This window comes from Lutra lutra, chromosome 11, assembly GCF_902655055.1.
Source record: "Lutra lutra chromosome 11, mLutLut1.2, whole genome shotgun sequence".
Taxonomy (NCBI): domain Eukaryota; kingdom Metazoa; phylum Chordata; class Mammalia; order Carnivora; family Mustelidae; genus Lutra; species Lutra lutra.
This window is the reverse complement of record NC_062288.1, coordinates 85,114,574-85,679,876: the sequence shown is the minus strand read 5'-3', so window position 1 is coordinate 85,679,876 and position 565,303 is coordinate 85,114,574. Positions and strand designations below refer to the sequence as shown.

General features: G+C 47.0%; 18 protein-coding genes, 1 long non-coding RNA gene and 1 other non-coding gene across 58 annotated transcripts in view; 7 read left to right on the top strand and 13 right to left on the bottom strand.

Annotated features, from left to right (window-relative positions):
- SMO (smoothened, frizzled class receptor) overlaps positions 1–12,559 on the bottom strand; it is a 22,615-nt gene extending 10,056 nt beyond the window's left edge. The window contains exon 1 of the mRNA XM_047695624.1: positions 11,673–12,559. Coding sequence (XP_047551580.1) covers positions 11,673–12,006 — 334 coding nt within the window. The 5' untranslated portion in view covers positions 12,007–12,559. The remainder of the gene's footprint in view (positions 1–11,672) is intronic.
- Positions 12,560–23,625: 11,066 nt separating this feature from the next.
- On the bottom strand, positions 23,626–47,593 carry TSPAN33 (tetraspanin 33). Of its 5 annotated transcripts, none has more exons than XM_047695478.1 (8): positions 47,245–47,593; positions 32,712–32,796; positions 31,928–32,055; positions 31,518–31,592; positions 30,353–30,448; positions 28,485–28,613; positions 27,921–28,082; positions 23,626–24,749 (listed from the first exon to the last, which is right to left on the bottom strand). In XM_047695478.1, the coding sequence occupies exons 1-8, from the start codon at positions 47,344–47,346 to the stop codon at positions 24,729–24,731; spliced, it is 798 nt and encodes a 265-aa protein (XP_047551434.1). In that variant the 5' UTR covers positions 47,347–47,593; the 3' UTR covers positions 23,626–24,728. The 5 variants fall into 5 exon arrangements, with proteins under 5 accessions (XP_047551434.1, XP_047551431.1, XP_047551430.1 ...); XM_047695475.1 differs by lacking the exon at positions 23,626–24,749 and adding an exon at positions 26,597–27,709 and having other exon boundaries at positions 31,928–32,052; positions 47,245–47,591; XM_047695474.1 differs by lacking the exon at positions 23,626–24,749 and adding an exon at positions 26,597–27,709 and having other exon boundaries at positions 47,245–47,590.
- Positions 47,594–111,615: 64,022 nt separating this feature from the next.
- On the top strand, positions 111,616–204,399 carry TNPO3 (transportin 3). 2 transcript variants are annotated; one of them, XM_047694476.1, is made up of 24 exons: positions 111,937–112,075; positions 125,014–125,172; positions 141,766–141,966; positions 142,934–143,007; positions 144,708–144,864; positions 155,657–155,800; positions 159,245–159,420; positions 159,892–160,030; positions 162,004–162,150; positions 164,344–164,451; positions 166,329–166,420; positions 168,609–168,748; positions 172,327–172,518; positions 176,092–176,183; positions 177,068–177,144; positions 178,629–178,689; positions 180,472–180,612; positions 184,466–184,582; positions 186,090–186,184; positions 187,549–187,705; positions 189,328–189,495; positions 194,306–194,418; positions 201,567–201,658; positions 203,219–204,399. In XM_047694476.1, the coding sequence occupies exons 3-23, from the start codon at positions 141,844–141,846 to the stop codon at positions 201,625–201,627; spliced, it is 2,574 nt and encodes an 857-aa protein (XP_047550432.1). In that variant the 5' UTR covers positions 111,937–112,075; positions 125,014–125,172; positions 141,766–141,843; the 3' UTR covers positions 201,628–201,658; positions 203,219–204,399. The 2 variants fall into 2 exon arrangements, with proteins under 2 accessions (XP_047550431.1, XP_047550432.1); XM_047694475.1 differs by lacking the exon at positions 125,014–125,172 and having other exon boundaries at positions 111,616–112,075.
- Positions 204,400–204,580: 181 nt separating this feature from the next.
- Positions 204,581–219,015, bottom strand: IRF5 (interferon regulatory factor 5). 4 transcript variants are annotated; one of them, XM_047694478.1, is made up of 10 exons: positions 218,884–219,015; positions 218,339–218,490; positions 211,130–211,335; positions 208,798–208,987; positions 208,283–208,395; positions 207,807–207,840; positions 207,351–207,623; positions 206,718–207,110; positions 206,514–206,632; positions 204,581–206,213 (listed from the first exon to the last, which is right to left on the bottom strand). In XM_047694478.1, the coding sequence occupies exons 2-10, from the start codon at positions 218,370–218,372 to the stop codon at positions 205,965–205,967; spliced, it is 1,611 nt and encodes a 536-aa protein (XP_047550434.1). In that variant the 5' UTR covers positions 218,373–218,490; positions 218,884–219,015; the 3' UTR covers positions 204,581–205,964. The 4 variants fall into 4 exon arrangements, with proteins under 4 accessions (XP_047550434.1, XP_047550435.1, XP_047550433.1 ...); XM_047694479.1 differs by lacking the exons at positions 218,339–218,490; positions 218,884–219,015 and adding an exon at positions 215,600–215,736; XM_047694477.1 differs by lacking the exons at positions 218,339–218,490; positions 218,884–219,015 and adding an exon at positions 215,227–215,269.
- A 12,930-nt stretch (positions 219,016–231,945) lies between these two features.
- Positions 231,946–235,050, bottom strand: LOC125080881 (uncharacterized). The gene is made up of 3 exons (XR_007121525.1): positions 234,786–235,050; positions 232,406–232,484; positions 231,946–232,109 (listed from the first exon to the last, which is right to left on the bottom strand). It is a non-coding gene; the product is annotated as an uncharacterized LOC125080881 (long non-coding RNA).
- Positions 234,584–259,152, top strand: KCP (kielin cysteine rich BMP regulator). Of its 6 annotated transcripts, none has more exons than XM_047695056.1 (42): positions 234,585–234,817; positions 236,553–236,719; positions 237,271–237,460; positions 237,550–237,626; positions 238,335–238,419; positions 239,902–239,969; positions 240,127–240,223; positions 240,363–240,445; positions 240,692–240,785; positions 241,662–241,744; positions 244,299–244,392; positions 244,536–244,615; positions 244,692–244,785; positions 245,125–245,210; positions 245,284–245,365; positions 245,588–245,740; positions 245,842–245,948; positions 246,025–246,118; positions 246,837–247,010; positions 247,157–247,239; positions 247,336–247,429; positions 247,523–247,711; positions 247,991–248,161; positions 249,803–249,979; positions 250,645–250,730; positions 251,000–251,090; positions 251,219–251,301; positions 251,390–251,483; positions 252,306–252,479; positions 252,721–252,803; positions 253,450–253,570; positions 254,451–254,530; positions 254,746–254,845; positions 255,371–255,459; positions 255,801–255,903; positions 255,994–256,136; positions 256,441–256,613; positions 256,696–256,807; positions 256,906–257,007; positions 257,656–257,820; positions 258,273–258,579; positions 258,709–259,152. In XM_047695056.1, exons 1-42 carry the CDS (start codon positions 234,739–234,741, stop codon positions 258,957–258,959), a joined length of 5,058 nt encoding a protein of 1,685 aa, XP_047551012.1. In that variant the 5' UTR covers positions 234,585–234,738; the 3' UTR covers positions 258,960–259,152. The 6 variants fall into 6 exon arrangements, with proteins under 6 accessions (XP_047551009.1, XP_047551012.1, XP_047551013.1 ...); XM_047695052.1 differs by lacking the exon at positions 234,585–234,817 and adding an exon at positions 236,312–236,420 and having other exon boundaries at positions 245,284–245,740; positions 258,709–258,997; positions 259,042–259,152; XM_047695054.1 differs by lacking the exon at positions 234,585–234,817 and adding an exon at positions 236,313–236,420.
- Positions 259,153–260,827: 1,675 nt separating this feature from the next.
- Positions 260,828–266,400, top strand: LOC125080878 (histone-lysine N-methyltransferase SETD1B-like). Its single transcript, XM_047695058.1, is given in 9 exon segments — positions 260,828–261,107; positions 261,185–261,346; positions 262,072–262,139; positions 262,481–262,584; positions 264,161–264,228; positions 264,537–265,685; positions 265,780–266,067; positions 266,069–266,169; positions 266,268–266,400. Coding segments are annotated over 9 exon segments (2,073 nt in total). The 5' UTR covers positions 260,828–261,077; the 3' UTR covers positions 266,371–266,400.
- A 20-nt stretch (positions 266,401–266,420) lies between these two features.
- On the bottom strand, positions 266,421–269,183 carry ATP6V1FNB (ATP6V1F neighbor). Its single transcript, XM_047695059.1, has 2 exons — positions 268,335–269,183; positions 266,421–266,696 (listed from the first exon to the last, which is right to left on the bottom strand). The coding sequence occupies exons 1-2, from the start codon at positions 269,050–269,052 to the stop codon at positions 266,587–266,589; spliced, it is 828 nt and encodes a 275-aa protein (XP_047551015.1). The 5' UTR covers positions 269,053–269,183; the 3' UTR covers positions 266,421–266,586.
- Positions 269,184–269,417: 234 nt separating this feature from the next.
- ATP6V1F (ATPase H+ transporting V1 subunit F) lies at positions 269,418–271,822 on the bottom strand. Its single transcript, XM_047695060.1, has 2 exons — positions 271,569–271,822; positions 269,418–269,784 (listed from the first exon to the last, which is right to left on the bottom strand). The coding sequence occupies exons 1-2, from the start codon at positions 271,724–271,726 to the stop codon at positions 269,583–269,585; spliced, it is 360 nt and encodes a 119-aa protein (XP_047551016.1). The 5' UTR covers positions 271,727–271,822; the 3' UTR covers positions 269,418–269,582.
- A 3,206-nt stretch (positions 271,823–275,028) lies between these two features.
- FLNC (filamin C) lies at positions 275,029–302,493 on the bottom strand. 2 transcript variants are annotated; one of them, XM_047694703.1, is made up of 48 exons: positions 301,808–302,493; positions 297,128–297,376; positions 295,481–295,578; positions 295,181–295,331; positions 294,967–295,085; positions 294,684–294,761; positions 294,322–294,484; positions 293,967–294,167; positions 292,670–292,807; positions 292,162–292,288; positions 291,883–292,019; positions 291,489–291,682; positions 291,283–291,396; positions 290,336–290,479; positions 290,008–290,131; positions 289,654–289,814; positions 289,354–289,444; positions 289,090–289,259; positions 288,756–288,873; positions 288,404–288,666; positions 287,429–288,026; positions 286,817–286,990; positions 286,533–286,695; positions 286,071–286,231; positions 285,259–285,426; positions 285,051–285,174; positions 284,396–284,552; positions 284,131–284,320; positions 283,917–283,940; positions 283,557–283,804; positions 283,040–283,114; positions 282,661–282,760; positions 282,256–282,396; positions 281,897–282,025; positions 281,632–281,805; positions 280,861–281,022; positions 280,565–280,768; positions 279,976–280,128; positions 279,769–279,891; positions 279,419–279,661; positions 278,944–279,213; positions 278,712–278,849; positions 278,314–278,429; positions 277,658–277,790; positions 277,387–277,563; positions 276,990–277,208; positions 276,031–276,240; positions 275,029–275,907 (listed from the first exon to the last, which is right to left on the bottom strand). In XM_047694703.1, exons 1-48 carry the CDS (start codon positions 302,160–302,162, stop codon positions 275,720–275,722), a joined length of 8,157 nt encoding a protein of 2,718 aa, XP_047550659.1. In that variant the 5' UTR covers positions 302,163–302,493; the 3' UTR covers positions 275,029–275,719. The 2 variants fall into 2 exon arrangements, with proteins under 2 accessions (XP_047550659.1, XP_047550658.1); XM_047694702.1 differs by lacking the exon at positions 283,040–283,114 and having other exon boundaries at positions 301,808–302,492.
- Positions 302,494–307,402: 4,909 nt separating this feature from the next.
- On the bottom strand, positions 307,403–334,570 carry CCDC136 (coiled-coil domain containing 136). 8 transcript variants are annotated; one of them, XM_047695101.1, is made up of 19 exons: positions 334,456–334,570; positions 333,574–333,681; positions 331,290–331,538; positions 331,138–331,212; positions 326,917–327,240; positions 323,831–323,942; positions 323,079–323,247; positions 322,668–322,808; positions 322,174–322,332; positions 321,700–321,870; positions 321,100–321,285; positions 319,247–319,441; positions 318,534–318,755; positions 316,408–316,902; positions 315,849–316,076; positions 315,489–315,557; positions 314,566–314,847; positions 313,577–313,882; positions 307,403–307,741 (listed from the first exon to the last, which is right to left on the bottom strand). In XM_047695101.1, exons 1-19 carry the CDS (start codon positions 334,505–334,507, stop codon positions 307,631–307,633), a joined length of 3,654 nt encoding a protein of 1,217 aa, XP_047551057.1. In that variant the 5' UTR covers positions 334,508–334,570; the 3' UTR covers positions 307,403–307,630. The 8 variants fall into 8 exon arrangements, 7 of the variants coding, with proteins under 7 accessions (XP_047551057.1, XP_047551058.1, XP_047551061.1 ...); XM_047695102.1 differs by lacking the exon at positions 315,489–315,557; XM_047695103.1 differs by lacking the exon at positions 307,403–307,741 and having other exon boundaries at positions 313,587–313,737.
- OPN1SW (opsin 1, short wave sensitive) lies at positions 334,506–350,746 on the top strand. Its single transcript, XM_047694380.1, has 6 exons — positions 334,506–334,881; positions 346,946–347,152; positions 347,453–347,621; positions 348,356–348,521; positions 348,918–349,157; positions 350,277–350,746. Exons 1-6 carry the CDS (start codon positions 334,506–334,508, stop codon positions 350,394–350,396), a joined length of 1,278 nt encoding a protein of 425 aa, XP_047550336.1. The 3' UTR covers positions 350,397–350,746.
- On the bottom strand, positions 340,632–340,703 carry TRNAP-AGG (transfer RNA proline (anticodon AGG)). Its single transcript has one exon. It is a non-coding gene; the product is annotated as a tRNA-Pro (tRNA).
- Positions 350,747–352,495: 1,749 nt separating the features above from the next.
- On the bottom strand, positions 352,496–384,643 carry CALU (calumenin). Of its 3 annotated transcripts, none has more exons than XM_047694835.1 (7): positions 384,521–384,643; positions 373,110–373,341; positions 367,795–367,988; positions 363,374–363,540; positions 362,047–362,107; positions 356,344–356,543; positions 352,496–354,889 (listed from the first exon to the last, which is right to left on the bottom strand). In XM_047694835.1, the coding sequence occupies exons 2-7, from the start codon at positions 373,328–373,330 to the stop codon at positions 354,785–354,787; spliced, it is 948 nt and encodes a 315-aa protein (XP_047550791.1). In that variant the 5' UTR covers positions 373,331–373,341; positions 384,521–384,643; the 3' UTR covers positions 352,496–354,784. The 3 variants fall into 3 exon arrangements, with proteins under 3 accessions (XP_047550791.1, XP_047550789.1, XP_047550790.1); XM_047694833.1 differs by having other exon boundaries at positions 373,110–373,344; positions 384,525–384,615; XM_047694834.1 differs by lacking the exon at positions 367,795–367,988 and adding an exon at positions 367,528–367,721 and having other exon boundaries at positions 373,110–373,344; positions 384,525–384,615.
- A 6,124-nt stretch (positions 384,644–390,767) lies between these two features.
- On the bottom strand, positions 390,768–408,820 carry GARIN1B (golgi associated RAB2 interactor 1B). 15 transcript variants are annotated; one of them, XM_047696008.1, is made up of 9 exons: positions 408,681–408,820; positions 403,980–404,147; positions 403,064–403,456; positions 401,056–401,240; positions 399,691–399,943; positions 398,104–398,225; positions 395,646–395,701; positions 392,753–392,922; positions 390,768–391,952 (listed from the first exon to the last, which is right to left on the bottom strand). In XM_047696008.1, the coding sequence occupies exons 3-8, from the start codon at positions 403,310–403,312 to the stop codon at positions 392,753–392,755; spliced, it is 1,035 nt and encodes a 344-aa protein (XP_047551964.1). In that variant the 5' UTR covers positions 403,313–403,456; positions 403,980–404,147; positions 408,681–408,820; the 3' UTR covers positions 390,768–391,952. The 15 variants fall into 15 exon arrangements, with proteins under 15 accessions (XP_047551964.1, XP_047551962.1, XP_047551968.1 ...); XM_047696006.1 differs by having other exon boundaries at positions 395,646–395,696; XM_047696012.1 differs by having other exon boundaries at positions 395,646–395,692.
- A 9,877-nt stretch (positions 408,821–418,697) lies between these two features.
- GARIN1A (golgi associated RAB2 interactor 1A) lies at positions 418,698–428,702 on the bottom strand. The gene is made up of 5 exons (XM_047695002.1): positions 428,403–428,702; positions 424,983–425,167; positions 424,556–424,805; positions 422,058–422,176; positions 418,698–419,056 (listed from the first exon to the last, which is right to left on the bottom strand). The coding sequence occupies exons 1-5, from the start codon at positions 428,553–428,555 to the stop codon at positions 418,861–418,863; spliced, it is 903 nt and encodes a 300-aa protein (XP_047550958.1). The 5' UTR covers positions 428,556–428,702; the 3' UTR covers positions 418,698–418,860.
- A 12,456-nt stretch (positions 428,703–441,158) lies between these two features.
- Positions 441,159–443,156, bottom strand: HILPDA (hypoxia inducible lipid droplet associated). The gene is given in 3 exon segments (XM_047696030.1): positions 441,159–441,851; positions 441,854–442,068; positions 442,947–443,156. Coding segments are annotated over 2 exon segments (189 nt in total). The 5' UTR covers positions 442,005–442,068; positions 442,947–443,156; the 3' UTR covers positions 441,159–441,813.
- A 37,826-nt stretch (positions 443,157–480,982) lies between these two features.
- IMPDH1 (inosine monophosphate dehydrogenase 1) lies at positions 480,983–497,116 on the top strand. 2 transcript variants are annotated; one of them, XM_047695601.1, is made up of 15 exons: positions 480,983–481,245; positions 485,148–485,246; positions 487,375–487,423; positions 489,643–489,744; positions 489,871–489,945; positions 490,201–490,407; positions 490,541–490,628; positions 491,471–491,670; positions 492,289–492,379; positions 492,646–492,741; positions 494,073–494,216; positions 494,335–494,479; positions 494,775–494,918; positions 495,056–495,139; positions 496,344–497,116. In XM_047695601.1, exons 1-15 carry the CDS (start codon positions 481,070–481,072, stop codon positions 496,363–496,365), a joined length of 1,722 nt encoding a protein of 573 aa, XP_047551557.1. In that variant the 5' UTR covers positions 480,983–481,069; the 3' UTR covers positions 496,366–497,116. The 2 variants fall into 2 exon arrangements, with proteins under 2 accessions (XP_047551557.1, XP_047551556.1); XM_047695600.1 differs by having other exon boundaries at positions 485,145–485,246.
- A 15,270-nt stretch (positions 497,117–512,386) lies between these two features.
- On the top strand, positions 512,387–523,277 carry PRRT4 (proline rich transmembrane protein 4). Its single transcript, XM_047695005.1, has 5 exons — positions 512,387–512,591; positions 513,890–514,614; positions 514,700–514,804; positions 515,143–515,262; positions 520,924–523,277. Exons 2-5 carry the CDS (start codon positions 513,963–513,965, stop codon positions 522,747–522,749), a joined length of 2,703 nt encoding a protein of 900 aa, XP_047550961.1. The 5' UTR covers positions 512,387–512,591; positions 513,890–513,962; the 3' UTR covers positions 522,750–523,277.
- A 4,925-nt stretch (positions 523,278–528,202) lies between these two features.
- Positions 528,203–562,910, top strand: RBM28 (RNA binding motif protein 28). Its single transcript, XM_047695244.1, has 19 exons — positions 528,203–528,439; positions 533,387–533,545; positions 533,852–533,946; positions 534,339–534,414; positions 535,079–535,171; positions 535,924–535,995; positions 537,219–537,399; positions 537,568–537,710; positions 538,921–538,993; positions 541,308–541,417; positions 544,788–544,861; positions 545,819–545,954; positions 546,952–547,016; positions 549,283–549,441; positions 552,580–552,729; positions 553,044–553,118; positions 555,616–555,878; positions 556,495–556,594; positions 559,535–562,910. The coding sequence occupies exons 1-19, from the start codon at positions 528,322–528,324 to the stop codon at positions 559,667–559,669; spliced, it is 2,277 nt and encodes a 758-aa protein (XP_047551200.1). The 5' UTR covers positions 528,203–528,321; the 3' UTR covers positions 559,670–562,910.
- Positions 562,911–565,303: the final 2,393 nt, after the last annotated feature.

Sequence of the window (565,303 nt, the reverse complement as noted above, 5' to 3'; positions counted from 1 at the left end):
CTGGTTATGTAACTATGTGTTTGTCTAAATCCATAGAACTGTACAACAAAGAAAAAGTGAATGTTACTGCATGTTTACTGAACAATATATTTAAAATGGGGGGGGCTGACTGGAGTAAAATGTATTCTTTTTTTTTAAGATTTATTTATTCATTTAACACAGAGAGAGACAGTGAGAGAGGGAACACAAGCAGGGGGAATGAGATACGGAGAGGGAGTAGCAGGCTTCTACCGAGCCAGGAGCCCGATGCGGGGCTCGATCCCAGGACCCCGGGATCATGACCTGAGCCGAAGGCAGACGCTTAGCAACTGAGCCACCCAGGCGCCCCAAAATGTATTCTTGAGGACCAGCAAGCAGTGGATTAATAAAAGCATTGTGTTATTTTTCAGCATTTTGTAATATCTGCAGTATTCAACTTCTAAAAATGTGGAATTTTGTTGTTTTTCTTTTTTTTCTTATTTTAAATATTGTTTTGTACCTTAAAAATAAACTCCCCAAGGAAAAGATAATTAAAGAAATATTAAAAGAACTATCTAGGGAAAAAATAATTTGGATCCTTACCCTATTTCTTACATAAAAATAAATTCCAGGTGAATCAAAATGACTACATGAGTTTTAAATATTAAAGTACCAGAGGAAAAGATAGGAAATGGTTTTTATTTTTATTTTATTTTTTTTTAAGATTTTATTTATTTATTTGACAGAGAGAGAGATCACAAGTAGGCAGAGAGGCAGGCAGAGAGAGAGAAGGGGAAGCAGGCTCCCCGCTGAGCAGAGAGCCAGATGCGGGGCTCGATCCCAGGATCCTGAGATCATGACCCGAGCCGAAGGCAGAGGCTTAACCCACTGAGCCACCCATGCGCCCCGGGAAATGGTTTTTAAAATCTTGAAGTAGAGAAGGCTTTTTGACGTATGACACAAAACTCAGAAGCCATAAAATAGAAGATTTTAAAAGACTTCAGAAGAACAGATAAATTCAGTAAAGTAAAAAATAAAATCATAAGAAAATCAACACACTGAGAAAATGTATTTTGGATCCATATCACAGGTAAGGAGCTAACTTCCTTATGTGCATGAAGCTCTTCCACATCAGAAAGAAATTCATAATCCTATAGAAAAATGGGCAAAGACAAAGATCAAATACAAATGGCCTTTAAACACATAAAGAGACATTCAACCTCAATTTTTTAAAGATTTTAGTTATTTGAGAGAAAAAACATGAGAGAGAAAGAGCACAAGCAGTGGAGTGAGAGAAACAGGCTGCCCATTGAGCAGGGAGCCCAATGCGAGACTCGATCCCAGGACCCTGAGATCATGACCTGAGCCAAAGGCAGATGCCCAACCAACTTAGCCACCCAAGTGCCCCCATCTCACTCTTAATAAACTAAGTATGAAATAAAGCTACAATGAGATATAATTTTTTAACTTACAGAGTGATAAAGATGAAAACATTTGAAAACGTTGTATTGACAAGAATGTGGGTGGAACTGGCACTCACGTATACTTTTAGTAAGAACAGAAATTAATAAATACTTGTCGAGACTATTTGGCATAATCTATCAAAAAAAATTTTTTAAAAGATTTTATTTATTTATTTGACAGAGAGAAATCACAAGTAGGCAGAGAGGCAGGCAGAGAGAGAGGAGGAAGCAGGCTCCCCGCTGAGCAGAAAGCTCGATGTGGGGCTCGAACCCAGGACCTGGGATCATGACCTGAGCCGAAGGCAGCAGCTTAACCCACTGAGCCACCCAGGCGCCCCAATCTATCAAAATTTTATACTTGCGATCCCACTTGATATGTTTACAAAGATAATACGTAAGATTATTCATTGCAGCATTGTTTGTAATAGCAGAAGAGTAGAAATGGCATGAATGCATAGCCATCAATAGGAGACCAACTATATAAAATATCATGAATCAATATAATAGGACACCGTGCAAGGCTGAACTCTTTGCACTGAAATCTAACTATCTCCAATGCATCTAGTTAAATGGATATGGATGAGTGAGAACAACCTGAAGAGCAGGCTACTACTGGTTGTAGGAGGAAAAAGACTCAGGACACAAATACATTTATACATATGTTGGATATCTCTAAAAGGACACACAAAACCCAATACTGGTGATTGCCTCTAGGAAGGGGAAACCGGTAGCTGGAAGCAGAAGTGGAGGGATTTAACTTGTGTTACTTTTGATATTTGTACGTGTGCTTACTACCAATTTTTAGAAGTAATTAGTCTTAAAAAAAATGCAAATGACTGAGATGGGAGAATCTCCCTAGAGAAGGGAACAAAATTGTAGACATGAAGGGGACATCAACTTTATCTGTATTATTTTATTTCTTTGATTTTATTAAAATATGAAACAAAAAGAAAAAAATAAAGACAAGTGTTCTATTAGTCTTGGCATTTTTCTATATTCATAGACTTCTTAAATATTTGCCACAATTTCAACTTTTTTTTTTTTAAGATTTTATTTATTTATTTATTTGAGAGAGAGCAAGTGAATGAGAGAGAGAGCACAAGCCAGCACACAAGCCAGGGGAAGAGGCTGAGGGAGAAACAGACTCTCCACTGAGCAGGGAACCCGACGCAGGGCTTGATCCCAGGACCCTGGGACCATGACCCTAGCTGAAGGCACAGGCTTAACCCAACTGAGTCGCCCAGGTGCCCCACGATTTCAACTTTTTTTTTTTTTAAGATTTTATTTATTTACTTGACAGAGAGAGATCTCAAGTAGGCAGAAAGGCAGGCAGAGAGAGGAGAAAGCAGGCTCCCTGCCAAGCAGAGAGCCCAATGCAGGACTCGATCCCAGGACCCTGAGATCATGACCTGAGCCGAAGGCAGAGGCTTAACCCACTGAGCCACCCAGGCACCCCGATTTCAACTTTTTAAATATATTTTTTAAACTTTTTAAAGATTTTATTTATTTGAGAAAGAGAGAGCATGCATGGGGGGAGGGCAGAGAAAGAGGGAGAAGCAGACTCCCCACTAAGCAGGGAGCCCAATGCTAGGCTTGATCCCAGGACCCTGAAATCATGACCTGAGCCAAAGGCAGATGCCTAACCCACTGAGCCACCCAGGGGCACTGCCACAGTTGAAACTTTAAAAATAACTTTTCGTGAGGTTCTGATGATCAGTCAAGTTGAAAACCATTGTTCTGAGATTGGCTTAACATTAGGAAAATCAATCAATGCAATTACCACATTAACAGATTAAAGAAGAAAAAAAATCATATGATCATATCAGTAGATATAGTAGTTGATAGAGTCCAACATGCAACCATGATAAAAAGAAGAATAGGCAAATTAGGAATAAAAGAACACTTCCTTAATCTGATAAAATGTAACTACAGGCACCTACAGTAAACACGTGATAGTGAAGGACGGAAAAGCTTTAGAATACAGAAACACAGTCAGAGATAAGGGATGTTGCTACTTTTACCACTTGTATTTAACTATGTACTGGGTTTCTTAAGTAGTACATTAAGACAAAAAAGATTAAAAGATATACACCTTGAAAAGGGAGACACAAAACTCATTCACAAATGAGATGGCTATGTGTGTAGAATAAATTTAGCTAGTTTACTGGATTCAAAATCAATTGTGTTTCTAAATGTCAGCAACAAACAGAAAATGAAACGTGAAGGGGACTATAATAGTATTTTTTAAATGAAGTATTTAGGACTATATCTAACAAATTACATTGGAACGCTGCATAAAAATTTTAAAAGTTGCAAAAATCAAAGATCTAAATAGAAATATATAACGAAATGATTGGAAAGCTCAATATTGTAAAGATGTCTTTTTTTTTTTCCAAATTAGTCTGTATATTCAATACAATCCCCACCAAAACCACCAACAACTATTTTTACATTAAAACACAAAGGGTCAAAAAATAAATAAATAAATAAAAAATAAAAAAAAATAAACCACAAAGGGTCAAGAATAGGCCAAACTCTATTAGATACTGCTGTACCATAAACACTGTAAGTGTTATAAGAACAGTGGTAGGTGCTGGGGTGACGCAGTCAGTTAAGCGTCCAACTCTTCGTTTTGGCTTAGGTCATGATTTCGTGGTGGTGAGATTAAGCCCCGCAAGGGGCTCTGCACTCACCACAGAGTCCTTGAGACTCCCGGCTTTCCGTCTTCCTCTATCCTCCCACTTGTGCTCTTTCTCTCTCTCTCAAATAAATAAATCTTAAAAAAAAAAAAAAAAAGAACGGTGGAGGTCCTTGGTTTGGAACTCAGAAAGAATTCTTACAGAGAATTAAGGGGCCCATGAACTTGGATGGGAAAAAAATTAGATATAACAGAAATTTAGCCTTGCCTTCAATTATGGACAGAAGCCACATACTATAGTGATGTTATCAGTACTTGTGTTTTTGTCACAAAGGCTCATTTTTGTTACAGATACCTCAAAATATTGTTACTGTTCATCTCCACTTTGACATTATGATGAATATATTAAACTCACAGTACATCTTACTTAGTGTATTAATAAAGAAGCACACAGGGGCTCCTGGGTGGCTCAGTGGGTTAAGCCTCTGGGATCAAGCCTCCCCATCAGGCTTTCTTCTCAGCAGGGAGCCTGCTTCCCCCTCTCTCTCTGCCTGCCTCTCTGCCTACTTGTGATCTTTCTCTGTCAAATAAATAAATAAAAAATCTTAAAAAAAAAAAAAAAGAAGCACATGTATGTTAGATCATAAAATTGTTTTAATATAGCTGATATTTATATTTCAATGTAATTCATTTCCTTTGTAATCTTTTTTTAAAAAGATTTTATTTATTTATTTGACAGAGAGATAGAGAGCACAAGTAAGCAGAGTGGCAGGCAGAGGGAGAGAGAAACAGGCTCTCTGCTGAGCAGGGAGCCCGATGAGGGGCTCCATCCCAGGACCCTGGGATCGTGACCTGAGCCAAAGGCAGCTGCTTAAACCAACTGAGCCACCCAGGTGCCCAGTTAATTTCCTTTGTAATCTTATATGCTCCTTTTTAATCCTATGTGTTTTACCTTATAAATGTAAAAATATTACACTGAGAAGGGGCCCATAAGTTGTACCAGACTGCCAAAGAGGTTTATAGCCCAAAGAAGGTAAAAGATGTTGCTATAAAGATATAATTAAAAAAAAAAAAGATATGACAATTAAGATGATACATATTGGCAACGGATAGACAAAATAGAGCCATGGAACAGAATAAAGATCCCAGAAACAAACAGATATTTGGACACCTAATTTATGGCAGAGCAGTGGAGAAAGGATAGTCTTTTAATAAATTATGTTGAGACAACATGTATGAAACTAGTGAATTACGTGTCTAAATTGAAAGGAGAATCTAAAAAGTTTTGAGAAGAAAACATAAGATAATAAATTTATGACTTTGTGTTATGAAAGGACTTTTTTAAAGGTTCATTTAATTATTTGAGAGAGTGTGTGTGTGCATGAGCAGGGGTACGGAGGGGAAGAGGGAGAGAGAGAAGGGAAGCGGACTCTCTGCTAAGCAGGGAGCCCCATGTGGGGCAACTTCAGGATCCTGAGACCATGACCTGAGCCAAAACCATGAGTAGGATGCTTAACCGACTGAGCCACCTAGACACCCCATGAAAAGACTTTTTAAAATAAGACAATAAGCAGTAATCATAAAAAGTTTCATAAATGACTACCTAAAAGCTCAGAACTTCTGTTTAACAGAAGACACAAAGAGAATGAAAAGGCAAGCCTTTTCAATTTTCAATGCATACAACCAATAAAGGACTCATACCCAGCATAAATAAAGAACCCTTACAAATCTTATGAAAATGACAGCCCTATAGAAAAATGGGCCAAAGATGTGAACAGACATTTCATAACAGAAAAAATCCAAACGGCTAGTAAACATTTGAAATGGTGCTTCACCTTACTGGTTATCAGGGAAATGCAAACTAAAACCAAAAAACATACCACAATATACTCACCAGATTGTCAAGAATGTAAAAGGCTGACTAGACAACACCAAGGGTCAGGAATCATGTGGAGCAATGGTGACTCTTCCGTGGGATTAGTGGGGAACCTAAGTTGGTACAACCACTTTGGAAAACTTTTTCGTATTCCCCACTAAAGGTGAAGGTTATGCATGCTCTATTGTCTGGTAATCCCATTCCTCTAAGTAGGTACCTAGGGAAATTTGACCCAGGTGCACCAGGATATACATAGAAGAATACTTTTGGCAATGGTATTCACAATGGCCAAAAATTTAAGAGGCAACAAGATGGGTTAATAGATTATGATATATTCTACAGTGGAATACTGTTTTGCAATAAAAAAAAATTAAGTTGCAATAACACAGATGAAACTTACAAAAGAATGTATAACAAAACTAGCCAGACATAAAAGACAAAAAACACGTATCATGATTTGCTTAAAACTCTAAAACGTTCAAAACTGAAATATACTATTTAGGGATTCCAAAATTAGATGATAAAACTATAGAGGAAAAAGGAATTGATAATCACAAACATTAGGGTAGTGGTTGCTTCTAGAAAAGAAAAGAAGATGTGATTGAAAAAGAAAGGGGAGCTTCTAGCAGCCCATGATGGTCTAGTTCTTGACTCAGGTGTCCTTTTATAATTATTTGTTATTTAGTACCTCTGCGTTTTATACACTTTCTGTATACATACAGCATCTCACAATTAAAAAGTTAAAAATCTTGCAGCGCCTGGCTGGCTCAGTGAGAGGAACATGCAACTCTTGATCTCGAGATTGTGGGTTCCAGCCCCATGTTGGGTGTAGAGATTACTTAAAAATAAAATCTTTAAAAATAAATCAACTATGGGGCACCTGGGTGGCTCAGTGGGTTAAAGCCTCTGCCTTTGGCTCGGGTCATGATCCCAGGGTCCTGGGATCAAGCCCGGCATCGGGTTCTCTGCTCAGCAGGGAGCCTGCTTCCTCCTCCCTCTCTGCCTGCCTCTCTGCCTACTTGCGATCTCTGTCAAATAAATAAATAAAATCTTTAAAAAAAAATCCTTTTAAAAAAATAAATCAACTAAAAAGTGAAAAATCTAAAGCAAAAATCAAAACTTGGGCCAGTAGATGCTTTTCTATATTTTCATACCTTCTATATATAGATCTATAGATCTATAAATATATGTATATATATCTTAACTGATTCTCCTTGTCAGCCAGGTTTGGGAATAGCTCTAGGGAAATTCTTACTGCTCTGCCCCTGCAAACAACCCACCATCACCAACATCTCTCCTCTCATCACCTCAACCAGATGTCTGAGAGGAAAAGAGAAATTCCTCCCAGCTTCTCTTCTCTCTTGTGGCTCTCTTCTCCTGGCTTCCCCGATTGGGCAGCAAGGCCACACATTACTGTGCACACACAGCACAGCAGTGGTCGAAGAGGCTACATGCTGGCTGTCAGGGACCTATTTCCCTCACCAGCCGCAGGTCTCTGCTTCCTTGCCTCATTTAACAAACCAGATTTGGCCCAAGGTGGACCGTGGCCTGTATATTATGTTTGTCTGGTCAGCTGGGAATGCCTGTGAAGAGACATTTCAAGCTATAATGGGGAAAGATGCTGAGTGCCTGAAGAAGCCCAAGTCCAGAGAGTCAAAAGATACAGGAAGGACCTGAGTTCTCTCAGATCTAGAAGGTAGTCCAGCCTGAGCTATAAACTTCCTCGCTCAATGGCGTACTTCCAAAGGCTCTAGGCTGAGGAAGCACACAGCGGCTGCTCTCTTCGGCAACACCTATTCCAAATCTGCCACTAATCTCCACAGAGATGTCTACAGAGCACCTCTAATTCACATGGCCCAAATGATACCATGCTTCTTTTCTAAACCTACTTCTCCTCCAGGGTTCCCAGCTTAGTGAAAGGGAATGATACCACCTTCCTCGCAAGCCTGAAACCTAGGTCCTCTTGCTCACTCATCCCTTCGTCCAACTCCTCGGCAAGGCCCCTGGTTCTAGCTCTGAAAGGCTGGGATCTGTCTACTTCCTTCAGCCGTGCCCATCATCTATGGTTGATGGACCCCCACCTCCATCATGACCACCACCAACTCTCACCTGAACTATTTCAACCATCTCCCAGACAAGCTCCAGGCCCTCCCTCCTCCCATGGCTTCTTCACACGATACTCAAAGAGAGTATCTAAAAGAGAGAAATTCAAAGAGAGTTTCTAAAATGCAAATTTGATTACATCTCTCCCTCACTCAAGAGCTTTCAGTGGCTCCTTATTATCTCCTAGATAACATCCAAACTTCTCAATATGGGGTATGAATCCCTTTGCTTTCTAACTCTCAAGGTCTCATCTCTTATAATTCTATCCCTCACATGCTTCAATCCAGCTCTGCTAAAATTCTTGCCCTCTTTTATTTGTTTTTTTTTTTTAAAGATTTTATTTATTTATTTGACAGAGAGAGAGATCACAAGTAGACAGAGAGGCAGGCAGAGAGGGAGAGGGAGAAGTCATCCAGCAATGACTCTGAGAACTCTAGTGGCCAAGCTGACAATGACAGGCAGCCTACATATGTTCCCTCCTCCAGGATCATCATCTCACTGAGCAGAGAGCCCGAAGCAGGGCTTGATCCTAGGACCCTGAGATCATGACCTAGCCCAAGGCTGAGGCTTAACCCACTGAGCCACCCAGGCACCCTCTTGGACTCTTTTAAAAGTACCAATCCCTCTCACCTCCTCACCTTTGCACACTGTCTCCTCTTCCTATTCCTTCCCAATCCAACCTTGCCTTGGCTCAGGTAATTCCTACCTATTTCTCAGGTCATAGGCTTAAGGTCAGTTCCTCTGGGGGTCTTCCCTTGTTCCCCAAAATTCTTTGTGTTCCTTCAGCACCCTACCTACCTTGTCACAATACCTCCCACAGGAACTGCTAAAGCTGTTTGTCTGTTTTCTCCTTGATGGTGGGGATCATGTCTGTACTCCTTGTCTTTATACACCCCAGAACCTGATCCACGCTGACATGCAGCAAGCACCCAATGCCTCATTTAATGAATGAGTGGATGGCTGTGTACTCAGAACTCTGAGGGTTTAAAAAAAAAAAAAGTGGGGGCTCCAGGGTGGCTCAGTGGGTTAAAGCCTCTGCCTTCAGCTCAGGTCATGATCCTAGAGTCCTGGAATCGAGCCCCACATCGGGCTCTCTGCTCAGCAGGGAGCCTGATTCCTCCTCTCTCTGCCTGCCTCTCTGCCTACTTGTGATCTCTGTCAAATAAATAAATAAAAATCTTTAAAAAATAAAAAGTGAAGGACAAGGATCTACCTTCAAAAGTTTATAGATGAAGACAACTTAGATCATATTCATCCTTCACCCACAAAAACACCTCCAAGAGCCAGGCAACACTAACCATGCAGACAAGGTCAAATGAAGACCTCTCACTCAGGACAGGACCAATCTCTCACCAGAGGCTCCCGGCCAAAGGCCTGTCTGTGATTCTTACACTTGGCTCTGATTTCTTCTACCCACCACTGACCCAGCTTGCACCACCATCTGCTTCTGACCCCACTGCCGGGAACACCTAACAGAAAGACCCAAAGCAGACCCTGCCCCACCAGAGGCCCAGCTAGTAAGGATCGAAACCGCACAGCCAGCAGATGGTTCTAACTCCTGAATGTTCCTGCGAAACCTACTTCTACCTGTTCAGCAGCTGCTCTCAGGAGTATGGACTGGAAAGAGGTCCAGACCTATCTCCTTGATTTGATGGTAACTACAGAAGGGTGGCATCACACATGCATTTAACTTAGGGGAATTCAAGCATGAGAGCTTGCAAAATAAATAAGGACAGAGAGGTGGGGGGATGGGGCGTGAATATCCTCTCAGTTGTGACCAACTCAGAACTGGGTGAGTTCCTTGTGCTGAGAGACCTGATTTTCCATTCGACTGGCTCCTAAACTCAGGCCCTCTTTCAGGTAATGCTCAAAGAAGCCTGCTTCTACTTTTTTTTTTTTTTTTTTAAGATTTTACTTATTTATTTGACAGAGAGAGAGACATCACAAGTAGGCAGAGCAGCAGGCAGAGAGAGGAGGAAGCAGGCTCCCTGCTGAGCAGAGAGCCTGATGTGGGGCTCGATTCCAGGACTCTGGGATCATGACCTGAGCTGAAGGCAGAGGCTTAACCCACTGAGCCACCTAGGTGCCCCTGCTTCTACCTTTCTTTTGCGTTCCTTTTTTATTCCTTCAGTCTTCTGCCCTTTTGCATGTATGTAACTTGAAAGACTAAAATTATATTTTCTAGGTATGCCCCTTCTCATAAACTATATATTCTTATACATTACACATTTCTACAGACATATTACCATAAAAGAAGTGCAGAGGCAAACTTAGGTAGAACTTCTGGTAATTTACGAGTTTTTCAAAGCTACCGTTGATTATTCATGGCTTCTGCCTACATGCCAACTTTAGAACCTGATACCCAGTAAGGATGTAGCTCCACGGTGAGTACCATCTTCCAAGTTCCTCATCTGGCATCTGCCAGAGAATGATACCAGGCCAGGAATGACATGACTTTGTCCAACATCCAGCAATGACTCTGAGAACTCTAGTGGCCAAGCTGACAATGACAGGCAGCCTACATATGTTCCCTCCTTCAGGATCATCATCAGCCCCCAGGGCAGAACTGAGATGTAGGGCACCCAAAGCCTGCCCAAAGAAGGAGGTTGCCAAACTGGCTCCTGACTTTTGATTTTCTCTTTCAAGGACAGTTTTGGAATCACACTGACTAGAAGCAAGGGGTGACAAGACCAGTTCTCTTCCCCAGGCCCTTCAGGCCCCCAACCCAGAAGAGTGACAAGTGGGGAGAGAATCCACTCGGCACTGCTAAGGAAGGATTTGTTTGGGTTCACTCTGCAGTTCTGCGGGTTGGCCATAATCCTACCCTGAGGTGAGCGCTCTGGGACTTCGGACCACTTTGAAAGTTTCCACAGGCTCTCAACATCCCAGACTTAAGTGTCCTTCCGCAGCCCTGACCCACCTGAGGATCCAAACTTCCAAAGAATACACAAATATTATCCTTAGAATAGTCTCATTCCTTCACAACCTCAGAAAATTATCAGAGTCCCCATTTTTCAGATGAGGAAACAGTGAAATCTCCTGTAAAAACAGGACAAGATCACAGTTCTCTGGACTTCCTGTCTCCCAAAATAAGATTTCTAGAAATTTCTGGTTAACTTTTAATTACTCAACACCAGGGGGTCTCGATTCCGTCACAAATTTCACTCGGTTCTTTCCCCCCACCCTGTCCCTCAGTGCCTAAATCTTCTATCTTTCCTTTTTTCCTCTCCAACTCGATTTCCCGGTCGGTTTCTTTTCCAAGATCTAAACACCGCCTTGAATCCCCAAGGACCCCGCTTCCAGGGCGGCACTTAGGTGAGGAGCAGCTCCATTTCTTTAAAAACGTCCTTTCCCGTGGCTCTGAGCCCCCTCCTCATGCACGCCCCCCCCCCAACCTTGGCGCACCCACTCTGCTCCGGCCTTTTGTGACCGGCAGCCTCCACTGCCTCGCCCTCCCTCCTCCTCACCGAGGGTCCCATCCTGCTTACAGCCGACAGCCAAAGTTTCAGACTGTGTTCCTCCAACTCTCCCGGGTGCAGCTCCCGCCCTCGCCAAGGCTCAGGCCCGAGCCTATTCTTTGCAAGAGTCCCGCATCCCACCACGGCCGCCCCGGCTCCGGCTCCCGCGCGCTTACCGGACCAGAGCACGAGCTTGCCGTGCGCTTCTTCCTGGGAGTCCGAGTCCCCGGCCAGCAGCGTGGAGGTGGCCCCGTAGGGCAGCGCCGAGCCCAGGCACACGTTGTAGCGCAGCGGCTCGCAGGGGGCTGCGCGGCCGCAGTGGCTCAGCAGCGGCGGAGGGCCGGTGACGGCCGCGCTCCTTCTCGCGCTCCCGCCCGCGCTCCGCGGCCCAGGCCCAGTCGCGTTCCCGCTCAAGGCCGCCCCCCGGCCCGGGCCCCCCAGCAGCGGCAGCAGCAGCAGCAGCCCCGGGAGCAGGATCTCCAGCCCCCGTGCGAGGCGGGCAGCGGCCATGGCCAAACCCGCCAACTCAGCAGAAGCCCCGGCGCCCCCGCCCGCTCCCCGGAGCCCCCCAGCCACACACGCGATCCCTGGGGCCGCGGATGTGGCTCAGGCGACCTGTGCGCCCCGCAGGTCCGGTGCCGGGCCCCCTCCGACGCTTCGCGCGCCGCGGGCCCTCGGCGCCCAACTTCGCAAACTTTGGACCCCGGGGCCCATGTTGGGCGGCTGAGGCTCCGGCCGGGATGCACAACTCTCTTATTCTTTCTCCCGGCAATCCAAACTGTCTTCAGCCCCGGGAGCCCCCTGGGCCCCCAATCTCCAGCCCCATTCCCTCTTCCACCATTAAAACTACCTCCCGGCCCTGCGATGGAGGCCAGGAGCGGGCCGGAGGTTGGGGGGACTCGCTCCCTGGCTTCCCCTCTGCGCCAGCCCAGCCGCCACCTTCGCCCGAGCGCGCCGCAGACCCCTGACTTCTCCCACCGACTCCCGGCTCCTTTGTTGCTCTAGCTCGCTCGGCTCTCTGGAATGCACGGGCCTCGCTGAGCCAAGCCCGGCCCCACCTCCGCCACGGCTTGGGGAGGGACTGGCAGAGGGAGGGAAGAGGAGGGGAGGGGATGCGAGAGAGGAGGAGCGCGAGCTTCACTGTCTAGGGCGCCCAGAGGGGCCCGGGCCAGGGGGCTCTGGTGACCCCGTTCGGCGCCCTGGGGCAAGAGATGGGAGGAAACCGTGGCCGGGAGCTGCAACCAGACTGAGCGGGCACCTTGGTCGGCCTGAGGATCGTTCAACTTGGTCCTCTGCTGGGAATAGACTTTTCTGGTTTACGATGGGGGAGACCGGGATGCCTGAAGTCAGCAGAAGTCTTTACCAAATCCTTGCCCTGTCCCCCAACTCGCCGTTTTTTTCTGTTTTGGGTTAGATCTTTCGACTTGTCCCGGGGCCCCATGGAAGAGAGCCAGGGTTTGGTGGACTCGCTTGTCTCAATCCTTCCAACTCAGGACGGGTGTGAGAGATGAACTCTAGAGTCCCTCGGGGCAGCTGCCCGGCTGCTGTTACCTGTGAAAGCAGGTGTCTGGAAACCAAACGTACCAACATCAGCCTTTACTGATACAGATGTGTGATGTGTGAACCGTGGTTTCCAACGACTGACCCTGGCATGTCTTTGGTTACATTCAAAGGAAGCCATTCCATTTTTTAGGGCCCTTGCTGCTCGTATGCTCGCGGAGGAAGTTTCTGCTGCTCTCCTTCCCTATTTTACTCATTTGGCCTTTCCTCACTCCTTTTCTTGTGGGGCTTTGAGTCACCACACTTGATTTCACTCTGCAAAGCTTACACCTAGGGCCAGGGGTCCCTCCAGGAGAGTGGACTTACATGGAGCAATTTTTCCATGTTACAAAAGGCTGGGATGGTTTCTCCTTTCTCACCCCTACCCTTACCCCTTCAACACAGCTGAAGTAGATGAGTTTTGTTAGGTTTTGGCCATTTAAGAACAAATTAGCTATTACATTTGAGCTACCGTCCTTAATTAGTAGGTAAGCCCCAGAGACAGAGACACAGAGAGAGTTTCAATTGAATTCAATTTAGTAAGTCTTTCTGAAATCCTGGGATGTCCCTAGCACCATAATAAGCATGATATCCTTGTAGAACTTGAGAACTTGCATTTGACCATGGAGGTAGCTTTGCCCTCAGGAGAGAGCAATATTTCATGATAAAGGAGCTAAGTCTTCTCCACCGGGGCAGTGACCTTCTCTGTAGTCACAAAGCATCTAGTGCAGTCAGACATGCATATTAGTCACTCAGTAAAGAAGCTGCCAAAATGAGGTGCACAGTGAGTGTGCAACGGGAATTTCTAGCAGGGAGAGATTGGTGTGTGTAGAAGTGGAGGAGGTGGGATTTGAACCCAGCCCTGAAGTGTGAGAAGGAGGAGTTAGAAAAGTAGAGAGGAGTAGAGCTGCCATTACAAGTGCAGGAAACTATGACTTTACCCCAGAGCATGACTGGCCTGGTGATCAGGACACAGTAGAGGATAAGGAGGAAGAATGATTGGTAAGAAACCTCAAATGGCATAAAGAGGAAATAAGGTTTAATTCTATTGGCAACAAGGGAACAGTGCAGACTTTTTTTTTTTTTAAGATTTTATTTATTTATTAGAGAGAGAGAGAGAGAGTGAGAGAGAGCATAAGAGGGGAGAAGGTCAGAGGGAGAAGCAGACTCCCCGAGGCACTGTAAGCCCGATGCAGGACTCGATCCTGGGACTCCAGGATCATGACCTGAGCCGAAGGCAGTGGCTTAACCCACTGAGCCACCCAGGCACCCCCAGTGCAGACTTTTAATCGAAGGGTTGATATGCTTAAGAGTATTAATGACACAATATGAGGGTGGTCTGAAGGGCAAGAAGCTGGAGGCAAGGGACCATTTTGAGGGAAGTCGCTAGTGATTTATGGAAGAAGCGGAAAGAGACTGTGTCATTAGAGCATTATACTCCTGCTGGAAAAGCAATTTAAAGCATTATGACCTACTTTATTAAATTTTTTCTGTGATATAAATGAAATGCTGTTATAACATGTCCGAAGTCTGAGCCACAGAGAAAGTTACCTGGTTACCATGCTGACATTTTGCTTTGTGAACTTTCTTCACTTCTCTTCTTTTTGGTTGTTACTGAGGCAGCTGGGAAGCCCTGGGGGATTTTCTCAGTATTCTGCATATTAGGAGGAACCTACATATGTGCTCGGGCAACTCCTTACTTATCCACCTAAAAATGTTAGTAATTCATTAGGTATGAAGACTATCATTCCTTGTCTGGGATTTCTTGGCGGGTATGAGGAAGAGTGCGATAGAGCACCTTTACACTGGAGGTAGAAGAGGGTAAATTGAGACAATCCTAAGGTGTTATCTCCTGGCCAGAATGTTCTTTCCTTCAAGAGGAGGGAGAAGATATTCTAATTTCTCAACTCTGTATGTGGGTATATATGTGTAATAGAAGCAGACATGGAAGTATACTTCTGTTCACCAGGCTTCAGCATTCCTTTCTGGGTATCTTGCTGGCCTAGGCAAGGGGCAGCAGGAGAGCAGACTGAGGAAATTCTCATAGCACTGTCCACAGCCACAGGGCCAGGTTCCCATCAGTGGCAGCTGCAACAAGAGTTATGGTCCCACATTTAAACTTCCTGTGCTGTTCTGCAGAATTAGCAGGAGGTAGAGACTCAGAAATCCTGTGAGACAGCAGGTGTGGGAAAGGAGGAAAAGTATTCAGTGGGGACTTTGGAAGAATACCTCATGGTTCCTGAATGGCATTCAGAGTCTTGGACAAAGTTCATCCATCCCCTCCTGCAGGCATATGAAGACTGCCATGGCCGTTAGAGACTCTTCAGTGTTACGTGACACACTCCTGGTCTCTAACCTGGTGGCGGGCTGCAGAGGGCACCTCACCCAGTTCCTCAAGAGCATTAACGCCATCTACATACACAGTCCTTTGGTCAGGGCCATGAGAAACTCTCCTATGTTGACAATGCATTACAGTATTTGATTGGCTACAAGTGGCTTCTTGATTTCTGAGTCATTCTCACCAACCATTTTGGCATTTTGAGGTCACACATTCAATGTTGACTCTTTGGTATTTGTCTCTGGGCCCTCCACTCAAAAAGAATGGACTTGAATGTATCTGAGGAATGTCATGGGTGTCCTTGAGAATTTGGTTGCCTCCTTATGGTTCAGTTGTCATACTGGCCAGAATTTCGAGCCTAATTGTTGCAGTGCTCTATTTTCTCCTTTTTCTAGTGTGTCTTAATTTGCAACTAAGAGCATCAAGTCAGAGAGAAAGGACAATATGGGAAAGGGGCCAGGTAATCTACCTCCTCTGAGAGGTAGCACAATAGATTTGGAGTTAGAGACCCAAGTTGGGCCTTACTAGCTAAGGACCTTTGAACAACTTATTCTAAGTCCCTATTTCTTCCTTTCCAAAAAATGAGACATTGTCAATTGTGTTCCTATACATGAGCAGTGAACAACCTGAAAAGGAAATTATAATGGCAATTCCATTTATAGAGCACCTAAAAGAATTACATACATAGAAATAAATCTACCAAGGAGGTAAAAGACTTGTGTACTAAAAACTACACAATATTGCTTGAAGAAATTAAAGAAGATCTAAATTAAATGGAAAGACATTCTGTGTTCATGGATAGGAAGATGTCAATATCACACAAAGTGGTCTACAGATTCAACATACTCCTTATCAAAATTCCAATAGCCTTTTTCACAGAAATGGAAATACTGATCTTCAAGTACATAAAGAATTGCAAGGGGCTCTGAATAGCCAAAACAATCTTGAAAAGAACTAATAAATTTGGGAGACTTACATTTCCCAACTTTGAAACTTACTATTCAGTTTCAGTAATTAAAACAGTATGGTACCGACATGAGGACAGCCAATAGAATAGAATAGGGAGCCTAAAAACCAACCCTCACATATATGGCCAACTGATTTTCTACAAGGGTGCCAAAACTATTCAGTCAGGAAAGGACAGTTTTTTCAACAAATAGTGATGGGAAAACTGGATATATTTAGGTCTATATATCAAAGTCTATATTTAAGAGCTAAAACTATAAAACTTTCAGAAAAAGACATCAGAGAAAATCTGCATGACATTGGATCTGGCACCAATTTCATGGGTTGACACTAAAAGCAGAGGCACTAAAAGAAAAATTGGACTTCATCAAAATGAAGAACTTTTGTGCATTAAGGGATACTATCAGAAAAGCAAAAACAAACAAACAGCAACCTATAGAATGGGGGAAAATATTTGCAAATCATATATCTAATAAGGGATTAATATCCAGGATAAATAAAGCATTCCTAAATCTCAACAATAACAACAACAACACAACTTTAAAAAGGGGCAAAGACTCAAATAGGCATTTCTCCAAAGAAGATCTACAGATGGCCCAAAAGCACATGAAAAGATGTTCAACATCATTGGTCATTAGAGAAATGCAAAACCACAACGAGATATTACTTCACTGCTACTATACTAGGATGGCTATTAAAACATACACACGAAGGTAACAAGTGTTGGCAAGAACAGGGAGAAATGGGAACCCTTGTGCATTGGTAGTGGGAATGGAAAATGGTGCAACTCATATGGAAAATTTTCATGGTTTTCTCAAAGGCTAAACATAGAATGGCCAAACGACCCAGCAATTCCACTTCTAGGTATATATCCAAAAGAACTGACAGCAGAAAGTCAAACAGATACTTATACAGGAATATTTACAGCAGCGTTATTCACAATAGCCAAAAGGTGGAAACAACCCAATTGTCCATTAACATGAATGGATAAACAAAATGTGGTATATGCATGCAATGGAATATTATTCTGCTACAAAAATGAATAAAATTATGATATACGGTATAACATGGATGAACCTTGAAAACTATATGCTGAGTCAAATAAGCCAGACACAAAAGGACAAAGAGTGAATGACTCCACTTATATGAGCCACTTAGGATAGGCAAATTCATAGAGACAGAAAGTAGAATATGGTTTACTAGGGACTAAAGAGGGAGGAAAGGGGGGTTATTGTTTAATAGGTACAGAATTTTTGTTAGGGATGATGAAAACATTTTGGGTCTAGATCATGGTGATGGTAATACAACATTGTAAATGTATTTAATGCCACTGAAGTATAAACTTACAGTGGTTAAAATGATAACTATTATGTTTATATATATTATAGCAATTAAAAAAGAAAAGAGAAAAAGGCATATTACTATTTAGCTATAAGGAAACTAATGAGGTTTAATGAGAAGTAGCATGACAAATCTTGGTCCTTATGTGCTCAATAACTATTGGTTTCATTTCCCTTCTTTCATCTCCAACATCCTTCTAATGGGGCCATTTCAGTAGTTTCTGGAAGTCCAACTAGTAGCCAACATTGCAGAAATGTGGATGGTCTGGGACTGCGCTGGATAGCAGGTTTTAGGTCTTTTCTGGGCAGTGACAATTTTTGTTTTTATGCTAAAGATTGAAGTTTTCCAGGGACACCTGGCTGGCTCAGTTGGTTAAGTGTCTGCCTTCAGCTCAGGTCATCATCCCAGTGTCGTGGGATCAAGTCCTGCATGGGGAGGGGTGTGTGTGTGGGGGGGTCCTTGCTCAGCAGGGAGTCTGCATCTCCCTCCGCCTGCTGCTCCCCCTGCTTGTTCTCTCTCTCTCTCTCTCTGACAAATAAATAAATAAAATTTTTTAAAATGAGGTTTTCTTCTTCTCAGTAAATGGCACCACAGCTTGCCTGGCCAGCTGCCCTGGCCAAGAACCTTAGAATCATCCTCAACTCTTCCCTTTCTCTAACATCTTGTACCTAGTCCTCTCAGCTACATCTTCAAAATATGTCTAGACTCCAACGATTCCTCATCACTTCCATAGCTGCCAGCCTGGTCTGCGCTACCAGCCTCTGTCACCTGGGCCACTCCAAGAGCTTCCTAATACAGCTTCCTGTTTCCCCTTACCTTCCTACAGCCTATTTTCCAGTGCCAGGAGAGTCCTTCTAAAATATAAATTGGGCCATATCACCTCCGTGTTCAAAACTCTCTGATGGCATCTCGTCACATTTAGAATATAGTCTCGTCATGACTTCATCAAGGCCCTGTTGACCCCTGACAACCTGGAGCTCATTTGCTACTACTCTTTCCCTGGCTAACTTTGCCTCAAACATGCTGTTCTTTTTGCTGTTCTTTACATACACCAAGCAAGCTCCTGTCTCAGGACCTTTGCACTCATGCTCACTCCATGTTCTTGCTTCATTCAGGTCTCCATCCAAATATTCCCCCTGAAGAAGGCATGCCTTATAAATCACTCCAAAGAAAATAAAATACTTAAGTATAAATCTGACAAAAATAAATATAGGATCTGTAATAATAAAAATTATAAAATGCTGATGAAAGAAATAAAAGATAACCTAAATCCTTGGAGAGACACACCATTCACGAATGGGAAATTTCAATATAGGAAAGACGTCATTTTCCCCTAAACTGATGCCCTAAGCCTCTAGGTTTAGCATAATTTTAATCAAAATCTCAGCAAGTTTCTGTATTAGATATAGACAAGTTTATTCTAAAATTTGTGTGGAAAATGAAAGGCTCTAGATGAGCCAAAACAATTTTTGGAAAAGAAGAATGAAGTAGGAGAAACCATTTCTCAATATTCAGGCTTACTTTAGAGCTACAGTAATCACAACAAGGTAATATTGGTGGAAAGATAGACACATTCACCAATGGAACAGACAGAGATCTCAAAAACAAGCGCACAAATATGCCCAATTAGTGGAGTATTATTCTGCTATAAAAATGAATAAAATTATGATATACGGTATAACATGGATGAACCTTGAAAACTATATGCTGAGTCAAATAAGCCAGACACAAAAGGACAAAGAGTGAATGACTCCACTTATATGAGCCACTTAGGAGAGGCAAATTCATAGAGACAGAGAAGAAAAAAAAAAAAAAAAAAAAAAATCAATGGAAGAGGTATAACCTTTTCAATAAATGGTACTGGAGCAATTAGACACCCATAAGAGAGTATGAAACTCAATGTACACTTCACACCTTATACAAAAATTAACTCAAAAGGAATCATAGACTTAAATATAAATGTAAAACTATAAAACTTCTAGGGAAGAACATAGAGAAAATTTTCAGGACCTGTGATTAGCCAAAGAGTTCTTAGACTTAACAACAGAAGAATGACCAATAAGAGAAAAAAACTGATAAATTGGACTTCATCCGAATTTAAAACTTTATTCCAGATGACACTGTTAAGAGAATGAGAAGACAAATTATAGACTGGGAGAAAATATTTGCAAATCACATATCTGACAAAGGTCTAATGTCTGGAATATATTTTATTTATTTGTTTATTATTAAAGATTTTATTTATTTATTTGAGAGAGAGAGTACACACAAGCAGGGGGAGTGGCTAGCAGAGGGAGAGGGAGAAGCAGGCTCCCCGCTGAGCAGACAGCCCAACATGGGGTTCCATCCTAGGACCCTGGGATCATGATTTGAGCCAAAGGCTCAAAAAACCAGCAATTCAATTAGAAAATGAGCAAGACATGCACAGACACTTCACCAAAGAAAATATATTGGTGGCAAATAAATACATGAAAAGATATTCAACAACATTAGTCATTAGAGAAATGCAAATTAAACCACAATGAGATATCACAACATACTTATCAAAATGGCTAAAATGAGAAACTGTGATTAACACCAAATGTTGGCAAGGCTGTGGAGAAACTGGATCACTCATACGTTGCTAGGGAATATAAAATGATACAGCTCCTCTGGAGAACAGTTTGTCAGTCTCTGGAAAAACCATACATACACTTACCATACAACCCAGCAATCACACTCCTGGGCATTTAGCCAAGAGAAACAAAGCCTTATTTTCACGCAGGAACTTGTACACAAATGTTCGTAGCAGTTTTATTCATAATAGCTCAAAACTGGAAACTAATCAAGCATCTTTGGTTAAACAAACTGTGGTACATCTATTCTATGGGAAAACTACCCAGAAATACAAAGAGGAAAAACTATTGATACATGTCACTTGGATGGATCTCAAGCTAATGACAGTGAAAAAACTAATCTCAAAAGGATACTTACTGCATGTTTCCATTTATGTCACATGAAATAACATAATGATAGAGATAGAGAACAGACTAGTGACGCCAGGGCTTAGTGCTGGTGGGGAGGGATGAGTGAGGGATGAGTGTGGCTACAAAGAGGTAACACTGATGGGCCTTGTGATGATGGCACAGTCGAGTGTTTCTTTGTAATAGCTTTATCAAGTATAATTTGTATATGTAGGTCACTACCGTGATCGTAGTGATGACTATGCAAGACTATACCTACATTAAAATTACCTAGAATTATGCACACATACTCAACTGAGCGCATGTGTTACTGGTGAAATTTGAATGAGCCCTATGGACTGCATTGATGTCACTTTCTTGGTTTTGATACTTTACAGTAATTGCATAAAATGCTAACATTGGGGCAGATGAGGGAAAAGTGCATGGGACTTCTCTGTATGTTTCTTTGCAACCTCCTGTGAGTCTATAATTGTTTCCAAAAATAATGTTTTTTTTTTAATTTGAGGCATTTTAAAACTGCTTCATCCAAAACAGCACCTCTTCTATCACTCTCTATCCTCATATCCTGCTTTATTTTTCTTCATAGCCTGTATCTCTCCCTAACATTTAGTATATGTAATGTATAAGTTATCACATATTTGTATAAATCTATACCATCCAGTAGAGCTAGGAAGGCAGGAACTTGTGTTCTCCACTGTATGCCCAGTCCTACAGAGGCGCCTGGTCCATTTGTCTTTGTTGACTACATGAGTGTACCTGCCTTCCTGTAGATGCACATTTCCTTTACTGTGTCTATAAGTAAATTGGCCTTTACAGCCTTCTGCCAGAAACAACACCTTTATCAAGGTATCCACCCCAGACTCTCTGTTCAGAGAAATTTCAATTGTCTTTTTTTCAGTAATAACATTTTAATACAAGCAATTCTCTAGTGGGGAATAAGCAATTTGATTCCATTCTGTTTATTCCTTCCTGGCTCCAATCAGTTCTTTTGGGAATATGTCCTCGTTTAGTGTCTTTCCGGGATAGTTAAACCTTCAGCTATGAGAAGGCAGCTAAATAAAGGTCCTTGAATCTGACAGAGTTCACCCTCTGGTTCCTCAAAAAGAGCTTTAGGAGCCCAAAGCTTCAGAATGAGTGGTTCAAATAAAATGAAACAATTTTACAAGAGAAACAGTACAAAGAAAGACCGTTAAACTCTCAGCCATCTTTCTTATTACAAATGGTCATGACTCATTTTGCTGCGGATCTGTGGAAGGCGGAATAATGGGTCCTAAAAATGTTCACATTCGAATCCCTGAACCTGTGAATATTACACTTTGCATGGCACTTTTGCAGATGGATGTGATTAAAGTTAAGGACCCTGACATAGGGGAGATTAGCTTGTGTTATGCAGGTGGGTCCAATCCAATCACTCGAGCCCTTAAAAGGAAGAAAACTTTTCCTGGCTGTAGAGAACGGGACAAATGGTGTTGCAGACTTTAAAGACGGAAGAAGGGCCTTCAAGAAGCCGGAGAAGTCAAGGAAAGAGATTCTCCCCTGGAACCTCCAGAAAGGAATGCAGGCCGCCCAGCACTTTGATTTTAGCCCAGTGAGACCCATTCCACGTTTCTGATTTACAGAACTATATGATAATAAATTTGTGTTGTTTTAAGCACTAAGTTTTTGATAAGGTGTTACAGCAGCAAGGAAAACTAATAGGGTATCTTTTTCTGATTATAGCTTTTCTATTAGCTTTGCTTATAAGCAACAGAAAGCAAGTTGAGTTTCCTTAAGCAAACAAACCAAGCTTTTCAGGAAGCCTTCAGTGTCTCTGGGAACCCAAGATTGGACAGCAGTGGAGCTGCACAAAGGTTGTAAGACCATAGGGAAAGCTGCTACCCGCAGCATCCTTCCTCTGCCCTTTTTTTTTCTCTGCCTTCCCACCCCGCATCTGTTTCATTTTTCTCTTTTCGTAAATAGACTTTCTCTGCTACTTAGGGCATAAAGTGTAAGAAGGCTGAGCCCCAGTTTCCACTTGCTTCTCTTTCTTCACCAGAACAGTCAGCTCAGGCTGTAATTAGAATCTTGTTCTCAATTCCAAATCCCAGGGAAGGAACCCTGTTACGGGTTGAATAGTGTTTCTCGTTCCTCCCTTCTAACCCCCTCAGTACCTCAGATTGTGACTTCCCTTGGAAATAGGGTCATTGCAGTTGTAATTAGTTAAGATGAGGTCATACTGGAATAGGATGAGTCCTTATTCCAACAGGATTGGTGTCTTTATAAGAAGAGGAAACTGGGGGGCGCCTGGGTGGCTCAGTGGGTTAAGCCTCTGCCTTCAGCTCAGGTCATGATCCCAGGCTCCTGGGATCAAGGCCCGCATCAGGCTTTCTGCTCGGCGGGGAGCCTGCTTCCCCCCCCCCCCCCGCCCCCCCACCTCTCTGCCTACTGGTGATCTCGCTCTCTCTCTGTCAAATAAATAAATAAAATCTTAAAAAAAAAAAAGAGGAGGAAATTGGGACACAGACACAGAGGGAAGACTGACACATGAAGATGGAGGCAGAGGCTTGAGTTAAGCTGCCACAATCCAAGGAATGCCAGCCAAGGCTACAGCTCTGGAGGCTTAACTAGAAGCTGGAGGAGGCAAGAGAAGATCCTCCCCTAGAGGTGCCAGGAGGAGCATGGCCCTACCAGCCCTTGATTTTAAACTTCTGGCCTCCAGAACTGTGAAATGATAAGTTTCTGTTGTTTTAAGCCACCCAGTTTGTGGCTCTTTGTTACAGTAGCCCTGGCAAAGTAATGCAGTGCCTACAACTGATCCAGTTAGCTCTGTCAGGGAGACCATGTCTTACAGTACAAATATGGTTCCTTAAGACTCACCCCTATGGCTTGAGGGGGAGATAGGGAGCCAATTTCCAAAGAAGGAAGAACCACTGTGAACTCGGCCGGTGCACTGAAAAGCTCTCCACTCTCGCTCCCGACAGCTGGGATCAATATGATATTCCATTTTTTTGTTTGTTTGTTTTGCTTTAATTATTTTACTCTCTGGAATGCAACTAGTATGTGTGACAGATGACTCTCAGTTACTTCTTTCTCATACCATAATCTACTTGTCCTGACATTATTAGTGATCACCCCTTCCTCTCATCACTGTGTTTATTAGTCAGTGAGTACTGATGGTTGAAAATGCTTCTGGAGTATCTATGCTCTTCCAATCATCTGACTGATTTACCAGGTTCCTGGTGTGGTGGTGAGAAGACTCTAGAGGCTTAACTTCCAATATAAATTCTAGAGTCTGGTTACTCCCCACTTTATCCCCTTCTCTAAGTGTTTTATCTATGGCAGTTTGGAATATCTAATTACTCTTAACTTGTTTTTGTGAGGAGAGAGTACGGTTTACAAAATGTTCCTGACCTCTTTAGAGTAATGGCCTAGGGGAACTCTTCTGGTTCCAGGGGAATCGAAAGAAAGAAAGAAAGAAGTTTTCTGTGTCCCCTTTTTGAAACTGATCCCTGACCCTGTTAACATATCTGCTCTTTGGGATGGAACACGTCAGAAAATAGCATATTAAAGGACCCACATATTAAACTTGTAATAAACATGTGCCTAGCACACAGTAAGCGCTCAATAAATGTTAGGCGATTTTTAGAACCAAGGCCAGACAACGCCCACCTCAAGCTCTTGCCAATAACCAACAATAGCTCATTCCTAGATTTCCCCACCTTAAGAGATACATGAGAGTGGGAAGTGAGTGTCCTAGGCTGAATAATGACCACCCCAAAATGTCCATGCCTTCATTCCTGGAACCTATGTGTTTATTACCTTACAGAGGAAAAGGAACCTTATAGATGTGCTTCAATTAAGACTCTTAAAATTGAAGATTATTCTGGACAACCTGGGTAGGCTCAATATAATCAGAGGGACACAAGAGAGTCAGAGTCAGAGAAAAAGAAGGTGTGACCACAGAAGCAGAGGCTGATATATTCTAAAGATGAAAACGGGGGCCAGACAAACAAACAGCCTCTAAAAGTTGATAAATGGATCCGCTAGGGCCCTCAGAAGGAACTCAGCTCTGATGATGCCTTGATTTTAGCCCAGTGAGACCCATTTCAGATTTCTGACTTCCAGAACTGTAAGATAACAAATTTGTATTGTTTTAAATGTGAGGTAATTTGTTACAGCAGCAATAGGAAACACATTCAGAGGCAATCATTATTTCATGGAACATTCTGCAAACTTTGCACTCTTGGACTCAAAGTCCCTATTTACATAGTTGGGTTTGAGGCCCACAGACCTAGCAGTACTGTTCTTGCCACCTCACGCCAGCCAGATTTCCTTTCTCTTCACGTCCGTCCATCTGGTCTGATCTCCACCACCCCAAGAATTTTCTTCTATTCACCCACCTCTGGGGCCTAGATCTTTGAGACTAGGCTTATTAGAAACTGAAATCCAGGCAGCAAATTAAAATGAAACGTGAAATACCAATGAGAAACTATTTTTAAAATTGGGGCATTTTCTCTCCCAGCATCAGGCCAAATAGAAATAAGGCTTGAGAAACTGAGAACCAGAGACACTGAAAAAGGTATCTAGCTGGGAACGATGAACTGCAGTATCAGCTTCTGAACTTTTGCTAAAGGCCCTTTAAGGCCTGGGACTTGGGCAGAAATTCCTGACCCTTTTGTTCATGGCCAGGAGGCTACATACGATGAGACCTAAGTAAGAGTATAGTTTGGAGGTAAGCAGTCTGGATTTGAACCCTGGTTCCGCAGACCACCATTCCCGTTCCCCTATTCCAAGAGGCCCCAGATGAGCCTCTTGCCAGTCGAGCTCCTCCAAGCGGTGTGAACCGGGGAAATGCGTCACCCCAACTCCTAACCCAAACGACAGTCCGCGTCACCAAAAGAAAAAGTAAAAAATGCTTTATAAAATGTATCTTGGACACAAAGAAAGCGCGTTTTCCTCTTCTCTCAGAATACAAGGCCCTTACTTTTAATTTTTTTATTTGTGATGATTTTATTATTTTTTTTTTCTTTCAGTTGTGTTACTAGCTGGAGCTAAACATTGGCAAGGGCCCCAGGCGGCTGCTGGAAAGGCGCCCTCCCAGGAGCAGAAGGCTCGTTTAGAAGAAACTGGGGGCGGGGAGAGAACTCGCGACTCGGTCTCCCCACCGCGGTAGGGACTTTTTCGAGTCTTTCTCCGACCAGGCCAAAGCTCCTAGGCTGAGACCCCACACAACAGAGCGCAGCCAGGAGACTTCGGGGAACACAAACAGCAGAGGTGCATTCGGGAGCCTGCAACCACCCCCTGGCAACCCAGCTCCCAGCTCCACCCCGGCGGGGGGCGGAGGCGCCGGCTCCGGCCGCCGCGGGGGCGGGGACCACCCACAGCGCCACGCAGCCCCGCCCCGGCCCCGCCTCCGACGCGCCAGCCGGGCCTCCGGGCTAGCCGCCCGCGCACGCTTCTCAGGGTGTGAGCAAGCCCCGCGCCCCGCTGGGAATTTTTTACTCCTTGAAGTACGGCGGGCAGCGGTACCAGCTCCTTCAGATAAAGATGGAGGAGGGAGCTGGAGTGGGTGAAGAGACGGCCTTCTTCCTCCTCGTTCCCCTCCCCGTCCCAGCAGAGACTGCTAGACTCTGATTTCCAGCTGTGTTCTTACCTACCCCCGTCCTCAAAGTTTTGGGTGGCCAATTTTAATTCAGTGTAGTTTGGGGAAAAATTAACATCAGGATTTAGGATAACACTACGCCATTCCCAGGTCGGAACTGGGAACCTTTCGACCTAATTCAGACCAGAGAGGGTGGAGTTGTGGGAGGGGAGTAGTGCCTCTGGTTGAGGGAGATGGGGCGAGGGATGGGGCCCGGGAGGTGTTGTGATGTTTAGGGGAGCCTCCAGTCCCCACCTGGAAGGAGGGCCCACCCGCTGCGCCCTTCTACGCCTCCCCTTCTAGTTGCCAGAATGGAAAATTCATGGAGTCCAATTTAGCGCAGGTCAACAAACTTTTATTGCCACTTCTGGCTCCCCTGCCCCAACAAGATCCCTGCTTCTAACACTGTAGAAATACTGAGCTTTGGTGCAGGGTAATGGGGGCGCGGGGAGGGATGTTAATCGTGCCTCCTCAGCGTACTGCCAAGGTTAAAGAAACCCCACTTGCTGGAAAGGGAGGACCAGAGGGGAGGAATTCAAGGACACAAATGGCTCAGTCCCACCTCTGCTGGCTGCAGAGTATAAGGACCGTGGTTCCAAACATTTTAAAAAGGGGTGGAGTGGGGCAGACGGATGAATTTGGCTGCTCTTGTACCCCTTACCCTTGCTGCCACGTTTCCATGGAAATGAGGGAGGGGCAGGATGTAGTTCACTTTGACTACCTGGGAGGATGGCAGGGCAGCATTTAGTAAACATACCACCTTCCACTCCTACCCAACACATATAACTGTCCCCAGTCAACCCCCAGCTCACTGCCTGTTCCACTCCCTTCCCTTCTGGAGCTGGTATCATACCAAATGGACTCCAGGTAGTGCTGTTAGTGTCCACTCTCCAGCCAGGTCTTGCTGGCAACAGATGGAATCAGATTATGTCCAGGAGGCTCAGTAGCAGCCCTGGTAGGACCACTGGTTGTAGCACCTCAGTGAAAAGCAACACCTAGTACCCCCAAGACTCTGTGCAACCGATGTTTCCCAAACATCTCTGCCCAGACAAAATAAAAAACAAAAACAAAAACCATAAACCCAAATGTGTATGGTTAAAAATAATGCAAAATAACTCTAACAATGCCGAGGGCTAGGATGGAGGAGAGGAGGACGGACAGCCTTCCTAGACTTGAGCCACCTGTGCACCCTGCCTTCTGCTGGGCTGGAGCTGGCTTCTCCCCACTGGGCTGTTGCTGGGGAACTGGAATCCAAAACTCCCATTTGGTGCCGAGAGCATTACCCACTGCTATTGGTTGATGATGCTCGCCTGTCGCCATAGTGAGGACATGCAGGATGGATTCTCAGTACCACGGGTCAGCTCGGTGCTGCTGGTTGTACAACTGTAGCTTGATCTGATCTTTGATCTGATTCACAAGGATCTGGGACAGCAGGATTCCTACCAGCTGGGAGAGGCGAGACGGATTGGGCCCTCAGCAATGAGTGGTGTCTTTGTTTTCCCTGAATCAATCTTCCCAGTATGGTTAGCACCATCCCAATCCCCTGCTTCTTAGCAACGTCAGTGCCTGACACCCTAGCTGGTCTCCAGGTGCCCTCCCCAAAACAAAGGAGTCTTTGCGGGGCTGTAGGACCCACGAGTCTTACGGGGTAAGTTACCTGGGGGATGGCCAGGCCCAGGGCTACACCACCAAGAAGGAAGAGGTTGCTGTGTATCCAGTTGACCAGTTTGTCAATACAGCCATTGGTATAGATGACGTTACTAGCCTCCGAGTAGTCAAGGGCCTGCATACCTTGGCCACACATGGTGTTGATCACTGCCTGGGGAAAGAGTTGAAAAGCCAAATGGAACTCCTACTCCCAAACTTTTTATTTCAGGCCCTCGCCGATGGTCTTCCCACCCTTCCTAAATTCCTAAATTGGTGGGGAATATATGCGAAGGATCCTAACTTGGGAGTTGCTAAATGCATGCTTCCTTTCCTCTGGGAGATCTGAATTCAGTTCTCCTTGCTTTAGAGACCTGCACCTTCTGAGTCGCCGTGTGGACCACAGGAGGGAAAAGGAAACAGAGCCATTAGATTGGGGTGAAAAGAAACATCTAGCAGCTGTCCTACAAGATTGATTGGTTAAGCTAGGGAATGGGGATTCCCCACAACGGTTACCCTAGTCGGCAAGTAACTGAAATTGCTGCCTAGGAGGAAATGACGTGGGATGTAGACTCACCTGGTTCAGGGTAGGCAAGCAACAGGAGTAAGGCACAGAGCAGCGCTCACGGCTGGGGTTGTCTTCTGAACAGTTGAAGTACATGTTCTGGGACCAGTCCTTATAGGAAATCCCTCCACAGCAGCTGAACTGCAACAAAACCCACCACAGAGGTTAAGAATCACCCAGTCCTCAGAGCAGCTGAAAGTCCATGGCCAGCTTCCATTTATAAATTCAGGTTGTTTTTAAACTTTGAGCCCACATTTCTCAGTGGCCTTTCCCTTTATATGCCTTGTTATGACGACCATAGTTGTATATATAGTTTGTTTTTCACATTCAACTAGGAGCTCCTTGAGAGCAGTTTCTGCACAGGATAGAGGCTGCAAAAAGGAGTGTTTCAAAAACACTGGCTGAAATAATTAAAGGATTACTGTTAAAAATATTTCTTTGAATACAGAGAAAACAGAAGAGAGTCTTCAATATCATGGGCCCATAATTATACCTTGAAAGCACGTAGGATCCAAGTGGGAAGTTGCACCAAGGGAAGGGGAACTCAGTACTGATCTCAAAAGCACTTTTATTTAAAATTCAACTTTTGAGGGGCGCCTGGGTGGCTCAGAGGGTTAAGCCTCTGCCTTTGGCTCAGGTCATGATCTCAGGATCCTGGGATCAAGTCCCACATCGGCCTCTCTGCTCAGCAGGGAGCTTGCTTCCCACTCTCTCTCTCTCTGCCTTCCTCTGTGCCTACTTGTGATCTCTGTCTGCCAAATAAATAAAATCTTAAAAAAAAAAATAAAATTCAACTTTTGAAATAAAATCTTAAAAAAAAAGGGGGGGGCACTTGGGTGGCTCAGTGGGTTAAAGCCTCTGCCTTCGGCTCGGGTCGTGATCCCAGGGTCCTGGGATCGAGCCCCGAATCGGGCTCTCTGCTCTGCAGGGAGCCTGCTTCCTCCTCTTTCTCTCTGCCTGCCTCTCTGTCTACTTGTGATCTCTGTCTGTCAAATAAATAAATAAAATCTTTAAAAAAATAAATAAATAAAATTCAACTTTTGATTCATAGCAGCATGATTCACAATAGCTACATGGTGCAAGTGACCCAAGTGTGCATCAAAAGATGGATGAATTAACAAAATGTGGAAGATACATACAACAGAAGGTTATTCAGCCTTAAAAGAAGGAAACTAACATGTCATACAACATGGATGAAATCTGGAAACATGCTAAGTGAGATAAGCCAGTCACAACAGGACAAAGACTGTACGACTCCACTCATATGAGGTGCCTCGAGTGGTCAAATTGAGACAGAAAAGAGATGGTGGTTGTCAGGAGTTGGGGCAGGGGGAAATGGGGAGTTAGTGGTTAATGGGTAGAGCTTCATTTGGGGAAGATGAAAAAGTTCTGGAGAGGGATATGGTGACGGATGTAAACAATGTGAAGGTCCTTGGTGCCACAGATTTATATACTTAAAAAGGTTAAAATGGTAAATTTTATGTTATGTACATTTTGGCACAATTTTTAAAAGTTAACTTTTGAATAGGTAATATTTAAAATATGCCCATTTCCTTATCTCCCCTATAAGTAACCACTTAGAATAGTTTCTATATATCCTTGTAGATTCCTTTCATAAATATGAATACATATTCTTTCCTCTCTCCTTTTTTACACACATGGTAGATTACTATACACACTACTGCTCTGTTCTCTTAAAAGTACTTTTAAAGCACTCTGCTATGTATGGTTTTTTGCCAAACCTCCTTCCAGAATCCATTACCTGGCAGGTAATGAGGAAGCACTTAGGCCTGGAAGGTGAGGTGCGTATTAGGATGGTATTAACTTTTGCCTACAGCCTCTGAGACCACAGATGACCTCCCCCCATTCATCACCCATACCTTCTTCTGGCCAAAATCAATGAGGTTCTGTAGATCCAAGTCATCTCGGTAGTGCACAATGGCGTTATTGATGATCTCACTCACTTTCCCTCGTGCCTGCCAGAGACATGAGTAGGGAATCAGAACATGGGACTAATCCCTAACCCTTTTCTCCAGTCAGGAATAACAGTAGATAGCGATCATCCTTCTTCATTTAAGTCAGCCTTGAAATCAGAACCAGGTCCTAGGTTGATGGCCAGTTCCAAAGCCCATCCATCCCTGGGCCCTCAGGTACCAGGAGGCAAGAGAACAAACACAGGACCTGCTGCTCCCTCTTCTCAGAGCCACATTTCGAGATAATCCAAGATTTATTTACCTCTGAACACTATTACCACAAAGTACTTGTTGATGCAAAGCAGAGAATCTAATACAGACATATTTTAGTAGTGAAGTGCTTCTAAAGCTGAGACACTGACCTCTAGTGGACAGAAGAGAATAGCATCTATTTCAACTCCAAACAAATCATTTTAGGATTTTACTAAGCCAGAAGGACTAGGACATTCTGAATGAACTCAGTGGCTCCCCATTTCATAGTTTCCACCATGCTTTCTTCCTTCTTCCTCTGCTACTTTTCTCAAAGTTTGTTGTCTATAGTCCAGTACTATCCCTGGCAATTATTTGCCCTTTGAGAAACGAAGTCTTGTTCTTAACTAAAAGGACTGTCCCTAAATAGCAGATCACTTCCAGCTTTGGTGAGCACTGCTCAAAATCTCATTTACTTTCCCTCTTCTTTCCTTCTGTTTATCCCAATAAGCAATGTTTAGAGGAAATAAAAGATTCTTCATATTGTCTATGGTCTACTTGATAATTGTGTTTTACCCAATAATTTGCCATTAAAGTTTGCAGATTATTTTAACTTTGTGTTCATAGAATTTGTTGCCTATGCCTATTTGTTGCCTGTTGGCTTCTCAGACTGTCAGAGGAAAACACCTTATGATCTGGAAATCCTGCTTAAATATGGTGACCTTAAAGGCCATTCGTTCACCCCTAAGGAGAATCTTTCAAAGGCTGATGCCTCTCAGGGGACAGAGCACTGTGGTTAATTAATCAGACTAAGCACAGGCAGGAACCTTCTCTTCCTCCCTCTGGTTCACACCTGAGGAGACCCCTTGACCCCCAACATTACCTTGTCTGAGAAGACGAAGCCCAGGACTCCTGCAGCCAGCTGTAGCAGGAACACGATGGTGAGGCAGAGGGAGAACTGTGGGGAGCAGGCAGGAAAAGGAGACAGCTGATTACCATGCTGAGCTCCAGCCCCTCCCCCAGGGCCATGGGGTATACTGGATACTGGGGGGCTATGGGGCACTTCTCCCAGATGCCCCATGCATGATAAAGGCCTCTGCCTTCACCATGCTGTCTTAAGGGTGGCCATCCTGTGCTGGGTCATCTGGGCTGAGCTCTATAGTGGGGAGCAGACAGTACAGGCCTTTGGAGAGGGGGACAGAGAAAACTGAAAGGCTGTAGGAATGGCATCAGGAGCCTGGGAGGCATAGGGAGGAGGCCAGGGTCTTTATGGTGGGGACCCTGATCACTCACCGTCTGTAGGAGGCAGATGTTTTCACGAAGGGATCCAATGCAGCCGCAGAAGGTGAGCAGGAACATGAGAACGCCCACCACAATCAGCAGGATGGCAGGGTCCACTGCCAGGTAAGCCAAGGCTGCTTCTGGAGGAGGGGTTGTCTCTCAGTCTGAGCCTGAGGCTGGCTGAGAGTAATACCCAGGGACGAGGTAGGGGTGTCCCCCAAAACTGTTCTCCTCTGCTGGGGGAATCTCTAGTAGGGTTAGATGACGGTTATAGGGAAGCAGTACTCCCCTCCCATGGGGAGAATAAAAAGGGCCTAGAAGGGTTTGTGACATTTCATTTGAGGAACTAACAAAGTGAGAGCCTTTATTCCCAAGATTAAGAGAGGAGGAACCACTTCCGCTCCAGAAAAGAGTTAGAATGGCATTAGGCTCCCAGTTTTGCAGATTCCGTTTCCCGGAGACTTCGTGCAGTAGAACAGGAATGGAGGTTGAGTTACTTCAGGACAGAGGGAGGGAGGGGCTGAGGCCTCTGATTACTCCCTGCTCCCAGAGGCCTACCTCCTTTCCTTGACCCTTTCCAAGCCTAACATGCAGGCACATCCTGGAAGATTGGTGGGAGCTCAGGGAAATCCTGGTGAACCAGCATGGCTGGCCTGATGCCTTGGAGTAGGGGGTTAAGATTGGGCTAGAAGGCAGCTTACATGGGAAAGCATATTAAAGGGCCAGAGCTGAAGGAGGCAGAGGAGGAAGGGGCTTGGCAAGAATCATGGGGAGCTGGAAAGGGCCTATAGCTCACCTGCATGCTTCATCAGCCGAGCATAAACTCCCACAGCCACCATCACCATGGAAATCACCTGTGGACACAGGGAAGGAGGCAGACCCTGAGATTTTGGAAACCAGAGAGCCCCTCGTAAATTACCTTGAGGAAGATGACTTTCCTAGGAGCCAGAGATGAACATCTCTGTCCCCCCAAGAGATACAGTTGATAGCATCTGTCTGCTTTGTCTCCAAGAAAAGCTTTTACCAAGATAATCTCATTTGATCCCACAACACAGTTATCTTGTGGGGCAGCTCTTTTCCCCATTTTACAGATGAGGAAATTAAGGCAATTCAAGGTTATTAACAGTGGGTAAGAATGTGGGCTTTGGAGCCAGTGAAACCTGGGCCTCTGATAAACAAATCTCTAAGCTTCAGTTTTAGTGTGAAGATGGGATTTTTAAAATAACTACATCTCATAAAACTACTGTGAAATTAGATAACGCATGGAAAGCATTTAACACAATGCCTGACAATAAATATTATCTATCATTACTAATAGTTAACTTGTCCAGGGTCACAAGTTTTGAATTTGAATTCAACTACATCAAAGGGAAGGGTTTCTGAAAAATTTTTATTTATTTATTTGAAAGAGAGAGTGCATGCGTGCATGCAAGAAAGAGCATGAGGGGGGGAGGGGGGGAGGAAGAGGGAAAAGTAGGTTTTGGGTTCATGACCTGAGCCAAAAGCAGATGCCTAACTGAATGAGCCACCTGGGCACCCCCAATGGGCAGGTGTTAAAGCTGAAACAGGCCTGAGTAGATGTAAACTCCCAGGTCTCTAACTCTCTTGGGGGTCAAAATGGTCTCAAATGCAAGAAAGCAAGTGCATCTCAATGTGAACGGATGCATGCACAAATGCATGTGTGTAAAATACCAAATTGCCTTGGCAAAGGAGGCTTTGTCTTTGTAAACCTGGATCCCAGCGTGGAGCAAAAGAGTTTAGACGCTTCAAACTTCCTAGCTCCTCCCTGAGAGAACAAACCCCTCAGAGACTACCAGCAATTCCCAAAGGGGCCTTTCCTGCCCCTACTCCCACCCACCCGCCAGGCCTCCAGGAGTGCAGGGCAGCCCAGGGTGCACATCTCTTGGCCACTCTTTCTTTGTGCCCAGTCCCCAGGCTGGTGCTAAGCAGCAGCTGGCTGTCACCATGGCAATCGCTGGGACCAAGCTCTGGCTGGAGGGAGTTCTCAGCAGCAGGGACTTGACCAACTCACTGGGGAAGGAGATGGCTGGCTAGACTCCACTGTCCTACAAGACAGAGACCAGCTGGAAAGAGCCATCTTGGGGCTTCGGTGGGAGAAGGGAATAGGTCCCCTAGAGAGGTAATAGGGTCAGAGTAGCCCCTCAGCAGAAAGATATTTTTCCTTTGTGGCCTCTGCCTTCAGGTGCATTTAGCAGTAAATGGAAACCCTTATCTAAAACCATATCTTTCCGGACTCTTCTCTGGCTAGATACACAGCTTTGCCCCCCTCAATCATTTGACACTGCCTCAGACTCAGGACTAGATGTGTTATCTGCTGGCCCTTATGCTCTTTGTGCAGGAGAGAGGGAGCTGCTGGCAGAGCTGGGAGTGGGGCTGGGGGTGCCGGCTGGCTTGCTATCTCCCAGCAAGTGGAGCAAGGAGCAAGGCGGAGTGGGTGGGAGGTGAGGAAACCACACTGCAGAGGTCCCAGCCACCCCAAGGCCTGCAGGCACAGCCCTTTGCCAGAGTGACTGAGCATCTCGGCCTGCCCTTTAAAACTCCTCACAGCCAATTAATGGTTCTGAATATTCTTTTACTGAATCACTGAAAGATATGTATCTGCTCTTTATTTCTCTTTTTTTCCCCCCAGGCTCCTCACTGTTTTTGCAACATGTTAAGTTTCCACCAGGATGTGTAACTTTCCACAGAGATGGTCTCTGATTAAATCCTAACACAGCTAAAACAAGAAAGAGAAAGTAAAGAGATGCCACAGAACACAATAACTTAGTTCCATGTGGAGCCTGTAATTATAGCAGTCGCTCTGTCTTTAACTGTGGTAGGTAGACTAGTGTCCCCCCCAAAAGATGTCCTGTCCTAATTCCTGGAACCTGTGAATATGTCTCCTTCCATGGCCACAGGGGCTTTGCAAATGTGATGAAGGGTCTTGAGACGGGGAGATTATCCTGGAGGGCCTTAGAAGAGGGAGGCAAGAAGGTTTGAGTCAGAGAAGGAGATCGGCATGACAGTGGAAGCAGAGGTTGGAGTGGTGTGGTGCCAGGAGCCAAGGAAGATGGACAGCCTCTGAAAGCAGAGAAAGGCAGGAAATAGGTTCTCTGGAGCCTCCAGAAGGGATCAGCCCTGCTGATACTTTAATCTTACCCAGTGAGACCCATCTTGGAATTCTGACCCTCAGAACGTAAGAAAATTAATTTGTGTCCTAGTAAGCTACGAAGCTTGTTGTAAGTTGTTACAGTTCCAAGAGGAAACTAATACACTGTCCAAATTCTGTTCCTCAGCAGATATGCACAAGGTACTCTGAGGACCGCAGAGATGAGTAAGATACGGTCCCTGCCCTTAAGGACACCTGTATGTTATATGGGAGAGGAACAAGAACATCCAGAGCCTATCCTTTCCAAACTTGGTGTCATTAGAATGGAAGGGAGGACAGGGAGAGAAGAACTTAAAACTGCTGATGCCTCGGCTGTACCCCAAACCACCTATTTCAGAATCCCTGACATTGGAACCCAGGCAAAGATACTTCTGAATGCGTTCCAGAAGATTCCAACGTGCGGCCAAGTTTGAGCACCACAAGCCTAAAGCACATTGAGCCAGGGATCTAGAGCGGCAGGTGCAGGTTACATTAAAATCTAGATGAAGATTTTAATATCATCATTAATATTTAATACGATCGCTAATGACACTGCTTACCTGGAGCTCACTAGCTAACGCTAAAATGTGACATTTTTATCACTGATCTGCCTCTTCATCCTGAAGTCACAGCTTGCCCTTTCACACCCCATTCCTGCCCACATCCCCCACCCTGAATTCCTCAAAGCCACTGCCGTCCCAAAATTAACGCCACTGCCGTTAATAGCACGGCGCTTTAGAGCTGAATAGAACCTTAGAAATGAGCTCAGCCACTCACCTCTTTTTATAGATGAGGCCCAAAGAGCACAGTGATGCCTGACCAAGTGCACATGGGTGCAGAGGAAACATCTGGACTAAACCCAGTTTCCAGTCTGAGTCTGGAGCTCTTTCCACCGTGTCAGGCTTTGCCACAAAATCCTTATAACACCCCGCAATATTGCCAATGACCTCCTTTCATGATGAGGATGGAGATAAAGACACTTCTTAGAATGGCTTTTCATATTCTGGCGAGAATGAAGTCTCACTGGAAATTTTTAAAAGCCAGACACAGTTTTTAAAATAGCTGAGTCTAGCAAAAGGCATGTTCCCGAAGATTGTCAATCAAATTATATAAAATAACTTGCATGCACCAATGCCTTTATCCTTATAGAAGGTGAGTAATCACCTTATAATGAAAATAGCCATCTCCTGGGCTCCTGGAAAATGGTTCAATCTACGACTGGAGCAGGAGATATACAAGATAGGCCTGGAGTATGTGTCTCATGGTGCCAGAAAGTAAGGAAACGTTCAAACACACACACACCCCACACTGACGTGGATATGCCAAAGGGACATCGAAATGAGGAAGTATGAAATTATTATCCCAAACATAAAATAAATACCCATGAGTCCATACAGATAAAAAGGACTTAAATTTTTTTTTTAAAAAGGACTTAAATAAATAAGCGAGGGAGAAAAGACAAATTTCCTATGCAGAAGAATTCCAAATAATTTGTGTGTAGATGCTGTACTCTGGTATAGATGCTGCACTCTCGAGGGGGTGGAGCCCAACTCCCCACTCCCCTGTGTGAGCTGCCCCCGTGGTGACTCCTTTCCAAAGAGCACAGGATGGAAGAGGGGGGAAAAGACTAACTTTGCGGGTGGAGACACCTGGCAAACACTGCCTCAGCTGGGTAAGGTCAACACCAGCAGAAGTAAATCACAGGTATGTGATATGTGTGATGAAAATGACGCTTCACGGGCGCCTGGGTGGCTCAGTGGGTTAAGCCGCTGCCTTCGGCTCAGGTCGTGATCTCAGGGTCCTAGGATCGAGTCCCACATCGGGCTCTCTGCTCAGCAAGAAGCCTGCTTCCCTCTCTCTCTCTCTCTCTCTGCCTTCCTCTCCGTCTACTTGTGATCTCTCTCTGTCAAATAAATAAATAAAATCTTTAAAAAAAAAAATAAAAAAAAAAAAAGACTTTAAAAAAAAAAAAAAAAGAAAGAAAATGACGCTTCACTCCTGTGGTTTTCCTCCTGAAAACACATAACCCCAATATAAGCATGAGAAAAACACGAGGCAAGTTCCAACACAGGGACATTCTACAAAATAACTGACCAGTATGCCTCCAAACTGTCAAAGTCATCAAAACCGAGGAAATTCTTTTCTTTCCTTCTTTTTTTCTTTTTGGAGGGGGGAGGGGCAGAGAGACAATCTCATGAACAGAGCAAGCCCAATGCAGGGCTCAGTCCCACAACCCTGAGATCACAACCTGAGCTGAAATCAAGTGGCGGACACTTAACTGACTAAGCCACCCAGGCACCCCCCAAAACCAAGGAAATTCTGAGAAACTGTCACAGCCAACAAAAACCTAAAGAGACAGGAAAACTAAATGAAATTTTGTATCCCGGATAGCCTCCTGGAACACAAAATGGGTGTTACCTGAAAACAGATCTGAGGGGCACCTGGATGGCTCAGTGGGTTAAGCCTCTGCCTTTGGCTCAGGTCATGATCTCAGGGTCCTGGGATTGAGTCCCACATGGGGCTCCTTGCTCAGCAGGGAGCCTGCTTCTCCCTCTGCCTCTGCTTGCCAATCTGTCTGCCTGTGCTCTCTCTCTCTCTGACAAATAAATAAATAAAATCTTTTAAAAAATGGAATCTATTTAAATACAGCCATTCCCAATTTGTTAGGTGTTAATTGGTTAGTAAATCCACATTTTTTAATATCAGATTTTCCTAAACTGGGATTTACTTGTAAGAAACTTCACAAACTTTAATCAGGAGGGGTTTGTCCTTACAACAAAGGGTAAGGCAATGGATCTTAAAACTGTTCAGGGGTGAGAGCACCATGAATCTACAACTCTCTATTTGTATAACCTGTACAATTTTGAAATACTGAATTCTTTTCTGAAACTTTAATATGCTATCACTGCTATCTAATTTACAGTCCATATTACCTTTCCCCAATTCTTCCAATAACGTCCTTTATAACTGTTCTTTTTTTTTTTTACTTTATTTATTCATTTGACAGAGATCACAAGCAGGCAGAGAGGCAGGCAGAGAGAGAGGAAGGGAAGCAGGCTCCCCGCTGAGCAGAAAGCCCCGATACAGGGCTTGATCCCAGGATCCTGAGATCATGACCTGAGCCAAAGGCAGAGGCTTAACCCACTGAGCCACCCAGGCGCCCCTATAACTGTTTTTTGTTTTTTTTTGTTTTTTTTCTTTTTTTCTGATCTAGGATCCCATAAAAGATCATGAATTTAATGATCTTAGCGATCAAGTCTCCTTTGGCCTGGAAGAGTTTTGCAGTTTTTTCTTTTCTTTGTTTTTGGTCTCAAGACACTGACTTTTAAAAAATTGTGGTGGGACGCCTGGGTGGCTCAGTTGGTTGGGCAGCTGCCTTCGGCTCAGGTCATGATCCCAGTGTCCTGGGATAGAGTCCCACATCGGGCTCCTTGCTCATCAGGGAGCCTGCTTCTCCCTCTGCCTCTGCCTGCCATTCTGTCTGCCTGTGCTTGCTCTCTCTCCCTCTCTCTCTCTGACAAATAAATAAATAAAATCTTTAAAAAATAAATAAATAAAATAAAAAATAAAAAATAAAAAATTGTGGTAAGGGACACCTGCGTGGCTCAGTTGGTTAAGCGTCTGCCTTCAGTTCAGGTCATGATCTCAGGGTCCTGGGAATGAGCCTCACATTGGTCTCCCTCCTCAGCGAGGAGTCTGCTTCTCCCTCTGTCTCTTCCCCTGCTCACGCTTTCTCTCTCTCCCTCTCTGTCAAATAAATAAATAAAATCTTTAAAAATAAATTAAAATAAATTAAAAATTGTGGTAAAATATATATATGAAAAAATTAACCATTTTACAGTTCAGCAGCCTTAAGTACATTCACGTTGCTGTGTGAGCTTCCCTGCTATCATGTTCCAGGATTTTTTCATCACCTCAAATAGAAACTTTTTTTTTTTTTAAAGATTTTATTTATTTATTTGACAGACAAAGATCACAGGGAAGCAGAGAGGGAGGCAGAGAGAGAGGAGGAAGCAGGCTCCCCGCTGAGCAGAGAGCCCGATGTGGGGCTCGATCCCAGGACCCCGGGATCATGACCTGAGCCGAAGGCAGAGGATTTAACCCACTGAGCCACCCAGGTGCCCCTCAAATAGAAACTTTTAACCCATGAAACCGTCACTCCCCCATTCCCTCCACACCTCCAACCCCTGGCAACCACAAGTCAGCTTTCTATTCCTATGGTTCTGTCTATTCGGCACATTGCCTATAAATACAGCTCTTTGTGTCCGGTTTCTTTCACTGAGTATAATGTTTTCAAGGTTCACCCATGCTGTGGTGTGTATCAGTACTTCATTACTTTTTATGGCCTAATAATATTTCATTGTATGGATATAACCCAATTTGTTTGTCCATTCATCCACGGATGGACATTTGAATTGTTCCCACCTTTTGGCTACTATAAATAGTACTGCTGTGAACGTTGGTGTACAAGTTTTTGTTTAAATACCTATTTTCTTTTTTTTTTTATTTTTTAAGGATTTTATTTATTTATTTTACAGAGAGAGCACAAGCAGGGGGAGCAGCAAAAGGAGAGTGAGAAGCAGACTCTCCGCTGAGCAGGGAGCCAGATACAGGGCCCAATCCCAGGAACCCAGGATCATGACCTGAGTGGAAGGCAGACGCCCAACCAACTGAGTCACCCAGGTGCACCTGAATACCTTTTATTTTTTTCAAGATTTTATTTATTTATTTGACAGAGAGATCACAAGTAGGCAGAGAGGCAGGCAGAGAGAAAGGGGGAAGCAGGCTCCTTGCTCAGCAGAGAGCCCGATACGGGGCTCGATCCCAGGACCCTGAGACCATGACCTGAGCCGAAGGCAGAGACAACCCACTGAGCCAGCCAGGCGCTCCTGAATACAAATTTTCAACTCTCTTGGATATATACCCAGGAGCAGAACTGCCAGGTCATATGGTAATTCTATGTTTAATTTTTTGAGGAGTTAACTGGGCTCTTTTCCCCTAGTGGCTGCATGATTTCACATTCTCACCAGCAAAGCACCAGGGTTCCAATTTCTCCATGTCCTTGTCAATACTTGTTCTGACATATTTTTGACAATGGCTTTTTTTTTTTTTTTTTGGAAGCTCATGATGCCCAGTGTGGGGCTGGAGCTCATGACCCCAAGATCAAGAGTTGCATGCTCTACCAACTGAGCCAGCCAGGTCCCCCAACACTTGCATTTTTTATAAGCCCAGGCCAGTTGTTTTGCAGAATATCCCTCAGTTTGAATTTATCTGATGGTTTCCTCACAATTAGATTCATGTGACACAATTTTTTTTCAGGTGACACATTTTTTTAATTTTTTTTTTTTTAAAGATTTTATTTATTTACCCGACAGAGAGATCACAAGCAGGCAGAGAGGCAGGCAGAGAGAGAGGAGGAAGCAGGCTCCCTGCCGAGCAGAGAGCCCAATGTGGGGCTCGATCCCAGGACTCTGAGATCATGACCTGAGCTGAAGGCAGCGGCCCAACCCACTGAGCCACCCAGGTGCCCCTAAATTTTTTTTTTAAAGATTTTATTTATTTACTTGACAGAGAGAGAGATCACAAGTAGGCAGCGAGGCAGGCAGAGAGAGAGGGGGAAGCAGGCTCCCCGCTGAGCAGAGAGCCCAATATGGGCCTCGATCCCAGGACCTGAGATCATGACCCGAGCCGAAGGCAGAGGCTTAACCCACTGAGCCACCCAGGCGGCCTCAGGTGACACATTTTTGACAGAAATCTTACACAGTTAATGTTGTGTCCTTCTCAAAGTGTCAGGTGGTGAGCAAGAACAATGTATTAATTTCTAATGTAGAAAAAAGGAACAATTTACTAAGCAATGACAAGTCTGTTAAGCATATGTCTCTACATCTCATAAAACAATAAGACAGGCGCTACTCTTAAATAGTTTCCTGGTTTTCCATAATATTTGGTTGCTCCTTGTCCTCTTCCTTTTGTCTTCTGCTAGCTCTTGCTGGCAGATGAGCAGCCACAGATACTAATGTTCATTGGAGAAAATAGAAAATGAAGAAAATTCTCTCCATTATTTGACTTTGTTTCTTGTAAACTGCAGAAAGACAACCATGATTTGGTGATACAAGAAAAACCCTATTCTAGCCCCTGGAACAATCACAGCTTCAGGGATATTATAATGCACGAAGGGAAGAAAGGTTATAGGGCACCAAGATGAAACTCTGAATAAGAGTTCTCCTGGCAGGACGCCTGGGTGGCTCAGTGGGTTGAGCCTCTGCCTTTGGCTCGGGTCATGATCTCAGGGTTCTGGGATCGAGTCCCGCATCACGCTCTCTGCTCAGCGGGGAGCCTGCTTCCTCCTCTCTCTCTGCCTGCCTCTCTGCCTACTTGTGATTTCTCTCTCTGTGTGTCGAATAAATAAAAATCTTAAAAAAAAAAAAAAGAGTTCTCCTGGCTTTCGTACCCAAATGCTATTAATTACAGGCAAATTAGCTCTTGGAGTCCACTTGGATTGTACCTTAAGACCAAGGTGGTATGACAAGCCCTGACAAGTGACAGAAGGCCCTTGGAGACACAGTGGGGTCTCTGTTCCCATGATAGATAGGAAATGTCTCTGTGAACTATAAAATATATAAAGGCATCATTCATTATCACCTCTCTCTGGCTAACAGTAGAAATATGAGCAAAGGGGGTTTGAGGCTGAAGGAAGTCAGTCCCAAGTTTAGCTAGCCCTCACCTAGACTCAAACCTCAGCTACTTACTACTTGTCAGAAGAAGCACTCATCCTAGCTCTCCAAGCTCATCCCTAACGGGTGAGCTCTAGGAGTTCTTTCTAGCAACAGCAATAGCTACCCTTTGTTGAGTGCTAAGGGTCAGGCACTGGGCTAGACCCTTTATATCAACTCTTTCCTTGAATTCTGACCACAGTCCCAAGAGGGTGTTAGCATCTTCATTTTATAGAACTGATGTTGGGAGAATTCAAGTAACTCTCCCCAGCTCCCTTAGGGAGTGAGCAGCTAAATGGGACAGGAACCTAAGTGTTCCTGTCCCCAGAGCCGGAGCTGTGTGACCTGGGCCCCATGGCTGCCTTCCTCTCCCTGACTCATGGCAAATCCAGGGCACGTGCATTCCCCTTGGGCATCACGTGAGATGGGAAGAAGCTGCCTGTCAGTCCTCCTGGGCGAGCAGCTGGTAATCTCCAAACTGGGTGGGGCTCCAGCCAGGGGGAGAGTCAGAGAGCACCAAGAGGTGATGGGGCCAGTGGGGCCCAGAGGAAAGTCCCCGGAACAGCACCTTGAAAGGGGAAGACATGGCATCACCACACAGGGCCCACCAGCCCCTGAGAGAAAGCTCTGGCCATGTGTGTCTCCAGGTTCTAGAGTCCAGTCCACATCTAGTGGGGGCATCTGTCTCAAAGTCCTCTCCTCTTCTTGGAATCTCTTCCCCTTTTCTTTTGAAGGTGATGGTGTGGGACAGCTGGGGATAGAGTGGGAACCAAAACCTTGCTCTTACCCAGAGGGACATAAGGAAGGAGGGGTCTGTACCTCTGGTTTCTCAGTCCTCTCTGTCCTTATTTCTGGATAAGCCTGCTCAACCTAATGCAGGGCCTCCTCTCTCCCTGCCCAGGCTCTGCATGCCCTGTCTTCATGTGGCCATCCAGCACCATTGTTCCTGGGTTTCTCAGGTGGCAACCATCTGTTTGAAATAGCTCTTGGCCTTCTCCCTCTGGATTGGATGCCCTGCTGGAGTGGGGGAATCCACAGAACTCTTTCCTTTCCAATGTCTGGAGCCAACCATTCAGCTTCTCTTTAGCCATGGCTGATCTTGGTTTCCTAAGGTTATACATGAGAGACAGAAGTCCGTAAGGGCTCATGGGAGTATAAACACTCAAACTATGGTCCTGGAGGTCCCAGCCTGACCAGAGTCTTCTATCAAGACTCTGAGAGGTGTTACATGTTTTCTTTTATTCTTTTAAAGGCTTCTTGAAGTTTATGATTTTCTACCGGGTACAAGGCAAACAGAGCTGTTGAGATAAGAAAGCATATGAATGACTTGACAGCATAGGATATGCTTCTTGTCTTCATTTTTAATGTTTTTTTTTTCCATTTTTTTAATGTTTTGTTTGTTTTTAATGTTTTGTTTTGTTTTTTAATTAAAAGAACGTGACTACGTCACTTATTACAACCTGCCTGGTCTACAGGGAAAGGAGGAGACCTGGGGTGGGGGAGGGAGATCTGCCTTCTAAGGTACTCAGGTATGCGTGTGCACACGCTCGTACACTGGGGGTTATGCTGGGTGGTAGAAAGGGCCTCTGCTACTAGGAAGGGTTTTTGCCAGGCTCAAGGCTGGTCATTTCCCTATGGCTCCTGAGCCAGATGGCCACAGATGGTGCTGCAGGTGGTCTGGGGCATTCTCACTGCCCTTGCGGACTCCAGTAGTCCTGGAGGGGAGAGTGAGTTTCTTAAAGAAGATTCCTAACTAGAGGCCTGGACTGGTCTAGGAAAGATCAGGACAGGTGTCCATGTGCGTTGCAGTGGGAGTGGAAAAATCTGGGTGCTGTAGGTCATAATTACGCACAACCCCGAGGGAGATGCTGAGGAGCATGGCTGACCTGGCTTGAGGGAGGGGTGCTAGGCCACAGGACCCAGTGCAGAGGAGAACACAGTTGGATCCCTCTCCCCCATCAAGGATGCTCAAGGACTTCCGGTGGTACTGCATCTTGAGAGACTATTGTCCGTAAAAGAGGGCGGAGGGGCATCACGCCCTCACCCGGCACGGGCTGCTCCATCATTTGCCATTCAATAAACATTCAGTAAATACCCACCCTGCCGAACTCAGATGGGCCCTGAGAAGCAAGAAGTGACTAAGGCAGCATACCCTACCCTCGGGGGCCTGAAGTCTGGAAGAAGGGACATAAATAAACACATCATTGCAGCAGAGGTAGGGGATGAGGCAATTGAGGTATACAGAAGGTGCCATGGGAGCCCTGAGGCATGGCCACCAAGGAAGTCTGGGCTGAGTCACAGGGACTGGAGGTCTGAGTGCAGCCTGACTCAAAACCACTGCAACTGCGGCCCTGGTTGGAAAAAGGACCAGCAAGGAGGGAGAGGCCCGCTATGGGCAGCATTGATAATGTCCCCGCCAGTGTGTGCCCGAGGCTGATAAGGCACGTACTGTGGCACTGGTCTTGCCTCTGCACAGAGCTGTCCAGCACAGGGAGGGGAGGAAAGTCAGCCACTTCTTAACTGAAAGATTGTAATACAACTTTTGGGATCTTGGGGCAACTACTCTGGCTCATGGGATCCCAACAATCAGTCATCCAGCAGCATGATTCTGGGGAGAAAACCTAGGCAAAAGGAGAAGTGAGATTTGAAACATGAACAGGAGGAATGGGTCCTGCTCCCAAAGATGCCAGCAGCCTTCTGAGTCAGACTAAATGACCCAAGGGTCGGGGCTGTTAGAGCCGCAGCAGGGATAGCCAGATAGTCATACCAGCACTGAGTGTGACCCCAGACAATACTGGCTACCTTCCGAGTGTGTTCCAGCACAAACACACCCATCCACAGCTCCTCCAGGCGCTGGCCAGAACAGGCACTCTGCCTGGAAAGGGAGAGGGCCAACATGGGAGCCTCCTAGGCAGAAGAGGGGAATTTGATTAGGATGGCCAGAGCCTACAAAGAAGAAAGCACAGGAACCAGTCCCTGAAGGGTGGTAGGAAGAAAGAGGACTGCTGAGCTGGGGAAGCAGCCCTTCATCTCCAGCTGCATTTGTGTGGAATGTAGTTCTGTGTCTCTGGGCCTGGGGTAGAGGTAACACTCAGTCACACCCAAAAAGTACTGGCCTCTGGGAAGGTCAATGTCCCAGGGACACTGGGACACAGAAAGATGCATCCTTAGATCCAGCCCCAGGTCCTGAAGAAAGAAAACAGTTCCCCAAAGTGATGCATTCATCTTTAAATAGTTTACAGAGGCAGAAAATTTTTCTCCTTTCGAGCAGAAAGATTAAGGACAGAGAGACAGATATATTGGCTTAGGGTCACACAGTAAGTTGATGCCAGAAAGGAACTGGGCCTCTTGTCCTTCATTGTGCTATTTCTAGAGCTTCTGACTTTTTATGAGTCTAAAGTAGGGCCAAGAAGGGGTTCTTCTCTAATTTGGGAAGGTGCCAGCTTAGTTAGCCAGGTCCTCTGACCCTGAATGAATCATTTTTACCAAGGTAAATGGGTCTATGGAGCCACACTCTTTCCCTGACTGCAACCTCCCAAAGCCATTTGTCTGGTAAAAGGGGGGTGGGGGTGGGGAATAGGGTGGGGGAATCTAAGAAAATGACCATGAACGCAAGTGTAACAGATGTACCCAGCTGTTGTCACTGGGGAACACAGATAAGGGTGAAGTGCCAAGGGCTCCAAAGAAGAAGTGGTCTCGGCTGACAGAAAAACTCAGAATGAGGATCTGAGGTCCCTGGGATGCTAATGCTGGCTCTGAGGATAGTATGTCATCCCCCAAAATGGCATGTTCCTGGCCTGGAACATTCAGTGAGCATGGAGGAGGGCTCACTGGGACTTGCCCTTAGGCGGGGAGTTTCCCTTAGAACATCCCCCAGCCCCGGCAGAGCGGTGGTGGGTTTTTATCTGTTCTTCCCTAACCTCCAGCTGAGGCAGACCCTAGACCATGGGAAGTTGGGTTAACTAGGAATACTAAAGGCCCAGCTACAGTAGCAGTCATCTGGGCCCCGGACTTCCCCTAGAGGCACTGTACTTCAGTAGAAAAACCACCAGATCAAACTTATTAACCAGCTGTCAGATGTTGGATAATTAACATCTCTGTGTTTTAGTTTTCTCATATATAAAATGTGGGTGCTGGACAGGATATCTTCTAGACTTTTTTTTCCCAGTTCTAAAACCGAGAATTTGTTAGGAACTCAAACTTCATTTTTTTCCCAGTACCACCACCCTCTAGGGTTCCTCTCATTTGTCCCAACAGGCTAGCACTTATGTACTTTGTGTCTGTTCTTCAAACCACGGCCCCTGTGAACCTTTCCAGCAACTGGCTTAGATGCCTGGTCTGCTCCCTCTCCTAGGAAACATATTTTAGACTCAAGCTTTCTCCCTCCTGCAAGTCTGAACTTTTGGTCTCAGGCTGAAATGGGCAGGGATAATGGGCACCTACAGCAGCCGCTCTGGCATGGCTGGAGCTGGAAGAGAAAGGGGGATGGGAGAAGGACCTCTCTATGTTCTCAAACCCAGAGGAGCTCAGGAACTCTACAGACATGAAACAGGATTGAGCTAGCATTTCATGATCTGCTCCAGCTGGATTCCCGGCTCCAGCAGAGTGTTTCTGCCATTCCTGATCATACTGGGTCTGATTTTATGGAGGAGGGAACTAGGGCCTACAGAGATGAATGTCAAGTCAACAACTACAGGTTGGAGACGAGAATCCAGATGGGCCCAGTCCAATATTTTTTCCACTTTTCCACACTAATTGTAAGATTCTGAAAGGACTGCTGGCCTTTCAGCCCAACACAGGGTCCAGTTAAAAGAAGCTGAAGACTATCAGGCTCCAGAGGATGGAGTCTGGTCCTGAGAAAGGTGGGGCAAAGTTTGGGACAGTGCTGGGAAAGACATCCACATCTGGAGGCCATTCCTTCCCCTTCTCAGCCTTTGGGAAGAAGGGGGCACCAGAGGCCTCCAAAAGGAAAAGATGAAGCCCTTTAACCTATCTTCTCTGAGGTAAGGGAGAGGGAAGGTCTGGGTTTTCCCTGGCTTCCTCTTTTTTCTTTGCTGCTCAGCCTCCCAGCCCCCAGGCCTGAAAGTCCCCCAAACATGAATGTACCATTGGATCTGCTTTGAGCCAACAGGAAAACCCGCTTCTCCTGCGCAAACCCATTATTTTGGCCTGTCACAGATCCTCATCAAACGACCAGAGGATACCCGTTAAGTCTTTACTGAATCTCTTGCATTATCCTCCCCCTCTCCCCACCCCCAACATCCCCTCCAGAAGCGGTGCCAGTATGGTGTCCCTCCCCAGGATAAATTACCCCAAAGTGTCATCAGCCCAGAAAACTAAGCAGTGGCGTTCACGACGCTCGCCTTTAACCTGGCATCCCGGGACGACCCTCCTCGGCTGTGGACAGCTCACTGCACCCTCGAGGGGTGCCCTGCAGCCCAGGTGCCCCCAAGACCCCCACGACTCACCCAGAAGAGCATGTTGAAGAAGAAGAGCAGGTATTTCACCAGCGGGCTGACGAAGGTGAACTCCTCCCCATAGCCAGCCGGCGCCCCGGGTCTCCGGGCCATGGTCCCGCCGCCGTCCCCCCGGGGGCCTATCTCCCCGCGGCGGCCGGCCCACCTGCGCGCCCTGCGCCCCGGGGCATGAGCCGCGCCACCGCGGGAGCCTGGGAGGCGGCGGAGCTGCGCGGAGGTGGGAAATGCCCGAGCCGTGCGTCCGGGAGGAGCGCCGCCGCCGGGAGTCGCGGGAACGGCGGCGGGCAGCGTGAGCGGCGGAGACTCCGCGGCGGCGGGAGGACCAGCCTGGCCCGCCCGGCTCCCAGGAAACCGAGCCCGCCCCTGGCCGCCCATTGGCGCAGCCACCGAAGCCTGACTTCTCATTGGTCGGTCGCTGATGTCACTAAGCGTCCCGCCATCCCTCTCCTCCGAAAGGCCGGGGAGACACCTGTTCTGTGAGGGACAACTTGTTAAAGGGTCAGTGGTTCTGCCGCCTCCCCCGAGAAGGGAAGCATCCAGGCAGCAGCTGCTCAAGGGAAAGGGATGAGACGGAATGCACACTGCATTACACACCCATGTCCTCTACCCTGTTGCTGTACACACCTACAAACACACATGCCTTAAAATCAACAAGTACGTACGTCGTGTGTTCAGCAATGCGCCCAAAGCTGTGGGAATACAAAAGAAGAGAGAGAATCCCCGGGGAGATGACAATAAAATCAAGGAGACAAAACTAACCTACATGTAACAACTAGAAGATATTTAAGAGTAACGGCAATCCGGTTTAGAAACTATATATTTTAAATGCTTATTTCAGAAGCTCTGGAACCCACTAGTGGAAATTTGGAAGCATCACCAGCAATCCTGCCATCTCAGTTCATTATGGTTTCAACACCCCCCCCCGCCCCCTTCCTATTTCCGTAGAATCATGGTCTATGGACAGACACTGTTCTTAACATGTTGATCTGACACAAACAGGTTGAGTGCAGTGTAGGTAGTGGGCATTGTGCTGGCTAACATAAGTAATACGAACAAGAATGTTATTAATTGAATATATGTACCCTACCCCCATTCATGTTCCTAACCACCTCCTCCCCATGTGATGGTATCAGGAAAAGAGGCCTTTGGGAGGTGCTTAGGTCATGAGAATGGAGTCCTCATGAATGGGATTAGTGTCCTTATAAAAGAGACCCTAAAAAAGACCCCAGAGAGCTTCCTCACGCCTTCCACCATGAGAGGACACAGGGAAAAGACAGCTGCCCAAGAACCAGGAAGTGGCTCTCACCAGACCCAGAATCTGCAGGAGCCTTGATCTCGGACTTCCCCTGCAACCAGCATTGTGAGAAACAAGTTTCTGCTGTTCATAAGCTACCCAAGCTGCCGTATTTTTGTTATAGCAGCTTCAATAGACTAAGGAAGATTCCACCCTTAGTTACATGACTCTGGGCAAGCTACTTGATGTCCCTGAGCCTCAGTTTCTTCAATGTTAAATGGGAAAGTCCTGTCCTACAATGCTGATGTGCAGATTAAACAAGATAATGCATGCAAATCACTTAGCATAGGCTGGCACATTGAAGGGTTCACTCAAGGCAATATTTTGTTTGAGCAGAATTTAGAATCCAGTAGGGAACTACGATAACGACACAAATAACTACAGCACATTTATTTGGTGGACAGTTAGTGAAGATATCATAGAAAGTGAAATCAGGGGAGGAAAAGACTTAGGATAGAAGAGATGAAAGGGAAGAGTAATCTAGGTGGACAAAAGGGTGAGCCAGAGCCTGGAAGTGTAAAAACACACTGTGTGTTTATTGAAAAATAACCAGACTGGTTTGGCTAGAGCATTGGATAAGCTTAGCATAGCAATAGAAGATAACACAGACTGATGCCAATACATGTTAAATTAAGTTAAAATCATTGGAAGGGCTTGAATGCCAGATTGGGGAGTTGGTGCTTCATTGGTTTTGAAATAAAAGGTTGGGTTTTTAAGAAGATTTTATTTTTTGAGGCACCTGGGTGGCTCAGTGGGATAAAGCCTCTGCCTTTGGCTCAGGTCATGACCCCAGGATCCTGGGATCCAGCCCCACCCACATCAGACTCTCTGCTCAGCAGGGAGCCTGCTTCCTCCTCTCTCTGCCTGTCTCTCTGCCTACTTGTGATCTCTGTCTGTCAAATAAATAATTTTTTTAAAAAAAGATTTTATTTTTAAGTGATCTCTTCATCCAATGTGGGATTTGAACTTACAATCCTGAGATCAAGAGTCACATCCTCTACGGAATGAGCCAGCCTAGCATCCCCAGAAATAAGTTTTGAAGAAGGAATGATGTAAGATCTGTTTCTTGTTCTTTGTATTTTGTTTTCATTTAGAGTGGGAAAGAGGCTGCAGAGAGGAGGGTTTGTTAGGAGACCATTATTAATGGTCTAGATAATCAGATATATAGGTATATATATATATATATATATATATGTGTGTGTGTGTGTGTGTGTGTGTGTGAATATTACTCAGCTAACAAAAAGGATGAAATCTTGCCATTTGCAGTAACATGGATGGAGCTAGAGTATATTATGCTAAGCTAAATAAGTGAGAGAAAGACAAATACCATGTGATTTTACCCATATGTAGAATTTAAGAAGCAAAACAGATGAACATATGGGAGGGGGAAAAGGAGATAGAGAGAAACAAACCATAGGAGACTCTTAATAAGAGAACAAACTGAAGGTTGATGGAGGGAAGTGGGTGGATGATGGTCTAGATGGGTGATGGGTATTAAGGAGGACGTTTGTTTTGATGAGGGCTGGGTGTTGTATGTAAGTGATGAACCACTGAACTCTACTCCTGAAACAGATATTGCATTCTAAGTTAACTAATTACAATTTAAATAAAAGTTTGGGGGAAAAAAAGAATCAATGGGATGACCCTATGTCCATCAAGGATGGTGCTGTGTAATAGAAAGACATAAAGCTGTAGAAAAAAGAATGAGGGGAGCCTGGGTGGCTCAGTGTGTTGAGCCTCTGCCTTTGGCTCAGGTCATGATCTTGGAGTCCTAGGATCGAGCCCCACATCAGGCTCTCTGCTCAGCGGGGAGCCTGTTTTCCCCTCTCTCTCTGCCTGCCTCTCTGCCTGCTTGTGCTCTCTCTCTCTGTGTCCAATAAATAAAATCTTTAAAAAAAAAAAAAAGAAAAAAGAATGAGCAAACGCTCCATATACCAAGAGCAATCTCCAAAATAAATTACTAAGTGAAAAAAGCAAAGTGAGGAACAGTGTATATAATGTATAACATTCTCATTTTTAAAAAAGACAAAATATGAAATGACATTTGTATTTGCTTGCATCTACCTAAATAAACTCTGGAAAGACACAAAAGACACTGAAGAAGGAGGTTATGTCCTAAAGTAGATGAGAACCAAGATGTGAAGAAAGAGAATTTCCACTGTGCGCCATTTTACTTTTTCTGATTTTTGAAGCATGGAGTATATTAACTCTTCAAAGCATCAAATTAAAAAAATTACATCCCTATTATGACATGCAATGCAGCCATTTAAAATAATGTGGAAAATATAGATAGTGACTTGAGAAAAGTTCCATGATACAGAAAGTGCAAAAAAGCAGATGGTAGAATAAAGTATATAAAGTATCTGATAACCAGGAAAGGTCTTTGACTTATTTCAGGTCCTTGGAAGGCATTTTATTTATTTATTTATTTATTGGGACGCCTGGGTGGCTCAGTTGGTTAAGCAGCTGCCTTCGGCTCAGGTCATGATCCCAGCGTCCTGGGATCGAGTCCCGCATCGGGCTCCTTGCTCGGCAGGGAGCCTGCTTCTCCCTCTGCCTCTGCCTGCCATTCTGTCTGCCTGTGCTCGCTCTCTCTCCCTCTCTCTCTCTGACAAATAAATAAATAAAATCTTTAAAAAAAAAAAAAAAGAAAGATGGAAAGAATAATCCTAGAACATCGTATTCCCAATACCAAATTTTCACTTTGCCGTGTTTCCTTCATTCATTTTTAAGCCCCAGCCATCATTAACATTCCACCCTAATTAATTCAGTTTTCATATCTAAAAATAAAATAAATAATAAAATAAATAAATAAATAATGATTTTTTAAATACTCCAATAACGTTATAATTTCCGATAAATTTAACAATTCCCTAGTATTATTTTGTACCCAGTTCATACTCAAATTTTGCCAGTTTACTCCCAAATATCTCTTACAGCTGGTTTGTTCAAACTAGGACTTCATCAAAAACCAACCATTGCTGGGTGATTTGGTGTTACATGGGCTTCTTTTTAAGAAACCCGACTTAAGGGGCACCTGGGTGGCTCAGTGGGTTGAGCCTCTGCCTTCGGCTCAGGTCATGGTCTCGGGGTCCTGGGACTGGGTCCCGCGTCGGGCTCTCTGCTCTTCGGGGAGCCTGCTTCCTCCTCTCTCTCTCTGCTTGCCTCTCTGCCCACTTGTGATCTCTCTCTGTCAAATGAATAAAATCTTTAAAACAACAAACACAACAACAAAAACAAAACAAAACAAAACAAAAAAAACACCTCGACTTAATTGTAACTTCATAGGCAATCACAACATTTCATGAAGAAGGTGGCATTTGAAATCTAGGACCTTAAGTATATATCAGAACTGACATGGGAAGAGAAGCAAGGAGGTCATTTCAGGAACAAAGATCAAAGTGAGAAAATGAAAGAGAAAAAGGTAGCAGATGTGTTTGGGGAGCAGCAAGTAACCCAGTTTATTTGGATCAAAGGAAAAGGAATAATGGGGGATAGAATTAGCAAAACAAATTGGAGACAGATCACGGAGGGCCTTAAAGTTCTTTCCAGTCCACTGTGTAGACCATTTGGGAATTCCAGTGAATAACCATCAGTCCATAATCTCTGTGGGACAGTGGCTGTGTTTTAAACACCTGTGTATCCCTGACATCTAGCAGAGCATACTTATAAAATGTATTTGTTGTTGAAAACGTGGTGTCACTGAAGAATTTTTAGTTGAAGACTAATATGCTAAAATCTCCTTTGGGAAGGGTTAGAAAATTGGATGGTAATGACGGTGAGTAGAGTAAGAATTCAGAGAACTGACTAGATGGGGGCAACTGAAGAAAGCTTTGTGGAGGAGCTGGGGCTGGGCTAAACTAGACAGGGAAACAGCCTAAGCAAAGAAGAGAAGAACTCAAGAACGAGTTGAGCATAGCATAATGACCAGCGAGGAAAATATGCTTTTCCCAAAGCATATTTTCATTTTCTCATTTCCTCTGAGAAATGAGATTCCAAAAGATAGGGTCAGGAATGGTTCGGGGGTCTAAAATTGGTCAATGATCTCTATTATTACTTAATAAATGGCTGCTGATCGCACTCGAATTCAAGATTTGGGGTTTTTAAAATTGTGTCTACCTATGTTTTTTCATGTAAGAAGAACTTACATACAATGAAAAAGACAAAATTGGATAAGATCGTTCTGAGCCTAAAAAGAATCAATAACTCAGTAAAGCCTAAATGAAGGGAACATTAAATTAGAATTATATTGGACTGTGTTCATTTCAAATTTGTTAGACAATTGAAATACAATACTGGGTACGACTGCATATACAACATGGAAATTTGATTGGCAGTGTTAGCAAATTTAGTTAAACTTAATAGAGAAAGAACATTTGCTCAAAACCGCATAGGAAATTGTGTGTTCTTTTTGAAGCTTGACGTTTTATTCCCCTTCCAGAAGGAGGACAGATTATATTCCTTGATTATATTCAAGTTAGGGTTGGGAGGTTTGAGTATTGGTGCACAAATGGGGAAAAAAAAAAACCTCTACATTTGCCTTGCTGCCAGGAAAAAACCTCAAACTTGTTTGGATTATATTTCGAGGTTGGTTCTCAAGATTTTCTGAACACAGGGATCACTGGGAGAGTTCGTGAAAAAGGCAGATTCCCCAGGACCTAGCCCCATTAATTTTGAATCTTAGTTGGGAGGGAAGGTTAGGCAAACAATCACATGGGAAAATTATCTTCTTAAACAAGCAGCCTGTGTAGTTCTGATGCAGATTATCTGCAGAGCATACTTTAAGAAACTTCTCTAAAGGACACCATCTTTTCTTAGGTAAGAATATAACTTGCACAATTAAAAAATGAGTTCTAGTTTAAAATAATTTTTTAAAAACATTTTGTGAGGTCTATTTGTTAGATTAGCTGCAAGTAATTTGAAAACACAAACAACAGTAGCTTAACCAAGTAAGTTTTTGTTGGTTGGTTGGTTTGGTTTGGTTTTTATCTCAGGAAACAAGAAGTCAGGGGCTGGACTGTCTGGGGCTGGTCCTTTGCATTCAGAGATTCAGTAATGTCCCCAAGGAGCCAAACTCCTTCTATTCTTCTGTTACCTTCGTGTTAGAATGCGCCCTTAATTTTCATGGTCAGATGGCTGCCTCGCAGCCAAGTATCAAGTCCACACTCCAGACAAGGGAAGGGAGCAGGAAAAGGAGCAAACCAGACGCATCTGTCGCTTTCACAAGTGCTCACAAATGTTCTACCAGCAACTTCTGTTAATATCTCATTGGCCAGAACTAGGTCACATTTTGCCACCTTAGCTGCAAAAGATTTAGAAAAGTAGTCACTATACACATACTACTTCCTTGAAGGGAAAAAAGTAGTTGTAAAAAAGTAGTTGTGAGCTTGTGGGGAGAACCAAACCTTTATTCCTGAAGGGTCTGGTCCTTTCACAGTCCCACCTCTATGGGTTATGGTAGTTCTTCACTGACTTTATGTGATTCTAAGTGTCTCAGAGATACCCCAGGAGACCACCTGCATTTCAGACATACTCCTCCTTATCTCCATTGTGTAGTAACTTCTCAATTTCCCCTTAGTAGTCGGGATCGATCACCCCAGCCAGTACAGTAACTCATTCCCTTGTCTACTGATTCATGGGGCTACAGCTGCTTTGCTCATGAGCTCACTGGGCAAGAACAGGGATAACTGGAGAAAGCGGCCAACCTATCCACAGGACAGGTCTTCTTGTGCAATTGATTACTAACACCCTCCTCGACTGAGGTTGCTCTTTGTAAGCGTTCATATGGATCACAAGTATCTTTTCACAATCTGTGATCATTCATGTACGCCTAGCCACACACCGTTTCCCCAGACCTTCTTGTCATCAATTTTCTAATCACGGTACTTCTGTGTCTCTGACCATCCATCCACATCATTAGTCTCTATCCATGGGTCAGCTTATGTATGTACCTCTGGCCACCTCTCTCTTCAGGCACAATGAACCACAAGGTTCCCTGCCTGAGTTCTGTCTACAGGGAGGATTTTCTTCACACCACCCTCAGGGCCACCTTGGAGAGGGGCTATAGTGCTGTGACCACCCACTTTCGAGTAGGGCCAGCCTATCATGCAGGACCACCTGTAAGCGAACTCTAAATTCTTTCTTCCTTAGTCAGCTGGTCATGGGGAGCTCTCCACGAAGCCAGAGATGCAGGTAGAGGAGGAGGAGGCAGTGTGGCAGGAATATGGGCATGGGCCTCTGCGCTACTTATTCATGCAAATTTCTTGTATCTTCAGGACCTGCTTGAGCTCAGTCTCCTGATCATATACACAGCTTCCACTTGCTGATTGATTACTACTGTGCATGTCCAACTTTATGACTTGGTGGATGGATAGCTCAGGACAGGATCAGGGGGATAGTGACCAAGCAAACATTCAATATGAATGCAGAACATGAAGCAGAGCAGAGCTCTTTCTCCAAAGGAGAGTACTTATCTGCAAAGAATAGCACAGCTTTGCTCCAAAGTCCTAAGGGTCTGTGCTTTGATTCCCCTATGGGGGTCTTCATTCAGCTGTTCTATCTGCCCTAGACTCTTCAAACATCACTGCATTTGCTAGGTCTTATGACATGTAGCAGAGCAGCTACCTGGCAACCTGGACCTACTGTGATCCTTTTCTTGTCCTGAGCTGCACTCAAAACTGGCAGCTTTTCAGGTCATCCAATAAATAAAAGCAGCACTCCCAAATGAGGCCCATGTTGCCTCCAAAATCTAAAGAGGTCCACTGTGTCTCCTTCTTACAGACAGGAGGGGCCAGGTGGAACAATTGGTTCATTTTTTTTTTTTAAGTTTGTCTTGAATGCTTCTAGAAGTTTTCCTGAGGTGGAAACCTCCTGAATTTTTGTGGGATTTATCTCCATCCCTCTGGCACACATTAGTGTTATCAATGTGTCTACCTAGCTCCTACTTCCTATTCACTCATTCAACAAAGTCATATCATCAATGTAATAGACCAGCACGATGTTCTGTGGAATGAAAAGTTGACTAAGGTCCCCGCGGATTAGATCGTGGCGTAGTGGTGGATAATTGACATAGCCTTGAGGTAGGACAGTGGAGGTGTAAACTGTCCTGCTGGCTGGTAGCACACTGCTTCTGATGGTCTTTACTAATGGGTAAGGAGGGAAAAAACATTCACCAAGTCAATAGCTGTCTACCAGATTGCCAGGAGATAGGTTGGTTTGCTCTAGCAAAGGAACCACAGCTGGAACAGCATCTATAATGAAAGTCACCACTTGATTAAGTTGACATTGAACTGCTTTCATTCTCTAAGATGCACTTGTTGTCATGGGCCAAATAAACAAGTTGAATGGGGATGTATTGGGAACCATGACCACTATGCTGCTCACATCTTTGATAGTGGCACCAAGCTCAGGAATATTGTGTTGCTTTGAGTTGACTATATTGTTGGGTATAGCTCCATAAGGCTTCCACTTGGACTTTCCCACCATAACAGCCCTCACTCCATGTATCAAGAATCCGATGTGGGGATTCAGACAGTCGCTGAGCATGTCTGTGCCAGCTGTACATTACAGAATTAGGAAATTACCCAGAAGTTGGTTACAGGAACACACTGGTCCCACTGTTGAGACACACCCGAGGCAGAACTCCACTGATCACCCGACAGCTGTAGGCTCCTATTCTGACTAGTGAACCGCAGTGACATTTCAGGTACTCAGGAGTTAATATCTGTTCAGATCCAGTGTCTAATTTTCCCTAAAATGTTTATTTCTCCTTTCTTAATTTTCTGGGTAAATGGCCACAGTTCCTATTAGAGAAGGCTAGGAGGATTTCCAGTGTGCATGTTTATGTGTGGTAGGTTCGTTCTTCAAGAAGACCTGCGTTCCCCTTCATGCAAGGGGCTCTGGGTCCGTGAACTTGTTCCATGCTGGGAAGTGGTTGGCTGATATAAATTGGTAAAATAATACAGTTCTTCAGTATGCATGTGACCCCTTCATGGGTTATACTCTGTACCCCATCCTCTGGGGTGTGCTATAACTTAAATCATACAGATCTAGGAGCAATGAGAAGCAGTAGGGATGAATTCTTAGGAAGACCTGCACTCTTTTGCAGGGGGGCAGGCTATTAAGAGTTCTGCAGGAGAGGGGAGTCTGTTGCCAGTTCTTAATGGAATGACATGGAAACAATAAAAAAGTATGGAAGTGTAATTGCATTTTGCATTTCAAGTATGATCAGTTCTTTAAAAATGTGATTTCATTACATAAAAACAGATGGAATTTGTCTCTTTTTGAAAGAGAGGTTGGATATAAATCGGGTTTCATAGTCTACATTCATTCTGTTATGAAATCCACATATTTGTGACAGCAATTGCTAGGATAGAAATTACCACTGGCAATTTTGACCACTCTCAGTCTTGGATTTTATGTCCCCTCGATTAAAGGAAAGCCATGGCTCACCTTTTCAGGGTGATATATTTGTAATAGGGTACTCTTCTCTGTGGTACTTTTCGTGGGCACTAACCATGAGTACAAACCTGTGATAATAGGTTTAAACTATTTAATCCATGAAAATAATTGGAATCTTTGCATCCAGAATGATATTATGCTGATAGGAATGTCAAACCCAGTATAGCAAACACACTGTGGGCACCCACTGTATGTCAGGCATTGTGCTAAGTACCAGGGTACAAATAAGATCCAGCCTTAGGCATAAACTGAAGAGCACACAATCTAGCTGTAAGCTTACTTAAATTGTTTAGATTCAAAAAAGAAATTGGACTCTGCTTGATTAATGGAGATAGAAAATAAACTTGAAAAGAATCAAGATAATTCTGGAAACAACATGTCAGCACCTCTTTAAAAAGAAAATAAAAATAAATTTAAAAATTAAGGAAAGAAAAAAATACTTCAAACTGCTTTACAGTCATAACCTATTCATAAAAAATAAAAACAACAAGGGCGCCTGGGTGGCTCAGTGGGTTGGGCCGCTGCCTTCGGCTCAGGTCATGATCTCAGGGTCCTGGGATCGAGTCCCACATCGGGTTCTCTGCTCAGCGGAGATCCTGCTTCCCTCTCTCTCTCTCTGCCTGCCTCTCCATCTACTTGTGATCTCTCTCTGTCAAATTAAAAATAAATAAATAAATAAATAAATAAATAAAAACAACAAAAAAAAAAGAAAAATCATCCGTAAGCCCCCTGGCTTCCAGAGTTTTCTCTGAGCACACACACATACACATACACACATATTCTTCATAAAATTAAGTCTAATGATGAATGTTTTCCAGAGACCTAGAGAGCATCATGAAGAATAGCTGGAATTTTTAAAAGAACAAGAGAAAGAATTCTGTAACTGCCTTTTGAACATTCCTGATAATTCTGCTCATTCTACTTTGGAGCTGTATTGAGGTTAACTCTTGGTGAGTGCTAAAATTGCTTAAACTTGCCTAGCGGTTTGAAATTACCAGTATACAAATTTATTTACAAATATATTTTGCTTATGGGGTGCCTGGGTGGCCCAGTGGGTTAAAGCCTCTGCCTTCAGCTCAGGTCATGGTCCCAGGGTCCTGGAATCGAGCCCTGCATCGGGCTCTCTGCTCAGCGGGGAGCCTGCTTCCTCCTCTCTCTCTGCCTGCCTCTCTGCCTACTTGTGATCTCTGTCAAATAAATGAACAAAGTCTTAAAAAAAAAATAAAATAAAAAAAGAAGTAGCAAAGACAAAGCATCCTTCATCAATAAAAAATTAGTTAAATTAAAATTAGTCAGATGGCCTTGATTGCCTGGCACTGAGGGGACTCCCAGGACATAGGACTTACAGTGTTAAAACTGAGCTAGTCTGGGGCAAACCAGCATGATTGGTCATCCTAGACAGAGCCTGGGGTGCCCACAGAATGCTTGCTAACCATACCTTATTACAGCCTAAAATCTGAAAAGTTCTGGATCCTGAAACCTACTTGTCCCCAAGGATTCAGAAGGAAGGACAGTGAGTCTAGATGTACATAGACTGTTTCTGGAAGGAGACATAAGCAACAGGTCAAACCTCCCTCCCCTCAGGAAGGAAACAGGTGGCTGGAAAATAGGAGTAGAAGGGAAAGTTTTCACTGTATGTACTTTTGCATCCTTGACCGTGAACCACGTGACCATATTACCCGGGCAAAAAATAAATATAGCAAATTACTCGGGGGAGGGGGGAAGTGCTCAGCATTAATTTAAAGTCTCTATGCATCTACTACAATGAAGCCTTTCCTGGTTACTTATAAAATCAGTGGTTTTCATATTCCTTGCTCACTTACTCCTTTTGACCGTGTCTACAATATTCTTTTTTTTAAAGGTTTTATTTATTTATTTGACAGAAATCACAAGTAGGCAGAGAGGCAGGCAGAGAGAGAGGGGGACGCAGGCTCCCTGCTGAGCAGAGAGCCTGACATGGGGATCGATTCCAGGACCCTAAGATCATGACCTGAGCGGAAGGCGAGGCTTTAACCCTCTGAGCCACCCCGGTGCCCCCATGATATTCTTTCCACACATAGCACTTCACTCTTCAGGAAGAGCAAGGAAGAGTTTAGGCAGACCAAGCTCTTTGGAAACATGATACTTTAAGGGTTTCCAAAGTGGGGATGTTGGACCAGACAAGGATTCAGGATGAGGAGGGGACACTCCCTGTAAAGGCCATGGGACCTAACTAGTCAGAGGAAAATAATATTTGTAATGATGCTTAATAAGTGCCAGTCACTGTTCTAAGTACACGGTGTCTGAAAACTTAGGAAACATAGGATGAAATTATTTTTAAATCACACATTTTTTAGCTTTTTTTTTTTAAAGATTTTATTTATTTATTTGACAGAGAGAGATCACAAGTAGATGGAGAGGCAGGCAGAGAGAGAGAGAGAGAGGGAAGCAGGCACCCTGCTGAGCAGAGAGCCCGATGCGGGACTCGATCCCAGGACCCTGAGATCATGACCTGAGCCGAAGGCAGCGGCTTAATCCACTGAGCCACCCAGGTGCCCCACATTTTTTAGCTTTTTATATAATATGTTGGGTTTTTTAATCTTAAGGTGTATTTTTAGTGAACTACCTCTAAATCTGGAGCAATTCATACATTTGATAATGAAGAAAAAAGTTTATTATATTTTATAAATACTTATACTTATAAATACTTATATACTTATACTTATAAATACTTATACTTACAGTTATATATATAATTTGCCTTCTAGGGCGCCTGGGTGGCTCAGTGGGTTGGGCCACTGCCTTCGGCTCGGGTCATGATCTCGGGGTCCTGGGATCGAGTCCCTCGTCGGGCTCTCTGCTCGGCGGGGAGCTTGCTTCCCTCTCTCTCTCTGTCTGCCTCTCTGTCTACTTGTGATCTCTCTCTGTCAAATAAATAAATAAAATCTTAAAAAAATAATAATTTGCCTTCTACTTCCAGACTTATTAGATATTCTTTAATGTATTTATTATACTTTTTAATGATTATAATTGGACCCATTGCTTTATTTTATTATTATTATTTTAAAATAGTGTATATTTTTACTTTAAAAATATTTTTTTAATGCCCACTGTGGGACTTGAACTCACAACCCTGAGGTCAAGAGTCACATGCTCTACTGACTGTGCCAGTCAGGCCCCTCTGGACTCATTGCTTTAAATTGGGGGTTGTTCAAGGGTTAGAAAAAAGATACAATATCCTATAAAATATATTAAAAATATAAAATATATAAGATACTGTTTAAAAACAAGTTTATGTTCCTTGAGTTTTCAGACACCCTACTCTTTTTTTTTTTTAAGATTTTATTTATTTATTTGACAGACAGAGATCACAAGTAGGCAGAGAGGCAGGCAGAGAGAGAGAGAGGGAAGCAGGCTCTCCGCTGAGCAGAGAGCCCGACGCGGGGCTCGATCTCAGGACCCTGAGATCATGACCTGAGCCGAAGGCAGAGGCTTTAACCCACTGAGCCACCCAGGCGCCCCAACCCTACTCTTTATATGTATGAATTAATTTCTCCCTTTCTATGATGACATGAGGTAGGTACTATTTATTATCTGTACTTGGCAAATGAGGAAACTGAGGCAGGGTGCATTGCCTAATTTGCCCAAGGTCATACAGACAGACATAGCCAGAAAAGTGTAGAGTCTGGGTTTCAACCCAGATAGACTAGCTTTAGATCTGTGCTCACAACCACTCAACCTTAGTGCCTCTTACAAGAAAAGCATCTGAAGGAGTAGTGACTTGGAACTGACTAGGTCCATGAAGGGCCCAAAATCAGATTCTGAAGAAGAGTGAAAAGAAGCTGGTGTTAAATGTGCAATATTTCTAGTTTGCCCTGAAGTCTCCATATGACCCACTTGTGATTACAGGATACATAGCTAATGAAAAATATAAAGAAATTATATTCTAATATTTACATAACCCCCCTCCTGAGTCTCTATTTCTTTCTTCTTTTCTTTTCTTTTCCTTTCTTTTCTTTTCTTTTCCTTTCTTTTCTTTCTTTCTTTCTTTTCTTTCTTTCTTTCCTTCCTTTTTAAAAAAGATTTTATTTATTTATTTGTCAGAGAGAGAGAGAAAGAGAGCAGAAGCAGGGTAAGTTGCAGGTAGAGGGAGAAGCAGGCTCCCGCTGAGCAGGGAGCCCAATGTGGGGCTCCATCCCAGGATCCTGAGATCATGACCTGAGCCTAAGGCAGATGCTTAACTGACTGAGCCACCCAGGTGTCCCTTGAGTCTTCATCTCTAACTACTGCCATCTTCTACAAGAGATTAAAGCAATACATTCAAACTCCACCAGGTGAGAAGGCAACATGCTGCCCAGGAAGAATCTGCAAAACAGAAAAACTTTAGGACAAGCCCAAACAATGATTTGCATACAGGCCTCTTTGAACAATAGGTGAATTTCCTTTGTCCCAGTGTTAAAAATTCTGAAATCGAATGCCTTTAGCTTTGCCTTACCCTTTCCAATGAACTCCTAATTATATATATTCAGTCAGCTTCAAATATTGCATTACCTCCCTGGCCCTAGTAGGCATGTAAGATTACAGTCTCGGGGCTAGAACTAGACCCCGTTAAGAATGGAGGACACGGGGAGAGAAAGAGAGAGATTTTGCGGTGCTGGAGTGATACAGCCAATGAGCAGCCAGCGACAAATGATTCAAAGTCATTAGGAGCACCTTGTTAGTAGGGGTGAGGCTAGCTAGAGGGAAGGCTAACAGGACAGAAACATGTTACAGGGGAATCTTAAAAAATCCAACATACTGTGGGAATGGTGAAAAGATAATCCTGGTGGACATGTAAGGTGGCAAAAGGCCCTAGAAGACTTTGGCGTTTTGTTTTCTTTTGTTTTGTTTTGCTTTCAGCAGGAAGATTACCAACCAGCAAGAGTGGAGAAGTTTCGGGTTCTTTCGCACTCTCTGAAGAAATCAAAAGTCCTGAGGTCTGTCAGAACCCAGCGAAAAATTCCGATCATACCCAACTTCCACTGGCATTATCATCCTTCTAGATCGCAGTGGGTGGAGATAACAATATGCAGAACTCAGTAAGGCATCCGGGAGGAGCATTGTGGCAAAGGTGAAGAGGTGAGGCGGGGTGTGCCTTTTCCAGGGAGGAAGAGCCCCAGAAGTAGAAGTAGTGGGACCTGGAAACCTGGAACAGATTGTATGGAGGAGGAGCAAGGAAGAAGTTTGGGGCTGATTGTGGAGGGTTTCAGAAGACAGGGAGAAGAGTTCAGCTTGTGTGAGCCGGGAAACAAACAAGATTTGGGATCTCAAGCCCTGCGTGCCTCGGAGATGTCTGGTCTACAGGATGTCTGGAACTGTAGGGCTGCCAGAGTGGCTCAGTCAGTCAAACGTCTGTTTTCGGCTCAGGTCATGATCCCAGTGTTCTGGGATGGAGCCTGGTTTGGAGACCCATATCGGGCTCCCTGCTGGGTGAGCCTGCTTCTCCCTTTTCTTCTGCCCATCCCCCGCTTGTGTTCTCTCTTGCTATCTCAAATTAATAAATGAAGTCTTTTTAAAAATTAAAAAAAGAAGGATGTCTGGAACTGGATCATGTGTAGGAAGTCAGAACTGCAGCTGTAGAGTAGAAGACATAGAGGAAAACTGGCCTTTGTAGAACAGGTCTGGTCAGGGAGGTGACTTATCAATCCAGCGGTGACCTCAGAAGAAGCATGATTCTGTGGAATTGGGACTAGGACTATCCATGGGAAAACAAACAAGAAGGTTTATACCCAACAAGCAGCTTTATACCCAACAAGCAGCTTTATACCCAAATAAGGATAGATCACAGTCCATTTCTTTTGTCATTTCAGGGGTGCATTAAGCTTTCTTTCGCCTACTTCTCACCCTTACCAGTCTACCTGAGTCCTTTCTCTAATCGAATCCTAATCTAATCTCATTTTAGATTAAGGCACTGAATTGCTTATTTAAATGCAAATAGTTTTGGGAGGGATACCCAGCCCAATGTCTACACTTCAGGCTGTAGATAGGACGCATTTAGGAAAACATTTATTTTGTATGCCCTCCATTCAAGCCACCCAGAAATCAAAGATGAAAGAGTTCAGACAGAATCTCATGAGTCTGAAATTCAGTCTCTGATTTCGGGGGAGAAACTGTTTCAAACACCTAAACGACTTTAACTGACTCCCCACTCATTGTTTTTTCAAGCCCGGCATCCATCATCCCTTGCTACTGCTACTAGCATTCGAGGTCTCCTTTGGGAACCACTACCTTTCCTCTCAGCCTGAATCTGGAAGGCAGAGGTTTATTTTCTAGCACAGAGTTGAAGCCGCTTTCTCTGTTCTAGCCAATCAGAACCCGGGGATAATATTTGCTCCAGTTGGTCCAATCAGAAGGAATCCTGGAATTGGGGTGGGGTAGAGGAACAAGGGGGAAAGAAATTACCTCTCTCTTTGGCTGGGACTCCCAGCATTACAAGTGACCTGCTGCCACCCAGAGCCACCACCCAGAATGTAGGTAACACAGAGGGGAGGCAGAGCTGCATGATCAGGTGAAACTAAGTCCTGATGACATTGCTTGAGCCCCAAGATCTAATAGTGCCTGAAAACAGCCCTGTCCTTAGACTGTTAAGCTACATGAATCAATAAATTCATTTGTTTTGCTTAATTCAGATTAAAATGGATTTTTCAGTCACCTTGCAACATAAAATCATTGCAACAGTCTGAATATGTGTGTCCCCCTCCAAACTCATATGGGGAAACCTAATGCCCAATGTGATGGTATTAGGATGTGGGGGGTTTGGGAAGTGATTAAGTCATGAGGGCGGAACCCTACAAAAGAGACTCTAGAGAACTAGCTCCTCTCTTCAGGCATATGATAACACAGCAAGAAGACAGCCGTCTAGGAACCAGGAAGCAGATTCTCACCAGACATGGAATCTGCTGGACACCTTGATCTTGGACTTTCAACAGACATAAATATCCATTATCTATAAGCCACCCTGTCTGTGGTATTTTGTTATAGCAGTCAGACAGATCCAGACAAGTACTGACCTTTTCTTAGGAATTCATCCCTTATGCAAGGTCACCACGATGTAGCCAGACCTAGCATTCTTGTTCTTATACTTTGCTTTCTTTAGACTTCTTTACCTCTGGTAATTGCCTGATGACCCCCTTTTTTTGCTGCTCCAGTAAAGGGAAGCACAGCAGAGCTCTTTTTAAAAGGTGGGTTCCCAAGGCTGGTGATGGTGATGACAAACCACAGTTAACTGCAGTCACCACAGTTGTCTGGGGCCTTCCTTAAACAGACAAGTCTCCCTGATATGAAGACAGTTCTTCCGGCAGTGCTAGAAAGAACCCCACCCAGAACCCAAAAAGAACCCATCGCCAGCTCCTTACCAAGGTAGGAAATAACCCCAAGAAGTTTGGCTCCCTCAGTTTAGGACAACCAAGAAATGAGTCAGCTTTCTGGAGAAAACGCCTTCCCCCAGTCTGTGATTCACCATCCTGAGCAGGCTTCCGCCCCACCCCCACATCAGTGAGGCCTATGCATTTCTTTCAAGAGCATAATAATACCTTCTATTTGAAAAGCACTGAAGTGCTGTACCTCTTTCAAAGTACTTGTGCATTAATTATCTCATTAGGATACCAGATTTGCTATTTTTCCCTTCAGATTTGTTTAAAAAAAAAAACTAAACTAAACTAAAATCCAGTGGGGAAATTTTTTCTATGGCTTTCAGTGAATCTTGAGAGGAAAAGATCAGAATGCAATCCAAGAACGACACTTTCCTAGGGCCATAAATATTATCTTTCTATCTTCTGCCAGAAATAATAAGGGGCAGAGGAAAGGACATTGAGTGGGCTTTCCTCCACATCAGCCACTCAGTAGCTGTGTGACCTGGACACACTCCTTGATCTCTCTGTGCTTCTGTTTCTTCCTTTGTAAAATGGTGCCATTGAGGCTTCCTGGGGGGATTGACCTTGATATTTTCCAGGGACCATTAAAGCTGTGAGGTTTTATGGCTTGGGGAATTGTAAAGCCTGAAGGGTCTAATTTATAAGCAAGTTGGCCCATGTTAATGAGGCCAGCCGCTATTTTGGGGTGTGCGGGAGAGAGAGCCCCTGCCCTGGGTGCCAGGGGCCACAGTGCAGTGGGACATAAAGCTGAGCACAACTGACTCCCCAGAGACTCCAAGGCCCTCTTCCAAAGTGGTAGTTAGTTGGCACTGGTTAGTTGGTTAGAAGAGGGAGTGCCTAACCATTCACAGAGTGCTGACCTTTTCATAGATCAGGACACTCTGCAGCCTATGGGTTGAAGCACAAGAAGATATCGGATCAGTTCTTGGAATGGAAGTGGACCCCTGGCATTTCCCTGGAGGTGTGGTCTTCATAGGGCTTGGCAGCTGGGGGTGGGGCGGGTAGGAAGTCCTCCTTAGCAATGTAGAGTCTGGCCCAAGACATATTTCTTGCTGAGTTCAACCTTCTCTGCACAACTCTTTCCTTTAGCAAGTGCTTTCTGCCCAGCGGGGAGGTGGTGGATCCCCCACCTCCGTGAGCCCCTTCTGTGTGACTACACTCTCTAATATACCCTGGCTCTTCCTTCCATTTTCAATGACTACTTCAAGAAGCTGGATGTCAGCGGTTTATCTTGTCTCAATCTTAGTGCCTGGATTTTGTATCTTTTGAGAGCAAGGACTATGATACCTCAGATGGCCTCCTGCCTTTCTCAGCCTAGCTTTGGCTCTGAGCCCTCCTTCAACCTGTCCCCTCCCCTACACACCCCACCACCACCACCAATTATGTACCTTGTCCTCTTAGGAAATTTTTCTCTGTCCCTAAACAAATTCCTGCTAAAGTGCTGGTAGTTGCTAAGACTTATTACCTTCCCATCCCCCCTGCTACTGCTCCAAATATATATTTGCATTTTAGCAGGAACACTGATCCAGTTTGGCAGAACAATCCCATTAAAGGAACAAAGTTGTTTCAGCATCAGACCGATGATGGGAGATATTTTTGTCCTTAAGGAAGTGCCTTTTTTGGGCCCCTCCAATTACCTAGAGGAGGCTGGGTACCAGTGAGGTCAGAGCTCACCAGTGGAGCCTGACCAATCAAGCCTTCTCCTGAGCCTATAGTGCCATCCTATTCATGATCAGCTCTGCGATTTTAATACCCAGAACAAAATCAGCCACATTGCGTTTGCCAACCTCCCTGCATTTAACGAAATTCTTTTGTTGATTCTGGGATCTTTTCTCTTCCTCCTTAAATCCGGGACCAGCCTCCGATGTCTCTGGTTCTGCATAGGTTGTATTGCCTGATGCTGGGATGTGGAATCTTGGCACTCTCTGAGAACTCAGGTTTGCCTGCCCAGTGCCCCCTCCACGCACCATTCCTGTGCCCCTTAAGGAGTCTCCTGCAATCCAACCTCTAGCCCCAGGGCATCTGGGCTTGAGCTTATAACAAGACCAGAGAAAGGAACCACAATTTATAAAGTAAAACCACACTTGAATTAATACAAAGATACCAGCTGAATTTCAGGAGCCTCCAGATCTACATTAAGAAGGGGCAACTTCTCTCTCTGTCTGCCTCTCTGCCTACTTGTGATCTCTGTCTGTCAAATAAATAAATAAAATCTTAAAAAAAAAAAAAGAAGGGGCAACTTTCGGGACGCTTGGGTGGCTCAGTTGGCTAAGCATCTGCCTTCAGCTCAGGTCATGATCCCAGGGTTCTGGGATCGAGTCCTGCATCAGGTTCCCCACTGAGCAGGAAGCTTGCTTCTTCCTCTCCCTCTGCCTACTTGTGCTTTCTCTCTCTCTCTCTCTCTCTCTCTGTCAAATAAATAAATAAATAAATAAATAAATAAATAAATAAATAAAATCTTTAGAAAGAAAAAAGGAAGAAGAAGAAGAAGGGGCAACTTTCTATTCTAGTAGTTTGCCCACTCTGAGTTTGGGTCCCAGGCCAGTGCTTTCTGCCACTCACCTTGTCCCACCCTACTCCCCAGAACAAGGTGGAGAATGTCCCTGTGAGCAGGAACCAACTGAGTTCCCTCAACTTGGAAGTCAGTTTAATTCTTGGAAGGGAAGGATTGGAAGGGTTAGACCCAGCTGTGGATTATCTTTAAGGGATCAGATGCTGTGGTGTTATGGGTGCCTGAGCGGCTCAGTGGGTTAAGCCTCTGCCTTCGGCTCAGGTCATGGTCTCAGTGTCCTGGGATCGAGCCCTGTGTCTGGCTCTCTGCTCAGCAGAGAGCCTGCTTCCTCTTCTCTCTCTGCCTGCCTTTCTGCCTGCTTGTGATCTCTCTCTCTCTCTGTCAAATAAATAAATCTTAAAAACAAACAAACAACAAAAAAAAAACAGATGCTGTAGTGTTTGCTGGCCTGTATGGGTATTGACATGCAAGTGTAGAAAAACGAGGAAGGAGTCTGCACTGATATAGAACATGACGGCTGCGTTCAAGTAGTAATGTGAATGAGCAAATAATATAAGCAAGGTTAGAGTCTCTAGTGAGTTCAAATTCCGAAACAACATTGGAAAAGCAGGACTACCTCAGGCACGGTCCCTCTCCCTTTCCCACAGCCTGGGGGCTGAGTCTTGGAGCTAGAGAGAAAGAACCAATGCTCTTCCAATCCCTCATCTATGCTGCCTGGCTCTTCCAGGTCTGTGCCTAAACTTATTGCTTAGAAATGTGGCCACCTTGTCGTCTTCCGTTCCGTCATCTTGTCCTTTTCTGCTCCCTGATGCTGATTTGGGGGACGACACAGTAACGGCCATGGCAAATCTGTGGGAGAGGAGAAGCACGAGAAACCTGTGAGTTCCCATCAGAAAGACTGGGAGGCTCATGGAGACCATAGAGAGATTTATTTGTTTATTTTAGGGCGAGAGAGAGTGAGAGAGAGCATGTGCACGCACGTGTGGAGGGGCAGAGGGGCAGACTTCCCAATGAGCGCAGGGCTGCCTGTGGGGCTCGATCCCATGACCTGAGCCAAAATCAAGAGTCAGAGGCTTAATGACTGAGCCACTCAGGCACCTCCTTGTGGAAACCATATAAAAGGAGGTGTCACTGAAAAGAAAGAAGGAGGGAGGGAAAGGCTAGGGCTGAGGCTGAAGGAAATCCGCTAACCAGCAAAGCACATTCCAAGGTCATTCTTACATCTGTCACTGAGTAAATTCTCATAGCTGAGTGAATCTAGACAGAACTTGTCCAGCAACAACAGTGGAGCAGCCGAGATGACTTTGTTCCTATCTCCACTTCTCATATAATAAAGGAACTTTATCATCATGTCTAGGCTTCTAAACCTTACCACTCTCTTCCAGCTTCTTCCCCCAGAACTGGATTTGCGCTTATGTGGGCTACAGAGAAGGTTCTTTGACTCACATACTAAGCAGCAAAGTCACAACCACCGCACCAAAAGAGCAGAGTGGCTCTGGGTCAGCTCTGCTTTATGCAAAACTGAGATATGGAAATCCAGATTTTGCCCAAAATGACTGGGCAAATGAGATTACGTTTTTATTTAATTTTTGCTCTTCAGAAGCATCCCTGCAGGATTTCTTCAGCTTTTTTTCTGGTTCTGGTTTTTTGTTTTTTGTTTTTTAAGATTGTCCTTGGTATAAAATTACATAATCACCTTACAAAAAATTTGGAAGAAAAAACTGAAAAAAAAGAAAACAATTATATGTGACTATCTTCTTAATGTATCTGTCTCCTTCTAGCATTTGGAAGATTTCTTCCCCATCTTTTCTCCTATACACATTTTTTTACCCTTCTAAACATTAAAGGTTTGTTTTATTTTAAAAATTTAAAAAATAAAAGTAATTCCATCTGATAAAATGGATAAAATAAAAAGTAAAGCCTCTCCCTCTACCCTTATCCCCAGTGATCCCCGTTATATCTTACAATCTTTCCAGAAAATATCTTTTTATATAAGGTGTGTGGCTGGGGAGGGGGGTTGGCATGTGAGGTGAGGGGCTGGGGCCAGGCAGTACACATGTCCCTGTCAGGAATATGGACACACCAACCATGTGAGCACCCCTTTCCCTGAAGTCAGAATGGTAAAATGTGTAATGGGGGAGCTGCCAGGGATGGCATTTCTGGCTATGTAACTAAAACAAATGACAGGAAAGCTCGAGAGAGAGCCCTGGTGTTATTAGAGATTCTGCATCTAGTTCTTTCTAAGGTTGAACCATGACCTTGGCCATCCTATGGTTTAGTGGTTTGACTTTCCCCAGAGTTTATGATCAAGATATTCCTTTTCTGCTAAAATGTATTTTAACTGGGTAGATACCATGTGTCAACAAAATTAGCACAGCCATCATATGTATTTTTCTTTCTCTGGACAATCCTCATGTCTGTATTTTCAAAGGATAAACAATAGCAACAAACAGCAAGAAGAGGGGTGCCTGGGTGGCTCAGTGGGTTAAAGCCTCTGCCTTCGGCTCAGGTCATGATCCCGGGGTCCTGGGATCGAGTCCTGCGTCGGGCTTTCTGCTCGGCGGGGAGCCTGCTTCCTCCTCTCTCTGCCTGCCTCTCTGCCTACTTGTGATCTCTGTCTGTCAAATAAATAAATAAAATATTTTTAAAAAAACAGCGAGAAGAGAAAATGGATAAATTAGAGATACTTCAAAATAAAAAAATTTTGTGTTTCAAAAGACATCATCAAGGGGCATCTGGTGGCTTAGCTGGTTAAGCTTCTGACTGATTTGGCTCAGATCATGATCTCAGGGTCATGGGATTGAGCCCGCATTCAGGTTCCATGCTCAGCAGGGAATCTGCTGGAGATTCTCTACCTCTCTTCCTCTTGCACCACCCCTCCCTATGCTTTCTTTCTCTCATATAAATAAATAAAGCTTAACAACAAAAAAAGATACCATCAAGAAAATAAAAAGATAACCCAAGAATGGGAGAGAAATTTTCTGCAAATCATACACATGATAAGGGACTTGTATCTAGAATATACAAAGTACTCTTAAGTAATAAAATGACAAAAAACTCAATTTATATATGGGCAAAGGATTTGAATAAACATTTCTTCAAAGAAGACATACAAATGGCCAATGGGCACATGAAAAGATTTCCATATCAGTAGCTGTCAAGGAAACACAAGTCAAAACCATGAGATCTCACTGCACATTCACTGGGATGATGGTATCAAAAAGACAAAATGTGTTGGTGAAGATGTAGAGAAGCTACAACATTCCTATACTCTTTTTGGGAATGTAAACTGATTCAGTTGCTTTGGAAAACAGTTTGGCAGTTCCTACAAAGTCTGAACACAGAGTTACCATATGATCCAGCAATTCCACTCCTAGTTATTTGCCCAAGAGAAATGAAAACATGTCCACACAAACACTTGTACACCTTGGGGCGCCTGAGTGGCTCAGTGGGTTGAGCCTCTGCCTTCAGCTCAGGTCATGATCTCAGGGTCCTGGGATCAAGCCCCGCATTGGGCTCTCTGCTCAGCAGGGAGCCTGCTCTCCCCCCAACCCCACCTGCCTCTCTGCCTACTTGTGATCTCTCTGTTAAATAAATAAATACATTCTTAAAAAAAAAAACACTTGTACATGCACGTTCATGGCAGCATTATTCAGAATAGCCAAAAAGTAGAAACAACTCAAGTGTCCATCAACTGACGAGTAGATAAGCGAAATGTGGTATATCCATATAGTGAAATACTATTCAGCAATAACAAGAAATGAAGTATTGAAATGTGCTGCAGTTCGGCTTCACTGAATGCCTTATGTTAAGTGAAAGAAGTCAGTCACAAAGGATCACATAGTGTATGATTCCATTAGCATGAAATGTCTCAAATAGTCAAATCCATGGAGAGAAAAAGTACATTTGCCTAGGGATAGGAGATTGGAGAGAAATAGGGAATGACTGTTAATGGGGGTGATGAAAATGTTCTAAAATTGTGCTGATGGTTGCAAAATGCCGTGATTATACTAAAAACCACTGACTTGGACACATTACTTTTTTTTTTTTTTAAGTAAAAACTCGAATTCAAGACTCCAAGATCAAGAGTCACATGCTCCACTGACTGAGCCAGCCAGGCACCCCAACTTGGACACTTTAAATGGATGAATAGTATCCTATGTTAATTATGATAAAAACATATATTTATTTATTTTTTTAAGATTATTTATTTATTTATTTATTAGAGAGAGCGATCACAAGTAGGCAGAGGGGCAGGCAGAGAGAGAGGGGGAAGCAGGCTCCCTGCTGAGCAGAGAGTCCGATGTGGGGCTCCATCCCAGGACACTGAGATCATGACCTGAGCTAAAGGCAGAGGCTTAACCCACTGAGCCACCCAGATGCCCTCAAAACGTATTTTTAAAAATAGCCTATTGAGGGACGCTCAGTCGGTTGGCCCACTGCCTTTGGTTCAGGTCGTGATCCCAGGGTCCTAGGATTGAGTCACGCATCAGGCCCCTTGCTCGGCAGGGAGGCTGCTTCTCTCTCTGCCTCTGCCTGCCACTCTGCCTGCTTGTGTGCTCTCTCTCTCTGTCTCTTTGACAAATAAATAAATAAATAAAATCTTTTAAAAATATGGCCTATGGAGTGGATGTGTCAATGGGATTATTTATATAGGGTCAGGTAAAAACTATTTCTCTATAATTATATAGTACCCTTTGTTACATATCATTTAACAAATATTTTCTGGGCATCAGATGTGTTGGGAATATAAAAAAGCAGAAGACATTTCATGGCCCAACCAAGGAGGCAGCACCCATGCATGGAAGGTAAGTGAATATACAAAGCAGTACATGATATATGTTACTGGTTTTCGAGGCAGGCTGGCTGTCATGAGCTATGTAACTGAGGAAGGCTTCACTGAGCAGATGGAAACCACTAAATCTTGAGGGATAAATGGGGAGAAACAAAAGTAGAACACAGTTATCATCATTTGTTGAGTACTTACCATGGTGGGCACTGTTCTAGATACAGTACATAGAGGGTGGGACTTCCAGATGGCAGAATAAAGAGTTAAGCGGACACTCTCTCCAGCAAAACAACAACTTAACAGTAAAAATTGTAAAACAAAACAAACACAATAATTTAAAAGCCCTGGAAATTGTTCTAAGGACATAGAGCAAATGGAGATGTAATATACAAGGAAACCTAAATCTTAGGAAGAAATGCCATGACCCATTATTCCCTTGCCCCTTCTCCACCACCACCCGGCCTTTGTTATAGAAGTTCTACCCAAGAGCTCTATTCTCAGCAAGAAGTTTCCTCCCAGGTCCCAGTCTGTGGCTATAGTTTCATCGTGGGAGAGGCAGATGGCTGAGGTTTCTCCAGCCCCTAGTCTTCTGCTGCAGAACTCTGTTATAGGCATGGCAAGCTCAGAATACTGGGGCCCCATCACTTTACCCCTCCCTCAAGCCAGTTTGTAGAATGGAGGTCCTGTGCAGGGAAGAAGTAGAGAAGATCAGTGGCTTCCATTCCCCTCGCTCCCCTCTTTCAAAGCAGGGTGTCGCTCTAGGAAAAATGGGTCCCACACCCAGCTCTGATGGACAAGGGTTCTGTCCAGAAGGAAAGGCAATCCATAAGAATAAAGAAGTCTAGAGCTCTGGCTGAGACCCCAATTTATTGGAACAAGGCCTGGAAATCTCTGCTTTAACAGGTTATGGAAAACATCAGAAATCTTGATGTAAAGCAATTAAGAACAGACTGGTAGCTCCATGATAGCAAAATGGCAGAGCAATTAAAAACTTAATATGGGGGGCACCTGGGTGGCTCAGTGGGTTAAGCCTCTGCCTTCGGCTCAGGTCATGATCTCAGGGTCCTGGGATCGAGCCCCATATTGGGTTCTCTGCTCAGCGGGGAGCCTGCTTTCCTCCCTCTCTCTCTGCCTGCCTCTCTGCCTACTTGTGATCTCTGTCTGTCAAATTAAAAAAAAAAAATTTAATATGGAACTGGGGAAAGAGAAAGCCAAGAAGGATCCTCTTGAAAGTCTGCTCAATTCTAGGGTTTAGGAAGGTTATGCACAATTGCCTGCCTGCACTCAATCATGGGCAGCAAGACCAGGGCATGGGGTAGACTTGAAAATGTATGTTCCTCATGCTATATCCAGGCCTGTTCACACAGGGCCCCTCATGAAACAAGGGGCTTAAACACAATCTCTAACCAAATGATGACTGAGCAATAAGCTACTCTGACTAGGGGCAACTCCTGGAAAATCAGACTTCAGAGTAAAATTGCTCATTCCTGGCAGTTGGGACATGCCTGACACGTGGGCATGGCCAAGGCTGCAGCCTCTCAGGAGTGATCAGGAGGGAATATCCAAGATACTAGGCCCTGACCAGACATGGGGAGAACAAAAACAAAAACAAAAAAAAGCCTACCAGAACTGTGACTACAGCCTCCAAGCCAAACACACGTCCAACAATAAGATGTGAAAATGAAACTGGCTAAGGAACTTTAAGTACAACCTGTGACCAGTAAGTACATTATGCCACCCAGGGTGACCTGTAGGTAGCCAAGCTAAAAGATAAAAATAAAGGGTGAATATCTGAGCAGAGACATTAAACCTGCATGCCACAAGGAAAACAGGCTGCAAAATTAGTTCGGCCAAGTCATTAAACAAATAAACAAATGACAAAGCAAATAACAATAGCACAACATTCTGGGTGGGAAATCAACATCTATAGTTGCTACAATATATTATCTAAAATGTCTACTTCTCAATAAAAAAAAATGAGACATACAAAGAAAAAAAACAACAAAAAACAAAAACAGGGAGAAAAGCAGGTAATAGAAACTGCCATGAGAGGGTTAGATGATGTATTTAGCCAACAAAAACTCCAAAACATTTATTATAAATATATTCAAAAAGCTAGAGAAAGGGACGTTTGGGTGGCTCAGCTGGGTAAGTGTCTGCCTTTGGCTCAGGTCATGATCCCAGAGTCCTGGGATGGAGCTCCGCATAGGGCTCCCTGCTCAGTGGGGAGTTGGCTCTTCCCTCCTCCTCTGACCCTCCTCCCTATTCATGCTCTTGGTCTCTCTCTCAAATGAATACATACATACATACATACATATCTTTTTCTTAAAAAGCCTAGGAAAAAACCATGTTTACATTTAAAGAAAGACATGATGACAATGTCTCATCAAATAGTTAATATTAATAGAGATAGAAATCATAAGAATCAACAGAAATTCTTGAGTTGAAAATAACAATAGCCAAAAGGAAAAATTCACAAGAGGGACTCAACAGTAGATTTGATCTGTCAGAAGTAAGAATCAGTGAACTTGCAGATAGATTAGTAGAGATTACGCAATTGTAAGAACAAAGAGAAAAAAGAGTGAAAAAATGAATAGAACCTTAGAGAAATGTAGTGCACCAACATGTATAAAGGCAGTACCAGAAGAGGTGAGACAAAAAATAAAAATAGCCAAAGAAATAATGAGTGAAAACTTCCCAAATTTAATGAAAAGCCTAATCTACACATCCAGGGTGTGGCCTGGTTTCTTCTTGTTGCTTTTGGTAAAATGCAAAAGGAAGGAGATAAATTGAAAAAGGAACCATTAAACAAAAAGGAGCCAGAGCTTGATGATTTAGTCCACCCATGTTGCAAAAGATAAGAGAACATGCTCTAGAAGAAACACCAACAGTACCTAGACAACCGTTTGCTAAGGAGATTAGTCATGACTTACAGAGCTGATCAGCCATCTCAGCTGAAACCAATGAATAGAGACAGGGTTTTACAAAAAGACTCCATGGTGAACAATGGGGTCTAATGGCATGAATCTTCTCAACATTATAGAAGACCAACAAGGTTTTTGAAAATTTTATACCAGCAGAAACACTGCCAGCCTGGACTAAAAGGGACAGGGATGAGATGATGGGGGAAGAATGAATCTGAGGGCAGGACTATGGAGGCAGAGGCCAGAGAGGGTAGGATCATCCTAGGGAACCCAGAGGGCAGAGCATCGGGTCACAGACGATTCGATTTTGAAACTTAATGGAATTTGCCCTGTTGGGTTGCAGACTTGCTTTAGATCAATATCCCTTTTGTCCTTTCCATTTTTCTCCCTTTCAAAAAGGAAATTCTCTTCTATGCCTGTTACACCATTGCATTTTGGAAGCAGAGATCTTATTTTCTAGGTTTTACAGATCTATGGACTGAGAGGAATTGTGCCCCACAGTGGACTACATTCAGAGTTTCGCCCATACTTCTTCAGATAATTTATTTTTATTTTTTAAATATTTTAGTTATTTATTTGACAGAGAAAGAAAGAGTACCAGCAAGGGGATCAGAAGAGGGAGAAGCAGGCTTCCTGCTGAGTAGGGAGCCCGATGTGGGGCTTGATCCCAGAAACCTGGGATCATGTCTAAACTGAGGGCAGATGTTTAATTGACTGAGCCACCCAGGTGCCCCTTGTTTAGATAATTTAGATGATGAGTGGACTTTTTGAGTTGATATTTAGATGACATTTGGGACTTAGGGGTTGCTGAATGGGTTAAAACTTTTGGAAGTCTTGGGATGGAGAGAATGGGATGGATGTGAACTTGAGCAACCAGAGGGTGGACTGTATTGGATTGAATAATATCCCCCCCAAAATCCATGTCCACCCAGAGCCTCAGAATGTGGTTTTATTTGGAAATGGGGCCTTCGAAGATGTAATTGGTTAAGTTAAGATGATATCATACTGGATAGGGATAGGTCCTAAATCCAAAGACTAATGTCCTTATAAGAAAGGACACATAGAGACATGGATACCCAGAGAGAATGCAATGTGACCATGGAGGCAGAGATTGGAGTGATGCATCTATAAGCCAAAGAACACTAAGAATTGCCATCAGCCACCAGAAGCTAGGATAGTTTCCCCCTCAAAGCCTCTGGAGCAATCAGCCCTTCCTTAAAGTTTGATATCTGGTCACCCGAACTGTGCGAGAAAAAATGTTCGTTGTTTAAAGCTACTCAGTGATAATGGTCTACATCAAGGCTAGGAAATGAATACAAGTGCTAAGACTATTCAATGAGGAAAAAATTGTCTTTTCAACAAATGGTGCAGAGACAATTATATATGTACTTGCAAAAGAATAAAGTTGGACCCCAACCTCACACCATGTACAAAAATTAACTCAAAATGGATCAAACACCTAAATATAAAGGCTAAAATTATGAAACTTTCATAAGAAAACATAGAAGTAAATTTTCATGAGCTTGGACTAGCCAATGATTTCTTAAACATGACAGCAGAAGGCCAAGCAATAAGAAAAAAGTAGATACAATTATTAAAACGAGATAAATTCAGGGGTGTCTGGCTGGCTCAGGTGGTTAAGCCTCTGACTCTTGATTTCAGCTCAGGTGATAATCTCAGGGTTGTGGGATTGAGCCCCACTATCAGGTTCTGCGCTGGCCATGGAGCCTGCTTAAGATGTAAGATTTTCTCTTTCCTTCTCCCTCTGGCCTTTCCCCCTTCCCTCTCAAAAACAAACAAACAAACAAAAAAAACTAGATGAATGTACTTATATTAAGAATATATAAAATTAAAACCTTTTGTGCTTTATTTTTTTTTTTAAGATTTTATTTATTTATTTGACAGAGAGATCACAAGTAGATGGAGAGGCAGAGAGAGAGAGAGGGAAGCAGGCTCCCCGCTGAGCAGAGAGCCCGATGCGGGACTCGATCCCAGGACCCTGAGATCATGACCTGAGCCGAAGGCAGCGGCTTAACCCACTGAGCCACGCAGGCGCCCCCCTTTTGTGCTTTAAAGGACAGCACCAAGAAAGTGAAAAGACGGTGAACCAGAATGAGAGAAAATATTTGCAAATCACATGTCTGATAGAGGACTTTATACATAAAATATTTAAACAACTTCTGCAACTCACCAGTCAAAAGACTATTAACCCAGCTTAAAAATGGGCAAAGGCTCTGAATAGACAGAAGATAGACCAATGACCAACAAGGACTAGTCATCAAGAGTCATCAAAGGGCGAAATTTATGGTATTGAGTTATATTTTTTTTTCTAAAAAAGCAATGACATAAAATAAGATGTATAAAAATACATTGTTGGGTCTGTAACATGAAAAAAATGTAATCTATTTGACAATAATAGCACAAAGGAGGCAGGTGGGAGCAGAGCTGTGCTGAAGTAAGGACATGACACCAGATGGTAATACAAACCCACAGGAAGAAATAGAGAGAAACAGGAAGGGTAAATCAGAAGGTGAATATAACAAACTCTATAAATACATACTTGTATTTACTTGTACTTCTCCAGCTCCCTTAAAAGTAATAATGATAAGAATGCATCATTGGGTCTATAACACACATAGAAGTAGTATGTCTAACAATAATAACATGAAAAAGAGAGAAAGGAACGTGACTATTTAGGGGTAAAGTTTATCTGTTTCATGGGAATTCTTTTAAATATAGATCCCGAGGTTGGCTGAATCAGAATTTCAGTGGGATGGCCAGGGCCTTCTTGGCCTGCACAGTGCCTTTGTGTGAGTTCAAAGGGCTTTCTTGGTCCATACAGTGCCTTTGTGTGAGTTCAAAAGGCTTTCCTTTCTGCCATTAGATGTAGCTCCATGCTGGGGCCAATAGCTTAACAAGCAGAACATGAACTGAATTGACCACCCACCCACCCTCGTGCATTGAACGATCTGCACAACTGTATGGGGGAGGTGGCCCAGACATGACCCACGTCTGTATTTTAAGACTGTTCCTCTAATAATTCTAAGATACAACCAGGGTTGAGAACGACTGGGTTAGGGAAGCATTTGAAAAGAATCTGAAGTATCAGGTAACTGATAAAACATGAAAGACAGTTGTTAGTGAGGATCTGGAGGGAGGACTCTCGAGTTTTTAATCCCAGAGACTGAGAGAATGGTAAGAGAAATAGAGAAGTAGGAAAGAAAACCATAATTTGGAGGGACTATGTTCAGTTTTGATCACATTGAACTTGAAGTCAGGGCAAGACATTAAAGGACGAATGTTCAACTGACAATTAGAAGAAAGATGATCCTGGAATTTTAAAACTATATTTAGGGGGTCATCACATAGCATAATGAAAATGGAAATAAATACTGTTTATAAAGAGCCTGATCACTACTCTCCCTTGTGCTGGACATTTTATATAAATACGAGCCCAATAGGCATTAGGGTGACGACACAGACAGTCACTGTCCCATGAGTTGTTTACTCCTCATGAGTTTAGCCAGCAGTGGGATGAGTCAGATGAAAGCAGGTTTCAGGAAGTGAGATGAGGCTGGAGGGGTGGGGATAGAGGTGGTGGGGCACTTAACTATGAGGCTTGAAAGCAGCAGGTAGCCAGGGAGACGCTGCCACCTCAGGTCCCCAGGCACTACTCTGGCATCTTGAAAGAGTACTGGTATCATTACATCAAGGGCATGATAAAAATGTCAGTGGCTTCATAAGTTCCATGACCAGCTGTCATGGGGTCTCATGCGGAATGAACCCGTTCTGAACCTCTCATCCCCAGGAGAGCACATCTGGTATTGACATTCACCAAGACCAGAATGTATTGGATCTGGACCCATTGGACTGGCCTTATTCGTTAAGGTGGCTCACCACCTAGAAAATTGTTTGGCTAGAAGCATGGATATATTCCTACAGATAAATAGTGAGGCATGAAGAAAAAGAAGAAGGTATTAAGAGGATTGGAACTGACATGTTATTTAGGGAGGAGCCTACAACAAGCCCCACCTACACCATAAATAACACTTACCTCTATGGCTGTGAACACACAGCTCAAGTCGTCCACATGGGTCTCCTGGTTGTGGACAGACCACCCCCCCCAAGGTTCTGGACTTGGCCAGACTACTGGGGAGGTATAGACAGTTAGCCAGCCTACTTCTTTGTCACAACCTCAAAGCCATCATTTCTGTAAAGCCACCTCCTTCAGCAGCCAAGCTGATTAATAGCATCATGATGTTCAATACTTCCTGGAAATTTGCACACAGGTCAAACCCAGAGCCAGGAAGCAGAATTCCATGAAAGGGAGGCTCACTAACCCCTTCCTTAGCCAAGCTGGCCATTGGCGAATGCCTGCCAGGGTCTTTTTTTATTCTAAGTGGTCCCACGAGGACTCAAGCAAAGTGGATTCTGCACATGGTCTTTCTGGCTACATGAGGGGCCCAAGCCCTTTCAGAGATTCTCAGGAGGGCAGGAACACAGAAATCATCTTATGATTTTCATTGTGCAAAAAACACAGGACGTGGAGGGTCAAAAAATTGTGCAGCCACAGTAGGATGCCATGAAACTGCAGGGTCTTTGGCGTAGTTGGGAGGGTGGGGAGAAGATACTGTGGATTTGGCCAGCATTGGGGGAGGATGGTAATGACATGAACAGGCTCAGAGCTCTTGGCTCTACTGTCTGTAAAGGCTGGAATTCACCTCTGGAAGGAGAAACTTTCTTTACAATGCCAAGTTAGCCAAGCAGAGCGAATGCAGAGTGCCTGTAAGCTCTTCCTTCTCGCCTGACTGGGAATCTCAGAATTTGCCCGTTAGTTACTGAGTAACTGGTAGAGGCAGTGATGTGACCTGAAGGCCTTTCATAGAATCAGCAATTTAAAGAACTGCAGCCAGACAGTGAGTCCAAGGTCAAAAGCTGGGACGAACCAAATCCTGGGCGAAATTGCAGAGCTGCAGGGCAGAGAAAAACCAGTCCAAGGTGTTTAAGGCAGGAGGCAAGTGAATGGAGCAGAAGGGAAGTGAATTTGTACAAGGTTTCAATTTAGCCTCAGATTGTCTTGATGCAATGGGAACCAAGCCATCAAGGACCCAATCAGAATGGACATGATGAGTTTTGTGCCTTTGGAGCATCTATAATCATAGACCCTCTGTGTAGACTACGGGTGGTCATTTAATAATTTCTCCTGTCTTTTACTTATTACCCAGGCAGAATTACTAATTATAGGGCTCCTTTGCAAAACCTTCCAAGTGACCCTCCTTCCTCTCCCCTGTTCTTGCGAGCAGACTCTGTGGGTCTCTGGCTCAGTCCTTAAGAACATCTCTTTCAGCACTCAGTTTCACACTACTGAAAGCATTTATTTGAACTTCCCTAGACTGTGGTTTATTGAAGGTAGAACCATTTCTTATTCATTTTTGTTTGTGTTAACAGTGCTTGACTTGGTATTGGGTGCATTAGAGTGCTGAGTAAATACCTAGCGAACAAAGGACTCAATCCAAGATTGAAGGTACACACATATTCATCTGGTCCTCCTCCCCCTTCTCCAGTCTCATCTGCATGACATTGTGCCGTTTGTCCTGAGCTGGAGCTAATACACTGAACTTCTTTCTCTCTCAGGTTCTCTGCCAAGAACACATCCTCTCTATGTCCATATCTTTGTGTTTTCTCTACTGCTATTCCATCCATCTGGAACTCTCTTCTCCCCTTTCTTTGCTTTGAACATGTGACTTTGTCCTTACCTCTTTTCCCCTAGACTGGAACTCCTTGAAGGCAGGACTTACTTATATCTCCATCAGAGCCTAACCCGGGACCTTGCATTCAGCAGAAGCTAAGTCAGTGTTTGCTCAGGGAAGGAATTTGGGTTTGACTGAAGGGACCTTCTGGCCTCTGTGAGGCAGCTCCTCATTTTGTCTTGGTTAATTGCCATTTATTTAAGAGGATTTGCTTAGGAGAGATGAGATGAGAAACTAAGCTCTGTGAAAATGTAGTGTTAAACACGACTTTGAGCGGGAGCAATCTGAAAATTGTTGTATTGATCAAGAGTGGCCAGCTACTTCCCATAGCACTGTGGCCATTTAGTTTAGTTAATAGCCTGAAGCCAACTTGGACTTGTGACAGGGCAAGTCTTGGCTCCCCCTTATTACATGAAAGCCAAACGGAGGGGAAGGAGAGGGCAGTGTGGACAGACTCCTCTTCCACTCTCTTTTGTCCCCACTCCTGCCCCAACCCTGCGACAAGGCCAGGTCTACACAAAATCACAAGACTTGGCTTTGTCTTTGCCCTACCATATGCCTATTTCCCTTCGTTGTTGTTTTGCCCTGTTTGTGGACTAAATGTTTCTGCTCTGTTCTCAACCCTCCAGGGTGGAGGAAAGGGAATTTGATCAATCAGTAACCAGATTTGTAAAACTCAAATGCTTGCAGAGGCCAAGGGAAATGAGCCAAGTCAGTTGGGGAGGGACAGTGTCCATGGCCCAATTAAAGGGGCAGCTGCTTCCCTCCTCAGGGGCTGTGCTCTCAGGGCTGCCTGACCTTGTGTTTTGCATAGTCACCCTGATTATAAGCATTGTCATCATTAGGAAAAATTGTCTGAGACTGGAAAAAGGGCAAAAGAGATTAATGGCGTCCCATCAGTGGCCTGCAGGGTGTAGCCTCTCAGACTCCTAGGGCATTATCCGATTCTATAGGAATTTGCAGATCTAGAGATGAGAGATTATCCTGGATTATCCAGGTGAGCCCAATATAATCATAAGGCTCCATATAAGTGAAAAAAGGAGGTAGGAGGTGAGAGTCAGAGGAGACGTGACAATGAAATCAAGAATCTGGGGTGCTCGGGGCACCTGGGTGGCTCAGTGGGTTAGGCCGCTGCCTTCGGCTCGGGTCACGATCTCAGAGTCCTGGGATCGAGCCCCGCATCGGGCTCTCTGCTCAGCAGGGAGCCTGCTTCCTCCTCCTCTCTCTGCCTGCCTCTCTGCCTGCTTGTGATCTCTCTGTCAAATAAATAAATAAATAAATCTTTAAAAAAAAAAAAAGAATCTGGGGTGCTGCTGTGTGACAAAGTCTCAACTGACCATTATTTAGTATTGACTTTGAAGATGGAAGGAGGTGATCACGTGCCAAGGAACAGGACTGGCCTCTAAAAGGTGGAAGAAGCAAGGAAATGATTCTCCCCTAGAGACTCCAGAAGGAACACAGTGGTGAGGACATCTTGAGTTTGGCCAAGTGAAACCCATTTTAGACTTCTGACCTATAACTCTTAAGATACTCCATCTCCAACTAACTGTAAGATAGTAAGTGTGTGTTATTTGAAGCTATTATGTTTGTGCTAATTTGTTATAGCAGCAACAGGAAACTGGTACCAGGTTGTAGCAAAACAAAACATTCTACCTGTAGGGATAGAAGTTAAATTGGGGGGAAATTGATAGCCATATAAATGCTTCTTGTTCATAGTAATACAAATGGTTTCTGTTCAAAGAACTGTAAAAATCCCTTGTCCAGTGTGTCAAATTCTCATTTGAAATGCTTTTAACATCTTATTGCTTCCTTCATTAACTAATAAGTTGAATAAAATCTCTAACACATGTTAATTTTGTATTTATATAAGTTCATGTGATTAACTAGAAAAACTATAGTACAGTGTATCTATGATCATGTGATGTTCACATTCTGCACCCCTGGGCCTTTGAATCTAGGCTCTATTAATACTTTTGAATCCACTGTGATCTTACTCACTAATTTGATTCCTATTTTTCAGGCAGTCAATTATCACCAATTTTTAAAAAGGCATGTGTTAGCAAGGCCTGCAGTTGGGATTCCAATGAGAAGGTGTTATATCTACCAAGGTTACGGCTCTGATGTGGTAATTCATTCAGACTCGGGAACATGTCAAATAGTGTATTTTTTTTCAATAGCTAAGGCCTTAAGGAATATTTTCTACCCAGGCAATAGATATGAATTTTGATACTTTTTTCCTGAGAGTTCATGCTCATATCTTCCATACGATCTACTGCTGAATCTATTTATCAACAGGGACTGGGGCTATCAAAGGCACCACGTGCAGGAGTAACTGGTCAACCTTGCAAAGAGCTTCCAACATGGGGCAGGGCGGAGTGGAGGTAGAGTAGGAGTGTAAGGGATAGAGGCTCTCTACATGCAACAGGTGCCAAGGAACATCACAACAGCGCTGCCACTGCTGCTCCAGGATACAGAAGCCAACCTCCTAACTGGAGTCACTGAGCTCAGAGACATTAAGCAACTTGCTTAAGGTCTCACAGAGTAAGCTTGGCTGAGTGCTGAACCCAGGTCTTTCCAGGTCTCCAACCCAGCTTTTTGGTCACCTTCCATATTTCAGGCAGGGACTTTACTGTATGGAGTGTGTAGTATTGGGCTCTCGGTAGGAACAGTACTGCCCTAAGGAGTTTTGGGTTGTCTCAGTCATCGGGGGACACTATTGCCATTTGGAAGACATGAGCCACGACTGCTAAGTTGTCCCACAACAAGTGTGGTAATCCCCCAAATGAAGAATTGTGTTGCATGCTGTCCAATTTTTAAATGTATCCTCAGATATTCATTATCTGGGCCTAAAACCTAACTCTTTTTGTATATAAACATAAAATATTTTTTACATGGTTTAGAAACACAGTGACTTTTGGGATGCCTGGGTGGCTCAGTGGGTTAAGCGGCTACCTTTGTCTCAGTTTGTGATCCTGGGGTCCTGGGATCGAGCCCTGCATCGGGCTCCCTGCTTGGTGGAGAGCCAACTTCTCCCTCTCCCTCTGCCTGCTGCTCTGCCTACTTGTGCTCTCTGTCTATGTCTCTGTCAAATAAATGAATAAGATCTTTAAAAAAAAAATACAGTGACTTTCAGTGCCTTCTTAGCACAGTAGGCAGCACGTCAGTCTCACAAAAAAAAAAATACAGTGACTTCTTCAGGAATAAACTACTGTATAAGGTAAAGGGTGATTATACTTTATTTGTTCAGAATTTTACCTAAAGTTGTTCGCTTATTTGGAAAATCGTGTCAGGAACAGCGACATGTGGGGTCAGAGTTGTCAGGATGACCACTTGTATTTGTCTCATTCGTGGCTGTTTGAATTTAAAGTGAGTCTGCTTTTAGGGGTAAGCATTAATTATTTCATTATATGTCCTAGTCCAATTGTCCTGGGCACTTATTATTATTTTATTTGTAATTATAGCAATTATTTATTATTAATCAACAAGTTCTTTTTTTAAGATTTTATTTACTTATTCGAGAGAGAGAGAGAGAGAGAAAGCATGAGAGGAGAAAGGGTCAGAGGGAGAAGGATTCGATCCTGGGACTCCAGGATCATGACCTGAGCCGAAGGCAGACACTGAACTGACTGAGCCACCCTGGTGCCCAAATGATAGTTCTTTTATTTTTTCTTTATACTGAAGGTATATTATCTTTGGAAACTATCTATAGATTTAATTTCATTGTAGTAAAGAGTGGGTGATACAAAATATTGGTTATAAAAGATGGGGCGATCAAATGGGTTTGAGAACCACCGCAACGAAAAGAACACTTAGCCAGGAAACAGCAAAATCTTGCTAGGAGAGCTTGGTTTTACCACTGATTTGGGGCATATTACAATTTCCCAGAGGTGGTTTCTCCTTCTGTAAAACAAACATAAATGTCCGCCTTCTACTTCTCAGGGTACTTGTATTAACCAAATGACACCGTGTAAATACAAGTATAAGGAATATTGCTCAGTGTAGCCATGAATAGAACATGATTACTTGGGATTACACTGAATACTTAACAATGCTTTTACCATTCCTGGTGGGGTAAGGTAGGCTTTAAGTTGTTTGCTTTAAAGATTTAACTGGGGGGGCGCCTGGGTGGCTCAGTGGGTTAAGCCGCTGCCTTCGGCTCAGGTCATGATCCCAGGTCCTGGGTTCAAGCCCCGCGTCGGGCTTTCTGCTCAGCAGGGAGCCTGCTCCCTCCTCTCTCTCTGCCTGCCTCTCTGCCTATTTGTGATTTCTCTCTGTCAAATAAATAAATAAAATCTTAAAAAAAAAAAAAAGATTTAACTGGGTACTTGACAAAAGAAGATACCCAAACCTTGGGGCGCCTGGGTGGCTCAGTGGGTTAAAGCCTCTGCCTTCAGCTCAGGTCATGATCCCAGGGTCCTGGGATCGAGCCCCGCATCGGGTTCTCTGCTCGGCAGGGAGCCTGCCTCACCCTCTCTCTGTGCCTGCCTCTCTGCCTGCTTGTGATTTCTGTCTGTGAAATAAATAAATAAAATCTTTAAAAAAAAAAAAAAAAAGAAGATACCCAAACCAAAGGGCCCACAAGCTCTTGAAAAGTGCTCAACTTCATTAGTCATCATGGAAATGTAAATGAAAACTACAAGGTAATAATATCATTACCCACCCACCAGGATGACTAAAATGAAAAACAATATCCCAACATTGTCAATAATACAAAACAATGGAAACTCACACGTTGCTCATGGGAGTGTAAATTAGTTTAACTCTATGGAAATCTGTTTGGCAGTATCAGTTAAAGCAATCTTAGGACCCAGCAATTCCACTCCCAGTTACAAAACCCAAATGTGTACATACATTTTCTAAAAGCTATGGACAAGAATGTTCATGGGAGCATTCTTATAATAGCCCCAAACTGGAAATACCCCAAATGTCTACCATCAATAAAAGGGACAAATTGTGGTATATTTCTACTATGATATACCACACTAATGAGGACGAGCCATGTGCAACTACATAGATTAATTTCACAATGCTCAGCAAAGGTCATCTCCATGAGTACTTATTGTTGGATGCCATTTATATGAAATCCAAAAGCAGACCACATTAATCTTTGGTGTTAAAAGCAGAATAGCAGTTACCTTCAGGGTGAATTGGGACTGGGTGGGGTTACTAGGAGGGCATTAAGGGAATGTTGGTCATGTCTGTTCTTGATCTTGATGCAGGTTACACAGTATGCTCAATTTGTTAAAATGAATTGAACTGTACATTCATGACTTGTTCATATTTCTTTTTTTTTTAAGATTGATTTATTTATTTTGGTGGGGAGGGACAGAGGGAGAGGGCCAGTCTTTTTTTTTTTTTTTTAAGATTTTATTTATTTAGGGGTGCCTGGGTGGCTCAGTGGGTTAAGCCTCTGCCTTCAGCTCAGGTCATGATCCCAGGGTCCTGGGATCGAGCCCTGCATTGGGCTCTCTGCTCACCAGGGAGCTTGCTTCCCTTCCCCTCTCTCTGCCTGCCTCTCTACCTACTTGTGATCTCTGTCTGTCAAATAAATAAAATCTTAAAAAAAAAAGATTTTATTTATTTATTTGACAGTGAGAGATCACAAGTAGGCAGAGGCAGACAGAGAGAGAGAGAGGAGGAAGCAGGCTCCCTGCTCAGCAGGGAGCCCGATGCGGGGCTCCATCCTAGGACCCTGGGATCAAAACCTGAGCCGAAGGCAGAGGCTTTAACCCACTGAGCCACTCAGGTGCCCCGTGCATATTTCTAGTCTTATTATAAGTGATTAATTTTTTTTTTTTTTTTTCCGGAGAGAGTGAGCAAAGGCAGACAGAGTGGCAGGCAGAGGCAGAGGGAGAAGCAGGCTTCCTGCCGAGCAAGGAGCCGGATGCGGGACTCGATTCCAGGATGCCGGGATCATGACCTGAGCCGAAGGCAGCCGCTTAACCAACTGAGCCACTCAGGCGTCCCGAAGTAATTTTTAAAAAGTTAAACCAAAAACAAAATTGTTGGGGTGCCTGGGTGTCTCAGGGAGTTAAAGCCTCTGCCTTCGGCTCAGGTCACCATCTCAGGGTCCTGGGATCAAGCCCCACATCCGGCTCACTGCTCAGTGGGGAGCCTGCTTCCCCACCACCCCTGGCCTGCCTCTCTGCCTACTTATAATCTCTGTCAAATAAATAAAATCTTTAAAAAAATTGTTTATCTAGGCCTGTGCTGCTTTAGTCCCATGATTGGCTTTCTTTTTCCCCCAGTGATCAAGCCCTGGAAAGTTTAAGGCTCAGTCTGTGACCACAAAGCAGAACAAAGTTAACGGGCTCCTACAGGGGTCAAGGTCAGGAACATAGCTCTGAGGTCCTGCAACCCAAAAATAAGGGTGTGGTTGGGGCTCCTACCCTTATGCAAAATACAAGAAAGGCATTTACATAGGTTGTTATTTTTCAGTTTTTCCTTCTCATTCTCTAAGGGGATGAGAGGTGATGTGAAAAAGGAGAGAGAATGGATCACAGGAGAGGATATTTGTGAAAACTCTGTAAACTGCAAGCCATCCAAAAAGTTATTAACAGAGGGCAAGGACAAGTAGGAGGACTGGTGTGGGGATGCAGAAAGGAAAGGTAAAGTAGAGACAATGGAGAGTGTCTTTGCGCTTTCTGCCGCAAGAGGGTGGTATGGTCACGCTGAGCTGGTGTGTCAACTGTGGGATTGCAGGGACGGGTGGGGGGTGTTGCTGAGGAGTGGCCTAGAGTTTAATCTGGTTCAAAGAACCAGACCCCAGACTGTCCAAATCCTCCTTTGTCTTCTCCTACCCCAAGAGACCCATGGGGAAGCCATGGAGCAAGAGGGCAGGAAGCATTTTGTATGTTGCCTTTCATCTCGAGCGTATTCAAATCTGGGGCAGAGGGCTGGGAAGTTAGTGGGAGAGCTTTGTTCTGTGGGCTAGCGGAGAATAAAATACGCATTGTCTTCGCAAGAGCTCCACGACCAATGCTGGGAATCCAACTCACTCTGGACCAGAGTCGTGGGGGCTTTCCCAGAGGGAATATTGATACAATGGGCTTTTTAAAACACTCCCCATCAACATTTTCTCTGACTCTTGAGTGATTTTCTCCTCCGCTTTTCCTCTCCCCTCGTTTCATCCCTGAGACTTCACAGCTCCACCTGAACAGCACAGGGCGGAGCCAAAGGGCACCTAAAAGACCACTTACTCCCCTGGTCTCGAGGTACGATCCCCAACCCTCTGGCTGCTTCTTTAACACGTAGATTCCCCTGGTGCCATCCAGGCTTACAGCATTACCGCCACTAGGTGGACCAAAAACTTGCATTTTTATTTTATTTTATTTTATTTTATTTTTAATTTATTTATTTGACAGAAATCATAAATAGACACAAGGCAGGCAGAGAGGGGGAGAAGCAGCTCCCCGCTGAGCAGAGAGCCGGATGAGAGGATGGAGTATCCATCGCAGGACCCTGAGACCATGACTTGAGCCAAAGGCAGAGGCTTAACCCACTGAGCCACCCAGGGGCCCCAGAATTTGCATTTTTAAACGGGAACACACACTGTAGCCCCCTTTCACTGCACCCTGGGGGTGATGCGCGCTAATTTTTGAGTTCTGGTTTAGTTCAGCCTCCTCAGTTTGTAGGGGAAGAAGCCGAACACAGGCAAATGTCAAGTGACTTGCCCTATATTATCCAGATGGTTGAAAGCATCCCTACCACTTAAATCAAGACCCTGAACCCTGACTTCACACCTGCAGTTTTTCTCCGCATTCTTGAGAGCCCCGGCGTTTTAAAGACTTGTTTTGGGGGTTCTGCAAATATTTGATGGTAAATCTATCTGTTTAAAAGAAAAAAAAAAAGTTAGCATTTGCCATGTTTATGGTGTGAATAAGGATCTTTTTGAAGATTTTATTTATTTGAGAGAGAAAGAGAGCATGCGCTCGCTCTTGGGAACAAGGGGGAGGGGCAGAGGGAAAGGGAGAAGCAGTCGGAAAGTCTTGGGATCATTACCTCAGCCAAAGTCAGGCTGGGCCATCCAGGCACCCGTGAATCAGGACTTTTTTTTTTTTTTTTAAGATTTTATTTATTTGTTAGAGAGAGAGAGAGCACAAGCAGGGGGAGCAGCAGGCAGAGGGAGAAGCCGGATCCTCACTGAGCAGGAGCCGGATGTGAGACTCCTCCTAGGACTCTGGAGTTATGAACTGAGCTGAAGGCAGAGGCTTAAGGGCTGAGCCACCCAGGTGTTCCAAATCACGATTTTTTAAAATAATGTGTCTACATTATGACTCATTATCCCCTTTTAATATTACTGAGATCACCATGAAAATCCCATTGTTAGTACTGACTGACTTAGATAAATTATTGAAAGCCATTTTTATGTTATATATGTATTGGGATCCTGTAAAATTTCATTTTGACAAAACCATTCCGCCACTCTGTATCAAATATTTGGGCATCCATTAAACTCCAAAAACATAGCGTTAAGCATTGTGGAAATAAATGAAGATCACCCAAATGAGAAGAACCTGAAGCTATTTATTCAAAGCTTTCCCACAGCCAGGGAGGCAAACCATCATTTGCATTTGGTAGAGTTTGAAAGGTAGGGGGGGGGAGTGGATAAGCTTTATCTCAACAAAGGGGAAGGCTTCAGGTGTGTCCTGATGGGAGGTTCTTAGCATGGGAAAGCTGGAGGTGGGTTGACTAGAAAGGGGGCATCTTATGTGATTGGTTTGGGGAGCATGTTTGGCTCTCTCTGCTTGGTCTGAGCTGGAAGCCAGGGCAAAAATTAGGGAGTTGATACTCACTGACTTGGTCAAGTCCTGACTGTCTGGGCCACTGGCCACGAAGGTTGTGACTTGTCTTCCTAGACTAGTGGGTCAGAGTTCTGTTGTCCTATACGGTCTGCCCCTTGTGTGTTTTTCCAGACCCTCAGCCCTATATGCTTTGTTTTACTTAAGCCCCATTACAGCCCCATGAGACGGTTAATGTTATTATCAGCTCTATGAATGAGAAATGGAGTTGCAGAGAAGTTAGGTAACTTGCCCAAAGTCAGTCCCCTGTGAAGAGAGAAAGCTGGATCCTAAGACAACTGACCTCAGATCACTGCGTTTTTTTCACTGACAAGCTATATTTCTGTCTCTTCTCCACATGAAAAAACAGGTAGAAATTGACAAACTAAAATTCATTTGAAAATGAAAAAGATCTAGAGTAGCCAAAACAACTTTGAAAGAGAATAACAAAGTTGGAGAGCTAACATTCCTGGAGAGCTAATGTAACAAGACTTCTTATAAAATGATAGTAATTAAGAGCCTGTGCAATTGACCTCAAGATAAATCATGGAAGTGAATAGAGAAAAAAAAATGTGTATAATTAAAAAAAAAAACACAAAAACAAATTTAAAAAACAAAGAAAGTATATAATGACAAAAATTAATTTTTGAAAAAGATTTAAAGACAACTCTATAGAGAAAAGATAGTGGTTTCAATGAATGAATTTGGAACATTTGGATATTCATATGCAAGAAATGAGCTTCAATCAATACTTCATACCATACACAAAAATTAAGTCAAACTAGATCATAGATTGAAATCTAAAACCTCAAGCTATAAAACTACAGGAAGAAAACATAGGAGAAAATCTTTGTGACCTCTGGTTAAATGAAGATTTTGTAGATATGGCACAATCTATAAAAGAAAAATTTGGTCTTTAAAGTCCAAAAAAATTGGACTTCATCAAAATTAAAACTTCTGTTCTAAAAATAAACTAAAAAAACAAACAAACAAACAAACAAAAACCCACACCAGAGAAACCCTTCTGTTCTTGAAAGGACACTGTGAGAAGAATGAAAAGACAAATCACAGACTGGGAAAAAATATTTGCAAAACACATATCTGATAGAGAACTTGTGCCCAGAGTACATGAAAAACTTTGAAAACTCAATAATGAAACAGATGATTCCTTTTTTTTTTGAAATCGACAAAAGAGATGAACAGACATTTTACCAAAGAGAATATATGGATGAGGGGTGTGTGGCTGGCTCAGTAGGTAGAGCATGTGACTCTTCTCTGGGTTGTGAGGTCAAGCCCCATGTTGGATTAGAGATTACTTAAAATTAAAAAAGAAAAAAAAATCTTTAAAAAAATAAGAAAATATATGAATGACAAATAAGCACATGAGAAGATGCCACAATATCCTTAGTCACTAAGGAAATGCAAATTAAAATCACAATGAGCTATTGTTACATACCTATTAGGATGTCTGACTGAAAAGAGAGGTCATAAGCCTGGGTGGCTCAGTCTGTTGAGTGTTTGACTCTCCAGCTCAACTTGTGATCTCAGGGTCCTGAGTTTGAGCCCCTGTGTTGGGCTCCGCACTGGGTGTGGAACCTGCATGGGATTCTCTCTGTCTGCTCCTCCCCACTCACTCTCACTCTTCTCTCTGAAATAAATACATAAAAATCTTTAAAAAAAAAAAAAAAGACCCATCATACCAAGAGTTGACAAGGATATGGAAGAATGAGAACTCAAACTGTTGTTGGTAAAATAAGAGTATAACCACTGTAGAAAACTGTTCGGTAGTTTCTTAAAAAGTTACATACACCTACCATACGATTCAACCATTCCATGTCTGTGCATTTACCTAGGGGAAGAGAAAGCATTTCCCATACAAAGACTTGTATAGGAATGTGGGGTTTGTTTTTTTTTCCCCCTCACCCACGCAGCCCCCCCTTTATTTTTTTCTCCGTATAGGAGTGTTCATGGCAACTTTATGGTTAATAGCCAAAAAATGGTAAACAAACCAAATGTCCATCAACAGCTAAATGGATAAACAAAGTGAAGTATATTCACACAATGGAGTACTATTCGTCAATAAAAAGAAATAAATTATTTTTTATGACAGCCTTAGTGAGCTATATTGCACATACAAAAAAATTCACCCATGTAAAGTGTGGGAGTCAATGGTTTTTGATATATTCCGTGTTGTATACCATTACCACAGTCAACTTGAAAACATTTACATCACTCCACAAAGAGGCCCTGTTCTCTTTAGCAATTGCCTTCGATTTCCCCAGCTCTCACCCCCAGCCTGAGGCAACCGCTAATCTACTTCCTGTCTCTATACATTTGCCAATTCTGAAGATCTCATGTTAAAATGGAATCATGCAGTATGTGTTTTTTGTGTGTGTGTCTGGCTTCTTTCACTTAGCATAACATTGTTAAAATTCACCCTCTCCGTACCCTGTATCAGTACTTCATTTCTTTTTATGGCTGAATATTATTCAGCCATATGGATCATACCACATTTTGTTTAACCATTCATCAGATGGAAGGCATCTGGGTTGTTTCCACCTATTGGCTATGGTGAATACTGCTGTTATAAACATTCACATGTAAGTTGTGAGCCCATTTGTTTTCATTTCTCCTGAGCATATACCTAGGAATGAAATTGTTGGGTCAAATGGCATGACTTTTTGAGGAATCCCAAAGGCTGTTTTCCAAAGTGGTTGCACCATTTTACATTCCTATCAGTAGTTGATTGTTAATTTCTCTATCCTCTCTATCACTTGTTATTATCTGACTTTTTCTTTTTCTTTTTAAAAGTAGGTTCCTTGCCTAGTGTGGAGCCCAACTTGGGGTTTGAACTCTCCACTGTGAGACTGAGACCTGAGCTGAGATCAAGAGTCTGATACTTAATGCACTGAGTCACCCAGGCGCCCCTGATTTTTTCATTATAGCCATCCTAATGGGTGGATTAATCAAAACCACCCTTATGGTTTTGATTTGCATTTCCCTAATGACTAATGTTATGGAGTATCTTTCCATGTGCATTGGTATATCTTCTTTGGAGAAATGTCTGCTCAGATCCTTTGCTCACTTTTTTTTTTTTAAGATTTTATTTATTTATTTGACAGAGAGAGAGAATGACAGTGAGAGAGGAAATACAAGCAGGGGAAGTGGGAGAGGGAGAAGCAGGCTTCCCATGGAGCAGGTAGCCCAAAGTGGGTCTCGATCCCGGGACCCTAGGATCATGACCTGAGCCTAAGACGCTTAGCGACTGAGTCATTCAGGTGCCCCTCTTTGCACACTTATTTAAATGGGATTAATTGTCTTTTATGAGTGAGTTATAAGAATTCTTTACCTATTGCAGACACAAGTCCCCTAGCAGAGGAATATACCATTGGTACACAACAACATGATGAATTTCAAGTAATTATACAAAGTGAAAGGAACCAGACCCCCACCCAAAAAAAGTCAATGCAGTACAATCGATTTATATAAAATTCTAGAAAATGTAAAATAATATAAAGTTGCAGGAAGCAGATCCTGGACTACCAGAGGGAGAGTTTGGAGGGAGGTGCGGAGAGGTAGGGTTTATTAAAGGGCACAAGGAAACTGTTGTTGATGATGCTTATTTTCATTATCTTGACTATAGTATGGTTTCACAGGTGTATGCATACATCAAAAATTGTCAAGTTCCACACTTCAAACATGTGCAGTGTATCGTATGTCAGTTATGCCTCAAGAAAGCTAGTTCAGAAAAGAGTCCAAAGAACTTTAAGTACTCCGCTGTTTCACCTTTGTCATGTCAGTGTTTTTGCACCTGAAAGCTCCCTCCCAGCTATCCTCCCTAAAAATCTGTTTTGCTCTTCTACACTTGCCAATGTTCTCCAAGTTCTCCCATCCCACAATGCTCTAGTCCAGGATATGCCCCATTTCCCACCACATTCATTGGTGCTTCTCTCCCTAAAGGCTGCCCAGATCCCAGGATGATGCATGCTTAAGACTCCGGCAGAACTTAGCCCCATGTCTTAACTCTGATTTAGTTTGGCGATTAAAAGCACAGACTCTGAGGGCACCTGGGTGACTCAGTTGGTTAATCAACTGGCTTCAGCTCAGGTCATGATCCCAGAGTCTTTGGATCGAGCTCTGCATCGGGCTCCCAGCTCTGAGGGGAGTCTGTTTCTCCCTCTCACCTTCTCCCCTTTCATGCTCTCTCTCACTCTCTCTCTCAAATAAATAAAATCTTAAAAAAAAAAAAAGCACAGACTCTGAGACAATAAACGAGTTCATATACCTGTATCTGCCTTACTTTCCTCACATATAAAACTGGGCATAAAGGCAAAGCATAAGGAATATAGTCAGTGAAATTGTAATAGCATTGTATGGTGACAGATGGTGGCTCCATTTGTGGTGAGCCTAGCATAATGCATGAACTTGTCAAATCACCATGCTGTACACCTGAAACTGATGGAACATTGGGCATCAACTATACTCACATTTTTCAAAAAATTTAATAAACAAACAAAATGGGCATAAAAACAGTGTTCATGTCATAGGGTTGGTGTGATGATTAAATGAGTTAATATATGTAAGAGGTTTGGATCAGTTCCTGGCACGTAGCAAGCCTAGATAAGTGTTTGCACTTGCTTATATTTGGGATGAGGGTGGAGATTTGCCAAAAGTTGGATGGGCTGCTGTTTCTGGGGGAGAAAGAATTTCAGGCTGTTTGGGAAATAGATTCATCATGATTTCTTCTCTGCGGGAGGATCTGTTGCTGCTGGCCCTTCTTTTGTTAAAAATTCTGATTGACTTTCCTTTGTCCTGTACTTCTGCGCGTGGCAGATCTAGATATTGAGGGCATGGTGAACCTGTTATTAAGGAGAGATACAAAGGTATGAGGGGCAAGATTATGGGGCTGAGCCTTTCAACATTTGTTATATGAAATGCAGGGAAAGGAACGGTGTACCGAGTGCTCCAAAGGCTGGTTTATCCAGCCATTTGTTGGGTCAGACATTTGTCAGCTCACTCCTTTGTGACTCATCAGCGCTGTGAGAACAAGATAGAACAGAGTGGCAACGTCTCTTCAGCAGGAGATAGACTTATTCTGTGGACCCAGCAGAGGACCCTGACCCCAGAATATTTCTCTGTGGGGTACTAGAAGGATGGGGGACTCCTGCTTTCTCTTTGCTTGTTGACCCAGCCTTGTAAGAATTCCCCTTTCCTAATAAAGCCTAATCCTTAAAGTATGTTTATTCGAATGCATCTGAAATCCCGAGGCACAATAGGAGGTGATCCAGAAAGGCCCACCTGGCATGGGAGAAACACACTGAGAGTCTGGTAGTTTATTCCTCTGACTCTGTTTCTGTTTATTATTGGCTTGGGGACTAGGATGATTCTTGGGGCAGAGAAGTCCCTACAGGATAATTACAAGTTGACTATATAAACATTTCCATAAATTAAACCAAAGAAGTGTATTTAGTTTTAGCTGAATCTAATCATTAATTGCTTCCTTTGATCAAATCATAAGGCCTTCTTTCAATTTTTAAAAAAATTTTTAAATTATCTTTTCATTGTTGTAAAAAGAGGCATTACATAATATTTACCATCTTAACCATTAAGTGTACTGAACAGTTCTATTAAGGATGTTCACACTATTGTGCAACCACTTTCCAGAATCTTTTCATCTTGCAGAGTTGAAACCCTGTGTCCATTGAACAATAGCTTCCCAGGTGCTTGGGTGACTCAGTCGTTAAGTGTCTATCTTCAGCTTGGGTCCTGATCCAGGGTCCTGGGATGGAGCCCACATCAGGCTCCTTGCTTGGTGGGGAGTCTGCTTCTCCTCCCCCACTCCCCCAGCTTGTGTTCCCTCTCTTGCTGTGTCTGTCTCTGTCAAATAACTATATAAAGTCTTTAAAAAAAAAAAAAGAACAACAGCCTCCCATTCTGCCCAGCTCCAAGCACCACCATTCTTTTTCCTTTTATGAATTTGAATACCCTAGACTAGACATATAAGTGGATCATATAATATTCATCTTTTGCAACTGGATTGATTCACTTAGCTTAATGTCTTCGAGTTTCATCCATGTTGTAGTATATGTCAGAATTTCATTCCTCTTTAAGGCAGAATAGTATTCCATTCCATTCATTCATTCATATATATATACATACATATATATATATGTATATATATGTCACATTTTGTTTATCCATTCATCTGTCTCTCTTTTTTTTAAAGATTTATTTACTTATTTTTTTTGTTTGACAGAGAGAGAGCGAGAGAGAGAGAGAGATCACAAGTCTTACTGAACCACCCAGGCGCCCCATCCATTCATCTGTTAATGGACATTTGGATTGCTTTCACCTCTTGGCTATTATGAATAATGCTTCTATGAACAGAGGCGTACAAATAACTTTTCAGTTTCCTGCTTTCAGTTCTTTTGGATGTATACCCAGAAAAAAAATGCTGGATCGTACAGTAAAGGCTTAGCTTGAAAAAAAAATCATTATCTTAATGATAAAATGAATATAATTCTATTGTGGTGTAGAAGATATTATATACATGAAGTTTTAAGATGGGAATATTCCCAAAGTGATCTACTGTTTCAGTGTAGTTTCTACCAAAGTCCCAGCTGATTTCTTTGTAGAAGTTGGTAAGCTGATTCTAAAATTTATAGTGAGCAGTAAGGGACACAGAATAGCCAAAACTCTCTTGAAAAGAGAAGTAGCAGAAGGATCACACTTCTTGGTTTCAAACTTAAAATAAAGCAATGGCAATCAACACATTGTGGCGTTGGCATGAGAATAGAGATACAGACTCATAGAATAGACTTGAGAGTCCAGAAATAAACCCACCCACCTATGGCCCACTGATTTTCAACAAGGGTGCAAGACCAGGTACCTAATGGGGAAAGACTAATCTTTTCAACAAATGGTGCTGGGAAAACTAGTTATCTATAAGCAAAGGAATGAAGTTCTCACCCCATATATAAAAACTTACTCAAGGGCACCTGGGTGGCTCAGTAGGTTGAGCGTTTGCTTTCAGCACAGGTCGTGATCCCAGAGTCCTGGGATCGAGACCCACGTCAGGCTCTCTGCTTAGCTGGGAGCTGTTTCTCCCTCTGCCTACTTCTTCCTCCGCTTGTGCTCTCTTTCTGACAAATAAATAAATAAAATCTTTAAAAAAATAAAAAATAAATACTTTCTCAAAATGGTTGTAAAATATAAAACTATAAAACTCTTAGAAGGGGGCACCTGGGTGGCTCTGTGGTTTAAGTCTCTGCCTTCGGCTTGGGTCATGATCTCAGGGTCCTGGGATCGAGCCCCCCATCAGGCTCTGTGCTCAGCAGGGAGCCTGCTTCCCCCTCTCTCTCTCTGCCTGCCTCTCTGCCTACTTGTGATCTCTGTCAAATAAATAAAAAAAAATATTAAAAAAAAAACTCTTAGAAGAAAATGTAAGGGTAAATCTCCATGACCTTGGATTTGTCAAAGGATTCCTAGATGTGACACCAAAATCATGAGCAACAAAACAGATAGATAAATTGAACTTCATCAAAACTAAAAATGTTTGTGCTTCAGAAGACACCATCTCAGTCTGTCTGAGCTGCTCTAACAAAATACTACAGACTGGGCAGCTTACAGACAACAGAATTTTATTTCTCATAGTTCTGGAGGCAGGAAGTCTGCAATCAGGATACCAACATGGTCAGGTGAGGGCTCTCTTCTGGGTCACAGACCTCTCATTGTGTCCTCCCGTGCCACAAAACACTAGGGAGCTCTGTGGTCTCTTTGATAAGAGCATAACCCCACTCATGTGGGTTCCACTCTCATGACCTAAGCATCTCACAAGGGTCCCACATCCTACTACCATCACATTGGGCTTCAGGGTTTCATTATATGCATTTTGAGAGGACACATTCAGCAGACACCATCAAGAAAGTGAAAAGATAGCTCATAGGAGAAAATATTTGCAAATCATGTATTTGCTAAGGGAGTTGTATCCGGAATATACAAAGAATGGTTACAACTCAATAATAAAAAGATAGGGGCACTGGGGTGGCTCTGTCAGTTCAGAGGCTGCCTTCGGCTCAGGCTCAGGTCCTGGGATGGAGCCGGATGTGGGGCTTTCTGCTCAGCGGGGAGTCTGCTTCTTCCTCTGCCTGTTCCCCTGCTCATGCTTTACTCTCTCTCTCTGAAATAAATCTTTAAAAAAAGGAAATGAAGAACTGATCAATCATGCTACAGTGTGGATGAATCTGGAAAACATACTAACTGAAAGGCTCCAGTCACAAAAATATGTGTAATTCCGTTCATATGGAATGTCCAAAACAGGGAGATCTATGTACAGTAGACCCTTGAACAACACAGGTTTGCACTGTTTAGGTCCACTTATACATGGATTTTTTTTTTCAATAAGTGCATTACAGTACAGCAAATGTATTTTCTCTTCCTAATGTTTTTATCAACGTTTTCTTTTCTCTGGTTTATTTATCATAAAAAGAGAGGGTATACTGGCGCCTGGGTGGCTCAGTCAATTAAGCATCTGCCTTTGGCTCAGATCATAATCCCAGAGTCCTAGGATCGAGCCATGCATCGGGCTCCCTGCTCAGCGGAGAGTCTGCTTCTCCTCCCACTCCCCCTGCTCGCTCTCTCTTTCTCTCACTCTCAAATAAATAAATAAAATATTTTTAAAAAGAGAGTATGTATAATATACATAACATACAAAATATGTGTTAATCGACTGTTTATGTTATTGGTAAGGCTTCCAATCAACAGTAGATTATTAGTGTAAAGTTTCGCCGGCGAGGTCAACATAACACCAGGCAAGGTGGGCGCAAGGCAAGATTTATTAAAGGCATTCTCCGGAGCAGGGAGGAGGTGGGCACCCTCAGGCTAGGTTCCTCAACTCCAGAAAGGGGAGTGGGGGAAGTCACGCTGGGAGGGAGTTTGCGGGGTCTTTTATCGGGCCAAGGTAGGGCATGGGCTCACATTCATATATGGCAGGGTATTTGGTGATCGGAGGGTCTGGGGTGGGGGGGGTCCTGATACTTCTGTTCCTGTATAGGTATTGGGTTACCTATGGAGACGTGACCTGGGCATACATCCTTTTTGCAGGAGAGTCAAGGGTTAAGGAAAGGGGTGGGAAGGAGGCTGGAAGAGGGCAGGACCCAGCTGGTCATTTCTATAGTTCCTCCTGCATTCCCGCAGCCACCTACCCAATTTAGTAGTCTGGGAATCAAAGTTAAATGCAGATTTTCATCAGAGAGAGAGCACAGGTAGGCAGAGTGGCAGGCAGAGGCAGAGAGAGAAGCAGGCTCCCTGCCGAGCAAGGAGCCCGATGTAGGACTCCATCCCAGGACCCCAGGATCATGACCCGAGCTGAAGGCAGCTGCTTAACCAACTGAGCCACCCAGGCGTCCCTAAATGCAGATTTTTAACAGTGCAAGGAGTCAGTGCCCCTCACCCCATGCTGTTCAAGGGACAACTATATAGAGAAAGTAGCTTAGTGGTTGGGGCGACTGGGTGGCTCAGTGGGTTAAAGCCTCTGCCTTCCGCTCAGGTCATGATCCCGGGGTCCTGGGATGGCATCAGGCTCTCTGCTTGGCAGGAAGCCTGCATCTCCTCTCTCTCTGCCTGCCTCTCTGCCTACTTGTGATCTCTCTGTCAAAGAAAAAAAAATCTTTAGATGAGCTGTTGCTTACAGCTGGGGCAGGGAGAGAAGCCCAGGGGCAAGAGGAGTGGCTGCTAAAGGGCCTGGGATTTCTTTTGAGGTGATGAAATGGTCTAAAATTGGTGATGGTTGTACATATCTATGAATCTACTGAAAAATCATTGACTGGTACACTTTAAGGGGGTGAATTGTGTAGTATGTGAATTATATCTCCATAAAGCCATTTAGGGAAAAAAGTTAATGGAAAGATCAGACTCCTGTAACTCTAGGCCATGCCCGCTGGGCCCTCAAAGGACTCTTAGAGGACCCTGGCCCAGAGCAGGGGTCCCCCTCCAAGGAGTCCCTAACTCGCAGCATCAATACCCCCTGGGAACTCCTTAGATAAGCAGATCTTCGGGCCACACCCAGACCTACTGAATCAAAACTCTGGCCGTGGGGCCCAGCAGTCTGTGTCCTCAGGAACTCTCTGGTGATGCATGCTGGTGCAGTCTCAAGGTTGATTGTCACTCGAGCACTGCGGGGAAAGCCAGGAAGATTCTACTCCCCTCTGCTCTTTCTGGGCGTGTGTTTGCTCTGTCGCTACAGCAAGACTCTTGGCACTGCCCATCCTCCCCGCAGCCCACAGTCGTTGTCAAGGTAGAAAATGGCCACCGAGAATTCCCAAATTATTATTATTATCATTATTATTATTATTAAGCACTAGCCAAATGGAGACCAGCATCCAGTGCCAGTTGAAGATTCTGGGGGAGATACTCAGGTGGCCTGGTTTGTGTCAACAATCTTTGAATGGAGGGAGGTGGGGTTGAGATGGAAGAAAAAGCAATGACCTTTATGGGTGGTGACAGAAGAAAATCTAGGGTTACTAAGCATCATGGTGTAGCTGGGACTTTTCTAGTTTCAGCACTGAAAGTCTCATGTCCCGGGAAACCCCTAGGTCCTGAGCCAACTACAACAATTGGTCACCTGAGGCCTGGGGCGGGAAGGGAAGGGCTTTCGCTTTTGGGGGGACGTGCAAAAAAGAAGGCGAGACTAGCAAATGGGGTATTTGATGCAGGTTCGGTTGTCACTGTGATGAGTATGCTACATTCTACAATAGTTGGGTCAGAACTACACAAAGAATTGTCCTTCCCCAAATGTCGGTAGCTCCCCTGCTGAGAAACTTCTGTAGCAAAATGAAGGCGTGACTATTAACGGAGTTGCATATTAAAATCACCTGGGAACCTCAAAGTGCCTCAATTAGACATTCAGACCTAGCCCCAGGGTTTCTGACTTCACTGGTCTAAGGAGGTACCCCAGGCCAAAATTAAAGTGCATCTGGAGGGGCACCTGGGTGGCTCAGTGGGTTAAAGCCTCTGCCTTTGGCTCAGGTCATGATCCCAGGGTCCTGGGGTTGAGTCCCGCATCAGGCTCTCTGCTCAGCAGGGAGCCTGCTTCCTCTCTCTGTGCCTGCCTCTCTGCCTACTTCTGATCTCTCTCTCTCTGTCAAATAAATAAGATCTTTAAACAAAAAATAAACACCTAAGTTCTTCAGGAAGCAAGAGCCCAGGGAAGTGGGGGCAGGGGGAGACAGGCAGCATGACCCGTGTGACAGTGGTTACAGGGGCTGAGCTGGTGAGGGAACCAAGCCTCTGGCTTACTTATTGCCTGGGTGGCTCATTAAACACACGGTTCCTCCAGTATTTGCAAAGCCTGTTGGTTTGGGGTAAAAACCTGTGGTTTCTAAGTTTCTCCATAAAACCAGAAGAGACTGCGTGACTTCACATATTTGTAAAACGCTATTTAATAACTTTAACAGTTGTTTACACTAAGCCTTTCTAAAGCACTTTCACCTGATCTTCCTGGGTCCTGCTTGAGCTTGATGGGTAACTCTCAGGACCCCTTTTGGCAGGAGAGTCCAACTTAGGACAGCAGTTAACTTGGTGAGAGTCACCTGGCTAGAAAAAAGTGGTGCTGGTATTGGCACCGGGTCTGATTTTAGGACAGGCCTCTTTCCACCATGCCACACAAGAGAAAGTTCTTTTTCTTTTCCTATAGCCAACTGGGGGGCCTTCTGCATTTGTGAGGGAAGCGCATTTTCCTTTCAGTCTGGTTGGGCAACAATTTGGATCACTTCAGTCCCAATGCATTGCTAAAACCTGAAGGAAAACTGGGCTAAGTGTCAATAAATGTGGATATAATATGTCTTCTAAAAATTAATCTTGTCGTGAGGAAGCTACTCCCCTTACCCCAAGCTGGGTTCCAAAGAGAAGAGCTCAACAGAGGAAGGAAGACTTTGTAAGAGAAAGAAGAGCGGATGCTGGGGGAGTTTGGTGGAACCTTCCGGAACTGTGTATGTTTTTTCTCCTTGCCCCTGGGTTCTCTGAGCAGTAGTGGATGTGCTTTGCTAAAACAAATCTCTCTTTTTTGGTATCTGAACTGCAGGATACCAGTATATTAATAAATTAAATAAATTAAATAAATTTATAAATTAAATTAAATAAATTAAATAAATTAAATAAATTAAATAAAATTAAATAAATTAAATAAAACAATAAATTAAATAAAACAATAAATTAAATAAATTAAATTAAATAAAATTAAATAAATTAAATAAATTAAATAAATTAAATTAAATAAAACAATAAATTAAATAAAACAAATCTCATTTTGTTAATGTTAAGAAAAATTCAAACCTGCTCAATGCTTTCCCACCCCATTATATCAGAAGCTCTCTTCAGAACATCTTTAAACAAGGTTCCTTCAGACTGTGAACACTTTATGTGTGCTCTCATCTTTCCATAGAAATTCATGATCTCAAAAAAAAAAAAAGAAAAGAAAAGAAAAGAAATTCATGATGTCTGTTCACAACCCCCTCTCCCAGCCTCTTCCACCAGCTTGAATTTGCTTGGCAAGTGAAATCGGGTGAAAAGCCGGCCAGGGCTGAAGGCACTCTGAGTGGAGAGCCAGCCAAAGTCAGATGCTGTCCTCAGCACGCAAGCCCTTAATGTGGGTTTAATTGAGGGAAAAGAGATTTGTCCAATGCTGGGTTTATGGCTATCTCAGGTTGTGAAGCTGAAGGCGTTTGGTCTAGAACATGTGTCCTAAGGGTTGAGTAGTCAGGAGAAGGGCCAAGAGAGGCTCATGATGTGCAGCTTTTTCTTGGCAAATAGCCACCAAGATTTAATCTATACTGGTCCCTGATGGTTATGACTTCTTTGAGTTTATATAGTGTCATCGTTTGGCAGGGAGGGGGAAAGGCAGCTGTGTTGTTTTTTTAATTTTAAAAATTTTTACATTTCTTATTATTTTTAAAAATATTTATTTATTTTAGAGGGGTAGGGAGGGGCAGAGGGAGAGGGAGAGAATCTCAAGCAGACTCCCAGCAGGGAGTGGAGCCCCATGTGAGGCTTTGTCTCAGGACCCTGAGATCATGACCTGAGCCGAAATCAGGAGTCGGACACTGAGCTGACTGAGCCACCCATGTGCCCCCGTATTTTTATTTATTTTTTTTTACTTTATTTTATTTTATTTTTTTAAGTAGGCTCCCTCCCTGACTTGGGGCTTGAACTCATGACCCTGAGATGAAGGGTCTCTACCAACTGAGCCAGCCAGGCACCCCAGCTGTGTTGTTTTTGATAAAATATGTTGGTTAAAAATGTAAATAATCATATAAAGAAAATTCAATTTATATAACCATTATTAATGCATTCAACAAATAATTGTTGTGAGTGTGCCATTTGCCAGCATTTAAAGCACAGAGGGTATGACAGTGATCAAAACAGAGTCCCTGGGGCGCCTGGGTGGCTCAGTGGGTTAAGCCTCTGCCTTCGGCTCAGGTCATGATCCCACGGTCCTGGGATCGAGCCCTGCATCAGGCTCTCTGCTCATCGGGGAACCTGCTTCCCCGTCTCTCTCTGTCTGCCTCTCTGCCTACTTGTGATCTCTGTCTGTCAAATAAATAAATAAAATCTTTTTAAAAAACAACAACAAAAAAAACAGAGTCCCTATTTGCACAGAGCCTACATGTTAATGGAAGGAGTAGCCAAAAAAATGAAGAAATATGGAATATATCAAGCGTTGATAAGAAAGTATAAACCACTCAAAATCCCATCACTAGAAAAAAAACATTGTTAACATTTTGGTGAATATCCTCGCAGACCCGTCTTCTTGCCTGTACACAAATAGAGATATAATTTTATATCAATGGGTATTTTCACATGCTGAGCACAACCTGCTTCTGTTTTATTTTTTAACTTTAAAAAAATATGTTTTATTTATTTATTTGTCAGAGAGAAAGAGAGCACAAGCAGGTAGGCTCTCTGCTGAGCAAGAAGCCCATTTCGGGATTCGATCCCAGCACCCAGGAATCATGACCTGAGCCAAAGGCAGACAGTTAATCAACTGAACCACCCGGGCATTCCTGCTTCTGTTTCTAGTAAGATTTTTTTTTTTTTTAAGATTTTATTTATTTATTTATTTGACAGACAGAGAACACAGGTAGGCAGAGAGGCAGGCAGAGAGAGAGAGGAGGAAGCAGGCTCCCCGCTGAGCAGGGAGCCCGATGCAGGGCTCGATGCCAGGACCCTGGGATCATGACCCGAGCTGAAGGCAGAGGCTCTAGTAAGATTTTCTGACATCTTTGATTTTTTTCCCCCAGTTTTGACTTCCTTTTTTTAATTTGGAAAATTTCAAACATATAGGAAGTAGAGAGAATGATAGAGTGACACTTTTACCAGTCCCCATTTAACAATTGTTAACATTTTTAAAAAAGATTTCATTTATTTTTTTAAGGTAGAGCTAGTGAGCGAGCGAGAGAGCACACACAAGTCGGGGGAGCCGAGGGAGAGGGAGAAGCAAGTTTCCCACTGGGCAGGAAGCCCGACATGCGGCTGGATCCCAGGATCCTGGTGGGATCATGACCTGAGCCAAAGGCAGACGCTTCACTGACTGAGCCACCCAGGCGACCCACAATTGTTAACGTGTGTTGCCGTATTTCCTTCATCTGTGTGTGTGTGGCGGGGGGGGGGGGGGGGGATGCAGAATTCAATTCTGACATTAACCACGGGGAGTTACAATCAGACTCCAGGGGCTGAAGCTCAGTCTCCCACAAGAGGACCTTTCCTTCAGATTTCAGCCTCGCTGCAGTCTGGGCCACCTGCACTCCTGACCAACTGGCTACAAATTTAGGGGTTCCCATAATCCCCACAGGTTTAGTAATTTGCTAGAACAACTCACAGAACTCAGGAAAGTGCAATATTCATTATTCAAGTTCTATTATATTCCTCATGGGGTGAAGCATGAGAGGAAGACTGAGCTGCCATGCCCCACTCTCCATGGAGTCAGGCACATCAAATGTTGTCAAAGCTCCCCCTGAGAGTCAATATCCAGAGTTTTTTTGTTTTTTTTGTTTGTTTTTTATCTTTCATTGAGGGGAGGGGCAGATGGCGAAAGAGAGAGAATCTAAAGCAGGCTTCACACCCAGCATAGAGCCCAAGCCAGGGCTTGATCTCAGGACCCTGAGGTGAAATCAAGAGTCAGATGCTTGGGGTATCCACCCAGGAACCCCTCAGTGTCCAGAGTTTTGATCAGGGTTTCATTACTAGGCATGATTGATTAAATCAGTGGCCATACCATTGAACTCAGCTTCTAGCTCCCTTTTCCTTTTAGGAGGTCAGTTGGGCCCAAAGTTACAAAGCTTGAATTGGTCTCTGTGGTGACCAACCCACATCCCCAAGGGCCACCATAAGTCCCTTCATTATAATAACAAAGACGGTCTTATCACTTAGGAAATTCCAAGACTTTTTAAAGTACCATAACAGAAACTGGGGACAAAGACCAGATATATGCTTTTTTTTGGTACCATATCACCTTTAAATAATTTAGTCTGTATTTCTAAATATATAAGGACATTTTTCTGTTTAACCAAAATACCACTATCATATGTGATGCGGGACGGGAAGTGAACCGAGAAAGAATTCTTGAGACGTTTTTGGTGCAAGAAGGTGCTTTTACTATCGCATTGAGATGGGACCCGTGGGCAGAAAGAGCTGCACTTTTGCTGTGTGAAGCCGGTGGTTATATATGTAGTGCTCAAGGAGGAGGGGACGTGCAAGGAATATTTGATCATAAATGTCCTTGAGTTCCTACTCATAAAACTACTTTTGCAAGATTTCTCTGGTGCTTTTCATTCAGCCTCATATTAACTATTGGTGAGATGCACAGGCAGTCCTGTCGTTTTTTTAGAATGTAACAACCAACACACGTTTTATCCTTATCAGAACTTTGCAGGCTATAGGAGAGCCTTTTGGGCTAAAGGTGAACATTTTTCTGCTCCTGTCCCTCATTGATATGTAATAAAATTAACAATAGTTCTGACTCGATTTTCAGTGGCTGCCTTGGGATCTAAGGTATGCATATACCCTAATGGTCAGTTCCTTATCAATGGAAATTTAGGATATTTTCATTTTTCACGAGGGCTAAACCACACGGGGATAAACATTCCTATGCATGCCCCTTTTTACCCTACAAGTGTTCTTTAACTACCTGAGAAAATTGTGGTGGCCTGTTCCTAGTAGGAAGCTATGAAATCCAATCTGAGGCCTTTGTTTTCTAGCTAAGCATAGCATATCTCTGTCCTGGAGCGTCAGCACAGCTAGAGTTTTTACTATCATCTGGGTGCAAAAGAAGTCTGATGTTATCTGGTTCTTTTGGATGAATGGGAGGGCGTTCTCCTGGCTCTCCAGGTCCAAGCAGAGGCAGATGTTGTGGATTGAATCGCCTTCTCGCCAAATTCATTTGTTAAAGCCCTCACTATGCTGTGCCTGCACCTGCAGATAGGATTTTTTTTTTTTTTAAGATTTTATTTATTTATTTGTCAGAGAGAGAGAGAGAGAGAGCACAGGCAGACAGAGTGGCAGGCAGAGGCAGAGGGAGAAGCAGGCTCCCCACAGAACAAGGAGCCCGACGCGGGACTCGATCCCAGGACGCCGGGATCATGACCTGAGCCGAAGGCAGCGGCCCAACCAACTGAGCCACCCAGGCGTCCCTGCAGATAGGATTTTTAGGAAGTAATTAAGATTAAATGAGGTCATAAGGGTGGTGCCCTATTCCAATAGGACTTTGACCTTAAGAGAAAGAGAGGGGAGCCCCGGTGGCTCAGTCAGTAAAGCGGCTTTTTTTGGCTCCCGTTGTGATCCCTGAATCCTGGGATCAGCCCCACATTGGGCTCTCTGCTCAGTGTAGAGCCTACTTCTTCTCCCTCTCCCTCTGCCTGCCTCTCTGCCTGCTTGTGCTATCTCCCCCTGCCAAATAAATAAATAGAATCTTAAAAAAAATAATAATAATAGGAAGGAGGACATCACAAGGTCTTTCCCTCTGTATGGAGTACGTGGTGAGAATCTGGTCATCTGCAAACCAGAGAGAGAGCTATCACCAGAACCTGACCATGGTGGCACCCTGACCTTGAACTTCCAGAAAGCTTCCAGAACTGCAAGAAAATAAATTTATGTCATGTAAGCTACCCAGGCTGTGGTGTTGCGTTATAGCAGCCTGAATGAAGTAAGCAGAGTGTTTAATCAAAACTCTTTTGATGACAGGTGACAGAAACTCAGTTTGAATCAGCGAGGAAAAAAAAAAGTATTCATTCAGGGAACCCTAGGAAAGGTTGAACAACCCAAACAAGAAAAGAATAGGTACTGAGGGAAACCACTGGCCTCTGCCAGGCTTCGTTTACAGCTTATCCCCAGAGTTCAATGGCTCACCTCACCTTGGAGTTTGGAGTAGGGGTCAGGGGATGAGAGAAGAGAACTAAGAAGAACCGGATGGGCCATGATCTATGCTTGGTGTCACTGAAGTTCACCATATGTCACAAGTACCATCCCATGGCAGATCTAAGCTTTCATGGATGTCCCCATGGCAGCAACTGGCTGGGAGTAGAGAGGAACATGTTTATTGACATATGATATTCCACCTTTGGGTAAGCTCACCACGAGTGAGTAAAAGAAACACCCTCTCTTTCCTTCTTCCCTTCAGAAAAACACATTTCTTTGCTTGGAGGAAGAAGAGGACCTTTTTGTTGGAAGTGGGGTCAGGCCCATGGAATTTTGCATCAGAGTACAGTGTTCCTAGGGTGGCCATTGTGCCTTAGGACAGAAGTTATAGAGCTTTCTGTATTTTATATATTTCTCTCTCTTTTTAAGATTTTAAGTAATCTCTATACCCAACATGAAGCTCAAACTTAACAACCCTGAAATCAAGAGTCACATGCTCTACCAACTGAGCCAGCCAGGTGCCCCAGGTATTTCAAATATTTCTAAACTTTTATTTCAGATGTATTATTCGAACAGTATTTGACCTCTTTGAAGCATTTGATGCTGCTTCAGAGATGACCCCTTTGCTGTACATTCTCCTGGTTCTCCACTTTCCTCTCTGGCTACTCCTTTGTAACCTCTACTTCCTTGCCAATCCTTGAGGGATTATCTGTAAGGCTCTGCCTGAGTTCCTCTTCTCCCTGGCGCATTTCAACCATTTCCTTGTGTTCATCCACCACCTATATATAAAAATGACTCTCAAATCTGTATCTTCAGCCCAGTCCCTGACTTTAGTCTCACACATGCTACTGTCTCATTCATAAATGCCTCAGTGCTCAACGTAGCTAAGACGAAACTCATCATCTCCACCCTTGCACCCCTCCCCACTACTACAAAAGCTGTTTTTTCTTCTGGGTTCCATACTCAGAAGCCTGGTTTCTCTTTCTTGTCCTCACAACTGAAAGTTCAATCACCATATCAAAGTTCTTCCTATTCACCTTAAATATCCATGTCTCCTTCCCTCAGCACTGCTGTGTCACTCTAGGCCACCACATCTCACCAGGATTACTACAAGCTGTTTTTTTTAAACCATCTTATTTATTTGACATTTTATTTATTTTACAGAGAGAGAGAAAGCACAAGCAGGGGGAGTAGTAGAGGAAGATCAAGAAGCAGACTCCCCGCTGAGTGCAGAGCCCACTGTGGGGGCTTGATCCTAGGACCCCAGGATCATGACCTGAGCTGAAGGCAGATGCTTAATTGACTGAGCCACCCAGGTGCCCCTACAAGTTTCTTACTTCTGTTTTTGCTCCCTCACCCAGCCACTTAGTGTTCCAACTAGATTGATTTTTCCGACTAAAGAGCAAGGAGACAAGTTATTTAAAACATTTACTATATACCCACTGTATATTAGACAATGGTATGAAGACATGAAGAGGAGTAGAACACTATGGGTGGGGTTGTTTGTTTTGGCAAATATTGGCCAAATATCTACGTGGTATTTTACGAATTCTAATCACAAAACTTTTAAAAATAATGGTTTTATTGACATATGATTCACATACCATAACATTCATCCTAAAGATGTATAAAATGGTTTTTAGGGGTGCCTGTGTGGCTCAGTCATTAAGCATCTGCCTTATGTTCAGGTCATGATCCCAGGGTTCTGGGATTGAGCCCCACATCAAGCCCTGCATCAGGCTCCCTGCTCAGCAGGAACTTCTCCCTCTCCCACTCCCCCTGCTTATATTCCCTCTCTCACTATCCCTCTCTCTGTCAAATAAATAAATAAAATCTTTTTTAAAAAAATGGTTTTTATATTCACAAAGTTGTGCAACCATCACCACTAACTCCAGAATATTCTGTTTCTCCTCATGTCCCTGCCCCCTGGCAACCACTAATATATTTTCTGTTTCTAGAGATTTGCCTACTCTAGTATTTCAAATTAATGAAATCATATCATATGTGGCCTTTTTTGAGGGGAGGGTCTGGCTGCTTTCACTTAGTATTTTCTTTTTTTTTTTTTTAAAGATTTTATTTATTTATTTGACAGACAGAGACCACAAGTAGGCAGAGAGGCAGGCAGAGAGAGAGGAGGAAGCAGGCTCCCTGCTGAGCAGAGAGCCCGATGCGGGGCTCGATCCCAGGACCCCGGGATCATGACCTGAGCTGAAGGCAGAGGCTCAACCCACTGAGCCACCCAGGCGCCCCTCACTTAGTATTTTCTTTTAAAATTTTATTTTTATTTATTTGACAGAGGGAGAAATCATAAGTAGGCAGAGAGGCAGTCAGAGAGAGAGAGGGAAGCAGGCTCCCCTGCTGAGCAGGGAGTCCTATGTGGGGCTTGATCCGAGGATCCTGAGATGACGACTTGAGCCTCAGGCAGAGGCTTAACCCACTGAGCCACCCAGGCACCCCTCACTTAGTATGTTTTCAAGGTTCATCCACATTGTAGCTTGTATCAGTATTTCATTCCTTTATTTATTTATTTTTAAAGATTTTGTTTATTTTCATTCCTTTATTTTTTAAATTAAAATAACATAGACTTATTTTCTCGTAGTTGGAAGGCTGGAAGTCCTGGGGCAGCGTATTGATGAGACCAAATTTTCCTGAGGCCTTTCTCCTTGTCTTGCAGATGGGTACTTCATTCCCTTAATATTTAATATTCTGTCATATGGATATATCACATTTTGTTTGTTCATTTATCAGTTGGTGGGCTTAGGGTGATTTCACTTTTTGGCTATTATAAATAATGCTGTGAACATTCACGTACAAGTGTATGTATGTATACACCTAGGAGGGGAACTGCTGGGTCATATGGTAAATTTAACCTTTTGAAGAATTGCCAGACTGTTTTTCAAAGCAGTGTTACCAATTTATAATCCTACTAGCAGTGTGTGAGGGTTTTGGTCTTTCCACATTCTTACCAACACTAATGTCTTTTTTTTTTTTTTTTTTTTTTTTGCCATTTTAGGGACTATGAAGCGGGATCTTATTATGGTTTTGTACACCTTCCTTGGAGAAATATCTATTCAAATCCTTTGCCTATTTAAAAAATTGAATTGTCTTTTCGTCGTTGAATTGTAAGAGTTCCTTATACATTCTGGATGGTAATCCTTTAGTTACATGATTTGCAGAAATTTTCTTGCATTTTGTGGATTGTCGTTTCACTTTTTTTTTTTTTTTTTAAGATTTTATACATTTATTTGACAGAGAGAGAGAGAGCACAAGTAGGCAGAGAGGGGGGAAGCAGGCTCCCTGCTGAGCAGAGAGCCCAATGTGGGGCTTGATCCCAGGACCCTGGGATCATGACCTGAGCCCAAGGCAGAGGCTTTAACCCACTGAGCCACTCAGAGGCCCCTTATTTCACTTTCTTAATTGTGCCCTTTGACACACAAAAGTTTTTAGTTTTGATGAAGTACAATTTATCTATTTTTCTTTTTGTTGTTGCACTTTTGGTGCCATATTAAGAAACTATTGCCTAATCCAAGATCATGAAGATCCAGTCCTATTTTCTTCCAAGGATCTTATAGTTTTAGCTCTTACATTTAGATTCTGGGATTTATTTTTTTATTTATGTGCAAGGTAGGTTCAACATCATTCTTTAGCTTGTGAATATTCACAGAACTTTTAAATTGTTTTGAATTGAACTGAATTGCAATTAGACTATAAACTCCATGAGGACCGAGACCAAAATGATCTAATTTTTTTCTGAATGAATGGATGAATTAGGTTGCCAGAGTATCAAGTTTCTTTTCTTTTGTCTGAAATCATATCAATTCTGTGCAGTAACACTGTTTCCATTATGATGTTGGCAGTTCAGATATGTTGACAATAACAATTCAGAAATGAATACACAGGCTGATAGGAATTGTATTATTTAATAGGCTTTGTGTTAGTGAAACTGATTTGCAGTCAAATCCTGACTTTAAGAACTGTGTAACCTTGGGCAAAGTACATTACCTACTTCTTATTATATAAAATGGAGATTTAGAGGCACCTGGGTGGCTCAACTGGTTAAGTGTCTGCCTTGGGCTCAGTCATGATCCCAGGGTCCTGGGATCCAGCCCCACGTTTGGCTCCCTGCTCAGCAGGGAGCTTGCTTCTCCCTCTCCTGCTTCCCCTGCTTGTGTTCTCTCTCCCTGTCCCTCTGTCAAATAAATAAACAAAATCTTCAAAAATAAAGAAATAAAATGGGGATTTAGTTGGTGCAGCTGTCAAAAGGATTATATCAGATCTTTTAACTACAGTGCTTTAAACATTTTAAGCATTCGTCAAATAGTGCATTTATTATTGCAAAGGACTAGCCGCAATGTTCCGAAAATCAGTAACATACTTTTGTCCAAAATTTCTTCAGCATGCAGATTCCAGGATTCCTATTTTCTTTTGTGAACTGAGAACTGTTAGAGCATTGATTTTTAATTCGTTAAGACATACACAAAAATTCAATTCAATGTATAAATGACCCTAAAGATGTATGTAAATACTATGGAGTTCAGAGTGTCCTGAGCAATAGAATAAACTACTTTTTTGGGTTAAGAACTTAGTAGACAAGGGGCTGAGCAGGGATTGTAGGCGTTTTGGATTCATCTCAGTGTAGCACATATTTTCAGTTTTACACACTGCTTGATTATGTGTCTGTCTCATCCACCAGAGTCCGCAGACACCCTGTCTTCAGTCATCTTTGCATTTCCAGTACTGTGGACACTGCACGGGTGGTTTAGTTGAGCCGCTTTGTCAAAGGGCGTCAGAAAAGATCCCTGGACAGACCGCGGACCCACTGCCAAGGACGGAAGAGCGGTTCAGGGATGGAACACACGTGGGTCATACCGCTCCAGTCGTAAGCAAGTCACCGAGAGAACCACGACCGACTGCCTCTTCCCGGCTTCTGGCCCTATAGGGATACTTCCGGGAGGGGGCGGGGAGACAGGAGGAGGCGTGCCGGGAAGGAGGGCGTTTGAGCTGCACCCGGCGGAAGTGTGCCAAAGGTATTGGTGCTGCAGCTTCCGGTCCGGGTTAACGCGCCTTGGGTATACTGCGTGGTTTGTGTGGCGGGGGGACAGACTTCTGAGGGCAATTCAGTGGGTGAGGAGGCGAGTACTGGCGTCTGAACTCAGAAGTTTGGAGTCTAGTGGGAGGATAGGAAAAAAAGCAAGGAACCCGAATACAATCTAACCTCTGTTTCCGAGGGGGCAACTTGCACGGGAACCCCTCTGCCCTGGTAACGGCCAAAGAGGAGATGGCGCCAGTCAGGGAGCGGCCGTGGCCGACACAGTGAGGAAGCTTGAAGGCGGAGCAACCGGAGAAGCCTCGGGAGAACAGCCAAAGCCATCGCTGCCGCTACCACTGCCACCACCATGGAAGGGGCAAAGCCGACTTTGCAGCTCGTATACCAGGCAGTGCAGGCGCTTTACCACGACCCAGATCCCAGCGGAAAGGAGCGCGCCTCGTTTTGGCTTGGGGAGCTGCAGCGTTCGGTGAGGGGCCCTGCGAGGCCGTTCTGCGCCGCGGGGCAAGGGCGGGGTGGGACCTAGGCTCTAGCTGGAGCTTGAACCCGGCGGTTGGCCTCGTGAGATGCTCCTTAGGGAGGAGCTGCCGCCGCGGGGTGGGGCTGCGAGGCTACATTTACGCCGCTTTTCGGAAGCGAGTCGCAGCTGGACGGTCGCGAACTGGCCCTTTCCCCACCCCGTACAACCTGATTTGTAGGTCCCGTACTCGCTTGTGGCAACGATCTGGTTCTCTTTTAAGTTTTTCGCTTGCTGCTTGCTTCTTAGGCCCTGCTTTCCCGTGTAGTCTTCCTTCAGTCACATCCAGTCCCGATCTTTCTCCATCTTCCACTTAACGGATGCTTTATCCGTCTCCTCTTGGTGTCCCAGTGTTGGGGTCTGGCAATTCCATCCTAGTCCTAGCCTTGCACTTCATTGTGCCTTACTGATTTTTCACTAAGTAACAGTGATAGTTTGGGTCTGTTATTCTCGAAACTTCTCAGGTTTCTAGATTCTTTTACACGTGAATTTCCTCCGTGTTTTGGAGTACAACGTGATGTAAAGAAAAAAAATACCTGGTTCTGGTTTCAGAAAATCCTTGCAGTTCACATCTTGCAGCACGTTTGTTCTCTAACCTTGTTTTTTCCCCCCTTTTAGATTCTTTGTAAGATCCTGCGTTGATTATTCCATATGTCTGTGTGAACATCCGGTGAGGGGTTTAGGGGTTTAATTTCACCCTGGTAAACCTATTGTATCTCTGCATTCTTTGATTCACGTGCCTTTCTTTTCTCTAATTTTTTTTTAAAGATTTTATTTATTTATTTGACAGAGAGAGATCACAAGTAGACAGAGAGGCAGGCAGAGAGAGAGAGAGAGAGAGAGAGGGAAGCAGGCTTCTTGCTGAGCAGAGAGCCCGATGTGGGACTTGATCCCAGGACCCTGAGATCATGACCTGAGCCGAAGGCAGTGGCTTAACCCACTGAGCCACCCAGGCGCCCCTTTTCTCTAATTTTTTAAAAAAGATTTTATTTATTTATTTGACGGGTCACAAGTAGGCAGGCAGAGAGAGAGAGAGGGAAGCAGGCTCCTGGCAGAATAGGGGGAGCCCGATGTGGGGCTCCATCCCAAGACCCTGAAATCACGACCCTGGCGGAAGGCAGAGGCTTAACCCACTGAGCCACCCAGGTGCCCCACTTTTCCTCTAAATTTCATACCTAGTTTTTCTGTGCTTTATTTCTGTGTGTGTGTATACTTGGTGATCTTTCTGACTTTACCTTTCTTGTTTTTGCATTTTATATTCCCAAGCTTTTTTTTAAATTTAAGTTTAAATTTTTATTTATTTATTTGACAGATCACAAGTAGGCAGAGAGAGGGGAGGGGAAGCAGGCTCCCTGCCGAGCAGAGTTGGCTGCCTTGAGAGGAGTGGCAGTTTTCATTTGAAGGGACACAGTCCTCAGGAGATGATTTTTCAAGGAGGGGGCTAGAGGAATAAATATATTGACCTTATTCCCCTACACTTCTGGGATTCTTCTTTGAGCAAACCCAACCAAAAGCTTGGGGACACCAGAACCTGTTGATATAGTCCACATAGGTCAACATACTGGGGTGAAAAGCAGTAGGGAAGAGTGGAAAAGTGGACCTGGAAAACATCTAGTGCATTCCCACATCATTTTTAGGCAACTTCAGCATCCAGGTTCACAACTCAGCTGACATTTCAGCCCCTTAATTCCTTTACTTCCTTTTCTCAGCCTCAGGGTTACAGTGTCACATCTTGGATCTTTTCATTAGTAAAAAGTCACCAACCCCTCAAGTCACTAACTCAGCCACATGGTCACACAGTGGTACCCTGAATCTTGTCATTTTTGGAAAGTCACCAGCCTGGGGGGTGCCTGGCTGGCTCAGTTGGTAGAGAATGCAGCCCTTGTTCTTGCAGTCGTGAGCTCAAGACCCATGTGGTGTAGAGCTTACTTAAAATAAAGGGGGGGGGGTACCTGGCTGGCTAACTTGGTTAAGCTCAGGTCTTTATCTCAGGGTCTTGAGTTTAAAACTCAAGTTGGGCTCCACATTGGGCTCCATGCTGGGTGTGGAACCTACTTAAAAAAAAAGTCACCAGCCACCTACATCACTAACTCAGGTATCTGCTCTGATCACAACCCATTCTTCCAGTTTGTTGGCTTAAGAATTCAAGTAACCTGTAGGCATTTTTTGAGATCTATAATTTTTGAAAATTTTTGAAATCTATAATTTTAATTTCTTTCAAAATTAAAAAGTTATGGGGCACTTGGGTGGCCCAGTCAGTTAAGCTTCCCACTCTTGATTTTGGCTCAGGTCATGATCTCAGGGTTGTGAGATCCAGCCCCTGCGTGGGGCTCTGCACTGGGCAGGGAACCTGCTTAAGATTCTCTCTCCTAGGGGCGCCTGGGTGGCTCAGTGGGTTAAGCCGCTGCCTTCGGCTCAGGTCGTGATCTCAGGGTCCTGGGATCGAGTTCCGCGTCGGGCTCTCTGCTCAGCGGGGAGCCTGCTTCTGCCTCTCTGTCTACTTGTGATCTCTGTCAAATAAGTAAATAAAATCTTTAAAAAAAAAAAAAAAAAGATTCTCTCTCCTTGCACCCTGACCCCTCACTCACATGCTCCCTCAATTAAAAACAAACAAACAGAAATCCCCCCCAAAAGTAGTTATATTTTAAAACTTAAAATATTTTATTTTACTTTATTTTTTAAAAGATTTATTTATTTTACAGAGAGACCACGAGAGAGGGAACACAAACGGGTAGTGGGAGAGGGAGAAGCAGGCTTTCCCGAGGAGCAGGAAGCCTGACATGGGGCTCAGTACTAGGACCCTGGGATCACAACCCGAGCCAAAGGCAGATGCTTAACAGCTGAGCCACCCAGGCGCCCCTAAAACTTAAAATATTTTAAAATAAACTTTTAAAAGTTATAAAATGGTAACTTTACAAGAAAAAGGCCTGTTGCATCTCTCTAACATAGTTCTATCAGTTTTGATTAAATACACACAACATGCATTGTGAACCACATAGCATATATAACATGGTAATTTTTCTTTTTTTGTGCAAGTTTTCTTTTCCTGGTGGTAGTCATTACCTTTTTCTTTCACATATGTTTCATCTTCTATATATCTATAATAATTTGTTCAAAACTCTCTGAGTATGTAAATATCCTCTTACTGTGTTCACGTTGGTAATCTGCTTCCTTTTTTGGTAGAAGGAAACCTCTCCCTATAGGTCTCTATCTTCCTGCTCCAGTCTGACCTTGTTATTCTCCAGGTCTGTTGCATAATTGTTGTCCTGGGATTTCTGTTTAACGCTCCTGGGGAATTATTTTCTCTTTCTTGTGTCAGATGCATTGAATCCTGGACTCATGATCTTTTCTTGGATTGCTCCCTCATTTGATGGCTAATTGAGAAGGGAACTTTTACTCCTCCTCCCTTGTATTTCTGTTGGTCTTTTTTTCTTGAATCACATTTGTCCTGAGAGCTATTCTCTGGATATAACTGGGGCTGCCAGTGGCAGGTGGGAGAATGAATCAGGGTATGGATCTTACCACTAAATATGTAGGCTTTAATTTAATCCATTTTCAATATGATATTCTTGTCCTTAGGTGAGTCTGTTGGCTAAGAGTCCAGAGTCCTTCTGCATCAATCTTTCCAAAGTAAATCTTGAATCTTCCGTGATGGTGGGAGGATGGTAGCCTGGCCACTCAGTCATGGAGGAAAATCTCAGTCTAACTGCTCATACAGATTTTGAACCCACTCCTTTGTTTTTTGTTCCACCTATGCATCTGCCTTCAGATGTACCTGGTACTTTTAATTCCTGAGCATAACTGGAATTTGCTACATGAATCATTTTGCCGTCTTGGCTTCCCCTTTCTCGTCCTGTCCTTCCTCTGAAAAATTTCAACTTTTTCAGACCTACTAAGATGGTTAACTCTTCCATTAGCATTCTGGTTTTCACAGTTTTGTTAATATCAGTCATGTTTCCATTCTTTCTGTCCTTGTGGCACCGCCCCCATTTTTTTTTTTTTTTTTTTTTAGATTTTATTTATTCATTTGTCAGAGAGAGAGCGTGCGTGCGCGTGCGTGAGCACAAGCAGGCAGAGTGGCAGGCAGAGGCAGAGAGAGAAGCAGGCTCCCCGCTGAGCAAGGAGCCTGATTCCGGACTCGATCCCAGGATCCCGGAATCATGACCTGAGCCCAAGGCAGCCGCTCAACCAACTGAGCCACCCAGGTGTCCCTTCTCCCCCGCATTTTTAAAAATCTCTTTACTCTGATCTTAGTGGATTTTTTGGAAGAGATTTGTGGGCAAACAAAGGTGTTCAGTCAGTTCAATCATGTTAAACAAATCCCTGAATTACTTCTTGAATTTCATGAAAACCTTATTCAGTTGACTGGCTCCTATTGTTTCTTCATTAGGTCTTGTCTTTACTTCTATCTGATTTGGATTACAAGGTCTGTCATTTAGTAATTTTCTTATATATACTATACCATCAACCCTTCACCTCTGGTTTGGTAAAACTTCAGCATAGGTATAGCCAACTGCTTCTCCCTTCTCCTGTCAGGTCTAGGTGCTTTGCATCTCATTTTCTGAATTCTTAGGAACCTTGATCTCTTGGTTATTCTATCACTTGCATCTTCAGACTCCCTTTTGACTGGGTCCTTCCTATCAGGATTCATACAATTGTAGTATTTCCCATAGTAAGCAAATGGTTTTAGTGGGGAGGAGAAGGGAGGTGGTAGAGAATGCTTCCTCCGTCCAATTTTGTTATTTCTTTAATTCTTTCGTACCTCTGTAGTTTTATTCTTTACCAATCTTGTCTTCTAATGAAGAAACTAATCCATCTTTTCAAAGCCCAGCCTGAATTCTTTCTCCTTGAAGCCTTAACTGATTCTCTTCAAATAAAGATCATTTCTGCCTCCACTGACCACCTAGAGCACTTTATATAATTGCATTTGTAATTTTTTTTTACCTTTTTGAAAATCTGTTTTGTTCCCCCTACTAGATTGTAGAATCGTTTTGTTTATATGATACAGTTGAGGGAATACTTTAATGGTTATTAAGAAAGCATGATCAAGATGCCTGACACAAAGGTTCTTAAAAATCTGTGTTGAGGGGCCCTTGGGTGGCTCAGTAGGTTAAGCCTCTGCCTTCTGCTCAGGTCATGATCTCAGGGTCCTGGGATGAGCCCCCACATCGGGCTCTCTGCTCAGAGGGGAGCCTGCTTCCCCCTCTATCTCTGCCTGCCTCTCTGCTACTTGTGATATCTGTCTCTCTGTCAAATAAATAAATAAAATCTTAAAAATAAAAAAAAGTGTATTGTTGGGCACCTGGATGGTAGGTTAAACATTTGACTCTTGGTTTCTTCTCAGGTCATGATCTCAGGGCCCCACATGCTCAGTGTGAAGTCTGCCTTGTGCCTCTCCCTCTGCTCCTTCCCCTGCTTGTGCTTGCTCTCTCAGAAATAAATAAAATCTTAAAAAAAAAAAAGTGTGTTAAAGAATAGCTGCTTGTAGGTATCTCCGAAAGGATTAGTTGGTATCTCAAATGTGTCTTTATGGATTTCATTTATTTTTACTGCCTCTCTCTACCATACCCATGAGTAATTGAAAATAAACAATATTATTCAGCCTCCTATGAGGTTGTGTTCAGTGTTTCCATCCTTTTTTTTTTCCCCAAAACAAAAACAAAAACAAAAAACAACCTTTGTGAGGGGTACCTGGGTGGCTCAGTCCGTTAAGCATCTGCCTTCAGCTCAGGTCATGATCTTAGGGTCCTGGGATCGAACCCAGCAGGGAGTCTGTTCCTCCCTCTCCCTCCCACTTAAGCTCTCTCTTGCTCTTTCTCAAATGAATAAATATTCTTTAACAGACTTGGATACAGAAAGGGGGAGGAACTTTTTGACTCAATAAAGCTTTCTCGAAGTAGTCACTAAATATAGATTAAAAGTCTGCTCTAGGGTAGTAACAGGCATAGTATTTTAATTTTAAGTTTGTTGTTAAGGAATGATTTGCCTGTTTTGTTGGAAAACCGTTTTGAAGAATACACATTTTGGAAAGACATATCACTTCCCTCTAACTCTCACTTCACTAATCTTAAAGTCATTTAGTAGCATTCTAATGACCTGGTGACAATAGATTTGGTTTAAGGATATAATTTAGATGTGGTTTAGTCCATGCTGTATAAGTTAGCCTCTTTTCTTTTTTTCTGGTATTTATATAAAATAACCATTTGCCAAAGAATCTATATTCATTACTCTAAATTTTTTTTTTCTGACAAAATTCTTGGAAACAGCCTAAAGCCATTGTTTCGATGTGTGAGATAGGCAGGTATCACTAATATCCAGAGTGTTTTAAAATAAAGCAAGTTATTTTGAGACAGATCTTAAAGAAAGCCTATCTAGCAGGGAACCGTTCTGAACACTTTGTCCACTCTGGTAACCCAAGTGAGGAGACCATGTAGAAAGCAAGCAATAGAAGGTAAGACCATCTCTTTGTACAGCTAATGAATTATGCTGTGCATTTGTTCTAATTTTGTAATTTAGATTATAAGGAGACTGTTACAATCTGTTGGTCAGAGGTTAGCTCAAAAATTTTTTTTTGAAGATTTGTGTATTTGTTTATTTGACAGAGAGAGAGAGATCACAAGTAGGCAGAGAGGCAGGCAGAGAGGGAGGGGGATGCAGGCTCCCCGCTGAGCAGAGAGCCCAATGCTGGACTCTATCCCAGGACCCTGAGATCATGACCTGAGCCGAAGGCCTAGGCCCAACCCACTGAGCCACCCAGGTGCCCCTACCTCAAAAATTTTATGTTCAGCCTGTAAACTGAAAAGGAATGATGAAATCATAATAAGCTCAATCAAATGAAATGCTCTGATGGACTAAGTTGACATTGTCATGTTTGGTTTGTCACATATCCTTGGGAATTTTCTTCTAAATATCCTGTCAGGAAAGTCATGGGTCATGGAATGTCAGCTTCACATTTCTTTCTTAATAATTTTCCTCTCTGGAATTTGATTCTTTAGCCAAGTTCAAAAAACCTAGGGTCTTTGGTTTTTCTTTTAGCAATTGCAGTTATTGACTTGACTTACCTGAAAATCTGGGCTTTTTTGTGCTTACGCTTTCATCCTCCAGTTAAGTGACTCTTTTTTTTTTTTTTTTTTTTTAAGATTTTATTTATTTATTTGACAGACAGAGATTACACGCAGGCAGAGAGGCAGGCAGAGAGAGAGGAGGAAGCAGGCTCCCTACTGAGCAGAGAGCCCGATGCGGGGCTCGATCCCAGGACTCTGAGATCATGACCTGAGCCGAAGGCAGAGGCTTTAACCCACTGAGCCACCCAGGCACCCCCAGTTAAGTGACTCTTAAAACATGGCATGCTTTTGAAAGGAAAGCCTTCTAGAAAAGACAAAATGTTCATCTACAGATTCTTTTTTTTTTTTTTTTTTCAAAGATTTTATTTATTTATTTGACAGATCACAGGTAGGCAGAGAGACAGGCAGAGAGAGAAGGGGAAGCAGGCTCCCCGCTGAGCAGAAAAGCCCGATGCGATGCGGGGCTCGATCCCAGGACCCTGAGATCATGACCTGAGCCGAAGGCAGAGGCTTTAACCCACTGAGCCACCCAGGTGCCCCTCATCTACAGATTCTGTGGGTCATTTAATTCAATGAATAAGAATACTATATGCCTTGGGGCGCCTGGGTGGCTCAGTGGGTTGAGCCGCTGCCTTCGGCTCAGGTCATGATCCCAGGTCCTGGGTTCGAGCCCCGCATCGCATCGGGCTTTTCTGCTCGGCGGGGAGCCTGCTTCCTCCTCTCTCTCTTCCTGCCTCTCTGCTTACTTGTGATTTCTCTCTGTCAAATAAATAAATAAAATCTTAAAAAAAAAAAAAAGAATACTATATGCCTTGCATTGCTGAAAACTGGAAACACATAAATGATAAAAACCAGAGACCTTTATTCCAGAGTTTAATAATCTGGCTGGGTCATCTACTATGGTAGCCCTTAGCCAGATGGCTATTGTGGTTACTTATATGAATTAAAATTAAATAAAAGTTAAAATCAGTTCCTTATTTGCCACATTCCAAGTCTTAGTGCAAATACAGATATTTCATATCTTTGGTGTATTGGAGACTGTGAGTGAGAATTTGTGATGGTATTTATGTTGGCATGGTAGTCTGTTAGCCGGTGGCATTCATCCATGTTTGGATTAGTTTATTTCTTGTCTCCCCAGGCTTTGGACCAGAGTTGGTAGTGCGATTCAGGATATAAAATTATCAGGGTAGTGCTGCATTTTCTAATTATAACATAGTTTTCTTCCAAAGCTTTCCAGATAGTTCTTCATTTTTTTTTTCATGTTGATTGCACTGATGTCTGTAAGGAAGATGGAAAATAGATTGCATATATATTTTTTTAACTGTGGTAAAACATTCATGACATAAATAACCATTTTTAGGTATACAGTGCAGTCGCATTATACATTCATGTTGTTGTGCGGCCATCACCACACTTGTCTCTAGAACTTTTTCATCTTTCCACACTAAAACTCTGTACCTATTAAATAATAACTGTCCATTCCCTCTTCTCTCCAGCCCTTGGCAGCACTGGTCTACTTTTTGTCTCTATGAATTTGACTATCCCAGGTACCTTACACAAGTACAGTCTTAGGCTGTTTGTACTTTTGTGTCTTGTTTATTTCACTTAGGTTCATTCGTGTCTTTAAGGTTCATTCATGATCATTCCTTTTTAAAAATTGCATTAAAATCTATATAACATAAATTCACCATGTAACCACTTTAAAGTGTACAGATTAATGGGTTTAAGTACATTCATGTTGTGCATACATCACCACCATCCATCTCCACACTTTTTCATCTTGTAAAAATAAAACTCTACTTATTAAATACAGTTAACTCCCCATTTTCCCCTTCCCGTGTTCCAGCCCCTAGCAACCTGCTTTCTATCTCTCTGAGTTTCATTACTCTAGGTACCTCATATATATATGGAATCATACAGTATTTGAACTTTTGTGACTGGATTATTTATGTAGCATAATGTCCTCAGGGTTCATCCATAGTATATCATTTGTCAGAATTCATCCTCTTTTAAGGCTGAATAATAATGTATGTACCACATTTTGTTTATCCACTCATCTGTCAATGAACACTTGGGTTGCTGCTACCTTTTGGCTATTGCAAATAATGCTGTTACGAGCATGGGTATACAAAGACCTTTTGGAGTCCTGCTTTCAGTTCTTTTCAGTTATGTATCCAGAAAGGGAATTGCTGGTCATACAGTAATTCTGCTTGTTTTCTCGTTTGTTTGTTTTGAGGAACTGCCATACTATTTTCCAGATGTTAACAGAATTCTAAGCTCTGTTGAACTTAAAAACAAATTTAATTCATAGGAAGTCGAGATTGCTCAGATTACCTCTCCTGTATTTTTCTAGCGTGCACCCTGGTACTGAAATAACTGCCCGAGAGTGTTTTATTGCTGCACAGGTGAAGTCTCAAATAGAAGCTTTATTTCTCTTTATTGGAAGTTCATAGTGTTGCTAAAGGAGAAAATTTTGTAGTGTTTGGCATGCAGAACTCCTTAAAAATACTGACTTAATTTTCCTTTTTGGTCGAGTTTCCAAAATGACAATATTATGAAACTTTGTTTTTTTTTCTTCTGGTAAGAAATTTTCTGTTAATGGAGTTTACATTATGTATTTACTTATTTTTTTTCTCAAGCCAATACCACAGTTCTTTTCAGTTTTTCCTCTGTATTCATTGTTTTCTTGTATTTTGTTTCAGCCATAGTATTATAATATTTAAATAGCCCTAGAATAGAAGAATGTATTTGGAATTAGACCTGAAAATATACATGTTTTTTATGTAAGAATTCAGAGTTTTCTAACTTCAGTGCTTTTTTTTTTGTAAAGAATACTTTACGGGACGCCTGGGTGGCTCAGTTGGTTAAGCAGCTGCCTTCGGCTCGGGTCATGATCCTGGCGTCCTGGGATCGAGTCCCACATCGGGCTCCTTGCTTGGCGGGGAGCCTGCTTCTCCCTCTGCCTCTGCCTGCCATTCTGTCTGCCTGTGCTCGCTCGTTCTCCTCTCTCTCTGACAAATAAATAAAATCTTAAAAAAAAAAAAAAAAAAGAATACTTTAAGCTAGGGGCGCCTGGGTGGCTCAGTGGGTTAAGCCGCTGCCTTCGGCTCAGGTCATGATCCCAGGTCCTGGGTTCGAGCCCCGCATCGGGCTTTCTGCTCAGCAGGGAGCCTGCTTTCTCCTCTCTCTCTGCCTGCCTCTCTGCCTACTTGTGATTTCTCTCTGTCAAATAAATAAATAAAAATCTTTAAAAAAAAAGAATACTTTAAGCTAGACATTTCACATTCATATAAGATTGAAAAACTTGAATCTTTAGCGTAGTGTTAACATATGCTTAACATGTCTGATAATGTCTTCATTCTTCTGGTTTATACGAGTTGTTATAAAACTTGACTCACCTGGGCAGGAATAGAGACCAGTGATGAAAGGAAATACGTTTTCTATATTTTTGGCTTTTAGGAAGTACTTACCTCAGCTTTGTTTCACATGGTTTAAGCTTGGCATTTCCTACTTTTTTTTTTTTTAAAGATTTTATTTATTTGACAGAGATCACAAGTAGGCAGAGAGGCAGGTAGAGAGAAAGGAAGGGAAGCAGGCTCCCCGCTGAGCAGAGAGCCCTATGCGGGGCTTGATCCCAGGACCCTGAGATCATGACCTGAGCCGAAGGCAGAGGCTTCAACCCACTGAGCCACCCAGGCGCCCCGGCATTTCCTACTTTTAAAATAGGACTGCCTCGTATAATTAGTAAGGCCCACGGCAAGCAGGCAAGTAAAATGATTACTGAGGAATGCATGCTTTTGTCACTCACAAAGTTGATTTTATGGATCCAGGTTTATCTCTTTTCAGGGCCATTCTTGAGGTTAATGTTCACGTACTTAGGTTATTGAGGATTTTAAATCCTGGATAGGGATTTTCTTACACTTGTCATGAAAATATTTTGGCAAGATTTCTCAGTACCATATTATGCGTGACTGACAGTCACAAATTTGAGCCAGATTTCATTTGACAGTGTTCATTAGGGCTCAGAATTATTCAAAAATGCTTGTCCCAGAAACATGGGGGATCTCGTCAGAAACTGAGGAGGCCACAGGATTCAGTGCTGTCATTTGGTCTTACTGATTCCCTTCATTGAAATCAAGATAGAACAGTGCATATGAGTGCTACAGTCTTCCGAAAGTTGACTTGAAGAGTGTTTGGAAGTTTCTTGTGGACTTTAAATAGCTTATGATTTTTTAAAGAAGTATTTTTAGCTAGGATCTCTTCCCTCCCATAAGGGAAACAGTATCTCCCTATTAATTATTCAATTATTATGGAGATAGCTGTGAAAATGTTTAAATTGACTGAATTTGTCTCTATACATAAGCCTTTTTGCTTCTAGAAAAGTTATTTAATGCACACAAGGGTATTCTGTGGGTATGGGAGCTGGCTAGTGGCTTTATGTGACTGTATTTCATTTACACTCTGGTTTTAAAGATGGGAGTTGTTTACTTATCACTGCTTTGGTGAAGATTTTAGCTAAGTTCATTTCTTTCTTTTTTTTTTTAAATTTTATTTATTTATTTATTTGACAGAGAGAGATATCACAAGTAGGGGGAGAGGCAGGCAGAGAGAGAGAGAGAGAGGAAGAAGCAGGCTCCCCGCTGAGCAGAGAGCCCGATGTGGGGCTCGATCCCAGGACCCTGGGATCATGACCTGAGCTGAAGGCAGAGACTTTAACCCACTGAGCCACCCAGGCGCCCCAGCTAAGTTCATTTCATTTGGTTTCTGCATTTCAGGCCATCTTACAAAACACGTTATTTTGAAAAATACAGTTTTTAGGTAGTAATGGTTATCTTTTAGGCGCCATAGTTTTTCTTAATACTCCTTCAAATCATTTTCTTTCCCTGCTAAGAAAACCATCAGAAAGTAACTTGTGACAGATCTAGCAGTTTGTCCTGTATTTGTAAAATCCTCATAAAACATTAGATACAAAGACTCAAGATAGTTGGCCAACTTAAAAAGTTCCTTTCTCTGTTCTCAGGTAAATTAGACTTACTTTTTTTTTTTTTTTTTTTTAATCTGTCTCGTGGGAATGATTTTTTTTCTTGATTTGGGAAATTCTGGTTTTCTGCCTCTTTACCACATTGTTAGAGGGTATATGTCTAAAGCTTTGTGTTCTTGGACTGGTAGTTTTTTGGGGGGTTTTGTCTTTTTACTCTTAGTCTCTTCCCCCAATGTACTGTAAATCTTTAAAAGTCTTTATGTAGTAAATATATTATTCACTAATTGAGATGCTTAAGAAAGTACAGCAACCTAACACTTGTGTTACTTTTCAAATTTCACTGGAATATTTATATTTCTAGAACTTCATTTTCTATTTGCCAGAGCTCTTCTGTCCTCAGTGAAGTATTTTAAGTAATTCTGCTTAATTTGAGGAGTTTTTTGTAGGATTAACTAGCAGCCTTAATCCGTTTCCAATTCTTAGCAGCTAATGAATCCTCAGGCTCCTGTCTGGGTATGTGCTTGCATTGTTGACAGCCCGCCTGCTCAGTGATTTAGGTTGATTCAGCAGTTGTAGAACTGTTGGTGTAGAAGGGAGTCTTCGAGCAACAGAGCACCATTAAAAAAAAGGAAAGGGCAGGTACTTTTAGGATCTGCTGTGAAGTGTAATGAAAGACTTAGATCATGTTAGTGAAAGGACTGCTGGGCCATAGCCTGTTTCATATTCATCACATAGTCATGGAAATATCTTTTGAAAAGACTGATAGAAAGGCTTGTTCTGCTACTGCTTTGTGAAATGGGAGCTTGGAATTAGATGCTTAAATGGAAAATGTTCTCTTGTTGCAGCCTCTTTGAAATGTGCTGCTGGTGGGAGCTGCAGCTTCCTCCTGCTGACTGAGCCCCAGGCTTCGGTTGAGATGGTCCTTTCAGAAATGTGGAGCTTAGTCCAAGCCTGGATTTCAGTGGGTAGCACCTGGCATCTGTGGCTAGAAAGTCCTATGAAGTGTAAGTGCTTTATTCTCTCCTTGTCAAGAATCCCTTTTCCTTCCTTCCGTATCTTCCTTCTGTCTGCAGCTCAGCAGAGGGGAAGTACAGTGAGCAATGTACTGTAGTGTCTAGGGTATCAGGATTTGGTTGCATTTGCCTTATGATTCCGTGACCAAAATAAGATTACTTGTTTTTGGATGTCAACAATTCTTAAACCCTCTTAGAATTTAAAGTAAAGTGATACGTTATGACCCCTTAATATATAGTACTGGCAGTATCATCCCAAGTAATTTTTCATTGACAGTCTGCTTAGTAGCTGTGATATTTAAGTTTGCTAGGTTTCTTTAGAGATCACTCTTATATTTTATTCTTACTCTGAAAGATAAGTATTTGAAAAGAGAGGCACATTTGTCCGTTGAGTGAGGCAGCATCAGGATAAATAAGGATGGTTAAAATGAGAGGATGGCTCTTTACTTTGGTTCTCCCTGATACTTTCGCACAAAGAGCAATTTGGGAATTTTCTGAAGACCAGTTTCTCATAGAAGGGTCCTGTGAAATTCACATAGCTGCCATCTGTATTTTAGTTTAGTGGAAAAAAAAAAAAACCCAACCCCTGGATAATTACATAATGAGCATTAAAAGATACAAGTTTTATATGTGATTTAGTTGCTTGGAGTTAAGTGCTGTTCTCTTTTTTCCTATTTCAGAAATACTGGTAATATTTTAAAGTCAGCTCATTCCAGAAGATTCCCGTTTTAGGGAAATTTTTAAGGTTCTCTTCACTGAAATTTTTCTGAAAAGTCTAAATCTTCGGATTTTAGCTAGGAAATTATTGAGCTTCTTCTCATTGCTAAAACAAAATCTGTATTTGAAATAAAACAAAACCAAGGCTCCCATCTGTGCAAGGCATGCAAAGTTCTACAAATGAGGATTCTGAATGAAAAATGTCTCATCCTCTCAGGGCCTTTGTTTTCTTTATCTGTAAAGAACTGATTTGCTTATTCTCTGTTGCCCTTTCTCTTGCTAAATGTTTTGGATTCTGTTCTTAGAGCTGATTCCCAATCTTGGTCCCAATCCGTAAGTATTTAGCTATGTAGTAGAAGGATGGGCTTTTTATGATTGGGAAAGCAAAGGGGTGTTAGAGACTTAGGAGATTATAGTATATTGTCATTTTGCTTCATATTATAATTTAATACATACTTTACCTCTTACGGCCAAAGGATTTTGTGAGATGTAGAGATAGTTACAGTTCTTCACCTTAGAACAGCTCACAGTCTATTGGAAAATTGAACAAAGGCCCAAGTAATTATAGTACAAAGTTCTACGGTTGAGCTGTTATGGAGCCCAAGTAAAAAGATTCCTGCCTCCAGTATTTTCTTGTTATCTCTGTGTTTCATTAGTTTAAGTATGTGTTTAGTGGTTATTTGTGTGTGTGGGGTAGGGGACAAGAATGTTCTCTGTTCCCTGGTCTACCATAGTCTTACTTCTAGTGCTGCTGTTCTCAGTGGTGGGGTTTGCATTCTCAGTGATCATGGGATCACTTGGGATTCTATGGGATTCTTGCTTTACCTTACATCTGATAGGTCTCGTGCAGGATACTTTCATTTGCCCTTCCCTCAGCGTTAGGAGACTTAGCATTGTTCTGTAACAGCAATAGGTCTTAACCTGTGCCATGAGGGTGACGGGATTTAATGCCCCCACACAGGTTGAGGGTTTTGTTCAGTAAGGGAGAGGATCTTTTTGTGCTTTCTATACGTTTGAGGGTTTCTGTCCAGGAGCATCCAACCAAAGGAGGTTTTCTCTGGTCTTTTGCCCTGTCTCCAGTCTTTGTTCTGAATGTTTGGGGGAGGTCTGTGGAGAAGAGCCTGTAGGTGGTTGTGAACTCCCCTTGTGTCTCTGAGTCCCAGAGGTTTTATATTTTCATGCTATCCATAGGCAGCCTTTATCAATTCGTTGATAATTTTAGCAGAATTTTTATTACTTGGTTATGTGGTACCCTGTGTCTTGTCTTCATTTGTCATGTTACAGATGAGCCAGTGCATGCCTCCTGTCTCCTTGGAGGTCTGTTTTTAGATTTCAGCCTGCTTGGTTGCCCTGGGACCTGAGTTTTCTAATGCGTTTTAAGAAGTTATTTTGTGGGAGCCTGAGTGGCTGAGTCTTTAAGTGTCTGACTTCTGCTCAGGTCATGATCCCAGGGTCCTGGAATCGAGTCCCATATCAGGCTCCCTGCTTGGTGGGAAGCCTGCTTCTCCCTCTCCCACTGCCCCTGCTTGTGTTCCCTCTCTCACTGTCTCTCTCTCTGTCAAATGAATAAATAAAATCTTAAAGAAAAAGAAGTTATTTTGTAGTTTATTTGCTTTTGTTTATTACTAACTCAAAAGCTGTGTTTTCTGACTTGCTACATCTTAGATATAGAATTCCTCTCAGGTTTTTAAGATTTTATTTATTTATTGTCAGAGAGGGAGAGCACAGGAGCATATACACAAGCAGGGGAAGCAGCGGGCAGAGGGAGAAGCAGGTTCCCCACTGAGCAAGGATCCTGATGTGGGACTCGATTCCAGAACCCTGGGATCATGACCTGAGCCAAAGGCAGATGCTTAATTGACGGAGCCACCCAGGTGTACCTCCTCTCAGGTATTTTTGTTCACATGTTTTAAATGCCACAAGGTGATATTACTTTATATAGTCAGTATCCATAAAGATTTACTCATGTACTTAATCTTTCCATGACTCTTCATTTCTTCCTATTAACATGTTTCCATCCAGAATTACTTTCCTGTTCCATGAAGAACATCCTTTAGTATTTTCTTCTTTTTGGGTATGTTGGTCATAAGCTGTCTTACTCTCTTTAAAAATTTTTCATTTATTTATTTATTTTAGTTAGCTAGTAAGTAAGCAAAGCAAGCAAACAAGCAAATAAGCAAACAAGCACTAGACCCAATGTGTGACTTGAGCTCATGACCCCAGGATCAAGAATCAGATGGTCTACCAGCTGAGTCAGCCAAGCACCCCTTTCTTGATGGTCGGAAATGTCTTAATTTTGTTGTGTTTTGGAAGGGTTTTTTGTTGGTATAAAATAACTGGTAGTTATTTTCTTTCAGTACTTTGAAGATACTGGTTCCCATTGTTAATGTTGACAAGCCAGCTATCAGTCTAATTGTTGTTCTTTTAAAGGTAATATATCTTTTTTCTCTATTCTTGGTCCTTTAGATTTTCCTCTTCGGCTTTTTTTTTTTTTTTTTTTTAAGATTTATTAATTTATTTGAGAGAGCATGCACAAGTGTGTGTGCACAGTGGTGAGGGTGCAGAGAGAGTCTTAACCAGATTCCGCCCTGAGGGCTGAACCCAATGCGGGGCTCGTGACCGAGGGTCATGACCTGAGCCAAAACCAAGAGTTGGACATAAAACCAACTGCACCACCCAAGCATCCCTCCTCTTTGGCTTCTTAACAGTGTTGTTTTGATGTGCCTGGGTCTGGTTTTTCAGTCCTTAGGGTTTACAGAGCTTCTTAAGTCTATGGGTTGGTGTCATTTTTACCACTTTGGCTGTTTCCCAGCCATTATCTGTAGTGCTTCTGCCCCATTTTTCCTTTTCCATCTTTGATTTCAATTATATGTATGTTAAAGTTTTTCACTGTTTCCCACATGTCACTCTGATTCTTTCCATTCTTTCACTTCTCCTTTTTTGATTTTGTGCCTTGGTCTTGTTACTTCCTTTTGATCTCTTTCTAACATAGTAATCTATTCTTCAGTTGTCTAATTTGTAGTTTTAGCCCTTCCATTTGGTTCTTAATTTCGGTTACTAATTTTCCAGTTTTAGAATTTCAGTTTGATTCTTTTTATAGATTACATTTCTTTTCTTTCTTTTTTTTTTTTTTTAAGATTTTATTTATTTGACAGAGAGAGCGAGAGATCACAACTAGGCAGAGGCAGGCAGAGAGGGGGAGGGGGAAGCAGGCTCCCCACTGAGCAGAGAGCCTGATGCATGGCTAGATCCAAGGACCCTGAGATCATGACCCAGAGCCAAAGGCAGAGGGTTAACCCACTTAGCCACCCAGGCGCCTATAGATTACGTTTCTTTTTTTTTTTTTAAAGATTTTATTTATTTATTTGTCAGAGAGAGAGAGAGGGAGAGAGAGCGAGCACAGGCAGACAGAGTGGCAGGCAGAGGCAGAGGGAGAAGCAGGCTCCCTGCTGAGCAAGGAGTCCGATGTGGGACTCCATCCCAGGACGCTGGGATCATGACCTGAGCTGAAGGCAGCTGCTTAACCAACTGAGCCACCCAGGCGTCCCTAGATTACGTTTCTTAATGGACGTTCTCCAGTTTGTTTTCTAATTCCTCAAATAAATTAATCACCTACTTAATTTTTTCCCAACTATGTATTTTGAAAGGTTCATAACTTGAAAAAACTGTGGGGTGAATACTGATAACCCTTCTCCTCATTTTGACAGTGTTCCATTTGCTTCTCTTTCTCTTTCTGTCCTTCTCTGAGTGTATTTTTTTAACCTTGGAAGTGAAGTGAAGACGTTATAATTCTGTACCCCTGAACATTGACATATCTCTTTTCAGAACAAGGACATTTTTCTAAACTAAAACCATTGCTGCTTTCTAGAAGTTTAGCTTTGGCATAATGGTATTCTCTAATACACAGCCTATATTCAGATTTCCCAATAGCTTTTACTTCTTAAATTTTTCCTAATCCAGGATCCATTTAAGGAAAATACATTGCTTATAGTTGGTCTTTTAATTTAATTCTTCAGGGTATTTTTGTTTTTCTTTTATAATAGTGACATTAAAAAACAAATCTGGGCCCATTTTGTCTGTTTTAATATGCCCCACTATTTGGGTTTATCTCATCATTTTCTCATGATTTCATTCAGGTAAAACATTTTTTGGAAGAATACTACTTGGTTGATAATTCTTTTTCAGTGAAACACGTCAGGAGTAGTATAAAAATTTGTTCCCTTATTGGTTATGTTAAGTTTTGTCACTTGAGTTAAGACATCATAGTTGTTTTAGCCCTTATTCCATTATGTCAGTACGTTATTTTCTGTTGTCTCTTTTCCCTTTGTTGTTATTTTATCTTGCTTTTGTTTGATAATGGATATATTGTTTATGAAATGTTGAAGGGATAATAAATGATGTTTTCCTACTGACATGATATCTTTTGCTTCTGGCAGGTCTTTAGAATTGGACCAAATCTGGGGCGCCTGGGTGGCTCAGTGGGTTAAAGCCTCTGCCTTCAGCTCAGGTCATGATCCCAGGGTCCTGGGATCGAGCCCCACATCGGGCTCTCTGCTCGGCGGGGAGCCTGCTTCCTCCTGTCTCTCTGCCTGCCTCTCTGCCTACTTGTGATCTCTGTCTGTCAAATAAATAACTAAATAAAATCTTAAAAAAAAAAAAAAAAAAAAAAGAATTGGACCCAATCTGTTTAATCCAAGCAGAGATTGAGCAGATTCTAAACTGTATTTCTTTCTTTTGTTTGGTGATAAAATATACATAACACAAAATTTACCATTTTAACTATATTATTTATTTATTTTTAAATATTTATTTGAGAGGGAGAGAGCATGTGCACGTGTGCATGGGAAGGGGTATGAGGGGGGAGAGAAACTTTAAGCAGACTGCTCGCTGAGCTCAGAGCCTGATGTGGGGCTTGATCCCCGGACCTTTAAATGACCTGAGCCGAAACCCAGAATCAGTTGCTCAATCAACTGCACCACCCAGGGGCACCCATTTTAACTATTTTAAAGTGTACATTTAGTGACATTAAATATATTCACATTAATGTGCCACCATAACCACAGTCCATCTCCAGACCTTTTCATCTTCTTCAAGTGAAACTCTGTACCCATCAAACAGTAACTCTCCCCATTATCCTCTCTTTTCACTGTCTGGTAATCAAAATTCTGACTTTGTGTCTATGAATTTGACTACTCTTGGTACTTCATATTAGTGGAATCATACAGTATTTGACCTTTTGTGTCTGGTATATTTCATTTAGCACAGTGTCCTCAAGGTTCATCCATGTTACAGCCTGTAATGGTACTTCCTTCTTAAGGCTGAATAATAATCATTGTATGTGGGGTGCCTGGGTGGCTCAGTGGGTTAAAGCCTCTGCCTTCAGCTCAGGTCATGGTCTTAGGGTCCTGGGATCGAGCCCCACATTGGGCTCTCTGCTCAACAGGGAACCTGCTTCCTCCTGTCTCTCTGCCTGCCTCTCTGCCTACTTGTGATCCCTGTCTATCAAATAAATAAATAAAAATCTCTGAAAGAATCATTGTATGTGTGTACCACATTTTGTTTATTCATCTTTCAGTTAGCATTTGAGTTTTCAGCTTTTGGCTCTTTTGAAATATGCTGCTATGAACATTGGTGTATAAATATCTGAGTCCCTACTTTCCATTGTTTTGGGCATATACTCAGAAGCAGAATTGTTGGATCACACGGTAATTTCATTTTTAATTTTTTGAGCAACTGCCATGCGATTTTCCATAGTGACTGTATGATTTTCAATTCTCGTCAGCAGTGCAGTTTTCCAGTTTCTCTGCATCCTCACCAACATACTTTCTGATCTTGATAGTAGCTATCCTAAAGAGAGTAAAGTGCTGTCTCATTGTGGTTTTTTTTTTTTTTTAAAGATTTTATTTATTTATTTGACAGAGAGAGATCACAAGCAGGCAGAGAGGCAGGCAGAGAGAGAGGAGGAAGCAGGTTCCCTGCTGAGCAGAAAGCCCGATGCGGGGCTCCATCCCAGGACACTGAGATCATGACCTGAGCTGAAGGCAGGGGCTTAACCCACTGAGCCACCCAGGCGCCCCTCATTGTGGTTTTTTGATTCACATTTCCCTAATGATTAATGATGTTGAGCATCTTTTCATATGTTTATTGGCCATTTGTATATCTTTTTGGAGAAATGTCTATTCTGGCCTTTGCCTGATTTTTAGTTGGGTTGTTTGATGTTTTTTTGTTGTTTAGTTCTTATAAATATTCTGGTATGAATCTCTTAACAGATTTATCATTTGCAAATATTTTTCACATTCTGTGGGTGGCCTTTTCATACTTATCGATGATTAGTAGAAGTTTTGAATTTTGATATAGCCCAGTTTATCTGTTTTTACCTTTGTTGCTTGTGCTTTTGATCAAAGAATCACTTCCAAATCTGATATTCATGAAACTTTTCCCTCATGTTTTCTTCTAAGAGTTTTATAATTTTAGATCTTAAATTTAGTTTGTGATCCTTTTGGGGTTAATTTTTGTATAGGATGTAAAATAAGGATCCTATTGTCTTTGTTGAAAATCATTTGACCATATATGCAAGGATTTATTTCTGGATTTCTGGATTCTCTTTTCTATTCTATTGGTCTTGTGTTTCTCTCTATGCTAGTACCACACTTTTTTTTTTTTTTCCACACTTTTTTATTGTGGCAAAAAACACATAACATGAATTTATCTTCTCAACAGTTTCTAGGAGAACAGTATAATATTGTTAACCATGTGTACATTGTTGAGTAATAGATCCCTTGAAAACAACCCCCCCGGGGCTGCCTGGGTGGCTCAGTGGGTTAAGGCCTCTGCCTTCGGCTCGGGTCATGGTCCCTGGGTCCTGGGATCGAGCCCCGCGTCGGGCTCTCTGTTCGGCGGGGAGCCTGCTTCCTCCTCTCTCTCTGCCTGCCTCTCTGCCTACTTGTGATCTCTGTCTGTCAAATAAATAAATAAATAAAACCTTTAAAAAATAAAAAAAACAACCCCCCCATTCTACATAGCTGAAATTCTGTACCTACTGAAAAACATCCAACTTAACCCTCATCCCAGCCCTGAGTTTGACCACTTTAGGTACTTCATGTAAGTGGAATAATGTAGCATTTGCCTTCTTGTGACTGACTGACTTACTTCGTTTAACAATGTCCTCAAAAAACCAAAACAAGGGGCGCCTGGGTGGCTCAGTGGGTTAAGCCGCTGCCTTCGGCTCAGGTCATGATCCCAGGTCCTGGGTTCGAGCCCCACATCGGGCTTTCTGCTCAGCAGGGAGCCTGCTTCCTCCTCTCTCTCTGCCTGCCTCTCTGCTTACTTGTGATTTCTCTCTGTCAAATAAATAAATAAAATCTTAAAAAAAAAAAACCAAAAACAAAACATAATGTCTTCAAGGTTTATCCATTTTATAGTATATAACATTTCTTTTTTAGGACTGAGTAATATTCCATTGTTTTTTACACACACACACACGCACACACATTTTGTTTATCCATTCATCTGTCAGGTGACATTTGAGTTGTTTTTAACTTTTGGCTATTTTTGTGAGTAAAGCTGCAGTGTATATTGGTGTGTAACCTTTTTAAGATTCTGTTTTTAATTCTTTTGGATATATACCCAGAAGTGGAATGCTGGATTGTATGCTAATTCTGTTTCTAGTTTTTTTTGAAGAACTTCCATACTCAGTTAGCTAATTGTGCTTTGATTTTACATTTCCCTGATAACTAGTGATGTTGACCATCTTTTCATAAGCATGTTGGCCATTTTTATGTCCTCTTTAGAGAAATATCTTTTAAAATCCTTTGTCCATTTTAAAATTGGGTTATTTGGTTTTTTGAATTGACTTGTAGGAGTTCTTTATATATTCCAGATGTTAACCCCTTATCAGAAATATGCTTTGCAGATAGTTTGTCCCATTCCATAGGTTGCTTTTCCACTCTGTTGATTATTTCTTTTGCTGTGTAAAAGTTTCAAAGTTTGATGTAGTCTCTTTTGTCTATTTTTGCCTTTGTTTTCTGTGCTTTTAGTGTCACATCCATGAATTCACCATCAAGTTCAGTGTTGTGCTGTCACCCCCCCACCCCCGGCCCATGTTTTCTTTCGAAAGTTACAGTTTTCAAGTCTTATATTTAGGTCTTCATGTATTTTGAGTAAATTCTGTACATAGGTCCACCTTTCTTTTGTATAGAAGTATCTAGTTTTCCCAACACTGTTTGAAGAGATTCTCTTATTCCCATTGTGTAGTTTTGGCACCCTCGTCGAGTATCATTTGACTATATTTGTGAGGGTGTATGTCTAGTCTCTCTTACTGTTACATTGGTCTATATATCTGTCTTTGTGGCAGTACTGTACTGTTTTGATTATTCTGGTTTTGTAATAAATTTTGAAATGGGGAAATGGAAGACCTTCAACTTTGTTCTTTTTGAAGACTGTTTTGGCTATTTGGGGGTCCTTGGGATTCCATATGGATTTTCTTTTTTGTCCTTTTTCTTTGTTTTGTTTTGTTTTGTTTTATTATAGAATATGTTCATTATAAAGTATGCTCAGTTATGTTCATTTTATATTGTTTCATTTTATTTTGAGTAGCGAAACACAGGGCTTGAACTCATGACCCTGAGATTAAGACCTGAGCTGAGGTTGAGAGTCGGATGCTTAACTGACTTTGCCACCCAGATGCCCCTCCATATGAATTTTCTTTTTTTTCTTTCCCCTTTTTTTTTTTTTTTTTGGGAGAGAGAGACTGTGGGGGTAGAGGCAGAGGGAGAGAGAGAATTTCAAGCAGACTCCCTGCTAAGTGGGGAGCCTGACATGGAACTTACTCCAAAATGAAATCAAGAGTCGGACACTCAACTGACTGAACCACCCAGGCACCCCCCTCCATATGGATTTCATTGATGGATTTTTTTATTTCTGCAAGAAACGTAATTGGGATTTTGATAGAGCTTGCATTGAGTCTGTAGATCACTTTGCATAGTACTGACAATAGTTAGTCTTCCAGTCCTTTAACACAGGATATCTTCCCATTTATAGATGTCATCTTTAATTTCTTTCAGCATGTTTTATAGTTTAAAAAAAAGATATTATTTGTTTGAGAGAGAGAGCGCATGTGTTAGTGAAAGAGAGCACAGGTGGGGAGGAGAGGGCGAGGCAGGGTCCCTACTGAGTAGGGAGCCTGACACGGTGCTAGATTCCAGGACCCTGGGATTACAACCTGAGCCAAAGGTGGATGCTTAACTATCTGAGCCATGCAGGTGCCCCATGTTGTTGTGTTGTTTTCTTTCCTTTCTTCTTCTTCTTCTTCTTTTTTTTTTTTTAAGATTTTATTTGTTTATTTGACAGAGACACAGCGAGAGAGGGAACACAAGCAGGGGTAGTGGGAGAGGGAGAAGCAGGCTTCCTGCCAAGCAGGGAGCCTGATGCGGGGCTTGACCCCAGAACCCTGGGATCAGGACCCCAGCTGAAGGCAGACACTTAACGACTGAGCCACCGAAGCACCTCTGTTGTGTAGTTTTCAATGTACAGGTTTTTTTGCCTCCTTTATTCCTGAGTATTCTGTTCTTTTTTTGATGCTGTTGTAAATGCAATTGTTTTCTTAATTGCCTTTTCAAATTGTTCATTGTTAATGTGTAGAAACTGATTTTGAGGTGTTGATTTTGTATTTTGCAACTTTCCTGAATTCATCTAATAGTTCTAACAGGTTTTGGGGGACTTTTTAGGGTTTTCTACGTATAAGATCATGCCACATGTAAGTAACTGTCATTTTATCTCTTCCTGTCTGATTTGAATGCCTTTTATTTCTTTTTCTTGCTTAATTGCTTTGGCTGAAACTTCCAATAAGAACTTCCAGTGCTGTGTTGAATTCAAGTGGCAAAAGTGGTCATCCTTGTCTTATTCTTGGTCTTAGAGTTTTGAAAAGCTGTCAGTGACCATTGAGTAGGATGTTCATTGTGGGTTTTCCATGTATTGTCTTTTTTATGTTGAGATAGTATTCTTCTTTTCCTAGTTTGTTGTGTCTTTGTCATGAAAGAGTGTTACATTTTGTCACATACTTTTTTTTTTTTTTTAAGATTTTATTTATTTATTTGTCAGGGACAGAGGGAGAGAGAGTGAGCGAGCACAGGCAGACAGAGAGGCAGGCAGAGGCAGAGGGAGAAGCAGGTTCCCTGCCGAGCAAGGAGCCCGATGTGGGACTCGATCCCAGGACACTGGGATCATGACCTGAGCTGAAGGCAGCCGCTTAACCAACTGAGCCACCCAGGCGTCCCTGTCACATACTTTTTCTGCATCAGTTGAGATGTTTGTCTCTTTTCCCCCTTCGTTCTTTTAACGTGTGGTATATTACATTTTTAAATTATGTTGAACCACCCTCACATTCAATGAATAAATCTCAGTTGGTCCTGGTGTATAATCCTTTAATGTAGTGTTGAGTTTGGTTTGCTAGCATGTTGTTGAGGGTATTTTCCATCAATATTTAAATTGATATCTAGTTTTCTTGTAATATCTTCGGCTTTGGTATTAGAGTAGTACTGGTTTCATAGAATAAATTAGGAAGCATTCAGTTTTTTGGAAGAGTTTGAGAAAAATTGGTCTTTAAATGTTTGGTAGAGAACACTGGTAAAGCCATCTGGTCCTGGGCATTTCTTTACTGGGAGGTTTTGATTAAATATTTTTACTAGTTATAGCAGTATAGTCTATTTAATTTTTCTCTTTCTTCTCAATTCAGTCTTGGTCCATTTCATCTAGAGTATCCGGTTGGTTGGTATACTGTAATTCATAGTATTTCTTATAATCTTTTTTTTATTTCTGTAAAATTGATAGTAAGTCCCCACTTTTTTCTTAGTTAAGATAGCTAAAGCTGTGACAGTTTCTTTTTTATCTTTTCAAAGAATCAAATCTTCGCTTTTCTGTTCTCAATTTTATTTATCTTTGCTCTAATTTTACTGTTTTTGTCCTTGTGCTAGCTTTGGGTTTAGTTTGTTCTTTTCTTTTTTCCTTAAGGTGTAAAGTTAGGTTGTTGATCTGAGATTTTTTTTTTTTTTTAAGATTTTATTTATTTATTTGTCAGAGAGAGAGAGAGAGAGAGAGCGAGCGCACAGTCGCACAGTCAGTTAAGTGGCTGCCTTCGGCTCAAGTCGTGATCCTGGGGGCCTGGGATCGAGCCCTGCATTGGGCTCCCTGCTCAGTGGGAACCCTGCTTCCCCTCCCACTATCTTGCTTGTGTTCGCTCTCTCACTGTCTCTCTCTCTCTCTCTGTCAAATGAATAAATAAAATCTTAGAAATCTAAAGTAAAAAAGATACTTGAAAAATAACTGCTTGCATCCCTACCCCTACTTTTTTTGTTTTATTTTTTAAAGATTTTATTTATTTATTTATTCATTTATTTGTCAGAGAGAGACCCAGCACAAGTGCAGGTCAGGGGGAGTGGCAGGCAGAGGTAGAAGCAGGGTCCCTGCTGAGCAAGGATCCTGATGTGGGACTCAATCTCAGGACTCTGGGGTCACGACCTAAGCCAAAGGCAAACTCCTTAACTGAGTGAGCCACCCAGGTTTCTCCCCTACCCCTACATTTAACAGTTCAGAGGGAAATGGGTTTTTTGTTTTGTTTTGACTTTTGGTTCTACCCTCCTTTTTGAGACCTCTATTTTATTTTTATTATTTTTTTAAAGATTGATTGATTGATTGATTGATTTGAGAGAGTGGAGGAGGTGCACACAGAGGGAGAGGGTGAGGGAGAAGCTGAAGGGAGCCCAATGTGGGGCTCAATCCCAGGCTCTGGTATCATGACCTGAGCTGAAAGCAGACTTTTTATTTATTTATTTATTTATTTGTCAGAGAGAGAGAGAGAGAGAGCACGCACGCACGCATGTACACAAGCAAGGGGAGAAGCAGGCACCCTGCTGAGCAAGGAGCCCGATGCTGGATTCAATCCCAGGATTCTGGGATCATGCCCCGAGGGGAAGGCAGACACCCAACTGACTGAGCCACCCAAGTGTCCCTGAAGGCAGACTCCCAACCCACTGAGCCACCCAGGCACACCTCTACATCTCTACTTTTAAGGAGGTGGAAACATTTAAATCAGTAATAAAGATTTTTACTAGTTTCTCCCATTCAGATTAAAGCACAACTTGACAGGGAGCAGTCAATGAACTTTTTTTACCAGAGTCCTGATCTGGTAGGTTGACAGATTTCACTTGGGAGAAAGACATCCTACAGTTCAGTTTTAACAAGCAGCAATATTGGAGTTTTTGTTTGTTTTGTTCTATTTTGTTTCTTAAACACTGATTCAGAAAATGGGATGGTGCAAATGTATAATTTATAACTTGGCAAATTACTGTATATGGGTGTCCTTATAGCTACCCACCCAAATCAAGAAATAGAACTTTTCTCGGCATTCCAGAAGTCTTCGTTGCTCTGTTTGACATACTGCTTCCCTCTCCCTGAAAGTAACCGCTGTCCTTTCATAGTAATCCTTTCTTTGTGTTCCTTTGTAGTTTTTAGTCTTGTTGTTTTGAAAAATACGCCTTTTGAGTGTCTTCTAACCTGTAAGTTCTCTCTCTCTCTCTCTTTTTCTCTCTCTCTAGATTTTTTAACTGTTGAGGAATCTGGGCCGTTTGACCTGTTGAGTTACTCTTCATTGTGGATTTTGCCATATGTGTAGTTACGATGCAGCTCTAGTCTCAGAGCTCTGTATATCCTGTAAATTGCCGGCTACATCCAGAGGTTTGATGAGACACAAGTTTGATCCTGTCATTGTTCTTTTGTCAGGATGCACATAATATTTGGTTGGTTGTTCTCATGATCCATTGTGAAACAAATTACCTTAGAACTTAGTGACTTAAAAATTGTTTCAGGAGCACCCAACTGGCTCAGTCAGTAGAGCACGCAACTCTTGATCTCAGGGTTGTGAGCTCAAGCCCCACATTGGGCATGGAACCTAATTTTAAAAAAAATAAAAAAAAAACCACAAAAATCATTTCATTGTATCTCACAATTTTGTAGATCATAGATTTGAGTGGGCCTCTGTGGCTGATAGTTCTGCTCCATGAAGCTTGGTGGGTGGGCTGGTCTGGAGATTCTAAGATGGCTTCATTTACATGCCTGACACTGATAGACATGGCTAGAAGGCTGGACTTATTTGGACCCCTCTTGCTTTCCGTGTAGTCTTAGGTTTCTTTACATTGTCTCTCCAAAGAAAAATCGGAGTTCTTAAATAGTAACTGTCCAAGAATTTGTGGACATGTATTAAGACCAATAAATATTTGAGGGAGACACTTTGATATATCCTGTTTCTTTTTAAAGTTCACCCACTCACTTTATCCCCATCCATGAATATCGCCTGTAGCAGTTATTACTGTGGTGTTGAAATAGTAATTGTCTATTTTTCTCATTTCTTCTTACCTTTATTAACTAAGCATTCTTCTGTAAAAATGATGTCTTACATCTTACAAATAACTTCGCAGTTAGTTATTTGATCATTGTTCACATCAGTATGGACTTGTGGGCATTTGCTTTATTTTTGAGTTTGTAATCCAGTACTACCGTATAGTCCATTTTCTTACACCAGGTTTTTTATCTTCGTCCATTGAGCTCTTTCAGGTTGGCTTCTATTCCTTTGGGCTTTAGACTGTTTTTTGTTGTTGTTTTAGATACTGCTGTTGTTTAATGTTATTATTTCCAGTTTATTTAGATGGATGTCTAGTATCTCTATATTTTTCTGGTAGACTACTTTTTTAAAAATGTGTTTTCTGGCCTGCTTGCGTTGTAGAGATATTATTTGGTTCATTATTTTCTTTTTCCTCCTATATCTGTATATAGCATTTGGCCTCATTTGCTTATTTTTGTGTGAAATTAGTCTTTTTTGAACTTTAGGAGGCATGGCTAAGAGTAGTATATTCATCTCAAAGAACTTCCTTTTCTGTTGTCTGATAGTATTTACAAATGTGGTTTGATTTCTAAGATTTCCTGGTTTTGTTACTTCTTCTTTTCTTCCTTTGTCTCTGTTTTACTTATCCTGTATAATATTGATTCTCTTGACAGCATTTTATCCTCAGTTTGGAGTCCTGTCCTTCCACTTCAAGAATTTATAGAAGCTAGACTATACCATCTCCTTAGATTTTATGTAGGCCTCTTCCACTCACCTCTTCTACTCACCTGCTTTCAGATCTGACAACACCTTTTCTATTTTCAGTCCTGAAATTGTCTCTGTGTTCTTCCCATTGAATACTTTTTGGCTCTTTAGGTGTTCCTCTGCCCTTACATCCATTAGATACCCTGTTGTTTTCCTCTGCTTCTGCTTTTACTGAAGCTAAAACTACACAGGTCTTACAGATGTCACTGTTTTTTTCCCAATCACTTATATTTTGGGGTTCTTAGACATAACTAGATAATACCTGGTTTTGTTGTAAATGCCCATAGTGCTTTAGTTTTGCTCTTTGACTGCTGTGTTTTTATGAGGGCATTTATGGAGATTCCAAGGTTTCATAGAATCTTTTTGCTATTATATTTTTTTAAATAGCAGTTAGAGGGGCGCCTGGCTGGCTCAGTTGGTAGAACATGTGACTTGTGATCTCAGGGTCATGAGTTCAACCCCACATTGGGTATAAATCTTACTTAAAAACAAAAACAAAAAAACTAGATCATAAAATACCAATTTGCACAAAATACATTTTGATGGCATATTAAACTACAGGTGTGCTTGAGTTACTAAATAGCTAAAAACTAATGTGGCTGGAGGATTTTTTGTGTGACATAATGTTTTAGGTTATTTTTCACCATCTTATCTGATTGAAAGCTAAGTTTTATGTTAATAAATCTCTAATAACCTTCAGGGTCTTTGTTTTCAGTTTACTTTGGGAACTTGTACAGGCCATTTATTCTACCTGTTTCTCTTCATTGACTCCTGTTTATCTGTGGAAAGATCCTGAATCATTTTGTATTACTCGTGAAGTGCTCTAGCTTCATAAGAAATTAACTGGGTAACTCTTTGTGATCTCCTACTATTGCCTCTGCTCCTGAATTGAGATTGAAATTTTTTTTTTTTCATTTCATTATTGCCAACCTATTTTAGCCTGTCCCAAGAAGAGGCAGTTTGGTAGAATTGGATTAAAATTAATCAATTTTAATTTGTTGCCTACTGTGTACTGCACAACTTTGTTCCCAAACTTATCTTTCAAAATAGAACTTTTTTGTAACTGTGACTATCTGTTAAGAGACCAAATCCTATGCGTTCATTCCATTATTATTTCCAGAGATACATTTATTTTCTCCTGTGAAAATGATTTTAGTATTATGTATATAAAGCACTTTGCCAGACAAATACATTAGAAAATGATAGAAGTATATGAAATATTCATTTGGGGTGAGATGGTTTTTCTGCTAAAAGGAACTGAAGATTGAAATGTAGGCCTACTGAGACCTATTTATAGATACATTAAAATGTTTCTCAGATTCAATTCTCAAAGTGAACAAAATCTTATTTATTTTAAGTGGAAAAGAATATCCAACCTATAGATGGGATTGGAAGTTACACAGTGACGTTTTAGTTTTAGTAGGAGTTTTTGGGACTTTCTCCTTCATATTCTCCACACTATACAGTTAATGATTCTAATCAGCAAGATTAGATCTGTTGATCTGATTGATAACTTGCAGGTCTTCCTAGAATGAGTCAGAAGGATTTAGTAATACTTTCGTTGAACAGGGCCTTTAAATATATAGTTTGAGGTATTGGCTAAATTAGTGGGTAATTTAGCTTGTCAGGTTTTTAACTTTGGTCACATATGTCTTTATATATGTTGAGGTGTAACATTAAAATTACTTAGTACAATAGTCTTTAAGACATTTTGTCTGGTTTTCTTTTAGGTTCATGCTTGGGAGATTTCAGACCAGTTGTTACAGATCCGACAGGATGTGGAATCATGCTACTTTGCTGCACAGACCATGAAAATGAAGATTCAAACCTCATTTTATGAGCTCCCCACAGACTCTCATGCCTCTTTACGGGACTCATTACTAACCCATATCCAGAACTTGAAAGACTTGTCACCTGTCATTGTAACGCAGGTAAATCCTGTGCTTCTCATCAGGAAAGTTTATAAGGCCATTTGGATTTGTCAAATTAATTTTGATGGACATTGCTAGGTTATATGAAGTATTGTTAACAACTTTATTATGGACTTACTGCTATATTCTTAAGTGGATAGAAAGTGAAAATCTTCTGTGTTAATATTAGAGTTTATTTGATTTCAAACCAATTTAAATACCAGAAGTGGGGGAGGTGAGTATAGATTTTCACAGGCAGGCATATGTGCCCCCCCCCCCCATTAAAATTGCAGGTGGTAAAAACACTGTATACTGTACTGTTCTGGGTCAGATGTCTGCCTTCTTGCCTTTAAAAAAAATCATTTCTGGACCAGTTGGCTAGTTAAAGTCTCATGAATGAAATAGTGTAGCATCTGGCCCTTCCCCCTTTAGACTGGTAAATACATTAAAAAGGGAAACTGGAGGCTTCCGTGATACATACTCAATGTGTGTTCTCTGCCTGGCATAGAAGTGCCCTTGAAGAGGAAGGAGGCTTTTGCATAAGGCTTCAAGATGAGAAATGGAAAGAGAAGGGAAATGGCATTCCATTACTTGAGGAGTGAATCAAAGGGCTGACTTTGTCCGTAGCTTTGGCCTTTTGGCAAAGTGTAATTTATCTGTCCATGAAGTTCTGTGGTATTGCCAAATAAAAGTAAGTATTGATATATTCTGAGGAAGATCTATAGTCTGTTCTTTCTGATTTCTTTTTGTTGTTTTTGGTTTTGTTTTTCATTTTTAGAGGTTAACTTTTAAATACTAACAATTTGTAGCTAGCCCAGAAGAGTTTACATTCTATATGTAATTGTGGAGGTGAGGAGAGGTAGGGTGGTTGTCAGTCTTTGTTGTCATATTGTTTGGATAAAGTTCAGTTTCTTTGCTTTCCGGTTAATATTGATGGTGACCCTATTCATGCGTTCTATTCATTTATTTAATCTCTCTTCTTATTCAGCTGGCTTTAGCAATAGCAGACCTTGCCCTACAGATGCCTTCCTGGAAGGGGTGTGTACAAACATTGGTGGAAAAGTAAGTAACTTGTATTAATTATATTCTAGCATTTGGAATTGCTGTTAACCTACAAAGAGAAATTTGTTAACATTAGCTAGATATTTGGAATATTTCCCCAAACTCTTAACAAAGAATTATTTACTATTAACTTTTGTTAGATAAAAAGAAAATAATTGAAAATTTAAATATTACAGAAGTGTGTTGTGTGGAACATAAAAAACTCTCATAATTTATACACACGTTTTTTGAATTAACTGCAGCAAAGTCTTTCATTGTCTTGTGGATCACTCCCACTAACTGACATGTCAGCAGTTCTATAAAAACATTATCAGAATGGGGCACCTGGGTGGCTCAGTGGGTTAAAGCCTCTGCCTTCAGCTCAGGTCATGATCCCGGCGTCTTGGGATCGAGCCCCACGTTGGGCTCTCTGCTCTGCAGGGAGCCTGCTTCCTCCTTTCTCTCTGTCTGCCTCTTTGCCTACTTGTGATCTCTGTCTGTCAAATAAATAAATAAAATCTTTAAAAACAAAAAATAAAAAACAAAACATTGTCAGAATGTGTAAGATTATATTAAATTAGAAGTCATTATGAGTAAAAGTTCTTACTAATTGGGGTTTGTTTCATATCTGTCAAAGGGACAATATGATTTTTAGATACACAGAGCCTGCTACTTTGAATAAAAGCATTTCCTCATGGTCTTGGCCAGATAATCTTGATATTTGCTTGCATTTTGGCATTTGGTTAGGATATTATTTTTTAACAAAGTGGATGTCCTTTTTACCTCCAACTATAATGTGTTATTAAAGCCTTTATATGGATAGTTTCATGTTTTTTTTTAGAAAATTTTCATTAAGAAAATTAACACATGTTCCTTGAAAAAATTCTAATAGTGTGGAAGCTTTCAAAGTAAAACCCTTTTTTCTGGGACGCCTGGGTGGCTCAGTTGGTTAAGCAGCTGCCTTCGGCTCAGGTCATGATCCCAGCGTCCTGGGATCGAGTCCCACATCGGGCTCCTTGCTCATCGGGGAGCCTGCTTCTCCCTCTACCTCTGCCTGCCATTCTGTCTGCCTGTGCTTGCTCTCTCTCCCTCTCTCTCTCTGACAAATAAATAAATAAAATCTTTAAAAAAAAAAAAAACAAAACCTTTTTTCTCTTCCTATTTCTGTATTTCATTAGGTAACCACTATTAATGGTTAACTCTGTAGTCCTCCAGACTTTAAGCATTTTAAAATAAATCAGTGCATATATATTTTAATATACCTATGTATTTGTTCACTCATATGTAACATATTTCATACACTTTTTTACTTAGTACATTGTGGACATCTTCTCATGTTAGGGCATAGATGCTTCTTTCACTATATTGGCTATGTATGTTCCATTGTATAACTGTTGTAACCTTTTATATCCTAATTATGGAAGACCTTTTATTTTCCAGTATTTTTGATACTATAAAAAAGTATTGCAGTTCTTATTTTTGTATACTTTGCATGTGTATGTGAGATTTTTCTGAGAGAGAAATTTCTGTAAGTGGAGTTGCTGGGTCACAGATGATACAAGTGGAAATTTTGATTTCCAGATACCTTTCCAAAAAGTTTTGTTTTTGTAGTGAGAATGCTGCTTTTGTTGTTATAGGTTATTCTGAAGCTTGTTGTTACCTTATGTGATTGTGTATTTTCTGATTCTAAATAACTTCGATCTCTCCCTTTCCTTTTCCAGATACAGCAATGATGTAACTTCTCTGCCTTTTCTACTGGAGATCCTTACAGTGTTACCTGAAGAAGTACATAGTCGTTCCTTACGAATTGGGGCTAACCGGCGCACAGAAATTATAGAAGATTTGGCCTTCTACTCTAGTACAGTGGTATCTCTATTGGTGAGTAAGTATGAAATTACTAAGTTGCTCTGTAGGGGCAAAAAGCCATGATGGTTATTTTCTAATTCAATTGCATTATTGTGAAATACAGATTTCTTTTTTTTTTTTTTTTTTTTAAAGATTTTATTTATTTATTTGACAGAGAGAAATCACAAGTAAGCAGAGAGGCAGGCAGAGAGAGAGGAGGAAGCAGGCTCCCCGCTGAGCAGAAAGCCCGATGTGGGGCTCGAACCCAGGACCTGGGATCATGACCTGAGCCGAAGGCAGCGGCTTAACCCACTGAGCCACCCAGGCGCCCTGAAATACAGATTTCTTTGCAAAAATTGGCAATGATAATACTGTGACATTTGTAGAACACTACAATTAAATACTTTTCAGATTCAGAAACTGTACTTTTTTTTTTTTTTTAAAGATTTTATTTATTTATTTATTTATGTGAGAGAGAGAGCGAGAGAGAGTGAGCACAAGCAGGCAGAGAGGCAGGCAGAGGCAGAGAGAGAAGCAGGCTTCCCAATGAGCAAGGAGCCTGATGCGGGACTTGATCCCACGACCTTGGGATCATGACCTGAGCCAAAGGCAGCAGCCCAACCAACTGAGCCACCCAGGCGCCCCAGAAACTGTACTTTTTGAGCTTGTAAGTAATACTGTGAGGGTGATGTTATTTCCATTTTATGAATTAGATATATAGGCTTTAGACATATACAACTGCTAATTCAGAATTTAAACTCAGGCTTTCTGATTACACTTCCTTGCTTTTCTACTACTTCATGCTACAAACTATTGGCTCTTGACAAAGGACCATGCTAATGTGTAAATTTACTTAAGGAAAGGATCCTCTCTTAAGGATCAGTTGAGATTTTGATAGGTGGTTCAGGTCTTTAGTTGACCCTTGAGCAATACCACAATTATAAATGAGATAATACTACACCATTTTTTTAAAAAAGTTAAATGTGGGGCACCTGGGTGGCTCAGTGGGTTAAAGCCTCTGCCTTCAGCTCAGGTCATGATCCCAGGGTCCTGGGATCGAGTCCCGAATCAGGCTCTCTTCTCAGCAGGGAGCCTGCTTCCTCCTCTCTCTCTGCCTGCTTCTCTGCCTACTTGTGATCTCTGTCTGTCAAATAAATAAATAAAAACTTAAAAATTAAATTAAAAATAAAAATAAAAAGAGTTAAATGTGATTAGGTCCTTTTTGACTAGGTAGACATTTTAATGCTATAGACCAGTGATGGGTAAATTTATAGTCTATGAACTAGTCACGTATTTCTGTAAATAGAGTTTTACTGGAACATAGTCATGTTCATACAGTTATATATTGTGTACGTCTGTAATTTTGAGCTGAAGTGGCAGAGTTGAATAATTTTCACAGAGACCACATATAGTCTATAAAATTTAAAGTGTTTACTCTTTGGCCCTTTAAAGAAAATATTTGCTACTTCTTGAACTTGATTGTATTAAATTATCTAGCCCACATCTCATTTTAGGTCTTCATAGCCCAGGTCAGTTTTTTCAGTAATGTGGTTATAGATTATTTCTCAGGGATTTGCTTCAGTACTTTTGCAACATCATAGAACTTTTTATTTGAAAAGACATTTTTTACTTAAAACTGTGTTCAGATTGGTGTTAGAAATTCACTGGAAAATTATTCTTGTAAATGCGTTTTTCAACTTACCATTTATTTTAAAGAAATAGTATTATTGAGAATTAGAAAATGCAGAGTATATTCAAACCATTTGGAGATCACACTATTAACCTTTTAGTACATATCCTCTATGAACATATGACAAATTTTTTATTTTTATTTTTATTTTTTTTTTTATTTTTTTTTTTTTTTATTATTTATTTGACAGAGAGAGATCACAAGTAGACAGAGAGGCAGGCAGAGAGAGAGAGAGAGAGAGGGAAGCAGGCTCCCTGCTGAGCAGAGAGCCCGATGCGGGACCCGATCCCAGGACCCTGAGATCATGACCTGAGCCGAAGGCAGCGGCTTAACCCACTGAGCCACCCAGGCGCCCTATTTATTTTTTTTTAAAAAGATTTTATTTATTTACTTGGCAGAGAGAGAGATCACAAGTAGGCAGAGCAGCAGGCAGAGAGAGAGGGGGAAGCAGGCTCCTTGCTGAGCAGAGAGCCCGATGCATGGCTCGATCCCAGGACCCTGAGATCATGACCTGAGCCAAGGGCAGAGGCCCAACCCACTGAGCCACCCAGGCGCCCCGACAAATTTTTTAAATACAAATGAGATTATATTTTACCTATCCTCCTGAAGTTTCTTTTTCAGTCATCCAGCTTCATCCTTTCATTTCAGTAAATTTTTATATCCTCTAATAAGTACCCAGATCATCTTCACATTTCCCAAGTTCATCCTAAAATATCCTTTTTTTTTTTTTAAGATTTTTATTTATTTATTTGACAGACAGAGATCACAAGTAGGCAGAGAGGCCAGCAGAGAGAGAGGGAGGAAAGCAGGCTCCCTGCTGAGCAGAGAACCCGATATGGGGCTCGATCCCAGGACCCTAAGATCATGACCTGAGCCGAAGGCAGAGGCTTAACCCACTGAGCAACCCGGGTGCCCCATCCTAAAATATCCTTAACAGCATTTTTCCAAATCAGTATTCATTCTAGCACCATGCCTTGTATCAGTTTATTATGATTCCTAATCACAGCTTCTCTTCCACCTCTTTTCAAAACAACACTGATTTGAGTTGAGATTGGACCAGTTATTTTATAGACTGTCTTGCCTTTTGGATTTTCTGGTTGCCTTGTCTTTGTTTCATTTAGTTTGTTTTTCTGTTCTCTGTATTTCCTTTAATTGGAAGTTGTATCTAAAACAGCTCTTCTCAGTAGGAATTCCTCTAGAGAATTAAGCCTTAATGCCCTAAAGGCATCCATGGTATGAACAGATACTCTCCTATGCGTTAATAATGGTATGAGTATACTATCTTTAAGATGATGGAGAAAACAGTCACCCAGATCCTTTTCTTTTTTTTTTTTTTTAAATTTAATTTACTTATTTGACAGAGATCACAAGTAGGCAGAGAGGCAGGTAGAGAGAGAGAGAGAGGAGGAAGCAGGCTCCCCACCGAGCTGAGAGCCCACTGCGGGACTTGATCCCAGGACCCTGGGATCATGACCTGAGCCGAAGGCAGAGGTTTAACCCACTCAGCCATCCAGGCACCCCCAAATCATTTTCTATAAGACTTTATTCTTTCTAGAATCCTGGTTGAGAAAGAAAGTCTTAATGATTGATTTTAAAAGGTTAAAGAATTTAAAAAATTTTATTTATTAATTTTTAAGGGGGTGTTGATTTTAAAAGGTTAAAGAATTTAAAAAATTTTATTTATTAATTTTTAAGGGGGTGGTGCGGAGAGGGAGAGACTCTTAAAGCAGGCTCCATGCCCAGCGCAGAATCTGACATTAGGCTTGATCTTAGAACCCTGAAATTATGACCTGAGCCAAAATCAGGAGTCGGACACTTAATCAACTGAGCCACTCAGATGCCCCAAAAGGTTCAACATTTTTTACTGGAACACATCATAGATACCTCACGTGGCATCCTGTCAGAAGAGAAAATACTTTTGGGTGACCTTCCATTAGTGATGTTAGGGTTAACTAGATTAGGATGATGACGGTCTGATTCTTCCATTTATAAAGTTTGTTTTCCTTCTTACAAGGCAATTTGTATGATGGTAGTTTGTAGAATAAAAATGTTCAATTCCATATCAACTTTTGCCTAAGGATTTTATTTTTATTTTTTTAAAAAGATTTTATTTATTTATTTGACAGAGATCACAAGTAGGCAGAGAGGCAAGGCAGAGAGAGGAAGGGAAGCAGGCTCCCCACTGAGCAGAGAGCCCAGTGTGGGGCTAGATCCCAGGACCCTAGGATCATGACCTGAGCCGAAGGCAGAGGCTTTAACCCACTGAGCCACCCAGGCGCCCCTGCCTAAGGATTTTAAATTCTAGTTGGTAATCATTGTCTTAATAATTTCATTATGGTTTGCAAAATAATATTTTAATAATTTTGCCATTTTTTTCTGTGTATGTATTAGTTGGCATTCTTGTGAGTAGTCTGGCATTCTTCTACTAGAAAGGCACTATAAATCTTAAATTCTTTTTTAATTTCCTGTTTGCAAAATAAGGTTTTGATTTAAACCTGCCTCAAGTGTCTCTGTTTTTTTCTGACCTCTCTTTATGGAGTGTTAGGACTCATGGATTTTCATTGATTTAGGGTCTCAAGTAAAATCATTCTTTTGATGCTTAAAATATTATAACTTTGGCCATTAGAGCATTTCTCTCCTTCCTAACAAAAAAATGACTAATACTCACCTTGTTACCTCCTTGCCCCAGATCTATAATCCTTGCTTTCTTTTAGTATCAGTCTGGATCTAGTCAGAAGTGAGAAACCACATAGTAGCATGTAGGAGTGTTTAATATAAAGAGTGATTAATTCTAACAGGAGGTTACAGTGATGAGGGATTGTCTAGTAAGAAGTAAAGAGAGCTCTAAAGAATATAGGCATAAAACAGATAGAAGGAGCAGACATTAACCCCAAGGCTGAGATAGGGTTCCCAAGAGAGGAGGAGGTTACCCCCTCCCAGGGCTGAGATCCGGACCCTATTTAGAGAAGGCACAGTATTGTGGAGAGGTCGTTTTGGCACTCTGTGCTGCTGAAAATTAGTCTTTTTGAACTTGCTGGAAATCTGTCTTCTAAGAAGCCCAGAAAGCTATTCAGGGAAGGTGTCTCTTTGCCACAAAATCACTTTGGTGTGGCAGTACCAGAGGAAGCCACTGGCCACTATGTACTGCAGACACTGGAGAAACTGAGCACACTGAATCCAATGCTGGAGAAATAATTCTTTAGGAGCCAGAAGCACTTTGCTATAAATCCATTGGAGAGAGTGGGGGAAATGCCAGGGAAGCTGGTGGCCAGTGCCCTGCAGGAGGCAGGCACCAGAGGAAATACGAGTCTGGGGCTAGAGGAGCTGCACGTTCTATAGAAGGCTACCAAGTGAGCACGCTAACACTGGGAAGCAGAACTCCTTTCCTCTTGTTTCTCTCCTGTGGCCTTCTGACAAAAAGTCAGTGCTGCTTGGCATAGGAAAAAATATTTAAGGGGCCATTTTTACAGAGTAGTCTAAAAGGGTGAATTTGGTGCTGGGACACAATATATCTATAGCCAGCCTTAGTCTTCTTGTTCGACTAGCTTAGCTTTCTGTTTGGTTAACTCTTTTACATACATTTAAACTCCTGTGCAGGGGCCCCTGGGTGGATCAGTTGGTTAAGCATCTGCCTTGGCTCAGTTCATGATCTCATGGTCCTGGGATTGAAGCCTGCATTGGGCTTCTTGCTCAGTAGGGAGTCTGCTTCTTACTCTCCCCTGCTTGTGTGCACTTCCACTCTTTCTCTCTCTCTCATGCTCTCTCTCAAATAAATAAAAATCTTAAAAAAAAAAAAAAACTCATATGCAATGGCATAACAAGCAAAGAGGAAATATGCAAAGCTACTACAGCCCTCATGTATGTATTTATCACAGGAGTTCTATAATTCATATGTATGGCTTTCTTGCACAACTCATTTCATCTTTCCCCTGATGCTATAGACTAAATATCTGTCTGTCTCCCCTTTCCCCCCACCAAAATTTATATGTTGCTGTAGACTGAATATTTGTGTGTGCGCCCAGCCCCAATTTATATATTTATATGTTGAAACCTAGTGCCTGATGTTGTAGTGTTAGAAGAGGCTTTTGGAAGGTGATTAGGTCATGAATACGGGACCCTCATGAATGGGATTAGTGTCCTTATAAAAGAGACCCCAACCCCAGAAAGCTCCCTTCCTTCTTATGTCATGTATAAACATAGATGAAAGGTCCTTGATTATCAAACAAGAAGCCAGTCCTCACCAGACACTAGATCTAGGGGGTACATTGATCTTGAACTTCCCCAGCCTCTAAATCTGTAAAAAATAAATTTCTGTTGTTTGTAAGCCACCCATCCTATTGTACTCTGTTATAGCAGCCTGAATGGACTAAGACACCTGCATTGGTCAGAACCTTAGCTGGTTGGTGTTCTTTACTCTTTGAAGTGACCCTAACTTTCATTCCCAAAGAGTATGAGCCCTCAATAATCCTGCCTTTTTGGGTTGTTGCTTCTGTAGTTTTCCATTAACATTTATTGTTAAGCATGGAAGTACTAAGAAGCTCTCTAGAAAATTCTGTGAGTTCCACACTGAGAACTCTTTGCTTCGATTGTGTAGGAGGAACTCAGTTTTTCTTTTTTCTTTTAGATTTTATTTATTTATTTGACACAGAGAGAGACAGGGAACACAATAAGCAGGGGAAACGGGAGAGGGAGAAACAGCAGGAAGCCTAGCGCGGGGCTCCATCCCAGGACCCTGGGATCATGACCTGAGCCAAAGGCAGACGCTTAATCAAATGAGCCACCCAGGCACCCCGGAACTCAGTTTTTCCTTGGTTACTGGGATCAGTAACTCCCATCTTACAGATTAACACCCTCCTCCCTTTTTTTCCTATTAGTTCAGTGGCATAAAAAGCCCATATTGTCCAGGTAGTTGACTTATCTTCCAGTTCACTTGCATCATGTTTGTATTTCCTGGTAGAAGCTTTCCTTTCTTGGGGACCAAAATCTCCAACAGAGGTCAGAGTTGCTCATTACTGTATTTCCCTTATTCTGATATGAGTTCCTGGATTACATAGGATGCCATTATGATTAGATATGACATTCTGTGAGCCTGTGATTAATACCGTGCTGATAGAAGCACTGCAAGCAGAGAAGGCAAATCCATATCCAGCTTATAAGTCTCTTTCTTCCTGTGAGTCTTGTTCTTCCAGACAAATCTCTGCTTCCTTTGTGATAGAAGTTCAATGTAATCAATCAGCCTGGTCCTTTGGTAGATGGTGCCATTTTAGGGACTCAGTATTGGTCTCTGCTGCTGGTAGATTTGACACTCATCATTAGTTTTTAACTTACTTAGTGGAAGTCCTTGTTAATCCTTGTGTAACCTCTATCCCAGCTACTATGGCCATTTTGTTTATGAGCCTCTTGAGCAAGGTGGCTGGGGAAAGAGGCTGCAATTATAGAGTTTCTCATTTTGTCTATCTGTCGTTGAAAGATTCCTCTATAGTGGATATCTTTTGGTGGGTATTCACACAGGACAGGAATTTCTCCACAGCCTGTGCCTATTTATATACCATTCATACATACTTCTGCCTCAGAATTCCTTGTCACCAAACTTTTAATCATGCTTCTTCCAAATATCTGGTCATCCAAATCATTGAAAATTGTCCATAAATAAGTATAGATCCATGTTTTGGGTCACCTCTCACTCCATACGTGGTGGACAACCAATTATATTGCTTGAAGTTCTGCCCTTTAGGATTTTCCTTCAACCACTGTCCTTTCACTACAACCACTGTCTCTCACTGTCCTTCACTGCCTTTATGGGTCTGTAATTCTGCAGCTGTCCACCTTCAGGTGGTACCAGCATGTTGTGTACATCATTCTGTAATTTGGGCTTGAGTTTTCTTCTTTAGTTATCTAGGTTGTAAGAAACATCCAGGAGATAGGAGGCAGTAGGCACGGATTGAGGGAAATGAATCAGTGCAAGAAGAGTTTTTGTCAAAGGAATCTGACCTACCTGCGCATGCAGCTTTCTTATACCTTTTTGAACTCAGTTTCTTGTATTCCGTTTGTGTTTGATGATAGGTTGCTGTTATGCATGCCCATATTTAGGTAGTTCAGACAGTACTCAGTTCATGATGAGAAGCTCAGGCCTTGTGATCACCTGATGTCCTGTGGATAGATGTTCAGTATCTACCAAGGTTTAGTAGCAAGCCAGAAGGTGTTTCTCAAAAGAATAATCAAAAGAAGGTGCAGATTTGCTCCCAGGTCCTAGATTTCTGTACTCTTCATTTTCCTGGGTACTTCCCAGAGGTGCCATGTACTCATTAAATCCAGAATCTCTAGGAAGTACATTCATGTCAATGAGATTGACTCAAGTTAGTGGTATATTCCAGTCTCCCATGGTCCGATACCCTTAAAATCATTCCCATGTATGTTTCCCAGGTTTCTTCAAATACATGTTAGCAAAGTTACAGTTTTCTTGATAAGTTATTTCCTCTTGTATATACCTGTCCCCCCTGGAAGATGCTAAGATTTGGCCATAGTTGTGGTGGCACAGAAAATGGTTGTGGTAAGTCTTGAAGAGATTGGGCATCCCATCCCCTGTGAAGGCACTTGTCTCAGAGGAGGTTATTACAGGGCTTTCAAACTGAAGAAGCCTATTCTTCTCGGACACTGGAAGGCACACTACATCTACTGGTAAGAGACTCAGTAATTTGGGAGTTCAAGATTATCTGTTCCATTAGGGTCCAGACACCAGATGTCTCTTTTTCAAGTTTCAGAATTCCATGTTTTACAGTTTCTTAAGTTTCACATGAGAAAATTTGTTGAGATTGTGAATGCAGCTGTTTATAATTTAGCAAGCCACACAAATTATGCATATGAATATCAGCCCTGGAGCTACTCAAAATAAGAACCTCATTTAGAGCGGTTGTGGAAGCTTTGGTTCTCAGACTATGACTTGAGTTAAGGGACCTGAGCTTGTTATTTTCTTTTTGTAAGGACTGAAGTGAAGCCAAAAGAATCCTGTCAATACCGCAGTCCTCATAGGCATCATTACTGGCACAGTGGTCAAGTGCAGCAGCCACTTGGACTTCCAGGGCATATGCTTGACTTAACACTTCCTCATAATTGACAACAGGCAATAGCTTGATTTGTTGTAATGAAATCTGAAAAATTTGTCCCAGTGGTACTTAATAAGGTCTGTAATTCTGTCATATAGCTTGTCATGTTACAGAACCCAGAAAATGAAATAGTCCAGAATTGCCATGGAAAATAGGCTGGCTGTTTCCCCCACATTCCTCTTATTCATTCTATTCCATCCCATTTTGTCAGTATTATACTTTTGTGGTCTATTAGAATGGAGCCATTCCTAAACATTGTGTTGAACTTTTGAGCCTGTCCTCTAATATATTTTTCTCCCTTCATTTATTCTTCATTTTGTTAATCCAAGATCTATTCTTATTTACCTCTGCTGTATTTTTACTGGGAACTCTTCTGGCATTTATGTTTCAGCTTTGAGGCCTTATTTTAAGAGACAGAATTCTTAACAATACAGTTTTTAAAGAGGAACTCAAGGTAACGTTCTCTTCGTTCTGAAGCTTTATGGTATGTGTTTGATTTAATTAGCAGAATTTTTTTTCTCTTCAAAGCAATTAGATTTAGATGTAGGCTTTTTCCAAAATTCTGTTCCTAAGTTTGAGTCAGAAGTTAGAATGTATGGTCTGGTCCTTCCATTTGTAAACATCATATCTTAGTAAACTGAAATGTCATTCAGGAAGTATAAAGGCCAAAACAGTTGTGTAATTTCACATCCAGAGCTTCAAAGATTCAAGTATGTGTGTAGTTGCCATGAATGTACTTGAAGCATTCTTGTTTTTCTTCTTTCATTTCTTTCTTTCTTTCTTTCTTTTTTTTTTTAAAGATTTTATTTATTTATTTGTCAGAGAGAGTGAGCACAGGCAGACAGAGAGGCAGGCAGAGGCAGAGGGAGAAGCAGGCTCCCCGCTGAGCAAGGAGCCCGACGCAGGACTCGATCCCAGGACGCCGGGATCATGACCCGAGCCGAAGGCAGCCGCTCAACCAACTGAGCCACCCAGGCGTCCCTCTTCTTTCATTTCATTTTAGTTCAGTACAGTTCAAACTAATTGAGAAGAACGTAATCATAATTGCCTGATACAGTAAATATAGGAGGAGCATGGCTGCCTAGAAGTATAAGAGTCAACATTTAGATCACTGTGGGATTCTATAATCCCATGCCTCCACCACAGGCCTCCCAAACCTCACGGCAATTATGATGTTTCTGACCCATTGCTTGTAGAAATTATTTTTAGACATTTTTTTAAATCCAAAAAAGTTGGATTACACTTTACTTTGGAAAAAATATACATCACATAAACAATTCGCAAAGAGAAACTGAGTTTTCATCTGACTTTCCATTTTATCTCTTTTATCAACCTACCATATTTATAGTAGTGTCACTTTCTGTGGAATGGTATATTTGCTGGAGTATTCAAGTGCGGAAGCTGAAACATCAGCTTTTCATATGGGGACTTACAGTAGTAGGACTATCTTGTTTTTCTATAAAATCAACTGTGTAGATGAATATTACTTTAAGGTACTTCTTCGGTGAGATTACATTAATGCAGAAGAGGGATCTAAGAAACCCTTACTTCTGAAACAGAACTATCTTTGGGCAAGTCTACAGTCTCTGTGTACTCCACTTCCCAGTTGAGTAAGTGGAGATAGTACCTGACTGTAGTTTTAGTGGGGTTTAATGAATTAAGAATATTGAGAGCACCATCTGGTACTTTCAAAGCACTTTTGGGATGCCTGGGTGGCTCAGTCCCTTGAGGGTCTGCCTTCAGCTCAGGTCATGATCCCAGGGTCCTGGGATTGAGTCTCCCATCGGGCTCCTTGCTCAGCAGGGAACCTGCTTCTCCCTCTGCCTGCTCTGCCTGTTTTTCCTGCAGCTGTCCATGCTTCTACTCTCTCTCTGACGAATGAATAAATAAAATCTTAAAAAAAAAAAAAGAAAGAAAGCACTTAACTGTTAGTATTATTTTCCTTCTCATTATTATACCTGAGAGGTGATTGTAATAATGGCTTAAATATAAAGTTTGGCATTATTTTAACTTTTTTTTTCCTTCTTTTCAGATGACCTGTGTAGAAAAAGCAGGAACAGATGAGAAAATGCTTATGAAGGTCTTTCGCTGTTTAGGAAGTTGGTTTAACCTAGGAGTTTTGGACAGTAACTTCATGGCTAACAATAAGTTACTAGCACTCCTTTTCGAGGTTTTGGTAAGTAATGGCTTTGTTTATGAAAGTATTTTTACCACGTAGTCACAGTAGTAACTAACCTTCTGGGACATAGTAGTGTTTTCAGATTTCTATATAGTGATTGAAAGGTGTATAGTAAGAAAGTGGCAGTGTCTCTTCCTTATTACCAAGTATCAAATGAAGGTATGAGTATTAATACTCAGAATAGAATATAATTAAGTTTAATAAGAAAGCAGTTTTACATGTAGATCAATGATTTACATATTAAACAAGTAAAAAACCATTGGGTTTTTTTCTTGTTTTAAAAATAGAATAATGGGGGGCGCCTGGGTGGCTCAGTGGGTTGGGCCGTTGCCTTCGGCTCAGGTCATGATCCCAGGTCCTGGGTTCGAGCCCCACATCGGGCTTTCTGCTCAGCGGGGAGCCTGCTTCCTCCTCTCTCTCTGCCTGCCTCTCTGCCTACTTGTGATTTCTCTCTGTCAAATAAAATCTTAAAAAAAAAAAAAAATAGAATAATGGTCATTGGGTCTTTGAGACAATTACAGATCAGAATATTGTCTTTGTAGTTGTGATAGTTTACTTAAGCATCATGGTATGTACAGGTTGGATTTGAGGCTTTTGAGATAAATGGGATAAAAAGTAGTATCTTTTTATATACTTGGGCATGTTTTCCATAAGCTTTAATATAATAGTATTAGTAATACATTCTTTTGTCTTGGTAGATAGGCCTGAGTGCGTAGAATAAGACTAGTTTTTAGAACAAGAAACAGCAGTGTCTCAAGCACATATTGATCAGGTCTTTGGAGATGAGAGTGACATTGTCTCGTTTTCCTGGATAGTCTCCTTCCATGAAGTCGTATTAATATAGAAGCTCTGTGTGTACTGGTTATATGCTGGTGCACTGTTATTTAGAAGATGGTAGCATGATAATGGATAATGGATTGATATCGCTGTGAATTAAAGAAAAGGAAAGCACATTCTTCTAGGAGGCATTTTGGTATTTCGTTGTTAGTGTATTTATGTTGCTTTCTTGCATCAGGAGCTAAGACAGAAAAGTTAGACTCTGGTAATTGTTTTGCTATTCACTGTCTTTGTCTCATGTCTTTGGAAGAGTAGTCAGTATAAATAAATTAATATCCCACTTTTGTTTAAAAATTTATGAATATGAGGGGCAACCTGGCTGGTGCAGTCAGCTGAGCAGCCAGCTCTTGGTTTCAGCTTAGGTCGTGATCTCAGGGTCATGAGACTGACCCCTGCTTTGGGCTCTGTGCTCCATGGGGTATCTGCTTGAGATTCTCTCTTTCCCTCTCCCTCTCCTTCTCCTTCTGCCCCTCCTGCTCGTGCATGTGCACTCTCTCTCTCCAAATAAATCTTTTTAAAAATTTATGAATATGATTGATTACATATGAAGGAAGGGCAGCTTGGAATACATGTCAAACTCAATGCAGTGGTTACTTCTGGAAATTAAGATAAGGATAAGGAACAAGCGAACTAGTGCGACAGGATTATATTATCTTCTCCACTGATCCAGTGTCAGGACTCCTCTGCCACTTAACAGAAGTGTGGTTTTTAGAGTCAGAGTCAAATATATTCTCATTCTTACATGCATTCAGTGGCTCAAAATCATGCCATATTTTAGTTTGCTTTATATTTGGACCACATCTCTGTGACAGATATATAGCCTTTTCTCCCATAGTTCTCTTTTTTTTTTTAAAGCTTTTACAAATGTAATGCTGGATATATATACAAAAGAATAAATATGGACACTTACTTAACTTTTTTTTTTTTTTTAAAGATTTTTATTTATTTATTTGACAGACAGAGATCACAAGTAGGCAGAGAGGCAGGCAGAGAGACAGGAAGGGAAGCAGGCTCCCTGCTGAGCAGAGAACCCGATGCGGATCTCAATCCCAAGACCGTGGGATCGTGACCTGAGCCGAAGACAGAGGCTTTAACTCACTAAGCCACCCAGGCACCCCCATTTACTTAACTTTTTAAAACAGAGTAATAATAATAAATATTTTTGAATCCACCTGTAAACCTAAGAATAATCTAATGAATAATTTGCATTTATCCTTGTGTTCCCCAACCCTGCTTGTATAGCTCCTTCCTAACAATTCTAAATGTCCTTGTTTTTTATTATTCATAAAAGACTAATATGCCTTCACTAAATTTATCCATTCTCTCAACTGTACTCTTCTAAATAGAAACCCTGAAGGTCTCACTGTTTGAACTCTACTCCATTTTGTCCCAGTTGTTCTTGAGATCTACTTTCCAGCTGTCGTTCTGAAACCTCTTTACTATGCTTCTGGATTGGATTAACTGTTTTTTGAATGTCCTCAGATACCTTCCTCAGGAAGATATGTGGGAAATAAACTTTGAGTTTTTGTATTCCTGAGAAATATTTATATTTTGCTTTTATTCTTAACTGGTGGTTTAACTAGGTATAGAGTTCTAGGTTCAATTTTCTTTCAAGATTTCCAAGGTCTTTCTCTATCATATACTGGCAGGCATCGTTGCTAATGAGAATCTAAATAACTGATTTGCTCCTTTCAAAGTTACCGTCTCTCATTCCCAGAAGCTTTAAGAATCTCTTTTGAACCTTGGTATTCTGAAATATTATGATGATATGTTAGGTAGGTGTGAGTATTTGAGACTTGTTGGACCCTTTCATTTTATTTTATTTTTTAAAAAAATATTTATTTATTTATTTTAGGGAAAGAGAATGTGTGCCAGTGAGGGGAGGATCAGAGGGGGAGGAGGTGGGAAAGAATCCCAGGGAGACGTGGTGCTGAGTGTGGAAGCAAACGTGGGGCTCAGTCCCACAAGCCATGAGATCATGACGTGAAACCAAGAGTCGGGCGCCTAACCAGCTGAGCCACCCAGAAAACCCAGACCCTTTCATTTTAAATAGTACTTGAATATCAAAAAAGGATGGGAAAGGGGCACCTGGGTGGCTCAGTGGGTTGGGCCGCTGCCTTCGGCTCAGGTCATGATCCTCAGGGTCCTGGGATCGAGTCCCGCGTCGGGCTCTCTGCTCCGCAGGGAGCCTGCTTCCCTCTCTCTCTCTCTCTCTGCCTGCTTCTCTGCCTACTTGTGATCTCTGTCAAATAAATAAATAATAAAATCTTTAAAAAAAAAAAAAAAAGGATGGGAAAGATTTTCACAGACTAAAACAGGGTAGGGAACACATTGCATTACATTTGGAGGGGCTGGTGGGGGGAAAAAAAACCATGGAATTTTAGAAGTCATGTGACTGAATGGGGTACAAAAAGGCTGATTTGTTTGGCATATAGGGAAATAGACAGGGAAGACTGATGAATATTTTCTGGTTGAAGGCCATGACCTTTTAGGCTTTATGCATTTAAAGTACATGTTCAGAAACAGGCTATAGTTGTTTTGCTAGTACTTGGTTTACAGCCTAATGATCATACATCTTATTTCCCTATTCCTGCCATTTCCCAGCAACAGGATAAGACCTCGTCCAACCTACACGAAGCTGCTTCAGATTGTGTGTGCTCAGCTCTCTATGCCATTGAGAATGTGGAGACTAACTTGCCATTAGCCATGCAGCTTTTTCAAGGAGTCCTAACTTTGGAGACTGCTTATCACATGGCTGTGGCACGTGAAGATTTAGACAAGTGAGTGATTATTTAAGGCAGTAGCCCTGGATTCCATCCTTCATGATTTTTTAATGATTCTGGGTAAATATAGACACCACATCCTAAAGATGCTCTGTTCTTGACTGAACCTGGAGTGGAAAATGGATGCAGGAGAGGTTGAAATCATAGAAAGTAGTAATTTTTTCCACTCACAAAGGAAAAGGCTCTAAGAATTAGGGATGAACTTTGGAGTATCAAGTTTAATTTGATAAGGATTTTATTCATATGTTTTAGTAATTGAGAATTCGAACTGACTTATGAGTCATTTGCTTATATGTATAAAAATATATGATAAGGAAAGGTGGCTGTTACGGAGATTCTGATACAGCGTAGCTAATAATCACTACATGTCCCTTAGGCTGAGGATCCTTTTACTTATTTAAGTATGTCTGTGAGTATGTACATATACAGATTTCTGACTTGGTGCTCTCATTACTCTTTCATCTGCAGAGTTCTGAATTACTGCCGTATTTTCACTGAACTATGTGAAACTTTTCTTGAAAAAATTGTTTGTACTCCAGGCCAAGGTCTTGGCGACCTACGAACTCTGGAACTGCTGCTTATTTGTGCAGGACATCCTCAATATGAGGTAGTGTTTATATTATGCTAAACCCATTTTTCTCTAAGTTGTATGCTGCGTATTACCTATATTCCATTGACACCTAGTGTCATAGCTTTTTATTTGTGGGAGACTATAGTCTTATATTTAATTAGTGTGATGTGATGGTTTCCTCTGTATTAGTTTTTTCTTTCTAAATTATGTTTGGGTTTTTCTATTCTATAGAATCTTTTCCATTTTCTAAATATTCTAATTCTAAAAAAAATTTCTATTCTCTATTTTCTTACCCAGTTAGCCGGGCTGACTGCTATAGGCACCTCAGGGAACCCATTAGGAAGAAAGCTAGAACTTTGTAGTTGTAGCTAAAAACAAAACAAAACCACATAAAATCTTAACTGTACCAGTCCTAATACCCAGAGTTTTTTCTCCAAATTGTGAGTAGGAATGAGAAAGGGATTGAAAGGATTTAAAAGTCTACTCTTTTCCAAAATCTCTACAACACCCTACCTCTTTAAAAAGTTAGATTTAAAAAAAAAAAAATCTAGATTTTTTTTAAACTCTTGTGTATTCAAGAAGTTTTACCTCCTCTTAATAGTATAAGAAGTGAGAAAGAACTCCCAAATTGGGTATTATTTTAAATAGGTCTGTTTTGGATCTTTGATGGGAAAAGGATGATAGGCCTCTCTTATTAAGGGAGGAGCACAGCCCTGTATCTCTTTTTCTCTTATTCAAATAATAAACATTCAAATAATGTTTATTTGTTTGACTTGATCTCATGAGGGTATCTAGATTTGGATGAAACACAAAACATTTCTGGGAGTAGCACTCCCAGTGTACACTGTGTAATGATTATCACTCCTTTAAATAGTGCAATAAGTAAGATAAGCTGTGGATAAAGTCCCAGACTTTTTGTTCCTTTTCATTCCCACTCAGGAAAGTAGGTGAGTAAAAATGACACAAGGTTGGTATGTTCAGGGATTTGCAGATGGTTTGTCTGTCAAGAGGTGAGGTATTTTTTCTTTTTCTTCTTTTTTAAAGAAAGATTTTATTTATCTCAGAGCTCGAACACAAGCATGGGGTTGGGGGGCAGAGGAAGAAGCGGACACTCAGCTGAGCAGGGAGCCTCGTGTGGGGCTCTACCTTAGGACCCTGGGATTAGGACCTGAGCCGAAGGCAGCCCTTTAACTGACTCAGCCACCCAGGTGCCCCTGTCAAGAGGTGTTTTAATCTCAAACATGAAATGATTTTTGATTTGAGAAAAAAATATTTAAAAGAGACTTCCCATTTCTGTATCTGTTTCTCTAAATTCAGAATTCTTTCTGTTGCTGGAGAAGTTATCAGCTAAAGAGGGACTGTACTCCCAGTTATCATAAATGGAGTTTGGGGCCTATCATTGGAAGATAGTTGGGTAGGATAGTAATAAATCTGCTAGAGAACAGGTGGCTTCTTAACTGGTTCTACTCGTATTATTTTATTTAATTTTTTTTTTTTTTTTAAGATTTCATTTATTTATTTGACAGAGAGATCACAAGCAGGCAGAGAGGCAGGCAGAGAGAGAGGAGGAAGCAGGCTCCCCGCTGAGCAGAGAGCCCAATGCGGGGCTCGATCCCAGGACTCTGAGATCATTATCCGAGCCGAAGGCAGTGGCTTAACCCACTGAGCCACACAGGCGCCCCTAATTTATTTTTTTTTTAAAGATTTTATTTATTTATTTGACAGAGAGATCACAAGCAGGCAGAGAGGCAGGCAGAGAGAGAGGAGGAAGCAGGCTCCCCGCTGAGCAGAGAGCCCGATGCAGGGCTCGATCCCAGGACTCTGAGATCACGACCTGAGCCAAAGGCAGCGGCTTAACCCACTGAGCCACCCAGGCGCCCCTACTCGTATTATTTTAGATTATATCTTCTTTCCTGTATGGTTCTACTAATAAAACTGTCTTCATATGCCATTCCTTTTTTGAATCAAAAATTAACTTTCTTTTCCTTTTCTCTTTTTCAATTTGATAGGTAGTAGAAATTTCCTTTAACTTTTGGTACCGACTCGGGGAGCATTTGTACAAAACTAATGATGAAGTTATTCATGGAATCTTCAAAGCTTACATTCAGAGGCTGCTTCACGCCTTGGCTCGACACTGCCAGCTAGAACCAGACCATGTAAGTTCCCTTCTCCACTTCTTCAGATCTTAATATCCTACTCTTTTCAGCCCTAATTTAAAAATGAACTAAAAAGGTAAGAAAATAAAGCTAATGGAATTTGCAGGTTTTCTGTCACTCTGTAGCGTACACTAAAGAAATCAACACCTTACATTGTAATGAAGAGTGAGTATAAGGCTTATATAGAAAGAAGTAAGTTCTTCTCCTGGAAATTCACCTTAAATAATTCTGCTGAAGAGAAAAAAATAGCTCTTTTAGGTATAAAGCATTATCTATAAAGTAAAAAAAGGGTAAACTCACGTACAACAATATAAGAAGAGTTACATAAATTAGGATGTTGCAGCTTGATGGACCATTATGCAAAATAATGACTTGAAATAGCAATGCTATTTGCTAAATGAAAAAAATTTAGCAAATTTTTTCTCTCTCTCTGTGTCAAATAAATAAATAAAATCTTAAAAAAAAAAAAGAAACAACTTAAAAAAAAGAATATAGAGAAATAATCTACTTGCTTAGAAGAATACATACTAGAAATACCATAAAATAGTCGATTAGAAAACCCTTTAACCTTCGTTCTTTGCTTAGTCTCTTAAATCTTACAGCATCCTTTTGATTGGTTGGTTAGTTGTTCTAATTCTTCTCTTCTTACTCAGGACTTGAAGAGAGTTTTTTCTCATTGCTCACTATTAGATTTGATGTGAAAACTATAACTATTTCTGTTCTCTTCAGTTTAACGTTAACATTGTTGATTCATGGTATTTTGCATCTTCAAAGAATCTTAGTGATGGTCTAGTGTAGGGGTTTTCATCCTTTATTTTTTTGTTATTTAACTGAGGAATTCTGTCTTCATCTACATCTTACATGGAAGCCTGATAGGTAAATAAAAGCAGGGCCTCTGGTTTCAGTTGGCTGTACTTGGCTTGATCCCATTCTTCTTTTGCCGATTCCTTTGAGGCAGTTCCTTATACTTGTGGATATATGAGTGCTTTGTAATATGTGGGGTGCTATATTTTTTTATTTTTTAAAGATTTTATTTATTTGACAGAAGGAGAGTGAGAGAGGGAACACAAACAGGGGGAATGGGAGATGGAGAAGCAGGCTTCCCACTGAGCGGGGAGCCCCGTGCAGGGCTCGATCCCAGGACCCTAGGATCCTGACCTGAGCCAGAGGTAGATACTTGATGACTGAACCACCCAGGTGTCCTTGTGGGGTACTTTATAATTCCCTATCTCAGGATAGCCATCATTTCCTTCTCATTCTCTGACTTTAATTTCTTCATCTTAAAGCAAGGAGTTTGGACTAGATCAGCAGTTCTCAGTAGTATTAGGGCTGTTTTCCAGATAGTCATGGATAAAGCTTTTTATACATGCCCTTAACCATCTCCCAATTGAAAGCATGAAATGTAAATGATCTCTCTCTATTTTTTTTTAAAGATTTTATTTATTTATTTGACAGAGATCACAAGTAGGCAGAAAGGCAGACAGAGAGAGAGAAGGGGAAGCAGGCTCCCTGCTGAGCAGAGAGCCTGATGCAGGGCTTGATACCAAGACCCTGAGATCATGACCTGAGCCCGAGGCAGAGGCTTAACCCACTGAGCCACCCAGGCACCCCGATCTCTATATTTTTTAATGAAAATTTTCAAATGTTTGGCAAAGGTGAAAATTTTATATTGACTGTCTGTATACCTATACCTAAGTTGTACTATACTTATGTTTTTTTTATATATCTGTCTACCTATATAATATTCTTTTTAAAAGTCTAAAATTCTGTTCTGAATCTAGTTGTTGTGATAATTACTGATTCTGGTAAATATTGACCCATGAAGCTTCAAGGGTATATTCAGTACTAAAAATAAGATAAACTTAGAAACTCTTAATTTATCACCTCTTCCAGGTTACTTCCCACTCTGACCACTCAAATTTTTCAACAGCAGAGCAATGTGTGGCTTGGAAATATGGGGGAAAAGGAAGAACAGTTTCTCATAGTAAAGGTAGAGGTTAGGTTGTATTGACTTGACATACCTAAAAGTTTAAGAGACCCTGTATATTAAAATAACCTTTGATTTAAGCAAATTATCTCTTGTTCATTGGGACTGAACTGTTTAATGGCTTTTTCTTTATTCTTGTTTTTATAGAGGTCTGTTAAAGCCTTATGATAAGATTAAAAGAAATGTTATTTGACTTGAAATTTCAGGAGGGGGTTCCTGAGGAAACTGATGACTTTGGAGAGTTTCGGATGAGGGTATCAGATCTGGTGAAAGACTTGATTTTCTTGATTGGGTCTATGGAGTGTTTTGCTCAGGTAAGTCCATTTGGAGATTCTTACCAGTTTTACTGATCACTTGAGTTTTGTTCACTTCGGTGTCTCCTATAAATATTCCACCTTTTTCTTAAATTTTAATGGCTCAATGGGACAGTAGATATGCAGGTGCCTAGCACACTGCCTGGCATATAGTAGCTTGGTTTATTTATTATCTTAACAAGCAAGCCAATTGCAGTCCGTGGATGGTTCAGTTATGGTTTACTCCTATGATTCTTGCTGTTGAAAGCTTGTCCAGTCGGAGTGGAAAATCATAGATAAACCTTAAGACCCCAAGGTATTTATAGGGAACTTGGACCTAGCCAGGAAAAATAGGCAAGTTTTTCTGCTTTATTAATTATGTACCAAATCCTGGCAACTCTCTTAGTTATTTGGCATTTCCTTTGTCCACACTTATGGTTAGATTCCTGTGCAGTTTCATCCCAGAAGTGACTATACTAGAGTAGAAGATTCATAGTCCTGTGATTTTCCTGACAGTGAGTAATATTTTACCTCATAAAGTTGCAATCATCACCATTCCACATCACTTAACGTTAGCATAATTTCAGGCAATTTTCATATTCCTAGATCATACTCTAAGCTCAGAAATATAGTAGTTTTGATACTTTATTAGCAATACCGAACTAACCTTTATTTTATTTTATTTTTTTGGTAACCCAGCCATTTTGTATATTTGGGGGTATAATCTGATTTGGAAAGTCTTAATTAAATTATATCTGTTTTTCTTCATATTAAACAAAGTGTGTTTATTGATCTAATTACCAAGGGTTGGAGATTCTTAGAAAGCAGATTCAGTGAGATCACCAGATCACAGGCAGATGACCTGTGTTCACATTTCAGCTCTTTGTCATTCGCTGTGTGGCTTTGAGCAAGTTACTTGTTCTTCAAATCTCAGTTTACAAATTTACTTAAATTGTCAGTGTTGTTCAAGATGTATTCTGTGGAACACCAGTCATGCAGGGCTTGATACCAGGACCCTGAGATCATGACCTGAGCCCGAGGCAGAGGCTTAACCCACTGAGCCACCCAGGCACCCCGATCTCTATATTTTTTAATGAAAATTTTCAAATGTTTGGCAAAGGTGAAAATTTTATATGAGATATTCATATGAGATATGGAATTTGGATTTCATATGAGATATTCTTTGTCGGGGGAGAATCCTCAATTAACATTGGGAAATGACTTAAACAGTGTATTAAAGGCTCGGTAAAGTCCTACAACAAGAGAATTACTTAATTTTATCTTACTTAGCAGTGTTTGTTATTTGACTCCAGAAATCTTACTTAGACTAACACCCAATCAGATGGATATATGCTGGGAAATTTCTGGACTAGAGCATCTTTGAGTATTCTGCTTGGTCTCCTTTTTTTCCTCCCCTTGCTTGGATATGGTATTCTAAATAGCTGCTTTTTAAGAATTTAATCTGTACTACTAGTGTTGATGCAGATAAGTCTTTAAAACAGTAGAAATGTTAAAATCAATACATATATAAGAAATTTACATTGTATTTCAATTTTAAGTGTATTTATGTATTTATCAGTTATTGTAGGGATCACAAAAAGACACTCATGTAATATGTTTGCTTTTCCATAATACTCATTTTGTCGGGGCAGATGATAATTTTGATACATTCCTGGGGAATCTAACTGGTTTTATTTCAGATATTAAAATAGCAGTTACTTGTAGTTAGTGAAGATGTGAAAAAGGAGTTAATTTTCTCCCCTGGCTCTGAGAGATACTTCGATTTAGAAACGAGGGGCTGGATTTATTTTAACTAAAAGGATTTTTTGTTTTGTTTGTTTTGGAATTCTATTCTGTTTTCCTTTTAATGGATCCATAATCCACCTCTTCTTCTCTAGTTATATTCTACTCTGAAAGAAGGCAACCCACCCTGGGAGGTGACAGAAGCGGTTCTCTTTATCATGGCTGCTATAGCAAAGAGTGTTGATCCGTGAGTGTCTAATAAGTCTTTTGCGGGAACTCTGAATATCAAAGGAAGGAAAATTATACCATTTTTCTCCTGTGCTGTATGTTTGGAAACACTTAGAACTTCTATAATGCTGCCTAGTCGTTGACTTCTAGAGTTTATTCCAGAGTAGCATGCATTGCTGATACTCAATAACCACATATCCTAGAGTTAAAATTATTTTGTTCTTGATGTTAGGAAGATAATGCTGATTTATTTTTCCAGCTGAGGCTCCCTTGTGAAAGTTGATATAATAAAAAAAATTGTTAGGCTGTTAAATTGTTGGTGCTTGCTTAAAAGCAGCTGAATAGTCACTGATTAGCTCTCATCTGCTTTTGGACCTTGGGTAAGTGATCCTCACAAATATTTCATCATATTGTTCTCCATTTTGTCTGCCTTAGAGAATCATTTGTGAGTTTTAGAAAGGCAAGATAGGTACCATTTCACCTTAAAAGAGTAGCAAAATCTAAGGAGCAATTATTATTTTTGTTATTGCCATGGGAAATCTTTAAGTTACTAGAATTTGATTTCTTTTTTTTTTTACTAGAATTTGATTTCTAATTGAGTAGCATAGAAATTTTATTTATGATTTTAATATGAATTCCTAAAAACAGAATTTACTTCGTGCTGTGAGTTTATAAATTGATGATAATATCTATCAAGTTTTCTTGTATTGTGATCAGATACCTGCAACTGAGCTCTATTCCAAGCCTTGGTTAGAGAGATGGTTAAGGCATGTATTTATGAAAAGTATAGTGCTTCTTACTTAGCTGCCTTTTAGACTTGAGTCAGTGAAATCTTACATTGTTTCTAATCCAGTAAATATTCAAGGAGAATAGAGTAGGTTTGCTTTTCTCTATTAAGATGTACTGGTCCCGGGTGGGATGCCTGGGTGGCTTAGTTGGTTAAGCAACTGCCTTTGGCCCAGGTCATCATCCTGGAGTCCGGGGACCGAGTCTGCATCGGGCTCCCTGCTCATTGGGGAGTGTGCTTCTCCCTCTAATCCTCCCCTTCTCCTTCTCTCTTGCTCTCTCATTCTCTCTCTCTCATATAAATAAATCTTTAAAAAAAAAAATCTTAAAAAAAAAAAGATGTATTGGTCCTGAATTACATACCATATTGTTTGCTCTTACATTCATTTTGGTATCTTTTGGAACCTTCAGTGATAGTCTGAGGATTATTAAAATCACTTCTATTCTGATATGTGTTGGTGTAAAAAAGGATGGGTAGAGAGTCTCAAAAATTAGCTTAGTGTTCTCAGGAAACATAACATAAATGAGAGAAGATTTTACATTGTGGTTTTTTTTTTTTAATCCACATTTGAAGCCAACTGCATGATTATAATTTTTTTTTAGTGTATGAACTTAGACTTAGTTCATCAGCATGGAGTGCTTTTGCTCTAATCCAGGACATTATTTAGATTTTAAACCTCTTTTGTTTCTGTATTATAGCCTACCACTATGGGGGCATAAAGAATTTCAGCCAGTATTCTTGGGGAGTGGAAAAAAGACAAGGAAAGGGGAAAAAGAAATTCTTGGAGCCATGGAGAGTATTTGGTTAACTTTAATTTTCCCTCATGTTCCAAGTCAGGTCACCTTTACCTGTTCTTGCGGCTTGTATTCTTGTTCCTTTAGTTAGGGAGCTGGCCCACCCGTACTTACCTGTGCTAAAAATTTCCAGTATCCAGCTATAAGAAATATTTTGGAGAAGAACTAATAGCAAGTGGTCTGTGAGAATTACTCACTCATTCATTTAGCCACGCAGCAATATTTATTGAGTGCCCACTGTGTGCCAGGCACTGTTCTAGGTACTGCAGCTAGAAGAATAACTAAAATGGATTCTTTAAAAGAAGACATGCATCCACAGTAAATGCCTGCCTCTCCAATTTGAAGAACATAATCTGATCGCAGGATGTGTCTTTAGATACTTTATTGGCATTTAGAAGATTAAGGAGCAGCATGCTTCTTGTGAAACAGTATCTACTGTTTCTATCTTTTTGCCTTTTTTTGAGGATTTAAAAAACTTTCATACCAAATGTTAAGCACTTTCATCCAAATGGTTATGTGTTTAGAAAAAAGCCCTTTAGCAATGATTTGTCTTTTTACAGCCTGTTATTAGGCCAGAATCTAACCTCTGAAATCAGTAACTGTGAGTACTTACCTTTTGTACTTAGGGAGAACAATCCAACACTGGTGGAGGTCCTAGAAGGAGTCGTCCGCCTTCCAGAGACTGTACATACAGCAGTGCGATACACCAGCATTGAATTGGTTGGAGAGATGAGCGAAGTGGTTGATCGAAATCCTCAGTTCCTTGGTATGTGTGAACTCACTCTTCTGCAGCTACTGAGAGTGATTTTTCTGATTTTGTTCTTCCTTTCTTACTTTCACTCTTGTTCTTTTGTTCTTTATTTTTATTGGTAGGTAGAATGTTTCTAGACAGAGTAAATACTGTATTATGAGCTGTTGCTTAGTTGACACATTTGTAAACTGGTCATCTCTTGGAAGAGGGATCTTTAAAGATTAGATCTCTAGATAGGGAAACAGTTTGCTTCTAGTAGTCTGCTTCGGGATGAATTTTTCTGTTAGTCTTTGGCACATGCTTGAACTAATCAGACTCCCTGTAGTTCTAACTTAGATGCTATTAATAGGCTAAAGCAAAGGAAAGGTTTTTTTTCAGCGTTAAATACTCTTTTTTAAAAACCAAGAATTATCATTTGAGACAAAATAAGTACAAATTAAAATGAAAAGAATGTTGAATTATATCAGCTCTGGATGCCCTTATTGGCTTGAAAAAATAAAGATTATACAAAGTAACTTTAGGATCAAAAGTAAGGGAAGAAATCATTTCTTTTATCTCTCTCATTTTGCAGATAAATCCAAAGAGAGTAAATAATTTATCTAAGGTAGTATATATTAAGCCTCCCTGATACTCAGGACTGATACATTCTAAGAATTTTAAGAACCTCCCCCCCCAACTTGTGTCTATCATATTGTTTGATATATTTCTATGCTTATGTTACCATCTTTTTTTTTTTTTTTTAATTCCAGTATAGTTAACATAAGTGCTGTATTAGTTTCAGGTGTATAATATAGTGATTAAACAGTTCTGTGCATTACTTGGTGCTCATCAAGATAAGTGTACTCTTAATCCCCTTCACCTATTTCACCCATCCCCTCCATCCACCCCACCTCTGATAACCATCAGTTTGTTATCTATAGTTAAGAATCTGTTTTTTTTTTTTCCTTTGTTTTGGAAATCATATGGTATTTCTCTTTTTCTGACTTACTTCACTTAGCATTATACTCTCTCGATCCATCCATGTTGTTGCAGATGGCAAGATTTCATTCTTTTTTATGACTGAGTGATATCTGTGTGTGTGTGCACGCACATGCACATGTATGTGAACATGTGTTTATACCTCTTCTTTATTCATGTGTCTTTCAGTGGACTTGGGTTGCTTCTGTAATTGGCTATTGTAAATAATGCTTCATTAAACATAGGGGTGTGTATATCTTTCTAAATTTGTGTTTTCATTTTCTTTTGAGTAAATACCCAATAGTGAAATTACTGGATTATACATCTATTACCCACTTTCAGCTTGATTTTATTTTACATATGATCTTTTTTATTGTTTTAAAACTGTTGCTTAAACAGTGATGTTTCTTTTTTCTTATTTCTGTGTATAGAGCGTATGATAGACATGTTCACATTATAGCTGAGACACTTTCAAGTTCAACATACCATTGAAAATTTTTTTCAGAATACCTGTTTTCTAATGCTTAGATTCTTCACTTCTGTAATCTGTCTCGACATTTGACTTTCTTTTCTGAATGATTCTTCTAGAAACTAAAGTGGGTTTGTTTGTTAAACCTTATCACTCAGTACCACCATGCAGTATCTCATTTAAATACATGCATCAGCAGTAAGACAAATTGCTCCATGTTTGTACTTACTTTAGAATAGTTAAAACACACATCACTCGGCATCAGGGAAATACAAATCAAAACCACAATGAGATATCACCTCACACCAGTCAGAATGGCTAAAATTAACAAGTCAGGAAATGACAGATGCTGGCGAGGATGCGGAGAAAGGGGAACCCTCCTACACCGTTGGTGGGAATGCAAGCTGGTGCAACCACTCTGGAAAACAGCATGGAGGTTCCTCAAAATGTTGAAAATAGAACTACCCTATGACCCAGCAATTGCACTGCTGGGTATTTACCCTAAAGATACAAATGTAGTGATCCAAAGGGGCACGTGCACCCGAATGTTTATAGCAGCAATGTCTACAATAGCCAAACTATGGAAAGAACCTAGATGTCCATCAACAGACGAATGGATAAAGAAGATGTGGTATATATACACAATGGAATACTATGCAGCCATCAAAAGAAATGAAATCTTGCCATTTGCGATGACGTGGATGGAACTAGAGGGTATCATGCTTAGCGAAATAAGTCAATCGGAGAAAGACAACTATCATATGATCTCCCTGATATGAGGGATAGGAGATGCAACATGGGGGGTTGAGGGGGTAGGAGAAGAGTAAATGAAACAAGATGGAATTGGGAGGGAGACAAACCATAAGTGACTCTTAATCTCACAAAACAAACTGAGGGTTGATGGGGGGAGGGGGATTGGGAGGGGGGGTGGGATTATGGACACTGGGGAGGGTATGTGCTATGGTGAGTGCTGTGAAGTGTGTAAACCTGGTGATTCACAGACCTGTACTGCTGGGGATAAAAATATATGTTTATAAAAAATAAAATTAATTAAAAAAAAAAAGAATAGTTAAAACAATGGATATCCCATTTGAGAATCACAGAAGCTTACAGCATTATAGTTCCCTATACTCTATACTTAGTTCTTCTGATTCCTAAGCTTAAAACTTTTAGGCTGCTTTTGTGGAGGGGACCAGGGGTTCATGCTGATTGGGGCATTATACTGGTCATTAGATGGGAAATGGAGATAATGTGGTTTTTTTTTTTTTTTTTTTTTGTCAAATATCTTTTTTTTTTTTTTTTTTTTTTAAATTTTATTTTTTATAAACATATATTTTTATCCCCAGGGGTACAGGTCTGCGAATCGCCAGGTTTACACACTTCACAGCACTCACCATAGCACATACCCTCCCCAATATCCATAACCCCATGGAGATAACGTTTTAATGTGCTTTACGACATTGTTCTTTTGATTCCTTCTTTTCTGGTTTGGTATGAGATTATTCTGATGTACTTTCAAAGTGTTCCTTAATCATATGTGATTTTTCCATAGAAAATTATTCTGATTTTTATAAAGTAAGGTAAAAGATAAGAAGAATGTGCTTTATAGAAATTCACCTTTATAATCAGTTTCTTTGGAACACTTATTTTTGTTACAAAAGTAAAGCATAGTTTTTCCAGAAGTACTAAAGCTCAATCTGCATGTTTTTAAGGCCTTTTCTAACTATAAAGAAGCAAGTATAAAAGTGTCCACTTAGATAACTGTCGTCCTGGTTAACATAGGCTGTTTTTTACATAGTGACTCATCTCTGAGTATAAATAATGGTAGCTCTCTGAGCTTTATATTCTTTCTTATATTACCTTATTCTTAATACATGGATGGCCTTATCCACCCGTGGTTTTCAAACTATGCTGTGTGAAGGCCTAGCCATGAGGAAAGAAATAGAAGGTGAATAGATAGGACCCAGGGCTCCCTGACACTATGTCAGTGAGATCAGCTCCTTTTTTATGTTTTATATATTGGGGTTTGAACACATTTCATTTTTTTAAATGGTTCTTTTGCTTAAAGGCTGGGTGGGGGCAGGAATATAAACCTCTGTTATAAGGAACTACAAGTTTTCCTTGAGTTTTCGACCTGTAATCTCTACTGTGTGGTATCTCTCCTTAGACCCTGTGTTGGGCTATTTGATGAAGGGCCTGTGTGAAAAGCCTCTGGCTTCTGCTGCAGCCAAAGCCATTCATAACATTTGCTCTGTCTGCCGAGACCACATGGCTCAGCACTTTAATGGACTCCTGGAGATTGCCCGTTCCCTTGATTCCTTCATGTTGTCTCCAGAAGCTGCTGTGGGCTTGCTAAAAGGTATTTACTTCAGATATTAACCAAGAACATCTCTAAGCTCTTCTGAGGGGTTATCTTATACTAATCATATCCCAGTTTTTCAGTTGCAGTATACTTAGTGATGGAGAAAGTTGACTGTTCCACTCAGGGGAGGGTGTTGATATATACATGTACTCTTTTCTTAGAATACTTTAAGGCTGTATAACTACTTCAACCTGCTTACAGTGTGTATAGCACAGACTTAAATTTTGGGGTGGTGATGACACATTTGAACTAAATACAGTTCTTTTAGAGTTGGGGAAGAATAAAAAAAGGAGCCCAAATAGCATTGCCATACCGAAGCAGTAGGTGGAAATTTAAAGGTAGTTAATGTGGATCAGTCCTGTCCATAGAAACTTGGTGTCTTAGTATTCTTTAACCATTATGAATCAGCTTTACGCTCAGTGATTGCCTGTTCAGAGGCAAGTAGCGAGAGTGGTGATGAAGTTCAAAGAAGAACTAGAGATATTAGGGCTAGGAAAAAGAAGAGACTTTAAGCATGATGGCTATTTTTAAATATTTGAAAGGTTATCCTATAAAAGAAGGAATAGATTTATGAGTAGTAGTCAGTTGTTGACGTGTACTGGCTTTTATTTATTTATTTTTTTAAATGGTTTTTTTTTTTTTTAAGATTTTATTTATTTATTTGACAGAGTGAGATCACAAGTAGGCAGAGAGGCAGGCAAAGAGAGGGAGAGAAGGAAGCAGGCTCCCTGCCAAGCAGAGAGCCCGATGCGGGACTCGATCCCAGGACCCTGAGATCATGACCTGAGCCGAAGGCAGAGGCTTAACCCACTGAGCCACCCAGGCGCTCCATGTACTGGCTTTTAGAAAGAAAACACTTTCTTACTAAACTCTGAAAGTAGATTGAGGTGCCCTGTGAGGTAGTGAAATCTTTACAGCTGGCAGTGAGAGGGGATTGAGGATATATCAAATAAAACACTGGGTAATACAACCTTTGTGGCATCATTTAAGCCTCTGTGAGTAGCAAACAAGTTAGTCTTGGCTAGATTTGGATGACCTTGTGTGGGAACTAACTGTTCTTTCCTATATCTATGATGAAGTTCCTTTCCAGCTAGTGTATTTGCATTTTCCAAGACAGATTTTCTTTCTTTCTTTTTTTTTTTTATTAAAGATTTTATTTATTTATTTGACAGAGAGAGATCACAAGTAGACAGAGAGGCAGGCAGAGAGAGAGAGAGAGAGGGAAGCAGGCTCCCTGCTGAGCAGAGAGCCCGATGCGAGACTCGATCCCAGGACCCTGAGATCATGACCTGAGCCGAAGGCAGCGGCTTAACCCACTGAGCCACCCAGGCGCCCTCCAAGGCAGATTTTCTTTCTGTAGCATGGGTTTTTATTGTTTCCATTCATAGGCATAGATAATAAGACATTGAATCGGAGTCAAATATTCCTACTGTTGAGCTACTGCTAGTGGTTACTTCTGCCATCTTGTAATTTTCTAGTGAAATTTAACCTTGATACTGAAGTGACATCTAACCTGTAGTTAGATGGCATCTCATTTATCAGTGATACCTTCTCAATAAAGAAAACTTTTTATTTAAAAAAAATTTTTTTAAGATATAACTATGGGGCGCCTGAGTGGCTTAGTTGGTTAAGCATCTGCCTTTGGCTCGGGTCATGATCCCAGGGTCCTGGGATTGAGCCCCACAGTGGGCTCCCTATTCAGCAGGGAACCTGCTTCACCCCTTTCCTCTGTCCCCTGCTTGTGCTCTCTCTTTCACACCTCTCTCTATATGTATCGAATAAATAAATAAAATCTTTAAAAAAAAAATGTATCTTGAGAGAGCGAGAGTGCACGTGAACAGGGAGAGGGAAAGAGAATTCCAAGCAGACTGCTCACTGAGTGGGGAGCCTGACTTGGAGCTCCATCCCATAGCCCTGAGAGCATGACCTGAGCCAAAATCAAAGGTCAGCCTCTTAACTGACTGAGCCACCCAGGCGCCCCATATATACAACTTAAAAAAAAAAAACAAAAGAGTTTCAGTAACATTCTTTTCTGTAGAAATAAATTAAAAAGAAAAAGCATATTTAAGTTAGATTCTCCCCTATAGTTTTTTTTTGTTTTTTTTTTTTAATATTTTATTTATTAATTGACAGAGACACAGCCAGAGAGGGAACACAAGCAGGGGTAGTGGGAGAGGGAGAAGCAGGCTTCCCGCTGAGCAGGGAGCCCAACACGGGGCTCGATCCCAGGACCCTGGGATCATGACCTGAGCTGAAGGCAGACACTTTTTTTTTTTTTAAAGATTTTTATTTATTTATTTATTTGACAGAGAGAGATCACAAGTAGACAGGCAGGCAGAGAGAGAGAGAGAGAGAGAGAGGGAAGCAGGCTCCCTGCTGAGCAGAGAGCCCGATGTGAGACTCGACCCCAGGACCCTGAGATCATGACCTGAGCCGAAGGCAGCGGCTTAACCCACTGAGCCACCCAGGCTCCCTGAAGGCAGACACTTAATGACTGAGCCACCCAGGTGCCCTCTCCCCTATAGTTTTAAATAAGTCTAACTCACCCATGGCTTATAGACTACCAGGAGAAATCATTTAGTTTTTTAATTCATATTTGAAGACTTACGGATTGATTACCATTCTGTTGAATGAAATATGGAAGATGAGAAAAACCAGTCATGGATAAAAAAAAAAGAGGTGGTGGAGGCTTTTGCAACTATTTAAAAAATGAAAGGCAAACTTAACTTTTTCTTCTGTTCAAAGCACTCATTTTACAGATAAAGAAACTGAGGCCCAGAGATAATACCTTACCTGGCTGATAGATTCTGTTATGGTATAACTAGAATCTGATCTCTAATTTCAGCCCATTCTTTTTTTTTTTGTCTACCTTTTTAAAAAACAGGTTTTATTTATTTATTTGACAGAGAGAGAGAGAGAGATCACAAGTAGGCAGAGAAGCAGCAGAGGGGGAGGGGGGACTCAGGCCCCTTGCTGAGCAGAGAACCCAATGCAGGGCTCCATCCCAGGACCCTGGGATCATGACCTGAGCCGAAGGCAGAGGCTTAACCCACTGAGCCACCCAGGCGCCCCAATTTCAGCCCATTCTTACCAAAAAAAAATAATAATAATAATAATGTATCTATTTCTCAAACCTCTTTGATGGTAAAAATTGCCTATGGTACTTATTAAAAGTAAAGGCTCTTCTTAAACCTCTGGGAAGTTTGAGAATGATTATGCTATGCTATATAAAAATAGCTTTGGCGTTGGCTTTGTAAAGGAGATCTTTTTTTCTTAAGTATTTGAAGAATTAAAAGGGAGTTGTATTTAAACATCTTGAAACCCACAGATGCTGAGGAGAGAGAATTTAATATTAACTTCAGTTATAAATGTTAGTGTGAAGGTCACTTTGTTTTCTAAGCCAAACAAAGAGAAACCAGCCTAAATAACAAAATACTTTAACTAAAAAAGCAGTGTTGAGCTTTTTAAAAGAATGAAACCAGCCAACCTTTTCTGTTAGTCAAATGATGGAGACCAATGAATTACCTCAGTTTAGCATTTATTTTACTTGTATTTTTCTTTGTCTTACAGGGACAGCACTTGTCCTAGCCAGGTTACCTTTGGATAAGATTACTGAATGCCTTAGTGAACTATGTTCTGTTCAGGTTATGGCATTGAAAAAGGTGAGTCCAATTAGAAAAGGGGTTTAGTACATACTTATGATGTTTACGTGTTAGAAAGGAAAAGACAGAATATACAAGTGATCCTTTATCTACCTACAAAAGCCAAGAGAATGAACTAAAAAGTTATTAAAATTAATCAGTCTATCAAAGGAGTTGCATACAAGGAATAAGTATTCTAAAATCAGTAGATTTTTCACTATCAGTAATACAATTTAGAAGGTATAATGGGGAAAATAACATTCAAGTTAGGAATCAAAACCATAACCTACCATATTTCCTTCAAGAATATTATAAAGATGTCAGCTCTTCTCAAGTTACATTTATAGTGCAGTAATAGGAGAATTCAACATAATGATTCTTAAGTTTATCTCTAATCATATGCTGGTAGGAGCATTTAAGAAATTTTAGGAAAGAATAAGAAGCAACTTGCTGTATCTCTTAAAATACATTGTGAAGCCTTAGTCATTTTAAAGTGTAATAAAAAAAGAAAGGAAAAAAGTGTCCTAATAGAAAGTGAAATAAAGATACAGATTATATAATAATGTTACCTGTTGTCTGTACTGTAATATATAATGTATATAATGTCTTGGTCATTATGAAAGTAAATGGGAAAACATTAAATAATACTGTTTTCCACTCCACAGTGATCATGTAGTAAAAGTGTTGTATTATGTAGTCTTAGCCATGATGCAGTAAGATGAAGGAAAGTAATTTGACAATATGAATTTAAAAGTTTGCACCATTTGAGTAACTATTGGGAATCTCTTATAAGGAAGTAAGCAGAGATTGAGAGGGAGGTGGATGTTTAAGGGTGTATATCTGCAGTGTTTGCTGTAGAGATGTATGTGTAACAACACAGTGTTGATACCTCTCTGTCTCATCAGCTGTTGTCTCAGGAGCCCAGCAATGGTATATCCTCAGATCCCACTGTGTTCTTAGATCGCCTTGCAGTAATATTTAGGTAAGAAGGGAGACTGCTTGCCTGCCTTGGGTTAACAGCTCAAATAAGACCATTATGTATTAAAGAAAGCCAGTGTTTTTCACGAAACTTCCAGGTCCTCCTATAATCTCTTCTGTTAGGAGACTGATAAGCCCATTACTTGAAATTTTGGAGCAAAGACAAATTCTAAGAATATGTTCTTGGTAGACTTTTGTCAGAAGATCCTCTAAAATGTAATTAAGTTTTTTGGTCTCTAGATTGGTGATTATCAGACTAAATTTAACATGCACCACAGCTACCCAGAGGGCTTATCAAAACAGATTGCTGGGTCCTAGACCCACAGTGTTTGATTCAATTGGATTTTGGGTAGGACCCAAGAATTCCTAGTAAGTTCCCAGGTGTTGCTATTGCTGCTGCTTGCTATTCCAAGGCTCACACTTTCAGAACTATTGCTGTGTCTTATAAGGGTGCAAAAAAATAATGAAGACTTTTTATTGATCAAGTGAAATTAATCCTTCTTTGAAATCAAGAGGAGCCTAATGATTAAAAAAGCATTTGTGTGACAATGTTGAAAGAGTGAATCCTTACTGAGTTATATAATTTATAATTTGTCAGACCCATAGATGGAACTGGATTATCAGAGTAGTTGTGTAAAAGAAAATGAAATTTTTATTAAATTGCTATTGAGCTTATTGAAATTAAAGAATTATTTCCTTTAAAAAGGTTGGTAATCATACAGGATTTTTTTTTCCTGCTTTCTTTCAAATTAGTGGATTCTAGAACAAGGCAATTAATTGGATTTGATATATTGTGAGTGGGCCCATATTATATATCATTGGATTCAGACTAGAACCGTGAGAAACATCTTGCGTAGAGTTGAATTCCTGAAACTTTTGCCTTTTTAATGTTGAGAGTAGAGCAGTACTTAGTTTATTATAGTGGATTTAGATAACCTGGTTTTTAATTAATATTTTTTATTAATTTGGAAGAGTTTACATATTCTGGTTTTTAAAGAGAGGGGAATGAAAAAAATAATTAGAGTGCTCCACAGCCTATGTAAGCCAGAGTTAGATTGAGTTCTCATGCTCTGGTGGAAGTGGCTTAAAGGTGGCAAAAAAAGGGTGAGGGGGATTTTTTTTTTTTTTAAGATTTTATTTATTTATTTGACAAAGAGATCACAAGTAGGCAGAGGAGGATGGAGGAAGCAGGCCCCCTGCTGAGCAGAGAGCCCACCACTGCATCCTAGGACCCTGAGATCATGACCTGAGCCCAAGGCAGAGGCTCAACCCACTGAGCCACCCAGGCGCCCCTGAGGGGGATGTTTTAAATTATGTGCTTGTGTTTGTTTGACTGGAATAGAAGGAAAAGTGTTGAGTTGTAAATAACTTTATTATTTTGGTACTCTCTATGTGGTGACAATGTTACTATGTAAGGTAGCAGGATTTGGGGCTATGGCTCTTCATTTAAATTGCTCTTTTACTATTTTTGGTTGTTGCCTTTCCCAGACACACCAATCCCATTGTGGAAAATGGACAAACTCATCCGTGCCAAAAAGTCATACAGGAAGTAAGTGCTTAATGGACGCCTGTGGAACAAGGCTTCCCTTCCTTTTTTCCTTACAAGGCTGTGGGTAACTAAAGTGCGAAGGTATTGTCTTCTAGGTTCATAGGAAGATTCAGTTTCTTGATATAGTTTAAATTTGTGAATAGAAGAGAACCATTCAAATAAATATTTTTTACCTCAGATTTGATAAGAAAACACCCTGTGGGGAAATGCACTCAAAGTCCAGAGAAGTAGAGAGTGATTAACTATGTGAATCCTGGAGTTGCTAGGAGGCCTGATTAATACTAGCAAATTTTTTTTATGCATATCTTTTTTTTTTATTAACATGTAATGTATTATTTGCCCCAGGGGTACAGGTCTGTGAATCGTCAGGCTTACACACTTCACAGCACTCACCAAGCATATACCTTCCCCAGTGTCCATATAACCCAACCACCCTCTCCAGGCAACCCTTACTTTGTTTTGTGAGATTAAGAGTCTTTTATGGTTTGTCTCCCTCCCGATCCCATCTTGTTTCAGTTTTTCCTTCCCTACCCCTCAGACTCCCCACTTTGCCTCTCAAATTCCTCACATCAGGGAGATCATATGATAATTGTCTTTCTCTGATTGACTTATGTCGCTCCGCATAATACCCTCTAGTTCTATCCACGTCATTGGAAATGGCAAGATTTCATTTCTTTTGATGGCTGCATGGTATTCCATTGTATATATACACACCACATCTTTTTTTTTTTTTTTAAAGATTTTATTTATTTGACAGAGATCACAAGTAGGCAGAGAGGCAGGCAGAGAGAGAGAGAGAGAGGAGGAAGCAGGCTCCCTGCTGAGCAGAGAGTCCGATGTGGGGCTCGATCCCAGGACTCTGGGATCATGACCTGAGCCGAAGGCAGAGGCTTTAACCCACTGAGCCACTCAGGCGCCCCATACACACCACATCTTTATCCATTTATCTATTGATGGACAACTATGTTCTTTCCATAGTTTGGCTGTTGTGGACATTGCAAGCAAAATTTTTTTTTGACAAAGCTGTTTATCCCTCATGGCTTTTGTTTTCCCATTGGAAACACACTTCTCCTTTTTTCACTGAGGGTAATATGAGGATCAAAAGGCATGTTTTGAGAAGTGCTTTTCAGACTTCAGGGGGGAAAACACCAAGTACCTTAAGTGTTTGACAGTATCAAATAATGCCATTTCATTAGCTATGCCCTTTTGTTCAGAGTATTCCAGCTCAGAACTGTCTTTAAATATCTATTCCTCTATAAATCATACTAATTATTTTCATCCTAAATCAAGAATTCCAGAGTTTATCTTTTAGTGAAGTTAGACATGCTCTTCTTCCAGTTCTAAAGAGTTACTGCACTTTTTTTTTTTTTAAGATTTTATTTATTTGACCGACAGATCACAAGCAGGCAGAGAGAGAGGAGGAAGCAGGCTCTCTGCCAAGCAGAGAGCCTGATAACAGGGCTCGATTCCAGGACCTGAGATCATGACCTGAGCCGAAGGCAGAGGTTTTAACCCAATGAGCCACCCAGGCGCCCTGTCACTGTACTTTTCCTAAGAAGTGGTTGTGTTTTAGAATTGGATAGCGTGTTGAAACTCTACACACTCACATACGCACGCACGCGTGCATTCATGCACACCAGGTTCACGCTACATGTTTTTCTCTAAAGAAAGCTTTTTCAAATTATTTGAAAACCAAATCAGGTGTTACCAACTTGGGAGCATTTTTTTCAGCTCTTAGTTGTTCATTGTTTTTTTTCTTGTGCTCTTTGACTTTTGATTCAGATATGGCCAGTTTTATCTGAGACTCTAAATAAACACCGGGCTGATAATCGGATTGTGGAGCGTTGTTGCAGATGCCTCCGCTTTGCTGTTCGCTGTGTAGGCAAAGGATCTGCAGCCCTGCTGCAGCCACTAGTTACGCAGGTAAGTTCTTCCTTTGCGGGAAAATGTGAAGTGTACAGAATTTGAAGTAAGAGTCTTTATTTTTTTTTTTTAAGATTTTATTTATTTGGAAGAGAGAGGAATGGGGGGATCCTGACCAGCGGGGAGAGGAAGAGGGAGAAGCAGACTCCCCACTGAGCAGGGCGCCCAACTCACAGCTGGATCCCAGGACTCAGATCATGACCTGAGCTGAAGGCAGACATTTAACTTACTAAACCACCCAGGCATCCCTGAAATAGGATTCTTTAGAACAAAACTTTGCTGATGAAATGAAACACTTTTGTATTTATTAAATACAAACTCCAAAATATTTGAAAGAGATAAATAGTGCCTGTGGTATGTTGTCTCTGAAGGAAACTGCCTATAATCTGTTTTGTGATCGTCTAAATAGTAACACATTTCACTGTAAAATTAAGAGAATGGCTTTAATGCCCAGCTCTCACATACCAATGCTGAGCATTTTTATAATAATTTTTCTTTTATAACATGTCATGTCAAATTTTGCTGTTGCTTGGCCCAAGGGAATTTTTTTCTGTATTAGTCACAGTTGGTAACGTAAGTCTGTTATTTGACAAGAAATGCTTGATTTGATTCTTTTATAATCACCAAGATTGATACATAATTATAATGGTGTGACTCAATGTATGAGGTTCTCTAAGAACATACTCACATCAAGAACTATTCTATATGAGATGCCTATAACTAGTGACTTGGATCACTAAGCAATTTGATGTTAACCTTACAGCAAAGCCAGAACTAGATTGAGGCAAGGCAAACTGTAAGTCTTGGCATTTATAGGACTTGGCATAAGTGCCTTTTTAAATTTTGCTTCCATGAACTGAGGGAAATGCACAGCTCCAGGCTGGGCCACACCCAAAAGCCTGAAATGACCTTTGTCTACCAGAACAGTGAATCCATGGTACAGATTCTAAGGAGGCAAACCCTCCAAGGATCTGACCCTGACGGTGAGTGCCCTCTTAAATTCTGCACCCTAGGTACCTCATTCTTTTTTCTTTTCTTTTTTTTTAAAGTAACTTCTACACCCAGTGTGGGGTTCAAGCTCACGAACCTGAGATTGAGAGTTACATGGCCCACTGACTGAGCCAGACAGATTTTTGTTTTTGTTTTTGTTTTTTTGAATTGTGAGAGAGAGAGTGGGGAATGGCAGACAGATCAGACTCTGCTGATCGAGGAGCCCAATGTGGGACTCGATCTCAGGACCCTGGAATCATGACCTGAGCCGAAGGCATATGCTTAACCGATTAAGCCACCCAAGCGTTAACCCCCTCTCCACGCCTTTTTTTTTTTTTTTTAAGATTTTATTCATTTATTTATTTATTTATTTATTCATTCATTCATTCATTCATTCATTCATTCATTCATTTATTCATTCATTTGACAGAGATCACAAGTAGGCAGAGAGGAAGGGAGGCATGCCCCCTGCCGAGCAGAGAGCCTGATGCAGGGCTCCATCCCAGGACCCTGGTATCATGACCTGAGCTGAAGGCAGAGGCTTTAACCCACTGAGCCACCCAGGCACCCCACACACTTTTTTTAAAATGGAATTTGTATAATATATTTCTCTTCATCTTAACATCCTTTTTACAGGCTGAACTCAGCTTGATATAATCAAAATTCTGTCTTTCAAACAAGAAAAATTCAAAATCATAAACCCATAAGGAAATAAATTAAAGGGGCACCTGGGTGTTTCAGTCTATTATACGTCTGCCTTCAGCTTGGGTCATGATCTTAGGGTCCTGGGATGAGCCCCATACCGGGCTCCCTGCTCAGTCGGGAGCCAGCTTCTCCCTCTGCTCCTACCCCTGCTCCTGCTCTCTCTCTATATATATATCAAATAATTAAATAAAAATCTTTAATAATATATTTTAAAAAAAGAAAAATTAAAAACGATGATGAAAATAAGTCACCCCTCTCATTAGGAACAGTGTCCATTTATATAGTATATAGGGTTTGGATCAGAATCTCTTTATGGATCCCGTGGATCTTTTTATGACACCTTTATTCTTGCCAGGTTTAGCTCCTTCCTGGCAACTCTGCCTCTGAGAAGGATCAAACGGAGGTTAGTCTTGGAGGCATTGGTTCCTTGGTGGCTTGTGGGAGACAGGGTAGCTGGGCCAGTGGGGCGAGCAGGGGAGAGCAGCAGCTGTGTGTGAAGCAGAACTTGGGCTTACTCTGTGCAGAGTGGTCAGAGAGACCAGAACAGCCAGGGTGAGGACAGACAGCAGCGGGCAGAGGCCAGCATTTATTTACAATTCCGCTCCTGAGGATGGAGAGCAAAGTTGGTGATGACTGCCCCCAGAGGTGTGACCCTGCACTGCCTCTCTGTCCTGGGCGCCTCATTCTTAGGGAAGCACGCACCCCCAAGTAGAGTCATGCTAATGCAGTATCAGTTGGCGTATGCACAGCCCTGTATCCTTTATATTATAGATTTGAATAAAATTTACCTTTTCTGTACCCTGAGGACACCATATGTTTGTACTGCATATGTTTACACCTTTGGTTATGTGTCCCCTTCAGTGTAATACATTCTAGGTCAAAAATAATTTGATTTAATGTCCCTTTGCTATTAGAGGATACACTCATGACTTTGATTTTTTTTTAATCCTGCTAATTAAGTAGTGACCAACCCAATTGAGTGCCTTGTATAGGAAATGTGTTCTAAAGTCAGTAAATGTGAAAAAATGATAAGTATTTATTAAAATCCACAAATCAGAAGTCAGCAAATTAGAACCAGTGGGCCTATTACCTGGTTTTGTAAATGTAGTTTTACTAAAAGTTTGCCATGCTTATTCATGTATATATTTTGTATTGGTCATTTGTGCTATGGTGGCAAAGTTGAATAGCTAAATCATATGACCAGCAAAGCCTAAAATTTTTAATATCTGGCCCTTTAAGAAAATGTTCACCAGCTCCTGACTTAAATCATGCATTAATTAGAGCATATAGTTTTGAGTGTACAACACCGAATAGATTCATAGCTCTCATCACATGCCCATTCCATGGTAGGTGTTAGTAATAAGAGTCAGTCACTTTGTCTTTCAGCCCCCACCCACACTCATTAAGTTGAATTTATATAATAAAACCAGTACACTCAGTTAAGCATCCAACTCTTGATTTCAGCTCAGGTCTTACTCTCAGGGTCATGAGTTCAAGCCCTGCATTAAAAAAAATATGTGTGTTGTGATGGCATTTTTAAGTAGATGAATGTACATATTTTGGAGGAGAATAGGGAAAAAATCCTAAACAAATCATTTAATTCAAATATGTGTATTAACATTTTTATTCCATGAGTAGATCTGGGTATCTTGATAAGAGACACTGTTTTTTTACTAAAACGTTTAACTAGAGGAGTTTAGAAGCATCTCAGAATTCAAACAGTGATTTCACGGCCTCTTTCAGGATAAGGGTATTTGGTATTTTTAGCCCTGCTGTAGCTTTATGTGCCTTTTTTTTTTTTAAGAGTTAATCTTGAATGCAAATAAGAACAACCTTTAGGTATTGGGATTTATGCTAGGAATCTGCGAATAGCTTGGATGATAGCAAACTCATGGCTTCCAGCTTGAAGTATTATGTAGCTCTTACAGCATTATTTTGGGAAGGTAAAAAGATCAAAGGCTTGAAAGGACTCTAAAGAGAGTACTTGAAAATTACTGAAGAATTGAGCCCTGTGTTTCAAAAAATGTTGCCAACAAGCTTTACTATGTTGTCTTAAAGAGAAGAAATCAGTCTGTCTGAATTTCTTCCTCTAGACAGTTTCCTAAATTGATAACTTTGGGGGGGTAAAGAATTGAACAACTGGTTTCTCCCTTGGCAGATGGTGAATGTGTACCACGTACATCAGCATTCCTGTTTCCTGTACCTTGGCAGTATCCTTGTGGATGAATATGGCATGGAAGAGGGCTGTCGGCAGGGACTCCTAGACATGCTCCAGGTTTGTTTTCCCTGGGGAGTTTCTTGGAGGGACTAAAGGCCTGAGCAGTTTGTTATTCACTATGTCTTGAATTCTCTTCTCTATGTTTGTCCTCCAGGCATGTTGATTTACTAATAACAGGGAGGTAGAAACTTGCCAGTTTTTCCCTGGACAGACATGCCTGGGAGTATGCGAGAGAGATTGACCATATGACTGTAAAGATCATTACAGCTATTACTGCCAAATTTATGCTCTCTAGAGATGATGGTTTTTTGAGAGGTGGAGGAGGGAACAAATGGATGTAAAACAAAGGATCTCTAAACTCAAGGATAATTCTTTTTTAGTTTCTTGCCTGGAATAACCAGTGTACTAGCTCACTTATTAGCAGGGTTGGTCTTAGGGTAAATAGCAGGCATTGGAAAAGGCTCTTGATATACTGCTTTTTTCCCCTCCTAGTCATAAGGAAGAAAATATATTAGGGAGTTTATCTTGCTCCTTTTCACAAGATGTCTTACCCTTTAAAACTGACATTTCGGGGCGCCTGGGTGGCTCAGTGGGTTAAGCCACTGCCTTCGGCTCAGGTCATGATCCCAGGTCCTGGGTTCGAGCCCCACGTTGGGCTTTCTGCTCAGCGGGGAGCCTGCTTCCTCCTCTCTCTCTGCCTGCCTCTCTGCTTACTTGTGATTTCTCTCTGTCAAATAAATAAATAAAATCTTTAAAAAAATAAAAAATAAAAAAAAAATAAAACTGACATTTCATGGGGCACCTGAGTGGCTCACTCAGTTAAGTGTCCGACTCTTCATTTGGACTCAGGTCATGATCTCAGGGTTGTGAGATCGAGTCCCACATCAGGCCCCACACTGGGCATGGAGTCTGATTAAGATTCTCTTCCCTTTGCCCCTTCTCACGCTCTCAGAAATAAAATAAAATCAACATACTGTTATTTTAAAATCTCAAAAAAAAATCCTTCATCTACTCCTTTAGTGGACTTGACCATATCTAGTACACAAGCAGTCTTTACTTTCAGAAACTTCTACAACTTTTGTGAGAAAGAGAGAAAGAGACAGAGATAGAGAACAAGGTGGGGTTAGGGGGGTAGTGAGCATGGGAAGACGAAGAGAGAGAATCTGAATTCAGCGCCACACCTAGCATGGAGCTTGACAAAGGGCTCACTCTCATGACCCTGAGATCATGACGTGAGCCAAAATCAAGAGTTGGATGCTTAACTGAGCCACCAAGGCCCCTGCAGAAACTTCTGAAACTTTGAGATAACATCTGTCCAGTTTCATCAACTAAAATTTATACCCTCAACCCTTTCTGAACTGTAGACTTCGTATATGAAAACTGTTATCAGTTGAGAAAGATTTCTCTCTTCCTTTTCTTGATCTGATTCTCATCATAGTTTTTTTCTTTTCCCATCTGTACTTCCCCTGTTTTGTACCTTTTGTATATGTTGTGATATTTAGCAAGTCTGAATGCTGTTGGATTTAGTATATAGTATTTATTTAAAATCACCATTCTGTTTTAGGCACTGTGCATCCCTACCTTTCAGCTGCTGGAACAGCAAAATGGGCTTCAGAATCACCCCGACACTGTGGATGACCTGTTCAGGCTGGCCACCAGGTTAGTCCTTCTGAAGAGCAACCCTTTCTTCTATTGCTTTTCCCCATCACTGCTTCATCTTGTCTTGTAACGCTTGACTGTTTCTCTATAAAATGAGGTTAGTGGAGTATAGGTAGGTTAATGATTCTCATAGCCCATAGTTAAATCATGAACGGAATATCCCTGTAAGTGAGGAAGAGGAGTTGGATGGGAGCAGGGTAAAGCAGCTGGGCTGGGTTTCTGTCACAAAGGAGGGAACATGCTCAAGACCGTTAAAACCAGCTTGGTAAAAACATTTGATTAGAAAATCTGTAGAATCCCCTGTAGTTTTATGTTTCTTTGCTGCTCTGATGACATGTTTCACTTCAGCTTTTTCATTTAGGAAACTTGGCATCCTTTAGATAATAATCATATCTCAGAGTAAAAAATTCTTAGGATTTTAAGGTGCCTTAGAAGTTATCTTGTTCTGTACTTCCTGTTCTACCCCTAGCTTTCCACCCCAGTTTTTACTTAAATTTCCTTTTACCAGTAACACTGACTATATTATTGCCAAACCTTTGAATTCCTTCTTTAGTCCCTAGCTAAGGAATTTGAACCAAATCAGTTAGTGAACATAAAAGCATTTAAAAATTATGAAAAGTAGATTATTATATGTAAATACACACTTACTATATATTTTATCACTTAAAAAATGCAAAGTAATATTAACTATTTCAGGATTGAATATTGAATGCTATTTTGGTTAATTTTTTGACATGTTAGAAACACCTTTGTTGTTGTTGTTATTGTTGTTGATACGAGAGAACCTTGGGTGGACTCCAGTCCCTGTTTACCCAGCTTGTGTTACTTGAAAAACATCCCTGAGATGCTCTTTGCTAGATAAGCATTATGAAGTAAATTTGGAAAATGTTGTGTCTTTTTTGTGGAGAGTCTCCATGTATGTTAAAGCGTTGGTAACCTTGTAGGATATTGAGTGGAAAGTTTAGAGAGTTCCTATATACCCCTGCTCTACCCCCCACAACCCCACGGCCTCCCTCACTATTTACATCCCCCACCAGAGTAGTCTGTTTGTTGGAATTGATGAACCTGTATTAACATGTCATTATCATCCAAAGTCCATAGTTTACATTAGGATTCACTCTTGGTGGTGTACCTTCTGTGGATTTGGACAGATGTATAATGCATGTATCTACCATTATAATATCATGCAGAATAGTTTTAATACCCTAAAAATCAATGTATTCCACCTGTTCAGCCGTCCCTCACCTTCTAACCTCTAGCAACCACTGATCTTTTTGTCTCCATCCTTTGTTTTGCCTTTTACTCTGGCTGCTTTGGAGCCTAATCCTTTCATTTATACCTAGCCTGTCTTTCCAAAACACCAGGTTTATTCAGCGCAGCCCTGTCACCTTGCTGAGGAGCCAAGTGGTCATCCCTATTTTGCAGTGGGCCATTGCCTCTACTACCCTGGACCACCGGGATGCCAATTGCAGTGTCATGAGGTTCCTGCGAGACCTTATCCATACAGGGGTAGCCAATGATGTAAGTATAAACACTGTACCTTTCTGCTTTGTACCTTATCACCTTTTTATATCTCTTCCTCATTTCTTAGGGGAAAACCAGATTCTCCTTAATTGATCTATATTGGTAGGTACATACCATTCACTAACCAAAACATTAACTATTAGATTTCAGACAGCCTCTACTAAGTGCTAAAAGCTATATGAAACAGTCTAAAAGTATTTCTGCTCCCCTATCATCCAGGATTTAGTAGAAGAGAGAAACAGATAAACAGAGATAAAAAGATTTAAGTAACCATAAGGCAGTATTTGATTGCCAGATGAGTGATAAAAGTCATGATTGCTATGAGATCAGAGAAAGCTCCTTGGTCAGAAGTGGGTTGGGATTAATTTCTGGAAGAAGATGGACTTCACTGGGCCCATGGGATATAGGTAGAATTTGGATGGATTAGAGAGGGGAGGACAGTCTTAACTGGGGCATAAATCATAGTCAGAGAAAGGATAGTACTAAGTACGTTAGACAATTAAGAGACCTAGTTGGCTGGAGTAGTAAAATGGCTCACAAAGTTTTCTTTCTTTCTTTTTTTTTTTTTAAGATTTTATTTATTTATTTGACAGAGAGAGATCACAAGTAGGCAGAGAGGCAGGCAGGGGGAGAGGGGAAGCAGGCTCCCTGCTAATCAGAGAGCCCGATGCAGGGCTCCATCCAGGACCCTGAGATCATGACCTGAGCAGAAGGCAGAGGCTTAACCCACTGAACCACCCAGGAGCCCCACAAAATTTTCAAAGGTAGATTTGGCTAAATGTAGAATAGAGTTTATTTAAGGTTAATAGAGAATGGTGAAGAAAAAAGCAACTGTGTTAATGGGCTAATTATTTAAGAAGTTTGGTCATAAAGGAGAAAGAAGAAAACTAGATGTGAAAAGCAGTTTATAAAAAGTTATTTTTTTCCAAGATATTAGAAATATATGTATATTCTTGTATATATTCAAGAAATGCCAATGTGTAATTCTGTGCCAAGAAGAAAATAAGGGTTTTTTTGGTGTGGTGGTTTTTTTTTGTTTGTTTGTTTGTTTTTTGATAGAAAAGATTAGGTATCTGATAGAAGTTCTTGTTTATTCACTTGGTTTTAAAAAAGGAAATAGGGGGCGCCTGGGTGGCTCAGTGGTTTAAGCCGCTGCCTTCAGCTCAGGTCATGATCTCAGGGTCCTGGGATCAAGTCCCGCATCAGGCTCTCTGCTCAACAGGGAGCCTGCTTCCCTCCGTCTCTCTGCCTACCTCTCTGTCTACTTGTGATCTCTCTCTGTCAAATAAATAAATAAAATCTTTAAATAAATAAATAAATAAAAAAGGAAATAGGAACACATTTTTCTATGAAAAATAATTAAAACTGCTACCTGTAACCTTTAGTCATTGTTTCTCTTCTGCTCTCTATTCTAAAGGTTAAGGTTAATCTCAGCTGAAATCCATGCCCATTTCCTTGATACTAAACTCTTAATATTTTCTTCCTAAGGACAGAACATTTTAGTGGAGTCTGTAAATCTTGCTGTTATGTATTATATATACTTCTTTTTCCAGGAAGGAGGAATTATTAGAGTGGAGAGTTGAAATTAGAATTCATCTTTTGCTCTTGTTTCCTTACAGCATGAAGAAGACTTTGAATTACGGAAAGAACTTATTGGACAGGTGATGAACCAGCTTGGACAGCAACTTGTAAGCCAGTTGCTCCACACATGCTGCTTTTGTCTCCCTCCCTATACCCTACCAGATGTGGCTGAAGTCCTCTGGGAGATCATGCAGGTTGACAGACCGGTAAGATTGTTTTCATGAAGAACCCATTCTCACAGTCCTTAAACTTTGGTTCCTGGAGGCAGACTATAACTTTGAAACCAGCTCTGTTGTATCTCCATGGTACCTAATCTAGGCATATTGCTAAGTTTAATTATTAGATGAAGGGGCCTATAGAAGGCCAGTAATGCATTATTAGGTTTGGTTTTTTTTTTTTTAAGATTTTATTTATTTACTTGACAGATCACAAGCAGGCAGAGAGGCAGGCAGAGAGAGAGAGGAAGAAGCAGACTCCCTGCTGAGCAGAGAGCCCGATGTGGGGCTCGATCCCAGGACCCTGAGATCATGACCTGAGCACAAGGCAGAGGCTTAACCCACTGAGCCACCCAGGAGCCCCGCATTATTAGGTGTTTAAAAGCATGTTGGTGTCACTGTCATAGGGTTTATATTACCGAATACTAAGCATGGAATTCAGCTGTGTGGCTGGCCAGTGAGTAATTTGTTGTTCATTTGTAAGAGATGCCCATATATCAGTTACATAGTGGTACAGGTTATTCAAGAAGGGAATTCACTCCAAGCTCCTTAGATAACATTGTATGGTTTTCCTTGGTAATAATCTCACCAGAGCATTTGGGGATAAAGAAGCAGAAAATCAGCTCACAATATACACTTGGATTTCTCCTTTGGATTAATTTGCATCTTGTTTCAGTTCTTGATCCAGGTCATTTATCACCTGAGCATGGAAGGTTTTTTTAGGCTATCCAGTAATGTCCAAGTAATTTCAGTACTGGGCCATGATTATAAATGAGGTTATGTGTACTGTGTGGAAGTTTTGAGTATAGTGGTAAAGTATATATAGCTTATACATTATTTTTTAAATAGGATTTATAGTTTTTAATATTAATACAAAAGCAGTGTAGAAAAGTGCACAGTTGGTTCTAGTTAAAGTAAGCTATCTTCCAGAACCACGGAAAAATCCAGATGCACAAGTTTATTGTAAATTTTAAGTCCACATATATCTTAATGTTGTCTCTTGCTTTGTATCATTGATGACAGTTGTTAGCCTCAACTTCAGTAGTTTCACAAAGCAGAGTACACTTCTAGTGTTAGATTCTGATGTACTGAGCCAAAAGTTCTTCCTTGGATTTGTGTGTTATCTCCAAAATTCAGTGATTAGTTTATATTGTTTTAGTGAGCATATGCTTTTAGTTGATCTTCGGCTGAAATGAAATGTGGTCACGTGCAGGGCAGATGCTTGATAAATTTCTACATTTTCTTTGGGTTTATCTTCCAGAACAGCCACATGAACTTTTAATTGTTGTTTTTGTTGTTGTTGTTTTTAAGATTTATTTATTTGAGAGAGAGGGGGCACGAATAGGAAGGGCAGAGGAAGAGGGAGAATCTCAGATTCCGAGCCGAGTGCAGAGCCCGACATGGCTCAGTCTCACAACCTGAGCCCAACCAAGAGTTGGACGTTTAACTGACTATGCCACCAGGCACCCCTATTTCTTCTATATCAAATTCGTGAGGCTCCTTTGTGATTTTGGTTTCGTCAGGTAGCTCTACAGTTCTTCCACATAAGCTCAATGCTTCAGGAATGAATAGTACCTGCAGTTCCCTAGTTGTTCAGCATGTTCTTGTTTCAATCTAATATGGCTGTATTTTTGTGTTTTTCTAAAGAAAGTACTCAGTGAACCCCTGAGCGCCAACAAGTTTGATTACAAAAGTCCTTGACCTGGGGTGCCTGGGTGGCACTGGTGGGTGAAGGCCTCTGCCTTCTGCTCAGGTCGTGATCCCAGGGTCCTAGGATCGAGCCCCGTGTCGGGCTCTCTGCTCGGCGGGGAGCCTGCTTCCCCATCTCTCTATTTGCCCGCCTCTCTGCCTACTTGTGATCTCTGTCAAATAAATAAATAAATAATCTTTAAAAAAAAAAAAAAAGGAAAAAGTCCTTGACCTGAGAAATAAAATTTCTATACTGTTACTTTTTTACAAGCATACTTGGTTCCCAGGTGGCAGAAAACTTATTATGTAAATTTAACTTTATAAAACATTCTTGGTGCACCTGGGTGACTTAGTCGGTTAAGCAGCTACCTTTGGCTTAGGTCATGATCCTCGGGGTACTGAGATCGAGCCCCATGTGGAGCTTCCTGCTCAGCAGGGGGTGTCTGCTTCTCTCTCTCCCTCTGACCTTCCTCCTTGCTTGTTCTCTCCCTCTCTGTCTTTCTCAAATAAGTGGATTAAAAGAAAAAAACTTAAAAAAATAAAAATAAAAATATTCTTAATTTGTAAACATAAGATTAAGTGCTAACAGAGGAAGAAAATTAGAACAGCAAGTTGAGGCAGGAACAGAAACCAGGTAGCCATGGGCTTTTAAGTGTTTACTATATAGATAGATATCCACAGAATGGGTGTCAAGCAGTTTTAAAGTGATTATTTTCTATGACCATCAGCTTACAACTGAATTTTTGTAGAGGAACTTTTACATAAATACGGGTTGTCCATACCCTGTAAACTGATTGAAATTCTAGGGATAGAAGGCTGAAAGAAAATTTGCATTCTTGAGCACTTTCTTAATCATGCCATTTTCAAAAGTGAACACAGGGATTTTTTCTATAGAAGATGGCATATCAGCTTTGTCACATGACTCGAATATACTATTTAAACCCTTACTTCTGGGGTGCCTGGGTGGCTCAGTGGATTAAAGCCTCTGCCTTTGGCTCGTGGGTCATGATCCCAGGGACCTGGGATCAAGCCCTGCATCAGACTCTCTGCTCAGCGGGGAGCCTGCTTCCTCCTCTCTCTGCCTGCCTCTCTGCCTACTTGTGATCTCTGTCTGTCAAATAAATAAAATCTTTTAAAAAAAAAAATAAATAAACCTTTACTTCTTTGTTGGATACCCATCTGTGGCAAATTTATTCATGTTTTCTTTTTTTTTTTTTTAAGATTTTATTTATTTATTTGACAGATCACAAGCAGGCAGAGAGGCAGGCAGAGAGAGAGGAGGAAGCAGGCTCCCCGCCGAGCAGAGAGCCTGACGCAGGGCTCGATCCCAGGACTCTGAGATCATGACCTGAGCCGAAGGCAGCGGCCTAACCCACTGAGCCACCCAGGCGCCCCTTTATTCATGTTTTCAACCAGATTTCTGAGATTCCTTTGTGTGCTGATTAATTTTGCTTTTTAGTTTCATTTTTTTTTTTTAAAGATTATTTATTTATTTATTTGACAGACAGAGATCACAAGTAGGCAGAAAGGCAGTCAGAGAGAGAGAGAGAGAGGGAAGCAGGCTCTCTGCTGAGACCCAGGACCCCGGGATCATGACCTGAGCCGAAGCCTTAACCCACTGAGCCACCCAGGCGCCCCACTTTTTAGTTTCATTTCTTAATGTTCTTGTTTGGGACTACATTGTAGTTAACTCACAGGCTATTTTGGATGCCAAAACTTGTATCAAGTAAGGGTTCTTCCTGAATCTCTTGCCCCTCCGTGTTTGTCTTAGTAGAGTGTTGTCTTCCTTGGGGGGCAACATTTGGAGAATTATGCAGTACTTCCTAAGCATTTATAAAATGTAATGTTTACTTTTGCTCTGGTTTGTTACCATAAATTAACATAATGGGATATATAATGTAAAACAATTTAGTTGTAAAGGTTATTTTATTGCTGAAAACTACAACCAAAGTATACACCCTACTTAAGAAAGGCCTGGAAAATTAGAGCTAGCTCAAAGAAGAAGGGTTCGACTGAAAGTAACCCAGAGGAAGTCTCTAGATTTGATTTTTAGTTTGAAGAGGAAGGAAGGGGGAAGGATGGGTAGACAGTTTTTGTGCATTTAAAAGGCATAAAGAGACTATGCTTAGATATAAATAATATTCTTTTACAACATTTTTAAAAAGGATTTATTTGAGATAGAGAGTACGCAAGTCGGGGGAGGGGCAGAGGGAGAATCCCAAGCAGACACCCTGTTGAGCATTGGATCCCTCAACCCATCAGATCATGAACTGAACCGAAACCAAGAGTGGGATGCTCAACCCACTGAGCCATCCAGGCGCCCCAATAGTATTCTTTTATATTTTTTTTAAGATTTTTAAAATTTATTTTTTTGAGAGAGAGTGGGAGAGCACAGAGGGAGCATAAGAGAGAGAAACAGTGAGCAGAGAGCCCAATGTGGGGCTTGATCCCAGGACCGTGAGATCATGACCCCAGCCGAAGACAGCAGCTGAACCCACTGAGCCACCCAGGAGCTGAAATAGTATTTTATTAAATAGCAAACCAGAGTGAGCAACAAAATTTTCTGACCCAGAGAACAGGCAGGCACCACAAAGGAGCTGTCTGGATATGAATATTCTACTGAGAGTTGACCTTAAAATCCTTTGACTCTCAATTCATACTATATATATGTTCTATGACAAGTTTACTTAACTATACTTTTTGTTCTTACTCTTTGTGGTACTGAACCTTTGCTGTAGGTTGCCTGTGATCTGTACACCCTAGAGTTTTCTGGCAGCTGTTTAATTTTTGAAGTATTACAGAAGTTTAATGACAGAAGCAGAGCAATAGTCTCATCCAGAAGAGACTTCACTTCTGAGGTAGAGAAGGGCTTGCTGAAATGATGCCCGCCACACCTTTGATGGGAAGTCTAGGTTTACCTTTGTAGACTGTTCCAAACCCCAGAGGGTTGGAAGGCCTAAAGATAGAAGTGCTTTTGTTAATTCCTTTACTCACTTCCAAGTCTGGAAGAGCTGATGGTGCTAAGAAAAGCCTGCAGGTTTTGTTATTACTTGTAAGGTCCAGTTGAGTAAGTCCTGCCTCCTCTCAAAACTCTTACTGTCTCTCTGCACAGACTTTCTGTCGATGGTTAGAGAACTCCTTGAAAGGTTTGCCAAAGGAGACAACCGTGGGAGCAGTCACAGTGACACACAAACAACTAACCGATTTCCATAAACAAGTCACTAGGTGAGTGATGGGGGACTTTTCTGGTTTTGTTGCTTTTTTTAAATATAACAGAAATGAGTGTGCAGAAAAAATATATCTTCGTTTCTTATACCAGATTTACCCAGGAGTATGTTTCTTGTGTGCCTTCATTAATTCATAGTTTGTCTGTTTAGCATTGAATTGCACAAATTGACATTAGAAACCAATCTGAGGGGAAATACCACCATATTGTTTAGGTGTACATCAGTTTTACTGTGCAAATTTATTAACTGGTATAAGGTCTTAATGGGTAAGTGGAAGCGCTATTTCTTCCAAAAGAAAAATGCATTCATCAGCCCGCTACCCTTTGCGGGATCTGTCTTTATCTTTCTGAAGTCACGGGTCAGGAACACAGATGTGATTAGGTGAAGCATTAGTTGTAAAACATAGATGATGTAAACTGCAGTGAATTGGAAAATTTTCACTGTGCCTAAAGATACTGAAGTTTAATTTCTTGCAGGCCAAACAAAATATCTCTTTGAGATGCATTGAGTCCATGAGCTGCTTGTTTACAGCTTAGTTAAAATGTTAAGTATACATTAGTATATTTTTTATTGTGAACTTAGTTACCATTTTAAGTGTAGCTACATAGTCTTCCTAATTACTGCTTTATAGCCAAAAAGGTGTTGCTTAATTTCCATACAGTGCCTCTATTAGTAGACATTTCAGTTATTTTTTAGTATTATGGGTAATATTAAAACTCTAGCCTTTTCCTTCTTTTGACTATTTTCCTTAAAATGCAATCACTGACTCAAAGGTTATGAGATTTTTATGGCTATTAAGTGTTAATGGTAGCAAGTTAAAGTGTGTTTTGTAACTGTGTGCTACCTTGCCCTCATATACCTTTGTATATATCTAGAATCTCTAGAATTTTGCCTAAATTTTAGGCATTGGCTTATATTCATATAGTAGTGGAATAACTTACAGGTCCAAGAATGAATGTTGAGTAAGGTTTGGTAATAGTGAAAAACACTGGAAATGCTCTAATTGCTCATTAATAGAAAATGATTAAATAATTAACAGAGTATAACTAAATGAGTAGGCACTGGAAGAGAAGGAGCAAGAATATAAGTGTCATGATACAGAAATATATGTAAGGTATATTATAAATGGAAAAAATAACAGTATCATATAACCCAACTTGTCCTGATAATTTTTTTAACTTTCTTACTGTGATAAAATACACATAGAATTTATCATTTTAACTATTCTCAAGTATACTCTTCAGTAGTGTTAAGTATATTCACACTGTTGTGCAATTTCCAGAATTTTTTTCATCTTATAAAACTAAAACTATACCCATACAACAGCAACTCCCCCTTCTCCCATTCCCTAGCAGTCATACTCTACTTTCTGTTTATGAGTGAAATCATACGGTGTTTATCCTTTTGTGACTCTCTGTAATGTTCTCAAGGTTCATCTATGCTGTAGCGTGTGTCAGAATTTCTTTTCCTTTTTAAGGCTGAATAACATTCCACTTTATGTACCATATTTTATTTATTCATTCATCTATTGGTGGACATTTGGATTGCTTCTACCTCTTGACTGTTGTTAAGTAATGCTGCTGTGAACATGGGTATACAAATATTTCTTCAGGACCCTGCATTTAGGGTGCCTTATGTGGCTCAGTCAGGTGTCCCAACGTTTGATTTCTACTCAGGTCATGATCTCGGGGTTGTGAGATCAAGCCCGGCATTGGGCTGGCTCTGCTGGGCATGGAGCCTCCTTAAGATTCTCTCCTCTCTGCCCCTCCCCACCTTTAAAAAAAAAAGGACCTTGTTTTTAGTTCCTTTGGATTGAAAAGAATTCCCAGTAGTGTTCTTTTCCCCACTGAATGGTCTCGGCACCCTTATTAAAAATCATTTTAGGGGCACCTGGGTGGCTCAGTGGTTAAAGCCTCTGCCTTCGGCTCAGGTCATGATCCCAGAGTCCTGGGATCGAGTCCCGCATCGGGCTCTCTGCTCAGCAGGGAGCCTGCCTCCTCCTCCTCTCTCTCTCTCTCTCTCTCTGCCTGCCTCTCTGCCTACTTGTGATCTTTCTGTGAAATAAACAAATAAAAAAAAAAATCATTTTACTGGGCCCCTGGGTGGCTCAGTGGGTTAGGCCTCTGCCTTCGGCTCAGGTCATGATCTTGGGGTCCTGTGATCGAGGCCTGCATCAGGCTCTCTGCTCAGCGGGGAGCCTGCTTCCCCCTCTTGCTCTGCCTGCCTCTCTGCTTACTTGTGACCTCTCTCTCTCTCTCTGTCAAATAAATAAAATCTTTTAAAAAAAATCATTTTACCATATATGTGAGGGATTTATTTTGGGGCCCTTTGTTCTATTCCATTGATCTCCATGTCTGTCTTTATGTCGGTACCATACTGTTTTGATTACTATGGTTTTGTAATAATTTTGAAATTGGGAAATGTGAGACCCCCAGCTTGTTCCTTGTCTAAGGTTATTTGGAGTATTTGGGGTCTTTTGAGATTCCATATGAATTTTAGGATATATTTTCCTATTTTCACAAAAAAAATGTCAGGATTTTTGAAAGCAATTACATTGAATCTATAGATCACTTTGAGTAGTATTGATGTCCTAACAAAATTAAGTCTTCCAGTCCATGAACAGGAGAGGTCTTTGTGGTTTTTTGGTGTCTTTAATTTCTTTCAGCAACATTTTGTAGTTTAAATGTTACATTCTTTTTGATGCTGTTGTAAATGAACCAGCTTGCACTTTTAAAAGCTGTTTTATGGGGTGCCTGGGTGGCTCAGTGGGTTAAAGCCTCTGCCTTCGGCTCAGGTCATGATCCCAGGGTCCTGGGATCGAGCACCACATCGGGCTCTCTGCTCGGCAGGGAGCCTGCTTCCTCCTCTCTCTCTGCCTACTTATGATCTCTGTCTGTCAAATAAATAAGTACAATCTTTTAAAAAAAAAAAAAAAGGAGAGCACTTATATAAAAATAAATAAATAAATAAATAAATAAATAAATAAAAGCTGTTTTACTATATATGTTATATATATGCATAGTAAATTTCTGAAGACAACTGGGACCAGGATGGGACTTTCAGTTTTTATTTCATAACTTTCTATAATATTTTCATTTTTTTCTAAGCGTGTGGTATACATTTATAATTAAAACCAGACCTAGTTTTTAAAAAGAGGAGAGAGACGCCTGAGTAGCTCAGTCCATTAAGCATCTGACTTCAGCTCAGGTCATGATCTCTCAGTCTCCTCAGCTTCATGCTCAGTGGGGAGACTGCTTGTCCCTGTCCTCGGCCCCTCCCCCTGGTTGTGCACGTGTGTGCTCTTTCTCTTTTTCTCTCGCACATGCCCTCTCTCTCAAATAAATAAAATCTTTAAAAAAATAAAAGGGCAAAAGGGGGGGATAAATTGTAGGTGGTGGTTCAATAACTGATTATCTTTTCTGAGACTTAATTTCTTAATCTTACTTTCCAAAATGGGTTATTTTCTCATCTCCCAGAGTCTCTTCAGTAATTTTGCTAAAGAATTTGTTAAAATTCCAAACCTATGAGTGCTGTCATTTTGTAGCTTACTAAAAGTGACTTAACTTCATGTCCCAGAAGTAACTGATTTTTGGCCATAGATCAAGTGACATGCATGACCAAAAAAATGGCATGTGACTACTTTCATGATATATTTTGCTAGAAGGGAATTTCCCCTTCTCTAGGTAGGTGTATATTGACTGGGATGACTTTACAAAATTATTTTACTTTTTTTTACGGTGAATCTTCCCAGTAGTAGTATTCCACCTCTAAGCAGTCTCAGGGAAAAGAGTGTAGTAGCTTCTTTCTGCTTCTGTTTTGTTCTTTTCCATCTAGTATTGGGCAGGATCATATTGGCTCTAATTTCCTTAAAGCAAATGGAAGCCTGGAGAGAAGCCTCAAAGAACTAGGTTTAGCGTCAGGGATACTGGCATGAATCTTGCTACTTGCTGAACCTTGGCCTATTCATCTGTAAAATAGGGTTAATACTACCTCTCTTACTCATAAGGGGTTATTATGAGATATCAAGTGGAAATCTAAAGATTTGGTATGTAGTAGGTGATCAGTGAATGTTAACTTTCTCCTTGGAAAAGAACCTGATGGAATGTTGTTAATGCATTTGCAAAGCTAGCTGGAGCATGTCTCCTGCCAGCTCTAAGGCAACCACCCACACATTCTAGAATAAGTATCCACCAAACCTGTATTCCCTTATCTGAACTAGTCTATGATATGTAGAACTGTAGAATAAGTCTGTAAAGTCATGGATATTCCCCCATTTAAGGAAAATTAAGTGGCACAGAAAGGAACCTAAATAACGCAAGGCTACAAACAAAAATACCTGTGATCTTTGCCCTGTGATATTGGGAAATAAGGTGCACCGGCAGCCTGGCCTGCTTGATCTCCCACTGCGGAACAAGTTTTGCAGCTCCTCCTATAGTAGGCTGTGATGACACGGTGCTGGGAAATGAACAGAAGAGGTAATGTCGAGGTACTAGAGAAAAGCTTTGAGATTGCTCACCTCCTTGTAGTAATTCTCTTTCTCTAGTACGAGTTTTGCTCTTGAACCTTCTGTTCCATGCATGACTCAGTCTCCCTTTTGGTTGTAAGGTCCTGTAATTCCTGTCTCAACGTGCTGCTTTGTTTGCCATTCTAACAGGGAGGGCAAACTGGTTCAGTTTCATTTCAGCAAGTCCAAGCCTGTTTTTCAAATGGTGCTGGTAATTAATTCCCTAACATTTTTCGTTGGTCAACTTGAAGATAGCTGAGGTTTTTCATTCTGAAACATCATTCTTGCTCTCCAAACACTACTAATTATGACTAGAAGAAATCCTGCCATCATTTCCCATTTCTCTGTGTTGATGTTTATTCTCGGATTCTTAACACCGGCATGAGAATCTCAAGGTCAGAAGATGTTGAGTAAAGGAAGCACTGACTCTAGAGTTAGAAGCCAGGATGGGGTGTCTTCTTGCTCATGTCGTTAGTTAGAGCTTGGTTATTCTGCATTATCCATGAACATGAGGTGAGAAGGGCTGTATTTCTCAGCACACCACTAGGATTATGAGGCTCGAGATGGTCACCATAAATGTATTCAGAAGTATGGCAAAAGGATCGGGATTGTGGGACTAGAAGCCGGAAAATAGAATCTAGAAAAATAGTGGCCATTTTCTTTTTCTTTTTTTTTTTTTAGAACTTTTTTTTTTTTTAAGATTTTATTTATTTGAGAGAGATTGCAAGAGATAGAGTGCGAGCAGGGGAGAGAGCGAGAAACAGACTCCCTGCTGAGCAGGGATCCCGATGAGGGGCTCCATCCCAGGACTCTGGATTCATGACCTGAGCCAAAGGCAGAGACGCCCAACCAACTGAGCCACCCATGCTCCCCAGCGAATGCAGTGAGATGAAATGGGAAATAAATGCCAGAAGGACTGAGGTAGAAAACAGAAAATAGTTGTAGCTTATAAGTTTGGTTTTTGGGTTTTTTAAAATCCATTTCTTTGGGCCTAGTCAAGGACACATTAAACATTTGGCTGAGGCTCTGGACACCAGAGCAGTTGCCGACAGGACTGGAACGGAGCTGAGCTGACTCAGGACGCCAGCCTACCGCTCTTTCACCCTGGCTCGCACAGTTCTCTCTGCCTGCATTCTGGTTTCGGCACTTTTTCCCCTGTGTCACAAGAGAGGTGAAGAAGGGAGTTATCATTTCTCTTTGGATTAAACCATGGGTAGAATCTTAAGTCTTCATTGTTACCTCACGTTTAACTGTTTCTTACTGTTATAGTTCCTTATGATAACATGCCACATGGTGGCTTCTCTTGGATAATATATCTTCTTCCCTTGTGACATTGGAAGCGTGAGTGATCTGTGCTCGCCCCCCCCAACTGCCTCCTTAATAGTATTGATTTGGAAATAGACCGAGGGAAGGTATTGGTTGTATTGAAGCATGTTAAATTCAGAAATGGCAGAATTTCAATAAAACCAGAAGACTTTATCATTTTTATTACATTTTTAGGATGGAGAGAGACTGGAGAAAGTTTCTGGAATACTCTGTTGAATCAAATCCTGGGGTCTGATTCAAGGTTCTTAATGATTTTTCCAGACCTTGTAATAGGTAGGGGAATCTAGATGTAGGCACTAAGGAGAGAGCTCTCCTTTCACCTGCTTTTCTGTGGAACCAGTGTTGGCAGTTCCTCCCCTGGTGTTTAACATTATGAGAAGGAGAAAGCTCTTTCTTCTAACATTGAATCTTAGGTAATAGACTCTGGTCCCTGAATTTTTCTGAGCCAGAGAGAGGGCCACAGAAGAATGGGCATATTCGGAAGTTCTTCCTCTTCTACTGTTTTTAGCTTAGTTTCATGTTCAGTTACCAAAACCTGCTCTGAAGACTGACACAAAAGAACGAAGTGGGCATCATCTGGTTTCTCGGTGACAGTTTCGGACAAAGGAGGCTCTTGAAAAAATAGGGTCAGGTGAATATTGGGCTATTTAAATCCCATTTCAGTGCTTGCCTGAGGACCAAGTCCTGCTTCCTCCCGTCTTTCTACATGCCTTAACCCTTTCCTCCCTCCTCTCCATTCACCTCCCACAGGAGGAAACCCTGGGCAGCCTTTCCAACGAGAATATCAATGACGGATAGAGACTTAGTTGCCGAAATGGGGTTGGTCAACAAAATCTGCCTTTGGAAGAGAATGAGGAACCAGGGTACCTAAGTTAGCTCAGCTCATAGAGTTAAAGTTATCAGCCTTAGGTAGAATATGCTTGCTTTTTTTATTTGGGCCTTCTGGCTTTCTTTTGTTTGTGTCAGGGACTCCCAATGAAGTGTTGAACTGACTTAATCTTCCAAACACTGTAAGGTAGGTAAACAGATGCGGCAACAAAAGCAGGTTGGTAACTTGCCCAAGAGTGGTAGAGCCAAGATTCAAACCCAAACAGCTTTTCTCCACAGCTACTCTTTAGAGACCATACAGCTTATAATTATTCTCACATGCAATAGTTAATATTTGCCTTTTAGTTACAGAAAGATCAGAAACAGTCGAGACAATGGAGAGAGCTTCAAGCAGAGCTAGGATAATTCTCAGTGGACCTCAGTGTTGTGGTTGTTTTCACCGTATTGTATCTTTCTCATCAGGGGCCAACCTACCTTTTTTTTTCTAGTGCTGAGGAATGTAAACAAGTTTGCTGGGCCTTGAGAGACTTCACCAGGTTGTTTCGATAGCTCACACTCCTGCACTGTGCCTGTCACCCAGGTGAGTGGTTACAGTTCCCGGCTTTTTCCCTGGCTGTTCGGAGCGCTTGGGGATGACATAGGTTTTAATGCCCATCATGGGACTTGTACTATAGCTAGTTTGGGAAAGACTTAACAGTTAAACAGTGCTGTTCAGATTAAGAAATGCAGGACCCTGGTTTGCTTGGGCCCAGGCAGCCAGATGATTGTTAGCTGCGTCTGGATACCATCTTCACCCCCATAGAAAAGTTATTATTGTAGGAGATCTCAAAAAAAAATTCCTCCTCGTATCCCCTTACTTACACTTTAGGATGGTAAGTGTGTATATTAATAAACAAGTATTTTTTAACCTGGCTACTTTGGCGAAAACAATGCTGACCTAAAGCAGACCGTGATTACAGTAACACCATTCTAAAACTGACCTTTCAGATTTAATGAGCAAAGATGATTATTCTGAACACTTTTACTATCAGAACACTGAAATGCCAGGTTCTGCCCAAGGCAGGAGGTAGAGGAAAGGCTCCTGATCACCAGTTTTTCTCCATATGCTTCCTGACTCCTGGTTCTGCAGCAAAGCAGGAATCTTAGCTGAGGACAGGAAGAACTGGGTAGTAGGATGTGGGTGCCAGTTTCTTGACTGAGAGAAGAAAGGCAGCTTTCTTAAGCACCCACACCCCCTTTAGAGGTCTTAGGCGGGATTTATTCTCCCACGAGGCAGTTCTCAATGTGTAGCTCCTCACTGGTAGTTTCTGTCATTTAATGTGTTAGTGGATGAAGGCCCCTCTTCAGCAGTGCGTCACTCACACCAGAAATTATTTCTAAATTTTCTTCTTTAGTGAATAGTGATACCATTTGGGATTCTTGAATTTTGCAGCATCGGTAATAGGTATCATTGGTACACATAGGCTTATTGGTGGACAGCTATGGACGCTCATAGCTAACATTTATGGAGCCCTAACTGTGTCAGGTACTGTTCTAAGTACTTGCCTGTATTAACTAAGATAATCCTCAGATGGTTCTCTGGATTATTACCATTATTAGTTCCATTGTATAGGGGAATAGAGGTTTCAGGATGTTAAACGATTTGCTTGATGTACAGTCAGTAATTGATAGGCCACAATTCACACACAGGTATTCTGGTGCCAGAGTCCGTTCTTTTAACTACTCTACTTCATGCTTTCATGTAGTACCCTTTCATACAGACTAAATCAGTGATTTTTAAACTTTAGATGATAGGCAAAGTCTTCCTTCAGAAAACTTGCCTGAAACCCCAGTATTTAAACGGACTAAAATAGAGATTTTCTGGTTGGTTTGGGGTGGGCAGCCCAGACCTGCTGGCATACTCTTAACCCCCAACATATTACCCTAGTTTCACAGCACACTCAGAGAAGGACTTCAGACAATATCATTAGAGCCGTAGCGCTCTTGATTCACAAGTAAATACTCCAACTTTTTTTTTTGCTGAGTTCTTAGAGCAGAGGCCTGAATGAGGTACCTGAGCAAACAGGAAAACTTCTACCTTGACTTTGAAGTTTACTATCTTCTGAAGCATAGTTATTGACTGTCTTCTCTCTTTTGTCAGGAATGTCTTTTTTAATTAGAAGACAGGAAGAAAACAAAAACCAGACTGTGTCCCACAATCAGAAACCTCCACTGTGGCAGAGGGGCCTTCACCGCCACCACAGCGTCCCGCCAGACAGGGAGAGACTCCAGCCTTCCGAGGCCATCCTGAGGAGTTCCTGTTTGGGGGTGTGAGGGAAAATCAGCGCGGTTTAAAAAAGAGATGGCTGCGGCCTGTCCGGCGTGGTGGGAGGGGAGCTGGTTTCCTGGTGAACTTGTTTCAAAGGAAAAATAATTTTAAAGAAATAAAAGGAAAAAAAGGAAAACTAAACTAAAACCAGAACTGAAACGTTCACTTGGTAGCAGTGACACACACATACACACGTACCCACACATGCTAACATGCATGTGCACACGAAATAAAAGTACAAATTTTTGTGAAACCGAAACCGTTTACTTAGGGAAAATGGGAATTCAGATGAAATAGCTGCAATTGGAAGAAAAGGGTCAGGATCATCTCTTAAGGTTTTCTGTTATTTTTTCCTCTTTTTCTCTCCCACCCTCCCTTCTTCCCTTTCCCCTCCTCTTTTCACAAAAATGAGTAGCAATTTCTCCCACTGTCCCAGCATTTCTTCCCACCTCTAGAGTTGTTCTGACAAGGAGGAACCTGTTCGTTTTATATCATGGTCACATCAGTGATACTGGGACCTGCCAGGGCCAAAATTCATGTATATTCCCAGCCCTGACCCTATCCAGTCTCTCAGTCCATTTCCAATCCACATTGGGTTATCATCAGCCTTGGAGAGAAGAGCCAAAATTAGGGTGAGTGGGATATAAATGTATATTCTAAGTTTTAGGGTTTTTTTAAAAAGACTTTTGTGTTTTTTAGTTAATTTTTCACCCACAGACATGAGAGAAGACAAAAAAGAGGGTGGGATTATGGGGGAAAGTGTTTACAGGGCTAACTGTATTTTACTAAAAAAAAATGTGGAAATTATTTGACTTCGTTGGGGGAGTGAGGCGGGAGAGGGAAGCCCAAACCAGATCGTACTGTTTTAATGGAGTTGCAGCCCTGCACAGGCATTAGATTTGAGGGCACTGTTCTGTCTGGTGTTGTAGCCATCTCAAGAACAAATCAACAGCAACAACAACAAAAAAAAAAAAAAAAGAAAGAAAAGAAAACAATAAATTTTTAAAATTTAATCAGTGTTTGTTTCTCCTTCCTTTCACTGCCTCAGAGCTCTGAAATGATGGCTAGACAACGTAAGCAAGCAGTCTCAGCCCTTACCTGGGAGACAGCTGCAGATGGGAGTTTAGACAGCGGGCCCTGCCCTTGATGCCACGGGCCCTTCATATTTTAGGGGAGCGGCTCTTTCTGCATCTCTTAGTTCACCCTAAAACTCCTCATGCTACATTTTATCCTTCCATATAGCTTCCATGGGTCCCTGAGCATGTTAAACAGAAACGTGCTATATGTATTCTTCCTCAACAGCCTCCCAGCTAGACTGATTGGTAACCCACTGAGTGCAGAATTTGGTCTTCGAAAAAAAGAAACCTGTATTGCAGTATCATTGACATAGAATAAGCTGCACGGATTTCAGTTCTGTAGTTGATAAGCTTTGACATAGGATACACCCATGAAACCATGAACACAATCAAGATAGTGAACATACCTTTACTCCCAAAAGTTTCCTCATGCCTCCTACCATCCTCTAGTAGCCACTGATCTGCTTTCTGTCACTGTAGATTAGTCTGCATTCTCTTTAGTTTTATATAAACAGGGTCACACAGTATGCTACAGTATTGGGTTTTGAGCTAATAAGCTTGACTGCGGAGCTCTGTATAGTATTTGGAATCAATGAAACAAACCTTTCTGCATAACACCAGTTGTACTCAGAATTTGATCTGGACAGGATTTTAGACTGCACACAAAGACCCACGCCCTTACTTCAGCTAGCTTCCTCCTAGAAAGCAAAGCCGGCCAACTGAGTGCTTATGGAGCCCCACTGACTCATCAGCTTGAAAAGGCAGGCCCTCCTCCTGTTGTGGCCCTGGAGTTGGAGGGTAGGTGCTAGGGGAAACAGGGCCATCGAATATCAGAAATAAGGTCTGGTAGAACAGCATGGAAGCAACGGGTACTGGAAAAAGTAAATAGCTGAATCTGTTTCTCATATTTATTAATTGAAAAATACATAAAATTCTACTTCTGCCTGTGTTCTTAGACTCTCAAGGAGGAGGTAGCTGCTGGCCTTAAGGATCTGGTATGATACCCAAGTGCCTGTCTATCTCGGAGGGAGAAAGATGTGAGGAAGTGAGGCTCAAACTAGGGGACCCCAACATCGGATTAGACCCATGTCCTGGTGAGGGGGCATGGTCCACTGTACTTGTCTCTTTTTGCCTGAGGAATTGGGGGCAACCACAAGAGTGGGCCACTATGGGACAATTCCCTCTCAACTAGACCCCCAGGGTTGGTGGAGTTAACTTCTCTGCTCACTGGGGCTAATAGCTCAGTTCCTCCAGGGGGAGCAGAGGAGAGGCACATAGAGGAAGATAGCCCTCAAAGCAAAACTGGCTTCCAGCTTCCCTCAGGTGCTATGAGAGAGAGCCTGGAGCTTGGACCTCTCTTCCCTCTCCTTGGTGCAAATCCCTTTCCAGGAGACCCAGGTAAGAGGGCCCTGCAGCCGGTCACGTGCCCACAGGGGCCATCATACCTTCACATGAGCCCACACAGCCACCTGGGAAGCCTGCACCAGTCCCTGTCTGCAGTCTCATTGCTGCATGCCAGCTGGGTGCATGGGCCAGGCCCCCTGGCCAGCACTGAGGCCTGCCACGGGAGAGGCCTGGGCCACCGGCTGCAGCTGCTGCTGGGACAGCCAGATGTGATGGAGCTCCTTGAACTGCTCCACCATGCGGTCTTTGAGGTCTGGGTTTGAGATCTGTAGCCGGATACTATCAGCTGACCAAGAAAGCTCCCCTGAGAACATCTCCAGCAACAGCCGGGCTGCTACAGGCACCACCTGGGGGGCAAAGAGGGACAGGGAGAACCTTGGCCGGACTGTCAAATCCAGTTGTTCCCAAGGCATCCACCACGGAGCAGGTGGACTTCATCCACCAGGAAGAAGGGGAACCAATTTCTACTTCGTAATAAAGGCTGTGTATGTGTGGACAGCTCCAGGCTTTGATTATCTCTGGCTGCCAAGTCCACACTGCTCAGAGAGCCCTAAGCCTCCACCCTAGGGCAAGGGCTGAGCCCCAGGACTCCCCCAATATTCAAAGCAAAACAGAGCAGGGGCTTGAGAGAGGAGATGGTGGTCTACCTGTACGGTGATGAGCTTCTTCTCCCGGGGCTTGCGGTCAGGCCACTCCTCCCCAAAGCAGAAGAAGATCTCAAAGGGTGGTGGGGTGTTAGTCTGGCCCTTTTGGAACAGGATGAGCTCTGCAGCAAGATCAAGAGCCTTAGAGGCTAGAACCATGCACCGGCACAAGAGAAAGCCAGGAGGAATACGACACAAGTCCCTCACCATTGAGAAAATGCTCCAGGCTGAAGAGCTTGGTTTTGACCTCCCGCTGGATGGGGTTGGGGTGCGAGCTGTGGGCCGAGGCACAGGGCCCGCTCCAGAACACCTTGCACTGGCATAGGCGGATGGCATACAGATCTTGGCCTTGCAGCTGGAGTATGAGCCCGCGGTCGAGGACGTCCAGCAGCTGGTTTGTGTAGAAGCGCTGCTTGTCGCTGGGGATGTCCTCAGGGCTGGGGAAGCGTACTTGCTCCAGGCTCACGGGGCCGAAGAGCTCTACCTGCTCCTGGGTGGCCTCCAGCTGACTGTAGAAGAGCCGGCAGCCCTGTGGGTTGCTGATGGTGAGGGCCCGGGGTGGTCGCCCCCGGTACTGGAACTTGATCTCCAGGTCAGTCACTGTAGGGCAGAGGGCAGGCCCGGCCAGTCTGTGAGCCCCACGCCCCCTTGTTCTGCAGCCCCTGACTTGCTCTGTCCTCTGCTCAGCAGCAGCCAGCCCATCTAGTCGGCTCTCCCACTTCCTTCCCCCCGACCGCCCAGGGAGGGTCTGGCTTGAGCATCTTCGCCCTTTGCTACCCTTCTTGCAAACCAACCCGCCAGGCCCACTTTACCCGGCCCAGCCCTCCTGAGGGTCCTTACGAGGCAGCATGTGGGGGCTGATCAGCAGGTCAGGCAGGAGCTGTTGTTCACCCGTGGCGGGCAGGCCAGCAGCAAGGGGCCCAGGCTGCAGGCTTGGCAGGACCTCAGGGAGAAGTTCCCCAAAGCCAGCAGGGTTGCCAGGGGCGGGGCCCAGGAGGCTGGGGTCCGGTGCAGGAGGGCCCAGCACCACAGGTGGCTGGAGAGCAGGTGGCCACTTGACCTCCTCTTTGGGTAAAGAATAGGGTGCCATGGGGGGGCCAGGTTGCACGGCTTCTACAGAGGGTGGTGGCAGGCAGAATTTTAATGCCACTTCTGAGAAGGTTCCTCCCAGGCCCACCTACTCTCAACCCTGGGCACCCACCCTGCAGCCTCCCTTCAGCCCCCTCCCAGAAACTGAGGGGACCTAAAGCTTCTCCTTATACTAGGCCCCCAAACACACCCCCCTCCCGGCCCCACCTGTGATGCTCAGGCTTGGTAACATCCTCTGGAGCTGAAGGGAAGACCCAGGCAAAGGAGGAGGGAATAGGCCAGAGAAGGAGAGAAGGGAGGACAGGTTAATGAGTTGATCAGATGCTAAAGAAATAACCCATGAGAACCACACAGGCAATTCCCCAGTATTCAGCTCTGCAAGGCCGGACCCTGCCTTTGGTCCCAGCTCTGCACCCCCAGGCAGCTCTGTGAACTCTCAGTGTCGTGGTGTCCTCATGGACCTTCTACAGGTAGTAGTGCCTATTCAGCCCCAGGAGGGTGTGCCAGACAACATGTGGGCATGTTCTGTACCAACGAAGCCCCAAGGAGGTCTAGGCTAGCCTCAGAACCGCAAGAACAAACCCAAAGGAAGAGCTATAAAAAGGGCAGCAGAGCCCTGGAGGAAAGGGACCGCTTAACCCAAAAGCAGAGCAGGACAGCAGAAAGGCCCTAACAAGACCTACCACATCTGCACAGGCGGATGCCGCCAAGAACGGTCCTGAGCTCACGTTTTCCTCTTCCTCCACCTCCTCCTCCTCCCCTGCACCAAAAGTGTAGTCCTCACTGGGCTGTGACTCTGCAGGGCAGGGAGAGGACACAAAGCAAGGGAGTCAGTAGGGGAGGAGAAGGAAGGCCACCAGGGCTCCTTAGGACAGCTCCAGCAGTGAGGTGAAAGGCCACACAGCCACCAGAAATCGCTAGGGACCTCCCTGACCCCATGGCACTAAGCTCCTCAGGTCACTAGACTTACATACCCTGGAACCAAGAGCTGAGAACAGGGACAAGCTGAGGAAGACAGACACAAAGCCCGGTCTGTGCCAAGTCATTCAGGGCCCCAGCACAGGGTCCATCGCGGGCCACTCCCAGGAACCTGGGGTGTCACGACTTCGAAGCATGTCCCTTGCCACTGCATCCTGGAGGGGCCCTGGGCCTTCCTTAACAGCCTCCTAGGGAGCCCACACAGGGCCAGGCCTGATACCTGCGGGAGCAGAGCCATTAGAGCAGACCTCGTAGATCTTGTAGGGCTGAGGCGGCATGTCCCGGGGTCCGTCGTAGATGAGGCGGAAGTCACGGCTCTTGTTAAGGGCACAGCGCAGGTTGGCCTTCCACTTAGCCGGGTCCGCCTCGTCCACCCCCTCCGTGTACTTCCCTGTCTCCTTGGCCCAGGCCTGAGGCAGGAAGAAAAGATAGGCAACCACAGAGAACCTCGGTCCTCGCCAAAGCCCCAGCCCCTCCTGGCTCATGGGAGTCACTGCTGAGCGGTGAGAACTTCAGGGACACACGGAGCCTGACCTGAGTCTCCCTCTGCCAGGTGGGAGATAGGACTCCAGTCCTTCCCCACCCTCAGGACTCCGACGAAGGAAAGGAAGTACCTAAGGGCTTTGAAAGGCATTTCCTTCACTGCTTCTGCCGGGGTACATATAGGTAGTCTCTAAGGAGGACGGTGTCACATGGTGGATAAGAGCATGGGATCTGCAGTGGGGTTGGATTTGAATCTGGAAACAGCCAACCACCAGCTGTGTGCCAGGGGCACGTCACTTTGCCTCTTTTTGCCATAACATCCCCATCACAGTGCCCAGCTCACAGGGTGGCAGTGAAGACTCCAGGGCCCACAGAGCTTCCAGAACTGTGCCTGCATTTTGGATGGGCTCCATACACCTTAGCTGTTGGTATTATTTGGGGGGGGTAAGTTGGCTGATAGCAGGATTACAAATATTTCTTCCCCTTAACCTAGCAATTCGACCTCTAGGAATTTATCGTCAGGATACAGAAGCAGCCACACAAAATTCAGCACCTACAAGGTGTCTCACTGCAGCACTATTTGTAAAAACAGAGGACCCCGAACAAATGTCCATCCCTGGGAACTGGTTAAATTACAGCCAATCCTTAGAATGGAATACTGGGGGCACCTGGGTGGCTCAGTGGTTAAAGCCTCTGCCTTCAGCTCAGGTCGTGGTCTCAGGGTCCTGGGATCGAGTCCCGCATCAGGCTCTCTGCTCGGCAGGGAGCCTGCCTCCTCCTCCTGTCTCTCTCTGCCTGCCTCTCTGCCTACTTGTGATCTGTCTGTCAAAAAAAAAAAAAAAAAAAAAGAATGGCATACTGGGCAGCAAGAAAAAAAAAGGGGGAAGACTTTTTCGATATCTTGACATGTTATAATCTTCAAGAAATGGGAGATGCAGAAAGGTACATCTACATCTATGATTTTGTGAAAAGCGGTGGCAGGGGGGAAGACAGGTACCTATTTATGTGTATGCACAAAAATCTCTCAGGAAGGATGAACTAGAAAATGACAATACTAATTGCCTCTGGGGAGGGAGGGGGTGGCTGGAGACTTTTTTGGGGTGGGAGGGAGATTTTTTTTTTTTGCTGCAAACCATATTACACTTTTTAAATTTTGAATTGTGGTACCTATTCAAAAATAAGAGATTTGAAAAGAAACTTCAAAGGGTTAAATATTAACCTGCCAAGACAAAGGAGAGCATATCGAAATCTTATAATAATAATAATAAGGATTCTCTTTGACCCAGCAATGTTGAATTCCAGAAACTACCCCCAAAGAAAATCACATGAGATCCACAATGGACAAGGGTTTAGAGGAGGGTACAGGGCAATAAGGTCTTCAACACCGGGACGCTAGAAGGAACGGGAAGGGTCCAAATGCAGGGTTTGGATAACTAAACTGCTGACCCCTCCAGCAGTTGCTGAAAGTGACGTGGCCTTCGTGGCAGAGGAAAGCTGATTCTGATGTTGGTTGGAAAATGCAGGATGCAAAACAACAATTTCATGTTTTAATTTTATCGACGCACATATAGAAAAGTGCAAATGCAGTTAGCTCCTTGTGTTCTCATCACGGGGGCAATCTGTGGTTTCCATTTAGACCCAACACCAAACACGCACGCTGTACCCGTACTCTCGGGTGGTAAGAATGAGACAAGAAAAGGGAAGAGGAGGAAGGTCTCCCGGGGGGGCCTTTCCATGCCCATGTTGCTCTGGGCAAGAGCTTAAAAAAGACAGAGCTGGGGGTAGGTTAAAAAAGACACATCCCAGTCCCACTTCAGGCTCCTTGCTTGGTGGGGAGCCTGCTTCTCCCTCTGCCTCTGCCCGCCACTCTGCCTGTGCTCTCTCGAGCTCTCTCTCTCTCTCTCTGACAAAAAAAAAAAAAAAAAAAAAAAGACACATCCCCGGGTCCGAGCCTGGGGTCACCTACGGCCAGGCGGCCAGGAGAGGTGTCAGTATGAGATGTATGGGGATCCTCTTTGAGGGCAAGGGTGCCCCGGAAGTCCAGGCAGTCACCCCCACCCGGAGCTTACCTTGAAGATGGTATTGTCTCCGTCCTGGCTGGGGCCGTGCCGCGTGGCATGGCGCCACGGGATGCAGAAGAATTTCCTTTCCCCATTGACCCACTGCAGCCCTGGGTACTGGCAGCTGTTCACCTGGGCCACCAGCCAGGGCTTCAGTCGCACGCGGCGGGGCGGAGGGGGGGCCCTGGAGGCAGGCTGGTTCATGGCAAAGGGGTCTGTGGGAGAAAGAGGGGTCATTAGTCATCAGAAGATTTGCAGATAGACACTCCCTGCAGCAGGAAGATGGGGGGCTGGAGTACATGGGGGTCCAAGCCAGGGATAGTATGGCTTTTCTTTTTCTCCCAGCACTGGGGGCTGGAGTGTCTCCCATCTGCCCCGATGCTCCCAGCCAATTCCTTTTTCCAACCATCAACCTCTTTGTCAAAGGGTCACTGTGTCTGTGCTTTGTGTTTGAGGGCGGGAGGGGAGAAGAAGGGGGTTACAGAGAGAGGGGATGCTGTGCGTGCTCCCCCCACCCCAGACATGCTGTACCAGGTGGGGCAGCGACTCCCCAGCTGCTGTGAGGCTGGAAGGCCACAAAGGTACGGAGCTGCTCCAGGGCTAGGCTGCCCACAGCTGACGAATGACTGACACGCAGGGACAAAAAGCCAGCCCCCTTGCTTCGGGTGGAGCAAACCAGTGCAGCCCATTCCACCTCTTTCCTCAGTTTTCCTCCTGCCCACCCTGCCTCCCTCCCTTCCCTTCTGCCCTTCCTCTCTTTGTCCCGAGAATTCCCTTGCTCTGTCACCTTCTAGGAAACCTGGCCAAAGAGCAAGTCATAGTGTGGGAATGAAGAGAGGGTTCCCACACCCGTTCCTCAGAGCTTCCTTTCCTCCTCAGTTTCCCTCAGGACTGAAGCTTCCCCACATCTGGACGTCTTGAGAGAATTCCCATCGGCCCCCTCGGTCTACCTCCTGGTCACCAGGGTAGGAGCCTTAAGTGGGACTTGAGAAATACCAGCTAACTGATATACCCCAGATGCTGGAAGATTCTGTCCTCCAGCTGTTTCTCCCCACCACCAGCCCTGCTGTCTCTGGGATCCTCCTCTGACTCAGAGTGGGGTGAGACCAGAGGTCAGAGGAAGGCCGCTGGGGCTGTGACACAGGCAGTGATCTACGGTGGGTTGGGCCTATCATGCAAGGAATGGCTGAAGGAAATGGGGCCTCTGGATTGGTGGATAGGGACCAGAGCTCTCTGTAACATTTGTGGTACCAGCATGGGACAAAAGGACTAGGGTTTGAGTCAACATCTGGACAGCCTCCACCGGGGCAGACTAGACTCAGATCGAAAAAGAACTTTATAACAGCTAAAACCATGGAACTACTAGGGTAGGCCTGGGAGCAACTGGTTTCTGGGGGTACTCAAGCCCGGGGGACTTCCTGGCCCACTTTAGGTGGGATATTGGAACAAGACGATCTCTCAGGTGTGGACCCTATCATTCCAGGCTTGCTTGGAGCTCAGTTCCCCAGAAATTCCCTGCCCAGTACCTTTTGGGGCTGGAGTCGCTAAGTGCTACCTTCCCGCTGCGAAGACGTCTCCATCCGCAGACCTTTCCTCAGAGCAGTGCCCAGCTCTGGGCTAGGACAGGGAGAGTGGGAGAGCCCCCAGCCCTGTCCCCAGGCCTCATAAGACTGGTGGCTCAGTTCCCCTTTCTGAACCAACCTCCACCCAGTCCCAGGGGAAATGAAAGTGGCCAGACAAGACAACGCGGAAATCTGACTCACTGTGAACTGGGGGAGGGAAGATACATGGAAAAATTGACATTTGGGTCCCCAAGACCAAATTCTCAATCCCTTACCCTGTAGCTCATTCCCCAATCCCCAAGCCTTGCTGAGGGTCATTATACGTTTGGTGCGGTTCACAGCCTTGGGTTAGAGCCTCACCCACGCAGTGCTATTTATAGTCCCCACCTGTGCCCTCTGCCCAGAGGCCTTGGTCCTAGAACAGACGAGTGACAGTCATTGGTAGCTGCCAATTGTGGCTCTGTGAGGGTGGACAGAGGAAAGCTCTCTCGACACAAAGGAGAAGGTAAGCTACCCTGACGGCCAGCCCTCCACATGGTCAGGCCCACAGCTGTGCCTGGGGTGGTGGGAACTGGGAGACCAGAGAGGGCCTCCTCCTCTGCCCAGGGCAAGGAGGAAGTCAGGGTGAGTTCTGCCGCCTAGCCTGGCCCTGTGGGGCTGTTCAAGACAAAGATTTTGAAATTACTCATGTCAGTAGGGTACAATCGCTCTGGACAGCTAAGGAGCGGGATATGGAGAAGAGGCTGTCGTAACAAGTCCGGCCAGGGCCAAGGGAGGGTGTCGGGCAGGCCAAAGAAAGGTCTTCAACCTCAGGTGCACCAGGATCAGGCTCAGTATTTCCCAAACAGGCTGCCTCCTGCCTAGAGGTGGACTTAGATCTCAGACTATCCTAAGGCCAAGAGTTCTAAATTTCGACCCTTTTGTGCCCCATCCCTGTGTTGCCTCCAGGTAGAAACAGTCACCTACACTCCCGGAGGACCTTGGAAGATAAGGCACCACCTCAGAAGGCCCATGTTTCACCCCCCCTTCCCTTGCTGTGAGGACTTGACTTTTCAATAGACGGCAGGCCCAGCCAGTTCTGCCTTCTCAGAGGTCTGGAGACTTGGGGTGACATTTCTGCAGCCCCCAGACCTAGGGTTTGAGCCCTGGAAAGTGAGGAAAGCCAGAAAAACCGGCATCAGTTTCCATGGAAATGAGGAAAGGAGGGGCGCCTGGGTAGTTCAGTCGCTGAGCGTTTGGGTTGAGGGTCTGCCTGCTGCTCAAATCATTAATTCCGGAGTCCTGGGATTGAGCCCCATATGGGGCTCTCTGCTCAGTGGGGAGCCTGCTTCTCCCTCTCCCTCTGCCTGCCCCTCCCCCTGCTTGTATGTGTGCTCGCTCTCTCTCTGTCAGATAAATAAATAAAATCTTTAAAAAAAAAAATGAAGAAAAGAGTTGAGGTTTCTGAGGACCTGAGGAAGCCCTCATGGGTGAATTGTATAAAAGTGAAGCGTCTAGAGGAGCAGCTCAGGAACTTCTGCTGAGGTGGGGAAGCCCCACAATTCACCCCAGAGCCCTAAATTCCAGGAGCCAACCACCTGAGGAACCTGCAACATCGTGGGGACCAGGGCCTGGGACCTGGGAGGAAGCTGGGCAGCCCCCTCTTGGGAAGAGCTTCAAGCCCTTGCCACCTGTGGAGTTTGTCTGAATCACACTGTCTCCCCGCAGACCCCACACTGAACTCGGGAGAAGGCAAAGGGTTCGCTGCACCTGGTATTACCCTAACCACACACCCTCTGGGTGGGCTGACACATCCCGAGCCAAGCCGAGGCTCTGAGGCAGCAGATGCCTCTCTCGGCTTCCTGCAGGGGAAGGCCGACGTGCAGGGGGAAACCCCAAAGCAAGGCCTTTAGGTACAAAAGAGTGTATTCCCGGTGCCTCCGTAGACTTGACAGGAGTCTCCGCGCCCCACCGGAAAGCTCCAGGGAGGGCGGGGACTCTACCTCTGGCCCCCGCTGCACCTCTAGCCTCCTCCATCGGTCCCGCCTGCGTCCTGGCAGGTCCCGGTCACTTATCCTCGCTCTGGGCGCGGGCTCGGGGTCGGGTTTGCCTCGGGAGCCCTCCTCCAGCCCACGGGCCCCCAGTCTCTTCTCCACCCTTTCGTGCCCCCTCCCCCGACTGCCTAGAGACCCCTACGCATTGCGAGGAAGAGGTGGGGAACACCTTCTACCCGCGTCGCGGCCCCATCCATCTCACTTTCCCTCTACTTTCAGACCCTTACTTGTTTTGTTCCTAAGTTCGAGGGAAGGGCGTAAAGAAACTCGTCCACGAATTCTTCCCAGGCTTCTCCGCTAGGAGAGTCAGAGCCTCTTGTCCGTCGCGAGTCAAAAGACGGCGCCCCTACCCGACACCATCTTTCTACACACTCTGCCCGAGTTCCTGCCATTGCCCTTGAGGTCCTGGGAAGACGAGTCCCTGAAGCCTCATCCTCTTAACCGACAGGGTGGCTGCAAAGCGCGCCGAAAGGGGGACTAGGGGCTCGCCCCTCTAAGACCCAAGCCAGACCGCCGTGGGGCGCCCCGGCGCTCTCCATCCTTGCGGAGGGAAGGACAGAAGAGCGGAGCTGGCGCCCCTGCATTGGTGACCCCACCGCCGTCCCGGCCTCCGGGCTCTCCCGGCGCCTGCCGGACGGAGGCTGCGGGTGCGGCGCATCCCGCGCTGATCCGGACGTAGGAAGCATCTTGGATGCCGCCAGACCCGAGGGGCGCGCCCTGCAGTAGGCGCAACCCCCACCCCCACCCCAACACCCCTCCGGAGCTCCACCACTGGCGGAGCCGGACGCCGACCCCTCCCGCGCTCCCGCCCTGCCCCAGTCCGCCGCCCGCCGCCGGCAGATGCCGGGAGGACGCGGAGAGGAGCGCGGGCGGTCGGGACCTACCTGTCTACGTGCGCCCGCGTGGCTGCGCCCGGGACCACGGGCCGGGCGGCGGGGCCGAGCTGCGCTCTCCCCGAGCTGCGCCCGCCTGGCACTTCCGCATCAACCGCCCCCGCCCCTGGGCCGCGGCCGCCTAGCCTGGGAGCGCCCGCAGCGCCCCGCCCTGCCCCTCGGGACCACCCTGCCCCCGCCCCCCACCACGGGGACGTGGGACGGAGGGCCCCTGAGCATCGGGCTCGGCCGGACTCCCCTGCCACCCAAAGCCTCCCCAAGGAGACGCCAGGCAGACCTCTGGGCTCCTTCCGCAATCGGGAACTGCGAGACAGTCATTTACCAACCCCAGATCCCCTCCTCATGATGCCCAAGTGCACCGCGGGGCTCGGGAACTTCCCCAGCCCGCGCCCTTCGCCCTTCGGGAGCTCAAGATCCGGGCAGACACTGACCGTCAACAGAGTGCAAAGGAGCGCGCCGCAGGGCCGACTGACAGATCGCGGGACCTCGCCCCGCCCGCGCTCCTTCGGGGGTCTCTCCCGGGCCAAGCCACGGGCCTCCGGTTTCGGACACTTCCTCCTGCACGTGCTTGCAGACAGGGCTCCTCAAGCCACTCTGTCCATTTCTAAGTCTCAACCTTCGCACCTGCCTGCCCCAGCTCTCCCTCTCTGGTCGCCCTAGGGACCTCTCGGGGTGAGTGCCTGCTCTCTTGTCCTGAGGGTCACACTTAGCCCTACTTTGTCTACCTGCTGTCCTGAACGTTTTTCGGTTCCATAAATGGGTCTCACCAACTGAACCTTCATATGTCCTGTTCTTCCTCCTGAAAGCCTTCTTTGCTTGATAATGACTGCTCTCGGAATTTTGTTTCAGCATCATTTCTGGAAAGCCTACCTCGACTTGGGATCCTTGGTCGGGTTTCTCAGCTCCCAAGCTCATCCTCACTGGCTTCACTTATGAAATTTTTATTTTAATGTCTGATCCCTATTGGAATCAGCTTACTCAGGGACTATTTTTGTCTTTTCATTGTTTTCTATAGTAATTTTTATTTTTCAAAAAGATTTTATTTATTTGACAGAGAGCACAAGAAGGCAGAGCAGTAGACAGTGAGAGAGGGAGAAGCGGGCTCCCCGCTGAGCAGGGAGCCGGATGTGGGGCTCCATCCCAGGACCCTGGGATCATGACCTGAGCCGAAGGCAGAGGCTTTAACCCACTGAGCCACCCAGGTGCCCCAAAATATATACATTTTTAATAGTATAATTTGCCCTTAAAGTTCAGAGGTTCCTATGTTTTCCCCAAATCCAGTATTAGCTGTGAATCAAAACTTTGACCTTTCCCTCCTCTCCTTTTCCCTCTAGGAATGCCTGTGTTGTTCTTCAAATCTGTATCTTCAAATCTTCAAATCTTCTGTATCTTCAAATCTGTATCATTACTTACTGTGTGGTGTCTTTTTTTCATCTTTTCTGCATCTCTCTCCCTCTCCCCCAACCCCAAGCCCTAACATAAATTAGAAATATAATTATGTATAAGTATTTTATTATTTGTATCTGCTGAGTATTTTGCTCTCTCGTATTTTTGAAAATTTAAAGTGTGGATGGGAAAAACGTGGATAGGTAGATTGTTTTATATTTTTCTTCTGTAAAAATGAAACTGCCATTAAATAGAAAGTGGCCACAAAATGGGAACCCTTTTCCACCGGAGATCAGTTATGCTCGATAGAAAAAATATTATATGTCAATCCAGAAAATATATCTGGAGTAATAGCCACCAAGAGACTTCTTTTATTGTCAGATGTCCCACACACAGTCTGAGGGACCATGAAATTCTAGGATGCTGCCCCCTGCCCCCTATGTACTGTCCCTTTTGCTCAGGGGAGGTCCCTACTCTTAGAGACTCTAAACTTCGTTAAAAAGTGTGCAGGGGCTGTGGTTGAGGAAGCTCACCACACTTGAGCAGGCATCCATCTCTGGTGCTAAGTGACCTCAGGCAGGTCCTGTGAGTCTCATTCTCTGTCTGTGAAGGGGAGAAGAGGTTACTGAACTCACAGCATTGGTATGAGGCCCCAGTGACAGGGGTTATGCAGGAGCTCTGCTCCCCTGGAGTCTTGCCTTGGGACCAAGGGAACCTCAACCAAGAACCACTCTGGGCCAGAGACCCAGCCTAGGGAGGAAGGGGCAGGGGCAGAGCTCATCCTTCAGGTTCTTCCAAAACAGAAGGGTCCCCTTGCCTCCCCATGCTGTCTGTGGTGAAGCAAAAACAAAAGAGAAGTGAGGCTACCCCAAGACCACACAATCACTCCTGGCCCCCCAGCCCCACCCCCACACCCCCAACAGGCCCTGGCCACATGGGAACAGGGAGACTTTGCCTCCACAGCCCTAGATATGTGTCCAGGCCCCTCACTCCCAACGGTGAGCCAGCCCCTGCCCCCACTTCCCCTGAATGGGGTGGCAGATTGAGGGTGTGGAATCTACCCGATTCCGGTAGAGGCCAGGGAGCATGGGTGTGTGGGTGGGGGGAGCCATGTTACCAAAGGGAACTGAAAGAAGCCTAGTGTGAGTGGTAGGGACAGAGGACAGAGGTGCAAGGCGCAGTGGGACAAGAACCACACACCCCCCCCCCCCCCCCCCCCCCGCCCCGACCCCCGCCAACTCTGGACCTGCCCCTTTCAGGGCAGGACTATGCGAAGGATGGCTGCCTTTACCCCCCCCTCCCCCACCCCCTCAGCCTCAGCCCCTAGAATTCCCCCAGGCTCACCTGTCTCCCGGGTATCCCCTGTTTCTGGAAACATGTTGACTAGACATCAGGCCCTGGAGTCGAACAGGCCTGAGGCAGTCCCTGGTTCAGCCATGGAGGCATTATGTGACCTGGAGCTAACCACAGACTCTCTTGGAGCCCCCATTTCCCAGCTGTGAAATGAGGATAACATCTCTGTCACAGGTTGGCTGCGAGGCCTGAATTCAGTGAGTGCCCAGTGAGCAACTTCCACAGGCCAGCACGAAACAGTGGACAAGCCTCCTGCCCTCCTGGAGCTTCCATTCTGTGGAGGGAGAGCGAAAGTGCTTACATCACAAAATGAGGGGTCCCTGTGAGTCACTGTTCAGGCTGAGCCACTCTCGGCTCCTGTAAACACACACATGGTAGCCTTATTATGAGTGATTCCCAGGAAGGCCATCCTGGGGAGGCCTCCCCATTTCTTACCAACTGTCACCCCCTCAGAGCTTTCCAGGGCATGGCCTGCAAGTCCCCCACTGGGCTAGCACTGTCACACGCACACCCCTAGACCTCACGTCCCCACATACCCCCGCAATCTGCTGCTCCCTTCACCTCCTCCCACGGCCTGAGGTTTCAGGAGCTGTGCTGTCGCCATCCCAGGTCCTGGCTCTCTGCTCCCTTGGCCCTTCTAAGAACAGAGGCTACTTCCCTTTTCCTTCATGCTCAGCACTTTCCCTCGCCCTGACCCCTGGCAACCTGGCTTCTGCCCCTCTTCCATGGACTCTGCTCTGGACCTCGGTCCCACGGTGCAAGCAGGCTCTGGAGCTCCCAGGAAGAGCTCAGAAACTCCAGTTTCCACATCTCTTTCTTGAATGAACTCTCAGATCCCAGGGTAGCCCTATTGTCTGGATTTCCCAACTGCTCACTCATTATTTATTTATTTTAAGAGAGGGCGAGAGAGGGGAGGGGCAGAGGGAGCTAACAAAAGAGACTCTTTTTTTCTTAGATTTTATTATTATTTTTTTTTTTAATTTGACAGATAGGGATCACAAGCAGGCAGAGAGGTAGGCAGGCAGAGAGAGAGAGAGAGGAGGAAGCAGGCTCCCCGCTGAGCAGAGAGCCCCATGTGGAGCTCGATCCCAGGACCCTGGGATCACAACCCAAGCCGAAGGCAGAGGCTTTAACCCACTGAGCCACCCAGGCTCCCTAACAAGAGAGACTCTTAAGCAGGCTCCATGCCAGCCTGACTCGGGGCTCCATCTCACAACCCTGAGATCATGACCTGAGCCCAGATCAAGAATCAGACGCTTAACCGACTGAGCTGCCTAGACGCCCCTCTCATCAGTTCTTCAAATAAAGGTGGTGGAGACTCTCCTAGCTCAGCTCAGTGCCTTAGTGTTGTCCCCTGCCACTCCCCAACCCCCCACCCCCACCCCTCCCACCTCGCCATCGCCATCAGAGCTGCCCTGCCTCTCCGTGCCCTCATCCTTGGTCCTTCTGCTGACCCCTCCCCCACTCACATCTTCCTTCTAGACGGCCAGGATGCCTCGCCCAGACATCCTGATACCACCCCCCCCACCCCTGCCTGCCATGATTCAAGCGCTCAGAAAATCTGCTGAACTCAGCGTTTCACTCAAACCACTTCCGTCCCCACAACTGGGCCCTGTCAGAGAAGGGATGAGGACTCCCATTCTTCCTGCCTGTCTGAAGAGCACGAGGCACCTGGATAAGAAGGAAAAGAAAGAGGAGGCAACTCAAGCCTTCTAGGCTCCTGCACTGTGAACAGCTGCCTTATGGGGACAGAGGCCACTTGGCCCCGCAGGACTGAGTTGTGGACCTTAGTGTCCTCTCTTGTCCCAGACAAACCTGGTTGATGCCCAGAGTCTGTAGGTGTCCCTACTGGGGACAGGGTTCCCATCCAGGAGCACGAGACCCACCTATCATTGGCTGGGGTGCAAGAGGCCTGACAGTCAGGCTCCAGTGGGCTTACCAGCCAGATCCATCTGAAGCCCCTGGCCCTGGAAGCCAGGGCTTGGGATCCTGCCTGGGGCAGGACTGATGTCCTTTGGGAGGAGACACGAGGGAGGAGTCAGTTCTGTCCAGGAGGTCAGGGTCAGCCCAGAAGCATAGGGGGCGCTCCTCAGCTCACATCAGGACCTCAGGGTGGTGGGCAGATGACAGAGGGTGCAGGGTTGGCTCTGGGAATTCAGAAGAGGGGCTCTCTGGCCTAGAGCGGCTGAAGCAGGAGGTCCTGGGAGGGGCACAGGGGCAAGACCTTCCCCTTACACGGCCTCTCAACACTTCACCCTGGAAGGCGGCTGTCTTCTCTTCGGCCTTCTCAGGGGCAGGCTGGGTGGGGGTAGTGGTTGTGGGCTGAGCATTTCCTGCTTACGGTGGAGGGAGGAGTGCGTGCTCTTGGAAGCCAAACAGAGCTGTGGGAACTGGTGCTGAGTTCCTGCCAGCCAGGTCCTCCTGGGCTACAATTCCGGGGAATGAGGGGTGAGGCCTCTGGGGGACCCTAGGTGGGGTGTCCCTCAGGCTGCTCTACTGCTCTGGTAGCTTCTGATGCCAGGGGTGGAAAGTCAAGAAAGCAAGATTGCTCTAGTGCCTGAAGGGCCCTGGGGAGGCCACCCTGCTCTGGGGAGGAGGAGGCTGGCTGCTAGGCCTCTCTGGAGGGGAGTCTGGGGGCTGGTTCTTACCAGGCCAGTGCTGTAGACCCCACTGGTTCACAGCCCTCCAAGCCAGGAGCCAGAGGGAACTCTGATGGCCACCCAAGTCCCATGCTGGGCCAACTAGAGCCATAGGGGTGCTGGTGGGCTTGCGGGATCCAGGTGTCTCCACAGATCTGGGTCAGCTCAGGCCACGTATATCCTGTTTCTCTCAGCCTGTCCTCCTCCCTCTTTCTGGGGGCAGCCCTTCGAAAGCTGCAGGGAGGCTGACATGGCTTCACAGCTGATCCGAGGCCCATCGTGAGAACAGGAAGACAAGAGGTACCTGTTCAGGCAGGAAGCGGCTCACAGGGGGCCAACCCCCCGCCCCAACTCACCAAAAAGGCTTTGCTTTGCAGTAGCAGGTCACAGAGTGCCCAGAACTGGGCAAGAGGACAGTGAGCCCAGGGATCATGAGTCCCCCCTGGAACTGGCCATCTGGAGAGCAAGTGTGTTCAATCGGGGCCCGGGTTTCAGGGGAGGGAGAGAGGACAGTGCCTTGCAGAGGACGGCCTATCCTGAGCTATGGATAAGAGCCAGGAGTGGTCACCACAGGCCCGGGGGCAGCTCACGGCAAAGGGGGTGTGCTGGTTCAAGGCCATGATGGAAATGGATGTGCTGGGGAGGGGGCAGGCCCCAGACTGGGCTGACTTGAGGAGCAAAGACAACCAGATAATACTAATGAGTCCTTAACACCTACTAGGCACTACTAAGCACTTTTTATATGTTACTGTATTTAATTGCCTCGATCAGCGAACACGAAGTGGATGCTATCAGTATCCCCCTTTACGAAGAAGCACGCTGAGGAACTTGCTAACTTGGTGAACTTGAACAAGTTACTCTGCTTACATCTCTGTAGTCTTGCTGTTATCCTTGGCTTGTACAAGCACCACCCTGATCTCTGCCTTGGTCCTCACATGGGACTTTCCCTGCGCTGTATGTCTGTGCCCAGATTTCCTCTTTTTTGTGAGGACATCGGTCATATTGGACTAGAGCCCACACAAATGACTTTGACTTAACTTAAAGTCACCCAGGGGCACCTGGTTAACCATCTGCCTTTGGATCAGGTTATGATCCTGGAATCCTGGGATCAAGCCCTGCATCAGGCAACCCGCTCGGCGGGAAGCCTGCACCTGCTTCTCCCTTTCCCACTCCCCCTGCTTGTGTTCCCTCTCTCTCTCTCTGTCTCTCTCTCTGTCAAATAAATAAATAAAGTCTTAAAAAAAAAAAAGAATTACATCTGCCATGATCCTATGTCCAAATAAGGCAACATTCTGAGGTACTGGGGGTTAGGACTTCAACATATGAATTTGAGGGAACACAACTCAACCTCTAACGATATTTAATGCGTAACCTACTCTGTGCCAAATGCCGGGGTCACTATTGACTTTCATGACAGCCCTAGAAGGCAGGAGTATACGTTGCCTTTGTTTTATAGATGAAGATCCTAAAATTCAGAAAGGCTGGGTAGCTCACCCGAAGGCACACAGCCACTAGACTAAACCGTGAGTGACAGACACCTCATCACTCTGGAGTGGGACAGACCTGGGTCCAGGTCCTGGCGGTGTGACCTGGGGAGCAGCCTCTCCGACTCTCTGTGTCCTCGCTGATAAAACAGGGTCAGTACTAACCTGGCAACAACAAAACACTGTTGTTTGGGGTGAGGATGAGGTCTAGCCCAGAGACTAATGCACAGCCAAAGAACCGATCATCATAGAAGCGTACCCTGCAGTGACTCCATGGAGCATGTCCTCGGTTTGCCAGTTCCAGGTGGCTGTTCCACTGTAACCACCTGTCCTCTCGGAGTCCCGGGGTGGGTGGGGGCTGGCAGAGCAGGGGAGGCACTCAGATCCCTCTACCCTGGGCCGCCCAGAGCTCCCTGGGGCTGCCCCCATCCTAGGCCACACCGCCCTCACCTGCCCCCAAGTCCTTCCCTCCACTGTGCCAGATGCGAAGTGAGGGGGAAGATAGAAGGAGTCGCAGCTGGGGGCCTCCTTCCTGGTGCTCAGGCCCCAGGGTGTTTGTTGTCTGTGTAGAAAAGGTGCCTCTGAGAGAGGCTGCCCACTCTCCAGCTGCCTCACCCTCTCCCTCAGGGACAGTCCCTGAGAAACTGTAGGATCAGGGGTGCTTGGGTGGTGCAGTTGGTTGAGTGCATTCAGACTTCTGGTTTCGGCTCAGGTCGCAATCTCAGGGTCATAAGATCGAGACTGGCTTTGGGCTCCCCGCTCAGCATAGAGCCTGCTTGAGGTTCTCTCTCTCCCTTTGCACCCCTGCTTCTACTCTTTCTCTCTCTCAAATACATAAATGAATCTTTAAAACTGTGGGATCAGGGTGCCTGGGTGGCTCAGTCGTTAAGTGTCTGCCTTCAGCTCAGGTCATGATCCCAGCGTCTTGGGATTGAGCCCCTCATTGGGCTCCCTGCTCTGCTAGGAAGCCTGCTTTCTCTCTCCCACTCCCCCTGCTTGTGTTCCCTTTCTCACTGTGTCTCTCTCTGTCAAATAAATAAATAAAATCTTAAAAACAACAACAACAACTGTAGAATCAGAGAACAGACCAGGGGGTAGGGGGCAGGGAGGGGCTGATCACAAAGGAGCAGCTTGTACTGGTGGGAAGACGAACAGTGGGGGGGTACACTAAAAAGAGTGAGTTTTATTGCATGGAAATGACAAATAAAAATTTTAAAAGTGATTCATAAGAGCCAAATACTAAATGTCAAGAAGTTTGGGGGATAGCTTAACATATTTATTGAGTTTTTAATTTATTTTTTAGGCAAGCAAAAGACCGATGTCTGATAAGTAGGTCTTAGAAAACTTGTTAAATAAATCTAACAAAAATTCTAAGTAACAGGGGGCGGGGGGTAGGGAGAGGGTGGTGGGTTATGGGGAAGGTATGTGCTATGGTGAGTGCTGTGAAGTGTGTAAACCTGGCAATTCACAGACCTGTACCCCTGGGGCTAATAATACTTATATGTTAATAAAAAAATAAAAAATTATAAAAAAAATTATAAGTAACTACAAAAAGCAAAGCAAAGAGAAAGAACACATCCTTCACAGACAGGCGGGGCGGCCCCTGCCCCCATGCTCTCTGTTTCTCCCTCCCTCCAGCCCACCGCCTTGGGGGCCCTGCTGCCCCTCTCCGGACCTCCTCTCAGCTCTCAGGAGGCTGGCCATTTTCTGACTTCTGTCAAGCTTCCTGACTGTCCCTGCCCTCCCCCCTCCACGAGTGGCTCCAGGTGACAGGTGTACACTTCAGGGTCCTGGCAGGACACAGGCACCATCAAATGCAGGCAAGTTCACAGAGGCGTGAACAGGATCACAAAAGCCAGGGGGGGAGTGTCCAGGCACCCAAGGCCTACCATCAAGGGGGAGCAATTATCAGCCTCTGAGGGACACCCTCCGGGACCTGTGACCATTGCAAGGTGAGGGGCGCAGTCTGTTCCCTATCCCTGCCCCCGTCTCTTGTCCATGCCTCCCATTAGCCAAATCCCCCCAGAATCCAGAGGCCAAGGGTGCCGGGGGCACGCAGGCTGAGAAAGTGAGCCTCTTTGCGGCAGGGAGGAAAGAGGAGGTTGGAAGGGGAGGAGTGGCAAGTGGAGAAAAACCCGGAAGAGAGGGATCTGATGGGGGAATAGGGGCACACCCTGGCGCCCACAGTCACCCCAGGCTTCTCCCCCTGGCGAAAGGCAGGCATCCCAGCTCCTCTCTGGGATGGGAGCTCCTGAATGAACGGGTGAGTCAATGAATGAATGACGAATTTGAGAACGAAAGAATGACAGTAGAATGGGAAGAGGCTGATTCCTACTGGCCACTGAGAACAAGGTAGATCATTTTCCCCAGGATTTCACCTAGATTTCACCATCTAGACCTTGAAGGAATGTTTCCTAAGGAGCCACTTCGAGGCCTAGAAAGGACCCTGAGCTAGAGAAACAGAGGCCATGGCAAGGTCACAGGTGCCATTAGGCACGAAGGAGCCTACAGCGTCCTGCTGGTGAGGCTTGGCTTCTCCCTCTCACTGGAAACACACTCATGGGGCTGCCCCGCCCCTACCCCAACCCCTACCCCCTACCTCCCTTACCCCTCAATTCCCCACCCCTACCCCCAAACTTTCATCTCCTCCATCTGGGTCCCTCAGGGCTGGCTTCAGGGCTCAGTTAGGTGTGGCTGCTGCAGGGGAGGGGAGGGACCGCAGGGTGGAGACCGAAGGACCTGTCACCCTGATTACTGCAGTATGCACCCCTGCACAGCAGCTACCATGCTCCCCAGTGCAAGCCTCCTGGTGGGAGGAGCTGAGCTTGGCCTTGGGACCTCGAATGTTCTCTGAGTACCCTGGGAGGTAGGGCTGGAGGCCACTGATGTGGTGAGGGAGGCTCTCTCCCTTCTGGAGGGGCCTGGCCCCGTGCTGGGCAGGCGCACACTTGTATGTGTGCATTCTGTGTCCTAGACACACACCCTGTGCCTCCTTCACTTGGGATGGGCGTTTGGTGAAGGCTATTGTGTGGGTCCAAGGGTGCAGAGGCAGAGAGGTGGGGAGCCCCAAATCTCATAGGGATGACCTCATGAGGGTTCAGTCTCTGGGGTCCAAGAACCAGTGCTGGGGTGGGGGGTGAGGGTTAGGGGGAACTGCAGGGGGGCCTACGGCAGGACCCCTTCTGAGAAGTCTCTCCTGGGGTCCTCAGACATTATGTCTCCCACTTCTACCTTGGACTGGAGCTGGAAAGGCAGCAAATCCTGATACTGGGAGTCACCTGGGATGAGGGACGGGGGCCTGGGATGGGGGTTCGAGGGCAGAACACTCCTCATTATGCTTCAGCTTTGCCCTGCCCCAGACAGGAGCTGAATTCTCACCTCCAAAGCCCTAGGTCTGGGTCCCCACAGATGTGTGAGTAGGGGCGGGGAGCCCTAGCCCCAGTGAGTGAGCTGATCCCTGGGGTGAGGGTGACCCTGGTCTTCACCTTGTCCTGCGTTCCACGTGCTCTCTGATCCCAAGTCTATTCCCAGAGATTTCCAGATGTGCTGACAGGTACGCTTTGCTCTCTTAGCAGGCTGCTGGTTGAACCAGAAAGGCAGCAGCCTTCAGCCGCTGTCCGCTGCTCACACTTCCTTGCAGTCAGATCCCCCACTCCAGGCGTCCTCCCAGGGTCTGCCCTCCAGCCTGGCTCTGCTCAGGCTTTGAATTTTAGGATACTCTAGGGAAAGGGCAGAGGATAGCTACCATTTCCACTGAGCCCTGCCCTCACAGCCTGTTCGTTCCTGAGGATAGAAGGGAATGTGGACTAGCTCAAGGGTTAGACTGGGGTGTATTCAAGGTGCAAGAAGGAGCAGCGAGGGCAGTTGCCAGGGGAGCCTGACCACAGGGCTACCAATGGGCTGCGCCCAGACCCTAGGACACGTGTTTCCTGGTCCTGAACATCTGACTCATAAAATCAGAGTTGATCCCTAGGACTGTGCAGCCCCCACCAAGTGCTCTGTCAAAGCTGCAGCCTCCGTATTGCTCACTAGGGCCACCGTGTGGCCATCTCAGTGCCTCAGTCCTCCTGCAGGCGGCATCCCTTGTCCAAGGCCATCCTTCCCTAGGTAACTTTCCTGCCCACACACACTGCCCAGGACCATCTAGCTTACCTGGATGGAACAGGAGGACAGTATAGTAAGCTGTCTACAGCTTAGCCTAGAGCAACCACTAAGAAATAACTTAAAATTAGTAAGGGGCGCCTGGGTGGCTCAATCAGTTAAGTATCTGACTTCAGCTCAGGTCAAGATCTCAGGGTCCTGGGACCAAACCCCATGTCTGGCTCCCTGCTCAGTGGGGAGTCTGTTTGTCTCTCTTCATCCCTCTGCCTTTCCCTTTCTCTCTTTGCCCCTCCCCCTGCTTGGTCTCTCTCTCTCTCTTTCTAAAAATAAATAATTAAAATCTTTTTAAAAAACAATTTTTAAAAAATCATTCAAGGAGGTATTTAAATTTTATACTAGATAATATTCACAATGTAGGAGCGCCTGGGTGGCTCAGTGGGTTAAAGCCTCTGCCTTCGGCTCAGGTCATGATCCCAGAGTCCCGGGATGGAGCCCCACATCATACTCTCTGCTCAGCAGGGAGCCTGCTTCCCTCTCTCTCTCTGCCTGCTTCTCTGCCTACTTGTGATCTCTCTCTCTGTCAAATAAATAAATAAAATCTTTAAAAAAAATTAAAAAATAAAATATTCACAATGTAAAAGAAAGCAGTCTGGGAGAAATAGAGGAACAAAAAAGACATGAGATAATTAGAACACTAGTAAAATGGCAAATACAACTATAATAATAATATGAATGGATTAAACAATCCAATCAAAAGGCAGAGATCACTAGACCAAATTAAAAAACAAGATCCAGGGGTGCCTGGGTGGCTCAGTGGGTTAAAGCCTCTGCCTTCAGCTCGGGTCATGATCCGGGGGTCCTGGGATCGAGCCCTGCATTGGGCTCTCTGCTCATCGGGGAGCCTGCTTCCTCCTCTCTCTCTGCCTGCTTCTCTGCCTGCTTGTGATCTCCGTCTGTCAAATAAATAAATAAGTAAAATCTTTAAAAAAATAAAAATAAAAAACAAGATCTAACAATATGCTGTCTATAGGAGACACATTTTAGATTTAATGATGTACAAATAGATGTAAAGTAAAAGGACAGGAAAAGATATGTCATGCAAACAGTGACCATAAGGAAACTGGAGAAGCTATACTAATATCAGATCCCATCCATTTTTTTTAATGTGTAGAGAACAAAATTGAATTTATGTTTAATATAGATAATAAATGTGAATTTAAATTAACTAGTGGATTTCTAATATATGTGTCATCATGTTTTTTTTTTAATTGAAAGAGAATAATTGGAACACAATATTGTATTAGGTTCAGGCATAAAACATGGTGATTCTATGTTTATTTGTATTATGAGATGGTCACCACAATAAGTCTAATGACCATCTATCACTGTACAAAGTTGTTACAATATTATTGACTACATTTGGCTGTGTTATACCAGACATATATTATTTGTTTCAGAAGTACATTTTATAATGTTAAAAGTGTAATCCATCTAAGAAGTGACAATTATATATACACCTAACAACAGATCTATATCTCACACTGTATACAAAAATTAACTTATGGATCAAAGACTTATATATGTAAGAGCTAATATTACAAAATCCTCATATGAAAACAGAGGGATGAATCTTCCTAACTTTGGATTAGGCAATGGTTCCCGAACTATGATACCTAAAGTGTGCTACAAAAGAAAAAAAATAAATTGGAATTCATCAAAACTGAAAACTTTGGTGCTATAAAGGACACTATCAAAAAAGAAAACCCACAGAATGGAAGAAAATGCTGGCTAGCCATATACCTGATAAGTGACTCCTATCTATAATATATAAAGAACACTTAGAACTAAATAATAAAAAGACAACTCAATTAAACCTGGGAAAAGGATTCGAGTAGCTGTTTCTCCAGAGACGTCATATAAATGACTAACAAGCACATGAAAAGATGCCCCACATCATGAGTCATTAGGAAAATGCAAATCAAAACCACAATGAGATATCACTCTACACCCACTAGGATGGAAACAATAAAAAAGTCAGTTCGTAAGGAGTGTTGTAGAGGATGTGAAGAAATTGGAAGCCTCATATATTGCTGGTGGAAAGGTAAAACAGAGCAGCCAGGAAAACAGTTTGGCAGTTCCTCGAAAGGTTAAAGACAGAGTTATCACACAATGCAACAATCCCAGTCCTTGGCATACACCCAAGATAAATGAATGTGATTGTCCGCACAAAAACTCGCACATAAATATTCATAGCAGCGTTGTTCATAACAGCCCCAGAGTGGAAACAACCCAAATGTCTATCAACCGATGAGTGGATAACCAAAATACGGTGTATACCTACGATGAAATATCATGTGGCAGAACAAAGGGATGAGGTGTTGATACATGACACCGAGGATCCTTGAAAACAAGCTTGGTGAAAGAAAACAGACACCAAGGACCACATATTGTATAATTTACTTAGGGGACGTGTCCAGAATAGGCAAATGAATCTACAGAGAAAAAGTGTAGAGTCGCTTGGGTGGCTCAGTGAAGTGTCTGCCTTCAACTCAGGTCAGGATCCCCAAGTCGTGGGATGGAGTCCTGAGTTGGGCTGACTGCTCAGCTGGGAGCCTGCTTTTCCCTCCCCCTCTGCCCCTTCCCCTGCTCCTGCGTACTCTCCCTCTCAAAAATAAATAAATAAATAAAATCTTTTTAAAAAAAGTGTAAATGAGTGGTTGCCCAGAGCTGGGGGAAGGGGGGTGGTGGGAAACAGAGGGTGACTGTGAAAAAGTAGAGGGATTCTTCTGAAATGTTCTGAAGCTGATTGTGCTAATGGGTGCACTGCTCTGTGAATGTATCTCTGTGAATGTATGTCTCTTTGTCCGGGTTTATATATACTTTCGGGTGGCCGAGAGCCGCCCCGCTGCTGTCACACGTGATCACAGCACTTTCAGCTTCACTCAGGAGGTGTTCAGCTAGCAAATCATTGGCCAAGTTTTCATTCACCCTTTTCTGATAATCTACAAATTGAGTTTTCCTGTAGTCTTTATCATCATACACCTGGCGCCCCGGGGTTGGGGGGGAAGGGGGACAGGCTCACACCTGGCACCTGGGTGGGAAGTTGGGGCAGGCTCAGGCCCAGCAGCCCGGGAAGGTCACCGCCCCACCATCTTGTGAGCTCTGAACGGTACCCTATGAATGGGTTAATCTATGATATGTGAATTATATCTCAATAAAGCTGTTACGGGGAGGGGGAGGGAACCCAAGGTTACTACTGGGTGCCAGGACATCTGGTGTCTCAAGATGGGCCAGCTGTGGTTTTTGATCCGCTGGCCTCTCCCCCTTGTCATCTGATCCCTCTCTTCGTGCTACATGGAAGGAGGAGCGGCTATTCTCCTTCTCTTGGTCCCCGTCCTAGGTCTCGTGTTTCTCTAAAACAGTGGGCTGGGACTGGGTGAGACCAGTTGTTTGACTAGAGCCCCTTTGGCCACTCTTGGCCCAAGCTCCAGTAAGACAGTGTCTCCTCTGGCCAGACCATGAGAGAGCCCGTGGGCCTCTCAGAGCCCAACTGCCAAGGGGTTCTGAGCTAAACCCAAACAGAGGGCCCTGGGCAAGTGTGGGCAGTGCCCCCCACTCACCAGCCTCCATCTGGCTCCTCAGAGCCCCAGGTGAGTTGGGTCAGTTCTGAGGGAGGCTGTTAATGACAGGCCTTGCCTTTTTTTGGGAATCTGAATTCTAGGGCCCTGATCCAGGATCACAGGAATAGGGTCCAAAGGTACTTCTGAGACTCAGTACCCTCAACCCAATCCTTGGATTTTATAATGGCAAGAGAGATCCCTGTGTGTGTCTACCCACTGGTACTTGCTGAGCAATCCCCCTGCCTGAGGGGTGCTCCCAGCCCTCCGTGCAAGGGAGAATATGCCTAAATCTTGTAACTGAATGGATTCCCAGTGCTGCGGAAGAACCAACCAGAAGCAGAAGTTCCCCGTGTGCAGGAGTCACAGGCGGGCAAGAGAAGAGCCAGCAGACATCTCCGCAGCGGTTAGGCATCAGAGCTGGGTGGGGGGGAGAGCCACTTCCACCACTCTCCAACGGAATGAGCTTGCTTAGGCTGTAAACTCCACAAGCCTCAGTTTCCTTGCCTGTCAAGGCTGTGAGGGATAGAAGAGAAAGAGGTGGGTTAGAGAGAGGAGAGGATTGCCGGCAGGAAGTTACACCGCTGTATCTCCACCTCCCTTCCCCCACCCTCTTAGCTTCTCCAAGCCCTCATGGGATCCCCAGGGGTCAGTCCTTTAGAAAAGAAAGTCACAAAAGAGATTGGAGAAGTCCTAGGTGGGAATAGGCACAAAAATGATGGGCAAGTTCCGCTCCCGGCTGGAGAAGTTCAAGGCTTGGCAGTCCCTGTGTGGGCGCCTGGAAACCTTCTGCCCACCCCCAGGTCCTTTCTCTGCTGCGGGGTTCAGATACGCAATTACATGGCATCAGTCTCTCTGTGCCAAAAGCCAAACAAAAAATGCACGCACGCTCCTAAAACCCCAGCAGGTTCAATCCAACAAGGAAGTATTCCAACTGTGAGTTTTAATCTTCGAGCAGTGTTGTTCAAGTGTGTGGACTGGTATTCTGTACCGAGCAGACATGCCACAGCGTGGGACAGAGCCTGGAAAATCAGGAGGTGGCACCTTTGCAGGCAACTTAAGGGCAAAGGATGACCTTCCCGGAGGGCAACTGGTGGGCTACTTACCCTCAACACGGTGGAGAGGTAGCCAGGCTGCGAGGGAAACAGTTGTGGGATTGGAATCTCAGATCTATGACCAACAACACATCCCCCTACCTGCTACCGCAGCTCAGCTGGTCAGCCAGGGGTGACCTTTGCCTGGGGGGGACCCTGATGTTGTGAGTGGGGAGGGAGGGTTCTGGGGGAATTGCGAGGCTGAGACAGGAGCCACTGAGATTGCTGACTCCAGGGCAAGCTGGAGAGGATTGTCGGAGTAGGGTTGGGGGCATGAGATCCCACACAGCCAGTTGCAAAATACCTTCGCCAGACAAAGTCACGTGGTGTAGGCATGCTCGCCTGTGGCTGTGTGACCCAGATGAAGGGTGCAGAAGAACATACCGTTAACCTTGGTCACAGGGTGGGAGGAGCTGGGCAAGAAAAGGGGCCAGAACAGACGTAATGATGCATTTTGTCTGCATACCTTTGTAGTATCTCCTTGCATTTGTTACAACCGCTGTGATTTGAAAGATAGCAAAGTACAAAAAAGTAATCATTTACTAATCCTTTCTGTCCCCTCCCTCCTCGCAAAGACCTTTTGCTTCCAGCCAGCAAATCCCAAGAGAAAAATCAACCTGGTACTTTTGGCAGTACAGCCTGAAGCAGGTAAGATCTGGGAGGTAACTTATGTTGGGGTCTTCTGTGTGCCAGGCACCACACTATGTCAGGCACACACCCTCATGGAACTTTCTCCACCTGCCGTAGGGTTAGTACTTCATTTTACAGGTGAAAGATTTCAGCTTAGGGAGACAGAGTAACTTAGTGAAATAAGTAGTAAGATTTGCCTATTGGCAGAAGACCCAGGAGAAAACAGAATTCCCATCAAAAGGGTTTAGCTCAGGAGAACTTATTTTTTTAGATTTTATTTATTTATTTGAGAGAGAGAACACGTGCCCAAGGTGAGGGTAGGACAAAGGGAGAGGGAGAAGCAGACTCCCTGCTGAACAGGAAGCCCGATGCAGGGCTCAATCCCAGGACCTTGAGATCATGACCTGAACTGAAGGCAGGTGCTTAATGACGTAATGAGGCACCCAGGTGCTCCTAGTTCAGGGGAACTTAAAGAAGGGGACTATTTACAGACCTGCAGACTCAGCGATAAGAGAATCCACAAGGGATGATGAACACCAGGGACTAAAAATAGCAGGAAGCCAGCACCACCCCTGGGGGGCAGAGAGAACAAGGGGAAGGAATAGTGTTATCACGGGAGCCCAGGTGAGCAGAAGGAGGGAAGAAATATCCTCAACCACTCTCCTCGCCTGCCTTCCTGCCTCTCATTGGCTGACCCAACAGGAAGTGGGGGGGGGCGACAGTCTGTAGGGGCTGAGAGTGGGGAGAATGAATGGGGATGGGGAGAAATGCAGAACCAACAGTGCAGACTGTTGAATGTGGAGTTGGAGTTGAACTCAAAACTCACCGACTCCAGGGAGTCCTTCTGCTGCCCACACATCCCCCTGCCTCCCACACACCACTCTGTATGTCGGGTCATGCTGCCCAGTTAAGGACCCAAGCCTGAGTCTTTCCTGCATTCTCCAGCCAGAATACCCAGAATTCTAAAGAACGGAGTGGGTGTTGGTCAGGTTAGCAGCATCTGGCAGAGAAACGAGAGCCGTGTATTCCAAGCCTGACACTTGTGTGCACTTACAATCCCCCGCTCACACTCCACCTCTGCCAGGAGCCCCATCCCCCTTCCGTTGGCCTGCATGGGGCATTCCACGAAGGACGAGGTTTCGTTTATTGCTATATCCCTGTATCTGGCTTGATGCCTGGCACAAAAGAGACTCACAGTGATCAGTCATGGTAGAACTCAAATGCCTCTTCAAATACCCTTTCCTTGGGGCCTTGGGTTTTTATTTCATAGAGTTTTCCAGAGGCTTCTCTACTTTCTATTGCAGATAAAGAATGTGCTCTTTCCAGCCACTGATTCACTTACGCTTCACAAAACACTTCCTAGGGGGTGCCCTTAGAGCAACAGGTCATGGCTAAGAAGAATGAGCCACTGGAAGTTAAATGACTTGCCTGAGGTCACCAGGAGAAAGTCTGGCAGCTCTCACCAGCGTCTGCTCTTAGCCTCTGCTCCACCCAGTATCCCAGGGGACCTGCCTTATAACAGGCACCATTTCCTTTAACCCTAGTGGGACTAGAGCTACCACTTCCTGGTTTCTTCTCTGGCCTGCTGGCCCTCACTTTCCTCTGCCCCCATGAGCCTAGCTCCAGGCCTGCAGAGGCCCCTCTCAGCAGTGGCTCACGGTCACCCCTCCCCCTGCTGCCAACTGCTCAGGCCTTTTTAGGGGTCCCTACTCCTGGGAGAGATGCTGCCCTCTCTTAAGGTGCATGGAGAGTGGGCTGGGAGGGGAGGGGGAACTTTAGTCCCTGCCTGGGCTTGGGGGAAGGTTGCCTTCTGACTTGCTGGCCTTTACAGTGGGAAGGGAGACTGCTTTGGCAGGATTCATGGCTCCGCCCTCAATGTCCCTTTGCTGTGAGCTCCGGGGCTATCCCCACCTCCCCCTGCTTCCCAGCTGCACTGAGGAGTTCGTGGCCAGCTTTCCTCACTTCCTCCCTTTGGCCCCCTCTGCCTGCTGAGCCCAGGGCCCAGCCCTGCTCCCAGTCCCGGCACCCCCGCCCCCAAGTCTGAGTTTAGGAACTGGAAAATGGGCAGGGACCAGCCAGCAAAGGGAGGCCTTAGCATTTAGGACCAAGCTTAGCATTTAGGACCAAGGTTGCTGGTATGGATAGGGGTGGTGACTGGAGTCCAGGAAGGAAATGCATAGGTGGACAAAGGAGGAAGAAAGCAGGAGACCTTGATCTCAGAGACCTGGAGCAGCCCCTTGGGTGCAATTTATTATTTACTGAGCCCTTAGTGTGTGCCAACCACTGCCCTATCTGTATACTCTCATCGCCAGTCTATAAAGTAGGTATCAGAATCCCCAGTTTGCAAACAAACTGAAGCACAGTTTGGGGTCTGCCTAAGGACAAGTGGAGTCGGCTAAATAGGGTTTTAAACCCAGCCCCATCCTTTTCTCCTGTAAGCAAGGAAGAGGCTGAACTGGGAACCCTGGGGCACATGGAGTGACCCCACGGGAGTGGGGGAGCAGGAAAACCAGCTGTCCTAGGGTCTCAGAGTGATAAATTTGTGTTTACTGTCAGGGTCCCCACCAGGGACATATGTGGGAGATGGTCCCAGCTTCCTGCCCGGCTCGGGAGGCTCTCTAGCCGCTGCCCCTCTGGGGGGTCAGGGCAGAGCTGGGGTCCAGGGCTCGAGGAGTCTATCAGGGAGGCAGACGCCAGCAGGCAGGATGACAGACTCCAGAAGCCCTCCCTGAACAAAGACTGGGTGGGAGGCGGCCTGGTGTGTCCCCACCCCGCCTCCCCCGGCGACTGCTGAGCCGCGACCACAGACAGAGAGGCGGAGCGAGCATGGCGGGGCCCAGGGCCGCCGTGCTGCCCCTCGTCCTGCAGCTCACCAGCCTGGCCCAGGTCTCGGTGACCGGCGGAGGTAAGTCCGGGCGCCGAAGCCTCGGGACGGGGGCGGTCCGGGGGACCCCGTTTCTCACTCAGCGCAGCCGGATGTAAGGAGCTGGGGCCAGGCTGCCTCTCCCGACCCCCGCCGCGGGGTGCGAGCGCCTCCGGGGCCAGTCTCCGTCCTCCCAGTCGGTGGAGGAGCGCGCGTGGGGGCGCGCACGGAGGCTGAGGCCCGGGGCCCAGGAGACAGACAGGGGGCTTCCTGCAATGCCTCGGGAGGCATTCCTGCAGGCAGCAGTGGGGGAGAGGCTGTCCCGGAATCCGGGAGTCTGAAGTTAATTATTTGTCTTGAGAAGGGGGGCAGGGAAGGAGGCGCGCCATGGGAGCTGACTTGGAGTTTGTGTCTGGCCTTCTCCTGGAGGGTGGGGGGTGCAGGCAGGAATTGAGGGGTCAGTGCAAGCACTTGGCAGCCGGCTGGGGAGAGGGGAGCGAGGACAGTTCCATGGGGAGCAATCAGGCTTTGTGAAACTAGCCGGAGCGCTTTCTGCTGGTCTCTCCAGGCAGAGGACTGGCCCTTTCTTCCCTGAGGGTCCCAAAGGACCCCCACCCTCTCTCTGACTCCCTTATTGTGCCTGCTGAAGTAGACCTGTAGGCGTGGCCTGAGAGGAGGGACCGTGGGCGTGGGGGTGTCAAGCTGGGACCGAGCGTTTAAGATGCTGAGCCCTCATCCTCAGGGGACCCTGCGGAGGGCGGGGAAGAGCGCCACCTACAGGAGCCCTACAGAGTTCCAGGTGACAAGATACCCCGCTAGAGAGGGGATGAGAATGTGCACAAGAGGCTTGGGGGCTGGCATTTGTTGGGGTGTTAGCACCTGGATGTGGGGAGTAGCAGGCCAGCCTGAAAAGAATGGGTGGCGTTTGCAAAAGGTCACATTTGGAGTTGGCGCTGGGACCTTCAGATGTGCGACATAGAGAAGTGGTGCCAGAGACCAGCAGGTGGGGACAGGGAGGATGGGGGCAGGGAGGACGGCTCTGACTTCAGCCTCCTGAGTGGAGAAACAGGAGAGAAGAGTGGGGAGTGGGCTGAGGACAACTGGATGAGACCAGAGGTTGATGGGTTGGGGGGACACAAAAGAGGAAAACTGAGCCCCAGATATCAGAGCCCGTGGGGATGGCAGGAACCAAGCCAAGGAACTCGGGCCAAAGCAGGTTTGGAAGAAAGAAGACAATTTAGGGTTCAAATGAGGCTCTCCAATCCTCCCTTGGGAGAGTGGGGGTGGGAAATGGGTGACACAGTCCCCTGCCTCACAGGACTAGTGTCTGCTAGAAACCCCTTTAGCCACCCCAGACCTGGCCTCATAATTGCTACCTCTGTGGGGAAGACCCTCCCCTCTCTTTCCTCCTCTTCCTCCTCCAGACCCTCCACTGCCCACCCCAACCCGGAGGAGGCATCTGGTCTATGCGATGTCTGTGGAGTCAGCTTATGGCCCCCCCCCCCCCCACGGTTTTTACTTTCTTGACTGCTGGGAAGGGATTCAAGTGGGGTGGAAATGGCTGTCCAACTCCAGGCCCAAACTCAGGGGTGTGGAGCAGAGGGAACAGCCGCCCCTCCCTGTGCACATGCTCCTTCTCTGGAAGGTGAGTGGGCAGGCGGTCGGGTTGGGGCTCAGGCTGCCCCACCCCCACCCCTGCAGGGTTTGGAAAACAGGACCCAGGAAGCCTTGGCAGCCCCTCACCTACAGGCCCACCTTGGATTCTTGTCCCCTTCAGGTGGGGTCATCCTCAGGGAGCCCCCTCAGCTTGCGGACATCCACCACTCCGGGCAGCAGGAGCCAGCCCATCCCTTAGCCCCTGCTGGGGCCCCCCAGGAGCAGGGGCGCCCCCTGGAGGAACGGCTGGGAAGGCTGGAGGTCCAAATGATAGCGCTCAGAGAGCAGGTAGCGAGGGAGGCTGGGCGGGTGTGTGCGAACTAGGGAATGGCGGTGCACCGTTAAAGGAAAGAAGGGTTGCGCCTTGGGGGGGTGGGTGGGAGGGAACAGTAAAATAGAGTTTGGTTTTAAATGCACGTGGAGAAGTTCTTATAGGAACAGTTCTTAATACTTACTCTTTCCTACAAAGGAAGAACCCCCAGAGTACTGATTCATCGATTTAGATGGAGCACCTACTGCACATATTATATATAATCAGAAAAGATTTTGGATGGATAAAGGTCTTCAATTGTTGAGGGGAGGGATTGGGTCCGCTTCTGTCCAAAGGAGAGGTCTGGGGAGCCCCGGGGTCCCCCGGGGAGACTGTCCAGACTCCAGATCTTGAGAACCGTGGTTAAGCCGGCCGCTGTCTGGAGGGGACCCACCCGCCTCTGCCCTGGAAGCGTCAGATTTCCTTCTCCCCCTGGTCAGGCTTCATGAGCCACAAATCTGCCGGGCGTGTCAGATGGTGCAGAGCTGAGCCAGCACCTCCTGCTTTCCCCTCCGCCTCTTTCCCCCAGAACAAGGAGCTGGAGGCCAGGGTGAGGCAGCTGGAGTCTTGTGAATGCCGACCGGCTTCTGCTCAGTGCTGGGGACTGGGGCGGGCCTGGCCCGAGGGCGCTCGCTGGGAGCCCGAGCCCTGCACAGCCTGTGTCTGCCGGGAGGGGGCTGCGCACTGTGAGCCCAAGCCCGGGCTGCCCCGTTGCCGTGGTGAGTGCTTCCCTGTCTCCTCGCCAGGCCCACCTGGGCACCTGGGGATGGCCCCGAGCGCCTGAGTGATGGCACCATCTCCTCCCCAGGCTGCAGCCACAATGGTCAGGCCTATCGCAATGGCGAGACCTTCTCCCCGGACGCCTGCACCACCTGCCACTGCCTGGTGAGTTCCCAAGACCCACCTGGGTATCCAGGTATGGGGATCCCATACCTATCCCCCTCACCTGCCTCGTGTAAGCTACCTCTCACTATAGCCTGGTGTGCAAGGTGAGCAGTGCCGTCTGCCCGCCCCTCCCCCAAAGCCTTGCCACCAGTGGCTCCAGATGATTCCAACTAGCTCTATTTTCTGGGGCTCAACCTCCCCCATGCACATGGTGGGGGTCCCCCAGCCCCTCTGATTGGGGCCCAAATGATAGCACTCAGAGGGCGTGGCGTGGAGGGGCTGGAGCTGCTTGTCTTCCTACATCGCCCCCTCACCTGTGGACCCTCCCTAACCCTGCTCATCTATCTGTCCCGCTCATCTACCTGCCTCGTCTCCATCCCTTGGCTCCACATCTACCTTCTTCCAGCCTTTCCTTCCTCACTTTTCCATTTAGGAAGCTCTCAGGTCCCTTCCTATGATCTCTCGGTTCTGGGAATTTGCTGGCACCTGGAGGAGATAGTTTCTGGGACTCAGGAGCAGCAGGAGAAGATGGGGGTGGGGGGAGGTTGTCTGTTTTCTGACCTCAGCCCGAGGGTAGCCCATGTACCTTGAGCTGCTTTGGCCTCTTGTTCCTCCACTGTGTCGTGGTTCAAGGTGAGTTTTGGGTTCCGGAGGCCGGGCCCTCAGGGTTCTGAGGCCCGTGCAGCCCCCCTGTTGGCTTCCTCACAGGAAGGAGCAATAACCTGTACCCAGAAGCCATGCCCAAGGGGACCCTGCCCAGAGCCAGGAGCATGCTGTCCGGACTGTGAGCCAGGTCAGCCTCCCTCCAGCCCCGGCCCCACCTCCTACACTCATTCTGGCCCCCAGGGCCATGGTGTGCCACCTACCACGTGCCCAGAGGGCACCTGCCCACTCACTCTGGCAGTCCGGGGAATTCAGAAGGGAAGCACAGCCAGCAAATGCGCGCTCTGACCTGGAGCGGAGCCAGAGCCTCTGTCTGATTTTTTTCCTGCCCTCAGGGGGCTTCTGACCTAGTTGAGAAGATAAACTGAACGTTAATGTAACACAAGATTTAAGATCCAATGACCAGATTAAAAGAACTGCAGGAGGGCAGCGTGTGGGTATCTGCCAGAGCAGATGGAGGGAAGGCAGGGGGAGCCACTCAAGACTGTGTCATGGCTGGTCACCTGAGCCACATCTTCAAGAGAATGTGAGATTTCACCAGCAGGAGACAGTTATCTGTGGCCCTTTCGGCACAAGAACAGGGTGGGGAGAGGTGTGTTGCCGTGAATCGGGCTGGAAAGGCCCAGTGGAAACAGCCTGCTGTAAGCCTCGCAGTTGGACTTTCTTCTGTGGCAATGGGGAGGCATAGAAGGCTGCAGAGCCAGAATGTGGCTTGTTCAAAGGAGTACTGTAGGAATATTCATCTGTTTGGGCTAGATGCAAGAGACCAGTTAGTGGGCTAGTACGGTAGTCATCTAGGCATAGAGCCAGGAGGCCAGGGATGGCAGTGGCTGCAGAGGGGGTGCTGTTTCTAAAGAAAGGGCGGGAGCTGGTGACTGGTGAGGTCCCATGGAATAGTGGGAAGCTAAGAAGGCAGTGGTGCCAAGGACATGAAGAGAAGTGGGGGTCGGGGGACAGTAGCTCTGTCCGGGGACGCTACTAGCTCACAGTCAGGGACAGGGCTGTCAGATTTAGCAAAGAGAATATGGGATGCTTTGTTAAATTTGAATTTAAACAGCATATACTTTTTTTAGTGTTAAGTACATCTCATGCACTGTTTGGAACATACTTACACTAAAAAAGTATAGATTGTCTATATGGAATTTGATTCAGCTGAGCATCCCGTATTTTATGCAGCAGAATATCAGCTGGTAGTGTGAAGGGCAGGTCAGGGGCTCAGGAGACCAGTGGGGTCTGGAAATGGAGCCTGGGAGTCGTGGCCTGGGCTGGGGAGTGGTCTGGGAAGCTGGTGGAGCTCAGAGAAAAGGGACATGCGCGCATGCACGCACACACAGAACTCTCAGGATACGTGGTGCCTCGAGGCCACTGCTAGCTCGTATATCGTTGGTGAAATTTTGTAAAAAAAAAAAACCTTTTCCTTAATGCTTCTATGGTAAAATAATGGAAATGTAAATGATGTAACATTACATCAGACACTTGACTGCCATCTGCTGGGAAGTGGTAGGAATTCAGGTTCTCACCTGAATGGTGCCCTTAGATGCAGTACCCTTGTGCCTGCTTTGGCTCCAGTACTATGGGTCTCTCATGTGGGGGCCTGGCCCCGGTTTTGCAGGCTGCCCTGGAGGCCACAGGGCTGGGGAAACGTGGCATCCAGAGCCCTGTGTCATCTGCACCTGCCAGGTAAGGGAATCAGAGCCCAGCCCCGACCACCACACACATCCCCGATGCTCGGCATACCCCAGGAATTGAGGCTGCAGCCTGCTGGGCACACTAGGCCAGCAGAGTAACTCAGCTTGGGCAGTGGAGAGGGAGGGATGGCTCAGTGTCCGCCTTGCAGGCTGGGACCGTGCGGTGCCAGGGACCCTCATGCTCGGAGCTCAACTGCCTGGAGAGCTACACCCCTCCCGGGGAGTGCTGCCCCGTGTGCCGGCCAGGTGACCTCCTGCCCTGCCCTGCCACTCCATCCCCCAGCCCCCCTGTCGGTCTAGTACCTGTTCGGGGTCATGCCCTGCCTTGGGTGATGTCCCTTTGCCCTGCTGTCTGCTGATCTGTCATCCTGACAACCCTTCCCAGGCTGTGAATATGAGGGCCACTCCTACGAAGAGGGGGCCAGCTTCCTGTCCAGCTCCAACCCTTGTCTCCAGTGCTCCTGCCTGGTGAGTGCCCTCCCCCCGCTTGGTCCAGGCCCTGCTCCTCCTTATTCACCCCCTGCCCCTACCTTGGGCCACATCTGCTGCTCTTTCATCCCCTCACATACCTTCTAAGACCTGCTGCCGGTGAGGTTCCCCTCTATCCCGGCCCTGTGGCCCGTCCCCCAAGGGTGTCAGACACCTGCCCACCCTGCCCTCTCTGGGAGCCAGCCCCGGGCCTGGCTGCTTCTCACAGCTCTCGGTGCGTTACAGAGCGGCCTGGTTCGCTGCATGCCCGTGAGGTGTCCGCCCAGCCCCTGCCCTGAGCCGGTTCCCAGGCCCGGGCGCTGCTGCCCAACCTGCCAAGGTAAGAGGCTGCCATGCCATTTCTTCCACTCTGGAGCCCATTCTGCTGGCCCTGACCTGGGGAGTTTGCTCAGTCGGGGAGCAATGCCCCATCAAGCTGGCTCCAGAGATGAGGTGCTTGGGCTTGCATTTTGCCCTTGCCACGTCATGGCTGCGTGCCTCTCAGGGAGCTACTCTGTGCCTCAGTTCCACATTTGTGAGCTGTGGATGATGACATTCTGTACCCTGATAAATGTTGACCACCATTACCCACTCTGTGCACAGAAGACACAGGCGGGCCATCCGGGCGGACCCCTAGAGGGGGACGCCGAGTCGCACAGCAGTACTATGGCAAAGGCAGGCTGAGAAGTAGGTGCCAGGCACTGTGGAAACTCAGAGGAAGGAGACCCAGTCCAGCCTGGACACAGGAAGGAGAGCGTCCTAGAGACAGCGTGTTCTGGGTGAACCCTGAGGATGGAGAGCAGTTAGCTAGGTGATGGGTGGAATAAGCCAGAGGGCATTCCAGGGAGAGAGGACAGCTTGCACAGAGGTGTGGGACAGACAGTGTGAGGTGGGTGTGTTAGCGGGAAGCTGCAAGCACGCACCAATGGCCAAAGCCTGTGGTGAGAGATGAAGGGCCCCCCGTCCAGAGCAGGGGCAGGTGGGCGTGGCCACACTGGGTCCTGGGAGACCTGGAAGGACAGGCTAAGGAGCTTGGGTCTTACCCTATCTGGGTCTTGGGAGCCCCCAAGAGTCTAGGCCAAGGCATGACATAGTCTGGTTTGGGCTCAGGAGAGAGCCCCCAGAGGGCCTGTGGAGGACGGTAGGGGCAGGCTGAGCCGGCAGCTAGGCTGGCTCCCACCAGGCTTCCTTTCTGCCCATCTTCACCCCCACCCAGGCTGCACTGAAGGTGGCTCTCACTGGGAGCACGGCCAAGAGTGGACTGCCCCTGGGGACCCCTGCCGGATCTGCCAGTGCCTGGTAAGCCCTGCTGCTACTCCACACCCCAGGTACCCCATTTCATTCTTTCATTTCACTGAGCACATCCCATAGGCACTGGGAGGGGACAGAGTTGGAGAAGACCTGATGCTGGGCACTTGGGGCGGAGGGATGGGGCTGTGCCTGTCTGCGTGCCAAGTTCTGAGCACGGCAGGTGTGCAGCATGGATTTGTGAAGTAACTCAAAGAGCTTGCAAGCTCCAGGAGTGAGACAGGGCAGGATAGGAAAGGCAGCATCAGTTCTGGAGAGATTTCCTAGAGACATCTAGAACTGGGCTGTCCAATCTGTGACCTAATGCGTGTGGTCACTGAGCCCTGGAAATGGGGCCATTCAATCTGACTTGGGCTGGAGCATAAAATACACATGGGATTTTAAAGACTTACTGTGAAAGAAAGGAATATAAAATATATCATTAATACTCTATGTTGATTGTATCTTGAAATAACTGTTGGATAGATTGAGTTGAATGGAATATCTTAAAAAGTCATTTTAGCTGCTTCTGTTTTCGTTTTTTATTTTTGTTTTTTTTTTCCTTTTTTCCCCCTTTCTACTTTTGGAAATTTGACCACCAGAGAAATTTTTTAAAAGATTTTATTTATTGGGGCGCCTGGGTGGCTCAGTGGGTTAAGCCTCTGCCTTCGGCTCAGGTCATGATCTCAGGGTCCTGGGATCGAGCCCCCCATCGGGCTCTCTGCTCAGCGGGGAGCCTGCTTCCCCCTCTCTCTCTGCCTGCCTCTCTGCCTACTTGTGATCTCTGTCAAATAAATAAATAAAATCTTTTTTTTTTAAGATTTTATTTATTTATTTGACAGAGAGAGAAAGATCACAAGTAGGCAGAGAGACAGGCAGAGAAAGTGGGGGAAGCAGGCTCCCCGCTGAGCAGAGAGCCCGATGGGGGCCTCCATCCCAGGACCCTGAGATCATGACCTGAGCCGAAGGCAGAGGCTTAACCTACTGAGCCACCCACGTGCCCCTGACTACTAGAGAATTTAAAGGGACTTGTGACGTGTATTATGCTTCTGTTGGACAGCACAGATCTAGAAAATCATGGAAGGGGTGGGTTTAGGTCTTAAAGGGTGAGTAGAATTGAAGCAGGGAGAAATGAGGAAAGACACTCCAGGTGATAGAGACTGAATGTTTGTGTCCCCACCCCCCAAATTCCTATATTGAATCCTAGTGGTATTAGGAGGTGGGGCATTTAGGAGGTATTTAGGTCCTGAGGGTGGCACCTTCATGAATGGGATTAGTGTCCTTGTAGAAGGGACCCCAGAGAGCTAGCTCCTCCTCTCTTCAGCCATATGAAGACACAGAGAAAACACAGGTGTCTAGGAACCTGGAAGCAGGTCCTTACCAGACCCTTCTGGCACTTGCTCTTGGACTTCCCAGCCTCCAGAACTATGAGAACCAAATTTCCGCTGTTCATAAGCCCCCCAGGCTATGGGATTTCACTACAGCAACTGAAATGGTTGGACCCTTCCCCTCTGTAACCATGTGCTCCCCCTCCCTGCTCACACGGACCACTCTCCCCAACATCTGTGAGAAGAGTGACTGGCTGTCCACTTAAGGGACTGGCAGTATGGAGCCCCGATGCAGGTGTGACCTCAAGGGGTGGGATCTGTCTGGGAGGGGCCGCGGGGAGTATCGGCAGCTGTGGCTTGATTGCCAGCTCCCAGAGGTGGGTGTCACACCAGGCTGGGCATCTCATTTCATTCCCATAACAGGCTGTGAGCACAGGACTGTTGTTTTTTTAAGCGAGAAAGAGAGAGAGAGAGCAGGGGGGAGGGGTAGACTCCCTGCTGAGCAGGGAGCCAGATGCAGAACTCAATCCCAGGACCCTGGGATCATGACCTGAATGGAAGGCAGACACTTAACTGAGCCACCCAGGTGCCCGAGGACAGAACTATTACTGTCTTTTTTCAGATAGGTAAACTGAGTCACAGAACGCTTCAGTAACGTGATGGGTTATACATCTGTATTGGTTTCCTGGGGCCCCCATAACAAAGTAGCTCAGACGGATTGCCTTAAGCAACAGAAATGTATCATCTTGTGGTTCAAGAGATCAGAAGTCCAAGATCAAGGTGTCAGCAGGGTTGGTTCTTCCTGAGGGCTGTGACGGTGAATCTGTTCTAGGCCTCTCCCCTGACTTCTGGTGGTCTGCTGGTGATCCTCGGTGTCCCTCAGCTTCTTCCTTCGTCCTCACATGTTGCTCTCCTTGTGTGTGTGTGTGTGTGTGTGTGCGCGTGCACATGTGTGTTTTCAAATTTCCCCTTTTTACAAAGACATAGTTACTGGAGCCACCACCCCACTCCAGTATGACCTCATCTTAACTAATCACATCTGCAATGACCCTGTTTCCAAATAGGCCACATTCTGATGTCCCAGGGGTTAGGACTTCCACATATGAATTTGGGGGGACACAGTTCAACCCATAACAGTGCTTAGTAAGTGGATCACAGGGACTCAATTGCTGTTCCTGCCACCTGACGGAGCTCTAACGGCACCTTCCCCTGCCTCCCCCCCCCCCGCCCCCTCCCAGGAGGGCCACATTCAGTGCCGCCAGCGAGAGTGTGCCAGCCTGTGCCCATACCCTGCGCGGCCCCTGCCAGGCACCTGCTGCCCACTGTGCGATGGTGAGTCGGTGAATGGTGCCTGGTGCAGGGGTGCAGAAAGCTCATGGATGGCCCAGCGCAGTCTCCCACGAAGGCCAGCCAGGACAGGCAGCGGGGGGAGCAGGGTTCCTGAGAAGGGTCTGAGGCACCCTCTTCCCCAACAGGCTGTTTCCTAAATGGGCAGGAGTACCGCCGTGGAGAGCTGGTGGACTCTGGAGACCCCTGCTCGCACTGCCGTTGCGCTGTGAGTGTGGCTGCCTGGCAGGGAGGGCCTGGTTTCCAGGCCTGCCTCTCGGACGCTGACCAGGCCCTATTGGCAGAACGGGAGCGTCCAGTGCGAGCCTCTGCCCTGCCCTCCTGTGCCCTGCAGACACCCAGGCAGGATCCCTGGGCAGTGCTGCCCAGTGTGTGACGGTGAGCTGGGGGCTTGAGTCACCTGGAGGGGGGCAAGCACTGGCCCCAGAGAGGCTCCAGGGGTGCCCGGGCACAGGGGTTCGGACCTATAGGAAGCCCCTTGGACTACAGTACAGGAGAAGTCCTTGAAAAGCCTAAGCTCCTGTCACCACGGGTGAGGGGCATGTTCTCACCTCGCCTTCTCATGGCAAACTGGGCCCCAAGGTGGGGCCCGAGATCCTGAAGGTGGGGGAGCCTGGTGCATCAGGGTGGGCAGTGGACGCCTCGAGGTGGTGTGAGGCTTCGCCGTCAGCCCCCTGCTCTGTCCCCACCCCCCGGTCCTCCTGTTCTCCTGTCCAGGCTGTGAGTACCAGGGACACCAGTATCAGAGTGAGGAGACCTTTCGACTCCAAGAGAGTGGGCTCTGTATCCGCTGCTCCTGCCAGGTAGCCAGTCCAGCCCTCTCCCACCCCAGATCTGAGTCAGCCCTTGGGGACCCTCAGCCAGCATCCCTCCTAGGCCGGCGAGGTCTCCTGTGAGGAGCAGGAGTGCCCGGTTGCCCCCTGCGCACTGCCTGCCTCTGGCCCCCAACTCTGCCCAGGTATGTGTGGGGAGGGGGCGAGGGAGGAAAAGCTTCAAAGGAGGTCTGCTTCCAGCCGCCACAGATGGAAGGGGGGGATTGCCGGGGCCACCTCCCATTCTGGTGTGGGTTCAGAGACCACCGTGGGGATGGCAAAGCCAGGTTCCTGTGGTCTGGGAAGGTCAGGGATGGCTGGAGGTGTCCCAGTTGCCCCGGTGACAGCCCCCCCCCACTCCACTGTAGCTTGTGTGCTTGATGGAGAGGAGTTTGCCGAGGGGGTCCAGTGGGAGCCTGATGGTCAGCCTTGCACGGCCTGCTCCTGTCATGATGGCGTGCCCATGTGTGGAGCGGTGCTCTGCTCCCCAGCCCCCTGCCAGCACCCTACCCAGCCCCCTGGTGAGTGCTCCACACCAGTCTGGCGTTCTTCCCCCACCCCCTGTTTGTCCGGCTCCCCCCACCCCCAGTTTGCTGGGCTCTGATCGGTCTTTCCCACCCAGGTTCTTGCTGCCCTGGCTGTGAGCGCTGCACCTACCATGGCCAAGTGTATGCCAACGGGCAAAACTTCACAGACGCAGAGAGCCCTTGCCACACCTGCCGCTGCGAGGTAGCTCCCCGGGTTCGCCGCTGCCCTGCTGAGCCCCTCCTGGGGCCCACCCCCATTGCCCTCTCCCTGCTCCCAGGAGGGGACTGTGAGGTGCTCCTTGGTTGACTGCCCTCCCACAACTTGTGCCAGGCCCCAGAGTGGACCCGGCCAGTGCTGTCCCAGGTGCCCAGGTATGTGCCTCTTGCACCTGGGGGCCCTAGACCCAGCTCTCCCGTGACCCTCTGGCCTCACCAGATTCCTTAGAAAGCAACCACCTCTGGAATTGTTTCCAGCTGGACACAACTTGGAACTCTCTGGAACTCACAGAGTATGGGTGGGAGGGAGAGTAGAGATTTGTTTCTCCTTTTGTGCTACTCCAGGACCCGTCCCTCCCATTATGTATGTCCTCTTCCCATCCCCCCCACCCACCAGTCAGGTATATTTGCATATCTTTCTGTATAAAGCAGGTTCATGCCACAAACATTTGGGTCTGGCATGCGGAGACTGGGTGCTGGCGTGCCACGTTCCCCGGATCTGCCCCGGTGGAGGGTCTGTGCCAGGGTGCGTCTCACAAACATACACACCTGCACACGTGAGCTCCCGGGCTCTTCCCTCTCAGAGGCAGGTAAATGGGCTCAAACAACACACACACACAAACACGCACACACACACACACACACACACACACACACACACATGCACACACGCACATGTGTGTGCCCACGCACACATAGGGTGTGCTCAGAGAGATACCCACACCCGCCTACATGGACCCCTCCTCCACTCTCTCCATGGGGCTTCCTCTTGGCCTTGCCTCAGTGGCTCTGGACTCCAAGGATCAATGGGCTACCAGCGCAGCTCTAGAACTGTCAGCCCCTACTGTGCCTCTTCCCCTGCCCCCATGCTCAGACTGCATCCTGGAGGAACAAGTATTTGTGGACGGAGAGAGCTTCTCCCACCCCCGGGACCCCTGCCAAGAGTGCCAGTGTCGGGAAGGCCATGCCCGTTGCCAGCCTCGGACCTGCCCCCCTGCCCCCTGTGCCCACCCACTGCCTGGTTCCTGCTGCCAGAGCAACTGCAACGGTGAGGTGGAGGGGATAGGGAAAGGGGGGGTGGGGGGTGGTCTCCTGGGATGGCTTGGTCCCATCTGTGGGCTTTTAGGGCTGAACGGGCGGCATACCCAGGGAGGAGCAGGCCCCTCCGGTTACTATAGCTGCCCCTTCCCCCAGGCTGTGCCTTTGGTGGGAAAGAGTACCCCAATGGAGCCGTCTTCCCCCACCCCTCTGACCCCTGCCGGCAGTGTCGCTGTCTGGTGAGTTTGTCCCTGTGGGAGGAGGCCTCCCAGGGAGGGGGATCTCCTCTGCCCCCCACCGCTAAGAAGCCCTGGCCCGTGGCCCCCCTGTTGCAGGGCGGCAGTGTGCAGTGCCTCGCCCGCCACTGCCCACCGCTGCCCTGTCCAGAGCCGGTCCTGCTGCCCGACGAGTGCTGCCCCCAGTGCCCCGGTAGGCGCGGCCCTTGGGCAGATCTGCCTGGGAGAGAGCGGGGAGGCTCCGCAGCCTCTCCCTGGACCCCTGACACGCTCTTCTCTTGCTCAGCCGCCTCCTCAGGCTGCCCGCGGCGGGGGGGCGGGGTCCCTGCCCGCCACCTGGAGCATTTCTCCCTGCCCGAAGACCCCTGCCACCGCTGCCTCTGCCTCGACGGCTCCGTGTCCTGCCAGCGGCTGCCCTGCCCACCTGTGCCCTGCGCCCACCCGCGCCAGGGACCCTGCTGCCCCTCCTGCGATGGTAACGCCCCAGCGGCGCCCCCAGTGCCACTCCCCTGCCCCCTGCTCCTTCCCACTCTGCCCCAGACCCTCGCCCTACCTGGCGCCCTCTTAGTCCGCAGCACCCTTTCTCCAGCCCCTGACACTGTGCCATCCCAGCATCCTCCTCCTTCCAAGCCCACCCCTCCCACCTCCTGGTTCCCACTAAGAATTGGGGAAACAGTGTCCAGTCCGCAGGGCCTGGGAGGCTGTGGGCCTGGCAGACAGCCCCTGCTCCTGCCCTCCTTGCCTGCCCCCCTAGGCTGCCTATACCAGGGGAAGGAGTTTGCCAGCGGGGAGCGCTTCCCCTCACCCAGCGCCGCATGCCACGTCTGCCTCTGCTGGGAGGGCAGCGTCCGCTGTGAACCCAGGGCCTGTGCCCCTGCTCAGTGCCCCTTTCCTGCCAGGGGTGACTGCTGCCCTGTCTGTGAAGGTGAGGGGCAGGGGACTGTGGGGATGAGGGGCTGGGAGGGCGGGGTCAGCATCACCTTTACTGCCCACAGTGGATCCACAACATCTATCACATAATAATGAACACTGGACTAAAACCTGGAGTTGCTCCTGCCACTGATGCCATTTGGCTGTGTGACCTTGGACAAGTTACATAACCTCTTCGGGCCTCCTTTTTTTTTTTTTTTTAATTAAAAATGCGTTTTAAAAATGTGCATTTTTGTAAGATACATATAACGTAAAATTCACTACCTTAACCTTTTTTTTTTTTTTTGGTTTTATTTATTTATTTGACAGATAGAGATCACAAGTAGGCAGAGAGGCAGGCAGAGAGAGAGAGGAGGAAGCAGGCTCCCTGCTGAGCAGAGAGCCCGATGTGGATGTGGGGCTCAATCCCAGGACCCTGGGATCATGGCCTGAGCCAAAGGCTTTAACCCACTGAGCCACCCAGGTGCCCCTACCTTAACGATTTTTAAGTGTAACTCTAACTTTAGTTCCTGTAAACAAGAGAGGGTTGAACAAAACCCAGTTCCCCAGTCTTTGGTCACCCTTGTACTATCTTAGCAATATTGTTACAGACACTCTACCACCTGTAATTTTATTTAGGTAACTATTTTTCTTTTTTTTTTTTTTTTAATTTTATTTATTTGAGAGCAAGAACACTAGTGGGAGGGGGGAGCAGAAGAAGAGGGAGAAGCAAACTCCCCTCTGAGCAGGGACCCCTCCCCCATGCGGGGCTTGATCCAGGGACTCCAGGATCATGACCTGAGGCAAAGGCAAACGCTTAAGCGACTGAGCCACCCAGGCGCCCCAATGAACTTTCTTCAAATCAGCTTTTAAATTTAAATCTTTTTATAAAGGAGTCTTTGAAGCATACTATAAATGAATTCGATTTGCCAGGAATGAAGGTGACCATAAATATTAATGCAGTTAAAAATAAAACATTAAATCTGAGTCTGACACTTGCCTGCCAAGGCTTTGAGACTCAGACACGCCTCTTTTTTTTTTTTTTTTTCCTGTTAAGTCTATTTTTTTTCTTTACAGCAGTTTTAGGTTCATAGCAAAAGTGAGAGAAGAGTACAGAGGTTTCCCATGTCCCCCCTGTCCCCGCACCTGCACAGCCTCCCACATGCCCCCACTGGAGGAGGGCATTTTATGAGCCAACACTGACACATTATGACCTGAAGAGCCCCTTCTTTTTATAAAAAAGGTGGTCAGCAAGAGTCGGAGAGCTGTGTGGTTCAGGCTGCCACCACTCTGGGACACCCTCCCTGTCCCTGATTAATCAGAGGGCTGGAACCACATCTCCTGGGCCATCTCGGGCTATCTCCAGCTCTCCTCAGCTTGGGGACGTTGGTGCCTTCTGGCTGGGCAGGGGCCTGCTGAGTGTTTATTCTGGGGACAGATTCTGTGTGGGTCTTTCCCGATAGACTAGATGGCAGGCTGAATGGAAGGAAGTCTGCCCTTCAGCCAGCTCCCCGATCCCAGACCCCTCTGCCCCCCTTCCCCTGCCTGGCTCGAGCCCTCCCCTCACCCCAGCTCAGGCCCAAGCAGGGAACTGGACCACTGCTCACCTCTCACCCTTTCTGCCCTCTGACCTCCTCCTCGCCATCCTCTTTTGAAGGCTGTGAGTATCTGGGGGAGACCTACCTGAGCAGCCAGGAGTTCCCAGATCCCCGAGAGCCCTGCAATCTGTGTACTTGCCTCGGAGGCTTCGTGACATGTGGCCGCCGGCCCTGCGAGCCCCTAGGCTGCAGCCACCCACTCACTCCGGCTGGACACTGCTGCCCGACCTGCCAGGGTAGGACAGCACCTGCCCTCCCTGCCCCTTCTGGGGCTCCCAGGGGCCCTGTCACCAGGCCTCCCCACCGTCACCCCTCCCCTGAGAGAGCCACAAGGCAAACCCACACCCTGTGCTCTCCTCAAACCACGCCTGTGCCCTCCTATCTGTCCCTGCTATCCCCTAAGACTCATGGTTGTGCTCATCAAATAACTGGGCCTTGTGCTTCCAGAACTTCCTGCTCTTAAACTGTCTCATTGCCTTCCTAAAATGGCACATTACCAGACTCAGACCCATTCGATGGCTCCCAGGCCCTTGAGTCAGCAGTCATGAGAGGCAGCTTCCTTCCCTCCTGGCTTCTTTTGGCCATGACTGACTGAGCCCGGCCCACCTCTAGCCTTCATTTCCAGGAGTGCCTATTCCTCACCTCGTCTTCCCGTGGACCCCACAGAAGGCAACTTGCCCGCCATCTTTGACCCCAGCTCCAGTCCTCTCCCCCTTCACGCCTGCGGGGCTCCCCACTTGTAGCTAGCCAGAGGCTGTCCTCCCACCCTCCCCTCACTGGCCATGGCAGGCCGCACTTGCCGTCTCCCCCAGCCATGGCAGAGGTCCCTGGGCCCAGCCATGCAAGGCCGTGGGGGACTGGGCTGATGGCTACTCTTTGGCTGTGCTTCCTGCCCTGCCAGGATGCCTCTATCATGGAGTCACTGCAGCCCATGGAGAGACCCTTCCTGACCCGCTTGACCCCGGCTGCTCCCTCTGCACCTGCCAGGTGAGGTGGCCTATTGGAAACCTGGTAACCTTTCATCGTTTAGTCCTCCTCTCTGGCCAGGAAGACCTTGTTTCAGCCCACCCACCCCATCGTCTCCCAGGGGTACCATCTGGTGGAAGAGGATTGGATTCGGGTCTCCTGGGCCAAGGGAGGGGGGCTGGAGCCTGGCAGGCTCAGTAGGGACACGCTACCCTGGGGCAATGTGTAGCCTGTTTGGAGGTGGTGACAACATGGAGTCAAGAAGTGGCAGTGTGACCTCTCTCCTTCAGGAAGGTTCTGTGCAGTGCCAGAAGAAGCCCTGCCCTCCAGCTCTCTGCCCCCATCCCTCTCCAGGACCCTGCTTCTGCCCTGTTTGCCACAGTGAGCTGCTTTCCACATGCCCTGCTCCCCCTCATTCCCCTCCCCTCCCCCTGCCTCTGTCCGCCAGGCCTGTGGTTGGACAGGGCGAGCTGGCACAGCCCCTCACCCAGGAAATGTGTTTCCCACAGGCTGTTTCTCCCAGGGCCAGGAGCACCAGGACGGGGAAGAGTTCGGGGGGCCCCCAGGCAGCTGTGAGTGGTGTCGGTGTCAGGTATGGTAGGGAGGGGGCAGAGTGGGGTAGGGTGGGGACAGGGCCACAGTGCCTCTGGGGCACCTGGCCTAGAGGGCATCTCCTGCAGGCTGGCTGGGTCAGCTGTGCGCGGCTGCCGTGCCCTCCTCTGTCCTGCCCGCTCCAGGTCACGGAGCCGGGTAGCTGCTGCCCTCGCTGCAGAGGTACGCCTGGCCCCATGGGGCTGTCTCCTTGTTTTGCCCCTGGCCCCATGCCCTGTATCCACCCCACCTCCCTCTCTTAGCTCTCCCCTGGTCACCCCCTCCCTGTCCACACCACCTGGCCCTTTCACGCCCTGGCTCTTGAGCGCTCCTTCTTGCGGGTCTTCAGTTCTTCCTACCTCTCCCTGCCCCTGGCCCACCAAGGCTATTACCCCTCAAAACTGCCCCCTTCCTCACCACACTCTGGTCATCATCATCATAATGATGATTCACATTTGCTGAGCATATCCCATCTGAGCTCAGCACTCGACACATATCTCATTTAACCCACACGCTATCAGATAGGTAGTGTTATGATTCCCATTTTGCAGATGAGAAAACTGAGGTACAGAGAGGTAAACATAACTTGTCTGTAGTCATGCAGCTAGTAAGTGGTAGTCAGGATTTGCATCTTAGCCATCTGGTTCCATATTGTTACCTGGGGCACATGCTTAGCGATGGAGACTTTCATTCTTTCTGCATGCACTTATTACACACCTACTGCATGCCAACTGCCATTGCTGGTACTGGTCTATTCATTGTAACCCTTGGTCTAGAAAGCAAGCAGACATGGAATGGGATTAAGAACCCAGGGGTTCTGGCCCTCAGCCAGGGTCCTTCCCTGCCCCATGCACAAGAGCTCTGTCCCAGGCCACCTTCTCACCTCCTCCCTGAAGGTCCCGCTCCTGGCACCCACATGCCCTGCCAAGCACCCAGGGATGGGGGGGCAAGGGTATACTGGCAGAACCAGAACTCAGAGCTCACCCGTGCCCACCTGGGACACAGGCTGCCTGGCTGGTGGGGAGGAGCACCCTGAAGGCAGTAGCTGGGTGGACCCCCAGAGCCCCTGCTCCTCCTGCATGTGTCATGATGGCGTCGTGACCTGTGCCCGCCTCCAGTGTGTCAGCTCCTGTGCCCGGCCCCACCAAGGGCTCAATGACTGCTGCCCTCGATGCTCTGGTACTGGAAACCTGGGGCCAGCGTGGGGGAGGCAAGGAGGCAGCACCTGGTCCACATCTCCCTCTGGGGCTGGGCAGCAGAGCCGGGCTGTTCTAGAAGTAGCCCCCATTCTTGCACACACTCCAGTCCCTGGAGCTGGGGGTCACTGCAGGGAGAGAGAACCCCACTTCCTGGTGTTCCTGCCAGCCTAAAGGCTCCCTGGTCCTGTTCTGCTCCTACCCTCCCCCCCACCCCGCCCCAGACTGTGAGCATGAGGGCCGCAAGTATGAACCAGGGGAGAGCTTCCAGCCTGGGGCAGACCCCTGTGAAGTGTGCATCTGTGAGGTGGGTGATGGCATCGCTGAGGGGTGGGGAAACCTGGACCCTGGGGGGCACAAACACTATGAGGGTCAGAGAGAGGATTGTGCCTCTGTGGCCAGGAGGGGAGGCAGGACTTGGGGTGAAGTGAAGAGCTAAGCGGGGCCAGGAAGTGTGGGTGGGACAGGCACTGAGTGGGGATGCGGGGATGTGGGGGTGGGGGCAGTGGGAAGGCCTTCTGGCTGGAGGGTAGTGTGGGTGTGTATGGGGGGTAGGGGGAGACACCTGGGAAGCGGTTGTGGGGGGATGTTAGAGAATCCCATGTGAAGGTAATGGTGAGCAGACATATGACATCCCATGTCTGGAGACCTGGCAAGGAGGGGGAGGATAGCATGAGAGTGCGGGAGGATCAGTGGTCACATCAAGGGTCAGGCCTGAGTAACTGGCGCGAAGAGGACATCACCTCTGGGTTAGGGCGCAGGGTGAGAAGCAACCTGGGGAGACAGTAAGTCTCTGCAGACGGGAGTTTAATCGCCCAAGACGTATCCAGAGGGAGGTGCAGCAGGCTGATGGAAGAGCCTGGAGTGGGGGGGGGCGGCGGGGGGGGGGGGGAAGGGTGTGTCTCGGCTGCCAGGGCCTGGGACCCAACCCCTTTGCTCACTTATTTTTGTAGCTGCAGCCTGAGGGACCCCCCAGCATTCAGTGTCATCGACGGCAGTGTCCCAGCCTGGTGGGCTGTCCCACCAGCCAGCTCCTGCCCCCTGGGCCCCAGCACTGCTGCCCCACCTGTGCCCGTGAGTCCCTGGATATGGGGGTAAAAAAAAGGGTAGGATGGCCACCCCCAGAGTGACACTGGAAGAACCAGCCTGCTCTCCTCAGCAGCCCCAGCCTTCACCCTTTCTTGAGTCTGATGGACTTATGGAAGCCCATGCTCTGGCCAGGCAGCCCCCAGGGAGAACGGGGGATCCTTGACTGAAGCCACACACAGTTTATGGGGCCTCTTGCCCAGCAGGTGGCGCTGTGGGGCGGGAGTTTTGCCCTCCTCTGGCTTCTTGAGAGCACCAAAGGGAGACCAGAGGGGCTACAGAGGTGGGGAGTTGTTCTTATCAACACTCGCTAGGATGTGCTTCAGGGAAGGAGAAGAGGACTGACATTATTATGCATCTCCTGCATGCTAGACACTGTACTTGGTGCTTTGAATAAACAGTATCCCATTTAATTCTCGGTTGCCCAGTGAGAGGTATTGTTGTTCCCTTTTACAGATGAGAAAACAGAGGTTTTCTCATCTGTAAAATGCTGAATCTAATGCTGAAGCCAGGATTAGAACCTGGAATACCTACCTGGCTCTCTGGGCTTCCTTGTGCCATTTTTGCCAGGAGACATAAAAGGAAGTAGCAGAGGGAGACGGGGAGGCATCCTGATGGTCCTTAGGGACCTCAGGCTAAGGAAACCACACCCTGTCCACTTCCAGGTGCTCCACTCTAGTTAATGTTCTTTTTAAAAAGTCTAAACTTTTTTTTGCTGACCCCAGAAGAAAGAGGACTTCTCTTGGACTCAGGGTGCTGGGGATAGAGTATGCCCTAGGCCTACGATGTCTGGGGACACAGTGGGTAGGTGGGCTTTTGCCCCCTGCTGCCCCCTTCTCCCCCCAACACGGAGTTCTTGTCTTCACAGAGGCACTGAGTAACTGCACAGAAGGCCTGCTGGGCTCTGAGTTGGCCCCGCCTGACCCTTGCTACACCTGCCAGTGCCAGGTGAGCCCTTCTGCCTCGGGGACTCCCAAAGCTCTCTCTTCCTCCTCTGTAAGCTGTGGCAGCGCCCCCTGCCCTGCAGCAGCTCCAGGCTCCCCACTCACCCCGACATCCACCCACTTGTCTGGGACATCATACATGGCCTAGGCCTGCTCCCAATGACACCGTGCTCCCTCCCTGCTGATCTCTGCCGGTAGTGGTCACACGCCCTTCCACAGGACCTGACATGGCTCTGCGTTCACCGGGCCTGTCCCGAGCTCAGTTGTCCCCTGTCAGAGCGCCATACACCCCTTGGGAGCTGCTGCCCCATGTGCCAAGGTAAGTACCAGCCTTGACCTGCTGACCTCCCCCTCTGAGCCTGAGCCCACGGGGGAGCCAGGCAGGGGGGCATCTGAAGGCTTACATGGACAACCTAGGGTCTATACTCCAAACGCAGGCTTCATTCTTTTGGAGAAATAAAGGGTTACTCATGGTGGTGCAGAAAGCCAAGAAAAGCAGAAAATAAAGTCTGGATTCTCGAGGCCTCACTTGAGACTTGTTGGTGGGCTGAGGGACTCCGGGCCCACTGACCAGGCTTTGCAGTGAGCTGGCAGCTGGCCCATGGGAAGTTTCCAGCCTCTGGCTCTTTGGCTTCTGGGGCCCTTTCCGCTTCCTGAGCCCTGGGGTAGGGCCTAGCATCCAGTAGGTCATCCGGATACTGGTTGAGGAAATCAGCAGCATCAGGGTGCCCGTCGGGGGGTGTGTGTGTGGCACTCCCCTGCTATGGGCCTTCTGGGTGAGCTCCAGAGAGGAGGATGTAGCTGGAGGGACAGTGCTCCCGCATCCTCACTTCTTCCTTCTTAGAGTGTGTGGTGGAGGCTGAGGGCCAGAGAGTGGCAGATGGAGAGAGTTGGCAGGACCCCAGCAACCCGTGCATTACGTGCACCTGCCACGTGAGCGGGGGTCGTGGGGCGGGCAAGGGTGGGGCGAAGGGCCTTACAGATGGATGAAGAGAGGAGTCTCAGGACACTGGACCAGTGAATATGGGATCTCTGAGGTAATTAGAATAAGGCAGCCCCTCTGAGTGAGAGCGGGCAGCGGCACCCGTGTGCTGGGGCAAGGAACTAAGGGTTGATTTCATCCCCTACTTGAACATGACTTGGGTGTTCTTTTGGGGAAGGGGCAGAGAGAAGGGGTGGCTGCCTCAGACTGTGACCCAGAGGGCCCCCAGAAGTGTGAGGCCCAGGGCCCCCAGGTCCTGCAGGAGGTCCTTAGCGCAATGACTGCTCCTCAGGGGGGCCACGTGGAGTGCGACCTGGAGGAGTGCCCGGCCCTCTCCTGCCCGCAGGGCTGGGCGAAGGTAACAGAGGCCGGCCGCTGCTGTGAGCGATGCCAAGGTGCCAGCCAGAGCAACGGGGGGTTGGGGACGAGCGAGACCCAGTGCGAGGGACGGGCAGTTGACCCTACCCCGCTTCTTGGCCCCTCAGCCCCCGCCCAGTCGTGCGCGCACCAGGGCCGGGCTGTGGCCTCCGGGGAGCGCTGGGCCGTGGACGTTTGCACTACCTGCTCGTGCGTGGCCGGCACGGTGCGCTGCCAGAGCCAACGCTGCCCGCCGCTGTCCTGTGGCCCCGTGAGTGCCGCGGTCGAGGGCGGTGGGGTGAGTGGGCACGTGGCACCGACACCCGGGGGAGACCAGGCGGGAGGAAGGAGGCAGGGCTTAGGGAGCGGCCGCCGCGCTGTGGAGCCGGGAGTACCCGGGGCCGTGCAGTTCCTAGATGTGGCCACAAGGCGGCGCCCCGAGCCCGCTCGCGGTGAGTCCGGAAGCCGAGCGGGAGTCCCTGGAGATTCCCGGGCGCTCCTCGGTCCCGGGCAGTCTCTGCGTGGGGCATGGCGGGGAGGGCGATATTGCTGACGGGATCTGGGGCTGAGGCCAGGACGAGGCCCCCGCCCTGAGTCCCGGCAGCTGCTGCCCCCGCTGCCTGCCTCGACCTGCCTCCTGCATGGCCTTCGGAGACCCTCATTACCGCACCTTCGACGGCCGCCTGCTGCACTTCCAGGGCAGCTGCAGCTACGTGCTGGCCAAGGACTGCCGCGGTGGGGACTTCAGGTGCGCAGACCCCCGTGCCTCCTCCTTAACTCCCTACACCTGTCCCTGCTGACCCCCTGCACCTGGGCCTCTCCCTCCACAGCGTGCACGTGACCAACACCAACCGGGGCCGGAGGGGTGTGGCCTGGACCCAGGAGGTGGCGGTGCAGCTCCGAGACGTGGCTGTGGGGCTGCTGCAGGGTGGAGTGGTCACGGTGAGCAGAGCTGAGGACCCGGGTAAGGTCGGTCCTGCGCTGTCCGCCGTCCACTCGTCAGTCCCGAGGCCGCCCCTCCTCCTGCCTTCCTCCTTCAGGTGGACGGGCGCCCCGTGGCCTTGCCCTTCCTGCAGGAGCCGCTGCTGTACGTGGAGCTGCAGAGACGCGCGGTGATCCTGCACGCCCAGCCGGGGCTCCAGGTGCCGCTGCCAGGGCCAGTGAGGGTGTGGGAGCCCCCGGCCGGTTCAGGCCTTCTATCTCGAGAGGCAGGGGGAATACCAGCTAGGGCCAGGGCCAGATCAGGCCCGGGAGGTGAGAAAGTTCTGCTGGATTCTGAGGGGAGGAGAGGAATCATGATCAGACATCCTGGGTGGAGTGAAAGGAGATCTGAGCCTAGTTTCTAATCTTGGTTCAGCCACCAACAGGATGGGGCTCTTAGGTCGCCTCTGGGCCTGTTTTCTCACTGGTAAAAAAAAAAGGGGGAGGGGTGCGGATTTTTGGAGGGATGTCAGTTAAGGTCTCCTAGGTGGCTCCTGAGATCCTTTCAACTCCCATGCCAGAGAGTAAATTTCTCCCTGCCTTTGGCAAGAAGTAGACTTTGTAAATTTCTAAAAGAAGGCTTGTCTACTCTTGTGATTTGGACTCAAATTGTGCTTTATTCTCTGTAAGGCCCTAATGCCCAAGAGAAAGTGACCCTCTGGAGGCGGGTTTGCATTTCACCAGGGGTCCAGCTCCGTGGGGGAGCCTCTCTCCACGCATTCTCCTCCCCTACAGTGTGGAGGGTGCGGACAGTGCCTGGGGCCAGGATGGGGTCCCTACCTTTCCCCAATCCCAGGCTCTCTGCACAGGTGCTGTGGGACGGGCAGTCTCAGGTGGAGGTGAGCGTACCGGGCTCCTACCGGGGCCAGATGTGCGGGCTCTGTGGGAACTTCAATGGCTTTGCCCAGGATGACCTGCAGGGCCCTGAGGGGCTGCTCCTGCCTACAGAGGCTGCCTTTGGGAATAGCTGGCAGGTGAGCAGCACAGGAGCTGGGTGGCTGAGGGAGGCACATTGAGTGGGAGTCTTAGAGCAGCCTGCTTACATGGGAAGTCGGGGGTGGGGGGGACACACCGATGGGTTTGGCCGCTGCAGGATGATTTGGGGGCTTCTGGCCCGTCATGGTGCTGGGGCAGGGGTGGGGGGCAGGACGGCCTGATGAAAGAGGCATCACCTAAATCCGCAAGCCCTGCCTTGCCACTCGCCGGCTATGTGACATTGAATAAATCCCTTACCTGCTCTGGGCCTTGGCTTGTCCATCTGTAAAATGGGGACAAGGAGAAAGTTGCCAGTACTTCCTTTGCTGTTCCTGTAGGGAGGTTTCTGAAGCTAAACCAAAATATTTGGTGGAAAGTGTTTTGAAGAATGTAGCACACAAAGGTCAGCTGCCAGTGGATGCTGTCCCATCAGGTCACTCTTCCCACCTAGGTCCCAGAAGGACCGGGACCTAGCCGGCCATGTTTCAAGGGCCGCGAGGTGGATCCGTGCAAGGCATCAGGTTACCGGGCCAGGCGTGAGGCCAACGCCCGGTGTGGGGTGCTGAAGTCCTCCCCATTCAGTCGCTGCCACGCTGTTGTGCCACCGGAGCCCTTTTTCGCCGCCTGCGTGTATGACCTATGTGCCTGTGGCCCCGGCTCTTCGGCCGATGCCTGCCTCTGTGATGCCCTGGAGGCCTACGCCAGCCACTGCCGCCAGGCAGGGGTGACGCCTGCGTGGAGGGGCCCCACACTCTGTGGTGAGGGGTGATGCCCAGTATGAGTTGGGGAAGGGGGTGGCACAGGGGCTCAGGTCTGGACAGGTTTAGGTAGCAGGAGGGCCTCATCGCCGGGGTTCCCCTATGACCTGCTTTCCATTCCACCTGCAGTGGTGGGCTGTCCCCTGGACCGTGGCTTCGTGTTCGATGAGTGTGGCCCACCTTGTCCCCGTACCTGCTTCAACCAGCACGTTCCCCTGGGAGAGCTGGCAGCCCACTGCGTGAGGCCCTGCGTTCCTGGCTGCCAGTGCCCTGCGGGCCTGGTGGAGCACGAGGCCCACTGTATCTCACCCGAGGCCTGCCCCCCTGTCCAGCTCACTGGGGACCAGCCCCCCAGACCTCTGCCCAGCCCTGGCCAGTAGCCCCAGGGGTCACCCGGAGCCAGGATGACACCAGGACTCATCAGGTCAAAAGCCTCCCCTTGGAGAATGGCTCCCATCATGGCCAGAGCCGTGGACAGAGGGCTCCATCCAGGCCCCAGGAGCCTGGGCCTGTGTCACACAAAGACCTGTGTGTTCAGTAAGAGGAAGTAAAATTGGGGGCTCTCCTAAGGCATACTTGTGTGTCTGTGTGTTTTCTCCTGGTGTTAGATGGTGGCGTGGGCTGCTTGGAACATGGGGTCCAGTGGTCTGTGTCCCCCGAATCCGAGAGGTGGCAGCTGTGGGAACTGAGCCCTGGACCTTGCTCACTTCTCGCAGCTGCCTGGGCTGCCCGTGCCTGCCATACCCTGGGGTTGCCTGGGAAAACCTGCACAGGACAGCAGGAGGACCTAGGTATCTCGGTCTCAGCTCTGTGCTCACACTATGTCTCAAGCGTGGCCATGGTCCCCATGCTGGTCCCTCGGTGGTTCACGTAGAATCCTGTGGGGGCGCTGAGGAGCATAGAAAAGGGGCTCAGTCCTTACATGGTGTTCCCTCTCTTCTCGACTTTGGGGAGGCTAGGTGCATCCAGGGCCTCTCTAAGAGCTGGTGACAGGGACTCCTTGCCTGGGATGGGGGACAGGAGACACAACAGACCATGAGGAAATACGGACACAGGCACACACACACACATAATACATACATGCACACAATACACACATGAACACACATGCATGCACCCACGTGCATATGCACACTCCTCCGAAACCCAGGTAAACACATGCAGCACACACGTGGGCCCTTGTGTGCATTCACAGCCACGCCCACCCTGGATGGTTGTGTGAGCAGCGGACATCCTTGTAGGGGAAAGAACATTGGTTCGGGAATAGAAAAATAAGTCTATTTCTTTGAAAAGTCTCTTTGCAAAAAGGACTCTGTTTTGGGGATATAGGGGCCTTGGGTAAAAGATGAGGGGGTACCCCATTCTACTGCCAGCTCCCTAACCTTTCAGCAGCAGTGGAGGGAGAGCTGGACTGACCCGAGACTAGCCGTCTGGCCAGCTCAGCCGATGTGTGCCAAGGCCCAGGGAGCAGAGGCAGCCTTGGGCTCTCGCTGAGCGGCTGCAAAGCAGCAGGTAGGCAAGGCTGCTCAGGACAGCAGGGGACGTGGCAATGACAGACCAGCTCGTGTCCTTGTCCCTGCCCTTGTCATGACCTACACAAACCATGCCCTCAACCTGCTGCATCTTCTGTCGGATGAGTCAGCAGAGTGACCCGGGGCCAGCGCCTTGCACTTGAATAACATGGAGCAGGCACCTGGGAAGTGCTCGCCCTTGTCCTGCCTGTGGTGGCTCCTGCCCCCTCCCCAGACCACGTTTACCCCCAGCCAGTTCATCACGGCCACTTGCCTCCTGAGGAGGAAGACCACACCCCACGTTAGCTAGGCCACCTCGCCTCTGTGGGGCAGCTTGGATTCTATAAGACGGGATGGGGAGGCTGGGACCCACTTTGCACAGTAAGTGCGCCGTCGGTGGCTGCGGCCCACATGGGGTGGGTTACGTGGATGGAACGCCATTGCCAGCGTCATATGTACACATACAACACATGCTCTCAGCATAGGCCTCGCCCCGCCCTGCCGCCCCTTACAGCCAAGAACCCCAGGTCAGAGGCAGGCCGAGGCTCCCTGAGACTTGGCTGGGGTCCAGGCCCCGGCTCACATGTCAGGTCCCCTGCATTACTGAGCTTGGGAGCCTTTGTCTCCTCCTCTTTCCCTGTCCTCCCCTCTCCCAGCTTCCCTCCCCTCTCCCAGCTCCTGCAGCAGAGGAGAGGAGAGGAGGGAGGGAGGGGACATCTGCTCTGGTGCCCCCTCCCCATGGAGCAGACAGCCGCACCTGGGGGCCCATGGCTCCCTTGCAGCCACAGGCAGGCCTTAGCCCTGTACCAGCACCTCTTTGGACGCCCTGCGGCCCTGGGCCAGCTCCAGGCCGCCCTGCAGCAGGTGAGGGAGGTGGGGGTGGCCTCTGAAGGGCAAGGCGGAGGCCTGACTCCATCTTGTCCCCCCCAGGTGTAAGAGAGTCGGGCCTGTCGCTCAGGACTGGAGCTGCCCACTGTGTTGCTGGAGATGGAGTGGAGCCAGAGGGCCCAGGAGCAGGTAGGGGGCTGGCCAAGGGGCGTGGCAGAGGGCAGAGTGGGCACCCCTTCCTACCCTGGCACCCCATCTTTTTGCAGCTCCTGTGGGACTTGGAGCTGCTGACTGGGGCAGGGCTGAGCCTCTTCTGGCCCCCCTGGGCCCAGTTCTGTGGTCTGAGGGGCCAGGCCCGGTATGTATGGAGCCAGCGCAGCAAGCGCCATGGTGGGACAGGCGGGGGTCCTGAGCGGTGGGCCAGCAGGGTGAGCAGGGGCCTGGCTGGAGGCAAGAGGGGGCGGTCAGTGTGACATTAGGGTGATGGTGGTTGTGAAGGAGGTGGGAAAAGTAGGGGCTTCAGACACAGATGGGCCTGGGTTCTGTCTCTGTACCCATGCTCCCTGGGGAATGTAAACCTCTGTTCCTTCAGCTACAAAATGGGGAAGATAATCGATCTCACTCGGAGGGAGCCCCAGTGAAGGTTTTGCATGTTGCCTGGTGCCCAGGACCTGCTCATTACTTACAGCCTGATGTTACCGTTGCACAATTGATGACCATCTTGATCAAATCAGTGGTGTGATGACATCTTGAAGGCTTTAGACATGGCTGCAGCATGGGAGGAAAGCAAGCCTGCCCTGGCTCCTGAGGGCAGAGGCCCAGAGGCCCGGGGTCTCAGTCACCAATGGTCAGAGGCTCTTGGGGCAGGTTGGCAGCCCCCTCTGAGAGCTGAGGCATCCTCAGCTGTAGCGAGCGGGGGTGTTAGCGGGCGACCGCTAAGGGAGGGCCCAGCCAGCATTGTTGGCCAGAACGGAAGTCTCATCTGAAGGCTCGAATGGGTGGGAGTGACCTATTTCCTCACGAGGAGGGGAAGAGAGCAGGGTCATACAAAGGCACAGACACCGGGAGGAGGGCTGATCGTGGGCCATCTTCAAGGCTGCCCACCACACAGGGGATGAGCCCCTGTGGACTGGGGCACCCTCCAACTTTCCAGACTTCCAGGCTATGCCCACTGCCTCAGGCTGGGGACTCTCTGAGCCAGACCCACCAGCTTCCAGACAGGTGAGTCTTTCTCCCAGGAAACTCTGTCCAGTTTGTATTGCCACACAAAAGGGCCAAACACTGGACCCTTTTTCCTATCTCTTTCCACAGTCCTGCCCAGCACTTCTTCCAACATTCCTCTTGGAGTTCTCACTCAGTTGTACCCGTAGGGATACCCCACAGCCCCTGGAAAGAGTGACCCCCGAGTTCCAGCTCCTGGGACCCAGGGGTGGGTACAGAGCTGGGAGAGACCACCCTGGACTGGGCTCAGGCATTGGGGTGGGGAGACAGACAGGCTGCCTCCCCTTTCCAGAGCCTATGGGCTACAAGGGTGATTCTGAGGCAGCCTCTGACCCCTGCAGGGGGCAGGCAGTAGACCCATCATGGGCCCTGGATCTGGGCAAAGCTAGGAGTGACAGAGACCCCCGGTGGGAGAGACCTCCCATGCCTGCAGAGCCTACACCGGGTACGCTGACTCCCTGGCTGGTGGCCAGACAAGATGGGGAGGAGGTGGGAAGTCCTCATCCTAAGTGCCCCGATTCCAGTCCCCTTCTCAGTCATTCTTCATCTCATACTTCTTATTGGGTGCCAAGGAGCACCCGGGGACAAGAAGTAGGTTTTATTTTATGTCCCAGTTCTACCTGTTCAGTACCAGCTGTCTCAGGCACTGGGTCCAGGATTCTGAAGCTAAACTGGGGCTCCGGGGAGGGAGTGCTGGCAATGACTGTGTGCAGTGGCCCAGGGAGGAGGGGATGGAACAGCAGCACATGTCACCTGTTTGCTACCCCTTCTCCCTCCCCGCTGGGCACTGGGAACATACAGAGCATGTTGGCCTCATTATTTGGTCCCTGTCACTGCGGGGCTCACAGCTTAGTGAGGGTATAACCATAAACAAGCAATTAGAATCCCATGGGATAGATGCTGTGAACCCTGGGCCTATTAATTTGAATGAAACAGACTCTCAAATTTTTGGTTAAATAAACCTAGTTGAGCCATAAGCCTCTCATTGTCGCATCATGCACGTGAGAGAAAAAGTGAAGAACCAACGCTTGTTTTTCTGATCAACAGAGATTTTTTTCAAGGCAAAGATCTCTTGGGAATACAGAAGCATCAGTTACAACTTTATAACCAGAGAAATGAGTTATCGAGTAAGACAACAGATTAGAATTGTGAGGGGACAGGGGTTGGGGTTATGTTCCCTGTTCGCGGCAATCGTTTCTAAAGGCTTGGGAGTCTTATCAGACTCCTTTGTTTGAAAGACATTTTCACAAAGAACATACCCATTTGGTTACTGTTGTGAATATTCACACATCCACATTGCATAGATGAAATATTCTTGTGAACATTCTCCATTTAGGATCTTAAGAAATCAAGTTCTTTTAACAGTTTTAGGGATGCAGAATGACTCTCCTTCCTTCACAGCTGCACGGGAGCAGAGACATTTCCTATCTTTATTTTTAGAGTTCTTTTGTTAATTATGAAACTTGCAGTTTTTAGGGCAGGCTTCAGCCTAAAATTTCATTTCTTGAGTTTCTTTTGATTTTACTGTCAGCAACCAAGAAAGACCTAAAGAGGATTTTTCTTAAGAGCAAAGTAAGGTGCATACAGTGGGTTTCTCGATGGGCCTAGATGGGCCCACCAGGAGGAAGTGGGGTGCCCTTATAAGGCACTGACAAGCCTGGCCAACAGACCCTCCCCCCACCCCACCCCCACCCCCGGGCATCCTGTGGAGGTTTTGAGGACAAGGGTGCGCAGGTTCCGCTCACGTTCCTCTGAGGTGCTCTGCCTTGGCTGGGAGGATGAGGAAGGTGTGGTGGGCGGTTGGCAGGCCGGTCCAACAAGCCGGCACATGGCAGGGAGTTTGAAGAAAGGTGGACCAATGAGCTGCAACAGCGCTGAAGTTCAAACATCAGTCGTCAGGGCGTCCCCTTCCCCTTATGTGCTGGGGACTCCTTAGGCTTCTTGGTTCCAGTTCAGGTGGAATGTGTGTGAGGGGCTGGGACATGACCAGAGGGTTCCTGACATTGGTCTTTCTCCCTCAGGTGGCTTACAAGAGCCGAACCCCACCACGAGCAGTAGCTTTGGGGACCCAGGAAGCTCTGAGTTCAAGGTGAGAGTCAAAATGTTCTGGGCAAAGGCCCTCTCAGATTGGGGATAGCAGGGATGGGGTCTGCCTTGGAGGAGGCTATTGGGGGGAGGTGATGCCACCTCCTGTAGACTGGTAGAAGAAGGGGCCCTCCCTGAAGCACCGTTTACACTACATACAGTAGGCTTAACGAGTTCAGGAATCAGGCAAGGGCTGTAATGGAAATGAGGTCCACTGGGACAGCCTCTGAAGTCTCCAGGGTCACTTGGGGAAAGTGGCCCTGGCATGGGGATTCCCTCACAAGCCAGGGCCCAAATGCTCTTCCTTCCCAGGACCCGGCCCAGAGAGGAGAGAAAAGACAAGCCCGACCTACAACCCAAAGGCCATCCACAAGCCTATGGGGGAGGAAGCTAGTGTCTCCAAGACCCTCAGACCTGCCCTCCCAGGGCCTGTCAGAACCCCAAGATCCCCCTGAGGGGCTGGACTGGAGCCTGGGCCAGGAGAGGGCAGAACTTCAGAAACTGCTGAGGATTGAGATTCCTCAGAGGCAGAGAGAGCAGAAAGAGCGCCCCAGGGGTCGGAGGGGGGAGGCCTCCAGGGGGGAGGGCAAGGAAGTTCTGAGTCGGAGAGAGAAGATACACCAGGGTCAGAGTGGGGAGGCTACTCAGGCTCTGAGGGAGGAAGCCTCCCTGTATCCCGGGGGGAAGGCTCCCCAGAGTGAGAGGAGAGAGTGTCTTCAAGGTCAAAGACGCAACAGCCCTGAGTGCCAGAGAGAAGAGGTCCTGCAGGAGCCGCAGAAGGAGACTCAGGGTCGGGAAGTGAAGACCTTTCGGGCTTCCCCAGGCCGAGTCTCACAAGCCTTGGGGGTGGCCAAGGGAGAGGCGCCCACACTGCCCCCGGAGAAAGGCGGCTCCCTGGGAATTTCTAGGGATTTCTGCAGGTCCCCAGGAGAACAGAAGCCTCAGCCTGTGGGGAGGGAGAGCCCTGGCTCCAGGGAAAGTACCACCCAGCTGACGCAGGACCAAACTGACGGCCCAAAGCCGGCCGCAGGAGACCCCAGGGCTGCCCAGGAGGGGGCGCGGCCTCCCCTTCCACCGCCGAGGCTCCCAGGCCCAGGGGCCGAGGCGCTAGCGGCCCCAGGCATCGGGGTCTCGGGCCCGCCGGAGCACCCCGTGGCTCTCCCGGGGCGCCCAGGGCCGGTGCGTGACCCACACGGGTTTCAGGACCTGGAAGGAAGCCCGGGCGTGGCGGAGCAGGTGCCCGGCGGTTCTGCTAGGCTCCTGGGCACCGTAGGGGAGCTGAGGGGTGGCGCGGAAGCCCCCGGGGCCTCGAAAGCCGCGTGGCCCAGGCTCCCGGGCCAGGAGAAGGTGTCGGCGGCCGAGAGCGCGGCGCACAAGGAGACCGCCCTGCAGCGGCTGCTGGAGCTGCACGGCCCGGCCAGGCGCCGGCAGCGACAGGCCCGCGAGCAGCAGCGGCTCTGGGTGCGTATCGCGCCGCGCCGGGCCAGCCTGGGGCACGAGGGGCATGAGGAACACGAGGGGCGGCCGCGTGGCCGCTGACAGCCGTCCCCCGCAGATCTTGGGACGCCTCCGGCTCGCCTGGAACCGCCGCTGCCGGGTGCACCCTCTGGGGCCCCCACCCAGCCCCGCCGAGCTCCCGCCACAGGCAAGACTCCCGGGAGAAGATGGCGGGGCCCCCGCGATCCTGCCCGGGCGGGGGTGGGTGAGGGCGCCTCCCGGGTCCCCTCTGTCTTGCACCGGCACCGATGCGGACCTACGGCGGGAGGGGCGCGTCTGCCGGGTGCTGCCTCCTGCTGGCTCCCTCGGGCCCGCGGGGCGGGCGCCCAGAGACTCAGCGCTCGGCCCCGACGCAGGAGGACGGGGTGGGGCAGCGACGGGCCTTGCGGGAGCAGCTGCAGCGAGGGCTCCAGGAGAGGACCTGGTGGCTGCCGGCCATAGGGGCCAGGTGAGGGGGGGGCCAGGTGAGGGGGAGGCCAGGGACGCTGATGGGGCAGGGGTTGTTCCCTTTTCTGGCCTCTGGGATGACAGGTCGCTCTCACCCAGGAACACCCAGAGCTTCCAGCAGCTACTGTGGCCTCCTGGTGCCGAGGAGCCCTTGCCTGGAGAGGAGCGCCCACCCTTCCCAGCCCCCTTGAGTCGTTGCTGAATCCTCAAATGGTTGATGAAAGAGATGGGGTTTAAGGAAAAAGCAAGCCAGCAAACTGCAGGCCAGCAAAGGCAGAACAGAGGTGGTTCCAAGAAAGGCCCAGAACTTTGCCTCAGGGCCTGGGAGGCCAGACACACGGACACACACAGCAGCTTCGGCCCCACCAAGAGGCATGTTATTTCCTCTTCCCTCGCTAAGTCCACTGCCTGGCCACCGTCAGAGAGCCAGGTCCTGAGGGTCAAGCAGCGAGAAGGCCCCATTCTTTCGGAAGAACGATTCAATGCGGCACATCTTACAGGAGACCAGTTCTTGCTTCAGTGGGGGGCCTGTGAAAAGATGTCGGAGGCCAGGAATGGGGCCTGGGGAAGGGAACTTGCGGAGCGTGGGAGCCCAGCCTAAGAAGCCCTAGGAATCTGCCTGTATTGTATCCACTTTGGAAGCGTGAAGGAATAAAAGGTACTTTTGAGGAACACTGGCCGTGGGCAAACAGGGAACCAGCTGGGGGTCCAGACCAGCAGGGATGGCCGAACTGGCCAGTCTGCCACGTGCCATCATTTCCTCCACCTCAGGCTCCTCCACAGAGCAGGTGGCAGGACACCCAGCACTGCTGGTCATGGGGGCAGACAAAGCTAGATGGCTCTGGGAGTGAGGGTTTCCTTCTAACTCCTGCTCTCCTGGGACATGCTTCCTGCTTTTGTGGGAAAATTCCTCTTTTCCCCCTCCCCTTTAGGACCCTAAGGAAAGTGGGGTAAATTTTTAGGCAAAACATCAGCTGTGTTTATCCCCAGCCATCCACCTTTTTCGCCCAGGCACTCAAGCACGCGGGTGGGCGGGGGACGACAAAGACGACACACATGGACACACACGGAAGGCGACCCATGACTGAGCAGCCTCACTTGCAACTCAGGAGCACATAGAGCAAAGGACACGGCCTCACCCAGCAGTCCTGCCACGCTTGTGGGCATGTTCCCTTTCCTGTGCCATTTAACTCTGCATCTCCAGCTACACCACTGCCTCCCCCCTCTCCTCCAGGTGGACCACCTTGACTCTCAGCCTCACAGAGAAAGCAGACTCGGTCCAGATGGACAGCCTTCCCACCAACATCATCTCCCTAACCCTCTCTGTGCCCCTGTCTCTCATGTCACATTCCAGCTCCTGGAGTTCCCCAGGGAAGCCCACCCAACCTCAGGCTTTAAATAGCACTTACATCCTGATGACCCCCAAACTTGCATCTTCGGCTCTGACCTCCCTCCAGAGGGGGGACCTCCGTACACAGCCGCCTCGTTGGCCCTTCCAGCATGGCCAGGGCCCACCTGTCTTCACACACCCTCCAGCCCTGCTCCTCCCCATCTTCTTTGTCCAGGCGCTTGGGCCCAACACCTGGGCTTTGCCATGGCCTCCTTTCCCCTTCTGTCATTCAGTCCATCAGCAGGCTTCATGACTCCTCCTCCAAAACATAGCCTGAATGTCCCTCGGCTCTACTGCTAATCACCCTCGCCCAAGCCATCGTCCTCTCCTGCCAGGGTGACCCAACAGATGCAGACCTCAGCTGCTAGAGTTGACTCTTTCCCAGGAAAGGCAGTTACTTACAGAATAGTTAGTACCCTACCAGTACCATTCACAGGCTTAAAACACTCTGTGGCTTCATCTCCCACTTGGATAAAATCCAACTTCCTCCTTTGTGTCACTAACTTCTGTTAGGTCCCCAGAGAGGCCTGACTGGACAATCCAGCTTAAAGCCTCACCCATCCCTTGCCATCTCCCCCATCATTCCCTAGTCTCATCGTGGAACTGGTCCTTCTCTAATGGGTCCTTTGTCTTATGTTCACGGCCTGGACCCCCCGCTCCCAGAATGAACACCCCCAACCACGTCTCGCGTGCCTAGTGCTGACAGCATGGCCTGGCTCTCAGGGCAGGGGCTCCGTGTTCACAAGGGGAATGATTTTGGAGAGGTTGGGGCTCACCCAGCTGCCAGCCATACGTGAAGCTGGTGGTGATGGGGAAGAAGTAGCGCATCTCTGGCATGTCCAGTTTTCGGGTGTTGAGGTAGCGACAGCGCCCCTGTAAGTCGTGGGAGATGCCTTCATACAGCAGAGCCCGGGTGGCGGGCGGGACTGGGTACATTTCTGACTGAATAGTAGGGGTCTCCAGCGCAGGGCTGGGGGCCTTGGTTGGCACCGCTTTGGGGGCCGGTGGTGGTGGAAGTGGGGCTTTGGGGTGCAGGGTGGGCAGTTTGAGGGGTAGGCGCGCTGCAGCCTTAGCCTTCTGCTTGGCCTTCACCATTGTCCCATACTTGCGGTGCCATTCACAGCGCAACATCTTCTCCCGCAGATATTCCTCCTTCCAAAAGTTCTGCCGCAGCGTATCCATGTTGAGCTGCCGTGACATGGTAGCAGGGGAAGGAGCGGTACCTGGTTGTCTGTCCCCGAGGGGTGAGCAATAGCAAGCATAGTCATTCTGACAGCAGGGGCCGCTACAGGCAGTCACCCGGCAACCAGGCCTCACCTCACACAGGGCCAGGGTTCTACTCGCCCTGCCTGGAGCAGACCTCGCACGCCTCACTCCAGAGGCAACCTCAGGCCAGGGCCCGTCAGCTAAGACCCTTGATCTCCAAGCCTCTTGCAGGACCCAGGCTCGGTCTGATGCCAGAGGCTTCTGGGTTTCCCGTGTTTCTGCTTCCATCTGTTGGGGTCAGGTCCTTTCCTAGCCCAAGAGAGACTGAAGTTGGGGAGCCAAGGGCCTGTGCACAAGCCTTCTCCCATTCCTCCCCACCAGAGCAGGTCACTGATGATTCAAAAGACCTATCCTTGAGTTATGACCTCCTGGCACAATCTTCCTGGTCCAACTTTGCTATGCCTGTATCTTTGGCCAAACCCTTCCCAGCCCTGCCAATCTAATTCCCCCAAGGGCCTCATCCCATGTGTGTCCTTTGCAGCACCCAGCCTCAGTTTGGAGAGAAACAAGAACATTACTTTTTTAATTTAACATCAACAATGACACTGTGTAACAGCACAGGGAAGAGGTAGTGGAGAGAAAACACTCAAGGCTTCCTGTTCCCTAACCAGGCTTGACTTTAATGGCAGAGCCCCAGCAACCCGGAAGCCCCTCACTTAGCCTCTTAGTGGAATGGAAAGGACAGGGGCTGGGGCTCACAACTTAGAGAAGGGCTGACGGCAAGCCTGGGGAGAAGCTGCCTGGCTGTGGGGAAGGCCCTAGCGCAGGTCCTCGGCTGTGAACATGCCCCTGGCCCTGCGCAGGATGGAGTCCTTGGCGGCATCGTAGGGGTGCTCCTTGGACGGGATCTCCAGAACAGCTGGAATGGAGCGCTGGTGGGCGTCGAGTGCATGCCGCACCATCTCTGCGATGTACTGGTTGATGAGGATAATGCCAATGTCATCCCGGTTTAGAAACTGTCTGTTGAGAGAGAGGAGAGGGGATTCCAGGCAGTCCACTGGGAGGTGGTGAGGCTGGGCTGTAGAGGGGAATGGGCTTGACCCAGAAACTGCAGAGTTCAAGGGCAAAGGTTGCTAGCTAAACTCTCTCCATTCTAATCAGGATCAACTTCATTAAAAAATCTAAGGGTCCTGGCTGTCAGGGTTGGTTTCTACCTCCCCTGCCTGGAAGGCTTCCAGGTGAACTGGTGCAGAAGATTAGGGCACATGCTGGCATATTCTGTATGCTACGAGGCTAAGAATATGCATGTCTGTCCCTCTATATGTACATGAAAAAAAAGCAGAAAAAGGTAAATAAGCAATTAAGTGTTTACAGGCGTAGAGAAAGGAGGTAATGAAGTGGAAAAAGACGGGGTGGTATGGGAATAAGACTTTTCAATGTGTATACCTTTTAAATATTAATTTGCAAACCACATGAATACTTTAACTTTTCAAAGGAAAACAATTTTTTTTAAAGGAGGCTGATGAGACCACTAAAGACCGTAAGGTCTATGCTGATGCGGCTGGCGGATGGATCAGAGGGGAAGTTTGGTGTGAGCCAAGAATACAGACAAAAGGAGGAAAATCATACTTTCCCCAGAGAGAGAGCCTAGACTGGGATCTCCCTTCCTTGTGATCACCCATACATTAGTTAATTAAAATATTAAAAACTAATTTTACTGAGTGCTTGCTCTGTGCCAGGCACTACAGCTGGTTAGACCTGATGATCTCTGGGTCCCTTTGGATAGAAGCATGGAAAGTTCTTGGAGTAAAATCTGTCCTTCTCCCATGGTAACTTGGGTCACTTTGCCAGAATGCTTAGAGATCAGGCCAGTTGAGGGCCTTTCACACCCCAGGCAGCAGGAACCAGTTTGAGCCTGCATCTCAGTGCTGACTGTGTAGGGAAAAACAGGTGAACGTGGTTTGTCCCTGAGACTTGGCAACAGGGGCCTTAGAGAAGGGGTGAGAAAGCATAGGGGGCTGGCATTCTCAATTCAAGTCTCACTTCCTGGTTTAAGGGGCATGCCTGCATTCACACTATGAAACTATTAACTCTTGTCCCAGGGCAAGAAATGAGAACTTCAAATGCAAGATCTTAGCAGAAAGTAGGACACTGTCCTAGTATCTGCTTGCTGTGCTCAGGACAATGGGAAATTCTAAGAGTGAGGGAACTGTACAAGCAAAGCGTGGACTTGGCTTAAGAGAGTTGGGACTGGGTTCAAACCCCTCTCCCTCTCTTCCAAATGGTACGTACTTTAGTAGGTAACCTCCCTGAGCTTTAGTTTTCCCACTTGTAAAGGAGAACGATAACCCCTACCTTACAGGATTGTTGTTAGCCTCTAAAGGACGTGAAAATACAAGAAACCCCGACCCCGACCCCACTGCCTAGGTGTTCCCGATGAGTGCATGGTTCCTTTAGACGCCAATCCGCAAGAGCCGAGTGCTAGCAAGGCTGGGGGCAAACGTGGGCGGAGCTGAGACGGGACCCTGGGGCGGCGCCCGTCACGAGCTCTGTTCCCCTTCTTTCCTGACAGTCATGTGAAGATGAGGACTTGACATAGCCCGGGTTCTCCCAAGCCCCAAAAGGGAACTTGGAACACAGAGGCCTCCTCCGGAAGGGCTGCCGGACCACCGTCCTTGACCCTCGGCGTCGGGGTCTGGAAGCCCAGCGCAGCCCGGCCGCCGGGTCCCCGCGCCGCCCCCGCCTACTCTCCGCGCTCCCACCCAAGGCAAAGGGTCCCATTCAGGCCTCGCGGGCTACCGTACCGGAAAGTGTCTTCGATCTCATTGATGGTTGTATCCTTCTCCACTACCAGGAAATTAGGCTGGCGGTTCTTGTTAAGCTCCCCTATGCCACCCAGCAGGAAGCCAGTCACCGTGTCCTCGTCTCCGATCACCGCGATTAGCTTCCCCCTACCCGTCATTCTCGCAGGCAGGTCCGCGACGGCCGGGAGTCACGGATGCCCCACCTCCGCAGTGCGCCGCCTTTTCGACCGCACCTCCACCCCTTAGACATGCGCAGTTCACCACTCCGCCTCCCGGGACATGCGCATCAATAGTAAAACGGTCTCAATCTGAATACGCCTGCGCCATAAAGAGAGGCCCGAACCTGGGGACTACGATTCCCAGAAGTGCGCGCGGCAACACGGTCTCACGCAAGCGCATTCTGTCGCTGGTTCAATAAACCTGTTGAGCCTCCTGCTGAGACAAATCTAGAGCCCGAAAGAGAAGGTGAGGTTTCTGTTCTCCAGGGTAATGTCCAGCTCTGTATCTTGTATGTAAGTATTTAACTATGGCACAGAGTTAACAGCTAGTACATATTTGTTTAGTGGATAAAAGATTGAACAAGTTAATCGTGACTCTGACTAGTGAGGTAGGGATTCAAGTGAACAGGCAATTACAAAGCAGTGTGTTAATTGCTAAAATGTGAGCAGGACCTGGAAGCATCCACTGAAGGGGTAACTAGCCCACTGGGCTGAGGGTGTGCTCAAAGAAGATGGCCAGAAGGATTCAGGAGATAGAAATAAGAACAAGAGAGCGTCCTAGGCAAGAGGAACAGCATATGCAAAGGCTTAGTGACTAGAGGGCATAAGTGCCCTCAAGCAAAGGTAAAGAATCAGGAAGTTATCCTGAGGACAAAGTATCCTGAAGTCGCCGGAACATGATGTCGTGAGATGTATGTTTTAAAGATAGTGCTGTCACGGTGCTGTGTGCAGAGGCAAGACTGGAAGGATACCATTGCAGTAAGAGATAATGGTGGTCTGAACTCCGGTTGTGATAGTGAGAATGGGGAGGAGGAGATGGAGTCAAGAGCTACTTAGAGCAGAATGGACAAAACTGGTTTTCAGATTGGATGTGTTTGGGGATTGAAGCAGAGACCCAAGTGACTCCCAGGCTTCTGGCCATTGCAGCTAGATGGATAGCAGTAACATCCCTGAGAGAGTGAGCTCTGTGAGATACAGACTGAAAGGGAAAGGGCCACTCTTTCCTCCTCCATTTTAGCCAACAGGCGTCCTGGTGTTAAGCGTGTGGTTTGTGAGTTTAGACTGCTTGAGACACCCAGATGGTCTCAGCTGGTGGTTATTTGTATGATAGGCTTGGGGCTTGGGCACACCTGGTTTGAATCTTGACCTTGCTACTTAGAAGTATGATTTTGGATTTATCACCCAAATTTCTCAAGGCCTCAAGTTCTTCAGATAGTAGTATGTTCACCCCCTTGATAAGGCTGTTAGGGTTAAGTGACTAGAGCCCATAAGTGCTCAGCACCTAGGGCCATGCTTTGGTTGGGGAAGAGCAGCTGGGCTGGATGTCTATAAACAGGTGGGAAGCAGGTGATGCTGAGCAGCGGGCCAATTGGCCATTCAGGAAAGCGCTCACACCTGGGGTGAGTGGGGTGCGAGGTTAGAGAATGAGGAGGGGTGTGTGTAGAAGCACCTGGTTTAGTGCCTGGCACAGAATTGGTCCACAGTGGTCACAGGTGGTTGGTACTTAAGAGAATGGATCCTGCCTTCAGGGGTTTTATCAGGTAAAGAGCTGGGCACACTTACCATACACTCATTCAACTAGCATTTATCACATATGGCCACGAGGAGGCTGAGGACACAAGCTTGATAAAATATGATCTCATTCCTCAAGGAGCTCCCTGCAAGATGGGGAGGCAAACCCAAGAGAGGCCCTGGAGGGTCTTATGGGAGCAGGATTCAGAGCGAGGAGGTAGGGAAGGGAAGAAACTTTAAAAAGAGCCCAGAGGCAGATAGGCTACTGAGTAAAGAGGTGAGGAAGGTGTTGTTCCCCGACCCACCACTATGTACTGAATGTCCAGGGGCAGGTCTAGAGTTGCGGGGATCAATTGTGTGAAATGACTCTTTGTCCTGCTCTGGCTACTGAATTACTCATTTATTCATGTGTTACACCTGTCTGTATTAGACCTTCCACAGTCAGGGAGCTCAGGCTGGGGGAGGGGTGTGTAAATAAGAAGTCACAGATCAGTGTAGTGATGCAGAGATGTGTCCTGGGGCAGTTTGTGGGGGGCAGATCCAGGAGGGACAGAGAGGGAGCCGGGAAGATGCAGAGGGTGGAGAGGCAGGGGTGTTCCCAGGCACAGACCCAAACTGCAGCATGGCTACCCAGGAAGCTAGAAGCTGTAAAGTGGGGTTGGAGTAGAGGGTGTGGTGTGGAGTGGGCGTGCTGACTCAGGACTTCTTGCGTGAACTGGTGGGGGAAGCTGGTGTGTGAACTTAGAGGCCTTGTTAGGAAGACTAGACGTTAGCCTGGAACCAGCGGGAGCTGCAAAAGGGCCCTGAACCAGAGAGGGCAGATTCCTTTAGATGTGAGCCTCTCAGGCTGCAGGGTGGAGGGTGGGTTTGAGAGAACTGGCTGGGGCCAGGGAGGCTGGGGGGAGAGGCTGGTGGCCCGGGGAGGCTGTAGGGAGAGACTGGCAGGCCAGGGAGTCTGGCTGGGGGTCGAGGAGAGGCCAGCGGGACAGGGCAACTGCGGGGAGAGAGGCCGGCGGGCCAGGGAGACTAGTAGAGGAAGCAAGCCTGGTGGGGAGGCTCAGGTGAGTGGCTGCTGGGAAGTTAAGTGAAAAGGCTATAGGGCCAGGGAGGCTAGTTCAGGGGTCTGTGAGCTGGGGAGGTTATGTTCATGAAGAGGCTGGTGGGCCAGGGGCGCCAATTGCGACGGCGGTGGGCCTCCAAGACTAGTTCAGGGGTCCGTGAGCTGGGGAGCCTGAAGCAGGGCGGGCCGCGGGTGCTGCCTGCAGATGCTCGTGGGCCAGGGAGACCAAGGGAAGAGCTCAGGCCAGGGCTACCAGTGAGGAGGCTGGCTCCGGTTGGGGTCCTAAGCGAGGTCAGAACTGCCGGCGGGGCCAGAGCGGATCCAGACCGGACCCTGGCCTTAGCTGGATTGCAGGTTCCTGGGTTTGTGTGGGTTCTGCCTGCTTGCTGGGTGAGGAACATTTCCTGTTTGAGTCTGTGCTCACTGTTCTAAGGACCTAATTTTTTGAACATCTTTGAGATCAGGCCGAAGGGAAGCTGGCCTCCCAGGAGCCCTAAGACAGTCTTCCAGAACAGCGTTCACCTCCCTGTCCCAGCCACCAGCTCTCTAGGGTTTGGAGGACTAATCCTGGAGGGCCCTGTCATTGGTTCTTCCAGGTACCCCCACAGCCCCAGCCCTCCCCAGACGGATGGCAGCCACCCGTAGAAAGCACACGCACAACAGCCCAGCCTCCGCGACAGGCCACACTTTATTTGGAGTTTTCCACGAAAGCGACTCCCAGCAGAGCCGCATGGTATGTGCAAAAGTCCCCCCAGAAAGCTGGGCCTCGCAGTGTGTAAAAAAGGCCCCCCATGGGGCAGAGCTGTGCAACCGTAAAAAAAAAAAAGAGAAAGCAGTCCTCCAGGAATCCTGGCTGGGCAGCTAGAGGTCGCCCAGGGCCAGGCCACGTCCAGCGCTGCTGCTGGGTCTGGGTCTGTTTTCTCCTCTGATTGTGCTTTCTTCTCCAAGTCCTGTGGCCACCAGAGGGGCCAGACACGGTCCTTAGCAGCAAGGTGGTCCGGCCGGCAGTGCGGTTTGAGGGTGACCTCTCACACACGCAGACACCCCCAAACACATGCTTCCCACTGGCCTCAGCCCCACCAGAAAACTCGGGGCTTCCCTTCACCCCCTCCCAATCCCTAGCCCACCCTCGTGTCACATTCGATGGGAGGAACACTGCCCTGAGACAGGTGAGGCCCTCCAAGCCCGGGGGGGCATGGCGGGGTGGAGAGGCTGTGCCCCCCGTCCCACACCCCAGGCAGGTGTTAGTGGTCTGATTCTGCGTGTGCTTCTAGGTGTGGTACTTGCGTGTGTGTTTGTGTGTGAGTGTGAGTGTGTTGGTCGGAGGTGGGGGCCGAGGCTGGGGGAGGCACTTCTGGGATTCAGGGCACATTGACTTTGAAGGGGCTTCCAGGGACACTTTCATCGCCCCACTTAACAATGAGGATGTAGTCCCCTTTCTCCTTGACAGTGTAGGTGACGTTGTAGACCCGGTTCCCCATGTGCTTCACGTAGACCTCCTCACATGGGGTCTTGGGCCCGTGCACACCCACCATCATCATATTGGTTCCTGGAGAAGGAGACAGAAAGGGCTGGGTCACCCCAGGGGCCCACAGCCCCTCAGCGACCCCATCCCCCTGTCCCTGTGCCCTGGCCCACCCTGGGACACCACCCCTCTCCTCCCTCAGCATGCCTGCTTTGCTGCAGTCCACAGTGAAGGAGTTCTTCTGGCCCACAAAGGCCTGGGACAGCCCCGGGCCCCGTGTCACCACCTTGCTGGCATCTGAGGAGAACTTAGGGATAGAGCTGTAGCTGGAGCCACGGCTGGAGGACGACTTGGTCACGGTCTCCACCAGGACAGTGGATGTTTCGTGAAGGCTGTGGCCTCCAGACAGCCGGGGACCTGAGGGACAGAGTTGGGGTAAGCACAGACTGGGGGAGAGGCCTGCCTTCCCCTGAGCTGCAGGCCCACCTCCCATGGGCCGTGTCCCCTCCCTTGCTGTGGCACCCAGCGAGCCCGGCTGCGTGCGCCAGCTCCGGCATCCTGACGTCCTGGACTTTGGGTGGCTCCAGCCCTCACCCTGGCTTGGCCTGGGAACCCAAGTCACAGGGTAAGAGTCTTGCTTTAAAAGATCACAGATCTTGGGGCGCCTGGGTGGCTCAGTGGGTTAAGCCTCTGCCTTCGGCTCAGGTTGTGATCCCAGGGTGCTGGGATCGAGCCCCGCATCAGGCTCTCTGCTTGGCGGGGAGCCTGCTTCCTCCTCTCTCTCTGCCTGCCTCTCTGCCTACTTGTGATCTCTCTCTCTGTCCAATAAATAAATAAAATCTTTAAAAAAATAAAAAGATCACAGATCCAACTACTCTGTCACCCTGCTTCCGAAAGGAAAGCCTGCTAAGTATTTACTGAGTTTTGCTCTCTAGAAACCCAGATACCTAGAAGCCAGGTGGGCAGAAAATCAAGTCACGGGCAACAGTAAAGAGAAGGATTTGATCTTTGAAACTGATTCTCTGTGGCTGCACATACGGAGCGCAGACCCGCCTGTTCCTGCTAAGCTGCCCGTGGTTTTTTGCGTCAGACTGTGACTCAATGTGAATGGCCACTGGAGTCATCCAGGCTGGGCCGGAGGGATGCCCCCCATCCAGGGCACTCACCTGTGACTTTGGCCTTGAAGGGGCTGCCCACGATGTGCTGGGGGCCACCGTACTTGATAGCAATGAGGTAGTTGCCAGGGGCCATGGGAGTGTAAGTGACCACGTGGCCCTCAGGACACTCCCGACAGTCCAGCTGTACCTTGGAGGGGCCATCGATGGTGACAGACAAGGCCCCTGAGCCCGCATTCAGGGTGTTGACAATGAACTCTGATGACACGCCTGGGGGTTGGAGGTAGCAAGGGTATAGGCAGGAAGGGCTTGGGGCCCAGGGCTGGGCCGAGCCCCAGGCTCCCACAGCAGACCTCTGCAGGGACTCCGCCCTCCGGGTCAGGGCAGTACAGGACCAGAAGCCGAGCACCCCAATATCCAGCCCTCTTCCCCAGACCCAGATACTCACCAGTAGTGCCTCCCTCAAGCCCAGGACCGTAAGCTGACACCAAGCCTGGGTCCCCAGCCTGGCTCTGCTCCCCAACACGGATCTTGAAGGGACTGCCAGGGATGTGGGCACCGTTGAACTTGACATCAATAGAGTGGACGCCGTTTTCATGGGGGATGAAGCGGATGGCGTGCTTGTCTGTTGGGCAGAGGGCTAGTGAGTAAGCCTTTGTTCTTCCCCTCCCCATCCCTCAGAAGGGCCTGGCATAGGGGCAAGGCCAGGGCCAGCTCACCGCTGTCCAGCTCAGAAACGTAGCACTCCTCCACCGCGCCCGAGGGCGTGTGCACACGAGCATCGATCACACCCCGAGCACCATTCAGCTGCACTGCAAAGGATGCCGGTTGGTTCACCCTGAGACCTGTCTCCTGCAGAGGCCACAGAGGGTGCTTAGACTCCTGGAAGGGTCTGGAGCACTGCTCTTGCTGCCTGCCTAGCCTAGAGGCTCCCACCCCCTGCCGGCCCAGCTCAGGGAGGTGGGAAGCAGGGGCTGGGCCTGTGGCCTTGACATCTACCTGCCCGGAGGTGGGCCCACCTGGCTGTGCTGGGCACGGTGGGGGGATGAGATGACATACTCTGTCCTGGCTGAGGGGGTAAGACTTACACCATAAAGCAGGCCAGTGCCTGATCGTGCTGTATGGCCTAGAGGCCCAGACGAGGAAGGAAGAGTGGCCTAGATTGGTCCCATTGACCCACCCTGGAGAAGGTGGATCAATGGGAAGGACTGGAAGAAGCACAAGGAGGCCAACTGGGGATGGGAGTATGTGAAGGTGAACCTGGGGGTGAAGCATGGTTTCCCCTGCTGACTGTCTCTTCCAAGGCCACTGCTAAGCCCCTGGACACATGGACCTGCCTTCGCTTCCTGCCCAGGTCCTACCCCCCAGCACATACCTGGAGGCTGGTGACGGTGAGGCGGCGCGCGTCATCTGAGAGGGAGGCCACAGGCACCACAAAGGGACTGTCTGGTATGTGCTCATCGTTGAACTTGATGGAGACCTCATAGTCACCTGAGGAGGGAAGGCTGGTCAGCACAGGCCCCTGGACAGGAGATGGGGGTGGCGGCACCTCCGGCCCGCCTCATGCCAGGACAGGCTTGTTGGGTCAGGGCTCAGGTCTATAGAGAGTCTCACATCTGCAGCCATGCGGGGTGGAGGGAGATGGGGCAGAGCAAGAGCAGGCACCCAGGTGAAGGGGGAGTTCTGGGGCCCCTCTCTGCTCTGGTTGGCGAGGAGAATCCCAGTCTGAAAGGTTCGGCAGGCTCAGCCTCCCCCTCCATCATGGACACCTACCTGGTTCCTGGACAACATAGGAGACCCCACAGGAGCCATCTTTTCGGTCCTCAAAGGCGATCTCCGCCTTGCTGGGGCCCTCCACGGCAATGGACAGGCCCCCAGCCCCTGCTTCTCGGGTCCAGATGCTGAACTCAGCTGGGGAGGGGGAGCAGTGCAGAGGCAGCTCGTTAGTACCCTGCCCAGCCCCCTGGCCGCCCTGCCACCACCTTGCCTGGGCCCTGCCCCTCACCTGGCACGCCAGCCACCCCTCGCTCCAGTCCAGTGCCTCCAGCCCTCACTTTGTGGGCGCCGCCTTCACCCAGTGGGCCCACAGTGAACTGGAAGGGGCTACCAGGCACATGCTGGCCGCGGTACTTGACAGTGACTGTGTGGGGCCCCATCTCCTGGGGCACGAAGCGCACGCTGTATGCACTGTCTTCTCCCTCGACGATCTCGGCGGCTTCCATCTTGCCTGACGGGCTGGTCACCTGTGCGGTCATGTCCTGAGAACTGGCCTCCCCTGCAGGGAGTGGGGAGCGTCAGGGCGACTGCTCCCAGCCTTGGGCCCTCCCTCCCTCCCTCCTCCTCCTCCTCCTCCTCCTCCTCCTCGGGAGCTCTGCTTCTGCCCAGAGCCCCCGTGGCCAGCTGCCGTGCCCTCCCCGCCGTGCCCTCCCCGTCCTGTCCCAGCCTCCAGGAGGTCCCTGATCCCGCACAGCCACGCTCACCCTCCTGCTGTCGGGTGATGCTGCCGAAGGAGCCCAGGCGCTCCCGGCCCAGGAAGTCCCCGAAGACGGCAGGGAAGGGGTCGCCCCCAACCTGGGTGGACTCCTCCACCCGCACCTCGCGCTTGGTCTCGCCGCCCCGCGTCTTGCTGATCTCCGTGCGCTCTGTGCGGGTGTAGGTGTGGCTGCTGCGGGTGAAGGTGCGCGTCAGGCGCTCCTGGGCAGACACCATCTGGAACCAGTTCCCTGTGGGACACGGAGCCACCGAGGTGAGCGAGCCAGGTCTGCCCTGGGGTGGGCTCTGGGCCCAGCGCCCTCCCTGGAGCCCCACCTCGGCTCTTCTGGGCTCGCACCTGGGATTTTGAGGTTGAGGTCGCAGGTGCTGCCAATGGTGGCGATGGAAGGCGCCTGCCTGCGCCGTGTGATGCTCTCCTTCATGCGGCCCTCGCCGGTCACCTTCACAGTGAACGGGCTTCCTAGAACAGGAAAAGGGGGCCGTCAGCTAGCTCAGACCCCCGGCCTCGCGGCCTCCCCCTGCCCAGCCATCGCCCAGAGCTTACCGGGCACGTGCTTGTCCGCAAACTTGATGTTGATGATGTAGGTGCCAGGCTCAGTGGGGCAGTAGGTGACTTTGCATGTGCCGTCCTCCATGTCCTCACAGTTGATGTCCACCTTGCTGGGGCCTTCAATACTCAGCCCCAGGCCCCCGTAACCTGGCAGGAAGCCAAGGACACCTCTCCCTCAGGCCCTGCCACTCTGCTGTCCCCTCCCCATGCTACAGGCTCTGTCTGGACCAGGGGCCCAACATGTATGATAACCACTAATGACAGCGGGCTCTGGGGAGGAGGGATAAGCCTGGCACTGAACCAGAGGGCCAGGGCTGGGGCAGTCTGGAAAAGTCCCTCAGTGGGCCTTTTAGGTTCTAGTGAGTAAGGGAGAGTCAGAAACTCAGGACAGCTGGGCTTCCAAACTTGAGAGGTGACTTGGAACATGCATTACCCCTTCCCCTGGAATGTGAATCCCCAGAGACTGGGCCAGGAAGTTCCTGCAGGGGGGGCGGCAGGAAAGTTCCAAGTCCTCATTAGAAGCACCAGCTGAAACGGTGGGGGGGGGGGGCGGGGGAGCGGTGGTCCCTGAGGTGAGAAGCACCTGCATTGCGAGTGTCCACGATGAACTCCGCCACCTGGAAGGTTTGTCCCTCAGACAGACCCTTGCCCCAGACGCGCACCTTGCTGGCGTCCCCGATCTCAGACGGCCCCACCAGGATCTTGAAGGGGCTGTTGGTGACATGCTTGCCACTCTTGCGCACGCTTACCATGTGCTCCCCAACTTCCTTGGGGGTGAAGGAGATGCCTGTGGAGAGGGGGGGGGGTCAGGCACAGGGCCCTGGGCCTGGCAGAGCAGCCCTCCCCCTCCAGCAGCCCTTCCTCACGGCCCGCACTCACCGATGTGGCGGTTGGGCAGGCGCTTTAACAGGCAGGGCTCCTCGTTGCCTGAGGGGGCACGGATGCTGGCAGTCAGCAGGCTCAGATCACTCTCGGTGATCTTCAGGGACACGTCCGTGGAGGTGCCCACGTTCAGCTGTGACGTGCGCATTGAGTCGTCACCTGGTGGGGGAGTTTGACATGTCAGACGGTTAGGAGTCCAGGCAGGCCGTGTCCTCACAGGGCGTGGGAGACCTCCTAGCTGACCCCGCTGGACTCGACAGCTGGGACCCCTCAAAAGGCAGAGAGGCCTGAGAGAGCAGGTTCTTCGGTTGCACTTTGGCTGCCGGAGCTTACAGGTGGGCCCAGTACCCCAGCTGCCCCATGAGTGCTTCAGGCTTGAATGGGCTCAGCCCTGATCTGTGTATTTTAATTGCAAGTCACATGGTTTCATGGAACCGAAACACGAGACTGGAGCAGAGGACACAGACTCCTTGGCCGCCATGGGGCTCTGATCAAGTGGCTTAGCCTCTCTGGGCCTGCTGACCTACCAGAAGAGATTAGCAGTACCCTAACTTCTCCAGAGTTACTTCAGTGACCTAATATGAGGTGAGGTGTTTGAAAGCACAGGGGGTGGGCGGATAGACTCCCATCTGCTCCAGGGAATGGAGGGCTCCTTGAATTTGTCCAAAGATGACCCCCTGCACCCAGAGGGGCCCCCACCCTTTCACCCCACGTTACATGGACATGCTGGGCTTGCCCTCCCGGCTTGTGGGCCCACCCCTGCCCCACCTGTGATCTTGGCTGTGAAGGGGCTCCCTGGGATATGCTTGTCATCAAAGCGCACGATGATGCTGTAGTCTCCGGGCGCCGTGGGTAGGTAGGACACGGTGCAGGTGCCATCCTTGTTGTCCTTGCAGGTGATCTCAGCCTTGGAGGGGCCCTCCACGGCCAGGGACAGACCCCCTGGAGGAGGAGGGAGGGTGAGATCAGAGGTCCTGCCCTCAGCCCTGCACCTGGCCTCCTAGCCCAGCCCTTTGCCTCCAGCTCTCCTCACCTTCCCCGGCGTCCTTGGTGACAATGGTGAAGGTGGCCGGCTTGTTGACCATGCCGTGGCTTAGGCCTGGCCCGTACGCACTGACATGGCGGCTGTTGATGGCATCCACATAGAACTGCATGGGGCTTCCTGAAGGAGACCGAGAGAAGGGACTGTGTCAGCAGCGCAGATGGGACTGCCTGAGCCCACCACAGCCCCTGGACGTTCCTGCAGCTGCCCTGTCTGCCATGGGGGGCCTGACTGACAGACTGAAAGTCTGTCTCCCATAGTGTCTGTATACAGTCGGCGCTCAATGAATGTTTATTGAAAGAAGGCAGGTGAAGCCACAGCGGCCTCCTCTCAGCCCAGCCCCAACTTACCGGGGATGTGGTTGCCGTCATACTTGATCCCCATGTGGTGCAGGCCTTTCTCGGTGGGCGCGTACCTCACCGTGATGGTGCCGTCCTTGTTGTCGGTGATGTTGGGCCGGGCTGTCTTCCCAGAGGGCATCCGTACCTCCCCTGCGGGGGGGTAGCAGAGTTATATAAGGGACTCTGTTTTTTCCTAGCATGCCCCCCACTCCCTACTGCCCCAGGCCCCAAGAGACAGCCCAGAGCAGTGAGATGAAGCCTGCACTGGGGCAGAGAAGGCTTGAGTCTGAGTTCCAGCTATGCCCAACTTGGCTCTGTGACCCTGGGTAGCTCGCTTCCCCTCTCTGGGCCTAGAGGAGCTGGTTCCTCCACTGGCTTCCCCAGCCCTCCTGTCTCAGGGCCCTAGGACACTACCTGTGAGTTCCCCTTTCTGTACGGTGAAGGGGATGACCAGGTTGAAGGGCCTCAGCATGGACTCCATTGGCTCTGTGGGCACCACTGGCTCTTCTGTGGCCTGTGGCAGGGGAGAGGAACAGTCATTGCCAGGGAAGGCCTGCAGAGCTTGGCCTGAGTCCCAACAGAAGTCCGAGAAAGGGAGGAAAGAACAAGATGGTTAATGGTGAAACCAGAGCGGCAGGCTGCAAGAGAAGAGGTGCCGTGCTCAGCCCGGGGACCCGCCCACTCCCCAGTATGGCCCCACACCAAGCCCCAGCCCTGGCCACAGAGGACTAGAAGGAAGAAATGAAACAGCAGGAGGAGGGCGAGGAGCAGCCCGGGCAGGAGGCGGCAGTACCCAGTGTGCGGGGTAAGTGCTGGGCTGGTGCAGCACATCAGAGGGCTCCTCCACGTGGGCCATGGGGTCACACGCCTGGGAGGCAAGGCATGGAGAGCACGGGCTGTGGCAGGCCAGCTCACGCCAGCCCAAGCACTCAGGAGCTGCCTCCGAGAATGGCCCAGGGACCTGAGATCTTGGGCTGCCCTTGGGGTAGGATGGGTATCTTGTGAGCTTTCCCTCTGGAGGGCTGCATCGTCCCGCAGGGCCGCCTGGCGGGGGAAGGGGGGAATGTCCAGGGACTCTGGGCCCAAGGGTTGGAGAACTACATGGCCAGCTCCTCCAGAGAAAACTGACAGACCACTGGGGAGGCCAGAAAATGGGCTGTGCTCAACTCCCAAGTTGGGAGGCTGTGGGAAACCAAAGGCTTGACTCCAGAATGTTCTGGGCCCAGAATCCATCAGACGGGGGGCGGGATTCCTTGCTGCTGCTAACAGGGCCCATCTCCCCAACCACTGTCCAGGGCCATGGAGCTTACCAGCACGTGGAAGGGGCTGTTGGGGATGTGCTCGCCTCCAAAGCGGATGGTGATGACGTACTTGCCCGGCTCGGGGGCCGTGTAGTAGATGTCAAAGGTACCATCATGGTTTTCCACCACATCCACGTCAAGCTCCGCCCCGTCGGGTGTGGATACTGTGCACGTCACCTTGCCCTTGCCTGCTGCCTTGGCATCCACCGTGATCACGGTCTCCTCCCCGATTTGGATGCGGGGTCCCAGGCAGGCACCTGCCACCCAGAAGAGCCAAGTTGAGGGTCAGTGGGAGCTGTGCCCGGTCCCTCTCCATTCCCAGCTGCCCTCATCACCTCAGCCCACAGTGAGAAGAGAAAGGGCACTCACCCAGACCATGGCCTCCAATGGACACTGGAAATAGAGAAGAGTGTGAGGCCACACAGCCGTGGGGTGTGGGGTGTGGGGTGAGGCGAGGGGAGGGGGGGCAGGGCAGGGGGGTGCTCTGACTGGCAGTCCCCTAGGGACTAGGCCAGGGACCTGGAAGAGCTGTGAGGGGTACAGGACGGTGAGCAGGGGCAGAGCATGGGGGGCGCACACCCACCTGTGACAAGACACTTGCTGGCATCCCCGGTGGGCAGGGCGTGGATACGGAAGGGTGAGTAGGGGATCTCGTCGCCACCATACTTGATGGTGATGGTGTACCGACCGCTCATGTCTGGCAGGTAGGACACAGTGTATGTGCCATCCCCATTGTCCCGGATGTTGGCCTTCTTGGGCTTTCCCTCGGGGTCCTTGGAGAGAAGCAGAGGTCAGGCCCTGCCTGTGGCCAAAACCTAGCGGGGGAGACAATCTACATAGGGACTCACCAGGATCTGGACGGTGAGCAGACCCTCCCCAGCATCTCGGGCGTCAATGGTGAACTCCACAGGCAGGCTGGCAGGGATGCCAGAGGCGTTGAGGCCGGGGCCACTGGCCCGTACCTTGCTGGCGTCGTGGGCAGGAAGCACCTTGATCTTGAAGGGGCTTGAGGGACAGAAAGGATGGACAGTTTGCTGGGGGTCTGGGGGGAGTCCTCCCCACACACGTAAGGAGGGAGGATTCTCTGGGGCAGGGAGGAGGGAAGAGACCACATCCTGAGTTTTGTGGGAGGGTCACTTGAGGATGCCCAGGATGGACCCTGAGCATTTCTGCATTCCCCAGGAAGATGCTGGGTTTAGTTTAAAGAGGAGGGTGCCAGGGGCTGCCTTCTCCCCGCACCTGTCTTTTCCCAAGGCACTAATTTTGTAGCTATGCGGTAGGAAAGCCTGGGCCAAGGAGAGCCCCAGGGGCTGCGTTACCTCTCTGTGGCGACAGGTAGGGAGCCCCACGGAGGAGCAGGGTGGGGTGGCTGAGACTGAGACCAGCTGAGACCAAGACAGGTGAAAGGGGCACCCCCAGGGCCCTGGCAGGGGCCTGCAAGTATGGCCCCAGGAGGAGGGCCCCCCCAGCTCGGTCACAGCATGGGAGCCCCAAAGTAGTTACCTGCGTGGCACCTCCTGGTCAGCATACTTGACGGCTACCGTGTAGGGCCCATCGGTGGCTGGGGTGTAGTGGACCGTGTGGGTGCCGCCTCCATTGTCCAGTACCTCCACGGGCTCCGCCACACCTGGGCAAGGGGGGCAGGGTCAGCAGAGCCTCCCAGCACCCCATCCTCCCACCCCTTCTTCCGCCCTGCCTTGACATTCTGTACCTGTGGGACCCAGCACGGCCACGTGCAGCGGAGCTCGGCCAGCTTGGCTGCAGTCCACTGTGAAGGTCTGGGGCACCCGAGCCCTGACGCCGGCCCCCAGCCCTGGCCCCGAGCACTTCACCTTCCCAGGGTCCACCACATCCTTCACCGGCACCCGGAACGGGCTCCCTGCAAGGAGAAGGACATCAGCCCCTGTCCACCTGCCCAGGAGGGTCACAGACACTGAAGAGGCCGGCAGGAGGAGGTCTTCCCTGCCTCCGAAATGCCCCAGGGAGGCCAGACCAACGTGTGCAAACGCTTAATAACTTGCTAAGAAAATGTAAACAGGGACAGATAAACTTGGCTGCAGACTGAGGCTAGGCAAATCTCATTAGCTGAGCCACCCACCTGGAAGAAGTCCTGCCAATGGGAAGGGTGTAAGCCCGACATTTCACAGGCCTGTACCCCTGGGGCTAATGATACACTATATGTTAATTTTTTAAAAAAGTAATAAAAAAAAAAAAGTCCTAACTAAAATGCAAAAAATGGATTTTAAAAAATAAAATCCACTTCTGGGGTGCCCGGGGGGCTCAAATAAAGTTAGGCGCCTGCCTTCGACTCAGGTCATGATTCCAGGGTCCTGGAATGGAGCCCCTCATCAGGCTCCCGGCTCACCGGGGAGTCTGCTTCCGCCTCTCCCTCTGCCTCTCCCCTGCTAATGCTCTCTCTCCCTGTCTGTCTGAAATGAGTTGGGAACTGTATTAGCAGCGCGGACGGGAGCCGCTTAGCCCACCGCAGCCCCTGGATGCTCCTGTAGTTCTTCCCACACGCACCTGGGATGGGTCGCCCCCCGAAGGTGATGTTGACGTCATAGTCCCCAGCTGTGAAGGGGATGTACTCCACAGTGCAGCTGCCGTCTTTGTTGTCCTTGCAGGACATCTTGGCTTCCGAGGGGCCCTCAATGGCTAGGCCGAGGCCTCCAGTGCCCGCTCCCCTGCAAGGTGACACCCTCCTCAGTTCTGCTAGTGACCGTGAGCGAGTGGAGAGAGGGAAGAGCGGCTGAATGGGGTGAGTGGAGTAAGGAGGGCAGGCCGCCGGGGCCCCGCTGAAGAGGGACCAGCTACAGGGGTTGATCTGAGATACTGGGGCAGGAGGGAGCTTGGGGAAGGACAGGTTTGCTCCTGGTCACCCTTGAGAGGGGATTGGCATGAGGTACACACAGGACAGAGGAAAAGGGCAAGGGGCTGAGGTCAGGGTGGCCACAGCCTCTGTGTCCAGGCAAGTGGGGAGGTTACCTGGTCTCCACGGTGAAGTGGTTGGCCTTGTTGACCAAGCCCCCCTCTAGGCCTGGCCCAAAGGCCCGCACACGGGTGGGGTCACAGCCCTCCGTCACAGCCACTCTGAAGGGGCTCTTGGGCACAGCGACCTCGTCATACAGCACCTCCACCAGATGCACGCCTGGAAGCCAGCCACACGGAGCGGGTCGGGATGTGCACGGCCCCAAGAGTGCGACCGTGCTGGGAGCAGTGTCATCAGACCCCCATCCCTCCACCCCCGCCCCACTCCGCCAGGCCCTCACCCTCCTCATAGGCTGTGTACTGCACCCGGTAGGTGCCGTCCCCGTTGTCCGTCACATAGGTGTCTGTCTTAGCCCCTGAGGGGTTGAGCACACGCGCGGTCACGTGGTTCCCACCCGTGGCCGTTAGGGATCTGGCATCCACAGTGAACTCGGTGGTCACCTCACGCAGGACACCTGGGGCCCAGGAGAGGGGCACTCAGTGTGGGGCCAGAGCAGCTCTCCCACAGGCACTCACGCCTCCACTCTACCCAGCTCCCAGACTCTTCCTTCTAGACACCTGCTACTTCCCAGCCTGAGCCCAACCTCCCTCTGCACCCCTGTGTGCTCCAGGCCTGTCTCCCATGGCCCCTGCCTTGTGCCCACCCCCAACCCATGATCCTCTGTTCACCTCAGGTGCCCCACAGCTGCAAGGGTTATGTCTGGGTCTTCTGTCTCCCCGTACCTTGCACCCCCATGCCTAGCCATTTCCCTGGGGTATCCGAGCCCTCAGGACTTGACGGCTGCCCCCAAACCCTCCTTTCACCCCACCGTGGCCCTCCCTAAGCCCTCAGCCCCATTTCCCTCCCCGCTGCTGATGACCATGGCTCCCTCATGGTTCCTCCTCTCACTCACCGTGAGGCTCCACACCGGGGCCCGAGACCTTGACTCCGCTGGTGTCGACAGCAGGCTGCACGTGGACGCGGGTAGGGAACTTGGGGACGGGGTGCCCACCGTACTTGATGGTAATGGTGTAGGTGCCAGGGAAGGCGGGGCTGTAGGTGATGTGGTAGGTGCCATCGGCATTGTTGTGGATCAGGACCTCGGCCTTGACGCCGGCGTCCGACAGGATCTCGATGGTCAGCTCAGCCTCACCCGCCTCTGAGCAGTCCACAGTGAAGGTGGCTGCCTCGCCGGCCTTGCCACGCTCCAGGCCCGGCCCGCTGGCCCGCACCTTGCTTGGGTCGAACACAGGCCGGATGGTGGCCTTGAAGGGCGAGCCGGGGATGTGGGCTTCGGCAAATAGGATATTGATGGTGTACTCGCCCGGCTCCGTGGGCAGGTAGCTGACAGCGCATGAGCCATCGCCGTTGTCCTGGCACTCGATCTTGGCCTCGCAGGGGCCCTCCACGGTCAGCCCCAGGCCGCCTGTGCCAGCCCCCTTGGTGTCAATGGAGAAGGGTGCCGGGGTGCCTACCAGTCCACCCTTGAGACCAGGGCCATAAGCGCAGACCTAGAAGAGGAGCACAGATATGAGGTCCTCACCTCGGGCCCCTCCCATGCTTGGTCTCCATGGCTCCCCACCCAGCTCTGCCCCTTCAAATGGAGCAACCACCACAGACTGAGTCCTTCTTAGAACAATTCCAAATGAGGAAGTGCAGGCAGACAGCCCAAATCATTTATCCCTGGAATTCAAACCCAGGTGCGACCAAAGGCCACGCTCTTAATAACTAAGCTATCTCAGAGGCAGGTCCGGGGCCAGGGGGGTACCTTGGTATCCCCTTGGTATTCACTCCAGAAACAGGGGCCATCTGGCCTCTGCCCCTGTGACTCCTCCATCTTCCCTGTAAACCCCTGAATCCCAGTTCCCTCCAGCTCCTGTCTCCTCACCTTGGAGGGGTCAGGGGGCAGGACACCCTCCACAGCAAAGGGGCTGCCAGGCACGGGGTGACCATCATAGGTGATGTCCACCTTGTAGGGTCCCTCCTCGGGGGGCATGTAGCGCACGGCCTGGGTTTCAGCTCCGCCCCCGGGCTCCAGCTTGCAGGGGATGGGTCGGCGGGAGGGGGAGGTCATCCGCACATCCAGCCGGCCCTGACCGCCAGCCCCTCGGGTATTCACGGAGAATGCCTGTTCTTGCCCCACAGCCACCTCTGCGGAGAGGGCGAGGGGCACAGTGAACAGGGGCTCCGGCCCACCGCGTGATCCCTGTCATTTCCAGGTCCGCTCCTGCCCCACTTACTGCTGTTCAGGCCTTGAACTTTGACTTTGCTCAGGTCAAGCGGGGGCGCCACATTCACCACAAAGGGGCTCTTAGGGACAGGGTCCCCACCGTAGGTCACTGTCACTGCCATGTTGCCCTGTTGGGTACAAGAGCAGGTCAGAACTGGGTGGCTTAGACAACAGAGTCTGGCAACACGCCCGAGGCCATGGACTCGAGGCTCAGGGGGCACGGCCATAGCACAGGGGTGGCAGGAAAGGGGCCAACACTCAGAAGTGGCCCTCGGAGACTGGAGGAAGGAGATGCAGGACGCGGTCAGCCAGGATGGGTGAGGCAGGGAAGGGGTGGGACGCACCTGCTGGACAGCTGTGTACTTGACAGTGTAGGAGTAGTCATGGTTGTCAATGATTTCAAAGTCCCGCACAGCCTCACCCTTGGCGGCCCCGGCAAAGTGCACGTCCAGCTTGGCCTTGCCAGCTCCCTTGGTCAGCACCGTGAAGTGAGTGGGCTTCCCGACTTCCACACCTGGGGGGGCCCAGCCGAGATGGTGGTGAGGGTCTGGTGGACACACAGCCCCAACTCCAGCCCAGCCCAGCCTGGCCCCTGCCCAGACACCTACCCGTACGGTTCAGCCCAGGGCCCTCAGCCTTGACCTTGCTGGCGTCATGGGATGGGTCCACCTTAATATGGAAGGGGCTGGCAGGGATCTCCTGGATGGAAGAAAGATTTGGTGAGGGTAGGCAAAGGCAGCTTCTGAAAAAGCCCTCTGCTTTGTGCCTTCTAAGGCACACTGCCTGCACACAAGAAGGGCTTGAGCGATGGTTGTGATCTTGTCCGTAAATGACAGCATGTCAAGCCACTGGCTGAGACTTGGAGGGTGCAGGATGCCGATGATTGCCAAAAGCCAAGAGGGGGGTACCTTGTTGGCAAACAGCACCATGATGGTGTAGTGGCCGGCTCCTGGGGGCGTGTACTTGACTGTGAAGGTGTCATTGTCGTTCTTGATGATGTCGAAGTCGATGTCAGCTTCTGCAGGGCCCACGACGCCAGGGGCACATTTGATGCCAATACTCACATCACCTGAGGGGCGGCAGGCACGAGGCCATGAGTGAGGTCCCAACAGCCCACCCCCACTTAATTAGTCCCATTTGAACTCTGCCCAGAAACAGGATCTAGCCAAAGCGGGTACCCCACCAACACAGACCCACGCAGACCCTACCCGGGACCCCACCCCAGGCCGCACACACCCGTCCCCAGCCACAGCCCGGCGCACCTTGCCCAGCCTCACTGCAGTCCACCGTGAAGTAGGTGGGCTCGTTGGCCTTGAGGCCCGTCTTCTCCACGCCTGGGCCATACACCTTCACCCGCTCAGGGTGACTGCCTTCTCCCACGTTCACCTGTGGGGAGGGGGTCGATGCTCAGCACACTCCCCCTCCCACAAGGCCTCTTTCCCCAGCACTACCAGCCCAGCCCTGAGACCAGTCTTGGCCTCCATGGGTGGAGTGTGTTGACAAGGGCCCAGGGACAACCAGCATCTCCTGCCCAGGCCTCCACCCTCCCTCTGGGACCCCAGGGTCAAGGGGCAGGGTAGGAGGACACACCCGGAAGGGGCTCTTGGGCACGTTGACACCTCCCCAGGAGACGATGATGGTGTGTTTGATGGGCTTGGTGGGCACATAGGAGCAGCGGAAGGTGCCGTCACCATTGGGAATAACCGTGATGTTGACAGGGCAGCCGTCAGCGTCCTGTGGGCAACACCAAGCAGAGTCTCAGGGTGCTAAGGCCTCCTCAGAGCACTGGCGCCCTCTGCTGGCCTCAGGCCGCCCCCCCCCCCCCCTTACTCATTGCCGCTCGCCGCAGACCTTAGGCCAAGAGAGCCCAGGGGGAGAACACATCCAGGGAGCCTGGAATCTGTCTGGAAACCATCTAGGCCCCCTCACATCCCAGCCTAGGCAGCTGAAAGTGTTAGTAGGCTAGAGGCTGGGCTAAATCCACGTTTCTAAAGTTGAACAATGAACACTTTAAAGAAAAATCATCCTCTTATTCATTAACTTTAGGGGTTGGTGGACACCAGTTTGAGGAACTGATCTGGGAAGCCGATGTCTGAATCAAATCATCTTTCAAATGAAAAATTATTAGTGCAACCAAATACACTTTTGGTAAAATATGTTAAGATTATCATCAGAGGGGCGCCTGGGTGGCTCAGTGGGTTAGGGCCGCTGCCTTCGGCTCAGGTCATGATCCCAGGGTCCTGGGATCGAGCCCCGCGTCGGGCTCTCTGCTCAACGGGGAGCCTGCTTCCCTTCCTTTCTCTCTGCCTGCCTCTCTGCCTACTTGTGATCTGTCTGTCAAATAAATAAATAAAATCTTTAAAAAAAAAAAAAAGATTATCATCAGAAAACACACAATTTTCAGTTTTGCATAGTTCTCCTGGATCCATGAGAGTCAGTCCTGAGATGTTACAATTTCCTCAGCCTCTCACCCCCCCCACCCTCACAGGGCTCCTGCCCGGGACAGTGGGGGGTGACAGGGCTGGGCGGTGCCCCACCTGGGCATACAGGTTCAGGTCTCCCTTGCCAGCGGCACGGGCATCAATGGTGAACTCTGCAGGCTTGTCCACGATGCAGCCAGTGGGCTCCAGGCCAGGCCCAAAGGCCTTCACCTGTGCAGGGGGAGGAGTAGAAAGCTAGGACAGGGACTGGAGGAGGGCCCCCTGGCCCCATCCTGGGCCCACATGCAGGTCCCCAACCGCACCTTGTCTGGGAAGCAGTCAGGCACGGCCGGCTGGATGTGGGCAATGAAGGGCGAGTCTTGGATGTCCTCATCATCACAGATGACATGCACGGCATACTCCCCGGGCTCTGTGGGCCAGTACCTCACATCGCAGGAGCCATCCCCCTTGTCATCACACTCGATCTTGGCCTGTGAGGGCCCCTCAATGGAGAAGCCTGTGTGCAAGGTAGGGAAGATCAGAGGCCATGAGAGGCAGCTCGGACACTCCCATCACTCCCTCCATCACCCTAGTGTCCCACTCCATCTCATCCTGATGCTACCCAGCATTCCCACCTCCTGTGCCCCCATTCACTTCCCACGTCCCTCCAACATACCACTCCCTAGCATTCGCACCTGCTACAATCCAGCCACTTACCCAGTGTCCCCACCTCCGTGCCGATGGCCTCCACCACAAAGTCGGCCGACTTGCCCACCTGGCCCGTTTTCAGGCCGGGACCCCAGGCCCGAACCTTCTGTGTTCCTGCCTCTGGGCTCACCTGTACCTCAAAGGGGCTGGGCAAAGAGGAATCTGGCATCCATGCTAGGAAGTACCTCTACTAGAGGTACCACCCTCCCCTCGGAGTACCAGGTAGCCCCTCGTCCTCCTCCCACCCCGTTAGAGCCCAGACAGGAAGGCACAGGGTGCATGGCTTACCTGCGGGGGATGGCATAGCCACCCCATGTGATGGTCACCACGTACTTCCCAGGCACCACTGGGTAGTATTCACACTCGAACACACCATCCCCGGCCTCCCGCACCTTCACCGGCTCCTCTGTGCCCTCTGAGGAGATGGGGGGCAGAGAAGGGGGTCAGAGTTCCTCAGTCCCCTCAAGGAGCCCTGGGGACCCAGGCCTAGCCCGAGGGCACTGCTATTAGGGGGCAGAGCTGAAGCTCAGGCAGAGATCACATGTCCTCCCTCTGCACAACCCCCAGGGTAGCATGGAGGGGCGAGAGGATCCTTCCCGGCTTGTAGTCGGGAAACTGGTGCAAGAGAAGAGACAATGAGCCTAAGACTTCATGGTGCCTTTAGTCAGCCTCTTTTTGGAGTCTCTCCAAGGTGGCAGGCATGGTGCTGGCCATCACTGCCCTCAGGTAGTCAGACCCACTGACCAGATTTCCTCCCTGCTCTCCCACTCCCCAGTCCTGGACCCTGGTTACTCACTTGGCCCCTTGACGGTGACCTTGAGCTCCCCGCTGCCGGCACCCTTCGTGAACACCTTGAAGTCTGCCACCTCTTTCACACGCACACCCTTGGGCTGCAGGCCCCGCCCCGAGGCGCGGCAGGCATTGGGGTTACAGGCTGGGGGTTTGAGAGAGAAGATCAGGGGTGCTGAGGGGCCTGAGATAGAGCCTCAGCCTCTCACCACTCCTCCCCCACACCTCCCTGGGCGTAGTGTCCCTGACATCCTCAAAGGCATGGGCTCGGGCCTCATGCTGTCCGCCTCTGGAGCCCCTGACACAACTGGGGCCCTTGGGAGCTGTGCCGGGACAGGGAGCCGGCTCTAAGAAACCGTCCCCGCTGGGCTTCTCAGAGTCAGTGTTGCCTGGGACAAATACATGGCAGAGCCTGGGCAAGAGAGGGGGGCAAAGAGAGCTAGGGGAGGGCCCCCAAACCACCCAAGGGCTCCCACCCACAGCCACCTGAGCCTTCCCAGTCAGACCCTCCACAGCAGCTTTAGGACTAAGTCATGCCCCAAAACATTACGCAAAGCCCCAGAACAGGAGACCCCGACGAAACAGGGAGCCTGCCACAGATCACAGGCAAGGCACGGAGATCAACCTGCCACAGAAGACCACCAATGGCAATGAACCCAACCCTCGCTGCTAAACATGGGCCAAAGAATGGCAATCTCAGCCTGCCACGGAACATAAACTGGACTCAAAGCCCTGGTGGGGGGGCTGGCATGGGGCACAGGCAATGGCATGGAACCTGGGGCCTGCCACAGAATGCCATGGAAGGGGGGCAGTTCCACACTGCCTGGGCCCTGTCCCCCAGCACAGGTGAGGGGGGTCACCTATGGCCACGCCGGCCCCACCTCTCCCGGATAGTACTAATATGCCACCACCTTCTCAGCCTGGGGGAGGATGGGCATGGAGCGGTCGACTGGCAGCAAAGGCTCTGAGCCGCAGGGAGAGAACCGAGTGGCATAAGTCCCCACCTGAGGCCTGTCGCATATGCCTCTGCAACCGTCCCAAGGTGGTCCCTGTCTGACAAGCTTTGCTGTGGTCTCCTGGGTCTCCAGGGGTAGTGTGTGGAGAGATGATGTGGGTGAGGCCTCTCCAGATCTACACCTCCCCCTCCCCCCCAACATGGCTTCTCTACCTATTTCAAAGGTTCAGCTCTCCCGTCCCATCCCTGGATTTGCTCCTTTCTCCCATAAGCACTCCGACCCAGAATTTGGTGGCAGTTCTATGTCCTGGCCTCAGTGAGCGGGACTATGGGGATGAAGGGCCTTTACCTTCTGCCACGTGGACAGGGAAAGGGCTGCGGGTGATGGGGGCACCGGCAAAGGCCACATGCACAGTGTGGGGCCCCTCCATCACAGGTCTGTATGTGCATCGGAATGTGCTGTCGCCCTTGTCCTCCAGGGCCACCTCCACTGTGTCCCGCCGGCCCTGCGGGTCCACGATCACCACGGCAACATCACCAGTCCCAGCCCCTGCCAGGCACAAAGGCTGTTAGCACCCCTACTCCGGGCACCTGAGCTCCCCTGCCCTGGGCCCACCCACCCCCCTCTGCCCTAGGTCCCCATCGATGTCACCCCATGCGGTCACGGACTGCCAGGCCACCACCTTGCTGGGGCCTGTCCTTACCCGCTGTGTAGATGTCAAAGTAGGTGGGTTTATTGGCCACATTGCCCACAGGCTCCAGGCCAGGGCCACGGGCTGACACCTTGTTGGCATCCCCCAGGGCCATGGCCACATTCACCTCAAAGGGGCTGCGTTCGATGTTCTGGCCGGCAAAGAGCACGGTCACCTGGGGACAGGGCGCAAGCTTCAGCTTCTTGGGGAAAGCACTTCTGAGAGAGGGTGGGCAGGCAGAGCGGAGCCAAGGTCGGGGAGAGGTGGGCCTCTGGGTGTGCTGGGGGGAGGGATGGTGCAAACTGCAGGGAGGGGTGTTCACTCAGCCAAAGGTAAGCATGTGACTGGAATGGGGAGGGTCTGCTGGGAGCTACCTTGTGCAGCCCAGCGACCTTGGGCACATAGGAGACCGCGTAGGTGCGGTTCTTGTCATTGTTGGGAACCACCCTGGCCTATTGGGAAAGAAAAAGATTGGAAGTCACAGTGGCCGTAGCCCCTCCTGCCCCCACAGTGCCTGGTGCCTCCCATGGCGATGCCTCCCCGAGTCCCCAGCACAACAGCGAGTGCTGGTGGCCGTCTCCAGGCCATCCCTGTTAGCCTGTGGTCTCTGGCTCCAAGTCCATGCCAATCCCTCCTGTCCCCAGAGGCTCTCCGTACCTCCTCAGTGTGGCCCTCGGGGTCCTCAATATAGACCAGCACCTCTCCCACGCCGGCGTCCACCGTCTGCACGGTGAAGTGGGCGGGCTGCAGCACAGTATTGCCGTGGGGCTCGATGCCTGAAGGGCAGAAGGCAGGGCCGGGGTACTCAGGGCACTCCACCCTAGGGTGTCCCCAGCCACCCAGGAAGATGGTCAGGGGGCTCAGCACCTACCAGGCCCATAGGCGATGGCCTTCTTAGGGTTCAGCTGCTTGGAGCGAACAGGGGCCCCAGGTTTGAGTTTGGCCTTGGGGAACTGGGACAGGTAAGTCATGACAGAATGCTCATCCACATTGGGGTCCACAATCTCCTCGGGGGCAATCACCTGCCACAGGGAGGAAGGGGGTTAGAGGGTGCCCTTGGCCTAGCAACCTCTCTTCTCTCCCACGGCCTGACTGGGCCTCCTCAGAGACCCAACATGCATCCGGGGCCCTCTGGCCCTCTACTCTCCCCCCACCCCATCTGCTCATGTACCTGGGGCACCCCGAGCCAGTCGTCCGCCTGCTGCATGGCCTCCCGGGCGTTCTGCACGGGCTGGTTGGGGTCCCAGGCCTCCCAGTCAGGGCAGAGGCCTGGAGAGATGGCAGAAGGAGATGATGATTATGGAGGAGCAGCCAGCCAGAATGCAGAGCATCTGCACGTCCGAGAGTCTCACACGCTGCAGAGTCACACCCACGACCATGTGGCTTGAGACCCCTGACAGGCCAGGTTCCTGCTGACCCCCTATGTTCGGGTCCATCGGCTGGGATGCCCATCACTGTTGAGAGGCGTGCCCCCCCCAACCCCGAGCACCAACAATGAGGCCTTTCTGCCTTGGCTGACGCAGCCTGGCACCGGCCCTGCCAGTCAGCCTCCTGGCTGCCCGGGTCTCAGCACAGACCCTATGAGGACTCCCCCTCATCCCAGCTGCCCCGGGAGTGCATAGGGGAGGTCGGAGGCCCCATCCTGCACATGCCCCAGACCTGTCCCCCCAGAAGGCCTTCTCACAGCCGGCCTCAAGTCCTAGAGTCCCAGGCACTTCCCACATCAGCTTTAGGGCAAGAGACACCCTCTCCTTCCTCACTGAGCACTTGGGGAAACTGAGGCACTTAAGGGCATGTTTTCAGAGAATGGGTTCTCTTCTGTGGCCAGCCAAAACCCATTCCTCCTAATGGGAAGAATGCTAAGGTGGCTCCAGATCACTCCTGTCGAGGGGTGCAGAGGTGAGGGGGTGCTTGGTCTGGGCCAGAGCTGGAGAAGGGGTGATGCTCACTGGTTGGGAGGGGGCCGGCTCAAAGGCTGGAATCCATGACCACCGGAACAGCTGAGCTCACTGTTGGCGGCCTCACCAGCTGTGGGCAATGGCTCAGCAGCTGGGAATGCTTCCCAAGCGGCTAGTGCCCCCACCTCCCACCCCCTGCTCCCCGGCTGACCCTAGGCTGGGGGAGGACTCTCCCAAGGGGCTAGTAGCCCAGCTGATCCAGCCGAGTTAGAAGATGACCTATCTGCTTGGGAGGTGACGGTCAGAGACGGAGCTGCCTGTGGGGCAGGGCACTATTCTGTGATGCCTCTGTATCCTCGTGGGCCCTGAGCTGCCCCCACCTGACTAGGCCAGGGCCTGCAGTGAGAGGGGGCAGGGCCGGGCCACTGGCCACCAGGGGGTGCCCCACCAGCCTCGGCTCCCCCTCAATCGTCTCTTGGGGTCTCACAAAGAAGAACCTTCTCAGGGTCGAGCTCCTGGCCTTCTTGCTACAAGTTCTACCACACTTCCATTCTCTCAGCTCAGCAGAAATGGTACCCCTGTGGCAAAGTACGAAGCTCATGGAGGAGGAAGCTGAGGCCTTGGGCTCTAGCTTGGTTCTACCACAAATAAGCTGTGTGATCTTGGACGAGTCACTGGCCCTCTCTGGACTTCAGTGTCCCTGTCTGTAAAAGGAGGAACGCTGAACCTTTCACTGCAGCTACGGGATCTGACACTACCCGTCACGAAGGGCCTGACACCAGCAAGGACTCTCGGCTGGAGCAGGGGGCAAGCCCCCCCAGGCGCTCCGACTCCCCCAGCCCTGACACCGCCACTCCGACAAGCACAGGCCTCACCACCACCAGCGAAGGGCTCCGTGATGGGCCCGCCGGCCCACTCACCAGGGGCACAGTTGTCTACCAGGGCACCCAGAGCCTTGCCATCCTGCCAGTCGCGGTTGAAGTTGGTGATGGGCAGCTGGGGCACCTTGTTCTGGATCCAGCCGAGCAGACGCTGTTTGGGGGTCTGCTTGCGGGCATCCTCATCATCCTCGTCTTCCCACATGGGCATGGAGATGGAGTAGTGCAGGATCAGCGTCCAGATGAGACCAAGGATGAGCTTCAGGTTCCCATCCACGATGGCCTTGCTGTCTGCAGAGCGGAGAGGACAGTGGGGCTCAGCAAGGGCGCTGCCCTCCACAGCTCGGCTCAGAAGCTGCCCTTAGAGCCCTGGGGGCTTGGGGGGGAGGGGCCAGAACGCCTGATTCTGGAAACTGCCCCCTTCTCTGCCTACCAAAGTCTCACCCTCTGAGGAGGCCGGACCCAGAAGCCTAACATGGCCAGGTCCCTCCCTTCTCAGTGAGGCTGTTTCCCAATGTGCTCCCGCAACAGGTACTTTCACCTGTGGGACACAGGCCTCCATCAGGCTACAGGTACCTGGGCATTTATCCGAGATTGTAAGCCTCCTGGGGGCAGAACACTGTTTTGTTTCACTTTTTAAGTTTTCTTAAGGTATGCTTGCCACCCAGCGAACTGCCCATATTCGAGTACACAACTGTACATGCCCCTAACGATATCACCACGTCATAAACATACCCATCTCTCCCCAAATTTCCTCACACGAGACCCTTTGTGATTCCTCCAGCCGCCCCTCCTTGTCCCTCCTTCCCAAGCAACAACTGGTCCGCCCTTGGTTACTATGGATTCATCTGCATTTTCTGGAGTTTTATACAAATGGGATCCTATAGTATGTGCTCTTTTTGTCTGGCTTCTTTCACACTAGATAGTATTTTATTACTCTATGCTCAGCTGTATTTATTTATTTATCAGTATTTACTTATACTCAATAAATACTGGTTGAATGGATGCATATCTTAAAAACTTAATTTGGAGAGGAATAAAGCTGACCTGGTTCCAGCCAAACTCTCCTCTGAACACCGTAAAAGGCGTTTGGAACAAAGTTCGGGAAGGAGGGAGGGGGTACAGTGCAAACTCGGGTAAGGCTTGAAAATCATGTTTTTAAATTCTGGGGCCGGTGGGATTTCATACGAGCCAGAAGAATGTCACCCATGTGGACTCAAGTCTAGGAAGCTCAGACTCCCCACCCATCCCCTCCTTGGGCGAATGCCAGAACCCACTCCCCAAGGTCTGGGGGACCTAGTTCTCCTTCCACAACCAGAAAGAAAGATCTAGGAGCCAAGGTGGACTAGAGCATAGATCTTTGCAAACGAGCTTATATGTAAGGACAATGCAGGACTGAAATCGTCAGCTTCCCTGAACACCACTTTTAGGAGGGGGCGGGGGCGGGGAGAGTCAGCCTTGTTTACTGGTGTTGCCTGAGAGATAGTAGAGGGTGGGGCTGGAGGCACCCCCGCCCCTTAACACATCTTTTCCTTCTCCTCTGGATATTGGGAGAAAGCAGCTAGGAGACCAAAGGCCTGTGGAACTCCAGAGTCCCCCACCCCACCCCCCGCCAGCCCCCCCCTCCCCCGGGAGGGAGAATCTCAGCCTGTGTGTCCCTCTGGCCCCCAGCTCTAGCCCCCTTGGCTCCCCCACCCTTTCACTGATTCATCCTTCCTTCCCCGGCAGCTCCCCAGCCCGCCTCCACTCCCCCCCTGGCTCGGCCGCAGCACAATGGTTTGGCAGCTTTCAGATTCCATGACACACTCCCTCCCGGCCTCCCGGTGCTCTGGCGGCGCTCTCGCAAACATACGGCCCGGCCCGCAAGACTTTCACACAGTCTTGACACCCAGTACCCCGCCACCTCTCACCACCCCGACAGCCTCCAAAGCCAGTGCGCACACACCCGGGAGCATTTCTTGCAAACTGGGGCCAGGTTTCTGGGAGGGAGGCCCTGAGGTTGCTAGGGTGGGAGGGGGTGTCATTCATATTTGCTTCAGGGAGAAGTTTCTCCCCAGGAACTGGCCCTGGGCCAAACAGCAAGTGGTCCACTTTGGCGTGAGGCAGGAGAGGGGCCTGGAGTCTCGCTCAGGAGCAATGACCTTCCCCTCCCTACCCGCCCCCGCCCCCCAGGCCAGGCAGGAGAGGGGAGCTCCAACCAAGCCAGGAGTCCTCCCTCACACCCGGAGCCACCACTTCGTCTCCGGCCTGGGGACACCCCCAAGGGGGTGGGAGGAGTCTGACAGCCAGTCCCCGAGGCCACCCCAGGCCTCAAGTGGAGGGGGAGGAGAGAGGGCCTGGGCGAGGGAGGGGCCGGCACAGCTGCTGCCCCCTCCAGCCCCTCCCTCAGCTGTTGGCTCTAGAAGGAATAGCAACTGTGGAACAGCTGCGGCACAGAGCTTATTAGGCCTCTTTGTTTGGAGGGGCTGAGGGGGTGGTGGGGGCTGGGTTGGGGTGCGGGGGTAAGGGCACACAGCTCGTCAACCTCGGCTGAGCACCCCTTCCTCAGGTGGACTTCATGGCTCCCAGTTCCCAGGCTAGTCCTAGAAAGATAAGTGGGGAGTCTTTTTGACCCCTCCCGGGTGCCCAGATGCTCCATTTCAGTCCTGAGACAATGCCCAGCGGAGCCCCCCCGCCTCGCCAGTCCCTTCGACTACTACGTGGGCCAGAGAGAACCAGAAGAAGCAGAATGCCACCCCTGATGGGGAATCCCTTTACATCTCCCCGCAGGGCTGAGCAGCCCCACTGCCGGTGCCTCCTCCCCCATCACTTAGCCTCAGGCCCGGCCCCAAATTGCTGACAGCTTATCTCATCAGCGCGAGTCAGACACTTGGCCCAAATGGGGAACAGTTCCCCTTCCTCTCAGCGGGAACGGAGGAGCGTTCCTCCCACCGCCAAACCATCTTTTGCTTCTTCCCCCTCTACTCTGAGCCGGCCTCTCCACACTTGAGCCAAGGGGCCCAAGCCAGGCACCGTCATGGGGGAGGGGAGAGGTGTGCTTAGGAAGGATGAGGCCTGGAGAGGGGCCGGCCACCTCCACAGTGGGGAAGGGAGGGGAAGGCTGCAGTTTACTATAAAGTCCTGGTAAGGCCCCAGGCACCCCCCCTTGAGACCCCACCTGGGACAGTCAGTCCCGTCATCAAATCCCAGCATTCAGGGGGGATGACAGCCCCAGAGCGGACTTGTCTCTGACTTCCCCCACACACTGTCTGATGCCCCCCCAACACACACACACACACACACACACACATTCATGCAGCCCTCAGCCCCACTACAAACACCAGGGCCCCCTCCCCCACCCCCTGTCCTCAGGCTTGTCCTTCTGGAAAGCTCAGAGACATCTGCTGTGTCACGGAGGCAGGGCTATTTCCAGGCCAGAGAGGGTGGGGTGAGGGGGCAGTATTGGGGCAGGAGGGGTAAGGCCTAGAGAAGGGACTGGACAGGGCAAAGGGCCCCGGACTGACTTCAGCTGCTAATTCAGGAGGCCTAGAGATGCCCTGACGGAGAGTGGGGGTGGACAGACATTCAATTATCTAGAGAAGTCTCTGGGGTACCCTGGTGGGGGAAGGCACCTGACCCTGTGTGAATCTCTCCTGGGGCCCTGGGATGCACCCCAAGGGGCCCTTTCTTGTAAATCACAGCAAGACTAGAAGAGCTCACCACAGGGTGAGAGGTAGGGGGTCTTCCCAGGGGTAGAGGGTAGGGGTCTTCCTAGGTTCCAATCGAGCAGGGAGCACTGCGGGGCTGGAAGGGGAGGAGCAGCCTCAGGTCACTCAGAGCCCACCCTTAGATCCCCTGCTGGGCTTGGAAGCCTGGAGTGCCTCCCCACCCCCACCAGCACTGATACACCTTCCAAATCTGGTTACACTCAATGACTTCCTCCCTTCTACAGGCCTTCTCCTCCCTCCCCTCAACCCAGACGGTTAGCTGCAGCCAATCCGGGCCTAGGGGGTGGGCTGGGGCCTGGCATGGACTTGTGGGAGCACCCTCCCAGGCAGGCTGAAGCAGGAGGTGGACAGGCAGGGGTTAAGATTCTCTGCACTCGCTCAGTGCCTTTTTAGGTTTCTGAGGCTGGGCCCGGCCTGCCCTGGCCCAGGGGCCTGAACCCAGCTGCTGAGCACATGCCTACGGAGGGCCCCCAGCCCCATGCCTGCCTGGCCACCAGCTCTCCCTCTGCCTCCCAGCCCTTGAATGCGCAGTGGTTGGGACCTGTCTTCAGCCGGGTCCTTCCCCTGTGGAGGTGCTGGGAGGCAAAGAAGCTATTTGTTTTGTTTAGGAAGTAGACACCCCCAGGAATCAGTAATGGGCACCGACCCTGCCTTCTCAAGCATGGGCTGGGATGGCCCAATGGCAAGAAAGGGGACAATGAGTCAGCCCGATTGATGGGAGTGTGTGCGGGAAGGCTGAGCTGGAGGACTTAGGAACGGTAAAGTCGGGACCCCCCACACCTGGACACCCCTGGACGCCGCTATAGGGACAGACCTGTGTGCAGCAGTGCCCTTGTGGCCTGCGTGGATGGGTAGGGAAGCAAGCCAGGGCCAGGGACCTGTCCCTGTCTCCCTCTGCTCCATTTCAGCTCCCCGCGCCCACCCACCCCCCTGTGTCCGCCGCCCCCACGGGCCGGCCCATCCTCCGGGCAGGTCCCCCTCCCCCCGTGCCCGCGCCCTGCTCGCCCACACTGACCGATGGACACGAGCTTGATGTGCTCGCGCTCGAGGAACTCGAGGGCCACAGACACGTTCTCCAGCTTCATCTGGCGGAAGTTGGGGCGCGGGTGGAACTTGCGGTACATGCGCTTCTGGCTGAGCACCTCGAGCAGGGCGATGAGGCGCAGCCCGTCGCTGAGGTCGCGCTGCAGGTCGGTCAGGCGCTTGCCCACGCACTTGAGGTGCTCGTTGCACCAGCGCGTGAACGTGTTCTGCTGGATCTTCTTCCACGGCGCGTCCTCTGCCAGGTCCTTCTCCGTGGACGGCATGTCGTCCACCTCGTCGCCCAGGCCGAGGCCCGCGGCCTCGGAGTAGCCGTTGTTGTTCATCATGCTGGCGCGGGGCTGGGGCGAGGACTGGGCTGCCTGCTGGGCCGGGGCTGAGCTCGGGCCGGGTCGCTGTCGGGGCGCTGTCGGGGCGCGACCGCGGGATTCGCTGCTCTGCGCTGCGCTATCAACTTCTCTCGCGCTCTGGCTGGCGGGACTCGGCGGGCCTCCTCCGCTCCTCGGTCGCGATCTCTCTCTCTCTCTCCTTCTCTCTCCCTCCGGGGGCGGAGCGGTGCTCGGGAAGTGCGGGCCGGGCCGGGGCGGGGGGTTTAAGAAGCCCCCGGGGCCGCGGCCCCCCCACGCCGCGCTTGCGGCCCCCGAGTCCACGTCAGAGCGCCGGCCTCCCAGGAATGCCGCCCGGCCCGCGGGTGGGGGCCGCGCCGAGCGGGCGGGCCCCGCCTCCTGCCTCCCCTCCCCCACGCGGTCCCGGTGGTGGCGGGAGGGGTTCGGACCCCCCACCCCCGCTCCGGCCTGGGTCTGCGGCCCAGGCGGGGCTCGGTCCCCGCGCCACTGCCGCGCTGTGGACGTGGATCGCAGAGATGGAAGGCGAGGGGTGAAAGCACGCAGTACCCCCAAACTAAGCATTGCCCGGGCGAGATGAAATACACCCCTTTCAGAGGCTGTGGGACCAAAGAGATAAATGGGGAAACTGAGGACAGTGGTTGGAACCAAACACACTGAACTAGTGTTGACAGACTTTTCTGGATGAATTGGTGGCAGGGCCCTTGACAGGGCCTGGGAGTCCTGGCTGTTGGCCCAGGCTATTGTCCACCTGCAGGGGAAAGGAAGTGTGTGTGCTTGTGTACAGATGGACTGAGAGGAAGCAGTGACACTGCCCAGGCCAATCAGGGAGAAGTCTTGGGGGTGCTCCACTTTACAGGTAGAAAAGCCTCGTTTGAAGCCCAAACCCAGGGTCCCAGGGGGAAGACTGAGGCTGCCCCTGACTCAGTGTCCCTGTCACCAGCCCGCTTGGCCTCATCCTCTCAGAATGAAGCTGAGCTCAGGAAAAGAGTACCTGGTGAGTCAGACTGTGTCTACCCCCACTCCCCCCATGTCTGACTCAACCAAGGTGATGAGAGGGCAGTGAGAGACTCTGCCCCATTGTGCCAGGGAGCCCCCTAGGCAATGTGCCCATTTGGGCCACAGGCAGATCCTTCCAGCAAAAGGGCGGGTTAGCCAGACAGAAACAGGGAGATCCCAGCCCAGAACAGCCAAGGGGAAATGTGACAAGGCTGGTGGGCAGGGAGAGCCCAAGCAAGCCAGCCAGAAAGCCTAGGCAGGACTGGGCTCAGGGTAAGTCAAGGGTAGCTGGAGGCCTACGGTATGGTGATAGCAAGGAAACTGAGGCACTCGGACAGCGGAGCTGCTTGGAGCGAGGTGAAAGCGCCACAGAACGGACTTGTGTGGAGAATATGTGGTCTGCAGTTCTGTAGCGTACATGCGTTTCATATGTCCTGGTGCCCCTTTTAGGCCAAACTTCCTCAACTGCCCCATCCTTCTTGACCCAGTAAGTTTGGGCCAGATAGTCCCCAATTCAGACTGTGTGGTGATTGGAATTGGGAAGGTTCTGGGACCTTTTCGGTGAATCATTCTTATTCCTCTTCAACCCCCAGGCATCATGAAAAGAGGAGTGAGGATATCTTTTAGGGCTTTCTCTTCAAGGGCAGAATGAAGGCAGTCCCTGTTCCAGAGCTCAGAAACAAGTTCAGGGGTTTTGTGGGGGGCAGTGCTTATGGTAAAAGGTGTCCATGAATGATTTCTATCCCTTCTCATTAGGTAGGGAGGGGGAGGAGCAGAGAAGGGACCAGAAACAGAAAAGGGACCTGCTGTGTGTGACTTGGGAGGGGGGGAAGCTCTGGGGGCCCTGATAGTGACAGGCGAGGTATAAATAGCTTGGGCCCTGTGGCTCATGTTCTGTCGGCTGCCTGTGACGAGGTGCTCAGGAATTCCACTCTCCTGTTGGCACCCCCCATCTCCAGAACGCTCATTCCCCCATGCCACCTTTGTCCCCTGTCCAAAACCAACCGTTGGGCATCAGTGCTGACTGTCTGCTTGAGAGGCTGAGCTCTCCTGTGGAGGGATGCCCGGCTGGAGACACATGACACATAGCTGGGTCTCACAGTGAAGTGTGTGCGCGCGCGCGTGTGTGTGTAAAAAGGTAGACATTTGATACCCAGTCTGAGGTGCCAGCTCAGGGTTCAGTGAGGTTGTCTTTGAAGCCCTGATGAAGAAGCTAAGGTACAGATCTGAGGCATCGCTCCTGGGGAGGAGAGGAAGGGGTAGGGTGGGTTTGCTTGGAGCAGACAGGCTCTTTACAAACTCTACTGGCTCACAGTCCTGTTTTGTGGGCATTACCTGAGGTTCCCCAGTAAGTTAAGGGCACCTCTTAAGGGGCGGGGGGATTTCAGAGGGGAAGCCAGTGAGTGAACTCCCAAGTATAGCCTCCCCCCTCTCTCCCCTCTCTCTCCTCCTTCTCCTTCCCTCTGTACAAGAGAGGTTAGTGTGTGGCTCCAGGGGAGTAAGTGAATGGTTGGCAGACAAGGGTGCCCAGTGCCAAGGATGGTTCCCGGCATCCTTCTCACCCCCTCCCACAGAAACCCGAACCTGTTGCTCTCCAGGATAAATCGGGGCCTGACTCAGGCCCCAGCCAGCCAGTCACAGTCAGCCTGACCCAGGCGCAGGCTGGTGACTCAGCCCTCAATATAGCCCATGAGCCTGGGCCCAGCCATGAAAGCTGGAACAGACCGTGCACAATGCTGGTCCTGGGGCCTGCCAAGTGAGGCCCTCCTCCCTGAGAAGGGCTGATGTGCTCCTCCCTGAGGCAGGCAGGGGCCCAGAGAGGGTTTACAGGGGGTTTCATCAGCTGAGTATTTGGGGAGTGCTGGCTGGGGCCACAGGCCGTTTATAGCCCCCTGACTCACCACCCACTGACCTGTCTCAGGAGACCAGGTTGCCTGGCCATTCACCTGCCCCTGCCTTTCCCATCAAGGGACACCAGCCACCGACACTGGCCATATTTAACTTGGGCTGAGTGGAATCGAAGTGACCAGGTCTAATGGGCCATGTCTGAAAATCTTGTTTTTCTGGAGCCAGGGACATTTCCACAGACACCTGGGATGATACCAGGTTGGCCAGACTCAGAGTTGGCACTCTGATCAATCAGTGATACCAACTGTGGCCCTTGCGTACGTGCCAGGGACTCTGCGGGAGGCTGGAAAGAGCCAGAGCCTGGTTCTAGCCTCTTCACTTCTGGCTCCTGCAACCTTGGCCAGGTCATAGAATGCCTTAAGACTTCAGTTTTCTCATCTGTAAAATGGAGTTAATAGTACCCTCATAGGGTTTTTTTTGTTTTGTTTTGTTTTGTTTTTAATTGAAGATGAAAGGAGGTAACATGTGAAGAGAGACCTCTTTACTCTGGCAACGATGTATCAACAGGACCAGGAGGCACAAAGCCCAGTGACGAAGGGGACGGGTTTCTTAAATGAGCCAACGGGGCAAGTGTCCTAACGGGAAAAGTTCTGTATTCTAAGCAAAAAGGCTGGGGAAAAGCAGGACCACTTTCCCTCCATTGCTCAGGCTCTTGGCTCAGGCCTGGGAAGGAACAGATAAAGTCCCAACTGGAGGCTAACTACCTACCAGACCATGACCTCCATCTTGGTTTCTAATTCCAAGTGAAATCACTGATCCTCACTGGTAGGTAATCTTCCAGCCCTTTCCACCACACGTTATCCAGCCAACTTCTGGCTGGAGTAAAGTGGATAAAAAAACAGAAACAGGGTCTCACTACACTCAACAGCAAGAGGCCAGTGGTACGCAGTGGGTTGTGAAAGAATTTTCCAATTTAGGTTACAACTGAGGACACACCACCTAACGCGACCGAGTGCAGTTCTTCCCGAATTTTTGCTGTGCAGACTAATCAACTGGGGATCTTGTTAAAATGTGGATTCTGTGTCAGGAAGTCTGGGGAGGGGGCTGAGGGTCTGCCTTTCTAACAAGCTGACCATGCTAGTGTGTGGACCACCCTTCGAGCAGCAAGAGGTGAGGCTAAATCAGTACGGTCTTCCAAGAGGAGTCATTAAAAGGGAAGCAAAAGGCTGCCCCGGGGGCAGCCATGTTTATAGGGGCTGGTCACGATGTTAGCACTGGCCCCAGGCCCCTTAGGAAAAGGCCAAGCGAGAAGTGAATTCGTTTCATGCTTAGCGGTGCCCACCACCGTGCCTCATCCTATAGGTATGCGTGGCTTTGGGTATTTGGGCTGATGGAACAAGCTCATTTGGCGCCAGGCAGCAAAGAGGCAGAGAGAAGGCTTCTAGGAAAGCAGCAGTCACAGAGCTGTTTCGCCCACGGTGGCTTATGAATACCCTCGGGGCCTCTCCTATGGAAGCATTCATATGGAACAGCAGATCACAAGGGGTTCCACAGAAAGGAAGGCAAACAAGGACTCTCAGAAGTTATCCACATCGTTCTGCTTGTCCCCACTTTGATCCACTCTCCATCCTCTTTGCCCTGCTCTCAATTTCAGGGGACTGACTTGACATCACCTGGGCTCTCTGGCTCCCAGCTGGGATTAGCCAGTGAGAGGGGTCAAGAGGAATGTGGCAGGTGGGAAGAGAGGGTGTCAGGCCCTGACAAGGGCTGTACCTCCCTCCCTGTGGGTCTGGGGTCCCTTTCCAGGCCTCTAGGCCTTGCTTCCTCCACCCCACTTCGGGCCCAGGATGGGAGACACTGGCTGGTGCCCCGGGGACTTCACTATTCCTTGCTGGTTCTCTTAAATCTTCCTATGTACGGAGTCCCTTCGAGAAGCCCTCTTCAAGTTCAAGCTGAGTGTGTCACCTCTTCACTGTGTGACCCTACATGATCAGTAAGTCCTGAGGATCCCATGGGGAGTCACAAGGACCGAGCCACGAAGGCTTGCAAGCAGATCTTCTCAGGGCGCTCTTCTCACTGCAGATGGGTGTGGGCATGGGCCCCGGGGCAAGTCATTGGACCCCCCTTCACACAGAGAACCCAGCTCATTCCATTCCTGTGCCTGGAAGAGCCCCTGGAGACAGGGTCTCTGGGTGCAGACCAGTGGGTCTGCAATCCGGCTGGCAGCACAAGGACTGTCCCCCCAATCCCTGAGGTCATCTGTAGGGTGAGAAATATTTAGGAACCAGATCCTTACGTGAGATCCCTGGTGGAAGGGGAACCGCTCTATCCTGATTGTGTTCTGAGGTGTTTAACAAAGAAAAAGCCACAGAGTCTCAGGTAATTAGGTTGATATTTAATGACACAGAACCCAGGTTCTTATACAAGGCAGGAGATGGCAGCCAGCAGCTCCCCATAACCTTTCCAGCCTGGGTGACTGAGGCTAAGGAGATGGGGGACACATGGGACACATGGGTGGGGTGGGGGCTCTGGCACAGTGTGTCCTGCCCAAAGCTGAGGGTAGTGGCCACTGGGGATCTGCCCCCTCGGCTGGCCCAGGTCTGCCATCACTCCATGAGGCAGAACTCTGACTCCTGCGGTCGCATGTTGGGTAACACATACAGAGCCACAGCCGCAATAGCCAAGAACACCATAGGCTTCCACATCCCAAACATGTTCTGTGGGGACCAAAGACAAATGGTGAGTGCCCGGCCTTTGGAACCCTTCCCTAAGCCAGAGAGTGCCCTGTCTACCAGCACTGGAGAGACATCAGAGACCTCACAGTCTGGTCTCCCTCACCTCCTGGGAAACCGGAGTCAATGTGGTCTTAGTTCCGGCGGAGCTAGGTACCCGGAAGTATCACTGGAGGTGGCTGCGTATACTCCTGCCCCGTGGAATGAGGACAATACCAGTTCCTGGGTGCAGGAGCAAGCTCGGGAGGCAGACCAAAGAGCATCCGATGGTTGCAATGAGAAAGGACCGAGCGCCACGGCAAGACAAAGAGGGTCAACTGGGGCCTTTGGGAAAAGCCTGACTGGCTTCCTGCAGGAGCCACAAACTCCATCAAAAGGATAAGACCGAGGGGGCGGTAAAGAAAGCACGCCACAGAGTGCAGGCAAACAGGAGGTTCTTAGGAAGCCCAAACCTTTTTTGGACAATGATGTTGGTTTGAGGAAACTCAAGGAAGCCAGTCACCGGCCATGGGAGACAGATGCCTTAAAAGACCCCTGGGCACCACCGTACTGACGGACTTCCTGAGCACGGGCCAGTGTGCTGACGCCTCCAAACACTGCAGGCCACAGCGAATCCCGCTGACTTGTGGGACAATCAAGTAGCATCCTTTAGGGAACATGAAATTGTGGGCAATACCTACTTGGGGAAATAGTTTCTGTTATTACTTTCGTTACTGTATTACTTGAAAGACAGGATTTGGGCTGAGTCGTAAGCTATGGTGTACTAACAGAAGGATGATTTTAGATGAAAGCAGAGCAGAGTACTGATGCTGAGAAGGCATTTGCTCAGAGAATAATGGAACTAAAAAGAGGATTTTAACCCCTCTACAAAAAGCAAAGGAGTCTACGTTTGTAGAAACGGTTACTAAAAAGAGCAACACAAATGAAATGGAAAGCGAAACAATGCTAGAGGTGGATATACAGAGTAATTTATATAATAACTGGAAAGGAAGCTAGAAAAAGCATTTACACGCTCAGATGTGTATGTCCTAATGCACACTGCTGAAAAAGTCAGTCCAGTGTTCCTAAAGGAGGACAAAGCAGGGCGCCTGTGTGGTTCATTGGGTTAAACATCTGACTCTGGATTTCAGCTCAGGTCATGATCTCAGGGTCTAGCCCGGCATTGGGCATGGAGCCTGCTTGGGATTCTCTTTCTCTCTCTGCCCCCCTCCTTAAATAAATAAAATTAAATTTTTTTTAAAAAGGGACAGAGTTAGACCCATAAATGTGAACTGCTACCCTTTATACCAGTCAGAGGCAAGTTCCGGATGGCTGAGTGGAGGACTGGTCCCAAAGGTGTAAATCACATCAGGCTTTCCTTTAGACTAGGTTACTAAGTTGACAGATAAAAGAAATGTTTTTGGATTTTATCAAGACATCTGACAGATCTTCCATGATCTCCTTGGAGAGAAGGAGAGGAAGTAAGAGTATGGTCCCAGCACAGGCTGCTGTGTGACCATCTGTTAGGGGACCAGTGAACTGGATAAAAGAGAGCCTGGAGAGACAACACCCCAGAGGCTAGGCCCTCATCTTTAATGTGCATGAACAGGGTGCCTGGCTGGTTACATTGAAAGAGCATGTGACTCCTGATCTCAGTGTGGTGAGTTCAAGTCCTAGGTGGGTGTAGAGATCACTTAAATAAATAAAACTTAAAAAAAAAAAATGCACATGAACATATGAAGGTAGGCTGGTCGCCCTTGAGGAGGATGTGGAGCAGGCAGGGAAATGCATAATTTGAAACTACAAGGTCAAGATTAAAAAAAGAAAAAACAAACCCAAACTCCACATGTTAGTATACCTAATAGGAATGAATAAAAAATTCTGCCTCAGATCCAAAAAGTCAAGTGCAGGGAGAGAATGGGGAGAGGACACTTAGCATATGCGATACACAAAGGGGCCTTATAAACAATACAGGCAGAGAGTTAACAACATGACATTAGTTGTCAAGAGAGCTGATGCCACTGGAGACTGAAGAGAAGTGTGGAGTCTTCCTAATTACGTGGAAGCAACCATGGAAAGCTGTTCAAACTGAGGAGAGACAGCAAGGGGGAAGCAAGGCTGGAATTTTAGTTGTTGCTAACATTAGTCCTTAGAATCCAATTCACGATTCACTGGCAGTATGACCTGACCTCGCCATGCCTTAGCTTTATTACATATAAAATGATAACAAAAGCCACCTCGTTGGGTTCTTGCAAAGATTAAATGAGTTAATACATTTAGGGTGATTAGAACAGTGCCAGGCGCATAGTATGTAGAATGTAAGTATAGGCTTTTTAAATCATTTACGAGGTGTTTTATCATTTATGAAGCACTTTCATAAACATGAACTCCTGTGATCCTCATGTGAGGAAGGCAGAGGTTTTACCATTCTTTGCTGCCATTTGAAGAAGTTAATTTTCCCGTTCCACATTTTGCCCACTGGGACTAAGCAGTAAGAGGCAGAGACAGACGGGGCCAGGTTCTCACCTGTCAGCCACACTGCCTACGCGCTACACTGCCTTAGCTCCTGGACTGGGAGTTGCAGAGTGGGGCACAGCCAGGCTTCCCAAGAGCACCCTGACCCTGGAGCTCCTTCTCTCACTCTGCGTGGGCTTGGCTGAGGAGCAGAAAGATTATAGCCTAATGTTTTGGGTCTCCTCCTCTAGGGACTGAGAAATCTCGATGCAGACTGGGTAAGAACAGGTATAAGGAGGGACCCTATTGCTAAAGGAGTCAGACTGTTTTGGGGAGTAAGTGGAACATTTTAAAGAGGAGAAAGGATGAAGAGGGAAAAAATAGGAGAAGGAAGGAGAAAAGGAGGCTGGTGAGTGCTACCGACACACGCATCAGCCGCTGCCCCAACCTGTGCATTAAGCCAGCTGCACTCCATTTGCAGGGGTAAGAAGGGAGGGAGGGAAGTGGAGGCAGGGAGCAGGGGAGCAGGAGAAAGGAGCCAGAACAGGCCAGGAGAGAATACTTTATGGGTTCCAAAGACAGGTGGAAGAACCCTAGGGCTCTATCTTGGGCCCCAAGACCACATTCTGCCTCCTAAATTTGGTATCCTGTTGACAGACCAGATTACATGGACAGAGGCCAAATGGAAGGTGCCCAGAATATGTCAGCCTTGGTGCCCTGAGAATACTTCCGTCTCCTTATTTTCCCCAGCGCCACACTCTGTCGAGAGAGCCTGGCTTGGGCAGGCAATTACAATAGAGTCTGGACCCAAAAGGGAACTAGAAGATATTTCCTGGCATTCTGGTTCTGATTCTTCTGAAGACCAGAAGCCCCACACCAGAGAACTTCTCAGTAGAAAGAACACAACATGGTAGTGGTCCCTGTTCCATTTTCACCACGTTGGAGGACAAACGGAGCCTGCCCTCAGACACAGCCCCTGGGCAGGGGTTAGGGTTGCAGCTGGGTCACAGCGCTCCAGAATTCCCCTCTCAACCAACGGGGGAGGCAGTGATGCCTTGTTTTGCCATCCTGGGTGGTGATGGTAGTGAGAGCTGGGTTCTGGGGCCAAACAAAGACAAAGAGCACTCAGGCAGCCTCACAGACAGACATCAGCTCATCAGAAGCGATCAGGCATTTTTCAAAGTAGCAACAGTGCCGAGATCATCCAAAGTTTTCCCAGCCACAGGACAGAAATTCAAACCGTGTCAGCAGTATGCATTCTAACTCACTGTATGTTAGGAAGACATGCTCAGAGGTGCTACGGGCTCTGCAGCAGCCCAAGGAGAAACCAAGGCTAAACTTCAGCCCTGAGTATCCTGCTGTCAAATGCTAAAAGCAAGAAGTAAGCAAGTGAGAGAAAGGGGGAAAGAGGAGAGGCCAGGGCAACCTGCACCCTCCCTCTACCCCTCGGAAGGAGAGGACTCGATACCAGTACCTGTGTTAGGACGACGTCTCGGCCCACCAGCACCAGAGCAAAGCCGATATGACCACCAGGCCTACAAGAGGCAAGGAGAAGATGGGGGGCTCGGGGGCAGGGGATGGCTGCAACATATCAAATGAGAAGGAAGCACAAGGAGAGGCCAGGAGATGGGGGGGTGTGGTATAAAAAGACAGCAACACATGAGTCCAACGGATAATGAAGATGAGAAAACAAAGGGAAAAGAGAAAGAGATCAAGAGGTTAAACAACAGGCAGTGAGGGCAGCCATATCTCTCCTCTGCGCCCAGGCCTGGATCTTCCCACTGGCAGCCTGTGGAGAATGCAGACCTGAATGGGTTAAGCAGCTGCTCAGGGCCAAACCAGGTGGTGGGGCCAGTCTCCTGGCTTGCCACACCCCTTGCACATCTTGGTCAAGCAGGGGTGATCTGCACTATACGTTCTTACAGGTCAGCAACTCTGAAAAAGGGAAGCTCCGAGAGTGAAGCCGGGCTCTCCAGATGAGGAGGACGTATACTTCTCCTGGGTCACTCAGTCTCCTGCCTGGCCACCTGTCCCTCCGTTAGCCCACATGCTCTGGCGGCTCTCCACCAAATCTCCCATGTCCTGGGCCCTGGTCCCTGTGATCCCCGAGGAGTCTAATGCTGTTGTTGTGAGACAAAATGCACTAGAACAGGCTGACAGTGGAGAAGTGCTAGTTCTTCGACCGCAACGATCTTCCAGAGAGAAAGTGAATTCGCACACAGTAACGTACACCATTAGAGCGGCCCACAAAAGATGCAGGACGCGAGGAGGCAAAGGGATGCCTCCACGTGTAGACAAAAGGAATGTGCTTGACTTTGAAGTACAAGGATCCACCTGGCGTTTAGAGATGTGGCACCCAAGGCAAGGAGACTGCAGAGGCTCTGAACCAGTTGTGGTGAAATATGATGAATTCGAAGAAATAGAGCACTGGGGAAGAGGCTGCGGTTGCTCCTACTTTTTACATCCTAAGTAATGGTCCTCTGCCACAAGGTTAACAGAGAACTGCACGCTAGATCCTTAGCCACTGCCGCAGACTAAGCTGCCAGAAAATTCCAGATAGCCTCAGAGCTGACTGGGACATCCCACCACAAGAGACTTATTTTCTTCCCCTGTGTTTAGAGAGACGCAAAACTGAGATTCAGGAAGCACTCACTCTTCAGGGAATCAGAGCCCCCAGTCAACCTCAACTAGTGCAGGAATTCGGAAGTACCAGTAGTTAAAATATAGACATACTTCTGTACGGTTGGTACGTTACCCAGAATACTCTCATCCCAACCTCTCAGATCCAGCAGGTAAAGGGTTAGGGCTCTGGCTGCTCTCCCCAGACTGGCCCATAACCCCTGCTGTGCAGACTAAAACATTCTATTACTTCGGACAGCCCCCCACCATGCCCTGTAATCCACAGAACCCTGAGCCACACCTGCCTCCCCACACTCCTAACAGCCAACAGAGGTCAACCTAGCAGGGCAGCTCCAGGAGGCAGGCCCGAGCGACTGACACAGGCTGGCCAAGAGCCTGAAGCCGGCCTCACACCGTGGGCTCCTCCGCGCAGCACCAAGTGAGGGGCGAAGAACCTCCTGATGGAAGGAACGAGGGCGACTGGAGGCGAAAGGAGGGAGGACTGCAACGGCCCCACCCTGGCTCCCAGAAAAGGTGATCTCTGAGATGGGTCCACAGCAAAGTGCTCTCAACCCACCACCGGCCGTGGAGGGCCCACTTCCAGCACTCCCGGCTCCATCTCCACTCTCCCTAAGCGCGGGGCCCCAGGGCTGGCGGGCCTGGACGCTCCTGCAGAAGTCCGTCCTCGGGCGGGGTCACCCCGCCACACCAGGGCACCTGAGGCCCAGAGCCCACTTCCCACTCGATCCAGCCTTCGACCGTGGTTACCTTTTTGCTCTCAGAAAGCTTGAGGGGGTTGTTTCCCTCTGAAGCTTCGGGGCAAGCGTCATTGTCGCTCTCATCTTTGCCGTCTTCTTCCTTGCCCTCCTGCTCTTGGGACTCTTCGTAACAGCCCTCCTCAGCTTTTGGGGACCTCATCTCCGTAGGCTCTGACGGCACAGAAACCAGTTCATTGCAGGAGTCCTGCTTCATGTCCTTTTTGATTTCCTCCTCCTTTTCCTCCTCTACTTCCTCTTGTAGTAGACCATCTAAATCCGTGTGGCTGGCCTTGTAGTACAACACCACCTCCAGACTCTGTGGGTGGAGGCAGGGCAGGATGGGGGCTGCAGTCATCGCGAAGATGCCTACCCTCGTGACAAAGCCGGGCTAGCTCAAGAGCGCTTGGGTCCCCAGCCTGGCACAGTGCGCAGGCAGCACTGCGTCTCTCCCTGTGCAGCGTGTGGAGGGCAGTCATGCCTGGCCTCTCTGGACCCACATGGCCATCTGGCCACTAGCCATTTCGGACAGCCACCAGAGCTACAATCTTGGGCTCTGCCCCTCAACCACCGCCTCTGACCCCTGCAGAGCGATGGCGACTCCTACTTTTCCCTTCTCCTCCTCACTTCTCACGTCTGAGTACGCCACTGCTTTGAATACGTTCCTTCTCTTCATCCATTGGGCCCCCCTCTTGGGCATGTAACCCAGGAAGAAAAGGGGCCCCAGGAGATGGGGCTGAGCTCATGGGAGCCGTCGTCCATCCTGGGGGCTGTGGTCCTTTGGGGCTGTGTCCCCAGGTATGAGTGGTCTGTGTTCCACTCCCCTTAACTTCATAAGAAAAGGGTGTATGGAATTGCTACCAAGCAGGAACTACTTTAATACAGGAAAGAGACCAGAAGCTTCTCTACAAATACCTCATCTGGCCGGGATGGTGGTGGTGCTGATTTTTCTAAGATCTCCTCTGCCTTTCTGCTTATCAGGCTCCTAAGGTTATCACTCACCTTTTCGTTCTCACAGCTGCCCTCAGAATCGGCCAGGCTTGGTTTGGTCCCCTTTTTATTTTTAACCCCGTTGGCATTTTTGTTCATATTCTCGTTGCCACTTTTCCCCCTGGTTTCTCTGGCAATGGAGGGCTTCTTCTCCTTGAGCTGGCGGAGCTCTTCCTGGCAACACTGTAGCTGGCCCTCCAGCTGCTCCTGCACGGCCAGAAGCCGCCCCTGCTCGTCCATGCTCTCCTGGTACTGCAGCTGCAGCTCCCGCAGCTTGGCCTGCAGCTCCTTGATCTGCGGGGGGCGGATGGCCGGTCACCTCCAGCCCCACCCGGCCGGTTAGCCAGGCCCTGCCCTCCGGTCCCTGCCTCACAGTTTGCCCTGCTAAGGCCCACGGGGCAGTAGACAAGAGAGGAAACGTTAAACTGTAGGATACTATGAGCCTCTAAGGCGGTTTCAGAAATAGCTGACGATTTACATCTAATGGGGTCAAAAAAGGATGATTTAAATTACGTTTTCACTGGGACCTGTCTGGACGGCTTTTTTGATGGAAGCCCCGGCTTCGCCCAAGCTATTTCTCTGCCAGGTGTGACTACCTGAGGAAACGTGCGGTCCACTCCTGAGACTGTGCCTGGGCTCCTGCACCTCACCCTAGAAACAGAGGCAAATTGCAACCCTGCTCCCTAATTTCTGGTTTTGTCTTCCCTGACTCCCGGCATCACAGTCTCCCTGGTAGGGGACAATACTAAGCAAGCGAGGCCCTCGGACTGACTGTGGTCCGAACTCTCCCGTGCACACAGTGAGTCCCGCTGGACTGTGGACTACTCCTGGGCAGAAAGCACGCCTTCTGTCCCATCCCTCACGGATGCAGAGCACCCTTCTCGGCATCGTAAGGGATCCGAAAGGAGGTGAGGCTCTGCCCTCAAGGTACTTACAGTCCAGTTGAAGAGACAAGTACACCCAAAATAACTAAAGGTGAAAAAATACATCTCTGTAGAAGTGCTCTGGGACACAGCCAAAGAGAGAAGTGGCAAAAGGAAAAAGAGAAAAATTATTCGGAGTCCTGCTGATGAGTACACCTGAACACAGCAAGCACCTGAGCAACGCCCACCAGGGCTACGGCAGGGCACCTGGATTCCGCCCCTGCTCTGACTGAGAAGGCAGCAGCAATGACACAGAGCAGGCAGAGGGCTCTCAGCACTCCTTCCTCAGCCTCCCTGAAATGGCCAGGGCCTGTGGCCTGCTCTGGTTCTAGGGACTCCTAGAAGAAACCTTGCCTCCCAGATAGCAGTTACCTCGCTCTTGTCCTTGTCGTTGGGGGAGGCAGTGGGCTTCTCAAGACTTTCCATGCATTCCTTGAATTCCTTTTCACAGGCGGCCAGCTCTTCCTTCAGCTCTTTCTGACTGTCTACCAGCTTTTGCAGCCGGTCTTGCAGCCGGTCGTGTTCCTCCTGGCTGAGCTGGTACATGGCCTGCACACCCTGCAGCTTGATCACCACCGTGGCGACCATGTCCTCACAGCGCTGCGGAGGGCGAAGGAGTAATGACCTTGGGGAGAAGGACCTGCCCTCTGGCCCACTCGCTTCCCTAGGCCCCATCCTGGGTACGGAACAATGCGGCAGGGATCTGAAGCCGCCCCGGGGCTAATTCTGCGTTTGTTCCGTAAAGCACCATCGCTGTGATGGGAGCATCTCCATGTTAGACAGACAGGGTGCCTCATCCATTGCCAGTGACACAGCTCGGCTCTGACCCTGCCGCCCTCCTCACTTCTCGAACCCTTCCCTGGTGACTTATCTCTTAGTAAGACGGGAGGCTTCTCTCTCCCTGTCTGACCTCTCAACTGGCTACTTTTACCTCCATGTCTTCAGGCTCGTTGGGTTCACCATCGGTGCTGCTACTGTAACTCCTGTGACCGGTGTCCGAGCTAGTGCTGCTGCCGTAACTCTTCTTGTAGATGACGCTGCTGCTTCTGCTGCCATAATTCTTCTCACTGCTCTCCTGGGCACTGCTGCTGCTGTTATAGCTCTTGAGAAAGCTCTCACTGCTGGCCTGGGTGCTACCGTAGCTCTTGTGATAGCTCTCGCTCTCCTCGACGCTGCTCCCGTAACTCTTGCGATAGTTCTCGCTGCTGGAGGCCACGCTGCCATGGTTCTTCCCCAGGCTCATTCTGCTGGAGGGGGACTGGACCTGGAGCAGCTGCATTTCTTCCAGGCAGAGCTGCAGGTCGGCCTGCAGCCTCTTCCGCTCCTCGAGGAGCCTGCCCTGCTCCTGCTGCAGCAGCTCCTGCTCAGCCTGCGTGCCTTCATAGAGCGCCTGCAGAGCCTGCATCTGGGCGATGATCAGCTTGGACTGCGGCGGGGTGGGTGGGGAGACATTACCATTACTCTAGACATTGCCATCCTTCTCGACACACCCCTCCTGGGGCGGATGTGTGAAAGCCCGCGTCAGACACCGGCATGCCTACACCCCAGTCTCCCCAGAGCCTAGGTCTGTAATTGCCTGCAGCTACTGGCACGTGTCAGTCACTTGCTTACAGGGGAAAATCCACTCAGGAAAGATAATGTACAATTTCCAGGCTCCCATTTCTGCTGGTTTCTAAACTGTGGTACGTCCCTCTCTCCTTCAGGCAGAGCTGGAAGAGTATCAACAACACTCTGGCTCCCTACCCTACCCTCTTCACAGTCAGGCCATACCCATTATCCTGACCTTGGGGCTCAGGCCCTTCCCTTGCCCCCAATTCTAAAATCAGCCCTGGCCTTGATTGTGAGCCTGCAAGAATGCCTCCCTCAGAAGATGTGGACCTGGAATTAAGGTCTCACTATGAGTTCCTGTACCTCCTGCCCCAATTCTGAATCTGGCCTCTGGGCATGTTTCCCAGGGCTTCTGGGCCTGGCTTCTTGGCTGCTGATGCCCAGGATGAGATCTGATCGGTTAAGGAAATAGTTATACCTGGTTCCTGGTCTCTGTGTTATCCAGGCTGAAATCTGAGGCTCCTGGAATCTGACCAAGTCTCGGTTTGGACTTCTGCAATTCCCTGGTTCTCCCTATCCAGGCTAATATTTGAATGAATAGGGCTAGCCTTAAATTGAAACGGGTGGCTCAGTGGGTTAAAGCCTCTGCCTTCAGCTCAGGTCATGATCCCAGGGTCCTGGGATCGAGCCCCACATCGGGCTCTCTGCTCAGCAGGGAGCCTGCTTCCTCCTCTCTCTCTCTCTCTCTGCCTGCCTCTCTGCCTACTTGTGATCTGTCAAATAAATAAATAAATAATCAAAAAAAAAATTGAAACTGTGTACCTGCTCTTCCTTGCCTACCCTGAGACCTCAGACCAAATGCATCCCCCAGCCCCAGACTTAGGGGGAAATCTCTATCAGTGTGACCTCAGGGGCATGACCCCTTCGTGGTGCTTGCAATGCATGGATTCCCTAGTCTAACGCTCTTGACCCGGCTGTTACTGCCATCAAAGTTCCAATGAAGACAGTATGGCCAGTAGCAGGAATGCCACAGGCTAGGAATTCTTCCCTTGGAAATGAACGGCCCCAGATCTGTCTCAGATAGAACACCAAAAGGTTATAGATTCTGATGGCTAAAAGTGTACTACTCAATTATCAACCAGCTCATGAGAAAAGGATGATATGCCTACAGTCGGTCTCAAGGAATCCAGACAAACACTAAGTTGATAGTATAAATCCGGAAAATGATGTTGAAGGGGCATCAAATCATGAGGCGATTAGATTCCCGAGTCAGCCGGGTTCTCAGTGTTCGCAGAGCTTCAGCTGGGTGTGTATCTGACTGAGGGCCTCAGGCCATAGCTAAAGCCACATCTTCATGAGCCCATGCGTGGTCATGGCTGAAGAAGGGGGCCTTAGTCTCATCCTTACTCTTGGTCAGACAGACCTTCCTAACTCTGACCCGTCCATGGAGCCCTCTGCCCTTCCAAGCTGTTGGCCCCAGAACCGTCTCCCTGCCTCTTGCTCTGTTACCTTGTCACACTTGGAGGACTTAGGTGATTTGGAATCATCGAGATTCTCCAACACATCCCGGAAACGAGACGTTTTGAAAAAATGCAGCTCTTCGTGCAGAGCTGACTGTTCCTTGAGCATGCTTTCTTGATTCTGCACCAGTTTTTTCTGCTCTTCCTGCATTCCTTGGTAGAGCAGCTGTAGTTCACACAGGTCTTGTAACTTTGTAAGGAGCTCCTGACTCTGCGAAGTGGAGTAGGAAGGAAGCGGGCAGGAGCTGTGGTAGCTACAGGGGAAGACCCGTGCCTCCTTCCTCTGGGGAACCCTTCCCTTAGGAGTCTCTGGGTTGGCTCTGAATGGCCATCTGGGACAGGGTCGCAGCGGGGGAGCGGTCTTTTATGGAGAACCGCTAGGTGAGTAGCCATGATCTCATGTGTTTGCAGGTATCCTGTAGTTTACAAAGTTCTCTCTAAGTATATTTTCTCCAGTGGGACTAAATACCTAGAGAGAAAATGCTGGACAGATTCCAGACTGTACTACGTATTTTAAGACTTAAAACACGAATCAGCTATACTGAACTTTCTGGTTTAAAGAGACTGGTGACAAGGAGGGGCTGAGACAGCAAGGAGAAGGTTCAGTCCCCACCCTGTTCTTTTTCCCAGGCGTAGTCACACCATGGAAGCTTCTCCAAGCAGCTTCTCCCTAGTTAGCCACGGCTCCCCGGCCAGGGTTACCTTCGGGAGGAGCCCGGCTTTGGGCAGTGGGAACGAGAGCCTGTGCAGCTCTTCTTGCAGCTGCCCCTGCTCCTCCTGCGTCCTCCTCTGATCCTCTAGGAGCTCGCACTGCTCCATCTGCAGCTGCCCCATCTCCTTCTGGCTGGCCTTGTACTCCTCCTGCAATTCTGTCAGTCTGGACAGCAGAGCGTCACACTGTGGGCGGGGCAGGCGCGGAGGGGCGGTTACTTGGTGAGCCGCTGCTCCGCACCGTCCGGCGGGCAGAGCCCTCCTGTGCCCTCCTGGCCCTTGTGGTTCACCGGGGGCTCCTTCCCTGTACAGTCCCCTCAGACTGACCATCCCAAGCCACGCTGCGCCCATACAGGTTTAGACACCGAACTTGGGAAACCCCAGCAGGCTGCTCAGGACCGTCTGGCTCTGCTGCAGATTCATCTACTGGTCCTTCTGAGAGCCCTGTGAGGGCAGTGTTACCAACACCCCTCCCTTCTCATGACCCCTGCCCTTTTGGCCCTTCTCTGTGATACACACCATTCTCTGGCCCTGCTGGGAATTCTAGTTCCTGTCGCTGTCATCAACCCCAACTGGTTTTATACCTAATTACACTCCTTACCAATAAAAACGTCACCTGATCTGTTCCCATTTTTGTTTTCATAATCATCTTTTTAAATCTCCAGAATATGGGCTATTGCTGAATTTGGGTTGAGAAGACTAAATTATCCCATGATTCCAAGAACTCAGACCTTCTAATATCAAACTCATCTCAATGCTGTTTTTAGGACAAGGGGAAAAGCTGGCTCCGTGTCAGCCTGCTTCTCCTGCTCCACAGCTGCTTCTACTAGGAGCAGAGGGCATGTGCAAAGCCACGGACACTCTGGCCTCTAAACTGAGCAGGGAGAGAAGGAAATGTGAGCCTGGGTGTGGAAATGTGAGCCTGGGTGTAGAAAGGCAGGTGGGCTGTTGGGAGTGGTCGAAACAACCTCCCCATTCTGGGTTTTCCAGAGGCCCTTCCCCAGGGACATAGCCTGCTGCTGGCTGCAGGAGGAGCCACTGAGTACTCTGGCAGAAGGTGACTTGCTCCACCATCTTTTGAGAATCTTGTGCCTTTTCTCCATCATGTTTCAACACCTTCCATTTCCTATCAGTGATCAGGAGCTGAAAGTGTTCAACACAGGGTAACTGATAATGGCTTGCATTTTACACACTACAGAAGAAAAGAAAATGAATAAGGAAGGCCTTACTTATCACTACCAGGATTTATTACTACAAGCCAAGTGCAAAGAAAATAGTATTCTGTTCAATTTAAAAAGGGTAAAACTCAAGTTTAGAGAAATTCGCTCCTCTGAAGTCACAGAGTAAACCCTGGAAGTACCTAAGTCCTTTGAACACCCAATCAGCACTCAGGGCACAAGACCACGTCATCTGACAAGAGCATCTGCAACTGCCTGAGAAACGTGGACCTTCTTTTTCTGGGTCTAATGAGAAAAGCTGTATATGTGGGCTTTTGTGTATGTCCTTCTCCACAAATGACAAGATATCACTGAAGTTGTAATTATGAAGGATAAATGTCAACACACATGGAATCAAGTGCAAAATCTTCAGGTGTTCAGACTGGATCCAGCTGTAGTGATCCTACTAAGCTGTAGCTTGGGCCCAAAGTCAAGATCAAGGCAAACTGTTTAAAAGTTAACAGCTAACGGTGGGACTCTGCCTCCGTTTCCTGACTGGCACACTCAGCTGTGACTTGACAGGGAGCTCATCAAGCCCCTCAGCTAGATGACTTCACCTTTTGCCCTCACACCTCCTCTCTCCAGAGGAAGTACCCAGGAGATCTCACCTCTCTTAAGTACAATTACCTTATTAGCACACTTCCCCTTGTCCTCTGGGATGGGTGTGGTGGTCTTGAGCTCCTTCAGCTCCTGCTGGCAGAGCAGGAGGTCCTGCTCGAGCTGATCATACATGTACTTCTGCCGCTCCAGCTCCTCCTTGCTGGTCTGGTACAGCCGCTTCATCTCCTGAAGCTGGGCGTGCATCTCTGCATTCTGGGGTAGGGGAGGCAGGCCCCGCCATCATCCCAGGAGCCCCTGCAGCTGCACTCTCTCCTCTCAGATGGGGACTAAAGGATCTGCTTGGTCCTTTCTGGTCCCAATTTCATCCCACTGGGGGCTTCCAGAGAGGGACCCTAACAGGCTCCACACAGGGACCTTCTGGGGTTTCCTTTTCAGGCAGGTGGGGAAGAAAGAGAGCTACCTTTTTATAGGCTGAGTTTCTGATCTAAAATCAAAGGAAGTGGAGAGCGTCATGACTCTCCGAGATCACCTTTCTGTTAGGTACCTCTTTGTGCCCCGCACCAAGGACTGGACCACAGAACTCCTACAAAGCCCCCTCCTCAGTCCTATTGCTCTCACAGAAGATTCCATTTGGCTACATTCTCCCTCACCTGGAGTTTCTTTTACCTTCTCACTGCTCTCCTGGAAGGAGGCCACGATGTCCTTGAGGCGCTGTACCTCAGCCTCATGGTAGTGCAGGTCCCCGCACAGCTGACGCTGCACCTCCAGCAGCTTATCCTTCTCGCACGTGATGTGCTGGTATTGGAGCTGCAGCTTCTGGAGCCGGCAGAGTAACTCCTGCGGTGGAGGGGGCTGTGGCAGTGGGCGCAGCGGGCCCGCCTCGGGCAGCACCTCGGGGTCAGCAACCCGCTCGCTCTTCCGCCCGAGCCCCGCTCGGACACGGCCAGTCTAAGGCCTGCCTTCTCCCTGCCCCTGGCTTACCGGCTGTCCTCTCGTCCGGCGCAGCACTCGCGGGAGGCTGGAGGCCCCTGTCGGGGGTGCGGCCCGGCTGGCAGCCGCCCTTAGTCTAACTCCGCTCTGGGCCACCTTCCCCAAAACCTCTTAGCACCTCAGTTGCCCCTCACCTCCTTTTATTGTTACCTTCTCACTTGGGCTTTCTACGCCTGTGGATTTCAAGACTTTGAGCTGCCGGAGCTCAGACTGAAGCTGGAGCTGCACCTTCAAGAGCTCATTCTGCTCATCCTGGCTAGCATCATACTTTTTCTGCAGGGCACAGAGTCTGGTCTTCAGCTCCTCGTTCTGTGGTGGGAGGATGTGGGCAGAACAGTTACTCTCGAGAAAGAGCAGACCTCTCCACAGACCAGTTTGGGTCCTTTCCAGACGCAGACATCTTGAGGAGCTCCCACAGGTCTACGGTCGGGTTTGTTCTGTGAGGCAGACACTCGGTAATGACTACCATCTCTAGAATGCAGCGCTACGTGACTTCTCCAGCTGGTCTCCAGCAGACTGTACCCTCAGTTGAGGGCAAGAGTCAGCAGAGCATAGCCTTGCCCTGCGTCCATCCTTCCCTGAAGCCGCGACTCCACAGAGGCCCTTCTGCCCTCCCCAGACGCCCATCCCCTGGCCATGGTTACCTGTGTGGCATTGTGGGAAGTCTGAAACCGGAGCACCTCGTTCTGCGCGCACTTGAGCTCCCTCTGCAGCCGCCGCTGCTCCTCCTCACTGGTCCGACGATGATGCTGTAGTTCTTGCAACTCACAACACAGCTCCTTACACTGCGCAGGAGATGGAACGGAAAGGCTGACTGAGGACAGGTGCCATGTGCCCTTTGAGAACAGGCTTGGCGGGGGGCAAAGAATAGCTTGGAGAGAAAATGACCTTCGTTTCACTGGAATGTTCACATAAGGCAAGCAAGCGAAACCCCAGAGTACTTCTGCCTGCCACAGTGCATGCCCCCTTTGCCAGCCCTGTGTCTAAGGAGGCATTTCTACCACAGGCCAGGAGAAGGTAAAAGAGAGACAACCAAGGTGCCTGCCTTCCCCTACCTTGTTCTGCATGTCATGCATCTGCTCTTCAGCTCCCAGAAGCTGTTGTCGCAACAACTGGGTTTCAGGATCAGGTTCTAGAAAATCCACTTCTGAAGTCTGAGACTCTGCTGACATCATATCCTTTAGCATGTGGGACTCCAGCCACTTTTCTGTTGCTCTTCGTGTCCTATGATCCAGAACCCCAGAGCCATGTTTGGGTAAGGGCTCTGCCTGGCATCACCTGCTAAGTGTGCTTGGTCCTGATGTCTTTATTTTAGGCAAAGATGGTAAAGAGCCTTCTACTGTGGTTTATCTCCCAAATAAACATACTGAGAAGGTAAAGAAAACGGTCCCAGCACCTCAATCAAGGCATGTTTGGCTCTGGGAGACCTAAGAGTGTTAGTCTACTTGGGCTCAGGGCTGGACCTTGTGTCGAGCCAGCTCTAATCTGGAGGACCTACACCATTAGGCTGAATCCAGGTTGTGCCGATAACGAAGGAACCACTTCTGATCAACTCTAGGGCAGAGCAAACCAAACCTCAATCCCTAGAATGGAAGAAAACTACATTTTAGCACCCTAGTCCTGAGACAGTTGGATCTCCATGCCTGCTTCTAGGTGGCATCCGTACCCTTTGAATAAGACCACTGAAAGGACCGCTGTCTAGGAGCAGAGGGACAGTCATTAGCCTGACATCTGCCTTCACTAGTTCTACTCAAGAGACAAGCCCAAAATGGAGTCCTGCAGAGTCCCCCCAGCCTGCTGGCTGTACCTCTCACTCTCCAGATCCGCAAGCTGCCCTGTGAGGCTACTGTTGCTCTCCTGCAGGGCCCGGTACTCCTCGTTCAGGAAGCGGTAGCGTTCCCGCAGTTGCTGCAGCTCTTCTGCAGGGGACAAATGGAGACATGTGAGATCCCAGGGAAGAAGCACTGGTAATCAGCCCCTAATTTGCCTGCATAAAATATCGGACCGCAGAAGGCTGAATAGCTTCTCTTTTCCTAAAGACAGAAGAGACACCATGTGCAGTGGCTTGGAAGACAAGGCCCCAAAATTACACACTGCTCTGTGTCTGTGTCCTCGTTCAGGTAGCTGCCCTTCTTTTCATCTGCCTAGAAGATCTGCCCCGGGTACCCATCTTCAAAACCTCAACCAAGGCAGAGTCTTGAGATTTTAGGAGCTTGTGAAGGTTTCCACTGAGTTTCTGGGTTATCATAGTTTAACTTTCCATTGAACTGTTTATGATTACCTTCCCATTACTCTTTTAGTACAAGAGCTGAGGGATGTGAACTGCCAGATGTCACACTGCCAGTCTTGGCCCTCTGGAGACAACACCGGCATCTCAAACATCCTTTTACTTACTCTATCACCACACCAAATACACTAGCCAGCATGTGGTCAAGAATTCTAATGATCTTTTATCTGCTGACAGAAAAGCCCATCCCAACCAGACTCATATATCATCCTCAATCATCAGCACAGATCTCGTTGAAATGCCCCAGCACATGTTCTTAAGTACCAGGTACCAATACTTCTTAAAGCTGCAATCATGGGCACCTGGATGGCTCAGTCGGTTGAGCGACTGCCTTCAGCTCAGGTGATGATACCAGGGTCTTGGGATCGAGCCCTACATCGGGCTCCCTGCTCAGCATGGAGTCTACTTGTCCCTCTCCTTCTGACCCTCCCCGTGTTCATGCTCTCTTTCTCCAATAAGTAGATAAAATCTTAAAAAAAAAATAAAGCTGCAATCATATAAACACCCCAACTATTGTTTCTTCCTGATTAAGAAATTATTTATCTTACGGGAGCCTGGGTGGCTCAGTCAGTTAAGCACCGGCCTTTGGCTCAGGTCATGATCCCATGGTCCTGGGATCAAGCCCTGCATCGGGCTCCTTGCTCAGAAGGAGCTCCCCCTGCTTGTGTTTGCTCCTTCTCTCAAATAAATAAAATCTTTTTTAAAAAATAGTTGTTTTCTTTTTTTTTTTTAAGATTGTATTAGTTTATTTGACAGAGAGAGAGAGATCGAGTGCACAAGCAGGCAGAGCAGCAAGCAGAAGGAGAGGGAGAGGCAGGCTCTCCACGGAGCAGAGAGCCCAATGTGGGGTTTGATCATGACCCAAGCCAAAGGCAGACACTCAACCAACTGAGCCACCCAGGTGCCCCTCAAATAAATAAAATCTTAAAAAAAAAAAAAAGAATTATATCTCTTAGAATACCAATTCTACTGATATTTAAAGAACGTTAACTTGCTCCAAGTTAACACAAGGCCTATCTTATCTGCTCTAAGATTCAACACCCTGAAATTCATGTCTAATGTTCCCTCTTTATTCCAATCAAAAGTTCTTGGGGGGCGCCTGGGTGGCTCAGTGGGTTAAAGCCTCTGCCTTCGGCTCAGGTCATGATCTCAGGGTCCTGGGCTCGAGCCCCGCATCAGGCTCTTTGCTCCTCGGGGAGTCTGCTTCCTCCCCTCTCTCTCTGCCTGCCTCTCTGCCTACTTGTGATCTTTGTCTGTCAAATAAATAAATAAAATCTTTAAAAAAAAAAAAGTTCTTGGAATACTGCAGATTATCATGGAAGGAAGGAAGCTAATCTTTAATACAAGCCAACCACGTGCTAAGCATTAGACTTGATGGTTTCAGCCTCACATTCAGTTAGTCTGTGAGTACTTCAACATACTAGGCATTTCATTTAATCCTGAAAATAGCCCTGTAAGGTTTTCTTTCTCTTTTTTTAAAATAAACTCTTAATTTATAACTTTAGATTCACAAAGATAGTGCAAATGTCCCCAGGAGGGCTCTCAACTAGTTTCCCCGATTGTTAACATCTTACCATAGGTACATTTGTCACAACTCAGGAATCAACATTCATACATTACTGTTAACTAAACTCAACATTTTATTCAGATTTCTCTCCTGTTTTCCCTAAAGGATCCCCTTTGGCTGTAAAGTTTTATTAACCAATTTTTACAGATATAGAAACTAAGTTTCAGAGAGATAATAACCAGGCCAAGTTCATCCCGCTAATTAGCACAACTGAGATTCTGAATGCAGGTCTGTTTAACTTCAACCCAAGCTTTCCCACTGTGCTGGCCTCCCTCTCCTGGCACCACCAGTCCAAAGGTTCTTCTGAGAAGCTTGTTACAGCTGGGAAAACTTACAGTTCTTTGATTCCTTGTTGATTGCCTCTGCTTGACCTGGCCTAATACACGGCCTCCCAATATACCCAGATCATAAATCTAGCCTCAGAATAAAGGCAGACTCTCTGATGTCATGAATCCTAACAACTAGCTGGGAGACTCATTGTGTGAAAGCAGAGCTCTAAGCTTTTTGGTATCTCATGTATTACTGGAAATAACCTCTCTTCCTCTCCAGCTGTCTTGTGCTCTGATTTGCTGCTCCCTAAAGCTTCTACATTGGAGAGGGCTCAAAGAGCCTAAGCATTAGCATCCTGGGACCTGGAAGGAGGACTGGAGCCCCCACCCCCCAAAAAGAAACATGGGCCAGGCAAACTGCCATGCCAAAGCAGTAGGAGTCTCCCAAGGTGACCAGTGCCTTACCCTCCCATCCTGGAACTGGAGACTTTTTTAGGAAGGGCTTTCCCACAGTCAAATCAACAAATCAATGGCTCTCTGAGAAAAATTCTCAGGGTACATCTCCACAGTGCTATTTCTTATACCACCACTGACTGGTTATGAGACATCTGGGTACGTTTTCCACCCTTATAGTCTTGAATTCAACCTGGAGGTTTTCTCTAGAGGTTCCCAATTCATGATCTAAGACCACCTTCGACCATCTTCTTGGAGACAAACTCCCTCTGCTTGGCTCTACTGATAGACCAGGAAAAAGACTTGCCCTCTCATACCTTGCATCTCAGAGTAATCGCAAAGATTTAAACTATTGGATGGATCAGAGCTCTTCATTTCCATTTCTGCACGGAGGGAGGTGATCTCCATTTCATACTCTCCCCGAATGCGTTCCATGTCATCAAGTTCATTCTGCATCCGGCAGAGATCCTCCTGCAGGGATGCTATGTCACTCTCATGTTCGGTCGCGGAATCCTCTGCTGCTTGCCTCAGATTCTGGATCTCAGTCTGGGCCAAGTGCAACTCCTGTTCTATTTCCTTAAGTTCACTTTCTTTCTCACGCTCTAACAGGGAAATCTCCTCACGCAGAGACCGCAGCTCACCTGCAAAGCCCAGAGGTTGGGATGATCAACAGGGTAAGTGAACGAATCTACCATGTTCTAGAGGCAGAAAGTTAAAGGCAGACTTATTATTTGGAAACTACTGTCTCTCTAGTCTCTCTACCCCATCAACGAAGTATAGCTTCATCCACTATGGAATAAAAGGAATACCTAAGAAGAGAATGGAGGGACTCCATGTAGTAAGGTGAGGTAGAAAAGTAGATTCTGGCACCAAAGCAACACCTTTTTGGGCTACTGCAAACAGAAAGTATTAAGTGCTTCTACGTTGAAGACCGAAACTCATGTACAGTATTTTACGATGCATTGAGTCTTTCCAAAAATTTCCCGAATAAAAAAATTTACACAGGCTTTTCTCATCTGTTCTGTCTGGAAGCTTAGAAATCACGGAGCCTCACCGCTCCCATGAGCTTCCTGTGGTAAGTACTAGCCCCTAAATTGTATTTTGAGTTCACAGCTTTTCAGCTGTGTGATGGAGGCTCATCAAATGGTAACCAAACATGGTTATGTCCTTCACTTTCCTACTACATCCTTCTTTGTTAGGGTTCTAACTTCCCTTAGGTTCCCCTCTAAGGTCTGGCCCTATAAAAACGGCTTTCTCAGAGCCACTGGAGAATGGAGGAAAAGTCTTCCGCCCCCAAGCGAGCTCATAAGCCCCCAAGCGAGCTCATAAGCCCCCAAGCGAGCTCATAATTCGTAGCGCAAAGGGGCAGAGCCCGCCCAGGGTGGAGAGGCGGGGCTTGCAGGCCGGAGGGGGAGGGGCTTGTCGAAAACTGGGCGGGGCGGACCCTGACCGGGAGTTGGGAAGGCTGGACCCGGATTCCGAAGACCCAGCGCCGGTTGACAGGGGGTGTGGGTCTGTCGGGCCGAAGCCGAGGGCTCGGGAGACGGGCTGTGGGACAGAGAAGCGGGTTCTTACTCACTGGTTATGGCCTCCATCTCGTCGGCCCCCCTGCAAGCGGTATCCCTGGGGGGCCCCCCCGCCGCCGGCCGGTCCCGGCCCCCGCGGGGCTGTGGCGGCCGGAACGGCCTGTCTACACCAGCTACCTCTGAGGCCGCGCGCGCCCCCTCTTGGCGGAAACGGGCAACGCGCGTGCGCAAGGACGGTCTCTATTTCCTCCCGCGGGGTGGGGCTTGGGGGCGTCTTCACCAGCCCTGCAGCCCCTAGCTTGCTTGAGGCTCAATAGAAACAACCCTACTGAGTAAGGAGTCGCTCCAGAATTTGTTTTCCCAAGTAGTTGCCTACCTGCCTCTCTACGAACTTACCTCCTCTTTGTAAGGGAGTACGTCCCTTCCTCAAGCGAAGGTCTTTTTCTGCTCTACTGGATCGTTTCCTTCAATCGTACAAACATGATCTAGTGTAATGAGTCCTATCTTAAAGCCGCCCCCAACACTCTCCCTTGACTTCATTTCCATTCCCCTTATTTCTCTGCTTGTCTTCAAAATACGACTGCTGTAATGATCTATACTAACCTCTATTTTTCCTCCCCTTTCCACTTTAATCCCAATCCGATCAGGCTTCTGTCTTCATTGAAATACCTCAGAGTGTTCCATCTTGCCAAATCCAATGGCCATCTTATTTGATTTAGCAACTTTTGACATTGATTGTTATCTCCTTAAAGCACTTTCTCCTCGTGGTGGCCAGGGTGTGAAATGCTTCTGCCGGTCCCTCCTACCTTAGTCTCTTTTGTCCCTATCTCCTCTACTGGACCTTTAAATATTGGAATATCCCTGGGACTAGGCCTTTTTCTCTTCTTCCTATACCTCTCCCTGTGATTTCATGGTGATCTCTCAGGGATTCAAATGCCTCCCAAATGTATATCTCCAGCCTTGATTTCTCCCCTGTTCTAGATTCGTATATCCAACTGTTCCCTTATAACATATTTATTTAGATGTCAATAGTCATTTCATAGATTTTTTTTTTATAGAGTCAATAGTCATTTCAAACTCAACATGTAAAAAGATGTCTCCAGTGGTTCCCTGAGCCCTCAAACTTGTTGTTTGCCAAGTCTTCCCCATCCCAGTAAATGACAACACTGTCCATCCAGTTTCTCAAGGCAAAGTCCTCTTTCACGTCTCTCCTATTCCCACTCCTCCCCCACCCTCCACCTTATCCATTCATCAGAGGTCCCGAGGGCTTCACCTTCAATATAAGACCCTCCCATGTCTTTTTTACCATACTTAGAATAAAAACCAAACCTCCCGGCCGGCCTGTAAGGCCATTTGTAATCTGGCCTCAGCCTGCTTCTCAGAACTCTCTCTTATCAGGGCCCTTCACATGCACTCTGCTTCAGCCACAATGGCTTTTGTTCCGTCCTTCAAACACATGAAGCTCATTCCTGCCTCTGAGCTTTTGCAGTTGCTGTTCCTTCTGCCTGGTATGCTCTTCCCTCAGATCCTTCTCATTATTCAAGTCTTATTAGCTCAAATGTCACCTTCTCAAAGAGGACTTTTCTAACTGCCCCATCAAAAAAAATTTCCCATCTCACTCCATCTCTCTATATCATATTGTTATGTTGTCTTCATAGCATTTATTGCCACCTGAACTTATGTTGTTTATTTTTTGCCTCTCCCCATTAGAATGTACTCTTCATTAAGGCAGGGATCTGGTCTGTCTTATTCATAGCTTGTCCTCCAAGTATATAGGCACTCAATAAATGAATGATAAATAAATTAGCACCATTGTACAGATAAGGAACTGAGTCTCAGAAAGATAAAAGTGACTTGCTGGGGGTGCCTGGGTGGCTCAGTGGGTTAAAGCCTCTGCCTTTGGCTCAGGACATGATACTAGGGTTCCTGAGATCGAGCCCGGCATCGGGCTCTCTGCTCGGTGGGGAACCTGCTTCCCCCTCTCCCTCTGCCTACTTGTGATCTCTGTCTGTAAAATGAACAAATAAAATCTTTAAGAAAAAGAAAAAGTGACTTGCTGAAGATCCTAAAGCTTGTTACATGGCAGAGTTGGACCCAAGAATCTATGTGATCCGAGACCAACTGTGAGCTCACAGTTTTCCCAGCTACAACACATCTCCAGCCATTTATCTCCTTCACCCTCTTCCCATTCATTGTCTACTTCTCCTGCATTTACCTTGCCTTATATCTTTCGTTTCTCTTTTCCTCCCCTTCCTACACCTTTGCTTGTTCCTCCCCAGGCCTGGTTCCCAGCCTTGCTTTTTTCTCCATTTATATTTCTCTTTTGGTTTCATCTCCGTTCTCCTGGGAGAGTCCCTGCTGTTTTCTAGGGCAGTTCCCCTAAACCTTCTGGAAGCCCATGGAAGTAACAAAAGCTGCCTCTTTTTTTGGTGGTGCAGTGGAATGTGGGACACCTGCCTTGCTGCTTTCCAGAGACAAAGGGATGTGGGTGTTAGAAGAAAGGGATTTGGGGCCATAAGCTTGGTCCTAGGGAGCAAGTTCTCATCTGCTTCCCTTAAAAGATGCAGAGGCCCCTTCAGTCCCCTCTCACTGGCTCATTGCTCTTCCCATGGTGTCCTTGTAGGGACAGGGAAAAGTAGTCTGGTTTGGTATTCAGCCCTAATTACCTGATTCCCCCCCCCCCCCACACCCAGAACAAAGGGAAAGGGATACAGGTGTGAAGGGAGGAAGCTGAAGGAGAGAAAAGGGAGCTTGTCAGCCAGAGAGAGAAGATGTGAAATAGGAGGGCAAGAAAGGGCAGGGGAGGGCAGAAGAGCCAGGCAGTGATGCAAAGAAGAGCAGCTATTAGGTAGAGAAGAGAATGGAGAGAGGAGAAAAAAGTGAGAATAGTAAGCAGAAAATGAGGAGAAAGGACTGAATTAGTTTATATTTGTCTGTTAGGCTTCAGCCAAACCCTCAGGACAGAAGCACTCAGATGGCCACCTGCCCTCCAGCCCGAGTGCTGGGAATTACCTTGGAGCTGCTGGATCTGCTTGGTGAACACCTCTGCCTGCTGGGCGCTGGCCAGACGTTCATCCTCCAGGAGCCCTGCAGGGAGAGGGGGAGCAGGCATGATCCTGGGATCCAGGGAGCCCAGGGCTTCTGGCCCCCTCCCGGGCACTTACCCTGCAGCTCCAGGGAGTCGTCCTCATGCTGCCCCGCCAGCTCCCGGGTCTCCTCCAGCTCTGCCACCAGCTGTAGCACCTGAGCCCTCAGCTCTTCCAGCTCTGTCTCCGTGAGGCTCAGGCCCCGGTGCTTGCTGACGGATAGGGAGCTCACGCTGCCCCCTTTCTGCACCTGTTCTTCCTCTTCTTCCACCTCTTCTTCCTCCTCCTCCTCTTCCTCCTCATAGAGAGCAGGGAGCAACACTTCCCCTGGAGGAGAAACCCATCCCACCAGGGGCTCAGAGTCAACTTCCTTTCCAGAGTCCTTCAAGGAACTCTGGAAAGCTCATGGTCCCAGGTCAGGGATGGTATAATAGTGCCACCTGGTGTCCCCCAAGGAGCCCCTGGGCAGGACCTGCACTCATGATGAGTCCTCAAGTGGAAGGTCACCCAGCCTCCACCTGGCCCAGGCTCTTTCTGGACCAGGACTGTACCAGGTGGCCTCCTATTACTGCCTTCGGGCAAACTGAGCAGCTGGGGGCAGGTTAGCCATGTGAGCTGGCACATGGATACCTGCTTCTTCCAGTCCTGGTGGTCCCTGCGGTGTGGGACAAGTACTCAAGAAAGGATTCAGACACTGGGTATGTCTTTAGGCTGAATGGGGCAAGGGTCACAGTTCCAGGTTTGTCCAAAGTTAAAAAATTATCCAGGTGGTTTGGGAAAAATTAGCCTTTCCATAATTAGAAAGAGTTAGTTGCCTATCAGTAGTTAGAGAAAAGAAAACATCTGAATGAAACGATTCTAAGTATTTCAACGGAAAAACCCTGGGGCCCTTTCTTTCTTTCTTTCTTTCTTATTTATTTATCTATCTATCTATTTATTTGACAGACTGAGATCACAAGTAGTCAGAGAGGCAGGCAGAGAGAGAGGTGGAGGCAGGCTCCCCGCTGAGCAGAGAGCCCGACGTGGGGCTCGATCCCAGGACCCTGGGATCATGACCTGAGCCGAAGGCAAAGGCTTAACCCACTGAGCCACCCAGGCGCGCCCCCCCCCCCCCCCGGGGCCCTTTCAAATATATTTTCACATAGCCTTTTTTGAAATTTTCTGCAAGGTCCACCTTTCTTTTCTCTGCAGAGTGTCAGGAGGCCTCGCCCTTCCATGAATGTTATGAAGCCCCTCCCTCCACGCTGACCTTAGGGCAGTTTTCACGTTCAAGTCCAAGGTTGTACTTGTGTGAAAAAGAGATCCTACCAGGGCACCTGGGTGGCTCAGTGGGTTAAGCCTCTGCCTTTGGCTCAGGTCATGATCTCAGGGTCCTGGGATCGAGCCCTGCATTGGGCTCTCTGCTGGGCAGGAGCCTGCTTCCCCCATTCTCTCTGCCTGCCTCTCTGCCTCCTTGTGATCTCTCTGTCAAATAAATAAATAAAAATCTTAAAAAAAAAACAAAGAAAGAAAGCCTACCATTTTAATGCACGAGAAACTGGGGTATAGTGGTCCCTAGCCTCTGGTTGGTGAGTACCCCATCCTTTGCTGCAATGCAGTTCCTTGAAATAGCAACATTTTATCAGAACACTGATTATTTGCTTTGTTTTACAATTCTGAATCCCTGGTCTCACAACAGCAGCCCAAGGTTCATCTGGGACCCCTTGTCTGCGTCATCTGTCCCCCTGAGGGGAGCAGGGTTGCCCACACAGTGTGCACGTGGACCTCGGGACACTTCACAAGAAGTCCCAGGGGGCGGACCAGCATCCTCTCAGGGGCCTGGTGTCGGCAGCGACCGCCAAGCCACAGGGGCGTGGCGGGGATATGCCTTCTCGCCAGCCCTCCCAGGCAATTCTTTCAGGCCGGAAGAGATCCTAGAGAATCAAAGCCAAAAGGCTTACATTCAAAGTTGGTGGTGGTGGCACCAGAAAGAGAATGCTCACTTCACATGCTCACTTCCCTGCTTTTCAAAAATATGAGACAGCTTGGGATCTGGGTCGGGTGGCAGTGAGAACAAACCCCCTGCTGAAAGGCTGCTTCAGAGCCCTGTCCAACGAGGCCTCTTTCTCTGTCTGGCGGCTCCCCCAGGACACACAACCTGGTTAGCTGGTGATTAGGGCCCCAAAGGGATGTGCCCAGAACCTCCCTCAAAGCCTGAGCGCTGAGGAGGGGTAGAATTCAGACCTAAAGGGTGGAGGGGGCTCAGGTGAGCTAGAGAAAGGGCTCTGTCCTGCCCGGGAGTTCTAAGGACCAGATGGGGTAAGGAGGAGGGAAGGGCAACTGGCTGAGGGGAGAGAAACAAAGCTTTTTTTGGAAAACTCACCTTCCATTGCTTGCATCCCCCGCCGCTCCAGGGACCCCCAGCGTTGGCCCTTCTTCCTTTCACAACCCTCAGATGCCTCATAGGAGCCTAAAGTGGTCACTGTGGGTCCTGTGAGCAGGGAGAGAGGAGGTGCGGTGGGCTGCTTGGGGGGCTGGGATGCCCAGGAGAGAGAAGGGGACGTGCCTTCCAGCTCTCCGGAGCCCCGGACTTTTTTTTATCCGGGTGGAAGTGCTTGGCTCACTCTGCCCAGGCTGCGACTCTACTCCCTCAGCCGCCCCTCGAGCGGGGCCTAAGGGGACCCCGCCCTGCGCTGCCCAACCCTCGCAGCATCCCTTGCTCCAGGCTCCTTTCCCAGCACGGAGAGAAAGGGTGTGTGTCTCTTTAGCGGGGAGGGGACAGGGAGGAGACCGGCAAGGATGGAAGCGAGGGCAAGGGCCAGGGAAGATGAGGCTGAAAGGGTGAGGTGGTGCGTGGAAGGGGAACGAGGTGATGCGGCTGGTGGGGAGGGGCGTATGGCAAGGGGTTCTGGGCCGGAGCCGCTCCCCTCCTGTCCACTATCCCCCTGGACCTCGTCCACCCCAACCTCTCCCTGCGCTCGAAGCCTTTGGTCCGGAGTGGGCGCAGGGTCTGGGGCCCCCAGGGCTGGACGGTTCGGGGCGAAGGACCGCCGGGGGAGGATGCGACCGGTGTGGGGAAGACCCAACCCGGAAAGATGGAGACCGGGCCCGGGGTGTGGGGCAGGATGGAGGGAGGAAGACCGGACTGAAGGTGGGAGCAGCGGAGGGAGGGTGGGGTGGGGGGAGAATGAGGGGGTCTGGAGGGAGGAGAGATGGAGAAGAGGAAGGAGTGGCGGCGGAGAGGTGAGGGAGGGGCGGCTCTGACCTGGGCCTGGGCAGCTCCAGCCCGTGGCGCCGGCCCCGGCGCCCGCCTCCATGGCCGCTCGCGCCGCCGCCGCCGCCGTCGCCGGTAGGAGACGCCGCAGCCGCCAGGCCGGGGACCCGGAGCCGGGTGTGCAGGGGGAGGGAGGGCGGGCCGAGGGGGCGGGGCCTGGCCGGCCACCTGACACCGCCCCCGCCCGGAAGCCCTCCCTGCACCGAGCTCCGGGACCTGGTGGAGGCGAGCGGGAGCAGAGAGGCCAAGGGATCCCGTCCCCCGACACACCCCAGGGCCCGGGCGTGGGAGAGGGGGAGCGGACGGGAGCTACTCAGGGCTTGAGGTTGCCCCAGGAGTGGCCACAAGATCCCCTGGTTCTGGCGAACGGTCCTGCCCCCAGTCGGCTGCGCTCGGGGAGACCCCTCGCCGCCCCGTGTCAGAGCCCCGTCCCGCGCAGCGATGGGGGAGGAGGAGGACAGAGCGGGACGAATCCTCTGGTCCTGTTTCCTCCAAACGCTCAGACACACGCCCACCAAACAGGACCCGAGTCCTCCACCTCCGCAATGGACGCGGACCCCAGGCCACCAAGCCCCATTCCTGTGCGGTGGCCTCTTGCGTCCCAGGGTTGCGTGAAGACAGGAGAAGGGAAGTCAAGGCGAAGATCCGTGAACTGCAGGGTCCTGATCTCTCTGCTCTCCTCGCGCCCCCACCAAGCCAGAACCAGGGACTCTCTCAGGAGGGCCGCTCCTTGGCCCCACGCACTCCTCGCTGCCTGAAGACCTCTTCTCTCCACCGCTCTGCCTTCCCACCCTGCCCCACACCCTCTGAGCTTCGAGCCACCACCCCTACTCACCCTGCCTCTGTAGCACTACTGATTTTCGCTCTCACACGAAGGAGATGTGGAAACCCAGAGGGCTTATTTCACTTATTCATTCAGGGAATATCATTTACCTGGTGAGTGCGATCTTAAGGAGGCGATTGTTCTCACGTCTCTCCAGGTCTCAGCCAGTAAAGTGAGTACACTCGAGAACCAGGCAGTCCCAACACATCCAGAAATGTATTAGGAGATGCTTGAGCCAGGGACACATACCAATCCCTTTCCTTCTATATCCACTCACCAGGTTATGGACATACATTGTGTTCACGCCCACGGGCGTCCAGGTTCAGGAGCCCTCCATATTCTTAAGGTAAGAGGCCCTTTTTTGCAGGGACATCCCTACTTATTCTTCAGCCACCCATGGGGAGTCACCCCTAGCAGCCTTCCCTGATGCCCACCCTTAGACCAGTAGAGGCCAGCAGTGCCCCTCCTATCCTTCCTTTTAGGGCAGCTCCTGTCACTTTCAGGTGTCAAGGTCAGGTGTATACTCTTGTGTCTGCCCAACTTCTGGAAGATTGGGAAGTACTTTAGTCATTTTTGTATCTCCAGCATCTGACGAAGTATCTGACACAATGAATGAGAAAGGTAAATCTCTCAACTACCTGGTGAATGCTGTCTTAACATTCAATATATGATTTCACATGGAGTTAAATGTGACCTGTTAAGCATAATGTTGCCCTATAAATGTCTCCCTCCTCCCACCTCTTTTTTTCCTCCCTCTCAAACCCCCAGCTTGGTGCTCTGAGAAATGAGAAGCTCAGATCAAGAGGGTTTCATTTGCTCCTCAAAAGATAGGATTACACCCCAGATCCTATGGTCATGGTGATCTAGGTGTGGGGAAAGGCTATTGAACAAGCCCACAAAGACCCCATTCAGGGAGTCTGCTGCGGTTATCGGGCCTGTTCAAACATGGCTGGCATGGCGGTGGCAGGGTGTCAAGATGGGGGCATAGAGCTCTGGAGACTGACAATCTGGAAGGTTGGAAGCCCAATGGCTGTTTGCTCTGCCCAAGCAAAGCCCATTGTAGTCCTGGCTCAGCCAGCAAGTTCAGTTAACAGTTGACCTTGACTGTCAACTTCTTGGTTCATGGAGGGAGGGGCAGGAGAGGAAGTTGTCCACTATGACATCCAGTGATCTAGGCTTTCCTCAGGGAGTTCTGATCCTGAGTATTAGGACTAATCTCTCCTTGGCTCCTGGGGTGCAGGTCACTGTTCACCCTTGATTTGGGGAGCATTCAGGAGAGACCTGAACCACTCTGTTTTCAGGACCCAAATTTGGGCAAATCCCAGCCATATCCGTACTGGGTTGAGGGTGGGGGTGAAGTTAGGAGGCAGGAGGTAAAGACTTAGCTGGCATGGGCGGAAGGGGACTGTGGTCCAGGGATGCATATGTGAAGGGCCCTGGAGTGGTAGGGATGCCAGCCAGGTAATCAGTTTAGGGGGGATGATCTGACTTAATCCTTGTAATCCCTGTACTCTGGACTCAGCCTTCCCCTAATCCCATCCCATCAGATCATCCCCTCTGAGGATCAATGCAGCCATTTATCCCCCTTTACCCTTATTTCGAAAGGCCCATTAAAAAAGAAAAAAAGAAAGTGAATATTTCAAACAGGCAGAAAAGCACAGTACAGAATATAACAACAAATAGACATGTACTCACCACTGAAATCCAACAACTGTTCCTTTTGCAGTATTTGATTCAGAGATAGCCCCTCTATTTATGGTTTTACAGTTTTACTTTATATGTTTGTATCCACAAACAACAAAATATTGATTCGTGTATTTAAAAAATCTCTCTGGGGGCTCCAAGCTGCCTCAGTTGGTAGGTCATGCGACCTTTGATCTCCGGGTCCAGAATTTGAGCCCCACTTTGGGCCTAGAGATAACTTAAAAATAAATAAACATTCTGCAAACTTTCTTCTTCTCTCCACATTTTTTTTAGCATACATCCGTATTTCATTTAGCACTAATTAATGAATTTTAACTGCTGAATATTATTTCAGTGTTTGAATATATCACAATTTATTCGTTCTTCTGCTAATGGGCATCCAGGCTGTTTCCAGTTTTTCTGTGTTAGAAAACAATACCTCAGAGGTGCCCAGGGTTGCGAGATTGGCCCACATGGGCTCCTGCTTGGCCTTCGGTGGGGAGGCTGCTTCTCTCCTTCTCCTTCTGCCCCTTTCCTGGCCCCACTTGCAGGTGCTCTCTCTCTCAAATAAACAAACAAACAAATAAATAAATAAAAAGAAAACAATGTTTTAGTGGTCAGTGCTGTGCCTGTGTCTCTGGCATATACGTAAGCACTTCTCTAGTCTAGATACCGAGAAGTAGAATTTCTGGGTCATGGAATATGTGCACCTTAAACTTTACTGATTTTTACCAAATGGCTCCATAAAGCCGTTGGACCAATTTACTTTCCACTAACAGTAGCTTTCAGGGCTCGTTTAAAGTCACTAATGTATTTATAAATTTCTCTGCTCATCATTCCTTCTTGCATTTCACTCCTTCCTTATTTGTTCCCTTCTTATGAAGGGTATATTTTAGCAGCATTTCAGTGACAGTCTTTGATGAACATTCTCAGATGTCTTTATTTCATACAATTTAAATAGAAATGTAATGGGCATAGAATTTTAGATTGACAGCTTTCTCTTGGCCTTTGGAAGATATTCTCTTTTTTTTTTATAGTCTTTTGTTGCTAAAGCTGTCTTATGCTTTCACTAGTATCTTTTAACTATTCTTCCATATTTTATATCTCATCACTTTCCCCTCTCCATATTTTGAGTGATTTCACCAGCTCTATCTTCCCGTTCACCAATTATCTTATCAGCTGGGTCTAGTTTACTTTTTAATGCATCATTGAGTCTAATTTCAATGGTGTGTCTTTCCTCGTGTTTTTATTTTTTTCCCTAAATAAGGTGCTTTTTTTTTTTTTAACAGTGCAACATTTTCATTATGGTTTATTTTCTTGTCTTTAATAATTTTAAGTATACTTACTATATAGTGTTTTCATGTTTTTTCCTTATGTTGCTGACTCTTCCTTATGGTGGATTGCTTCCTTGTCTAGTTTGATATTTTATTGTGAACACTTCTTCAGTAGGTGTTTGTTTCTTCAGTGAGAGTTCCAATGCCCTATGTTATGAAACATTGCAACAGAGCGCTTTTTTTCTTTTTTAATTTTTTAAAAAAGAAAAGGAATTTTTTATTTATTTTAGAGAGAGAGCAACCAAGAGCAGAGGGAGGAGCAGAGGGAGAAAGAGACAATCCTCAATCAGGCTCCCCATGGAGCCAAGTGCAGGGCTCTATCCCAGGATCCTGAGATCATGACCTGAGCTGAAATCAAGAGTCACTGCTTAACTAACCGAGCCACTCAGGTGTCTCAATGACAGAGATCTCTCTTGCTTCTGTGAGGCTATATGGTATTCCAAGGGTACAGAACCAGGTTTAGATTTAATTTCTCTGCTTGGAGATTATAGATAACATAAATCCAATGCAATACAAGCATCTGCTCAGGCTTAAGACTTTAATTTCTGGGATGACTTGTGTTTCTATTCCTTTTCGTTGGTTCCTTGGACTGGTGTGCATCATTTTTCATCTTTTTTCCATGGACAAAGTAGATCTTTGATGTTCTAAGCTTTGTGTAGGGGGTTCAGACCCAGCTTCTCATCTCTGGTGGGCTGAAGTAATGTATCTTATAACTAGAAGCACTAAAACACAGCTCTAGGTCCCTGGGTTTATATCTGTTTCTGAAACCCACCATGGGCCACTGTGACAGCTTCCTCTTCTCTTCTCTTTTGTTTTTTAAAAAGATTTTATTTATTTTTAGAGAGAGAAAGAGAGCAAGCATAAGTGGTGGGAGACGCAGAGGAGAGGGAGAGAGAGAGAATCTCGAGCAGACTCCACACTAAGCACAGAGCCCCACTCGGGGCTTGGTCCCACAACACTGAAATCATGACCTGAGCTGAAATCAGGAGTTAGTCACTCAACCAAGTGAGCCACCCAAGAGTCCCCTACTTCTCTTTTCCTTGGCTTTGTATTCCTTCTTTAAGTCTGATATCTGGGAATTTCCTTCTATTTTTTTTTTTTTTTCAAGTAGGCTCCATGCCCAGCATGGAGCCCAGTGTGGGGCTTGAACTCACAATCCTGAGATCAAGACCTGAGCTGAGATGGAGAGTTGGATGCTTAACCAACTGAGCCACCCAGGGAATTTCTTTTCTTTTCTTTTCTTTTTTTTTAAGAAAATTTTTTGCCCCATCCAAATATTAATTTTGTTTTAATGCTCTTTTTTTCTTTTAATTTTTTAAGTAATCTCTACACCCAATGTGAGGCTTGGACTCATAACCCTGAGATCAAGAGTCACATGTTCTACCAACTGAGCCAGCCAGGCACTCTGATACTAATTTTTAAATCCTATTGTATTCAACCTTTCTATGTGTGTGTTTTAGGGACACTGGGTGAGGAGATAGCTACATTAGTTTAGTCTGTTGTGTTTCCAGAGTTGGTCTCTACATTTACTTTTTTTTTTTTAAGATTTTAAAAAAATTTATTTATTTGACAGACAGACATCACAAGTAGGCAGAAAGACAGGCAGAGAGAGAGGTGGAACCAGGCTCCCTGCTGAGCAGAGATGTGGGGCTCGATGTGGGGCTCGATGTGGTGCTCAATCCCAGGATCCTGGGATCATGACCTGAGCCAAAGGCAGAGGCTTTAACCCACTGAGCCATCCAGGCGCCCCTACGTTTACTTTATCTTTTAGCATTATTTAAAATAATCCCTATGTCTGTAAGGTGCATTATAGTTTGCAAAGGATTTTTGAATACAATTTCTGCTTTAATCCTCCCAAAAACTCTAAGAAAAAAATATTACTGTCCCCATTTTACCAATGGGAAACCTGAGACTCAAAATTGTAACTTAATCCTACCTTTTGGACTTCAAATCCAGTGCATTTCATAGCTTGAGTTTTATACAAGGAGCTTGTCTTTTCTTGACCTTGGGCTCAGACCCACCCCCCAAATTGTCCTGATTATTTACCCTTCATCTGAGGCCCTCCAAAAGACTCTTTTTGCCCAACATAATACAACTCTTTGACTCTTACCTTCTCTAGCTCAGCTCCTGATGCCAGTCGCCTCCCTCCCCATTTGGCCTCAGAGGAAATAATGGGGTATATGTGGGCCATGGCTAATGGGGAGAATGACTGGCAGCTTGTCCTTAGGGTCCTTTATCCACTCACCACTAGGCCGTCTTTATGCCTCAACCCTAAAAGGGGCAGGCAGTGTATGTTGGGGTACAGGAAAAAGAAATCAGGAAAATAAGGGCTCGTCCGGGATTTGAACCCGGGACCTCTCGCACCCTAAGCGAGAATCATACCCCTAGACCAACGAGCCACTGATGATTATGTCTGGCCAGATGTGCCTTCCCTGACACATCAGCAGCAGGCTCGGTTTGTGGTTCTTAGAGGTGGAATGTTCTCCCAGGCTGGCAACCAGCCCAGGCAGGCTGCACTCCAGCAGGCTTTGCCTCTCTCCTGGCTCTCTCCGGCCCTCCCTGGCCCACTGTGGAGCCATGCACCAGCTCCAGGCAGGGCCCCCTTCCCAGGACCAGCCAGTTCTTCCCCGGGGCTACCACATGGACTTTGGTGGGGGTGCTGGTGAGAAAAGGCAGAGAAGAAGCCAGGGTCCAGCAACCTCTACTTTCCCAGGGATCCCCAGGTCAGAGGGAGCCCACACCCCGTGAAGAACAACCCTTCTTTCTTTCCTCATGATCAGACCACCAGAAAATAAAACCTCTACATCATCAGCCTCCTGGATGAGGAAGGAGAAGCCTGACTCACATCACCTTGACTGGAAGACATTTGCTGACTTAGTTTCTTCATCTGTCAGTCAGGGAAGGAACGCTTGCCCTGTGTGCCTTGCAGGGTAATTTGGAGAACAGGCGCGATGATGTCCGTGAAGGCGGTCTGCAAATTGTAAGATGCTGTACAAAGGAGAGGAGGGTGGGGGGAAATACTCAATAGGAGAGTTGTTCTTTAATGCTTAATATGGGCTGGGTGGTGGGTTCTGTGCTTTGCTGATTTTTTTTAAGGCTTTATTTATTTATTTCAGGCAGAGATAGAGAGACAGAGAAACAGGCAGAGAGCCTGATATAGGTCTCAATCCCAGGACCGCAGGATCATGACCTGAGCCAAAGGCAGACGCTTAACCAACTGAGCCACCCAGGTGCCCTTGCTCTGCAGATCTTATCTAACCTTATAACAACTGTGTGAGACAGGTCCTGTCCCCATCATAAGAATAGGAAATCAATCTGCATTTGGCTTACAAGAGGCACATTTATCTAAATCCGAAGGCTGTTTTAAACACAGTAGACATTGCTGCCCAGACTTTCTAGAAAACTAGAGATGGAATACATCCTGTAAATACTCACACTCCCTCCCACACCCCAGCCTGCCCTGCTCATCCTGCCCAGGAGGCTGCAGGGAAAAAACCTGCCAACAGGCTAAGTGTGGCTTGGGTGGGTTCCTTCTGGCTGGGAGTTTCCCAGTGAGAGTGAGGAGGAGGTTCAGAAACTGGGGTCTTGTGGGCGAACCCAGTGGGCCCTGCCAGGGTCTGCCTTTCATTCTTGATTGTACCATAGCCATCACTTTGCCTCCCCACCTACTCCCCCCGGGCCCTGCTTGGCCGCAGAAGGCAGAGCCCTGTTTTGCTGGTCTTTGGGGTCTAGCCTTGTGTCTGGCACTTAGCAGTCCTGCTGACAAGAGACTCCCAAGCGTTCCTATGCGCTGGGCTCTGTGTAATCACTTCACCAAATTAATCTCATCTTCTCAGTTCGACCGTTAGTGTAGACATCACTTAGCAAATGTCTGTGGAATGAGTGAGTGAGTATGTGAAAGAAACATCTCAGGGGAGTACACAAAAAACATCACTTGTGGCAACAAATATTTGGGCTGATTCTCATCTCTTGGCTCTGAGTGGAAACCATAAGCCCAAAGAAAGCCTCCTGCCTTCCATCCTTTTAAAGCAGGCTTCCTCATGAGCCCAGCCCCTTCTTGGATAGGCAGGAAGAATGGCCCCTCACTTTTTTAGAGAGAGGATTGGCCAGCGTTCGTTTGTATCTGGGGAAGTTTCATGGTCTCGATCCAGGAGGGCAGGACCAGACAACCGGTTCTGCTAACTCATCGTGGCCAGGGACAAAGGCAACAGCTCATCTATTCTAAAACCAAAGAGACTTTTTTGGGAAGCTGTTCCCCAGCTCTAAACTGCCTTATAAATAATAGCATAGCCGACAACACGTCATTCCATTACCTCAGCAAGCATTCCCTAAATTGCTCCTCTTGGTAAATGTGCCAGGAAGTGAGGTGGCTCCAAGAGAGGCTCCTAGGGGCCAAGAATGTTTCAGGGATGAGACGGGGCTTGGATTCCAGCCAGTGCTTCTCTCTAGGGGGTGCTGTTCGAATTTGAGGCAGGATCGTTCTTCCTTGTGTGGCCTGTCTGGAAGTGTCCTGCCCACTAAATACCAGTAATCCTTTCTTCACCACCGAGACAGTCATAAACCACCCCGCCCCCCAACACACTCTGCTTCCTCCAGGATGGCAGGGGTCTGGGGAGAGGAATCCACTGGCTCCTGCCATACGCTTTTCCCCTCAGGCTAAAATTACTGCGGCCTTGCTGTGGGCACTGGGCCCTTGGGCCTTCAATGACTTGATTGTCTGTGCTTAACAAGCCATAGACGGAATTCTCTGGAGAGAAATCGGAGCTTCCTCCCTTTCCTCCCAAGAGAGGCTGGCTTTTGGTCAGGCAAAAATCCTCTGATGATTCCTCATATCCATGTCAGCATGTAGACCTTTTTTCTTATCTCCTCATTTGTCTGGAGAACCCTTATGGGTCTGTATTCAACAGATTTAACATTGTCACAACACATCATCTCAAGTTCACTGTCACCTCCTACGTATCAACAACACAGCGAAAGCCAACACTGGTTGCCTTGGGAGAGGGGAACTGCGTTGCGAGACAAGCTGATTTTCACTGTATATTCCTTTGTACTTTCTGAATATTCAGTCCTGGACATACCTGTAATCCACTCTAGCAGTTAGAAAGCATGAACGTGTGGTCATATTTCAATTTAATTCCTGACTTTTGAACTCCCCGCTGTTGTTCTCTTCTTTTTGCTCCTACATTTGATTCATGACTTCTTGTTGTGTTCCATAGATTCCCACAAACTTCCCTTAAATTACTTTTGGAGAAGGTAGGCATATAAATGAATGAACTCCTGAAGAGAATAGGGGAAAAAAAGAAAAACCAAAACACTGCAACTATTCAAAATGTATCCTCTTTTTGGGGCTCCTGGGTGGCTCTATCGGTTGGGGATCCGACTCTTAGTTTTAGCTCCAGTCATGATCTCAGGGTGGTGGGCTCTAGCCCTGCATCAGGCTCTGTGCCCAGAGCACAGTTTGTTGGGATTCTCTCTCTCCCTCTGCCCCTCCCCAGCTCCTCTCTCTCTTTCTCTCTCTCTAAAATGGAAAAATAGGGGCACCTAGGTGGTTCAGTCGGTTAAGTGTATACTTTCGGCTCAGGTCATGCTCTCAGGGTCCTGGGATTGAGTCCCACATGGGGTTCCTTGCTCAGCGGGGAGCCTGCTTCTCCCTTTGCCTCTGCCAGCCGCTCTCCCTGCTTGTGCTCTCTCTCTCTCTCTGTCAAATAAATAAAATCTTTAAAAATAAATAAATAAAATCGGGGTGCCTGGGTGGCTCAGTGGGTTAAAGCCTCTGACTTCGGCTCAGGTCATGGTTTCAGGGTCCTGGGATCAAGCCCTGCATCGGGCTCTCTGCTCGGTGGGAAGCCTGCTTCCTCCTCTCTCTCTGTCTGCTGCTCTGCCTACTTGTGATCTCTCTCTGTCAAATAAATAAATGAATCTTTGAAAAAAAATAAATAAAATGAAAAAAATGTCTTTATAAAAATTCCCCTTTTCTAGACAATGAGAATGACTGGGAAAACAAATTCCCTCTTGACCGTTTCTTCCATTTGGTTCAGGACATTTATATGTCTAAATCTAAGTCAGTGCTTCTTTTTTTTTTTTTAAGATTTTATTTATTCATTTGACAGAGAGAGTGAGAGATCACAAGTAGGCAGAGTAGCAGGCAGAGATAGAGGGGGGAAGCAGGCTTCCCTCTGAGCAGAAAGCCCTATGTGGGGCTCCATCACAGGATCCTGAGATCAGCACCTGAGCCGAAGGCAGAGGCTTAACCCACTGAGCCACCCAGGCGCCCCTAAGTCAGTGGTTCTTAACTGGAGGTGAGGGGGCAAAAGGGGATGATTTTGCCTCTCAGGGGATATTTGTGTCTGGAAACATTTTGGTTCTCACAGCTGAGGCGGTGCTGGTGCCATTGGCATCCGGTGGGTAGCGACCAGGAATGCTGTTAAGCGTCCTACAATGCTCAAGACGGCCGCACGCCCTCCCCCAGCAAAGAATTGTCTGATCCAACATATCACTAGTGTGGAGGAGGAGAAATCCTGGTCTAAATCTCTCTGACATAATCTTCTGTAAAGCCTTCGTATATTATCACTTTCCCAAACTAATAAAGTGACTTTAAACCCGAAAAGGGCACTGTGTATGTCAAATGTACTCAAAATTTCTCCCGTTTTTGTATCATTATCCTCCACCTTTACCCCATGCCCCATCCTCAAAATCTTCCTGCTCTCTACTCCATGGCTTCGCTGACTCTGAAAGTCTGTTGTCTCCTGCGTCAGTACCAATAAGACCCTATACTTCGGTAAGGCTCTATCTGGCCTGAGCTGTTGCCACCGCTCCCACCAGCCCCATCTTACCTAGGGCTGAGTTGCTCCCAGCTTGGGCTCCTTGGCCCTCTATCTGAGGTTGGGTGTCATAAGGTGGGAAGGGACTGTTTGGAAAGGTTTCAGGATGGACCTAGGAGAGGCCATGTCTAGCTCAGGATTCAAGGGACATAGATGTTAGTCCTAAGGTGTGGCCTTTTGGAATTTCAGATGGAAAGCCAGACGGGTTTGCCCTGCTCCTCTAACATGGAGGAACTGAACTCAGACTCTTTCTCTGTGGCCCTGGATAGCAGCCCGAACCTCTGCTCAGCTTTCAGACGCCCCAGCTCCTACGGTTTGCTGGGCTCTTGGGACATTTCTCCTTGCATAGCTCAGCAGGCAGGCAGCCTAGGATTGGAGGGGAGTTTGTGTTCGGAATTGAAGGCTTCCTCTTCTGGGGCATCCTTCCTTCCAGGGGACTCACCTTCCATCTTCAGCTACTCTAGAGTCCCAGACTCTGTCCTCTGACTCTTCAGGGGAAAAAGTTTGGGACTTTCCACTGGAGTTTCAGCCATCCCCTGCCCCTTTAGACTGGGAAGTGCCCTCAGTAAATAATCCATTTGCACGTAGATGGTTCCCTTCATTCAATCAAGGATTGGGTCCTCTCCCTTGCTGCCCTGCCTTGGGGTACTTGATCGTGCTTTCCAGGAGTCGTTTTTCATATTTTGTTTATAATTTTTCCCTGTGGGGGGATTCATGGGATACAAACAACGGTGCCAACAGGGGCCACTTTTCACTTCCCCTTATACCTGTATTTAAAGTGCATCGCTTTTATCTCTGGGCTCAGGGACCGCTGCGGTGGGGCAGGGGACACACTTACAGGACTAAGGGCAGAGCTGGCCTCGCTGGGGCAGGCTGCACAGGCCAGGTTTTGAGTCAGGCTGTGAGAGCTGGGCAGGACTGGAGACCAGACAGGGCAACACGATGGTGACTTGGGCACTGCGAGCTCAAGGCGGGGGGCCAGCGAGCCAACCAACCTCAGCCTGGCTGGGAGTGGGGGTTTCTGAGCAGAAAACCTCCCTGCATAGACTCCACATTAAGAAACAGCGGCAGCATTGTCCTGTTGCCCCTGTACTGATCTGTGAAGGCCCTTCACTGAGGTGCTCCCACCCCGGGTGCTCCCCATTTCCTGGCCCTTCTGTGGCCCAAGGTTGCTTCCCAGGCTGGCTGTGAGCCCAAGATCTCTGGAGGGGTAGTCTCAGGGGGCACCCTCAGGGGGCACCTTCCACAAGGGAGCAGAAGGGCACAGAAACGTATAGGGATATAGTCACGCCAGAAGCCAAACGGAAAGGCGGACCTTCAATAGTTCCATTGAAAGGACACACACACACAGGAAGTGGACACATCTCCGCTAAATATGGGTCAGCACACATTTAGCACTCAGCTGCTGTGAGCCCACTCCTGTTCATTCCAGCACCCAGCACTGCCTGTCGATTCTGAGTCCAGTCTTTTATCCTCCCCAGAACACACAATCGGCTTTGGGTCCACAAAAGGTTTATCGTGGGGGCTTGCACATCTTTAATCTCAAACTTCATCCTTAGGAGGCTTAGGGTCAGTACTCATCATTCAGGGAGCCGGAAAGGGGCTTTGGAGGCGGGGGAAGTGGTGGTGGGACGGTAACCTTATAAGAGGAATCAGAGAGGGTGGGGGACATCCCGTGAGTAAGATGTCAGGGGAGGAGGAGTTTTATCTGTTCAAGAACATCTCCTTGGTGGGGCCATGGGATGGGCCTCAGTACCACATTGCCCCGGTCTGGGCCTTCCGCCTCCAGGCAGTCTTCATGGGCTTTGTCTTCTTTGCAGGGACACCACTCAATGCCACAGTGCTGGTGGCCACCCTCCGCTACAAAAAATTGCGACAGCCACTCAACTATATTCTGGTCAATGTGTCCCTGGGGGGCTTCATCTACTGCATCTCTGTGTCCAGCGTCTTCATCGCCAGCTGTCACGGATACTTCATCTTTGGGCACCATATTTGTGCTTTGGAGGCCTTCCTGGGCACTACAGCAGGTACTGCCAGGGAAGGAGACTTGGGGGAAACAAAGGACTGCTTCAGGATCAGAAGCAGGGGCCAGAATGTTGGGTTAGAGTGGGCTCCTAGAGGAGGAGCCCGGGGAAAAAGGAATTTGGTGCTCTTTATCATTGGGGTACAAAGCAGCCGGGACTAGAGGTTTAACGGAGTCCCAAACTCCACACCAACCATCAGTCCAATCCCTTCTTTACCCCTTCTTGCTCCACTGTCTGTAAGCCACTCTGCCTGCCAGGCTGGGTGGGGCTGTCTACCCCAATTACTCTCACGTTTCACTACAGGTCTGGTGACAGGCTGGTCACTGGCCTTCCTGGCCTTTGAGCGCTACCTGGTCATCTGTAAGCCCTTCGGCAACTTCCGCTTCAGCTCCAAGCACGCGCTGATGGTGGTCCTGGCTACCTGGACCATTGGTATTGGCGTCTCCATCCCACCCTTCTTTGGCTGGAGCCGGTGAGGGTGTAGGGCAATGGTGATGAGCTAGGAGCTCTGGTTGGTGTGGGTGGAAAGAGTTGGATATGATCTTAGTCCTTGACCTTTTTAAAATTTATTTCTTTTAGAGAGAGGGTGGGGGTCGGGGAGGGGCAGAGGGAGAGGGAGTCTTAAGCAGACTCTGCCCTGAATGAGGCACCCGATGTGGGGCTCAGTCTCATGATTCTGAGACCCAGCCAAAACCAAGGGTCAGATGCTTAACTGTGCCACCCAGGCGCCCCTAACTTCCACTTTTATTTTTTTTTTTGTTTCTTTTAAAGATTTTATTTATTTATTTGACAGAGAGAGATCACAAGTAGACAGAGAGGCAGGCAGAGAGAGAGAGAGAGAGGGAAGCAGGCTCCCTGCTGAGCAGAGAGCCCGATGCGGGGCTCGATCCCAGGACCCTGAGATCATGACCTGGGCCGAAGGCAGCGGCTTAACCCACTGAGCCACCCAGGCGCCCCTAACTTCCACTTTTAAAGAGCTGGTGGAGTAGGTGAGGCTGTGGGAGGCAAGTGCTAACGTTCACCCTGAGGTTGGAATTGCTATAGCCTCAGCTGGTAAGGGCAGAAACTGCCCCTGCAGGGAGTCCTGGAGCATCCTCTAAGTGGAGAGCACAGTCTAGAATCTCAGCTCCCACTCCACTCATTTTTGTGGTGAGGCCCGCAGTGGGTAAGTGCTTGTCCGGTGGGTGAGTGCTTGGTCCCTTGCAGGTACATCCCTGAGGGCCTGCAGTGCTCCTGCGGCCCCGACTGGTACACCGTGGGCACCAAATACCGCAGCGAGTACTACACCTGGTTCCTCTTTATCTTCTGCTTCATTGTGCCTCTCTCCCTCATCTGCTTCTCCTACTCGCAGCTGCTGGGAGCCCTCCGAGCTGTGAGTGATTTTTGTGAGGTTCGGGAGGGGGGTCAGGGGGCTCCAAATGAGCCGGAAGAGTGGGTGAGGGCTTTAGAACAGGAGACATCTGAAAACGTCCACAGCCAGGTAGAGGGGGTATCTAAAAGCAGTGAAGAAGTGGGGGCAGGGAGTATGATGGAATGGTGGGAAGAGTAGGGCTCAAATGTGTGGCAAGATTCGTGTGATTCCTTCCAAAGTCACAGACCAGAGAGCCGTCTCCACCCGCCTTCCTCAGGAAAGGAGAGCAAGAGGCACTAGGCCAGAAGCTGGGACAGAAGAGCGGTCATTGGAGAGGATGCCCCCCTGGTAGGAAAGGGTGGAGATGTGGGAGTTAAGGGCCAGGGAGAAGAGAATATTTCTCTGTGCTCTGCCCAGGTTGCAGCCCAGCAACAGGAGTCTGCTTCAACCCAGAAGGCCGAGCGGGAGGTGAGCCGGATGGTGGTGGTGATGGTGGGGTCCTTTTGTTTCTGTTACACGCCCTATGCTGCGATGGCCATGTACTTGATCAACAACCGGAACCACGGGGTGGACCTACGGCTGGTCACCATTCCTGCCTTCTTCTCCAAGAGTGCTTGTGTCTACAATCCCATCATCTATTGCTTCATGAATAAGCAGGTAAAGCTATTTACACTCCTATGAAACCCCGTTGGTAAGACCTGGTTCTTTTCTAACAACTTTTGATTCAGAGCACTTTAGACTCCACTCAAAAGGTTCTGAGGGGTGAACAAGGGAAGCCCTTGGTAAGCACAGGGAGATGGGTGTGGTTACCGAGACAAGGTAATAGAATCCAGAGAAAACAGAAGTTGAGTCATAAAAATCAGTTTGCTCCGAGGGGCAGGATGTGAAGCGAAAGGAGTTTTTCTGAAAAACTAATAATCGTTCTCCTAAATTCCTACTCCTTCCATTTCAGAAGCCCTAAATCCTTTCCCTTCCAACTGCCAGTTTGCAAGAGTGTATGCAAAAGCACAGGAATCCAACACATTCATAAATCTCTAACACAGCTTATCACCTGAAGGTACCAAGTGGCCTCCTATCCCAAATTCTGTATCTGAGCTAATAAAAACCCAAACTTAGATGAATCTAAGAGAGTTCTTCTCTTGTGGGGCAAACTCCCTGCATTGAGAATTAATAGCTCTTTTGTTTCCTCAGTCCACAAAGACGGATTCAAAACTTCTGGATGGGAACAAAACTGGCAATTCCTTCCAATTGGGAGCACCCCCTAATAATGGTGGGGTGGGTGGGCAGGCCTACTCTGGCCTTGCTTTTGAGTATTTTGATGAGGCAAGTGCTGCTTGGAGGTTTCCTGACAGTGAGGCCTCTGAGCCAAAATATGTAGGGATTATTAATGTAGACCCAGGAATAGCTCTAAGGATTAGGCATTTGTATTCAAAACCACCTGAGAGGACACCTGGCTGGCTCATTCAGGTAAGCGTCTGCCTTTGGCTCAGGTCAGGATCTCTCGGTCCTGGGATAGAGCCCTGTGTCAGGCTTCATGCTCAGCATGGAGTGTTTTTCTCTCTCTGTCCACCTCCCTCCACTCGTTCTTTAATAAATTAAATCTTTAAAAGAAAAAACAAAAAACAAAAAACAAACCATGTGAGGAGATCCTGGGTATAAGGCATTGCACAAGGCTTTGGGAATACAAAGAGATCTCTTTGTCCCCCATATTTCTTGATGTCACTTCCTCTGTACTGGTCACAAGGGGCTAGCTCCAATTCTGCCCTTTCCTTCCAGTTCCGAGCCTGCATCATGGAGATGGTGTGTGGGAAGCCCATGACAGATGATTCTGAAATGTCCAGCTCCCAGAAAACAGAAGTCTCTTCTGTCTCTCCCAGTCAAGTTGGCCCCAACTAAGGAGCCATACTGGCTTATCTGCAGCAATTAGGATTTTACATTTAGAGACATTTCTTCTCTCTCTCTCAAAAACCAAACTAACAAATGCAGAGTAAGATGGGAAGGGAATAATGGGAATTCAGGGAGTCAACTTTCCATTTTCCTACTGCTCCTTTCCTACCTACAAAGCTATTGTTCCAACTGGGTCTACTTCAGGTCACTCCACAGGCCATGTCAACAATCCTCAATTTCTCCTCCTAAGTGGCATCATTCATAGCACTTGGAGAACTGATTAAGTATGAGGTCACTATAAAGGAGCATGGATTTTTCAGTGTATGGATAAGCCACTAGGGAAATTCAAATCAAAACCACATTGAGATACCACCTTACACCAGCTGGAATGGCCAAAATTAACAGGATAGGAAATAACAAGTGTTGGAGAGGAAGTAGAGAAAGGGGAATCCTCTTACACGGTTGGTAGGAATGCAAGTTGGTGCACCCACTTTGGAAAGCAGTGTGATTTCTTCAGAAATTAAAAATAGAGCTACTCTATGACCCTGCAATTGCACTCCTGGTTATTTACCCCAAAGATACAGATGTAGTGAAAAGAAGGGCCATCTGTACCCCAATGTTCATAGCAGCAATGGCCAACTGTGGAAAAAGCCAAGATGGCCTTCAACAGACAAATGGATAAAGAAGATATGGTCATTATATACAATGGAGTATTATGCCTCCATCAGAAAGGATGAATACTTAACTTTTTATCAACATGGACAGGACTGGAAGAGATTATGCTGAGTGAAAGAAGTCGAGCAGAGAGTCAATTACACGTTTCACTTACTTGTGGAGCACAAGGAATAACATGGAGGACATTAGGAGAAGGAAAGGAAAAGTGAAATTGGGATAAACCAGAGGGGGAGATGAAGCATGAGAGACTATAGACTCTGAGAAATAAACTGAGGGTTTTGGTGGGGGGTGGGGGTGGGTAGGGGTGAGCCTGGGGGTGGGTATTAAGGAGGGCACATATTGTATGGAGCACTGGGTGTGCTGCATAAACAATGTTGGAACGCTGAAAAATATAAAATTAAGATGTTAAAAAAATAAAAAAAATTATCTCCTTTTTTGTGATTTTTTTTCCTTATTGGGGGATCTGTTCTGAGATGATACATTCGGAATTAGAACAAACTTAAACACCCTAGAAATGGGAGATATAAAGAAAAACCCAAAACCTTGAGTAGGCCCAAAATATGAGTTTGAAAGACCGTCTTTATGCCACCACAGCCAATAACCCAATAGTTCTGGCAGGGACAGCCATATCCAGAAGATCCCGAGCCAGCATGAATTATTTGAGCTCCTCCCACCAAATTTGGCTAAACTTATACATCTGTCTTAAGCTCCATTATTTAGTAAAGTTAACAGTTAATTCCCTTCATGTTCTCAAAATGTCTATGTACCTCTTAATATCATTTATAAGCTATATACCAAAATGTTCAAAAAACTGTTTTACTGGGACGCCTGGGTGGCTCAGCTGGTTGAGCAGCTGCCTTCGGCTCAGGTCATGATCCCAGCGATCCTTGCTTGGCAGGGAGCCTGCTTCTCCCTCTGCCTCTGCCTGCCACTCTGCCTATGCTCACTCTCGCTTCTCTCTCTATGACAAATAAATAAATAAAATCTTTAAAAAAAAAAAAAAAGAACACACTAAAAAGTTTATCTTAAAAAAAAAAACTGTTTTACTTTATACTTTATGCTTCCCCTCTGCACCCCCTGAAAAAGAGCCTTGTTGAAATAAAAGTCAAGATAAATGTTGTGTGTACATTCAGGAATGGCTTGTGTTTGGTATCAGATAATTATGTAATGAGCAGCTGGACTCCTCTCCAGTCATATGGCCCAAGGAAAGCAAAGAAGGGAAAGAAGGGTTACAGCTGTAGTGAGAAAGATGCTAGAAAATTTCAGAAATAAAAAAGGAATAGCTAATCTGGGAGAAGGCAGAACTTCTCTGGGATGGGGAGGAAGCATGGTAAAACTTCTAGACCTCCTTTTCTTGACATTTTATAGCACCCATCTTTCTAAGCAAGAATTCCATTTCTTAAGAGAATAAAGGACATACTCATACCCCACCATGAATGTAAACAGTTTTATTTAGAAACAGATAGGTACCTGTTTGCATTATAGAATATAAAACTTGGTTTACACTCTATAAAAAATAACCAGTATCCAAATTTAAGAGAGCTAGCATTCACAGAACACACAATGTGGGTGTGTAGCTACTGTTCACCAGCCTCAGGCTTGACTGAAACCAAAAAGATAATCCGGGGTCATCAGAGGTTAGAGTATGCTTGCTGCTGAGCACCCAGTATCCAGAACTTGCCATTTCAGCATATGAAGGTTTGCTTTCTAAGTGCGTAACCTTAATATCAGGCCTGGGTTCTCTGTACCTAGTGAGCTGCAAGGCCCTCCTGCCACACCGTTCATGATGTGCCCTCTCTAATCCTGGGTTGATGTTATCATCTTTGATCTTCTGAATGATAAAAATGGGGAATCTGGAGAGCAGAGAATTTACATTCCCCTATACTGGGGTTAAAAAGAGTGTATCCACTCTCAAGAGCTCAATGCAAAGGCCAGGATCAAATTACGTTATAGTCTGGCTTTTAACCAGGCCAAGTAGTCCACTTCAACATGATCATGGAAGACCAAAGGATACACCTAGGTTCAGATTATAATAATCACCCAGCACCACCTGAATCTATTATCCAGAAAGATATATGAAATAATAAAGGTTAGATATACATATATTTATCTTAGTAACCTGAGGGCTAAAAAGGTTTGGAATACAATAATTCTTCTCAAAAGAGGTCCATCTTTAAGAAAAGGACCAAAAAAGACAGAGTTTGTGTTACATAAACTATGGGTAAAGGTGAGTTGGGAACAGAAGGCGGCTTCTTCAGCTCTTTCTACAACGTCCCTCTCTTTGACAAGGATTGGCAACCTGCTGATCCACGATAAACTTTTTTGGGGGCAGCACAGAGAGGGGGCCATGGGTCAAAGGCAAGAAGGTTGAGCTACGGTCCTCAAACCAAAGAGTCCTCTCAGTAGGCCCTCTCATCTTTGAGTCTGAGTTCAAGCTCTTCAGCTGACACAGAAATAGGCCTGGTAGTAAGTGGTTAGCATTCTGAGGTATGAGGATCCCTGGTAAATTCAGCAGCATGTGGTTTTTGGAAACCAGCCCACAAGATAAGAACACTGCAACCAAGCTCCTAACTAATACTGCTATTTAACCACTGTCTGAAAGAGAAAGGGAAGAGAAGGAAAAAAAAAAAAATCCCCAATACATTGGGAGGTTGTAAGCGTCATATAAGGTGGCCCAAATAAACTCTTTATTTCATCTCAGGGTTTCTCAAGAAAACCCTCATTTGGTGATCATTTCTCTCATTAAAGGCACTTTCAATGAAATGACATAATTGGAAAGGAGTACATTTTAACTGTAGTGAAAGCAAGATTAATTCCTAGGAACACCTGGGGAAATAGGAGCTGAACGGGGCACTCACAGTGATTCAATAGGCAAGACAGTCTTGAGCACTTCAACAGATGCACACCCAAAAGAAAGTGTGTGCCCTTAAAACACTTGTATTTTTCCCTTAGTTTTCCAGCTGTTTCTATGTATAGCTCTATAAAGAGATCACACTCACTTGATTGATTTTCAAGACACTGGCCCTAACTCTTCCCACCACAGCTGTGCCTGGCAAAATTAGCAAACAGCTAGTCCTACTGGGAAGAACAAAACTGAACGAAATCAAGTTGAGCCAAGCTTTCTGACAGCACAGGGATCGGTCCTCGCCCAGATAATGCCACAATCAATTGCTGGACTGAGAGCAACTGAATGGAATATGCGGCCCCTACTACTTACGGAAACACTTTTCAACAGGCAAGATGAAGTGTCATCTCTCTAAATAAAATAGTGGGGTGTATTTTTTCCCTTTTCTTTCTCCTAAACATTTCTTATTGATCTCAGGCTTAAAAAATTAGTTAAGTCAGAATTACAAAAATTATATGGCAAGGGTTGAGAAAGAGTGAAGGGCTAACGTTTGCCTACAGTGTGAGTTGAGGATGTTGATCCTTCATATCATACTCCCAACCAGAGAACAGATACAAAAATAAACACACCATGTTATACATAATACAAAGTGTAAATCTACAAACACAAGTGTACTAATTAGAGTTGTTCCTCAGAAGCACAGTTCCCTCCAGTACCTCGAAGAGGAGGAGGAATGGGGACGGGATGGTTTTCATTACACCTTTTCAGGTCTTAAAGTTTGTAATAACAGTCTCAGTAGCGCAAACAATTTCATGTGAAACCAGAGGCTGTAAAAATAAATTACTTTGGAAGAAATGTGGATTCCTCTGTCTGCAGCTCAGAACTCATCATGTCGTACTAAGGCCTCACCAAAATCTGTGGCCTGGCTGCCCACAAACAAATCATACTTGTCAACAATCTCCTCCTTGGTAAGCTTGCCGTCCTGAAATTAGAGAGAAGAGTAAATTGAGGAAAAAACGATTTCCCATTCCCAATTTAGCAACACCGCTATAAAACACCACTATAAAACAAAACGGGGTTAGTCAGGATTTAAGATTCTAATTCCCACTAAAATAATGTGAACTCAACCTTCACCCCCAACCCTCCACAACATACAAAGAGGGAAGAAAATAGCAATTAACACATTTTTCTTATCAAGAAAGTTAAAAGTGGAAGGGTGGAAATAATAGCTCAGTAACTTAATGCATCAAGCAAAATGTGGGCCACCTCCTATGTATAGGTAAGAGACAGGAAGAACTGGGGAAAATACTTTAAAGTGAATCCAGTCATTGCCTAACAGGAACAATAAAATCTGCTAACGTCTGCACGAAGTCTTCACCCCCGCTATGCCTTAGCCAGCAACAGATTCCAGACACAACCCCCAACGAAGGCTCAGACACTCAGCTCAAAAATTATCTAGGCCGGATTCACAAGGGATGACCCTGGGAGTTTTCTTTTCTCACATATCTCAAGACACAGCACCTGGCTACTGAAGTGACTGCAGCAAGAACTCAAAACAGACCGTCCCTTAAAACAGCTCAGATGATAAGACACTGCATTTGAAAGCAAAGACTGGCCTAGACAGGAGAATGTTCAGAATACAAACCCCTCCATCTTTAGATTGATTTTCAGCCTACTCTAGGCAGAGCATTCAACTGCTGAAAAGGTGACGACTTAGTGAGACTACTGCTCTTTTTATGAAACAAATGCCTCAGATAAATGATCAAGAAAACTTTTTTTTTTTTTAAAGATTTTATTTATTTATTTGACAGAGAGAGATCACAAGTAGATGGAGAGGCAGGCAGAGAGAGAGAGAGGGAAGCAGGATCTCTGCCGAGCAGAGAACCCGATGCGGGACTCGATCCCAGGACCCTGAGATCATGACCTGAGCCGAAGGCAGCGGCTTAACCCACTGAGCCACCCAGGCGCCCCGATGATCAAGAAAACTTTTAACAAGCTCCAGATAAATGCTGATTTATAACCTACTACAAAGAACTTCATTTTAAAAAGTGTATTTAAGAAGGAAATGACCAACTCTGAGCAGGCAGATGAGCCTGTAATAGGTAAAAGCACAAAGGAAATAACAAAGGGAAAAAAGCAGAGAAAATTTCCTGGGGATCCGAAGATAACAGATGACACACACTGGATACAGGCTATATACAGAGGCTCCATCCTGAAGCCAAACGCCTCCGATGGTGTGAACACTACTGAGCAAAGGGATTTCCAAAATGAGATCACCTAGCTAGCACTGCCCTGTAAATTTTCAATTGTCGACTTAATATTTGTAGCAGACTTAGACCAATTAAGACCTTACATGCTCTATGTACCTCAATAGGAATGTTTTAGGCAATTCCCTATTCGATCACTACCAGGTTGTTTGGGCCTAGCCAGACTTACCTTGTTCTGATCGGATTCATAGACTAGGTGCCTGGCTTCTGCCTCTGCATGATCATAGTCTGAGGGGAGGATCCAGTCTTTGGTCTCTTCCTTGTCCATCTTCCCATCACGGTTCTTATCTCGAAACTCAACAAACTGTTCTCTTTCTGTCTTTACCCACTCTGGCTCATCAGCATTTCCATCATGGCTGTACATGTCACCTGCACGCACATGTACATAATGCAAAAGGTAAGTTTGTCTTTTTCTCAAGACTGCCACATGGTAATCTGGCTTAACTCTTCTTCCTCATCCATCTGTCTGGAACCTAGTAGCAATTACAAAGGTATTTTAGGTCAGAGAAAGCAAGGCATTTTCCTCAGGCTTACTCAATGACCTTATAACAAGAATATTTCCAACTGCTTAACGTACTTAATAGCCAAAATATGGAAAGAGCCCAGATGTCCACCAACAGATAAATGGGTAAGATGTGGTAAAGTCATACACTGGAATATTACTCGCCAGCAAAAAGAATGAAATCTTGCCATTTGCAACAACATGGATGGAACTAGAGAGTATTACACTAAGCAAAATAACTCAGAGAAAGACAAATACCATATGATTTCACTCATATGTGAAATTTAAGATATAAAACAGATGAACATAGGGCAGGGGAAGGAAAAATAAGATAAAAACAGAGGAGGCAAACCATAAGAGACTCTTAACTATAGGGACCTGAGGGTGGGGGATGGGATAATGGGGAGATGGGTATTAAGATGGCACTCAACACAAAGAGCACTGGGTGTTATATGCAACTGATGAATCACTAAATTCTGTCCCTGAAACTAATAATACACTACATGTTAACTAAACTGAATTAAAAAAAAAAAAAAAAGAAGAAGAATGTTTCTAGTTGCTGATTGTAATATGAGTGCAAAGAGAATCCTTAGCCCTCAAGAAATGCAGAAATAAAGGGCAATGACTAGCATTTGGAAAGATAAACTTTTAAAAGATAGCTGTCCCCTACATTCCATTTCCACCCAAGGTAGCTAGCTAAACATATTGCTTTTAGAAAGGTGCTATGTTAAATTCTCAAGAAAACTTGAGAAGTGTATGCTAGAAACACAAACTGTGTATAACCAATTACTAAGTACTTTTAAAAATGTATCTCTAGGGGTGCCTGGGTGGCTCAGTGGGTTAAGCCGCTGCCTTCGGCTCAGGTCATGATCTCAGGGTCCTGGGATCGAGCCCCGCATCGGGCTCTCTGCTCAGCAAGAGGCCTGCTTCCCTCTCTCTCTCTGCCTGCCTCTCTGTCTACTTGTGATCTCTCTCTGTCAAATAAATAAATAAAATCTTTAAAAAAAAAAATATTTAAAAAAAAATGTATCTCTAAAAATGATGGCTATATATAAGCCATAATGTCCATTATCACATTTCAAAAAATCAACTTTTGGGACTATTGAATACTCAGTCCAAATGTGACTTTCCTAATTATCTTCTGAAGTTGGTTTGTTCAAGGGCACCTGCAAAGCTCAGCTGGTGAACCATCTGACTCTTGATTTCGGCTCAGGTCATGATCTCAGGGGTGTGGGATTAAGACCAGAGTCAGGTTCTGTGTGGGGCATGAAGCCTGCTTAGGATTCTCAATCTCCCTCTCCTTCTCCCACCAGCCCTACCCCCCAACTAAAATAAATAAATAAACAAATAAAGTTGGTTTGTTCAAATTACTTATATGAACACTATAGGCAAGAAGTTGCTATGGTACTTGAATTTTACTAGATTTATGTAAGAGTTAAGGTACTTTAAAATTCAGTATTACAGCCAAGAGAGAGATTCTTCACAATTGTTTAAATGTCTACTTAGGGGCGCCTGGGTGGCTCAATTGGTTAAGTGTCTGCCTTCGGCTCAGGTCATGATCTCAGGGTCCTGGGACTGAGCCCAAAGTCGGTCCACCTGCTCAGCAGGGAGTCAGCTTCTCCCTCTGCCTCTCCGTACCCCCACCCCCGCTTGCTCCCTCAAATAAATAAATAAAATCTTAAAAAAAAAATACGAACTTGGGGCGCCTGGGTGGCTCAGTGGGTTAAGTCGCTGCCTTCGGCTCAGGTCATGATCTCAGGGTCCTGGGATCGAGTCCCACATCGGGCTCTCTGCTCAGCAAGAAGCCTGCTTCCCTCTCTCTCTCTCTCTCTCTGCCTGCCTCTCCGTCTACTTGTGATCTCTCTCTGTCAAATAAATAAATAAAATCTTTAAAAAAAAAAATACGAACTTTACTTAAATACTGTAGATGCCAACTTTAAAATGTATAAGGGAATACTCTTTGGCAAATTCTTTCAGAATTATGTGAGTGAAGAAGTCTGAAGACTACTGAGTTTACTACATCGAAGTAAGTATATGTGCACTGCATACAAGGTATGGGAACACACCTTATATATGTCTAGCAGTTCTAAGGAAAGGTAGCTATTTAGTTGTGATAAAGCTAATTCATACGTTGAAACCCACAAAATGAGGGTAGCACGGCCCACACCACAGATCTGAACCCAAGTTAGCCTGCGCTTAAGGGAAACACCACCCTGCAAGGAAATTAACATATGCCAATCACAATTCTCCAACTCCACTTGCAGCTCACCTGACCCTAGAAAACAGGACCTGCCAGCCCTATAAGGAAATCCCTAGCCTTCTAGCCAATCATATCCTGTTTCTGTTACTACTTCTAATGCTTTATAAAACTCACTTTTGCCCAAAATCCCTTGGGAAAAGTGCTCCACTGCTTGTTAGGCACTGCACTCCCCAATCCGTGGACTGTTTTCCCTTGAATAAAGGATGAACTCGTTACTAAACTATATTATTGTCATTTGGTATTGTTGTCTTTCTGAATTTGAGGGCTAAGAGTAGACCTACTTTTTTTTTTTTTTTAAAACAAAGAAGGAATAACTCAAAGCAGGACTTCCTAGTTCTTTATCTATGTTACAGCACATTCAGAAAATGTATTTGTATGAGCTGCTGGGCCAGCGCCCTACCTTGGCTCTCCTGCGGGCCAAGAAGAACTTTCACAGTACACCTATGAGGAAATTCTGAATTAGAGAGGGAATAAATGTGTACTTAAAAGACATACTTTTGAATAAACAAATGAAAAAAAATACTTTTATATATTTTTATTTTTTTCAGAGATTTTATTTATTTGAGAGAGTAAGCAAGCAAGGGAACAGAGGGAGAGGGACAAGCAGATTCCACGCTGAGCGCACAGCCTAATGAGGCGCTAATTTCATGACCCCGACCTGAGATCGTCACCTGAGCCAAAATCAAGAGTCTTGATGCTTGAGCCCCCAGGCACTCTTTGAAAGACATACTATTAATAGTATATTAAATACTATAAAAAAAAAAAAACAGGGGCGCCTGGGTGGCTCAGTGGGTTAAAGCCTCTGCCTTCGGCTCAGGTCATGATCCCAGGGTCCTGGGATCGAGCCCTGAGTTGGGCTCTCTGCTCAGTAGGGAGCCTGCTTCCCTTCCTCTCTCTCTGCCTGCTGCTCTACTTGTGATCTCTCTCTCTGTCAAATAAATAAATAAATAATCTTAAAAAAACAACAACCATAATTTAAGTACATTTTAAACCTAAATAAGATGACAATAATATTGAATTTTCTATTTAAAAAAGATTTAATCCTTTTTTAATATAATCTCAAAAACTTTTTTGAGATTATGTCAAAAAAGTTTTAGAGATACATAACCCAATGCTTACAGATATGAGATGATGACTGGTATTTACTTCAAAATAATTTAAAAAAAGGGGGGGGGAATAGTTGAAGATTTAAAAGGACTGGCCATGGGATGATGGCTGTTAGGGCTGGGCACAGGTACACAGGGGTTCATTATACTATTCTAATTTTATGTGTTTGCAATGTTCTGTAACAAATTTATTTTTCATTTTTAAAAAAAAATTGTATTTACTTATTTGACAGAGTGAACAAGCAGGTGGAGCAGAGAGGGGGAAGCAGCTTCCTGCTGAGCAAAGAATCTGACATGGAGTTCAAACCCAGGACTCGGGGATCACAACCCAAGCCCAAGGTAGACGCGTAACCAACTGAGCCACCCAGGTGCCTCTATAACAAATTTAAAGACTAAAAATACTCAACAGTATAACTCCAGGGACTTCTTATTAATGCTAAATATGAGAGACAATGACCATGTGGTTTATGATCTCTTTCCTCAACAGGGTAGAAACTAGCACAATCCCCAGAAACTGGGAGACACTGCTTGGGAGACTTTCAGGTCTCCCTGCTTCCTCAGTGTATAACTGTTTACAAAAGAAAGTAACAAACATACATACACACAGTTGATAGTTTTAATAGTTTCAAAATACAATTCCTCTGCCCTTGGACCTATACGATAGAGATGTAGAAAGAAGTATCTCCTTATTTGACCTCAGTGCTTGATAAATGATGGTACTTAACAGTTATAAACCTTAATTCCTCTCCTCTGGAGGGTCAAATGAGTTCCTCAGTTTTGCAATGGTGATAAAATGGCAAAAGACAAGAACGAAAGAGAAAATAATTAAATATTTAAAGGCAGAAATAGTCAACTTTGAAACAGGCTCAGTAAGTGCACCCAGACATTTATTTCCACTGTGCTAATGAACTCTATTAAAAATAATCATTTTGGTAAAAAAAAAAAAAAAAAAAGAACTATCTTCCTCTGCTCATCTCTCTTTTTCTAAAAAACTCAAAACACATCAGTGAGTCTTTGAAGAAAAGAAGGGCAAATATTCAGGGAGTAATTTAAGTAAATAACCCTATATATAAATAGCAAGTATAATTAGATAAAAATCTGAGAAAAGAAGTAACTTGTTTAATTCAAGGGACAGGTTTGAAAAAAAAAAGGAGAAGACCTAGACAGAACACACAACAGGAAATCATGAAAAGGAACAAAGAAAGGATCTAAGAGAAATCAGCAACTCGTGGTCATTTATTTACCCACCGATCTTTTTTTTTTAAAGATTTTATTTATTTATTTGACAGACAAAGATCACAAGTAGGCAGAGAGAGAGAGAGGAGGAAGCAGGCTCCCTGCTAAGCAGAGAGCCCGATGAAGGACTCGATCCCAGGACCCCGAGATCATGACCTGAGCTGAACGCAAAGGCCCAACCCACTGAGCCACCCAGGTGCCCCACCAATCTCTTTTATTCTATTCCCTATCTTCCTCTCTTGGGTTTCCTAATGCCAGCCTAGGCTCCCTGCAACTCTTTACTGTCAATTCCACAGGCATATGGGATGCACTGTATCACTGCTATCCAATAAGGTAGCCGCTGGCCACATGGGGCTATCATGAACTTGAAATGTGGCTGGTCTGAACTGAAATGTCCTGCAAGTGTAAAATATGCTTTTGAACACAGAATAAAAAAAAAATCCTAACTTTATATTGATAACACATAGAAAGTCTAGAACTTTAAAATATTAGGTTAAATAAAATAAATTATTGAAAATAATCATGTTTTAAAGAAACTTTTTTTTGATGTGGCTATTAGAAAAGTAGAAATACACATGTGGCTCACATTTACATTTTGACTGGACAGTGCTGCTTCAGATACTTTATCACAACCCACTATTCCTCATGCTCGTCTGGCCTTAATGACACGCTAAGAGTTGACCCATGGGGTAAATTATTTCTATGTGCTAACGCACTTCCAGAGAGCTTCTCAGCTTCTCCTAGGAAAAACAGTAGAAACAGACTTACCAATATACTCTTCAAGATCTATGAAACCATCAGCATTCTTATCTATATCCTCCATTGTTTCCTAGACAGAAGAGGAGACAAAGTAAGTATCTGGATGAGATTTAGGCAATACCTTATCATTCATTAAAACACACACACGCGGGCGCCTGGGTGGCTCAGTGGGTTAAGCCGCTGCCTTCGGCTCGGGTCATGATCTCAGGGTCCTGGGATCGAGCCCCGCATCGGGCTCTCTGCTCAGCAGGGAGCCTGCTTCCTCCTCTCTCTCTGCCTGCCTCTCTGCCTGCTTGTGCTCTCTCTCTGTCAAATAAAAAACAAAAACAAAACAAAAAAAAACACACACACACGCACACATATATGTTTATGTGTGGGTATGGTTAAACCACAGGAGGGCGCCTGGGTGGCTCAGTGGGTTAAAGCCTCTGCCTTCGGCTCAGGTCATGATCCCAGGGTCCTGGGATCGAGCCCCGAATCGGGCTCTCTGCTCAGTAGGGAGCCTGCTTCCTCCTCTATCTCTTTCTCTGCCTGCCTCTCCGCCTACTTGTGATATCTCTCTCTGTCAAATAAATAAATAAAATCTTAAAAAAAAAAAAACCACACACACAGGAAACTGCCTTTTCCCCAGCTAAAAAATGGTAAAACATCACTTATTTCTTATGCTTCAATCCAAAATAACTATGAATTTTCTTGGAAAACACTGGTACCGTTTAAAAAATGACCTATCCCACCAAGCCCATGATGATGCGGAATAAACCGAGTCATGCTGACATCATTCTAACAGGAGATGTGACCAGTATGTCTATAACTATAGTCTATATTTTATGTTTACAAAACTATAAAGTCTGTAGTTTGTTTTATTGGTAACTGCCTTCTGTGAGAATTCTTCAATATTACTGTTATTAGTGTCTGATCACTGGTTATGGGACATTTTTAAAAACAGGATTTTTGGTTGCCGGGGGAAAAGGGGTAGGGAGAGGGTGGTGGGGTTATGGACATTCGGGAAAGTATATGCTATGAAGTGTGTAAACCTGGCAATTCACAGACCTGTACTCCTGGGGCTAATAATACATTATGTGTTAATTTAAAAAAAACAAAAAAAAAACAAAAAAAAACAGGATTTTCTTGGAGCGCCTGGCTGACTCAGTCAGTATTGCACATGATTCTTGATCTCAGGTTCGTGAGTTCAAGCCTGACACTGGGGCTTAGAGCTTGCTTAAAAATAAAAGCAAGTCATTCTTCCAGATATAGAGTAAAGAATAAAGAGGAAAAACAGTATAAGCAACAAAAAGAGGAACTGGGTTTCCGTTGAGAATCACTGCTCTCCACCAACCTGTACTACTATATCTTTCATGTAGTCATACTCCTCAGGGTGCAGGAAAGCTGTGAATTCCTCCTTTGTGGCAATGAGGTCTCCATCCTTATCTGCCATTTTAAATCTCCGCTCATCTCTAACCATCATCTGTTTATAGTTAAATCCATCATCAGGGTCTGGATCATCTAGAAAACAAGACGTTTAGGTCAAATCATAACACTGCCACAAAACATGAAAATGTGTGGACTGAGGAAATCAATTTACAAGAAAGATAAATCAAGCAATGAAGAAATAACCCGACTACACAGGTAAAATTGTAACAGTGTGAAAGCATTCAGTTTTGGTAGTCAAAGTCAGGTGCAAATTGAATGTAAATGTTTGCCATTCCAATGGAACCCTGGCTCCTTGGCTATGTAACCTATTATGTGACACTTTGCTACTTTTGGTGTTAAGGCTACTAGAAGGTTCAAGCTTTCTGGTTATATCTGACAGACAATGGTAGTTCTAAAGTCATACTATTTCGGTTTCAATCCTAAACTCTACCACCTCCTAGCTGTGTGACTGTGGGCAAGTAACTAAATTGTGCTTTAATCTACTCATCTGTAAAATGATGATAGCAGTACCTGCTGCTCAGGACTATTAGGAGGTGTGCATGAGTGAATAAATCTAAGTGCTCAGAATAGTGCCTAGCTTATAGTTGGTTCTCAGTAAGTGTTAGCTATTGCTATTTTTATTGAACACTAGGCTCCCACTGAGAAGCTAGATATCAAAGACCTCCTATCTTGTATTAAGGCCACTTTGATTCAAGTCAACAGAATATTATCCTCTGAAAGTTCACACTTTGAGTTGGCCGAAAAAACTAGAGATCTACCATGAGTTATAAGTACTGCTTGCCAACACCCCCCTCCCCATTTCTGTAAGATTATAGAATGCAAAACTAATCCAGAGTTATAGAAAATAAGTCAGGGGTTACCCAGGGATAGGGAGGACTATAAAGGGACACGAGGAAACTTTTTGGGTGATAGCTATATTCATTTATCTTGATTGTAGTGATGGGTCCGTTAGAATATACCTATGGCAAAACTCATCAACTGTACATTTTAATTATGTGCAGTGTATTATTTGTCAATTATACATCAATAAAGCCATAACAAAAAATAAACATTAGATTACAACCAAATTGAAGCTGGACCTAAACATGTTTGCTGAACTACAGAAGCAGTAGTTATTTAGACTCTATATAAGAATCTAGAAGAATGAAATTCAGTTTAAGCTGAAAAAAATGTTAAGGAGTTATCTGTAGGAAAAACAAAACAAACAAGCAAAAAACCCCTTTCAATCTGCTGTGTGGACCAAAAGGAAACAATGTGAAGATATTATGAAATGTAAAAGACATCACATTAAACCTAAGAAACAATCTTTCCTACAACATACTGATCAAATAAAAAAAGATACGACACTAGTTTTATGAAAAGACCCACAGGACCCCTTTAACAATGAACATCACACTGCTGATTGCTGATACTGTCATTCAATCCTTCCATACATTAAGCACAGTTTAGAAAACAAAAACAAACTACTGCTATACTTTGAGAGTTGGGCAGTTCGAAGCTTCATTCTTTGTCAAGTGTCAAAATTCAGTAAGATGGCTTATTGAATCATGAGTATCTCTGATAGTCACAACTGTAACAGGTTGAAGATGGAGAATTAAAGGAAAATATACAACTCTTTAAAGATACTAAGTCATCTCTTCTAAACAAATAAAGTTTCAGTCCTAACTACGTAACAAAAATAAGAATAGAAGAGGTGCCTGGGTGGTTTGACCCCAGGGTCCTGGGAATCGAGCCCTACATCGGGCTCCCTGCTCAGCAAGAAGCCTGCTTCTCTCCCACTCCCCCGCTTGTGTTCCCTCCCTTGCGGTCTCTGTCAAAAAAACAAAACCTTAAAAAAAAAAGGTAATAGAAGACAACTTATACATTAAGACTAGATTCTTAACAAAGAGCCCTCTTCTCTGCTTAGGGTAAAACGTGGTGACTGCAATCATGGATATACAGAAGGATGAAGAAGGAAGATAAAAACTTGACTTTTAATAACTAAACTCCTGTGTTTGCTGTCATTGCCTGGAGTGCCAGATCTATCCTAAGTACGTTTTCTGTGCTATCCAGCCAGTATCATTTGGGGCAGGCTCTTGATCTAGTTTTGGCACAGCCAGAATGGATCTTGGTATTTTTTAATTTTTACTTGTGGCAGAGACAGAGTTAACCTTCCTTTTGTGAAAAGCAGATTCATTAAGACAGATTTTAATTAAAAGCTACGATGATTTATGCCTGAACTCAAAAACTGAATCAAGAATATACTCACAAAAAGCCCCTCAGCACTTCTGCAAGTCGCCTCATTACCCCGGCACTAACCACCCACATGCCTTGAGGGAAAGATGCCTTACAGAGCAGTCTCAGCAGGGACACCCATTACACTGAATCATTTGACCTATCGAGCAACAGAGCTCTCAGCAGATTTCTACGCACATAATCATACAAAGAGTTTAAGATTCATTCTGGATAGCAAGTGAGTGCCTACGTAGGTCTGAATGGAGATTTATCAACACACCATTTTGTTTAGATCACCAATAGCCTACCCTTCACTCTATTTTTATAAGTCCAAATAACTCAGGAGGGTGTTGGCTTTCAGCCAGAAAGCAAGAAGCACGGGGTGCCTCTCCATCTGCACTGACTTTTTTTTTTTTTTTAAAGATTTTATTTATTTATTTGACAGAGAGAAATCACAAGTAGGCAGAGAGGCAGGCAGAGAGAGAGGAGGAAGCAGGCTCCCTGCTGAGCAGAAAGCCCGATGTGGGGCTTGAACCCAGGACCCGGGATCATGACCTGAGCCGAAGGCAGCGGCTTAACCCACTGAGCCACCCAGGCGCCCCTGCACTGACTTTTAATACACATGTTCTTAACTGGGTGAAGGATATGTCTGGTTCTTGGCTAAGTGTCAAGCATGAAGAGAGACTGCCACTTTAGTCTTAGGAATGAGAACAAGCCCAACACAGAATAAGTTTCTTCACTAGAAATGCATGCAGTCCTGTAACTAACACAGACAGCTGGCTATCCAGTGGGGGAAACAGACTTATTATACACTCACTGCTTGTTAATCAGTGGTGGAGAATGCCTGCTTTAACCCAGAAATTTGCCTAACTTCCAGGATAAAAATGCAAGAAGTAACATTTATACATTCTTATCTCAAATTGTAACCAAGTACAGGAATCTCACTAACCAAAAACATCCTAAGTCATCAACTCAGTAAGATTGCCACCTAGCATTCAGCAACAGGCAAATAATAAGAAAAAGAAAATTACTAACAGGTGGCCCAAGCACATAAGCTACCAAATCAACAGAAAGCAATCAAAGTCACATTTATTTGCCTTGAAGCATTTGCATAGCAGGCTGATAAACTCATGTGCCAGAGAAAACAAATGGGAAATTTTCATTTCTAAACTTTGGTTGGCAGACATACTAAAATAAAGGAGTTAAATTTTATCAAGGGAAAGCTATTATATTTGATATTTATTTTATTAAGGAAAGACAGTAGTTTTTCTATTCCCACGAGTTACAAAGGAATCTAATTTGGTTTGAATTTCAGGTCCAATATTTTTTAAAAAAGTATTTATATTTACATTTTATATATGTTATATATATCATATATATTATAAATATTATATATTTATATATTATTTAAATTCAATTTATTAATATATAGTGTATTATTACTTTCAGGGGTAGAAATTAGTGATTTATCAGTTGCATATAACACCCATCAGGTCCAATACTTTAGTGTGACTATGTCAAGAGACATCTCAAAGTCTCTTGCTTTTGCATTATTGAAACAATGCAGCCTTTTAGATGAGATCTACTCCAAAAATGGTCTCTGAGGGAATCACAGAAAGAAAATTTGGTAAAATAATATTATCTGGAATGCTAAAGATATAGAAGATGCCAGACCTTAGAAAACCAAAATTAAATACTTAATATACACATTGAAAGTTAATAAAATAAAGGGAAATCAGTTCAGCATTGGACTATTTAAAATAAGCACTTTCCTTCACTTTGTGACCCATTTGTTTCTTTGACTCAAGACCATGGTCTCTATCAGGCTGACATCTTGCCCCTTACCCAGGTAAGTGCCATAAGTCACGTTTCTGTACTCATCCCAGGAGATTAAGCCGTCTTGATTCATATCAAACTCGTGCCATTGGTTTTCAACATTGTCATATATGTATTTCTTCTGGGCGTGCTTAATCCAGGATTTCAGCTCCCCCTCCGTCACAAACCCATCTTTATCCACGTCTATTTTATCTACAATCATTCTACAAGACAAAACAGTTACGTTTCAAGGTGCCAGCTCCATAAGGCTTTTTCCCCCAGATAGCAGGGACCTACCTAAAACGTAGCCGTAGGTGGCATTTTTATACTCCTCCCAGGAAACGAGGCCGTCCTCATTGAGGTCATGCCCCTTCCACTGTCGCTCTACATCCTCGTAAATCCAGCGCTTTTGTGCAAATTTAATCCAGTCTTTGAGTTCATCCACAGTGACAAACCCGTCCTTGTCGCCATCTATTTTACTTACAATCTTTCTGTAGAAAATGCAGAGAAATCCAGCAAGAGGTTAAAAGGACACAAGGCTCCCTCTAGACTTAAGCCAGGTGTGTGCTGTAACCAGAGGTGCTGCCCAGGGCTAAAGCATGGACATAAAAAAAAGTCTCCAAAGAAACCTTCCAGACAGGCAACTGAAAGTGTTTCTCGTAAGTGACCTGTGACTCGTCTGAAATGAACTTTCCACATAAGGCAAGCACAGTCCACGGCTGGTGCACTTCCATCCGAAAGCAAACCCAGTCTCATCCCTTTAGGGGTAGGTTACAGCCAACAGTCAGAACTCAGGAGTGACTATCCATTCCTATCTGTATTCTCCATTCTTTGTATCAAAAAACACACAAATCTTTATGTTTTTCTTTACTGCTTTTAGAAGAATCTCAATTTCTTGATAAATAATCACAATCACTGATATGGTTTTCTAAAAATTCAAAAATTTAAACCAGACTTTAAAAAATCCAGTTGCTTTTTAAAAAAAGGTTAACACTTTTGTTAAAAATATAAAGATACAAAGATCGTTCTGGGATCACTTTACTTCAAGTTATGATTTAAAAACAGAAGCCAAAAACCCAACAAACACACACACACATCCCAAAACAGAGGGGAAAAAAGTCCACAAAGATACAAAAAGACAAAAGGACAGATGCATGTTTATTTTAAAAAACAACTAGCAGCTCATTATACATTATGTTGAACTTTCACATATAACCACAAAGACAGAGAACTCTGAGGACACGATGTGATAAGAAAGTCTGCCCCAACATACATGAGCTTAGGAGAATGTTAATAAGCTGAGAGGGTGAGGATACAGATGATAAAGCAAAACTACAAAGCTGAAGAATCAATATACTTCACCCTTCATGAGCTTTTCTTCCAGGCTTGCCATCTCAAGTTTAATTAAGAATTTTGAAATGTGTGCATGACATATAAGCCTCTAAGGATGCAACCACTCATTTATAGAGGCGCAGACAACCTATGTAGTGTCACCCAATTAAGTGGCCCAGTTTGGAATGGGAACTTCAAAACACCCAAGAGATCTGAAATCTTGGCATACTCCTATGCCCTACTATTTGCAGGATTGAAAAAGACTGCCACTTGGTAGCAAATAATGTCTTTTCCCACTCTGCATTCATTTCATGAATATTGGAAAATGATTAAAATCACAGAGTACTACCGACACTATGAAAAGAGATTCATCTTGATATTGGTATGTTGTTAGCCTTAACCATCTAGTCCTTAAACTCTGTAATTTTTCTTCAGAGAATGTGTAATCTAGCTTTTGCTCTAAAATGTTAATAGAAAAGGTAAAGCAGTAAGAAGCTATCTCTTAAATACCCTCCTCTATCTACACAGGCATAAGACAAAAAAAATTTTTTTTTTTTTTTTTTTTTGCAACTTCAACCCTGGAGAGTTAAAGAAAATATTAACACATTAAGTTATACCAGTACACTCACTATACACTTCTGCATTATCTACAAAGGAATCCAGTTTATATCCAAATGGTATTACTGACTACCAATAATGCCACTGTACCATTAAGAAAAGGGTAAGGTATCAGAATGCCTCCCATTCTCAAATGAAAATTTTAAACTATTATAAATGGCCTAAAGAGAAGGATCATTCAGATAAAGAGGCATATGACTGCTCAAGATGGACGTCTGTTAATGAAGTTGGCTGAACTCCACTCTATTTATTCCCACAGACGTATCTCAAATGCTTTAACCCAGAGGTTGGCAAACTTTTTCTGGAAAGGGTTAGATAGTAAATGTTTATTTTGTCAGCCACATATGGTTCATCACATTATCTCTATATTTTAATAACCATTTAAAAATATAAAAGCCAGGCACTTGGGTGGCTCAGTTGGTTGGGCCACTGCCTTTGGCTCAGGTCATGATCCTGGAGTCTTGGGATTGAGTCCTGCATCCGGCTTGCAGCTCCACGGGGAGTCTGCTTCTCCCTCTGACCTTCTCCCCTATCATGCTCTCTCTTACTCTCTCTCTCTCAAATAAGTAAAATCTTAAATATATAAATATATATAAATATGTGTGTGTGTGTGTGTGTATACACACACACACAAACACACGCACGCCATTCTTATCTTGCTGGCCATCCAGCCTGTAGGCAGCTGTAAAAGTACAGTGTAAGTGGGTATATCCTATTTTAGGCACTAAGCTTTAAACTCTGGTCTTTTAAAACCTGTGCAAATTTATAAAGCTAATGGTGTTTTTCTCCTGTGACATTGAAGGACCCTAAAGATGTAGTTATGATGCCACCAAATAAGCATTTATTTCAAGATCGACACAATGTACTTAGTGGACCTCATGTTATTTCTAAGAAGTAACACATGCCTCTACATTTCAAGAATCAAAAAGCAAATCTTTTGGGTTTTTTGTTTTGTTTTAATGAACCCAAGTAAGTAAGCTCCAGGAAGATGCATAATATTCCTGAAATTTTTAGCATGCAAAATTTTATATATATTCATACGTGTACTTTTCTGAGGTAGTCCTTTGCTTTCCTTAGACTCTTAAAGGGGTTGGCCTGTGATCTAAGGAAGGATGAGGAACTGCTCTAGTTCATTTCTGAAGCAAATATGCCAAGGATGAAAACTTTTGAGTATTAAGGGCCACCACCTCAAAACAAATAAATCTCATTTGAAGGACACATAAATGAAAATTAAGTACACTTAAGGGGCGCCTGGGTGGCTCAGTGGGTTAAAGCCTCTGCCTTCGGCTCAGGTCATGATCCCAGGGTCCTGGGATCCAGCCCCCCATCGGGCTCTCTGCTCGGCAGGGAGCCTGTTTCCTCCTCTCTCTCTCTGCCTGCCTCTCTGCCTACTTGTGATCTCTGTCAAATAAATAAATAAAATCTTAAAAAAAAAATTAAGTACATTTAAGACTCCTTTGGATGGCAGAAGGAGAATACACACATAAGAAAAAATATTCTGTCAACATTCTTAAGAAAAAGGGAAAACTCTATTAAATAAAACGTTTTTAAATATTACTGAAGATTTAAAAATAATGGTGAATTTCTGCAACTATAGATGTTAACAATGATCATCTCTCCTCATCACCCGCCTTCTATATAGGTGGAAGCAGGCAGCTGGGGGGTGGGGAATCTGTTGTCCCCAACCTCTGGTGTGTAGTTACCTAACAAAACAATGTTTAGAAATGCCACAATGAACGAGTTAAAAAAAAAAAAAAAAAAAAAAAAGTTCATCTGGAATCCTTACTTCCAATAAACATTATTTCTCATTATCTCCATAATTTAGAAGCAAATACTATTTGCTCATACATTTTATGAAAAGCATTATCTTAACCATCTTATTCTAATCAAATATAGAGTCTGCTCATGTGCTGACATTTTGTTATTTACTAATGACAAAAAGGAACATTCTCTCCACTGAAAACTGCTAGCAGAGCCCCACTACCTGCATACAGCCAGAACATACTGACTGACACCAAGGCTAAATGCCTTTCATTATTTAAGAGTAATTCTGTGAAGAGCCATGTGCAGACCCAAATGTGGGTGAGATATGCACATTATTAATAGGTAAGACATGAAGACTGAGGACACCCTCATGCATCCCTATTTTTAGCCCAAATGTTAGCAGTAATAAAATTAAAATTAAAAGTGAGCGTGGTCTCTTAGTTAGAAAAGCAACCTAAAAGAAGACCAACTCTTTATGTATTTGTTTTTCCTATTTTCAAATGTTTGTAGTTTCTCATTCTACAAAGCAAAAATCTTTGGAGTATTTCTGTCAGTGTTTAAGAATAAAATATTATATCCTTTAGTTCGCAGATAATCCAATAAAAGGATAAAATAAATTTATTCTGAAGTATCACCCAAAACAAACTCTGTTATGTCTTTTTTTTTTAAACATTTATTTGTTGGAAAAAGAGAGCGGGAGAGAAAGCACAAGCAGGGTGAGTGGCAGGCAGAGGGAGAAACAGGCTCCATGCTGAGTAGGGAGCCCAATGTGGGACTCAATCCCAGGACCCTGGGATCACGACCTGAGCCGAAGGCAGACACTTAACCAACTGGGTCATCCAGGCGTCCCTCTATAACATCTTCTACTCACAGTCCTATCCAGGACGGCAAAATACTTTTGGAAATTCTTACATAATACAACTTTCCAAACAAATCTCTTAAATATAGTTCAGAAAGTTATACCAATGGTGCTCATTAAGGAGAAAATGTTCACTAATAATGCATTTCCTCAAAAAACAAGGGTTTGGATGAGCCAAAAGGAAAAAAAAAGATATTCTTAGATCCTCAGAAATAATCAATTGGGATTCCACCAAATCAACTCACTAGGTTAAAAGATGCCCGCTGAGAGCCACAGAACCCAACTATGGCCCACCTGTTATTAAAACAGCAACACAGGGGCACCTAGGTGGTTCAGCTGCTTGAGTGACTGCCTTCGGCTTGGGTCATGATCCTAGAGTTCTGGGATCGAGCCCCAAGTCAGGCTCCCTGCTCAGCAGGGGAGTCTGCTTCTCCCCTTCCCCCTGCTCATGCTCTCTCTCTCTTTCAAATAAATAAAATCTTAAAAAAAAAAAAAAAAAAGCAACTCACACTCAACATTAAGACTGTTACTTATTACAATCTTCTAAAAGGCTTTCGTTTTTAATTAAGCAAATATCTGAGAATGAAAACAAAGAGGGTGAAGGATATTCTCAGAAATCACAAACTACAGAAATAGCCCAGGGGTCTCATTTGCAGTTTATTTTCCACTCAAAGGCTTGGCTTGGGGAACAATGAATAGGTCACACATCATTTTTAAAAATTAAAAACAACAGGGATAAGAGGCCCCCCATGTAATGTTCCTTTGAAAATAAGATGCATTTCAATTTGGGTGCGGTAGCATTTGGTACTTTTAAGCAAAAATGACTTTGCTTTGTAGAATGAGGTAAAACTGTTAGTGGAGAAATTTATGAAAGCAAGCAATTAATTGAATTTTAGTGGTAGCAATTCTGTGGTTAGCTTTCAGAAAATGTAGCTCAAAACAGTCCTACTGGGTGGCCAAGCCAGAAGAAAAAAAAAAAGAATGAGCCGATTTGTAATGAAATGTAATTACTTTAGCCCCCTGAGAGATGGTGCCTTACCCAAGCCTTTCCTTGCTCTCTTCTGGTGTCAGCTGATCAAAGGTCTTCGCTTCTTCGGCACCCAGGAAGGCATCATGGTCATAATCAAAACTCTGAGCATCATTGTGAACTTTGTCGCTGAGCTGAGGCTCATGGTGTACACGGTCCTTCTTTTCTGTGGGCTTGCTCAAGGCAAAGGCTGTGCACAGGGACAGGCACATAAGAAACTGTCGCAGGTCCATGATAATTAGATCTTAAAGAAAAACAAAGGTTAGTTAATTCAGGAAACAGTGTGCTCTGTAATCAAATAAGAAATTAAAAGCTCATATCCAGTTATTAATCTGATATTATCCCAAATATTATTACTTAATCCAAAAAATAAGAATGATAGAATATCACTTTCCAATATTATGGTGAGGAATTTTCACCAGTTTCCTTCATGTGATTGGAAGCTGACAAAGAATCAGTTAAAATATCCACCCTGTAAGTAGGCTCCCATTTAAAAACACATTAACCGGGACGCCTGGGTGGCTCAGTTGGTTAAGCCGCTGCCTTCGGCTCAGGTCATGATCCCAGGGTCCTGGGATTGAGTCCCGCATCGGGCTCCTTGCTCAGCAGGGAGCCTGCTTCTCTCTCTGCCTCTGCCTACTGCTCCCCCTGCTTGTGTTCTCCCTCTCTCTCTCTCTCTCTGACAAATAAATAAATAAAATCTTAAAAAAAAAATAAAAACACATTAACCTTCTTGCCCAAGTTCTTAAGACTAAAAGCGAAAAGACCAACTTTATTTAAATTCAGACCCACTGACTACAAATAACTTTACTTTTTGTACTACATTAGGAATCTGGTCTTTAAAACTGGCTGGTTATTAGGATCACCTAAGAAGCTTTAAAAAAATTCCCCCATTCAATTAGAATTTCTGAAGTTGAATGCATGCACCTGAAGTTGTAAATGCTTCTCAGGTGATAATAGTGATCATTATATCAGGAACCACGAACTATTTGAGCAGATTCCTTGTCCTATATATAGCAACAAGTTGTCTCCCATATCCATGGTCAACTTCAAACCATCTTCAGAGATCGAACCATTCAGATGGTACAGTGACGGAGAACAACCGCTTCGGCATTCCTTATACTATGTTTCCTCGACTTCCCCCAGCATGAGGATGCTTGGAGTACTGTTCAAAGTACAGACAGACCCCCAGGTACTACTCCATACCTTCAGAATCTTGGCAGTCACAACGGACTCTAATGAACAAGCATAAGGCTTGGACACTTTACCAAAAAATACTGACCAAAAAACCGCAGAGAGGGCGCAGGATGGTAACTTGTTAAGCACACTCTACAGATGCCCCACAGTATTGTCTAGAAACACTATGGTCTTAGAGAAAAAAACTTATCAAATTAAAAATCAAGAGCAAAGGTTTTCCCAACTTTCATATTTTTTTTTAAAGATTTTATTTATTTATTTGACAGAGAGAAATCACAAGTAAGCAGAGAGGCAGGCAGAGAGAGAGGAGGAAGCAGGCTCCCTGCTGAGCAGAAAGCCCGATGTGGGGCTCGAACCCAGGACCTGGGATCATGACCTGAGCCGAAGGCAGCGGCTTAACCCACTGAGCCACCCAGGCGCCCCCTCAACTTTCATATTTTAACTAATCTTTCACCAGTAGAACATGGATTCTGAATGCCTTTCCCCCTGCAGGGAGTCAGTTTTTGTAAATTCAGAAAATCTCTTACTCATTTCCACTTGTAACCAATGGCTCCCTTACTGGATAGGCAGGTAGCTATTAGGCATGAGGCTTGTTTGTGGGTTTGTGTCCCCTCAAAAGATATATATATATATCCTGAAGTCCTAACGGGCCAGTACTCATGAATGTGACCTTAGGGGTATCTGGGGGCTCAGTCGTTAAGCATCTGCCTTTGGCTCAGGTCATGATCCCAGGGTTCTGGAATCGAGCCCCACATTGGGTTCCCTGCTCAGCGGGAGCCTGCTTCTCCCTCTCTTGCTCCCCCTGCTTGTGCTCTGTCAAATAAAAAAAATCTTAAAAAAAATATATGACCTTATTTGGAAACAGGATCTTTGCAGATGTAATTAAGTTAAAATGAGGTCATTTTGGATTAGAGGGTGGGCTCTAATTCAATGACTGATATCCTTATAAAAGGAGGGAAATTTAGACAGTCACACAGAGAAGAGAATGCCAATTTATGAAGAGGCCGGATTGGAATGATGTATCCGCAAGTCAAGGAATGTCAAGGATTCCTGGCAACCCGAGAGGCTAGGAAGAGGGAAGGAAGGATACTCCCCTAGGGCCTTCAGACAGAGCATGGCTCAGCCAACACCTTGATTTCTAACTTCTAGCCTCTAGAACTATGAGAGAATAAGCATCTGACCTTTTAAGCCACCCAGTTTGTGCTAATTTGTTACAGCAATCCTAGGAAACTAGTAAAAGGCTCAGTACAGAGGACCACTGCAGCACATGAAAGGTAAATGCATTACTTTACCCTAATTTGAAGATTATGCTAGTCAGACTTCAACTTCCCCAGGATGTCACTAGTGGAATCATCTAGTCCAAGGACTCACAATTTATACGTGAATATTTTTAAAAACGTGAAAATTCTTTCAGCAGGACTTCTAACTTAGTGATTCTGAATCTAGATTGTACCCTAGAATCACCCAAAGACTTTCAAGAAAATATGATCACTAAGTCCCACCCCTATTAATATTTTTAAAAGGCAGCCAGGTTGTGAACCACTATTTTAACTAACCTCTCAAATAGCCAAAGTAATATTTTAAGAAATTTGACCTGAGGGATGCCAGGGTGGCTCAGTCAGTTAAGCATCCCAGGGTTCTGGGACTGAGTCCTGCATTGGGATCCCCACTCAACATGGAATCTGTTTGTCCCTCTCCCTCTGTCCCTCCCCCTGCTCGTGTTCTCTTTCTCTCTCAAATAAATAAAATCTTTAAAAAATATAATAATAAAGCTGCAATCAAACAAACACCCTATCTTGTTTCTTCCTGATTAAGAATTATTTTTCTTAGGGGTGCCTGGGTAGCTCAGTTGGTTAAGTGCCTGCCTTTGGCTCAGGTCAGGCTCCATTTCTGTTTGTGCTCTCTCTCTCGAGAAATAAGTAAGAAAAAGCTTGGGGGAAAAAAAAACTGACCTGAAAATATACTTAATATGAAGAAACTCCATATATCTGATCCTGCCTGAAAGTATTGGGAGCTAGAATGAATTGTTCCAGGGGATAAAGAAATTAAGTATGCCAATAGATTAGACATATTTCAATGTATGTTTTTCTTGTAATCTACAAATAGTAAAGGAAGTTACATTGCATTACCTTGGATTTATAGAGTCCTTTGGATTTAGTAAACTAAAGAAATGCTTACAACAGCTAATGGTGAGCATGTTACATAAAGATTCTGTAAAGTAGGGGCGCCTGGGTGGCTCAGTGGATTAAGCTACTGCCTTCAGCTCAGGTTATGATCCCAGGGTCCTGGGATCGAGCCCCACACTGGGCTCTCTGCTCTGCGGGGAGCCTGCTTCCTCCTCTCTCTCTGCCTGCCTCTCGCCAACTTGTGATCTCTATCAAATAAATAAATAAAATAAATCTTAAAAAAAAAAAAAGATTCTGTAAAGTAGGAGGAAAGCAAATAGAGAAATAGGTTTAATCCCAACACAACCTTAGAGAGATGATTATACAAAAGCACAACCTGAGGCTGCCATGGATAACTTTCAGGCTGTAAAGCACACAAGGACACTGTATTCCATACCTGGGAAAGCAGTGTAGTGGGGAAGGGGGAGAAGGTCCTGAAATGGCAGAGGAGTCATCAACAGACTGTAGAAAACATTCTACAGTAAATAGGACAGCATCAGTAAGTCAAACACAAACACCTCTAAGGAGATGCCTGGAGGCAGTCACTCCTGGGATGCCCATTCTCCAAAATACATACATACATACATCAATAAATAAATAGTACTCTTACTGGATGGTTGGTAAGACTGACAAAAACCCGTTAAGAAACAATGTGAAATCAAGACCATGAGACTGCTAGGGAAATGGGAAAAAGGTGGGACTTTTCTTTAAGCTGTTCCCACCAATGTCAGAACACAGCTACGCTTCTGAAACTTTATCAGTATTCTGTTTCATGCTCTCCCATCAAAATGTCCAAATTTGTATACAAGACATCTGCACAAATATATTCCATAATGAACATTTATAATAATAAAAAAATGGAAAACAAACTAAACCAGAGAACTAGTAAATACATATTAAATCTATATTACGGGAGACTACACGAAGGTAGAAAGTGGATCTATTTGTGCTGAAATGGAGAATTCGCTAAGACATGTAAAGCGAACAACAAAAGAGCAAGTTGCAAAACAATGTTAAGATTTATGTAAAAAGCGAAACCAAACAACCTCTGAGGTTGTTTTTATTTGTATAAAATAGAAGACATAGGGCACCTGGGTGGCTCAGTGGGTTAAGCCACTGCCTTCGGCTCAGGTCATGATCTCAGGGTCCTGGGATCGAGCCCCCGCATCCCCCGCATCGGGCTCTCTGCTCAGCAGGGAGCCTGCTTCATCCTCTCTCTCTGCCTGCCTCTCTGCCTGCTTGTGATCTCTGTCAGATAAATAAATAAAATCCTAAAAAAAAAAAAAAAAATAGAAGACATGCGCAAAAATGGCGTGGAAGAATAAACACCTATATGAAAATAGTGGTTACCCCCAGATTCAAGGCAGAAGAGATGGGGGGGGTGGTGAGGCTGGTGTGGAGTGGACTTTAATATTGTACTCTGTTGTCTATATTTGGTAAATGAATACACACTGTGCACCACCTGTGTATATTACTTTTTAAATATTATAAAGACACTTTTCAATACTAGTTGCAAAGAAAACATTTTCAAGCTATTTCTCCAGACTAAAAACGAGACTGAAGAAAAATCACATACCTTTCCCCCCCCCCAAGATTTTATTTATTTGAGGGGCGCCTGGGTGGCTCAGTGGGTTAAAGCCTCTGCCTTCGGCTCAGGTCATGATCTCAGGGTCCTGGGATCGAGCCCCGCATCGGGCTCTCTGCTCAGCGGGGAGCCTGCTTCCTCCTCTCTCTCTCTCTCTGCCTGTCTCTCTGCCTACTTGTGATCTCTGTCTGTCAAATAAATAAAATCTTAAAAAAAAAAAAGATTTTATTTATTTGAGACAGAGACAGAATGAGAGAGAGAGAGAGAGCATGAGTGGAGAAAGGTCAGCGGGAGAAGCAGACTCCCTGACTAGCAGGGAGCCCGATGTGGGACTTGATCCCGGGACTTCAGGATCATGACCTGAGCCGAAGGCAGAGGCTTAACCCACTGAGCCACCCAGGTGCCCCTTATGACATAAACTTTTTAAAGTAAAACATGCTGCTCTAGAATAACTCTTCAGCTTGCCCTTCAATAATTCAACTGATCAATCAAATCAGTGAACAGAAGAAAATTAAAAGACTTAATGGCTCTCTTAAATGCCAAAATTAGTATGTTTTTATTTTAGGGCAAAATAAAACTTCCATCTCAAACTACAAACAATTCTCTAGACCAATAAAACTCTTTAGGGACAAGAAACAACTTTGTTATTTTCCACAATAAATATCTATTTTGTGATATATCCAAACAGTATCTATATGTTAGAGGTTTAAAAAATCAAGTAAAATCAAGTCACTGCAACAGAAGATTTTCTTTATGCCTATTAATAAGGGAACTTCACATTTAGGAAAATTTTATATAAAATTATTTACATCCTCAGAATAAAATGCCCTAACAATTCTTGCATAATTCTTTGACAACCCCTGCAAACCCCAAATGTTACAATAGGAATAAATGCCTAAGCCCATTACCAAGGCTGGAAAAGATACTGTACAAAGTTTTGATACATGTAACATACAGAAATTAACAGTAACTCACTGATTTAGAAGCAAAACTACATTTAAGTTTGAAGCTTAACATCTTGATAACAGGGATAAGAGAATTCCAGAGTAAAAGTCAAGAGCTTCTGCTTTATCATCTATCCATCCCTTTCCCTTTCTCTTTCCATTAACCTTCCAATCCCACGCCTCTAAAGGCTCCTTCCCCTATTCTTTTTTTTTTTTTTAAGATTTTATTTATTTAACAGACAGAGATCACAAGTAGGCAGAGAGGCAGGCAGAGAGAGAGGAGGAAGCAGGCTCCCCGCCGAGCAGAAAGCCGGATGTGGGGCTCGATCCCAGGACCCCGGGATCATGACCCGAGCTGAAGGCAGAGGCTTCAACCCACTGAGCCACCCAGACGCCCCTCCTTCCCCTATTCTGTCAATCAACACTTCTCAGGTCTCCACAATCCAAAATCAGTCTTTCCCAGACCTCACTATTCATTCAAGGTTGCCTTTCCCTTTGCTTCTCCCAAAGGAGTGTCTATGGTGCTATCTCTTATCTCTGATCCTCATTATCTACTACCACCCTGAAATCTTTTTTTTTTTTAAAGATTTTATTTATTTATCTGTCAGAGAGAGACAGAGCAGAAGCAGGGAGAGCTAGCTACAGGCAGAGCAGGCAGAGGGAGAAGCAGACTCCCACCAAGCAAGGAGCCCGATGAGGGACTTGATCCTAGGATCAAGCCAACCGCTTAACCGACTGAGCCACCCAGGCATTCCCCTGAAATCTAGCTTTCCATCTACCACTTATGAAACTACTTAAAAAGGTCACAAGGACCGCGTGATGGGCAAAGCCAATGGTCCTACTTTCATCTCTCTGCAGTGGACAATGAAAAACCCTGCATTTTAAATAACTTCTAAAAATAAATAAATAAATAACTCCTAAAAGATATACACTCTTTGTACCCCATATAATATACCGACTCCCGACTATCAGAAACTTTTTTTTTTTTCTTTTTCTGGATGACTATCAGAAACTTTTACAAAGGCCTCTTGTTCTATGAATATAGACACTAAAAAAAAAGACTGTACTAGATTTATCTAAATCCATACCGTACATAAAAATGTTCAAGTGGAAACAAAGGATATCCCCCAAGACAAAGGTTATTTTATATGGGAAGATGTGAGAACAGTATAAAAAAACTTTTCACACAAGGTATTTGAAGAACCACGTTAGTGCAGTTATTTCTGAAGCATCTCTATCTTTTCAAACTGAAACCAAATGATGGAAAACTAAATGGTCCTTCTCTTTCTCCTTTCCTCTTCATCACAGCTACACATCAATGGAAAACAGGATATCAGGAAAACAAATACTTAGTTGCATGAACTTTTATCATGTGATCTAGAAGGTAAATCAATGGCTGTGGAAAAAAAGCATCTCCCCATCTCCTATTTCTCAAATGACCTCTAAGTTTTTCTTTCCAAAATTCTGTCCCTCCTTCGCCAAGGGAAACATCTAATTTTTTTTCTCTTAAAAAAAAAAAAAAAAATCTAGGGGCGCTTGGGTGGTTCAGTTGGTTAAGTGTCTGCCTTCTGCTCAGGTCATGATCCCAGGGTCCTGGAACTGAGCCCCATGTCGGGCTCCCTGCTCACTGGAAAGTCTGTTTCTCCCTCTCCCTCTGTCCCTCCCCTGGATCCTGCGTGTGCTCTCTCTCTCTCTAAAATAAAATAAATAGGGCGCCTGGGTGGCTCAGTGGGTTAAGCTGCTGCCTTCGGCTCAGGTCATGATCTCAGGGTCCTGGGATGGAGGCCCGCATCGGGCTCTCTGCTCAGCAGGGAGCCTGCTTCCCTCTCTCTCTCTCTCTGCCTGCCTCTCCATCTACTTGTGATCTCTCTCTGTCAAATAAATAAATAAAATCTTTAAAAAAAAATTTAAAATAAAATAAATAGAATCTTTGAAAAAAAACTCTAGACCTGTAGTGTTCAGGATAATAGCTATGAATCACATGCAGCTGCTAAGCACTTGAACTGGCTGGTGTAAATTAAGCTGTGATCAAATGTTACACTTTACATAGAAAAATGGCATTTTGTATGTACTGGATTAAATTATTAAAATCAATTTAATCTGTTTAACAATTTCAGGTGAAACTATATTCATGTGACATGTACTATATTTCTACTAGATAATGCCATATTAGAGATATAAATTAAACAGAACAGGAAAGATATCAAGTAGCTATCATCCTTTTGAAATATCTCACCAATAATGGTCTTCCACAGTTATTTTCATGGACTGCTCCAGTTAATTTATAAGGAGAAAAGATTAATGGCACAAGCCTAAATTTCTTTCAATAACAAAGACTAGCCTTAAGAATGAGTTTATTTTATCCATTCGAAAATTTCCTTGAAAGCTCTAAATTCTTGCCATATCCCTCCCTTTGTTCCCAGTCATTGGTTACAGAACACTGAAATTGTTCCAGGAAAATTCAGATGTCTGGATGAAATACGACTTCTCAAGAACATGAGCACTGAGTGATCCCACAGGTATTCTGGTTGACCAGAGACCCATTGCTCAAAGTTAACAAGTGGAAGAAATGGGTGTGGTAGTAAAATTCCAGTTCTCTGAGCTGGATAATCAGAAAAAAAAAAAAAAAGGCAATCCTCTATAATGCAGCAAAAACAGGATCTTACTCCCTAAGTGTCTACATCATCTTGAGTTGGGGGAACAACCTGACAGCAGTGTAAATGTACTAAGGCTGTTATGAATGTTATGAAATATAGAAATTGAAGCTATCTGTTTATCTGACATTCCTCACTTACAATTTTAGTGCAAGCACCACAATGGATTATCACATCCAAGGAATAATGTCATCCTTCGTGACCTGATAGAAGTTATAATGAGAAACCCTTTGTTTAATATTTCTCTAGTGACAAAGCAAATTTACATCAGATCATTAACACATTCTAATTAAATTATTTGTGGTACTGAGAGCACACATTTATAGGACAGCTGAGAATACAAAAACTGCAAAATTTGCCTAAAGAAGAGCTTTGAGAATGACAAACCATTACTCAGGTTTCCTTAGTTTTATAACCAAAGCAGCTCAGCACAAACTTTAAAGTGTTCTGGTTACAGAGTGAAAACATTAAGAAAAAAGTTCTAAAACCTCTGGGAGAAAAAAGTTTCCTTTGGTGCTGATGAAACTTTAACATAATTAATGGCCAAAGGAATGCCTTGCAAAACGCAGAGACAGGAGTTTTGTCTTCTGGTTGCAATGTTGCAGTGCATGCTTAACACACATGAAGTCCTTGAGAATTTGGTAGTTATTTTAGCTCAACCTCCCTTCGGTGCCAAATGTCTATAAATAATTTTAAAGTCCTAGATGAAAAGACATAACTATGACAATTACTCCATCTGGAAGTAATCCGTACCCATTCCTCTCAACTTTTATAAAACTTGTTTGTACCACTCCACAATAATGATCATAGGCTACTTGAGGTTGTCTCCTTAGCTCCCCTATAGACACTACATTTTTAAAAGGCAGGACTCTCAGCTATTACAAATTAGTGTCTTTCTACAGTTCCTAATGCAATGTCTTGCATTTTTTATATACCAATACGTTTCACTGGATTAGTTGGACAGTACTTGGCAGCAACGTAGGTCCCCCCTGCTCTCCAACCCCCAGTTCCCCTTACCGGAACTGGCAATCAGGCAGCAAGAGGCAAAGTGTTACTTCAGCTGTTTTAACTCTAATAGATAAATTACAACATCAACCAACACCCGTATTTAAGAGTTCACAACAGATCTAGGATGTTACAGCCTACCATGTCCAGTGGCTATCCCTGGCTACACCTCTGTCCTTCGAACACCCCAGCACACCCATGTTATAGTAAATTTGTGTTAATATCAGTTACCGATCTCCTGTACTAGTGTAACATAGAAAATGCCACAAATACATATCTTGTGACACATCATTAGATGAACGAAGCCAACAATTATATTGAGAGTTCTCAACAGAAGTTGATGTCAAAGCTGCAACCAAGTACCATCCACTTAGGCATGCCCAATTCACCTTTATCAGTTCATGGTCCTCCTAGTTGCAATCCACCCCCCCAAATCCTACTGGAGACCCCTGAATCACTGTAAAACTCAGATTAGGCCTAAGCAACTCATCCTCTACCCGTAAATACAATTTAGAGATTTGTACTATAATACTTAAATTCTTCAGCGATGGCCATTGTTACCTGGTTAACTAAATTCAAGGAATGAGGTCAGACATGTATTTGTCTTGTGTATTCCACTCTCGGGCAAGAAATAAATTTATCAGAGATTACACGTCCTCTACTTCGTAACTACTAAGCCGTATTAGAAGCAACCTTATTCCCAATTCATTAACGTTGACTTTATGGTACATGCCACCAGGAAGTGATCGCAATTCAATTCTCAAGAGACATTACTCTGGGAATTTGTACAATCAGGAATTGAGATCCTACAACTTTAGCAGGAAACTTTTGCCGTGATGCAAAAGCTGCTTTCAAAACTACCGACCAGGGGCGCCTGGGTGGCTCAGTGGGTTAAGCCGCTGCCTTCGGCTCAGGTCATGATCCCAGGTCCTGGGTTCGAGCCCCACATCGGGCTTTCTGCTCAGCAGGGAGCCTGCTTCCTCCTCTCTCTCTGCCTGCCTCTCTGCTTACTTGTGATTTCTCTCTGTCAAATAAATAAATTAAAAAAAAAATCTTAAAAAAAAAACCAAACAAACAAAACTACCGACCACCGAACTATGCTCTTAATCAGGCCAGCTGTTGTAAATTAACTTCTCAACACAGCATGCCAAAAATGAGAACTAAGATCTACAGCTAAAAGCAACAAAAAAGGTAAAATACAATTCCCTACTAAAGCTTTAAAAACTACTTCCCGTCGCTGACAGAAGTATGCAGCCAAACATGGAAGCTCGAAGCAGTCGGCTTCTCTTTAAAATTGTATCAAAGTTTGTGTTTGTTTTAATCACATAGTGTCTCCCGGCTTTCTCCCCGACCCCCTTCCTCCGCCCCGTTTCTACACCCTCAAAGTCAGAGAACACGACTTTCTTGGCAGACGCACCCTCTTCTCGGGATGTGGCCTTGGGGCTGCGCTGGAGGACACAGGTAGGCCGGCTGGTGGAAGGTGGCAGAGAACTGTTACAATAACACTACCCCACCGCTCTCCGACCTTCAGTAGGCAAACAGGAGGGACTCGGTGAGAGACGGGGCCCAGGCGAGGACGTGGCGAGCCAGGCACAAAACAGTACCCCCCAGAACGCAAAACCGGGAGCCGGAGTTCGCCGAGACCCAGGCCCCTTCCCAGCGCTCGCGGGAGGGCGAGCGCCGGCCTCCAACTCACATCCCGAAGCGCCGAGGGCCCCGGGGTCGCAAGCAGGCTCGGGGCCCGTACCCCGCGCTAGCAGAAACAAGGGCCCCGAACGAAGGGGACCCATGCCGCGTCGCGAGCGAGGGCCGAGGACAAAAAGAAAGCGGAAAAGGACGAGGCTGCGGAAGAACCGAGGGCCGCTGTACCTACCTTTCCTCGTAGCGCCCACAACCCACGGTCCCGCGGCCGCAGCTCACCCACCGGCTCAGCTCACGCGCGCAAGCACCGCCCAACCGGAAGCAGCTCCGCGCCCCGCTCCCATCCGCCTCGCCGGCAGCCTTCTGACCAATCATCAACGAACCCGCCGCAGACGTGCAGCATTCCCGGACATCCATTGGCTCTACAGTCGCGTAACGGGGATTGGCTGGAAAGCGCCACGTCCCCGCGAGCGCGCCGAGTGCGTGGACCGGATTCCCGCCCAACCCGGGTTCCCGGCCCTGTGGGGATGGCGGGTCCCAGCCCCTTACTCAGGGTGGCGTGTGTGCACTGCTGTCTGGCGGCCACGCCCCGGTTCACAGCGTGTGACTCGGCCTCCACGCGGCTTTTTGGATTACCCTTGTAGTTATCTTCAAGCCCACAAGCACGCCGGGCCGAATTAATTCGACTCTATCAGTCGCCAACTGTATTAACAATCCCAATTTATTTCCCGTCAGCGCTACCGCCCTGATGTAGCCTACAAGAGGCTCTTCACTCGTTGGCTTAAGTGTAACTTTCAGCTTTATCTCCTACCCGTCCCTCCCGCTTGGCTTGTGCTCTCGTCACCACCCTCTTGGTGTTTCCTAACAACCCGCCCTTTCACATCTCTTTGATCTGTATTTGATTTGATCTGTCTTTATCAAGTGATCTCCTCTGCCAGGACTAAGTACGTTTTTCTGATTTTCTGCCTAATGAATGCCAGTAGTAGTCCCCGTTAGCTTTTGAAGTCATTCCTGACCCCGCTAGACATAATTCCTCTTTTATTTGCCTTCCTAACACTTTGTATCTTCAATAAACTTTGCCAAATTTTGCTATGAAAAGCTTTTTATCGTTATGTCCTCCTCTAGGCTAAGCTCCAGGGTAAAGATCTGCCTTATTCATCTTTTTTAAAAAATAAGATTTTATTTATTTGTGTGAGAGAGAGAGCCCAAGAAGACAGTTTAAGACATGGAGAGTCTAAGACAATGACAGAATATCTTGGAGAGGGAGAAACAGACTCACTGATGCGTAGGGAGCTGGAGGGGGGCTGGATCATGGGATCATGACCTAAGCCAAGGCAGACCCTTGACTGGGCCACCCAGGCGCCCCTGCTTTATTCGTTTTTTTTTTGTTTTTTTTTTTAATCTACAGCTCTGACCTTGCTGCCCAGTTCATAGCAAAAGCTCAATCATTTGGGGTGCCTGGGTGGCTCAGTGGGTTAAAGCCTCTGCCTTAGGCTCGGGTCATGATCCCAGGGTCCTAGGATGGAGCCCCGCATCGGCCTCTCTGCTCAGCGGGGGGGGGGGGGGGGGGGGGGGGGGGGGGCGCTGCCTCTCTCTCTCTCTCTCTCTCTCTGCCTACTTGTGATCTCTGCCTGTCAAATAAATAAATAAAATCTTAAAAAAAAAAGTGCTCAATAATTTTATGAACTGAATGGGCGGGGCCCACTGCATGTCCCTGATTTAAGAAGAATACAGGAAATTTTTCACTTACTCATTCAATTTCATGTCATGAAATTCAAACATTGAATGAGGACTACAAATGGAACATAAACTTACTCTGTTCTTAGCACATAAAGCCTCATGCTTTAACATCCAATTGAAACAAGTAGCATGCTGATGAAAGCTTTAAATACAAAGCAAGTTAACCCACTTTTAAGTGCCAAGGAGACAGACTGACAACGAATGCTTTGGGAATTCAGACAAAAGAGTGATGGTGGTAATCCGGTGGTAATCCGAGAGGTCTTCCTAAGAAGCTATGACTCAGACTGGACTAAGGAATTCCTGAATGCAACTATTTAGCAACAGCAGTAACGAGGAACAAGAGAAGGTGGGGGACAGATGGGGGGTAAATTCTTAGGCCAGGTAGGGGAGGGAGGAGGTAAAAAAAAAAAAAAAAAAAAAAAGGTGGGGCTGGGGCATGAAGAGAAAGCATAGATGTAAGTTTGTCTAAGTAATATAAAGTCTTAATCTGAGGACCCTGAGCTGAAGGCAGAGGGAATTATGGGTCTTTTGAAGGTTTCTAAATTTGTGCCTATGTGGGAGGTAGAATGAGATTGAAAATTCTAAGTGGTTCTTTTTAGGAGGGGTTCTTTCTAATAGGGATTAACTATAGAAGAGACTGCATCAGGAAGTGTTTTTAATACTTTAAGAAATGCCTCCTTGAAAAAAAAAAAAAAAGAAAAAGAAATGCCTCCTTGAAGTCAAGCACCGTGCTGGTAAACCCACAATGAATAGGACATGGTCTGAGCCCTCAAAGAACTGCAGTCTGGTGGGAGAGCCACCCATCTCGGAAGTGTTCTAGAGGAAGCTGGATAAGGCAGTGGGACTCTGCCAGTGATGGGACCATCCACCCCTGTGATTCCCTGTGGGTAAGGGCTTGGTCTAAGGCAGAGCAAGGAAAGTGGAAAAAGCTCTTATATACAAGAGGAATTTTTAAAGTGGAAATAAGTCCTGAGCTTAGTGAGTTCTTAGATGAAAGAAATGAAGGAACACTCAAAAATTTAAATTATTAATCGTAGGAAAGTGAAAGAATGAACTAAATGGGTGTAAGAAAAGAGAAATGAGTTTAAGACATGGAGAGTCTAAGACAATGACAGAATATCTTAGAAGAATCAATAGGGGCCTCTGGGTGACAGCTGGTTAAGTGTCTGCCTTCAGCTCAGGTTATGATCTCAGGATCCTGGGATCAAGCCCAGCATGGGGCTTCCTGCTCAGCAGAGAGTCTGCTTCTCCCTCTCCCTCTGTCCCTCCACCCTGCTTGTTCGTTCTCTCTCTCTCTCTCTCCAATAAATAAAGTCTTCAAAAAAATTAAAATAAAAAGAGTTAATAGGCTGGAGGAGATACTCAGAAGGATCATTGACCAGGAGTCAGCCAAGCGAGCCATGAGAACGAGTGAGCTGAGGAAAGAAAAGTGCATTAACCCTCCAGGGAGCCCAGGATTTAGAAAGTAGGTGGAGGAGGAAGAGGACTTGAAGGGTGACATGCATAAGAAATGTCACCTTAGCTGCCCCCAAAGCCCATGAGTCCCAGTTGCTGTCTCTCAGAGAAGTACTGAGGTACTGTTTATGGCAAAAGGCTGATGTTCTTCAAGCATGATGTTCTTCAGTGCTCCTGAACATTTACTCCACAAATAAATGGATTGTTTCCCATGTACCAGGCACGGTTCTAGGCATTGGGGATACAGCACTGAACAAATGGACCGAACTCTCTCATGATGATTATATTCTGGTATGTAGCCAATAGTCCAGATAAAAAAGCAAAACATAGAGAATGGGAGGTAATGATAGGTACCAAGGAATAAAATAAGGCAGGGAAGGAGAGAAGTGAGGGCTGGGACTATCCAGGATGGCGTTGCAATCTTTAAAGAGTGGCCAGGGAAGGCTTATAAAGAGGAAGACATGTAATATCCAAAGGTGGTGAAGAACATTCCAGGAAACGGGAACAGCAAGAACAAAGGTCCTGATCTGAAGCATGCTTGGCAGTGTTCAAGAAGCAGCGGGGAGCCAATGTGGCTGGACTGTGGTAATTGAGTAAAGAAAATGAGGTCAGAGAGGAGGGAGCAGAGATGCGGACAAGGAGCAGGAGGACACCATGTAGGGCCTTTTGGCTCTTGTAAGGGCTTTCACTCTACTATGAGAAGGACTATGACTATGACATGAAAGAGACTGGTTATTGACCAGACTGTTTCTTACTATGGACACGGCTGGACTACAGTATGGATGGGTAACTGAGCTCTGGCCAAAGGAAAAGTAGCAGAAATGATGTCTACCACTTCCAGTACTTGTCTTACAGACCTGCTATGAGCCATTCTCCAAGCTCTCTTTCTGTGGCAACCCTAGAAATCATGTAGTACAGATGGCCCATCACAAGATGGAAGGAGCCCGGGTTCTTGTGGAAAAACCACTCACTGAACAGGAACAACTTTTTTGGACTTTTTCTGAGTGAAAAATGAATTCTATGGGTTATTTTCTACTTCTGATATATTGGGATTTATCTCTTTCAGAGCTAACATTACCTTAACTAATACAGATGGGAAGACATTGGAAGGTTTTGAGTGGAAAAGAGACATGATCTAACATTTTAAAGGGGTTACATATGACCAAAGGGGGTGAGATTAGAAACAAGCCACCCATTTAGGAGGCTTTTGCAACAACCCAGGTGATGACAATGATGATGGCTTGGTACAAGGTGGTTAGCAGTGAGAAGTGATCCTGCAGATATTCTGAAAGTAGCTTAAGAGGATTTCCTAATGGGTTGGAAATGGGGTGGAGAGAAAGAGAGAGTCAAAGATGATCCCAGAGTTTTGAGAAAGAAAAATGGAGCTGCCATTGACTAGGATAGAGAAGACCTTGGAAGGAGCAAGTCTTGAGGGATAATATTGAAAGGTTAGTTTTGGACATGTTAAGATGCCTATTAAATATTCAAATAGAAATGTCAAGTAGGCAATTGGATGTGTGTCTGTGGAGTTCACAGTGTTCTGGACTAGAGATATAAATTTGGGAATAATTGGTTTATGTGTGATATGCAGCCAAGAGTTTTGATTTGGAGATGGTAGAAGGTGTTGATGAGAATGAATCAGCAAAGGAAACTGAGAAAAGTCAGTGAAGGAGGAAAGCCAGGAGAGTGTAGTGTTCTAAAAGTCAAGCGAAGAAAGCATTTCAAGGAGAAAGGAGTAGTCACATATGTCACATGCCGGTAACAGTGAGAGGAGGACTGATTAGCCATTGGCTTTAGCAACGTGGGGATCAGGTTTGGTGGGGTAGTGGGTGCCAAAACCTACCAGAGGGGTTCAGGAGAGAATAGGAAGCAAGAAATTAGAAACCCATTTAAGGAATTTACTTTAAAGGGGTGGAGAAAATTGGAGCAGAGGGGTAGTGGGGCCAAGGAAGGTTTTGTTTTATTTTCTTCTATTTTAAAATGGAATATGTTTAGCAGAAATACCAGCTTGTTGCAAATGGAAAGGATCTAGGAGTGAGGATAAAATTAATGTAGGAAAAAGGCAGAATTGCTGGAGCAATGTACTTGAGTAGAAGAGATGGGATAGGATCTAGTACAAAATGGAAAGAGTTAGACTTTGCTTAGAACTGAGATGGTTCTTCCACAGTAATAAGGAGAGAAACTAGATCTACGGGTCTGGTTCCAGGTAAGTCGTGGTCATGGTGGAGAGAGCTTGGAGTTCCCTTTCCATTGCTGTGATGTTCTCAGTGAAAAAGGAAGCTGGGTCATCAGGAGGCACTGGGGGTCTGAGGGAAGAGAAGGTGTGAGGTAGCCATTCAGCAGAGAGAACAGGCGAGAAACATTGTGCAATCTCCAAGCAACATTGAGGACCCTCCTGAAACCTGAGATGACTTTGAGGTAATACTGGTTAGTATATCACATGGTTTTCTCCAGCCAAGTTTAGCGGCATGATGCAGGCATGGAGTTGGTGGAAAGTTGGGACTTGGCCAAGTAAATAGAGTCACGTGGAAGAGACACAAAGGTGTTGAGGGTGCATGGAAGGGAATGGTGAGAATAATGACTGACCATGGAATCTAGGCTTAAGGGGAAGGAAATGAGGACGTGAGGAGTGTGAGGGACAGTGAAAACCCAGGAGCAGCAATAGATTGTGGGATTAGTGTGTGGAAGGATTACTGGACTCAGGGAAAGACAGGAGGTAGTGGAGCTGGAGAGAGGGATTCATGGAGTGGGGTGCAGTTATTAACAACAAACTCTAGGATAAAATCACAAGAGTCAGTGGCTGATGAGGGTAGTGGGCGGGATTACTGGGGTACAGCATGCTGCTCAAGGAACCTCGACCAGGGCATGGGGGGGTTCATCTAGGTGGATACTGAAATCACCAACAATTAGGACAAAACCCATCCCTGGAAAGAGTGATGGTGATCCAGGACCTTACCTTTTAGCCCTCCAACCCTTTTAATTACTCCAGTGTTGGAAAAGACCCTCATAGGCTATCTTAAATCAGAGCAAGACATCTGAAAAAGCTTTCTAATTGGAAAGTTGGTTGAAATACTCATAGTCTATTTTTTATTGAATGTGAAATATTGTGTTTTTTATTTTTTTAATTAAATTTAATTTTTTAAAAGATTTATTTATTTGACAGAGATCAGAAGCAGGCAGAGAGAGAGAGGAGGAAGCAGGCTCCACGCCGAGCAGAGAGCCCTATGCAGGGCTCGATCCTAGGACCCTGGGACTGTGACCTGAGCTGAAGGGAGAGGCTTTAACCCACTGAGCCACCCAGGTACCCCTGAAATATTGTGTATTTTAAATAAAGTGGCCAGTCTGTGAGCCATGAGACACACACTCCTTGGTGACTCCCTTGATCTGTAATTTGTGAACCTCTGATTTTACCTTTACTCTAAGCCTGGAGCCTCTGACTTACTTATGTTTTGAGGTAGGACCGCCTCTCTGTGGAATCACTGGTTTCATAAGCACTAACAAGGTATGTCAACATTTAAAGGGGGTGTCAGATGCAAAAGAAATTGAGCTAGTGTCTATAGGACTGAGACCACAGCCAGCTTAGAATGTTGGACTATGAAAGAGAAAGTCCCCCTACCTCACACACCTTATCTTAATACTGCCTCCTGAGGAACCTTTCTGCAGCCTCAAACCCAACCCTTCATTTGAAACACCAGAGCCAGACTAGCAAATCCAAGTTAGGGAATGTGCTTAGGAAGAAGATGCAAAGCTTGAATCAAAAGAGGGACTAACAATAACAAAAATAAAATAAAATAAAATAAAATAAAATAAAAAAGGGAAAAAAGGAAACTTCAGGAGAGGCCCTTGGCTGGAATTGTTTTTAGTCCCTCATAGTTATCCAGAATAATTGGCACAGAGAAGAAAACACATTTGTTTGGGTATATGGCCTTACTTTCAAGTTTTAAATTAGATAAATAGAAGCTTCGTGAGGCATCTCTCAGTGGTGTATTTCTTCTCTTTTCCTCTTTGGCTTCTCATTTGGGTCCCTTCTGTTTATTTCTGTTACCACCTTTCTGTGAGATCTCCCCTCTCCTCTGACTTCCTCCCTCCACCTCCTCTTCACCGCCATTTTGTTTTCTTCCCCTCTCCGTCAGTCCTGCTTCCCTTTCCTTTCTTCTCTTCATCTCCATCACAGCTTCCTGTTCCCACCCTGGTGGTGATAACGGAGGTGAGGTAGGATGGTGGTGGTGTGGACCAGAGTTGCGTAGAGGAATGATGCTGGAATGATGCCCTTACCCGGAGCCATGCTCCCAAATGGTTCTCCAAGGAAAGGCTATGCTGTCAACATGAGGAGACTCTTATTTTTCCTTAGTTGTAGCTTTCTCCTTCCCTACATCAGACAGAGTCCCTCAGAAAGCCAAATGTGAGTGGTGTTGGCGAGGGCCGCATAGATTCTCCCCAGTGCGCAAAAGGGGTTCAGATAGAATTTCCTGTTAGTGTAGGGGAGAAAAATGTCCAATGAGATACAGCTTGCCTAAAAAACTCGTCTGTGGACACAAAGATACTTAAGGTAGTTTTTTAATTGTCAACTCTTAATAACAGGCATCTCATAAGGGTTAGTGTTATATTGATATTATTTGGCTGGAGAAAACACAAGCCACTCCTCCCTTCTTTAGAGATCTCTCTCTGGTCAGACAGAGGCACATAGGAAATACTTAATGAATATTGGCCAAACGAATATATGGATGGGGATGAACCTTTGGCACATGGAAAGATAAAGGCTGGGCTCCAGAGAAGTATCACCCCCTAGCCCATGCTTTCTGGCCTAGTTCCTTCTCGTTTGTTCTGTGAACATTGGGGCTCCCCAAGAGCTCTGGAAAGGAAAAGGAAAAGGAAGAGCCAGCTTCTCACTCCCTCAAAGCCAGAGGGAGGGACTGTGCTTCGGAGGAGGACAGGAGGACACAGCCCCTCCCACACAGCGGGGAGAAAGCAGGTCTAGCCACAACAGTGTTGTCCTGGTCTCTGTCCCTTCAGAGCCACTGGTAAGAACTCCCAGGGGCCTCTAGGGGGGCTCTGGAGCTGCCACATTTAGGATTTCACTCAACCCAGTTGGAGATAGAGAAGAACCGGGAAGGAACAAACAGAACCGAGGTGGCTTTGGCTGGCACCCCCCCACTCCCACCCACCACCTCCTGGAATCACCCCCAGGCCCCTAGGACCTGAACCCAGGCCTGAAATGGGACTCCAGAGCTGTCCCATGAAGACAGTCAGATTATTTTCAGCACAGTACCTATATGAGTGGGGCCAGCTGTAGCCCCGTGGAGGCTGCCAGGGTGCTGAGGAGCGAAAGAGGCTGCGGCCCAGAGGGGTTCTCTCTTTCCCACTCTCCATAACTGAGCGAATTTCTCCAGCTGAGGTCGCGGATGCAAGGGATGCCATCCTCTCTGTGAGTCTCTCTCTCTAGGTCATAAAGGGAATGCATTTGTTTGTACCTTTAATTCACAGAGCAGTCTTGCAGTCATGGCCCAACACTGGTGGGGTGCTTCTTAGGAGCCAGGCATGGTCCCCAACCATCATGTGCCTTAAAGCTCTTTTAATTCTCACGAGGAGCTGGAGAGATCAGCGCTGCTGCGGTCCCCATCTTACTAGGACTCTGAGGCCCAGTGCGGTTAAGTCACTTACCCAGGGTCATATAATGAGAAGTCAGAGCCAGAATTCAAAGCCAGGCAGTTAGAGCCCATGTTTTAACTATTCTATCATTTGAACCAGGCAGTGCCAGTAAAAGGAGGGAACCAATACGGCTTGGAGAGGATCACTGAGTGAACTTCCCAAGGAGATTCAGCTAGCTGAACTGGCAATGGCCTTGAACCCAGATGCCCTTCAGCCTGAGCCTGTTCTCAGTCCACTTGGCTTCAGCTACCATAAAGGTGGCTTGCCGCCCAACAGCTTTGGCATAACCTGGAATCATGTTAGAAACGCACAATACTGTCTTAAAATCTGCATTTTAACGAGATCTCCTGGGGGCTGCTTGCACACTATAGTTTAGGAAGCACTGCAGTGGGGCCGCACTACCCACTGATGGGGGAGTTGAAAGGTTCAGCCACACAGGTAAGCCTTGGGACACTGGTTTTTCCAAAGGTAGCTCTCTCTTTCTTTTCATCCAGAAGTTCCCAGAGGCTGGGGTATAATTGTCCTTCCAAACTCAAAGGGTATACTATATGGACCAAAGAGTTGAAAAAGGGTTCCTTCAGTTCCAAGGAAAGTAAAGGGTCCTGGGGACATCCTAGGATGATTCATTGAAATCAGCCTTAGGACAGCATGGGCGTCGTAGTTCCCGTGACAACACATACCTCATGATTCTGAAATTCCAGCTGTTCTCTCAAGTCCTAGAAATAAGTGTGACTTATTCTGTCTTCTTCAACCATAATCTCATGGAGTATGTTTTGAGTGTGTGTGTGTGATGGAATGTTTGTGTGAAAACACTAATGCATCATCATTGTATCATCGCTCACATGACATGAGAATGCATTCTCAGGCTTGGGGGAATATGGACCCGGGTCAACTCTACCCACCATTTAGAGCAGGGACTGGATGACCCGGCAGCCTCCAGGCTGAATTCGCTCTCCAGATATGTTGTGTTTGCCCACTAAGTATCAGCCTGGACTGTGTTTTAGTTTTTATGGGGGAGGGGCTGTGTTACGTAAGAATCCAGATTTTTGGCTTTTGTGGAGAAATCAGAGTATCTGGCAATACCAGGCTTGTGTTCCACCATGGTGAATACTGAAGGCTTCATGGAAACCTTCACTTTCTTGATGCTACCCTCCCCATCACCTCCTACTCCCTCCTCAGTGCTGAAACCAAGGGTCAGTCCAGCTGGGGTGTAACTCACAATGGAGTGGAGAGAAAAGTCAGCCATTTCTTACAGGACACCTAGACTCCCTACCCATTCATAGCACCTGCAGACATTTGAGTTGCAATCCCTGGACTGGATGAAAGTCGGCAGAGCTTCTTTGAGATCTACGCATTCCTCTAAATTCCTAAATATAATACGATATTCTGGCTGCCTCCTGAACCAGTTTGGAGGAATAATTTATTAGTGGTGTGGTGCGTGGATATTTCTCGAGCTCCCTTTGCGTTCCTAATCCTGGGCTTGCCACTGCAGATAACTCAGAGGCATGAGAAGAATGAATATTGGTTGAAGAAATGAGACTTAAGCCTATGAAACAAGTAAGGAATAATGGGAGAGAGGTTATGACCAAGGAAGGATTAGTCTGGAAAGATAGGTAGGATTGCGGGTGGAGCATCAGGGGGAAGGGAGCAGACGGGATGAATAACACATAGGGAAGGATAGCTAAGGCTTACCTAGCGCAGATTTGGGCTGGAGAAAAAGATGGGGCACAGGGCTTCTATTTGAGGGGGAGAAAGGGATCTGGTGAGATGGGGAAGGTGGGGAAGTTCGCACAGGGTCATGCATGCCAAAAAGAGTGGATCTGGGGTAAACTAGAACCTGGGAATATCTAGGGAACCGGCTGCTGTTTCCAGAATGTGTCATGCACTTTCACACAGACTCTGTCTCTCAGAAGGCTCTGCCTCTTCTTCTTCTGCCGGCCCTGCCTGTACCCCTCCTCCATGACTCAGCTCATAGGCCCTCCCCAGCAGCCTCCTGGGGGGAGCGAGGGACCCCTGTCTTTGTGCTCCCAAGGTATCCCAGGCATGAGTTCTGAATGTTTCCTAGAAGGAGAGGTTTTGTGATTTCAGGATCTACCCATCTGACCACCAAATTATAAACCTTTTTGAGGGGATACTGTGTCCTCCTTCATTGGGACCTCACAGTGTTGGGCACTTACCAAGGGCTCCCTGCATGTTTTGGAATGAGTAAATGAATGAATAAACTAGCAGATGATCACTGACAGGCCAGGTATGTGGTGATAAGGCAGATTAGGGTAGAATCTGTGGGAGTAGAACTGAAGGAAAGCATATCAGAAACATTTCAAAGAGAGAAATTGCTAAGACTTGCTGCCAAATTGAGCATGGTGGCCAAAAGCCTAGAGGAAGTCAGACTCAGGTATGGAAGGACAACAGAGATCTGAGGAAGCTGGGATGGGGAGCTGGAGGAGACCTTCTTCCTACATCTGTGGGGCAGAAAGTTCTCCGAGACATGGGTGCCCTGTTCCCTCCGTTACCTGAGCTGTCCCTTTTGGTCTGTGTCTTTTTGCTGCTCCTGGAACTCCAGCCATTTCAGGATCAAGGAAACGAAGGTCAAAAGGAAAAGAACAGAGCGTGAAATTCTCATTTCAAATCTTGTTTCTAGTCATATTTTTCTTGATGCAAAAGCTTTAGAGGCAGATATAAATATGAAAAAGGCCAGCTGCGGCTACCCTGGTAACAAAGTACCTGAAGAAAAACTAGGGAAGGGGGAGGGGAGAGGGGGGTGAGGTGGGAGCAGAGCCCTTGCTGCTGCTTTTGCTGAGGAAAAGTGGGTGCGACTCCATCTGTTTGGTCCTTTGTCTCAGCCTTTCATTTTATTTGCTGTAAGTTGCTTGTTGTTGCCAATGTGCAAAAACTGATAGAATTGTGACCAGACTAGAACCTGCCTGGATGAGGAGAGAGAAACCATCACTGGAGGCTTCGTTCTGGGAAATTAAAGAGAAGAGACCAAATGTCCGTCCAAAGCAATTCCTGAGAGAACAGTGAAGCAAAAATTCATTGCTCCCTGTTTCTCACAGCCCTCTGATCCATTCGGGATATGACAGCCCAGATGAGGTTGCCTCAGTTTACCGGCCGGCCTCTTCACACCTAGGCTCCCTCCCTTCAAATCAACTGTCACCTGGACAGCCAGCGTCACCTTGGATCACATCACTTCCCAGTTTAAAATGAGGCTGAGGCTCCCACTCCACTAAAGCTTTAATTCATTCACAGGGCTTCCCAGGCCCTGGCTCAGCTCTGCCCACTTCTCCTTCCGTCCTCCCATCACCGCCATTTCTGCACTGGCCCACCCTCCCTTTTTCTAAACTCACCAATCTCTTCCTCAGGATGAAGCCTCATTTGCTCCCTTAACCTCTGCAGCTTTCTCCACCCTTCCTCTGGGTAGAGCCTATTTCTCCTTCTGGCCTTAAGTCCCCTCTGACCTTCCAGAAATATTAAAAGTTGCCTGTGCCAGAGATTGACAACAGGCCCGTAGACCCCCTTCTTCCTTCCTTCTGTGGGCGAGAGCCTCTGACTTTGTATTGGGCACGTGGCTACACACGCTGGTGAGTGCATTTCCCAGCTCCCTTGTAGCTGGGTGTGGCCAGGTGACTGAATGGTGGCCAGGAGTATAAATAGAAGCAAACGGTAATGACAAAAGAAAAACCCATGATTTCAGATTTTGAGAGGGTCAGTAAGTTGCTTCAATATATCTTGCTCTACTAGAGTCCAGGGGTCTCCAGCTCAGCAATGTGACATCTCACCCAGAAATTTCTTAACTACAGATCTCTGTAGTTAAGCCTCTGATACATACATAGAGTGACAACTTCCGGTATAAATTCTTAGGCAGTGGGCAACTGACACATCTTTCTCTTGCATGAATACTTTTCTACTTCCAGCCCACGTTTGAGTTAATAATACAAGTTAATATTTATTGAGGATTTCCTCCGTCCACCTTTGAATCTGCTGAGGAGCATGCCAAGGACTGATGTGTATGAGCTCATGTCACCTTACACTATCTGGGTGAGGTTGGCACTACCATCATTTATTTCCATTCTGCAGATCTGAACCCTTGGGGCCAGAAAAGTGAAGCAATGGGCCCAAGGGCTCACAGTCAGAGCAGTGCTTGGGGCCCAGGGCTGGGTGAGCTCTGAACTGCTATAAGAGATTGTCCCCTCCAACTCTGCTGGTTCACTCCTGGCACTGAGAAAAAAAGCCTTTCTTTCCTTTTCTTTTCTTTCCTCTCCTCTCCTCTCCCCTTCCTCCCTCCCTCTCTTTCTTTCTTTTCTCTCTCTCTCCTTCCTTCCTGGTTTTTCTCTTCTGGTGACATTTCCTAACTTATTTCTGTCCACCCTTTTCTTTTAAACCACAAATCAAGATTGCCAGGACCCCGATTTCCCACATCATCTTTGCCCTCTGGTCGCAGTGCCCTATGGTCCAAGTGCTCTCAGTGCCTGTCAGCCCTAAGGCACCTGCACATACAGGGACATTTCCCCAGGCACAGAGGACATGGGCTGGTACAATGGACCTTTCCAGAACAGATTATCCATTTAGAAAGCAACCATAGAAGCTTCCTGAAGGCTAAGCAGAGGCCAGGGGAAGAGGTAGAGGAACTCAATGAGTAGACAATGTTTTTACTTTTTCTCCCTAAGGACTAGGAACTGGGTTAGAAATTAGGTTTTCCTTTCCCACCTATGCTACTAACTTACTCTTCTTGTCGAAGAGTTACTTTTTATTTTGTACAACATTCCTCTGGAGTCAGGCCCACCACTCTGGCTGTGTGGAGGAGACTAAGGCAAAGAGAACCGGGTAAAGGTTATTCTGAATCAAGGATAAAACCTGGATCCTGAGTGGCAGCATTTCACGCTCCTCCCTTTGCTTGGTTTCTGGATCTTAGGGCCCAGGCCATCTGGGCTGTGGCAGGGACGGGAGGCTGGCCTGATTTAAGGCACATACCTGAACTCATTGTGCTGGTGCAAGTCAGCAAAAATCTGAGAGAGCGCCTCACTCTCCCCCTTGGCCATCAGCTGCATGAGGCTCTCGCTGGGCTGAGAGACTTGGGGTTTCTTCTGTACTGACTAGGTGGAGGAAAAAAACAAAGCCAGGTGGTTAAGACCTTGGGGTCTCTGCATCTTCCTAATCACAGTCCAGACATGAAGGTGCTGGAACTGGGGCTCTTCCTCTGGGCTGCTGGGTCAGCTGCTCAGAGGGGCCATTCTGAGGCCATCTCTGTTTGTTTCTGTCCCCTGAATTGTTATAAATAGCCTTTGGTGCCTTAAGGATAATACTGTCATTGAAAACTTTAGACGTAATTTAGTAGATCATCTATTCTTCTTTTTTTTTAAATTTTATTTATTTATTTGACAGACAGAAGTCACAAGTAGGCAGAGAGGCAGGCAGAGAGAGGGGGGGAGACAGGCTCCCTGTTGAGCAGAGAGCCTGATGTGGGGCTTGATCCCAGGACCCTGAGATCATGACCTGAGCTGAAGGCAGAGGCTTTAACCCACTGAGCCACCCAGGCGCCCCTAGATCATCTATTCTTATGAACGTATTCTTCATACGTTCCTGAACAGACTATTCTTATAAATTTTAGTAAAGCTTCTGCTACTTAGTTTTGTATTTAAATGTAGGGAGATCAAATATCCATTGTAGGAATTTAATAGATGTTTTAAAAATTAATTTCTCGGGGCACCTGGGTGGCTCAGTTGCTAAGCAACTGCCTTTGGCTCAGGTCGTGATCTCGGGGTCCTGGGATGGAGCCCTGCATCGGGTCCCCTGCTCAGTGGGGAGCCTGCTTCTTCCTGTCCCTCTGCTGCTCCCCCTGCTTGTGCTGTCTCTCTCTGTGTCCAATAAATAAATAAAACCTTTAAAAATTTTTTAAAAATGACCCAGCCATTACATTCCTTAGAATCTACCCAAGACAAATGAAACATACATCTATGCAAAAACTTGTACACAAATGTTCCCATCAGCATTATTCATAATAGTCAAAAACTGGAAACAATCCAAATGGCCAATTGGTGAATGGATAAACAACACGTGATATATCCATACACCGGAATGCTAATCTGCAATGAAGAAGAAAACAGATAGTCTGTGATTGTGCAGAAGTGGCCTCATGCTACAATCTAGATGAGCCTGAAAAACACCATGCTAAGGGAAGGAAACCAGGCACAAAAGACTAGTATCGTAGGATTTCATTTATACGAAATTTCTAAGAAATAAGAAATTATAGAGACTGCCTTGGGCAGTGGCTGCGTAGGGCAGGAAAATAGGGATATTTGAAGGACTGCGCATGGGCACAAGGGAATTTGTAGGGTGATGGTTGCCCAACTCTGTACTGTTACTGAGAACGCTGTGCGGTGCGCTTGAAAGGGTTGGGTTTTATGGCCGTAAATTATGCCCCCAATAAAGCTGATTAGCAAAGGTCTAAAGCAGGGATCGCCTTCACGGGGTGCTCACCTATGAGCTCACCTACCAGCTCACCTAAACTCCACAGTTCGACTCTGGCCTTTGCTGGAGGGGGCAATGGTGCCCACTTACGTGAGTGTCTCCCGAGGGGCTGCAGCTGATCCTGGGTACCAGACAGTGAGTGAAAAGGATCCTTGGGTCCTTGGTGGTAATGGACAGCCCCGTATGCAGAATTTGCACCAGCCGGATCCAGAAGTGGAAGACAGTCTCAGGATGGTCCTGGTGGAGCCTCAGGTAGTAGATCTTCTCAGTGACTGTCCTCAATCGCAAGATGCGTTGAAGCCGGTCACAGACCTGGAACTCCACGAACTTCAGTGGGAGGATCCTGAAGCCACAAGAGAAGACACACCGTGGCAGCCCTGTGGCTTCTGATCCAACCCCGTCTTCGTTAATATGAGGAGTGTCTCCTACAGGACTGAGGCTTTCAGGGGTAGGAGAGAGAATGCTCAGCACCGTGGTGCTCACATTTGCAGAGACCAGATTCACCTGGGGAGCTTGTTTAAAACGCAGACACCTGAAGAAATCCCCTGCAACTCAGATTCGGTGGGTCTGGGGTGTCGCCCTGAAATCTGCCATGATTCTCAGGCTGGTGTTCCCTGGGATCCTGCTTGAGAGAGATAGCCCTGGGGTAAGGTGGCTGGGTAGCAGGAGTTTCCAGTTTCTTTCTTGATAGCATAAAGGAACTGCCCTTCTCTGCCACAGAGTGGCGCTGTCTAGCCTGTCCGTTCATTGACCCCAGTGCTTTCACTACTCTTCCCAAAGGGGCTAAAGTTCAAGGAACTGGGCTGGGCTTTCTATAGGTATGCCCAGAACATAGAGGCAAGGTTTATCACGGAGCCGACATGGAGGAATGAAGGGTTTGTCTGGATTTCTGGGAATCTCTAGAGATTCTTGAGATATCCTACAGATTACTTATATCAAAAAGGACTGTTTCTTCCCAGAGGAGTCTGAGGTCACTGTATGTTAGTTTTAAGGGAGACTTAGTTCCACTCGTTTTACCAGTAGGAAAACTGGGATGAGGCAGATAGCCTTGAGACTCAAAAATGATTCGAGTCGTTGGCTACCGAAGGCTGGAACCCGTGTCTCATAACTAGTGCTCTATCTGTCGGACCTCACTGCTTCCTTGCCCCTTGGCCCAAGGCGGGGAGACTTCCTACGGATTCAGTGGGTGAGAGCAGCAAGAAGGAAAGCGGGTGTGCTGACTGGCTTTTCATTGCTGACCACATAACACTTCTCTTTTCCACCCCATCTCCCCTGCAACCTTGGTCTTAATGCTTCCAGTGCACGCTCTCTCTTGGGCTACTGTTGTCTAAAAAAGTAATGTCACTGCTAGTGACTTCTCTGTTTCTCCCTACTTTGAGTTGAGTCACAAAGCAGCCTCTGCTTTGGGTCCACCCCTCACCCCATTCATCCTCTGTTCGCATCTCTATTGCTTACCTCTTCAGCTTGATGTTTGGAGCCGTAGATGGTCTGTTCCATGTCTGGCTCTGTCCCTGGTGCCATTTGACACTAGCCATGAGGAGGATATTGGGAAGGGGCAGGCAGGGCACGGAGGAGGTTACCCCAAGGGCCATGGTGTTGGAGGGTTTGTAGATGTCTATCCAGTTCCTGCCCTTTCTGACCTGCAAAGCAGCCCGAGGGGCACAGCCTGAGCATTGGGCAGAAGCAGCAGTGTACTCTAGCAGAGGTGGTCTCTCAACCTCAGTCCTATCCACATTTGGAACTGGCTAATTCTTTGTTTGGGGGAGGGGGCTTTCCCAACCAAGGCACGATGGTTACGCAGTCTCCATCTCTATGCACTAAAGGCTAGTAGCAACCCTTCCCCACGCCCTGCCTCCCAAGTTGGGACCATCAATAGTATCTCCAGAGGTTGCCAAATGCCCCCCGGTGGTGACCAGCGAAATCAACACCTGTTGAGAACCACTGTTTAAACCTATATGGCTTCAACAACTGGAGGAGTATTTCCCCGACCACCTACTAAAAATTGCCCACAAGAACTATAACCCAAGAGTTCCCGGTCCTGTGTCACATTTCTGTGACTCCTTCCCACACTGTTTCCTGGATTTTCTTTGAAAAATGTGTCCTTACTCCATTCTTTGAGGGGCCCTATTACCTCCTGCACTTTCCCTTGCAGCCCCCAAGGTCTGTTTATTCTGGGTTCCACTCGGCCAGAGGAAAGGAAGAACAGGCAAGGAAATAAAAATGCACAGAGACACCCCGGGGTGGCGTGGTTGGTTAAGAGGCTGACTCTTCATTTTGGCTGAGGTCACTATCTTGGGGTCCTGGGATAAAGCCCATCCCACATCCAGTTGTGGACTCTGTGCTCGGTGAGGAGTCTGCTTGAGTTTCTCTCCCCCTCCCACCCCTCCCTCTGTGCAGTGCACTCGCACATGCTCTCTTTCTGTCTCAAATAAATAAATAAATCTTTATTCTTTTTTTTCCTCTCTCTCATTTTCTTTCTTTTTAAAATATTGTATTTATTTGACAGAAAGAGACAGCAAGAGAGGGAACACAAGCAGGGGGAGTGGGAGAGGGAGAAGCAGGCTTCCTGCTGAGAAGGGTGCCTGATGAGGGGCTCGATGCCAGGACCCTGGGATCATGACCTGAGCCGAAGGCAGATGCTTAACAACTGAGCCACCCAGGTGCCCCAATAAATGAATCTTTAAAAAAAATGCCCCAAGTGCCCTTTGTACTTGCACCTTTGCTTCCTGGGTTCACATGCAACAACCAGCTTGGGCCAATCCCTTTTATAAATAGAGGAAACTATGGGGCGCCTGGGTGGCTCAGTGAGTTAAGCCGCTGCCTTCGGCTCAGGTCATGATCCCAGGTCCTGGGTTCAAGCCCCACATCGGGCTTTCTGCTCAGCAGGGAGCCTGCTTCCTCCTCTCTCTCTGCCTGCCTCTCTGCCTACTTGTGATTTCTCTCTGTCAAATAAATAAATAAAATCTTTTAAAAAAATAAATAAATAAATAAATAAATAGAGGAAACTAGGATTCAGGGCATGCAGATCACTTGCACAATGACACCCCCTGACAAGAAGGCAGAGACCCTGAGCCCCGGTCCCTCTTGGGGCCCTGCTCCTGCTCTTTCACCAAACAGCATTTCTGCTACAAAGCCTCCCAGGGCAGCCCCCTTCACTGCCTCCTCTTTGTTCACCTCTTGGGGCTGACAGCCTGGAGAAGGAAGCACATTGAGGGGTTCGGATACCAAGTCCTCTACTCAGAGCAGAGAACACCTGACCTCTGTCCCCACGATGACAAGTGTCTGCAGAAAAAGCTCTGTGTGGGGCTCAGCAAAGTCAGGGTCATCTGCATTCCAGGCCCACTGACTTCTCCTTCCCTCAGTGCTCACTCTACTCCAGGCCCCGGGACAGACTCTCCCAGCCACATCTTGGGAACAAGTTGAGAAGAATCAAGGAGTGCTATTGTGAGCGACCCAAGGGTACCTGGACAAAGTTGCTTTCAAACACCACTGAGTCAGGAAACAGGTTGAATTCTGGAGAACGAAGCATCTGGCAGAGAAGTCCCTCCTCCACACCCAAGCCCACTCCAGGGTTCGGCTCCCCATCCACAGATAAGAGGCCCCTGACTTCTTCCCAGGCATTCAGGGAAGGGAATGTTGGAAAAGATCTTGTGACTTTTACTGTCTTCTTTGATTTCCACCGAGTCTTTCTCTGTGGAACTGATGACAACATTTCCGCACATGCTCAGGGGCCTGCTGCAAGTTTGGCCTGGTATCTCTCTCTTCCCTCCTGGCCCCGGGCAGCTGGCCAAGGCCTGGGACCGCCAATCAGCTCACAATGATGAATGGATGACATCATGAAAAAACCAGGGCAGGCCTGTGGGAAAGGAAAATGCAGAGGGGCCTCTCTTTTCCTGCAGAGGGCTTGTTTCTGCCCTAATAGTCCCCAGCCCCTGTCCGGAACCCGGGGACATAGTGCCCCCAGAGGTTGCTGGGAAAGGGGTGAGCCAGGCAAGAAGCAAGGAAGGAAAGCTGCTGGGAGGGTATTTTCTTCCCTGCCTTTCAACCCTCCCTTAATCTTTTTTTTTTTTTTTTAAAGATTTTATTTATTTATTTGACAGAGAGAGAGACAGTGAGAGAGGGAACACAAGCAGGGGCAGGGGGAGAGGGAGAAGCAGGCTTCCTGCCGAGCAGGGAAGCCGATAAGAGACTTGATCCCAGAACTCTGGGATCATGACCTGGACGGAAGGCAGCTGCTTAACTGACTGAGCTGCAGGGAATCCTTAACTCTCCCTTACTCTTAATGCAACCTACCCCAAGCAGTTTCAAGGGCTGTTGTCTATTTCAAACCCCACCTTTCCCAGCTGTGATGAGGCTGTGTTTATCCGGAGGACACTTACCTGTCTTGGAAGGAATCGCAGGGCTCTGCCTGGGTAGTTACTTCTGCAGGTCTGTTTCCCTCAGGAGGTCACACTGAAGGAGGAGTCCACGCAATTAGTTTCTTCCCCAGAGGCTGGCTCTGTGAGGGTGCCCAGCGGAGAAGGGGGAACCGCCTTGGGCCAGTTCTGCTAGATCAACGAGACATTCCCCCTCTCAGAGAGTGACAGCATTCCTCAGCCTGGAGTCGGAGAAAGCAAGAGCCCCAAACCCTGCAGTGGCTAGGTCAAGGGCAAAGAAGGAAGCAGGCTGACTGCGATTCAAGTCCGCTTCAGGGAAGAATCATATTCTAATTTGGACGAAATTCCGGAATTTACTAAGCTATGTATTATCAAATCAAAATCAAATATGATCAACTCAGAAAAGTAATCGGACAACCAGTGCATGTGATGTACAAGCGTGAAGAATTACTTTTGCATTTCGTTATCAAGTCAGAGCGGCGGCTGAAAGGTCTAGAGGCTCTGCTGACCTGGTTCCATCTGCCCCTCGTCTAGTGGCTTCTAGTTTGCCCGTTCCAGCACCTGAAACCACTCCCTGGTTGGTAAAGCAACTGCCACATTCATGTTCCTTGTTTTCTTCTGTTTATCACGTGGGACAAATGTCCTCCATGGAATGGTCTCTAGGGATGGGATCAAGAGACCCCATTCTGAGGTTGACATTTCTCTGCAAGCAACACACAGTCCAAAAGTGATGGCAGTTAACACGCTGAGATGAGTTGAACTTGCCTGCCACAGTCTAGCTGATTGGTCTAAATACGTAGTTTGTATGTATTTGGCCATTGAGACAGCCAGAAGTCCCCTTCAGTGGGGAAGATGGCTTTTTCTGTTTTCTCTGCAAGTCTGTTTAGCCCATTTCTGTGGTATGTGGAAGAGGGTTTAGCGCCCAGTCTAGAAAGCTAATTACGAGGAAGTGAGCTTTCGGCTCTAAACAGAATCTAAAGCAATACTCAAATGTCTTTAAGATGTCTACCCTTCCTACTTGCCTCTATCAAGCCTTAAAAGCTAGCACAAAAACCATCTGATAGATGCTTAGTTGCCTTTCTCAATATCCATTCTCTCCATTTCCTTATTAATGGTGGAATGGCTGATCTTTAGTCGTGCACAGTTTTCTGGAATAAAGATTACATTTCCTGGCCTCCCTTACAGCTAGGGGTAAGGCCATGTGACTATGTTGTGGCAACAGAGATGTAAGCGCAACCTGCATCTGTGGTGAAGAGACATAGGAGGAAGGGGCATACTTTCTCACTCCTTATAATTTTTTTCCTTCTGGCTAGAATAGAGATTTGACAGCTGGAGCTTGAGCAGCCCCACTGGGCCATGATGTGGCATTCTGCTGATGGTAGGATAGGAAGATAAAAGGGCTCCAGTTCCTTGATGATCATAAAATGGCCATACTAGTCCTTCCTGGACTGCGTGCCTCCAGACTTCCTTTATATATGAGAGAAATAAATTTGGGTTTTCTGTTATACCAAGTCAGGCTTAAAAATTGCTGATACAGGGCACCTGGGTGGCTCAGTCGGTTAAGCATCTGCCTTCGGCTCAGGTCACGAACCTGGGGTCCTGGGATCGAGTCCCACATCAGTCTCCTTGGTCAGTGGGGAGTCTGCTTCTCTTGCCCCTCTGCCCGCCCTCTCTCACCACCACAGTGGTCTTGTCTCCTTGACAATATTGATAGTCAAACTTTGGTTTGAGGCTAAAATCACTTAGTAGTGTTGAGTATCACTTCAAACTTGCTCAGGAGTGACCAGGATACCTGATTGCATATTCAGTTGGGGCTAGACCAGGGTGCTGTGGAGCTTAGAGCTTATACAGTTTTGGAGACACCTAAAAATAAAAATACTGGGGGTGCCTGGGTGGCTCAGTGGGTTAAAGCCTCTGCCTTGGCTCTGGTCATGATCTCGGGGTCCTGGGATTGAGTCCCACATTGGGTCCTCTACTCAGTGGGGAGCCTGCTTCCTCCTCTCTCTCTGCCTGCCTCTCTGCCTACTTGTGATCTCTGTCTGTCAAATAAATAATAAAATCTTAAAAAAATAAAAATATTGGATGGTTGGGGCAGTAAGGAGTTATTGTTTAATGGGTACAGAGTTTTAGTTCAGGAAGATGACAAAGTTCCAGAGATGCGGGCGGTAATGGGCCCCCAACAGTGTGAATGGACGTCATGCCACTGAACTGGATGCTTGAAATGGTACATTTCGTGTCTATTTTACTACAGTAAAACACTTCTAAAACATAAAAAGGAAAATAAATATGGTGTTACCACAAAAATATGATAAAACATTGCCAGAAGCCCTCTTAGGGGCCTGGGAAGTTTCCGTGTGAACAAAGGGCCCTGAAGTATAAGCTTTATTGTCTTCATGGCAAATCTGTCCCATTTAAATCTGTGTCATTATTTTTAAAAAAAACTATTACATAAGCAGTACATGTGCTTGTAGAACATCAGAAAATAGAGACAAGTTTAAAAAACCAACAGCATATTCTTACCTCCCAGAGAACATCACTGCGACAACCATGGGATGTGCGTGTGTGTGTGTGTGTGTGTGTGTGTGTGTGTGTGTGAGACAGAGAGAGAGATGTTATGCTCTAAAAATTGTTTTTAATTTTTTTAGAATCTGTATTATTTAGCCAACACTTTTTACCTTTGTATTTTGGTATACTTTTATCTCCTCTCATCTAATTTCTAGGCCATATTAAAATTTCTCCAATTAACTCCAGTTATTCTTACAACTGATTTATCCAAATCAGTATTCAATCCAGGGAGCACACATCCCCCTTAAGTTTATTTCAATCTAGTTCAGTCCCTTTTTTAGGACACTTACTAGTGGAAGCAATTGAGATCGTGGTCCTACAGAATCTCTCACCTTCTGGATCTGTCTGGTTACTTCCTTGTGGTGTCTAGTTTGCTTGTCTAGCTACTATTTTTCCTGTGAAATAGAATTTGTATCTAAAGGGTTGATGGAGGGACACCTGGGTGGCTCAGTCGTTAAGTGTCTGCCTTCGGCTTAGGTCATGATCCTGGGGTCCTGGGATCAAGTCTCACGACAGGCTCCTTGCTTGGTGAGGAGCCTGCTTCTCCCTCTGCCTGCTGCTCCCCTGCTTGTGCTCTCTCTCTCTCTCTCTGACAAATAAAATAAATAAATAAATATACCATAGGATCTATGTAAGATATTACCCTTTTCTCCCAAAGAATGTCCATAGGAAAATACATTAAAAGAAAATATCTCAAGGGGCGCCTGGGTGGCTCAGTGGGTTAAGCCGCTGCCTTTGGCTCAGGTCATGATCTCAGGGTCCTGGGATTGAGTCCCACATCGGGCTCTCTGCTCAGCAGGGAGCCTGCTTCCTCCTCTCTCTCTACCTGCCTCTCTGCCTGCTTGTGATCTCTCTCTGTCAAATAAATAAAATCTTTAAAAAAAAAAAAAAAGAATATATCTCAGAAGAAAAATGATACCAGGAAATAGAATAAAGTCCTTGACAGGAATCCTCTCTGTACCATCAAAGGACCTTATAGTTCCCATGAAACAAGCAAGTAGACAAACAAAATTAGAGATACCAAAATAAGATAAAAAGGGGACCTGATGAGGTAAGGAGAAAAAAAAAAAAGAAAAACCCGCTCAGTATCTGACAGTCACACTCAAGTATCTGACTGCTCAGTATCTGACAGTCACATTTCCACAAGAAATGGAGGTGACATGACAGCAAACCGAGTCAGTGATATGGTCAGCAGGTCAGAGTCTATCACACTAAGTATAATAAAGAAGGGCAAGAGATGAAAAGAATGGAAAGAAAATGATGGATGTGGGAGACATTTATGTTGACCACACATACAGCTAGAGTCCCTGATGAAGAGAGAACAAATGGAATTGAAAAAGTAGTCAAACACGTAAAAGAAAAAGCCATTTCTGAAACAAAAGACCCAATCTGGCACACAAATGGATTTACTCTATTCCAGGTAAACTGAGTAAAGAAACCACTGAGACCAGTATAGCTCTTGGGAAGTTGCTAAATCTTAAGCACAACAAAAGCATCTTACTACAAACATCTGGATAGAAGAAGCAGACAATCTACCAAGGGGAATATATATTTTTTTAAGATTTTATTTATTTCTTTGACAGAGATCACAAGTAGGCACAGAGGCAGGCAGAGAGAGAGGGGGAAGCAGAGAGCCTGATGCGGGGCTGGATCCCAGGACCCTGGGATCATGACCTGAGCCGAAGGCAGAGGCTTTAACCCACTGAGCCACCCAGGCGCTCCTACCAAGGGGAATAAAATGAGACTGGTTCCAGACTTCAGCAACTTTACATGGGATGAGAAAATGAAATGAAATGAAAATGAAATTCCACAAACAGGATTTACATTTACATACAGGAATGACATCCATTCAAGTATAAAGGAAGCCAACATAATCTTAAAATACTAAGCACATTAGAATAAATAAATCCATAAGCTGGTTCTTGGGGAAAAAATTAGACTATTAGTGACAGTTTAATTTTTTATAAAAGGAAGATGCAGAACATATGATTTGAAATAAGAAAACACAAATAAGTACAAATAACTTCAGGATCCTAGGTAAAAGTAATGACATGAGGCTTACATGAATTACTTATAGTCTAGGTAGTCAAAAGACCTCAAAATGTAGTGACTTAAAATAGAATTTCAATTTGCTCTTACACAGTAGTCCAAAGACGGGCAGTCCTGGGCTGGTGGAGTATCTCTGCCATTGTCAATATGTCACTATTTGTCTCTGGGTTTTAAGGTGGCTGCTCCAGCTCCTGCCATCACGTTTGCATGCTGGCCAGTGAGAAGGGGAGGGCACACTCATTCCTTTTAAGGGCATGACCTAGAAAGGGCATAATCACTTTTGCTCACATCCCATTGGTCGGAATTCAGTCACATGGCCACACCCAGGTGCAAGGGAAGCTGGGAAATGTAGCTTTTAGCTGGGTGGCTGTGAACCCACTCAGAACTGGGGGATTCTGCTATTTATTATTTAAGGATGGGAATATCAGTATACAATCGGCAGCCTCTGCAAAGAAGCCATGTCACAGAAATGCTCCCTCTGACATTCACAGTAAATACATTAATCGTTTTTTTTGTTGTTGTTTTGTTTTGTTTTGTTTTGTTTTTAATTTAACTAGTAGCAACCTAACAAGAGTTTAAGTGGTGGCCAAAAAATAGAACAGAAAATCTGGGTATGGCCTGATACCAGAGAAAGAAAGCTAGTTAATATAATTGTGTGTGTTCTCACAAATTACCTACACCTACTCCTACCTGTCCCAAATTGGGAGAGAGGCAGCCTGAGGGAGTGAGTAATCAGCTCAAGGGAGACAAGAGAAAAATTTGCAAGAGGAGCAGTCCCTGTTGAGGCAGAAAGCTCAGCTGAGCTCTCTGTTCTTTAGATCTTTGGGCTGAGTTGACACATTACCCCATGAGAGCAGGATAAACCCCCAACTAGAGAAGAGGACATTTTTAAACCCTGCCAGGAGAGAGCACAGCCAGGTCCTCCTCACTAGACAGATTGTCCAGAAGAGATTGGAGATAAGAAGTGAATCGGGGTGAAGGTCGAAGAGGCAGGACGTGGCTGTGGGGCTGGGGAGGGGTTGGAGGGAGCCTCAGGCGGGGGTGATGGCGGGGACAGTACTAGGGCGCTGTCCCAGGACTTGCTTCCCTGAGAGCTCAGAAGGTGTGGGACCAGCAGAGCAAAGCAGCTTTGAGGAGCTGCTGCAGGGAGAGGTGGGAGTGGAGAGAGCAAAGTAGGCTAAACATTGCTGTCAAAGTACCATCAAAGTACCATCAAAGTCAGGAGCACAGGGTTGAGGAAAATATCAACGCTCCAATATAGTGCTTCTCAACCTTGTCACACCCAAATCCCCTTTTCATGACTAATACATTGTAACTCCCCCCTTACCTTCTGAAATAAAATTCGTGATTAAAACCTACCTATATTTTACTTATTTTTTTATTTTTTAAAATTTATTTTATTTTTTATTTTATTATATTTATTTTAAAAAGTTGATTTGCTAGCCTGGCTGTAATATAAAAGAAAAAAAACTATAATAAAATAATATGTGTTCCAATATATAAATGCTGGTGCATGACTCTATTAGAGGTCAAAATGAAATATAGTTAGAAAATCAGAAACTTATACCCAGAATGCAGTAGTTACAAAAAAAAAAAAAAAAAAAAAAAAAAAACACAATAAAAAACCTGTAAAGGTGTATTGAACTGGCTACTTGAAAACAGTAAAACTCCACTATAAATTGATAAGTGGGATTCCAAATAGTCAATAGGGATGGAATGGTGTTCCGTGAAGTTAAGGAAATGCTTGAGATTAGTCTGCTCAGCCACGGGGTCCCAGCCGCAGTGGGTCGCCACCTGGTGGCAGTTATCCGCTCTGCTACCTAGATGTAAGAAAGAATGCCGATTCTCAGGCCGGCTTGGCACCTTGGCTTAGCAACTAGTGCGCTCCAAGTCTGCATCCAAAGGTCTCTGTGATGACGCTGACAGGAATGGGCACGACGGGGACTGATGCCTGTGAGAAGAGGCCCAGAGGCCATTGTCCTCCTGCCCTCTGGACTTTGAGAATCATGCGCTGCCCACTGCCCCGGCCAAACTGGGTTTTACTTTTCTCCTCTGTGAAGTATAGTTCATTCTAACAGCTATCTCATGCAATTATGAGAATCACATTAGATTGTTAGTGAGGAGACACTTTTAAAAATGCAAAGCATTTACAAAGGGAACGTCCTGGGTGCGCGTGTGTGACAATCTCAGGCCACTAGTTGTCACATTCTTCTTGCATCTAGATATGCCCCTCGAATGGCACTGAAGGGAGAGAATGGTTGACACAGAAATTCCTTTCCTTCTTTGTGCAAGGCAAAATGCCTGACTGGAGACTTTAGGGGACTGTAAAACCATTTTAGAACAAACCATCTGTGACTATTTCTTTGTATGTCAAGGACACATGGTCTGTTTCCTATTGCAACTATTAATATTCAAAACCAGTGTTGTGTTTGGGCAAAATTAGAATTTTTAGTGATATTTTAATTAAAGAAACATTATCCACCCCCAGTGGGGAAATTAATTTATCCTAAGTCAGGCAGGAGGCAGAAACAGAGCAAAAACCGGAACAGCCTCCTCTTCAAACATCTCTAGATTGTGGTATTTCGGGCTGTTTCAAGTCATAGCATCTGTAAGTGACCTTAGCTTTAAGAATTCTAAATGTTCATTTCTAAATGCTTGTTTTATGAAGCTTTACCCCTCTCAGTTGTTTCCCTGTTTTGAAATCATAGTCTTATGTATTTCTCAAGATCGAACCCTCGTGGGCTTTAGGGTTTTTTTTTTGTTTTGTTTTCTGTTTTGGTTTGGTTTTTCAGCAGGGTAAGGAAGACTTTATTGTGGCAGAGGCGGGGAGGCGGTCACAGTCGGTATAGGGGCAATTGTGATGGAATTTTGCAGTGGGGAGAGGCCTTGGGCTCAATTCCCAATGAAGCTGGGGGCAAGTGGGAATGTATAGCTGAGGGGGAGGCTGGGGGTTTCTGGGAGAAAAATTACTGAGGAAGTGTCAGGAGTAATGGGGATTTTTTAAAAAAGATTTTATTCATTTGACAGAAAGAGATCACAAGTAGGCAGAGAGATGGTAGCAGATTGCCCGACACAGGACTCAATCCCAGGACCCTAAGATCATGACCTGAGCCGAAGGCAGATGCTCAACCAACTGAGCCACCCAGGGACCCAAATAACACTAGAGTCTTAATTGACCAGCCATTTGTTATTTTTCTTATGATTTATGAGGGCATTTGTGATGCATCTCATTCCATTTGTGATGGCATCTCATTCCATCACATATTTCAAGTGGGTCTGTCTTAGTGTTATTCCTGGAGGACGTTTTGTCTTTGCTCAGAATTCCATTTCGGAAACTTGAAGATGTGTTCCTACATCGTTCTGGTGATGGTTTTTGCAGATGTCATAGCCTGATGGGCTTGGATTGACCCTGGGTCACAATGTTTTGTTTCTTTTTTCTTTTAAATTGCATGTTTATTGGCTCTTCAAAGCTTTACTGATCGCTTCTGTGGTGTTATTTTCATCTAAGAAATAGTTGCTGATAAATCAATTTTATTTAGTTTTTATTTTAATTGTTTTTAAAGATTTTATTTATTTATTTGACAGCGAGAGAGGGAGCACAAGCAGGGAGAGTGGGAGAGGGAGAAGCAGGCTCTCTGCTGAGCAGGGATCCCGATGCAGGGCTCGATCCCAGGACCCTGAGATCATGATTTGAGTCGAAGGTAGGCACTTAACTGACTGAGCCACCCAGGTGCCCTGAGAAATCAATTTTTTAATAAAGATTTTATTTATTTATTTGACAGAGATCACAAGTAGGCAGAGAGGCAGGAAGGGGGTGGGCAGGCTGAGCAGAGAGTCCAATGCGGGGCTTGATCCCAGGACATTGAGATCATGACCTGAGCTGAAGGCAGAGGCTTTAACCCACTGATCCACCCAGGCACCCCCTGAGAAATCAATTTTAATCATAAATCCATTCAGCAAAGGCCATAGTTTCTTCCTGTGTTGGAAGTCAGTGGGGGGAGGTAGCGGGGGTGGGGTGGGTGGGCAAAACATTGTGGGCACCAGTGCTGGCTATGGCAGAAATGAGTTATTTAACACCCTTTGATTGGGTGTCTAGCAGGAACCAGGCACTGGAGGACACACAAATGAGTAAGATGCCAAGGGCGGATATATCAGTCTACACAGCATCCACTTTTCTGGGAACAGCCCCACATTAGTTAGACTTCATGGCTGTACGCACAGAAACTGACAGGTCAACCTAAGCCAAAGGGAATTCCTCAGAAAACTACTGGCATGTCTTTACCACAAATGGAAGTGAAGAGAACCGGGCTTGGGGGACAGGCAGGAGCCAAAAGAGAAGCAATAGACTGGATGGAAGCCCAGCAAGGGTCACGCAGCCAGGCCGGCCTGGTCATGGCTCTGGCACAGGCTGAGGGCCTATGGATAGAAACTTACCAAGAGGAAACTTCAGGAGTAAGGGAGATGATATTCCTGCTCAGGATATAAAATTCAGCTAAGTCCTTACAACAGACCTGAAGAGTTAGCAGAGGGAGTGGTTCTGGAACTAGGAGAGTGTTGAGTAGAAGATGCCACCATGAAATGAGCGATCTCTTTCTGTTTAGGGACACGGCCCACCTTGATGTGGGAAACAAAGGCAAAAGAAAAATTAAATTTCCTTACTACCTACAGCCCACTGACAAGCCCTTGAAACAGGCAGAGTGACATTTCTCTAGGGACTTAGCTTCCTCGATGTTACTACTTTGCTCAGGGCAAAAGTCAGTCTTAGCCCCACCACCAGGATCCTGAGTCTACTTTAACATATAAAAATTCCTTTGGAGGGGCGCCTGGGTGGCTCAGTGGTTAGAGCCTCTGCCTTCGGCTCAGGTCATGAACTCGGGGTCCTGGGATGGAGTCCCGCGTCGGGCTCTCTGCTCGGCGGGGAGCCTGCCTCCTCCTCCTCTCTCTCTCGGCCTGCCTTTCTGCCTACTTGTGATCTGTCAAATAAATTAAAAAAAAATCTTTAAAAAATTCCTTTGGAAACTTCCTGTATCTCTACCCCCCAAGATACATGTTCTCAATCATCCCCCAAGCGTATGGCCCACCCATACACATCTGAAGGGTCTCATGACTGAGTTTTTACTAGACAGTAATAAATGACTTTTTCCTAATAATCTCTATCCCCCTCAAGATCCTGGAAACCTTGCTTCCCAAATTCCTTAGAGACTTACGCTATCCCCAACCCCCTCCCAACCTGAAAGTATATCATGGATTACTCCACTGGACCCCAGTGCAGTTCTTTCTGTCCACCAGTCCTGTTCCCATGCTTTCATAAAACCACCTTTCCGCACCAAACACATGTCAAGAATTATTTCTTGGCTGTTAGCTCTGACCCCTAACATCTTTCCTACATGACTCCTTCCATGCCTACAAGGGAGGGAGTCATTGTTTTCACCCCATTCTCCTCTCTCCCTCTGATCTCCTACCTGGACTTCCACTGGCCAAACCCACCTGGACTCCAGAGGCAATGGGCCCTTTGATGTAGCCTAGACAGATCAGCTTGGAGAACGAGCAGGAACCAGAGGAATTCTGGGGCACAGAGAACGGGGAGAAAGGAGGACTAGATTTCGAGGGAGAAAGGAAGATAACTGGCACACGGAGGTACAAGGCCCAAGCTAGGATTCCTGGGACATTGAATGCTAAATGGAAAACACAAGGATGGAGAACTTGGTGGGGACTTATTCATGCCAACAAGTGTCCCAAACAGAGTGTAGATTAAATCCAAGTCCTGGATGCCACCCTGGGTCTGCCCCTTCTGGCCTTCCCAGTTTCTTCAATGGTCTTTCTGATTCTGCCAGCCATTCTCACGTGGACAGAAGGACATACAACCCAAGCTCTTGCCGCCTCAGAGTCATCCCTGTCGCTTACATGTGAAGAACTCTGACGTACAGTTTGGTACCAGAGAGGGGGCTGCAGGTTACAGATCCCCAGGGAGCTTATTAACCCAAAGAGATGGTATAGAATGCGTCAAGATTCTGTCATATTCTGGAGTGAGAACTTGACTGTCAATGGTCCACAACTCATTAAATGACCGGTTGAGAGTAACTAGGACCATTTGATGACAGAGTGTGTCTGCTGCAGGTAGGTACCTGCTGCCTTAGGACAATATAAAGGGAATGGATTCCAGGACACTGGAATTCAATGGGGCTTCAGGGTGCCTGGGGGGCTCAGTCGGTTGAGCATCTGCCTTCGGCTCAGGTCATGATCCCAGGATCCTGGGATCAAGCCCCATGTTGGGCTCCCTGCTCAGCAAGGAGTCTGCTTCTCCCTCTGCCCCCTCATCCCTCAGGCTCTCTCTCTCTCAAAAATAAATAAATCCTAAAATAACAAACAAACAATGGGTGCTTCCGATGACACTGAATAACTTAAAAAGAACAAAAGTTAAAACACTGAGATTTGGGTCTCTCAGTTATTGAATTTCGAAGGCTGTCAGGTCCCAGCTTCCATCCAGTCGCTTGTATAAGAGAGGCACAAGGTGACAGCAAGACCCCATCAACTGCCACAGGGATAGCAGAGAAGACCCAAAAGACTCAAACCTCGGGTCCTTCTGAGCATCCCCCTACTACCCATCCCAAGGGAGAGGAAGACTTTCCCTCCTTGCAGGAGGGCACTGAACATTCCCCTCCACGTTACTGGACTGGTAACCAGAATTCATCGCCATGGTGCCCCAGTGGGTGTGGGTAGATAAGTATGGGAATCAGCAGAGGGAAGGGAAAGTATTCACCCAGGAGAATGTATTGAAGAAACTGGGTAATTTCTGTCTGTACAGTCGGCAAATACTGATGAGAATAACTTTGAAGGCACTCCACCGAGGAGGGAGAGCATAATTTTAGAGAGGGCTGATTTTACTGATGTGGATGTTCTTACCAGAGATGACATCATAACTGTGCTGTCTCACAGCACTGTATATTTCTTACAGTTTGCTGTGTTGGCCAAAGCAAAGCTGAATTCAGCCTGGTTCACATTAGAGAACAATGAGCCACCAGAAATTCCTTGAAGCGATGTAGAAAAAGTAATTCAAAGCCTTCGGGAGACAAGAAAGGTGACTTTGACTTGGATCTGTCATGTACCTCCTGTTGCCCTTGCCTGACACAGTCCCTTTAGAAGGTCCTGAGTACTTGCAGGGCTCTCCAAGGTTTCGAGAAAGCACTAGAATGTTTAAGAGCCTCTTTTTAAGCTAGTGAATGGGCTGTGTAATCTCAGTGGGAAAAGGAGAAATCTGGAGGCACTCAAGGGCCAGAAGCATAGTTATGCATGGTCATCAGAGCTGAGGATGGGTTGACCTTTTGAGATTCTGTGCCTGTGGTTAATTAATCAAGGGTGTTTGGGGACATTGTTCGTGCCTTTGGGTTGCCTGTACTTCTTTTTGGGCATTGATACATCATGAGTTTCGCCTCCTCAAGGGGAAGCCAGAGCTCATGTTCTCAGCCTCCCTTTCAGCTAAGGAGTATCCTGTAAGCTGAGACCTTGACTTGGGTGTGAGCAGCATAAGGAAGTGAGCTAGCACTGCGTAGAGACATTTCCTCCCGGGGTGGTGTGGAAGGGAGGAGGAGAAGTGGCAGTAGAAGCATCTGATTTTGGAAGGCAGGGACGGCAGACTCCAGGCCAGGGCCACTGGTGGAAGCTGAAGTATGCGTGCAAGGTGTGGTACGGGGTGTTTGTTGGAGAGGTCCTGCAGCGTCACTGGGCAGTTGCTCTGTAACGGGCTCTATAAGCCTTCAAGCCATTTCTCTCTTGCCTTTCCAGAGAGTCTGTCAGCTACTGGATATCCTTTGAGCTGTTCCTTTTATGCTTGAATTAGTAGTGAGAGCTGGTTGTTGACAGCTAGAAGATCAGGCCTGAGTTAGGGTCCCTAGGAATAAAATGGAGAGGTGATGACTCAGGTCATTTGTATCATCAACGGAAAGCCGTCTCTAGTGGATACAGTTAGAAGAGCCGGGCTGCTCACACTCCTTGGTCCCCAGCTGGTGCTCATACCCCAGCTCCCTGAATGAAGGGAAGGCTGGGATCCCTAACCAGGGACCCTATTACAAGCACCATAAACCACCTCCTATGAGTGTTCCTCCTAGACGTCCCTGAAGAGACCTTACACCATTTACAGTGACACTATGCCCTCATAAAAGGGAAATGCAGAAACTTTCAGGGACCACGGGCTGCTGACTCTGAGTTAACACCAACGGGGTACCCCAAATGCTACTGTCTTCAGCCCATCAGAATGGGATCCTTTGAAAAACTGTTTCAAAAGGAACACACAAAGTGTAACACCATCTGTCTAAACTCCTCTTCCCTCTCCTGAAACATGCAAGGGAGCAGAACGACCCACTTGGGCCCCGAAATCTGGCTTACTTAGCAAGGATGTGTGGAGACGCTGGAGGCCCACGGCAGAGCGCCTCTCTGAACCGAGAGCAAAGAGTCACACTGAGGTGGACATTTGTTATTATCAGCCACCGGACATCTGTTCTCCTAGCCGTTCTTTTGTGGCACCCCTCCATTTCCCCTGAGAACCCCCCGGCCTGCTGCAGCATGGGTGAGATGTTCGATTATCCACCCTTACCTGAATCCGCTGAGCTCTTCTGATGTCAGGGCATTCAGCTCTGGCTCTGGCTCTTCTGTGAGCTAACTCCTATCCTTCCAATAAATTCCCGTTTTTTAAAATGAGAGTCGGCTCCTGATCTGGGGCAAAGAACTCTAATACGAAGTGGTATCCATTCTTAAAGAGTTCCTAGTCCCACCAAGGAAACGGACCCGTAAACAACTGTAAGGGTGTGAGAAAGGTCATGAACAGGCACACGCAGGGACATAGCATGGAGATCCCGCAGGAAGGGCAAGTATCGCGAGACGAGAGAGACACGCAAGGGAAGTGACGTGCGTTTGGCGCCGAGCGAAGCACGTGCCACATCCTTGCGGTGTGGAAGCTCATGGTGCGTTTAGGAAACAGAATAAGTTTCATGTGGTGGGAGCATGAGGTGCAAGGGAAGCAGCCTCTGGGGAGTGGAGAGGCTGGAGGGATAGGCCTAGTCATTTCCTATCAAAGAGCTTGGTTTTTAATCAAGGGTGAAGCTGTGGTCAGATTTATGTTTCAGGAAGATTGCTCTTTAGCAGTGCAGAAGGGAAACGAATTGGAAGAAATCAGAGTCATCGGACTTGCTCCCTATGTGACCTTGAGCAAATTCTTGAACCTCTCTGTGGCTCATGTTCACATAAATGCTATCAAGAGGCTCTCCTCCCAATGAGTTGTAAGGATTAAGTAATCTTTGTAAAGTCTTAGCATAGGATTTGGCACATGGTAAGTTGCTAATGAAGTCCACTGTTATTGTTATAATGATGAGAGCTTGGGAGGCCAGCTGGGGTCATTACAGTAATCTAGGTGAGAGCAGATGGAGTCATAAACCAAGGCAATGGAAGTGAGGGTGGAGAGCCCTTAAATGTTTGTAAACACCCCATAGCAGTCGAGTGGTTGGCCATTCATGCAGGGACATGAGAGTGGCTTGGGTATGTATTGATAATGGTATGAGGACCATAGGCATAAATTGGGAAGTGAGGTCACCCTTCACATCAGCCTCTAAGTTCTGCTGCTAGATGTCCCTCATCAGCACCAGCAATGTTCAGCTGGACTGTAACAGGCTGCAAAGAAATGTGTTTTGTTTTAACTTACTGAAGACAAGAAGAAACCCACAAACATTGGGCATCCTCTCAGCTCCTGTCTTTTCTGACTGGGTCTGGCCAGGATTTAGTGCTTAGTCCACCCGAGCGCACACAAGGAGGGGATGGCCATGTGCTTTCTCCCTCCATTGCTCTATTTCCTACAGTGTGAACTCTAGGAGAGAAAGTCCTCCAGCCCTGATTTGCAGACCCGTGGTTCAAACAGTGTGTCAACCTTAATAGCTTTCTTGTGTCACTACCAGCTGTTTCCTCTGGACTGGATTTCTTGGCTTGGCTTAGCTGCTTTGGGGTTTCAATGGAGCAGACAGAACATTTTTTCCCACTTACTTCCCTAAGGAGTGAGCGCCTGCTCCTAATTAGTCCATCCCTAGCCCAAGCCCCATAGAGCACAATCTATAACAATTAGGAATTCACTTGGAGGTTTATTGGTGGAAGAACAGAAGCACTTTGCTATAAACACCATCATACCTCTCCCACGGTCTTGGGCCCACAGTGGGAAAACAGCATTACAGGAGGTTGTATCAAGTTCGCTGAATGAAGTTAGGGAAGATCACCCTGTTTTGGCTTGGTGTCAGGGTCCCAGAAGGTTCTCTCCTAGGGAACTGGCAACAGGAGCTTGCAGGAAGTGCTCATCTGGATTTTCTTGTTCCCAGAGACTGTGGCTCAAGGCGGCTCTCATGGGTATATTCAAGTTGACCGGAGATGCCACTCGGGAGGGTATCTTATAGCTGTCCAGATTGTCTATTTTGATGGCAACGTTGGTGTTACTGTTGGAGCCCAGGAATTGGGGGCGGTCATTGAAAGCAATAAAAGAAAAAGCATTGTTAAGAATTTAAGAACCGGGACGCCTGGGTGGCTCAGTTGGTTAAGCAGCTGCCTTCAGCTCAGGTCATGATCCCAGCATCCTGGGATCTAGTCCCACATCGGGCTCCTTGCTCAGCAGGAAGCCTGCTTCTCCCTCTGCCTCTGCCTGCCACTCTGTCTGTGCTCACTCTCTCTGAAAAATAAGTAAATAAAATCTTAAAAAAAAAAAGAATTTAAGAACCATTTTTAAATGCTGTCTTTTCCAGGACAAGTGCCTTGAGCATAGCGACAGCATGTATATGTGGTGCGATGTGTCAAGAGTGACTTGAGCAGACAAAGCCGAGCAGGAGGGAGGCTCCAGCTCAGGCTTGCTCTGCTGGACTGGAACAGACACCCCTCCAAACCTTAAGTGTCACTTTTATGCGTTGAGAACCTCATGCGTGAGGTAAAACTCGAAGGCAAGATCTGAGCCCACTGGGATCTGCCTGAAGCCCATTCTAACTTCCAGGCAGCAGGATAAAGCTGAAGAAAACCTTAAGACAGTTCTCCAAGGTGCACCTGGGTGGCTCAGTTGGTTAAGTAACTGCCTTCTGCTCAGGTCATGATCCTGGAGTTCCAGGATCGAGTCCTGCACTGGGTTCCCTGCTCAGCACAGAGTCTGCTTCTCCCTCTGACCTCTCCCTTCTCCTTTTCTCTCTCTCTCTTAAATAAATAAATTAAAAATTTTTAAAAAATGTTTTATTTATTTCTTTGACAAACAGAGATCACAAGTAGGCAGAAAGGCAGGCAGAGAAAGAGGAGGAAGCAGGCTCCCTGCTGAGCAAAGAGCCCGATGGGCTCAATCCCAGGACGTTGGGATCGTGACTTGAGCTGAAGACAGAGGCTTTAACCTTACACTGAGCCACCCAGGTGCCCCATAAATAAAATCTTAAAAAGAAAAAAAAAGACAGCTCTGCAGAACAGTAATAACTTAACAAAAGTCACAGCCACTTACTGTGTCTAGAAAAACAGAGTGTAGCTTAATTTTTAAAAATTTTGTAAGCTCTCCTTTTATACTTTCATTTCTCTTAAGGCATGATCTGCTTTGTTATTCTCTCTGGTGTATTAGGCTTCGTTTTGGAAATAATTGTTTCTTTAAAAGTGTGTGATTCTGGGGCACCTGGGTGGCTCAGTCATTAAGCGTCTGCCTTTGGCTCAGGTCATGATCCCAGGGTCCTGGGATCTAGCCCTGCATCAGGCTCTCCCTCTCCTACTCACCCTGCTTGTGTTCCTTCTCTCGCCGTGTCTATCTCTCTATCATATAAATAAATAAAATCTTTTTTTAAAAAAAAGTCTGATTCTTTCCTCAGTTTCATCACCACATTTATAAGTCTTTTAAATTCTGGGTTGTGTTGATTTTTCATATATTCTATCACTTTCTTAATTTCTTTCATCTCATTTTGAAATGCTGGGTTGTAGTTTTCATTTGTTTAACAGGCACGTCTTTTTCGTGTGCTTGCGTTGTCTGTAAGCATTTATTATGCTTCATATACTCCTTTTTTCCTTATATAATTGTGCGTGGGGTTTGATTACTATCCTTTTCTGACGTTTTTTTTTTGTAATTTGTTTTTATTTTTATTTTTTAATTTTTTATTTCTTTTCAGCGTAACAGTATTCTTTGTTTTTGGACCACACCCAGTGCTCCATGCAATCCGTGACGGTTATTTTTAACCTGAAATGGTTTTCCTCAAGTTTCGGATTGAGGGTCGATCAAGGTAGCTTTCTGGTTCGGGCTCCAGAGCTCCCTCTTGTGTCGCTTTTGTGAAGTGTTTATGGCCTTACATTTTCTATTATTCCGGGGGCGGGGGGGGGGGGGGGGGGGGCGCTGTGTTCCTCTCTCCTGTCTTTAGCTTTAAAATAAGCCCTGCCCAAGAGGACTCCCTTAAAGGGCAAGGGGGCTGTGACAGGTAGTGCCTGGATGGCATGGATGCCCGCAGAGACAGGGCCTGAGGGGGTGGTGGCCGGATGAAAGGAAGCCGTCAGAGCATCACCAGAGTTGCAGTGGGGGGTGAGGGGGGCATCAGGTACAGGGCTCTAAAGAACCCAAGAAAGCTCGTAAGAGAAAAAGAGAGCTTTAAAATTAGGAAACAGAACAAGAGTGACAACCCAGTCCCCACAACGGAGGACTCTCTGAACACGAGGCCAGGCTGAGGGAGGCTGTGAACAGTTCAGAGTTTTGATGATTATCAGGCACCAGACATTTTAATTTCAGAATTAACACTGCTTTTGCAATTTAGAGGGACCAAAGGGCCTTTTATATTCTGAGGGGGAGCCCATATGCTTATGGAGGCTGTCAGAGAACCAGCTTTTATCTTGGGGCAAGAAGAAAGCTTCTCCCACTGAAAAAATTATAAAGGGAAGACAAAAATAAATTAACATTTTGATGATACCCTTCAAGTTATACTTGTTCAGCATATCGGTTGCATGATCCTGCTTTTGTTTTCCTTCACTTATTGCACAGAGTACCATACAGTGGCTTAACAAATGGTGTTGGAGCCATCTCTGCTTCGGGTTATTGTCTATTCTGTCAATTTTACAGAACAGGTAAGTGAGGCAAAGAGAATTCAGAATTGTCTCACCCAGGGAACCCTCGTGAACTGAGTCTGGAGACCGTCAATATCTAACTCCCTACGTCTGCTTTATTAGCTTACCCTTCTTTGAATTAATTTACTCATCCCTCATCCCTTTTATCGAGCACTGCCTACGAAAGCCCTGCAGTCTGCCTAGGAAATATTCAGACCCGTCAGCCATAGACCCTGTTTGCAAGGACGGGCTTATCATAAAACTGAGGGGAGAAGTCGGACACATAACTGTCTAGAATAAAAGAAGGAACTGGGCTAATTTGGCGGAGGGTGTCCCCGACCCCACCCACAGCTCAGTGCCACGGGAAAGGATGTTGGAGCTGCCTATGTGGAGGGTACCCACCAGTCTGCTGTGAGCTGGGGTTTTCCTGAGATATTCGAGAAACTGTCACTGATCTGCTCGGCCGCCAACAGCCTGAAGTTTTCGCTGGGCTGAGTGGATGATGGGAGGCTGCTTTCAGGCTGGGTGGAGAAATTGACAAGTCAAGAGGACCCGGTCTGTACTCTGAGAGCCGTGGCCGCCTCGGGCCAGAATCTGGAAGGAACTCACGGGAATCTTCCAGCCTACACCTGGGACCTGAAACATGAAGCTCCAGGATCATCAGACCACAGTTGCCCCCCGCACCCGCCCCTGGCAGGATCACCTCCTCTCTCTGATGAGCTGCCATGGCTACTGCTCCAGGACATTAAGAAACCAGGGCAGCTGACTTTGAAAATCAGGCATAGCCTACCTAAAGCTTTCAACTAAAACAAGAGGAGGAAAGTGTCTAGATTCTGAAACCTGAAGGTATTAGGCAATCCAGCCTATCAAACTCTTTCCTTCTGTGCCTCTACCCTAAGCAGGTCCAGGAAAAGTCTTCTGTGTGTCGAAAGGTGTGGGAGTATGGTGGGGGGAACCTCAAATTGAAAGGGAAAAGCAAATCCTTGGGGGGAAAGATTTGCAGAAACTTGTGATTAAAGGTTTAAAATTCTTGATGTATAAAAAGCTTTATTTTACAAATCAGTTTAGAAAAACACAAAGCTGCCAATAGAAAAATAGCCAAAGAACACAATAGACAATGCAAAAAGAAATATATATATAAATACATATATAAAACAATGTTCAAACTCACTGAAAATCAAAGAGCTGCTACTTTTTTTACTTACTGTGTTAGAAAATTTATTAAAATGTATACTTCTCAATTGTGATAAGGACACAGGCACAGACACTCATTGCAGAGACTATACTTTGACATGAGCTTCCTGGAAATAATGTGGCCAAATATATCAAGAGCCTTAAAAATGTTCCTACCCTTTGAATTCTAATAAACTATCCTGAGAAAACAATCAGAAATGTGGACCATACACATATGCTTGTTTTAGTATCACTTACAATAATGAAAAGTTAGAATCAACTCTAAATGTCTGGTAACAGGAGAATGGGAAAATGAGGGTTTTTTTTTTTAATTTTATTTATTTATTTGACAGAGATGACAAAGATCACAAGTAGGCAGAGAGGCAGGAAGGGAAGCAGGCTCCCTGCTGAGCCGAGAGCCCCATGCTGGACCTGACCTGAACCACAGGCAGAGGCTTTGACCCACTGAGCCACCCAGGCGCCCCTAGAAAAGTGAGTTTTAATGCATTCAAACAACGACTGAACAGCATGAAATTATCAAAACGATGTGCATAAAGAACTTTAAAAAGAAATGGGAAAATGCTTCTGATATAATCTAAGTTGGAAAAAAAAGCAACATTCAGAAGCACATTATATATTTAATATCCTCAAATATATAAATTAAAAATTAATTTTTAAATGGAAGACTGTTAAGAAAATGAATGAACATAGGGGTGGGAGAAAGAAAGGTAAACCAGGAAACGGACTCTTAACTATAGAGAACAAACAGAGGGTTGCTGGAGGGGAGGTGGGAGGGAGGGATGGGTTAAAAGATGATGGGGACAAAAAAAAAAAAAGATGATGGGGATGAAGGAGAACACTTGTGATGAGCACTGGGTGTTGTAAGTGATGAATCACTAACTTCTACACCTGAAATTAATATTACACTGTATGCTAACTGGAATTTAAATAGAAACTTAAAGAAAAATAAATGAATAAATAAATTTTAAAAACCTTGATTAAATGGAGTCCTAGCAAATTCATTTTAGCCTCTAACCTTTAAAGAATAAATGTTTTCAAAGTTTTAAAATACTCAACAACATGAAAGCACATGCACAGTTCTTCAGCTGATATGAAGAAGACAGCATAACTTAATGCCAAAACCTAATAAAGATCAAACAAAAAAAGAAAAATAATAAATAAAATGGAAGACTGGAAGGAAATATGCCAGAATGTTCCAAGTGATTACTTGGGGTTAGAGAGGAGTGGGAGCGGTTTTTCTGTGATTTTCTAATTTTCTTTAGTGAGCTTTTTTCTATTTTAATACTGGAGATAAAAAAAAACCCAGAAAATTTTTAAGTGAGTTGGGGTGCCTGAGTGGCTCACTCATTAAACGTCTGCCTTTGACTCAGGCCCTGATCCCACATCAGGCTCTCTGCTCAGTGGGAAGCCTGCTTCTCCCTCTCCCTGTCCCCCTGCTTGTGCTCCCTCTCTTGCTATGTGTCTCTCTCTGTCAAATAAATAAATAAACTCTTAAAAAAATTTTTTTTAAGTGAACGAAGTACTTTATAGCTCTTTTTTAGGAAAAGTAAATGAATTGGCTCTTTATGTCTGTAGGCCTGAGTTTGGTGTGTGCTGTCATGTGACCCTCCACAAGGGTAGGCTTTAATACCCACCAGTCCTCAGAGGCGCTGTGCTCCCCATCTCCCCCCCACACACCCCAGGTCTTGACAGGAGGCCCCACTTACTGTTATTCTAGTGGAGCTGCTGGACATTTTGGGGACCAGGCAGTGAGTGAACTGGATTCTTGGGTCTTTGGTGGTGATGGACAGACCTTTCTGCAAAATTTTCACCAAGCGGATCCAGAATTGAAACACAGCCTCTGGGTGTTTTTCGTGGAGCCTCAGGTAGTAGATCTTTTCAGTCACTGTCCTAACCCGCAGGATGCGTTGGAGCCGGTCACAGATTTGTAGCTCCACGAACTTCAGGGGGAGAATCCTAGACATGATCAGGAAGTTCCCATAGTGAGGAGCTCACCCATTCAGTCAAGCATGCTGTGCCTACCTAGCACTTGGCCCAACCTCACTAGGCTCCCTCCTCTGCCTGGGGGCCGCCCCAGGGAGGACCCTCCAGCTTTCCCACCCTTTCCGGCCTCTCCCTCCAGCCTTTCTTTACCTGCTGAGGGTGACCGCGGGAGCACAGTCAGGAGTGCTCCAGGAGGAAAACTGACCCTGGGGCCAGGTGACATTGGCCATCAGGAGGACGTTGGGGAGTGGCAAGGAGGGCACCGAGGAGGTCACCCCAAGGATCACAGTGGTAGACCCTTCATATACATCCATCCAGCTGCCAGGCTTAGTGACCTAGAAATCAGCCCCAGGTACATGGGTTAGAGAGAAGCAGAAGACAAGGGTGGAAGAAAGGAGTGCTAGAAAGCAGCATGTCGGCTTGATGACATGCTGGGAGCTTCTGTGCTGCTTGCCGGTGTGTGGCACACTGTCCTGGGCCATGACTAGCTCCCATCTTATTTGGGGGTCTCCCCAAAGAGACCAGCTCACTGGTAACAGGAAATTGGGTTGCTCCTCTTTGTATCCTCTGCATGATCTAGCTTTAAAGATTTTATTTATTTATTTAGAGATGGTGGGGGGGCAGAGGGGGAGGGAGAGGGACAAGTAGACTCCTGCGATGAGCGGGGAGCCCAATGTGGGGCTCCATCTCATGACCCTGAGATCATGACTTGAGCCAAAATCAAGAGTCAGATGCTTAACCCACTGAGTCAACCCCAGGGCCTTTGCATTATGTAACTTTTAAAGGAGCGTTAGTAAGAAAAAGCTGAGAGGCTTTGAAATTTTATTCCTCCATCCTTGGATAGAAGAAACCAACAAGGCTTCTAATGATCTGGAAGGGAGACTGTGTAAAGAGAGTTCCAGAAGAGGAGGAGAGTGAGGAAAGAGCTGTTGAATGGGGAAGACCCAAGCAGCCCAACATGAGGGAGGTTTGGGGAGCTTCCTGCAAGGTGAGGGGGCCCAGCTTGTTGCTGGATCTTGATTGAAATAAGAACCTGTTCTCTTGTAGCATCTGAGGCTGGGGCAGGACAGGAGCCTGTATGCTTGACACTGAGCCCAGTGTCTCAGCTAAGACACCCCCACCTCACTGTCCAGGGCGGGCAGAGAAGCCTCTGAGGAACTGCAGGGACCAGGGTAAGGAACAGTTGAGGGGGGACCCCTATGTTCCCAAGACAAGAGGGCCTTCTCCCAATGTTATAGGCTTTGTAGGACCATCAGAACCATTTCACAGTCATGGTGGAACTGGGGACAAGAGGAAAGCCCCAGGAAGGACTGAAATTTAAGTTCCCACAAACCTGACTAGAAGGTGCTCCGAGAAAAGTGAATTTTTATTTTTTTTTTAAGATTTCATTTATTCATCAGAGAGAGAGCAAGCACAAGCAGGGGGAGCAAGTGGCAGGCAGAGGGAGAAGCAGGCTCCCCACTGAGCAAGGAGCCCGATGTGGGACTCCATCCCAGGACCCTGTGATCATGACCTGAGCCAAAGGCAGATGCTTACCCGACTGAGCCACTCAGGTGCCCCAACTTTTTTTTTTCTTTTTAAGATTTATCTATTTGGCAGAGAGTGAGCATGAGTGGGAAGGGCAGAGGAAGCGGGGGAGAGAATCTCAAGCAGACTGTGCTGAGCGTGGAGCCCCATGCTGGGCTCGATCCCACGACCCCGAGATTACGACCAGAGCAAAAACTAAGAGTGGGACTCAACCAACTGTGCCACCCAGGCGCCCCCTCAAGTAAACGTTTAACCACCCCCATGGGGCAGCTTCGGCAGGCAGGCTTTCCCCCTCCCTGGTACAGTCTTGAGTTTCCTGCTGCCTGAGTCACTATGTATCCACCCAGAGAATCTAAACAGTTTTAATATCAGGTCAAAGAGAACATGTTAAGAGAATAAGTCTCTGCCAAAACATCACACCCCAATAGAAATGACTGGAATTTGGTATCCCGAGACTGGATCTCCCATGTCACCGTTCCTTCTCCACCAAAACTGCGTGAGGAAGGAGCACGCCCCCCAGGCAGCCGGCTGGTGGCCTCTAGAGCAGCACAGGAATCGGGGAGCACCCAGAGCCCTGAATGGCTGTCTGAAATCTGAGGGACCCCATCAGGGAGTAGCTCACTGTTGCGTTAAAGTGTCTCCAAATTAAGCTCAGATCGTCTCTACTCTCTCCTGTAAGTCCTCGCTGCTTTGTGACGGAGTCACATGGATTCCTGGCTTCAGACCCTCCTGTGCATTTCAGCCTCCTGCCTTCGTCCTGGGACTTGAAATCCCTTGGCCTGGAATGTCCTCCCCCTGCCCTTCCACTTACCAAAGTCTCAGTGATACCTCGAAGAATGGCTTAACCCACCTCTTCTGGGGAGCCTTCTTCAACTGCCGAAGTCCCAAGGATGTTCTGAGCTCTCTAGACACTGGCGCCCCCTCTCCCTGCTCATGCCTTAGGGATCAGCTGGTCCAAACCACCTGACAAGAGCTTTCATAGCAGTTACCATTTTACAACATGCCCCTTAAATTGACAAATTCATAAGTTCCTTGGCCAGGGACATTATCTGATCTCTCTTTGTGTCTCTTGCCCCGCATGCAGCTCGTAGCTTGACGGCAGAGGAGCTGGTTGTGGCATAACTGCAGAGACCCCTCAGGTCCCCACTAGACCTCTAGAGGGAGTCGGTCAGCCCCTCAACGAGATGTCATACCTTTTTTTTTTTTTTTTTTTAGGTAAAATCTCCCCCAGTGTGGGACTTGAACTCACCACCCTAAGACCAAGAGTAACTTGTTCCACTAACTGAGCCAGCCACACACCCAAGCTATATTAAAATGACTGCCCCAGGCACGTCTGGGAGGCTCAGTTGGTTGCATGGCTGCCTTCAGTTCAGGTCATGATCCCAGGGTACTGGGATTGAGTCCCACATTGGGCATTTCTCTTCTCCCTCTGCCCGCTGCTTCCCCTGCTTGTGCTCTCTTGCTCTCTCTCTGTGACAAATAGATAAATAAATAAAATCTTAAAAAATTAAAAATGAAAAAACCCAAAATGACCACCCCATACTCAATGGCCCCATGCTTCCCAGTCCAAAAATGCTCACTTCCATTGGCCATATCACCACCCTTTAGGGAATATGGAATCTGGGCAAGGTGGATTCTAGGGGCCTGGTTCTCAAACAAAGCTACTTCTAAACCATCCCAGAGAGAGGAGGTTGGATTTCAGGGCAGGAATTCTGATAGCAACCTTCATTCCCTCTAACCAACCATCCCCTCCCTAGTGGCCCTGGGAGGGTTCCTATGGACCCCCTTTGGAGAGTGGGCTCTGATGTGCCCTTTTGCAGCATATAATTCTGTTTCCTGGAAGCACAGGACCTGTGGGGAGCCCCATGATGCCATAGACACAAACTGGGCTGAACTTGGGATCCAGACCCTCTGGTTGTCTCCAGCCATAGCGGCTTCCTTCTCCTCCCCAGGGCTTTCAGAGGCTATGGCAATTTTGGATCAACCTTCGGGAGGAGGTTTTGGAAAGGCAAAGGGAGCGGGCTCTGAGCTGCACACAGGTACCTGGATAAAGTTGCTTTCAAACACCACCGAGTCGGAGAACAAGTTGAATTCTGGAGAATGAATCAGTTGACAAAGAAGGCCATCTTCCACCCCAAGTTCCACTCCGGGGCCTGGTTCCCTGACCTCAGGTGGAAGGCCCCTAATTTTACTCATTGGCTCTTGGGAAGAATGAGCTGGGGACCATCTCTGGGGCTCCACGCAGACCCAGCCCAATTCCGAGATGTTGGTGTGACCACTACTCCCCCCAACCTCCACAGCTCCACCTCCCCTCCTGACTTACAGGCTGTCCACCAGGCCAGGGAGGGCCTGTCGGCTCACAATGGCAGGCATGACATCAAGGAATGTGATGGGTAACAACAGGAAAGCAAAAATAGAAGAGGCAAGGAAGGACTGGGCGGGGGGGTGGGGTGGGGAGTGGGTTTTTTTCCCTCCCCTTTCCTATACACTACACACTATCAGTAATGTAGTCTTAGTCTCTTTTTCAATCTCTCTGTATCCATGAAGAAAAGGACTGCCCCATGCTTTTGCCAAGAGGGCAGTGAGCTGACCAGAATAGCAAGGCAGGCACTCAGGGAATCCATGGCCTTCAAACCTCTCCCACCATGGGGAAGCCCCTCACAAAAACTTTCCCTGAGCGAATTGATTTCCTGAAGTTAGGCCCTCACCTGGCCAGAGGAGCTCAGGACAGAGGCAAGCAATTCATCCCAATCTTTCCTACCCCATTTCATGGGATAAAATGAGAATTTTTTTTTTTAACCAGGCTGTTAACAAAGCAAAGAGGCTTATCTATTTTTGGAAACAGCGGGCAAATGAGGAAGTGATGCCTAGTGGTCTGCCAGAGCTAGAGCAAAAGAGATCGTGAAAACTGTTAAATTTTCAGGAACTTTGCAGACTGTTGTTAAACACAGCCATTATTAAAAATTAAATTATATAAACTTGCACTTAAATAAATTATACAAAAGCAAAGGTCATGGCCCACACTCATCTTCTGAATTATTTTAATACTCTCTAGAGGTTCTTTACATCTCTTGTACCTTCAGGGTAGAAATACTATATAATGGTGCACTACGACTGCCTATCTCTTCTCCGTGGGTGTTCCGGAACTTCCTGTCGGTCACTTCCTTCAAACCAGCTGTGCTGGGACTTATTCACACCAGGGAACCAGTAAATGTTATAAATTACTCCTTGAGGGGTGCCTGGGTGGCTCAGTGGGTTAAGCCTCTGCCTTCGGCTCAGGTCATGATCCCAGGGTCCTGGGATCGAGCCCCTCATCGGGCTCTCTGCTCAGCGGGAAGCCTGCTTCCTCCTCTCTCTCTCTGCCTGCCTCTCTGCCTACTTGTGATCTCGCTCTCTGTCAAGTAAATAAATAAAATCTTTAAAAAAATAAATAAATAGGGGTGCCTGGGTGGCTCAGTGGGTTAAGCCGCTGCCTTCGGCTCAGGTCATGATCCCAGGTCCTGGGTTCGAGCCCCACATCGGGCTTTCTGCTCAGCGGGGAGCCTGCTTCCTCCTCTCTCTCTGCCTGCCTCTCTGCCTACTTGTGATTTCTCTCTGTCAAATAAATAAATAAAATCTTTAAAAATAAATAAATAAATAAATAAATAAATAAACAAATTACTCCTTGATGTATTGTTTTGTTGGCTGTCTGAAGTTATAGAGAAATGGTAATGATGCAGTAAACTTAAAAGTGTCTGTAGCTGTTACAGATTTGTCTATAGACACAAACAGATCTGAGGAGTTTCCCAGTATATTGAAAGCTACTGTCTTGATTTAGCAAAGAAGTTGCTTAAGTCAACAGATGAACACGTGAAGTTCCAACATACGACTTGCTTAGTTCTCTTTCATCTTAGTCATTGATGTAAGTGGAGAAGTCAGCCAACACTCATGTCAAAACAAAACTTGTTTGTCAGTTGCATAGGCTGGCTTGGAATGCAAGAGTTTGACAAAAATCAGTGAAGGATTTCTGTGCGAATCAACTGCCTATAGGAAATGTACAAGAGTACCATATGTTTTGTTGTCAGTTATAAATTGTGTGCTATACATACTTTATGTCAGTACATTGTTTTTTAAAGATTTTGTTTATTTCAGAGATAGAGTGAGCAAGTGGGGTGAGGAGCAGAGGGAGAGGGACAAGCAGACTCTGTGCTGAGCTCAGAGCCTGATGTGGGGCTCGATCCCACAGTCCTGAGATCACAACCTGAGCCAAAATCAAGAGTCAGATGCCCAAACGACTGAGCCACTCAGCAGCCTCAATGTCGGTAAAATTTTAGAGAAAACATGTATAATTATATGTAATACATATTTGTACATATAGGTATATATACATGCATAAATATTATACATACTTGTTATAATATATAATTAATATGATTACTATTTATAGTACATAATATTGAATTATAGGATATATACTACATAGTTATATATTATATGCTATATTATGCTATATAGGTAATAATGATATATAGCATGTGTATTATGAACATTATGTATAATACTATTGTATTATATATTATATATATTCCCCCCCGGAGAGCTGGTGTCAAACATTTACTAGTATAGCATTGTAGTGGCACCAACTCCTCTCCTCCCCTCACAATCTATTTTTGGCACCATGACAAGAAAAATTCACTCAAAGATTTCTTCAGGTTGCATGAAGTTGAGGAGAGGGCAGAACATAGTTATCCCTCTGACTCTGACTGGACAGTTACCAGGCTTTTTCACTTTGGTGTTTATACAAGGAGCAAGCCAAGGAGGTAAGTCAGTTCTCCCATGTCTTTTAAACTCCCAAGACACACACTGGGGCAATCCTACGATGCTTAGGGTTAAATTTCCTGGTGATTCTCTTAAGATTAGGTGGGAGGCCTGCTTCTTACTGGTGTTTTTCCAAAGCTGATGCCTACATCAGAGGCAGAAGTTTACATCTTAGTGGCTTATTTCTTCTTAAGACTTGCTCATTAGAAGAAAAAACATTTATTTTTTTAATTGATGCAAAGTCTATATTACTGGAAATTCATATATTCAAACAGTCTTCAAGGTCATTATTTTTCCTTTATCACAGTACTCTTTTTTTTTTTTTTAAAGATTTTAGTTATTTGTCAGAGAGACAGTGAGCACATAAGTGGGGGGGTGCAGAGGGAGAAGCAAGCTCTCCACCATGAAAGAGGCCCGATGTGGGACTCTATTCTAGTACCCCAGGATCATGACCTGAGCCAAAGGCAGATGCTTAATCGACCAAGCCACCCAGGTGTCCCAGTACTCTGTTCTTGATATCTTTTTCCTTACCTTGTAAAAGGTTAATGTCCATCAATAGGGCACCAGTTAAACTATGAAACTTCCATATGATGTAATGTTTTGCAGCCATTAAAGGAATAAGGCAACTTTATATATACTGATAAGGAATGATTACTGAGACCTATAAAGCCAGAAAAAGATGAAGAACAGTATATATAAAATGCTATCACTTGGGTAAGAGGTATTAAAAAAAAAAAGAATATATACTCATATATGGTTGAACATGCCCAGAAAATTTCTGGGAGGAAAAAAAATGTTGACTGCCTTAGAAGGGGTAGGGCATTGGTAATGGTGGTGGAAAAAAGACTTCTTTTTCACAAAATACCTTTTGTACTGTTTGTACCATGAACATGTTTTTCTTTTAAATAAATTTTAAAATAAAAAGTACTAAAAGGAATTTCCTACATATGACTCTACAAATATTTGCTGAAAAATAACTATATACAAGGTATACTACATACTGGAAGAATCATTATTTGCTCTAAAAGTGGTCTGCCCAGAGTTGTGGATATGTGATCAGGGCTGTATTGGACATACTGTTTACCTCCTAAGTTAAAGACATATATTTGAAGAAATAAGGGCTGGAAGATTTCTAAATATAGTAAAAACTATAATCCTACTGCTATACAAACAGTAAGTAATTACTAGAAATTGTAAATATATGACTACATGAGTAAAAATGTTAAACATTCTTTATTTTATTTTATTTTATTTATTTATTTGACAGAGAGAGAGACAGAACCATAGAGCGCAAGCAGAGGGAATGGCAGAGGGAGAGGGAGAAGCAGGCTCTGCACTGAGCAGGGAGCCTGATGTGGGGTTCAATCCCAGGACCCTGGAAGGCAGACAAAGGCAGATGCCCGACCATCCGAGCCACCCAGGTATCCCCACGTGTAGTAATGTTAAATATGTATACATATAATTTTTTCTACATATAATTTTTAAGGTTCTTTAACTAACAATTGACTATTTAAAAATTGTAACAATGTAATGTTTAACATCAGGTTTAGCACATATATGTAAGTAAAATATATGACAAGAATGGCACAGAGGATGAGAGCAGAAGATAAAGCTGTAGTATTGCATAGCTCTGACATTATACACGAGGTAGTAAAATACTATTTGAAGTTACACTGTAATAAGTTAAAAGATGTCTATTGTAAATCCTTGAATACAGGAACCATTAAAAAATTAGAGACGTATAGCTAATAAATCAATAGTGAGGATAAAATAGAACACTAAAAAATTGATAATTAACCCAAAAGAAGGTAAGAAAAAAGGGAAAATGGAACAAAGAACAGATGGGAAACAGAAAATAACGAGATAGAAGATTTAAACCTAATCTTACTGGTAATTACACTAAATATAAATGGCCTAAACATTCCAATTAAAAAATGAGATACCGCTGGTCTGTATAAAAAGCAAGGCACAACTATGTGCTATCTACAAGAAATCCACAATATATAAAGACACATAAGTTAAAGAGACAGAGTAAGATAAACTTTGGAGCCACTAATCATAAGTCAGTTAGAGTGGCTATATTAATACCATACAAGGAAGACTTCATGACAAGGAATAATACAAGAGATGAAGAAGTACAATTTTTTCTAAAGGCTATTTATTTTGAGAAAGAAAGAGACAGCATGCCTGCAAGCTGGGGGAGGGGGAGAGGGAGAGACAGAATCCCAAGCAGACTACATGTTGAGCTCAGGAACCTATGGGGGGCCCGATCCCAAGACCCTGAAATCACAACCAGAACTGAAATCAAGAGTCAGACACTTAACTGAGCCACCCGAGCACCCCAAAGAGGGACACTTTTTAATTTAAATTCAATTACTTAACATATAGTGTATTATCAGTTTCGGAGGTAGAGTTCAGTGATTCATTAGTTTTATATAACACCAGTGCTCATTATATCACATGCCCTCTTTAATGCCCATCACCCAGTTACTCCACTGTGCCACTCTTATCCCCTCCAGTAACCCTCAGTTTGTTTCCTATGATCAAGAATCTCTTATGGTTTTTCTCCCCCAAAGAGGAGCATTTTTAAAAGAAAAGGAGGTCAATTTAAGAAGACATAACAATCCTAAGTGTATATGTATCCAATAACAGAGTTTCAAAAAACATGAAACAAAAACTGATGCAACAAAAAGGAAAAATAAACAAATAGATAATTAGAGTTGGATATCACATCCTTTCTCAGAAATTCTCAGAACAAGTAAACAGGTAATCAATAAGGATACAGAAGACTTGAATAACTATCAACTAAGTTTATGTTTATGTTTTTTTGTTTTTTAAGAAAGAGAGAGAGCATGCATATGAGCTGGGGTGAGAGAAGCAGAGGGAGAAAATCTTAAGCAGGCTCCTTGCTCAGCACAGAGCCCAATGCAGGGCACAATCTCACAATCCTGAGATCATGACCTGAACCAAAATCAAGAACAGATACTCAAGCAACTGAGCCTCCCATGTGCCCCACTTTATGTAATTTTTGTAAAAAAAATTTTTGTATTTTGTATACTTTCTATAAAAAATATTCTGTACACTTTTCTATAAAACAGAACACTCAGAACCCAAAGAATCCACATTCTCTTCAAGTGCACACTGAACATTCATTAGGATATATCAATGTGCTGAGCTATAAAACGTCTCAATAAGGGGCACCTGGGTGGCTCAGTGGGTTAAAGCCTCTGCCTTTGGCTCAGGTCATGATCTCAGGGTCCTGGGATCGAGCCCCGCATTGGGCTCTCTGCTCAGCGGGGAGCCTGCTACCCCCTCTCTCTCTGCCTGCCTTTCTGCCTACTTGTGATCTCTCTCTCCCTGTCAAATAAATAAATAAAATCTTTAAAAAAAACAAAAACAACAACAAAAAAGTCTCAATAAATTTCCACTAGTTAAAATAATAAAGGGTATGTTCCCTGACCATAATCAATGAAATTAGAAACAATGAAATCAATGAAAGAAAAATATTTGGAAAATGTTCAGGGATTTGGAAATTAAACAACCTACTTCAAAGTTAATAAAAGAGCAGTTAAATTTATAGAAATTGAGAAACGTATAGTTAGTGAGATCTAGAAAAAAGGAGAAAATACACAAATTGCCAAGAAAAAAAAAAGAGGAACCATCACTATGGATCTTATGGATTTTAAAAGTATAATAAGGAGGGGCACCTGGGGGGCACCTGGGTGACTCAGTGGTTTAAGCCTCTGACTTCAGCTCAGGTCATGATCTCAGGGTCCTGGGATTGAGTCCCGCATCAGGCTCTCTGCTTCGTTGGGGGAGTATGCCTCCCCCTCCCCCTCTCCCTGCCTCTCTGCCTACTTGTGATCTCTCTCTGTGTCAAATAAATAATAAAATAAAAAAATATTTTTTTTAAAAAGGAGGGGCACCTGGGTAGCTTGGTCCGTTAAGTGTCTGCCTTCGGCTCAGGTCATGATCCCTGGTCCCAGGATCAAGTCCCGCATCAGGCTCCCTGCTCAGTGAGGATCCTGCTTCTCCTTCTCCCTCTGCCTGCCACTCTGCCTACTTGTGCTCTCTGTGAAATAAATAAATAAAATCTTTTTTAAAAAAGTATAATAAGGAAATAGTTTTAACTCAATGCCAATGAATTTGGCAACTTAGGTGTTCTATATAAATGTCACCACATAGATATTACTGAAACTGATTTAGAAAAAAGTTACAAAAACTGATTTAGGAAAAATCAAATATATATTCATAGAAGAAACTGAATTTATAACTATCTTGCCACAAATAAAACTCTAAGCTCATATGGCTTCACTAGAGGAGTTTATCAAACTTTTAAGGAATAATCTTATATAAACTCAGGAAATAAATAGGAAACAGTTCCCAATTTCCCAACTCATTTTATGAACCCAGCATTACCAAATCAGATAAAGACAATACAAGTAAAAAAAGCAACAGACCACAGACCAGCATTACACATGAACATAGATAAAAAATTCTTAATTGGGACACCTGGGTGGCTCAGTCGGTTAAGTGTCTGCTTTTGGCTCAGGCCATGATCCCAGGGTCCTGGAATGGAGTCCCATGTCTGGCTCCTTGCTCAGTGTGAAGCCTGCTTCTCCCTCTGCCTGCCGCTCCCCCTGCTTGTGCTCTGACAAATAAAATCTTAAAAAAAGAATTCTTAATCAACAATAACAAAAGAAAAGATATACTATGTTCATGGACTGGAAGATTCAATATTAAGATGTCAGTTCCACCACAAATTGATCTGTAGGCTCAATAAAATCCCAATTAAAATTTCAGAAGGATATTATAAATAGAACTGGAAAAGATTATAGGCATTTAAAAAATAAAATTTCAAACAAGTAACACATTCACAAGGTACAAACAATATAAAGTTTCAAAAGGGACAGTGAAGAGCTCCTTCCCATCCCCATCATTGGCTCAGTTCCCACCACACTTCCCTCCAAATGAAGCCACTATTGTTATTTCTTTCTATCCTTTTAGAGAATGTTTAAGCATACTTATACCAGCATTTACCATTTAACTTTTCCTGTCTCTTCTTACATAAGTATTAGTACACTATTCTAATAAGTCTTATGAATAAAATATTCTTCAATTCAGATTTCCTCAGATTACATAAAACTACCTGCTTTTATCAATTAGTTAATTCTCCATTTCATAATATTAAGCAATAGGGAAAAAAGGGTCCAAGTTACACTCATACTATTACAATATAGAAATGCCCAATGTGTATGAACAAAGTCTAGAAGGACAAATAAGAAAAAGTTAGTGTTCGGGGCACCTGGGTGGCTCTGTGGGTTAAGCCTCTGCCTTTGGCTCAGGTCATGATCTCAGGGTCCTAGGATTGAGCCCCACATCAGGCTCTCTACTCAGCAGGGGACCTGCACCACCCCCCAGCCTTCCCCTCTACCTGCCTCTGTCTACTAGTGATCTGTCATATAAATAAATAAAATCTTAAAAAAAAAGAGCTTTCATATGATATTAGCTCTTTTTAAAATAAAGGTAGTGTTCAAGTGATGAATTATGAGTTAAATATATGTATTTGCCACATAAAGCAAATCCAATCTGAGGCACTGTTGACGGTCTATGGACAAAGCAGTATGTAAACATTGTTTAAGTTACAGTCATTTCACAATTTTGATTTGCTACAATAGGTTTTCTGAGGAGAAAAAAAATCACATGTGTCCATACAAGAATTATGTAGGGGTGAAAAAGCACATTTTGAATATATTTTACTATCCTGCATTTTGAAGAGTTCCTCAAAAAAAGAAAAATCACATTGTAGAAAGAGCTGCAAACTAGCAACCAAGAACCCATTAATTCAATGATATTGTCTAAGTTACTTAGCTTCCTTCTGTTTCCTCTGTAGTAAAATGAAAAGATCTATGCTGTCCAATACAGTAGCCACCAGCCACATGTGGACTACTGAGCACCTGAAATGTGGCTAATCCAAATGAAGTATGTTCTAAGTGTAAAATGACAATACAAATACATACTTAGTACCAAAAAATGTAAGGTATCTATCTCATAAATAACTTCTTAGGTTGATTACATGTAGAAATAATATTTTTAGTATATTGGGTTAAAGGTGTTTAAAATATTTTGCTGTTTCCTTTTAATGTGACCACTAGAAAAAATTTAAATAACACATATGGCTTGCATTATAGTTTTATTGGATAGTATTAGACTAGATCATATCTCCCGACCCTTAATATTGTGATATCTATCATAAGCTTTAGAGGCAGAGCCTTCAAATCTGTAAAGCATTACACAGCGTGTAGTGTCTCCTTCTTAATAATCCACTAGATGGCACTAGAGCAAAGGCCTCAAGCTAATAAGAATTTAAGGTTTGTACTTGCAGCTTTCTAAATATGCAATACTTCGGCTCCTTTCACCGTCCTCGCTCACAATTCCCTCTAGTAGGTAAACCCCTTCCGGACGTGGCTACCTGTTCATTTCTGAAAATTCAGATCCTCTGAGAAGCTTTCCGTTTAACGTGTGCCTCCAGCCAGCAGATAACTTTATGTACCCACATCCTATACATATTTCTATCATGGAACCATGGAATGTTATTGGTTTGTTTACATGTCTGCCCCACCACCACCACCACTGTCTTAAGTATGTTATCTCAGGGAGGGAGTAATGAAATGTGCAGTAGCCGGTAGATGCTAAAGGCAAATGTATCCGTCAGGATAAGCCAACTTCTGTTGCAGGTGCTTAACACAACAGCGGTTTCTTTCTTATTTACCCTCCATGTTCATCAGGGATCAGTCAAGGGCTCCCCTCCGTGGCATCCTCACTCTAGGACCTACATTAATGGACCTACATTGGGAGCACTGCTAGTCAGTATAGTGGAGGGAAAAAGGTTAAAGGTTTTGGAGGTTTTTGAACCAGTACTCAGTGTAAGGACCTACTTAGCAAGAGGCTTTCATTAAAGTTAAACTGTCCCTGCTCCTCTTCCCCCAGGGGATTCACTTAAAAACAAGTCCCGGAAACCAGCTCCAGGTAACAAAGCCCAGATACAAGGGTGGGTCAGGCCAGGTGGAGACATCCGATCAGTGGGGGGGGATGCATACCGTCTCCCTGGTTACAAGGAGTATGGGCCCCGCCCTTTGGGAGCCTTTTGGGCGCCAATCCCAACCAAGATGATAGGCTGGGTCAAATGTCTACTAGGGTAAATTGTAATTCAATTGGTCACCTAGCATCTCTGTGGAGTTTCCTGTGTGTGTTACAATCTCATTGGTCATCTGTGCGTGGCCAGGCCCGACCGCATGGCCTTTGCCCTTAAAAGCTAGACTGTGAAACAGAGAAGGGTCACCCTCTCTTGTAAGAGGTGCGTCCCCGAATGTTTGGTTAGATTCTTGATGCTTGGTGCGAAATAAAGCTTTGCTTGACCTTTGCTTTGTATCAGTCTCGCTCCTTTAACCATGGACCAATTATTGGGGCATAACACTCAGGTGTTCCAATCTAGAATTGACACAAGTTACTTTCACTCACAACTCTTTGGTCAGAACTAATTAATGGCCTTGTCCAACCACAAAGGTGTCAGGAAGTACACTTCTATCATGCGCTTGAAAGACAAGGGCAGAAATATTTGGAGACCATTAATGACCCTTCTAGTCAATAACCATTTAGCTCACTATCCCTCCTGCAGCTCACTATCCCTTCTGCATTCACCGTACCTCCCCAAAGAAGACAACCCAGTAAAATTCCCAGCTACAACATCAAGTTGAAATTCAAGAATCTCTGAATGATGCACTATAGTCTCTACATCACTTTCCGAGGTAGCTTGAGATGGAGAACTACACACTCAAAAGACAAGCCCCACACATCTAATAAATATTGGTAGACTAGGGACAAGATGAATGCACTAAGGGAGAAGGGGAGAAACAGGAAACACAGCAGCCTAGTAATCATGATAAGCCACAGAGCAGATGTGAAGGTCCCTTACCCTGGGGGAAGGGAATATTCCCTGATTAGACCCTAATTTTGCTTCCTGGGAGCACAGTTTTAGGCAACTCTTCTGCTTTTAAGCTACTGAGAATTCAGAATTGTTGCTGCTGCAGCATAACCTAACCTAATGTGTCCTTGACTGATAAGGAGAGAGGACTATAGAGGTGGGTGTTGCATCATTTAAAACAACAAAAAACTTTACAATGCCTGACATTAACTTACTTGGAAGGCAGGCAGCAAAGCGATGATCTTTTTAAAGATAAGAAGAGGGCAACTCATGTTATACCGCACCAAAGTATTTGGTAAAGCTGTTGCCTGCAGTAACTTAGAAGACATACTTGATCTAATCTTTCTAAGAAGTAAAGTCAGAGAATGGAATTTTAGCAGCCTGAATTGGATACTGTTGGTCACTACTGACAAAGTACAGGATTAGCTCAGGTAAGAACTGAAATGGCCAGCTTGCAAGCAGGCACAAGGGCTGCAAAGAAGAATCAGTGGGCTTGCAGGGCTCACAGAAGCTACTGCTTCTCATCCCTAACTGGTTAACAGATAAAGCTGAGAAATGTTTACAAGGACAAATGCCATTTTGAATTCAGCTTTGTAGGTAGGATGACTGACGGACAGTCTTGGGGTAACCCAGACCTGTCCCAGTCTTAGCACTGAAAATACTGCATCCCAGAAAATCCCTTTGCCAGGCAAATGGGGACAGCAGGTCACCCTTTTCATAGGAAAGATGAGAACAATGGTATGGCCATCGTGTCTGTTAAAATCTCCAAGTAGGTTCAACTCTCTTACAGCGAAGATCTCACAAAAGTTCTGGCACTCTGTCAATCATTTCAGTTAAGCTGCTTGGGAAAGAGCCTTAAGGTGCAGCTCTCCCACTTAGACACCCTGAATGAGTTGAAGGTGTGAGAATGAGAAAAATGTATCAAATTTAAGTAGTATGTTCTAGGATAGCTACTGGCACGTTAAAGTGCCTGAAATCAGAGGTGAAAAGCCAATCTAATCTTTTACTGTACTATGCTACTGAGATGAGCCACAGAACCCCAGACATCCAGAGGATCGGGGGCCAGATCGCACCATGTGCCCATAAAGTGGGAAGCTGGAAACACTTGCTAAACAGCACTAGTGACCACCATAGTGCAATAAATAGAAGAGATGCACAAACCACCAGCTTCTAAAGGAATGGCACTTAGGCTCAAGAACAACTCAGGAAGCAAAAGTGACTTAGTAGAGGCACCATACTCCATTTCTGGGAGTGAGCAGAAATAACAGTCTGTGAAGTGTGGACATTTTTCCAGCCTACCTGGAGAACAATCAAAATTGAGCACTCATTCTGGTGGCTAACAGGATAGAAGAAAAAAAGCCTACTGGGCGGATAGTCCTCTTTCCCCCAGAGACTGGGGGGGGGGGGTGGATACTAGAAGAAAATCTTTTTTTTTTTTTTTTTTCTTTAGAAATGGAGAGTCAAGAGAAGACTAGAATATTTTTGGCCCAGGCTCATTAAACTGATGGATTCAGGGCAGACCCAACTGCCCTTGCCTCCAAATTCAGGTTTACTTACATTATATTCTTTTTTTTTTTAAGTAAATTCTATGGTATGGAGCCCAATCAGAGCCTTGAACTCACGACCTTGAGATCAAGATTCAGATGCTTAGGGTGGCGCCCAGGTGGCTCAGTGGGTTAAGCCTCTGCCTTGGCTCACGTCATGATCTCAGAGTCCTGGGATCGAGGCCCACATTGGGTTCTCTGCTCAGTGGGGAGCCTGCTTCCCCCTTTCTCTCTGCCTGCCTCTCTACCTACTTGTGACCTCTCTCTCTCAAATAAATAAATAAAATCTTTAAAAAAAAAAAAGATTCAGATGCTTAAACAACTGAGCCACCCTGGTGCCCCTACATTATGTTTTAAACAAAATGTTTTTAAGTACTTTTCTGTTCCTGAGTTTTTAAGATGTCAAACCCCAAATCTAGGAACTAAGATCCTTCCCTACCACTAATTTCAAGGGCAGAGGCCAATGACACATACTAGAAGTATATATTCAATTTTTATTTCATTAGAAAAATTCATTTAAGCCACATGGTGGCCATAACGCAGGCTTTGTCATCCCACTGCCCCCTTCAGACCAATATGCACGCACACATGGTCTGCTGGAGAAAGGACTCTACCATGTGAAACAATGAGAGGTGGACACTATTTCATCATCCCCCTCCCTACAGCCAACCCATACACCACTTCAACTGTCGTCCAGACCCAGACAAGCTCTCATGAAGAGAAGCTGACTACCACATAAACTGACCATAAGACACCCAAGCCCGAAGGAACTCTTGGCCCATGTTGACGAAGCAGAGATGAAGACAACACCATCTCCCAACAGCTGAATATGAAGCACAAGTCCCTAAGAGGCATCAGAGCCCTGCTGCCAAGGACACCAGCGCGTACAGCAGAGCCTGGGGAGGACAGTGAAAAGCATTCCATCGCAGTCACCGGCAACCCACTAACACCTGTGTATTAGACAGGCTCTTCTTCCAGGGCAAGAAGCATCCAGGTGGAGGCCCTTCATGGGCCTGGTAACAGTTCTGGTAACACTGAGGTTCTGAGCTTTCCTGCCCAGGAACTGGACACCTGCCTGGATGTGTTTAGGCCAGTGTTCCAAGGTTACAGCTGGTGGAGAGAGGGCTTATCACACCCTTCTGGATGGATGGTCTGGAACACCCTCGGGGGCTCTGTGCTGGCTGGTTGACCTCTGGTGGTCCAGGAGCTCCCAGGCAAGGGGCTCTGCAGTAATCCCCCCAGGGACTCCATCAGTCTAACGAAGATGGAGAGCAGGGTCAGCACCACACCTAAGAGATAGAGGTTCAGCACAGGCTTCATGGCTGAAAGGACCCCTCTCCTCTGTAGAACAGTGGAGTCTTCACTTCTCGAAGGTCTCTGGATACTAAGGAAAAAGAGGTGAGATTAATCTACAGCCTTTTGGGATATGCATGCTCCTAGTCCTGACTTCTATCTTCCCATGGAACTAAGGGTGAGGCTCAGCCAGTCAGGGAGACAGGGACCAGTAGATGTTCTTCTGCAACAGAACCTCCAAGCATATTTACACTGTAAACTCCATGGCTGCAGAGCTAGTCTTGCTTCTTGGACTAATCCAAGAGCACTCTGTAAAATTTTGACCTCTTCTAAAATAAAACCTTTTACTTTTGCCAGGTGCATCGCACAATCCCCGTGCCACAGTCCAGGGACCAAAAACCTTCCTGAACGGAGTCTTTTTGAGGGGGGAGGTAAGGACATGCCCCTAAGAAAGCAACCTGCTTAGGGCTTCTCCTCACATCTCAGTCAGGTTCCAGCCCATCATAAACTTTTTGATAAAGCCAAAATAATTCTAAGACATTAAAATCTATCAAGTTCACTTATTTAACAAACACACCCTGGATACCTACAAAGTGTTAAGGCACCCAGGAAGGTACGAGGACCGGGGTCCGGTAGACATGAACCTTGCCCTCACGGGGCTTACAATCCGGGCAAGAAATTAGGCAGTCAGACACACAACACGCCAAGTGCTGTGATACAAAGGGTGCTTTGGGACGGCAGGACTGGGACGCCTAACCCAGCACTAGAGAGCATGGGGAGAGCCACAGGAAACATAGGGCCATCCCTGGAAACGGCAGGAGAGGCTGACTCCGGACCCAGAGGGAGACCGAGCGTAAAGGCAGGACCCAGGAGAAGCGGCCCCACCCTGGGAACCCCCAGGCGGCCCGCGGGGCAACGCAGCCTGGGGAAAGGGGGCGGAAAGCTGGGGAAGCCCACACGGCCGCTCACCTCCAGGAGGAATGGCCAGCAGCGGCCCGCTAGCTGAAACAGCGCGTCGTGCAGAAGACCGGAGAAAAGGTAGCTCCCGAAGAGCGCTAAATCACAGCCCAGACGATTCTCTGAACGAAAAGCCGCAGCCGGAGGCAAAGAAGGCCAGAACTACGGTGCCCACGCTGCCCTCTTATATCCCCGACCCGCCCCGTCCTGGAGCCGCGCACGCGCACTCGGGCCGCACGCCCCGGCCCGACGCACGTCCGCGGCCCCGCCCCCACGCGGGGGCGGTCCGACGTCTGGACCCCAGTGCACCGCTGCCAGTCTGACCAGTTTCGGAGAGTAGCCGCCTTGGATCTCTGAGTCACTGTTGTCTGCAATAGGACTAGCGTGTGTGTTAACGCAGACCGCTGTGCCGCAGGAAACGGGAGGGAATCAGCACATTTACTTCCATTCCAAGTGGGTTGGAGACACATCTGAAGTGTCCAAATCCAGAGGTTCTCCCGTCGGAGGAAGGCGGGAACGCAGAGAAGGGCTCCCTCACCAGACGGTCCAACAAAGCACAGATTGCCAGAAGGCATCAGATCCCCACCCATTCCCCCACCCGCAGTATTTAAATTCCCGCGACTGTAGAGCTTTCTCTTTCTGGAAGTACCAAGATTCCGGGCACGCGCCCCGCCCTCCCATTCCAAGTGAGGTTTAATTTGCCATTGATATCACTGGAAGGGCGAGGCCGTTTCACATCCTATTATGTTCTGCTTTCTACGAAAGTTTGTCCTGTGTAAGGTGAACTACTCAGCGGGCACTGGCGTCTGTGCCTGACTGCACGAGGCAGTCACTTTGTACTCACTGGGCCTGTTTTTCTCACCCAAAACGTGGCCACTAGATGTAGTTTTTAAGAGATAATTTCAGGCAGAACCAAAGAGCTAGGACGTGACGATCGAGCTTCATACCTTGACCTGGGGCCTGGGAAGACTTACTTAGCAGCTCGACACGGCCCCCCACCTACCCCCCGCGAATCTAGAGAAATGTAGAGGTTCTGCTGTGAGAGCACCCAATGGCGGATCTCAGGAAATTGAGTCCTTGGGAGACTCTGGGAAGGAACCTCTAAGGCTGTCAGCGGTTTCATAGTTTTCCTCCTGGGGAGGAGGAGGGCACTAGACCAAAGCGCTAGGGCAGGTGACTCTGGGCAGGTCCGCGGCGGTTCCATATGTCAGGGTCAAGTGCCGGGTCTAGATGGGCAAGAACCCGGGAGCTTGCACGGGTTCCGCGATTTTGAAAAAAAAAAAAAAAAAAAAAAAAAAAGGACGGAAGAAGCAGGATGGGAGGAGCCAAATCACAACCGCGACCTTTCCCCTACTTTCTCGGCTCGAGGTCTTGTTTTTCCGGGAAGGGTGGGTGAGGAAAGGAGAAATTGGGGATGGAGACGTGCGGGCAGGCAGGCACTTAAAAACTAACTTTTCTACTTAGCCCGCAGGAATTTTTGGTCTTTCCTTACATTAAAGTTTTGTCTGTTTTTGTGGTGGACTCAGTGACGCTTGCACTGTTGTCAGGAGACACTAGGGCTCTGAAATCACACTGACAGATGTCCCAAGGACCACTACTTGCTAGTTGGGGGCTTTGGGCAGATCCTTTAACCTTCCTGTACCTCGGATTCCTTAGATGTTATATGGAATAGTAAGAGTCCTTAACAGGAAATTAAATGAATTCATCCTTGTAAAGCACAAAGAATGGAGCCTGGCACATAGAAAACATTCCATAAGTGCTAACATTATCTTTATCATTGACTACAAAACTCCCCAAAAGGGGCTTCGTTCATAGTAGCCTATGATTGCCGTGTGAACCCAGGAATTCCACAATAACCCTTTGGGCTCTGCTTACTGTGAGCTCTAAATTACATTCACACAGCCAGAAGGAAGAGATGGGCTCTCCAACAATTCCCTCTCTCCCATAGTCACTGTCATTGCCTAAATGTCATGCCAGCTGAAGTTAACCAGGGTCTGGGTGAATATAGTCCTGTGCTTCCCGTCTATTAAGTACAAAAATTATTGGCTGTCATCTTTGGGTAGGTACTGGGCATATCTAAATCAAGAGTCGTGTCCCATCTCCACCACCTTGGCCAAATTACTTAATCTATTCGAACCTTAGTTTCCTAATCTGTAAAGTGGGGAAAGTAATATACAAGTGAAAACAAGTAAATAAATAGGAGCTGCTCGGTAAGGCGTGGCTATTATTTTACTAAACAGCTTAAAGGCAGTTTTTTTTTGTTTGTTTTTGTTTTTTTTTAAGTAATCCCTGCCCAGTGTGGGACTGGAAAGATTCACATGCTCTGCCAACTGAACTGGCCAGCCCCCCTCTCCCCGCCACCACTCCCCTCCACAAGTCCTTATCCTAAATCAGGTTGTCATCTAGTTGGATAAGTAAGACCTACAAAAGATAACTACCAACCCAAGGCACCTAAGGGTTAGTGGTTAGAAATTAGATTTGGGGGCGCCTGGGTGGCTCAGTGGGTTAAGCCGCTGCCTTCGGCTCAGGTCATGATCTCGGAGTCCTGGGATCGAGTCCCGCATCAGGCTCTCTGCTCAGCAGGGAGCCTGCTTCCTCCTCTCTCTCTGCCTGCCTCTCTGCCTGCTTGTGATCTCTCTCTGTCAAATAAATAAATAAAATCTTTAAAAAAAAAAAAGAAATTAGATTTGAAGGTGAGTCCTGCTCTGTGATTTGCTTGCTATTGTCCTTGGGTTCTGCTTTCCTCAGTTCTTCCTTTAAAAAATGGGAGTAATAATAGTCTAACCTACTAAGACTGTTATGAAGATTAAATAATGGATGCAAAGTGCTTAGCATAGGCTAAGGGCAGAATAAATGATGGTTACTAAATCTAATTAGCTCCTAAGGTAGACCTCTCTGCATGGACTCCAGGACTTCCGGGGGCGGAAGTAGAGGAAGAGAGAGAAGTGGGTGGGAGAGAAATACGAAAGACGAGCATAGCTAGGGTGGCAATGGTCCACATGGGGATCTGGGATTTTAGCATTCATTGTGAGTGAAGGGAAGACTGGGGGCAAAGTAAGCATTCACCAGATAATTGACATGCACCAAGCATTTTGCTAGATACGTTTCATAATATTGTTTAACTGAATTCCCTTAGCAACCCTGTGTGGCAGGAATTAGTGCCTCCCTACTTTGTTAACTGTGATTTTTCCCTTCAGCTAGTCTTTTACTCATCCTTCATATCTCAATTCATTTTTTATTTATTTTTAAAGATTTTTTAAAATTTATTTATTTGACAGACAGAGATAACAAGTAGTCAGAGAGGCAGGCAGAGAGAGAGAGGAGGAAGCAGGCTCCCCACTGAGCAGAGAACCTGATGTGGGGCTTGATCCCAGGACTCTGGCATCATGACCTGAGCCAAAAGCAGAAGCTTTAACCCACTGAGCCACCCAGGCGCCCCTTATTTATTTTATCTTAATTTTTCATATCTCAATTCAAACATGTTTCTTCGGGCGGCCTGGGTGGCTCAGGTGTGTTCTCTCTCTCTCTCTCTTTCACTTACATACTCTCTCTCTCTCTCTCTCTGAAATAAACAGAATATTAAAAAACAACAATAAAAATACAATACAAAACAAAAACATGTTTCCTCTGGGAACTCTTTGCTGACCCTCAGACCCTTGCTACAGGCTATAGCGGCATGATATACATGACACACGTTTCTCTCACTATGTTACTTTACCCTGGATTGTATTAATGTCTGCCTCCCCCTCAAAAGCCTGAAAACATCAGTGAAAAGAGGGTCTAGTCTGATAGTGTCTTCATTTCATCCTAGCACTTAGCACCACATGTCAGGGTCAAGTAGGCTTTCAATAAATATTTGTTGACTGGAGAAATACATGAACAAATGAATATTTTACTCAGCATCTTCAGTGAGTCCCCATTGTTCCACCAAAGAAGAGAAGATAGGACCTCAAGACAAACCCTCTTCAGGGTCTACCTCCTCTTTGGGAACTGCTAATCAAGGAAGGCTCCTTATGAACCATATCCTTAGCCCAAGCCCCTCAAAAAATTGTTTCCATAGTCAGCCCACACAGGAGTACCATACTAAGAAGACAATAGCCTCACGAATTTGATCTTAAGATCCTGGGTCCATTTAAAGGACATGTCCTGGGATGCCTGGGGTGGCTCAGTCATTAAGCATCTGCTTTTGACTCAGGTCATAATCCCAGAGTCCTGGGATCCAGGAGTCTCTTTGGGCTCCCTGCTTAGTGGGGAGTCCACTTCTTCTCACTCTCCCTCTGTGTTCTCCCTCCCTCTCTCTTTCTCTATCAAATAAATAAATAAAATATTTAAACAAAAACAAAAGAACATATATGCCCTTTAACCTAGAATATCACTTCAAGAAATGATCATTACAGAAGAATTACTGCATGTGGAGAATGGATTATCCCAGGCAGTTGCTATAGCACTGATGAAATACAAAAGACCAGGAAAAAACAGAGCCGCTTAGCAGCAGGAGGTGGTGAAGTAAACCACCGACCAGTACTGGGATTTCACATTCATACAGTGGGTTACCATAAAGCCAGCCTAAAGAATAAGCAGTTTTGTACATACTGACATGATCTCCATAATATATTAAGTGGAAAAGCCGAGTGTATAGTGTGTGTATTACATGCTACAGTTTCTGTTAAAATTGACTCCCAAGATAGGATATGGGAAATGAGATACAAATGGGGCTCCTGGGGGACTCCGTTAGTTAAGTGTCCTTTTCTTCATTGGCTCAGGTCATGATCTCAAGGTCTTGAGACTGAGCCCCGTATCGGGCTCCAAGTTCAGCAGGAGATCTGCTTGAGATTCTCCCTCTCCTTCTCTCTCTCTCTCTCTCAAATAAATAAATAAAGTCTTTTAAAAAATGAGATACCACCTCCTATGCACCTCCTGTTGGGAGGTGTTGGGAATGTAAAATGGTTACCTGTTGGGGAAAACAGTTTGACAGTTCCTCAAAAAGTTAAACATAGAGTTGTCATATTATCCGATAATTTCACTCTGAAGTGTATACCCAAGAGAACTGAAGACCTACGTTCACACAAAAACTTACATACAAATATTCATGGCAGCACTGTATATAATGGCCCAAAAAAGGCCCAAAAATGGCCCAAATGTGCATCAACTAATGAATAGGTAAACAAAATGTGGTACAATGGAATATTATTCAAGCATAAAATTTAAGTACTAATACATGCTCTAACCTGGGTGAACCTTGAACACATTATGTTAAGCGAAAGAAGTCAGACACAAAAGGACGCATATTGTATGATTCCATTTATATGAGATTGTTGAGAATAGGCGAATCTATAGAGACAGAAAGTCTGTTATTGGTTGCCAGGGGCTGGAGGGAGGGGGGAATGAGGGGTGATACCAAATGGGTACAGAATTTCTTCCTGGGATGATGAAAATGTTCTAAAATTAGACAATGGTACTGGTTGCACAACTCTGTAAATATACTCTACACCACTGAACTGTACTCTTTATTTTTAAAAAATTTAAAAAGATTTTTATTTATTTATCTGTCAGAGAGAGAGAGAGTAAGCACCCAAGGGGGAACGGCAGGCAGAGGGAGAAGCAGGCTCCCCACTGAGCAAGGAGCATGATGGGGACTTGAACCCAGAACCCTGGGATCATCACCTGAGCAGAAGCAGACACTCAACCAACTGAGCCACCCAGGTATCCCAAGAACTGTACATTAAAAAAAATATATGAACGAGATCTTAATGAAGCTGTTATTCTTTAAAAAGGAAGGCATATTAAAGACATCTTCAGCTGACAAACAAAAACAGAGTTAACCTCTATAGATCTTTCCTAAGGAAACTTTTCAAGCACGTAAAAAGAAACCTGAACCCAGAAGCAAATAGTGAGATTCAAGAAGAAATGGTGAGAAAACATTGAAAAAAGTATGAGTCCTGAAAACTATGTTTCCAGGGACACCTGGGTGGCTCAGTTGGTTAAGCAGCTGCCTTCAGCTCAGGTCATGATCCCAGCATCCTGGGATCGAGTCCCGCATCAGGCTCCTTGCTCGCTGGGGAGCCTGCTTCTCCCTCTGCCTGTCACTCTGCCTGTGCTCTCTCATGCTCTCTCTCTCTCTGACAAATAAATAAAATCTTAAAAAACAAAACAAAAAAAAAAAAACTATGTTTCCAAGCTGGAGGAGAGTAGGACGCACTTCAACAGAGGGCAGCGTGGGAGATCGGAGGGTTCCTCTGTGGGAGGAGACGGCACCAGAAGCACGGAGGGCATCTGAAGGAGGAGATGGTGGTGGGTTTGTGAAGAGAGCTGTATCAGTACGAACGTCCTGGCTTGAGCATCACAACATAAAGATCCAAGATCTTAAGTTGGAAACAGTGATCAGAGAAAATTGAACAAGTCTTATTGGGGGAGGAAGGGAGATATTGATTAGTTTTAGACATTTTAAATCTTTATTTAAAAAGTCCAGGGCAGCACTTCCTGTTCCCTTTTGAACAATTCGGTCTTCAGGCCATTGGGTGGAACAGAGCAGGTGTGCCGCAGTGATGGAGAGGACCAGTGGCCCAGAGTGGAAATCTCTTTTATTCTCTACTGTATCCTCAGCGTCTGAAATGTGTTCAGTAAATATTCGTGGGATAAATGGATGGATGAATGAATGGCTCACTCTCTCACTTCCTTCCGGACTCTGATGAAACGTCATTTCTCAGGGAGACCTTCCTAATCATCCTATACAAAACAGACCCCCATCCTGTCCATCTCCCTTACTCTGCTTCGTTTTTTTCTTCGTAGTACTCAATACCACCAAACCTCTTTTATATTTATTTGTTAATCATCCATCTTCCCTCACTAGATGGTAGCTCCTTGAGGACAAGAATTTGGACTATTTTGCCAATTACTACGTACCTAAACCCAGAGCACTGCCTGGCATGTAGTATTGGTGTACGGTAAATACTTATCGAATGAATAAATAATTTTTTAAGAAAAAAAACAGCTCCTCCATGATTGGTTTTATTTACCTGTAATTGTTGCGCAACATCTAAACAATGATTATTTCTCCCTGATATGGTTGAGATTTTCTTCCCCCAAATTTTCTTGCAAGGTGCATGTGTTACTTCTATAATTAGAGCAAAAAAACTTAAAAAATGTAAACTAACATTTTGAAAATTAATTGCTTGTGCAACATTGTGACAACAGCAGACATGCAACGAGGGAAAGACAGCCAACAGAGTTGGGATGGGGAAATTGGGTCAAGAGCAGTGGCAGTTGTGGGGGTGGGGATGAGTGGGAAGGCTAGGGCAGTGCAGAGCACCAGAGGAAGGTGCCCATGGGAGGTAGAACCAGTTCCAAAAGATGGGCAAAGGGCACCCGATGCAATCAGAGGCTTCTTTATCTCCTACCTGGGCCAGGAGCCTCAATGCTGAATGTGATTCTGGTGCTAACTACCTGCTGACCTGGGACAAGTTGCTTTCCCAGGCCTCAGTTTTCTTTCTGTAAAATACAGGGCTGAGGAAAATGAGCTGTCTCTAAGCGTTTCTACCTCAGAGGTGTGTGGTTCCAGAACCTTTACTAAGAAGCTGAAGCATGGGTGGGAGTGAGTCCCAAAGGCACAATGGACCTCTGTCCCCAAGCCCCATTTGGGAAATCCTGGATGAACAATGCAGTTAGAAAACATAGTATTCAAAACTGTATGGCCCATATACACTAACCATGATAAATACAGATAGAGAGACTGACAGGATAGATTCTGAAATATTAACACTGACATTAGTTTTCACTAACTCATTAGTGACATTCATTAGTCACAAAAGGCTCAGTGCCAGTGCCCTATAGACTTTTATGGACTCTCAAAAATGTGTGAGATACAGAAAAGAAAACACATTGCTTCAAGATTTTTAAAAAAGATTTTATTTGTTTAATTGACAGGCAGAGATCACAAGTAGGCAGAGAGGCAGGCAGAGAGAGAGAGGGGAGCAGACTCCCCGCTGAGCAGAGAGTCCGATGCAGGGCTCAATCCCAGGACCCTGGGATCATGACCTGAGCCAAAGGCAGAGGCTTAACTCACTGAGCAACCCAGGCGCCCCTGCTTTAAGATTTTTTTAAAGGCAAAATTAAAATGAATAAGCACTTAATTTTAATCAAAGATCCCCGAAATATGACATTATGTCAATTAGATAATTTCAACTCAACTCGATAACTTTAAATGGGGGTCATGGGAGTGTTTTAGCCTCCAGCACACGTAAGGCATGTCTAGGGCCTATGGAAGTTCTTAAAGTGGGTGAATGGTAGATTATGAATTAGTTTATAGTTTCCTATAGTTTGCAATCTCCTCCTATAAGCATATATGGTAAGAAGAAGAAAAATTCAATGAATTTTGAAAAAGTATGTGAATGGAAAAGCTGAGGAGGGACACCTGGGTGGCTCAGTCAGTCAAGCAAGCATCTGCCTTAGGCTCAGGTCATGATCCCAGGCTGCTTGGATGAGTCCCAAGTGAGGCTCCTTGCTCAGTGGGAGTCTGCTTCTCCCTCTACCCCTCCCCCTGCTTGTGCACTTTCCATCTCTCTCTAACAAATAAATAAATAAAACCATTTTTTTTTAAAAGCCAGGAAAATTTAGGATGAAGAGATCCTGTTTCCTCATCTTAACAAAGGCTGTGGACTACCTAGTCCTCTGATTTCTGTAGGTAAAAATAACCAAAAGGGAAACCAATTCAAAACACAGATTTCAAAAAGTTTTCTCTTTTGATGCTGTCCATTAAGTCATGTCCATCCAACAATGAGAATAAAACTGTGTGTGGACATTGTGCTCCCTCTTTCCTTCATGGAATCATAAAAGAATTAAATATTAAAACCTGGAGAAAGTCTTTCATCTTCCTGTCCTGTCGTCTTGGTGATCGCAGTAGACGGCGAATGGGGAGCCCAGGTCAGCTGTGACCCGGTCGGACACAGAGCGGAGCGAGCTTCCTGCTGCTTAGCAAGTGGCTACAGGAGCTCTGAGAGGTATCTTGCTGTCACATCAGGGAGATGGAGGTTGAGGTGGAGGGCTTGGAAGGCAATGGGGTTCTCCTGATTTCTGTGCTATTTTCATTCATAATTGCAACACCTACTTCCCCCCCTTCCATGTGTGGCTACACTCACATATGCCCTATGTTTACATATATGTGTACCTATGGACACATTCTCTCTCTTCTGTCAGGCTGACACCTTTCCCCCAGACACAGATGCCCAGACATTTCTGCCGCCAGCCGTCTAACTGCATTGCTCTCTTCTGCGTTGGCTAGTGGAGGGCAAGGGGACTGCCCGGCAGCCTCTTATTCCAGCCAAGAAGGGCAGAACCTGCTGCTAGGAAAGACAGTCAGGTCAGAATTCTCCTCTCCCTTCCCCTCAACGGTGGTGGCCCAGGCCGTCCTGAGATCTTCCCCCCACCCAACTCCAACCTCCCAAGCCTCCCCGCAAGCCTGATGGGTCCTGAAAGGCAGCTAAATCCACTCAGTCTGTCAGGTTCCCAGCTCTCTCACTTGGCCCTGGAAACCTCCCCAGCCCCCCAACTTTGGTTCTTTTGTATATTGAAGTATCCCTTCCTGATCTCATAGCATTCAATCTTTTGCCTCTCAGCTAATAAGCATGTTCTGTCTAGAGAACCTCCTTTACTCTTCTTAAAAGTTATTACAAATGAAAAATGTATTACAAACATTTTACTTATTCATTGATTTCCACTGTTACATTGTAATCACTTTGAGAGGAAGGGTTCTTTTAAGATTTAAAAATATATTATCTTTTTTTAAAAGATTTTTATTTATTTTTTTGAGAGTTAGAACGAGAGAGTTCACAGAGGGAGAGGGAGAAGCAGGCTGCCCGCTGAGCAGGGAGCCCAATGCAGGGCTCGATCCCAGGACCCTGAGATCATGACCTGAGCCAAAGGCAGACAATTAACTAACTGAGCCACCCAGGCTCCCCTCTTTTTTTTTTTTTTAAGTAATCTTTATGCTCAGTGTGGAGCCCAATGTGGGGCTTGAACTCATGATCCTGAGATCAAGACCTGAGCCAGTATTAAGAGTTAGACACTTAATCAGGACGCCTGGGTGGCTCAGTTGGTTAAGCAGCTGCCTTCGGCTCAGGTCATGATCCCAGCGTCCTGGGATCGAGTCCCACATCGGGCTCTTTGCTCATCAGGGAGCCTGCTTCTTCCTCTGCCTCTGCCTGCCATTCTGTCTGCCTGTGCTTGCTCTCTCTCCCTCTCTCTCTCTGACAAATAAATAAATAAAATAAAAAAAAAAAAGAGTTAGACACTTAATCAACTGAGCCACCCAAGCATCCCCCAAAAATATATTATCTTTTTAACTTATGCCTTGTACAAACCAGATGCTTGGTGGTTATCTGTTGATCAATCAGCCTCTTATCACACACAGGCAATAAAGATCAGTGAGCCTCCTGAGCTCACTAAATACTTTAGGGATACTAAACTCTTACCCTCTCTGCCTGTCCCACCCACATCATCAAACTCAGGCGTTGGCCCATTACCCAGCCCGGAGCAATGGGCAAATCCCTTCCTCTCTCCAGCCTCAGGGTTCTCTCCATTAAAACAGGGAGGCTGAGCTCCATAATGCTCGAAATTTCCTTTTGGCAGATTAGGTTCTATAACTCAGTCCTCTTATGGTGTCCCAGCAGCCTCTTGTCCTCTGACTTCTGGAGTAAATTCATAGTTGTCCCCTGCCTCTTCTATCCTGCAAAACAGGGAGAAGTCAAGGAAAATGAAAAAGAAAGGGATGTGGAGAATCTCTTTTCACAGAAAAGATAATGTCAGCTTAGGGACTCATGAAAGATGGGGGGCACCCAGAAGATTGAGCCTGGTGTGTAATGGGACATGCAGAACCCCTGGGCTCTGAGTGTGTTCATTAGGACAAGTGTGTGCACACTTGGGAAACTGTATTGTCAGTGGCTCTCAGACTGCTGATGTTCTCATTGTCGATGGGACTCCCATGGCTCCAGAATGCCTGGGTGTGTGGCTTTCAAGGCCTCCTGGTACAGGTCACTTAGTCAGGAGGCATGTGACTATTGTTGTTTTGTGTACTTGAAACTATGTGCAGGGCTCGTCACTACAGGAAGTTCAAGTTCTTTGGTTGGAAGAGTGAATCACCCAGTACCTAGTGGACATGGGTTGCCCGCAGTTCCCTTACTTTTTCCAAGCCAGGAAAGGAGCGAAGTCCCTCCCCTCACCCCCATGCTCCCAGAGGCCAGCATGCCTGAACATCCCCTTCCCGCAGAGAGAATGCATTGTGAAATCATCCCCCGAGGAGGAGACATCACTGCAGACATCATTTATGAGGCCCCTGTGGGAAGGGCACAAAGTTGAAATCATTCCAGAATCTGGAGTCAAGACAATGGCCTGGAACCGAGCTCAATAACCAAACTTGCATTGCTAAGCTCCCAAGTTGCATTTCCTGATTGACCAAGGAAAGGACATTTTCTTGTGCCACACAAGAATGAGAAGTTGCTGCTCTCATCAGAACCCAGATTTCAACAAAACCTACTCCCGAGGCTGGGCTCCCCTGACCTGTCAGGGCAAGACAGAGCTGGTCCTAGCTCTGGGTGGGGGGATACTGTCTTCTTCCCCAAGGCCGCTGTCCACTGCTGGAGCTGGATTTCCTCCCCAAAGGGTGGGCTCACCTTCTAACCCCTTCTCAGGAAAGTCATATTCCTGCTCCCAAAGCAGGAAGCTCATCAAATATATACCTTGGATTCTTCTGGCTGCTTTTCCCAACCTGGGATATCTGACTATCCTGTCAGAACATACAGCAATCTCTATCCTGCCTTCTTGCTTGTCTGAAAAAGGTCAAACCCAGCTCTGCTGCTAGGCTCATTGCATTTTCTGATTAAGCCTCCTTTCTCACACACCTGCGGTCCACTTATCCTCATGCGCCCCCAGGCTCTCTTACAAAATTCATATGCTAAGTTCCAGAAGGGACATGGATTTGGCATCATCATTTTTCTATTAAAGATTTCTTGTTGGGGTGCCTGGTTGGCTCAGTCGGAAAAGCATGCAACTCTTGATTTCCAGGTTGTGAGTTTACGCCCCATGTTGGGTGTAGGGATTACTTAAATAAATAAAACTTTTAAAAAAGATATCTTGTTTCTCTTATCAATTTTCCAAGTTATTGGTATATTAAGAGGTTGAGTCCTTTCCTGTTATATTTTGTGTAGAGAAATATTTCCCAATCTATTTGCTTTTAATTTTGTTGATGACTATTTTCCTCTTTTTTACACTCGTTTATTCAAGAATTCTTTTTAAATATCACCAAGAATAAGCAATGGGCAAGGCATCTTGGAGCCTGAACTACTCACCTTTGGGGCCCTTCCTCCCACCTATCCTCCAATTATTCAACTTACCGGTCTAGAAGCTTGATAGTATAGTCATACTTTCGGTAGATTCACATAAGTAATACAAAGGTAAAAATTAATTTAAAATGTATAATATATGGTTAATATAATAACTCACTGTGAATAAAACTCATGTGAAACTGACCTATAGACAACTTATTAAATAACTTCCATTTATTAGGGACGCCTGGGTGTCTCAGTGGCTAAATGTCTGCCTTCGGCTTAGGCTATGACCCCAGGGTCCTGGGATCGAGTCCCACATTGGGCTCCTTGCTCAGTGGGAAGCCTGCTTCTCACTCTGCCTCTGCAGGTCCCCCTGTTTGTGCTCTCACTCACTCGCACACTCTCTCTCTCTGACAAATAAATAAAATCTCAAAACAAAACAAAACAAAACAAAACAACCCACCAAACTTCCATTTATTAGATCACAATGAGAAATAAAACCCCCAGGTCTTGTGCTAAATGGTCAATGAGTACTTTCTTTCTTCTGCATAAATGTCCACTTGGGGGCCCAAAACACAGCGGAAAGTAGCTTGGGGCAGTAGAAGCAGAGCTGGCTGGAGGATCTCAAAGGCAAGCATCACCAAGTCCACAGGCTCACTGTTCTCACTGTCCCTACAGGAGGAAATAGGGACTGCATTTCTTGTGTTGGGTATTTCCGGGTTAAGAGCACCAGCTTCCAGGTCAAATGGAACCTGAGTTGAAGCTCAACTCCACTACTTATAGACAGGGTGACCCTGGATAAGCTACTTAAACTCCCTGGGGTCCAATTTCATCATTAGTTGTCTCTCAATGGGTGTGATGATGCCCCTTCCCCCACCCCCGAAGACTGTTCTGGAAGAGTAAATGAAATTACGTAGGCAATGTTTTGGGCAGTGTTTGGCATTGAAATGCTCAATGATGTTGATTAGATTTTATTCTTATTATCACCACTATTATGATTCTCCTTATGTTATATGCCAGAGGCTCGTTGTATCGGGTGCTGTGGATGTAACAATGAACAAGACAGACAAGGTCCTTGCCTCGTTCTGTGTCCAAGGATCTGATACCCTGATTAGGCACCTCACTCCTGTACTTGATCAAACAAGGCTGAGTTTTGCAGCATCAAACTCACAAAGTCATAGATACGGCCTCCTATCCCTTCTTGCACTGCCTTGTTGAGAAAGTCACATTAAATCAAGGAAATCTCAGACTATAAGTTCCTTTGATGGCGAGCAATTCACTTATTTCTTGTTCCACTGAAGAGCACAGTACATGTTTGGAAAATGACTGGTGTCCTTCTGTGAAGCAGAAAATCTGGACATGAACAGACAGAGGGAAGATGGCCATACAACGATGGGGAGAGACTAGAATTGGAACTGCCATGAATCACAGGAGTGCTTGGGTTACCAGAAGCCAGAAGAGGCAAGGAAGGATCCTACCCTGGAGCTTTCAGAGAGAGCATGGCCCTGCTGCCACCTTTGGATTTCTGGCCTCCAGAACTGTGAGAGAATAAATCTCTGTTTTTTTAATGGTACTTTGTTACACTGGCCCTAGGAAAATTACACAGATGGGGTGGAGTGGGGAGTAGATAGGGGATGAAAAGGACTCTGACACAATGGACATCATTTACACATTTGCAGGAATGTCAAATTAACTCATTTTAGGACTCATTTAGGACACCAGGAAGCTATGATCATGGGGAGGAGAGGGGAATTAAGTTGTGGTGGCGGTGTGGGGGATGGTGTGGGGAAATGGATAGTCTTATGGAACAGTAGGCGTCTAGGAGTTGAGCATATCTGGGTACACTGAGAGCAGAGGTCCAGGGGCACACTGAGAGCAGAGGTCCAGGGGAAGGCAAAACTCCTCATAAGAGGGGTTTTCCCCTAAGTCTTACCCAAGGAGTAACTCTGGGCACATAGGTGGGTTCCCAAAGGCAGGTGTTCCCACTCTTCTGACTCTGAGGACTCTTTAACTAGCCTCATCCATAAATCCATGTTTCAATTTTGTTGATCTCCCAACAATTTGTCCATTAGAGGTGCTGATTAACAAGTGAGAACTAATAATAATGTATTTGCTCACTTCAACATTTACTGTATGCCAGGTTTGTGCTCTAAGGTGGCGAGAGAACCTGAAGGGTGTGCGTTCTCTATGCTTCAGCAGCTCAATAATTTTAGTCAAAATTAAGTCACTTGACATTTCAGTTCCCCTAGGAACCCTAAAGAGAGGGAGGGTATGGTTTATATCAGAATTTTTTCAATATCGAAAATAGTCCTGGGAGCTTTTTAGCGTCAATAGGCTGATTTCCTAATTCTGAAGGGTGAACAGAAAGCAGTCTTTTGTTTTCTAACTCTGTAAACCCCACATAGAGATCACAGACCCTACAATACAAATAACATAAAAGCAAGATTTAATGCCACTCCCCATAGACCTTCAGACACAGAGGCAATAACGAAATAGAGCAAACAGAAAAACCCCAGAGGGATACAAGTGTTGACAAGGATGTGGAGAAATTGGAATCCTCAGAAACTGAGCCTGGGGATGTCAATGATGTTGCTGTCTTGGAAAAAAGTATGCTGGTTCCTCAAGAAGTTGTGTATGGACTGACTATATAACCTAGCAACTGTACACTCTAAATGGGTGAATTTTACTATATGCAAATTGTACTTCCACAATAAGATAAAAGTCTCAAGCGCTAATGACAAATGATGTCAAACATCTTTTCATATGTATATAAACTATTTGTACATTTTCTTCAGAGAAACGTCTTTCTGCTCCTTTACTCATCTTTAAATTGGGTTGTCTTGGGGTGCCTGGGTGGCTCAGTGGGTTAAGCCTCTGCCTTCGGCTCAGGTCATGGTCTCAGGGTCCTGGGATGGAGCCCCGCATAGGGCTCTCTGCTCAGCAGGGAGCCTGCCTCCCTTCCTCTCTCTCTCTCTGCCTGCCTCTCTGTCTACTTGTGGTCTCTGTCTGTCAAATAAATAAATAAAATCTTTTAAAAAATTTAAAAAAATAAATTGGGTTGTCTTTTTGTCATTAAGTTGTAAGAATTCTTACATATTTTGGGTACAAGTTCCTTATCAGATACATGGTTTGTAAATATTTTCTCTCATTCCATGGCTAACTCTCACTTTTATTTTTATTTTTAAAAAGTTATTTGGGCGGGTGTCTGACTTTTATATGCTAGTCTGGCAAAGCATAAATTTTAGTTTGCTGGTTATTTGTTCTTAGACATTTAAAGTACTATTCCTTTTTCATCCAGTTTACATTAATGACAGAGGACTCCTGTCATTCTCTGATTCTGGACAATTTTCAGCCACTATCTCTAAGAGCATTTCCTCTCTTTATTCTATTGTCTCCTTATAGAACACCAGTTAGTCCTAGCATTAGTCGTTCTGGTCACCATCTCTCTTAACTTTTCCATCATACTTTCCATCTCTTTGTCCATCCCTGGAAAAAAGCTGCCTTCTGTGTAATTTTTTAGATTTTTTTTCAGTTATTTTGTCTTCCATTCTGTGTAATCTGCAGTTTAACTTGTTTGCGTAGTTTTGAATGTTAATTATTAAGGCTTTCATCTCTTGACACCCCTCAATTTGACTTGTTTTTCAAACCTCCTTTATCTTTTTTGATAGCTTATGGTTCTTTTTTCAGGTTTTCAGTTTCTTCTTGTTTTCCTCCAGACATTTAAAACATTCTTTTTTTTTTTTAAACGTTATACCTAATAATTCCATTATCAGAGGATGGAAAAGGTCTTACATAGCTGTTCATTGGGTAAGCTGATATTTGCTCACAGAGACCTTTTTCTCTGTTTTGCTTTGTTTTGTATTTGAGCTTTATTTGTCCAAACTTCTTTGAGGGAACCCTGTGGAACCTGGGAGAAGGGGCAGCTCCTAGAGAGAAACTTTGTGCAAAGCTTCTTTAAAGAAACACCAATCATGGGGATGCGTGGGTGACTGGGTCAGGTAAGCATCTGCCTTCGCCTTAGATTATGATTCCAGGGTCCTGGGATCAAGTCCGGCATCATCCGGCTCCTTGCTCAGTAGGCAGCCTCTCTCTCTCTGCCTGCCTCTCCCTCTGCTTGTTTTCTCTGACAAATAAATAAATAAAATCTTAAACAACAACAACAACAACAACAACAACAACAAAAAACCAAACCACCAATCCTGGGGCACCCAGGTGGCTCAATCAGTTAAGTGTGCAACTTTTGGTTTCAGCTCAGGTCATGACCTCATGAGTCATGGGATCGAGCCCCATAAAGGGCCCCTCACCTATCTGGGAGTCGGCTTAAAGATTCTCTCCCTTTGCCCCTCCCCCAACTAGGGCATGCTCAAGCATGTGCTCTCTCTCAACAAAACAACTAAAAGCTTTGGAAAAAAAAAAGAACCACCAATCTTTCCAAATTTTTTTTAAAGATTTTATTTATTTATTTGACAGACAGAGATCACAAGTAGGCAGAGAGGCAAGCAGAGAGAGGGGAGGGAAGCAGGCTCCCTGCTGAGCAGAGAGCCCAATGCGGGGCTCAATCCCAAGACCCTGGGATCAGGACCTGAGCCGAAGGCAGAGGCTTTAACCCACTGAGCCACCCTGGTGCCCCAATCTTTCCAAATTTTTGTTAATGTTTCCTTTTGTGTTTTCCCAGACCAGACATAGTATACATTTTATTCTTTTTTTTTTTTTAAGATTTTATTTATTTATTTGACAGAGAGAGAGACCACAAGTAGACAGAGAGGCAGGCAGAGAGAGAGAGAGAGAGAGAAGCAGGTTCCCTGCTGAGCAGAGAGCCCGATGAGGGACTCGATCCCAGGACCCTGAGATCATGACCTGAGCCGAAGGCAGCGGCTTAACCCACTGAGCCACCCAGGCGCCCTATACATTTTATTCTTATATTCATCCGAAGCATGTGATTCCAAATTCCCACGGGAAAAATTTTTTTCAAGTCTGGGATGTACACAGAGTTAGATACATATCTCTGATCCCTCCCTTTGTGAATGGCCTGATTTCTCCTGGCCCATCTTCCTTGAGAGCACAGCCCTGAGGGCCCCAACTCTTTGCCAGGTTTGGTTTTTGAGATTAGCCAACACCCACAGGACATCCAGGCTTCAAGGTCACTTAGACTCTTTTTAGTTTTCAGATTTCTCTGTTCTTTGTTTTGTATATTTGTCTTCTGCCTCTGTAGATTTCCTTTTCTTTTTTTCTTTAAGCTCTGCTATGCATTTAAAAGAATGTTTATATTTTTGGTGTTTTGTATTTGGAAGATTGTCCTATTACCTGGTTCTTATATTGCCTGAATTAGAACTCCCAGGGAGGTAAAAATGCACAAATAAACACACGATTTCTAGTGTTTGCAGCCCCACAGAAGACTTTATTCCTGCGCTCCAAAAGATGAGTTAGTCAGACAATGGAATTCCTATTGCTGGTAGATGTTAGATGTATGACTTCACCATCTAAATGTAGAATATTCACCCAACCAGAAAGCAGCACCCTTAAGAGGGTTTTGAAAAAGTGAAGTCAGAGTGGCTCTGTCAGTTAAGTGTCTGCCTTCAGCTCAGGTCAAGATCTCGGGGCCCTGAGATCCAGCCCCACATTGAACCTCACTCACATCCGGCTCCCTGCTCAGCAGGGAGCCTGCTTCTCCCTCTCCTTCTGCCACTCCCTCTGCTTGCGCTCTCTGTCAAATAAATAATTTTTTTTTTTTAAGTGAAAATCAGTGCTAAATCTTTTGAGTAGTCAGGAGGGGTGCCGTTAGAGACAAAGGCTGGCGTTTCTGAGACCTTGAAATCAATTCCCTTCCACCTCACTCTCCTATGTGGAGCTCTGGAGGAAGGCATGGGAAGCATAGTACCCGACATACAGTAAGTGCCTAATAAATACTTGCTGGCTAATGTTGAATGTATAACTGAGTCATTGGGTCACAAGACAACTCCTTGATTTTCTGCAGTAAATTTCTCTATTAATTGGACCAGTCCCAGGCCAGTGTTGGAGAATGAGTTTATTAAAACACTTACACAGAGGGGCGCCTGGGTGGCTCAGTGGGTTAGGCCGCTGCCTTCGGCTCAGGTCATGATCTCAGGGTCCTGGGATCGAGCCCCGCATCGGGCTCTCTGCTCAGCGGGGAGCCTGCTTCCTCCTCTCTCTCTGCCTGCCTCTCTGCCTGCTTGTGATCTCTCTCTCTGTCAAATAAATAAATAAAATCTTTAAAAAAAAAAAAACACTTACACAGAGAAATAAAGCACATTGGGGTGGTTTATAAGAGATAGCCATTTCCAATTAATCAAAATACAGAGTGTCCTTGGGGTTGAATGACCGGAAAAAACAAAAAAAAAGATGGGCGTATGAATTGTGAAGTATTACTGAATATGTATGAAACACCCGTTATATACCATTATTATTCAGAGTTCTCCCCATGTATCAATTTGTTTAATCCTTCTAACCACCTGGGGAGCTGAGTGTTGATACAATCCTATTTTATATGAGGAATTGAGACACAGAGAAATTAAGTAACTTGCTAGTGAAAGATGGAGCTGGAATGGCAACCCAGGCAGTTCATGTGCTAAGCCATAAGGCCATAGTGCCTCAGCTGGGAGTTGCTTTAGACAGAGCTGTATATACTACTCCATAGAGCACGTCCTGTGAAGCCTCTGGGCCTTGCCTGTGCTCTTCTCAATGCTTGAAATGACATGTTCTTATTTACCCCAAAGATACAAATGTAGTGATCTGAAGGGGCACGTGCTCCCCAATGTTTATAGCAGCAATGTCCACAATAGCCAAACTATGGAAAGAGCCCAGATGTTCATTGACAGATGAATGGATAAAGAAGATATGGATATATGCCATGGAATATTACTCAGCTAGCAAAAAGGAGAAATCTGGCCATTTGCAACAATGTGGGTAAAACTAGAGGGTATTATGCTAAGGGAAATAAGTCAATCAGAGAAAGACCATTATATGATTTCACTCACATGTGGAATTTAAGAAACAAAACAGGGGAGCATAGGGGAAGGGAAGGAAAAATAAAACAAGATGAAATCAGAGAGGGAGACACACCATAAGAGACTCTTAATCATAGGAAACAAACTGAGGGTTGCTGGAGGGGAGAGGGGTGACGGGGTGATGGACATTAAGGAAGGCACATGATGTAATCAGCCCTGGGTGTTATGAAAGACTGATGAGTCACTGAACTCTACCTCTGAAACGAATTATACACTGTATGTTAATTAATTGAATTTAAATTGAAAAAATAAAAGGAAAATAAAAAAGAAAGAAATAACCTATTCTTTCTTTATCTGGGGAATCTTTATTCATCTTTTCAGACTCAGCTGAGATTTTTGGTGCCTCTAGGAATTGACTCTACTTTGAACAAGGGCAACAAGGACAAAGGGAAAGGGAGGGATCTATATTCCATGACTGAGAAAACAAATACCAATAGATTTCAATTATATGAAGCCAAGAGGGAGAAGTCCACGTTGCCTCCTGGCCTGTGGCTCTGGGGGGCTGGGCTGAAACCTTGTGTGTGTGGGGGGGGCAGGTAAAGATGGGAGAAGCCATTAAGTCATTTTTCTTTTTCTTTTTTCTTTCTTTTCAAGATTTTATTTATTTATTTGACACAGAGAGAGAGAGCACAAGCAGGGGGAGAGGCAGAGGGAGAGGGAGAAGCAGGCTCCCCACAAAGCAGGGGAAGCCAGATATGAAACTCCATCCCAGGATTCCAGGATCATGACCTGAGCCAAAGGCAGTGTCTTAACCAACTGAGCCACCCAGACATCCCCTATTAGGTCATGTTTTAAGAGTTTTAGGAGACGCTCTTTGTTTGTTTGGTTTTTTTAAGATTTTATTTATTTATTTGACAGAAATCACAAGTAGGCAGAGAGGCAGGCAGAGAGAGAGAGGAAGGGAAGCAGGCTCCCCGCTGAGCAGAGAGCCCCCCCGCTGGGACCATGACCTGAGCCGAAGGCAGTGGCTTTAACCCACTGAGCCACCCAGGCGCCCCAGGAGACGCTCTTTGTATCCAACTTGCCTTTCATTAGGGCTGCTTTATCCAGAAAGGAAACTGAAATTGTTGGTAGGAAGCTTCCTGTCCTCTGTTCTATATGATTTGGGTGGTGATACCAAACCCCTCTGCCCAAATGTATTTTCCTTTTTGGATGAAATCCCTACCCTTTGGGATACAGTATTGTGCCCTGAAAGGCACATTTTACAACCAGCTATTGAGTTGGGACTATGAGCCAGCAGGGAACTAAGCAATTTTCACAACAATCCTAAGAAACAGGTACAATAATAATTATTATACATCTTACGTATGAGGAAGCTGGCTTCGGAGAAACAAACCTCACCTAGGGTAACCCAGATCGCCAGATGGGGACTCAAATCCAAGTTCGGAATCCACGTTAACTCTCCTTCGCATGGCCTCTCATTGATGCCTCCTGTGTATATACCCCTTCCCCGGGTTTCCTGAGTGGAAGAGGCCACGGGTAACCAATTCTTTCCTCCTGGATGCGGGGTTCCTTTACTGGGGAAGTTCTGAATGGGGAACGTGCCCCTCTTTTTGATGCAAGGGCCTGGATGATACTAAGTTTGGCCCAGGAGGGAAGGGAAATCTCAGCGAGGCCCTCCGACTTGCTGCAGTCAAGGAGTGCCTTCTCTGGCTGGACCGCAGGGTGTGGGGGCGATGACCCGAGGGGCCCAGGACCACTGCCCCCTCCCCACCCCCGCAGCCCAGCTCCCCTCCAGGCTGGAACTCGCTCTCCCCGCCCATCGGTCCGTGGGTCGGTCTGTCCCCCACAGCACCGCCGAGGGGAGTGCCCAGCGCGGAGGAGCGGGCAAGTCCCTGCGGGCGGCTCCCAGCCCCAGCTGACCCCGAGCGGGGCTCCCCCGAGAGGCTGACTCAGCCGGAAGGCGCTTGTGCTCGCCTTTCCCCTGGAACGGACAGACGCACAGACGTGGCAGGGGGAGGCGGTGGACCCCAGGGCCCAGAGCCTCTGCTCCCCTCCAGCTAGGCTGGCAGGCGGATTTGGAGGTGCTTCGGGGTACCAAGGACTCCCAGTTACCTCGGATGCCACTGCTTCTTAGCGGGGGTGTGTGGGGGGGTGGGTTGGGGGGGGTCCGCCAGCGCTTGTCCTAGATTGTCCTAGATGGTTCCAGAACTCAGTGAGGCGGCTGCTCCGCCTTCTTGAGCATGCCGCACAGCAACCTGAGGAGAAGCCCTAGCGAGCCCTTAGGACCTGGGCCAGAATTGTACCTCCCCTTCCCCAATGCCCCGCAGGGTGTCAGGGTCTAGCCCCCTCCCCCAACCAGAGGAGTCAGTGTCTGTGTGACAGGTGTCCGCTGGCACTCTGTGGGGACCTAGCCTCGACAGGGAAGTGAGTGGGTAGGAAGGAGGTGAAAGGTCCCTGTTCAGCTAAGCCTCCACCTGAACCCATGAGGTCAGCAAACCTGGGTTAGGCAGGGAGGGTCAGAGTGAATGAGTCTTTCCCAAAAGCTGGGAAGGGCATAGGTCTTGCCCTAGTCACAAGCAGGTCAAGGGCTGAGCCTTTAGCAGGAAGCCAGTGCCTTCTGAGCAGCAGTGTTTCCTCAGGGGCAATTTCTATCCTGACTGCTTTTGCTTCTATTAATTTTTTTTTTTTTTTTTTTTTTTTTTTTTAATATGGTGAGGTTGGCGTTTTAGGTATGAGGTAACTCAGAGTCCCAGGGTGAGGATGGGGTGGGCATCAGGACTGGCCCGGTATGTCATGCCCAGAAGGCACTCTGTGGACATCAGATAGCAAATATGTTGAGACTGGCTGACCTAGCACCACCCAGCCCAACCTCCTGTCTTGCCCAACCTGGAAGCTCCAATGGTTTAAATAGAATAAGTGAAATCATCTCCTCAGCTCTGGTCAAAGTCCTGGTGTTCAGTCCTCAGCTAAAAAGTAAATATTATTTTTGCCACCTTTCCCAATGCTGACGTTTCTAATAGAGCAATAAGATGTCTCCAGGCCCCTCAGACTCAGGATGGGTGCGGTACCACCTTGCTGTGTCACCTCACTTCTGTCGCATGGCCTCTGGAGGCTGAAGGGTTAACATTAGCCCTGCTTAACTCTGGAACTTTCTCATTAGGGCTGCTAGGACCCAGGGCATGACCATAGCTAAGACACAGGAGAACCAAACCTCCAGTCAGGACTGCCATCTCAGTAGGACACTAGCCTGGGATCACAAGACTCTTAAGTAGTGAGTGTTTGGATGTGGCAAGAGAGTAAAGAAGAATGTGGCGCTCACACTGTAGTGTAGTGAGGGTCCCCTCAGCCACACAGACCCTGCGTCAGCAAAGAATCCTTCCACATGGCAGGAGCTCAGTAAATAGTTGTTAAATGAAAAATTTTGGGCAAGTTTTAGACTCAAAAAGACTCCAAAGTGGTCATAACCATGTCCCAAACCTCTGCACAATTGTGAGGTGCACCTGAGTTTGTTCTCCCCATTTTTGCAGATGAGGAAACTGAGGCTCATGGACATTTTGTGTTGTGCCAAAGAGCACAGAAACAATTTGTGGTCTTGATAATAATGTTTAGTTTAGGTCTGCTCTATCATTTCCAGGTTGACTCCTAAGTCAATGTTTGGCCTCTAGGACAGGACACAGAAGTAAAGCCCTGATGGAGCCCGGTTAAGGAGAAAGGTTAAACCATTAAGACTCTGGGGTCAGACTGACTAAATTCAAATCCTACCTCTGCACATCTACTGTGTGACCTTGGCATTTGCGTGGAGACCTCAGTGCATCGGTGCTTTTTTAAAATGCCGGAAATTTCCCTTTATTAAGTAGTCAGGTCCAAACAACTTGTAAATATTTATATCCTAACAATACAGACATTTGAAAAAATAATAACATAAATTAAAAGAAAAATATTTCCTTTTTAAAGATTTTATTTATTTATTTGTCAGAGAAAGAGAGAGCACAAGCAGGGGAAGTGGTAGGCAGAGGGAGAAGCAGGCTTGCCGCTGAGCAAGAAACCAGATGCAGGACTTGATCCCAGGACCCTGAGATCATGACCTCAGCTGAAGGCAGACACTTACCTGACCCATCCACCTAGGCGTCCCCCAAGAAAAAAATATTTTAATTGATTCTTAGATTGCCACAATTACTAATAGAAACTGTGACTTTTGGGTGTTGCTTTGCTTCTCTAACTTTGGAATCAGATTGAACACGACTACACTCAATTTATGTTTCACACGGTCTTCAGGTAGAAATGTTTGGCTTTGCCAAAATAAGTCACTGAAAGGAATGTAGTGCCACCTACTGTAGAAAGAGTGAACTGCCTTGACCTAGTAGCTCACATGAATGTTGCCAGACGTCAAGGATTAACTGGTCCTGAAAATTTTTTTTTCCTTTTCTTTATTTATTTGAGAGAGAGAGAGAGCACGAGGGGGTGGGAGGGGCAGAGGAAGTTGGAGAAGCAGACATCTTTCTGAGCAGGGAGCCTTGCTGAGCAGGGATCACAACCTGAGCCAAAGGCAGTCAGTCACCCAACCCACTGAGCCATCCAGGTGCCTTCCCTCTCCCGTTCCTGAAAATTTTCAGATATCCTGCAGAACCTCCCTGTGGCAATTTGCAGAACATTGGCACACGGTCTGTGAATGGTGGTATTAGACAGTATCCGGGGTCAACTGGGCAACTTACTTTTCTGTGCCTTGTTTTCTTCACCTGAAACCTGGGGAATAACACCTAGCTGATGGGTTTGTGATGAGGTTTGCATGAGGTGTGTGTAAAGTCCTTACGCTCTACATTTGAATCACATGGGCAAGTTAATAAAAATTAGGGATGCCTGGAACCCTACCCATAGATTCCAATGTAACTGAGTGGGGGTGGGGGGAGCGCAGGCATAAGAGTGACTTTTTTAAAGTAACCCATGAGGGGACGCCTGGGTGGCTCAGTTGGTTGGACAACTGCCTTCGGCTCAGGTCATGATCCTGGAGTCCCGGGATCGAGTCCCGCATCGGACTCCTGGCTCCACGGGGAGTCTGCTTCTCTCTCTGACCTTCTCCTCTCTCATGCTCTCTCTCACTGTCTCTCTCTCAAATAAATAAATAAAATCTTTAAAAAAAATAAATAAATAAAATAAAGTAACCCATGAGATTTTAATGTGTGGCCCGAACTGAGATTCACTGACCTAACACATAGTGAATAGGCTATTTAAAAAATAAAAGTAATATTGTTATTATGGTCAGGCAGAGAGAACACAAACCCTAGACGTTTGAAGGCCTGGGTTCTAGAACTTTTTTTCCGTTTAGGGGCTGTGTGGTCTTGGGCCAATCACTTGCTGTCTCTTGACCTCTATTATTGCATGTAAAATGGAGGATAATAAGTGTGTTCAGTCTTAAATCACAGGGTTATTGCGAGGTAACGTGTGTGAAACTGTTATTTAAACTATGTGGCACTCTGCAGAAGGAAGGCACTAGAAAATGAGATCCCAAAGAGTAACAAAACCCCAGAACACTTGAGGGCCACTGCCCTCTGCCAATGTGTGGACTCACAGACCCCCAGCTGAGAAGATGCAAATAGATGGTGGGGTTCACCAGGGCCCCCTTCTCAGCTATGGAAAGCCAACAGCCTAACCTGTTTTTAGAGGCCCTGCAGTACTGAAAAGTGCCAGAAGGGGGCACCCTTGTCCCAACCCCAGACACGGGTTTGAGCCTAACCATTCAAACCAATTTGTTTTGAAAAAGTTTAAGTGAATAAAGGTTTAAACTTCTAGATGTTATTTATCTGTATTGTCCATTGTACAATAACACATCAAGTAATTACAAACTCAATAATTAAAACAAGAACAAAATGTAAAAACTAAAAGAAATGAAAGCTGATTGTTTCTTGCTTAAGGCTTTTTGGCAGTAGATCTTAGCAAAAGGTTTCTGTAGATTTGTTTTTAATCACCATTTGGACTTTTGATAATTACATCCTTTTGGAACTAGGCTTATATTTCAGCTATGCAGAAGAGGTGTTCCCATATAATGAAAACGATAACAATGAAAGAATTATTTCTATAAAAGACAAAGGACTAGTTTTAACCAATGAATAATAATACCTTCATCCTTTCATTCCGAAGCCGAAGGTCAAGGGAAAATCAAACCCCAGAACTCACTCTCTGCAGATTTGTATGAAAATGCATAGGACTTTCATTTAGCTCCAAGTGTCATAATAATAGCTACTATCTATTGAGCAACTACTATGTGCCAGGTGCTTCCTTTGCAAACCGCTACTCCTCATAGCAGAACAGAAGTTATGATCACCCTCATTTTCCAGATGAAGAAACAACTCAGAGAGTTTCTGCCCACAGTCCCACAGCTGATATGGGGGAAATCGGGGGAGGCCTTCTGTCAGCCAAGCTCATGGCAATTCACTACCAGCTGTTCTAGTCCACGTGGCTTTGGCTTGAAGACTCTCCTACATCGAGTCCAAGGTCTCTGGCAGGACTGTGTAAAGGAAGTGTCTTTCCCTACATCTTCCTGGTCTATCCAGTATGTGCCACCCTGTAGCTTTAGGACCCTGAGGCTCAGATGGGGCCTGGCACCCCCCACCAACACACACACACACACACACACACACACACACACCCCACCCCAGGAGAAAGGGCCTTGCCCACAGTCACGAATCAAAGGAAATTAGGACATGGCTAGGAGAACAATATGAATCTGAAGAATGAAGTAAGGGGCAGAAGGGTTGAATTTTCAGTCCATTGTTGGACCTTAATGGAAACGATGTTTGTAAGCCATGCAGGCTCTTCCTGAATCCGGAAAGAAGGGCATCTAGGGGGCCCTTAGACCCTAGGGGTCTCTGTAGTCCTGGGGGCCCTGCCCCCAGCCAAGGCTTTCTGTGGCAACCGTGAAGAGGGTGTGGAAAATCCTGGAAGGGACTACTCTTTAGAATAATGCTATGTTTTATAAGAACTTCTTTTACTTAGTGTTATCCTACACCTTCTAAATAGGCAACAATTGTCTCTAAAACATACAGTAGATATTAAAGCCATTCATGGGACGCCTGGGTGGCTCAGTTGGTTGAGCAGCTGCCTTCGGCTCAGGTCATGATCCCAGCATCCTGGGATCGAGTCCCGCATCGGGCTACTTGCTCGTCAGGGAACCTGCTTCTCCCTCTGCCTCTGCCTGCCATTCTGTCTGCCTGTGCTCGCTCTCTCTCCCTCGCTCTCTCTGACAAATAAATAAATAAAATCTTAAAAAAAAAAATAAAGCCATTCACCAAATTTTTCCTCGTCTCTGCTTTCTGGCCTGTGGTAGGATTGCACTGCCTGGCCTCTGGTCCCCACGGACTGGTGTGGCTATAGACTGGTTATGGTCAAGGAGATGGAAGGGAAGTGGTGGGTTGGCTTCTGGCCCCCAGTGCTTAAATGTCTTTGTAAGCGCTTCAGAGCTCTCCTCTTGGTAGCAAGTGGCAATGCTCCAGGTAGAGGCTCCTCTGTCAGCCTGGGTTTGGAGTGAGCAGAACGTGGAGGAGAGGCTCCATCTGACCCAGTGGACATGCAGAATAAATGAGAAAGAAAGCTTTGTTATTTGAAGTCCCCGGAAGCTGGGTTTTGTTGTTGCTGTCCTTACTGCAATATAACCTGGGTTGCTCTCTCTGGGAGAGGGTGCGCGCCAGCTCCCCATCACTGTACTCTGGGTCGGGGGGCGATGGTGGTGGTGGTGGTTGTAAATGAATTGTTCAAGGGGCAGTATGTGCAGAAGAGAGGGGATGGGTTTTGGACATACGTAGATTACAGTGAAATATCAGCTCTGCCGCTCAGTATATGTGGGATTTGAAGCAAATTTATTTTATTTTTTTAATAAATGGTGCTATTTTTTTTTCCTAAGATTTTATTGATTTAGTTAAGAGAGAGGGAGTGAGGAGAGAGCATGAGCAGAGGGGAAGAGCAGAGGGAGAAGTGGACTCTCCGCTGAGCAGGGAGCTGGATGTGGGACTCAATCCCAGGATCCCGGGATCGTGACCGGAACTGAGGGCAAACCCTTAACTGACTGAGCTACCCAGGATCCCCTTGAAGCAAATTTAAAAATGCTTTTCCTAGGGGCACCTGGGTGGCTCAGTGGGTTAAGCCGCTGCCTTCAGCTCAGGTCATGATCTCAGGGTCCTGAGATCGAGTCCGCATCGGGCTCTCTGCTCAGCAGGGAGCCTGCTTCCGTCTCTCTCTCTCTCTCTCTCTGCCTGCCTCTCTGTCTACTTGTGATCTCTCTCTGTCAAATAAACAAATAAAATCTTTTAAAAAAAATGCTTTTCCTACATACTTATTAAAATGACAAAAAGACCAACAAAACCCCTGCCCATACCAGATGCTGGTAAGGATGCAGAGCGATTAGGACTGGGATGGGAAATGGTTTGGCTACTTTAGAAATTAATTTAACAGTTTCTTAAAAGATTACATGCAGACTCTGTGTCCCATCAATCTCACTCCTGTCCACCCAAGAGAAATGAAGCCGTATATTTACACAAAAGCCTGTGCGTGAATGTTTATAGAGGCTTTACTCATAACTGCCAAATGTGGTTCGGTCGTGAGTGGGTGAGCAGCCTGCGACCCGGCCACACGATGGAATGCTACTGAGTAAAGGAGACGAAGGAGCGACCAACACGGGACACGGGCAACAATGTGTGTGGATCTCCTGCTACGGGAAAGAAGCCAGACTCAAAGAGCTACGTCCACCTATAGGACATTCTGGAAAGGGCAAAATGACAGGAACAGAAAACAGATTAGGGGCTGCAAGGGACCAGGAGTGCTGATGGGGAGGGGGTCTGTCAGCCACGAAGGAGAACTGTTCAGTATATCGATTGTGTTGGAGGTTCCATGACTCTAATCATGGTTGAAACTCAGAACTGCATATCAAAAAGTGTGAATTTTCCCTTATGTAAATGAACATTTTAAAGTGAGTGAAGAAGAACTGGACAGAAAAGGCCAGGCATTGTCTGATTCTATGTATATGAAAAGTTTAGAACAGGCAAATTCATAGTAACAAAGTAATTTGGCAGTTGCCAGAGCTGGAGCGATGGAAAAATGGGGAGTGACTGCAAATGGGCTGGGGCGGAGGGCTTCTCGGGGTGAGAAAAATGTTCTGGAATTAGATACCACTGATAGGTATAGAACCTTGTGGCTACACTAGAAAGACTGAATTGTACATTTTTGGGGGGAATTGTACATTTTTAACTGGTGGGGTTTTATGCTCTGTGAAAGGTATCTCAATTTAGAAAAGTGAATTAAAAAAACAAAAACAAACCTTTCTCAGCCAGGTTCCTCATCTGTGAAATATTCCTAGTTGACAGGTCGTGTCATGTCCATAAAAACACAGCCATGTTCCCCCCAGATGTTCATGACCACTGCCTTCCAGGATTCCCTTTTTTTTTTTTTTAAGATTTTATTTATTTATTTGACAGAGAGAGAGGGAGAGATCACAAGTAGGCAGAGAGAGAGAGAGGGAAGCAGGCTCCCCGCTGAGCAGAGAGCCTGATGTGGGGCTTGATCCCAGGACCCTGGGATCCTGACCTGAGCTGAAGGCAGAGGCTTAACCCACTGAGCCACCCAGGAGCCCCCAGGATTCCTCTTCTTGCTTAACCACTCTGCACGGCTCTGGGGAAACCAGTTCGCTTCCCTGAGACTCCCATTTTCCATTTGCGAAAGAAAAGAGCTGGATTCCATGAACTCTCAGATTCCTGTCCCCACCCCAGACTGGCAAAGACCCATACAGTACTCCTTGTTTGACGAAACCCCAGAACAAGAATTTGTGTCCACATGGTTCTCGGCATTTCTCAAAGTCCTCCCGAGGAACTTAGCTCATTTGCGACCTCACCTGGCGTCTGATGGTCAAGCTTCAGAAGAAGGAGCGATGAACCAGCAGGAGGCAGAGGCTTCATGCTTGGCTGGGAGCCAACACAGACTTGGGCCCAAGGGCCCTGGTTCAGAGCTGCTGCTGAAGCTGCCACCTGCTCACGCTGTTTGGAGCACATGGCCCCAAGGTCAGGGCCGGGTGCCAGGGCTCACTCCCCACCTTCTCCAAGCCAGCGCTCCAGGGACGGTGACAGAGTTGCTGGGGCTCTCAGTGGGTTGGTCATGGATGCCCCACTTCGTTGCCCCTCCCCCGAGAGCCCCAGGTTTCCAGGGGCCACAGAAACCCACTCTGGTGCAGGTCGGTGTTGATGTCAGCCTTCCAAGCTGCTTCCTAGATCTGCTCTCAGTCTTGAAAGGGTTCTTGGTTTCATTGGCTAGAAGTGAAACAGGGAGGTCTCCCAGCATTTGGGGGCCTATAGGCAAGTAAGAAGCCTTTTTTCCTATCTTCATTGTATATAGAGAGAAGGAGCCCTAGGGCAGCCTCTCTTTTCCTCTTGCTCTCTCTTTCTCTTTTTTCTCTCTGTGTCTCTGTCTCTCTTTGTAACTCTGTCTCCCTGTCTGTCTGTCTGTCTCTCACAGGTACACACACATTCATAGATCTGTCTGGAAGGTGGGTGGGATTGTGGCAAGGGTTCTGAAGCTCTGGTAGGAGAGAGTAGAGACTGTGTAGGGCCTACAATGAAGGGTGATAAGGAGAGAGAAGGGGGCATCATATTCCAGTGAGGTCTCACTCTGGCCTGCGGTCATCAGGCCCACCTTTGTACCTTGCCTCCCCAGTCTTACCCCCAAGATTGCCCTTTCTGGTAATTGGGTGCCGATGCCCTCCCCAGTGGCTCTGGGCTGAGGCACCGAAGGGAGGGGAAAGCGGTGCTGTGGATACAGGGCCCGCCTGTAGGTAACTAGGTGGGGCTGGAGGCCCGCCTGGGGCCCTGGGGATCTGCCAAGAGGCCCGAGTCTCCAGCAGGAAACCCTGGGCAGCCCTCACATCCACCCTGAGGACTGAGCTGTGATCCAAGCTGGAGTCTTTGGGGGAGGGGTAGAAATAGGAAAACCCATCGTTCCTCTCATACCTGTCTGAATGGTGCAGGGGAGTGAGTGGATGGGGCAGGAGAGAATACAGTGTGGGATCCCACAGGGTCTCAAGGCGTGAGAGCAGGGTAGAGAGGTAACACTCCCAGATGTGCCCTTGGACAGATAAGACAGCTGGGAGGCAACGGTTGTGGGGATGAGGTGGGCCGGGGACCATCACTCTGGGGACTGTCCTTCTTCCCCACTAGCAGCCAGTCCTTCGCCCCCGAGGCAGAGGCCCCCTTCACCACTCTCACCCTGCCCTCCGTCCTGCCGGCCCACTGTGACCTGGCAGGAGGCGGGAGGAGGCAGAGGCTGAGGCAGGCAGGGAGGAGAGGAGGGTGCTTTTGGAACCTAGGGCCCAATTGCCCTGCTGACCTGGACAGGGAGACTTTCCCCTTCCTGCCCTCCTGGCTTCCCAGGGATCTGAAAGCACCGCAGTAGCCACTCCCCAGGCCAGCCAGTGCTGTGACCAGGGTGGGGGCCGGCCCTGGTGCCCTGGGCCCACACTGGCACCACCATCGCCCTGCATCCCTTTGCTTTCCAGCCTCGGGCCAGAGGCAGGAGTGGGTTGGGGTGAAGGCCGGGGTTTGTTGTGGCTGTGATAATGTCAGGGCCTCCCAGGCAAGAGAAAAGTGCGCTTTGCACATTGCTTACATTTTTCTTATGAAGCTGGGCTAAGAAAAGCTGGGAAATAAAAATGAGAGAGGGTGGGCAGACTGTCCCTAGTCTGGGCCCTTGGGGGATGAAGGGAAGGGCCTCGCAGGGGGCATCCAGGCCAGAGGATGCTGAGGGGCCAAAGGCGTTGCTGTGGACTTGGCATAGATCTTTCCTGAACTGGTGACCTCCAGCCACCACCCCTCTTCGCCCTCACCTCTACACCAGCCCTGCCTGATGCCAACCTTGTCTTCACTGGTGATGCAAAAGCCTGCCTTATCTGGGTGACACGCGGCAAAGCTATCAGGTTACATAAGCCCTGGAGGCCAGGGCCGGGACTAAAAGGAGTGTGGGAGAAGAGTCTAAGGCTAGCACGTGGGTCCTGCTTCCTCACGTCAACCCCCATGGCTTGGATTTGGCTGGCGGTTGGCAGCGGGGGGAGAGTAAGACCCAGGTCTGGGGCTCCAGCTCCTGCAGCACCTCCAAATGTTGATCTCCACGGGCTGCTCCCTCTCACCTGACCTTGCTTGAGTCCTCGGTGTCCGGGGCACAGATGAGTGACTCCTTGCCTCTGAGGAGCTGGTGGGCAGCCCCTGGCAATGCACTTGGGACCTTTGCTCAAATCCCAGGCTCCGCCTCCTGTCCTCCAAGCTAAAGCCTCTCTCCATCCTGTTCTGACCCTGCTCCTCCATGCTTTGTGTCCAGTCCCTTCTCCTCTAAATGGAAACTGGAGAGGAGAGAGGCACCAGACAGTCAGGAGAACCTCTGCCCTCCTGGCACCTTTGCCCTATGTCTCTTTTGATGGTCCAGGTGGAAAACTCCTGGTTCTCCCTTTCCCTCCACCACGTGAGATTCCCACCCCCCACCCTACCCCCGCCCCATTTCACCTGCTCTGACAGCCCTGAGAACCTAGCATCCTCCTCCTTCCCCCACTGTGCTGTGCTTGTTGGCTCCTTCCTTCAGGGTGGCCTGGTGACCATGCCACAGCTGACCAGAAACGTCTACTGACCTGCTGGCTTCTCTTCCCTTGGTTAGTCTGTGGACAAACTAGTAATTGTGTGTTTGGTGCTCTGTAGAATGTGATTCTATTTCTACGAGCCTCCTTCTCTGATTTGATAAATGTGTGAGTGCGTGTGCTTACATTTCTACAGGTGTCCTTTCAAAGAAAGAGGTGGTGAATTTCCAGAAGACCAGTGGAATTCAGGACAGAAGGAAGCCTTGGTTTGGGTGATGTCCCCCAAAATTCCATTTGGCTCCCGGTAGAAGACACATCAGTACCAGGTGGGGCCCTGGCTCAGGTGAACCGCCCTGCCGTGGGGAAAGCCTAGGGCCCGAGGACTGGAGGCCTGGCTGCTCCCCCCAGCTCAGGGGACATCACAGGATCCTCTCTTAAGCTTTTCTATGCTTTGGTTTCCTCAGGAGTCGCAGGGCCTTACCACCACCTGCCTGACCCAACCCTCAGAATGTGGGGTAGAAATAACGCTCCCTCCAGGCTGGCCTGCTCACTCCCTCTCAGCGCTTTCGCCCATGCCATGTTCCCTCTTTGGAATGTCCCCTCCAGGGGCCCTCTTTTCCTAAATCATAGCTTCAGAAACCCAGGCTCGTCCTTTTCCTTCTGCGAAATCTCCGATGACTCCTGCTGATGGTGTTGGGTCTCTCCTTCCATCCTCTGTAACACTCAGAGTTGGCATTAAAACGAGCATGTAAATTGCCTTATATCAGGGACTCTCAACCTCACCGCTATTGACATATTGAGCTGGATAATTATTTGCTGTGAAGGATTCTCCTGTTCATTTTAGGACATTCAGCAGCATCGCTGGCCCGTTCTCGGTAGATGCCAGAGACACTCCTCCAGACGGGACAACCAAAAATGCCTCCAGACATCACCAAGTGAACCCCAGGGGGCGGAATCAGCCCCCCCACCCCAGTTGAGAGCCATTACCTTATATTGTTATTTAGCTTTTAACATTTCATTTTCCCAGCAAGATTCTTTTGTATGCCCTAGTGTGCCAGGCACACTGTTACATGCTCTGTGCTCCAGTTAACACGCTTTCTCAAACGCAAGAATTGTGAGTAAAAGTGATTATTACAGCTTCCTATAGGCCTGGGTACACTTTTATGGGGTAGAGACATTCACATTTGCCCCTAAAAGTCAGTCCACTCTCTTCCCGCAATCAGATCTTGAGGAACAACCGTTAGCAAGAAACTTTGTGATGTCTACTATAGAAATTTACAAGTGGGACCCATAACAAAAATATTTCCAAGCTAAACTCTACTTCTTTCTTCTTTTTTTATCTTTAAGATTTTATTTTATTTTATTTTAGAGAAAGAGAGAGGGATGCCTGGGTGGCTCAGTTGGTTAAGCGGCTGCCTTCGGCTCAGGTCATGATCCCAGCATCCTGGGATCGAGTCCCACATCGGGCTACTTGCTTGGCAGGGAGCCTGCTTCTCCCTCTGCCTCTGCCTGCCACTCTGTCTGCCTGTCCTCACTATCTCTCTCTCTCTCTCTGACAAATAAGTAAATAAAATCTTTAAAAAAAGTGAGAAAGAGAGAGAGAGAGAGCATGAGCAGGAGGAGGTACAGAGGGAGAAGCAGACTCCCTGCTGAGCAGGGAGACTGATGGCGGCTCAAGCCCAGGGCACTGGGATCATGACCTGAGTCAAAGCCAGATGCTTAACGGACTGAGCCACCCAGGCGCCCTGAACTCCACTTATTTCAAGTAAAACTTCCTTAGATCAAAATCTGGATCACAAAAGAATTGGAACCATCCTTTGAAGTTCACTGCAAGGGGCCCGTACCTTGTATTAGATTCTCTGCTAATGGTGTCCGGTTCTGTGGGAGTGGAGAGCAGATGAGAGTTACTAGGACAATATTTAAGGCCTCAAGGGTTGGAGGAAACAAGCCCCGGGTCTTACGGAGCTCCACCAGTCGTCACTTTCTCTCTGCGGACAGACTGCTTCACCTTCCTGAGCCTCAAGTTTCCTTGCCTGAGAAATAGACACAAATGATGGGAAGCAGAATTGCTGAGAAAAGTATAGGCTTAACGTAGTGTCTAGTGCATATAAACTCAATGTTGGTCTTCTCTAATTCAAGGGCAAGTGCTATATCTAATTCCTCTGTGTACCCCTCTGACACCTGAGCACAATGCTTTGCCCATAGTAGCACTCCACACTTTAAAAAAAAAATTTGGGGGCGCCTGGGTGGCTCAGTGGGTTAAAGCCTCTGCCTTCGGCTCAGGTCATGATCCCAGGGTTCTGGGATCGAGTCGGGCTCTCTGCTCAGCGGGGAGCCTGCTTCCTCCAATCTCTCTGCCTGCCTCTCTGCCTACTTGTGATCTCTGTCTGTCAAATAAATAAATAAAATATTAAAAAAAATTTTGATAGCGATACTCCATACTTTTTTTTTTTTTGACATAGATCACAAGTAGTCAGAGAGGCAGGCAGAGAGAGAGAGGAGGAAGCAGGTTCCCCGCCGAACAGAGAGCCCAATGCAGGGTGGGATCCCAGGACCCTGGGATCACGATCCGAGCCGAAGGCAGAGGCTTTAACCCACTGAGCCACCCAGGCGCCCCATGATACTCACACATTTTTGATGAATGGACTATGCACCCAAGTTCAGGAAGTCTGGGAGATGAGGGAGTACAGAACCATCAGCACCTGGGATGACCACCCCCCTCAATCGGTAGCCCCATGTTAGTTGTGTCTTAATCCTATACGTGTATTTGACTCGTATACTTTGTTTTGAGCTAGAAAAGGCTTTCCACAAGATCTGACCCAATACTCTCATTTCTCAGCCAAGGAAACCGTCCCAGCGAGGATATGGATACGTAGCTCTTTCAGGTACAAACAACTGAAACAGTCCTTTGTCCTGCTGGCTTAGGAAGATTAAGTCATTTTGCTTTCCTTACGGCTTCTTCAAATAGTTCCTCTACACCAGCGTTTCTCAACATCAGCCCTATTGACCTTGGGACTGACTGACTCTTTGTTGTGAAGGGCTGTCCTGTGCCCTTGAGAACGTTTAATGGCACTCTGGCCTCTACCCACTAGATGCCAGTAATCTACCCTCTTCTCCCTTTGTCTGAACAATCAAAAATGTCCCTACACATTGCCAAACGTCCCGGGGAGAACGAACCACTGGCCCAGACATTACTGAAGGTAAGATCCCTTCGTATGAAATGCTGCGGCCCTTGGGTTATCCCATCAAAATGTGATTGTTTTAATGAATAGTTTGCCAGCAAATTTCATTTGTAGCCAGCAAGCTCTGGAGAAAAGACAGAACCACTCTGCAGCCAGCACCAGGTCTCAATCACTGCTCAGGGTCACTTATTCCATACATGTGTCATTTATTTATCACCCTGCCTACTTTCAGTGGACTTTGAGATGGAGCCTGACTAATGTCCTTCTCCAAACAAGTCACTATGTTCTGTGTGCTGCCCAGGAGTCTGGCTGTGGAGAAGGGTCTCCTCTCTGTCAGAGCCCCTCTCATACTGTACTCTCCCTGCCTGTCTGTCTCTCTGCCCCAGTGGCCTGTAAGGGCCACAGCTGCAGAGACAATGACCATGTAATTGGCACTTGGGAAGTGCCCAATAAACATTTGTTGAAGGAACGGTGCCATAGAAATTATAATATGTTGCACTTAGCTGTAAGTCAAAAGTTTAGCTACAACTTGCTTCGTTTAAAATAACCATTGCTTATGTTTATTAAGAACTCACCAGAAGGGGGCTTGGGTGGCTCAGTTGGGTAAGAGTCTGACTGTGGCTCAGGGTCATGATCTCAGGGTCCTGGAATCAAACCTCAGCAGGGAGTCTGCTTCTTCCTTTCCCTCTGCTCCTCCCCCTTCCCCTCTCCCTCTTCCTCTCCCCCTACTCATGTGCCCACGTACCCATGCTCTCTCTCTCTCTGAAATAAAATCTTAAAAACAAACAAACAAAAACCTACCACAAGCCAGGAACTTTATATGTTTTTTCTCACTAATAGCAAATCAACGTTAAAGGTAGATACTATTAACCCCATTTGAAAGATGAAGAAATTGGTTCAGAGAGAGTTTATGACTTGAGGGATTATATAGTAAGAAGTCCATATGTGGACCTAGGCTCACCAAATAGCCAGTCCTAGTCCTTTTTGATATATTACTGCTCCTGTCTACAATCGTAAACCTGTGTGTTGGCTCTTTCTGTGAAAAGAATGATTAGTTCATGATTAGCGACCAGAGAAATGACTGTAATCATTGTGTACAGTTAAGATCAGTCTACCTTGGGGCACCTGGGTGGTACAGTAATTAGGCATCTGCCTTTGGCTTAGGTCATGATCCCAGGGTCCTGGGATGCAGCCCTGCTTCCGGTTCCCTGCTTGGTGGGGAGCCTGCTTCTCACTCTCCCACTCCCCCTGCTTGTGTTCCCTCTTTTGCTGTGTTTCTCTCTCTGTCAAGTAAATAAATAAAATCTTTTTTTTGTTTCATAAATAAAATCTTTAAAAAGAATCAGACTACCTTGCTTCTCTGAGAGATCTGCAGGACCATGGAAATAATCTTGTTATTCAAAATTGTCTTAGTCCCTTTGGGCCACTGTAACAAAAGTACCGTAGACTGCGTGGCTTAAACAACAGTTTAGGGATGCCTGGGTGGCTCAATTGGTTAGGTGTCTGCCTTTGGCTCAGGTCATGAACCCACATCTGGCTGCTTGCTCAGTGGGGAATCTGCTTCTCCTTCTGTCTGCTGCTCTCCCTGCTTGTGCTCTCTTTCTTTCTGACAAATAAATAAAATCTTAAAAAAGAAAAAACAAAACAAAACACCAACAGCAGTTTATTTCTCACATCTGGAGGCCGAGAAGTTCAAGATCAAGACACTGGCAGATTTGACTTCTGGTGAGAAATTTTTTCCTGGTTCATAGATACTGTGTCCTTTTGTGGCAGAAGCAGTTGGGGTACTTATTGGAGTATCTTTTATAAGGGCACTAATCCCATGACCTAATCACCTCCCAAAGTTCCCACCTCCAAATACCATCACCATGAGGATTAGGTTTCAATATATGACTTTTGAGGGGACACAAACATTCACTCAATAGCAAAAATATTGTCTATAACGGCATTCATGGTAACAAGATTTTCATGTGTGGCCAAGAATCAGAGAAACTGTGCTTTAATCCTAAATCTGGGGAGTGGGTGTGCACATGTATAGGAAAAGATACCAGACAGGATAAAATGCAAGATACTACCACTGCAAAAATTCAATTTCCTTTGTGAGATGGTTGCTGAAAAGTCTGATCCACAACTCTGCCTTCTTGAAATACATCTTAACACCCCCAGTCATTCAGTGTTTACCATTTGCTCTCTTGGATTGCCAGATTTTTTTTTTTAAACTATACAGTATAAGAATTGTCAAGTGTTTATTTTCTGTCTACTCCGTCTCCTCAAAGAAATTGCCGGAAGGCAAGGACTCTTCTCTTTGCCATCTTTACTATGTGCGCGATCACTGTTGACAAGAATAATAACAGTGGTGAAACAGGAAGAGTTATGCCTTCTAGCCAGTAAATGAACAAGTTTGAGCACCTGCGTGCTCAGCCCCACTATCTGGTTATGGGGTACCCCCAAAAGAGGGCAGACCAGGCCTTTTTCCTTAAGGATCCTGCAGCCTTATCTGTTCCTTCCTCAGGTAGTGACAGTTAAAAGCTGAGGAGACCTATTTTCCTCTGGTCTAAGGGAGTCTGTTGAATAGGTAAAGGGGGCAGTAGGCAAAGGGAGATGGATTATCTCCCCGCCCATCTTGTCCTAGTTGAAGTAGGTCTGCGGCTGGCCCGTAGGAGGCGCTCCAGAGGACTATTCCATCAGTCTTCCTAGGCGCTCGGCTCCTTTTCTTTTCTGCTTTTCCTAAGGAGGAGCCAGGACAAACTGGAAGGTCTAGACGGAGGGGAAGGTGATGGGGCGGGGGGCGGCATTCCTTTGCAGTTCCACCTCCATCTCCTGGTATCCCCTCACTGATCCCGGGACGCGAGAGACGGGCTGAGTCCGAACACCCGCTTACCGGGCTGGGCGGAGCGCAGTGCCAAGGCCGAGCCTTCATCCCCTGGATGCCCCGCCCCCTACCCTCAAGCCCCACCCCGACCCTCAGGCCCCGCCCCTTCCCCGGCCCCCGACTGGGCTGCGCTCACTCCCCAGCGGGGGACCGGGGAGCCTCCAGGCGGAGAGGCTCCCGCCCGCCCTGAGCAGCGGCCTCCGCATGGAGGGGCCGCTTGCTCCACTAGCGGGGTCGGGGCCGCTGCCGCCACCGCCGCCGCTGCGGGGAGGCGGAGCCGCCGCCGTTCCGGAGCCCGGAGCCCGGCAACACCCCGGACACGAGACGGCGGCGCAGCGGTACAGCGCCCGTCTGCTGCAGGCCGGCTACGAGCCCGAGAGGTGACGCCCAGGGCAGAGCGCGCGGGGCGCATCCGGGGCGGGCGCGGTGGCTCCGGGAACCCGGCGACGCTGCGGGGGAGGGGAAGGGCAGGCCCTAGCACCCTTGCCCTCTAACTGCCTCAACCCTTAACTTCCTGAAACCAGGCTCAGACGCCAAGCACCTGGCTTTGGTTGGGGGATGCAGGCAGGCACTGGGCCAACGGTTCGGTGCTGCGCCGCGACTGGGAGCGGGGCAGAAAAACGCTTCCTGAAATCTTAGCCCTGTGTCGGATTTCGGTTACACACCCGACGGTACCTGGTCCAAGCGGCTCCAGCTTCTGGGGTGGAGACAGTGCTTGTTGGAGTCCCTGTCCAACTTTGTTTGCTCCTCCTGTAGCCGTTTCCTCCTAGAACTATCTCCAGAATCTTCCTGGCAGGTGTCAGTGTCCGGATGGATGCTTCCTCAGAACCCCGTGAGGACACCGCCCCCTCCACACCATTCACTGAGGTCTGATGAGGCCGCCAGTGCAGCTCACCTCAGGGTTTTTCTCCTAACCTTCAAGACGCCCTCCTGCCCGTAGCCTGCTGGGGTCTGTAAGAGTCACTGGAGGAAGAGTGGGGGTGTTGAGCTGGGCCCCACGGGGGTACTGGCTGCAAAGGAGACAGTGGCTAATCTCTGGATTGTATCACAGCTTGAAATGCAAACCCGCTGTCCTTCTGGTCCAGAGGATTTGGACTTGTTTCTCTGCCCCATCTGTTGGTGCTCAGCAGCCTGGGGAGGTGACCTGGAAGCTGGGTTTTGTGGGGGGAAGCTTCTGGGGGAATTAGCCCCGAAGCTCTGCACAGGGGCTGGCAGCTTATGTAAGAACTTTTAAAGGCTTAAGGGGCTGCTGGGTGAAGCCTGCCCCCCCCTCCCTTGGCAGGCTGCCTCTCTAGAATTGACTCAGGATTGGCAGCCCTACTTCCTCCCATCCTAGAAATCCAGCTCATGGGGCTCAGGGTCCAGGGTTATATAGGGAAAGGCCAGAGGAGGTGAGGGAGCAGGCTGGGGCACTTGGAGGCTTGATGGGGGTTACGCAGGTATTGCAAAAGTATCATTTCAGAGCTCAGACTGGGGCCATGAAGAAGCATTCCTTTTCCTCCTTGTACTTCTGCACAAAGGGGCATCCCCACCCCCCACCCGTCCCTGAAGAACCTGTGTCAAACCTGAGCCCCAGCCAGGTGGTGTAATGAGATTCCAAACCTGCTCACTAGACCTCCATCTGCTCTCACTGGCTTAGAGCTGTGGGAAGATGACAGGGTTGCATAGAAAGCCTGGGTCCTGGGTTTGAGGCTAGTGTTACTGTTTTCTGGCTTGAACTTGGGCGACCATGTTCCTTGTTCCAGCTCAACAATGCCAATGTTTTTGTTACCTCTTCTCCCCATCCCCACCCTCCCCTCAAAAGTGTTTTGAAATCTTGTCCCTTCAAAGGGCCCCAGACCAGGCAGAGGGAGACCTCTGGCTCCCTGCCTGGCACTGTTACCCCGTGACCCGAGACCCTAAAGAAGGTGCTTAGGCCTGTTCCTCGGCCCTGCTGCCTTCACAGCTGCGAGGTGGGGAGCCTCAGGGGACCAACAGCCCTTCCTCTGGCTGAGGAGGCCCACTGGTTGCCTCGGTGTCTCCTCCCCATGGAGGAAGCAGCTGGGGAAGATCAGGAAGAGGGAGGAGGAAAGCCACAGGGATGGATTAACGGTCTCTGGAAAAGGACAGCCTAACCCAGCGCTGAGCCCAGGAGCTTAGAGTAATGAGGAGCCCAGACAGGTCAGAGCTGGAGGGGGTATGGGGGAGCAGGAGAAGGGGCATAGGGCCATTCTGTCATCACTGGGAAAGTGACCCTCCCCATCACTCAGCCTAGCAGCCTCCTCTCCTGGGTCCAAGTTCTAGTCTGGGGCAGATGTCACATTCATTTCATTTGAGATACCGGAATCTAGCTGCTGTCCAGGTCTGGTGGAATCCTGACTAGTACCCTACCCATTTCTGACCCATTCCGTAGGGGATAGTGCCCCAGAGCATGTCCCTTAGAGATCTAGAGAGACCCTTAGAGATCTAGAGAGATCTAGCAGTCTCAGCTACTCTTTGCCTGCAATGCCATCCCAGCCCTATCCTACGGCTACAAAGGTGCCCCCAGAGCAGCTCTGGGTGGCCAGGGTCATTTCTCTGGCAGGTCTCACTATTCTGCCTCCAGGTGGCCAGTGGCAGGTCCTAGTTCTGTGCCCCTCAGGATACCCTCACTCCCCCATATGGTGGTCTGTGATGTTCCCATCACTCACAGTAAGAGGAAAGAGGGCACTGGATGTTTGAGTCTCTTTCAGCACTCCTCACGGGTCTCATCACTTAGCTCTGTGGGAAGGTCCCCCTCCCCTCTGCACACAGATGGAACAATCTGCATTTTCCTGGCAGGGTCCTGGGGTGTCACTGGGGGAGGCTGGGCATCCCAGCGAGCCTCCCCTGGGCCTGGCTGCCACCAAACTGTGGCACAGTAAACAAACGCAGCCTCCCAGGGCTGGGGGGTGGGGGGTGGGGAAGGAGCACCACAGCCAGCCAGCCACTTTGCCAGGAAGAGGACTGTGTCCCTGCCCTGCCTTTTTCTCCCCTTACCAAGGAGTGAGCTGTGGGAACCACAAGAGACCATGGAGTTTGGGGGTGGGGGGGATCTGCTCTCAAACTTTTGATCAGGAAGTGGCATTAGCCGTGCTGGTCACACAGAGGGAGGGTCTGCCCCCTGCCACCCCACCTGTCCTCATGTGAATCAATTTGCTACCAAATGTTAGTGCCGCCATGTAGAAATCCGGGTCTTGCCGGGCCCACAGAACCACCAAACTTCTGCTTGGGGGAATCCTCAGAACTTCCCTAGCTTGTCCTAATTTGTATGCATACTTGCCTAAGCCAGAGCTGTCATCCTCCTCCACCTTCCTAGGGCACTATCCTCCCAAATAAAAACTAACTTTTCCCTCTGGGGTTAAAACGCCGATGATTATACACCACTTTCTGAGCTGGGGACAGGGATGTCGGACAGAAGCATTGGATCAGGAAGCCAAGGCAGTACCCATGCTCCCTGGCTTCCTGAACTGAAGGTTTTGCATCCGTAAAGTGGGGCTATCTAATAGTTGGCAGCTGACGGACTGTAGAGTAAATGTGATCATTTATGAAAAATGCCTTGTAAATTGCAGAGGGCTTCAAGGCCGCCCAAAGGTCAGGGAACGTCATTGTTGAGATTGCCTGCCCCCTAGGCATGATGTTGGGGGAGATGGGGAGCCTACAATCACAAACTCCAGTATGTTGGGGAGCGGTGAGCCCAAACCAGTTCCTCAGGGCTCCAAGTACCCATCAGAGAGCCCTTCCCTTGGTCTTGGGTAAAGGCAAACCATGTTAGAGGCATCCCTGGGCTGGGGAGTTAGGACAAGGGGAGACGGGGACCCGATGGCTGGGGGAGCCCAGATTGGGGCCACCCAGGTTGGGAGTGAACCTAGGGGCGCGTTGCGGGGCGGGGGAAGGGGGTGCTAGGAGGCGGGACCACAACTGGTGGAGGGGGCGTGTCCCGGCCAGGTTCAGTCCCCTCCCCCCACTGGATCCACACTCCCTCCCCCGCTCGGTACGCGGGGCTGCTGTGCCACTGCGGGCGGCGGCTGGGCCGGGCTCCGCGGGGCCTTTGTGCGGCGCGGGGCGGAGGCGGCGGCCTCCCCGGGGAGGAGCGGGAGGAGAGGGCGGTGCCCCGGGCCCGCCTCGCCGCTGCCGCAGCCCCCGCCCCCGGCCAGCCTGGCCCGCGGCGGCAGCGTGGCCGCAGCGCGGCGTCAGCACAGCAGCGGCGACAGCAGCGACAACAGCAACAGCAGCGGGGCGGCCCGCGCGGGTGTTTATGTCGGGTCGCGGTGTCTCCCAGCAGCATGGCGGACTACCTGATCAGCGGCGGCACCGGCTACGTGCCAGAGGATGGGCTCACCGCGCAGCAGCTCTTCGCCAACGCCGATGGCCTCACTTACAAGTAAGCGCCGGGGGGGGGGGGGGGGGGGGTCGGCGCACCCACCCGTGCGCCGCGATTCCCCCAGCCCGGGGCCCTGCACGTGCACCGTTCCCCGCTCTGCGACGCCCGCGTTCTCCGGCCCAGATTCGAGTGACTTGGGGTGGGGGTGGGGGGACCCGGCAAAGACAGGAAGGAGGCCCGCGCAGAGAGCAGACGGACGTGGCACAGCGACATAGCGGGCCCTCTGTGCTGTGCCCCGTTTATGGCCGGATCCGGGGTCAGCCTGCCCCCTTTCTCCTCTCGTGGGCGTTTTGACCCCATGGAGGGGCCTTGGGACGGGTGGGAAGTGGAGATGTGGGAGTTATGGAGAGACTTTTTCCAGACCTTGGTCCAGGACACCCTCTCGCTCCCAGCTCACAAGAGGGTAGAAGGGACCCTGGAGTCCAGCTAAGGCAGCTGCTTGGGTGTTGCCTCCAGGAGAGGCCCAGCTGGGCAGTTGGGATGGCTCCTTTCCCCCACAGACCTGTCCAGCCTTACTTCCACCTGTGTCCTGCCCGCCCACTGGTTAGCACTTGTGCCCCCTGGGTGTGGGTATTTTGTGACTACCACCCCAAGCCTACCCCACACGGGATTTTGGAGGAGGATGAGACCTCTCCGTTTGCCTCTGGCTTAGTTTGCTTTTCCATGGGCCCTGGGCCAGTTGTCCTGCGGGCTGCAGGCCTGGCACTAGCTCCTCTACAGGCTGCAGGATTGTGTCCATGCCAGGAAAGAGCATCAAAATCTGGGGCTGGGAGGAGTGGGGATGCTGGCAAGTCAGAAGAACCCCAGTCCTGTCTCTTGCCAGTCCCTGCCTTCACCTGGAAGCATTCTTGCTTGGCAGGCAGTTTCCCTAGACACCAGGATTCCCAGTCATTCCTGTGTGGCCCCCTTGCCTGGCCACAGCTGGGGTGTGGGTCAGGTGAGGGATGTAGATAATGCCAAGACAATGTCCGGGGGCCCAGACTCCAGCATTTCTCCTTCTGCCTCTTCATGAACCACAGAGGCCTCTTCACTGCACAGAAGGGCTGCCAAGGGGGCAGGGACAGTTAAGGTTCTTGATTTGTCTGGGGGTCTTTGATGAAGGGGGAGAAAGTATCTCTTTGATATATTGTTCGCTGGAGTCTTCTAGGAAAACTCACTAGGGAAATTGCTAGGAGTTTCTCTAGGTCTGGGGCAGGTTAAAGATCCCACCTCTCCGAGCCACCCTGGAGCTTTTCCTTCCTGCACTGGGGTGCCTGCTGCTTTGCATCGTCCTGTTGGGAGTGTTCCTGAAGTATGGAGCATTTGCTTTTGGGTGTGTCCACCAAAGCCCTGTGATTTCAGGCAGTCTAGCCCATGGTGGGGGTGGAGTGGTGGCTATAGCACTTTTCTGTGCCATACCCCTGCAGGTGTACACTCTCCTTCTCGGGTTTGCTGTGACCGGGGCCTACCCTAGTGTGGGCAGCTGCCACACTCTGACCAGCTGTCCTGGTCCTAAACTGCTGGGAAACCCCCTTCCTCCCCTTTTCCATCCCAGGCCGTGTCTGTGGTGTACCCCACTCCAATCGGAGTGGAGTCCCTGCTCTGTCCAAACATGCCCCACGCTCAGGGCCCTGGGGTCCCTCCATGCTGCTCTGAACCCGCGTGACTCAGCAGCCCTGGCCCTGGGCTGAGCCACTTGTCCTGTGCTTTGAGGTGTTTATGCCATGCTGTGCTACTAAATGGTTTTCAGGTTCATTCCGTGTTTGCTGACTGTCTCCCCCTATCAAGATGGAGAAGTGTTCGAGGGCAGGCACTGTATGTACTCTGTGTGTCATTACAGGGACTTCTGTGTCCCTTGATGAACTCTGAGCCCTGAAGGCAGTGGGCATCTGGGGCCACCCGCCTTGGTGGCGCCCCAGTCCACAGACTTTCCGCTGGCTTTGGCTTGAGGTCTCTGGGCTGGAGTCCACCAGATGCTGGTTGGAGGGCAGGGGGTTGCTTCAGCCCTGACCAGGGAATGACGTGGATCAGAGGGCTCCAATCTTTGCCCCTCCTCCCACCCACAGGCTGTCTCCCCTAGGCATTGTAGGCCCTTCCCCTTTTGGGGACCCCTCCCTACCCCATAACACTCACTTTTCTGTCTCCACAGCGACTTCCTGATTCTCCCAGGATTCATAGACTTCATAGCTGATGAGGTGGTGAGTACCTCTTCTGCTGACCTGGGGGGAGAGGGACCATGTAGATGGTAGAAGAGGCTGGCTTCTTATTCAAGGGCAGGGTGTGGGAGAGACTTATCTTGGGCATGTAGCCTTTATTGCTGCCAGAGAAACTGGCACAGAGTAGTGGGTCATGTCTAATGGGGCAGAGGCAGCTGCGGGGACTCAGGGGTATGCTGAGCAGTGGGCCTAGCACAGGGCGGGAGGGCTGTTGCCGACAGAACCCGCGGTGAGGTTCAAAAAGACCCTGGGGGCATGGGCATGGGTGCGGCAGCCCTCTTACCGTTGCAGGGAAGGATTGGATTTTGTCTGAAATGCTGAGCAAGGACATGACAGAAGCCAGTAAAATTCTGGAGACTTTGGATGAGGTGGACAGACTTGTTTGTGGATCCATAATGCAGGAATTGGCAAGAGGATTTGAAAGAATTAGATTTTGGACAGATACAAGGAAACATGGTGCCTCGCTTTATTGGAGGGGCTCAGCAATGAGCCAAGAGAATGGACAGTGTTCTTTACACAATTAAGATATGACAAGCTCATAGAAACCAAGGGGTAGGTGCGGATGAGTGTAAGTCATTTCATGGAAAAGTTAGACTATTCTTTTTTTTTTTTTTAAGATTTTATTTATTTATTTGTCAGAGAGACAGCAAGAGAGAGCACAAGCAGAGGGAGTGGCAGGCAGAGGGAGAAGCAGGCTCCCCGCTAAGCAAGGAGCCTGATGGGGGACTTGATCCCAGGACCCTGGGATCATAACCCAAGCAAAAGGCAGACGCTTTTAACCCACTGAGCCACTCAGGTGCCCCAAGTTAGATTATTCCATAATGAATTCATGCACGTTAAAAAATCGTTTCCTTTGTTGCTGTTACCGATGTTTATTCAGGTCTGATCCTCAAGAAAGAGCAAAGACCAGAGTGTGCCTGAATCAGTCTTACATCTGGGAGACTCCTGTCTAGCCTGTGTAGCCAGTGCTGATGTGGACAGATTTGGGGGGGAAATTTGAGCTGTTCTGAACATGCACCTGGTGATGGCGACCAGGATGTCTGGGTTCAGCTGTTCAGTTTAACAAAGTTTACCAAGCCCTCTGGCTTTATGCCGGACCCTGGGCAGGGTGCAAAGAAGAAAGGGATGAAAATGTCCCCTCCCAGCCATCAAGGGTCTCCTTGTCCTGTGGCCTAGGTCAGGAAGGCTGTGTGACTCTTCTTCTGTGGCTTGATGAGAGAGAAGAAGGGGTTTTCTAGACCGCAGGGCCATCGTTCTGAACCAGAGTCTGTGAGATGGATTTCAGGGGCCTATGAATCTCCAAAAATTCTATACCAAAGTCTGTGAGAGCTTGGGAGGCTAGGATCCATGAGCCATTGGCCTGAATCTCAGAGGCAGATTCCTCCCCAGTGAGTATGTGCCTCCCTGACCTTTCCCCTGAGTGGCAGACCCTTGGTTCTCTACTTCCATGGATGTCTGATAGACTCCTTCCTGTGCCTTCTCCTCCCGGTCACAGCCTCTCCCGCCTGGCCCTGCTCAGCTGCCTGCTCCGTGGCCTCCCTGCCTCAGGCCTTGTCACGTAGAGTCCATTCTCCACATCAGAGCCTAAGCGACCTCTTTAAAACATGAAGCAGAGCAGGTCTCTCCTCTGCCTGAGACCTTCCTGTGGCTTCTCATCTTAGAGGCAAATCTAAGTTCCTCTCCTCTCCGTGGCCTTCAAGACTACACTACCCTCACTGCCCACCCACCCCCCTGTCTGCCTCTTACCCCTTATCCCCTGCTCTCCCCCTTTCTACTGTGCTAGCCTTTTCCTGTCTTAAATACACCTCAGGAAGACTGGGAACAGAGGCCAGGTTCACACTCACAGCTCCCTCGGCCTGACACGACAGTCCCTAAGACTCTGACTCGACTGGTTCCCACTTGTCACATCCCAAGGAAGGGTCTTTTCCTGACCACCACATCCTTCTTGCCATGGTGACTTGGCTTTGTCATCTCTCTTTGGAGCCTTTATCTTGACTGAAAAAATCTCATACATGTTGTTTTCGTGTTTGTCATCTTTCCAAGTAGATTGTAACCTCCAGGAGGGACAGCAGGGACCTTACCTGCCTTGTCCACTGCTGTGTCTGCAGGCCCATCCTGGTGTCGGGGACCCATGGGAGCTCAGTAAAGGTTCGTTGAGTGAATAGTAAAACTCTTCACCTAGACCGTGCCTCTATTCTCAGGACCTGACTTCAGCCCTGACTCGGAAGATCACCCTGAAGACGCCACTGATCTCCTCCCCGATGGACACTGTGACAGAAGCCGACATGGCCATTGCCATGGCTGTGAGTCAGGCACCAGGGTGGCGTCCCTGGGGTGGGTGGGCTGAATGGGAGGCTGGATTCAGAAATGGGGTTTGCAGAGCAAGAGGGTTGAGCCCTCACTCTGATCGTGCTTCCCTTCCACCCCAGCTGATGGGCGGTATTGGTTTCATTCACCACAACTGCACCCCGGAGTTCCAGGCCAACGAGGTGCGGAAGGTGAAGGCAAGTACCAGGCCTGTCCCCAGAAAGAAGATGTGACCCAGCCGCCCCCTCCTTTGCCATCCCTGCAGGCTGGTGCATCCCCTGGCTGACTGCCGTGGGGTCTTGTCTGCCCTTCCCCACACTGGGGACACGGGGCCCAGTCCTCGTTTGCCCATTGCCCCCTCTCCCCATTGAGAGCCCTGGCTCCCCTGTGGCTTGGCTGTATGCCACCTGCATCCTTCTTCCAGCCTTTTCCTTCCCCATCTCTACCCACAGAAATTTGAACAGGGCTTCATCACGGACCCCGTGGTGCTAAGCCCCTCACATACTGTGGGCGACGTGTTGGAGGCCAAGATCCGGCATGGCTTCTCTGGCATCCCCATCACAGAGACAGGCACCATGGGCAGTAAGCTGGTGGGCATTGTCACCTCCCGAGACATTGACTTTCTTGCCGAGAAGGACCACACCACCCTCCTTAGCGAGGTACCTGTAGGGGGAAGGGAGGACCTCACATCCTGGGGCCTCAGGCTGGTGCCTGTGACCAGGGACCAGAGGGAGGCCTGGCTCCCTTCTCTCTCACCTGCCAACCTGCAGGCAAATGTTCCTGGCTCCACAGGTGATGACGCCACGGAACGAGCTGGTGGTGGCTCCAGCAGGTGTAACCTTGAAAGAGGCAAATGAGATCCTGCAGCGCAGCAAGAAAGGTACTTGGGCATGGGCAGAAAGCTCCAGAGCCCCCCAGTCTGGCTCCTGGTACCCCAGGCCTGCTGTTGCTGCTGACCATTGTCTTGACCCAGCAACCAGACTGGCCAGGCCTTAGGGAAGGTTTGAGCAATCCCAGGTTAGATCATGAATCCTGAATTCCTTTTCTTGGCATAGGAAAACCTGTTCCTTATTCAACATCTTCATACTATGTCTCCCCATAAAGCTCGTCCTGTGAAATGCTCATCACAAAAAAAAAAAAAAGTCTGAAACATGCTGCTTTCTATCTCCCACATTCCCTTAAAAAAATTGTATGTCCACTTATTAAAGGCCCTGAGAAATCCTGCAGTTAAGTTTATTTGACATTGTAGCTGCTGACATGACATTCATTAGGTCCTTATGGGAGACATTAGCAATGCCTCCCTGGCTCCTACTGGGTTGTTTTCTGGGGGCGATGTTGTAGAGGGTATGTGTTCCTTCCTGCAAGACAGCCTTACGTTTGTGCCCTGGCTAGGGGTTTTCGACCACTGTGGCCTGTGGCCTAGCAGGTGAAAGACAGCCAGTGCTCGGGCGCCACCTACCCAGCCTGGTTAGGCCACTGGTTAGGGCAGGAAGAGCTCCGGAACCCACTTGGCTAGGAGGTTTCTTTGCTTCCTGTTCCTGGGAAGAGGGCCAGGTCCCTAGGAGAATTTCCTGGGTGGGTGCTGTCACCTAGTGGCTGTTTTGGGCACCTCCGTGGAATCTCTGACCTGGCTCGTTTCCTCCTCACGGTCCCCCAGTCCCCCAGTCCCACTCCCGCCCCAAGAGGCCTGCTCCTTTACCAAACCTTTGCATTCCTCATCAGGGAAGCTGCCCATTGTCAATGATCGTGATGAGCTGGTGGCCATCATTGCCCGCACTGACCTGAAGAAGAACAGGGATTACCCTCTGGCCTCCAAGGATTCCCACAAGCAGCTGCTGTGTGGGGCGGCCGTGGGCACCCGGGAGGATGACAAATACCGGCTGGATTTGCTCACCCAGGCAGGCGCTGACGTCATAGTGCTGGTACGGGCACCACCAGGGGCGCGGTGGTTCAGGAGAGGAGAGGCTCACAAAGACCCGGGTTTGCCTCCAATGAAGCCTGAAGCCGGGATTAGGAGGGTCACTTGTCCTCTGACAGCTCAGGCCCTCTGCACCCTAACACTCAGAGCTCACATTCTTTGAGAACCTCCCGCTCACCAGGTCCTGCACTGAGACCTTTATGTGGATGAACTCATTTGGTCCTCACCACAACTCCCTGAGGGTCAAGACCACGCCCACCTGTCAGAGGAAGAACCCGGGGTGGCAGGAATGCAATGGTTTCATCTGGTAGTGAGTTGGTGGGAACAGGCTATGGCCCCAGGCAACACGTTCTTGCTGTGAAGACCGGTCCATACAGTGGCTATGCTGGGGCCCTCTCTGCTCTGAGACCGTAAATCGGTCGTGTTCAACCTTTGGGGGAAAGCAGGCCTCTTCGAGACTCAGTCTGCTGAGAGCTGTCAAGCTGCTTTCCCAGGGGGAAGAAGAGCGAGCTTTCTCCTAACACTTTTCATACAATTTCAGGAGTTTGTCCGTTCATGATCCCCTTCCTCCTCTGAGGACTCGGCCACTGAAGCCTGAGCTTTTCTGTCCCCCTTCTCGCAGGACTCCTCCCAAGGGAACTCCGTGTATCAGATCGCCATGGTGCACTACATCAAGCAGAAATACCCCCACCTCCAGGTGATTGGGGGGAATGGTGAGTGCAGGGTCCCCGTCAGCCCCCAGCCCTCGTTCCCTCGCTGTGTAACTTTCCTTCTGTCCTTCAGCCTCTCTAGGTGATGGCATTGCTCCTGCGTGGGGGCAGAAGGCTGAATGAATGGGCTTGGTCCCTGGGGGTCGGTGGGGGGTGGTGAGGGGGGATAGACTGGGGTCCCAGGCAGCCCCAGAGCAAGGCAAGGGCATCCCATCCTCACAGTGTTTCTCTTTCCCTGCTTCTCCAAACCCTCATCCCCACCCCTTCAGTGGTGACAGCGGCTCAGGCTAAGAACCTGATTGATGCCGGCGTGGACGGGCTGCGCGTGGGCATGGGCTGTGGCTCCATCTGCATCACCCAGGAAGGTAGGTGTCAGGAGAGCGATGCCAACAAGAATGCCCCCAGGCCTTCTGCAGGCTCTGGGGCCCCACTCATGTCCCACAGATGTGTGCTGAATGCTCGCTGTACCAGGCCTCTTCCCAGGACGAGGGGTGCTTCAGGGGTGACTTGGGCTCCAACTCTGTCTCTCTGGCCCACTGACTTGGGGGAGGCTGGTGCGAGATCAGGTTACTGTGAATTTTGGGGTATGTGCCAGCCTGCTTCTCAGATTCTGGTCCAGAAGGCCCAGTCTGGAGGGCCAAGGCTGGTGTGAATCCTTCTCTGAGGGGCTCGTTGGAACCCAGCTCAGAGTTGGGATCAGCTTTTTGACAAGGCAGGAACTTGGGGACATGGAGATAGCATGTCCCTGAGTGTGTGAGGACATAGGAGCTTATCACCATGTGGCAATAATGGCAGACGGGGATCCAGCTCAGTCACAAAGCCCTTTTTCGGGGTGTGCTCCTACCCATGAAGTGGGGGAGACCCTGCTGTGTATCCCCGTGTGGTTGAGGTGTGCTCCCTGGAGGCTGGGGTCTGACTTGTAGGTCCTGGCTTGGCCTGAGGGGATGTATCTGGCCCCTCGAGGGAAGGTCATTTCTCCACAACACCAAGTGACCCATTTGGTCTTGGTCTTTTCTGCCCAAAACGTCTCCTCCTTTTGGTCTTCAGAGCCTCTGCTTTTAAGTTTTGACCCTTTGTCTTAGCTGACCACCCTGGTAAAATGGGGGTCTTCCCTCGGTGACTCAACAAACTGAGCACCTGCTGTGTGTCAGGCACTGTTCTGACTCTTGGGAGGCAATAGGGACCAAACAAACCACAGGTACTTCTTGACAAGGCCTCTTCTCCACTGTACCCCACTTCACCTCTATCCCCAGGTATGTGCTAGTTCCTTAGACTTCCCACTTAAAACCTCATACTTAGAGACCCTGGACCATTAAATCAGAGAAACATACACCTGTATCCCAAAGGAGGCTGTGAGTACCTTACCCTGGGAACAGGCTTCACAAATCACAGAAGTTGAGAGAGAGACCTTGAGCCTGGGGACCCCCTCCCCCAGACCCACATGCCCCGGTCTGGGGGTGGGTGCGCTCTACTCTGAAAGCCACCAGAATCCTGCAAGGCTTGAATGTTCCGGGTGGAGTGGGCCAGGTCCCTGGGGTGCCCTTGCCCTCAGTGTTCCTTGCTGCCACCTATCTTGTGCCTCAGAAATACCGTCTAGCCTGGTCCCTTTCCCCACGCGGAGGTGGGGCACACGGAGAAGGAGGCTTCTCCCTGTGTTGCTGCTGGAGCTCTGATGGGTATCCCCCCCTACACACAGTGATGGCGTGTGGTCGGCCCCAGGGCACTGCCGTCTACAAGGTGGCTGAGTATGCCCGGCGCTTTGGGGTGCCGGTCATAGCGGATGGTGGCATCCAGACCGTGGGGCATGTGGTCAAGGCCTTGGCCCTGGGAGCCTCCACAGGTGAGGGGGCTCTGCTGGGGTCGGGGCAGGGTGGGGTGGGGGGGTGGGGGGCCGGGAGGTGGGCAAGGGCAGTAGGAGGTCTGTGGGGCTAGAGACACTGACCCCTCAACCATCGCAGTGATGATGGGCTCCCTGCTTGCCGCCACAACGGAGGCCCCTGGCGAGTACTTCTTCTCCGATGGGGTGAGGCTCAAGAAGTACCGGGGCATGGGCTCCTTGGACGCCATGGAGAAGAGCAGCAGCAGCCAGAAACGATACTTCAGGTGCCCCGCTGTGGAACCCCAGCCCCGGGCAGACCAGCCACAACCCTCCTGCGTCCCCACCACCTGTGACTTCCCCACGTGGTGCCCAGTCCCCACATGATAGTTCTGGAAACAAGGCACAGGGTACAAGTAGTGGACCTGGGATGGTCCCTGGGCCGTCTGACTCAGAACCCAGGGAGGGGCTGCTCTGGGGGGCCTTCTGCGTGGTGTCCCCTCTGCTGGTTCCCTCAAGAGGTAGGGTGGGCTCCCCTGAGCCGGGGGGCCGCTTGCCTTAGTCTCTTTGACCTCCACGCAGTGAGGGGGATAAAGTGAAGATCGCACAGGGTGTCTCAGGCTCCATCCAGGACAAAGGCTCCATTCAGAAGTTCGTGCCCTACCTCATAGCGGGGATCCAACATGGCTGCCAGGATATTGGCGCCCGGAGCCTGTCTGTACTGCGGTGAGTCCTGCAACTGGGGCTGGGGCTGTTGGGGGGGGCACAGGTGGGGGTCCCTGGGAGGCTCCCGGCTCCTCCCTGCTTCCTCCCTCTCTCTCTGTCCTCGGTGTCCCTGACACTCTCCACCTACCTGCCCACAGGTCCATGATGTACTCAGGAGAGCTCAAGTTCGAGAAGCGGACCATGTCGGCTCAGATCGAGGGCGGCGTCCATGGCCTGCACTCGTAAGTGTGGCAGCCTCCTTGCCCCAGCTGGCGGGCACCGGGTCGGGCAGGTGGGGCCATGGTTCTGAGGCCAGGCTGAGGTCTCAGGGAACCCGTGGACCATGTGCTCCAGTGATGGGTGCTGCCGCAGGAGGAGCCCATCTCCCTCCAGGGCCGGGCCCACTCTGGGACCTTGTCCTTTAGCCCCCAGTCAGGCAGGCCCCTCCGCTCCCCTCGGGCACCTCCCTGAGCAGGACATGGGAGGCTGTGGCCGCTGACCCCTCCTGGGCTCCAGTCCCTCGCTTGCTCAGCGGCTTGGTGGCTGGTGGCAGGGGCTGGTGGCGCCGGGCTCTTGCTGGTGGCAGCGTCAGGCAGGCAGGCAGAGGCTGGGGGCACGCGCCCTCTGGCGGTGACAAGGGCAGAGCGACAGATGCCAGGGCCAGAGCTGGGGCGGCCGCGGGCGGGGGCAGTGCTAGTTGGCAGCGGTAGTCGCAGAGGCATGCGTCCCCGCCCTGGTGGAGAGGGCCGACCCCCACCCCCCCGACACCGGCGGGCGTCTAACCTGTGTCTCTTTCTGCCTCACCCTCCCGTAGCTATACCTTTCTGCCGTGTAAGTAACCGCGCTGCCCGGGCCAAGCGTAGAGTAGAGCAGGGGCAGTCTGGGTGGGTCCTGGGTTGGGGGCAGGGGCTGCTGGGTCGGGGGTGGCCCTGGGGTGTCAGCAGGGGACATGGACCCTAGGACCAGCACCGAGCTGGGGGCAGCCGACCGTGGCCTCTCCTCCAGCAGAAACCACCCCTTCTGGGGTGCAGACCCATGTCCCTGACCACAGGCCTCGGCTACCCTGTCTTGGACTGGACCCAGTGACCACCTAGGCCTAGGCCGCTGTGTGTGCAGGGGTGGGGTGGAGGTGCAGCTCGGTCTGAGCTTGCTCTTGAGGATGGACTGTGTCTTCATAGCTCCATAGCTGCGTCTCCGTCCCCACGCTGAGGACAGTCCGCTCAGCCGTGGCTGTAGCCAGAAGGAGCATGGCTGTCTCTGGACCTGGCATGGTTCTTTCAGGAGCCTTGGCCTGGGGAACACAGAGGCACAGGGCCTGCTCTTTCCTCCCCCACGCCCCCCATGTGGGGGTGCCCTGGCAGCCCAAGGCCTAATGGCAAGGGGATCTGGGAAGGGAGCAGGGTCCAGAAACCCACTCTTGGCTTCCCTCTTGCCTTGTCCCCACAGTTACGAGAAGCGGCTGTACTGAGGATGGTGGTGGAAGCCGGGGCAGTGGAGGGGGTGCGCCCCAGGGTGCCCCTTTGAGCACCGCCTCCCTCCATAACTGAGTGGTCCATAGATTTGCACTACGGATTCCGCAGCTCCTTTCCAGGTAGAGAGGAGGGGAGCCCCTGAGGGTCTATGGCCCCCTCCTGGCCAACCCCTGCAGAGTTCGGACTGCTCCCAGGGCTCAGCTGCCCTGGGGGTCCCCCCAGGTTCCCCCTCCTTCAGTCCCTCTGAGCCTAGCCAGCCTGGGCTCTCAGGCCGTGTGCCTGCCTCAGGTCTTTCTCGCTGCAGCCTGCTCCGGCCTGGCGCCCACCCCTGGGGCAGGTGGCCCCTCCTGGCTTTCGTAGGGCACCTCCCTCCCCACCCCCCACCCTGGAAATGGTGCTCTCCTGGCCCTGCCTCTGGCCCTTCTTGGGCTGCTGCCCCCTCAGCCATGTGGCACTTCTGGGCTCCTGACCTAGGCCAGAGGGAGGTCTCTGCCCCCTTCCCCTGGCCCTAGGCTACCCGGGCCCGGCTCCTCAGGCTGCTGCCCCCACCCCCACCCCTGTCCCTGGCCCTGGGGAGGAGGCTGCCCTTCATTCCTGACTCACCGTCATCCCCAGGTGTACCATTCCTGCCCTCTCCTCTCAGCTGCAGTCGAAGGCTTTAACTTTGCACACTTTGGGGTCACAGTTATGTCATTGTATATTAAATAATCGGAATAAATCAAGAGGTCTTAATACCTCTCCATCCTGTCTCTGCCTCTTGTCCACTGGGCAGTTGGCCCCCATCCTGGTAGCTCCGAGCCCCCATCAGAGCCAGGCTGGGGTGGGGTTGGGGGGCACTAGGCCCAGCCTCCCCAGGAAGGGGAGGAGGGCGTTGTGGGACTCTAGGGGCTGTTGGCACAATTGGGCCGCATGGCCAGGCAGAGGGGTCTCCCAGGCCTGGGCCTATGCCCCTGCTGCCTGGGGCCACCGAGGCCGCAGAAGACGAATGTCAGGAGCCTCCCTGGTGGCCGACCACAAGTCCCCACCACGGCCTCACGACATCAAACGGTGCAGCCCAGACACAGGCGGGCGCAGAGTGGGGCTGCAGCCCTGACCGGCACCTTCATCCGCGGAGACCCGTGTGTGGGTACCGGGTGGAGGGGTCCAGCTCCCACAGTTCGTCTGCTCTCAGATCCCGAGTCCCAGCCTCAAACCCCGCCCTGTGGGGATGGCACCTATGCGTGGGCTGCTGCATCTCCTGGGGACGGGGGCGGGGGTTCCTGGGGCGTTCCCCTTGCCTTCCTCTGCCTCTGTTGCAGCTGGGCATTGGTCTCACAGCCAAGCCACCCAGGTACAGACACCACTCAGGCGCGTAAGCCAAGAAGATGGCCCGAGTGCTCCACGGGCAGGAATGAGCAGAGGCTGTAGAAACAAAACCCAGTTTGTGGCTCGTGAACAGCTGGAAACATTCCCCTGTCGGGGAGGGGCTGCCTCAGGCTCCTCTCCACCTGCCTGCCGGGACCTGCCGGCCCTCAGACCTTTCCGGAAAGAGCCCCTTGGTCTGGGGCCAGCCTTTCATGGTGGCGTCTTCAGGGGTGAGAAGGAAAGAGCTGCTGAGCAGGACTGTCGGGGGGGTTCAGAGCCGGTTGAGTTGCTGCGAAGTGACTGGGTCACTGAGAGTCCGCAGAGGCCTTGAACCCTGGAGTCTGTGGCCTCAGTGAGCACCTAAGAGTCCAAGGTGGCCCAGCTATGTGGGAGAAGGATCCATGGATATCAGAGGATGGTAGAAGCTGCGAGGGAATGGAGCAAAACGAGGCTGTGCCTCATAGTTTGTCCTGCACGTCGGTTTACAAAAACTGTACAGGAATCGGCTTGGCCAGATCTAAGGGTTTTTAGAGAACTCCGGAGTCACCCGGCATCAAGGGTGTGAGTGGTTCAAAGGGAGAATTTTCCTTCCATGCTAGACCCCGGCGGTCCATCAGAACTGACCAGGAGAATACCTCGGATAGATGACTTTCCTGTTACTTGAGGTGTGTTAGCTTTACTCTGGTGCTCCTAGAGGGAATTCAGGCACAGCAGTCCTTAAATTTTGGTGCGTATCCAACCCCACCGGAAAGCTAAGAACAAACCCAGAAGCCCGGGCTCCCTGAGGTTGGATAGGGTCTGGGCCTCTGACTTATTCTGACGCATACCCAAGCTTGAGAATCACTGTTGTAAGAAGAAATTGGAGAATCCAGTTTCTGTGATTTCTGAGACTTGCCAAAGCATGTGCCATGAGACTTTCAGATGACACAGCACCCACTTCGTGACCTCATTGTAGCGATGTGAGAGAATGTGTGGAAGTTTCTGGGCGCTCTGTAAATTAGTCTTAGCACACCCTATTTGCCCTCCCCTTCTGCAAAGGAACAGAGGCTAGAGATGAACGCATGCCAGGCTGGCCCGGACAGTACACTCAGGCCCAGGTGGGACAAGGGGACAGTTACTCTAGGGAGGAAGGCCACATCATATGGACACTCCAATGTGGTCCAGAGCCACATTTGGGACAGATGCAAATCACAGACCCCACAGTCAGCAGGATGTGTCCACCCACAGGCCATCCTGGTTCGTGAGGTGCAGGTGCCCCCTCGCCCAGACCCAGCACCCTTGCCTAGCTCTGTGCAGCCCAGGGTGCCTGCCACCAGGCCGTGGAAGATGTGGCTGCACAGGCCCCAGGACTCGCTGCTACGGCACCCCAGGTCTTGCCTCATGAGTGGTTGCATCTGTGCAGGGAGCCGGCCAGGGTCCCAGTGGCCCGCAGCGACACCAGCACCCAGGCGGCCCACCTTGGGCTCCAGTGCTGGCACGGGAAGTGGCTTGGCACACTATCCGTGGCCTGCACCTCGAAGCCACAGGCCAGAGAGAGTGGCAGTTACTTGTTCTTGCCGGGGCAGGAGCAGAAGCAGCAGCAGCTGGCGGGGGCCCAGGGGACCCTGGGAGGTGCGGCTTGCAGTGCAGGTGAACAGAGTCTGAGAGCTGGGGGGTAGGCGTGGGGCTGTGGCTGGCCCACCCTGGAGGACGGATGGAAGAGTGGTGGGTGGCCCTCGACTCTACCTTCTCCCCCGCATCTGCCAGTGGAGGGCAGGGCTCTCAGATGGCTTCACCCGTAGCTCGGGAGGGGCTGCACTAGTCCTCTGAGGGCTCTTTCAGCTTCTGCTTCTAGTGCTGACCAGGAAGTGGGCGGGCGGGCAGCCAGGAGAGGGGTCAGCACCTCAGCTGTGTACGACTCCGCCACCCTCAATTCTCCCTCCACCCCATCTCCTCACATCCAGGAGTGGGGTCTAGAGGGGACCCCTCTCTAGGCCCTGGGGGGAGGGGGGAGATGCAGCTCCTCCCTCCACCCTCGAACTAAGCTTTTTGTTCCTTCAGGATTCCTTCTGGCGTCTGAGAGCCGCACTCCGACCCCAGCCTCTCTGGGTCCATGCCTCTCCCCGCAACTTTATACATGGACCCCTCCTTACTCAGGGGCTGGGGCAATTCTGTCCACCACTCCGCAACCCCAACAGCACTGACCAGGCTCCAGCTCCCAAACCCTGCTCCCCATACCTGTTGTCCCTGGGATGGGGCCCCTCACCTGCAGAGTGTGGGAGTCACTTTCACCAGCCTCCTGTACCTTCCTCCCAGGTCAGTTCCAGACAGAAGATAGTCAGGGTCAGGCACCATAGAAACCTTGGTCCCAACCTCCTGCCCCACCCCTCTCAAGGCCATTGACAACAGCAGTCTCTGGGCTGAGAGCTTGGTGTCTGGCTCCCAAGTGAGCCGTGCTCCCCAGCCCAGCTAGTCGGAAGGAGGCAGGTGGGTGAGAGGTTGCTGTATTAGCCTGGGACAGGTAGAGACCAGCCTTTCCCTCTCTGGGTGCCTCAGTTTCTCTACTTAGGAAGAGGGAAAAGGTGCCTCAGTTTCTTTTCTCTTAGGGAAGGAAGAGACCCCCCACCCCCACCTGCACCTCAACAGCTTCCTGTCTCTTGACCCTGCACATCAGGTCCGCTTCACCCTTCATCTCTCAGGGCAGGGTCGTCTCAGAGTGGCCAGGGGCAGGTAGGGGCTGCCTCAGGTGGCAGATCAACTCAGGAGACCTGGTCTCTCAGAGTAGTTTTCTGCTTCTCTCTCTTTTCTGCCCCCTGGGGTTAGTCTGAGGCAGGATCATCTGAGGCAACCAGAGCTTTCTCTGACAAGCTGTCAGGGTGGGTGGGAGGATCCTCAGGGAAAGCCAAGAGAAGGGAGGCCAGGATGTGGCTCACCAAGGGTGGAGAGGCGGGGAAGGAAGAAGGGAGCCAGAGGTGGCTGTGATGTGAGGTCCTTGTCAAGAGCCAGCCTGTCACTCTCCCACTCCCAACTCTGATGTCTTCCTCCCTACGGCTTCTTCCCTACGAAACGGGCTAGGGGGGAACAAAACGTGTTCTGGGCTTCAGGGAATCAAGAGGAGGAACTTCATTTGGACTTGACACCACCAGGAACCCTGCTCCCCTCCCCTCGGTCCTTCTATGTGGGGAAGGATGGTCCCTCCCATGGTCCACGGTGCCTCTAACTCCTTTCCATGGCTCTTGCCTCTGGGAATATCTAGGGACATAAAGGAGAAAAGGACTTTTTACGGTGGAGATGTTGGGGGTAGAAGAGCGGGGGCCGTCGCATTCCCTGCTTGGGAAAGGAAGCAGGAATCCCGGTTCCTCAGGCTTTAGGAGGAGTGTGGCACTGCGTCCAGCAGGTGGCGCCAGGACCCGCCGACCTGTGAGACCTCGGGGACCCTGGAGTGGGGCAGTTTCCTAGGCAACAGGCAGCCTTTCTGAAAGCCCTGCCCTTGGCAACCATTCCCTGGTTGCCAGCATCCCCAGTAAAATTTGGTTTCTGAAGGACAGGAGGAGCACGGGAGCACGGGAGTAAAGTAATCTCTCAGAAAGGAGAGAAGCTGGGGGGGCAGAGTGGGGGGGTGGAGAGGAGTCTAAAAGGCCTGCTTTCGTCAGCCATTTATGACCAAGCAGCAGTCTCTGTGGTGGGTGCGTCTTATCCTCAGCAATCCCATGAGGTGGGAGCAGCACATATTCCTTGATTACCGATGGGGAAAATGAGGCCTGGGGAGACAGTGACTTCCCAAGTCGCCAGACGACAAGAGGTGAGCTCAGTTAGGAAGCAGGGCCCAGATGTCCTCCCTTCCATTCCACCCTACCTCCTGGGGAGCATGGTGTCCCAAGTCCCTCAAGGAAGCTGGCAGGAGGGGGCTGGGGACCGGGAGCAGTAGGCGTGGGTGAAGAGAGCTGAAGATGAATCTTCCCTTTGCGACAGGGCTATTACCTTGGCCCAGCCTGCGTGGGGCACCCCTCTGCTCAGGGTTCCCCTGACCTTGCACTGAGGCTCCCCTCGGTCTGAAGCCCACAGAGGTGGAGGGGAGGGGATTTAGGAATTCTGGAGCTTCTGTGAACTTTCTAGGGAAACCGAGGACAGGCGAGTGGTCTGAGAAGGATGAAGCTGGCGTCCAGGACTGTGCAGGAACGGACTCCATGTCAGCAGTTGTGCAGAGAAGGCCGGCTTCAACTGGGTCAAGGGACAGATCTGGAAGATTCAAATTCAGTTCAAAGATCTGATCTACTCTCACAGTGTTGTGCTGGCATTCGCTTGCTTGCTGCTCATGTCCGTCAGGATATCAAATAGGATCTCACCTTGAACATAATCATGAACGAGCACTGATACCTGCGAACCAGGAGAACAATCCAGTCGGAGTCTACGTCCAACAGCAGGGGAAGGCCAGTGTCCCAGCTCGAAGACAGGCAGGGAGAGCAAATTCTCTCTTACTCAGCCTTTCTGTTCTATTCAGACCTTCAATAGATTGGATGAGGCCCTCTCACATTGGGGAGGGAAATCTGCTTTACTCAGTCTACAGATTCAAATGTTAATCTCACCCAGAAACACCCTCACAGACACACTCAGAATAACGTTTGACTAACCATCTGGGCACCCTGTGGCCCAGTCGAGTGGGCACATAAAATAAATCACCACACATCCTCACCATCGTCCCAGACCTGATCCTCCTTAAATCGACCCCATCTCAGAAAATAGCAATTCTCTTCTTCTGGTTGCCGAGATAAAAAACAAAAATCATGGAGTCACCCTGCACTCCTCTTTCTCTCATGTTTGTGTTAAATCCATCAGCAAATCTTGTTGGCGAGCTTCCATAATATGTCCTCGGTCTGGTCTCTTCTTCCAGTCTGTCCCCCAGCAATGGCAGTCCGGGCCACTGTCATCTCTTGCATCGGTGCCTGCCTAGCCCCCAGTGTTGCCTCCCTACAGAGACGTCCCAACATAATGGCCCAGGTGGTTCTTCTCATGCTTCTACTCAACACCATCCAGGGGCTTCCTTGGGGGTGAAAGTAAAATCCAGTGTACAAGGCCCTTCACCATTTAGTCCCCTCTAGCAGACCTTGCTTTCCATCTGTTTCCCCTTGCTAGTTCTGTTCTAACTACGCCGGCCTCCTTGCTGACCTCAAATGCTTCCACCAGGCCTGTTCCTTCTGGGTCCCCCAGATATCCACACGACTCACTCCTTCACTGCCTTTGGGCGTCCGCTCCAGCAGCAACTGGTTGGACAGACCTTCCCTGACCCCATGCACAGAACAGCAAACCACTCCCCTACCTCCATCCCTAGCACTTCCTTTTCCTTTTCTGTTGTTTTCCATAACACATCACAAACATACTCTGTGTTTGTATGTATGTGATCTGTTTTCCTTTGTAATGTCTTCATCATGGAAAACAGCCTTGCTCTGAAATACCTGTTGAATAGAATGAATGAAATCATAGAACTCATATTCATCACCTAACGTGAGTACAGCAAGCAGAGGAGGCAAAGACAGGGTTGATGCTATGCTGGGCACTGTGTTTCATGCATTAGATCATTTAATACTGTCCCATGTCCTAGAGGCTTATTACCATCCTCTTTTCTGGAGGAGAAAGCAGGCTCAGAGAGGGGAAGTGACTTGCCCAAGGCGGCCCAGCTACTCCACCACTGAGCCAATTGTGACCCAGCCATTTGCTCTCTGACCCCAAACTCTGTATCCCTCCCTCTCTCCCAGGGGAGCCCAGGAGAGCCCAGGGGCAAAGAAGGAAAAAGAAGAGGAAAGGAATGCTCCTGCCCCCTCTGGAGAGAAATAGAGTAGGACTGAGCTGGTGGGGCCCTGGGTGACAGGAACCTTGCCAGCCCCTACCGGCCTCCTCCCTCCACTCGTGTGGCTTCTATAGCCCCAGGGCTGATTGGGCTCCCTCCCCTGGCACCAGCCTTCTTTGCCACACCCCCACCCTTGCCTGGGGCCTGGCTACACAGGGATCCCTTTCTGGCCCAGTGAGGCATGTAAGCCCAGGCTGACAGGCGTCCGGATGCCAGGGCAGCTGTGGCTGGCCAAGGGTGAGGTCACGGGCTGAGCACTCCATGCCCGGCCCTCCTCTCTCATCACAGGCCCACTCCTTACCCTGCCCAACTGCAAAAACTCCTCTCCAAACTCCCTCCTGCATCAAAGCTTTGCCCCCATGGGCTCTGGTCCCTCCAGGCAAGGGGTCTTGTATGAGTTTTCTGTTGCTGCTGTAACATCACTGCAAACAGAATGGCTTAAAACAGCACACGTTTATTAACTTACATTTCCGGAGGCTGGAAATCTGAAGCAGATCCTCCAGTCTGTGTTCCTTCTGGAGGCTGGAGAGGACAATCCTTTATCTAGTCCAGCTTCTAGAGGCCACCTGAATTCTTTGGCTGGTGGCGACTTCCTCCCTCTTCAAAGCCTACAGCTCAGCGTCTTCTAATCCCCTTGTCTTTCTGACCTCTGCTTCCGTTTGCACGTCTGCTCTGACCCCGACCCTCCTATCTCCCTCTTATAAGGACACTTATGATGACACTGGGCCCACGGGGATTATCTCCCCATCTCAAACCCTTGACGGATCCACACCTGCAAAAGTCCCCTTTGCCATGCAAGGTAACATATCTACAGATTCTAGAGATTAGGATGTGGACATGTTTGGAGGGCCATTATCCAACTTTCTAGGACCCAGTGAGGATGCTCACTGCCTCCAAAGCTGAGGGGGTATTTATAGCACATTTGCCACGGCCTCACTCTACTCCATGCTGAACCCTGTCAGTATTATCTCACACCGTTCCTCGGAGGTGGGCATGGATCTCCACAGTATAGGTGAAGAGCCCGGCCAACTCCAGAGCCTGTGGGCTTGCCTCCATCCCAAGACTGCCTCCTCAGACTGGAAATGAGCTGCTTCCTCCAGGAAGCCCTTTGCTTTGGCTCCAAGACCTGGGGGTTGCATCCTGGTCTGGCCTGGAAGAGCCCTGAGACCCTCAGGGCCCTGGTGTGGGACACAGAGGAGGGGCGTGGGCAATGTTGAGATAGAAGGAAAGATGGGATTTGTGGACTGGGCTTCAGGGACGGGCTCTGCAGGATCTATGACCCCCATCATGGGTGTGTAAGGTTCTGTGTCTGTCCATTTTTCTAGGCAGAGGGAGCAGAATTCCCACCAGATCCTCAGAAAGGGCTCACTCTCCAAGGATTAAGAAGGCCTGCTCGAGGGTCTGCTCCTGCCTCCCTTTCCTGGGCTTCCTTCTCTGAACCAGCTCGATGCCAGGGTTCACTCAGCCCCAGCAGCCAGGGCCAGGGGAAGCTATGAGGAGGTGCTGGGATGCGGGGCTGGTCTGCGGGAAACACAGAACGGCATGGTTCTTAAGGATTCACCTTCACTCTCTTCTCCTCTGCACCCATTCAATGATTCCATATTCTTTCGATCTTATAATATACTATTGTCTGCCCACCCTCCCATATTACTGACTCCTCAACCTTGCCCCGGTCCCCTACATGCACACTGGCTGGGAGGACATGTTCCTACTCTGCACTGTTCTTGGCAGAGTCTGGCACTTCAGGAAGGAGCACAGTCCTCCCTAGGAGACCAGGATGAAGCAGGCTTTCCTCACCCCTGGTTTCCCTTATCACCTTCCAAGTCCCTGCCTGCCCTGAGTCTCCCAGCAGCTCCATCCTCCAAGCTTTTCCTGTCACTGCCCTTGCAGACATGACTTCACCCTCCTATCAGCCCTGGCCCAGCCCTGAGAGAAGGGGTGGAGCACTCTTCACAGCACTGCCCACGGGACTGGAACACAGGTCTCCTGGTTCCCCCATAAGACAGCTTCAGATGCATTGTTAGGATCTCAAAACTGGGGATGGAGTTCGATGAATGCCTCATTTCACCTTGTAAAACAACCAGTGTGTTTTAAGCAATCTGTTCTACTAACTGGAAGCAATGGAATTTGCTGGTTTGCCCTCTTCACCTGCGCCCTTCTTCCTGGAGGTTTCCCAAAGGAGTTCCTCCAGTTTCCCTCCTCCAGGCAGCTGACCAGGGAACAAGCCTGTGTCGGGAGCAGGGCACAGGGCGCAGAAACAGAACACCAGTCGGTGCACCCACCCTGCACTCCTATGCTCACTGCCTCCATAGCTAAGGGGGTATGTATGCAACATTTACCACGAGCCTCGCTCTACTCCATGCAGAACCCATCAGTATTATCTCACACCGTTCCTCGGAGGTGGGCGTGGATCCCCACAGTATGGATCCCCCGCTGTACAGTGAACTCCCCACTCACTGCCCAAGAGAGAGGACAGGAGGGGCGGGTGAGGGAAAGAGAAAGGACCCAAGGGCATCCAGAAGATTTCGTCTCTTTTCTCTCTGCAGCTCAGCCACAGAGAAGGTCCCCTCCCTCACTCCCTGCCCAGCCCAGGCCCTCTGGGAGGTGAGATTTGAGTGTCCCCAGCATCAACTTCGCCATGTAGCCATCCTGCCATTTACATAACCAAGGCATTGAGTCTCAGGAAGCAGGGGAGGAGGGCTGAGATGAGGAGCAAAGATTGGTCTAAGGTTCCTCCCCAGTCCTTGGAGGTGGAAGCAGGGATGAGGACAGCCTGCCAAGGAGAGCTAGGGAAATGGGACCTGTGCTGGGGCTGCTGGCTCCTCTTCTAGCCTAAAGGCGGGGGGGTGCTCCCTCCACTGACACCCTGATCAGGCCTCACAGGGGTGTCAACCTAGTAGCGCCATTGTACCCCCTCAGCCCTGCACGCCGCTCGGCTGCTCCCACCTGTCCCACCTGTCCTCCAAGCCTGGGAGGAGTGGGGATGGGAGGGTCATGGGCAGAAGTGGCTCAGGGTTATGGGTCTCTGCGCCCCTGCTGGGGGGAACAGCTGAGTTCTCTGGGGCACTTGTGGGAAGCCTTCAGGCTGTCAAAAGCCAAAGCCCCGCTGAGTTTGCTCCAGTGCATTTGTGTGGGAGGAGGGGCTTGTGGCCCAGCCGGGGACCTGTCCCGCCACCCCCATCTTGTGCCTGGGTGGTCCAGAGGAGGGGATCGCGGCTCCTAAGCAGCGCGTCTGCTTTTTCACAGGGATGTGAGAACCAGGACACTTTTCCCTGGGGCCTCCTCTGCCCTATAAAACTTAAACAGATCAACCTTGCAGATGGCATCCCAGCTCCTACCGGCCCCAACCTCTTTACCTCTCCCTGCTGGCCAGCGGGGATCTTGCAGCCCAGCCCCTGGAAGGAAGCCTCCTCCCCCCGCCACTCTCATCTCCCACTTGTCCCCACCACACTCCTGTTCCCCTAGCCCTCACCAATCTCTTCTGTCCACTGCCCCCCAACTTCCCCATGTCCTCATTCCCAGCAGCAGCTTCATTTGTCCCTCCTGGAGCCCTAACACCGTAGTAACACGGTAGTAAGCCCTGGTGTGGTATTTCAGTGTTCAAAGCACGTCATAGACACTAACTGATTCAGCGGTCTCAGTAAGTTGACGAAGGAAGGACCATTATTATCCCCATTTTACAAATGAGGAATCTGATAGGCTGGCAAACAATAGGGTTGTGTTAAGTCTAAGGGCTGAAGAAACAGGGAGATACAGACCCACCAAGAGGACACTAGGGAACAGCTGTCATTGTCAAAAGATTAAAGCACTGTTTTGTTTTGTTCTTTTTAATTACAAAATAATGTGTGCAACAGATCTCCCTGACCCCAGCCCTATCCACCCTAATCCCCAAGAGCTAAAGACACAAAGAGAGGAAATGCAGGGACTCACTAGAGGGACCCTCCATCAGCTTGCCCCAGCTCCCTGACCCTAGGAGCCAGCAGTAGGAAGGAAGAAGGATGGGGAGCAGAGCAAGGTAGGGCTCCTTGGTCCCCATCTCCATTCCCCAGCTCTTCTTGCCCTCCCTGCTCTGCTTCCCGTTCCCTTCCATTTTTCTTCATTTCTCTTATAGACGACAGGCAGTCACCTGCAGGCAGCAGCCTTCTGGACACTGGGAGGATGCTCTGACCTCCTGGGGGAGGACTGCCCCACAAAGCTTTTACGTACGGTTTCACCACATTTGTGTGTATTCATAAACAAGGGCAAAGAGCAAGAATAACCTAACTGGGAAAGGAAAGGATGGTCTTGTACTACTAGGCAGAGTCTTCCTGGAGAAGGGATGCTGAACAGAGCCCCTGGTTCTTGGTATCGCTTTGGCTCCTCTGAGAATTACAAGAACCTTTTCTGGAAAAGCCCGTGGGCAGGGTCACAAGGGGGTCCTGGGAAACCCAGAGCAGTGGGTTGGAGGCTGGAGTGTCCCCCAGCCCTTGGAGCTCTGTGCTCTCTGCTTCTGAGCTCACTCCTCTCTCCTTTCAGGAGCAGGGCAAAGTGGAACACTTCCTGAGCGGGCAGAGGGGCATGGAGGGGAGAAAAGTAGCTGCATTGAGCATGGCCAAGACAAGGCAAGGACACAGAGGAACTGGGGTAGGCTCACCTAGACAGTTCTGACCCAAGGTTCCAAAGATGGCACACCGGCATTGAAGATCTTGGTGATGACAGCTGTCAGCATGTCTTCTGTGTTGGTCAAAAGGCTCCAACCGGAACTCTCTTGTGGGGCACAGCTGACCTCCTGGGTCTCCCTTCATTGTCTTCCAAGTGAGCTCCTTTGCCTCTCTCCTGTGGTAGATATCCTGTGTTCTGCACCCCACGTTTTCTGCTTTCTTGGTTTACTTTCTGGTTTTGCTAGAACACTCTCGCTAGTAGCTTTTCCAGAAACTGTACAAGGGAGGTAAACATTTTGAAATTTTCTATGTCTGAAAATTGATATATCCTGTCTTTCTACCTCACTGAGAGCTTGAACGGATATAATTTCTGGGTTGAAAGTAAATTTTCTTCAGTATTTTGAAAGCATTGCTTTGAACTTCTGTCCTTGCTGTTGAGAAATCCAAAACCTTTATGGATGTTATTTTGTATACAAACCTTTTGTGTGTTACTTTGTTCTGGAAGTTTCTAGACACTTCTCTTTAATTTGCCTTGGTGTGACTTTATTTTCATCTACACATCTACAAAGGCTGTACACACCTTTAATGAGCTGGCAACTCATGTCCTTTGGTTCCGGAAAATGTCCTCAAATTAGTTTAGTGAGGATTTCCTCCCTTGCATTTTCCTCTGGTTTGTGTGTGTGTATGTGTGTGTGTTCCTTATTGGAGCTTCTGTTAACTTAGTGTCGAACTCTTGCAGCTGTCCTTGAACGTTCTTATCTTTTGTCTTTATATATGTATTTATATAATCTTATATTTTCTTAGTATGCTTGCTTTACTTCCTAAGGGGATTTCATCAGTTTTATCTTCCCATCTTTCTACTGATGTTTTGTTGCCGCTGTCATGATTTTATTTTTCAAGACATAATTCTCACTGTTGCTATGTTCTGGTTGCTCCTTTGTATACAATCTTGTTCTTGTTTTATGGATGTACTAGCTTGTCTTACTTCTCTAACATTAGCAATGGGCTTTTGACACTCCTCGATCTCTGTATAACCTGTTTCCTGCAAGTTACTTTTTGCTGTTTGTTTTGTCTCTCTTTGCATTAGAAAATTTCCCAGATGGGGATGCCTGGGTGGTTCAGTCGGTTAAACGTCTGCCTTCAGCTCAGGTCATGATCCCCGAGTCCTGGGATCAAGCCTTGCATTGGGCTCCTTGCTCAGTGGGGAGCCTCGTTCTCCCTCTGCCTGCTGCTCCCCCTGCTTGTGCATGCGCTTTCTCTCTCTCTCTCTCTGACAAATAAATAAACAAAATATTTAAAAAAAAAAAAAAAAGAAGGAAAGAAAAGAAATTTTCCGGATGTCTGGTAACTTTTGGCCCTGATGAAGGTTGTGGAAGGTGAGACGGCTAGTCAAAAACCCTGATTCAACTCACAGGTTGGATTCGCCACTGTAGGGTGATCTAGTTGGGTTGTTTTGAGGAAAACCTGTATGTCAGTTTCCTCTTGGGCTTGTGAAATACCTTAGGGTAGAGTCTTCCAGTTTCCTGACCAAAGGGCAAAGGTCCTACTCCCAGCTCTTTGGGAGCCCAATAGTAGGAGAAGGCTAGGGGCCTCCGAATTCAGCGTCCCATGTGACATGGTCACTTAATCCCCCTGTTTCCAGCATTTTCAGTAGAGTATCTCTGTTCACAACTGGGTTTGGAGCTTCTTCAATCTAGATACCCTCTACCTTACCTTCCTCAGGGGAAAATCTTCCAGACTCTGGTTGGGATGGGCGAGGAACTTGTAGCCCACTGGCTTGGAGTTAGGGTAGAAATCTAGGGATCTAACTGCTTTTTATCCTGGCCCTAATCTTAACAACCTCTTTCACAGTTCCAGAGAGCCCTTGGCTTGCCAGTTCCTGTGTCTTCTGAGAACCCTGCAGTGTAAATCAAATCGGCTCTCCATTTTCCCCACTGCCAGCTGAGACGTCTTTTTTTTCCCTCAGGGCTGATAAGTCAGTAACCGCGTGGCCGTTTGCCATCCTGCTTCAAAAATTCTGTGGCTGTTGTCTGTTTTCCTGTTCTCTCCATCCTTGAGGATTTATCTCTTGATTTTAAAATCTCTTTATTGAAGTTTTTTAGTGGGGTTTTAGGAGGAAGTGAAATTAGATATACGTATTTAATCATCATCTGAACTCAGAACCCTAACTTCCCTTTCCAATATATTTTAAAAAAAATATAATCCCTGGGAATAACTCTACGTGGTCATGGAAGATTGCTGTTTTAATGTACTGGGGTATGTTTATTTCTGGTTTCCCATTTAAAGTCTTTAAGTGAACACGATTAGCAGGAAATGAGCCTTTCTATGAGGAGGATTCAAGGGAAATGTCTCTAGCAGGATAACGTTTATTAAGTATATGAGAGAAAACCAGAGGCTGGGTCCCAGTAAGCAGGCTTCAGGCAGCCCCTAGAGGATTTGGGGGAGTTCCCTACGAGGAGAGAGATCCTATAGTGATCCCAGAGGGTGCATCCCAGGAATGCCCTTTGCAATGTTTTGTTTAGGGACCCAGAATACAAACCAGAGTTCATCGTTGACATTCCCGGGAGAGAGGATCAGTTGTTGCCTGACTTTATCTTACATCAGTTGAAGGAATTCTGTGATTTAAAAAACAAAAAAAAGAAGATGAATCCTTGATGCCTTTCTGAAACACATCTCACTGCCCACTTGGAGCCCAGAATTCATCTTTTTTTGTTGGTGTCATTATTCACTTATCTGATATTCACTGAGCCCCTACCCAGGGTATCTCTCTACGTGAAATTTCTATAACTCTGTGAGCCCCTTTTGCAAACTCTCTGTGACTGAGACAGAATCTGCCCTCAGTAACTCTTTCAACACAGCCACCCCCAACCTCACAGAGCAGCAAGAGAGGTGGAGATGGAGCCGGGGTCAGAGGCACATCCAAGGCCATCACTCAGTGACAATAATTTTTCTCTCTGTGGCTTGTGATGAGGAATAAGTGAGGATATTCCTAAAGCATCTAGCACGAAGCTTGGCACACAGCAGGGTGTCTAGATTTTGAGGGACAGTTTTATGTGGGGGAGCTTCCTGTCTTATGTTCTCCCCATACGTTTAAATATCAGCATTTTTGCAGGAACGCTTGAAGGGATTTAGAGACTCGAGATAACACAGATGAGCTGGAACTGCTTAAGCCAGTCACTGGGACAGCCCAATAGGGTCCATAGAGTATCCACAGTGACCTCCCTGCTCCTTTGTCATCTTTAACCCAGGGTTAGCCTTGGTCTGGGCTCTCCTATACTCCTGAAGCTGCACATTCTTTGATTCCTCTGTTCCTGGAGACTGGTTATAATCCATCTCTCACATGCAGCTGAAGATTACCATTCATTCTTCCTGGCAGACATTTCTGAAACTCTGAGTATTTTTGAAAGATCGGTTTTAGTAAAAAAAAAAAAAAAAAAAAAAAAAAGTTACACACTGATGGGTATTCTGCAGTTCAACTGTGAAGTGTTGCAGGCCGTCCCGCGTAGCGGTACAACTGTTGGAAGCCACCAGGTTGTGGAGCGGGCAGCACATAGACTGGGTACAAGTCCCTGCCGAGCTGTGTAATCTTGGGCAAATTGGGGACTTCTCCGAGCCTCGATTTACCTACCTGTGAAATGTGGACCCCCAGAGGACTGTGGTGAGGACTAATGAGCCATTACACTTCTGCTCACGGCGGCTCTTCTTGCCTGGGGTGCCGTCCCGGGGCCAGCTAGCGGGGTCGCGCGCGCGCACGGGTGTGTGCAGGCGTGTGCGCGCGCGGGACTCCGGCCCACGGCTGTGTTTCCCAGGGAAGGAGGGCGCGTGGATGCGCATGACCGGCCGCCAGGGGAGTGCGTGGCTGCCGGCGCCGGGCTGCGAGCGAGACGCCCGCACCCGTGGCGGATGGGCAGCGCGGGGTGAATGAGCGCGCGTCGGGGCGACGGGCACAGAGGCGGCGGCGCGGGGCGCTGCGGTGCGCGCCCGCCTGCCTGCCGGGGTGGGGGGCGGGCCGCGGGTGGGAGGGGGAGGGGAGAAGGAGGGAGGGGCGGGCGGGAGGGAGACAGGAGGGGAGGGAGGGCGGGCGGTCAGAAAGCGGCTGCCGCGGAGCCCCGCGCGGGCGGCTCTGCCGGGGAGCGGGGCGCGCAGCCAGGAGGCGGCGCCGCGGGGAGGGAGTGCGGGGCTGCGAGCCGGACCCGGCCGGCCGCGGGGGACAGCGCTGCGGGCCAGACCGGGGGTGGCGTGGCGGCGTAGCCGCGGTCGCCGGGACGTGCCGAGGGGGTCGTCGGGCGCGACCGAGAGAACCGGCGACACTCGCCGGAGCGTTGTCCAGCTGAGCGCCTGGGCCGCCGCGACCTCCGGTTCTCGGGGGACTTGGCAGAGGAGACCCGTCTGCGGGAGGGAGCCGGAGGAGCAGGTCGGCGGGGTCGGGCAGGGGGAGAGAGGGAGAGAGTGAGAGCCAGCGGGAGCCAGAGAGCCAGCGAGCCTTCGAGGGGTGGGTGGGTGTGTAGGGCGACGAAGGTGTGTGATGTGTCTGTACGGAGTGTGTGAATGTGTGTGTAGGTGTGTGTGTGCCTCCGCGTGACTGTCTATACTGTGCGTGTCTGTGAGGGGCGTGCGTGCGTGTGTGTGTGTGTGTGTGTGTGTGAGAGAGAGAGAGAGAGAGAGAAGGCTGGGAGCTCACAGAGCTTGTATTTGAACCCCTGTAAGAGGGAGGGGGCTCGGCAGAATCGGATGTGTGTGTGTGTACACGTGTGTGTGCAGGGTGTGTGAAGGGTGAGTGGGTGAGTGTGTCTCGGGTGCTAGGTGTGGCTGTGTGTGTGATGTAAGGGTGCCGGGTGCACGTGTGCCCCTGGCTTACCCTCCCCTTCCCCCACCAGATGTGTGTGCGTGGAGGGGGTGTTCGGGGGGGGGGGGGGGGGGGGGGGAGGTCGGACTCCACTGCAGCAGCCCCGCGCCTGGCTTGCCTGCCTGGCCATCATCCTCAGGAAGCCCGCGATGGCCAAGCGGCCCCTCCCCCCAATACTTCTAGGGTTAAGGGGAAGGGAGCAGGGCCAAGCCCCAGGAAAAAGGGGGCAGGCTGAATGGGCCCGCTTCTGCCAGACCAGCGCACCCTGCTTCTCTGGCTGGAGCCTGGCTGCCTTTTCCCGCTGGGCCAGATCACGCAGCCCTGTGCTTTGCCCCTCCCAGGGCCTGCATTCCCCGGGGTCTGAGTGGGAGAGAGAGTTCCAGCACCTTAGGTTGGAGCCCGAGTGGGGGGTGGAAGCAGGCCGAAACTCCTCTGTGAGGGTTTGCTTGTTCACAGTTGTATCAGCAGAAGGTTGCTTGGCACATAGTAGGCCTCAGCAAATATCTGAAGGTGGGTGGGTGGAGAGAAGAGAGGGAAGGAAGGGATCTGAGTCTGGGAACCCGAGTCCACCCCCTCAGCTATTGGGAGAGGATAGGGGCAGCTGGTCGCCTTCAGACCCCAGTCCCCAGAGTGAGCAGGTAGGGGAGGCAGGGGTTTAGGGAAAGGGGCTTTAGCTGGAACAGAAGGAGAGATGCCAGTGAGAGATGTGGTCTGGGGCCTGAATGGAGGAAGGAGCTGGCAACTCTCCCTGGGCAGAGCCCTTTGTGTCCCGCCCCCACCACCTGCTTCTTGGTGATCAGCAGTCTCTCTCCGGGGGGCATCCAACCCCAGGCAGCCAGGGCTCATAGCGCCTCTCCTCTCTCCAGGACCTTCAGGCTCAAAAAGTGCCGAAGAACTGAGCGCCCTGCCCACTGTGGCCACCTGAGGCCAGGTGGGGCCATGGCAGGGCAGGGCTGTCTGGGACTGGGGCTGTTCTGCTGGGTCCTGCTTGCCGTTCCAGTGGGCCCCCAGCCTGCCTCCTCCGTCCCAGGTGTCCCTCTCACCACTCTGACCCCACCACCTCAGAGTGAGGCCTCTATGCTGTCTCTCAACCTGGGACTGAACTTCAAATTCCATCTTCGGGGACCTGCTGCCGCCTGGGGGATCTCAGTCACAGAGACCCAGCCGCTCTCTCCTGGGCCAAGCCGGGAGCCCGAGGAAGAGGTGGCCAGTGGGCTGAGGACTGATCCCCTTTGGGAACTGCTGGTGGGCTCCCTTGGGAACTCCCCCCCAGAGTGGGGCTCTGCTGAAGGCAGCTCTACTCCCTGGGCCTCCTCCCTGTCTCCAGAGTCCACCTCCCCCCTCTCTGGGCCCACTGACCGGCCCACTGCTCCCTATCAGCCCAGGATGGGCACTGTGACCTGGGACACTGCTCTGACAGCCACAGCACCTCCGTCCAGTGCTCCCAGGCTCCGCCAGAGTGAGCTGGAGCTGAAGTTTGACATGGCGCTAAGGGCAGGCGCAGCCCCCACGCTGGGGCATCGGACCCTGCCCCTGCTGCCCAGCCTGCGGGCCAGTCTGGCAGAAATTGCAGGGCGCCTGGGACCCTTTGGTGAGTACCCACCCCGTCTGGAGGAGAGTCCCTGCTGGGCAGCCTAGCAGGTAGGAGGAAGCTTCAGCCTGGGCTCCTTTTGCAGGCTTCTTTGGCACTACTTTGTCCCCACTGCGGAACTTCTCAGGCCCAAGCCCTCCAGGCCCAACTCCATCCCCAAGCTCTGCGTCTAGAGTTTCAGATTCTCCAGGTGAGTGTTGATTTCACTGCAACGAAAACTTAGGGAACAATCCTATGTACCAGGCACTGTGCTGTGGGCCTAATCAGCACCTCTCTTTCTCTTTTGACTCTGTGTTGCTGCTCCCAGGGCCTGGGACACGGGCCACTGCTCCCATGGGGAAATGCCCTCTTTGCCATACTGAGTTCTAGTAGCTTAGCTCCCAGCATCCATGTGGCTACAATTCCTGTTCGGTGTACATTGGCTCTCTTAGCGTAAGCCCTGGGGGAAGGACAGGATTTTCTCCAAAGCCCCAGAGGCCAAGGCTGGCTGGTAGGATGGCCCTTGAACCCCACGTGCTCCCTTTGCAGGGTTCTTTGGCACCACTCTGTCCCCGCCCCCATCCCCCCTGGAGAGAAAGCTCCCAAGCACAGGCCCGTGGGACCCAGCCGCCTCCCTAAACTCTGCCACGATGGCAACAGCATCAGTAGGTAAGTGTCTGATTCATTTGAACTTGACGTTTATTTAGCACTTATTACGTATTAGCCACTCATCTGCATTCTGGGACTCTTTTATTTCCTTGTCCTCATCATCATAATCACCGTTCTCTTCATCACCACCATGGAGATATATATTAACGGTCTGAGAACAAGTGTCACTGGGGGCAGTCCCACACAGAGTTAAGTAACAGTCCTCCGAGAGTTTTGTAATCCCAGGCAAAGCAAGATGTAGACAGATGTATGAGAGGCAAACAGATACAGGAACTCCCTCCTGGTTCCCACAGCCTCAGTACCAACTTCACCCTTCACACCAGTCTCCCTGGCCTGCCTCTCCACCCCGCACCATCCACCTTGGGGGCTCTCTCCTTTGCCGTCTGATTTGACACGACATGTTGTCAGTTACGAGCAGAGCTGGGCCCCTCATTGGAAGACATTGAAGAGAAGACTTTGAGTAGACAGATGCCATCCTTATTCAAGGAAACCTTTCCGAATATGTGCATAGACAGCTGGTGATGCAGAGGAAAGAGCAGGGCCTCTGGAATCTTGAGACTTGGTTTGGAATCCCAGTTCACTTACTAACTGGCTGGGTGAACTTGGACAAGTTATTTAACCTTCCCAAGGCTGAATTTTCTCATCTATCTAGGGTTTAATAATAGTACCTATCTTGTTATCATGAAGCTTCCAGATAATGCAAGCTCCTGGCAGGAGGCTGGGCATGAAGTAGAATTTTATTAAGGGTGAGCTGTTAACCTTGGTTTTTCCCTTACTGCATCCCAAGTTCACTTCCAGACCCTACCTAACAGCGTACCCTTGGTCCCAAGGCCAACCAGCTCAACCCACAGGGCAGGGGGCACACTCAGGGAGAGTCTCTAGTAGGTGAGGCCAAGGGAGCCATGGAGAGGTACCTCTAGGCCCAGCTTTATTCTGCAAAGCCTTTATACTGTTGCAAAGCCTCTCGGCCACTTCACAGTAGGAACCAGCTCAGCAGTGGAAACCGCTGATCTCCTAGCTTCTTCCAGTTCCAGACTTAACACAGAACCTGACTCTAGCTCCCTCCCAAGCAGTCGCTGTACTCCTGGGCTTGTGTGTGTGTGTGTGGGGGGAAGCTGCTGACCCTTCTCCCCTCAGCCCAGTGTGTAGCAGTGGCAGGATCTGCTCTGGGGTGGCGGGGGCAGGCTCTGTGGCCCCTGGGGAAGGATGCTGGCTGGCAGTCTGTCAGCCTTGGTGACAGTGCTGGCCAGGCAGGTTTAATGAGTCTGGACAGTATCAGAGGAAGCCCAGCTCACTGCCCCACCCCTCCCCCCTCCTCACTGATGGCTGCAGGAACTCAGCCACTTCCTGGCTCTTTCTCTCAGATAAACCCAGGAGGGCTAGAGGCCCCTTGGCCAGAAGGTCAAGGGCCTTGCTCTAGCCAGCAGTATGTGTAGGGAGTAGTGTGAGGCAGTTAGGGGACAAAAGGAGCCTCTGTGTGTCTCTTCTAGGATCTTTCTAACCTAGGTGTGTTTAAGCTTTGAATCTAGGTCTCTTCTCTTGCATTAGGCTCCCATCACCTGGGGGACAGCTAGTATCCAGCCAGTACACCATGGGAGGAGAAGTTGGGCTGGTCATTTACATATTGAAAGACTTTCAGCCCAGTTGATAAGTACCCACTGGCCTTAGCCCCCTGAGCCCTCCCCTCTACTCCTAGACCACCCTTGGTGACATCTGTTCTGATTGGCTGCTGTCTGTGCCATTTACAGTTGTTAAATATTTTGAATGTCAGTTACCCTTACAGAGAGGATCAATCTTCCATGATCCTAGAGGAGGGGGTGGGGAAGAGGAATGGGGCCAGGCAGCTGCATGGGCTACCACTTCTACCGGGAGAGTGATTTCCCAGCCCTTTGATCTGGGCAGCTGGTACATAATCAGGCCTGACTTTTCCATAAATCTAGCAGGCCCCGCTCCCTGACTCCTCCCTGGCCAGCTATGACCTCACCAATCCCTCACATTGACATCCTACCTCCTTTCTCGCCCATGAGGTCAAGAGGGGCCACAGGGCCAGAGGGGGACCACCTTGTAAGAGAGGGCTGCTCAGGAGAGGGATCGGAGGAACTTACTATCTTCTGGGGGGATACTGAGGGCTCCTTCTGGGGAAGCCTCAAGTGGGGAGACAGGGGACTGAGGTCAAATGGGTTCTTCCAAGGCTGAAGAAGCTGGGTCTTCTCTGCCTGTCTCCATCCACGACATGGCCCAGACCTGAGTCCATAGGGCAGGCCCACCTCCCCCCAAGAAAGCAATGCTCCTACTTCAAAACTACCTCCTCTGAGACCTTAGCTCTGCCTGTGCTTTGTCTGTTTTCTGGGTTTCCTTTTTTATTCCTGGCTTCTTAGTCACATTAAAAATTTGTTCTAGTTGCCCTAGTTGCCCTAGTTGCTTGGGGGACAGAGGTGAGAGATGGGGTTTCTTGTGGCTCTGGGGTAAGAAGTGGAGCTGGAAGAAGGCGAGGCAGAGCAGATCTCTGAGAGCTGTGCTTGTCTGCTCAGTGAGCAAAGAGGAGGCCGTGAGGGGTGGTAGTCTGGCTCCAGCCATAGCCCTCCTGGGCACGGTCCCATTGCCTTTCTGCAGAGCCCGCCAACGCTGAGGAAAAGCCAAGCAAAGTCATCCACTTTGCTGAAGTGGGTTGGGCCAGAGCGTCAGAGGGGACAAAGGAATGAAGCTGATAGAGGGGTTGCAAGTTTTTGATGCTGCTAACATCAGACTGATACCCACCCCTGATCAACAAGCTATCCCAGCTGAATGAACCTCATTTAACTCATGGCTGCGTCTTCCTTAAGTGTTCAGGAGTAGTCAGTCCAACTAAAGAGTGTTCTTTAAATAGGGTTCACAAGATGAAACAATGTGTTGCCTTTCTAAGCAAGATTAGTATGGGCTAAGAGACAACAGTCTTTTTTTTTAAGATTTTATTTATTTAAAAGATTTCATTTATTTATTTCACACACACACACACACACACACAGCGCACAAGCAGGGGGAGCAGCAGGCAGAGGGAGAAGGAGACTCCTCGCTGAGCAGAGAGCCCCACAAAGGGCTTGATCCCAGGACGCTGGGATCATGACCTGAGCTGAAAACAGACGCTTAACTGGCTGAGCCACCCAGGCGTCCCAAGAGACAACAATCTTTTGTTGATTAGATCAAGAACTAGTTTGAGGCCAGAAATAGTCACTGTCACATGAACACAAACTGATGATTGATCAGTGATAAACATTACCCGATAATGATGATACCAACACCAAACACATACCAAATGCTTATTACGCACCAGGCACTCCGAAGAGCTCTGGCCACATCGAACATTTATCCTCTTAACAGCCTTAGGCAGAAGGGACTCTTCCCATCTCAGACTTGGGGAAGGCGATGGAAGGGGAAGCAGGGCCCCTGCTGCCATTTGTAAGAGGCAGCGAGCTGTGTAGACTTAATTTTATGGCTGCTCCCTCTCTGCCCTCCCCAGATGTCTGATTCTGTCTTCCCCTCTTTCTCTCCAGAACCGCTTTCTGCACACACCCCGCTCCCCACCCCTTTGCCTGGTACTCAGGATTGCTGTTTTGCATGCTCCTAGCAGGAACTGGCATGGCCTGGGGTGGGAGTGCATCTGGGGTCTTCCTGTAGTGTGTGCTTGACACCAGGTGGGAGCGCAGCCAGGTGGTTGGGGTAGGAGTCTTGTTGTCAGCAGACCCTCCCTTCCTCATCCTATGTCTGCCTTCTGTGCCCCTCCCCACCCTCACCAGGGTGTCTCCATTCTTCCCCACCATCTTTCTCCCTTCATACTCATTTGCAGCTGCAGATCTGCTGAGCTTGCTAGGTGGAGGAGGGAGAGGTTGAGCCAGAAGCATCTTCCTTTGCTGCCTGGCCATGGGAAGAATCCTTGGATCTCTTTTTAGCTCTTCTCTTGCTCCAGGAAAGTAAATTAGGGATCTTACTCCTCATCGTCTTTTACTTGACTCCCCCCTCCCCCAGCTTTAAAGATGTATTTATTTATTTTAGAGAGAGAGGGGCATAGAGAGAGGGAGTGAGCGTGTGGGGGGGAGGGGCAGAGGGAGAGAGAATCTCAAGCAGACTCAATCCCATGACTCCAAGATCATGACCCAAGCAGAAATCAAGACTCAGACACCCAACTGACTGAGCCACCTCTGGTGCCCTGTGACTTCCCTTTTCCGAAGGGAAGTAGGCAAGGTGTTGGAGACCAGACTGGGGCTGGGAGCTTAAGTTAGCAAATCCTAGAGCACCTGAGAAGCTCATTCACTAAGAAGGCATCTTATCCCGCTGTGCTCGCCCCAGTCATTCCTTCTGGAGAGTTCAAGGGTAGCCTCGAGACCCAGGGGAGTCCATTTCAATGTCAACTTCTATAAAGTGGAGTGAGAACTCAAGGGGCATGTACCTTAAGAGCCTTGGACGAATGACTTTGTGACTGAGTTGGGATGGGGACCATGGCCATGGGTAAACTAAGGGTTGGGGGTGTGGCAGACAGGAAGGCCAGTGATCGGGAAAGGTTGTGTTCTCTTCAGATGCTGGGAACAGGAGTGTCTCACCTCCCCTTCCCCCCACCCCCACAGCTGCATGTGTCCACATGTGGGTGTAGGAGCTTTTCCTGAAGAGATGGGGGAAGGGGGAAGCAGATGAAAAAGGGCAGGGGATGTTTCTCCTAGCACCAAGGTGGGAATTGGGAGTTAGGGGTGCAGTATAAGAGATAAGCAAACTAGTCTTATGAAAAAACTCTGGAATTGTGAGAAGGGGCTCAGACCAGTACTCAGATCTGGATTCTGAGATCTGCCAATTTGTGACCTTGGACAAGTCGCTTTGCCTCTCTGTAGAGCCTCAGTGTCTTCACTGGAGAAATAAGAGGATTCATTTATTCAACAAATATCTGCTCAGTGCCCGCTCTGAGCCAGGCCCCATTTTGGGCATGGAGATTCAGATGTAAGCAGAACAGACGGAAATCTTTGTTCTTATGAAACTTACTTTGTGGTGGGAGGATTGAACTAGAGGGGCCTTCTCCAGTTCCTTCAGTAAAATTCTGTAGCTTCTTAAGAAAAACCCTTTTCAGGGTGCCTAGGTGGCTCAGTCGTTTAAGCATCTGCCTTCAGCTCGGGTCGTGATCCCAGAGTCCTGGGATAGACTCCCACATGGGGCTGCCTGTTCAGCGGGGAGTCTGCTTCTTCCTCTCCCTCTACCCCTCCCCCAGCTTGTATGCGTACTCTCTCTCTCTCTCAAATAAATCAATTAATAAAATACATATAAAAAGAAAACCCCTTTTCAGTAGAATCGCAGAATGATGAGCAGAAATAAACAGCAGAGAGCAAAGGGTGGCTTAGGGATGCCGGAGGGATGAGAGTTGAAGAGTTTGATGGGGAGGGGAAGACAAGGACATGAGAGACTGGTGAATCTCTTAAAGACAAGTATGGGGCACCTGGTGGCTCAGTTGGTTAAGCCTCTGGCCTTTGGCTCAGGTCATGATCCCACTGGGATCGAATCCCACATCAGGTTCCCTGAGGGGGGGAGAAAAAAGACACGTGTGTCCTAGATGTTATGAAGACTCTCTGGTACACAGGCTACTGGCTGTGGGGAAGGCAGGGGAAGGCTGTACAATTGCCTCAGACGAATGTTCTTTGCCCACAGACCCCACCACCCCTACCTCTGGCCCAGATGACTCCTCTCCTGCCAGCCTTGGGAAGTCTTCGGTGGAGCCAGAGTGTGGGTCAGGGTCCTGCCGCATGGGAGAACAGCCTGAACCTGAAGGGCCGCCTCCTGTGGCTCCGCGGCCCCTCTTCTTCCTGACCCTGGAAGCCAATTGGGCAGAGGCCAGAGCTCGCTGGGGCCTGGCCTGGGAGGCCCACGTATATGGGGTAGGCGCGCTCTTCGGCCTGGTGGCCGTGCTCGCGCTGCTGGCCCTAGCCCTCTTGCCCTGGCGCTGCCCGCCGGGCGCCCCCTGCCTGGCGCTGCTGGACCTGCTCCTGCTCTCCGCCGGGACTACGCGGGCCTTCCCGCTCTTCTACGATGCCTACGGGCACCGCGATCGGCTGCCCCCGCTCGCCTGGCTGCTGCTGCAGGACCTTCCGCTGCCCTGCCTGGCTGCCGGCCTGGGCCTGGCCTGCCTGCTGCTGGCCCGGCCGCGCCCGCCGCGGTGTCCCGCCGGGCTGGCCGCGCTGCTGCTCCTGGGGCTGGGGCTGGCGGCCGCCGCCGCGGTCGGGAGCGCAGCCCACCGCCCGCTGCGGCCTCTGCGTCTCGCCTCCCGGGGGCTGCACGCCTTCCTCGCCGCCCTCCTCTCCGGGCTCCTACTGGCGCTCTCCTGCTGGGGGGGACGGCGGCGGCGGGCCGGAGCGCCCCTGGGAGGGTCGGGCTTCAAGGGCGCCACCCCGCTCCCGCAGGCGCGCAGCCCCTTCGCCCCGCGGGAATCCTGGCGGCGCGCGGCCCGCACAGCCCCAGTGGCCGGGACCTTCGGGCTGCTGAGCGGAGCCCTGCAGGGCTACGAGGTGCTGCACGCCTTGGGCTATGGCGGCCAGCCTGGCCTGGAGGGACCCTGGCCCTGGTGGGCCTTCCAGCTAGGCCTGCGCTTGGGCGAGGTGGGCGTCGCGATCCCGTTGGCGCTGCTGGGCCTCTACCCGGCGCTCAGCAGCCACCGTGTGCCGCCGCGCTGCTGGGCCAAGCTCTTCCGCTTGTCCCCGGGCCACGCAGCCCCACTGCTGCCCGGGGGCTGGGTCACCGGGCCCCCGGACAAGGAGCCCCTTGGTGGCGCCATCGCGCGTGGCGACGCGGAGCTGCTGCAGCTGTGCGCTCTGGCAGGGCCTGGCCCCGACCTCCTGCTCCAGGGAGGCGGCTGCCGGGGCTTCAAAGGCGCGGCGGCCAACCCGGCCCCTTCTCCGGCCTCCTCCCCCTGCAGCGACTACACCGTGGACTTCCGCCCGCCCTCCCCAATCAACCTGAGGCGCAGCATTGAGGAGGCCCTCTGCAGCGAGGCGCTGCTCACGCCCGGCCTCTTCCAGGGCCCTGCCTTCGGGGAAACCGCGCCTGGGCTCGGCCTTTACCGCACCACCTCGCTGGTGGCGAAGATGGGGGTCGGGCCCAAGGGGAAGTCTGAGGAGGCCCCTGGCTCCCCTGTGCCCTTGGAGGTCCCTTCTCCCCGGGCCTGGCCCATGGGCAGCAGCGCCTCTTCGGGCTCACTGTGCGGACTTTCGCGGGACAGCTCGTCCATGCTACTGTGCTCCAGCCCCGACAGGCCCCCACGCTGTCCACTGGTCTGTGTCCTCAGTCCCCCACGACCCTTGGGGAGCAGCCCTAGCCTCCCGGGCTCAGGCTCCTACCAGGCCCTGTCCCCACCCTCCCGCGACTCCCCAGAGCCTACTCCCAAGCTGCAGGCCGCAGAGGCTTTGCTGCAGGAGCAATTCCTGGACGCCTGTCGACAGATCGACGAGCTGAGTGTGGGCAGCGACACCATAGACCTGTGAAGAGGCGGCCCCCTGGCCGCCCCAGCCTACGACCCCTCCTGGCGCCTGCTCTGCCTGAGACCTGCACACTGTAGCCCTTTCCCCATCCTGCCTGGCTCAGATACCGCTCCCCGCTTCTTCCCCATCCAGGGGTCGCTGGGTGGGTGGGTCAGCAGCCAGGCTCTGTTGATTGGGATTAGTGCCACTTCCCCTGGAGCCCTGGGCACGGATGCCCTCTGCTGCAATTCTAGGCTGGCAGGGGTCCCACTTGCCTTGGCATTCACCAGCAATAAAGCTCCAAGGTGCTCCACTCCTGACCACCAACTCCCCACTCTGGTGCTGAGTGAGAGGGGCTGTCCTCCAAGGACCTCGAGACTGGCTTCAGTCCCCACACCCACCTGTGCCATACCCAGGAATCCCATTCCTGTGTGAGACTCCCTGTCCTCCACATGATCCTTCCCTGTTGAAGGGTCCATGGCCCATCCAGGAGACTCCACAGCAGTTGGGTGGGAGGTGAGCACTTCCAGAGTTAATTTATCAATAAAATATTTTCAGAGAAAGGTCTAATCTTCTTGGAAAAGCTTAAATCAGCCCACAGCAGCAGCCATTCCATCAGAACTGGAAGACAAGCCGTGTTTGGGTGGAGAGGCTTCATCTCACACCTGGGTGACCTTTACTCCTGATTGCAAGGAGCCTTGTTGTCCTACAGCTGGGATGAGTGAGGGCCCTGGGAGTGACCCTGTAAAAATCCTCTGACTCTCTGGGAAGTGCCTTGTCAGAGATGAAGCAGGCCCTGGGAAGTGAGGTGGGATCTCTATACCCATTGGTAGAAACCTCTGCATTCCTAGGAGCCCAGCTGCAGGTTGTGGGGGACAGCTGGCTAGGGATGAGTGAGTCCATGGTGAAGTCCTCTGTGGAAATGTTGATACACACATCAAGGGCTTGATCACTTTGAGCTGGGATCCCCAGCAACTCCCCCTGCCATGTTCCCAGAGGAACTCACAGAGGACGCTACCTGCTCCGCCTACCAACAAGGTCTCTTCAAGGTTGGACTTACAAGACCTCTTTCCCTGCACTCATCTCCCATGGTGCAGAACCTCCCTAAAGGGATCTTCCTCCAAACCCCCGACCCCAATCTACCCACCAAAGCAGAGTTCACAATGCAGAGACCCAGGCCTCCGGGGACTCTGGAACCTCTCCCTTGTCCGGACGGAGCATTTGGCTCTGAGCCCTGGGGTGTGCATTTGTCATTTGGCTAAAATGCAATTAAGTTCAGAGTGGCACTAAAACAGGGTTGTAGATTAGGTTTGGAAATAAAAATTTGGCAGTGTTTTGGCAGATGTCTTGCATGTCACAGGAAAACCGACAGGGGCACAACATCCCAGACTTGAAATGAAAAAATAGGAATAGAAGTGGTTTTTCTCCCAAGTCTTCCCATCAGCTCATGGGGATTGGAGAAGGGAGGTGGGGGAGTCAAGAGGAAAGCCGGCAGGGAGGCCCCGAGGGGTGGGGCCTCACTAGACTAGGTCCATGCACTAGTGGAAGAATTAGAGCACTGTTCTCCTTCCACGTGAAGCTCTGTCTTGCTTGAGAAGATGGTCCAGGGTCTTGGACCTTGGAAGGAGGAAGAGTCAGTGATGTTTGGAGAGAGTGAGGGTCATGGTAGGGAGCTCGGTGAGACAGGAGCCACTGAGGAATGGAACTGGAGTGGTTTTTGACTGTGTCTCCTCCATCACCTGGCTCAGCCTGGCTCAGAAATTCTTGCTGCATCGTCACTCTGGGCTGAGGCCCAGGGAACTGCCAGCCTCCTAATTATAGGCATTTCTCACTGGTGTCATAGTGGCTGTAGCAGACCCAGCATTGGAGCTGCTTTGTGTCATGGAAGGGATTCTTGCTGCTTGAAAAAAATGGCTCTTTTTCTTCCCCACCAACCCATCCATCTGCCTCTGCTCACACCCAACTCCTCTTGGCCCCCTCTTCCTTGTCCTAATGCTTATCAGCTGGCTCATTTGTTTTCCTCACCAGGGGACCTGGCTTCATGCACAACAGGGCAGTCCAAGCCCCACATGCCCTGAGTCAGTCTGTCGGGGGTGTGTGTCTGTCTCTCTCTCCCTCACACACACACTCATACACAAACTCCTTTTCTGTCTAGAAGCTGTGAATGGGGCTGATGAGATGGGGAAGTGTGGGGGGAGGAAGACAGCTCAGTGCTTACCAACTCCAACACTTCTTTGGTTTTCCTCTGCAAGGATTACTTCAGCACTTTGACTATAAAGAGGCCAAGACTTCGGTGAAACAACCCTTCCCTTTTGTCCCATACCTTGGCCCTTATCCAAAGCAGGTTTCCCAGAGGAGCCCAGGTAGATCCTAATGCACACACCCTTCAATCCCAGTTCTTAGTACTTCAGGGGATGGAGCGACAAACTCGTTCATCCATTCAGTCATTCAATCGCTTTAAAACATTTTATGGAATGCTTACAATATGCTAGGTGCTGAGCAGAGAGAGGTGAACGAAGCAGACACCAGCCCTGAACGTATGAATTTGAAGGTCTTTGGGGGAAGGCAGACACTGAAGCACTAATCAAATAGGGGCACCTGGCTAGCTCAGTCAGTAGAGCATATGACTCTTGATTTTGAGGTTGTAAGTTCGAGCCCCATGTTGGGTCTAGAAATGACTTAAAAATAAAACCTTGGGGCACCTGGGTGGCTCAGTGGGTTAAGCCTCTGCCTTCGGCTCCGGCCATGATCTCAGGGTCCTGAGATCAAGCCCCACATGGGACTCTCTGCTCAGCGGGGAGCCTGCTTTCCCCTCTCTCTGCCTGCCTCTCTGCCTACTTGTGATCTCTCACTTTCTGCCAAATAAATAAATAAAAAATATTTAAAAAATAAAATAAAATCTTAACCCACTGAGCCACCCAGGCGCCCCAACTTAAAAATAAAATCTTAAAAAAAAAAGAACAAATCATATAAATAATTACAATAGCACTAACTACAGCTGTGAGAAGTGCTAAGCACAAGAAGTAAGTGGTATAATAAGGTTTGACTTGCAAGGGGGAGTGGGACTAGAGGGATGGGGCCTGGGAGAGGCTGGCTGGGAGACAGCACAGCCCAGGCCTCTCTTCCTTCCTTCCCGGGCTCCTGCACAGTGATGGATGAGGGAGAAGCCAACAGTTTATTTCCCCTGGAAGCCACGTTGCTGATGTGGTGCAGGGGACCACAACTCCCGCTATTTAATAAAGAACACTGCGTGTGTCCTGGGGAGATGGATGAGCAAATATTCCTGACTGAAGCACCATGTGGTCTCCCTGATGTGCAGGGATAGGAGGGGACAGGGCTGAGGTTGAGGTTGGGAGTCTGAGATGCACACGCCCCACCCCCACCCCCGCCCAGGTCTGAAACTCCGGAAGTGTAGAAAGGGTCAGCAGCAGCGTTATTATCTACTCTTAGGGGCACAGAATTTCTCTGCATTGTGGGTGGCTGCTGCCCCCTGATGGGCACAGGCACACAGTTTTGTTTTGTTCTTTAAGGAAGGTCTGAGTGAGAAGTATTTTAAACAGCAGTGTAGGGGCATCCCAAAGGGGTATTGGAACAGCCTTCTTAGGGTTCTTTTCCTGGATATGCTGCAGCCGGCACTGGGAAGGTCTCCTTATACCTAGGGCCCCAAAGCTTGCAGTTAAGTCTTTGGGGATAGAATTTTGATTTCTAAAGTGATGAGGGGGCAGGAGAGGAGGAGAAAAAAAGAGGAGGAATGTGGAATCCCAAACCTTTATTCAAATGACCCATCCCACTTCCTTTGTCTACTTGTCTCTGTTTATCCTGGATAGGATTAACCCCATAGCCTTAAAAATCTGTTTTGTATTTCAGTACTTGCTCTCTTGAGTTATGTGTGTAAAAATAACTAGTGTTTTCTTTTGAGCATACATTATATACTTGGACTAGGGTTTCATAAATCTGATGTTGTGTTCTCCCCACCCCACCCCCGTTACTGTCAACCAGTCATCCCATCCATCCAAAATGTATCAAAAGCAAATGGTTTTTTTTCTAAAGATTTTATTTATTTATTTGACAGACTGAGATCACAAGTAGGCAGAGAGGCAGGCAGAGAGAGAGGGGAAAGCAGGCTCCCTGCTGAGCAGAGAGCCCAATATGGGGGATGTGGGGCTCGATCCCAGGACCCTGGGATCATGACCTGAGCCTAAAGCAGAAGCTTTAACCCACTGAGCCACCCATTGCCCCAGCAAATGGGTTTTGAAGAGAAGCGGAAACTTACTTTTCATTGTACCTTTTGTACTTTCTGAATTTTCAGGTTATAGTATTGAGAAGTTATTTAAAAAGTGCATTGATGGGGCACCTGGGTTGCTCAGTGGGTTAAGCCTCTACCTTCAGCTAAGGTCATGATCTCAGCCTCCTAGGATTGAACCCCCAATTAGGCTCTCTGCTCAGCAGGGAGCCTACTTCCTCCTCCCCCTCTGCCTGCCTCTCTGCCTACTTGTGATCTCTCTCTCGCTCTCTGTCAAATAAATCAAATCTCTTAAAATAAAAAAGTGCATTGGAACTTTTCTCAGCTGGAACCCTTCCAGGGTGCTTCAGTCTTGTACCGGGTCAGTTCCTGAACCCAGTGGAATGGCTAATAGTCTCTGCCTTCCAGGTTCCAGGAGCACCCAGATCTCCTGCTGGTGGGTGAGATCCCTCAGCCTTGGGTCTGTCTGATAAGCTGACCCGAGGGAAGGTTTTCTCCTGTTTCTGGGAGGACCTGCATTCAGTGTCTGTATGTTATGTTTGCTTTGGGTGTGTTCTGTTATCCTGTAGGGTGCCTGCTATGATTTATTTGTAAGTTTTTAAAATGAATGTCTGTCTACCCCCACTAGACTTCATTCTCCATGAGAGTAGGGACTCTTGTCTTGTTTTAGCTCACCAGTTTTATCCCTAAGGCCTGGCACATAGTAGGCGCTCAGTAGATATTTATCGGAAGAATGATTGTGTGTGATCTGTGTCTGCATGTGCTTTAGTAGCTGTAATTTGTTTGCACACTGTTACAGGCACGGTTATAGTTATCTGCTATAGTGTGACAGATGTCTCATTCTCTGAGAATATGTGTGATGTATGCATCTACATGCGTTCTGTTTCCACTTTATACACTAAACTGCGTGTCTTTGGTGGCACCGAAAAAAGTATTTATTAAATATCCAGTATGTGTCAGATCCTGGATGAGACCCCGAGCAAAAAACGACTTCCTCTGCCTGCCGTCGCACTCTGGGATCATCTCCTGGAAATGAGATCTTAAACTAGGTAGGAGCTGGGAAGCCAGTCTCCTACAGTGGCCCCGGGGGCAGAAAGGGACGGGAGGGGCCGTGCTAGGATTAGGGGTGGAGCCCCGCTCAAGAAGCTCCGCCCCCGGGCAGAATGGCCTCTCCCCCATTCCGGAACGCTTTTTCCCCCCCGCACCCTGTTTTCCTCCGGACTCTTTTGAACAATGAGCACTTCCGGAATCTCCGGGCCGCTTGGCGTGGTTGGCCTGCCAAAGCCTGATTCTCGCCTCGCGTGCGAGGGCCCGATTCGCTCGTGATCTCGCGCGCCTCGGTCCCCCGGACTCATGGCCGGGCTGACCCTGTTTGTGGGCCGCCTGCCGCCCTCCGCCCGCAGTGAGCAGCTGGAGGAGCTGTTCAGTCAGGTGGGGCCGGTGAAGCAGTGCTTCGTGGTGACTGAGAAAGGTAGGGGGCGGGGCTGTCGAGGACAGGGCTGGGGTTCCTGGGAGCAGGGTCCGCGCGAGAACACCCTCCCAGACTTCAGCAAGCCATGGAGTTCTTGACCCGCTCCTGGGAGAATGGGCTGGGAATTGAGTTTCTTTTCTAGAAGGACTCGGTTCTGGATGAGTCCATAGGGGTCCATTTCTGACAGTCAAGGCATCGCTTCAGGGTTCCATAGCGCTTTCCGTTTTCTAGGGGCGCTCACATACGGTGTCTTATTTGGTAACAATGTTCACATTTAATATTTGATACAGTTAACATTTAATAACATCGGTAAGGCGTATTGAGAGTCAGCTGATTGCCAGGCACGGTGCTGAATTCCGCACATGTTAATCTCATTCAATTTTCCCAACAGTCTTGGGGTGGAGAGTCTGAACCCCATTTTACAGACAGGAATCTGGGGCTTGGGGAAAATTTGATAAATTCAGTTGAAGTTCGTACAGCTTGTACGTAGTGGATCCAGAATTTGGTCGCCCGACCCGGAGTTCCTAACCAGTATGTTACTCTTTTACTCATTCATTCATTGAGATATTTTTTGAAGGCCTGCTGTGTAGTAGGCACTGTGGTAGGCCCTGAGGATGCAGCAGCGCACCCAAACCAAGCCAAAAGACTTGCTCTTAAGTCTGCAAGATGGGGAAGACATCCAGTTAAACAAGCAAAATATAGAGTGGTAATGGGGATAAATACTAAGGAGGAAAATAAGTCAGGAAGAGGGATAAGGAGTCTCTGTAAGTGAGTGTGGGGGAGGGGGTTGTAGAGGAGTGAGGAATGGCAGTTACCTATGGATGGAGAAGCCGGGGAAGGCCTCCTGGAGGTGAGGGAGGGAACATGTGTCTCTTCAGGAGGAGGAGGAGGCTAAGCAGAGGAAACAGCAAGCTCAGGAATACTGAAGAGGACTACTGGTGTATGGAAGGAATGGCAGGGAGAGCAGAATGACCAGAGTAAGTGAGTGAAGGTAAGAGACTTAGGAGATGAGATTCTAGGGGACCAGATCGTGGAGGACCTACGGGCCATTGCAAGGACTTTGGCTTTTACTGTGAGATGAGAAACTGAATAGGGAGCAGTAAGTATGATCTGGCTTAAAGATTCTCAGAGGCTGCCGTTGGAGAATAGGACAGAAGCAGGGAGACCAAAGAGTGGGCTTTTGCAATAATCCAGGTGAGAAATTACAGTGTTGGACAGGATGGTACAGTGGAGGTGGTAGCAAGTGATTGGAATATGGATATTTTTGAAGGTAGAACCGATTTGCTGATGGATCAGATGCAGGGTATGAGAAAAAGAGGAGTCAAGTCCTATTCCCAAGGCTTTTGGCTTAAGCCAAAAGTGTAATCCTGCTGTATGCCTCATACTCTGTGATGCTCATTGCATCACTGTGAGAAAGGGTTGGCATGTATTGCAATGGGGAAGGATTGTAAGGATTTTAATTGTAGAGAAGCATTCCTTCCTCTTACCTAGACTTCAAGGGACACTCGAGACAGCCACCTGATGTTTTATTTAGCTCCCTTCTAAGTCATCATGCTGTCTCTGTAGGCGGCCGCTTCTTTGCTTTTCAGCAGAACAACTGAAGGGAACTGGCATCTTGTGGACCCGTTTCCACAAATGTTATCTGAGTGTGCGAGCAAACACGCTAACTGTGTGCTAATAATCCCTCCATTGCTAGCTCCTATTTTGTTAATGACAGAGGCTAGAGTTGGGATTGTCCCCGTGGCTCTTGTTGCCATACAGGCCATGACACGAGCCTGGTTCTTTGTCATTTTAGGTATAGGTATGGGCGCGTGAGAGAATGGGAGTGCTCTACAGCCGTGTTTCTTCAACTGCAGATCATTACTGTTAGTGGGTTTTGAGTGGGTCATGACAAGAATTTTTTCAAAGATAAAGTATATGTATACATGGTAAAGGATTAATATTTGTAATTTTCAAAAAAAGATTATTTATTTATTTATTTGACAGAGAGAGAGAGAGAGAGAGAATGAGAGAGGGAACACAGGCAGGGCTAGTGGGAGAGAGAGAAGCAGGGTTTCCTCTCAGCAGGGAGCCCGACAGGGGGCTCCATCCCAAGACATGGATCATGACCTGACAGACGGATAACAACTGAGCCACTCAGGCACCCCATATTTATAATTTTTAAGAGATTTTATTTGAGGGGCGCCTGGGTGGCTCAGTGGGTTAAAGCCTCTGCCTTCGGCTCAGGTCATGATCTCAGGTCCTGGGATCAAGCCCCGAATCGGGCTCTCTGCTCAGCAGGGAGCCTGCTTCCTCCTCTCTGCCTGCCTCTCTGCCCGCTTGTGATCTCTCTCTCTGTCAAAAAAATAAATAAAATCTTAAAAAAAAAGATTTTATTTGATTCTTATTTGTTTATTTATTTTTAAAGATTTTATTTATTTGTCAGAGAGAGAGCAGGTTCCCTGCTGAGTAAGGAGCCCTTGCGGGACTGATCCCAGAACCCCAGGATCATGACCTGAGCTGAAGGCATATGCTTAACCAACTGAGCCGTCCAGGTGTCCTTAAGGATTTTGTTTTTAAATAATCTGTACACCCAATGTGGGGCTCAAACTTACAACCCCAAGATCAAGAATCGCATTCTCGGGGGCTCCTGTCTGGCTTAGTGGGTTAAACTTCTGCCTTCGGCTCAGGTCATGATCTCAGGGTCCTGGGATGGAGCCCCATATTGGTCTCTCTGCTCAGTGGGGAGCCTGCTTCCCCCTCTCTCTCTGCCTGCTGCTCTGCCTACTTGTGATCTCTCTCTCTCTTTCAAATAAATAAATAAAAGCTTAAAAAAAAAAAAAAGAATCACATTCTCTACTGACTGAGGCAACCAGGCACCCCTTTGGTTTTATATAAAGAGTATATATGTTACATTCATTACTGTGGGTTGTCAGAACACTTTGAGAGACACTACTGTCCCATGCTTGGTGGTTCTGTTCCAGGGAAGAACAGGCATTGAATGGCAATTCTCTTTAGGGTCCTCTATAACTGAAGTGTAATCTTACCTTTTGTCTTATGTATGTGGTCTAAATATAAAAACAAACAAACAAAAAACCCCCAAAACAACTCTATTCCCTTTTTAAAAGACTATATGCTCTTCTCTCCAGATAGTCAGGATGTGTTGGACGGAGTGTTATATTATACTTACTGGGATGGGAAGGAGGGGGTGTGTGTGGGTTGAGGTCTTAGTAGTGATGACTTGGGCACGTCACTTAACCTCTTGAAGATGGGAACAATTTCACAAGATGTTGTGAGGATTCAAGAAGAGTGAGAGTGCTTTGTGCGAACAGTGAATGGCATTTGTTGTGAGACATGCTTTTATTTTGGTGCTGAACTCCTTCACATTTCAGTGTACTGATCAGGAAGGGCCCTGATTTTTCTTGTTCTGATTTCTGACAGTGAGTGGGCAGGCTTTTGTGAGGAGTGCCAGGAGAAAAACCTGGATCTCCAGAACACAATATGCCTTCCTAGTGCATAGTGTCAGCTTTAACCCTTTATGTGGGTCATCATCCTGTGTTTGAGGGCTTGTACCCTGAAGTCGGTCCGAGTATAGTTGAAAAAGAAGCAGAGCGTGTGAGCTGTGTTTCTTCTTTGGGTTGTAGGCAGACTACCTGGTCTTTTCCTTTTCGATGAGTAGATGGCTTAAAAATTTTACTACACAAAAATGTTAAATCAAAAAAGGCATACCAAAAAGGGCAAAGGCGAATTTTTATTTGCAACTATTCATGCTTGGTCCTAATATTCTTCTCTGTGGCCTTTATATTGGTGGAGTCCCATGGAAAGAACATGGGGCCAGTAATGAGGAACAAATTCAGCTACTAACATCTTGGCGCACCAACCAGTTCACTTACTTTCCTCCATCTCAAATTATTCACTTGGAAAGAAGGGATGGTAATATTCACTTTACCTACCTTAGTGTCTTCTTCTTCTTTTTTTTTTTTTTTAAAGATTTTATTTATTTATTTGACAGAGAGAAATCACAAGCAGGCAGAGAGGCAGGCAGAGAGAGAGGAGGAAGCAGGCTCCCCGCGGAGCAGAAAGCCCGACGTGGGGCTCGAACCCAGGACCTGGGACCATGACCTGAGCCGAAGGCAGCGGCTCAACCCACCGAGCCACCCAGGCGCCCCACCTTAGTGTCTTCTGAAAATGAAAGTGAGATAAGAGATTTACAGCTACTTTGGACAGGTTAAGTTTTATATTGATCGCTAAGACTTGGTAATAATGGTAATAGTATCTGCAGGCTCCCGAAGCGATGTTTATTGTTTATTGAGGTTCTTTTGTCAGGGCCTCAGGCATTCATTTCTGATCTGCTGCATTATTGCCTTGCGGTTCTCAAAGCTACTATACTTACCTTTCCCACCTTCTTTGGTGATGTTCCCATTCTGTTTGATATGAGTTCTTCTTTGGGGCTATAATGGGTATCATGGATCTTCCGTATTCTCAAGATTATCAAGAAAGGAGGAAGGGAGCGCCTGGGTGGCTCGGTGGTTTAAGGCCTCTGCCTTCAGCTCGGGTCGTGGTACCAGGGTCCCGGGATCGAGCCCCGCATCCGGTTCTCTGCTCGGCGGGGAGCCTGCTTCCTCCTCTCTTTCTCTCTCTGCCTGCTTGTGATCTCTGTCTGTCAAATAAATAAATAAAATCTTAAAAAAAAAAAAAAAGAAAGAAAGAAAGGAGGAAGAAGACAAGCTAACACTGAAGACAACAGATTAGAAGAGGAAGCCTAACAATTTCTGAACAAAGTGGAGAAGGGGCCACTGATGCCAACTTTGTTTCTGTTCTTCTGAGGATTTTGGCAAACTGATAATAGGATGGTCTGGCAGTATATCTGCTGGTTAGGACTTTGAGAATTTACTGGGTTTTAAAGAGAGAATTTAGGGTTTTAGGGCTCTTGACTAACCGTTCTCTCCCTCCCCCTTCACTGTTCAGGGAGTAAGGCATGTCGAGGCTTTGGCTATGTCACTTTTTCTATGCTGGAAGATGTTCAGAGGGCCCTCAAGGAGATTACCACCTTTGAAGGCTGTAAGATCAACGTGACTATTGCCAAGAAAAAACAGAGGAACAAGTCCAAGGAAAAGGGGGAAAATGGTGAGTTTCTAGTAACTGAAGAGAATTTTCCCTCAGGTGGGAGGAAGGGGAGGATGGAGAGGGGAGATGGGGGATAGCCTCCAAATTTAAAACTTCCTTTAATTTGTCCAAATTATGTCCAAAATCATCTAATGTGTTTTATTACCCATTTTTGTCTTTTATTTAATTCTAACTTTGGAAATCTGGTGCTCCTGGGTATTGTCATACTTAACCCTTGGGAAATGCCTTTTTTTGCTAGTAGCTTCTTTCCTGTGATCAGGGATGAGACTGGATCACAGACTTATTTTGTTGCCTCTAACTTTTTAGAAAATTCAGAACCCCCAAAGAAGGAGCTGAAACCTAAAAAACCCAAACTAGCAGATAAGAAAGCCAGATTAATCATTCGGAACCTGAGCTTTAAGGTGAGTAACGGAGAGCACTGACACTACCTGTTCTGTAGGCTGTTGGTACTGATTGGTGGAGCTCCTCACCAGGATAGTATAATTGGACCTAATTCCTTCTGGGCATGAATCTTAGCCTTGTTGGATACAGAAAATGGGCCTGTATAAACAATTAAGGATTGTAAGTGTAAAGGAGACTTCCTTTTGGGATAGGGAGGAGGGGAAGAGCTCTTTGATATCTATCTTCTTTGTTAGATCCAAAGCAAGGTGTTTTGTGTTTAGAAATGTTTGATGTCCTAGTCTCAAAAGTAAAAAAGGAGTGAAAGTATTCAAGTTCTTTGTAATTAGCTAATTTAATGTTTGATGTTTCATGTTTATTTTTTGTGTTAATATCTTTTCACTTGTGGCATCAGTGTTCAGAAGATGACTTGAAGACAGTATTTGCTCAGTATGGAGCTGTCCTGGAAGTAAACATCCCCCGGAAGCCAGGTACCAGCAAACTTTCATTTGCTGTGGATTAGGTTAAGATTATTTAACATAATGGTGTTTTTCCATTTCACCCTTGAACTAACTGATATTTGAAATAGAAATACAGGGGGATCTGGGTGGTTCAGTCTGTTGAGTATTCAACTCTGGATTTCAGCTCAGGTCACAATCTTAAGGTTGTGGGATAGAGCCCCAAGTGGGGCTCACACTGAGCATGGAGTCTGTTTGTTCCTCTCCCTCTGCCCCTCCCCACCACTACACATGTGTTCTTTCTCTCTCTCAAATAAATAAAATCTTTTAAACAAAATATAAATACAAGGGTCATGTCATACTCCTTGTGAGCCCCAGATCACATGACATATATAAAGTATGAGGCATAGTGCTTGACACATAGCAAAAACTCAAAAATAATGCTTATTCCCCCAATGGCATTTTTAGTTAGATTGGAACAAATTTTAAAAGACAAGTGATAGTTTGAGAAAATGCATTTCTCCTCAAGCTTGAGTCAGGGTATACTCAGCAGGAGGACAAAAGCTATTGCTCTGGACAAGGAGCTGACTGGTTGGCAGGATTTGGGTCATCTTGCCAGCCCAGGTTGCTGTAATGTCCTTGGTGTTTGTTGGCTCCCCACCTGCTGTCTCTAACTTCTTTGTACATTTGCACACAGATGGAAAGATGCGTGGTTTTGCTTTTGTCCAGTTCAAAAACCTTCTAGAAGCAGGAAAAGCTCTCAAAAGCATGAACATGAAAGAGATAAAAGGTAAGTTTTCTGTACCCATACCGTTCACCCAGATATTTCTGCTGTTTTGTGAATTAACACAGTAACCCACTTTCTACATTTTCAAAAGGTGTTTGAATTATTGAGAATCTTACTGCTAATACAGAAACTGTGTGGTGAGATATTCCTAGTGCTTGATCTTAGGGTTAAACTTGAGAGAACACATGCCGTTGTTTGCTTTTCTTTATTTGGGTGATGAGTGTGCATTTAAATCCTTAATGAAAAAATGTTCCTGAAATAATCACTGATAGATGCAGGTTTTGCAGGTTTCTCTGTCTTGGTGGTGGTCCCTCTTCAGCACCCTTTAGCATCAGTGGGCTGTTGAACTGGCTGTGCTCCTTTACTAGATACTAAAGAAGGGCTTGGCTTGGAGACTTTGTAACTTCTGTGCAGAGTGCAAATCATTCCACTTGTTTTGGCTGTTGCTTAGTCTAACTAGAAACTTGTCTAACTGGAAACACTGTTCCCATTCTTTCTTTCTTAACTTTTTTACTCTCTTATCCCAGGTGTGGGGGCTGTGGTAGAAAGGCAAAATAACTGTTTAAATTGATAAAAAAGTTTAAGGGTTAACAAGGGTAGGCAACTCTGAGCTTTATTTCAGGACCAGCATTCCCTGAATTAGCAGTTTCTTTTGTCTGTTTTGGTTCTGTCATAGTCTTCGATGAATAGGAAGTCATTTACAAGTGACATTAAAAAGAGGAAGACCTTTCTGATGCTACTTTTCTGTTTGCCAGGGCGGACGGTGGCTGTGGATTGGGCTGTGGCAAAGGATAAATATAAAAATACACAGTCTGCCTCTGCCCCAGGTAAGATGTGGTTGTATTGGGTAGGAGGAGTTATATGTCCTGAGGTGGGTATGGAAACAGCTCTACCTACGGTAAAATTATAAGGGAACCTGCTTGTCAGTAAGAATACTGGGTCAAAGGTACCAAAACCACAAAATTAATGGAAAGAATGAGACTGAGAATTAGGAGAAGCTCTGAGTTCCTGTGGGCTCAGAAGTGAGCCCAGGGCTGTTTGTCAATTCATATTGTACCATCTGGTGATCTGGTCTCAAAACATAGGGTCTTTTGAGTCTAAGCCCAATCCTGGGTATGAATGTGAATGAGGAGTGGGACCCGAGTTCATTGTCCCCTCTGCTGGCTGTCCTTTCCCAACTTCTCATAAAATGATGGAATATTAAGAATAGAGAAACTTAAAACTTGAGGGTTTTTTAGAAAGCAGGTGGCTTTTAACCCACCAGGAGCTCTGAGAACAGAACTCACCAAGATGACAGTTCATGGCTGGTCCCCTGGGTGAGCATCGTGCCGGCTGTGGTGCACAATGACAGGTTTGTGGAGGCTCAGTTGCTAGTTCTCTCATTCAGAGCCTGATTAACCTTCAACCTTCTGATGAATGGGACAGGCTTCCAGGGAGTCTCAGTGATGAGGGGTTTTTGTTGTTGTTTTTGTTTTTTTCTCTCATACTCTCTCTTACATATAGTAAGAAAAATACTGAGAAAAATAGTTAAAGTCCTAGTCCTAGTGCCAAGGAACTGGGAACTTGGGTTGTTAAGTTAATCTTGGATTCTTTTTTCTTTTTTCTTTTTTTTTAATTTTTTTTTTTTTTTTAGATTTTTATTTATTTATTTGACAGAGAGAGATCACAAGTAGGCAGAGAGGCAGGCAGAGAGAGAGGGGGAAGCAGGCTCCCTGTGAGCAGAGAGCCCGATGCGGGACTCGATCCCAGAACCCTGAGATCATGACCTGAGCCGAAGGCAGAGGCTTAACCCACTGAGCCACCGAGGCGCCCTCTTTTTTATTTTTTAAAAGATTTTATTTATTTATTTGACAGAGACACAGCGAGAGAGGGAACACAACAGAGGGAGTTGGAGAGGGAGAAGCAGGCTCCATCCTGATGCAGGGCTTGATCCCAGGACCCTGGGATCATGACTGAGCCAAAGGCAGATGATTAACCCACTGAGCCACCCAGGCACCCCTTAATCTTGGATTCTAAATGAATACCTAACTTTCTTTACCTCTGTGTGTAGGTGAGGAGAAGAGGCCTGAACCTAAACATCAGGAATTAGGTAAAGAGAATGGCAGGGAAGAAAAGGATATGGAAGAGGAAGAGAGAGAAGAGGATGACACAGAAGAGGAAGAAGATGAGGAGGGGGAAAGGGAAGAGAACAAAGAAACAAGGGTGACCAAGCCTGCACAAATTCAAAAGAGGTAAGCAGCTCAGCTTGTTCCGAGACAACAGAGGCAGATGTAGGCTTGTCTCTGTGAGGGACAGTGATGTCTTCCCTGCCCCCATCACGGCAGAGGTGACGTGTGTAGTGACAGTGGACAGACACCTCCAGTAGCCCAGATCCTCAGTGCTGAACTGTGCCATTGCAGAGCAGTCCGGAGGGCCGCGCCTGGCGAGAGCAGTGAGGAGGAGCTTTCTGATGACGACAGTGACCTGGGGGAAAGAGAGAGTATCGATGGTGGAGAGGAACTGGCTCAGAGTGATACCAGCAGTGAAGAGCAAGAGGACAAAGGTTTGCCTTTGCATTTAAAACCAGTTACTGGCAAATGTGCTTCAGTTCAGCGCATGCCTCTTTTTAAATAGACCCTAAGGTGTTCCGTCAGATTTGTGTTTCAGCGCTGAAAAGGATACCTTTATATTCCTTCTCAAGGTTTTTGTTTTGTCTTTTAAATACGTTTGAATAGTATTTGAGGGTTACAATTCTCAGGGAATTTAAAACCTGGCTTAATGCCAAGGCAGTACTTCTCTCTTGCTTATCCAAGATGAATGAAAAACTGGATAAACAGGATATTGTATCCTAACATCAAGTGGATTTTAAACAACTCTGACAAGTTGAGATGGGGCTAAAGGACCTCTTGGCATTTTGTAAAACTGTAAGCAAACTGTAATCATCAAACATTCTTTATAAAGAATGTTATAAAGAATTCTCATTACAGAATGAGAAATGGTCAATAACTGGTTCTTTAGGTTAAGTCTGGCATGTTGGCTTGGCCATACAAAAAATCTGAGGAAATAAGCTTTTTCCATGAAGAGAGAATGGTAGACACCTTAGAATTAAAGAAGCTTCTGTACTGGTGGGATTATGACCATTCAATAATCAGGTTCATCTCTTATCATTCTCTACTTTGAAAAAGTTATTGGGCCAATTCATGATAATGGCAGAAAACTAAAAAGAATAGTGCAGGAGAATGTCATATAGAAAGAAAAGTTCCTCACCACTCCCCCCGAGAGTCCCTCAGAGTAACCACAGCTGTTTCTTTTGCATTATTTGAGAAATTTTTTATGTATATGTAAGCATATATGTCTATTTTTATTTTTTTATTGTTTTTTAAAGATACCTTTGGTTTATTTGACAGAGAAAGAGAGAGAGCACGAGTAGGCAGAGATGCTGGCAGAGGGAAGGGGAGAAGCAGGTTTCCTGCTGAGCAGAGAGCCCGATGTGGGACTCAGCCCCAGGACCCTGAGATCATGACCTGAGCCAAAGGCAGATGCTTAACCGACTGAGCCACCCAGGCGTGCCTCTATATGTCTATTTTTAAAAACACTGAGTCTTCCTTGTACCCAGGTCCTCAGCCACTTAGGACACCTCCCCAGAGACAACCAGTGTTAAAAGTTTCTTACATATCTATGTAATACTTTTATAAGCAGAAACACACGTGCATGCATACACACATCGAATATAGTGTTTATTGTTTAGAACATTGTTTTTCTTTGTACTTTAGATGTGCAAGTCTCAAAGAAAAAGAAGAGGAAATTACCCTCTGATGTGAATGAAGGGAAAACTGTTTTTATCAGGTATGCCTTTGTACCTTGGGAACTGCTGTTTGTGTTGCCCTCACAGGTTTTTTTATCCTTCTTTCTTCTCTCTCTCTATTTTTGTAAAGATTTTATTTTTAAGTAAGCTCTCCACCCAGAGTAGGGCTTGAACTCATAACCCCGAGATCAAGAGTCTCATGCTCCAGTGACTGAGCCAGCCTGGCGCCCCACCTTTCCCCACCCCGGTACTAGTTCTGTTAGGTAGGCTAGAAAATTAGATGCCTTTAAAACCATTAATACATTTGGCCATAGGAACATAGCAAACGGTGAGAATATAGGAGAATCAGAACTGCACACACAAGATAAAGAGCAGGGGTCTCCAGATTTTGTCCGCATTTACATTTCCTTTTTTGTAATTGAGGTAGCATCATTTGGAATAAATCAGTTCTTCAACTATTAGAAACATCTTGCTTCTGGCTTTTGTTTTAGGGGAAGTACTGGGAAGGGGTGATGCCACTGCCACTTGTCCCAGATAATTTTTTATCTCTGCCTAACTTACCTTTTAAAGTATTGTCCAGAATAAAATAAGACATCCATTAGTTTCCAGGAAAACTTAAGGAGGCAGTCAGGTGGAGATGGGTTTTATTTCATGTTGCCATTGCCCTTTTAGTGCTACTGACTGTGGTACATTGGTCATTTCACAGAGTCAGGATATCTTAAGGTTACCTAAGGCGTGCCTTCTTGTCCTTTCTTAAGTGCCAGTGTGCTAGGGTTATTTGGGTCTTGTTTTAAAGATGTGTATTTTATCTTCCTGTATAGTCTTTTAAGATTGTTTTTATTATCCAAGTAACTTACGCTTATTGTAGGAAAGTTAGGAAATAAATGAGCAAAAAGACACAAAATATTAACCTTACTGATTACTCAGAGAACACCTGCAAACATGCCCACATCAAAGACGAGTTTAGCCTCCACAAGCTGCGCTTTAGCCCATTCTCTTCCTTCACAGCTTGTCTCTTCATAGTTGTTCTTACTGTATTGTTAGGAATAGCCATATCAATAGTTTTGTATTTGTAGAGGATGCTGTCTAGTGGGAAGGAGGAAGTGTCATACTTAGGAGCCTGTGACTTTAATACCAAAGGTACCATTCCTTACTATTTCTACATCTTTTAAAGAAACTTAGGAAAGTAAAGGATGGGGGAGAGAAAACTATACACAGTGAGACAAATTAGAAGTGACATGGCTAGGGTATGTCTTATTCCAGAACATCTGTTGTGTCTCGGTTACTTCGTAAGATGGAATTATTTATGGGGTTGTTAACTGAGTATAGAGAAGAAAAATTATAAATATTTATTGGGGACCGTTTTTTATTTCTTTGTTTTTACCCTGGAAAGATGTGCATAGCTGGGGAAATGAAAGATCTTTACAATGTATTGAAATTTGCTAGAAAATCTTCCAACATTTTTTAATCCCATCAAGAGAAATAAGTGCTTTTCTTATTTTGCACTTAGCTAGTAAACTTTACTGTGTTTGCTTTTGAATCATATTTTGAAGGATTTTCTGACCTTTGTAAAGTTTTAACTGAAACCTCGATTTCACAGCAATACAGAGAGGAAAATGGGTAATCAAGAGAGACAGACAGACATATGCACACACTTTTCTCATTGGCCTGCTGTGAATCTTTTGGTTGTAATAAGAGAAACTAATTTTGGCCACATAAATGGAAAAGTGGGTTTGTTGATGAACATTGGGCGATTCACAGGATCAAAACTGTCGAAGAACATACCTGAAGAAGGAGATGAAAATCTGGGATGTTTTGGGCCCCAGCTGTAGGAGGCTATGGGTCTTTTCTCTGGGAATACTCACTGCCTTTTTTTTTTTCCTTCTCAAGGCATAATCTGTATTCTGTAAATTGCATTAATCTAAATGTACAGCTGTGTACATTTGTACAGTGAAATTTTTCATGCATATATATCCATGTAACCACCACCCAGATCAAGATATAGGACATTTTCAAGATTTCCGCTTCCCAGAAGTTTTCTTTGGGTGGGCTACTGCTATTTTGAAATAAATCTGCATCAACTACTTCTGGCCTTTGTGTATGTTCAAGTTTTAAATTCCTGAGGGAGAGAATCTGATTGACATAGAAAGGCCAATCAATTATGGCCGAGATGCAGAGTCACATATTAGAGGTTGGGCCACTGGGGACCTCCCCTATGTATTGGTGCTATTCCTGAACCATAGGGTGGTCATGAGCAAGAGTACCACTCAATTTGGTGTCTTACTCACCTTGTACTAGAACACAGGATCTCACTTTAGTAATTGACCTTTCTTGTGACTTGACTATCTTCCATAGAAACCTGTCTTTTGACTCAGAGGAAGAAGAACTCGGGGAGCTCCTCCAGCAATTTGGAGATCTTAAATATGTCCGTATTGTCTTGCATCCAGACACAGAGCATTCTAAAGGTACTTAAAATTGTCAGCTTGTCAGGCCCTAAAAAGGTAGAGACTGCTGCCATGGACAGACCATAATGTGTGCCATTGTGAGGGGCCTACAGTCCATCTAGCCCAGGTTTCTGTGGTCCGTAGCACCAAGGACATTCTGAGGTTGTCTTCCAAGATATCAAACTCAGCATCTTTAATGGTGCTGCCAGCCACAATTTTGTCTAAGCTTTTTAAGCCCTTGCTTATTTACTTTAGGGTAATGAATTCCATTTGTTGTTCTCCTTTGAATTTCAAATGTGATAGCATCTCATGGGTATTAATCATTCCACATTGCTTGAAATTACTGGGATCTTTTTCAGTTGCTTTTGTTAGAGATGGAAGCTAACAGAAATTTTGTTGCAATGGCAACAGTCAGAAGGAAAGCTGTATATAGCAGGACTGCTGCCTTAGATTTTTCTCCCTAAAGCTATTTCTTTTGAACTTTCAAGGATCGGCCCCAGTTCATTCTAGAGTACTGTTGTTAGGGGAGCAACATCTTTTCAGTCTATTCATAATCTTTGATTTCATCAACTGCAGTCATTCTCCTAAAGCAGTGAATTCTTAATTCATTCTGGTTCTTGCTTCCTTTGAAATCTAGCAAAAGCTGTGAACCCTCTCTCTCTCCAGAAAAATGCCACTCCTGAGGGTTTGTGGGCTTTCTGGAATCTATTCAAGGGGTAAGAACCTCTGTTCTAAACCTTACTTTCCAAATTGATGAGACCTGATCATTTTTGGTTTTCCCTTAACCAAAAAGATATAAGTAGGGCAGGATGATGGAAAGAAAGATGAACTGCTTCCTGGAGATTAGGGATCTAATTGTAGCTGAGCCATAGACCAGCTGGGTGATTTTGGCAAAGTGTTTAACCACTGCAGGCTTCAGTTTCTTATCTGTAAAATGAGTAGGTTCAACTAGAGTAATCACTTAATGTGTCTTTAGCTCTAATACTCAGCTATACCTCTTGGACCTTCTCCATTTCCAGTATGTTTTTGGAATTGGAAACTAGAATTGCATAGGATGTTCCTAGTACTGTAGGATATTGCATTACTTTGATATCTTTTGTTTCTTTTTGAGTGCAGTAGTCTGTTGGGTTGGTATTTTCAAAGTATAGTCAATAGCTGACTTGCTCAGTCTCTTTTGATCTATTAATGTTAGGTGAGAGTTAATGATCTTAATAAGTATAGTTTTCATTGTTATTATTTTTTTAAGATTTTATTTATTTGTCAGAGAGAGAGTGAGCACAAGCAGGGGGAGCAGCACACAGAGGGAGAAGCACTTTCCCTGCTGAGCAAGGAGCCTGATGTGGGACTTGATCACAGAATCATGACCTGAGCTGAAGGCAGGTGCTTAATGGACAGAGCCACCCAGGCATCCTGCATTTTTTTTTTTAAATACATTGTGTGGTTTTTTTTTTTCTTTTTTGAAGATTTTATTTATTTATTTATTTATTTATTTATTTATTTGTCAGAGAGAGAAAGAGAGAGCAATCACAAGCAGGGGGAACAGCAGACAGGGAGAAGCAGGTTCTCTACTGAGCAAGGAGCCTGATGAGGGACTTGATCCCAGGATCCTGGGATCATGACCGGAGCTGAGGCAGAGGCTTAACCAACTGAGCCACCCACGTGTCCAAAATAATTGTCTTTTTCTAGCTTTTATTAAATTTTTTTGCCTACTCACAAAACCTTGGCCACCTCCTACCAATATCCAATGTCAGCATGCCATTTCGCTGTGTAGGAGAGCGAAAAATTATTTGTAGACTTTTAGGGAAGTGTTAAGACAAACCCAGTACTGACCTAGGAATTTCCAGTGTTAAAATTCTTACCATTCAGAGAGAAGTACCCATTTTCTTCATATTGGATGAATAAGCTGATCTGTCAATTAGAACATATTTCTCCCATCTTCCTTCCTTCCTTTCTTTCTTTCTGTATTGTTTGTTTCTTCCTATTGAGTATCTCTTTTTTTTTTTTAATATTTTATTTATTTATTTGACAGAAATCACAAGTAGGCAGAGAGGCAGGCAGAGAGAGAGGAGGAAGCAGGCTCCCTGCTGAGCAGAAAGCCCGATGTGGGGCTTGAACCCAGGACCTGGGATCATGACCTGAGCCGAAGGCAGCGGCTTAACCCACTGAGCCACCCAGGCGCCCCCCTATTGAGTATCTCTTAATGCCAGACACTATGGTAGATGCTAACAGCCTAGAAACATAGCTCTTACTCCTAAGGCATTTCTTCTGTTTGAGAAGATGGCACATGACCAACACTGTAAAAGAGAGATGTGATTGGAGGCCCAGTGGATGGGGCACTTGGCCTTGCCTGGAGGAGTCAGGAAACACCTCACCTAGATGGTGACTCCTGGGTTGGCCTGCCATGTGTGTTGTCTCCGTCTGCTGCCATTCATTCTTGTAGAGGGCAAAAAATCAATCAATGCCCCAGTAACTCTAGGAAGGATGATTTTTTTTCATATATGAGGGAATATTTAAATTTGTATAAAGGAATACTTGTAAAATATTATGAAACTTGTATTTCTTTTTTGGAGCCTACTATGAGGTGAACTTTTTTCCTTTGCTGACAAAAACTGCTTTTTATCAATATTAGAAATTAGGATGGATTGGGGCGCCTGGGTGGCTCAGTGGGTTAAGCCGCTGCCTTCAGCTCAGGTCATGATCCCAGGGTCCTGGGATCGAGCCCCACATCGGGCTCTCTGCTCAGCAGGGAGCCTGCTTCCTCCTCTCTCTGACTGTCTCTCTGCCTGCTTGTAATCTCTGTCTGTCAAATAAATAAATAAAATCTTTAAAAAAAAAAAAAAAAAGAAATTAGGATGGATTGATTGACTTTGCATTTAACCAGTGATAGGTTAGCCTGTGCAAATTTGAGGGTATGAGTCAAGAATTGAGCTTATGGCTTTCTGGTTCACTGCTGTATTCATGTGATAGAGGCCAGTCTACCCATGTCTGATGTCTCCCAGGTGGCTTTGATGACAGTGAGATTCTGTAATTAATTTCAGGTTAAGTGGTTCCTGCCTCATTTTTTAGTCCTCTAAAAAGCAAGCCAGTAAATAATGCTGATTTAAGTGGAATTTCTCTACCATATCCTGTGGCTTTTTCTTACTAAGGAGAGCAATGGTGAGACTAAAGTTCTAAGAAGCATTAGAAAAGATGAAGTAATAATAAAATTTCATTGTAAGCATGTGTCCTAGCTATCTTTGAACCTTCAGTGCCTGGCACAGTGCCTGTCTCCTAGCACCTGGCTGTGCCCCCTTCCACCCTGTGTCAGGCTGCCACCATTTGTAGCATCATCTTTGGCATCCTGGTGGGCCGTGAGAGTTTGGCATCTCACTTAATTTGTTTCTCCATGCAGGTTGTGCGTTTGCCCGGTTCATGACTCAAGCAGCAGCTCAGAAATGCCTTGAAGCTGCTTCTCCAGAGACTGAGGTAAAGAGGACATTTCTTTTACCCCATAACTTAGGGCATAGTGGCTCCGAAGGCCGGCATCTGCTTTTTATACCCAGATTTGTCAATAATATCATAGTAATAAAGCTGACACTTACTGAGCAGTTGGTGTGTGTTAGGCACTCAGCTTTACCTGTACTACCTTATTTAATCCTTACATCAGTTCTACAGGAGTATGTAAGGTAATTACAATTATTATACCTACTGGAGTGCTTGGGTGGTTTAATCGGTTAAGGGTCTGACTCTTAACTTCAGCTCAGGTCTCCATCTCCAGGGTTGTGAGTTCAAACCCCATGTTGGGCCCCACGGTGGGCATGGAGTATACTTAAAAAAAAAAAAAAAGATCAATTTTTATACTCATTTTATAAGTGAGGAAGCAGGTATAATAAAGTGTCTAATGTTTATTAAGCACTGTCTGTATGCCAGCCTCCATCATAGGCTGATAACATGAAAGGTTGGGACAGGAAAGGATTAAGGTCATCTATAAAGTGGAGTAAATGGGAGAAAATGTGTGGGTGATGGATTTTTCTGTGTATTCTAAAACCAAGTATATATTGTTTTGATATAAGTTATCCTGTATTGCCATTATCTCTTATATTCTCTTAAGTAGAATTAATACTACCATGTCATTAGCTTTCTTTAGAATTTTTAAAAATTGGCTATATATGGTTTTCCTTATTTGGGCTTACTTTGGGCCTATTCAACTCCCATAAAATAAATTACTACTAATTGCCCTCAGTATACATGTGGCCTTTTGCACAGCTCTGCTAGGTATTAGGCTTAGTGTCCATTTGTAGCTGTCTGGGCTAAAACATCCTATGGGTTGGGCTCCGTAGCATAATTGGGATTTGCTGTTTTCCCTTTCCTTGGCATTCCTTGTCAGGTGCTTAGTCTCTACTCATTATGAATTTTAAGAGAGAAGGTTGCAATCTGTTACAGGGTGGTGGGCTTAAACTGGATGGCCGGCAGCTCAGGGTCGACTTGGCAGTGACCCGTGATGAGGCTGCAAAGCTCCAGACAAAGAAGGTGAAGAAGCCAACTGGAACCCGGAACCTCTACCTGGCCCGAGAGGGCTGTGAGTAGTGGAAGGGAGATGTGAACCAAGCTTCGGGGTGGCGGGCACTGTGCTATGACTGTGACCAGTAATAGTATGTCTGGGGGCATGTTTCAGATTCAAAACCCACATGTCCTCGTCAACAGCGTTACATTATTATTCCACTTGAGCAGATGGGGCTTTCTGTTAGGAAGCCTTCACTCAGTTTGTGAATTAACCAGTCCTATTCTCCTTTCTGCCTGCTTGCCTTGAGACCTTTAGATTAGAGGATTAGCAGGGCAAAGAGGGAGGAAAAGCTCAAATTACCTTCACTTCTTGTCAAGATTCTTGATAGTTTTTCTGAAGGAGTTGAAAATTATGACTAAAATTACTCTTTTGAATTATTCATAGATTTAAAATGTGCACCCAGTACCTTTCCCTTAATGTCAGAAAGATAATTAGAAATTAGCTTCAATTAAAAAAAAAACCAGAAGATTCCCTTTCTCTAGGTCCTATGGTATTTGTCAGCCTACCTGTTGCACAGCTGCACAGCCCGGACTAGTGATGCAAGGCCTTTTAGCTGTTGGTTCTAGGCCTCTGTATGGCCAGGTGGCTGTTTTCAGGTTGGCTTAACTCACTGCTTAGAACTGACCCCAAGTACATGAAGAACAGTAAAATTCTAAGGGCAGGTTATAAGTGGAGCATTTTTGTATCCCAAATACCTAAAATGTACTTGTTTTCAGAACTTCCTCTAGGCCTTTCCATCGGATGTTGGGCATACACATGGAGCTTTGTGAGAGGAGGGAAGGAGAAGAAGAACAAATTCACAAAATGTTCAGTTTTAGTCCTTGAGAGCAGCACAGAGCTGAGAACTTAGCCCTGTAGCCTATTTCTGGACCTACCCAAATGCCACTATGTCCTGGCCAGCATAGTCCTCTGGGCCCTGTACAAAGAGCTTGCATCATTCAAATCACATTCCTCTTGTTGCTCAGTGAAAATTCCCTTGCTGATGTCTTGGCCTTTTTCCCTCTTTTTGCAGTGATTCGTGCTGGGACTAAGGCTGCCGAGGGTGTGAGTGCTGCTGATATGGCCAAAAGAGAACGGGTGGGTAGATTAGGCACCAGCCTTCAGGTTCTGCATGACTTACTATAAATCAATATGTAATGACTATTGAATGGTGGAGGTGCCTGTCAGAGAGCCAAGCATCACAGACCCTGCTTGCTTGCAGTCTTGTTAGAGGGAAGCATATGGGTGAAACAGCAAATAACCCAACACTGTACATCATATAATGTGAGCGTTGTATGCCATTAAAAGGACTGGATCTTATTCTTTAATTTCCCAGTGCTCAGCAGTAAATGTTTGCCAAATAGTATGCTTCTACAAAATAGAATAGACACTTAGAGGCTAAGGCTACATATAATTAGATGTCAGTGTAAAGGCAGAATGACCTAAGAGAGGAAGATCAGAATGGGCTGGAGTTAGTAGGGAAGGAGGTAGATGTGGGTCTTAGAAGGAAGAGTTAAGATGTCCTTTTTTGGTAGGGAGTTATGTCCAGATTATAAAATCATCTTAGGAAGATTCCATATCATGGGAGTTCCCCCTGATAACTGATACTGAGTTTCTTTGCTGCTGAGTTTTTCATTTCCAGTAATTTTTAACTTTTACCCAAGTAGCGTACTTTCAAATAGCTAAGCCATCCTAGAATGATAAAGAGGCACGATCATTAAGAGAATGAGCTTTGGAACTTGAAGGTACAGAAGATGAAGAACAGAGATGAGAATGTAGACACCAAGAGTCAGTGTGTTTTTCCTTTGTACAGTTTCTAGTCTCGTGTTCACAACTGTTTTTGTTAGTGAGCATCTGGAATTCATGGTATTTAGAGGGTATTGTTTGCCCTTTTCTGATCATGGTAGGATAGTGAAACATCTAATTTTCCCTTAGAACAAATTTTTCTAGCAAAAAGCTCCGTAAATTATATGCATTATAATTCACAGCAGGCGCAGCTTTTCCTGGGAGAAGAATCATACTGTTGAACTCAGGTGTGAGAGCCTCTTTAAATAACCCTTTAATACTCACTTTCAGAGTATCTTTATTTTGTAATTTGTTAGCACCTTTACCAATTAAGAACAGCAGAAACAAGACTTGGTAAAAGAAAAAATTTAATTTAAAACTCTTTTTCTAATAACCTGATTTTAAAAAAACATACCAGGAGAAGAATGTTATCCTCTTACTTTAGCAAACGTTGCCCTGGAACTGTGCAGCATAGTTGAGTCCAATGTTCTAGAAGCAAAATTCATTTCTGTGGTCATGGACATACTTTTGCCTCAAGGTGGCAGAGTTGAGATAGAATTCTATCAAGTATTTAAATAAATTCCATTTCCTTTTGGAAAGACTAGATAATTAGCTTGAGTTGGGGGCAGATAAGGACTGGGCATAGATGGTAATCACAGTATTATTTATTATTTGCTTTGGGCTGTGTTTCGAGTTTGGGATTTTTTTGTATATTCCCTCATTTCAGCCACACATCAGTGCTGAGAGATGGGTATTTTGACCTGCGGTTCTACTTTGTAGAGGGGAAAAACTGAGCCTTAAAAAATTTCATATAACTTCTCCAGTTAGGGATGGATTTCCAATTTAGTCTGAATTCTAGAGTCCCCCCATCTTGCCTCTCTGAACCTTTCCTAATCTAGCCATCATAAGACTGTAGGTGGGTGATTTCCCTTCTTTTATCTATATGTGTTGTTGGATGGGGAGTGGTGGTCACAGTTCTTTCCTTTTGGAGAATTATGAACCTGCATTTTTAAAGGGTGGGTTGTATTGTTAACAATTTGGTGGGTTGTATTGTTAACAGTTTGGTGGGTTGTATTGTTAACAATTTGGTGGGTTGTATTGTTAACAATTTGGTGGGTTGTATTGTTAACAGTTTGGTGGGTTGTATTGTTAACAATTTGGTGGGTTGTATTGTTAACAGTTTGGTGGGTTGTATTGTTAACAGTTTGGTGGGTTGTATTGTTAACAGTTTGGTGGGTTGTATTGTTAGCAGTTTGGTGGGTTGTATTGTTAGCAGTTTGGTGGGTTGTATTGTTAACAGTTTGGTGGGTTGTATTGTTAACAGTTTGGTGGGTTGTATTGTTAACAGTTTGGTGGGTTGTATTGTTAACAGTTTGGTGGGTTGTATTGTTAACAGTTTGGTGGGTTGTATTGTTAACAGTTTGGTGGGTTGTATTGTTACAGTTTGGTGGGTTGTATTGTTAACAGTTTGGTGGGTTGTATTGTTAACAATTTGGTGGGTTGTATTGTTAACAGTTTGGTGGGTTGTATTGTTAACAGTTTGGTGGGTTGTATTGTTAACAGTTTGCTGTTCTTTCAGTTTGAGCTGCTGAAGCATCAGAAACTCAAGGACCAGAATATCTTTGTCTCCCCGACCAGGCTGTGCCTGCACAACCTCCCAAAGAGTGTGGATGACAAAGAGCTCAGAAAACTGCTGCTGAGTGCCACCCGAGGGGAGAAGGGGGTGCGCCTCAAGGAGGTGAGATGGGCCCTGCCCACTCCAAAGTTTGATTCTCATTGTGGGTCAGACTGAGCAGTTCAGACTGTGCTGCTAGCAGACTGACAGTTTCTTTTGCGTGCGTTGTTGACAGATGAGGCTGGGTTTGGCAGTTTTCATGTGTTTGTTTTCTCTTCTTAAAACTGCCTTTCACACGCATTGTTCAAATTGCAGCAGAATGTGAGGAAGTGTCTGCCCTCATGAATTAATTTGAATGCTTGCTGTGTGCTCAGCATCATAGCAGGTGCTGTAATGTTAATTTTCTCACAGAGAAAATACTCTGCGTATTTTGCTCTTTAGAAGGACATTTTAGTGCCATTTAGGCTCTTACTGTATGAAAGTGCTGTGTGGCAAGCACAGAGAGCCATGGGGGTCTTGGACAGTTGTATTAGACAAACATTGGATTCATACCAAGTCTCTGAGTACAAAGACTTCCCTGCCCCCCCACTGCAAGCCTTTGTCATGGCACTTACTGTTACACCGTCCTGTCATTGTCTGCCGGTCATTTCTTCCAACTACACTGAGCTCTTTGAGAGCAGGTAGGACATTGCTCCCAGTTCTTGGCAGAGTACTTGGAACATAGTAATCTCGATCTGTATTTACTGAGTAAGTAACACAGGCAGTATTATATCTACTTTTCTCTGATTTGTGACTAGAAACTGTTTTCTTAATCCTGGAAAACCTCTTCAAAATGTATGGCATTAGTATTTGGGGAATTACATGAGAGAATGTGAACATATCGGCACATATCTGACACCACTCTTAGTAAAACTGTTCAAAGTGTTACTGGCGTAGAGGTCAGTTGTGTAATTTCTCATATCAGCATCCACAATACTTAGTAAGTGCCGATACACATTGAAAACCTGTCATCAGAAAGGGAAATTTTTTTTTAAGATTTTATGTATTTGTTTGTGAGCAAGAGCAAGCAAGAGGGCACAAGTGGGGAGCAGCAGAGGGAGACAGAGGGAGAAGCGGTTTCCCTGCTAAGTAGGGAGCCCAATGAGGGGCTCAATCCCAGGACCCTGGCATCATGACCTGAGCCAAAGGCAGAGGCTTAATCCACTGAGCCACCCAGTTAGGGGAATTTATGTGTTTTACAATATTTGTGTTGTATTGAATTTTCTCTTTACTTTTTAAAAAACTCCCACTATTGTCATTTTAAGGGGACTGACTTTCTTTCCTTCCTCTCTTCTTTCCTTCTTTCTATCCCTCCTTCCCTTCCTTCCTTTTATTTATTTATTTATTTGAGCAAGAAAGAGAATGAGATTGAGCATGAGAGGGGAGAATGTCAGAGGGAGAAGCAGACTCCCCGCTGAGCAGGGAGCCCCATGCAGGATTCAGTCCTGGGACTCCGGGATCATGACCCCAGCCGAAGGCAGTCACTCAACCAGCTGAGTCACCCAGGCGCCCTCTTTTTTTTTTTTTTTTTTTTTTTTTAAAGATTTATTTATTTATTTGGGAGGAAGAGCATAAGCAGGAGGGGCAGAAGGAATGGGAGAATGGGAATCTGAAGCAGACGCTACACTGAGCATGGAGCCTCATGCAGGGCTCAGTCTCACTATCCTGAGATCATGACTTGAGCCAGAACCAAGAGTTGGATGCTTGGGGCGCCTGGGTGGCTCAGTGGGTTAAGCCTCTGCCTTCGGCTCAGGTCATGATCTCAGGGTCCTGGGATCGAGCCCTGAGTCGGGCTCTCTGCTCAGCGGGAAGCCTGCTTCCTCCTCTCTCTCTGCCTGTCTCTCTGCCTACTTGTGATCTCTGTCAAGTAAATAAATAAAATCTTTAAAAAAAAAAAAAACAGAGTTGGATGCTTATCCAACTACACCACCCTAGCGCCCCTTGAATTTTCTCTTTAATTCTTTAATATGTGTAGATATGGGATCTCAGCAAGATGGTAAACTTCTTGAGAACAGGAACCTCATGTTCAGCTTTTTTGTAACTTCCCCATAGTACATGGCACAGTTGTAGGGACAGCATAGGTACTAGAAGTATCTAGAAGTAGGTACTAGCAGCATCCATGTATCCTAATATCTAGATGTCTCTATTACATCAGAACTATGGCTTTCAGGAGTAATGGCATGTAAACAATCAGTTTTTCCAAGATATGCTACTATAGTTTGGTATCCTTGATGCCCCAGGACGCCTATTACATTCCGCTTAAGGATTTAAGAAAAAAATCATGCCAGAGAAGATCTGAGCTCTGAGCAAAGCCAGCTGAAGCTTCTTCCTGTAATCCTGAGGCTATATGTTAGGCAGGCCCTTTCCCATGCCTGAATGTTTTTCTTAAAGATTCATTTATTTATTTGAGAAAGAGATAAGGGGCAGAGGGAGAGAAGCAGACTTCCTGCTAAGCAGGGAGCCTGATATGGGGCTCGATCTCATAACTCTGAGATCATGACCTGAGCTGAAATCAAGAGTCAGATGCTTAATTAACTGAGCCATCCATGCACCCCTAAATGTCTTTCTTGACTAAAGCCATCAGGCCTTCTTTTCCTTTCTTTCTTTCTTTTTTTTTTTTTTTAAAGATTTTCTTTATTTATTTGAGAGAGAGAGAGAGAAAGTGAGAGAGAGCATGAGAGGGGAGAAGGTCAGAGGGAGAAGCAGACTCCCCATGGAGCTGGGAGCCTGATGCAGAACTTGACCCCAGGACTCCGGAATCATGACCTGAGCTAAAGGCAGTCGCCCAACCAACTGAGCCACCCAGGCGCCCTTGTTTTCCTTCTTTAGTGATTTCCTTCCTGAGTGGCTTCTTCAGGGATGAGATCTATGGACAGCACTTCAGTCTCCATGTAACTTACATCATTTAAAGTACCATATACCTCTCAATTTGCATGTATTGTCCACAGTTGACTGTTAAAATGAGGGGGGGCTATTTTATTTACATGCTTATTTATAGGTTTTTCTTGATCTCTATAAACTCTTAGAAAGCCAGAAAGTATCTGTTTAATTGGTTTTGTGCTTTCAGTAGAGGTGTTCTAATAAGACCTTGGTAAGCGTGACTCCAGTGTGACCTTTGTGGCTGATCGGATGAGGGTTCTGTTCCATTCACCTGATTTCTCAGTGAGTCTGTTCGTGCTCTCATCCTTTAACCACAGCTTCTTTCTCTTGTTCTACTCTTAGTGTAGGGTGATGCGAGACCTCAAAGGAGCACTTGGGAAAGTGAAGGGTCAGTCCCTGGGCTATGCCTTTGCAGAGTTCCAGGAGCACGAGCATGCCCTGACAGCCCTACGCCACATCAACAACAACCCAGAGATCTTTGGGCCTCTGAAGGTGAGCCTCGGCTTGTGGGCACATCTGTTCCTCTGAGGGCCGTTTGCACAAAACCATCTCTCTCCTTTATGTCCCATGTCCTCCGACTTGCATGTGGTGGCAAAGAGTAGCCAGTTGGTGAAGGGAATAAGCAGTGATTCAGCTGATAAGATTAGAATGAATTGGAATCTAAATTGGATAGACTGTGGGCAGAATGGCCCCTTACCTTTAAGTAGAGTAAGTGAGCAGGAGAGGGGGCAGTGGTGGGGGACAGCTCAGCTCCTTGCACTCAGAAACTAAGACATCTAATGAATGATATTCTCTTTCTGACCCAGAGACCAATAGTGGAGTTCTCTTTGGAGGATCGAAGGAAACTTAAAATAAAGGAACTGAGGATTCAACGCAGCCTGGTACAGAACTGAAATGTTTTTCTGTTTTTGCTTGTTTTCTTAAAATTGTGGTCAAATACACATAACATAAAATTTATTATTTTTAAGTGTAGTTCACTTAAAACAATTTTTGTTCAGGCTATATTTAAACTCCTATTTTGTTTAATTTGTGGTTCTGCATCCTTGAAGTAGGTCTTTACCCCATTAGGTTGTTACCCTCTACTCTTAGTTCCCTAGAACTCTCCAGGCCATCTTCTCTGCTGGCCTTCCTTGTGATAGCTCTGCTGAGGGGAAAGGAAGGAGAGAGGAGAGTCAGGCTAATGTTATTAGCAGTGAACAATACCAGTACAGTGTTTTGTGACATACCTGTCAAAGGTAATGGCCCACATGAAAGTTTACATTGCTGTAGGTTTCAGCTGTCTCTGCCATGATTCTTCTTCTTAGATGTCTCCAGAAATGTGATGCCTGATAGTTTTAGTATTGTTTTTAATCTAGTGTGGTGTAAAGCAAAGAACGGGACCAGGAATACTCATGTTCAGACTCAGGCTGTACCCCTAAGTTCTGTGGCAAGTTAGTACCTCTCTCAGCTTCAGTTTAGTTTATAAAGTAAGATTACCAGTATCTGCCTCACATGACTGATAAGGATTAAATGGTCACAGTGCATGGTCAGCACACAATCAATACTCATTCTCTTACCCTTCTTGCCCTAGGACTTAGAAGGCCAGCATAATCTTGATACCGTAACTGCTATAGCTTTCATGGATAATGTTCCTGGATTCGCTTATATACCAAACATCTGCACTCTTCGTGGTGTGTACCATGGGCCTGGCCAATAGAAGAGCAGTTTCAGGAGTTGATACAGTGGTCCTGGACTTGAAAATATAGGATCTGGTTCTTGTTTGAGGCAGCTTTGTTGTCCTTACTGCCTTAAGCTGTTGCTTCAGAGTGATTCCGAAACTAGAGGTTTAAAAAATGATTCAGATGGCTTTATTTGTTGCTTATACTTGTGTACATATTACTCTGTGTGAAAGTGCCCCTTTCCCCTGACTCAAGGATACTTCTACCCAGTTTCTGTATTCAGATCAAATGTGCTTCCTCAAGTAGTGTTTTTACCACCTCTCTCAAAGGAGGTAAGACCTCATAACTTGTACTTTTCATGAATTTCCTTAAGGTCTTTAGTTTTTTTAAGGTTTTTAGTTTCACCCTATTTGTATGTGTCTAATCCGCCACCAGGCTGTGAGTCCTCAAAGGTAGACACCCTTTGTAGCCTTACCTTAGAAACTGAGACTGGCACTTTACAGGCATATAGTAGATCTTTGTTGTATCAATGATTACACTAATTTAATGTGGATCTTTTTCTTCTTCCACTACAGTGCAGCTAAATCTGTAACATACTTTATGTCTTCCTTCTTATAGCATCTTTTCCTAGTCTTCATTTCAATTTCAATTATTCCTTCTCTAGCATTCTTCCTTTTTTTTTTTTTTTTTTTAAAGATATTATTTATTTGACAGAAAGAAAGCAAGGGAGCACAAGCAGGGGGAGTCGCAGAGGGAGAGGGAGAAGCAGGCTCCTCGCTGAGCAAGAAAGCAGGCCTCAGGAACTCAGTCCCAGGACTCTGGGACCATAACCGGAGCTGAAGGCGGATACCGCCTGAGCCACCCAGGTGCCCTGCATTCTTCCTTTCTTTATGTAGATTCGAGTTTCTGACCTAGGTCATCTTCCTTCTCTGAAGAAATTCACTTAGCCTTTCTTGCAAGACAGGTCCCTTGGTGACAAATTCCTTTAATTTAGTTTGTCTGAGAAAGTCTTTATTTGTCCTTCATTTTTGAAGGTGATTACACTGGATACAGAATTCTAGGTTGGTGACTTCCCCAAAACTTTAAGTATTTCTCTGTTCTCTTCTTTCTTACATGGCTTTTAAGAGAAATTCAGTGTAATGTTATCTTTGTTCCTCTGTAGGTAAGGTATCCTTTATCTCACCCCCACCCCTTCTTTCCAGATCTTCATTTTGTCTTTGATTTCCTACAGTTTGGTATGATATGCCTGGGTGGAGAGGCTGTGGTATGTCTCCTGTTCGGTGTTTGCCTGAGCTTCTGCATCTGTGGTTTAGTATCTGCCACCAAGTTTGGCAAATTCTCACCCCTTATTACTTCGAATATTTCTTCTGTTCCTTTCTTTCTTCTCCCTCTGGGATTCCCATCACATGTTTAGTAATTGCCTCATGCTACTGGCTTTTCTTTTTGCTTTCTTCCTACTGGCTTTCAAGTCTTGGGCATGCATACACTTTCCCCTGTTCCTGTATATGGAAAGGGAAGTGGTGGTTTTGTGTCCCCCAACCTGGTAACCAGCTGTTACCACGTCAGGGCCTGTGAACTTGAATTCACTTCCCTGTAATTTGTACTCTACAGGGGAAGAATTCTCCTTTCACTAAGCTTGCGTAAAGCTCCTTTTCTGCTGAGTGTTTTCAGCAAATAAACCTCATCCGGAAACTAGATGGCAGTCTCTTGTTTTGTGCAGCAAAAAGTGAAATCCAAGCCTGCAGCTGGTGGGCCCCAGCAGGAACAACCAGCACTTGGAAAAGACCAGCAGTGGCAATGGAAAGCAGCTCAAAACCACACGCAGGAACAAACCAAGAGCCCCCTGGAGCAAAAGGGGAGGGTGCATCGGACCTCCTGGACAGGGTTCCAGACCAAGGCTGAAGTGGAGCAGGTGGAGCTGCCTGATGGAAAGAAGAGAAGAAAGGTCCTGGTGCTCCCCTCACACCGAGGCCCCAAAATTAGGTGAGATGCAGAGTGGCGGCATAGCACTGCGGTGGGCTTCTCCCAGGGTTTAGTTTTGCTCTACCCTTTTCCTCTTTGTGGCTTTTGTTTGGATGAAAGGTACATTTAGCACTCTGTCAGCCCCCCATAAAGGGTTAATGTGCAAGCATCTCCACACTGACAGAGCTGTGCTCTGGGAGCAGTTGGAGGCCCGAATAGGAATAGCCTGGGAGGAACTCCCAGGGTAGCTTTTGGGCCATTCTCCTCCTCTTCTGAAGAGCTGCCTCCCATCCGGAGGGCTGTCTCTGTCAGCTGAGGCCCTCTTACTTGAGCTTATCGTGCAGATCCTGTTTGAGGCGACGGATTAGTGCTATCAACAAAAGTCAATCTTTACAAAAATACTTGTTAAATAAATGATGGTTTTTGAGAATCCCTTGAGGTTTTAAGCCAAAATAAAAAGTATACACATGTTGAGCCTTAGGAAATTATGTTACAGTTTCCCCTTTTAGAATGACTTATCCTGGGCTTAGAAAGAGCCAGTGTAAGAAAAAGCATTTTATCTGGCGGTGGAGACAGCCTCGGAGGAGCGAGTTAGAGGGAGAGCTCAAAGTGACACTTACCTGACCTCTCATTTCAGGCTGCGGGACAAAGGCAAAGTGAAGTCTCTCCCTCCCAAAAAGCCAAAGCCCCAGATGAACCAGCAGAAACCAGAGAAGCAGACATTACCTCCCAAGCAGGTGAGTTCTATAGGGCATGAGGCTTTGGTACGGCAGGGCTCTGCCATGGCTGGTAGCCACTTTTGTGCTCTGATTAGTTAAGCAAAAAGAAAGGGCTTCTGGATTGCAACACCCTCTTTTAGAAGCTGTTGAGGTATGCAGTTCTAAAAGTGGAGAGAACCTGGGCGCCTGGCTGGCTTAGTCAGAAGAGCATGTGACTCTTGATCTTGAGGTCATGAGTTCGAGACCCATGTTGGATGTAAAAATTATTTTAAAAAAATAAATAAATAAACTTAAAAGGAAATGGGGGCACCTGGCTGGTGGAGCATGCAATTCTTGATCTTGGCATTGTAGTTCGAGGCCCATGTTGGGTGTAGAGATTATTTAAAAATAAAAATCTTAGGGGTGCCTGGGTGGCTCAGTCGGTTAAGCATCTAACTTTGATTTCAGTTCAGGTCTTGATCTCAGGGTTGTGAGTTCAAGCCCCACATTGGGCTCCACACTGGGCATGGAGCTTACTTAAAAAAATCTTAAATAAAATAGATAAGAAATAAGTAAATAAGTTATTAAGTAAGTAAATAAATAGATAAAATAAAAGTAGAAAGAACCTGCATATTACTTTCTTTACTTCAACAATTCTCTTATTTTACCTTTTCCTCAAGCATACTGCCCCCCTGCCCAGAGTATATTAAGGCAAACTCAGCTTCGCATGTAAATATGCCTTCTATGAAAATGAGGTGTATTGCTCAGAAAAAAACCTCAGAATGCATCTTCAACTGACTGGCCTTAAAAATATGTATATATTATGCCATTATCATACCTAATGAAATTAATAAGAAGCCCTTAATATCCTCTAATATGCAGCCCATATTAAAATGTCCCCAGTTGGGGCGCCTGGGTGGCTCAGTGGGTTAAGCCACTGCCTTCGGCTCAGGTCATGATCTCGGAGTCCTGGGATCGAGTCCCGCATCGGGCTGTTTGCTCAGCAGGGAGCCTGCTTCCTCCTCTCTTTCTGCCTGCCTCTCTGCCTGCCTGTGATCTCTCTCTGTCAAATAAATAAATAAAAAATCTTTAAAAAAATAAAATAAAATAAAATAAAATAAAATGTCCCCAGTTACCTCAAAAATATTCCTTTGTAGTTGGTTAGTACAAATTAAAATCCAGACAGATTCATACATTACATTTGGTTTTATATCTCTTAAGTCTTTTTTTTTCCCTATAAAACTCAGTCTTCCTCATCAGACCCCTTTTTCCCATACTGATAATTTGTTGAAGAAACTGAGTGATTTGCCCTTTAAAGTGTATTACATTTTCGGGTGCCTGGGTGGCTCAGGTCACGATCCTGGACTCCCACATTGGGCTCCCTGCTCCGAGGGGAGTCTTCTTCTCCCTCTGACCCTCCCCCTTCTCATGCTCTCTCTCATCACTCTCTCTCTCTCTCTCTCAAATAAATAAATAAAATCTTTAAAAAAAAAAAAAGAATGTATTACATTTTGAGTTTAGCTGCTTGCTGCATTGTGATCATTTAACCTGTTCCTGTGATACCCGGTATTGCCTATAAACTGTAGTTAGATGTACAGGCTCGATTAGATTCAAGTCCAGTTTTCTTTTACTTTTTGTAAAGATTTTATTTATTTTTAAATCATCTCTACACCCAGTGTGGGCCTTGAACTCATAACCCAGAGATCAAGAGTCGCATGCTCTACCAGCTGAGCCAGCCAGACGCCCCTCGAGTTCAGTTTTCTCGGCAAGTTTTTCACGGGTGGTGCTGGGTGCTTGCGGGTGCATCAGCATCCTAAGGCACGTAACGTCTGGTTGCCCCATTTTTAGTGATGTTCAGGTTCATGAGTAGATGTGTAGGCTTAGAGGTTGTCTGCCTCTCTCCCATTTGTGAAGTTCCCATCAGCCTCTCATTTAATGGTTTTAGCACCCACTGACAATTACTGTCTATATCCATGATTTCAATATGGGGTGCAGAATGGTGGTTTTCTAGCGTTTTGGTTTTGGGGCTTTCTTTCCCCCCCCAGTTCTTTTGCATTGTTTTGGTAGAATTCTAGAGAAAATAATCTTCCCTGGTCAACTATATGGTTACCATGATATAACCATTTGTATAGGAAAGGCAGGATAAATGCTTGATTTCATTTCTCTTTATCAGTTTTCAGAGTAATGAGTTGGTGCCCTACCACCTGCCTTTCGTGACCAGTAAGATCTTTCTCGTCTTAGAGATGCCCGAGTTTCTGTACACTTGATGTGTTGCCATCAAATGCAGCTATTATTTCTGTCCCATTTGGGCCAGCAGAAGGCCCTTCAGTTGGGTCCTGAGTCCTTCTGATATGACCCTCTCTTTGGTGGTGTCCTTGCTTTCTGGTAGAACCGATGTCCCAGCTCATCTCACATATTTCTTCCCTGGTCCTGGCATTAGCCATTTTTCCAAGCAGCCCTAGTTCTTTTTAGTAGAAAGTTGTGGTTTTACATTCTTGAACATTTGAGGTCAAGATTTCTTTTCCCCTTCCCTAGTTCCTTCTAAGTTTCAAGGGTAAAAGAAGCATTAGCTTCTCCTACTCAAGGAATCTGTGCCTCTGGGAAATCTGACCCACTCCGTACTGTCTTATAGAGCTCCGTCTCTGAAATCACATAAGCAGGATTCTCGTTGAGGGAAAGGGCCAGCAAGAAGGCGCAAACTCTGGGCTGACTCATGTGAGAAGATTCTCACAGGAGCGGTTGAGAGTGAGAGCTCTGTAGCTCCTGCACAGTGTTTTAGTGGGACCTTCTCTTAGGTGTTCCTGGTCTGGTTTCTTGCCAACGGATGGTTCATTTGGGTTTTTCTAAGGGTCACTCTCTGAATGTCCACCTCTTGTGGCTGACAGGATTTCTTATTTTCTTTCTTGGTTGGCATAAAGGCAAGGTGACATTCAGTGCTTGAAATTGATGATCTTGTTTTTCCTTACCTTTCATTTATAGGCCCTGAGGAAAAAAGCTAAGGGAAATAAGACCGAAATCCGCTTCAACCAGCTGGTCGAACAATACAAGCAGAAATTACTGGGACCTTCTAAAGGAGCACCTCTTGCAAAGAGGAGCAAATGGTTTGACAGTTGATGGTGGCAGCGGACTGGATAAGAAGCTGGATTCTTGGTCAAGCTCCCAGGTCGCCACCCTATAATGTTATTCTCTGAGGGAAGGACACCCGCCCCTTCTTCCCCAGGGCACTGCCACTTTGTTGGGAGGCCGCTTGGGCTGTGCACATTTGAACTTTGGGCCCCTCCTCAGTGCGTGATTAGTGAACCACAAAGAGAAATCTCAGAAAAACATCGATGCTTTTTGTGTATTTCCAAGTTACTGTGTGAATTGTGTCTGTAATTATTACCCATTCAGTCCTTTGTTTCTCAAATGGAAACAGTGGGAAAGAGGATTCTTGAGGGCTGAATTTTTAAGATGTGTATTTTGTTAAGTGTTTCCTTTAAATGAGGTATTTTTTGGCTTTTTGAATAAGAAACTTATTTCTCATTTCTAATAGATGTGAATCCTTTATTATTTATGAACATTGACATTCCTAACTCTAGTTCAGTTACATAGTTCTACATAATGCAGGAATTAAGTAAGAATGGAGAAAAATGATTTCCAACCTAATCTCAGAGAATGGGAGAGACTGGGAAAGTCATTGAGGGCAGTGGGTCCGGGCAGAGAGCAACCCCTAATAATTGCTAGCCAGATAAGTGGGTTATTATGAGCAGTTGACTAGAAATCGGTTTGCAGTGGCCCACTGTCAGTAGCCTCGCTGGTGATGACCCACATTTTCCCTCCTCAGGACTTAGCAGAGGTAGGAGTTGGTAGAGGAAGCAGTGAGCATTAGGCCTAGGCTCTAGGTTGTCCTGCCTTTACCTAATGGGTGGCCTTGAATCAGACGCAGACTCTCTCAGCCTTGGTTTTCTCATCTGTAGAGTAAGCAGTTGAACTAAAGGTTTTATCTGATCCATTTTGGCTATACTCTTTTTCTAATTCATTCATTCTAATTCATACTCTTTTTTTTAATCCTTTCTTTTTTTATCCTCAGAGAGGATAGAGATGACTCATTACTTCCCCAAATTTTGGAGGTATTGCAAAAGCTGGGAGGGATGGTGAGTAAATATTAGAGAGTCTAGATCCAAAAAACATCATGATAGCCTGAAGGGATGGGCTGAATCTGATAAAATGAAAACCACTGGGAGAAACATAAATTCCTTCACTTGGGTTCAAAAGCCCTGCAGGCACAAGTTCTGACTGGAGAGTTTGAGTTGAATGAATTCACATTCTGAAGCAACAATATGGCTGCCACACATGTAATGGATCATTAGCAGTAGAAATGGGACGTCTCCAGTGAGTGAGCTGCTGGTATTCTGGGTTGGCCATACTATACCTATGAGACAAATGTAATGACCAAGTTGGTGAAGGAGGTCAGAAAGAGAGATGGAACCACAATTGGTCATGAGTTGGTTGTTGTTGAAGCTGGTCATAGGTAAATGGAGATGTATTATACCGTTCTCTCTGCTTTTGTGGACATTTGAAATTTTCCATAATAAAAAGTTAGACTTTAGAAAGTCAAATGAGTAACTGAAAGAAACCGGTCTGACTTGCCTGAGAAGGGAATTTTTGGAGTGTTATTAGCTGTTGGTAGAGCACAGAAGGATATATGGAGGCAAATGAGTAAAAGTCACAAGGAATTGTGTTTTGGAAGAACTTCAGTGTCGCCATCAGAGGGGCATGAGTCCCATCTCTGGAACAGACCAAGTATAGTAAGTCCGGGATAGTGCCAGGGGGTTCCAGTGCCCAATGACTGGGCTAGAGGAGACCATAAGGATTGGTCAGCTGAGTAATGTTTGACCCCAGGATGACCTGAAGATGGGCTTTATGTCTCTACCCTAGTCCCTGAGGCCCCTTTCTAAGGCAGACGTCCTCATTCTCTCTGCAGTGTTCTGCAGCTACTTGGTCCTCATGAAGTCTGCCCCAGGCTGAGATGGTGTAGCTCCTGCATCAGGCAGTGCCCTCGGTTCTCTAGCCCCTGCCCCCTCTCCTGCTTGTCTCTATCTGTCTCCCTCTATTTCATTTTTGGCTTCCCAGCCCTTCCTTCAGTTCCTTTGACTCTACCACTTCAGAACCTTCGTGTTTGTTCCCTTCGCCTGGAGAAGTTTTCCCTCAGATCTTTTGCTTATCACTCAGCTCTCCACTGAGCTGTCACTCCTCCTAGAGCTCTTTCCTGGCCAAAGCAGAGCTCTTCTTCCCCTCCTCTCTATCCTGCCCCCATCACTGAGTCCTGTTACTGTGCTTATTTTCTAACGAGCGCTCAGTCTCTCTGAGAGTGTGTGTTTGTTCCCCCAGTTAGAATGTATGCTTTGTGAGAGGAACTTGATTTCTCATTGGTCCTGGAGGCACAGCACCTAGAGTTGAACCTGGCACATAGTAGGTAAGGAGTAAATATTTTTTGAATGAAAAAAAAAATGGGCAAAGGAAGAAACAATACCCAGTGGGTCAGAGAAAGAATTGGAAATATAGTCCAAAGTTCTTGACTCTGTAGTCCAAGCTGGTGCTATAATAAATGGTGCTTACTTGAGAACTGTTGCAACCCTAGGGCTATAGCTGTCGCGGTATCTTGGGAGGACCAATGAATGCTCAAAAATGCCCTAAATTGGTTAAAAATGGATAAAGGAGAGACCCTGAAAAGCCTTCCTTGGGCAAGAACCAAAGGACAGGGGCTGTATCTCCAGAGTTCTCTTGAGACAGTGTGACTTAGGAAGTTTGAAACATTCTTTTAGTAGCTTGGCCACACACCTGTCCTAGGAGGGTCTGTACACTGTGGAGGGAGCAAGATATATTATCAAGGTGTACACGGACTGACTCTCTACCACCTGCCTGTCAGCTAGTCTGTTTTCTCTTGGCCAACTCTGCTCACCAGATACTTTTTTTGGGGGGTTTACAAATATCTATAAATTAACATTCATATGTCTTAACATTTAGAATAGATAAAAATTGGTGTTCATTCAGATAGCTTTGCCATATTCTCTTAGATCCCGATGCTGCTTCTGATAGTGTTAGCAATCTAGCACAGTTAGTGCTCAGTGCTTTTAAAAAGTGATATGCAGATCAGTCATCCACTTTCTCAACAACCAGATTCCTTATATGGTATTGTCCTTGGGGACACCTTACAGGGGGGTTATCTGGGTAGCTCCATTTACCTTTTCCTTGGGAGTATTAATGTATGAGAGTTGTGCTTGCTTCTTCACTTCAGAGCCTAAAGTTTCATGAAATGGAATTTTCTGAATTGAACATGAAGATAGAGGTACAGACTGCTTAGTTAAAAAAACAACAATACCGGGGCGCCTGGGTGGCTCAGTGGGTTAAAGCCTCTGCCTTCGGCTCAGGTCATGATCCCAGGGTCCTGGGATCGAGCCCCGCATCGGACTCTCTGCTCGGCGGGGAGCCTGCTTCCTCCCCTCTCTCTCTCTGCCTGCCTCTCTGCCTACCTGTGATCTCTGTCAAATAAAAAAAAAAAAAATCTTAAAAAAAAAAAAAAAAAAAAACAATACCATTTCGTTAACATCCAAGACCAAATGCCTTCAGTCAGATAGTTAAGTTTCAGGAGCGTCTTCCTGCTTGGTGATGGTAGCCTGGCTCAGAAATCTTTCTTTTAGGGCGCCTGGGTGGCTCAGTGGTTAAAGCCTCTGCCTTCGGCTCAGGTCATGATCCCAGGGTCCTGGGATTGAGCCTCACATGAGGCTCTCTGCTCAGCAGGGAGCCTGCCTCCTCCTCCTCTCTCTTTCTGCCTGCCTCTCTGCCTACTTGTGATCTGTCTGTCAAATAAATAAAAATCTTTAAAAAAAAAAAACTTTCTTTTAAATATAGAGTCTTAAGATTGTGTGCTACTTCTTTGCTTTTTTTGGGGGGGCGGTCACTTGACAGTTTTGAGGACTCTGATCTAGGAGGTACAGTCCCTTCCTTTGCAGGTTAGCCTGCAACAGCATTATGCTTCACCTGTCTTGAAGTGAGATCTGTAAACTTCTGAGACTGAGTTAGGACATGTGAAATCATTCTTTGTTAAGTTTTTCATTTTAATTGTGTAGCTAACATACAGTGTTCTATTCGTTTTAGGTGTACAGTATAGCAATTCAGTAATTATATACATCACTGGTGCTAATCATGACAAGCACACTCCTTAATCCCCATCACCTCTCTCCCCCATTCCCCCACCTCCCCTCTGGTAAACCATCAGGTTGTTCTCTATAGTTAAGAGTCTGTTTCTTGGTTTGTCTCTCTTTTTTCCTTTGCTCATTTGCTTTGTTTCTTAAATTTACATACGAGTGAAATCATAAGCTATTTGTCTTTCTCTGACTGACTTATTTCACTTAGCATGACACTCTCTAGATCCATCCATGTCATTGCAAATGGCAAGATTTCATTCTTTCTTATGGCTGAAAATGAACTCATTTTTCAGAATACTTCCAAACATCTTGTGGTATGTTTTTGCCTTGAAAAGAGTTTTTCCACTGAAGCATTCAGAGCCTAGAACCTGAGGGCACCAGAGATCCCCTTCTCACCATTATTTGGCCTTCAGTAATCTGAGGAAGCAGGAGGTCAGATATGCCAGAGTGAGTGCTGACCATCCAGAATCTTCAGTCTTATGCCCTCTGATTGACCCAAGGAGCTAGTTCTCTGCTTCATATCCCTGTGACTCACTTTTTGAGACGTGATTGACAGGCATCTGCCAGGTCTGTCATAGAAGTAGCAGCTCTGCCCCACACAACTTGGTAAGTTCCTGAAACTTCTCCACTCCATCATGGCAATAGCTACATCGTCAAACTGTGGGATGCCCAAGATAAACTGGTATTTCAGTTTGTTTCAGATGACGTTCACCTGTACTTTCCCCCGCTCAACCCTAACCGCTCTTCCAGGGCCGGGAGGAGGTTGCTTCGTTTCTCTCAGGCTAGGTAGAGATGTGCAGACTTCCTTTGTCCAGGGTTGACCGGTGTAGAAGTTACCCACAGGCATTGTCTTATGTTGGTTCTCTAGTTCTTGTTCTGATGCCTCTTCCTTACCAGGAGTATCTGCAGAGTCTGAGACTGCTCATTGGTTGGGGTGCTGTTCAGTGGCCCAGCCATGGATGGGTCGTAGGTATCTCTGCAATTACTCTGGCTTCTGATTCTGAACAGGCATTTGGCTACAGACAGGCTCCCATGCTTGCGAAGGAATATACTGGGAGGAATGTGGGAGACACAAGACTGAGCCTGGTAACTAATCCTGAGAAGAAAACTCCAGAGTCACCAAACACCTTTGGATCCCCCACAGATGGAGCATCTCGATAGATGGATAATCTGGTTTTCCTTAGACTTGTCAGTGCTGCCCAGAGCCTGCCGCCATTTATCAGACGGAGGACTTCACTGCTGCAGAGTCATCCTGAATCTCTGTCACTGGCCATTTGACAGAAGGAAAATCCTTCCTGCCCTTGAGGGCAGGCACTATATTTCACACTTTCCTATGTACTCTGCAGTACGTGACAATGATTTACACATAGTAGGAGTTCATTTCATTCTGTTGAACTCACTGAAGGCCATCTGTTTCGAGGCTTAGCTGGGCTTACGGAGGACAACAGAGTTATTTCCTGAGTGAGGTCTGTGAAAGGGCCCCCAAATACAAAGTAACAGAAAAAGAATAATAAACAGCTAGTCACAGTCCCTTGAATACACCAGCTGGCCCCATTTTATT

Coding starts and splice junctions, on each gene's coding strand:
- TSPAN33 (XM_047695474.1), bottom strand. CDS start 47,346: ATGGCCCGGAGACCCGGGGCGCCGGCTGGCTATGGGGAGGAGTTCACC. Junction 30,449..31,517: donor GCTTCGTCTTCTCAGACAAG/GTAATGTTGGGG, acceptor TGTCTCTGGCAG/GCACGAGGGAAAGTGAGTGA. Junction 28,614..30,352: donor TTGATTTTGGCCAGAAGAAG/GTATGGGTGATG, acceptor GTTTTGTTGCAG/TTCAGCTGCTGTGGAGGGAT.
- TNPO3 (XM_047694475.1), top strand. CDS start 111,956: ATGGAAGGGGCAAAGCCGACTTTGCAGCTCGTATACCAGGCAGTGCAG. Junction 112,076..141,765: donor TTGGGGAGCTGCAGCGTTCG/GTGAGGGGCCCT, acceptor GTTTTCTTTTAG/GTTCATGCTTGGGAGATTTC. Junction 164,452..166,328: donor CTATGGAGTGTTTTGCTCAG/GTAAGTCCATTT, acceptor CTTCTTCTCTAG/TTATATTCTACTCTGAAAGA.
- IRF5 (XM_047694478.1), bottom strand. CDS start 218,372: ATGTTTCCAGAAACAGGGGATACCCGGGAGACAG. Junction 207,841..208,282: donor CATCCGCCTGTGCAGATGTG/GTAGGTCTTGTT, acceptor TCTTCCCTTCAG/CTCCAGAGGATGTTACCAAG. Junction 207,111..207,350: donor CAGCCCCCACATGCTGCCTC/GTAAGGACCCTC, acceptor TCTGCCCTACAG/TGACTGACCTGGAGATCAAG.
- KCP (XM_047695052.1), top strand. CDS start 236,333: ATGGCTGTCCAACTCCAGGCCCAAACTCAGGGGTGTGGAGCAGAGGGA. Junction 236,421..236,552: donor ACATGCTCCTTCTCTGGAAG/GTGAGTGGGCAG, acceptor TGTCCCCTTCAG/GTGGGGTCATCCTCAGGGAG. Junction 251,484..252,305: donor CTGCTGCCCTCGCTGCAGAG/GTACGCCTGGCC, acceptor CCTGGGACACAG/GCTGCCTGGCTGGTGGGGAG.
- ATP6V1FNB (XM_047695059.1), bottom strand. CDS start 269,052: ATGGAAGCAGAAACACGGGAAACCCAGAAGCCTCTGGCATCAGACCGA. Junction 266,697..268,334: donor CACGTATGGCTGGCAGCTGG/GTGAGCCCCAAC, acceptor ATCTTTTCACAG/GCCCCCCACTGAAGCAAGAA.
- ATP6V1F (XM_047695060.1), bottom strand. CDS start 271,726: ATGACGGGTAGGGGGAAGCTAATCGCGGTGATCGGAGACGAGGACACG. Junction 269,785..271,568: donor GAGATCGAAGACACTTTCCG/GTACGGTAGCCC, acceptor CTCTCTCAACAG/ACAGTTTCTAAACCGGGATG.
- FLNC (XM_047694703.1), bottom strand. CDS start 302,162: ATGATGAACAACAACGGCTACTCCGAGGCCGCGGGCCTCGGCCTGGGC. Junction 284,553..285,050: donor GACCAGGAGGTGCCACGCAG/GTAACTACTTTG, acceptor CTGTCCCTCAAG/CCCCTTCAAGATCAAGGTGC. Junction 279,662..279,768: donor CCTCAACCTCAAAATCCCAG/GTGCGAGCCCAG, acceptor CGTGTCCCACAG/GGAACTGGTTCCAGATGGTG.
- OPN1SW (XM_047694380.1), top strand. CDS start 334,506: ATGGCCGCTCGCGCCGCCGCCGCCGCCGTCGCCGGTAGGAGACGCCGC. Junction 347,622..348,355: donor CCCTTCTTTGGCTGGAGCCG/GTGAGGGTGTAG, acceptor GGTCCCTTGCAG/GTACATCCCTGAGGGCCTGC. Junction 348,522..348,917: donor TGCTGGGAGCCCTCCGAGCT/GTGAGTGATTTT, acceptor TGCTCTGCCCAG/GTTGCAGCCCAGCAACAGGA.
- CCDC136 (XM_047695101.1), bottom strand. CDS start 334,507: ATGGAGGCGGGCGCCGGGGCCGGCGCCACGGGCTGGAGCTGCCCAGGC. Junction 322,809..323,078: donor TGCATGACATGCAGAACAAG/GTAGGGGAAGGC, acceptor TCTCCTGCGCAG/TGTAAGGAGCTGTGTTGTGA. Junction 321,871..322,173: donor TAGAAAGCCCAAGTGAGAAG/GTAACAATAAAA, acceptor CCTCCACCGCAG/GAGTTACTCTGCCGGCTCCA.
- CALU (XM_047694835.1), bottom strand. CDS start 373,330: ATGGACCTGCGACAGTTTCTTATGTGCCTGTCCCTGTGCACAGCCTTT. Junction 363,541..367,794: donor CACCTACGGCTACGTTTTAG/GTAGGTCCCTGC, acceptor CTTGTTTTCTAG/ATGATCCAGACCCTGATGAT. Junction 356,544..362,046: donor AGATCTTGAAGAGTATATTG/GTAAGTCTGTTT, acceptor ATGTGCGTGCAG/GTGACATGTACAGCCATGAT.
- GARIN1B (XM_047696002.1), bottom strand. CDS start 403,312: ATGTTGTCATCAGTTCCACAGAGAAAGACTCGGTGGAAATCAAAGAAG. Junction 401,241..403,063: donor TTGAAAGCAACTTTGTCCAG/GTACCCTTGGGT, acceptor GCTGCTTTGCAG/GTCAGAAAGGGCAGGAACTG. Junction 398,226..399,690: donor GCCCCTCGGGAGACACTCAC/GTAAGTGGGCAC, acceptor TCCTCCACCTAG/TCAGTACAGAAGAAACCCCA.
- GARIN1A (XM_047695002.1), bottom strand. CDS start 428,555: ATGAGTAAAATTAGGGGCCTTCCACCTGAGGTCAGGGAACCAGGCCCC. Junction 424,806..424,982: donor CCCGCGGTCACCCTCAGCAG/GTAAAGAAAGGC, acceptor GATCATGTCTAG/GATTCTCCCCCTGAAGTTCG. Junction 419,057..422,057: donor CCCCAGCTCACAGCAGACTG/GTGGGTACCCTC, acceptor GGGCTCCAACAG/TAACACCAACGTTGCCATCA.
- IMPDH1 (XM_047695600.1), top strand. CDS start 481,070: ATGGAGGGGCCGCTTGCTCCACTAGCGGGGTCGGGGCCGCTGCCGCCA. Junction 494,217..494,334: donor GGCCCTGGGAGCCTCCACAG/GTGAGGGGGCTC, acceptor CAACCATCGCAG/TGATGATGGGCTCCCTGCTT. Junction 494,919..495,055: donor CGGAGCCTGTCTGTACTGCG/GTGAGTCCTGCA, acceptor ACCTGCCCACAG/GTCCATGATGTACTCAGGAG.
- PRRT4 (XM_047695005.1), top strand. CDS start 513,963: ATGGCAGGGCAGGGCTGTCTGGGACTGGGGCTGTTCTGCTGGGTCCTG. Junction 514,805..515,142: donor TAGAGTTTCAGATTCTCCAG/GTGAGTGTTGAT, acceptor CTCCCTTTGCAG/GGTTCTTTGGCACCACTCTG. Junction 515,263..520,923: donor GATGGCAACAGCATCAGTAG/GTAAGTGTCTGA, acceptor CTTTGCCCACAG/ACCCCACCACCCCTACCTCT.
- RBM28 (XM_047695244.1), top strand. CDS start 528,322: ATGGCCGGGCTGACCCTGTTTGTGGGCCGCCTGCCGCCCTCCGCCCGC. Junction 535,172..535,923: donor GAACATGAAAGAGATAAAAG/GTAAGTTTTCTG, acceptor TCTGTTTGCCAG/GGCGGACGGTGGCTGTGGAT. Junction 552,730..553,043: donor AGATCTTTGGGCCTCTGAAG/GTGAGCCTCGGC, acceptor TTTCTGACCCAG/AGACCAATAGTGGAGTTCTC.